Source organism: Motacilla alba, chromosome 1A (genome assembly GCF_015832195.1).
Source record: "Motacilla alba alba isolate MOTALB_02 chromosome 1A, Motacilla_alba_V1.0_pri, whole genome shotgun sequence".
Classification (NCBI taxonomy): Eukaryota; Metazoa; Chordata; class Aves; order Passeriformes; family Motacillidae; genus Motacilla; species Motacilla alba.
In genome coordinates this window covers 58,949,376-59,470,605 of record NC_052031.1, presented here as the reverse complement: position 1 = coordinate 59,470,605, position 521,230 = coordinate 58,949,376, and the positions used below count along the sequence as shown (strand labels likewise).

Sequence of the window (521,230 nt, the reverse complement as noted above, 5' to 3'; positions counted from 1 at the left end):
ACAAAGAAAAAAAAATATTTTGAAAGCAAATCTTAAAATATTTATGGTTAAAGTCTTCTCATAACCTTTACCTTTCATCTCTGTGGAAACATTCAAAAGTACAGGGAGCTGTCCCTTAAAATAAAATTATAAAATTCTCACTAGAAAAAGAGTGAAACTGGGCAAAATAATCTATTTCCTGTGCTGAAATCATCACTAGTACTGGTGAAATTCAGCATTTGTGTTCTCTTTTAGCCAGCCACAACCCTATTAAGCAATGAGGTGGTCTGATAGTAATTAGCCTTCATCAGCTATTTATCTGCCTTTATAATGGCAATTTATTACTCTTTATTAACCATAACTACTGAACATCCCTATAAACAAGAATCTACACCTTTTTTTCTGTCATCTCTCTAGAACTAAGACTGCTACTTAACAAATCCTCAAAGCAAAAAAGGGACATGTTAACCCAGGGCTTGCATGCCCTTCAGTGTGGGGAAATGCACCAGAGTGTGAGTTCAGATTCTTTCCTCAAATTCCTAACAAACATTTGAGCTCAGATGATAAGACATAGATTCTTTTACTGGTGGGATAAATAAAATATATATTTGAGCCAAACAGAGCTATTTGTAAAATTTTTCTCAAAAATTATACATGGGGGGAAAAAAAGTAAAAAATTTATCTGAATAATTGAAATGAATAATTGAAATATTTGAAATATTTGAAATATTTGAAATATTTTGAAGAAAATGTAAAAAGAAAGCAATGTCTTTGAAAAATTGCCTACATTATAGTTTAGTAAGTGGAAAAATAAAGGAACGAAATAGCAAAACAAGCCTTCTTTCATTTCAGTAGATTTTAACAGAATATCTAGTGAGAAAACATTTTGTTTGACCTAGTATTTTTTATTATCATTAATTTTAGATTAACTTACGAGGCAGAGAATAATTGCAAAACCTTAACTTTGATAGGCATCTACTCTGACCTTCTGCAGAAGAGATACCATGAGTTACCAGAGATTCCTACTGCAAGTTCAGAAATTCCACTTGAATTGAAACTGGTTTTATAGAAAAACTTTCTGCTGAATCTTGAGACATTTAAAAAATAATCCTGGTTTAGAGACAGGTTTGCTGGCACGTATAATCACTTTCTCTTAAAGATGCTTCAGTGACTGAGTGTTCTTAGCTTAAGCATTTGCCATTGATTTCTGTTCTGAATTTGAGTAGCTTCAACTCCCAGCCATGAGAGCCATTTGCAGATTTTTTTATACTTTCAGAAGCTTAAAATGTTGTCTCCTAGTAAATCTGCTCCTCTCATAGGCACTTATCTACAGTGAACAGGCACCATTTACCTTTAAAGATAAACGAAAAAGACATTTTACAGTAAAAGAGATTTTCCAGGACTCCAGTATTCCTTGTAGGTCTTTTCCAGACTTCCCAGTTTGTCAATATGCTTTTAAAAATATGAAACACAGCTGACTGGGAACACTGTTTTATTTGAAACACCTTTCTCAATGTAAAACAAAGCTTTCCATGGAAACAAGTGGATTTACAGGAGATTGGCGAACAGCCTCAGAATTAGACCAACAATGCAAATATTTTCTAGGAATGTGGCTGATACATGTACAAATCATCCAAGTTCAAAGCAGGGATCTCAAATCTTTAATTCTGGTAATCCAAGGGATTGACCTAATAGCAGCAATGCTCTACATTGTCTCCAGTTGGAGTCATTGCACTTTTTGTAACTCACTGAAGCTCAGTGGACCCAAACTGAGAACATTGTGGTTTATTGTGCATTGCACAAGAGCTCTCCTGGCACCATTCCTGGCATGAAAGTCCTGGGCTCAAATTCCTGATCTGAATCCAGGAAAGCAGACACCCTCAAACCTTGACCCATGGCCAGGTGGGAAGACCCAAATCTCGGGTTTCCTGAGGGACTGTCCCTAGGGACACACATGTCCAGGCCCTGCTGCAGCACTCCCACAGGATGGGACCTCTGCCGTGGCTGGGGAAAGAGGTGGCTGCGGCGGGGGACCATCATGGAGGCTCAGATGAACTAGGTGCCAAGGTGTACCCGGGCTCCAAGGCACCTCTGGAGTTTGGGACACTCAATCCAGCCACTGAATTTAAGGCCATGATGTACCAGAGGAGTGAAACCACTACTTAGCTCAGGCTGCTTTGAATGCCTTTGAGCTCTTTAGCTTTCACACAATTAATATCAGACAACTTTGGTTTGCAGGGCTAAAAAAAATGACTGTACCTTGAAGCATCCTGCAAAACACAATTCCTGCTTTTCAGATCTGGTTTACTTGTAAAAGCTGTGTACAGTCTTGGTACATGTGGTGGTAACAGTGGCTCTGCTTGTGGTTGATCTTCATTTACACAATCAAGGACTGCACAGGCTCTTGTCTTGCTAATACACCATCCTTAGAGCTCATGTTGCAAAGATTACTCACCCTGATCCTTCAGCCCTTTATCTCAATCGTGACTTCTAAACACAGCCTTCATCTTACATAATTAAGACCTGAATTTTTCATTCCTAGATGAACAACCTTGCATTTAGCTGTATTAAAAAAAAATCTGTTAGCTGTTCAGCTGAGCCCCCTGGGCCATCACCAATGGGCAGCTTTGGAAAGTTCCCACACACCTCATCCTTCCAGCTGGAGACAAGGTTTCCACAGCTGCTGTGGCTGAGGGAACTGTGCCAAGAGAAAGGGATCAGGACAAAGACCATGTCAACAGGATACCCAGGGAGACCCAGGGAGATTTGCCCTTACTTGCGTATCGAAAGGCAACTCCAAAAATTGCCATGAAGATTTCTAGTTCTTAATCACCTACCACCTATCTTTTCCACTCAGAAAAACCAGGCCTCTGAGAAATGTGGAGCATCCCACATCATCTAAAGTCCTCTTTTGCTTTGGAACTTGGCACTAACACCATTCATTCCTCCTGCTGCTTCAGTTCCTCACACAGGCAGGCAGTTTTGAAAGCAGTCACAGCCTTCTCGCCCTCTCCATGACAAGAAACAAAGAGCAGTCCAGACAGGAAATTTTTACGTCTGAAAGGAGGGTCTGCCTATGTTTACCCAAAATACAGATATAATTACTGTGCCTCAGGCAAAGAGAAAGAGAAAGAATATGTGCCTACAGGCACATAGCACACTAAGTCCTGAACAATTCTTTTAGGTGAAGGCATTTTTCAGTTGATGCATGCCCCAAATCACATGAGAGCCAGGTTCTTATTTGTCTCAAGCACAGATTAGCATTTAAAGTTTGGTATGGATTTTTTTATGACTATCCAACTTGTGCTGTTTATTGCAGTACTTGTTCCAGCCTCCTAATACAGAGCAACTTTCCCAGAAGAATGTTAGGGAGCAGTGAAGTGACTCTACCCCAGGTAACATGGGTGTAAAAGGAACCTCTTCTGTTTGGCATGTACTTTATGAAATTCTAGACACAATTTCCTCTCTATACAGTGCAGCTTTTCAAGGATGTACACAAGTAGTCTTGTAGGATTACACCTTGTGCATGCAAGTCTCTTTTCAGTGTAGAATACCCTTGGCTCATTTTGTCAAAGCATGCTGCTAACACCAAGGTTGCGGGATTGATCCCTAGGTGGGCCATTCCCTGCAGAGCTGGGCTTGATGAACCTTGTGAGTCCCTTTCAACACAGAATACTCTGTGATTCTGTGACACAGTAGAACACTTGTAATTTGTCAGCTTGAAGGACTCTCATCAGTGTCCCTTTTTCCTATTTATCTCTGAATTCACAGAAGGCTTATTCACACCACATTTTTTCCCAAGAAGCAAGCTCCATCCTTCAAGAGAGCAATCCCTGAACCATTTACTATGCTGCTGACTTCTGAATTATCCCTCCATTTCAGAAGACAATAACTTTCAGTGTTGGGATTTTTTTTTGCTTGTAGACACCCAAAAAGTTTTTCTTGGAAATGCAGCCTTCTCCAAAGTTCATTTTTGCCAGCTATTAACAAGCTGTGTTTTCTTCTCTGCCTTTTGTTCATTTCCCCTAAGCCAATAGAATTTCAGGGCCAAGAGAGCCCAGCCAGAAGGAGCAGGGTTTATCTCTTCATGGAAAAGCATACTGTGAGTAAACAAGACAGTGTTTCCAATATATACAAGGGTTGTGATTACAGGTTAATCCAGGGTATCTCAATATCTACTGCTTAAACTGTTACACTTTTCACTTGAATATGTTTCTGGTTAGTTTTAGAGATCAAATTTTAAAGTGATGATATTTGGGAGGTTTTTTTTTTTTTTTTTTAAATCCCACAGTTGAAATATTTCTATTCAGCCCCCTCAACACTCCTACCCTTTAACTGTAGTGAAAGCTCTGTCTCTTGGTTTTACATGTTTCTTAATACATGCAAATAAAATTCCCAGGGGAAACAAACAGCTTTTATGAAAGCAATATTTAAGGGAGAGAGCCAACATACCCATAAAATTATATTTCAACAGGAAGATGTTCTCTAAATATAATTGTTTCTTTTAAAGGGGGTGATATGTTCTTGGTCTCACAAGCCACTGCACATGCAAAGAGAACACACAGAGAGCTGTACCTTCCCTGAGGTGGTGGTCAAAGGGAAGAACTTTGATGAAGTACCTGTAACAGACACCTAGACACCTTGTGCCAAACAGGGGTGGCCCTCTCTCCTCCCTTTCACAACCCCAGCCCTGCACCCCCAGGCCCAGCAGTGAGGAGCACAGGCTGAGGCTGCTGCCACACAGGCACAACATCATTTCTGCAAAACAATCAGCATCACAGCAGATTAGCATAAACCCCTTCTCTTTCACAGAATGGGAAATTTCTTGATTACCATAAGCTGTAACCTCATTAAACTATCACAAGGAAAATAATATTTCTGACATTCACAGTGGTTTTGGTTTTTTTAATTCACTCATCCTCAGCAGGAGCAGTTATGGAGAGCGTGGGAGGACAACTCCTCTTAACCAGAAGCAGCCTTCAAGGGCAAACAGCTCTGATCCAGGCTCCTGAGGAAGGGGGAAGAGACAATCCCCAAAGGAAGTAAATCTTCAAAGGCTAGCATCAAGACTATTCTGGGAAAAAGCAAAGTGTGTTAAACTCAAGTTTAACATCCCTTTTTTTTTCCTCAATGTTCAGCTCCTAAAACAGATAAAAATGTAAAATGAGATATTTTTTTCCTTTTTTTTTACTGAGTTACTCCTTTTGGACTCCTTTACAAACAACCCCCAAAACTGGTGTTGACAATGCTGCAGAAAATGAACAGTGTATGAGTCAGGCTGAATACAAAAGGTGGGTCAAGTACTGGCAACGTTGTGAAAGGTAAGGTGGCAGCAGAGCAGTGGAAACACTCACATGCAGCGACTGGCTTAGCAGTTTGCAGTGGTTATGGTGTCTGTGGAGAGCAGCACTCCAGCTGAGCTGAACCAATGAACCCCTGTTTACTTCAGACAGCTTGTTCCAAGCTTTCACAGAAAACAGGTGATGGCTTGGGGAGAAATGTGATGAATTTTAAGTAGGAATACAAGTGCAGGTCTCCTTCCATTTAAAGTAATGTCTGGCTGCTCTTTCTAAGCACTACATAAATTATTGGGCAGACTGAGCTAAGGAGGGGGTGGAATCCAGCCTTGAGGTAGTTCATTTCCTCCAGCAATGCTCTTCTGATCAGTGGAATATGTGGGACTAGATTAATATCAAACAGGAATTCCATTTTTAGAAAATACCTTGTTTTCATTCTTGTTTGCATTGGATGAAAGGCCAGAACTCTGTGAGATGCTCGGTAAAATCAGACAGATTGTGCTCAAAGATGTTCAGGTCCCTGCTGCTCTGGAATTTGCTTCATCCCAGGCACAAGCACCCCACAGCAAGCGATAATGTCAGTCTCCACGGGGTGATCCATTTGGCAGCGCTGCACATTCCTTGCACACGCAGCAATTAACTTTTGAGCTAAAAAGAACATGAACCAGACAGGTTCTGTTTCTCCCACATGTTGACATTAGCTGAGAACCAAGAGAGTTCAAGTAACCCACCCCAAGCAACTGTAAGAGATAAAAAGAATTTTTGTTTGAAACTGCAATGCAATGACTAAATAAGTAAATAGTACCTCATACATATCCTGTCTCACAGAGATATAAAGGGTTTGCAGCCAACAATTACACTGAAAAGTGCATGTGATATGAAAGATTATACAATGTAAATGTAAAGATTCTTTCTAAAGAATTTAATTTACTAGGGCAGAAACCTTACCCAAGCAACCTAAATTCTTGAGCTAGGGTCACAGAGGTATTTTTACGGTATTAAAAGATGAGAATCTGTTCCTCTGCTGAATGAGCATGGGATTAATAGAAGGACAGCATTGTCTCCAAGGTGGTCTTTCTCTTATTTTTATTATTTGCATAAACTTATATCAGTAAATATCTTATTTAAGGTGGCAAAATATCAGAGTACTCTTCTATCTTAATTGAGGCAAGTTATAAAATTTTGATCAGCTGCTTCTTGAACAGACTAAACATCTTGTAACCTGTGTCCATAAAGTGTCCCAGTTATCTAACTTCCTAATATAATAAGTTATTCTGGCATAAGTGGTCACTATTGTTTCCCATTTATGCACAATTACTATCACCATTTTTATCTTCCATCCATAATGATTGCCACATATTATTTCCTACACTGTCCTTCAGAAAGTCTTACACTTTAGAAGGACCTACCAAAAGGCTTAGCATTAATTGATGGCTTTACTAATGAACACATTCTCTTTGACCAGAAGTCTGCTCAGTCTGATTTGCCATCTTGGCAAATCTTCAGTATCTTGCAAGAAAAAATTCCAACACATAAACAAAAATTACTCTGTTCTAGAAGATAAATCTCAAATAACATTTATTCCTATGTATTTACAAATCATTAAAATAATGATCTATATTCTGCTTTAGTGAGGCTTTGAATTTTTAAGCAAAAGAAAAAAGACAGAAATAGTACAAACTTTTTAAAACAACTTGTTAACTTAGTGAATGCTTCTAATCAGCAGCTATGACATTTCATTTGGAATTAGCACAAAGTATCCAAGCCCTGTCCCCTCTAGGATCCCTTGGGGCTTTTATTGTCCTAAGTTTACACAATCAAAGAACAAAACTGTCTGCCCCCAAGTCATCTAAAAATTATTTTGGGGACAACACATGATTTTGCTCTTCGTGCAGAGTGCATTGCAGGAATTCAATTGTGAATGAAAAATTAGTCATATTCAAATTCCAAACAGCCCACAGGCCTTGGCTAGCTTTTCTTTGGTCTCCTTCATTAAGCAATCATGAAAATTTTAGAAGCTCAGTTTTGGGTAAGAAGTCAGCTCTTTGTCAATTAATGAACTGACAGTGAATCACCAAGGTACATGCATTTACATTGTCATTGCTGAGACCCCCAGTTATAATTCAGTGTAAGGGCAGAGAATGCTTCAACTTTCAGTTTCCTCCAGCACACTGAACAAGGACTCATACCCTGGAAAAACAGGAGTTGCTTACCTCTGTTTTAGACAGAACATGCACCTAAGTCGATATTAGGCAGATATAATTACTGTCACATATTAAAAGGGACTTTTTGTGTCCTTTTTGAACTGCTGTAAACAAATTCTGCTTCAAGACAAGAAATGCTATGCCCAAAAAGACACATTTTACTGGCAGGGGTACATGGACTGGGGGTCATGCCCTACTCTGGGCGCACACCACAAAGCACTCCTGCCTGCTAACCCTTGTGGAGAGCTGCTGCCTCACACCCCAAGTGGGATAGGGAAAAAATGTGAGGAGTAAAAGGAGAAACCTTGTTGGCTGAGATAAAGAAAGTTCACTTGGTAAAACAAAAGTTGCACACCTAAGCAAAGCAAATTAGGGGCTTCATCCACTGCTTCCCATCTGCAGGCAGGTGTTTAGCCATGGCCAGGAAAGCAGGGCTCCTTCACACCTAAGCAGTTAGGGATGATAAACACCATCACCCTGAACACCCCATCCTTATTTCTTCCCCCAGCTTTAATTTCTGAACACAACATCACATAGCATGGAATATTCTCCCACGGTCAGCTGTGATCCTTCCCACCTTCTTCTACCTCCTGACTGACAGGCAGTGTGAGAAGCAGAAAAGGTCTTTGATCCTGTCCCTGTGTTCTCAGCTCTGTTCTGATCACGAAACCCAAACAGCAATGTAGAAGCCACTGTAAAGAATTTTTTTTCTATATTTTTTCAAGTTATTGGCTGAAACGGAATGTAGAGGCATACAAACTTTGATTCAATGGTTTAATTTTATGCTGGGGATCCCAGGCATGGTTCCTGATTCTGCCTCGCCTTGCATTTTCTCTCCACACCTGAGAGAGGGAAACTGATAAACTGAGATTATAAACCTGAGCTATTTTCCATTGGAAACACAGGCATGTCATAGGAAAGCACTGTGAGCAGATGGCTTTCTGAAGCCAAACACCACGTAGGTGTGAGCTGCTCAGGCTGCCCTGCACAATTCCTCCATCTCAGACCTGTCCATTTTCTGCCCCAGTACAAGACAGAGACTGGGCTGCTTATGCTACAACCCATCTACTGTGCCAACACTGAGGCTGATGGAGGCAATAATTCCTTTCCAGGTTTTAATTAGAAAGATTGAAACCACCACTACCTTCTTCCCCAGCTTTCTTTTTTTCCTTTACCGGTGATGTGAGGGAGAAATCAAATACTGTTCTTCGCATGCAGTCAGTCACTGATTAAATGCAGTCACCTCCCTCTATGTATGTCCACAGTCTTTTAATACATTTACAAAGTATCCCATAAAATAAATATTAGCCCTAGGCAATAGAGGAAAGGAAAATAAAGTTTAGCAAAATAAATATTCTTATACTCTTGGGTCCCAAAAACTTCTAGCTTATTACAAGATCCAACAAAATCTAATGAAACTTCAAGAGGATTTTAGAAAACAATCATCATGCTGTTACTCTGTGGATAGTCTCAAAAGTATGAAGCTAACAGAAGAAGGCACTTGAAAAGAAAATAAAACATCTCTTTTAAATTGAGTGTGCTAAATGTCACAAAGTCAATAGGAGTATCTTATTTCCACTAAATGCAGGAAGAATGGGAAACACATCTTTCCTGATAAACAACCCTGGTGCTAAAGCAAGTGAGATAATTACAGGTACACTTGTCTTGGGGATGGCACATGCCACAGGGGAAATGAAAGACATTCAGATGTCCCAGGCTATTCACACCTTTCTTCTATATTCCTGGAGATCATAAACTACAGGAGCCTACTGGGAAAGGGCTCTCTAAGCTTCTCTAAGCTCTTCCTTACTTTTCCTCTCTCCTTAGGATATTGCCAAATCCATACAATGCTATAACCCCTTTCAAATCCTCTCTAAATGCTAACAAGTTTCCTCTAATAACACTGACATGATAAAGTCTAGCACTTGCCTAATTGCTCCTCCCTGTGTGGATATTAAATTCTGAGGGTGAGTAAGTAATAAGATTTTATACATTTATGGTTACTGTGAAACAGGAAAACCTTTATTTGTTCTTACATAGTGTGGGAGCATGTGTATGTGTGCCTATATATGTATTGTGTATGAGTGCCTATATATATATATTGTGTGTGTGCCCATATGTATTGTGTGTGTGTGTGTGTGCCTATATATATTGCATATGTGTGCCTGCATATTGTATATGTGGGCCTACATATATATTGTGTGTGTGTCTATATGTATTGTGTGTGTGTGCCTATATGTATTGTGTGTGTGTGTGCCTATATATTGTGTGTGCCTGCATATTGTGTATGTGGGCCTATATATATTGTATGTGTGGGCCTATATATTGTGTATGTGTGCCTGCATATTGTGTGTGTGTGCGTATATATATTGCATATGTGGGACTATATGTATTGTGTATGTGCGCCTCTATATTGTGTGTGTGTGCCTATATGTGGACACAGGCTGATCCCTGGGTTTGAGTGTGGGTCTCTTTTTGTGGCTTACATTTCCAGCAGGTTGTCTGGTGGCATCTGATAATTCATGAATGTTCATTTATTGTGCACTAAAATTTTCCTTCAAAGATTCCCACGGCCCTGTTGTGGCTGCTGCCCACAGGAACGCTGCAAGGGAAAAGCAGAGCTTGTTTCCAGTGTCAATTTATCTGCAATAAAACTGCTTTCACTGTCATACCAGAGAAATAAATCTGAAACTTGTGGCTACTGTACAGGTTATTATAAAATAAGTCAGTGACACTTTGACAAATGAACTGTATTCATTCTTGCCTTTCACTTGAGCTGCAGAGAACTTCAACTTCCTTGAAATGTACAGGAAATAACAAGGTGGAATTATTTAAATATTATCAGGTAAAAACATACAGTGTGGCTGACTGAAATCCATCTTCACCTTCAGGGTCTCCTTGCATGACACCTAAATTAAGTAAATTCCCCATCATTTGAGACAAGATTTATTTTTTCAATGCAGAATCTAAGGATCAGTGGGTACCACTCCAGGATACGAGGATGATGTTTCAGAAGCATCTTTGACCTGTTACAGCCTTTCCTCACCAGTGTAATTGTTTAAGGAGTGGATTTCCAAGGACAGAGGGACAGACAGCATTTGGCATGTTGTGACACGCCCCTCTAACTCTGTCACATGCACTCTTAGTGTAATGACATGCCCTGACACCTTGTAAGAGATCACAATCAGGAAGTACAGTAATTGTGCCAAGACTAATTAAGAGAATTTATGAAATCAGAAATTTGAAGTCATTGCAGAGATTAATTCAAATTAGAAGAGTTCTAATAAAAGCTAGACTGATACAGATGATGGATAGCTAGATTTTTTTTTCCCTCACAGTTTCTTGTTTTATTTCTTCAGTCTCTTAGTTAAAGTCTAGTGCAAATCATTGAAAGAGATATTTGTTCAACAGACTCTTAAAAATATTATTTGGAATTTCTTGCTAATTCAAATTATTCACCTTCGGGGGGAGAAAGAATTGTAGGTGAGTGAGAAAAAAAAGCATGTTTATATGTAGCCACTAATTTATCCATGCAACACTTCAAAGATGGAAACACTGACCATGAATTTTTGCTTTTATTCACAACATTGAAAATTTGAAAAACAAACAAAATAGAAATCCTGCAATCATTTCTTGAAAAAGCAAATTTTCTGTTTCCCTAAGAAGGGCCATCTGGGGAGGCAAAAATAAGGTAATGTGAATATCTCATGGGGTTTCTTTCCACTAAAGGAGACATTATATAAACCAGCATCATCATTAGTTTAGTTATAGCATTTTTCACCTTGAGATTTCAGAACACTGCCATTATTTATTTTTCCATTGGGTTCATCCTCAAGCTCTTTCTGAATATGCACAAATAAATCCCTGCCATATATATTCACCTTAAACAGCAGCAGTTTAATTGCTCTGGTCGCAAAAGACTATAAAGCAACATTAACAAAGAAGTTATGCCTTCATTGCAAGCATTTCTCAAACAAAAATACTATAAGCATTCATGAGTAGTAGCCCAGGCAAAATTTTGAGGTATAGGAAAAAACAAAGGAATTGTATAGATATATTTCATCTCCAACATGAAAAGTAAAATTTTAGACTATCCTGGATGCACTTTGCAGTAATTTAAAAGCCAGAAACTACCCTACAGTCTACATAAACATTTATAAATCACAAAAAGTGTGGAGTTGGGGTTGCCCAGTGCAGAGCCAAGAGTGGGACTCAATGATCTATGTGGGTGTCTACCAACTTAGACTGTTTTTAAGAAAAGAGCTTTGTGCCTCTTTGCTCACAGGGCAGAGAAAAGCTGGATAATGCCCCTTCTCCTCAAACTGTAGCACGTGAGAGAGCAGGACCAACACCAAGGATTTTGCACTATTTTAATTTGTTGCTGGTGTCAGGAACAGAATTTGAAGCTGCCAAACACTGCACTTCCTTTCCTAGTCCTTCTTCTGCTTGCAGCCTCTCTCTCACTTCCTTCAGCAGTTGCTTTATCCAGAGAAACAAATGCTTACCCAAAGCTGAAAGAGCAGCAAAAAGCATTCTCTCATTCTTAAAACATGTGTGCTGCTGTTGTTAGTGACTGTGACTGCCAGATGGAGTTGCCAAGGCTTCCAGCACTGTGAGCAGCATGAGGCATTGAGGACACAGTATCTCACCTAACAGACTGGGAGAGACCTTCCCTCGGCTTTCCACCTCTCTCATCCACCCCTCTAGCTTGCATCTAAACATCTGCATGAGGAAATTAGGATAGACTTTCCTACGTTTTTCCACCTCTCTCATCCACCCCTCTAGTTTGCATCTAAACATCTGCATGAGGAAAGTAGGACAGACTTTCCTACATTTTTCCACCTCATGTTGGTAATTAGAATTTGGTTTTGGGGCGCACGAAGACAAAAAAGTTAAAATAATGCCCAGTCATCAATAAAAATTCTTCAACAAAAATGAGCAGTGGATTCTTCTGTGAGCACTTCCTCACAGATACATCCATAAATAATTCCAGTGGGCCACTGTGGCAGTTTAGTCTGGCCAAAAGCACAACACAGATCACATGATTTTTGGGACTGAATTATCTCTTTTTGGACAAGCATGTTCTCTGTGGAAGAATAATAACTTTTAATGCCACATTTTTCAAGAACGAAGAATCCATCACATTTCAGTAGAAATTCATTCATGGTTTAAAATATACTTCACATTTGTCTTTCACATTTCACATACTTCACAATTGTCTTTCAGAAATATCATTTGAAATGTTCAGGTTACTATATGGCTTCAAGTTCAGAAAAAAATCAAATATTCTTTTTGCAAAACAGAACACTTTACTTTCCTATAATACTTTTATTTATTATTTTGGGTTTTTCAGTACTCAATAATACAAGTCTCAAACTGGCAGATCTGTCTGACCTTCAGTGTGTTTGAGGTGTATTATAGAGGCCCATAGCAGTTTTGCTTTTCCTTTAGTCTTTGCACCACTTAGAACTGAGAACAACATACGTATGCTGGCTAGCACTCCCCTGAAGGAACCTGGAGTGATTCACTGGACAGTAGTAAAAGCCACTTCTTCTTCTTCCAATAAGGCATCTCCCCTTGTTTGACCCTGCGGTTGATGTCGAGATAACATCTTGCTAAGGACAACACAAGCTCAGTGTAATTTTTCTTCACTAGAAGCTCAGATGCAGTCAAAGAAGGAGATGGCTTCAGAGAAGGCAAGATTCAATTTAATTGAAAATATCTATAAGATTAGTGTGAAATAAATTGGTTTATGACCTATGATTAAAAAAGAGCTAAGGTTTCAATTTCTAGAGTGGCCCTTGATCCTGCTGTCTGGCACAGACACACATTTGTGGGCTCCTTATTTATAATGACTCCTTAAGTCAATGAAACAGCACAGCAGCAGCCCTGTCCATCCATTTCATAAGTATATTTGTGTATTTTACACCATATACTTTGTACATATATACTAAATGCAGTCAATATCAGTAATTTTGTAGACTGAAAAATGGCAGTCAAGAACTACTGCATGCACTTATCTATTTCAGGTTTTTAAAAAGACAATTTTTTGTCATGTTTTATTTCCCATACTAAGGGAAAAATCCCACATCTTTTCCATTGCAAGTTATTTTTCTTCCAGTTTAATGCTTGCCTTTTAAAGCCCCTTTAAAGGGAAGATTTAGAATGTTAAAAAAATGGGAAAAATGAAGTTTTTGCAAAAATTTTAAATAAAATATAGCTCCTCTGTGGCAACACTAAATAGCTTTGGCAAAACAATTACACTAAACAGACTTACCTTTCCCAATGCCTTCCAATATTAAAAATTTGAGCCATGAAAGTGATTACAACCCAAGGGTATTGACAGCACACTGTTTCAAACAGATAAGAGAACTGACTGCTGGTTGCTGAGCTTTGGTTCAGCAAAGGATCTTGTGAGAAAGTATCTCCATCTCCAGCTCAAGAGAAACTGAGTGTTGAGATTTTTGCCTGGGGAGCCCAGGAGGCCAATGCCACGTAGAATCCAGAGCAATTCCATTAATTTAAGCAAAATGAGAACCAAGGCTTCTCTAAAACTTTGTCAGAGCACGGATGCAGACAAGACGCAGTCACTGTGTTCTTCTTCACAGAAGAGAAAATATTGCTACCTCTAATGCAAAGAACTAATAATTGTTTGAAAACCTTTCAGATAGGAACATTTGCAAGAAGAGTTCAGTGTAAATCAGACTGATGGTTTTCCTCTGCCACCTCCCACTGTCACTGACAGTTGTTAGTGACAATGAAATCATCCAGCAGATGCTGTATTGCTTTAAACCCTCAGAGCTACAATGCTACACCATGTACTTACAACATTTTAACATCACTGGCATAATTTCCATAGCTCTTCATGGCACAGTGCACACCCACATGCCCACAAGTCAGACAGAAATCTCACAGGTTTATTTACCCTTGTCTTGTAAAGTGAGTGAAAATGTCAGCAAATGGAAGATTGGTGGCTACAGGTGACTACAAACAGCCCCAGTTAATTCCAAAACTTGTGAACTAGAGGGATTCACCAAAGATCATGTTCAAGGCATGTTTCTAACAGAAAATACTATATATTCTTCATAATATTTCCAAATAGACCTAAGTAACGTCTCAAGATGCTATCTGTCTTGAAATCCAGCACTGCTCAAATCATGTCTTGTTTTCTGAACCATCCTCTCAAACATTCCCATAGTCCTTGGGTATATTGTCAAAGCTCCTTGTACAGGTAGATATCACCAGAAGATTACCCTCAGAGAAAGAAGTCCTCCAAAGAATAAAATAGTCTCAATAGAACTCAAGACTCAAGTTTTATTTCACCTCCTAACACTGTTTCTTTTATTGTTTTCTTTTCTATTTTTTTCCCTACATGAGTTCTTTTCTTTTCATCATATCTCTTGTTACTATGAAACTTCCTTCCTTCCTTCCTTCCTTCCTTCCTTCCTTCCTTCCTTCCTTCCTTCCTTCCGCCACTTCCTTCCTTCTGCCACTTCCGCCACTTCCGCCACTTCCGCCACTTCCTTCCGCCACTTCCTTCCTTTCTTCTGCCACTTCCTTCTGCCACTTCCTTCCTTCCTTCCGCCACTTCCTTCTGCCACTTCCTTCTGCCACTTCCTTCCTTCCCTCCCTCCCTCCCTCCTTCCTCCCTCTCATAGCCCCATGTGGTACTGATTCAGTCTGGAGGATGTTATGGTCACGTAGAACAGGACCTGACTTTGAAGGTATCACTGTGCAGGTTTATCACTCTGCTCTGCGAGCCACAAGGTACTAAAAGGCACGAATGCCTGAGGCTGGGGCAGCTTACATGGCACAATTCATAATAAATGATAGCCTGTTTCTAAGGATGAACTCATTTAGCTTAGCTGGCTGTGAGTTCAAAAATAATTATAAATAAAAAATAAACTGACATACTGTACAGCCAAAACAGAAATTGGGTAGGGAACAAAAGAGCCACATCGCCTGCAATTCCAACACTTTCTGAATTGACTTGAGATTGCTTTTTTCAAACAAACACAATTTTTTTTTTCCTTTTGGAAGTGAAATCAGTTCTCTCTGGCTGAAGTTTCTTGTCTTTACTCATTGCTTTTTGCTACTATTGCAACAGGATGGAAATGCCTTGCTACTAGCTAGGCATCCCAAAACTGGGCTGAAGAGCCTGTGCCAAGAGGCTGATGAGGTATTTCCCTGTCCTGGGAGTGCTGTACTGGAGTCAGGTATGCAGACAGGAGGAACCAGAACTGCTGACTGATCAGGTAGAGGTGGGATACAGGCAGAACTGCTGACAGCAAGGGAACGTGGCTAGAAGGTCTCTGACTGGCAAAAAAACCAAGTGGACCAGCCTATGGGCCTGTACAAGCTCTTGATCCAGTTCTGGTTTTTCCTGTCTCATTCACTTTTTCATTGCAAAGGATTTATCTTCCTTACTGAATAGACTAAATCAAACCTGAAAGAGAGGAATGATCCTAAAGTGAACCCTCCTCTATTCCCTGAAGGTGAGATTTAGTAAAACCAAAAAAAGTTATGAAAGCAAATCAAGCCACTACTAAAAATGTGTACAGTTGCATGAATAAATATTATTTATATTGATTTGGCCAAAGCCTATATTAGTGATTCTGAATTGTCAAAAGCCACTTCATAAATTCTCTGTTGACCTTTGCTCTTGCCCTCAGAAGAAGGGCTCCCTCATTAATACCAAGTTCACAGTATTCCTGCTGCATCACTTCCTCCTTTTCTTTCTGTAACTATCCTGTAAAAGCTAACAGCAACAAGGTAAAACTGGCAAAGAGGATCCACATCTATAAATTTAATTTAGGAGTGGTTAGTCTCCCAGATGTGATCATTCCCTAGGAGTTCTTACATTTTACCTAAGTTTCAATTAACTGGACTTTCTTCTTCTGGTGCACATGGAAAATGGATTCTGACATACTTATTGTACAAGTAACTTCATCATGAGGCTGGCTCCTCTCAGACCACACCTTTTAGTGTTAGTAGGAGTAACACAGATGTAATTTATTGCTGGTACAAATGATTAAACCCACAGATTTACTCCCTGGAGGAGTATTTGTTTCCCTGCTGCTGCCTTTGGAGATGGCAAAGGTTGGTATAGGACAGTTCCTTATACCTTCCAATCTGACCCTGCAAAGTCATATTTGAAGTGGGGATTACTTTCCAGCTGGGTAAGACACCACAGTTGTTAGACCAGCAGTTCAGACATTTCAGGTCACCATGAAGAAGATACAACAAACCTCATTAAAGTCTTAGTGCCTCCTTCTGAAATGCTGATACCTCAGTGATCAAAGACACTGCCAGGATATGGTCTCATGGTTTCAAAGCAGCAGGATTTCCACATTGCAAAGCCCCTATTTGTCCACAATCAATTTCTGTGTGCATTTAGTTGTCCCTGCAGTGTTGCTAGCCTCTCTGTACTGGCCAGACTCTAATGTCAACTCTGTCTTCCATTAGCTGTGGAAAGGTGGCTATCACTAATCCAAATAATAAGAGCAACTTGCCAGGCCTCACTTGCTTAATGGACTTGCAAAATGCACACAGCTACTGTTTTATTTCATTTACTGTCAAAACTAAGGTCAGAAAAAACCTCAGGAGACCCCAAAATTGACCTTTTCAAAATTTTATGCTTGTCAAATTTTACTGCAGAGGATGAATTATCAATGCAGGCAGAGGGAGAGCAATAGCTCGGTGTGTTCAATGCCTCACACTGATTCAGATAAAGGGATGTTTGCATGTCAGCACAAATCAGAATCAGAAAAGAGGGTGATCTGTCAGTGGTGCTCACAACAGACATGCCAGCTCCTGTCCAAAATGGACCTATTACCATTAGCATTCCCCTGAATTCATTCTTCATTTTCCATGTGCAAGAGCAATGAGGCACAGGAAAGTAATGCCATATGTATTGCCTCCTACTCCTCTACAATAAGCTTTGCTTTTAAAAGACTGTTACAGGCTCTATTCATTGTGGGAAAGAATTGAGAATTGTGCAGGAAACCTATTTTCCCTCAGGGAAGGAGTGGGGCATAATTTCATTCCTTAGCATTGTAAATTATGATTTTTTTCCTTTTTTCTTTTTTTTTATTTGAAAGGTTAGAAAATACTGTGGAGATTAATAACATCACTGATATTAATTATAACCCTCCAAAATACATATTTCTACAATAAGGAGGGTGGTCAATCTCTCAGTGGGAGATTATTCTGGAGAAGAGAAATTACTTAGGAAATAGCCATGCCTGGGTCAATGACAGAAAGCAATTAGAGCTTTTTCCCAGCATGTAGGAAACAGGCAATAGTATAATTGACTCATTGTACTTTTTGAAATAAACCAGTAAGATAATGCACAGAAAACAAAACTGTGAGAACTTGTGTCAAATGAGTCAAATCCTGGGAAACAAAATGACAGCAAAGAAATACATCAATACTGAGGTAGATACGAAGACCCTGACATCAATAGCAGATTAGACCGCTAGACTGACAGACCACTTATAAATAATGATGCAAATGTACTTACCACATATAGCATGTGAAAATGTTTCACCTTTTGATCCCACCCTCAGGTGTTACATATTCTGTTTACTCTGGGCATGTACATGCATGAGGGAAGTGACACAGATATTTTATAAACACTCTAAACACTTGGTCCATGTGATACAAACACCCTTGCAGTAGAAATAGAATATAATTTCCAAAAGAAGTTACATTCTGGACCTAAAAAAAAGCACATAGATACCCATAGGGAGAGGTTGTACAGTGCTGAGAATCTTTTTAGCGTTCAAGACAGACTGGAATCCATAATCCATCTTTTCAGTGTATATTCATGGACCTAGCAAAACAGTGAATGTAAATTCAGGCATTATTCCATCAGTTTTTGTTGGCAGGCCGGTGGCACCTGCCCTGGAAAGTCAGAAGGTGAGTACATGATTTAATCTGGAAAAGGTGTCAGCCAAACCAGAATTCCTTTCCTTACCACAACCATTTTATGCCCATGCTCAACCAGAAAGAAAAAATGAGGGAAAAAAGTAGAGGAAGCAAACACAATATGACTCAGTTTGCAGCCACTGCAGTCTCATCTCAGTGTATCCTTCGTGGTTAGTGGCATTTAATTACGTTTCTAAGGCTTTGATGGTCATTTTTAAAATAATAGTACAATTAAATTAAAGTATAGAGTTAAACTGACTGATCTATGCTTCTTCTGTACTTTATATTTCCTGCAAAGTTTTTAGACCACAATAAAAATGCATTTTTTGTCACTAGTGGAAATAAGTGACGTTAAATATCATCTGGAAAAGGAGACCAGTGATTTTCAATTAACATTAAATAGGAAACTGTTTAATATCAATTGTTCTTAAATGGGTAAATTAGTATTAAATTAAAGCTAATAGTGTGGGCAAAGTTTTCCATTAAGCAAGCCAATATTAAGTGTATTCAATCTTTTATGGTACCCACTATTGTTTCCCAGCTGAAAGATGTTTCTTGATAAATAGGCATTTATCCAGTTTATGCCTCTTCAGCTACCAACTTCATCTGATCTCTATTATAAAAATTCAGTGGATAAAGCATTCTTGCAAATTTTAATGGGCATTAATTCTATGACTACTGCCAACTAATTGTCCTCATTTTGAACTTCCTCTTTGAGCTTCATCTCACACGTACCATTAACTATTTTTTGCTGTTCCACAATGAGGAACAATGAAATCATCATGTTTGATGATTCTCCAGTTTAGATGAAGGCCAACTGCTGGTGTTAATGAAACAGTACTGCATAGGGAAGAAACAAATGCAGAAAAATGCTTGATATTGGAAAACTTCTCAGAACATAATCCTCATTATAGGAGCTGGTAGCTCCTAAGATTCAGGAATCTTTTTTTTTTTTTTTAAATGAGCAGTGCATGAATCAAAAAATGATCATGTCAGGACATTTATTTACTTTCTACCAGCTGAATAATAAATAGATGTTGAGTTCCATGGTGGGAGTGTACATGCCATGAGTTTTACTCAAACAGAAAACCTAGGAAGAATATTTGTGTTGGACCATATCTGAAACCTACATGTTTGGAAAGAGATGAGAGAGTACCAGACAAGCCTGTACCTCTGAGATTCTGAAGCTCTTCTGAAAACTTGTTTGTTGGGTATGTTAGGATACAGCTTGAATTATTCATAACCAAAAAGCTGTAGATATTTTTTAGCCACTAGATGGGCCTTAAGTCATAGAGTAAACAAGACCTCTTGGAACTCTGACTCTCATCTCCTGTTGTCATGGAGTTCATGTTCTTAAACTCCTTTAAAAACTTTATCAAACTAACTTGAAAACAGCATGGTAGTCTCACAAAAGAAGCAGCTGTGTCTGGCTTCTTGAGTTAGGTAGTCAAATATCTTCCCAGAAGGGGACTAGAGACATAGGTGGTGTATTAATGAAATCAAAGAATAAATACACTTACATTTTAAAAGAAAGTTTTCATTTTTCTCACCCAAAGATGGGGTGTTCCATAACCTAAAATGTTTTTTTCAGTGAGTTTCTGAAAGCAATCTGAAATGTTCTCACATAGGTGAGCTGGTTTACCTGCAATAAGAAGCAATTCTTGCTATCTAAATGTATAAACATTTAGTCTTGCTGAATTGTCTCCAGAGAAAAAAAACCAGAACTGCATTATAGAGGAATTTTGTGCAAAACAACTTGTCCTGTGTTTGTGAAGTGGCAGCATGTTAGAAAATTGGTGCGACAGTTTGATGGGTTTCCATGGAAACTGCTAGACTTGAATGCATGGGTGCACAAGCAAGCTTGCCAGGTGCTCAGGATTGGTTGAGAGGAAGAAAAAATTACATTTCCATGACAGCCATAGATTAGCTGAGCAAGTCTCTTTCCAAAGTGATGTACTTGCAAAAACAGATAAGCGCCAACCAGACTAAAATTTGTTTGTGCGTTATACAGCAAACTGTGTAATTTGATCCCCCCTTGAAAATGGCCAGATTGCAGTTTCTGCCCATTGAGTGTTCCACCCAAGAGGCTATGGTTTTCTGCTGCAAGGTAATTTTATGGGAAAAAAAATTAATAACCCAGCAAGTAGAATGAAGAAACCAAAATTGAAATAGAAGAGTTATTCCCTGAAAGACAGCCACACAAGCATTTCTGACACCAGTGAGATATGTGATAGAATAAACCAAAAATAGGGCTTATTTGATAATCCTTTACATTCATTGCACTTGTCTGCTGGGCTATTTCTAAAAATCTGAACATAACTAGGCCATCAGCTACTGCAAATCACTATTGCTTTGATGAAATGAGTGTAATACTGAAAGCTTCTTTAAACTGGAGATATAACAGAGTATTCTTCAATGGGCTGATACAGTTTAGGACCAGGGAAAAGGCTGAATTGTACCTGGTGCCTCCTCTGTGCTTTCTAATGGTGAGTCTGCTGGCTTTTTCATCTACTCTCTGAGCACAACTTTTGACTAAGCAAGGCAAATACCAGAATGTCACTGTCGCACCAAGAGAGAAAGGTGATGAACAGTTCAGGAGATAATGGCAAGGAGGCTTGGACACCTGAAAAATGATTTAGGAATATACTTTGGGATCCAAAAGGTAAGAAGCCTTTCAGATGCCTCCTTAAAAGATTAGTGTATCTGAACAAAATCTCACAGAAATCAATGCACCAGTTTCAGCTGATAAGGAATTTAGTTTTATATATAGGGCAATACTCAGGGAGGAGAAAAACGTGTAAAAGGAGAAAGATGTGTAAGAGGAATTATAGAGATCTTGAAGCATCTGGACTAAGTCCAAAGAACACACTGCAAGGGTAAAAACGCAGATATTTTGGTGTTTTGCCTAGATCCATGAGTTTCTTGCACAGTTGGAAGTCAAAACGTTGCCAGTACAAAAGATTCTTCTAGCACTCAGAGTTTCTGAGAATACCAACTTTTCAGCAGACTGCCTTCAGGTGTTGTGCTCTGGGAAAGAGCTCTTGTGTGTCCACACACCTGGAGGATGGAATTACATCCTTGGAGCTTGCTTCTCTGAAGGGAGTCTGTACCCAGGGCAGTTACAAAGGGCAACAAAGACAACTCTGTAACTTACTGAGACCAAAGAAACCTTACAACTACTTAGGCTTATTCCTACAGGAGCCAGAACAGCTTAGTAAGTCACCAAGGTGTCCATCAAGGTATCCCTGAACAAAAACTAAGGTATTTATGAATGCACCCTCTGAGCTCTGTCATTGCCTAGAAGGGCTACTCTTACACAGATGTTAGATTATGAGACCATATTTTGGATCACTATAACTATCAATTAAAGCCTCACCTATAACAAGTCAAACAATTTGGAACAATTTTTTTGATGGATCATTAGGCATATATATAAATGGCTTTGTACCCTCCTCAGCTACAGTGAAGACTATTTTTCAGTCACTTAGATTATTCATTACACTCAAATTCAAATGTCTGAAGTACTACCTGTATGGATTTACCTGTGGTTCAAATGTCTGAACTCCCAACACAGTCACTGGAGGGCTTCTCCATTTGTCCACACACTGCTGCTTCAGTTATTCTGTGGTATCTTTCCCAACTTTCATTTATATGCTGAATAACACAGGGCTCCTTTGTGTCATGTGTCATACCTGCCAGTGCAATTCAGGTACCTTAAAAGAATTTCGGCTGGTTAGATATTTATAAAAAAGCTAAACAAAACACTGATTCTCCTCTGATTAGGATGGATACTCATGCACCCAGCCCACACAAGATCTCTCTTTCATATTCCTAGTGCAGGTGTCTACAATCTGGAGCTGAATATCATCCTCACTTCCAGCCTCTCTTTCTAAACCATGCATAATCCTTACCCTTGGCCACACACCAAGCGATATCTCCAGCATCAAGTATTCATGTCAATAATAAGTAATTGTTTAAAGAAAAAATGTATTCCACACAGTAGTCTCCTAATTTTACATGCATACGGCTTTATACTAATTCAATGATACCTGTGTAAAAAGACCAGGGGCAGAAAGATTAACAGCAATACTCAATTGCTGGGAATTGGAAAGCCTCCACCCAAAACATTTTTTTTTAAATCCTTACTTGCTGTTTAAAGCACAGTTGTTTTTCAGAACCCATGGATCTTCCATAAAGGAATGGGTTACCATAAAGAGGTGGGTAACTGCAGCTGCTTTGAATGTTGATCTCAGCCTTTCTGAAGGCCCAGCTAGGAGTCCTTCAGAGGGGTGGCTGCTGAGACGCACCACTCCTGCTGCCAATGGGCCACCAGTGTTTTGGGAGCAGAGGAGGCATGAATGACTGTTACCACACAGAGGACAGCTGGCAGAGCTACAAAGCACCTGTGAGCCCCATACATTGCCCAGTGGGCCAAAAACAGGGCTTCAAAAAGGCACAAGTAAGTGTTCGGTACACAAATCCATTATAGCACATTGTACTTTTCCATTCTTTGGTTTGACTAATTCACAGCTTCAGGATAAAATGATGTGACAAAAAGAACCTTGTACAAATTTATTTAGTATAATGGGTGAATGAGCTGACTCTAGGAGAATCTTGCATGTTCAAGCAATGTTTTCTTACTGGCTTTTCTTGACACTAATTCTGTCTCTTGCTTCCTATACACATAAATATGGAAATTAAAGCATGAGTGAAGATCAAACAAAAACTCACAGTACTTGAGCACTGTTATTCTTACTTTCCTGGATGAAGTAATTTGTATTAAATTATGCCAACTAAGTTACCCTAAACAAATGTCAATATTGAAAACTAAGGACACAATATTGGACAACAAGATGCTGGCTAAAGGATTTGCAGGACTTTTTTCAGTTAATAAGCCATATAAATATTTCCATATTTAAAAGACCAAGTTCAAATTGAGAAGCCTCAAAGTACAATATTTTTGAAAAGGAGCAAATATACAAGCTTTCAGTGGCACCCTATAACTTCCCTTTTGTTTACATGCATGTAATTTTCACTATAGTTCTTATCTCTCTACCTTTGCCAAGTAGAAGACTCACTAACTTACCTTAGCTGCAAATGACATCCTGCAACCCTTTCAAACTTATCAGAAAATATTTGAATATAATAAGGGCTTGTTCTACACTGGGTACAAGAGTTCTCTTCGTGGAATAAAAGTATTATAAAAGTACATGAACATAAAAATTATGAAAACAAGAAGAGAAACATGAAACAATTCTGGAAAAGTACATTGAACTGGGCAGTGGGCATCTGAGTTTCAAGATGTTTAAACTCACACAGCACACATTCTTACAAATTATTATCCAAATACTGAAGTCAAATGAGAATGTCTCAATATATATTGCTATTCCTTCAAGTTTTGTACAGGGTTACTCAAAAAAGATCCTTAGAAAAGGCTTCCACAGGCCTGAAACATGCTTTGAATTTAGGTTCTACACTTTTCACTCATACTGAAACAAGATACTGTGAAAAAATAACTTCAGCCATGTGACAGGAAACTAATGAGTCCTATGAATAATGCATCAACCAGAGTGATAACATTCTTGGCTTTAGTGGAACAAGACAGGAATCTGGTGAAGAGCTAAAGCATGTCATGAACTACTTTTAAGCCCTCTTTACTTTCTAAAATGCTCCTCAGCCGTTTTGGGTGCATTTCACAAGGAGCAGCAAACACACCCAGCTGAAATAGTTATCACTTCTGCAGATGTTGGGGGATTTTCCTTCTGGGAAGAACTGGACTCATAAGGTAGGAGCAGCTTGTATTTTCACGGAAGTTTCACTTGGAATGCAGATATGCTATGTTGTGAACTGGTAACCCGAATAAGGGACACAGATGTGCTCAGTGTAAAATGTACATTCAGTTTGTCTGACCTAATTCTTCAGTGTCAGCCACAGCTAAAGTACCTCAGGAACAGAACAACCACCACACCAGGAGCCAGCTAAGGACTTGTAAATCCTCTTCATTATTCATTATAGAATTATGCACATACTTTTGGAGTTTAACCAAGCAACAAATAGATGCAATAGTTTAAAACAAAATCTGTACTTACATGTTGGCATGTCCTAGAAGTCTTCCAGAACTGGGCCAAAAGCCAGTAAGAAAAGTTGCCTTCACCAGGAACTCACATGCTGTGGTGGAGCTTTTATAAACACGTGCAGCATGAGTTGGAAAAATAGATTTCCCATTGTACACGAAGACATGGCTCACTTCTCAGTAACACCTCATAACTGTAGGCTGTTCAATTAAAGCTTGACTGCAACAGGATTCTTTTAGATTGGCTCACTGCATCCTTCAAATTCACACAAGCATTGGAGTGCTGGCTGGAAGAGATCTCGGGATGCCTCTGGTCCTGTCCCACATAGGAGGCAGGGCTGTTGCCAGCACTAGATCAGATCAGCTGTTGCTTTGCCTGGCTGAGTCCCAGGAACTTCCAAGGCCAGAGAGTCCCTGACCACTCTGGGTAACCTGTTCCGGTGCAGCACCAGCCTCACAGTGAAGAAGGTTTTTCCTAATGTTCAACCTGAACCTGCCAAGCTGCAACATGTGACTTTTGTCCCTTTTTATACCACTTGCCACCTTTGAGAAGAGTTTGTCTCAGGCAAGTTTCTTTGGATTGGAGCTTTGCTGTTCAGCATGTTAAGCATTCCCCCAGTTTAGCATCATCTGCAAATTTGCTAAGGGTATGTTCTGTCCCCAAAGTTGAGAAATTAATGTTAATACAAGCTACAGGAATTAGTACTGATTACAGTTTATTCTGTGGTGCTCCCATAGCTCATATGAGAAAAATGAAATGTCCCAGTCAGGATTTCTAGTTCTCAAGAAACATCCAAGTATGGAATGCCAGAGTCCCCAAAGCAGAAACATCTGCTGAAGAGCTCTTGCTTGTTGCAGCACATGTACTCAGGATGAGTGCAAAATGAAGACAGAAAAAGACATGCTGAAAAAGAATTAGTGACAGCAGAACACTAAACTGGCTAAGGAAATATGGATGAGAACCAGCAGAGTAGACAGCATTTGCCATTTCATTTGTTTACATCAATTTTATTTATCCTCCCCAATGCACAACACATCTTTTGGTACCTCAGAAATAGAAACTGAAAAAAAAAAAAGTTTGCAGCATCTGCTACTTTAGCCATAGGTTTCTAGACACATGTAAGGAATCAGTTTTTCACTGCCAGGAGAATGCAGGTGAGTGATGGCTGATGATATCCTGTTGGAGAAAGTGTAGATTTCTAGGGACCAGGCTCAGTCTGCACTCAGATCAAAAAGAAAGCAAACCACGTCTTGTGCTGCGCACAGCCTAATGCTTTTTAAGAGCAGTTTTCCTGATTCATTCTTCTTTTCTCCTCTAGAAAAGGTATCCAACAGGCTAATTTCACTTAGCACAGGGGATTGCATTTCATTAGATTAGAAGATATCTCCATTTTGCTTAACCCTACCTTTCACATCTTTTTCCTGAGGACAAGAGAACTTCAGAGTACAGTATCACATCACATCTTTGTTGCAGTTTGGTCATGGCAAGGGAAAGGAATAATTGAGATCCACAAGAGGGCAGTTCCTATTGATAGAACTGAAAACTGACACGTCTCCAGAAACAAACTCATACTTTTTTTCTTCTGAAAGAGTGTATTAAAACTTAAAAAACAGGTCCCTCAAGCCTGAATGAGAACTTGGTGAGTGACCAGGATTTATTGTTAGGAAACATGTTGATCTTAACAGAGCAAGCTATTCTGTGCCAAAGTCCATCAGAAGATACACTTTACATAGCTTTAAAACCAAGAGGCAACCATGCATTCTTTAACAACCCCTATGACTTGAAAATCAGTTTTCCTCACATTATATGTTAGCCTTTGACTCTGCAGGACCACTGAGGAAGGTCTCTTCCTCTGGTGACACAATATCAGATGTTACCCTGGGTCCATCACTGTCCGCTCTGCACTTGCATGCTCAGAGCAGTGGCATAATCAGCCCTCCTTGCACTGACAAACACTTAATCCACCGAAGTGGAATAGCTACAGCCCTTGAGATTGTTTCTCTATTGAAATAATCTGATGCATGCAGAAAAACAGTTCATTCTCTGCTGTTAATCAAGCTTATTTAGGCTCAAACATGATAGTGTTATAAATCACCTGACAAAAATTTGCAGGGGAAAAAATATTTTATTTTATAATATTTTATTTTATAATATTTTATTTTATTATTTTATTTTCTTAGAACTGGTTTAGTTGCTTACTAAACCTGAAATACCTTTTGTGAAACATGTCCACTCAAAGCTATGTTAAACGGCTCAGTGAGGACCTGGAGGGAGAAGAAGCATGAAATGATCACTGTAATTTAGACTCTTATGTTAAAATTTGGCCTTCAAATAAATTTGGCCTTTGACTACCCTACACATCTTCCATCAGAAATACTACTACAAAAGCATTTTTCCACAAACAGCAAACCCAGCAAGAAGTATCTCTCCTCAGGATGATGTTTTTCCTTGCAATTCTGAGTCAAGGAGAACCTGAGAAGTTCTCCTTTGGCACCATGAATGCACAGATATTTACTTTCCCTACATATGGTGTCTTCACTCATTTTTCCTCCTCTCATCCCACAGTGTGGTGCTAAGCTGTGCAATCCTTCCTGGCAGTGAAGAGCATTTATTCAGGTGGGAATTGCACATGCAAGCAAGAACTCACTACCAAAAGCAGCTATGCCAAAGGGTTGGTTTACATTTGTTTTCACTCCAGGCTCAGCTGGAAGAGCAGGGCACCTTGTGGATTCCAGCTGAAGGGCAGGAGGAAGTCACCTACCTCCTCTAGGCCTGTGCCTCACCAGCTGCTGTCAGAGCAGGCTTTGTGTGTTTGATTTGGCCTTTGCCATCAATTTGTACAAATTATTCCCAAGCTGAGTCTCTATAATGCACAAACTCACAGGTCCATTTCCTTGCAGGTGTGTGCTCAGCAGAGATTGGTCTATAAAATAGCTGCCATCAGCTATTGTCAAATCAGAAACCAGAAATGTTATTAGTGAGAATTGTGGTTCTTTTTTCAACTAGCTATGAATCAATGCTCTATTGCTTGTTTATTGAGTTAGAGGATATTGGCAAAATGATACCACTATGCCCAAGGAATGTTCTTTTCTTCTTTTTTTTTTTCCTATAATGGCTCTGCATGGACGGTTTTTTGGTTTTTTGTTTTTTTTTTTTTTTTTTTTGAAACCTCACTTCCTCTGGATTAAGACAACCTGCACTGCAGGGCATCTCACAATTTAAGAACTAAAGTGATGAGAGTGTCTCAATACAATGCCCAGGCAGAAGGGAGAAATGCCCCTTGCTCTGAAAAGCTGCTGGAAGAACTGTTTCTTGTACAATTTCTGCCCTGCCACCAACAGCTCCAGGAACTCTGAGCTCCTGGCAAAAGAAAGCCAGGAGCTGGGGACACACTTAGAGAATGTAGAAGAAATGGAAGGTAGTGCTCATCTGGACACTAATTGAGGAGAAGAAACTGTAGCTGATGAGGAGCCATAACAAATTCTCCTTGTGGCTCCCAGTGACATGAAGGCTGGGCAAATGTTTGCCAGAAAACTGCAAAAAAATCTCTGGAGCAGGATGGCTCCTGAGTGGTTTCCTGCTCCTGAGTGAATCTGCTATAACTTAGGAGAAAGAGGAGCTCCTACAGCAGCTGTTTAAGAAACAGAACTTGACATCTACTGAAAATAAGCTTGGCTCCTATCTGCCATCTAGAAAGGTACCAGCTGAGAAAAAAGATAAAAGAAGAGACATTTTTCCAGCTGTAAACTCAATTGCTGATCCAGATAGTGGCAGAAGAAAGACCCAGTTTAATCACAGTGCATTTGTATCCCTGGGTATTCTGATGATTAAATGCTACTTATTACTTGCTACCTTTGGCAAAATAAAAGGTGTCACAACCAAAGAGGCAAATAAGCTGAAATTTTGCTGTTAAAAAAGCAGATTGCTTTCTGCAGATCTCTCTTTTCATCATGTCTGTGCTCCCCACCTTAGTTGCATTACCCATTAAACACTATCTTTCATCCTAAATATGCCAACAGTTGTAATCGCACCTGACAGGGAGCTGGAGAACTGCGCAAGAAAGTAACAAATCCAGAATGCCTCTCCAAATCTCTTCAGTTAAGAATTGCCTAAGTTATACGAAAAGGTAAAAGTCAGAAGGCACTGTCCTGATCTAGTGCTGTCCTGATGCAGTGACTGTCTCAATGACATCACTGGTGTAGAGAGGTCAGCTTCTGTTGCTGAGCACCGACCAACAAAACTTTCCAGCTACCAGGGCTTTGCATCTTGCATGGCAAAGGAGAGAAACTCCCTTTCCTTCACTCACCCTGCAATGGGAGCTTTTAGACTTGTTAAAATATTTTTATCTTAGAACAGAGCAGTCTCTTGTAGCTCCTGTTTACCAGGCAGCTCAGGCAGACGATGCAGAGGAGCAGGCCAACTGGAGCCATGGTATTAATAGTGGTGTAGAAAAGAACATTATCATGTCTAATACAGTTATGGACAGATGGCCTGTTTGTAGCACAGTAATCCTCCAATCCAGATTCAGTCGGTAAAGTAAGTCCTCTGCCTCAAAATAAAACACTCCAAAGAATGACTCAAGGACCTCCTGCTTCCTTTCCAGGGGCAAGTCTCATTACAAAAATAAGTTTTCACTTTTTTGGCTGTTTAAATCAGCAGCCTTTCTTACATTGAAGTATGCAACTTACCATCATATTTTTCTATGACTACACTGCCTTCCTGTTGAATGTGACTCCCTCTGCTCCATTTTAGCTGCCTGCCCTGCCTCAGTGGCAAGGTGTCTGTGAGAGCCCCTGCAGAATGCAGCGGCTTGAAGCAAAACCCTTACAGGAACATTTCCCCTGCTCCCTCCCACCATCATTCCCCCAGTGTCTGTGAAATCTCAGCAGTTAGGACTTGTCAGGCTGCACTAGAACTTTGCATAGCTCAGTTTGAAGGAAGCCAGATGAGGTTAAAACAAGGGAAAATTTTACCAGGTACTCTCTTTTTTTGACAAGTTGATGGTTTTATATGGGAAATGATAAGAACACAATGACTTTTTTTAAAAAATAAAAGGTAGCAATAATTAGAGAGAATGTATGAAGGGAGGTAATGACATGGCAGCTGAGAGGCAGTGAATCACTGCTGGCATGTGTCATGACAGCATCTTTGGACTGTGCTAAAATGCCTTAAATTTAAAAGCTCTGTGTACCCCCGAGTTGCTTGGTGATAGACTGGGCACACTGGACATTCTGAGACAAGGCTGATGGCAGCTTGAATGTTTTTGGACTGCTTTTAAATCTCATTGGCTTCCTAGCAAGTGCATTTACATTGTACAGTTTTAAGTATGACCTTGGAAGGGCAAAATGTAAGGAGCACTGTGGCAGGGTGCCCTCCCAAACTGGTACAGCTCCAAGTTCCTCCATGCATTCAAATCTGACAAACCAGACCCTGAATTCCCTGCTTTCCCTGCTCCACCTCTACAATGATTAATAAGAGCAGAAGCTTCTGTGCTGTCTTCTCTTTTATCTCTCACACAGACTGTATTTAGATTGTTGCTAATGGCTGTGGCTGCTGTTTCCTCAGCATCTTAGAAATCTTTGCAGCATCCAAAACTCACATTTTCCTTTCTATGCCTACTGACAAGTCCTTTTATTACTGCTTTTTTTGGCTGATACTGCACTGTGATTCAGTGACCCACTGTTTAAGGCATGCTCACACCTGCATGGACTATAACATCTCTCAAGTAACCTCTAAGTCATGTAGTTCAGGTACCAGCAGCAGCCTTGCTATTATAAACAGAGTAAAATAATCAATACAATAATGTAGCCGAAGAACTGCATGATTCTTTGGTCAGTCTTTGAGATACTATGACTAAAATTATCTCAGATATCCGTATGATATTTTCAAAGTACAAAACAAATATAATCTAATTTACCAGGTAGCACCACGCACATGTATTCTGTCCTTCCCATGTACTTTGTTTAGAAAAAAACCCAAAAATTCAGTAAGTTAGCTGAAAAGCTAAAAACACTAAATCAGAAACAGAAGATACTCATCCCTTTTGCAAGCTGTGTCCACCTGTAAAGAAAAAGAAAGGTTTCATGAGCTGAAAAGTGCATGAGACTGAATTCTGCACTAAGGTGGTTCATTTTCCTCTTTGCACCATCTCCTGATGCATTCTGGATTTATGGCTGGTGAGAGAATTATAATTTCAATCTCTTCATTTTATGATTACCACTTCTTTAAATCCTCATCTGTGAGGCTGCACTCAACTTCACCTCAGCAAGCTCCTCTGCTTAAAAGCACAGCCCTTGCCTGCTGCCACCCACAGCAGCAGAGTGAGGCAGTGGGGATGAAAAGCAGTGGCCGCATCATGGGGACCAGCCCAGCCCTGTCCAGCTACCATGCTCAGCCAGGTTGCTGCTTACAGGGCTCTGAAAGGTCTGGCTGGAGCTGGGACTACAAGGCAGAACTGTTGTCTGAGAAAGCAAGTGATGTGCTGCATGTCCTTGTAATCTGTGATGCTGGATTCCCCATCTTTCATGACTCAATCAGTTTTTTGTTGCAGAGAATAGGGGGTGGAGAACAGGAGGAAAGAGCCTGGATAAAAAGCTCCTTCATCCTTCCCTTCTTTGGACAGTCTGGTTTGGTTTATTTTATCTTGACTGGAGGAAAGGACAAAATAGCCTGCTTTGGGACTTGTGTAAACATTATTAGCAAATAGGTTTTGTTTGCTCTTCCATTCACGATTGAAAGCTACAAGCCATTAAAATCAGCTGTCAATTTTAGAAATGCTCTTGACTGTGCATTTTAGATACAGCTGTACCTAACAGCTGTCACTGTTCAAAAAGCCAGGCACCAGCAATAGCCTAGGCAAAGAAGTGTTCAAGACAAACACTAAGCAACAAATAAAATACTGCTGATGTAGCCCACACCACCCTTTTTCTTCCCTCTTCTCTTCTTTGTTGCACCTGGAGCTGGGCTCATTCCTGTTCCCTCCCTGGTAGCTCTGAGTATCCCCTCCTCCCTAGAGATGCCCAGTTCCTCTCCCTGTTGAGATCTCTGAGCCTCACTTTTAGCTGTCTCTGTGGTCCCTTTCCCAGGAAGTGGGACAATGACCTGCTTCATGCACAGCTCCTTTGCTTGACTATGGATGCTGCAGCCTCTGTTTCTGCCCCCATGTAAAAATTACAAGAACAGGGCATTAGATACAGCATTAGAATTACTCCAGAATAATTCCACTGACAGAATATTTTTGGAGCATCACTTAGATTCCAGAGCATTTGCTATTTAACTAAAGCAAGTTTTCGTGGAGTCAGTTTGTGCAGATGTAAACCTTTCCTCTATCCTTGAACAGTTATTGCACAAATGCTTTTTCTCAGTAACTGTTCTTTCAGTCACCCCACACCATCATGAAACAGAAAAAAATAAAAAAGAATTAAATTGACCACATGAGGGAACTGTGGTCAGACTATTCCTAGGGGAAGCTGGATTAATGAAAAGGCCCTGCTCCAGCTTCTTTTTTCTTTGCTGCTCTTCGGAGAAAACTTCCAAATCAGAAAGTGTTTTATGGATGGCTTTCACTGCCTTGCTGCCAGGCTGTTAACTGATTCTACCACCTCATTAGCTAATCCATGCCCAAATTTAATATGGACTGGATTCAACAGGCACATATACAGGAAGGGGTAAAGTAGATGAGTGTAATGGAAGTGTAATTGGTTTTAATGTGATGTAATGTCAGTAAATGCTCTGCATTAATTAGTGTCCCAGGGCAATCTGTCTGGTCTCCAACCTAACTGCTCATAGACGGTGGAGCTTAGGGAGAAATATATACCGAGAAAGCTTTTATGTTATTCCCCTGCTATAAATGACAAATCAAATGACATTGGGGTGGAAAAAGGACACTGAATAAAGCAAAATGCCTAGGATGATAGTGTGGGGCTTTTCTACATAGTCCATAGGGTAGATTTGCTCTCACTTGCCTAAGGTTTTATCAGCTCAATACAATCACTTGCAGCCCTGTTTTTCCCCCAACACACTCTCAAACTTCACTTGATTTTTCAGTAAGGATGGCAAGGGCTATTACTGTGACATATGCAAAAATGGGATGTAAGTCACCACATGACCTGATGGCAAGTACAGCAGGAAATTCCTGATGGTGGCCAAGCAGAAGAGTTCAGCCACAGGTGCTGCCAGATTGGGGAAGACCAGAAAGAATAAAAAGTTACCATGAAGTTGGCCCAGCAAAAAGTTGCCCTGAGCAGTGACCCTGCAAACACTGCACCATGTGGCAGGGACCCTTTGGAAAATCAAAATAAAGGTCTGGTGCCTGCACAACAGGCACAGTCTGTCTGGCACCAAAACATCATCTCCAGTCCACCTAGTAAATGACCTTTTTTAGCCTTTTTCTTCTGTGAAGGAGAAGATGGCTGTGCTGAGAGCCAGTCAGCCCTTGGGATTCCTGCTGGATGCCTGGGAAATCACAGCAGACTGTCTTGGTGTCACTGTGTTTGCAAAAGGAGGCCATCTCCAACAGCAGAGACAGCTAAAAGCTGAAAATGTGTTTTCACAGGTACAGCAGTAAGAGGGGATAAATTCATGGAGTTCACTCTGTCATGAAAATTGCATGACAATGTAAAGAAAGGGAGTAATGAAAAAAATCAGTAATGATGCATTCAACATGGAAATAAGTGAAGATCAAATAATTTCATTATAAGCTAATGATGTGTCTTTTGGTCAAGTTTTCTTGCATCATTGGCCAACTGTATGTGTTCTAGCCATAACTGAAGAGAAAAGCTTCAAGTTATTAAAAGTACCCTGGATTGCCTGGATTTTTTCATTTTCCTGGAAAGCTTTTGTCCTCCTCAGCAATGTATGGACACAGTAGTACAATTTTATTGTCTGCTCATGGGGTCACAGCCCACACCAACCCATCAGCAATGGCTGGTTTGCATTCACAGTACACACCAGCATCTTACAAACAGGTTCAAATTGCAACTACACTACAAGAAAATAAAAATAGATAAGCACATTCCCTTGGCAGAAAGACAACCTTACCATTTATGTTTCAGAGTATGAAAAATAATTATGCAGGGGCGTTCACCTGTTACTGAAATTTCCCAGCTTCAAATAAAGAATTTTGTAACTGTTGAAAATGAGGGCATGATGGTTCAATTCCTCTGATTGTCAGGCTTCCATGTAGCTCAGTGGAAATTTAGCCAAAAGCAAAAAGACATGGAGTCTCAGATAAAACAAAAAAAACCTCTCATTAAATCAAGTGTAAAATGTCTTCCACTAATAGTAATTCAGATTATAAGTGAGTTCCATCTGAATGCACAGATGCACTTTTTCTGTTAGCTCTCTGGAAAGAATCCAGCAGTGTGGTTTGCTGACAAAAAAATGTCAAAATAAATAGCTCATCTATGTCAATTTTTGATTCTGAAAATGTTATAATTTCTGCCAGCAAGGAAATTCTAATAGTTTCACAGATTCACTTAGGGACAGAGGGCTTAATTCATTCCATACTGCAAGTGCATAGCTGAAAAGCCACCAAGAAGTCAAACAACAAATCCCTGCAGGAAAACTCTTGCAATTAATTTCCAATAATGAAAGCACACATGTAGAACAACATGTAGGAACTGTTCAGGAACAACAGACTTATAGAAGAGTGGGACCAAGAGAAAAAAAAAAGTGTGAGAATTATTTGCTAATTTAAAAAATATTAGTGATTATAGGATAAATATGACAGCTTAAAAGCACTAATATAGGAGTGGTACATGACAGTTCAGGACTTGTTCAATTCTCTGACAGGGTTCCAGAGTAGAGGAGGGCAGAAGACATGAAAGGATGGCAGCAGCTCTCACCTTCATGGTGTTCAGCAGCAGGACACACTGCCAGGCTCCCTGGGAGTGCCTCTGAGTGCTGAGTCCCTCGGGGCTCTCTGCTCTCTCTGCTCTCCTTGAGCTCTGTTCCACTTTGCTCACTGATACCAGATTGCTGTGGCAGGGAAACAGAAGGAAATGTTGCTTAATAAAAGTTGCAGTATGAAACTGCAGTATGAGTATTATTACAGCTAAACATTGGGAACATTACAAAAAACAAGAGGACAAACAACCAGGTGCGTGGTGCAGTCCAGCAAGCTCTGTGTGCTGCCTCTACATGGCCAGAAAGTTTTGGGGTCTCATCCCTTTCTCTTTTTCTGGTTATTGTTCCACAACATTTTATCTGCTTTTTTTTTTTGCCTTGTTTGCCTGCTGGGACTGGTACTGTGAGGCAGTTTTAGAGGTCAACCATCATCCCAGCCTCACGTGTTCTCAATACAGACAGGGACCAGTGGCATCAGGGGAAGGAACAAATTTACGGCAAGGAAGGCAACCTCTTAACTTCTAATTTATTTGTACTGCCAACTTAACAGCTACCTCTTAGAGGTTTCTAAAATTACAGACAACAGCTCTGTATTTATCAGTCCAGAAAGTTTTGGGGTATTTTTCCTATTAATTTGTCCAATCATTATTTGAACCTGTTTAGATTTTTAATTATGATGGCAACCTGAATAGAAACAGTCCTACAACTTAAGCATACACTGAGTTTTCAACAGAGAACCCACAGAATTCCCATGTAAGCCATGTAAAAATATAGTTAGATATAGGTTACATGTTGAAATCCATGTATGTATATTAAAAAAAAGTATGACTGGCATAAACATAGGTAAAACAGTCATCTCCAATGCATTCTCTACCTGGGACAGATAGAAAATGGACTCTGCAGAGCATCATTAACAAAGGAGTGGATAAAGAAATAAACAGGCCCGAGAACATCAACTGTGTTTCTCTTCACCATCCCACCTCATTTCTTTACAGCCCACTCTTGGGGTGAGATGGAGGTAAAAGCTGTTCCAAATGCTGCTTCTAAACATGATGCCTCTTGCAGAGCATCCTGCCCCTGGGATGCTGCAGTTGAGTAAAGAATATTCAGGATCATGTCAAACCCAGGCATTTCTCAGAGGGCCAAGAGGGAAGATATCTATCTGAAGCATGGGTCAGGGCTCTTCCAGACCAGCTTTTTTAAAAATCAGCTAGTGAGTGCTAACTCTTCCTTCACTAGGTTTCCTTTCAGTTGCATAGAAAAGAAGATGAGATTTCTTTCTAAATATAAGCATTCAAGCAATTAAAAAGGAGTATGGAAGGTTCTAATTAAAAGAATTCACACATAGAAAGCTAATGCATGGAGAAAAGCCTTTAGCTCCATCCCATGACTGTTAAATATGTGTTTTGAGCCAGCCCTTCTAATGAGGTGAAGATTAGAAAGCAAGTAGCTTGAAAAGGCATAATGTGGTTTGACAGGGAGCAGAGAGCCTAAGCAGAGGTCTCGCACCACAGAGGTGAGCTAAAGTCCCTAAGCTTTTGGCAAGATATGAGCATGGCATGTTGACATCTTGCTGGGTGTTTGCAGTGATGAATGATGCTAAGCAAGAGAGTTTATTTCAGTCCCTCATTCCAAGCCAAAAAGTACCTGCAATCCATTCTCCTGCCCTTTGAAACCTCTCAACGCAGAGCTGTTGGCTGGTTTGAGCAGTAGTCTGCCTGATTTTGTGAGTGCTGTTTCGCAAGCCTACCTGGCAGACTAGGAAAAAAAACCTTCTCTTTCCCTGGCAAGAGGCCAGAGTGTGCACTGCATGCACTAGATACACATAGGAAGAAAACTTATCCTGTCATCTCTCCAACTTGCCAGGCAAAGCCTCCTCCAAACTGTAAACAAAGCTTAAAAGTTCAGTTTACTTGTGGCTCATATTCTTTGCACACTTCACTGTGAACCTGCTACCTTTCTTATCCTGTATTTATTAATAATTTCTCATTTTGTCCTTTCCTCACATAGTTCAATCTGACTTGCTGGTGTAGATGGTGGCTATCCTTTTTTGTCACTGAGGTGGAATGACTGAAAATGATCAATCACATCCATGAATTGTCCAACTCTGTTCCCACAGCATGGCTGTGGTTCAATGCCAAAGACTTCCTTGTGAATAAAAAGTTGTGACTTGTAGGCATGTCAGTTTAGTAGTTCCTAAATTACATGCTGGTTGGCAATACAAAAAATCAGATTCTTACACACACAGTTTTTCCATGGATATGTACAGAGTGTCTCTGCATGTCTAAAGGCAGCTTCTTTTAGTTTAGAATCATTCCCACTTGACCTATCACTATCTGCCTGCATCTTTTTTATAAACCTACTCTAAGTATTAAAAGCACGAGGCAAATTCAGCACCCCAAGCCTTCTGCTCTAACTCATGGATGTGGCATTTCCAGATTAAATGGTTGGATTTGATGATATAAAAGGTCTTTTCTAGCCTCAATGATTCTCTGGTTCTCTGTGCTTAATTCTGTTTTTCCAAGGCTCTGTGACACTGGCTGACCCTCTGGATCAGTAGCACGGCCAGCCAGCTGCAGCCCCAGGCCTGCTCTCTTTGGCGTTCACACCTCCCAGCTGGCACTGGCACAGAGAGCTAAATATGTGATTTTGTCCTGGCAGAGGCTCCCACACGCCAGGACTTTGGCTGAGGGCTCCTGTCAGTGCAGCTGCTGATATGGGAGCAGGGGGAAGAGCATTGGGCTGGCGACAGCTCACCCGCCTCAAACAGAGAGCAAGCAACTGGGGGTGAGCAGAAGCCTGTGGGTGCCAGGATAATTGTGTTTAAGTTTATGTAGGCCTTTGCAACTGAAGAATTTAAAAGGTGTCCAGACGAGCTTTTGACAGAGAAAAGTAGTTAAGGTACTGGTTTGAGGTCTCCCAGGGGATGCTGATCGCCTTGTGGGATGAAGCCCTAAATCTGTCAGTGGGAAAAGCGAGATAAGGAGTGGTCCTGCAGAGCTATTCCCAAACCATCCCCATTCTCACTCCATGGCCCCTTCCTGTGCTCGCTTGTTTCCAGGAATTCCTGGCTTGCTGTTAAGAAATGCGCCTTCGGCCTGGTTCCCAGCGGGGCCATGAAAGGAGCGGGGTATCCACGTCCAGCAGCGCATTCCCCCGGGGACAGGAGCTTCACTCGCACCTGCTGCGTGCCACAAAGCGCCCGCAGCTCACCAGGGGCACTGCTCGGCCTCCCTCAGCTAGGACAAAGGGAACAAAAGCAGGGAATTTGTCTCCCCTCTCCTCCCTACTACCACCAGAGCCAAGGAGGAGGCAGTGAGCTCTCCACTGTCACCTCTCTCCCGCTCTCTGGTCCCTCTCAGCTGTCCTTCCATCTGGCAGGGCAGTTTTGCACTGGGACTTCAGATAAAGTCACTCACTGCCACAATTCATGGCTGTAGTCCACTTGCCTTTATACATTTGGGTCCCTGTATTCAGAGCTGTTAAGACACTTTAGTTTTTAAATTCCTGAACACTTTTGAAGTGCTGCCTTCCAGTTTAGCAGCTTGCAACCTTATTGGAAGGGCAAACTACCAAGCAAAACTCCAGTCAGCCTCATACACTTCATTTCCCTAAGCTCTCTCAGCATCTAGCAAGGAAAGACGCCCTTTGTGACATCTTTCAGATTTGCTAAACTAACTCTCTAGTCTGAATCACCTTCTGAATGGACTTGTCATGCTCCATTGACTACAGAGGGAGCTTAAGGACAGCCTCTGAGATTAACCTCTGACCCCACACACGGGGGTGGTGGTGCTGAGCACTGCCAAACTGCATGAAAACCTCTGAATCAAAGGTGTTAACTGAGAGTGTATCACTAAACTGCAGCATAAATCACAATAGTGGCTGTTACATCGTTGCAATTACTGCTAATAACAACAGCAAGTAAAGTATATTTCTGGATTTAAGATTAGACTCTTTTTCATCTCCCTTGATGAAGTCTCTAGAGACCTGTAGCATAAAAGCTACAAAGTTGGAAGGTGGCTGCCTTTTCCAGTGCCTCTTTCTTACTCTGTTGTACCAGTTTATTGTGACCCTTATGTGAAAGGTTGCAGGGCACCCTGCACTGAAAGAAAATTGACTGGTCTTTTTCCTTTGCATGTGAACAGATAGAGCAGTAGCTTATTTAGAGAGCTTTCCTGATAAGACAGCAAGAATAAATTGTGATAACTCAGGCCCAGTTCAAATTCAGCTACTTACAAAACAGTGTTTATCAGAGGGAGTGCATGTTTTGTCTCTGAGACACTCAGTTATACAAGGGGTGTGATGGACCCCGTTAGCAAAGGAGGACAGCAGCAAACAGAACAAATATGGCACTTCATTCCCAGCTAAAGATAAATGGAGACTTGCTCTTGCCACCCCTTCTGACACTGGGAAGTGTCCGGTTGAGTCAGTAGGACTACGTGCACAGCACTCACGAAATTGTTACAGGACTGAGATATTACATATTTTAGGATCTTTGCATATTATATCATGAGTGTCAACACCTTTTTCCATGCTGAAAATGGGCCAGTTCACATTTGGAATATATCCAAAATCAGGTCCTGTATTCAACATAAACCCTTTTTAGTATATCTTGTCAGATATACTAAATATATCTCTGTATATATATATATATATATATATATATATATATATATATATATATATATACATACATATGACCTATATATTTTTATATGTCAGATATACTTGGCTTACCTTGCAGCCAGCTCCAACAACCACCCAGGCAAACCTATACTTAACAGGTTACTTCAGTGCCCCAGTCTTTGTCCTTTCTTGTGTCTTTTTCTAATATGGTACCCAGTTTTTTGTTGTGCTGATCTTTATATCAGGGATTCTATTCCTATTTTTCAAAACCACTTCTCCCCAGAATTTCTTCCCATATCTTCTAGCCCCACAGAAGTTTTAAGACTATTTACAACAGTGACTCCATGTAATTGCAGACATCATGGACATGTTTTTTCTCAGGTAATCACTTCAACCCTGAATTCCAGGTCAGCAGCATGAGTCCTATGCCCAAGGAAAAAGTGAAGGGAAGGAAGAAAGCAAACAAGCAAGAAAGAAACAAAAAGAAAGGAAGGGGGAAAACAACAATAGGGATAAGATTGCCTTGTGTTACATCTCTTTGGCTACTACCTCCACCACAAATGCTTTGAGGAGGAACTGGAAGCTGGTCCATCCTTCCAGCTGGAGATTCCTACTGCATCAAGCACATCCCCAGACAGTCATTTCATTCTACTTAGCCCCACTGTGCACCCTGAAGCAGCACCCACTGCACTTGACCAAAGCTGAACATCTAGATCCCATGAGCATCTCTAGTGAATTGTAATGAGTCATAAAAATTTTAAAAATCAATGTAATAAAAAAGCTTTAAGCCAGAAAGCCCCCACATAATTATACAGGTGAAGAACACTTTTATAAGAAACAGTAGGGTTTTAGAATTGTATATCGGGGGAAAAAATTTGTATCTCAAAATGCAAGGGTATGCAAGTTAATTATCATTATGGAAAAATCTTTGCTTTTCCTCCATTCTCAACATAAGACACTTTTCTCTTATTCTGCCTCCAGAAATTCCAGTAATAAACACCAGTAATAAAAACTCTTAAATAGCTGTTGATTAATTGAAAGCAATCTTTTAAGACAGATTTTTTTTGGTGTATTTTGGTCCTGCAAGGCTTTATGTACTGAGAAGAACAACAAAAAAATGATACTGACCTTTTCAGATCCAAGATTTCATCTATTGCTCCTGTGGTAGAAATGGTATAAAGCAGCAAATGAAAAGTGTTAACTAAGAAAGCAGAGACTAAATAAACACAATCAAAAACCATTCTTTGCCAATGGAGACAATAATTTCAATGATGATTGTGTAGCAACAAAGCCTTCTGTAACTCAGGGTAGCCAGTAAGGATGGAGATATTCTTCTGTAAAAGATAGTCACTGTGTGTATGCATATTTATATTCAATGTCACATCTCATTTGACCACAAATGTAATAGTCATTCTTCAGACATGCTCCCAGTGAAGATTTTAGAACAGAATTGTGTTTTACTACAAGATTACAGGATTTTTTTCTTCCATATGGTTTTCACTGGAGACAATTTGTACCAGCTAACTAAGAAAAACAGAGAGAATTTCATGTAGGCAAATTCCCATATCACCATAAAAGATAATAATGGACAAAAACCTGGATTACTACTTTGTGAGGTTTCATCCTGAACATGAGTTCATTTTGCAAATTCTCTTTCCTCAGTGAAAATCAGGCACTACTGCATCATCTACAAGGCAAGGGATGAAGTGAGGCTGTCTCTGTGTCTGTGTGAGGGTGACTATCACACATTTGAGTTTTAATTACAAGTCTATCCTGTGCAGGGGCAGAGGGATGATGAAGTACAAAAAGGCTTTGAACTTCAGCTGTAGTAGGGTACCAGATTAGCTCTGGGGTCTTAAAGGTCTCAAAGAGGCTTTGTGCTGCTAGTAGGTACTTGCCTGCAGACATCTCACCCCACTCACCTCTGGCACTCCTCCTTCCATCCAGACCCACCTAATGAAGCATCGTTCCAAAAGCTTGGAGCGCAAAGTGGTAGCAGAACTTGGGTCTCTTCTGCATGAAGTCCTCTCCATTCATCTACTCCATACATAACAAATCAAAAAAGTCCTAAGACCCCGCTCCAGGAAAGCAACCAATCAAAAAGAATGGGTATAAAAGCTCTGTTCCATGTTTATAGCTCAGTCAGTTTCTGAGGACAGAGGTGGGAAGGACATGAGAAATCCAGAACTGTGTCTCTAGCATGATGGAGCTTAGGGAAGATAACCATGACTTGACACACTCCTCAAGCAACTCACATTTCCTGACAGGATCAGATACCACACATGGAAGTAGAAGAGCATCTTAAAACTCTCGCACTACCCTGTAAAGTAAAAATGTAACTAAACTGCCAAGCAGCATATTAAAAAGGAATTATTATTTTTCTTTTGTAATTAAACAATAGTGAGTACTTGGTCTCCTTTCCAAGGATAGGATTTAGGTTTCTGAGTCCATTAGGGCTTTGAAGAATGTACTGTCAGTTTTTATACCTTACAAGACTTAATTTTCTTCCAAACAATTTTAGAAGCCTATATCAATCTCCTTGTCTTGTAAAAAATGTGAAGCATCTCCCTCTTTTGGCAGTGACTGATGGAATGGTTTTCATGGAGGAATTAATTATTTATTAATTCATTATTAATTAATTATTCTAAGATTTTAACTAATAGTTGGACACAGAAAAAAACATCCAGAGAAATTGGAATGTAGCTTCTTTGTTCTACTCTTGAGTCTTCATCACATCTCACATCACACACATACACATAAAGTCACTGTTAAAGTAAAACAGCTGAGCATGACAAGGCTGGGAATGAGGGTTTACCACTGCTTGCCTGATAGTGTAATTTTTTAAAAAATCAAATTCAGCTGTAATCCATCGTTGTGTCAATATCAACACAGGTTGAAACAACTGTATAGTGAAACAAGCTGCTTAAAAGAACTGAAAAGTGCCAGGAAATTGGGACAGACAGGCTTTAGAGGGCACAAACCAAAGAAATGTTTCCTGCTAGATTCACTTTCTGGCAGACCTCTTTCTACAGACTAAAACTTTTTCTGAATTTACAGATCTGTTTGTGTGACAAACCACACCCACAACCAACAAAAACTAGTATAATAAAGAGATACCATTATATACTTAGAATTAATTTAAGAAACTCCAGAAACCGTTTCCACAACCAAATGAGAACACCGTGTGTCTGTGTATTAGTTTATTTAATTCTTTATCGCCACTAAGAGCAAGTAAATTACGCTGATACAACTGGTAAACATATACATTCGCTAGAGCCCCCCAAAATCCCACAGAGCTAAGGAAAACATCAAGGGATGTTACAGGATTAATGCTTTCGATCTACAATATGGATATATGGCTTTCATACAAGTTTTAAAAAATTGAAAAGGTAACACACTGCTAGCTTACAAAATCAATATACAAACTGGAAAAAAAAGGAAAAGGAACAGGAAAAGAAAGTAACCCATAAGAAGATATCATATAGCACTGGTTTAATAGATATATACAGAATTAGAAATCCATTGAACATGATATTCAGGCTTTGTTATTTTGACTTTCATTTCTCCTTTCAGTTTACCACTCAAACTACAAGAATTAATATGATTTCTCTCTTACTTTTACTTTTCCATCTTATTTTACCCATTTTCCTCATATTTTATTGGCAGAGAAAAAGATTTTTCCTATGTGTGTTTGTATGTTCACACTTAACTGAAGGAGTTTGTCCACTTCAAAGCTTTGAACAAAGCCCTTGCATGTACTTGGTGTGACAGAAGAGAACATCACAGTGACATTAAGTCCTTTTGGCCATTACACTGGCATGTCTTTTGCATTTCCCTTGGACACAGCTATTCTTAAACTGAAGTGCTGCAAGTGGGAAGAAATCTAGCTCTTCATCCTACTTGTGTATCCTCACTTAAACAACAGCACAGGACAAAAAGCTCTTTCATTTCAACCACAGCCTGAAAACATGGCAGCACCAGTTGTGATTCACATTTAGAGTTACGCATGCACCTTTCTAGAGTTTCCCCCCATGTATGAATGTATATATATATAGCATATATATATATATATATAGCATATATATATATATATATATGCAGTATGCATGTGTGTGTATTTAGAGAGCTGCTGTGTCTGATGCTGACATCTGCATTAGGTGGATTCTAACTCCAAGCTGCAGCCTGCCTCTGCTTCAGGCCACCTCAGCAATCACAACACACTCTGGACTATCACAGCCATTTCCTCCAGCTGTAAAGTCTAGATGAACTACATGATTGTAAAATAGGGAGCGAAATGAATGATCTAATAAGAAAAGCTAAATAATATCTTGTTGCCAGATAGAACAGAGTGAGGGAGTTCAAACAGCAAAATTAATTGAATTAAACTGGCTGTGAGTAAAACAGCCGAGCAGAGGCTACCCATTTTTCTAGCTTTCCATCACTGAATTCAGGGTTAAAGGTTTTGTACAGTCTTTAAGTTTCAATGATCTTCTGCAATGGGAATACTTGTACACCTCTGTTTTTAGCTCATCAACAAATCCACTCTTTGGACATGTTTTCAGTTTTGTTGCGGGTTTTTTGTTGGTTTTTCTGTTTGTTTGTTGTTATCATGGCTTTTTTAAGAAAGGAGTCAAATCTGTAGGTACAGCTTTTACATATACAACTCACTCAAAGCCAAGTAATTTAAAGGCTAGGAGATACTTACAGAGTTCTTTAGCCATCTGGGACTCTAAGGCATCCAAATTTAAATGGCAAACTGCAGAGAGGGTTAAAGGATTGTACAACCCCACCAATGAGATAATAGTTGAATATAGCTGAATTCTCATGCTTTCCCAGATTCTTGCTCAGTTCAGAGTGGTGAGGCATCATAACAAATGGCCTTTTGTGAAGAGTGGCAGAAAGAGGCCATTAGGAAAATTATTTGATTTCAGCATTGTTTAGTTTTGGTCCAAAAGCAAATTTTGATGCTGCTATGAATGAGACTACCTACATCTTCTCCAAATGCAAACACCCATGGGTGGAAGAGGCTCTCTCCATGCTCTACACCTGCTCAGGCAAGTCTTTCACTATCCCTGAAACTCCATGCACCACAATAATTTGATGATAAAAGAGGACAGTGGTAAAGGATACAGCTGCTTGCCACCATTTATCTAGTTAAGGTGGTTTTCTGTTTTCTGTGGTTTTTTGTTTGAAGACAGACACTCCTGCATCAATGTCTCTAATTTTTGAGATGATATTTTGATCATTTCTGTCCCCTGGGAAGCCATGACAAGGTCAAGTTATAAGGAAAGTTTTACCAGCAATCCATCCTCCCTGCAAATCCAGGGATTCTCTTTGCTCATTGTCATACTGTGATTAAAAAAGTTGCTACTGTGTCTTTTAATTTCAGAAGGACACAGTTGGAGGAAATTTGTGGTATGGGCTTCCTGAGGCTATTTTGCAACAATACAGGAAGAAATGGAGAATATAGTCTCAAGGATGAGGAAAGATCATCAACATCCACAGAAGAACTGAGAAGTAGAGCACATTACCAGAATTGAAAGAATAAATGCTATCAAAATTATGAATAAGTGTGGGAGGGCAGGCAACAGGTATAATCTGTCTCTGCAAAGGAGAGAACTCAGTCTCAACTTCAGAGAAGTGCTGTCCTAGAGAATAAAAATGCACTGAATACAAGACACCTACCCCTACTGACATATTGTTTCCCCTTAGAAGGATTTGGGAGACATTTTTCATGTGGAGACATGAAATCCCACTGCTATGGGATATCAAAATGATGTCCACCTCACCAATATATTGCTTTAGAAAAGTGGTGAGTTTACATTGTTAATGTTGCTGCAGTTCCTAGAGGAAAAATTGAGGGAAAATTAGGTTGTTGTCCCACCCTCAACATTGACATTAGCCTGTATACCATTGTCTCCTTTTGACTTAGTCTCCACTTGAACACTTTCTTTTGAGGCTGAAGTGGGACTTCACTTCTCTGTAACATTTTACATTTGATTTGTTTTCATTAAGGCACAAATCAGGGAAAGCATAAAAACAAATGTGCCAACCAGTAGTTCTGCCTTTTGCATGTAAGGAACAGGCAACAGAAGTTTGTATAAAATGCTCCTGATTTCCTATCTGTCTCTTCTTAACCAACTCTCCAAAGCTGCCTGTTTATATATTTTGTAATTGTTATTCGTTAATTTCTTCTAACTTTTTCTCCTTTGAAAAGCAGTTCAGCCCAGAATGTCATTATAGAATTAGAAGATGAGAATCAGTAAATTACAATTTAGTATCTACCTGCATGTACAACAAACATTTTCCCTTCCTGGAGTCTTGCCCAGAAATTTTGCTGCACTTAACAGACTGTTAAATAGGCCAGGCTGACCTGGGCATTTCTTTCAGATGACATGTCTAAGTCAGAAAATGTCCCAGTCCTCAAATACTGTTTTAAATCAAGACATAGACAGGCCTAACTGAAAGCAGCATTGCCTCAGCTTAGTTAGAGAAAGAGAGGGGAGATATACCCAAATATATTCAGGTTTAAACTCACTGGAATCCAGAATCTGGATGCAGATTCATCCATAGCTGATGCTCTGCAACTCACCCATCTCTTTTATAACAGATTTGAGCGCTCAGAAAAAGGCTGTCATTTGGGGGTTTTTTATCACCTCCCCATACTCCATTACAGCTGTAGCAAATGAAGATGTAAACCACTCCTCGAGAGGGACATCCATGAAACAAATTTCTGTCCATTAAACTAGGTAAGCAACACATCTATGCTAAGTCATTTTTCATTGTAATAGGATAGCACCAAGAGGGTAAACACGTTTTTCATCTGAAGTAGCTGCTCCCACAGCACTGTCAGACCAACTTGCCCTCCCAATCAGGGAGGGTAGAAGATTAGAAAGCAAATGTGGAGAAGTTTCAGAATGACTGAAGTAGAAACTGATCCAGATGAGTGGGAAGAGGTTTTGTTCAGAATCTTGCCTTTTGCTTTCTTGATAATGTCACTAGTGAAACAAGGGCTCCTTTTAGGTACTGGGAGCCTCCTTCTAGAGCTGACCTGACTGACCTATTCAATCTTCCTCTGTGTTCTGCCATAAATTACTTTATCACCTCCTGCATAGCCAGACTTTCCACTGAATTTTTTCTTCTGGCTTATTGGAAACTTTCTTCATTTTAAGTTTATAAACTATTACTCTAATTGCTGTCAACAATAATATGCCAATATAGATGCGAACATATGTGGATGAGTCGTACATAAGAAATGTTCTCCTATTTCACACCCTTTGCTGAATTTTCTTCTGGTCCTAACAAGGTATTTTTTGTTTTGTTTCCTAGTTTTTTGTAAACTCTCTCCATGAAGGCCCTATGCCACCACAGGAACCTGACTGGCTTCCTTCAAAATCTATTAGGAATGCTCCTTTAACAAGCAAGAGGGGCAGTTAAACAAAAGGACCATGAGGTGTCAGAGGAAACACAGGGGAATTTATTTTCTTTGTACTCACGGAGGTGGAAATAAGAAGTCACATCTAGGGTTTGCTAAATTACAATCAAAGTGTTGGTCTCAACATCATTCCCAATTCCTGCCAGCTCCCTATGAAATATGGACTAGGTTAACCAGTGTGAGACAATGGTGCAACAGTGTTGGCACTCAAAGTTGAGCCACTTCAAGTGAACTGATGCAGCATGTAGACAGACAAACCTTTGGTGAGTGAAAATAAGTTTCCTTCTCCCTTTGCTTTCAACCAGACCTACCAAACCATTAGTTTAAGTCTGAGGCACAAGCACAGGTAGACCTGATTAGACCATTAACAAACCAAATAGCACCCAGAACCACCTAAATATGAGCCTTTATGATTTTAGATTTGGTCTTTGCACCTCCACCATGTGTGGGGGACATTTTTAACTATACCACAGACTCAGGTATGTCTAACTGCATGGTCGAAATAACAAGGACATCAACACAGACTGCAAAACACACCCAAGGAGTCTGGGAAATAATTGTGAGGCTAGTCTACCTTAAGCTATGTGCAGCCTTGGCTAGGAGGCTTCAGAATGTTTGGGAACAGAAGGAGTTGCCTCACCGTGAGTCCAGATCAGCCGTACCCTCCGTGTGAGAAAAAAGAGGGCATGCTCTACAATTGTTACAATTCTTTCTCATAGAAAAGGGGAGTGATGTTAGTATGACAAGAAAAAGATTCTCTGCTTGTCTACAAGCTAATCCCAAGAGAGAAATGTGATTTACTAGATGAACACAGCCTGCTGCAGCTTCACTGAAGTCAGTGGGTACCATGCAGGAGTACAGGGGAGACTGTTCCTCTTGACCAGCAGGCAAACCTGCAGCCCACACAAATGGCAAAGCTTATTTATTGCTGCTGAATTTTAAGATTTAGAATTCCAAAGCAATGATTTTGAACTTTATCTGGGCACTGAAATCCCTTATGTTTCCTCTAAAAATTTTGGTCTGCTTGATGTCAGCTTGTTAAACAACCCTTTACTTTGAGACAGACCAGCCATTTGTCAGATCTTTTTTCTACTTTGTGACTTCCCTCAGGATTCAGAATCATTTAGATTAGGTAAAACTGAACAAACTGAAAAACAGCTGGTTGTAATTTTTCTCTTTTTTCCCCCTGCAAACTATATATTAAAAAAATCACAACTAATTTTATGTTGACTGAGCTTTCCCCAAGGTTTTTTGCTTATATAAAAAAATGTAAGAAAGCAAAAGATACTGGTTTTGTATTTCCCTTCTGTTTTACTGAAAGATAAACCCAAAATTATTTCATTCCTATTGGTTTCAGGTCCCACAAATTGTCCCTTTTTTGGTCAAATATATGAACTACTTCTGGTGGTTTTCAAACAGATTTCTCCTTTTATTTCCCACCAGACATACTATTTTTTAACCAGCTATAATTAAGATTAACAGAAATATTGCCACTGATACAAAAGAGAGCTGGGTTAGGCAGAATCACAACAATTTCAACTAGATCTTTTATGAAAATTATTTTTCCCCTTCTGTCAAAATGAAGAAATAAAATACATCATTTTTCAGCTTTGATAGGTGAAATGGAGGACACTACCATTCACCAACACTGATATGCTGAAAAGTGGAAAGTTTTGTCATCATTCCATTTTGAAAAATCATTGCTAGAAAATCATGAAAAATTAGGATTCTTTTACGTCCAGTTGTTGAAAGATTTTAGATTTACTGCCAACATTCAAAATATGGTCAAGGAAAGGAGTGTTACTGGTTTTCACTTGTAGATGGAGACATTTTGAAATGAGCATTAAGCACACATCCAAGAAAATCCCATACTTGTAAATACTCAACAGAATGCCCCCATCCTTTCCTTAAACAAACAGTTCCATACAGTTATGCAGATGTAATCAGATATTAAGAAATAGGCCTCAATTTTTCAGATGTAAGGTCCCGATCTTAAATATAAATGCATCCAGCCAGAGTGCTATGTTCACACAGGATAACACTGGCTTCAGCAGAGCCCCTCACAGGCTCAGGTTCTGCTTGCATGCACTAATTACCAGACTGAGACCTATGACAAGACTTGAGAAAAAAAAAATTAAAAACCTCTACATTTTCAATATACAATAGACATAATTTTCTAAATGAGTTCGGAGTCCTTTATTACAGGCCTCTAAAAATTGTTGTTAGGGTTATACATTAAAAATACTAAGGTAATATAAAAAAAAGGAATTTTTCTGTGTTTGCTTTTTTCCTTCTATGGTACCATTAAGCTATAAATAATTTTAGGATAAGATGCCTAGGTATAAATGAAACTGTTAACTGATCATGTTTGCTGATGTCCCTTTCTCACACTGCCCAAGTTGACTCCATTAGTCCAGCATCTTCTCTTGTTTCTTGCCTTCCTTTTTCTTCTTCTTGGATTCTGTCAAGATATAACAAAAACAATAAAAAATTAGTGTCTAGCTGTCACTGCAATAAATTTTATTTAGCATCAGTGGAAGTTCCCCCTTTTATTTTTTGTCTCCATGCACATAAGAATCGTCTCCTGATTTTGAACAAAGAAAGGGAAAAGAGAAGGAAAAAAAAAACAAACAAGAAAGGTCAAGCCAGTAGAGAAGATGGAGAGGGAGTTGCACGTTCAGTTCAGAACCCTCCCTATCTGGGGGCTGACCCTGTTTGGCATGCAAAGCATTGTCTCAGGAACTTGCTTGGAAAATAAGAAAACAGCAGGCATCTCCTGGAGAAACCGGGTCACGGCTCAGTGGAGAGCAGGAAGAAAGCATTGCACACACTACCCACACATATACCCTTCCCCTGCTTCCTTTCTGTCTCATTGTGAGCCTTTGGCTTTCTCTGAATGTGTGAGCAGCTCCAGAGCATGAGGAGAAAGCTCTCTTGTTTCTCCAGCTCCTCCACTGCCAACCCTTCCCCGTTCCCCTGGGACAGACACCTATGTGCACTCGGGAGGAAACGGGAGCTTGGCCCAGGGTCCTGGGATGGGAGCACAGCCTGTCCAGCCAGCTGAGACTGATGGGACGAGCAAAGGAATAAGGAGCACCTGCTTCCCTAATTATTTTGGGGTATACGAGAGAAGGATGAGAAGGCAAAAGTGAAAATTTGTGTGTTGTACTACCACCTGCAGTAACTTTCACTTACTCTAGGGTAGCATGGTTTCAACAGGTAAAAGAAATTCACAGAGAGACCTTGGAAATTAAAACAAATTAAGAGGATTAGGTACTCTTGTGTCACATGTCACCTTGTAATGGGGAAAATAGCAGCTCTCACTGGGAACATGAGTAAATCCCTATTGATACCAGCACACCAGGTACCACAGAGAGATGGAAACAAAGCTTCTGTGAAGCATCTTTCCTGGAACTAGAACAGCAAGCAAGCAGATCCAGGTTTGTCTAAATCCGGATATCATTAACCAAACCAAGAAAACTGTCATAGAATATTCTGAGTTAGAAGGGATCCAGAAGGATCGCTGAGTCAAACTCCTGGCCCTGCACAGGACCACCCAAAAAAATCCCACCATGTTGCCTGAGAGGGCTGTCCAAGGACTTCTTGAACTCTGCCAATCTTGTCGCCATGAACACCACCTCTGGTTAAATAACAACTATCACCTTGAATGAGAAGAAAAGCACTTAGCCCTTAAGGTGGAATTCTTATTTTTAAATACGATTCTTTTCCCTCTGTCTCATTTACATAACATAGTCTAGGAGTCACCAGATGTGGTAAAAACAGTTTGTTTTCATTAAAACCAAGGCAACTACACCAACTTCTTTCAGGTATAGATAGGGCCAGGTACCTCCAGCAAAAGGCAAATTTTGGCTACCACATTTCTCTGATGGTTGTTTTTCTTTTTTCTTAGTGTTTCAAACCAACATTTTTTTCTTCTTGTTACAACAAAACAAAAATTACTTCCAGTAATCCTTCAGTCAAAGCAAATCAAATACTTGTTTAGTCATATAACCTGCTCTAAAATCTCTTTCCCTTAAAAACTTTGCTTAAATTTCATAGGGATAATAATAATTTAATTTCAGAGATTATTTAAAAGAATAAGTTTTGTTGTTTTTTTTTTATTTTTTCCCCCTGCTTTTGCATGTGTGTGTGTGCTTGCATGTGCATCTGAATGTCTGTAGTCTGGAGCTATTCACAGAATCCGACACTATTTCATAACCTGTCATTAAAAAAAGTAACTTTCATTGACTTAGTATCTAATTTGCTTTCAGCTACAGCTTTGCCTCCACCCTGCAAATTTTCTGTATCCCCCCTCAATCTCTCTTACCCACATCCTCCACTTCCTCTACTTTTGCCTCTCTATAAGACTGACCCTCCTGGATTCTGTATTGATTGCACTCTCCCTCATACTTTTTATTCCCCACACAACACCACTTTCTCTGAAAGAAACAGTGGCATTTTATCAATCAGAGTGGAACAGGAATCTGCAATATTTATTTAGAGCCAGCACAAGCAGCAGGGCACTATGCAGACTTGAACCACATTTACTAAGAGCAAAGGAGGCATAAAAATGCAGGCAGACTGCCAGCAGGACTCTGCAGAAGAGTCCAGGAGAAGACTGTGGTCTGGAGCCATGTGAATGCACCAAGTCCCCATCCTCACTTGACCTGAGGTACCAGACAACCCACTGTTTATCCATTTGCACTTAATGCCTCTGGGTCCACATGTCTTCCTTTCTCAATTCTTTCCCTTTGTCTGCCTTGTGGTAATTTGCTCATCATCCAAATTGCCAAACCCATCTACCTCCACAGACAAGTGACTCTGCTTTGGGCCTCAGCAGAGTAAAACTGTCATGAGCCAGATGGGATTCATCCCTCATTAAAAGTACTCACACCATCACAGCTTCATCTTTCAGACAGGTAATCTGGATTGATGAACAGGGTATTTGCTCCATTAAATGACATGCATACACACAATTGTAGGAATATTAAAAAAAAAAAAAAAAAAGGAAAGAAGGAAACTGCCCAGATATTTCCCAGCCCCGAGGCTCTTTTATAATCCCACCACAGACACCAATACCCATGTGCTGACCCATGAAAATGCTGATGTTCATATGTTCATGCACAAGTCTATTCACAGCTACACTCAGCCTGTTTTGATTATGATCAGGCTATGGTATGTCCCTGGCAAACAATGTATAAAGTCACTTTAAGATGCACTTTGCTCGTGTTTTTTTCATTTCTCTTCATACTCTTTGCATTTGTGTCTTTCAGGCTTTTATTGTTCTCACCTCTGTTTACCCTACGCCACGATTTCCACTTTTATGACAAGCTGTTGGGTCACAGCTATACTGGGAACCACATCACCCTGATCACCCTGCCAGTGCTACCCTCCTCAGAGTAACCAGGAATGACCGAAATCACCATGCTCAAAAGGCTGACAAGTTCAAACAATGAGAGTTATCTGCCAGCTCATCAGTCCCAAACTCCAGCATCAGCTGTAGCCATTCACCAGTTAGGGGAAGATCCCCTACGTACACTGTCCAACAGTCCCCCTTCAAGTTTCCTGTTCCATGCATGAAAATGATCAAAATTCAATTCAGGTTAGCACAGATTGGATGTTAAGACCTTCAGTTCAGCCATTTCCTACCAGGCATCTTAACATGGTCCCATCAGAAATTGCAGTGACTAAGCAGAGCCCACTGAGACAGCCTGTCTGATAGAGAAGCCACAAAGCTGATTTCACATCTCACTGGCACTGCAAAGCAGTGTGATCCCAGCAACACTCACCACTGAGCCAGAGGGGAGCAGGAAAAGCTGCCCAGTAAGCAGGGACTATTCTGAGCAGAACACTGCCATTTTCAGGAGCTTTGGGCCTACAGCAGCCTCCTTCTCCTCACCCACCCCATTGAATGCAGTATTTCCACAGGCAGAGCCACAGAGCTCTGCACCAGCTGTCCTTTGCCTTCGGGGAATGTGTTTGCTGCAGACAAGCACTACCAAAAATATAGAGAGACACTATGGTAAAAACACTTAACCAGATGAAACTCAGGTTCACACCAGCCTACACAGAACTAGAATCTAAATCTACTCACTGCCCTATTTGCTTTCAAGCTAGGTGGCCCACTTGTGCCAGACACCAGTTGGCGGTATCTTTATGAGCTATCTATGATAGAATTCAAGGTCCAGAGAGGCAGAAGCAAAGCAAAAAGAAGATGAAAATCTTGGATTTCAGAAGAGCAGATTTTGGTCAGTTCAAGGACCTGGTCATCCAAGCTAAATATCCTGGAGCAGGGTGCATGCAGAGAGCAAATTCCAAATGCCTGGTAGTCCCTGCAGTGTGCAACATCCAAGCAGTGCACAGCCACTCTGCTCCCCACTGGAACCAGGGCACTTCCAGCAAGATCAAAACCAAACAGCCCTGCAGGAGCAAACTGTTTCACTGCACAGGCACTGGATTATCTAATCCTTCATCACCAGAATAATCCTACTGATAGTCACAAGACTTGGAAATATTCACAGGATTAAAAACTGGTCATGGATTAGCACTGGACCCACTTTCTGTGGGCCCAAGATGACCAATAACAAAAATTCCAGTCATGTTCTTAGCGAGTAAACAAGTTAATTTGATTAGCAGAACTTTCTCTATGCAATTTGGAATTGCAGCAGTCCTCTTTAAACAGTCATCTTTATTCCAGAATCTCATTCTTACTATGCAAGCAGCAAATGAAAGTAATTCAGTTGAGCAGGAGCCACACACCATTTGAAGCCGCTCTTAATGTATAAGGCACAAAAGGGAGGTAATTACATTTTAATGGAAGTCAAGCTTTGTAAGCCAAGATTTTCAGGTCTTTATTTTCATTTGTTGAAAAGAAGGTAACAATTCACTCATGGCACTGCTGAACTTCTGTGCATGAAAGTCAAGCAGTGTCCCTAAAAGCAGTATAAATCATACAAAATAGCAAAAGCTGTGCTGATCGAAGGTTAGAGAAAAAAAGTTCCACATCAGATTTTCAGGATACAATTTTCCCAGGGCCTAGCACTCACTCAGTCTTACCAAGCACAGAGGAAGGCGTGTTTTAGAAAGGTCTCTCTACCTCTCAATTGGAGCAAATTTTCCAAACACCAGGTTTCTATGGTGGCAAAGGGCAATGGTGCCATGGGGTGCAGGGAGCTTATGAATTTTGGGGATGAAATGCCTGTCCCTGTGGAATGGAGAAGTCTTAGCTTTGGTATAATCCAGGATTTTACACCTTGGAAAAAAAAAATCTCACAGAGATTCACACTCCAGTCTAGGAACAAAAACTGTAATATTTAGTGATTTCCAGGACTGTAAAAGTATCTGGATATCTGAAAACCCTTTAAACATATTATTTCCTTTTCTTGTAGAGGAAAAGAACTATTCATGGCTATCTAAATACTTTTCTTCCTTTTTTTCCTGTCCTATATACAGCATTTATATATTCCAAATGGTTTAAGAAAGAAAAACTTTACTCCCTAATGAATTCTTCTGAAAAGCCTCTTTGAGAAACACAGTTCTACTGGATGAGGGAAAAAAACAATAATCCACCAGCTGAACAGCAGCAGAAGGCACCGCTCCAATCAATGACTCTGATGTAACTTTTACTTCATTAATAGATTAAAGTTGATTGCATTCCTTATATTTTAGCCTGTGCTCCTTACCAGCTTTCTCTAGTTATCTGTGCTAATTTCTTCACACTTGTGCTCACTCCCCTCCATCAGGTTTTGTTCTGCTTCTCACTTTGCTAAAGCTTTGTTTAGGATAGACTTTCATTTGTTCCCAGTTGAACACAAGAATTACTTGATTTGCACCTAAAGGCTGCAGCTGCCCCATTTAAGTCATGCTGCAAAGTGTGTTAGGAATGGGGAATAGCCAGGTTTATGCTTAGAACAAAAACTAACATATCTGACAAAGGAATGGAACCAAGCCACTGCTCATAGAAAATGTGTCAATAATTTTCTTTCTCATTAGAGTTGCAAGAAGAAATAAATGTAGAGGAAAAATAATCTAATTTGTTCTAAAATGAGCCACAAAACTCTGAAATGATCTTAGACAGCCAGAAGCCATTTCTTGAATCTGACATACTGATGTAAGACCTTTAAACCCTTTCCTTTAACACCCCAACTTAAACTAGTCAGGAATTACAGGGAGCTTTTATTTAAGAGATAATTTGCTGAAACCAAGGATTTTCATCACAAAGGCTTCCCTTTGATGATTTTCTTCCTTCAAATATTTGGGAGAAAAAGTTTCAAAACTGCCTATGCAGAGGCACTCAAAAGACCACAAAGACACATGCAACTTCTGCCTTTGTTCAATGGCCTAATAGCCTGAAGGCAAAGGACATAAAAGCTTCATCTCATTTTCTTTACATCTATGTTAGCCCTTAAGATGTTAGATCTTAAGAGTAAGTATTCAGAAGATTGCAATGGATAAACTTTTCAAACCAAGGCTGCTTTGCAACTGGAGTCTGCTACAGGGGTCTAGCTAACACTTTCACAAGTAGCTCACTTTGCTCTTCCAGTTGGCTTCTCATCCACCTTGGGCACATTTGCACTGCTGCTTCTGTAGGGCAGGGACTTTCTCAGCGCTCTTCATCATGTTCTGAGCTCAGCACGAGAGGGACACAGTCCCAGCTGGCTCTTCAGCCCCCTCCCTGTCTATGCTGTACACAAGATCCCTCTTAATGCCAGCAAGACAGGTGTAGGCACAGGCTGACACATTAAGGGTTTACTTGCTGCATTCACATGTCTGCAGGAGACTGCTGGAGACAGAAAGCTTTAGTAATCCATTGGGACTTTAGTATATACCTATACAGACAGTTATTAGTGATATAATGTCAATAGGGAACCTATTTTATTCAGTCAGCTCTTGAAAACCAGGCACATGCCCTTCTCAGCTGTGCTTTCTGCATCTGCCCCAGATGAGCTCTACTCTTGGGGCACAGGACACGGGGTTGGCTTTGATCAGTGCTCCCCACTCTGCCGACTCACCTGCAAAAGTTTTGCAGTAAGCACAGATAGAAGGAAAGATAGAGAGATGGCAATGTGGAAAATGAGATGGAGGGATAAAAGAAGGGGTGGCAGGGGGAAGAGAACTTGAAATGAAAGGAAGTGAAGAAATAGAAAAGGAAAAGAAGAGAATGGAAGGAACAGGACTTTGTGTCAGTGCTGGGAACAGTAATGAGGGTGAGCATTTGCTGATGGCATACCTTTTATCACAGCAAATCACATATCTTAAGGCATTTCTGTGGCTCAAGGGCACTAGCTAATGCCAAGGAGGTTGGGCTGCTCTTATGAGCCAAGAAAGTGAGGCAATGAGCACATAACAGAATTGATACACACAAGGATATTTAAACTTTCACCCACAAAGGTCTGCGTTAAAACCTAAAAAAAAACTCCTGCAGGCACAACAATTTTCAATTTAGTTCTTCATCTTTTGGGGCAGCATAGAAAATGAAAAAAAAGCTGAAATACAAACCAGGGGGTCAGAAAAACATGAAGATTAAGGTTTCCATGAAATATCCCAGTGTTTTTCTTTTCAAAAACACCTATGAAAGCTGCAGAACAACTAAAACTTGCAAAATATTTAGTTAAAAAAATATTTCTTCTCTCCCTCTCCTACATGCATTTCCTTCTCCCTGGAATTAGGGTTGTGTCAATCAGATTGATATCATGCTATGATCTGACAAGGCATTCAAATTATTTATCCAAACAGTAAAATTTTTCACAGGTACAAAAGCAATCTCAAGGGAAACTACAGCACAAAGTTTCCAAGACACATAAGGAAATAGAAGCAGAAAAGGAACCATTAAAAGACATCCAAACTTTATTGGTTATGGGCTGCACTGGCAGCTTATAAGCAGCTTGAGGCTGGTCCACACTGTAGGCACCATTGTGTTTTGTTTTTCTCATATAGCTTATTCTCATTCCCACTGAAATTGAGAAACACCATATTTCCTCCTGTCACAGCAGCAAGGAGCCAAATGACAGAGTCATGTCTCGGAGCCTAAAGTTTCCAGTGAGTTTTACTTCACCTTGAAACATGAGCCTTGTCCTCAGACTAGCACTGAGAAACACAACCAAGCATTTAGTGCCCAATCTCACCTCTCTGGACCACTGTTTCTTCTCTTGGTTTTCACATTTCCCAGCAGCATAAGGCATAAATTATTCATGGTAAAACTGCTTCTCACAATGTTTATGCAGTGCTCAGTACAATGGCACCCTTTTTCGGCTGGGGCCTCTGGGCACTCATGCAATACAAATAATCATTATGATAGCAACAATAATAACAGCCAGCCATGTTTTTCCCACTGGGCATACACTTCCAGTGTCCTGTCCCACAGAGCTCAGATCACTGTATTCCACTACAGGCTCCTGATCAGTGCCAGGGGCCATTCTTCAGTAAACCTGTCTCACCCTTTAGAACAAGAGAAAAACCTCCTAATTTTACTTTTCAGGTTTTTCTTTAGCTATCACAGCTGTTTCCTAATATGAGAAAATCCCTCATTTTTATAACTAATTAGTTTGAGCAGATTCTATTATTCTGCCTCCTGTAATACTAATTATTACACTAGCTGCATGCCTGCATGACTAATGAGTTACATTAAAGCTGGGGAATTCTAAAACCTACAGAGGGAGATACAGCGTGACTGTGAAGCCAAAACAGGAGACACCAGCATCTTTCAAACAATACGAAATCACAGCCCTAACAAGTCATTTCCTCCCAACAAGTCTGTGTCTCCTCCTGATGCTTTGTGCTGTTGCACCAAGGCAAAGTTGAGGGAGGGCACCCCAGAAAATGAGACTTGTCCAACATGCGAAATGAAGTGGCCCAGTTTCATCATTGCAGCACCCAGTTTGTCTGAGGAACAAATAGCTCAGGAGAGCAAGTCACTCATACACCACTGTCAGCTCCTTGCAACAACCAGCAGTCAAGCCATCCTGCCAAAGTCCTGGTCAGTCCGTTCTGGCAGCACACTGCAAGTAAGATGTTCCCTCAACAGGTAGGAATCTGCCACTGGAGTGTTCAAAAACCACAGGCTGTTTTCTGTTCCTGCCAGCAAAGTAAAGACAGGGATACACCTGCTCATTAACGCAAGTCCATCTCTATGGTTTGACAAGAAGCTTCCTAAAAAGACCCAAGGTAAAATGGTGTTTAACACAGATGGGAGTCCATTGAGATGACTGACATAAAACTAAGGACCCTGATTAAACACTGCAGTTCAGACACTCACCTTGAAGTCAATTGTCACATTCTGATAATTTTATTTACATTATAAAAGTGATCAGCAGCTCCTGATAATTTTATCTGCATGATAAAAGGGAGCAGCAGCTACTAGCTACATGCCTGGACCGGCCACTGATACTTAGTCAATCTGGAAAATCATTTAGCCTTTCTGACTTTCAATTACTACTTTTCTTCTAATTAGTTTTCCTAAGCTCCAAGGAGTCATAGCAGGATTAGCTAATTGCTGCCTGTAAAGATATACAGATAAAAGAAACAAGGCAGGACAGATTATTTATACTTCACTCAACTCAAAAGTAAAACTCTTCAAATTATATGAAATTATTAAAAATACAGAGTGCAGTTACTTATTCCATGCAGTAGCATGCACACACTGGCAAACACAAGGAACTGTACTGACATCTTGCTATGCTCTCAAATGATCTGAATTATACAGAAGAGATTACAGCCATTAACAACTCAGTTAGGTCTTGCCTTTATGTGGAAAATCTTTCCAAACATCGCATGTTGGAGGATGTGGTATTTGTTTGGCACCCCAATTACTAAAGACAACAGTGGTGTGAGAAGTGTTACTATGTGCCAACCTTAGCACATAATTTTTCCTATGTGGCAAGGACTGAGCTGAGCCATGACAAAGTAACTCATAGATGTGATATACTGTAAATTGATAAAGAGTTGGGAAGGGAGAGTCTTTAAGAAGAGCTAAATACAGCCAGTTGAAAAAGTTATCAGAAAGGAGCACAATTCAAAAAAATGAAGGGTACATTGCAGAAAGGGCAGGCAAACCGCTTATTCTATTTAATTTTATCTTAATCAGAAGAATAAATATCTGAAAGTACAACAGTTATGGGGAGAGAGAGAGAAAGAATGAGAGTGACAGAAAGAGTGTAGAAAGAAATAAAGCCCATCAGGCAGCCCAGCTCAATGAAAAGAAATTCCTCCTCTCTTAGCAGTTAAAGCAAAACATTTTCTGAATCCTGACAATCCTCCATTCTTCTGCTTTCTGGCTGGCTGGAACCTAAACAAGCACCCATCAGGTTTTGGTGGGTGTGAGGCTGGCCAGATGGAGGATGTCGGAAGCATTTCGTGCTCCTCAGCGTAAGTTGGCCATTAGAGCAGCCTCTCGACAGAAGTGCCTGAGTCTGTCACATCTGTCAGGACAGTTTAGAGAGACCTTCAACATCACCAGCCTTGCAGACACTGATTAGAATATGCAATTGTGTGTGCTAGAGAAGAGGTGCCTGTCTCCACTGGGATTTTTTGGTAAAAATCACCCTTTCATCCTTTCTAGACTTCATGACAGGCTTTCTCATGACCTCATTTGGCGACTAAATACACAACAAACCGTGGTGCCTGGGACATCACTATCACATGGCTGACAATCTGTCTGCCTAAAGGCACAGCATTCAAGAAGGAAAGATGTTTTTCATCCTGTGCTACCTACACTTTAATCCAGCAGCCCAGGACCAAGCCACTGTCTTCCAGTCTGAGAACACGTGAGCAAAGCTATGGAGAAAAGAGCTTGTCAGGAAGCCAGGTAAGATTAAAATTCCTGGTTCATCATCTGCTCTCATCCCTAAATAAAGTTGTAATCCATAAGACAGCTGCTAAGAAGTAGAAAGTACTGACATAGACCAGCTGCTAAGAAGAAAATATTTATTTTTTTAGTTTCTAAAATAATGGAGAGCACTTAAAAAGGTTTAAAGCCTTTCTATGGATGCTTACTAAAGATAAAAGAAATTCATAAAAACACTTAGGTTACCAGTTTATGAAGAAGGAATTGATTCCCAAAGTTTATGAGCATCTCCTGCTTTAATTTAGCACAAGTTTTGTCAGAGATCATAGAAGTCCTGGAAAACCAAACTATATTTTATCAAAAAATCTGTAAAATTATAAACCCTGAGATTTTTTTGCAGGTATGATTTTCCTTTCTGTTAAGAATAGATCCAACTCCTATGAACAGCAGTTGTTTTTGAAATCATTAAGTGAGAGGAGGGAGACTCATCCTATCAGCACAGCTGCCATACGCTGATGGGCTGGAAAGGTGGATAAGCAACAGTAGGGCAGCATCTACACTTAATATCCATCAAATGGCATTTTCCTCAAAGAGCAGAGAAGGTGAGGAGGAACTTCAGACACCACATCTCATGAAGGAAATGTGTCAGGTGAAGTTTGATGCGCAATGCTTCATTGGTCAGGCCTAGACAAGATAACCTATCTTACTCACACAATTCCTGGAGTTCTTAAATAAGCACACTAATTAATTTCTTTTTTAAATTAGAGATAATTTTGAAGGTCTCAGATACTCCCCATGCAAGCAATGATCAAAATTAAAGTTACATTTAGCTGATTTAGTGGGTGTAATGAACATTAAGAACAATGAAGAATAAGTGGGTGAACAATATGAACAATAAAGTGAGTGTCTTTAGTAGAGGACATGCTTGGAATACTGTTTACATTACAGTCTCTCCATAACAAAAACTCTTTTGCAATTATAGAAGGAATTTAGGTAAGTACAGTAGTGAGTATTCTTATAGTGGATAAATTCTTACACCAAGAAATATTTAAGTCAGAAGCTTTAAAAGATGGCAAGTGACAAAAAAATTAAAAGAAGATATATAAAAGTACCATTGATTGGAGAAGCTAAATAGGGGCTTTTACTGACCTCATTTACAGTATGAAATCAAAAGGAAAATGGATATAATGGAGAGGTTACAAATACAACCTAATAGAATAAAAATTTCACCTCACTGGAAAGGGGGTTAGTCAGGAAAATCAAGAAAACAACACTTTATTTCTGAATATACCAGTATTTTTCAGTGCAATATTTTCTGTCAGTTCACATCTGCGTTTGGTGCTCTCAGCCTGTTGCTGTCAGAGAGGCAGTCATTGGTGCACGTCCTGAAGCAAAGACCAGTCAGAGAGGAGACCATCCACTGTAAAACAGATTCCTGAACTGCTGAGCCCCTGGCTGACTGCTCTGCTGCCAGAGCACCCAAAGGCCAGCAAGCCCCTGCCCTGCTCGGCCAGGCAATCCCTGGATTGGAATGGACAGCCCTTGATCAGCATCCACAGATCTAGCTGAATATCAGTACAGACCTTCAGAAAGTGACCTGCTGCTTCCAAATAATGCATTATGGGCTTTCTTTGTTACACTCTTGAGGCACTGATGCAAAGTTGGGGTGGAAAAGGAGCCTAACATGTCATTTGAAGTGCTCAGGCCATAATCCAGTTCTTCCCATTTCCAAGTAAGGAAATTCGTTAAGATTCTAGCTACAGACTGAATGCAGTTTAAATATTTTCCTTTATCTTAGTTGTGAGTTTGGACTTACCTCCAACCTGTCATTTCCTTCACCTCAGGAAGAAAACAAATACTCTCATTCCAGCCAATGTGCCAGCACTCTGATTTTTAACTCAGAAATAAAGTTCAGTGGGGCAAAACTTTTTACACAGTACTAATCTGCTTGACCTAATTTCTTCCTCTAGTTCCTCCTCCTGGTGCCAACACACTGCCCAGTGTAGCTCCCGTGTAGTTATACCCACAGATCTGCAATATGGACTTAGCTCTGAGCTCAGGCAGGCTGCGTGTGTGTGACTCCCATGCCTGCTGCTCCTACTAATGCCAACAGCAGATGAGTGAGCAGGTGGCATGCAGGAAGATTTCTAATGCAGATCAGGAGAGCAGAACTGCCCAAAGTTATTATGATTAAAAACCCACATTTGTACCTATTTCTCTTTTTGCATTCCTTCAAATCAAATAAAGCCAGGTTTCGTAATTAAGTCAAACCCCATAACTGGTTGCTGCAGTCAGTCCCAATCCAATTTTCAGTCTCAGCTATAACTCACTCCCAGAGTCTAGAATCAGCTAAAGTTGACTCCAATCCAGCAATTTCTCAAGCTCTGCCTTTAAAACTCTAACTTGAAAATGAGCCTGTACCACCCAAGAGCACTGCTCTCACAAAACAATGCTGCATCAATGCTCTGCTTTGTCCCCCTCTCCCCCTGTTCTGACAGCCACTGACAGGATATAGATATATGACTCAGTGGCAGCAGGACAAGGCAGAGGCTCCAGGGGCAGAGGCCTTCGGCAGCACAATAGGAAGCTTCATTCAGTAAACTCCCAAAGGCTACTTAGGCATGGAAACTTAGTGAAAAAAAGAAAACAGCAAAAACATGAAAAAAAGTCCTGCCCCCCAAACTGCTAAATAATAAAAATCACACATTCAAAGCCCTTCCGGCGCTCCCATCCAATCACTTCAATCCCTAAATGATGTTAATTGTCACCAGCTCAACCAACTCAGGTGGTCTCTGAAAATCTAGTTGTAACTTTGCTGCTCCACAGCCTGTCACTGTCTGCACAGGTTCTGGTACTCATCTGATAACTCCATGGATGGTGTGCAAGGAAAACCAGTCACGTGGATGGATGGATGCACACATACACACACACAAAGTGGCTGCAACTTCTCTGGTTGCTCAAGCAGAGCAGGCCACCTGAAGACAACTCGTCTGATCAATGATGCCCCACAGCCCACAGTTTGAAAATTGCTTGTCCCAGGTGCACCTGTCACACCTAATCACATTTATTTGTATTGTTATCCAAGTATTCAGAGCCTGGAATGTGCCAAACCCTGCTGGTTTTAAGTAAACAAATGTCAGGGTAGCACAGCTTTTATAATCTACTTAAAACACATTACTTTTGTATCTCAAACAAGATCTCACAGTTTTAGATCCCACTATAAATCATCCTATACACATAACACCTGCTATTCCAACAAAAGAGTACATTAAAAGGCTTTAATGATTAGAAAGAAAATAAGTTTTTCTAAGGGCCACCTGGAAACACAAATGCAGGGCATATGTCTTTCTGTATACCAGGAATTATACTGTCAGTCACACTTAAATAAGACATACACATTCTGTACTGCTCTTCCTGTTATGTTTGAATAAAGAATAAACAGCCCCAAGGGTGCACAATATTTTCATATTTCAGTGTGCAGTGAAAAGAATATCCTTTCAATGTTACTTGTCCAAAAGGAAAGCAGTCCTGTTTCCAACTAGTCATTATACCAAACAAAACCTATATAAAAGATGTCTTTTTCAAGGGGTATTTTTTCATATTATTATTCCATTCCCATCAACAAGTGAGTTACAAAAAGAATCTTTACTCTGGAAGTCTAGTTATGTAAGCAAACTTGTAACAGTACAGGTGGTCTAAAGTTAAAATTGGAGCTCTAATCCTCAGCTTACTTTTCAAGTGTGAGACAGCCTTGACTATGCAGACCAGGAATATTCTCTGCCTGAGCACTGACAGACAGGAGCAGTGCAGAGCTGAGGAAAGGCCATGAAAGTGCAATATCCTGTACAACTGAGCTCCCACTGAAGCATGCAGGACATCATAAACCCAGTGATTTAGGTAAACTATCATGCAGCTTTCAGCAAATGGAATTTACCTTGAGGTTTGGGTTTGGTAAGCTTCCCACAGGGCTTTGAGATTGTGACAGTCTTCTGGCAGTCAGCGTTATGAAGGGCTCTCTTTAGATTCCCGGTCCGAGTCTTCAAGGCCGTGTTCAAGTCACATTCTCCCCAGGCCTGGAACTGGTATTTGCACTCCGCTGGAGCAAGGAAAAAAAAGGCAAAATTTAAAACACAATGACTGAGCATGAAAACAAAATTATTGTGAGTCTAATAGGATATCACAGGCAACTGGTCCTTCCAGACAAAAAGATGTGCAACTGAAGAAAAGAATCCCAAGAAAACTTTAAAGATTATTTGTGGTGGTAATTGCAGTCTCCCCACCTCCCCAGTGCTTTAAAATTTAATCCTCTTGCTTTTGCATGGATATTGCAATTTTTGGCATATAAAGAGAAATCCCTTCAGCTAGGAATATGAGCAGCAACAACAACAAAAGAAAGAAACAGCATTTTGAAATGTCGTTTACATTCCATATGGTTGTTTCTCCATTTGTGTGATGCCAGAGGTTACCAAACGAAGCTTGAACAGTTTCTAGAATGTATGTGCACCCATAAACTTCTCAAATCTAAAACTGCAGCACTGACTGTGTTGGTAAGGTCACAATAATTTCAAAATCATTAAGCTGTTTACTAGAAAAAAAAAGCCAAGTTTGCAAGAGTAATCAAATTTGAGTTTTGGAGAGACATCTTGTCCAGGACAGATCTGACATATCTTCCTGAACAGGTACATACAAACCTTCTGAACTGAATGGTAAAAATGAAATACACTGGGGTCTGGAATGATAAAAATACACTGGTCTTCACTCCCTGCTTTCACTGCACACATGGGTAGCCAGGCCCTCACACTCCACATCACGCATTGTAAAGCCTGTGGCAGCCATCAGTTCACAGCTGTGAACTTGCACTACTGCCCTAAACAGGGCTGAACACCACAGAGAGCAGATTCCAGCGTGCAGGAAGGCAGAGTTTGTAATAAGTAAGTTACAGAGACTCTCTGCAGAGGAACTCTGAGGAAGCTGCCTTCTGATGCCCTGCATGCTCTAGCTCTAATAAGCCTGAAATGCAGGACTAACACCTTCACCAAGATATCTGCAGAACTAAGCAAAAAAACAGGCTTCCTGCTCCATACTCAAAACAAAAACGGAAGTAAATCCCTTAAGAGAGGGATACTGACCTCCAAATTGCTTCTTCCAGTTGCAGGGAATCTTACACTTCTGAGTCTTGGTGGTTTGTTTGCACTCAGCTCCAGTGCGGGTGCCCTCACGTGTCCCCAGGCCGCAGTCACCACTGGTGGGCACACAGACACTCCACTGCCATTCCCCACAGTCAGACTTCTTCGCCTTTTTCTCTGGATGAAGACAAGAAACCAAGCAAGAGAAGTTCTCAGTACCCAAAGCCTACGGAGAAGTTGCCTAAACTTAACCAAAGCCACAGCACCTGGAAGGGTGAGTAAGGAAGACATTCGTAACACAATGGCCTTAAAAGCAAAATGTCTGACATCCTCTTCACAATTCTGCAGAGACAGGTCAGCCCCTTTGAGTCCAAAGCAGGATGATCATTCAAACCCAGTCCCACTGCCATATTTACTAGTCACTAGTCCATTCAGACTTTCTCAAGTGGATTCTCAACTTCAGAAATGTAAAAACCTACAGGGATCACTGACCAAAACATGCAGAACGGATTTCACTCAGAAAGCTCTGAGTCCAGTAGCTGGTGGCATGCAAATATCCCCAGTTCTAACTGAAGCACTATACACTAAACAATGAGAAATGCATGTGTTGAAATTGTGTATCAGAGGATTTGAGCACCTCCAGGAAATAGCTGTGGGATGCAAACTCTTGAGTTGCTATACCACGTCACATTTTATAACAGTATACTTCAAAGGCAAAGGAGCTACATGGAGAAGTGTACTCAAAGTGCTGTTAATTCAGGTGAGTTTGTTGCTCAGGGAAAAAAGTAAGGATCGTGATTTTATTTAGATCCTTTAACAAAAGTCTTATGAGAAAAGATAGCAATGTTATCAAACCCAAGGATTCACAAAAATAATTACTAAGGTCCCTAAATCATCACAAGTAACTGTAAATACAACTGTATCACTGTAACTGTTTTACTGGGAACACTAATTCTGATGGACTCACAGTTCATATTATCTGGTATATGTTTCCTGAAAATAATAAGACCTTTACAAAAACACCAAAAAATACGTTCTTTAAAAAATGTCAAAACTGAGTTTGACAGATATGAATTTTCCACCCTGGGCCAGTTTCTCTTATAATGAGGTCTGAGTTCATCACTGACAGAAAGCAACTACTGCTGGATGTCTGGCTGTCTGTGCAACAGCGAGTTAGTACAATTCTTTGTCTACAAAGAGGATTTCCACATGACATAGCATCAGTGTAGCACTGTCATATATAACACTGAGCAAGTGCCATAACTGCTCTTTCATCACTCCTGTTTGGTTCCCCCTAAGTCAAGCATGAAACTATTCACAGAGCACATTTTAAGCTGCTTTGCAATATCCACTGTGTGATAAACCAAGGACTCCAGTCTCTGGGGCTGTCAAGCTTCCACTTGACAAGAAAACCCCTTTCTGCTTCCCTATTTAACACAGAACAACATGTCACAGCCAAAAATCCTACCCTGATGTCAAAAGATTAACAAATGACCTGATTTCATAACGAAACCAAAAGCAACATTCTCACATGCATGCAATCTATCTTGGGGATTAACTCTGAATTAGACTGGACCTTACCTGGTTTCTCTTTTTTGCCAGCCTCAGTGGTACTCACAGCTGCCAGAAGGAAAACGAGTGCCAGGAGGGCAGCTGTGAACATCCGACGTTGCTGCTGTTGCTGTTGCATTCTGCAGATCAATGACAGAGAGGAAAAAAAAATGGTTAGTGAGACTGTAAAAAAGTGGGACTCCAACTAAAGCATTTTTGGGAAGCTCTGCTTCAGGATCACAAGATACAAGCAGGTCAAACATAATTAGCTATTGCCAGAATGGGCAATTATCTTCACTCCAGAGAGAATATGGAGATTTTTAACTGTTTTTCCAGCCTGTGTACCAAATCCCTGATCTACATCACTGATGTTATTGGAGGAGTTTTGCCATGGGAAGTTCTGTAACTACTGCTTGTCTTCTGGAAACTGTTAGAGAAACAAGGATCCTGACAGGTCTGGAACTCCACTCCTCTTTTCTGACCTCTGACTCTGAAAAAATAAGCAAAACATACACTTCATTTTTCACTTTACCAACTCATATAAAGTAGGGAATACTTTACTGTCCACCTTGCAAGGGCTGAAGTTCCTATTAGGCTTAGGTGACATCTGAAAAGAGCTTCTTTCACAAAAACTTATATAGGTGATATGTGATATATTATCTTAATTGTCATTGTCATGTTGCTACGTACTTCTTCCTTCCCCTCCAATTAGTGATTCTTCCTAATATAAATTAAGCTAATTTTTTGAAATGCAAAGTAGGCACAGAGATAGGACTTGCACACACTGCTAGAGGCTATCCACAGCATGTTAATAAACCCAAAATCTGGATTTGGGAAGCAAATATTCAAATACAAACAAGTATTAAATACATTTGCTTGGGATTGAAACATCAGTCACTAACCAGTCACCAAAAGTCATTCTCAGCTTTCCCTTTCCCGTTTCTATATTTTGCATTGTCTCATTTTGGCACTGTTTATCAGAACGCAGGGCCTTCAATACAGATGTTAAAAATAAGCAACCTCCCCCTTTCCTAGAGGCATCTCTCCAGTGGGCAGCCAAATTTTTGTTTTATTTTTCTTCAAACCAGGAGCCATGACGTTCATGTTGCACCAGCCTTCAGAGAAGGGGTAACAGTGCTACTGAGACAGTCTTTAAAACCCAGCTAGACTGATATTTACAGAGTTTAACGGCAGCCTGATCTCATTCTGCTGAGCACAGCAACCGTGGAGGAGAAATATTTCTCAACATGAACAAAGAACAAAATGTATTTGAAATTTAATTTGGCACTCCTCAGTATTCTCTGCTGGCAGCCTCTTGCTCAAATGCAACATAATTATAACTGACATGGAAAACAGGAGAGGAATCCCAAACATGGAGACTTTTAAGTATCTGGCTTTAATACCATTCTAGAAGTCAGAGGAGACAACTTAATAGCTGTGTTGAAATAAAGTTCATTTGAAGACTGCAAGAAGCCTGGCATTGAAATGTCTGAAAGAGCTGTCATTAGCACCAGTTTAATTTACTTCAAAAGAAAGTATCATTTCCCATGAAGAAGAAGAAGAAAGGACCACCATTGTTTCCAGCAAACACAGAGCCCAGAGTAGAGCACGTGAGTTGCCAGAGAGCTTGGGTTTGTTTTTCCTTTTCTTCTGCTGCATGTTTCCACTCAGAGCCTCCCATGTTTTGCAGAAAATTAATAAAACAAATGAAATAGATAAATAAATAAATACATTAAATAAGCAATTAAAAACTAAATATGCAACCTGCCTTTTAGCTCAGCTTACTTCAAATTGCTTCTCCATAATCAAATGAGCACCTCTTTCATGAGGAAAGGCTGAGAGAATTGTGTTTGTGCAGTCTGAAAAAGAGAAGGCTTGGGGTGACCTAATTGCAGCCTTCCAGGACCTGAAGGGAGCTCCTGAGAAAGATGAAGAGAGACTTTTTACAACAGCATGTAGTGACAGAACAAAGAGGAATGAATTCAAATTGAGAGTAGGGTTAGATTAGATATTAGAAGAAATTCTTTACTGTGACTGTGGTGAGGAAGCACTGGAACAGGTTACCCAAGGAAGCTGTGGAAGCCTCATCCCTGGAAGTGTTCAAGGCTAAGCTGGATGGAGTGCTGAGCAAGTGGTCTAGTAAAAAAATGTCCCTGCCCATGGCAGGGGTTGGAATTAAATGATCCTCAAGGTCCCTTCCAATCCAAACCATTCTCTGATTCAAACACAGTTGCCACACCATTTAAAAATGAAACTCCACACTCAGTTCCTTGTCCCTTTCCTTTGGGGGAGCTTCCCCACCAGTAACATTGCACATCCCCTAACACCCCGTTTTCACTATAATTTGTCTTCTCACTTCATCTCTTCCAATCAGCTTTCCAGAATCCTTTGTTGAAGGAGAGAGTTAATTTCATGGAAGCACATATAGCAAGAAATACAAACACTCTCTCAAGTCACTGTCTGCCGGGTGTCAGAAGCTGAAGCAAAGGCAGCACTAGTGGTTTTATTCTGCAGGATGCCACCAAATACAAGAGATGGTCACAGTTTTGGGGCTGCCTCCTACATCCTTGCTGCTCACCCCAGGGACCTGGGATGTGGTCACACATACCCCAGAGGCTTCCCAGTCACTGGGAGCCACGGATAACTGTTACTAGGGAAGCTGCCTCATATTAAGTTGAAAGGGACTCAAATTTAAATCAGACTGACATTCTTTTCAGAAAAACAGATGGGGAAAATAGTTAGGTTTTGGAGTCTGAAACATTCCAGAAGCCCTACAAACAAAACCCCACGGAGCCTTAATATAGCATGTTTTCCTAAGACTCAAGACTCCCCTACAGCCAAAACACTTGCCAAATGTCTAATGCAAACACTAAACCTGCAGAGATATAGATATTTTTTCTCTCTGCAGAGACCCAGGCTGCTTCCTGAAGTGCCTTTCCTCTACCCACAAGTGAAAAGCCATGTTGTACAAATGGAGACTTTGCCTCACAACACACCAACACCTCGAATACGATGTAAGCAGTACAACCACAGAAAACCATTTAACTGTTTTGCACAGTTTGCATGGTAAACAGCAAAGGTGGGTGCTCTCACAAAATTCCAAGCAGCCCATATGTAGTAGAAACAAAATAGTAGGTAATTTTTTTTCAAAAGGCCAGAAAATGCCATCTACCAGCAAGTATGTGAGTCCAGCGTTCAGTTTTTCTTGCAAATATTTTAGTTGGCAGTTAAAAGATAGATTAAGATAAAAATTCACCAGACCAGACTTGTTTCTGCAAACAATATATTCTACTGAAAATAACTGTGTCTTTTTTGGTTTACTTTTTCAAAATTCAAATGTGACAGTTCTTCCTTTTTATTAGATTCTTTGATAACATTTTTCTGTTCAATCATTGATTTAAAGAACTGCCAGAATTGGTAACAGCAGTGACATAAAAAGTGTTACACTATATACAAAATGGACTCCTCCTGGATATTTTGATTTTTGTAATGAGCCCTCTGGCTACACCAACGGTAACAAGTAAATAATGTGCCACGAAAGGAAAACATCTCTAAAATCCTGCATGAGAGCCCCTAAACAGAGCAAGGTGGCAGCATTTAAACAAATGGCAGGGGTATTTACAACCACAGAAAGACAAGGATAAAAGTGAAAGAAAGAAAAGAGATTTTTGAGATGTGGGCTGCTACAGGACATTTCAGAAGAGAGAAGGGGTAAAGAGAGAGAAAGAGAGTTTAGAACAATTTAAATGGGAAGGTGGAACAACATGAAGAAAAGAGAGTGAGCAATCACATAAAGAGCATCAAAACAGGAAAGAGAGAAGAGAGAAATGGTTAATGATAGTTAAACACTAAACCAGAGAGTGTTAAAAAAGCATGAAGTGTAAAGTGAAGGGAGAATTGAAGACTACTTGAGATACACCATAGCAGCTTCTTGCAGCAACAATAAGGCATAGGAATTACTTCAGTCTTACAGTTGATTTCACAGTTAATCTCTGCTTGGGAGTAAAAAATGAAAGGAAAATTTTAAAATGGCAGGCAATCAGAGAATTAATGGCTTAATCAACCATCCATCCATGGTTTCAATTACATGTTTAGCCTCAGAAAAAGAATCAGGCAGAAATCACTCCATGGCTGCAGTTAAAGGGACTTTTTGAGCAGAACTTGACTCTCCCACTCTAAATCCCACACTAGCCCCAGCCTGATTTTACAATCCCACTCAAGTGGGCAGCTCAGGGCAGCACAGAAATTTCCATGTTGTCTTCTTAGACCTCTGGATCTCTGCTAGAGCAAGTCAGACTTGCCAGAGTGACTCAATCTGCGCTTAGACAATTAACTCACATCCAGGTACTCCTGAATTTGAACAAGTCCTTGCTGAACACAAGCATTCAGAACAAAGCAGACAACTTGGGACGAAGCTCTATTGGTGAGCAAGAGTTTATTTTCCCTAGCCTGACTGAAGCTGGCATATGCAACACATCCCAGGATCACATATGCCTTTTACAGGTGGCTTTTTTTTGCTGTTAATAACTTTTATGCACAATCCCTTCCCTTCATCTGTTTTTTCCAAAGCGACTGGCAAGGTCCCAGATTATAGAAGCAAGTATTTCATTATTAGTCCATATGAGTGCAATCTACCACTCTGAACAATCAGGTCTTCTCACATTATTATAACAACCTGTCCATATCCCCCAGCTCTTCCAGTATTACGTGCCAAACACCAGCTGTGTTGATGATACTGTTAAGCAGCATCTATAGCAACACTGAAGGTATTGCCATTGCTAATGGTGGGCCATGGGCTTTGGGGAGAGTTTGTCGGGGCTCTGGACCAAGGCTTGTCCAGGTTTGCCCTTTCTGAGCAATCTTTGGCCTGCCCACAGCTTTGTCATATTTACTTTAGCTGCAACAGCATTTCTTCTAATTGACCAACCAGCTGTGGCTGATTTGATTTACTTTTCTTTGTCATTGTATGCAGCCACACAGATTTTGTGACTCTGTTATGATAATATCTTATGAAGAAATGCAGGGCTGGTCTGTTAGCAAAGGCCTTGAGAAGTGGAGACACAGGATACAATGCAGAGAAATACAGACATGGAAGATATGAGATGGGGCACCAGTTTATCAACAGAGACACAAACACTTGCTATAAACAACTGTCCCAAGGTCAGATAAAGAAATTCAGACATGGACCTGGGAAAAATTGGATATAGGGGTAAAAAAATAGTTTCAAATATACCCAAAAGGTGTAATCTCTAGGAAGTTTAGATATAACAAGACTGCAGACCAATGAAGAGAGAGAAAGGTATCAAAGTGTGCTAGCAAACATAAAAAAAAACCTCAACCCCAGGTTGATCCTAGAACAAGGAAAAAGAAACCAGCAACATGAACATCCTCCTGGACAAGGACCAGAGGATGACAGGCCACCATAATCATCTTTACCACCCTCACAATGAAATCACCAACCTGAGGGCTAAGAAGAGCTGGGGAAGGATCAGCATAACATCAAGAAAAGCAGTTGAATTTAAGTATATTTATAACACTTTAACTTATGTTGGTGGTGGCGGCATTGTTGTTAACATTATTATAACATTTGCATAGATATAATCTTTTTCTACAATAATTACATCCACACTAATAACAATCCTTGGATTAAACCATTAAGATTTAAGTTATACTAACAATAAATCTTTGGCCTAATATAACTATCTAAAAAGGTATGGTTCCTCTTTTGCAGTAAACAATATTTTGAGCTATGACTCCCAACTTCACACACTATTATTTTCATCCCATAACCACGAATAAAAATGCATCCCAGGTGCAGACTTAAGAAGTTCCTGCAACCCATTTTTTTTCTTCAAAAATCTGCTCAATTTGAGTCCTCTTTAAACTCCCTGTCCACTTTAGATCTAACTTTTGCATTAATCCTTCTTTTTTTCTGCTTGAATGAATAATTTCTCATCAAGTCCAACAACAAATACTTTAGTAAATTACAGTTTGATTAGTGCCAGATTAGTCACATCTACAAAATCAGTTTTTAAATGAGATAGTTTGGGACATCAGTCTCCTTTCAGTAAACACATGCTGTGTTTAATGAAACTTAATATTTAATTCCAGTTCTTAAATTATTCTGCTATTCAAAACGTGCTCTACTTTGCAGTCCATTGAGGGCAGATGTCTGCAGCTACCTGAATCTGCTTCTTTCCCTCTTCTTAAATGTAAATATTTTATTTGCTAAACTGCAGTTGCACAACCGCAGGAAATAAAATTTGATCCATGGTTTAATGGTCTTAATGAATCTGAAATGTCACATGCCATTTTTTACAGTAGTCAGAGATGGAAACACAAGCTTTCTCTGTAAAAGAGAAATTAAGAGCAGCTGGCTCTTGGGAGTTTTACCTCCGAAACACTTGAAGAATCTTTTGCTTCTCCAGGTCTTTATCTCATTCACCACCCACTGCATGCCCCTATGTCCTACCTGATCTCCCATATGGAGAACTAAGGCAAAAGCTGACATGCTTCTGGAGCCAGACCTTTTTCTGGAGCCAGACCTTTATGAGCCGTAATCTTCCAGCTGAAGCATGTTCCCTCTTCCTTCACACACATACACATTTCCTTTGTTATCTTTATTTGCACTAGTAGGGAAATAAAATTAAAAAGCTAGATTTGCTCTTCGTTGCCCTTGCAAGATTTAAGCCAGTTTTTGGTGAGTCTCAGCAATCTTCCATGTCTGGACTTTCAAGACATTACTTTATAGGATGATCACTGCCATTTTTTTAAATTTCTGCAAGCTCACAATGACACTTCAGTGGGCTGATCCCCAGTTAGATATGGAATTCTGCTCTACAGCTTTTTCCCCCCACTCTTTTTCTTGAGGAAACAAATTTCAATTTTATTTCTAGCTTGACACAAATAAATTTTAATCAGTCCTTTATTTAAAAATTTGCATCAGTCCAACACACATCACCAGTTTACCTAATTTCACACAAGCCAACTTTTAAAATTTAAAACTTTAATCAGATCTATATTCATGCCCCTATGCAACATACAGCAAATCAGCTTGCTAACACTTGACACAAATGGTTATTTTTAGGGATAAACTTTAAGATGAGATATAAGATCACACTAAATCAAATTCTAAAATAGCTCAACTTTTTAGAGTTCTATATTAGGTAGTAAAGAAATCACATCAACACAGTTTAGCAGCTATTACTATTAGCACTTTTTACCTTCTAATTTAAGTTGTGAAAGATAAATCTTTCTCTTATGAAAGATCTCCTTCTATTTTACCTGTGCATAGTTACACAAGAGCTTCTAACTAAACTTATCCACATCCAACTTTGGGATGACACAAAGCTAGAAGATGTTTTTCCATACTCCTCCAAGGTAAGATTCACATGACTCAAAACTGCCTTATGTATCACAGAATCACAGAGTATGCAGAGTTGGGAAATACTCATCAGGACCATCGAGTCCACCTCCTGGTCCTGCACAGGACACCCCAAGAATGACACCGTGTGCCCGAGAACATCGTCCAAACACTTCCTGAGTCTGTCAGGCTCGGTGCTGACACCGCTTCCCTGGGGAAACTGTTCAGTGCCCAATCACTCTCTGAGGAAAAAAACTTCTTCCTGATTATCTAACCTAAACCTCTTCCAACCAACTTCATCAGGAGAGTGAAGAGAAGCAGTACCTTCCCCTCCACTTGCCCTCATTGAAGACCACAGTGAGGTCTCCCCTCAGTTTCTTCTCCATGCTGAACAAAACAAGTATACCAATAGCTTGCTTTTATTTATTTATTTAATTAGTGTACATCATTAATTTCCAGCTATATTTCCTTTGCTGTTTCTCTATTTTTGGAACCTTTTCTGGACCTTCAAGTTCTGCTAACCAGTCATGACTACCACTACAGAGTGTGTGGGGGCTAACACAATAATTTTCATTTGCAAGTATTACACCTCTTTCCAGCTTCTCCAGCTAATTTCCCAGGCCACCCACACCTGATATTTCTCTCTGTTCTCACCCAAATGTGTTTCTGCTTCCAACTTCTCCTTAACTGCTTTCCATCCTGGCTACTGTGGTTTATAATCTAATTTAGTTCTTTGCCTTGTTTACCCTGCCATTGTAGTCCTATACCTTTATCCAATGCAAGATCTTTATTTACCTTATTTTTCCTTTCCTGAGTATGAAAAGCAGACATAGGCATCACATACATTTCTCTGTATACTTTTTTAAGGGTAAAGCTCACCAAACTCTCCTCAGAGCTCAAAATCTTGAGTCTCCATTATTTTATCACACCTTCATGGACCAAAGAAATGCTGTGTTCATTTAAAACTATTACTATAGCCTTAGCGATCTAAGTCCAAGACTGAGACAAGATTTAAAGAAAGAAAGAACCTTTAATTATGATAACTGACTGTTCAGCCAAATGGTCTCTCTCTCTGGCTGAAAAAACATGTCTTAATGTCATTTATAACAGTAGTGATCTTTCAGAATGATTTTGTTAAAATAAACCTACTTTCGAAATGATGAAACACTTCATCACTTCTTTTGACAAAGTAATTAATGAAATTATATGTAACACTTGGGTGGGTAGGGGTGAGTGGGTTGGTCAGTGTATCAAACAGTCCCCCATATTAATTCAGAGACCTGCAGCCACTGCATTTCTGCCCAAAGCAAAACCTGTGTGCTTATTTTTCATACTTTTGTGACTTTTCTGAGAGGGCTTGGTTTCCTCTTGGCCCATAATAATGAAATTTTGGCAGCTCCATCACTAACTCCAAACACTGGATGCCAGTACTCTGAACCTGTGTGCTAACAAGACAGTTCAAAGCCATGTAGGAAACTGAAAATAAGCTCACTGCACTTCAGCCCTGGAGCAGAGCCAGCATCCCAACAACAGCCTTCAGGTCCCCATTTCAAAACACACAACCCAGTGCAGCTGACTGGTCGTCCTGTCTGGGAAAATGATAAGAGAATCAGGGAGTTTCAACTAGCAGCCACTTTTCAGCTTTTCTTCTTTTCTTCCTTTACCTTGCTTCCAGCTGGGGGTAGAGAGAGGGACCATCACGCATGGAAGCAGCTCCAGCAATGCTCTCCCTCCACACAGGAGGGGAAAAGCGGGCAAGCAGCAGCTGGCAGGGAAGAGGCAATTGCTTCAAGGTGAGCCTGCGCTGGAAAGAGTTGGGTAAGCTGCAATTTATTCTGCAGTACACTGGCAAATTTGAAAAACATAAAACTGAGTGTAACTATCTGTTTGTGGCTACAGATCAGCCAGGGAGATGTGAGAAAGCTCTGGAAGGCTGAAATTATATTTGGCAAATTTTCTGTATTTTTTAAACTAGCATTTATGCTCAGCTACAGCACAGAGCACCATAAGAACAAGCAAGAATTAAACAGTTATCTAAAAAGGAAAAAAAAATCATAGCATGACCCTTTTGATAAGCCTAAGTCCAACACGTCATTTCAAAAATTGCAGTGTGCAGCTCGCAGACAACATTTTTCAACATGTAACCAATTCTATATTCTCTTTTCAACATGGACATTATCAAGGGCCAGAAAAACAAAAATATGAGCAATGAGGCCAGCGAACTATGCCAATGCCATAAAAAGAAGTAGAGAACAAAGAGTTACATGCCTGAAGAAAATTACTAACATGCAAACAAAAAAAAAAAACAAACCAAAAAACAAGGACCTATTAACACATCCCATCTAGTTTTGTTCAAGTAAATAAACTAAAGTAATTAGTTCATTTGTGGATAACAGTTCCCTTAGTCTTTGATATTTGCTTAGCTGACTGAATATTTGTCTCTCACATCAGGCTAAGGCAAATACACATGCTGTGGATATTTTATATTTCTAGTTCCTCAGACACAAATGAATAGTTCAAGTTGATAAGAGACATCCCTAGGTACATGAGTTCTGCCTTTAAATGCTGAGCATAATTTAGACTGGTGCAAGACTCAAGAAAATGGACAGTACAAACAAATACAGATGGAACTTTTTTTAAATTTTTCTAAAATGTTCCATGGAAGAGCATCAGTTTCCACAGGATAGTAAGTCTTTCAAAGCACTGTTTGGAATTGAAACAAATTTATGTGTGTTTTTATAAGCTGACTACTATACAACTGTATTCCCTTCCATTAAAAAAAATAAATTAATAATTAATGTGAAAATAATTTTACACAAGCAATACAGAGGACCCCGTTGCTTCTTTTATCTTGTCAAAGAATAATGAATCACTTATAAAAGGTGTCATTTTCAGGTGTCAAAATTTAGCATTCATGCAGTATGGTTGTGAACAAGACATAATGGTAGCAAATAGTTTCTTCCTCAAAGGAAAAGTGCAGTAAGTGGAAACACAGTGCTAAACAAACACAACAGGCAGCACCTTGATCAAAAGGCCAAAGAATTAAAAATCTGGAGTGGAAATGGTCAAAACTTTCAAGGCGATTAAAAATGTTATGCTTCTCTCTTTCCAGACCTACAACATGAGATTTTTAAAAAGTGATTTTATTTTTCAGAAAGTCTAGGGAACACATCTAATATTTCCAAACAGTAATAACAGAGAAAATACCAAACTAAAAACCCAGCAACAGCAACAAAAAAAAACCCCATTCAGTATCATAAATTGATGTAAAGAAACCAGCCATGTCTATAATGGGATGAAAAATCATGCTGTGCTTTCAAAAAGAGCATTACATTTCTTTAATGCAAAAGGGATAGTTGCTATTTTTTTCTGTTGGTCCCCAGTGAGTGTACAGAGATCGTTTTCTTAGCCATGGACTTCAAAAATTGTCTTCGAAATGAGATTTTTGAAATGAACTTTGCTGTTGAAATCAGTTTCCTCTGATTCCCTGAGCTCTTATTTTGTTCTCATCCACAACACACACATTTTCTTCCTCTCTTTTGCTCTTTGTGGGTCTGAGCAAGTCTGAATTGATAACTAATACAGTTCTGCAACTTCCTCTTCTATTGACCTTCCACTCCTACTACTCCAGCTGTGAGGCTGGAGAAACAAAACAAAAACCCAAACCGACTCATATTTCAGCTCATTCTACTATACTTCCAAATCTTAACCAAAAAAGACATTTTAAGCCACTTGTTACTGCCTTTTTTCCCCTCCTAGCTCTTCCCACAACAATCACAGCTGCCGTCTCAGTATCAACAAAATCACAGTGGGTTTCTTAGACTTTCATTTCTTCAGGATTAAAGATTAGACACTCCTGGACCTGCTCACCAGGAAGACCACAAGACCTCCATTCCCTCCAAAGGTTTTTGTTTCAGTGACAGTGAGGCCAAGTTTCTGACTGAACTCTGCTGTGCATCCTCTGCATCACTGTTTCTCTCCTAATGCAGTGGTCAGGAGCACCACAGCAACTGGTAAATCCTCTCTCTCTATTCCCTTTCCACTCTGCTCTCCCAAGGTGCAAAAGATGTACTAACTTGATGATAGCAGAGGGAAAACAGGCTCTTAGTAGTTATTCTTTCTGCCTCTTTTCACACCTCAGACTACCAGTGGTTTTGCTCTTCGTTATGATCTTCTGGTTGGCTGAGACTGTAAAAATGCAAAGAATTTTTTCATGGTTTTTCAAACTCTGATAAGTGACAAGGTCCCAACTACTCCACTACCATGACACTAAAAGACCAGAAAAGGGCAAATAAATACAGAGAGCCTTCTGATATAAAGAATATTGCTGATACCTCCTTGACTACCTAATGGTTCTCATCTACCAGAGATTAATTTGGGTACCTTCTGAAAAATGTTAGAATAAGAGGGGGCATATTCCCATTAACTTGCTGAACAGAATGTAGAGAAGAGTCTCTCACTCTCCCTGTCTATCCAAGAGAACATTTTCTTTACTCATATAAATTCATTTATTGAGACAGCAAGCTTATGAAGCCCCATTTTCCTGTCCATTGCAGTTGTAACAACACCCTGTGGGTATCACAGTCAGGAAGGAAAAAAAAAAAAAGGAACAATCAAGGAGCAATTTTTGTAACTGGGTCCAGAGCCAAAGATTATTACTGATACTGCGAGGACACAAACCATGTGCAGATATACTTTGATGTCACCACAGTCCCAGTGGCCACACCACCATTGTGAATAAATCATGGTTTGAGAGCTGTTTAAGCTGTGACATGATTTGCATAATGAACAGCTGTACTGTACAAGCCAAACAGATGCCTCCACTGTATTTTTATTTTCATTTTCTCCCTCTACCCCAATGAAGATATTTTCAGCTCAATGGCAGTAGGCAAATCACAGCATCTGTCACTATCCTCACTTCTGCATCTATGGAACAGGGATAATAGCACTTGCCTCCCTTAAAAGAACACTGAGAAACCCATAATAAAAATGATTATGTGAAGAGGGGATAATTTTATTAGCCAGCATCAGCTGCAGCTTGCTCTACTTTCCTGCATATCATGCCTCCATGGTTCCAGGTTTTGAGCAGGGTAGTCAGACTCCCTCAAGCAGAGGAGAGCAACAGGAACACTGTGAAACTCCCAGTGGCTCAGCATGCTGCTAAAGGAAAGCTGCCAGACTCAGCAGAACCCCCTTATCTTTGATAACTACCTTTCCTCAAAAGTAAACAAATTTTGGCCAATATTTGAGTTTGGAGAATTTCTACTAGTTTGTTTGTTTTATTGTATTTTTTTTAACTTCAAATCAGGCTCTGGGAAATAGGCCATACTCATAAAGAAAATAACCCATTTTATTTCTTTTATTCAATATGACTCTGTCTTCTTTGCTGTTTGTCCTGTCAGATCACATTCCAAAATATGCAGAACAACCAGAAAACTATCTAACCTGAAAGCACAGAGCATCTCACCAATGCTCTCTATTAATCTTTCCAAGGGACTCTATACTTTTTTTCCCGAGAAATTTTCTCTTTGCTTCAAGTGACAAACATCAGGGCATTGGGACAGCTATGCTAAAATGAATTAGGAAAAAATTAAATTAACTGAAACAAAGGCTATGTGAAATGAAATCTGTGTCTCAGCCTTGTTGTGACACAGGGCTAGAATGTGTATTTAAATCCTTCTCTTCCAAAAACAGTGAGCAGAGGGCAGCAGTTGTGTGGCATGTTATCTCATCTCTGCCAGTCAGCAAACAGCATCTCCAAGGCACAAATGCCCTCCAGTGTGACACCAGTCAGCAAATAAAGCCAAAAGCCCAGACCTCATGTTCTGCAACTGATTCATAGAAACATTGAATATTTTAGGTTGGAAATACCTTTAAGATCATCAAGTTCAACCATCTTGACATAGAATGCCAAGACCACCACTAATCCACCTCTCTCAGTGCCACATCTTCACATCACAGGGATGATGACTCAACCACTTCCCTTGGCAGCTCCTTCAGTGAAGAAATATTTTGTAATATTTAATCTCAACCTCCCCTGGTGCAACTTGAGGCTATTTCTGTTCATCCTATCACCTGTTACTTGGGAAAAGAGACTGACCCTGAGCTTGCCACAACCTCCTGTCAGGTACCTCACAGCCCTTCCCACTTAGCTAGAACTTCAGGAACTGCCTCACTTATCCCAGTGCAATTTTTGCAACGAAGTTGGACCCTCCCTCAAATTCATGAAAGAGCATTCATCATATAATTGAATAGTAGCAAAAATGAGTTGGGATGCACTGCCATTTCGTTTTCAGTTACTGGAGACAGGCCAGTGCTCACCGTGACCTTATCAGGGCTAGAAAGGAACAACCTTTTCACAGCTGCAGTGAAGCAGCTTTAGGATGTTCACTGATGGTGTCAGCACCACAAGGTAGTGCCTCCACCCATGGGAGATTTCTTGTGTCCTAGAAACAAGCAAGCCAGTGGAAGGAAGGAAAGTACAATCAACATCACCTGAAGTTTACAGACAACAAATCAACTTGCTTGTAATTATCCACAAGATGTGTGTTACAGACAGAACTTTTTTCAGAGAAAAATAGTCTTTCACCTTAATGAGGGAAACATTCTAGACAAAAAATCCCACTTTCAAATATGCCCAGGAAGACAGAGTTGTCCATGTCCAGTCTCTTACCTTATCAGAATAAGTTTCAGTTAACTATCCAAGGTAAAAAATGTCCAATGATACTGTAGCTATATCATTTCAGACGATAGAGGATGAGGTTGTACAGCATGCAACTTACCTGAGGTGAGACTTCAGTGCAGCCTTTTTGGCTTTTGGACAGTTGAGATATTTTGTTACTTTCTATGAAAACCTTTCTATTTTGGAAGTCAATACAGAGCTGCATACTTGCAGCAAAATTTTGGTAGCTGCAGAGCAAGGCTGCAGTACTACTGAAAGGACACTGTGCCTCAGCTACATTCCAGCAATGCAACAGGTCAAAATACATTTAATTCTTTAAAAGTCTATTTTCATCTACCCAAGCAGGGTGAGAACATGTATTCATGGCTGATTTGTCTTCTCTGTTATCATCCTTATCTGGTAGAAAGTTGTGGAAAAATTAAGAAACTCCATTCAAATGAAAAATTCCCGTCTAATCATCCCTGCTCTAAACTGAGGGACATCATTTCACTCTGTCCTTTCAATTACCCTTCCAAGTCTAATCTTCTCCCATCACAGAAAGGGAGCATTTTCTCTTTATTCCTTCACCTTTGTATGCACATTTTTAAAGAGAATGTCCTTACCAGCTCTTCTGCACCTTATGGCTGCTTAAGGTTGCAAAGTTCTCTCAAGACTACTAAACCAACCCTTTTTAAACAAATAAAATAAAATAAAAAGTCCTCTCTCTAAACTGGAAGGTAACATTTACCAAACTACTGGAAAGCGAGAGCTTCTAAGGGAAGTTACATTCTTCCAAAACCAGACACACATTCTATTCCATCTATGTCTCTGATACTAAGAATCATTTCTAGCATTGGGAAAACATAAAACAACACCACAAGGGGAAAAAAACTGGAGGAGTTATTTATGCTACTATGTATTTAACGAATTCTTTGATGGGAAGATCATACAACAATAATCAGAAAACTGAAATTTCTTGCTAATGCAAAATTTGCAAAGCAAAGGTGCAACTCTTCTTAAAATGTGGGCAGGCAAATACACATTTCACACTGTTCCCATTGTCTTCATTTTGCATCTGCCACAGATCTCAGTATTCAATGTGCAAGCAGGAGACAAAATCTCAGGGAGACAACTGGAGACTTTGGCAGCTAACCGAGGGCAAGCCAGACCCACTGTTAACCTCAGAGTCCAAACAGGAGAACTAGATACTCAAAAAAGAAAGAAAAAAGTATCAAACATTTAGGACATTAAGACATTTAAGACCACTATCTTTGGTGGAGAGAGTTAATAGCAAGCTGAGAATAACAAAATTACCCGAGAAGTACTTTTCAGTTTACTCAAGATTCACATAAAGATGCAACAGGTCACACGTGATAAGCTTTCTACAGAGTTTTCTTTCCAAACCACAATGGCTAAAGAGATATTTTAGTTCATTTTTGTTTCCTTTTTTTTTTTTTTTTTTTTTTTGAATGATGTCCAGATTCTGCACAGACTTGTGTGATACAAGTCATACTAATGATATAGTGTATCACCACAGTATTACAGAATCAGCCAGGAGATGCCAGAAAGATAAGGTTGCATTTAGGAAGGAAGAAGTTGGCATTTTTAACCTCCAAAGGGAGGCTGCAGCCTGAAGGATGCTGAAATATTGCCGAAAGGCAGGTTTCATTCAAACTGAATTCTTATTAACATATAAATAATGTAATTTTTTAAATTTGCATCTATGCTACAAATCCAAATGCAGTAATAACTAAAAGTAAAAAAAAGAGACAAAAATACAGAGAGAAAAGCTCAGATTTCTTGAAGATCTACTGATTTATTGATTTTTTTTTTTCCCAGACAATGTCATTTTCCACATCTTTCCAAACCAGACTGGTTTTCAGCAACCAGGCTCTTGATGAAGCTCTTTGAGAACCACCCCTTTGGCACTTTGAACAATCAGTTAGTCACACAGTCTTTGTGCTAATTTGCTAGCAGATAGTAAAAGAAAGAGAAAAATAATTTATGGCTATGCTTAATTAAAAAAAAATTAAAGCTTGGAGTATCTGTCTTCTGTAATTGATAGCTGTAGTCTTGATTACTGTTTCCTACTCTTCAAAATAGCCCTAGCTACAGCTCAATGGTTTTTCAGGCAGGCACCTCAATCACCCATATAGAGAACTTGTTTTATACTACAGATATTTCTGATGGCCTCCAAGGCATTTTCCTGGAAGGTGAGATTATTATGCCCTAGGGAATATTGAAGTATTTTATATCACATGTTTAGCTTGCACAGGAGATATGGGAAACTACCACTATAAAGTGCCTCACAGGACAATATTTATGGCATTCATATATCCCAGTTTTGGGCTGAAAAGAAAAATATTTCCCAGCGCAACAGAGAGGTAATGTGACTCAGGACTCCCTCACTATATATCATATTCAAAAGACTGCTAGAAAAGGGCAAGGCAGTATGATATAGAGCAGCCTCTCTTCTTCCTTGTATGAATAGCAGATATTCCATAAACTTTTAAACTTAACCTGCAGTCATGCATAGCTACACTGTGTAACTGCATTTCTCAGTGAATAAAATATTTGCCAAGTGTTATTCAACAGAATTTTCTTCAGAATGCATCTCCCAGCAGAGTTGCAAAACAGTCCTCTTTGTCATGAGTGAAAGAAACTGCTTGTAAGCACTTCAACAGTCATAGAGGCAGGATTTTTAGGAAAAAGTTCCAAATTTTTCTGCTCTCTGCATGATGCATGCAGGGATACCTAAGAGATTCAAGTAGTAAAACTCTATAGCCAAACCCATGTTTTTCAGACCATGTTCCTAAAGCTGAAACCCAGGCGGTCTCTTTAGAGCCTGCTGCTGAGTGGAGCTCTAGGGATCACAGTGTTTACACCATTTGGGATGTACAATTTTTTTTCCCTTCCTCATGCAAACTGCCACTTCTCCTCCCAATCTTCTGCACTGCTAATACGTGCAGAAATTCAGTACTGTATTTCCCCATATGAAGAACTTGGCAAGGAAAGACCCTGTGCTCTTGGCAGAAGTTTATCCTGGGATTATGCCAACAAACAATCATTTTCTGGTTGCCACAAGCATCCCATTATTTTGGTTCAGCCATTCAGTCCACTCCAGTTCAGCTCAGTTAGTGCTTCCTTAATAAACCCTTATTATCAGGGGCTTAGGCCTCAGTCATTTGAATTCATGCTTAGCCGGGACTTGGTATTCAGAGACCCAGTCAGAATGTCCTTAAAAAAAAAAATCATTAAAACCCTTACTTAGCCATGGAGCAGAGACAATGAAATTTCGTTGGCTGCAAGTTATATTTGCACTCCTAAAGACTTGAGAAAAGCTGGATATTGAGACTTGTTTTATAAACAACACTTGGAGGCTTTAGTTCTCGCTGAGGAGAAATGTCATGGCAGTGTTTTTACCTTCATCCTCCTTTGTATCTATAGCCTTTGTATCTGTGTTGTTTACTACACAAATAAATATCTTTTTCTCATCAATTTCCACCACCTGCTCTTGGGGCTAGATTTGGTGGGGACAGACAGGACCCAAAACCCAAAAGCACCTTGACACTCTCACTGGTGTAGGTACAGACTGGGGACAGCACCTGAGACAGCTCCTCCTCCTGGGACACAGCTTGGCTGCTCCAGGGGTTTGGTGCCTACTGAGGAGGTAGCTCAAGACACTCATCTGTACAGCATGGGATTTACAGCTCTGATCCACAAACCCCAGTTTTCCTAGAAAGCAGCAGGCAGTCTGTCTCACTCAGGGCACCACACACACACTGAATTTGTGAGGGGAGACTGGCTCCAGACTTTGAATTTTAGGTCATCTTCATTTCTGCACAGATCATTTAACAAAAACAGTTTGCCTGGAGATTTGTTATAACTCCCAGACTGTAAGGTATGTCACTGAAAAACTCATCATTACCTCCCTCATGTAATCCACTGTCCTAAACCCCTTAAAATTTAATTTCTTCTTGATTTTCTATTCCTTACAATAATGGTGCATAAACCATCTATCACAGTATTTTGCTGGTCCCAGGCTGGATGTCCTGGTGTAGTCCCTGTCCAGGACAGGAGTAGCAGCATGAACCCCTCAGACAAAACAAGGGGGGCATCTGCTCCTCTCCAGCAAGTTCTCTTTGTGCAAGTTGGATCCTCCAAGAGACAATATTTAAATGCCAAAAGGTGTATCGCCCATGGTTCAAATTAGTAAGGCTTTACTGTGTTCCTTCCCTTCCAATATATCCTCCCTCAATATCATACCATCCTTACCACCCTAGAAGTAAGCACCAGTGAAACAAAACCTCATCCCCTCCACCCTCTCCTGTCCTTTGCTCTCTGCAATTATAATCAAATATGCAAACCACAGGAAATGGATTCTCTGCTCTGCATCCTAATAAGGGTGGCTAGTGCCCTAAAACAAACTGGCTTGCAAGAGGTGGAATTCACTGATGACTTGTTTTGGAGTTAGGAACAGGGAAAAAAATACAAAGTGTGACAAAAACACATATACATTCTGGACATCTAAAAAGTGAAATTCTTTCTCCATTTGGTGCTTCAAGCCTCTCTGCAGATTACCCCAGAGAATTGTCTGACCTGAGAGGATAGGGAAAGTACACAAGATTTCTCAAAGAGATGCTTTACTTGAGACAGAATCCCTTGTGAACAGTTTTTGTTTCTGTTCCCATAAACTTGACTGAAACTCTTTACTGCTACTGCTGACTGAGGAATTTGGAGACTAGCATGGCAAAAGCAGCTTTCTAGGGACTGTGCTACTACTGTGAGCCACTAGAGTGGTAATAAAGACGAGTTAGTGTGTGACTGAAAGACCAATTTCATGGGCTCCTCTCTGGGCCCAGGGATCCTTGTCAGAGCAAAGAGCTCCCAAAGGCTGTGGATTCTTCAGTTAGAGCAGAATTACACACACAAGAATCCTGAAACAACAGCAGTGCCATCCACCTCAAATGAAATCAGTGTCATATAAACCTCTTAAACTGAAGCTGTCTAGAAATGCACCAGACCTTGTAAGCAGGTATAAAGAACACTGCTCTTTATACTCTTCATGAGGGATTAGAGAGCTGAATATATTTGTAACTCTAAATGGTACTTCCCATTGATCCTTTGTTTCTAATTTCTTCCCAGAGGTTTAATAAGCAGAAAAGTGTCGGGGTATGCATGGTTTTTACAATTTCTGTAAAAAAGGAATTCCATTTCAATGAGTCTCCCAAGAACACAGTCTATTTTAACTACTGAGTTTTGTCATTTTTCATTTTTGCGAATTTGCAGGAAATACTGATGGAGGCAAAAGGCCTTAATAAAACTGCAATAGCTGAAGTTAATGGGCAGGTACTGAGGAGGGGTGGGGGAAGGAAAGAAAAAAAGGTGAGGGATGTTAACTCTCAGTTGTTTTAGTGAAAAGTTATGACAAGTCTTTACCAGATTATTTCTGCACAGCTCAAACTTGCAATGTAATCAGTCCATTTTTATACTGGCAACACACCTACCTCCAATGGGAGTGATTTTCCGAGAAAAGCCTCAGGACTTGATTGCAAAATCCCAACCACAAGGTTGGTATAATCTGCCACGAATTAAATGCATGATTTCTCATTAGGGAAGATAACACAGGGTCCTTGAGGTAGATTCATTTGCAGTAGCTGTATAGGTGCAATACAGCATTGCCCTCTGCTGGATTTCAAGCTGTCTACTCATGCAAAAGGCGCCTCTGGCTGAGCTAGAGAGGATGATTTTTAAACAAACACTGTACTAATTACCATAGGGGAATATCCTGCCACCAAATAAGGAATTAAATAGTGAATTAATGCTTCTTCCTAAGCATTTTTCCCCACTGGGCTAGCAGTGCTTCAGACAAGGGGCAGTGTTGACTTCTTCAGCCCTTCCCCAGAGCAGCAACAGTCACAGACTATTATGCATCCCCCAGAGCCCAAGTGCTGCAGACTGACTTGCACACAGATACACAACATCTAAACAAACTGAATTGTAGGTGAACTCTGGCTGAATTCTGGTACCGACAAGAGTGGTCAGTCACACATGACTGTCACATTCAACTGGGTGTTACCCAACACAGAGCATTTCCTGCTATATGAGTATTTATATTATATGATAGATGTATGTTCATATATATTTATATGAACATTTCCTGCCGTATAACTTCTACCAACTTTTCTGGGCATCTCCTGATGAAAACTCAAGGGCTATTTCCAGTCTCTTCATAGCTATGAATACAGAGTCTCTGAACTGATGTAGCATGAGTGTGACAAGAATGAGGAAGGATCTCCTCCTTTCAATTAGGATAACTTTCTTCCTAGTAGCTGGTACAGTGCTGCCCTTTGGGTTTAGTACACAAGTGATGTTGATAACACACTGATGCTTACTTGTTGCTAAGTAGTGTTTATCCTAAGTCAAGGACTTCTCAGCTCCTCATTCCCTGCCAGCCAGCAGGCTGGAGGTGCACAAGAAGTTGTGTGGGGACACAAACAGGACAGCTGACCCCAGCTGACTGAAGAGCTATCCCATACCACAGAATATCATGCTCAGTATATACCATTTGGAGAAATTGGCCAGGAGGAGCCTATCCCTGCTCAGGGATTGTCTGGGCATCAGTCAGTGGGTGGTGAACTGTTGCTTTGTGCATGACTTGGGGTTTTATTTCCTTGTTTTATTTCTCTCTTTTGTGCTTTCTCCCTTTTCATTAAAATTATTATTATTGCTATAAGTATATTCTGTTTCAGTTCTTAAACTGTTTTTATCTCAACCCATGGGTCTTACCTTCTTCCCAGTTATCCTCCCCTTCCAACTTGGGGAAAAGGTGAGCTACTGGCTGCATGGTACTAATTGCCAGCTGAGGTTAAACCATGACAAAGAGCAAACTAGATGCAGTACAATGATATAAAGCAATTTTTTTTGTCAATTCTTGCTTTTCATCATCTATCATTTTCTGACTATTCCCTGTCTAATTGACTTTTTGGTATAACCAACCAAATGCACACACATATACAAGTGTATCACACATATACAAGTATATAGGCATACCTGTATATGTAAATACTTATTTGAACACAGCTGCCTGCAACAGGTCAATTATACTCATATGACCTCGATAAAGACAACAAATCCCATTTCTGTATTTCCTCAGCTATTATTCTTGCTGATCATCTAAAAGACACAGCAGGGCCTTTTGCATCCTGTAGCTTGATGCTGGACAGAATGGGACCCCATCCAGAGAATCAGGACATCTGCTAATTCAGACAAATATACAGGAAGCTGAGAGTTAGCAAAATACTGTTTCAGATAAAAAGGAAGTGAAAAAAGAAAGCTGTTTTCCATTTAAACTAATTTCCAGAGTCTACTCTTGCACTTCTTAAGAGGTCCTTTATTTGGTGTCTTCTAACTTTTGCTTTTCCCACCATTCTTTTCCCTTTTCACTCTACCTTATTCTCTCATTTCAATCTCAATTTACCATTTGACTTATTTTCCCTCTTTTACCAAAAATACAGGCAGTATATTCTCTTTGGAATACCTAGTCTGCAAAAGCAGCTGCTTACATCCCCAGTTTTCTTAGGATTCCAACTCTGTTATGTCATTAGTGGCTGTGGGAGAAACCCACTTTTCTTCATGGGTGGTATTGTTAATAGTGATAACAACAACAACAATAAAAACTTCAGTTTCTAAAGATACTTTCTCTCTTTGTTGCTTAATGAGAATATCTGCACTCTAAACCCCCCTTCAGCCTGTTGCTCCCTGCAAGGTATTCACAGTTCTCTGTGGGAGGCTTCTTCCTAAAAATAAATGTCATGATTTGTTTTCTCTTATCTTACAGTTAATTAAATCTTGCCACCATAACATTTCACCTTTTCATTGTGCTGCATTTCCAAAGTATCAAACTGCACTTTGGCCTTTTCCTGCTTCTTTTTTTCTTCCTGTACTGCCAAGCCAAGAGCAATGGCTGGGTTTTTAATTTAAAAATTTTCAATCCCAGCCACTTGAAATGAAAAAACAAAAAAAAACAAAAAAAACCAAAGCCTATATTGTTTGATCTCTAGAAATAAGTTAGCAGCACAGGTCAAGGTTTGATAATCTAGTGATTTCAGCTTACAAACTGTGCAAAGTAGAAAATTTAACACTGATTAAAGGTCTGCATTATTCCTCACCAAAGCATTAAGATGTGAAGTTGCTAAGAATGTACTGAAAGGGTGACAGATGGAAGAAAAGAATTATATACATAGAAAAAAAGAAAGGTGATAAGGTTTACATTATCTAGAAATCAATTCCTAAATACAAAGTCTACCTAGATGCCAAAATAGATTTTTATGGACCAGGAAGTCCTTAAAGAACACAATTCACAGCATTAGCCCAATTTTTCACTGCTTTGTGTGTTTTTTAAAAATTATTTTCCTCATTCAAATGAGTAGGAAAATGATCCAATAATGCTTTATACTCACCTTGAACCAATGGCTGGGCAACATGCCAAACCATAAAACCATTCTTGCAATGATGAAAGACACCTAAACATGCAACAGTTCCAAAACAGTACCAGTTATTATCGATTGTTTTGGAACTATCAGTGGTCACTATGGCCAGTGATGCAGATGATTGCTTCAGTTTAAGGCTGAGGGAATAAATCACAATGCAAATATTTTAGCAAAGTGATACAAGGTGAAAGGCAATGTATACAAAATTCTCACTGTGTCACACTCAGGTTCATTCCCTACTTTACATTCTAAAGCACAACCATTCAAATGAAAAAACTAAAAAACAAACCCAAAGACATTGCTGCTTAAAACATAAGTTACAAAGACAAACTTTACTTAAGACTGTTCTTGATCTTTGGGCACACTATACTTCATGACTGATTGTATTTTTGATTAACTGATTAAACTGAACTTTTTTTCCACAACTGTGTGCATTCATGTTTTATATCAGAAAATGCTTGGTGCTGATGATATATCAGAATGTGAAAAATCTCCATGTGACCATACCCTATCCTGAACAACCTTGGGGGAAAAAAAAGATTTTGCAATGCTTTAGATGGCCAAAAATATAATAGTGACAGAACATCCCTGATACTTTTCATAGCAATGTCAGAAAATCAGTGCAGAAAAACTGTCAAATGGCTGATCTTCCTTTCTCTCCCAGGGTGTGTGGGTGTCCCAAAAGGTCTTGGCACATTCCAAAGCAATATGCAGAGTCCCTGCAGGACACAACTGGAGTGGGAGGACTCTGGCAACATGCAGCCTCCTTTTGAGTTAAATGTTGCCAAAGAGGGGGGAAAAAATAGTTTGTTCTCTTTAGAATTATACCAAATAATTGTAATTGGAAATTATTGCCAACAAGAAGGTAGAAAAAGTCCAGTGTAGTTTTCAAAATATCTTGCCTGAAAGAAACAGTACATTTAGGCTTTTCTGAGACTGAGTCCCCATCAGAGAAAATACCTATGAGGATTGAGTTCAAGTTACAACTGCAAAAAGGCATGAGTAAGGTAGCACAGTCCAACTCACATTCAACTCAGACCTCGTGGCACCATAAATCCTGATAAAATTTGGAAAATGAAAGAGTAATGCTGACAGAAGGGCAAGGAACAACCTTTCACTGTCAAAACTTTCTGAAAATTATGCTATTTGTTATTGTTTATCACATGCCAAGAGAAAGCAGAGACAAAAATTGTTTCATTTACAGACAAAGCCTAAAGTACTGGAAAATTTCATGCATTCATCGTCCCTTCCCACCTCAGTTTTTACAAAAATAAAAATAACGATAACCTTTTAAAAAAAATCAAGCCAAAACAAAACAAAGCCCAAAACATTCAATGGACTCAGCACTGGATCTTTTCTCATATTTAAAACTTCAAGATCACGTGTTCATGTCTGTAAGCCTGCATGCTTTAGAAAGTAAAAACCCACATTAAGTGAACTTGCTGCCTTTAATGAATGTGTGGATCTCACAAAATCCATTATTTTTTTCTGGCAACTTATTCTGCTGATAGGGTTAATCAGGCAAGTGCTTGCATATTCCATCCTAAGGGACTGGTGTGTGAGACACCTAGAGTCACAAAATGTGTATCTTTTATACCTCTGCTCAGTGCTCAGCCAGTGCTGATAACTCCTCAGATGGCAGTGAAGTTTAAATAAGCTAAACATCACTGCAGCTCAGCTCCATCCTGAGTAGCTAGACTATTGGAAATCTCTGGCTTCATAGGGCTCATTAGAAGCTAACTTACCTCATTAACTTTTTGCATTACTGTAGCCACACAATCTTCAGCAGCCAAGCTACCACTCAGCCAGCAGGCCTTTAAGGATCTCAGCCATACACTCTTCATTCTCCCTGTACATCATCAATCTTAACGATTCTCAATCCCACTCCTGGGCAATTAGCTCACTAAGGCTGAAGGCACCTTCAGTGATGCGTGCTAGCACAGGAGGCAAGGGCTCAAACACCAAAATCCAGCCTTGCCATGTTAGGTTTTCCCTTCTGGGTAGTTTGTGGTACTGAGACCTGCTGGCTCTTTTCTACTTTTACATTTTGCTACAAAAAGAGAACCTGTATCTGTTTGCATAACGGATGTGTGCATGAGATTGCTTCTGAGAACATTCCAGTCATTCCTTGTTCTAGCAATAGGAGAAACAAAATGACACAGAACACAGAAAGAGGACAAGTTGAGGAAAGAGGATGAAGCATTCCCCTGTTTTAAATTCATTAATATTTATATCTTCATCTATGACAGAAAGGAGGAAGAACAGCTTATACTGCCAAGGATCATAACACCAGCTTTCTCTGTATGGATTCAGGGAGGCAAGAGGGAGCGTTCCTGCAGGTAATTAGCCTTGACTGCTAATCACATCAGCCAAAAGTGATGAGAAAATTAGTCTGATGCTCTTCCTAGATTCCCAGAGCAGCACTGCTGGTTACTGTGATGCTCTGATGCACAGCAACCTGCAATACATCCTCACTACCACACGGACAGGACTGGCAGTAACTGCAGCCTGCCTTTGGAAAGGATGGAATAAAGCCAGTGCCTCTTCTACCACTGCCCAGCTCTACCCCTAGGACCATGTTTCCTTCTGGGTCAGGGCAGATAGCCAGCTTCTGATTCACCCCATTGATCTGTCCTCCTACAATAGCACAAACCAAAGAAGAGCAGTAATGATTTGCTTCATATTTTCAGAATCAACATTTGCCCATTTTGCAGTTTTCCAGAAAAAGAGAAAAGTCATGATTCAGTCACAACAAATCCAGTGAGAAGTGGACAAGGACTTGGATTTACATTTGTCTGTATCCCTTGTCTACTAATTCTTATAAATACATATTTAAAAAGCAAATATACTACATCACTGCATTTTCACATAACCTAAGGTCTTATTAATTCCTGAAGGTACAGAGTCAAGTCCTAGCACACAGATATTGCATATTCACCTTATGAGAAACAGTTCCCAAAAGCTGACAGGGATGGCACAAAAGCTGTATGTGAGATACACTGAGCACAGGAATCAGTCCCAACTCTGTCACTCAAGGAAAAGACTCTGAACCCTTTCAGGGTAGAGGACTGTGTCACAGATGGCAAAGGCCTAAAAACAGATGGTACAAGAAAGGACTTGGAAGAAAATGACAGTCAGGAATGGAATGGGCCAGGAGACACAGGGACAAGCAAGCTGTGAATTGAGGAGAAAGGCTGATACAGAAAGTCTCTAAATACGAAGCACAGCCCAGCCAGCTAGGATGAGGACACTGTAACTGAGGTAATAGCTCACCTGAGAGCACATGAGAGCAGGCAATTAGTTTGTGTGCCTTGAAATTCAACAAAGAAAATGGAGGAAAAAAAAATCCTTCCAAAGATTGTCTTCTCAAGCCAAGATGATGACAGCTTAATTATACCGGAACTTACTAAGTTTTAGACTTTAAAAAAAGCACCCTGTAAGATTTCAAAGGATGGAAACACAGAATTTAATAACTGCTACTACTAAACCTTACAGAATTTAAGTGAAAAGCAATTACCCGTAGATGTCAGACTTTCAATCGCTGGAAGATTGGAGTAATTTGATTTCCCCTCATATAAACATTTACATAAGCCAGAGGCTGTCAAGGGATTTAACGACGGGAGTTCTACGTCAGAAGAGTGGGATTTCCAGCATCTATTTCCAGATCTGTGATCCAGGCCGCCCTATTTCCTCTCACTCTTCCTCTTTCCCTGCCACAGCATAGGCTTGTTGTAAGCAGCTTTCTGCCAGAAGAAGGTTGGATGATTAAGGTAACTACCTCACAAGGCTCAAGGATTATATCTTCATCTTCACTGACCCAGAAATAACCTTAGAAATAAAAGGCAGGACTCTTAGTGAAAAAGCCTGGAGACTGGGGGCAGGAAGGAACAAAACCATCCCAGGAGTTCAAGCCACTTCCAAGGCCAGTTGACAGCAGACCATTCCAAGGCACTCCTACCAGTTTTCCTAGCAGCAATTCATGCTCACAGGTATCAGGGAAGCTCTATTTAAACATTTCATGTGATCAGGACTTCTTCACACCACCCAGACTGCACAAATCATCAAATCATTCCTCTGCATTTACTGGAGGTTTGGACTTGCCTCCAAAGCAAAGACAATTCTGATTTAGGTGATTTACTACCAAATTTAGCCCCTATTAGGCTACTTTGGCTTCCTGGCTCCATGACCAAAGAAGACACACAGGATGCCTAGAAATCTTTGCAGTCTAAAGTGTTACTCTGGTATAAACCACCAGCAGAGGACCAACTCCCCTGCTGCTCTGGCTGTCTTCCACAGCAATTAGGTCTCTTCGAAGGAGCGAAAACATTGTTCCTTCAGACACAGAATTCTATCAGGATGTCAGTGGCTGCACATGACTCAGACAGCAGCTGAAGTGGCAATGTTGCTACTCTTCCTTCCTTCAAACAAAAAGCTAGTTTAGTACCACTTGTCCCCTTCTCTTTTAAGATAACACACAGTACACGCCCTTCTCCTCACCTCATCCGTGCTAACAAGTTTTACAGTCAACATCCAGCCAGGTAGGGAGGCCAAAGTCCTGTGATTTAATGTTCTGCCATGTCTGCTCTTCAGCAAGACATACATCTAAATGGAAGGCACGATTACTACAGCTTGCAAAATGCTGTATTCCTGCATTTTGATTCTCAAAATGGCTTGACGGGAAAGAAAACTGCTTGTGCTTTACCCAATTGGTCCTACTACAGCTTCTGCAAGGCAGTGCACTCTCACTCCTCAGATAGCAAACAATTAAGTCAGCTTCCTCTTAGCACTAGCTTTTCAAGGCAGAGCCAACATTAACAAGTGGGTTTGCTACAGAGAGGGGAAGAATGTATTCCAAGCAGCTATGAAAATACAAAGAAATTTAATAAGACTGAGCAAGGCAACACCCTTGAGGGTGAAACGTTGAGACTGCCACACGTATACACGGAGAATGTACCTGAAAAAGGAGGATCAAAGATAGCACAATAGATAAACCCAATCTCTGCAGCAAATCAAATTTCTATGCTTTCTGTCGATTGTCTTAGTTTTTTGTTGGTTTCAGGTGTGTGGAATAGAGGAAGAACAGAACCTACAATCCTGCTGGAGCAGATTTGTTCCAAACAAACATCTCACCAAGAAAAGCAGATTAAAATAGGAGACAAATCTCTTAAGAGGAAAAAGAGAATAGCCCTGGTTCAGTACACTTGGTACAAGTGCTGCACCTGAGGCAGCTCACAGCACCCTTTCTCTGAGGTGATGCTGCATCAAACCATCCTGCAGGTGCAGGGAGACCTCCCATCAAATGCCACAATTACAAGCATGATAGTGGCTCCCCTCCTATTCATGTGCTGCCAAACAGAGTCTGAGCGTGCTAAAGTAGGCCAATATCTTCCTTATTAACAAAGAAACTCTACACTCTCACTCCCTGCACTGCCTCCTTCTACCTCTCATGTAAAAAGACCTCCTATGCCTTTATTCTCCATTCACTTTGTCTCTGGCCTATTTCTGGGGTCCCCTCGGCCTGAGTTTGCATACCTCTGAACCAGTGGTTGCTGCTGCAGCTTTGAGCCTTTCTTTCCCTGCCTGGCTTAGCTACCTTTATTAGCTGCAGCATTTCTCCAAAGTTAGAGCTCTTTCTCTCAGCAATCTTTCCTTTAGCAGGGAATAATGAACATTACAGCTGATTCTCTTCCTCATTAGAGGAGTTTTAACATCTCTAGAGTTACCTTTGACTGATAGGACTCTCAGCAATGTAAGCCTCGATTCTGCCTTTGCTTGTCAATTTAGAGAATTTCTGGCAAATCAAGCTATTCCTTCCCTATATTCCCTAGCTCCCAAAACAAAGAAATAAAAAATGCACATGAATGTCACACTTTTCTAATAACTTTACTAGCACCTTATTTTTACCTCCTGTAGTTACTATATACAGCCTCAATTCATGCTTTTACTCCATTGCAAAGATGCAGGGTTTGTGCAAATTAGTCTGAAAAACACAGTTCCTTTTGCTTCAAGTCCTTCATTATTGATTTTTAAACAAGTGAAGAAATGCCTAAGATTAAAAAATAATATGCTACATTAATAGACCAATTACTGGCTACTACTGTCTTATGTGCCACATGTCAGTAGAAAAACTCCACAAAAATACAGGTTTGGAAAATAAAAAAATTATTAAGATTATTATTTTACAATATTCCAGAATTCATTTTTGTATACGAAGGAATGCATAATAATAAAAAAACACAACAGCAAGAGTCTGTCACAGTCGACTTTTAGCCAAGAACTCTAACAGCCTCCAGCAAAATAAATCCACCTTTCTAGCAAAATAAAAACTTCAGAATACTCCTCTACTTTTAACAGGTTAAGCTGTTCATTACAGGCCCACAGGGAAGCTTATGGATGCTAGTGAGCAGCAAAATAAGCAGAGAAATCATAATTACAAGGAAAACCTTTCCACAAAGTGTCAAGTACCCTGAATGAGAAGGAACTGAGTCTTTGCAGACATCCCAACTTGGTCTGGATGCTGAAGGCTGCCTATCATGTATAATTCAGAGTACAGAGAGACTTTTATAAACTTTTGTTGCTGATCACTCAGCACAGTTTTGGACAGCAGCATACTCAAGACTGGTAAGAACAGCATTGCTCAGTCTGAGATCTAGATTTAGCAAGCTGAGGAACATAATGCTGGGGCAAGGCTCCCAAGCAGGTTCCTCAAAGAGTTTAGTACCAAACATCTGCATTTTCATTTATTACAGAAAACTCAAGAAATCAAGCAGGTCAATTTTTTTCCTCTCTACAATTAGCAGGCTTTCCTGATAGTTGATATTAGGCTCAGGTCATCATAAAAGAAGAAATGGAAAGCTTGGAGATGGAAGGATAACAAGTTCTGAAACTCAATAGTATCAGAAGCAAGATCCCACAACACTTGGCAACTAACAGAAAATTCTGCTTGGAACCACTGCCTCATCAGACAGAAGTGTAAAAAGGGGAATCTTCGCACAGACTTGATTACCACCATGAAGAGACCAATCAAAGAGGGGATTCAGAATGTAACACACACGGCATGAGGTGCTGGTGCCTTCTCCCAGTTCCTCCCCTGTATAACCAACCTTCAGAGAAAAAAACATCTGCAAATGTCGAAATTCAGCAGGTTTTATTTTGGTTTTGGGCTTTTGTTGTTTTACGTTGGCTTTTTGTTTAATATAGGAATTTACGAGTTTCTTAAATTAATGTGTTTAAAACACCTAAATTCTGGATGTTTGGAAACAGCTTGATACACTTTGCTATCTCACATGCTGTCTTCTGGGACACAGATTTTCACTCAAGGACTGTTTGTATGATGCCAAGAAAATATCCCTCATCTTTGTGGGCCAAGTCCTCCTGGAACCTCTTTGAAAGAAATGAAAAAATAACCTAGTGAAATGCCAAACTAGCTGGGATTCTTATCTCCACTCAATTTCTCCCTCCCATTTCTCAGAGGAGAAGGGCTGTTTACTTAATCAGCAGATTACATTTGTTGATCAAAGGATGAGGGGAATCCTCCCTAGCTCACACACCCCATCCACATGCAGATTTTGGAGCACGGCCTCACTGAAGCACAGTGTATGGCAACACAAATGAACTACCCCTATATTAAGTCACCAGATGTAATCCTGACAGCAGCTCCAAGCTCTTGGTTTCCTCCTCCTCCTCTGATCTCTCTCTTTCTGCTGCCTCCCTCTCTCTTTGCTTTGATGACTTTGACAGCCAAGTTCTTGGAGAGTTACTCCAGGTTACAACGTGTCACCTTTAATGGAATTCAAAGCTTTAATTCAGAAAGTGGCCACTCTTGACCTCTGGCCCCACTGCCACCCACTCTGCCGCCCCCCTCCTTTCTCCATTGCCATGGAAATGAATAGCTGAGCGAAAAAATGGGAGCAGGCAAAGTCTAAAGCTTTTCACAGAGCCCCCAAAAGAAAGATGAATGAAACTCATTCATCACTGAGCAAGGGACCCAGAGAGCAAGCCAGAGGCAGAGCAAGCAAGGGAGAGAGACAGCCTGAGATAGAAAAGGTTACCTCATGCAGGAAGTTATGTGATTTGAAAAAGAAAAGCACAGGAGGTGTGAGGGAACATGGTTCACTTGCACAAACTACAGATTCCACCAAGAAAGATGCTGGTTTGGGGAGCAGGAGTGGTTTCCTCAGCCCCTTCCCAAGACAGAATTTCTTAACACAGGAAAACATAGAAATTTGAGGGGAGAAGGGAGAAATTCCTGAAAAGAAATCTCTGTGAAAGTCTGAAGGATGGACCACTCATGGAAAGGAAAAATATCATTACAAAGCTGTGCTTTTAGTGTTTAAATTCCATCCAGCAAATCTACTTTAGAGAGAAGTATTTTTCTCCTGATGCATACACCTGCCTTTTCTCACCATCACCTCCATATGACATAGCTTGATTTGTCTTTATATTTGATATCAATCAAATTCCAAAGCCATTTTTAGCACTAGGGAGTAAAGCACTCTAGAGGCAATAGCTTCATTCACTCACACACAGCACCGGTTTTCTGGTGCGTTCCTCCAATTTCTCCATTTCTTACAACCTCACTAAACTGCAAAGAGCTCCTTCTTTTCAGAGCATCTGAATCAGATGCACAGTGAAACAATAATAATTAAAAACACAGCCAAAGGACACCACATATCCCAACATCAGATGAAGGAAAATGTGCTACTACATGCTGTCTTACAGAGCTGAGGGAGCTTGCTGATGCCAGTGACAGAAAGAAAGGGAGAAAGACAGAAAGGAAAGTCTGAAATGCAACAGCTCCAAAGAGCTTAATTTGCCTGCACCACTTGAAAAAGAGATAAGCAGGATAGAAGGAAGGCAACAAGCTGTGACAAGTGATTCCCTAAAACCAGAATCTTTTGCAAAGGTATTAGATAAGAGTGTCATGGATTATACTAGGATATTTATATAATTGATGACTTCCCAGAATAACCAATCAAAATTCATCTCAAGCATACCAAAAATTAGGCAGAAGCCAGCAGGGCCCTTGCAGATGCTTATGGGAGAAAAGCTGTAAAGGGCAGATCTCAGTAAGAGGCAAATTCTTACCTAAGACTGCCTTCCAGCCTTATCCCAACAGAGAAATAATAATGCAGTTCTCCTTTTCAGTGAAGGCCAGTCCAAAGCTTACCCATTAGGCACAACTCAGGAGAGAGCCTACCTAGAGATTAAGTGATAACTCCAGGAGATAGCTGCCCCTTGCAGAGTGATTACCATTCTAAACCATGAGATTCTTTTTCCTCCTTCCTAAAGCTAATCAGGCATGATTCTCTTTCACTCCTCCAATCCTTTTGCCACAATTTAATTCCTTTTTTTTAGCATTTGAGTGAAAAGGTATCACCCGAGAGGCAGGAATCATTAAACTTTATTCAGTGTTAATTCAGGGAACTGGATGCCAAGCCAGGCTTCCTGGGAATGACGTTAGCACCTCTGCTGGCCACAGAGCTCATACTCAAGCTTCAGGTTTTGCTTAATCTGTATTACCCTCCATGGTGGCTCATACTCTGCTCCAGCCTGAGCTACCCTGAGGATTTCTCAGACAGGGAAATTCAGGCACACAAGCAGAAACACTCACTTCAGTGAATATACAACACACAGCCTGGGAATCACAGTGAGAGGGAGCCAGTATATTCACAAAGCTTTTTGAATAAAGAAAAACAGAACTGGCAGCTTGTATACAAATTAACTGAAACTAAAGCTGGCATTCTCCATTGCTTCCAAATCTCTCTTCCATAGCTATCAAAACACATCTATCAAACACAGAAGTAGGCACAGGTACCACTCCTTTCCACCTGCAGAATGCCTACTGTTGAGGTGGTGTTTTTACTTTCATGCTCTGTCATTGGGGATTCAATCCCTCCAAACACACAAAGGTTTGCTAAGACCACAGGTATTGCCTATTAATGCTGGTGAGACACATCTCACTACAGAGGGATGCCAGCCCTGAAGGCACAATGCAGAATTGCTGCTACCCCTCTGTGCCTTGTCCTTCATAAGAAGCAGCTCTGCTAAGGTGGAAAACCTACAAGTAATGCTACAGACTCATAGGTTGAGGACAGAAAGGGGAGAGCCCTGCAACACAGCTGAGGGGGAAAGGAAAGAGACCAAGAAACTCAACAGTGATGTTCCTCATATCCTCACACCTTGCTTCATCTTCCCCAGGCTTCTGACCCACAGACTTCTTCTTCTCTCCCCACCTCCACGTAGCTTTGCCTATTCAAAGCTGGCTTGCAAACTTGAAAGAGATCACTTAGGAAAGGTTTTGCTAGCTCTTAAAAAAAAAAAATCACTGTTTATTCAGGACACGGCAAAAGTGTATGAGGGATGATGGTATTCCACACAGAGCAAACACACAGCTCTGGCATAACAAACTTGTGTTACTGTTAAGAACAGATACCAGTAATATTTTAGAGTTACCCTCTAAATGGTTCTTTTCTCTGGTGGCCTCAGGCTAAGGCTTTGAATTGTCCTGAATGAAGATGTCTCTGGTTGATTCCTGCTGTAGGGCAGCTCAGGTCAGCTATGTGCTGCACATCTGTTTAACATAAACAGACAGATTTTGGAAGCAGCAAATTGTGCCACAAATGGCTCCACAGAGGTGGGAAGCCTCATTTGGTCTTCAAAGAAACTTCCTACAGTAAATTTAAAAACTTCAGTGCACCAAACATGAAGGACACCTGCATGTCATTAAGTACTTACTGCTGAGCAGACAGCTTTCTGGGTCACCATCTGTTCATCAAGAGCACCAGCTCCTGGCTGCCTTTCCCCAATTCAGTATGCTCCAGGCTTTGAACTCTCAGCCTTGGCAGCTCACAATTACTCAAAAGGTAGCATGGATGGTTCTTCTGTGTCAGCAACACAAATACAGTGTCCCACGAGAGAACAATTCAACCAGGCACAGTTCAGTAAAGTCTGTTTAAGGATTTTAGGAGCTAATCTGAATAGCTCATAGTCTATTATGCCTCTGTTTGTGGTATCTACTGCTACCCTTCTAATCTCATCAAGCTGCCTGATTATCTGTAGTTATCTGGCTCCAGTAACACTTATTGTGTGTGTTGTTTAAACAAATGTCCTCTCCTGTGCTAGGAAGTTTGCTACCTAGGCAACTGCTCACAGAAGAAAGTTCAAAACTAAGATCCCTTGGCCTAAACAACACAACTTGTTGAAAACACTTTTTGTAGCAACAGGAGGAGCTACCTGTGTATAGCTTGAGAATAAATATCTCATCAGCACTAGAAATCCAAATTACTTTCCTGCTGCTCCAGAGAACCCAGATTGGCCCAATCCTGGCACTTCTATCCAAAGTTTTCAGCCTAAAGTTTCAGCCTTTTGAAGTTGAATCACCAGATAGTTCCACTAGATCAACACAATCATCAAAACAGGCAAAATTAATCTCACAGACAAAACAAAAGTGTCCTAATGGGTCCTAATGCTCACTGGGGGAATGATCCTTGTGTAAAACAAAGCAGGACAATGAGAACAGAGACTGCTCCAAGGTCTGTGGAACTGATGTATAACCACCTTCCACATCATAGGCTTACAAATTCTGCTCTCCTGCCCCCTGTCCTCCCCACACAACTTGTATTACACAATTTAAGGACTGGCACAGTTCCATATTCTCAGAGAGAGGAACAAACAAATTTTCCCATTTGGGAAAATCCTGCTTAATATTTGATGTTCCAGAATCTTCTTAAATAAAGCCAGCAATTTATTATAGCTATAGCCAGTGCTCACATTGAACTAGAGTTCAAAGCTGCTAAGCTTCTTCATTCTTCTCAATGAGAGGAAAATCATCATTTCCCTTGATTCTGGAAACAGAACTGGCTTATCCACATGACCAGAAAAGCATGTGGGGCTCCCATGAGCAAAGGAAGCCAATAAAGCTGACACCTCCTCCACCCCACCAAAACACAATCCACCTATCTCAAAAATGCATGTTTTTCCTCATTCAAATTCACCTTTCTAAGAGGCTTCATGTAGGTGAGATTTGAAGAGAGGAAGATAATGCTTGGATGGAGACCTGCTGTGCCTAAGGACCTGGGTTTCAGGAATAAGAGCTGTGGCCTGCCTGTCTACTGTCAAGAAAATATCTCTTGATTGGAAAGGAAAGCATGCACTTAGCTAGCACTCCAAAAAGACAAGGTAAGCAGGAGAAAAAACAGAAAGAAAACAGAAAAAACTACCAACAACCAAAATATGTCTAGAAAGGAAAGAGTAAGCAACTCTCTACTTTGCTGACCTCCCAACACGGTCCTTTTAGTTTCTACGATGCATGTTTCTCTGTTCCCTCTGCTTTCCACATGATGTTTGACTCTATTTCTCTAGGTTTACAGGAGCCAAGTTACAAATTGATATGATAAAGGGCAACACAAGAGGTGTGACTTGCAACATGTCACAGCCTTTGTAGGAAGCAAATTGGCATCTAAATTACAGTATTTGCATATTACAGTTAAAAAGGGAACTCAATTACTTGCTAAAACAGGACACATTTGCTGTCTTTCAAAACACAACTTCTGCTTCCCTGACCTGCCCACATTTCACCCCTGAGAAGCTGAGAAAAACTCTTCTGTCAAGACAAAATGGATGTCCTTATGCAAAAGCCCCAAGTTAGTTCCTTGTACCAATCTTCTGGTATCCACAACTCCACATTTGCCATTTACACTTTGTAAGATGAGAGAGCCACTGCCTTCTAAGGAAAGCTTTTGTGAAATTATCATCTTGCCTCCCACCATCAACACTGTAATATAGTAAATTAGTTTGTAATTGAATTTTTCTTATCATAGCTTTCCCCAGCAAGTTAAGAGAGGCCTTCAGTACTTGTAATTTTTCTTCCCTAGGAGATATTTATAATGTGGTTATCTGTTCTTCTTGAGTTTGTCAGGCAGACTAAGCTCTTTAAGCCGCAGAGCAAACTTTCTCCAGGCACTAGTTTGCTGAAGAGTTTTTCCTTTCCTTTCCTTTTTTTCTTTTGCCTCTTTTGAAAATGTTGACACCAACACAGGATGCCTTGTCTTGGTGTCCCCATCATCACCAGGGTCTGACCCTCTCAGGCATATGCCTAAGATCTGGTTTTTAGACTTTTCTCCACAGCACTACATTCAGAGCTCATCTGCCAATTCCTGCTTCCCGTGACACCCTAAATCCTTTTTAATCACTGCTTCCCAGAAATTTCCACTACATAGGTTTCATTCATACAGACAGAGATAGAAAGGACTAAAACATGCTGAGCTAAGCCACTTGCATCATTATTTTCAGCATTGAAACACGACAGGGAAAATGTCACCCAACCCTATGACACAGACGTAGACACAAAAAAGAACAGGTGGAAAGAGGCTCCCTGCCTTTTCCTGACATCTTTCCCTGTTTCCAGAAAGGTAGAAAGAGGTCCTCAGCAGCCTCAGACTGTTAATAATTACTCCAGTGCTCAGTTAGTAATGACTTTTGCAATATTTAACATTTTCCTTATAGACTAAAGCCTAATTCTTCATAAATTTTTTAAAAGAAAAAAATTAAAACATGTTTTCAGTCTTCAGCTTTAAAGAAAATATTTGAAAGTATGACCATCAGGTTACATTAAAATAATAAAAAACTCTGCAGAAGGCCAGAACAAAGAATCCCATAGTTGTTTTGGATTTTCTTCATCTAGAGATTTTTAGGCAAATATCCTGACAGGAAAGGGGGAGGAGTGGGGCTGTCAGTACTGTATTCAGTGAGTATAATTACACTGAATTAGTGCTAAGGGGTTTAGAGAGAGGAAAAAATACTATTCCACAGAGTTAATATAAAGTGGGCTTTCATGTAGATACAAACCCACAAGGAGCAAGCTGCTGCCTGCTGAGACCCATTTGAGAGCCAAGGGATTGATCGGACTCGGCCAGCCCTTGCTCGAGAGAAAAGCTGCAGCAGTGAATTACTGTAAAGCAGCATTCACATGATTGATGGGTTTACCCCCACCACCACATTTGTTTCAAAGATCCATTTTGTCTTCTGTGGCGACGGTGTGAATTACCCACACTCACAATGGCTGGCTGGATTTCGCCAGACCGATCCAAGATCCTGAAGTTCGACGGAGCTTTTATCTTATGCAGCCGTGTGACTGGGAAATGGGGAAGGGATGCTATTTAACACCCAGGCTGCTGAGGAGCACCATAACATCAACCTCCTCAAAGAGTCTGCTAACTTTCTGCTATCAGACCAGCCAGCTCATGCCTGGGGAAGTCTCTGAAGGAGCTCTGCCTCTGATTTCCCTTGCAGTCTGATACTACACCCACTTCTCCTTCCATTCCAGGGGCCAAAAGGTATAATTATTTAATCTCTTGTCTTCTTAACCCTATATGTTTCCAGCAATAATTTTTTTTTCTCCTTTTTCCAAATGAAGAGCAAGAGAAAGCCTGAACTCTGTATCCAGTAAAAGATCCAGAGACGCCACACAATTTGTGATGGGATTTCTCCTCAAGGCTCAGGTGCTGCAAATTAAAAGTAATTAGGATAGCAAAGAGAATGGGAGAGAACAATCATGCATGGGCCCAGACCATGGTCAGTTTTTAAAAATGTCCTGAAATGTTTTGAATGGACAGTGTAACACAAGAAGCTGGAATTTTTTTCAAGCCCAATCACACGCCTGCCTGGGGACTATCCCACGGCATCCCAGGAACTGATTTTTCAGCCGGGGATAAATAAATCTGTGTCAACTGCAAACTGCACTGGACTCCTCCCAATTCCCTGGAAGGTACTACATATATGAATAACATTTTGTTTTCCTTTATGTGGTAAATGCATTGCTTAAAAGAGAGGAAAAGAGAACCTCAAAAACACAAATAATAGCATTAAATACCATTAACTACACCAACTTTGCTGCACACAAGCAAAATGTAATCTTCCTGCATACAACTCTGCCAAAGTATTTCACACAGAATCATTTCATTTCTCTTGCCCTGGTCTTCCATCAAAACATGTCTTATCCTACAGCACTTCCTCTGTATTCACAGTCCTGCTCTAGCCACAATGATTAAAAAAAAAATAAATTATGCATTGCTACTGCAGTCCTTGGTGTCCCTGCACTCACACCATTTCTGAATCACTACCTGCAGCATCCACTGCTCCCCACAGTGTGAGAGCCCTTTTTCCCAGCTCCACCATCCCAACAGCTGTCCCAAGACTGGCCCTGGTAAAAGGCTAAGAGCAGGACAACGCAGCTTGTTTTCCAATCAATGTTAAGCCTGGGAGCTTCCCAGGATGTCCTGTCTATGTTTGTCATAGCACATCAAAGTCCTATCCTCAGGTTTAGAGCACCCTGCAATCAATCCTCTTTGGTCTTTTCTCAGACACCATCTATGTTAGATGTTCCAGGAATCACAAAGTTAAATGTTTTGAGAGGTCTCTGCCTCTTCAGGAGCCTCCCCAGCTCCAAACCAACCCAGCCTCTAAAGAGGCTGATGCTGAAGTTGCACCAAATGGGGTCAAGCCCATTTTAGCCACTACACCCAACTCCCACTTGGAAATTCTCACACCAAAACGTGTCATAACTGAAAGCACACAGTAACTAGGTTAGTCCCTGTGCACCAAGCAACTCATACAAACCACAGTTAGAGCTCAGCTGTCCTGGAGGGACTGGGTTAAAAGATGAACACTCGACATTCTTGGCAGCAAATAGGAACTGCTCTCGGACAGTCTCCTGCTACCATATACTTCCAAATTTTGTATGTGCACATTTTATTAACCCCAAAGGACAGTGTGTTCCATTTTACAGGGAAAAACTCTCTCAATTGCAGAGAAGCTGATTTGTCCAGACCCTTTTGACTTCTCCTGACCTCGGCTGCTGTGATTTGTCTGTTATACACACATGCTGTGCGCTTCACCACACAGGGAGAGAGGAGAATGGGATCAATGGTAGGTTTCTCTGGGACCTCACAGAGCTGCTAGAAACCTGCAAAGCACACACATAGGAAAACACACCATAGGACAACGTCATGGATGCTGCATGAGCTGTGGTGAACACCAGAGCAGCAGAGAACACACTACTGCTGTGCTAACAGGGACACCAAATTCCACAGACCAATCCCACCAGACCAAGCTGAAGGCTCACTCCAGTCCCAGGACTCCAGTCCTTGTTTCTACCTGTCATATGACAACAACATTTCCACTGAACTCTGATCAGCACACTTAAATTCTTCCCTCCCACACAAATCAGTTGTTCAGCACAGTGGCATTAGCAGCTGGATGTCAAACACCAGTGTGCTATTAAGAAAGGCCAAGTTATTTCATTTCCAAAGCCCTTTGCACAGTGCAGCACCATTCAAACCAGGGCACGTTTTTCCTCAGGTTCCACCTAAACAACGATTGACTTTAAATAAAAGCTATTTATTGTCCCTCTTTCATTTGCCACACTCAGAGGGGCAGGGTGAGCAAATGTTATAAAAGCTCCACCTTTAGAAGCAGGAGGTTATCTGCAACCTCAGTTGGCTTCTGTCACTCCTGGTGCTGCGTGTGTCACAGCAAAACCTGTAAGGCATTTAATGACTCACATGATGGCAAGGAACACTAAGCCCTTGTGCCCATGCACAGCACCCTCCATAAAAGCCACTTGAGCTCATCAAGATTAGGAATGAGCTCTTCCTTAAGTCCAGCCCAATCCAGTTAACAGGCTTATATGGAAATGCTGAGAGACAGGGCTGACAAGAGGCAGTGCACCTAACTTGCAAACACCAGTTTGCTAAAAAGGAAGAACACGTTGGTACTGCCCAGCTCAGGCTCACAATTGCCTCTTTCCTCTTCATATACTCCTTTACACATGTTTTTCTCTAGAGATATGAATTTAAAATTGCTTGGGTGACCTTTGTGATTACTAATCACTGTTATAAATCTTGTTCCAGTAGCACAAAGAAAGAAAACCAACTGCTAAAAACAAGCCCATTTCATACTTCCTGATCAAATAGCCTTTTCTTCCTGCTCTTGGCATATGCTTGCATAAGTTGATTTTCTTCTGCTAAAAAGATGCTGGCATGCATCAAAGTAGAAAAAAAAAAATGCACAGAGATGTTTTGTGACTGTTTGTTGTGACATCAGCTAGCGATAAGACACTACTGTCCCATCTCTCTGATTCCATCTGTGCACAGGAATGCAACCTGGGGAAAGGGTTGCACACAACCTTCTGCTGAGGAGCAGGCACAGTGGCAGATGTCCAAGCCCTGCCCTCCCCACCACTGCTGAGCATGCAGGATAGCTCCAAAATGAAGGCTGAAACAAAAGCTTCCTCTCTTTCAAAAAAGAGTTGCTTTGGGATTCCACACTTAAAAGGTAATAACATTAAAGTGACCACAACCTCAACTTGCTAAGACTTGATTTTCCATAACAGTAATCAGAAATGGGGAAAAGAGAAGAGAATAAATATCAATTTTGTAAATAATATAAATAATTCTAGGAGTTAAATAAAATACATTTTAAAAGTACAAGTGTCACTATGAGAAGTTAATATTAAAAAAATTTTCTGTGTGATGCATGGAGACTAAGTCAGCATCAGATAAACTGAACACAGTCAGACTTAAAGGAAAATGGGTAGTTTGCACAGGACATTTCACTTCTAACAATAGTTATATATTTACTACAGCTGTAAAGCATCAGGGCAAGAAATTAGATGTATATGGATGTAATTAGCTCACATTTCTAATACCACAAACAGCTTCCTGGAGCACAGGTTGCCTAGCTGTTAATTTAAAAAACAAAAAACACGCCCCCGCGCCCCCAACAAGGCAGGAGCACAAAAATTGTTAAATTATACAGCCAATCTAAATCACAATGAGCATATATAAATATATACATTTACTTTTACATATATATTTATTTACTTTGGTGGACCTTCAAATACTTCGGATTAGGCTTTTAGTTAAAATGCTTAGAGGGAATTCTTCTGAAAAGGCAAATACATACAATATTGCACACATACCAGCTAAGGAGGAAGAAGTCAGAAGGACAAATAGGACTTTCCAGGCTTTCCTTGCAGGGAGGTACAGGAGGGGAGAGTTTCCAACTAGAAATGTTGAGCTGCAGTTTTGAGGATGATCATACACAAGCCTCCAATTGAGACAGGGCTGATCAATGTGAAATAGTTGGTGATCAAATGATGGCGTTACCGTTTTCCGTAAGGGTGAAAGTGTGATAATTTTATAAATGATTTCTTGTCAGTGTAACCAACTCACATGGTGGCAGTTAGTTTGAAGATTGCAGAAGGAAAATCTACAGTGAGTAAGCCCCAAACAATGGAAAAGAATTGATTAAGGAATTAGGGCTGTTTCTAGACTTCTTTCTAAAGTGAGGACTGCAACAGTTCAGATACATTTCCACAGACTGTAAACAGAATTCTCCCACAGTCATTTGAAATCTTCACACCACAGTTACTGCCTGATTCTGGTGTATGAGTTGGGAGGTCATTATCAATGCTAAGAGAACCAGGTTTTAAAAATCACAGGACCTGGGAGTAGCTTCTTTCTGTTCCCTGAGAGCCATCCTTTCAAAAAGCATGCCAAGAATGAGCACAGATATTCTGAAATGATACCAAAGTGCAAACACTGATGATATTTCTGGTCAGTCAGAAAAAAAAATTACTTTGCAAATATAGTTTAAGAATTTATTCACTCACAGAATATCTTTAAAAGAAAGAAAATGGAAATGCAGCCCGAGTGAAAGTAATAGGAAAGAACAACTTTGGCAGGTGAGATGTAAAATGGAGATTAAGAGGACCAAGAGCAAGGCTGAAGAACAAGGAAGCAAATGCATAGTGACAAGTAATAAGGCATTCCTTAAGCACACAGGAGACTGGAACTCCAGAAGAGCCAGTGGGTCCTGCAGACTCTCCTGATGCAAAGTCAGTGAGGGCAGAAAGAGAGATTGCACAGAAGTTAAATGGCTCCCCTGCTTCGGTTTTCACTTCAGAGAAGGGAAGGGAGATGCATGCCCCAGGGTTATACAAGTGCAGAACTTGAGGCAGAACTGCCAGACAGAGTAAGGGGAAATAAAATAAAGCAAATGAAAAAAAAGAAACTACTTGAGAAACTTGATTGCACTAAACTGCATTTCCAGAGCTGAGAAAAGTCAGTTAAAGGCAAGTGTAAAGCAGCTAGCCTGAAACAGGAGCCCCACAAACTACAGAAGTCTAAAAAAGCACATTTTTCACAATGATAAATCATAACCTACAAATGACAACTCACTAACCTACAAAAAGGTTTCAAAAAGATGTCCTGGCTATTTTTACCAGATGTAAATTGTTCAGATTTTCAAAGACTTTGAAACTGTGAGGAGAGCTTTGTCATCTAGGGACAAGAGGTAACTGTCACTCTTTCAATATTAGCCAAGGAACAGAGACTCCCAGGATAACAATAATAGTTTTTTCATACAAAAGGGATATGTTCTAGCACCCAAAGTCCTGCCTAGGATCAGTGTTGCAGAAGGCATTTGTGAAGTATCTGATAGAAAGAATGGAAAACAAGGGCAAAAAACACACTGCCCATATAATGTGGTGTTAACCAACAGTATGGGGGTCCTTGTTCTCACGATCCAGGCAACGAGACACCACAAACACCAGACAAAATTCACCACAGACATATTGAAGTCTCATGGGGAAAAAAAAACAAAACAAAAAGCACAAACAAACTTTATTTATTTATTTATTTCTCTGCTTCCACTATACATCAGTCACTACTGAACTAACTTCTAGACATCAAAAAGTTCTGAAGACAGATGATGTAACATCCCTGTGCTTAGCAAAAGAGTCATTTCAGAGCAGAAAAAACTTTGGAATAGCACTTCTAAAATTGTAAGCCCTAATATGAAAAAAGTGTTTGACTGTGGAAATTAAAATTATAGAATGCTGGGTTAAATTTCAACTAAGTGTGATTGCTAAAGTAAGGGCATGAATTGTGAGCTTAGAAATAAAGAAACTGAAATATCCTGTTGATTTAGAACTAGGCATGGGGCTGTAAAAGGCTACTGAAAATGAGAAACATGAGAGAATGTGTAATATTTATGAAAGGTGACCTACTGCACTATTTAAATAGAAGAGAGATTAAAGAAGAGACAAGCTGAGGTTATGAAAATAAGGACATTATAGACACACAAATTCAAAATTAAGATTCAGGAAATGTCAGCTATTCAGAGTAATGAAAATACATCTCAAAACCTAGACAGATTGCTTGTGGCTTATCTGCCTAGGGGAAAACCCCTTCCAGATCTGTCCACATTTAAAGCCAAGGAAGATGAACACTATTTGCAAAGAGTTTTAAGAAATCCACACAAGCCTGGTTTTACAGAACTCAACCCCTGCTCTTCCATCCACTTTCACATCTTTTATAGTTGGACTGAGGAGAGTGGTCCATGCCTAGGGAAAAGCCAGGCCTGATTCACAGACTGACCCAGCTGCTGCTACAGAAGCACTTTCTGCCTTCAATGGTTTAGCTCTGCAAGGCAGCAAAGCTGGGAGCATGCAGGAGTTCACTCGGGATCAGCAGCTGCAGCTTGGAAGTTCTGCTACTCCAAAAAGTATTTATATCTAGAATATAACTTTTAAACCTGAAGGAATAGAAGACAGATATAAAGGAGATTAAAAAAATATCCCTTTCATTTCATACCAATCACACTTTGCATCAGGCAGTGAAACCCAAGCTTATTGTCTGCTAAGGGCATTGATCAAAGGCTAAAATGTTTTTGCAACAGAAGTTATGACTATAAAGGGAGAATAAAAAGAAAGAAAAAGAAAAAAAAAAAACCAAAAAAAAACCACCCTGTCCTGTGAAGCATGACTTTAAAAGGACATGCACAAGTTTTGGGGGGAAAAAATTAAATAGAACTTCTATTTTTGTTTAATTCTACAATAATAGTAGGAATAACTGTAAATAACAACTACAAATTATTTCAACTGTTTACAATTCTTTTATAAATAGAAAATTTTATAATAATTTATAATTATTGCGACTGTTTAAAATGTTTACAAATACTACACTTACATTCTAATTCTCAAAGGTAAGCTTTGAAGAAAATTTTAAATGGATCAGGAAAGGATAAACTTGAGAAAATGCTCCTTGTTGCCCACTGCTGTACTCTACAGCACTTATTTCTGAGACATCACGATCATAAAAATGCCCTAATGATGAGCATGAGCTGGACATCACAGGGCATCATGAAGAGCTTACTGTAGCCAATGTGTCTATCTCATATGTAGGCTAAGTTCTTGTTTCCATTCTCTCAATGCCCATTAAGTGCTGGAAGTGTTCAGATACAAACTAGAATTCCACTGACCTGAAATCACAGATTCAGTAACACAAAAATTTCCATTTCGATAAGCCTTAGATGAAATAGTTCAACCTCAATTTTTCTTGACTTAAGACAGATAATTTACACTTCACAGACTTCTCCTGCTTTGAGTTTTTTGTTTGTTGCAGTTTAAATAAGACAAGAAATTCCCACTCACAATTACTTGAGAAATCTCAGTTGGTAAAATCCCAACTGGAATCAGAGCCTTATTGCACATGCTGAAAGTGTCAATGCATAAAGATGTGAACTTGTCATTTACAGTACATGTTGCACAATTGGTAAGTCTAAAGTTATCTAACACATTTTTTGCTATGCATCCCTACATTTTTTAAAGTTTCTCCCAGTAGAGACTTGTTTTTGGGGTATGTGTAAAGCATGTCAGGGCAAAGTCTCTACACATCTCTCTCTGTTCCTCTATAAAAACACTCGCCTGCCATACCCACTCATCCTACGGTTGTGGTTAGCACAGGAAAGAGGGGCTCTTATTTAAAGGACTTGCAGACAGAGTCATAAATAATTCAAACTAAAATATAGTACATAGTAACTAAATGAACAAAGTAGATGCTGTAAGATGCCACCTTTATTTTTCAAGCTCTTTTCTTGTGCCGCAGTTTTCAACCTAGCACTGCTCTCTAAAGCTCTCACGCTGTGGAAAAACCAGTGCGGAGGTGCTGTATTTGGGCACAGAGAAGCAGCCAAAGAGAGGCCAGGAACATGTAGGACACTACATGTTCCACCACAAAAGAAGAGGTGCTTGTAATGTTTTGTAAATGCAAAATACTGGAAGTACCTAGAAATGTTTTTGAAAGCAGCTTCAAAATAACTTTTCTGGATCAATGTCATGAGTAAGAACAGGAAGTTCACTTTCCTATCCCTTTTTGAACTTTGGATTTTTTTTTCCATCATGAAAATATGGCAAATTTTCCAGGTAGTTACAAACAGAGAGAGAAAATGTTCCCCTCTCTCCTGCATTTCTGATTTCAGCCAACTTTACAAAACATTTCAGATGCTAAGCACAGAAGATTTCTCCCTTCAGAGACAAAACCAAGGGTTGATCCCAATGGGAAGATGGAAGCCTCCACCTCTCATCAGGATAAGCTCAGAAGCTTCACAGCACTAGCTTGTCATTCAGGGACAGGTTTGGCCGGGGGTTATACACCCATAAGGCCCAGATTATGCCTTGGAAAGGTATGGTTATTAACACAGACTGATAGAAGCAGTTTATATTGGAAAGTGCAGGAGAAACCCAGCTCAATATTAGCTTCATTCTACCAAAAAAAAAAAAAAAATATAGAAGAGCAGCTCATGCCTAAACAGGTCTCCAGAAATATACCATATGAAGCTGTCAAAGGCCCCATGGTAAATGTATTGCTAGAAAACTTTTCACAAGAGCTTTCATCCCACCCACTCACAAAGGGCATGGACCTGAACATATACTGTGTCATCAGAGAGCTTTATTTCCACTAATTATGTTAAACTTATAAATGAAGTTTGCACAATCAAGCAAAGATTTCACATGCACTTTTACATTTACTTTGTCTAAGTAAATCCCACTGTTCTCAGTGAGGTAACTCACTGAGAGCCCATGAAGATGCTCCAGCAATGCACGAGACACACACAGACTACAGCTCAAATTAGAAGCGATGGAAAGAAGAGAACAGCACCTCTTTAGATACATACACCTATAATCCCAATGACCACTCAATATTAATGAGTCCAAAATACAAACTAAAACTCATGTCCCATTTAATGACAGATGCTTGAGCTAACAAATATAAAGGAAGAGGAGCTTGCCTTTTCTTCTTTACCACCCCATATATATAGCTTCTCATGGTGTTTGCAAGCACAGCAAAGACCAAATTCAATGCAGATACCCCTACCTAGGCAGCCCATAATCCCTGCCAGCTCTTTACAAATCCTGTACTGGTGGATGGTCTGTTTGGGATTAGTACTAGAAGGAAAATGAGAGCAACCTTCAGGCTCCTCTGAACTCTGCAGATCTCTGGTCAAACTGGCCAGTGGATCATTGCACCGTTACCAACTCCCACATGGGTTTCTGATTTGGTTTGTGGGGTTTTTTTTTGTCTTTCTGCTGCATAAATAAGCCTAGAAGAGGAGGAGGCCCAGAGCACGGAACAAGTATGCTAATGCCATATCATACCAACTGCCACGCCAACAGCAATCACACACACACGCCTGCTCACACGCTCCTGCCAAATAATCACTTAAGCAAACATCAACTACAGAGATTAGCAAAAGCGTCTGACAACGCGCAAATCGGACAAGAAACATGGGCTGAAGGGACAGCTTAGCAAAGTGAGGATTTACTAAGTGAAATGACATGAAGTTCCTGAATCAAAGCTTGCAGCATTTTTGGAAGACGCCTGAAAATCCTATCTGTTGGCTAGTAGATTTTTTCCATCCAGCCGTCCCTACTGCATATCAGCTGCAGCCAGACTGGCTTCTAATAAAAGCAAGTGACTCTTGCACAAAGGAAAATATCTTTCTGGCCTCTGGGAACGCAGCAATCCAAGCAAACAACCAGGCACTCAGGTGGCACAAGCTATTGGGAAGCAACCACGGCACCTCAGGGGCTTTTCAGCACCAAAAAGCAAGCTAAATCCCTACAGTAAAAGGTTGGTTTTCCAGGTGAAACCATCCTAGGCAGAAAAAGAACTTCAAATTATTTCTGTTCAATGTGATGGGGGGGTGGAGGGAGGTTACTTTTAAACATGCAATTTTTATTGTGAAAACTAAAGGAACTAAGTGTTTTTCTAACAGATTTAAGGCAAAATACCAGAATAATCTATTATCTCTAATTTACTAAAAGATACTTCACTCCAAAGGCACTTTCAATGAAAGCAATGAAATTTTGCTGCAAGAAGCACAAGAGTCACAACCATTTAACAGCATAATAGTGCATTTGTGTCTTATTTTGAAGAATTTGTTGCCAAAACAAAGGAGGAGGCACTCTTTCTCAATCTTAGACTGAATTATATATTCCTTATTCAAATGAAGCTCTTGCTGAAGCATCATCTTTGCCGGAACAATGTTTGGAGGATGTGTGCCTGGTTAAATATTAATCTCTTCCAGACAGGAAGAATATGATTTCTAGTGAGCTGAAAAAGAACTAAATACTGAAATGGAAGAAGCTTGGTTGTCTGAAAGCAAGCTGGGACTTTGTAGCACCATTGCACAGACACCACCGTATCAGAACTGCCATTTTTCTACCAAGGCTATTTCTAAATCAGTTCCTATCTTACTTTCAAAGACAACAAACCTTCCTTACGAGATCCATCCCTTACCATCTGACAAAGTGCCTAAATGAGCAATACAGAAATGTTAAAATGGGCATTTTGAGACAATGTGACTCTTCCCACTGCTGCTCACATGCCGTAAACCTGCCAAAAAAAAAAAAGAAAAAAAAAGACAGAACACCTAAAACAGTTATCTTCAAAAAGAAAGTTTTTTATACAACAAATACCTTTACACAATGTATTAAGCACATTTTGGATGCTCCTATCACAGAAGAAAAGATGCTACAGACTGTGAGCCTTCTGTTGTTGGCTACAGATGGGTGCATACATTTGCACTGCACTACTAAGGCTCCTTTGCACTTCGAGATACATGATGTGTGAGGAGTAGAGCTAAAAAAATAAATACATACATAAATGAATCTGTTGTTCTAGTGATCCAGTAGAAACAAGGAAGCCTTAAATGCAAGAGCCATATCATCTTCAATTGGTTATGAAACTAACGCCACTGTTTGCATGGCTCTGAGGAAAAAAAAAACCACACAAAAAAAAGAGAACAAAACAAGTCCTGTGCCTGATATCCACTGGAACGGAATCTGAGAAGTTAATTCAGTCATTTCTATGCAGGAACACTCTGGCTTCCATAGATACATATATATTTACTGGTTGTGTCAACGCACAAGGAGTTCAATTCCAACGTACCCATGGAGTCAAATTATCTAGTTTTTGCCTTTTTAATCCTTAGGGAGAGAAAAGGCAACAGGTAGGTGCAATTAGCAAAGCCAGAGGATGAAGACAACAGCAGAGTTGTCCCTGTGCCTTAATGAGCTCAGAAGATGAAGACCAACTCTGCACTCCAGCCTAAGAAACAGTCTAGCTCCACCTCATAGTCGTGTGCCCATCTCCACTCAGCTGGACCGGCCTCCCTAAAATATCTGAGCATCAGCCCAGGTGTGCAGATGAGGCTTTTGGAAGGAAAGCCCACCCAGTTTTGCTTCCCTCCCAATTGTTCTGTCTGGTTTTACTCTTGAGAGGAGAGTTTTTGTACAGATAGGGAATTCCTCCAAAAATATTGCTTGAAGATGGCAAAAATTGTGTTTCATTTATGTAGTTAGCGACCTGTAGACCAGTGTCAAAATATGGATTTAGACTGGGGTATTAGAGAATTCCTCCTCTTTCTCTTCCCTCCCCACAGCCATTTGATGGTGGTTTCATCCACAACTAAATAGGGAATGTTTACAAGGTCCAAGCCATGTTGAAACTGTGTAGAAACTAATGAGGAAGGAAGATTTTTATAATGCTCTTGTGAAACATTTAATGAGCTCTGAAATAGTGCTGGCAGGCCTCAAAGGAGAAAGGCCCAGTTTAAAACTTTGCAGCTTACTAAATGGCAGTGTGCAAGAGACCCAAGCACTATTTATTTTCAAAGACTATTTTTATCTGAAAATACCCAACTCCTGCAACCGTCTTCTGTTCTAAAAGTCTTCATCCCTCTGTTGCAGCTGCCATGCAGTCAGTGGCACTTGCCAAGCAATGTGCTCCTAAGGCCCAAAATAACACATTAATACATTTTTCTTAATGTAATGGAACTGGATTTTGCCTCAGATATAGTTAGCTCATCTCCTCACCTCCACAGCTCATCCCCATTGAAACCAGAATGTGCCATTCTGGGAAGGCTAGGAAGGGCTCTTTGGAGTGGAGGGATGGTGAGGGTGAAAATCCCCTGGCTTTATCAGTAATACAGCTCTCTTTTATTACATTCCCATTCCCCCTTCTCATCTCCCATCAAACTGCCTACAGCTGTGTTCTCTCAATCTTCAGCCTGAAAGACATGAAAAAGCAGTCTGCAAGACGACTACAGTTTTTCAAAAGTCACTCCCACACATATAGACAAGGAAGCAAATAAAAAAGTTAAAAAAATAAGAAAATCATCACAGTGCCACTGCAGAAGGTAGAGCCAGATATTTTGAAATGGCACAGTGGTTCTGTTCCTTGGAATAAAAGAAGGTGAGACATATTTGCCAAGAGAGTGTCTAGTAAGGTGAAGTCCTGCTGACACTTTCTACCATGGTAAGGTGAACCATTGCTGAAAACAAACTGAACTACTTTAATACCAACACCTGCAACAGGTCCTTTTAAATCTTCGAAGTCCTTATTTTTCACTTGGGGAAAAAACTGTAGGAGCCTGAAGAGAGTCTGAAAAGTGTTGATGATATCAGCATCACAAGATCACCTTTTCTGGCAACTCAGAACAAGAAAAATATTAACAAGCAAATTCCATACTGACTGCCAGCTCTTATTCCATGGGTTGGATCAAGCTCATTTTAAATGTAGTGGGATTAAAGAGATCTTCAGCTGCTGACCACTTCTGTTCAATCTAAAATTAACAGTTTGCAAAGCATATTTGAATTTTTAAAAAATTGATACGGTCTTTATTTAGTGCCTAATACTGCTGACACAAGTAACAAGTAGTCAGTGCCTGAAATTTAGTGATATACAGAAGATGTGCCTTTTCTCATCTGGTTTCCCTGCTGCTCTGTCAGTCCACAGAAACGCCACCATACTATTTCTTATGCAACAACTCTGCTCTGTGGGTTATTGTAGTAAAACAAAAACATCCACATTACAGAAGACATTGCTGGCTCCTCTAATTCCATTTTTCCACAGTACTTCTGCTGAAGAAATTGATGTCAGACAACTAACTCAAATTTTCCCGAACTCCCCTCAAACACACATTGAGACTCGACAATGCCCACTTTTCTGTTTTCCTCTCCACGGCTCCATTGGAGAGGACCCTCTGTGCATTCAGAGCAGCACAATGAAGAATGATTTCCAAAGCATTAATTTGGAGCCATTGAGACTTGGATGTTTTCAAAATGACTCTATTGTGCTCAAAGGATTCTAGACTACCCCAGCTACTCTAGAAGAGAGTCTTTTTCCCCTTTCTCAAAACATCCATCCCTTGAGCCATCCCTGGAGTGCATTGTTGGGGCCGATTCCTTAGTGCAGCAAGTTCCATCAGTCAAAGCTCAACAGATACAAATAATATCAGGATATGGATATAAATTAGTGTGACAGACCTTAAATAGTTTTGACAGGTTTAGTAAGTATATATAGCGACACAAAATGCTATTCCTGCTGTCAGACATCAATATGTAGACAGAAGATTGGGGGCACCATGGAAACTCAGTGACATAAGAGTGGTATTGATTGGACAGAAAATGAGGCTGCAGTTTAAGCTTAAGGCTGCCAGAGATGCCAAGAATGGAGAATGACCTCCAGCAGTGAATTTTCAGCATAAGCTCCCTGTGAACAAGCCAGTCCAAGAAGGATAAATCAGGGACAAGCTCACCAGGGATATGGCTCAAGCGAGTGTCGCTACCCTAAGCAGATGAGAATCACTCTATGTGTGCACGCGTTACAGTGACCTACTTCGTTCAAAGACAGCATTTTGTGTGGTTTATTATGGAGCCCCGGAACAAAGAGATTTCCTCAATTAAAGTCCTGAAATGCATCCTCTAAATGAAAATGCTTTTGATACACTGACCAGCAAGAGGTTGTAAATATCGAAGCAAAGCATACATTGTTAAAGACCAATTCCCACAGAAAACGCCACAGTTGGGAATGTAGGTAATGAGGGGGCCTTAACAGAGCAGAAGCAATGAGCCATGCCAGCTCCATCCCTAATGCCCTAGTCTTACACTAAAACACTTGTTATACCATAACACTAGATAAATTGTATTTTCCATGACAAAAAAACCCAACACACACAAACACACACACAGAAAAAAAAACAGTATGAGTTAAATGAGTGCATTTTCAGAGCTCCTGTAAAGAATTATTTTTAATTGTTATCTAAGGAGTCAGGAACAACTATTCCCAGAATGATCAAGAAGAAATAGAGGACATGTCAAGGAAGTACCTTGCCGAAGCCACGACTGCTGGAAGTTCACTAAGTAATAATATTCACATTTGTGGCAGAAAGATTAATCTACACAAAACATCCACCAGTACAGCTGTGTCAGGAATAAAATAAGCTTCCAAAGTGTCTCCAGTGTCAGGCATATGGTACTGGGATAGCAGCACTATGTTTTGTAATCCTATAGTGAGACAAACCTTCTGCTGGCAAGGATGCATCAGACTGCATCTCAAATAACTGGGGATAGACATCTGGATAACTGCAAAAATCCTGTTTTTCTTAGGCCATTTCTACACTATAAATGAATATTTACCATTTGCAAAAGAAAGGTTTGTTGCTGGCTTCTCTTTTTCCCCACCCAAGAGCTGACTCAGGATTAAAGTCAGTGAGTTTCTGTCCTTCAGTTTCACCCAAAGCTTTATACATAAAAAAATCACTTAAGAGTTTAGCTCAGCCTGGAGAAAGAGTTTATTAAATCTCCACTTTCCTTCTCTTTAGCAAAAGTTGCTAAATTATGCAGCAGGAATTGGTTTTGCTGCTTTTTGGGGTCAGGTATGGGGGTTTGGGTTTGTTTTTTTTTTTTTTTTTAGTTTGATGAAGTACCCTCTCCATGCACTTCCAAATTTTCTTTCCTACAGCAAATTAACAAATTTTGTCACAAATACACTGGTTCCTTTTCCCCTTCAAACTATTTCTTATGGTCAAAAGTTCAGACTTCTTTTTAAATTCTTATTCTTTTTCAGAGAGAAAACTAAAACAAACAAAGGAAAACAAACACACAGAAACATTAAATTTGTTTTGTAATCAGCTCAAGAACACTGCTCAGAACACATAAAAACCCAGGTATTTCTTTGTAACAACTTTTACTTTCCTTCTCTCTCTCCATCCCTTCCCTCCTTCTCCCTAATATAGTCAGTTACACACATCGTTTATTTCTTGTTCAAAAAGTTGAGCTTTGCTAAAAGCTCAAAAAATCAGTGCCTGAAGGGGAAACAAGGAGAGGACATCAACTCAAGAGCTGATGAGCCACAGGTAAAATGCTCCTCTACCGTAATACAAGTCATTGCAAACAGGATCTAGTTAAAACACCACCATCCATAGCTGCAGGGTGATGTGGCAGAGAAAGATTTAACTCCTGTCACAAACGTTCCCCCAGTGCTCCCAAGAACCAGCCAGTCTCTCAGGTGTACATCCTAGGCGCCAGCTCCCGAGGGTATCACTAAGCGCAGTAGCCATTCACCGCCAAGGCAAAGCCACTGGCAGCGTGGAAGAGAGGTGCGACAGCCAAGTGGGAGAGGTAAAAGGAGCAGATAAACTCCTGCAGGATGAAGACTACCTCTCCCCTATGAAAAGCTGGACTTTTAAAAAGGAGAGAAGAAAGGAGGGTAAGGAGTTAGAAGCACCGGGGCTGAAGACCATGAAACATTTGCAGAAGTAGATACACGTTCAACAAAGAGGAAACTGTGTTTTCACTATTGTTAACTCAGATTTTCCCCCAGCCTATCCCTTCCGAGGAAGGAGAAGACACAAACTAACGACGGCAGTTTTAGACAGATCTATCAGCACTTGCTAGATTTAGTTGTTTCACCAGAAGTAAATCAGGGATAAGAAGGCAAAATCCCAAGAAAAATATCAGCCGAAGCGCTCCGTCTGAAGGCACAACTAAAACTCCCGAGTTCCAGCCGGGACCTGGCACAGGGCAACTGGGACCCGCAGGGGGTTTGCCGCTCCGCTCCGCTTTTGTCCTCTCGAAACGGACCTTCCCCGCTGGGTCCCGTCACCCACTGCCACCGCTGTCCCTGTCACCCTGCACCGGCATTTAAACGCTCCCAGGGACCGAAGCCCCGCGGCAGCGCTCCCCACCCGGCAAAGCGCGGTCCCGTTCCTGCTCCTGGGCACTCCCAGACCTCACGCCCACCGCGGCCAGGTGTCTCCGGGGGCTCAGGTGTCCCCCTCAGGTGCACTCCCGCTCCCACCCAGCCCCACGGCCCCTCTGGCCGGCCACCCTCTGCGGAGTCCTGCTGGGACAAGTGTCCCGGAGCCGCGGCAGGGACGCGGGGAAGCGCTTCCTACCCTGCCCCGGGGGAGCAAGCGCTGGAGGCACCATCCCTCGGGCAGACCCCGGGAGTGTCCGCCGCCGCCTCGGACTTACTTCGGGCGGCAAAAAGCTCTTCTCCCGCAGCTAAAAGGGGCGAGCCGCGACCGTCCCCGGCGAGCAGCGGCTGCTTCTGCCGCCGCGCGTCCCTGCGCTCCTCACGGACGGGCTCGCCGGCCGCCGCCTGACGCCCGGCTCCGCTCTCTCTCCCGCCGGAGCTTTCTCGCCGAGATTTTTATACTGGAGGCAGGGAACCTGATCCGCGCTTTGACTCGGCGGAGCCCGGGCTGCGGCGAGGCGGCGAGAGGAGGGAAGGCAGGCGGGCGCCGGGGCAGAGCGAGCAGCCGCGCAGCCCCCTCGTGTGATGCGGAGGGGGCGCGCCCGGCGGGCGGGTCACCCGCGGGGCAGCCTCGCCCCCGCCGGGGGCTGCGCTGGGCTGGGCCGGGCCGGGCCGGGCTGGGCTGCGCTAGGCTGGGCTGGGCGGGCGCGGGGGCGGGACGGGACCGAACCGCTCCACTCCTCTCCTCCGCAGCTGCCCCGGGAGGAACGCCCCGGGGAGAACCTGGTGGGGAGCTGCTGCAGCGGGGTCCGCCCGAGGGTCCCTTGTTAGCCCAGGCAACTTGCCCTCCTCCAACTTGTTAGCCCAGGCAACTTGCCCAGGCAACTTGCCCTCCTCTTCATCACCCAGAGAGAGGGAGAGGCACCTCGCCTTACAGCCCGGCCGGTGCGGGGCTTCAGCTGCTTTTGGAGGTACAAACGCCCCCCGCAGCTTTTGCCCCGGTCGCCTTTGGCTGTCAGAGTTTGGGGCGCTCTAACTTCGGCCCCGCTGACTTCCAGCTTACCATTTTGACTAGGGGAGTGATAGGCTGAAAATACTGCTCGGGGGTGGGAAACAAGAAAATAAATAAATAAATAAATAAAACCCCACAGCTGACCCCTTCTGCCCCCCAGCCCCCCCCCCCCCCCCCCCCCCCCAGCTTTTAATTTCAACTTGGCCTAAAAGCGCTATGAGAACAACTTTTGCCATGCAATTTCAACACTTTTGGTTGTAGCGGTTGCTGGAGTTGTATCAGGGCTTTCATTTAGGAGCAGGCTTTTCCAACTTTTAGGTTCATTACATCCACTGAATAAGAGTGTTCCCCAATCCACAGCTTAATTTAAAACTACATGGACTTGTTCCAAACTCCAGGCAATTTCTGTGTAATTCCCTCTCCCCAGAGCAAATCTCTGCCTTTACTTGAAAGACTGGGCCCATTCACTGCTTAGGTCTCAGCTGGGTTTGCAGCTTGCAGCTCCTGCTCCAGGTTTGCACAGAAATCCAGTTCAGATTCCCCTCCTGTTTCCAGAGGAATGAGCTAAAAAAGTAATTTGTCTGGCACCGTACACATTGCATCATCTAACACCTACCATCTGTGACAATGAAAAGCACTGTACAGCCAGTCCCAGAGCGGGCAATTGCACTCACCTGGAGTCCTTCTTAGTAAAGTAAACTAACCCTTTCCATCCACACCTTGACATCTTCTTTTCATCACACAGTTATGTGCTCAGTCCTGGCATGGCTGTTCGGGATTTGCTCCACCAGCAGGTTTAATGACAGTGATGTAATTTAAAACAACAATTTTGATTTGCAGTGTAAAGTGATGGCTTGAGGTGGAGAGAATATCCTTCCTAGCAGCTGGATGCGTGGAAAGGAGCACTCAATGGCATTTGTGTTTCAGAGCATGCAAGGCTGAATGAATGCTTGCTAGCCGGCTTGCACCTTCCTGAGGTCTTCTCAGTGAAATCCTGGCAGCACGGTGCTAAGCACGACAAGCACCTAGAGAAAGAAACTTTCCATCAAAAAACACCTGGTAGTGGTTGACACTTAGCAGACCCAAGAAATTCTCCATACAACCACTGCAGCACATTTCAGATGATCAGTCCTTTCTGAGTAACAAAGCAGGAAAGAGAACAATGTCTCTAAGTTCACCTTGATCAAAACCCAAACAGATTGCTTCAGAATAGGCCAAGAGATTTCACAGAAATCTGAGTGTTAGCCAAAACACGGCAAGCTTAGCTTCTTCATAAAACAGTGGAAACTTTGCAGAAAGGAGCTGGTTTTCACAAAGATGTGCATGATGTTAGAAGCCTCATTTGGCCTCTAAAGTCAGGCAATGTCAAGAGTCAGGCAATGTCAAGAGTTAATCTTCAACCAAATTTGCTCCCAGATTTTCTCCATACCTAGTTTTTCATGGCTCCAATGTTATTTTCCTGGAACTGAGTTTACCTGCACAGAAACTAGTTTTGTGTGTTATTTGACTCAGAATCTCCAAAATAAAACTGCTAGCAAGGTTAGCAGAGTTTCTCAGGAGACAAATCATTGTTTGAAGCACCCACGACTGAAAAAGGGAGTATCTCGGTTTTTGATTGCCAAAACAGTAAATGTTTTTTAGTGTTCATATTATTTGTTTCAATGGCACCTTGAGGCTTAACTGAGGTTTCCATTGCAACAAGCACTGTACAAATACAGGAAAAATATTCTTTGCCCCAAATTGCTCACTGTGTTGGATACATTTGATATTAATGGAGCAGAACACTTGAATTTCTTGACTGAACTTTTGCTATTGAGACAAAACCTGTTAAGACAGAGAAGATGATGAAACAGTGAATACAGCAGTCTTGAGAGGACAAATGTAACTTCTTTTGCCAAGAAAAAGGTCACCAGCTATGTTATTCACAGCCTCAAAGGTGCCTGTGGCACTGGTTCCCAGTGGAAAACAGCAGTACAATATGGAGAAAAAGGATGGATGGAAGATAAGCTATGACCATTTACTTTCACAGAGATGTTTTCTTTAATAAAAGGATATTAAGGTTGGAGAAGCTTATCTCCAGATCTTCTCTGCTGTTTTGTCTCTCCTGAGTTCTTTTCTTATACAATGATATAATTGCTGCATGATCTCTGGAACTGCAGACTAGTCAAACATTTATTGTGACATATAGGAAAATCCCTACTGAAAAAAATACTTTTCAACTATTACTTTTCTACTCTGAACACAAAGGCAACCGAGAAAAGAGACTTTGCTCACAAATATTGTCAGGGATACTTATCTTTAAAATCCTTAACATTAGTTTACAGCTGCTGGTTCCACTCAAAAAAAACAGTGGTGAGGAATGGACTGGCAGCTGTAGAAGTCCAGTTTCTGTTTTCACGTATCTTCTTTGCTACCTGAAGCAAAATGTACAATCTAATGAGTGAGACAGAGCTGAAATATCTCTTAAAAAGGAAAACTGAAGGTTAGGGCAAAAACAAGCTGTAAAAGGACCTTTGAAGGATGCCATAGGCAAATGGTCCCATAAACAATCCAAAAATATTAGATCCTAATTAGAATCTCAAGTCAATCAGTAAAAATTTATGACAATTTTGGGGAAAAAAGCTCCCAACTTTAGATACAGTTTTTGCCAAAATACAGAAAGCACCCCATGATAAGTACCCTTTAATCAGGTGTACTTTTCCCTTTGAAAAAAGCATAAACACCAAATTTTCTCTTTGGAGCTGGGTTTTTTTCTTACTCTTAGGTAATCATTTCACAAGCCACCTGAAGGAGATAGTTGGAACTTGCAACAGCAGTTTGCGTGTTTTTCCAAAGATGGCCTTAAAAATTCTGACTCTAAAGTTCAGAGAGCAAGTCAGAGGACAAGGCTTTATGCAATTTTCTCTCAAGAAGAGCTTCCCTGGTTTTGGTCCCACTGCTGAGCAGGCTAGAAGGTCAGCTGGAGCTGAGCCTTGTTTGTTTCAGCTCCACTGTAAATATCAATTTCTTTCCCTGCTCTCTCCAGCCATCAGCAACAGCAGCACCAGGAAAATGTAACATGATTCCAGGAAAGCAGAGAGGAGAACTCCACAACAGTTTAAAGGTTTTTTCACCTTTTGCTCCATTGTTGTTCCCGAGCTATTGAGCTGCCAAGCCCTGGCAACTGAGTGCCCTGCATCCCGACTGCCGCGCTCAGATCAGATTTCCATTAGTGATACTGAATTATTTAGTGAATGCATTGAGGATTGAAATCAACTACTTCTGAGCTGTGTACCCTCTCACTCTATCTTTCATTTCAAGCCCGCACACTATCATCACAGAGACTATCAGTCTTATAATTGGAGTAGAAAAATCCATGGAGTTCAGAAGTAATAATTCATACCATACTCTCTAATATTAAAGTAATCCAGAGTATAAAAAATCAGATTTCCCAAAGGCATGTGGAAGACGACGGCAAGAGCATGAACCCAAAACAGTTATTCTTTCATACACATATGCTAAAAACTTAAGATATTTGAAAACAAAGTCAGTGGCCCAGAACTTGATCTTAAGCTTCAGTCACCAAACCATGAATACATGTCGTAACTTTACACATTTGACTGACTCTATTTTCTACAAGGGGATTAAAGCTCTTCTGCTCCAAATTATTCATGTGCATACATCTGCATGCTGCAGTTTGAAATCCACAAATATAATACAGCACAGCAGGCCTTTCCAGATCCCCAGCATTTAAAAGGCTGCTCTTCATATGTTGGTTTCTCTCACTACTTTCTTCTTTTGTTTTTGCTGGTAATCCTGGGAATGGAAGTCCTACATATCCAGGATTTGAAGTCTACTGCATTAAAAATAAGATAGCTTAGCTATGATGAAAAAAAAATACTTTGAGTACATGATCACTTTTTTTTTTCCATAAACAAACATGTTCATTTCACTCTAGTTTTACAGTTTAGGGAGAAGTTCAAACCAAAAGAAAATGGCATTTTATTATGAAGGGCTGAGCAACAGCTACCACTTCTGTTCTGTGTTCTGGGGATTTGTCACTATGCATTGTAAAATCAAAGCAAAATGCAGAAACAACATGTTTTTCCTTTGAAAATGAACCAATAAAATTGACATTTTTAATTGATTTCAAACTTATGGCAGAAAATTACTCTACAATTAGAATGCAAATTTCCCTTTCAGTTTCTCCCAGGAAGAACCTGATGTGCTAATACCTATCTTTTCACAAGGCACTAAAGCCACATGCCTAAATATTCTATGAAAGGACTGGCTTTAGAAGTAGAGAAGATAGCATTTATAATCCCACCACATCAGTCCTTGATGCTTCATTAAGGCAATCAGCTAGTATCAGACACAGTACTAAATAGCTTTGCCCTGGGCACTGGACTGAAATGGTCAATTTTACTGTCTGCCAAGCTAGCAATAACAGATTAGAGGCTCTAACTCTATAGCAGGAAAGTTATTAGAAAATTAGAAGTATTCTGATCCTTTCCCTATGAGCTAAATCATGCCACACAACATATTCCAGTTAAAACTCTAGTAACCACGTTTTGAAATGCATAGTCACTAGCTCTCAATCCAATTGTGTCTATATACAGTAAAAAAATATTTCTTACTATATTCCCTATAGGTTTAATTGGTAGTATTTTGGGAACAACCATTACAACACCCTTTGCATCCACAATATGATGCAACCAGCACAACTCTGAGCCTGAATGTATGAACAAAGAAGAAATTCCACTTACCAGAATGTTCTCTTGCCTTCTGATTTGTTTGTCAGTTTGCAAAGAGTTCACCTGTGTAATTATAACGATGCTCAACTTCACCTTTAAGGACAAATATAAGTGGTTTTAACAAGTTTTTCTTATGCACAATCAAAGGATAAGAGTTCTCCTTCAGAGCAACTGCAGAACAGGCAGCTAAATCCTTGATTACAAATCTGAGTGAAATCACAGCAATAGAAGGGGAACACTGAGAAAATAATATTGACAAATAATTATCAAACATGTTCAGAAATACCATTACTGAGAGTTCTTTATAGCTGTTTTTCCCAAGACTCTGGTGGCTGCGTTCACAGTTGAGCTCATCAGCTTTCAGTGGTTACAGTACAAGCTTGCACACACTAACAGAGGGGTTTTTCTTCACTTTAGTTTAGTTAGTGGCAGTCACTGTAGTGAAGGCAGGCATGCACTGAGACTGACGGTTGTGGAAGTGACAGCAACTCATCCATTAAGTTGCATATAATAAAATTCAGGCCCTAAAAATGGTTGCTTTAGTGTATGATAGGGTTGCAAAGCACTTTAAGAGCTAGCTAAATAGATAGATATTTTCACAAGAGACTAAAATAAAAAGGAAAATAATATTAAGGTTATGTAGTACTGTTTCCCTGCTATAATTTTTTTAGAAACAGCTGTGGCAAATGGGAAATTTGGGTGATATCACATCCAGAGTTAACAAGAAACCTACATAAACGTCTGTTGCTAAAAACATAAGAACTGGAGGACAAACAGCTATGACCTGTACACGTGCAATACCTCATTAGTTAATGTAATGGCCAGGATTTTTTTGCCCATAAGAACAAAATTAGGTACATCTGTTCTTAACTTACTGGCAATTTCTTGCTGGAGATTTGAGCCAGTTGCATGGCCCTCATAAAGCACAATACATCTTTGATGGAAACTCCTGTGGGATGCTGTTGGCTTCAATGTCAGCTTGATCCAGGCTTTCATGCTCAGGAGTTTAACAAAACATGGCATCATCACTCACAGGCCCAGACCTGGACTGGCTGTTATTTTAAAAATGAGCACATTAAAACCTTTTAAAAACATTAAAAATTTCATTCTGATATCAAATTATGGGGATTACTGTGGGCAATGCTAACACTTCTTGCTAAATGATGTCAGTTTTTTCCCCAAAGACCTAGTTCCCAGTGTTATGTGATTGCTTTAGACATGCAGTTTTCAATAGTAAAAAGTGCAAACATAGGGGAGAAAGTCCTGATTCTTCCACTTATGCTTCAAAGGCAAATCTCAGAATATAAATGTTAAAACATTGCTAAAAAAATCCAGAGTCAATAAAAATTCTCAGAATATGTGTCAAACTGTATATCATAAACTTCTATATTATAAATTATAATTCATATAAATGTTTAACACTTGGAGCCTTTCTCACAAGAGTTGGTGGGAGTTTTTCACATTTTTAATTCTTGGAACCATCAACATAGTGAGAAAGACTCAATAAAATAGCCACACATGTTGTTCTTTTGGTTATTTTCTCTGGTACATCCTTCACTTCAGTAGTTTACTTTGCATATTAGGAATTTGAAGGGGGTAGAGCACAGGGGAAGGTATCTTCCCATGCAGAATAATTTCTGACTTCACTTAAAAAATCATAATTTTAGGCTCATTTCAACAAAATCACTACAGCTATTGCTTGTAATAGTTTTGCTTTTACCGTGCATTTCTACAATTAAATTATGGAGGTTTTAAAAGGAGTTAGGTCTGAGCAAAGATACTTGGTTCTACTTTGAGGAGAGGGAACAATCAGGGTAACCCTGTACCATCCACAGTGCTTCTGGTCATTATTTCTACCGAGAAGTGGATAGGAACAGGGTCTCATCCTGTCTTCTAAGATCCCTCAGGTACTTCAGGCCTTTTGAAGATAGCATTTTTTTAGTAGTATTTATGCAATGTTTAAAACAGAGGAACACAATTTTAGCTAAGGTTCCCTTTGTCCTAATTTTAGTCTTAATGCTAATTAATTAGTAGATGACATTATTGATGAAATTATATTCAGAACCTAAGAGGATATATGTGCTTGTACTTCAGTAGCAATATTTTTGCTTTTTCAATTTCCTTTTCAATGCTACATGAGATTGTTCAGAATATTTTTACCTCCCCAGACTACTCTTTTTCTAATTATTCTGCCTAAATGTTAAGATATTGCAAAGTAGACTTTCCAAACAGTTGAGTTCTGTCTCTTCAGCATTCATCCCTCTCTCTTTAAATAACCTGCATCATTCTCTTCGTCTAAATGATACTAATATAAGACCTGATTAGGACAGCATAAATAATGCACATCTAGAAATTGCAAGGAGCTGAAAGCAGCAACACCACCAGATTTGTCATAGGAACCACAGTTAACTGCCTAAAGGCAATATTGTATTTATTGGAATGCTTCCAATATTTAACAAAATTCCCATGCTTCTGCTACAATTAGCCTATCTCCATTTCCTTCATCAAATCTTCTCAGGAGGTAGAAAACATGAGTTGTTAACATGGAGTTCATATGAGTGTGTGACCCTGTATCACTGTTGCCTGAATTCTTTATCACTGTTGCCTGAATTCTTTCTATGGTGACATGTTTTAGATTTTGATTAATTTTTTTTGTGTGTGTGTGTGTGTGTGTGTGTGACATCTGTTTTGTTTCAGCTGTCTGGGATAGGAAATGAGGAGCACTTTCCTAGCTGTGTTGCCTGTCTTTACTCCAGCATCTATGGGCACCATTCATTTTCCAGATGAAATATTGTTTTGGAATGTTGTAAAATGATACTCCCTTTATGTTTCAAATTATTCCTACAGTGTTGGTCAAAAAAATGAAAAACACCTAATTTTGAAGCATAGGCATAGGACCAGGTCACAAATGTAATTCAATGCTTTTTATGTAGTGTTTTCCCCCTGGTTGTTCTGATGATGAAAGAAGTGCTGGGAATCCATGGACTTGTTTAGCAAATGTGTCTTTGGTGGGTTTGTTTACTCATGAAATTGAAAAGTGAAGATGGGTGAAATCCATGCAAACTGATACACTACCTGATCTGGACAGGAAAACGCCATCCTCCATGGAATCCTGGTTTATTAACAGGGATAACCTTTTATTAAATCCTAGATGAACCCCCACACCTGGATTCTCCTGCTGCCCCAGCCTGGCTAGGAGGTAGATTTATCCTGTAAGGAATGCCCAGATCCCAGTGCAGGCACACTGCATCTGGGCTCTCCTCACTGTGGAGCCGATTCTCACCTTTGGTTTTTCCCCACTAACACAAAATCCAGCTGTGTGACTGAGTCTGAAATATTACCTGGTACTTTGCTACAAGAATTGTTCTAGGAAGGGGATTCAAGGCAAATAGTGCTGGGCTTACTGTTATTAAAGGAAGGGGGAAAAAAGCCCAAAACAGAGCAGGTAAATTCACTGGATTTTACACATTCTCAGACTGCAATAATAATATGTTTATAAAACTTCAGGATCACAATTCCCAGAACATCAAGGTATCACCCAAGATGTCTCAAAACCATGACTGATTCAAACTTTCCTCTGATTACAACCATTCAAAATTCAAATCCCACCCACTAAGATTATTGAACAGAATTTGAGAGAGGCCAACAATATTGTTTTAACATTCAGGTGCTTTTTTATGCAGGATGGTTGAGAAGAGAAAGAGTGTTGGATTTGGAACCTCTTCAGAATTCAGACCATTTTTACGCTCAGGCTGTCTAAAAAATGAAGATAAATTAAAGAAAATGGAAAGTGATTTCCTGTTACCCTTGTGCAGAATTACTTGACCAACTTGACTGTTAAAATTCTGGCATCCATAGCTGTTAAAGTCATTAACTAAATGTCCTCCAGCTTGAAGAGGTCTTGTTTCATACATCTCATCAATACTTGAGACACAGGGCAGGACTGAACTGCTGGTTTTGACCCTTATTCTTGTGCCAAATTTTTCACTATGAACTCTTAAAAGCCTTTGTGTAATTAACATATGAAAGGGATAAAATTAGTCACTTTTGCTCAAGGTTTGGGGTTTTTTTGGTGTAGTTTTTTTGTGTTGCTTGGTTTTTTCCTTAATTAGTATTTCAGAGCAAGAGCCAAGAATGGGCATAATTGTTTTAAAAGGTAAGTTTTAAAGATCCAAGCAAATGAAAAAAGAGGGCTTGGAACAGTAGTTCTACCATAAGGATTAGTTTTCTTCATTTTTTATTAAAAACTTTAGCACATTTCATCTGAGAATTGAAAGCTTCATCACTGTTACTGCATGCTCTATACTTGTGCTTATCCCAATAGTTAAAATAAGTTAAAGCAAGTATTTTTTTTTTTTTTTTTATTAGTAAGGAAAATAAATGCTAAGTTCAAGCCTCTGGATGCTGGCTGGCCTCTGTGTATGTCTGTATGAGACAGGAACTGGCCCCTCTGCCCCTCCTAGCTGGAGCTTCAGCCCCTGCATTTTACCCTCTCCCATTCCAGGACAAACCATGCTGGCACTGGTTGCTCTTTGCCTTGTGGCTGCACCAGATCTCATCAGATTCCCTTTCTTTGTGGCTATTGAAGAAAATTATGACAAGAGGAGGACTGGAAGACAGTGGTCACTGAGGCCTGAATCAGTTGGCTGAGCTGCATCTACATAATGACTCCTCCATGGAAACCTCCACCTCACACCCTTGTGGCAGAAAGATGAGGAATTTCCTACCTGCTCACCTGGAAATTGTATGTGCTTCCTCCAGTCAAGCACACTGCTCCTCCACGGCCGTGTTTGGGTAAGCATGAACACAGCTGTACCCTGAACAGATCATTCTTTAACTGCTAGGTTCAGCTCACACTGAGATAAAACCATGTTATTGTTGTTGTTGTTGGCCAGTGCAGAGGTATTTGAACCTGTGGAGTAAGCAGCTCTCTCTTTTTCCAGTGACTAACAGAGAACACAAGTCTTAGACCAGGCACTGTAGTGCTTTTTACTGCTATGCTCACGTTGAGATGAACAGAAGAAAAACTAAACAAAGAGAAAACATTTCCATATCTATTGTTTTAGGGGATCAGAATCAGACTTTTTCCTGGTGTCCATGTGTATCAATGGAAAGAATGTGACAGGGCTGCAGGCTGTCCCCTCCTTCTCCTCCCAGTTTCCATTTAAAGACCCAACACATTTGAGGAGAACAAATCTGTTTCCTATTTTCTGCACAATAGGGATGCAACTTTTAGCTTCAGGGAACAAAAAAAAACCAACCCACAACAAACCCCAACAACTGAAAGAAAAGTGCATAAGTTCATGAAAATACCTTTGGCACAAGAGACTGCAGAAATGAGAAAATTCAATGGGAGACACACAGTGCAACAGAATTTGCCAGATGTGAGGTTAACACAGTGGGAGTCAGAGGACTTGCAGGTCTATTCTTTACACCCACCAGTGATTTCCTGGGTGATTTTGGGTAAAGGATCCTCTCTTTAGCTGTCTGTGATGTGTTCAGCACCTGATTCTGAAAATCATACACATTTTTGTTTCCATTTGTCAATTCTTATTCCCTGTTCCTCATAACAAGTACTTTTTTTTTTCCTTCTGCATTTATAAAAATCCAAGGAAAGCCTTGGTATGACCTAAATAAGGGTCCCAAATGCAAGGATCCAACCCTGATAATCCTGCCCTAACCTTAAAGTTGACCCTGGTTTGAGTGCAAGACTGGGTCAGATATCCCCACCAACATAAATTAGTCTACATTTGTACTATACAATTTATATATATGTATAATTTGTATAATATACACAAATTGTTTCTATAATCTAGTGAGGAAACACAACAAGGAGCTTCCAAAAAATCTCATATTGGTTAGGAAAAAAGAGCAGCAGCAACAGGAAGGTTCAATATGCCTGGGTAGGACCCAAGTTCAGATCTGAGAAACTAGAGCTGGACATTGCAGTCTGGAAACAGAATGGTAATTTGTCACACCAGAAAGTTTTGTTTCCTCAAGACACAGGTAGTAAGAAAGAATCTAAAGCAGAGAACTAACTTTGGCCAATGACAATGAAGTTCCTGAACTGTCCACCATTCCCAAGTCCTTGGATCCAAGACCTTCATAGGGAACCACAGAACCATTTTGATTGGAAAAGACCTTTAAGATCAGTTCAACCATCATTCAAACACTGTCAAGTCCACCACTAAACCACATCACTAAAAGCCACATCTACATAGTTTTTAAAGGCCTCCAGTGGCTCCAACACAACCACTTCCCAGGACAGCCTGTTCCAGTGCTTGTCAACCCTTTTGATGAAGAGATGTTTCCTAATATTCAATCTAAATCTCACCAGGTACAACTCAAGGCCATTCCCTCTTGTACCATCACTTGCTTTCAGGTAGTGGTAGAGAACAGTAAGGTCTCCCATGAGCCTTCTTTTCTCCAGGCTGAACAACCTCAGCTCCCACAGCTGCTCCTCTTGAGACCCTTGCTCCAGACCCTTCACCTTACACATACATATGGCCATTTTTACAGGTATCTTCTTTATTGGATGACTGAGTTGAGACATTGGAAAAGGCTGCCATCTAGAAGGAACTGTAAATCAATACTTTGGAAAGATTAATCTCAGTGTTTGTTATTAATAATAACAAAAAGAGAAGTAATCAGGTCCTCTATTGCTGGATTTTCAAAATTAGAATACAGAAAATTACAGAAACTTTAAAAAAATTCTCATTAAGAAGTCTTAAATGAGAAGGTCAGAAAGTACTGGCATTCTAAATCAAACAGTGCCTCATAATCCTAATTAGCCCTTATTCTCTTTCCCCTACATAAGCACAAAGGTGCTCCATTTCTGGCTACAGACTGGACCTCCTTCATTATTAAAAGGTGACAAAAAGCCATAGATGATCTCCAGAGCACTGCAATACTGACCTAGCTCTCCCATTAGGAGGTCACTTCTTAGGAACAGGCACTGCAAGTAAAAATCAGCTTGACTGCAAATCCAGTATAAGAATTTCAGGGTGACTTATGGAGTCAGACATACCGCTCACTTGGTTTTGTATTAGTGAAAACTTCAAGCCACAAAAAAAAAAACCTTTAAAGGACTGGAAAGACTAACAAGAACTTTAAATAGCAGTGTTACATGGAGAAACTGCTGGTTATCCAGGGACCCCTTACTGTACAACCATCTCATTCAACTGGACACCACTGTTCACATCTGCCCTTTCATTGTACGCTTCATAGAAGGCAGAAGGGAGGAACAAGGAAAAAGAGAGAGCAGCCAGAATAATAACCCCTTATATTTATGTGGAGCCTTGCATCCCATTAGGATGTACCTCGGGGATGATAGTGAGACCATTAGCAAAACACAGATACTCCTGGAGCTAAGTATGTATTCATAAATGGACTGAGAAAGACCAGAGCTTGTTAGAACATCATCAGCTCTGTCAGTGAAGAAATTTATGAGGTACATACATGCATTAACAAAAAGAGAAGGTAATCATACCCTGTTTAAAGCAAACACAGTCCTCAGCCTGTTGGCTGATTATATCAAGAAGAAAACCCCCAAAATCTAGACACCAAACACTAGTCTGAATCACCTAACAGCATTTTTGACTCAAGGTCACTCAGGTTTTATGAGTTCCAGGATCCAAAATATTCAGAACTACATTTTTAATCTTATTCATTCCTTTTTAAATTGCTTCCTCATTCCCTTAGCACCCTTAAAAAAGCCAACCAACCAACAACAACAACAAAACAGATTCCAACTACTCTGTGCCCTCCATGTTTTGTGGAAAGTAACAGAATTTCCTCCTGAGCAGGTCTACACCCATCTTTTGGTGAGAAGCCTCCTCCTCCCTCTAATTTTACAGAAGGTTTCATCCAAAAGCTGAAACCTCTGTGGCTTACTGTCAAGGTGTTTCATGCTTTGGAGGCAAATGGAGAACAATGGAGGCTGCAGTCAGAAGTTCTTCTGACAGTCAGTCCTACTGATTTCTGCTAGTTCCCTGATAGCAAACTGTTTATAGGTGTTAACCAGGCAGTGCTTCATTCTCCTGGCTTCCTGTCATCTGCAGATCATCCATCTGAATTAACACCCAGCAGCCAACTCCTGTTTCTTATCCACAGGAAACAAACCCTTTCTTTTCTGGGTCTTAGAAACTCAGCTCACCTTTAATACCACAGAACTGCTTGCCTCACTGAATGAGAGCAGCAGAATCCATGCACTTGACCCACTAATACTTTTAACTCCACACGCACATACAACAGCTCCTGACAAACACACACTCACATCCCTGGTGCCAGTGAAGGTTGTGGATAGCTGGGACAGAAACAGAGGGTGCACCTCTGAAGGTTTTCTTGTGCTGCTGTGAACCAATACAGCTGCAAATACAATACTCATGTAGCAATATCAAGCCTTGAATGTGAAAACATGAGATCAAACACCTTGAAATTATGGGACTGCTTCCAATATTTACCTATTTTTAGACTTAACAACCTTGGCAACATGTCTTACAAGCATCACAACCTAGTTTAAAAGGTCCCTTGTTAGGGAGAACCACATTTTAACTGCAGGGAAATACTGAAATCACTTGGCTGCAGTGAAGCTGCAGGGGTTTTGGGGGAAAAAGGTTTCAAAGCAAATGATTCATGTCAGGATTGGGTTTTTTCCTCCCAAGAAAAGGGTTTTATTGTTTTCATTGTAGTTACATTCCTACTATGAAAGCCTTAGCTCTTTAAAGAAACATTATTACATTTCAAATTTAAAGAAAGGTTGCATGGAAAAGGGAATTCCTCACTTAAGTCTATTAGCCTATGAGATATATATATATATGTGGGTGTGTGGGTGTGCATATATAGGTATGAATTTCACCAGCTCTATTAAAGAATTTTGTAGGGAATGTTTGCAAGAAACAGTCCTGTGTTAGAAACAGTTAACAGAGCTGAAATTACAGGGCAAATTACAGTGGATGAGAAAAGAGCAGTTGGACTCTCTTCACAACATGTGTCAGGCCACACACATTCAAGAATTTGGGGTGCAAACCCAGTAAGATGCAAAGCTGTTTCCTCATTTTTGTAGCTGCACCACTGAGCAGCTCTGCCTGCAGGTGGTGGAGCACCTCCAGAGGCTGCTGTGGGGGCAGCCCCGAGCACATCAAAAAGTACCTCTTCTCCACACACATTTCCAGAGAGCAGCTGGCAGCCATTTGGTGCAGCTGGTGGCTGTGAAGGACCCCAGAGGAGTCGGGGCTTTGTACCACAGAGCTCCTGGATGTCAAAGCAGCGCTTGGTAGTTGTTCCTTGCTGTGCAGGGAACTCAGGACTAGGCTACATCCTCATCCAGCCCCAGCCAGTCCTGCACAGGCAGAGCAGTCAGTGCTTTTAGCACTACTCTTAATAATAATAATAATATTCCTAAGCTGTCTGAGACAGCAGGGAAAGGGGGCTTAAGACATCCTTTAAAAGACAAGCACACAGCTGGCTGCTGGCAACAGCAGTGAGCATCAAAGGGCTTGGAGTGGAGGAGGGAGACAGAACCGTGTGTGAGGGAGGTGTTTTGGGGGCAAGCACTGTCCCAGAGAGACAGGACAAACGAAACATCACAGAATGATTCAGAAATACAATTTCAGGGTGGGACACCAGAAGCAGGGGAGCTGTTAGGAAATATTGACTCACACAGAAGAGAGGTTACAAAACTTTTGTGTCAGAAATGGCACAGAAGCTCCTGAGTGAGGCAGGGAGGGGAGGAAAGTTTCATTATATGCTTATAGGTTAGTCCTGAGATAACACAGAGGTGAACCAGAGAATGCACTGGAGAAACTCTCCTGAGATGCACAGCTAAGATCCTGAGGTGACCTACACACCTACATCACAGAGTTCTGCTAATCTCTGCTGGATCTCTCCCGCATGCATTGAGTGCTGTGCTGGCAAGCTGAGTTTACTAAGGGACTGAGAAGATGTTCCTGGAAATATTAAAAGGTATCATTAACCTTTTTCTTTACCATGAGCTTGAAGTTTATTTATTCAGAGGCTTAACACTCACTTCTCTACACCAGCATATATACATATGCAGAATTTTGACCCCAGGGTCCCTTTCCTCCACTGCCCCTTACTCTTCACAATTTCCAAGTCACACCAGTCCTTCCACTCTGTCAGAAGCAGCAACCCAGCTCTGCTGGCAAATAACACAAAGAAACTCAGCCCAGCCAAGGCATGCACTTCTTCACTTTTTATTCTGTACATTTCCACACAAGTCACAATACAGAAAAAGTTTCCAAAAGGATCAGTAACCAGCTCTTTCACTGTATACATATTTCTTCCTTCCCCCAGTTTAAAATCTCCTTAGTTAGCAACACAGTGATCAAGATACTTTGTATAAATAGGAAATGCAAGAAAATCGTGGAAGAAAATACTTTCTTACTTTGTTACAAAAAGCCCCTCCTCCTCCTTGTATTCCCCCTCGCTGATGATTGCCTGTGCCTTGATTCTCTGTTAAACATACATCCTCCATTCATGGGTACTGCTGCGTGCCTTGGGTTCCTTTTGCCAGCTGGCAGCCTCAAGATGTTCCAGCGCATTATGCACAGGGTCAGGTAGCATAAAAGAGCCCTTTGAGATGTTATTACAACTCCTGGAACAGATGTGGGTTCAGATAATAGGATATATACAAATACTGGAACTCTGGATGCCCACAAAATGTAGGTTAAAAATGCTCTTTTGCTATTTGAATTTACTGCTCGGTTCAGGGGGCCAAACACACTATGGAATGGTCCAGGTTCTGACCTCAGTCACATTTTGGTTCACCAGGAGTGAAGCTAGTGCAGAGGAGATCAAAATCTGTCCATTGTCCTTTCTCCACCATCTCCAGGAAGCACCACTATATATATATATATATATATATATATATATATATATATATATATATATATATATATATATATATATATATATATATATATATATATATATATATATATACAGTCTGATGAAACTCAGCCTTTCCATCAAGAGTCTGTTCATCACCATCCCACTCCTTTCTGGCCTTGATGACTCCTTGCTAGACTTCTTCCTTTTTGCATAAGGCCCTTCAAGTCCCCTAAATCTTTGCTAACCCTTGTCCTTTTACTTTACCAGTTTTCCTCTCCCATTTGCCAGGTGGCCAGAGGAGATGTTAATATGAAGGCCAGAGAATCTGTTCCCTCAAATATTTCTCTCCATTCTCAAGAAACCTTTCGCATAAACAAACCCAAGTAGTGATTTCTGGACTCTTAGGCAATATTCTGTCTTACCAGCATAATAGCAGAGAGGTGACAAAAAGAGTTATTTCTGAGATGGGCACTCCCAAAGGAAACATTCTGTGCTCAATGAACTCAGTATGATGGAACAAAGCTGCTCTAAAAATCAGCAAAATACTCTTCTCTGAAGAGAGATAAACCACCTGAATGCTTTCATTGACTTGAAATATTACCTGAGTCACATTTTAATACAAGATAGCTCAAACATGGAAATCAAGCGTGAAAAGTGCAAAATAGCTAATTGGAAAATTCTCATTCTCCATCCCTCTTTACCGTCTCAACTTAAACCAGTTAAACTAAAAGGCATGGGACAGGGCTACTCTCACTGTCTGGGGCAAAAAATGGCCCTAGAAGAAGCAGGATGCTATAGAGTAACATTACAAGGCACAATGAAAAAATTTTTAAAAACCCAAAAGCACACAAAACAAACAAACAAACAAAAAACCCCCACCCTCAAACCACCAAACCAAAAAAAAAAAAACCCAAAACAAAACCCATACAATTCAAACATGGTTAATATACAGCATATTTTAGGCTTGTAACACAAAACACCTTACCTGTTTGTATGTGGGGAGATGATATTATCCCCATTTTACAGATAAGAGAACTGAGGCACAGTAAGGCTAAATGATTTACCCAAAAGGACTTAATGGAAGTGGCAGGAATGCAGCCTCAAACCCTTTATTTGCTACCTTTAGCCCTATCTCTTTGAACCTAGTAGCTCCAGAGAGAATTCTGATAAATTTGGAAAGGAAATACTTTCCCTATTCTGTGACATGACCGTGCGGCACACAGTTAAACTTGTTAACTATCATAAGAGAGAAGCATACCATTAAACCAAGTGATTATTTTTTGCGTGATCTTCTCAGTTTTGCAGCAAAACAAGAAGTCAGGTCTTGCTGGAAATAAATCCTCACCGAACTGCTTGTGACAGTCTCACAAACCAAGCTCAGTCTTTACATACGTTGCATTTTCATTAGCACAAAACTGCAGCTTGAGGAGTGTTTGTGTCCATAGGAAAAGCATGTTTTCCCCCATACCAGTGTGGTTTTTCCCAGTGCAAAGCTGCAAAACCGTAGCTTTTCTAAAAGCTATGCAGAAGCAAAATAGCAATAGCAGTGGCACAAAGGCAGGACTGTAGCTTGTAGCAAAATATTCTGCTGACTGACTCAGAGAGGACACTGAAACCTCCATGGACTGCCAGAAGGTTTGTGTGGGAGCTGCAGAACACAAGTCCTCAGCTTCATCATTGGCTAGACTTTCAAAAATCTTTCAAAAGCCTCCTGCTTCCAAAAAGCTGTCTGCATCCAAAATGACTGGCACAGGGTTTGCAACACAAAATAATGTGGGCAGGAGAAAAATAGCCTTCATTTCCCACTGTGAAAGCACATTTCACCTTGAGGAGATTTCTACAGAGAAATGTTGGCAGTCATATTCCAATCCATATTCCCCTTCCCAGTGCACTGCACCCTGGTGGGTCAGTGGCCAAGCTCCTAAGTCCATTTTGAAAGGGATTTTAACTCTTGATTATTTCATTTTCCAATGGAGTTACAGGACACAGAGCACACGTAACACATGGTGTGAGGGCAGCTAGATGGCACCCATTACAAAGGGCATCCTCAGGATGATTGCCCTGGGAAGACACAGGCAGGAATTCCTGTCCTGAGGCACCAGGAAGAGAATCAAAAAGAGCTTGGAAGAACCCTTAAGAAAGGAAGTCAGCTATTACAGGCTTGCTGATGTCCATATGTATTTTTCACCCTACCTGGCACTGGTGGGGTGTCAGAATAGGTACCTTCAAAGAGTTGTTACTTTTGCCAGTAAGGTGAGAGATTGAACTTCCTGCACATAAAGCATCCCCTGCTTTCCCTTTCCCAGCTCTGTGAGGTGCAGCAGCAAGCTAGGGAGAGACAAAGCTCCCAAGAGCTGCTCAGTGCTTAGTGCTCAGCCACTTCTTTTCTTTCCTCCCAAAGCTGTTGCATGATCAAAGGAGGCAGATGGAAGAGAATCACTCTGCAGTGACATATAAACGGAGCAAAAAATCCTGATAAGCCCCTGCCATCTCCCTGTGATTTCTCTGAGCTACATGCTGAGCAGAAAACTGTACAGTAGCAAAGCCAGCCATTTTGCATGAGAGACCAGCACACTCGCTTGCCAGTTGGAAGCAGCTGCCTCTTCTTGCAAGCATAAGCACAAAGCACTACAATTACATTTACCCAGGCAAAGATTATTTAACAGGAAAATCACAAAGGGAAGAAACATGAGAGTAGACCAAAAAAGAAAAAAAATAGATGTAAAAATGTTTCTTTTGATATTAAAATTAAGTCTGGAAAGGCTGAAATTGAGCCCTCAGGCATGAAAAATCCAAGTCCATCATAGTTCCCATCTGTTTAATCCTGCGATTACAACTTGGGCATTACAACTGCCCTCAGAGGAGCCTTTAGTACTGCACACCCAGCTCATTCCTAGTACAGAGAATTTCAACTTTCCCTGTCTGTGCCTGTACACGGTCAGAGGAGATCCAACCATCTGTGAGTGGTCAAGCAGAAGTGTCCCAGGGGTAAGCACATGAGCAGGAGTTTGACCTTTCCAGTCAAAAACAAAGGTAGAATGAACTAAGGAAAGAAGAGGTGATGAGAGATTAAAGACCTCAGTACAGAAATTCTAAAAAGGAAGGGGAAATGAAGGAAAAGCAAAGAGAACTGAAGAATATTTAAAATTAAATTTAAATAATATTATGTTCTATTTCCTTCCTGTCATTAGCTGCCAGCAAGATCACTTTTTTCCTTAGCTTTGACATGAATGTACTTCTCCCCTATGCCATCCAGATAAGGTATTACAACAGTAGCAAGACCACAGACAGCAACCACAACTGCACCCAACTTCTGTTAATACAGGCACATCAACAGACTTCCCATTCTGATGAAGAAAAAAAAATGTCCCTGGAAAAGGGCTGAAGCAGGGGACACGAGAAGAAAGACAGCTATTCACTTTGTGACCTACTGCAAACATTTATTTTGATGTGGCATTGCCTCCATCCATTTGGAAGGAAAGTCTCCAGCATGGCTAAGGAGCAGGGAGGGGTGTCCTTGCTCACCTTAGGGCTCATGTCTCACTTCACAAAGCCTCAATCTTTGCAAATAGAAGGCTGTTCCCCCTCCAGACTGTCTGGCAATCTCTACAGGGGCAGGAATACCTCTGCATCTGGGTGACATAAATATTGAACACAGTCAGCACCCACCTCACCATTACAATTAGCTATATCTAATTATGATACATAATTAGTCATTACAGTGTTATTCAAGAAGTAGCATTGCAACTTTCTATCTAGAAAAGAGCAATGCATGTGGAAGCCATTCCTTAGAATTCCCCATTCCCAGGGGCCAACTTAACTTTGCTTTTCTAATTTTGTCATCTTTCATTTTTTCATGTGAATGTCACACAGGAAAAGCAGCCCTAGAAAAGTGGGACTGCTTATTAAAGCCTAATTAGCCAAGTAGAAATCACTCATGTCTGCTGCATCAGACTCAAGAGCTTCTTGAGCTTCTTCTCCACACCTACCAAGCTAAGTGATTTATAGAGTTCCTAGATAGGATTTGGATTCTGTAGGAACAGAGATTATCTTCTACCTCTCCATGACCACAGGTTGAGGAAAAGAGTGGAAATTGGAGGTCACTAAGGTAGCTGGAATCAGAAGGCCATTTTTCTCATTAAAATGAAGTGCAACACTAAGAAATGAATTTCACGTGCTTCATGTGCTAGTAGTTAGGTAATTGCAGCAGCACTTCGGCATTGGATTGCCACAGTGCACACTTCACTGAGTGCTGGGCTACATGTCAAGCAGCCTCCCAGACAGGGACTAATTGAAGAGCCAGGTGTGGCACTTCACCAGCAAAAGGAGGCTGGCAAGAGATGAGGCAATTACATATGTAGCATTATATTGCTCAAAGAAATAGTGCTTTTTTTCTTGCACTTCAAAATGCTGCAGCTTCTATATACTTTGCAAATGAATGCTGAGGCTGTTAAAATATTGCTGAACTCTGAAATAGTATTCCCAAATCAGGGTTCTGATTCTAGTAGATGAGGGTGGCAAAATAGAAACAGATTTTTGAAGAAAGCAGTTTTTTTCTTTTTTGGGCATTCACCTATCTTTATATGCCTGTCAAGAGGATTACTTAGATTCCCCAAATCTCTGACACGTAGGAGATCTAAGAGCATAAGCTGACTGTTTTAACAGGGCTTAGCATCAAATTATTTCCTGAAATATAGATGTGTTAATATTGAAACAAATGCTTTTCTTGCAAGGCTTCCCCCTGCTCAGACTTTAGAAGTCATGATGGGCTACATGAGAATGAGAAGATTTTAAAATGACCTGCCTGCCTTCCCCACTCTCTAGGTAACTAGATACATGTGTACGGCACAGGATGGATTGGGTTTTTGTCTCTTGGTTTGGTTTTTTTTGTTGTTGTTTTTTTTTTTTTTTTTAAATCAGTCAGGAAAACAAAAAACTGCAGCTGAGATTGGAATGTGGCACCTTATAAATAAGGCAGGAGGCAAGATGCACTCTGATGGCTGAATACAGTAAGGTTATTCAGCTCTAAGCCTGCCTAATCACTGAAGTCAAATGTAATGAATTTACTGGTGTGATCAAGGCCCAAGGGAGGGAATTTTCACCTTTTGCACAAATGGCACCATACGTGGGCCAGGAAATTCCTTGGCCAAGGTAGGGGGTGTTGCTCCAGTGCACATGTACAGGGGATGAGAGAACACCACTCTCTGTGGGCACCACCACAGGCAGCGGTGCTGGAAACAGCCAGGGAGGGGAAACCCCTGAGCTCTGGTACCTGCAGGGGGTCTCAGGCAGGCACTCCAGAGAAGGGCAGTGCTGTGGTAGAACCTGGGCTAAAAGCAGCCATAGTCACTTGCTATGGCCACCTGGAGTAGCTTGCAGAACATCACTGAGTTGCTGTTGCAATCAACAGATTTTAGCAGGTAGATCGTGGAATTTAAGGCTGCCAAAAAAAATAGTTGTTAAGAAAGGAAAATGAGATTATGAGTACCACAATGAGCACTCTAATACTGTTTCCTATAGCTTCATATGCATCCAGAAAGGCACAGGAATATAAGCTGTTTCCAGGACTGCTGAAATGTCCAAAGATACTCACACTCAATGCATTAGACTAATTAGGAAGTTAATAATCCAGTGTCATTTTGTCTCAGGTTCACTGAGGAAAATAAAAAGAGGAAACATTATCTTATGAATGGAGAAGAATAGGTAAAATGGAGGTCAAAATGTTCCTTTTAGCAAGCTTAAAAACAAGTATTATAAAATACTTCTCTACAGATGTTAGTTTGGTGCAAAAGAAGAAAAAAGTGGTAGAAGGAAAATGACACACCTCAAATGGATCAGCACAAGGAACTTCTTTTTTCTTGTAGTACACAGAGTACAAGGACAGAATTTCCTTGGAGTTTTTTCAAAGCATTCAAATTTCCAGCATGCCCGTACATTTCTTGAGTACTATTAAACTCCCAGAAAACTTGAGGCTACCAATGTATCTTGCCCATTTCATACCCCAGAGACAGATCATGTCAACATACTTTTGTCATCCTGGCAGGTCAACACATAACATAAGCATGTCCCACAGAAGGCATCTGGGATGGCTGAAAGGGAAACAGCCACCTTCTAGATGAATTTCTGTTAGAAACTTTCACTACCATACGTTTCACCCTCACAGCAAAGACAAAGACAAAAATGAGCCAAAGAGCCATGAAATATTACTGAAACAAACCTCCCACAGCCACACCACCAGAAAAACTATGTGCCCCATCTATTCTTACACAACAGTACCAGCTCAGCAAATACACCTGGGAAGATCAGTGGCAGCAAAACATCCATTTTGTACTATTTTCTTTGGTTCTTCTGTATGACAGTCCTCATGCAGCAGGGGACATCTCATGTAGATGGAATCCAGGCTACAGCACCATGAGTTGGGACTGAGCAATTCTACTGGTGCTGGGGAAAAGCAAGAGTGAAAACACCTTGTTTTTTAGTACAAACACCTACAAACACCTTAAAGGGCTAAAACATAGACAAGCAAGACACCACAAGAAATGGTGGAAGAGCCACTGGAATGTGACACCAGTTTTGTAACAGGCAAAATTTGCCTTGATGCCTTGTTTTACATAAGCAAAAACTCAGCCTCACACCTCACAGTATTGAGGGATGCCCAAAGAAGTTGTGGATGACCCACCCCTGGAAGTGTTCAAGGTCAGCTTAGATAGAGCTCTTAGCAGCCTGGTCTAGTGCACAGTGCCCCTGTCCACTGCCATTCTGTGCTATAATTAGTAAAAAAATGTATGACATCATCATGCCTTGAATAACACAAAAAAGATACCTCTTGCATTGAAACATGAAATAATAAGAGTAATTGAATGCTATTAAATTACAAAATTAAGTTTATTTTATCAACATTATAAATACTTTCTTTCCCTCCATTTAACTCCAAAATGAGACAGTAAAACCAGTACAACGGGACAATTCAGAAGCTCCTCAGTACTACTGAAAAAGGTTCCCTTTAATAACAAATTAAAATGAAAAATGACAATTTGTCAGTCCATCAATATCAGTAGCTAAGCATCCCTAGGGGCTTTGTCATTCAAATGGCACAATTTCAAGTGTGTTTGCATGTGTATGTGTGCACCTATATACATGCATACTGATGTTTATGAATATACATATAAATAGTAATATACACACATTAACAGACACAGCCACTGAACGGATGCTTTAGTAAATTGAAATGCTTTACATGTAATTTAAGTGGACTCCCAGCTGCACACTGGAATTTGGGCCCTGCCCAGTGCAGGCACAGTTGTACTGTACTAACCAAGACCCCAAGTGCTCCAGAGATTTAAAACATATGTGTTACCTTTAACTGCTGCAAAGTCTGCTGCTTCTGGTAATCCCACCACACCTGAAAAGGGCCAGGAATAGTCCTGGTCCCAAACTGCCCTCAGTGAACCAACTTCTGATATTCCTTGCAAAGCATGAGCCATTGTGCAAAACAGCAGAGGTGCTCTGTTTCCTGCAGATACCAAACATCACCAGTATCATGGGTGCAGCACTTCAGGACACCTTGAACGTCAAAGGCACCACATCCAGCCCATTCCTGCCCTACCTCCAGGGCTGGGGGCTATTTTTGTCACACAGTAGCTCTCTCCTGCTGAGCACACAGCACAGGCAGCTTTCCAGAGACACAACAGGCTCACTCTGATCATACCATCATACTCCAGTTTTCGGTGAAAAAGGCAAGCCACGCTCTCTCATGTGCTCTGAGTTCCTCTGAGCAGTCCAAATGGCACAAAATTGCTCAGGAAATCTGCCCATTCTGACAAGCTGCTCCAGAGCCAGCCACAGCTGCAGGCACCTCCTGGGTACCAGGGATGAGCTGACAAGGGGAGGACAACTGAGGACAGAGGGGCCAGAAGCAGCTCCCTTATCATAATCCACATCTGGCCTCTGGAGGCTACCTGTGGTGGAAGCAAGCTGCTTGATGGGACTAAAGGATCAGGGAGCTCTCACAAGCTCAGTGACCATACTCAACTTGGCCTCAGCACAGGACAGAGCCAAGCTCCTGTGCTATTGAAATTTCCTTCAATTCTCAGATCAGTAAAGCAAAAGATTAAAGTGATGATAAAATAATACTTGTTTTCATCAAATGTATAGAAATATTACAGTAATGTCTGTTGTCACAGCTGGGAAATGATACAAGGCCTACCATGAAACCACAGTGTGAGGATCTTTCCTTGTGGAAATATCACATACACCAAAACTATATTCTGAGTTTTTATTTTAACAGTTGCCAAATTCTGTTCTAATATATACACATACTTATTTTCTCCACAAGCCCCTGGATAATTATCAAGGGAAGTAATTTGGCTTTCATATTTTATTTTTTAAATGAGAAAGGTAAAGACAGAAAATAAGACAAAATACATTTCATGTCGCCATTGATCTATAGATTACAAATATATATAGTTTCCTTCCAGAGGAAGAAATACTAAAGAAATATTTTGCCCATATCAAATGAACTTTTGAAAAGAGGAAAAAAATTAAAATATATTGTTCAGCTCCCCCTCCCTACCACAACAATCACTCGTGCTTAAAAAAAAAAAAAATTGCATTCATTTGATTTTCTCCACTTCTATCAAAGAAGAAAAATGTATCTGGATAATGACCTGAGTTATTTTCATGGTTTCCAAATGTATGTAACCCCAATGATCACCATCTATCAGAGAGCTACCCCTAGCAAGGGATGTGAAAACAAACACTGGTAGATCTTTCGAATCAAACAACAAAGCAAAATTCAAAAACGTATTGCAAGAGTTAGGCCAAAAGTCCGCCATGAGCATCTTCATGGGTACTGGTCTGACAAAGTAGAAGTGGAAGCTCTGCTATTTTATCAACTGAGATATCTGTAGCAATTGGAAACCCAAAGATGAAACATTTTATTTATGCCTGTGTATTTGTTTGCTTTCTCTTCTTTTATGGTTATAAGACAGAGAACAGATGAGTACAGAAGACACAGCTGGCCTTTACAGCAGCTAAGCTTTATATTTCAAACCTATTGTGGGTAACAAGGCAAAGAGCTGCTGCTTGTCGTTCTCCAGGGACAGACTCCCCAAAACTTGGTTCCCTTGAAAAATCAGATAATTTACAGGTTCAGCCAAAGAAGGTTTTCCCATTCCCGATGTGACCAGGCCAGTGCCCATTTGTTTGTTGGCAGCAGTGAGCCCAGGCTGGCTGCTGATGTTCCAGGTCTCCTTCCTCCCTCAGGCTGTGCTGCAAAGGGGACTAGGTCTGTCATTGAGTCCATCAGAGTTCCCTCAGTCTTGCACAAATCTCTCCTCAGTGCAAAGCCCATCTTTTCAGAAGTAAAGAACTAAAGAAGCTACCAACTTCTAGGCAGGCCTGAAACCTGAGAAGAACTGGGTCAGCCATTACACGCATGAAAGTGATATGAGAAACCTTCCTGATGACTTTCTGCTCTGCCATTCAGCATGGTATATCCATAGAGCTCCTTTCCATACAAATGCCTGTCTTGTGAGCATACCATAACTGCATGCCCAGCCACTATGAGGTTGGGTTTTGTCACTGCTGTAAACATCACTGTGCCCCAAACCCTGGGAAACAAGGCAATAAGCACCATCCCCTCCAAAAGCAAGGAAACTCCGTGGGGGCTCAGTACTGACAACACAGCTTCCAAGAGGATGGCAGGGGAGGGAATGTAGCTGGTAAAAACACTGGATATTTCTTAAGGGCATCCAGAGCTCCTCAAACATTTTGCTACTGCCTGACCATTTGTGAAGACAACACAGAGATAACAGGTAATATTTTACTGATGAGAAGTGAGGGGAACAGGAGAATAAAAGCAATGCAAGAAACTGTAAGGATGGAGGACAGCCTGGTTGGGTGGCTTAATGTACCAGTTTGTTTTGATTTTGTTCCCCCACACTCTCTTTACTCTTTCCTTTTCTTTTTTTTTTTTTAATAAATTATACAGATGAACATGGGAGAAGTTCATGCTACTTGCTGGAAGCAATAAAGGTAAATTTTTGTGGCCTATGGATTCCACAGACCTTTGAGTGTCCCACCTCATCCATCATGGGCTAATTTATGGAACATAACCGTTCCGCGGCAAGACTAGTAGCCCTTAGAAACTGGTGGCATGTCCTCAGGTATTTTCCTCAAGAGTGAGAGACACGTGGATTCCATCAGTTTCTTCCCCACACAATGCCCGAGTGCCTCAGGTGCAGTCTCGAGATTTCCAGGGATCCTCCCGGACATTTTCAGACATCAGACTGCTGTCTCCAGGTCCTCGTGGGAAACCATCTGATAGTTTTGTCGACTCTCTAGGTAGGAGGCCAGATCTGGATCACCAGCTTGCTGAGCCCTGTCACGAGGGGTCTTACCCTGTAATAAGAAACATGAAGAGAAAGTCTTTTGCTAACACGTTTAGAACAACAGATGATTTCTAGGCAGAAGACAATTAACAAGTCAGAAGCCACTTGTCAGGATTTTATCTGTTTCAGAAGGCTTTTTGCAACATACAATTCTGCCATCTGAACAAGACATGACAGAATCACAGATGACCTCTCTTCCCATTACAGGCTACCTCATAGAGCCCAAGAAGGCAGAAATTGGTTTTGATTGCCTGGCTGCAGCAAAGGTACTTCTGACTCTGGAGTCCAGAGAACCAACTCACTCTCGGCTGCTGACCACAGGGTGCTTGTGCTCAGAAACTCCAGAGAGGCAGCTTCTGGACCGTGTTCCTAAGCAATCAGATGGCTGTAATGACAGAATATTCCTTGGATTTCATTTTCCCCAGATTTCTTTCTCAGTCAAGCTTCCACCAAAAGAGTGCTGTGGTTAGTCTCACATCAGTGAGCATAGGGGCAAGCCAAGGCAAAAGAAAATAGTTAGCCTTCCTCACAAAGCAAGCCAGTCACAATAGCCAAGACTCATAGATGCTGTGCAATCAGAAACCAAGGGTCCTGCAGGTGGTCCTTGCCCACAGGCCTCTCTTTTGACCACACAGGAGGAGGATACTGCTGTGCCATGGAGATGTCCCATTCACACCCAATGCCCTGAATAGTTTGAGGCCAGGCTCTTGGTATGGTGACAATGACCCATGTTGGGGACTGAACTGAAGTCTCTTGTGGTTGTTTAAATCAATACATTTTTCTCCATAAAAATAGCTTTCTTCAAAGGAGCTGCCCTCGGCACACACAAGGAAGCCCCGGTCATGCAAGCAGCAGGGACGGATGCTGCCGGGTCGCGCTCGGCGCAGGGGTTGGTGAGGGCTGATGGAGCTGCGTTACCTTGGAGTCTGTCTTTCTCAGAGAGGCTCCCGCATCCACCAGGAGCTGGCAGACGGCGCGGTGGCGCTGGCAGGCTGCCTTATGTAATGCTGTCTCACCCCTAGACCAAAGTACAGAAACCAGCCGTGAGACACAGCACAGCAATGAACATTTATGAAGCATGAGGAGCAGAGGATAGACACAGAAGGATGCTGCATTTCTGCGAGGTTCCCTCTTGCTGGCAGAGGAAGACTTGTGCACTCTCTCCCTTAGCATCTACATCCTTTGACTCAGTAGGAAAGCCTGCAATGCACAAATAGCAGATGAAGAACTTCTGAGGGATGGGAAAGAAACATTGACAGATTTTATGTATTCAGAGGACTGAATGTCACATTCCCATCCAACCACCAGCTCTGTTAACTGCTGCAAAGGCAAGCTAGCCACCTTCTTATTTCACAGCAGGCAAAACAGCAACGGGATTTGTTTCTTCCTGCAATTTCTTCCCTCAACCTCATTCTTGGAGCCATCCTAGAAAAGTCCTACACATCAAAGTTATGACTGGTGCACTTGCTGCCTGGTTCTGATACCCTGCTCTCTTGGATGTATGAGAACAAAAACTCTCATGTTCTTCCATCACTGGTCTGCTGAGCTAGCGGGGAAGATTAAATACATGCTTCTCAGAAGAGAAGACTGTGTGGTGGGAGCACATTTGTTGCAAAGCTTCTCACTCAGACTGGAGCTAAGTCTGACAGGATTCTAAAACTGACTGAAACTGATTTAATCTTTACTGAGATTAAAGAAATCTATCTAGATTTTCCTAGGAAGAAAGGAAAGTATGCTTTGAGTGGGTTGAAAAGGAGTCCTTAATGCCAATATTGAACATGTAGGGCCATTACATAACCTGTGAAATAACAAATTACAAGAAATACATGTAGCAGGACAAATCTTGCACCTACCTACACAGAGTGCATAAAGGAATCTCAGCCCCCATCCATGACACGGGATGTTGAAATATTAAGAGGCAACCTTGTAATCAATATGCACTTGCTGCATCAGAGCTAGTATCAGAATAGGATACCATCCTATTTCCCCCTGAGGATCAAAATAAAAATTCATACTGCCAGTTACACCTTGAACCTTCCCTTTCCAAGGATTAGAGGTAGAGGAACCTCTATAAAAGGAAGCCCTCATAGCTGTGCTCACTGACACTTGATGTGGTTGTGCTATACCCCTGGATGAAAAGAATCAGGCAGTCCATCCAGTCCCTATCACCTCTGGACTTCACTCATGCACCTTGTGCAAAAGGTGTTCTCTGTTAGCAGAGAGCACGGTGGGATGCGAAATGGTAGGCTTGATCCCTATGAAAAAGACAGTTTTTATTTCATATGTATTACACATATTTTCCAGGATTATTCATGCTTCCCTTGCATACTTTTGTGAAACTTTGATTATACAAGGTGTAAAAAAATTGGGAATTGAAAAGGAAAGTAATTTTTTGGGTTGGGTTTTGTTGTTTTTTTTTTAAATAAGAACGGAGGTGATTGATGTTTTAACTACTTGATGGAAACCTTCAACTGCACAAATCCTGGCCATTTAGGAGAACTAAGGCAGAGCACCCTGGATGAATCAAGAAGGGTCTGAAAAAAAAAGGTATAGAGAAAGAAAAGTAATTTCCTGACTTTTGGAATTTACTCATCAGGTTGGTCCCTTAGTAGCTGGAGGCCAGAAACATCAAAACACAAGGCAGGGCTTCTATTCCTCTGGAAAGATTAAGGAAGCATGGGAAGCAATAGGGAGAAAGTTCCCTGCAAATCCAATGAATGCTTGTTTTAGGCAAGAAAGGCACATATGAGGTGGTTGATGTGTGTTTTTTAGGGGGCCTTATTTGTTTGGTTGGTTTTGAAGAGTTGTGCCATTTTACGAGCTTTTTCCTTTTTAACAGTTTGCACTTGAAAACCAAGAGTCTGCTAGTTTAATACACATAACGTGAAGGACAGAGCAGGCTGTACTTACGTTTCACTGTCTGTCATGTCCAGTAATTCAGATGGACCTGCAAAAGATAGTCAGGTATGTCATAAAGCATTTGGCTGCATGACTAAAAAAATATGTCTACCAGGAGAAGATTTCTAGTAAAAATATATAAAAGAAGCCAAGTGAAAGCTCAACTTGCACAAATATATCAAACTTCAATGTAATATTTGCTTGTGTAAGCCCTTGCACTAATAAAATTCTGAATGCGCAGTCGCTTCTGTCAGCAACAGGGAGTAGCAGCCTCTGAATTATACTGAGAATGAATATTCATGGAGTTTATTTTCTCACTCTTCACCTTGCTCAATTAAGTGGTTCACATAAGTACAGTACATTGAAAATGCTGATATACTGGAAACGCTGATATATTGCAAGTTAAAATCCATTGTTGGTATTAGAGGGAAAATGTCATTAGGAAGTTGAAATTAGCCAAATTCCATCCTGAATGACATCCCTGTGCTACTCCATTTAATAGTGTTATACAAAATGTAGATCAGGGTGGAATATTCCCAGCGGTCTTTATATTGATATGCAAATCCTGTACGCTACTGGTTAGCAATGATCAGGAAAGTAAGATTAAGAAAAACAAGAAAGATTTTTGTAAGTGAGAAAAAAATAATACATTTAGGTTAATGTCCTTTTGTCCTTGATATTCACTACAGGCAGATATTTATAGAGGCAAATTCCATCGCCAAATTACAGGGATATGTGAAGCCTAGGATATGGATGTCATTTGAAAAAAAAAAGAAACTTTTCCTTTGCAGTCTGTCATAGTATTCTTCTCTCCACTGCTCTGGAGTGTAGTGTTGGATGGTGTAGGGCAGTTAACAAGGGGAACAGGGAAACTTTACAAGACTTCTCCTTCCTGCGCATGAGTATTTCTCTCCAGCACACTGTGACTTTGAAATTCAGGAGTCCTCAAGAGCTTACAGCAAATCTCACCTGAAACTGAGGAATTTCACACTACTTGCTTACAAAGGCCTACACACAACCTCTCTACACTCCTTTTACTTTGAGTGTGTGTCAAAATGGATCAGAGCAGCCTTCTTTACCTCACTGCTTTTACAGTCTACACATGGAGTATCACTGGGGCTCTTGAGCTGCAGGCAGCTCCTTCATTTCATCTTCTGCCACCATAAGAAAGGGTGGTGCTTAGTCCTCAGTGCACAGGGCATTGTGTACCATTCCATACTTGCCATGATAGTTCTCCAAACTCAATAGCCAGTGTCAATTATTTAATGCAGCCTAACTCTACTATCACACATCCTCATCTCTACACTTGGCAGTTGTGTGTTCACTCCTGCCTATCAAAAAGGAGAATCAGGCACTAACCCTGAGCTCCCAGGACCACGAAGAAGGATAAAGAGGGATAAGCAGAACCTCTTGTTGAGAGGAAAAACAGATAATGCCTGAGAAACTAAAAAGACAGTTAAAGAAATATATATGAAGAAAGAAGTCCTTTACATTTCCTACGAGAAAATTATGTTTTTTTCAAAAATAAAGGTAATTTCGCATTGCAGCTTCCTGCATTGCCACATCTCAGTGATAGGTAAGCAGCAATGGCTTGCAATGTGTTAGAGAAGACACTACCACCTACTATTTCTGCTCATGGTTGGAGCAAGGAAGTTTGTGTTGCCAAGGTGGAACAGGGTGACAGGTCTGGCTTTATGGGACATAGAGGCACTTGCCCAGGTAAGCAGAAGAAGCTGTTAAAAGGTAAGTAACGGTAGTAAAATAGAGAGTATTCAGAAGGATATGACCTGAGAGGGAGAAGAAAGCTGGGGCAGAGTGGGTCTGGAGAAAAGCCAAGGGTAAAGGAAAATTGGTGTGAAGCAGGAAGCAATAGCAGGGCTAGGACAGAGGAGATCAGTGTGAGGACCGTCTGTGAGTACAGACCTGAGGAGAAGACAAGTACACCTCCCTTAAGTGCAAAGGGTGCTCTCCTGGATACTGTCCCAAATTCAGCATTTCATGGGAGAGCCCTGACTCTACCCGAGTCGTACGTAAGGGCCAGATACTGGGGTTAATAATTAGCCGCACTACATGGTACCAGGATTCTTTAGTTTCATTCTCTCTAGCCTGTCTCTGAAGCTGGAATGTCCCAACTCACAGCCTGAGCGGTGCCCTTTACTTATTTAGTTTATTTTCACTTGTGCTTCTCTTAAACCATCTCACGCCCTCCTCCTAATTCCCTTTCCCTTCTTTTTTGGATCTCATTTTTATATCAGTCTCCCTGGCGCTGCCAACCGACCATTCCAAATCCCCCTCTGCCCGGGACAAAAGCTGCACAGATGTGGGAAGGGCTGGCACTGGGAAAGCTAACGGCACTGTCATCCTGACCCAGCGGGGAGGCGGCTGTTTCACTCTGGGACAAGAGGCAGAGAAAGAAAAGGGGACCAAGGCACGGAGAGAAAGAGGACAAAATAACCCAATAGAAATCCGGAAGGGAAATGCATGAGTGAGATTTCTATCAAGGAAAACAGCAGGGGGGGAAATAAAAACAAAAGATAGAAATGTGTGGAGAGGTGGAGGAGGAAAAAAAAAAGAGAGAGAAAGGGAAAAAGAGACTGGGGGGGGCTGAAGAATGGCAGGATGGGGACGGGGGATGGGGTGGGGGGAGATATTCACTTGAAAAGAGCTGAAAAGCATGACGCACTGAGGGGAAGCCCAGCTGAGATCACTCTCTTTCCTCAACATCGCCCATAGACTGTCTGTGTAGAATTATTAACTTTTTTCCTTCTCTCTTTTTGCCCTCTTTAGCTCCACCAAAGCCCTTCTCCAGTTTCTCAGAAGGCAAAGCAGCCTGGGCTGGGTATGGGAGGAGGGAAGGAGAGGAGACTCAAAAGCAGCTGCTCCTTCACTGAGATCACTACAATAAAATAAACCCCAACACTTTAAGTGACCATATTTCAGAGGCATTTCCAAAATATACAGCTCCACACATTCTTGAGAGGCCTCTGAGCCCACAGCTTAGCCCTCTCCAATGGATGTGGTTACAGCTACCCACAGGAGACCCACAGATATTAACCCCTGCCAGTCCTGTATTCTGTCAGTCCTTCATAGAACTGGGGAAGAAGGGTATTTACTCTAAGCAGTAATGTCAGACATCATCAACATTTCTGGATGTTTATCTGTCAAAACCCTCTTTGTTTAATAACCTGATTGAGGTTATTATCTGGGGGACAAAACTGGATGTGGAGCCTTACCTTCAAGGTAGGAGTGTTTTTAAAATAACAGTAAACTGGAAACTCAGAACTATTTCTAATCTTTCCCCAACACCACATGCTTTTTTTTTTTTTTTTTTTTTTTTTTGGTTTTTTTTTTGTTCACCTGATGGGAGAATTAACAGTGATCTTTTCTGCTAGTGCCTTTTAGCTCAGAATTTCCACTGTAATATAGAGGCTAGACATGTTATGTGAGCATTCCTTCCTACATGTCCATCAGCCCGTTACCCTAAAATTTGGTACACTTGAAATTAAAATAGTCTATGTTATACCTTGTGCCTTCCAGAAAAACTAAACTGTTTTCTGCTCAGGCCCCTCACAAATGACCACTACCCTGAAACATTCTGCAAATCCAGACATACTAACAAGTGTCATGCAAACTCACTCTCATTCAGTGTCCTTTCTGATGACTATTCAAACTTTGTCCCTGACACACTTCTTTGTCACAGCAAAATTTGCTTTCCCAAAGCCTTTCAAGGAACTTCTGAATCTGATCAGGATGCAAATCCAGATTCACTGATGGCTCTTAGCTCTGGACGTAGCAGTACTAAGATTAATAAAAGCATCATCTTGTTTTAATCAGGAGATGCTTTCTAGTGAAGCAAGGACACTGAGGTTTGAGGACACAGAAATGTTAAGGGATGCTGTACATACTGTCTATTGCAGCAGAAGTTCCCACCACAACCTCCTAAGGCAACTGTACATATTTTTCCTCTCTTCTGTTTAAAATCAAAATACCATAAATGAACTTTACAATTCTTGCTTGTCTTTTGAATGTCAAGAGAAGACAAAGATAAGGCAAATGGAATAATTTGTATAATGTTTATAAATTACAAATTTTTCACAGCTGCCAGATAATGACTCCAATCCATGTTTGATACCAAATACAGATGATTTAGGAGGCCCCTTTTCTAACAGAGGTTCTTAAGCCTTCCTTAATTCTGCTTATGTTAAGCAAATAGACAGTTAACTCTAACGTACATGCATTAGGATGCAATGCAGTTGCTGACTGCAGCATTAAAATGCAGTGGTTGTGATACCTACTGAATTTGGCCCTCAGTTTCTAGCTAAGCATTTTTTACCTCAGCTACAGACAAGTTTTTAAAGCTGACCCTTCTACTAAAAGTGAAAGACTCCTGATTTAGGTGGGCAATCTTGAATGAGTGATAGGTCTGTGTCTCTGATTCTGCCCTTCCTGCACAGGGGATGGAGACAAACTGTTTTACTGGACCAGCAGCCAGCACAACTCTTCCTGCAGCAGCAAGCAGCTGTTGTCCTGACACCTACTACATTGGTGCTTCAGCTGCTATTCCAGGCTTGTGCTGGGCCACTGCAAATTATCTGGCAGCACCGCACAGCAATCCCCCTGTGTGACTCATCCCTGCTATTTCTAATTTAAGATAGGTTATTTTCCTCCCCTTAACATCTGAAATCATTCTGATCATGATCACAGAATAACCTTTCATATAAATGTGCCCTGCATGTTTGCAGAATGGGCCATCTCCACAAAGGACAGCTTTAGCACCACTGCACTGCTTTCCTTCCTTTGTAATTCTAGTTCTATGCATGCCACTCCTGTATTGCATTGGATTCATCCCACTATTTTTCAAACTAGAAAGTTAAAGTTCCTGGAGCAGTGGGTTTTGTCTTCTTTTTTTGCTGTTGTTTTCTTAGAGATATTCAGATGATTTTTCCCTGTGTGGTTAATAATAGATTTTCTTTGCTGTGTGCTTGAGGGTATTTTACAATGGAACTCCTATTATCATTCACTATTCTCAGCCGTGTATTGGGAAGCAGACAAACTCCAGAGGAAGTGTGACTGGGCAGAGGTAATTGCCAGAACAGAAGTAAGATTCATTTTTATGAAATTTTTATGGGTGGATATTGGCAGAAACAAGAAGCTCCACACAGGGAAACCCTTAGATATTAGTAGCATTGGATCAGGTCATGTACAGTAATTAATGCTGAGAAGATGCCAAATGCCAGAGAATGCAAAGAAAAACAAGGGCATTATGATGATGATGATTCAGCAAGAGAGCTCATTTGTGGATGAGAAGTGCCCAGAGTAGAAATGAGTTTCATTAATTGCTTGGTGGGAGAAGAGAGGAGGCCTCTATTAGATTGTGCATTGTCCCATGCACTCCCTGATCCCCAGAGAATGTTAAACAAACAATGCATTTGGAGAAGCCCAGAGGACATATGTCTGGAAAGCTGCAAAAGCTTCCTGCCATCCTTAGGGATAAAGAAGGGAGAGAGGAACTGAGCTGACATTTGCTCAACCTTCTGATTTGTCTTTGTCTAACAGTCCGTAATCCCTCACATTTCTCTATTTACTTCAAAAATTCCCATGGATTCCCTGCTAACATTCCTATCAGTTTAAATTATCTCACTTTAAATGTTCACCAAAAGAACAGTAACTAGGTCAGATTGTCACGAAGTTAAAGTATACATGTCTAATAAAAATCCTAGAGAGGCTTCGATGAATTGGCGCAGGTCATGTGCAGCGTGAGAAGAGACCAGGAGCAGTAAGAAAATCAAGCAAAATTATGCCTGTCTACAGAATTCAGTGTCACATGTGTGCACTGTGACTAATGCAACAATCCAGAGCAGGTAAATAGAAGGTAGAGCTATCATTGGTAAGGTTTGCTAGAACTGGTGAGAAAATCAGTCATTATTTGGATATCAGGCCAACTGCACTGCCCTATCCATGTGTAGGTATCTATACATGAAGGAGTACAAGAACAATTCAGCCCCTCTCAGTCAGATTTCTGGGGCATGGTTCAGTTGTCCACACACAGATATTTTGTGCTGTTTGATGTACCTATGGGCAAGCCTTGGGATGCACTTGGAATGACTGAGATGCTTGCTTGGGCTTTGGCTGTCAGTGCAGGTCAGGCCTTCTCTGGGCCTTGTGTGTTATCCTGTAGACCCAAGCAAATGTCCTGGATATCCAAGGGCAAATGACATTAGACATTTATGTTTATCTAAATTAATAAAGTGCACAGGTAACTGTTGCCTGAATCACTTTCTGGGCTCCAATGACTACCTTGATTAAGATGTCCTTTGAGTTAGTCATGCTAGAAGCTGCTACTGCTGCTGCTATTATGGATTCCCTCCTCACTTCCATCTTCCTCCAAAAGTACCTCTGTCACACCAGAGCAAATGAACTAAGTCACAGATTGCTGCTGACCGTACAGGAACTTGGACCTATAGAATACCTGACACCTATATGTTAATACCTAACTTAGGGGTCAAGATTAAAGAGATGCATTGCTGCTTATTCCTTTCTTAGGAGTTGTGTTTTTTTCCTTCTCTCTGTACAATTTGTGCAATACCTTGGAGCAATAGCTAACACTTATTCTAATTACCCGGGGCAATCTCTGTGTTCACACTAACACTACTGCTGAAATAATGTAGCTGATTTTGACATTCAGAAGCCAAAATAGCCATTGATATTTTGAAGTGGGGTCAGAGAAGATTACGACTAGAAAACTTTTCCTACAATGAAGGAGGCTGATAACTGTGACTTCAGCTCTATGTGCAGAGCAGTGACTATTTTACTGTACCACTCTCCAGCAGTGAGGGAACAATGTTACAGTGGTTCAACAGGCAGAAGCCCCTAAATGTGACTGCCTCAGACACAAAAAGAATTGCTGCATAGCCTGTAATCTACTGACAAAGACAAGAAGAGTGAAAAGGAAAAAAGGGCAATAGTATGATCGCAGTCCATAAATACAAAATGGAGATCATAAGTTTTTACTGTTGGGTGGTCTTGAATCTAACAGACATAATATTCTAAGGCTAGAATGGAAGCTAGATGAATTTGTCTAGAAGTAAGGAGGCAGATTCCTGACCAGTGTGTTACTAAATGCTGAAATAATAGCAATGATTGTATGGGCTCTTTGTCACTGTAAATGTTTTAATAGAGATTAGATGCTTTCTAGAACATATGCTCTAATTGAAAAACAGTTCAGAGGATCCCTGTGCCAGAGGTTTTAACTAAAGCTTCACACTGCCTCTTCGCACCCCCCCCAGCTGATGCAAACGTGAAAACACCACCCTCCTCAAAAGCCATTCTAATTCCTCTTTTCATACTTTACCTGGAGCCATCACTCTCATTGCTACCCTATTCCAGCCTCCTGCTCACACATGCTGCAGGTGGACATTTCACTGAGGCACACCACAGATGAGTGAGGCTGCCTCCAGCAGCCTGATGTGGTTTTGCCTGAGTGCCACTTGGCTGAGGTACAGCTCCCTGTGGATCTGTATGCCCCCTGGGACTCACCATGCTCCAGGATGTATTTCACAATCTCGCTGTTCCCAGTCTTGGCAGCATGGTGCAATAAGGAGCAGTGATCAGGTCCTTGGATTAACAAATTGGCTCCTTTTTTACAACATTCTATGAACTAGAAGAAAAAAAAAAAAAAAAAAGGAGAAAAACCATACAGAAGGATAAGATGGGAGGAGCAGAAAAACAAGTATGTCAGTAAATTCTTTACTGGTTCTCATTGTAAGTCAGTTCCAAATAGAACAGAATAAAGTAAAACATTAATTTAAAGCCAGCTTTTAGGCCCTGATATAAAACATCTGAAACCAGAAGTATTGACAATTATATGGGTTAAGGAGAACAGTCTGTATTTCCTAAACAATGAGCCATTGCTACTCTACTGGTGATGATTTATTGCTTGCTAGGAATGCTTGCAAACCACATCTGGCAACACTGTTGGGATATATTAAAATATATGTACTTGATAAAAAATTCTGGCTTCTTTGCTGAAGACTCAAATTTTTCCTCAGCACAGGAGTCAAAGATTTTCTGACTAAATCAGAAAACTCTGACTCAAAATTCCACAAGGAGATGAGGTGACTGTCATGGACCTCCCTTGTCACAGTGCCCCCTGTTCAGGGCTGGCCGAGGAGGAAGCAATACAGGGGGTAAGAATAAGAGGGAAACAGCAACCAGGCAGGTCTCATAAGTGCTGCAAAATTTTGGGGGAGGGGGGTGGGATTTGCAGGGTAGATCACTGCAGAAAATGGAGAGAATTGCTACAGTGAGCACTCATTTATGATGCAGTACATCTGAAGAAGGACAAGGAGTTTCCCCATCAAAGCCAGCTCAGGCAAAATGTTTTCAAGAAGTGTAAAGAAGACAATATTTTTATGACTGCTTGAAGGACTGCTCCCTAGATGCTGCAGCCCCAAGAGCTGAGGCAGTGGTATAGAAGGGAGGCAAAATACCTGCAGGCAAAAAGTTGGCCTAACAGCACTGTCATTTTTACAAATGGCTCCAAGCTGGCTTCTCGCAGATAAAATTGCAATCATTAATCACAGTTCTCATCCAAATTCGAGAACATGTTTTCAGATCTTGGCTTGGCTACTGAGATAGGCAGCCTGAATAGCTGTCTGATGTGGGACTGTAGTCATTGGCACAAAAAATTTTGCATGAGTAGTTTTGCCTCCCAAACTTACTATACCAAGGAACTACATGTTTTGAGATATCCATCAGGTGATAAAACAACCAGCTGAAGTTGGTTCTACCTGGTCTGGTGGTTGCCTAGGTAGACTTTGAGTGAGCTAGCACTTGGGGTCTTGGCCACCAACCTCACTGGTGGAAAATATGCTTTCCTGTGTAAGGCTGTGTCAGAACTACCCTGCTGTTCAACACTGCCAATACAGTAATTTCCCTGTTAGTGACTGGCATATTGCTCTGTGCAGTGGGCTCTGAATCCTGGGCACAAAGGCTCTGGCTAACACCGGATCCTATTCACGCAAATTTCAGACCTCACCTGAAGGATGTGTTCCCCTTCAGGAACATCCTTCAGTGTTCAGGGTTTCCTGGAAAGGCTGTGAAACGGCACTTGCCAGAAGTCCCCACAGCAGCCTATTTATGATTTGAGCAGAGGTGTAATAAAATGTACAGTATATCTGAGCAGCAAAAAACTGTGAGTAAGTGGACATTCAGTGCTCTGTACCTACCTTCAGTAGATCACCAGATATGACTGCCTGTAAAAGTGCTGCAAAAGACAAAGGGAAAACTGATGTCAGGCATAAAGCATTATGCATACAGCTTCACAGCTGAAGACATAGCTCACAACATGTGCAAGTTAAGCCTGACATCCCTCAGTCCACTTGCATTCTCATGTACTACCAAAACCACTGCAAACCCTGTACTGACACATACTGAGAAGGCAGAAGACACCCATGGTTATGAAAGCTGTATGGACGTCAAGCCATCATTTCTAATGCTCTCCTGGAACTGCAGGCTTCTGTCTGAATTTTTCACTTGAGCCAGTTCTGAGACCTTTCAACAGTGTCCACAAGGTAGACAAGATCAAGTCTCCAGCACCTGAACCATCACTGAAAATACCAGTGTTATCTGCACAGAGAACCTGAAACTGTCGACAGACCTGTCAGATTTTGTCATACTGATGGGGGAGTGGTCAGTCAGTCCCCAGTACACTGGAATCCCAAATTGTAGATGACGGAGTGACAAGACAGAAATTTCTTAACAATTACTTGTATTGCATATATATTTTCAGATGCCAGAGAGGACCAAGTTCCCTGGGTTTGGCAGGCAAGGTCAAAGACAGAGCCAGTCCTCACCTCCTTTGTATTTTAAACAGACATGGAAGCAAAAAGAGAAAAAATGGACAAGGGCTCACAACAAGGCAGGACAGAGTTGCAAACAGCTGGGAGCTTCTCACTACCCACTAGTGTCTGTCCTGAGCCTGTTAAAAAACAGAAGGAAGGCAAAAGCCTGGGACTCTCTATTGCCCAGAGAAGCTGTTACAAACCTATCACTATGTGGCTGTGTCCTTTTCTCCTCCTTCTCCCTATCATGATATATATTGTAAAAAACAACAATGAATAATTTTTTCTGAGAAAGCACTTATGTGGTTTGCATCTTCGAAAGTACTAAACATCTGCCTCAACTCACACTTTTTCAAGAGTGTCTAAGCCCATTTCTACCTTTGTGTCTAGGCAGTGCAATCAAATTAAGTGTTTGCCCAAGTGCCATCCTTGATAAAGATGCCAAAAATTCATACAGGAGTAAGCAGAAGCAAGTGGGGAAAGAGAACCACAGTACAGCCCTGCCTCTGAAAAATAACACACAGGAAACTGCACAGTGGGAATTCCATGATGAGCTTACTACGCCTTCAGAAATGACAAGGCATCCAAACTAAACACTACAGAAGAGGAAGGATGTTCAAAGGCAACTCTACAAACGTCCTTTTCTTTGAAAACACCTGGGGCTACTATGTGGTTTTCTGGTCTCAGTAATGCCTCATGCCCCGGCCACGCAGCAGTGGGAAAAGCAAAAATCCAGTCCAGCTAAGTTCTCTCTTGAGGAGGCAGTAGTAGGAATTCTTGCAACTTTAGATTTAGGGCAGTTTTTCAGTGACCATGAGTTAAACCAAATCCTAAAAATTCCCCCAACATCTATGAGAGCGAGCACACACGGATTTTAGGAATGGAAGAAGGCAAACACCAGCGGGTAAGAGCTAGAAAATTCTTCACTTTTTATTTTCAGTGGTTGACATCCTTCTTTTTTTTCCCAATAGTTCTAACAATTGCTCAGCCCAAATTAATAGCAGAGCAGAATTTAACTAATTTGCTTTATCTATTTCCCTCTCTTTTTGGTCAGTGTGGTCTCACTGACACCTTTATTCTTTAGCCTACGGCAGTCTGAACTTGCAGTAGCCTAAAGAATAAATATTTTGCACTCCTCGCATGTGAAAATCAAATGAACTGGTGACATGAGTTTTCCATTGCCTTCAACATCCAATTTTTTAAGACATGACTTCCCTAAGTCACTTTCCTAAGAGGCAGTAATGCATTTTCTTATGCAAGCTGCGCTGAAGATTACAGTTCAAAAAAACCATAGAGAGCTATGATTCCATGAAAAGCCTGATAAGATGTGAAAAATCTTCTACGCTGAAAATCCATAATCAGAAGTGGTCTGGTGATAAGGCTATTAGGATAAAGCAGCTCTAAAACAAATTCAACATAATTAGACCAATCTTTTCATCTCTTTCCTAAGCCTCAAATCCAGCAAAGCATTTAGGCAAGTGCTTAGCTTTGAGCTAATTACATTCTTTTCATGCCAAGTCTACCTGCACTCTTAAAATTAAGTGCTTTGCTACAGTAGAACTTATTGGATAAATGAATGCATTACAGATCAACAAAACCAGCTGGCATAACAAGAGATTACGCACCAGTAAAATAATTCAGAGCTGTATGCCCCGACAGAGGAAGATTTAGAAGCTATTGAGCTAGAAATGGAGAAAGGTTTTTTAGAATCAGGAACATGTTTACATAAATATATGAATATTGCTTAGCACACTAACCCCATAAACCTCAATGGGACTGCTGGGCATACTGAGGAGGAGGGTGAAGATGGCAAAAATCACCTGGTTGTTAAAGAGGGGGTGAAGCAAGCAAGCAGATGGCATTTACAAGAGAGAGCAGACTGAGAAGTTGGAGAAAAATGCTGTTAACATGCAAAGCCAGGCTCGCTTAAAATTAGAAGCTTTAAAGTGAGAATTGTTTTATTTCTTCTAAGGAACACTGTACCACTGGTGTAATACATAAAATGAACTACGCCACTGTTTTATCATATAAATTATACCTTCAGGTCTTAAAGATGTCTCAAAAATCACTTGCTTTAATGAATATTTTAATCAAGTCATTGTTTTCTCAATTTCTCCCAAGAAAAGCATTTTTCAATACTAATAAAAGTGTTTTATTACCTTTCATATTCATTTAGCAAGTGGCTTTATTGCTGAGCGACAGCTTGGCAAAGCTGGCAAGTGGGGCGCTCTGTTCATGTATTGAGGAAGCACTTGGTCCCCAGGCTGCCTCCTCAGCAAAGCTCTAACTACCCAACTTAGAAAAGAATCTTCATTTAAAAAAAAACCCAACCAAAACAAAACCAAAACAAACAAACAAACAAACAAAAACTAAAACCCCCCAAAAATAAAAAAAAAAAACCAAACAAAAAACCAAAACCCAACCAAACAAAAAACCCACCATACCCAGGCCTGCTAGCAAACACAAAAAAAATGACAAGCAAAACAAACAGCAGAAAACGACCCTCTCCAAAACAAATGCCCTCACAACACGCACCTCTCCACCTCTCTTATAAATTATGATTGGGCAGATATAGGTGCATAATGCACCAACAGAAAAAAAAGCCACGTTGAAAAGGCTGCTAATTGAATTGTGGCAATGTTGCAAGCTAATAGAGATTGAGACACAAGATAAACAAGTACTAGTACTCTCTTATGCTGAAAACAATACTTTTCCTAGGGCATATATCACTCATCTAATTTATACGTTAGTGTCCGTTGCTTCCATTGGAAGCAGCTATTTTTATTTCATATCCTAAAAGCTATGTTAATGTCACTGAGTTACAACAGGCATTTTTTGTTTCCCAGACAAAATTAACTTCTGAAATAACAATTGCTCTCTGGCTCTGCATGTGAAGCCAGCACCATTAAAACAGTGCTGCAAAGTCAGTCCATTAAACATCGGACATCAGAGAAAGAAGTAGTGAAGTATTCATACTCCATAACTTCAGAGGCTGCAAGATGCCTGAGAGGTCTCGCAGGGTTGCTTGGATGGTCATATGAGAAAATAACTTTCCACAAAAATAACCTAGTTTGCCCTGCAACAGTTCATGTTGTGCTCCACAGACTAAAGAAACTCTAGAGAAAATTACCTCCAACCTGTAGCACCTAAATTAAGAGTTAAACTAAGATAGAGAGGGGATCCTTCAGAATGACATGACTCCAGGGGACATGTCTGACCACCTCCAGGAATGACAACCAAACAAGGGAAAAATGAGAGGTCTTCTTTTAAGGTTTTCCAAGGTGTGATCCTCCTAGAACCAGGCAATACTCATGGTCTTGAAAATTTCACCCTCAGATGCAGAATGAGAATGTCTTATAAATGTAAGGCCTAAGGCCACAACTGCAGCACATCAGAAGAATACAGCAGGAGAGGGGCAGAAGTTATCACCATCACATTGCTCACTTCAAAAGCCATCAAAATTCTTAGAAGCATCACAAGCAAGGAAAAACCTAAAACAGCTACCCCTTCCTGTGTGCCCTGCAGAAAAATTTCCTCCTAATTCCAAAGCTGCTGATCAGCTTAACACCAAGGACAGACGCAGGGTTGCTATCACACCGAAAGCTTTGCTGCTGAAAACCCTTCAGAAGGAACATGAAGACAAAAGTTCTTAAAAAACCCTATAAGTAACATCTCAGGATCACAAGGTTCTTGGCTTAAAGAAGATATTAAACAAGTTAGTTGAATAATCATTAGTGAGACAGTAAAAGAAGATGGTCTGCATTGAAAAGTATCTCAAAGAACAGGGTGGTTCTACAGCCTGCCACTGTCAGTAGTACAGGGGTAACATGTCTTTTCACTTGAGTAAAAGTTATTCATAAACCAGAAATATCCTCCAGATTTTATTAGTCAGATTGCACACCTGATCTGATTCTTTCAATGCCATACTTGAAACCACTGCTTCTGTACCAACTAAGCCACAAGGAATGCTGATAAAAATGTACAACAACTTTGCAGATTTCAACACTTACAAGCAATTCTTTAGTGAAGATCTAAAAACTTTGAATGAAGGGAGCAGAATTATTTAAAACTACGTTATAAAGTGTAAATACCACACCAAGGAGTTGTCATACTCATTATTAAAATGCAGGCAATTATAGACCTATGAATGAAATGCAGTGTGACAGCAGAATATTATTTGCAATAATGCATCCTACCATGAGTTAAAAAATACCAGGGTATCAATGCATCTAATCAGAGTATGACAATATTTAAGCAAATGGGAAATTATGGCAGAATTCAGCTACAATAACTCAAGACCTGGTTGTAGGAGGGTGCTTTGACCAAAGTGGTTTGGTGGGTGGCATCCCTGCCCATGACAGGGGAGTTGGAACTAGGTGTTCTTAAAGGTTTCTTCCAATCCAAAGTAGTCTATGATTCTCTGATCTCAAGCAGAATTAGGGCCATAAAACCTTTAACTCTTTCAAAAGACACAGTAAGACAGTTGATAATCTGAAGTGATTAGCTCCTTGCAGAAACCTCATTTAACAGACAATGCCTGCATCTGTCCAGCCCTTTCTAAGACACATCTGATGCACTGACTCAGCGCTTGGAATTGATAAGCCATCAGCATTTCAGTGCTGAATGCTTCTTACTGGTTGGAGGCAGCTAATAAAAAATATAAGACCTTTGGTGTGGAGTGCCCAGAATTTGAGTGTCAGTGTTCACCACCATCTCCTGCTAGAATGCCCAGGGGAACTCTTAAGGAATACCTCATAAAATACTGCCTCATTCAAACCTTGTAGAGCTGATAATGGAGAAGAAACTGTAGGAGAAGGTGACATCATCAGATTTTTGAGAGTTATTAAACTTAACTTGGACTATCATTAGCTTCCAGAACCATTAGTTTCCAACCCTTTATTGCTGTTTTAGTCTTTGTGTAATTCAGAGTCAGAAATTTAAAGTAATTACTGCTTTACATCTTGAGAAGTTAAAAGCTGACCCTGATTAGAAGAGTACTTTTACACAGTTAGAGTCCTCTGAGCTGTTAAAGATCACCATTACAGAAAAGATAAGAAAAGAAGTCCTCGGGGTTTATTTTTCACCAGTTTTACAGAAATCAATAACTTCTATTTCAATCACTCCAAAAGCCATGCTCTCAACAGACTGGATTCCATTCAGAAATACACTATTTTCTCTGTAAACAACAATTTGTTCATAAAAGGTTTATGACAAACTGACAGTAATATAACTTACCCAGAAATGTACAGAACTGATTTTTTTCTACTCTAGCCATGATCTTCAGCCTTGACCTGCAGATGAAAGGGGTGGGGAGTACCACAGAGAATTGCTTTGTGAATTTACTTCCATTCTGACAGGACTGTGAGAAACAGGCACCTAAGATACAGAGCAGTGAATTTACTTGGTATTTCTGAAGGGCCTGATAGTCCCATAGAGCAATTTTAGGGATCCATGAAGAGAAGTTGCCAATCTCTGCACTTGAGCTTTTACAAAAACTTTACATCTTTCCAACATTTTATCTGCTTTTAAAGTTACAGAAAGAAACACAAACCATCTATAAAATACACATGCCAAATTGTCTACATAACTGAGAAATTAAATTACAAAACTAATAACGCTTTGTTGGAATGACTGTGAGCTCACAGGTCTTTGATCTACAGACAATCTCAAGTCTCACCAAAGCTGCTGATGATTAAATATTTCCTTTGAAGATAAGCTGAGTGAAAGGAGCAATTAAATTTTTCTTCATGTATTTTATGCACCTGCAAGTAGTGGAAGTGACAACTGAAAACCATGAAATAATGAAACAGAAGTTAAACCTTGCAGGTTAAGGGGTCTTCTAGATGCTGGCAAAAAAAAAATCCAGAAATAAATGATAAAACCACTTCTTCTATATTCACTGAAAAGATATTCACTATATTCCATTCAAAGGGAATGGAAAAAGGTTCCTAAACTTGCTGGAGGAACCCAAAGACGGCAGAAGAAGAGTGATGGAAATATGACAGCAAAAAACAGATGCAGTTTAGTGGTTTCCTACCTAACTCATGATATCCCCTGTGCTGAATAAAGCAAAGGCTCATTGAACTTTAATTTTTTTCCAAAATATATCTGTTTGCTACCACTGCCCTAAAGAAACAGGTGTTAAATTAGGGTTCTCCACAGGTTCTCAGATTCAGAAAAGTCTTTGGCTTCTTATGGAACCTGAAGGCAATGCCACCAGTCTAGGTAAGTCACAAGAGCTCTGCAGTGAGGCACTATTTCCATGAAAGACAATAAAATAAAGAGCCTAAGAGCTCAAAATACTCCCAAGAGACCAAGAAAACTGACAATGGAGCAACCTGCTACAATCAAGAGCTCAGCAGCATATCAGCTGAGCAGCTGCCAGGCACACACACCTGCTCAGCAAGAAGAATATTAGGAAGGTGTTCACACAATATCTTCAGCTATTTCATCTGGACAGGAAAACCTGCACAAGCAAACGTCCTCTTGGGGTTTGAGAGAGACACTTTTGAAGTCTACTGACCCTCTGAATAAGTCATGCCTCAATGACATCTATTTCTAGGATGAGACAAAGAGATAGAAAAACCTTCTAAATATTTGAGGGCTGTCCTTTAGTTACAAAAGCTCTGCATCCCATGCAGATTTAGAGAATTGACAGTTTTGATTACATCTGTTTGCCTAACTTGTGAATAAGAAAAAAAATTAACATGTAAAATATCAATCATTACTCAGGTGGCTATAAATATGCATTATGAACATTTACCTTTTAAGAATTTAAAAATTCAAACAACTGTACTGGTAAGAGAGAAGGAGGAGAGGGGAAGGCAAAAATAGCCACACATGCTTGCTGAAGGGAAAGAAAGGCTAAATTCTCACTTACACAGAAGTGCCTTCATAAAACTCTGGAAGGATAAAGAGGCTTTCAAGCAGATGTAAATTACACTCAATCTGCCTTTAAAGCCCCATTTTCACTCAGACTAGTTTAAAGCTACTTTGATGCCAATTAGAGTCCAACCTGAATTGTTTATGTGGCACTAGTGCAGAGCTGAGAGTGCAGTTGATAGTTAGGAGTGAAAGTATTCATCCCCTAATGTTGAACTTTTGCTGCAAGACCATTTAACACAGATTTACAAAAGGAAAAGAGTAGGAAAAAAAAAGTACTTCCTTTGTAAATAGTTCATAATCCCAAAGAACAGTCACAGATAAACTAAGCACCATCTGGCTCACATCATCACTTTCTTACCTTCCTTTTCTCTTCCACCATTTTTATTTTTAATCCAAGACAACAATTTATGTCATTCTCAGGAGTGATGCAGTGGAAGAAAATGTCTGTGATGAAGTGAGAACACAAGGCAAGGAAGACTTTGGCTGACTAATGCAGTAATTTTATCAATCGAGTGGCACTTCTTTGGCAGAAAGAGAATTCTAGGTAAAATAATTAAGAATGGTTTATTTTTAATTTAAAAATAAATAGGACAGCAAAAAAAAAGCATTGTTGGCCACACTGTTCTTCTCCTTTGGCCTTGTGGACTATTCCCATCACAGGCACTCTTAGGTTTTTGCCACTGCAACACTGGCTGCAGAGACCTTGCCTGACAACATCTAAGCAACACTTCCTCAAAAAGCTAGGTCTTCACAGGAGGACTCCATCATCCAAAATTCAGTTCAAGAATATTTTTTCTAGCCAAGTTCTTCTGTGGGTGAAGTGATTGCCACTCTTATCTGACCAAGAGCAACGTCCATCAGACAAAAAGCCAGAAGCAAAGTAGTTTGCAAGGTTACCCAGAGCTTCTGTTTGAAAACAAGCACTCCAATTCACACAACATATTCCTCACTCACACTTCCTCCAGAGGGGAAAAGGATAATGGCAGTGGACATTGTGAAATAAATATTTTTCTGTTTCCATCTATTGCTTATGCAGACGCCCACATCTGCCACACATCTCCCTCTCAGATGCCTGCTGACCCCTCAAACTGCTTGGATATGATGAGAGGGTGGGTGTAGGCACCTTTTTTAAGTTTTTATCCAGAAAGGACCTCCCTCAGCCCTGTGAAACTGTGCTTTCACAGAATGCTTTCTCTTGCCAGGGGGACCCTGGGTCTGCATCAATACCATCCTCTGCTGAACTAAGAAGCAAATGAACCAACCCAGAGCAGATCCCCAAGGCATCATTGGCTCAGCCACAGATGCTTTCAAAACACTGTCCAGGAGGGCTTTCTTCTCAAAGTGGCTAATTAATCAAAATAAATACCTGCAGTCAGGAGCCTCCCTCCAACCCCTCCCATACTCTGTTTAATTTGCACAGAGAAAGCATACCAAGACATCTCAATTTGTTGCTGGGTATACAGCTGCAGCATCACCATGAAGAATACAGCATCTCCTCTCTCTTTCTTTTGAAGGCCTCTGGTGTGCAAAATAACCATTCATTTTTTAATCTTTATTTTTTTAATTCTAACAGTACTGACGTGTTTGGATTCCTCTGCAGCACCCTGCTCATTCTTTTAATCAGTATGGCTGACTACTTCAAAATTCTAGAGAACATCCCTTTTCAGACAGTGACTCTCAAGATTAGTAGAGAGTGGCTCCAGAAAAAAAGAAAGGAGGCCAAGAGAGTGAAGTCTGCATTCCCACAGGCCACCATGGGCAACAGGAAATCCCATCTATTGGAGGTTCCAGGAAGTGTTATTCCTTCTTGTGCTATTTTCTGGGATTCCTGCAACCATCTTCCTCCTTGCATGTGTTTAGATTTCCTCCCTTTAATGGAGCTGGAGCAAATGCCAGAGTGGACAGGGCATTCTGCCTCCAAGGCAGGAGCAGATACTCCATAGCAAAGCATTTTCCTGTGTGGGATGGAGCCACCACTGCCTTCCATGCACACACTTGATCAGTCCCTTCCTTATAACTCAGATAGCAGCTCTCTCTACTCAGAGGGATATCCAGAGACAGAATTACACCTCCCACCTAAAACTTCCCGTCCAAACCCATGTCAAGCAATCCCTGTGGAAATTATTTTCTTGTAGAGACTGATTTAGAAGTCACCATTATAAACTTACTTCTAATGCACTCCTGGCTCTACACAAATCCCTCCTAGGTGTAGGATATCCAGGCTGGATGACTACAAGTCATGGAGTGACTCCATGACATGGAACCAGCATCTGGGAGAATCTGAAAGACCTTTGAGGGTTGCTATTTGTCTTTTCAAGCAGAAAACCCATCCTTTATCTTAAGCTCTTGTATAATACTATTACTTAGTAATAACTAACTGTCTTCAAAATTTCTCCACTGAATGTATGTCCCTCTTGTCCTAATTTCTCAGTTGTCCTCTATTCCCTCATGAATTTTGATTCTATTACACACAAAATGCCAAAAACCACAAACCCTAAACCACAGAAATTATTTGCTGATGCAGCAAACCACATATCTGCTGGAAGCAAACTAGGCAGAAAGCCCAATCTCATTGGTTTATAGAGAAATGAGAAGCAGAGCAGTGACATAAATATTTGAAACCTCTTGTCTCCCGATCAGAATGCAACTCAGGAGGGGAAGGATTAAGCTCTGGTTGACTGCTACTTGAGGTGAATTAGTATAGCTACTTAAAACTGAGTAATTCCATCAAAGGCAAGGTTCCTCTGTTTGAAGTCAGACATGCAAATGTTGAGCAGCATCAGCTCCAAGTTGCCATGACATGAACAACACACCAACGTCCCTACACCATTAATAGCAATAATCAGTAGTTTGCTGGGGTTTTTTTCAGAATACTTGAAATGGAAATAGAACTCATTGTATTCTTTTTAAAGTAATTTCCTTCAATTGCTTGTGTGATGATGAAGAGTCAACTCAAACATACAAGGTAAACAAAGAACAGTAGAGGGAACCTAACTTTGGCCAGAAGAAGCTACAGATATGAATATTTAATGCAGATTTCTGCAGGGTGGCTGTAAATAGGAATGAGCAAGGCATGATACAGCGTGCACACAAAATACAGTGCAGCTCTGAAAGGTGGTGGGTGAACGAAGGGTTTGGCAAACCTCAACCATTTACCTAACCATAACCAGACAACAAGTGTGCATTGAATAACCAGACAATGACTGTCTAAGGGCCACAGGATGTATTAGAAGCCTGCATTCCCATCACACTATCATACCTGTTCTGGAAACAATGGATGCAATAACCTCCAACAGTGCCAGACTTCCTGGGCATATCACCAGGACATTTTATACAGCAGAAGTGTAGCAGCTGATACCCTTCACTAAAAGATGACTTGCCTGGCCCTCCATCATGACATCCACCAGGTCTTCAGTGGGCCTGGCACGTGCCCATTGTTAAGTCTCATCTAACCCCAAAACCCAAAGAAAATCACTGACTTCCAAGGCTGCAGGGCATGGAGCTGCACCAGGGTGTACCTGACTGAACAGGTCCTTCTTCCGAGTAATCAATCCCCTCTCTAAACTGGTATGCTTTAAGATTTGCTTGGCTTGTATAGTTTTGTCAGTCAGAGTGTTGGAGGGTTAAGGGTTTTGTCTACTCCTTTTGTTTATTAAAAAAAAGAAAAAAAAAAAAAAAAAAAGCTGACGGATCTCACTCTTTAGTTATCTATTTCCTAGCTACCCGTACCAAGAACAAAGACACAAACCTTAAGAGCCTTTGGGTATTTTTTCTTTTGAAATTTGGGATCTTCTAGCAGTGCTCTTTCCCTTTCTGTGCCAATTAAAATGGCTCTGTTTTGTAACTGATAAAGGTGCCTCTAACACGTGTCCACAACAAGGAGCATTGTGTGCAGTTACAATTGTTCAATAGATGCCCAGTCCCAGACAGATGGTGCTTTATCTTCACCCTCTTGTCAAGACAGCATAATGCATTGTCCTGTCAGGGATTAATGGAAGTGCCACTCACATTAGAGGCTAATTCTGGTACAAGTCTGTTAGAACACTACAGATGCCAGAGCTACTGTTTCCCACTGTGCTTGTAGCAGTCTTTCCACACTGGAGCAGAAGCAGGACATTCAGAAAACAAGGTGAGGACCACAATGCAAAAATCTATGCAGAATGCATAGATTGGTCAATGGGAAAGAGTCATTTAAAAAGCAAGAAGAGGATGGTAATAAAAACTCCACAGAGAAACAGTAGAAGAAAAAGTGACAACTGAATATTAAAGCAGACAAAACAAAGATCAGGAACGAAGAGGGAGGTTAAAACAAAAGGTTCAACACAACAGAGAAAGAGCCTTTTCTCAGTAATGATCAACATATCACATCATCAGAAAATCAGCACTAGAATGGTGTCCATTATAGGGAAGAGCAGCTGTATTACAGGGCAGAATGTAGGTACAGTGAAGGTGCATTATTCCACTGTTGAATCTTCCCTCACTATGTAGCCCAAAGCATTGCCTTATAAAAAAAAAGTAAATGTTTAACATATTAAATAGGTACACAATTGAATACTGATTATTAATGAATATGTAAGTCTCAAAACTGATTTCAAGATACATACTCCAAGAACAATATGCCAGGAGACATCTGCATAAACACTAAAAAAGACAGGCAATTCAGAGATAAGTTTTCAGCTCTCTCATGGACTCTCTTTTTTGTTTAGATAAGAGATTTGAGATCTAAGGCTAATTTGAGATGCTTCCACCCAGGCTGTCTCAGTTCTCAGTGGACTGAGAACCTTCTAAACTCTAAAGAGCCTATGCTGCAGCACTTTTATCACATTTTCCTTTTTGTACAGTGCCCATTTACCATGTTCTGTGGCTGGCATAGTGGGATAGAGGAAATCCAAGTATTGGACTCTTCTTTCTGAAAAGTCACTGGAGAATGGGAAATCTTTTGTTCTTGAGAGAAGCTCCTACATATTTATAGGGATGACAAACCTAGTTAGAAACTCCATGGTCACAAAACTTCTAATAACTGGCAGTGTCACATCACTAATTGGTCAAGGCCTTTCACTCTGCATTTCAGAAGAGGTTGCTTGTGAGAGAAAGGGAAGAAAGGCAAGGAAGAAGAGGCTATTCAGAGATGTTGATCAAACCTGAAAAGCCAAACCATGGCAGCAGATGGTAGATGGCAAACAGGAAGGTTTTGTCAAAAACTCAAATAGTATAAAAATAGTGGAAAGAAGAAAAGCATTCTGACAGCATGAAATACTAACCTTTAAAGATACACAAGGAAATGCATATACACCGTCTGCTGCTCCACTAATAGATTAAAATGAAGCAATAGAGTAAATGCAAGGGAAATGAAATAGCAAGAGCAGCCCATCACTAACAAGTTTATGCACTGAGATGCAGCTTGAATCCAGGTCCTGAAATAGTATATTAGACCATAATGATTTCAAATCTCTTCTGAGAGTTAGAGATATGAGGTATACTGTTAACTTCTGACAGTCCTGTACCGACTATTAGAAGCTGTGGTCATAGTAAAAAGCAGATGAACTATTAAACAGGAAAACTCCATCTGGTTCACAAAATCAATGAGCTGTAAATCATAAAATCTAATAGGGCACACCAGGAAATTAAACCTGTATACTTCTGCCAGTCTCATACTTTCATTTGTCACAGGATCTGCTGCTACCAGACACTATGAATGGGCTAGATATATCTTTGGTCTTGCATGTGTGTTCATTTTTATGGCTTTCTTTACAACTTTTGTTACTGAGAAAGGACTCACCAAGGAGATGGAAGAGAGTTTATTAATGACAGTATGTTTGACATCCATTATAGTGGACTGAAAACCTTGGCTGGAGCCAAGGACAATGTAGGTTGATACCTAACTAGTCACTCCACACTCCAAGTGAACATAGTTCAGTGACACACTTCCAGGCTCAGACCTCCTTACACCTCCATTTGCAACAGTCCTTACTATTCCCATCTGGATCTTTCTTGAGTAATGCTTATGGTATTGGCCAGAAAATGTTCTGATTGTGTGACTGCATAAAAATTGGATGCCAGAAGAAAATAGATTTTTTTTTTTTTTTGGACCAAAAGAGTACTCCCAGTTCACAGCCACACGATGAACTTTCTCCTCTCAGTCAGTCTCCCTTTTTTTGTTCCTCATTCCTTATGCAACTCTGGCAATGTAATTACCGCCTCTTCACAGTATGTCTCTGGATTTCAGTACCAATGTAGCCATATATTGATATACTGTAGATGGACTTAAGTTTGCCACATTGTTAAGCAGCTGGTCATCACAAACTCCCTCTTTAGGCCATAGGGAAAGATCAGATCCTTCAAGTCTCCCTCACAGCAAGCATATTGCCATAACCTGCAACTCCTGCTACTCAAGCCGTGAGATTTTTCTATCTTGTAGAAGAGCCTAGCTGCCCTAAATTCCATACTGTCCTACTGAACTGACTTTACTGGTAACCCAAGATGATGTGTGTTTAAGCCTTTAAAACACGACGCATTCTCCTCTCAGTGACAAAGATACTGTCCTATGAGTCATAAAAGATGTGCTTATCTTGACAAAAACATGTATCGTCCTTTAAGCCACATATTTTCCATAGGTGAAGCTCTATACAGTTGGATGAAAAAACTGTAAACCCTAGCAATAGTTCCATTTGATTAAGCAAGATTCATTTTACAAATAACTCAACAACTTCTGTCAGTCCCAATTAAACTAACCAAATGATCAAGCACTTAATATCTAGGGGTGAACAAAGTTTCATCAACATCAAAGTTTCATTTTTATAAAAAACTATCTTTCTCCACCACAACTGTGTTAAAACAGAGCTTACTCACTAGCCTTTGGTCTCATTTTTAATATGCTGTTAGTATCTATAAAACAGATCTTACCTTGATCTTCTGAAGAAACCGGTGACCTGGAATTAAACAACAAAATCCAGTCAATCTTGGGTAAAAGAAAGGTTACAAACAAAGTTCAGTCTCAGTTTGGGGAATGGAATATGGAATATTTTGAAATTTTTATTCTTTATGCCTTAGAAGAGAGGACTTAAAGGCATCTGACAAAGCAAAAAAAAAAAAAAAAAAAAAAAGGAAAGAAAGGCATAGAGTTGAACAGTTCATTTAGCAGCAGATTCTGCAGGCCAGAGTGACCATATGGAGCCATCTCTGTGAGGGCTGCTGCAAAGACTGTCTGTAGATACTTGGCAGAAACTCATCTGCTACTGCCACTGCCAGGAAAAAACCTCACAACTAGGAGTAGTCAAGGAAATGACATCTTGGTAGGAACTCACAGTCATTACAGTGGCCATTTTTTTGCCATAAATCAGTGTAGTGGTTATCATAAAACAGTAGTCATAATTAATAACAATTCATGCCATCTTCACAAAAATAATACAACAGATCAAAAAAATAATGTCTGGACAGATGTAAGTACAGAAAAAAGCAACATACAAGCTGCAACACAAGAGTTATGGGATCCTCTAACCAGTGGATTAGGACTATGATAATACCCCAAGAGAGGTAAGGGTTATGAAACACAAGTGACCTCTCAGTGTCCTTGCTGACAAAGAGAAGAACCCCGGTGAATTCCAGAGATTTGTGTCACAGTTCCCATCACTAAGGATCACACACCTGATGGTTTTGGTCACCATTCAGAACAAAAGGACATGGAAGTACTGGCCCTCCATTTTTCCCTTTGCTGCAGTAACGTGACCTAGCAAAACTGAGGCTAACCATGGAGCTGAATCTGGGATGTACCTTCATTGCTCAGACCAGGCTGACAGCGCTGAGTCCAGAGGACTGGACCATTCCTCAGCGCTTCCCAGCACAGATTTCAGTTGCACACACAGCCTTCCCACCCAATGAGTTTGTTCCTGCAGCGAGTGGGGCAACCCATGTTTCCTTTCCAAGACGTTTAATTTCACAGCAATGTACAAAAATAACAAATTAGAAAAGATTTTAAAATGTTAGTGTTGCCAGCAAACAGATCAAAGCCAACATAAGAAAAGCGGCCACAGAGGGGTGAAGGGAAAAGAAGGAACAAAGGGGAAAAGAGCACATGTATATTTAACTGAGTCAGCAGGGGCTGAGGGCTGGAGGGGGGAAAAGAAGTGAAGAAACCCCGGGTTAGAGGAATAAAGGAGCTGAGGAAGAAGCCATGATCTCATTTCATAAAAAGGGTTTGAAAATGAAGGTTGAGGGATTATAGAACATCAGAAGCAGATATGCAAATATGTAGATGTAAACAGGAAAAATTGAAAGAAGGAAGCTTTCCTGCCAAAGTATGGTTTGTTTTTTGGTGGGTTTTTTTTGTTGTTTTGTTTTTTTGGGTTTTTTTTGGTTTTTTTTTTTGCTGTAAAATAGAGAGAGATTTGCAAATAAAAAGAGGAAAGAGTTCGAGCACAGCTGGAGAAATGGTCACTGTGAAAGGAAAAAAATTTGATTGCCTAATTAGGATTCTGGCTGCACAAGAAGCCAATGTGTCTGTATGGATCAGAATTAATTAATCTTCTACTCCTATTAAAGGCTCTGATTGCTGCTGAACATCCTAAGCATGCATCCTACTCTGCTGCCAGCCAGGCCAGCTCTGCCCTCACCCTTCAGCCATGTGTGTGGAAATACAGCAGGGATGCAGGAGGTAACCCAAAGGATTTGCAGGCACCACTAGAACTGTCCTGTTTTGACCAGTCAGTTACAGACTTTTTTTTTTTTAACTCCTAACAGAACCCCTTCTGAAGATCAAAACCCTTTGCATTTTCTACAAGGTTAAACAAAATGGGTCGTATTAAGAGGAGAAAGTGGATACTTGAAGATATTTTTGCATGCAAGAGTCATGCAAGGTTCCTTGACTCACATATTTTGACTGTCCACCCATTGCTAATGCAGTATTCCGCTGCATAAGCAAAATTTATTCCTTTGTTTTGTTTCTTAATTGCCCAATTTCATCACCTTTCAGCTCTTTATTTGAAACGATAAAATAAACAATACAGATTATCCTATAATTTGGTTCTTCTTTATGCTTGGTTAAACAGATGTCATTAGTTCCTTAAAGCAGCAACAACAGAAGAGATGTTATTACAATATCAATGCCTTCTCAATTAAAGCATCGATTGAAGAGGGGGGATGAAAAATATATTTATTCATATTTTGTGTGCCTAAAATTATTATATATTTTTCAAAATATTACTGCCTTTTTGCTTTGTTGCATGCCTTGAATACAGTATTTCTAAGAAATTTAGTATTACCACTGATGTAACTAGCAATGCTTTTATTTGAAAGGATCCATCAAGTAACTGTGCAGCCTGGCATCCTGAGAAAATAAGGTTTACATACCCTTATTTATATCAGTTTCATCAGGTTTATATCAGTATCTTGGTGCGTACATATGCACCTCTCTGTTTCACTCTGATAAACTCTGGGCTTGTTGGCTCATTTCATCCCTTGTTAATTGACAGAGAGTCAATTCCTGCTTTCTCGCACCAGGAAACAAAATAGCATGAGCTCAACTTTTCTGATGTGGCAGCAAAGCCACAAAGGAAGGTTTTGAATATCCCAGCCACAGGAAAAGCCTCAGCGAGAGCTTCCACGACTGGAGATACCAAAGGCTCAACCACAATAAACTGGGCTTCCTTTGTTTCGCTACTGACATGAAGAATTTTGGCAAAGAGCAGAGGACTTTCAGCATCCTCCTACAATTCCAGGCCATCCAATTTAGCAAAGGGGAGGGAGGCTTCCCTAACTGCTCAAGTCCTCTCCTAACTACACCAAGGGGAGCCTTGTTTGTAGCTGTTATGGAAGGAAGTGAGGCTGCAGAAACCTCCACACTAAAGAGAATTGGGCATTTTGTGCACTGACTCCTCCACCCCATGCTTATGGCAGGCTCTAAGGGAGGAAAGAGAGACAGCCTAATGACCTGCTCTAAACCACATCCACTCACTCCACAGCCACAGGGGCTTTCCTGAGAGGACAAAAAAATCCAGTAGATGCTCATATTTCCGGTCACACATCTTTTTCTCAGGTCTGTAAGAAGTGTGAGAGATAGACTGTGGCAGCACTGGTCACCAGACAGGTGTTCCAAGAAGGGAGGATTCTCATCTGCTAATATCCACACAGGAACCATCTGTTTAGGACATGTCAGCTACCCTCCCAGTATGATCCTGGCTATGTTTTTCACTGTCATAAAGAAGCAAGTTATCTTCACAGCCTCCATGCCTTAAAAAACCAAAAAAATTAGAGACAAGTCAGAGATACTTCAGGAAAACTAATATACTGTCAAGATCTGTAGTCTCACCTGGGTCAAAACAGTTTGCCAAGTGACATCTTGAAGAGATTTTCATTTGGTTAAACAAAACAGAAAAAAAACTTCAGGAAAAGGTTCAGGCACTGCAATATCCTGTTCTTGGCCATTTCAGAATGGAATAACTTTTTTCTTTATATGTGTATATATATACACATTAACTGGGTTTGTTTTCTGGTTTTATCTTGGTGTAAAACTAACTTGTAGAAAGAAAGGGTCACCATCTCCCCAGGAGACTAAAGGCAGGCCAGATTATCTGTGACTGACTACATTTCCAGAGTCATGAGATTCAGTTATCTCTTCTACCAACAGTGATATTTATTTTCCCATGCATAAATGAAACTGGGGAGCCTGATTTCACATATTTTCACCAAAGGCTTTAATCTGACTTTGTCCGTGCTCTGGTTTTACAAACAGCTATTGTTGTAGCAGATAGTTTGAGTAAAGACAAATATCTGTGATAGGAGAGAGGATCAGAAGGGAGGAGGAGGAAAAGCACGTTGTCAAGAAAGGTCTTATCACCTCTGTTTGCTTTCCATGCTGTTCATTTGCCTCCTTTCTTACAGATCCTGCAGCAGTCTTCTCCTGTTGCAGAGTGGCAAACTCAACCCAGAGGGTTAACAGAACTTGCAAGCCTCAGTCTGCAAGGGGAAGCTGTGCAAGGTCTGTTCCACAACCCCTTATGCAAGCAAAGCAATATCCTTTGGGCTTAACACAAAATCAGCAAGCATCTTCCAGAAATCAAGATACACATCTTTAGAAATGTATTAAAAAAGCCATAAAAATGGTGTAAAAAAAGCCTGATCATCCATACACTCAATACATCCAGCAAACTGGAATACTTACAATATTGAAGGCATGAGACCTCCCCACCTGAAACCACAACAGGCCTCCAAGTTCACTGTCTGATCCAAAGCTCACTGGAATTTTCCCATTCACTCTTGCATAGTTTGGATGAATTGCTGCAGAAATCTAATTCTCAGCATAGGCAAGGCAACCCTCAGTATCATACAAACCTCTCTCAAAGAGCCAAACAGTCAGAGCTGTTTCCAAGATCACAATCCAATGTGCAAGCACGAGGTTTGTTCAGACTAGATGACTGGAAGAAGGAATATTCATTTCTAAGGAGGGAAGTGCAGGGAATGTCCCAATTTTGAGCCTAGTCAACTGACACTTAGGAACCTAGAGATATACAGCCAGACTCCAGGAGATGAATTCTAACAAAATTTCAGCAAAAGAGTACATTATTCATGAAGACAAAAGCCTCTGGAGAAACAAAGCTGGAGCTGATGTAAAGCAGCTATTTTAATCAATAAACCTGTAGCAGAAACCATCTGCACCAGACCTATTTAAAACCAGCCATTTAATATTTAAAGGCCAAATAACAATCTCTATGCAGCAATTCTACTGGGGTTTATGACCATTCCACTTTTTTCCTGCTGAAGGAATGTATTTCTGCAAACTTTTTAATTCAGTCTGACAACAGCTGCCTGTGATGAGGGGAGAGCAAGAGCTGTCAAATTAAACCTATTCCTTCTCATTTTGCAAGTGCATCTCCTCAGAATCAAAAGTGGCATCCCTGTTGGGATTTATTCACATATCCTCTGATTGCAAATGAAGAAGATTTTTAGCACATCAATTATTTTTAAAATATAGGTGAGGAAACACTCTCATTCAGCAATTTGTATCAGTTACCCCTGTAACTATGAGTCCCCTGCAGTCCCAGCTGCAAACAGTACATAATTTTATTGGTAGAAAGGCAGAACTGCTTGCTTTCCTGGAGCAGATAATGCTCAGTCTGGGCATGGCACTTGATGAAAAAATAAAAGCCTAAGAATTTCTGAGAGCTTCCCCGCACTTTCACTTTGGCCCTATACATTCCCAGCTCAGAGTGACCATCAGAGGCTGGAGAAGTACAGCAAGTTAGCAAGTTCAGCAAAAGCAAATGCAAAGTCCTGCGCTTCAAGAGGAGTAAATCCATGCAACAAAACAGGCTGGGGGTCTAACACCTGAGAAGAAACTTTTCAGAAAGGTTGCCGATGTTAGCAGAGTACAAGTTGAACATCTGTCAGCAGAGTTCCCTGCGATGGAAAGAGCCAAAGATACACTGAGCTGTATTTGCTAAAGCAGAGCCATAAGGTAGATGGAAGTGATTTTTGACCCTCTACTCTGTGCTTGTGAGACTTGAGAACAAGACAGACAGTGACAAATTGGATTGAGTTCCAGAAAGGGCTGCCGAGATGCTGTGGGCATAGGAGGACAGGCTATGGAATCTGCGTTTGTTCAGTAAGAAGAGAAGGTTTGTGCAAAATCTAATTGCTGCCTTCAACTACTTAACAGGAAAGGATAGAGAAGACAGAGTCTGCATGAAGAAAGAAGCAACAGTCACAAGCTGGCACATGGGAAATTCAGATGGGAAGTTAAGGAAAAAAATTTCTACCATGTGGATGATCAAAGAGAAGAACAGGCTGTGTAAAGAGGTTGTTGAATCTCCAGTTTTGCAGATATTCAAAACTCATCTGGAAAAGGCTCTGAACTTCATCTAGCTGGATCTATCCTGAAGATTTGTATTAGATGACCTACAGAGTTCTTCCCAACCCAAGTTTTTCTGCAATTCTTTAAGTCTCTCTACAAAGCTTTCTGGTTTTACTACCCCATTTTTCCTGTCCAAATATTTCTCATAGACAATGACCATACTGCCTCACACATATGGGAAAATGCTGACCAGCAAAGCCCCCTGCAACTAAGAAATTCCTTTCAAGTTATTTATCAGTTTGCAGAAATCTGTTTGGACATGTTCTGTAGCCTGAAACAACCATCTAGAGACCAACACTAGAGATCTAATTCTTTCTTAATCCTGCTAAAGGACAAGATCAGTATTCCTTCCAGCATCTCTGTAACTTCTGATGCCTTACATTGTAGCTTTTATATTTTTCAGATTCTGTACTGCTATAGAGTGTACTTCTGAGCTTCATATTAAGGGTTGGTAAGCTCTCTTCACAGAGTAGGTAGACAAAATAATTCCTTTCCTAGCCTGGGACCAAGGACAAACGATCAAAATCTCAGGCCCAAGATCATAAACAATGTGGATTGAAGAGGGAAAAACAAGAAGGATGGGACTTCATCAGCTAAAGGTGTAATTGGAAAATTAACTCCAATATGCTAAGAGACCAGAACTTATAAAAATATGAGACCCCGTGACCAGTCGTCCATTTTGTGACCATTTTGGATTCATCTTGGGTGTAGCCCTGGCTGGGCTCTTGTGCTGCCCAAGATGTACCTATTGAGGCCTCCTAATAAATACCGACTTTATTTTTTAGCTCCATCTAGACTCTGTTGTAGGTCAGCCTTCACAAGGCATCACATGCTGACTTCCTTCAGCAGTCTCTGTCTCCACCTGCACAGCAATCACTGCCTCAGGCTGTTCACATGCAGTCCAACGTACAGGAAAGTAATCAGTGCTTCTTGGGGAAACCAGGGCAGCTCAGATGTGTTCCACGCTGGGTTCCAGGCATGTCAGTGTCCCCTATATTGTCACATGCCTTCTTGCACTACTGTTTGACTTTTTATCTCTTACCTTTCCTCTGGTCACTGTGGAATGTTTTAATGAAGGCTTGTTAGACCACAATGCAGCTATACCTGAAGCTGTACTGACACCCAGAGGACTTGTCTAGGAATTGCTGCTTAAAAAGGGAATAGAAGATTTTATTGCAAAATCAGTAATAAACCCAAACGTGCCTATATTTATTTTTTTAAAAGGAGAAGAAGGATTCTATGAAAATGTTCTATGAAATTCATCTTGGATAAGATAGTTCCACCTCAAAACATGACCTTAGCAAGCTGGCTTGGTATTTACTTGAAAAAGAAGGTATTTCCAAATGAGCAGCAAGATCTTTGTAGGATAATCACAGTTTGTTTGGATTCTGTTTTTTGTTTTGTCTTTTTATAAATACTTGGCCTTTCTTTCTCTTGTCATCACATGGCACTAAAATATCTCAGTGGAATGCCAGAGAATTATTTTTAAGAGGCTCTTATCCCAGCTTCTTTGAAATGCCCTTCTTCCATTTCCAGACTTTAATTAAATCTTCAAAATTCTCACTGACCTATAGAAAGCGAGATCTAAGGACATTATGTAATGCTCTAGTGAAACAACAACCTGGATGTCAAGGGATTGGATGTTGTTTGATACAGGTCACTGTTAAGAAGACCTGGAACATTTATGCACTTCCTCAGCATTCTACATGATAATAAAGGCATATCTATTAGGCAACAAAACATCTGGTTTTTCCTCAACAACAAATAAGTGCACTTTTACTTCTTCCAGGAAAAAATTAAAGCAGAGGTCACTTTTTTAGGACTTCAGCTTTATTTAACCCAGAGAAAGAAATCGTTTTACTAAGGACAATGCCATGTGCTCCCATTTTGAGCACCTCAGGTGTAACCTGGTTCATATGACACAGCTTCACTGGGCCCTCAGGCCAAATGGAGATGAAGCACATCAGCTGCTTTGTGTCTTGAGATATTACCCAAATAATTTTAGGCCACTTGGGGTTTCTAAACAATCCAGAAGCTACCCTAAATGGTGTGTTTGTTACAACAATGCAAACCAGTCACTTTTGAGAAACAGCATTTTGTTCCTGAAACACACAAATCCCTCAGAAACAGATTCTTGCAATTATGTTAAAAAATAAGTTGCCTGATTTTCACAAGTGTTAAGCACTAAGAAACCCTCACTTTCCTGCTATCTTTTAAAAAAAATCTAAAAATTAAAAAATCACCTTAGTTAATATGCATAACACAGACATCCTAGGCAGAGCAGAACTGCTGAGCCATTTACACTCCTGCTATAGACTAATTGATGGAGAAAGAACTTCTGTTGGGGGTTTCAGATATGGCTTTTGTGCTGCACTTTTAGATGTCTGGCACAGAAACCGGAATCTAGGAGTCAGGGTTACACTGGCTCCAAGCCACCTCTGGCTCTCTGATTTCAGCTCTTGGCATAATTTAGCCAGGTCCATCTGTCCCTGCTTGCCCATGGGCATCAGCACTGCCAGAACCTCAGCAAGGCTCTCTGTTACGGCCCTGCTCCCCATGTACTTCCCTCCTTTGCACACACCTCCGTGCCAGCGCTGCTAACTCTCTGTCTCAGCTACCAAGACAAAGCTGTGGCTTTTAGTGGGCCTTTCCTAGTGCAGAGGAGCAGCAGGCAAGCAGGGACAAACGGAATGTTTTTAAGCTTCCAGAAGTTTCTCTGCTCTCCCAAGTCCTTCAGCAGGCGCGTTAAAGAGGCACTGTACCTCCCACACCCTGACATATAAGCCCAGAGCCAGGGGACTCGGGCACTCGCACTAGACATGGAAGGGAAAGGGCAGCTCCCCACAGAGCAGCCATGCCAAGACACACAGCCTGGGAAACAGTGAACTTTCCAAGCAGCCCCAGTGAAAAATCTCACTTTTTGTTCTATGAGTCAAGTGAGGGCTCGTGTCAGAATATCATTCCCAGCCTCACCAAGCTCTAATTTCTGCAGGTCTAGAATACTCCATTGCAAACCTCAAAAGAAGACCTATTTTCACACAACTCTCCTTTGTCTTTACTTTTTTGTCACATGGTATTTTTGACATTTCCCAGTTTTCAGCCACATCAGAAATACAAACATGAAGATACCTGAAGAATTATTCAAAGGTTTGGCTTTTTTAAATTTAACACAGTCAACTCAGGTGAAGTAGTACTTCTGTGTCATATTTTAGAGCAGCTATTTTACCAAACTACATTTCTATTCTCTTTGAAAGCCTGTTAAACCAGAACTTAGGGATATGAACAGGAATAGAAATACAGTCTGAATGCATCTAATGAGATGTCCAGGTGTGAAAGCTTGAACACAGTATGTAGCCCAATGTGTGTGTAACACATGTACAGGGCTGTTTCCTACCCGGGCTCTGGAGCTCACTGGTTTTGGCTTTGATAAGACAGCTTGGTACTGAGTGAGAACACATTAAGAACCAGTCTCCTCTCCAAGCAGATGGCAGCTCCTTATGGCAGGCACAGAGCACATGGACACAGGCTTGCTATTCCTGTGCAATGCTGAGAAAACTAGGACTGGGAGGTTTGGAGTTTGGTTTTCTTTGTTTGGTTATTTTTTTCTTACTTGAACTCTTACAAATGAGTAAGAAGTGCACATAAATACAGACATACATGTCTAAAACTACAAGGTACACAACTTTTCCAGCCTTGATTGGCTTTGAAGTCGGCCATGCTGGAGAATATTTGACCTATATTTGTAACAGTGCATAAAGTATACCCAGCAGAATATATCTTTCTGTCAATCATCCTTTATCACCCCAGTAAACCCATCCATCCCCTCTTCCAGCACCTTTATAGTCACTGAGGACTGTAGGTCTGTTGTTTCCAGTCCAGAGAGAGGGACAGTCACATTCTACAGTGGCACTGTCAGATCTACTATTGCTACCCTGCTCCTGCCAGGTACAGTAACCACAGGTCCAATGCTTGCAGGGAAAGCAGTAGGCCCCAAAAATTAAATTATCACATGTCATTTTCTTTTACCCAGACAAAAAGAAAACAAAATTATGAGAAGTCTTTCTCTTGATATATTGCTGCCTTCTTTGCTGTAAAGCTTTTTTACTTCTCAGAGAAGATTCTGCTTTGCAAATCAAGGACTAAAGTAGGCAAGCAAGAATGCAAGCAAAGGGGGAAAAGAACACAGTTGTTAAAAAAAAGAGAAAATAGACTTTATTGCTTCAGTCTTGGCTACCAGCCAGAGAGTGGAAAGAAGATTAATAACTGTTATGGTAAACCACTTCAAGGAAACCAAGGTACCCAGCTATCTCTACTTTGCCAACATGATTTTTTTATCCTTTAAATGCACTCCAAAATAAAAACTTACCTTCCACGTGGAAAACCTGGCTTTGCCCCTTTATCTACTGGAAATATTCAGAAGGCATTTTCAAGCTAGGTGGTAGTTGACTTTTTAACATTCAGGTAAGATGGTTCCTTTGTCAAGTACGTGTGCATTCTGTTGCTTGAAGTTGCCCCAAGGAGAGGAGGAGAGCTGGACTGCTTGCATTTCCCTTTTGGAAAGTGGGATGCCGAAGCAAGAAGTCAAGAAGCAAGATCTCTCTAAAGAAGCCAATTTGCAGTCTCATCTTGTGTAGGAGTGTTTTGCATGTCACTGTCTGTCAAAATAATTTGCCAGCAGGGTGAATTTCCTAAGCTGTGCATCAGGTGTTGAGATGCCACAAAAGTCATTAAGAGGGAGCAGCTTGGTGAGAAAAGAGGAAGCTAAAATCCCACCCAATCTACCCTGGGGAGCTAAATGCTGAATGATAAGATGTATTGAGGAAAAAAAGAACACTGTACAGGACACAGTACAGGATGTACTATTTCTGCCATCTATCAAAGGGGCGGATGCACAAACCCACCTCGCATGTGCCCACTGTTACTAAAACCCCTCTGCCTCAACAGCAGAGGCTGGAGACTTCATTCTTGAAGAAAAAACACACTCTCTGCATTGCGTTCACATGTACAAATAAGGTTATAGACATGCAAATCTAAACCAATTTCTGATTTCTTCTTTTCCCCATTATTGTTAACAAGAGCAGAAGCAAAAGTAGTGTCTTAAAGCTCAGTATTACTGGGCTGGGGTTGTCAAGATGACATGTAAGTACCAATTACTAGTGACTGTTGCGGAAAATTTTAAGTAAAACCCATGAATTTTCCACAGCCCTGTTCTCTATAGATAAGGCCAGATTTGACAGTAGTGACATAAAAATTCTACTAATCAAAACAGAGGAATAAATGATTAAATAAGGTTTTGCCTGTATGTCATCACTTAAAGGTAACACCAGAAGTTGCTGAAAGTTTGTGTTGAATAGCTTCCAAAACCATCTGCTTCTCACTGTTTGCAAAGATCCCTCAGGTCCATCACCATAAAGCCGTGGCTCATCCCCCGACCTAGCAGGGCTTGTATATGTTGCACCACTTTCCTTTGTCCTGCTTTTGTGCCCTCTAGACATCAGAACTAAATGCCAGTATCCTTCCATGCCCAGATCCATCCCTGAGATGGTACCACTCCAGCTGAAGTAGCATAAAGCCTCTTGAATCCTGAGTTGAGAGCATCTGTTCCCATGTTCTACCCACTCAGAATAAACCAAGAGCATATGTCCTGCAGGCCAGTCTTTGCAAAGGTATTTCAGTATGAACATTCCCCTCCATTCTCTCTTTTTAGCATTGTTTTCCTCTCCCAGCTCTGCCTTTCTTCTACAGCTGAGTCAAGGTGTGTCTACTAATTAGACATGGCCAGGAGTCCCTGAATAATTTCTTGCATTTTTCCCCACTGAAAATCTCCCAAAACAATGAATATGGCTAAGTACTGAATGTATATAGAGTAATTGTATTCACAACAGAAGCTTAAAATATATGACATTGTTTACCATACCTGTGCACTAGACTAAAAAAAAATTAACAGGTGCCATCCTTGTCAAAGAATTCTTCATCAGTGAGGGTAAGGGAAGATTTATAGAGGAACTGAAGAAAGGTTTGCCTAATGGTGGATAAATTGTAGCTTTTATCTGGGATGTGTATAAAATTTAAGTATTGTGACTGCAACATGCTGACAAATAGCAAAAGCTTTAAAAATACAGGACCAGACCCCACACCAAAATGCATCACTTTTTTCACACTCAGTCTCTTGTAAGGAACTTGCTTTCCCTCCAACCAATTTCTTATTCATTTGCTGTATTCTTATAATTTATTTTTCTTTGCTTTCTTCGAAGTTCTTTCCCTATTTAACCCATGTTTACCTTCTTCTGAATAATTCTAAGTCTTCTTTACAGCACTTTCCATCTTCTTTAGGTCTACATCTTCCTTTCCAGTGCCATCCCCACCTTTTTTACATCACTTTCCTAGTGAGAGGCAGAGTTGCTTTAGGCAAATCTCTCATGCTCCACTTTTAGGTAGTAGATAGAGATGCTATTTGTAAAAGTATCCAAGACAACAGAAAAGAAAAGGGAGAGCTGAGCAAAAAACAGACACTGCACTCTGGTATATTCGAGTTCCATTACAAAGACTACACAGGAGTGTACAGTAAAGGTAATGGTGGTTTACACCTTCATTAAAATAAGATTGGTTTGAAAGCAATCAGTACTCATGGAGCCTCATCTGCAAAAAGAAAGCAATTCTTACAGGTATACAAATACCTGATTAAGACATACCCACTTCAATCTTGCAGTGTAATTTTATAAAGGCAGCTTGAACTAAATCTGAACCTGAAAATTAATTCAGATTTTGTTATCAAAAACACCAGAGTAGACAACTCTGCCTATTTAGGAGCTGATGCTGAGTTTTCCAATACAATATTTTTCGGGCAAACCCTTGGATTTTTCAAGACCTCACCAACCTTTGAAATTTTAAAGATTCACTGTAACCAGGCAGTCCCTGCCTAGCATGTTCTGAATCATCTCTTTATATTTTCTAAACTTCCCATAAATTAGCATTCTTTCTCCTTTAACATGCAAATTTGTATCCCTGATGCTCTTCTCATCTTGTAATACATGAAGATTTCTCTTTAAAAAATACCCTAAACCACCTTGCAACATCTGTGTTGTGACACTGATTTCCTGGGCGATCAGATTATTGAGGCTGAGTGAAACACTTGGCATTTAGCCTTCTTCTTCTTCCCTCTGAGAAACTAGGTTATTACAGCTTCATAAAGCAATGCCTGGATGGTATTACTAGCTAATTAATGTCTATTTAGTAGAAAGGGCTGCAGCCATCTTCCAGCACCTACAGGCAATTTTTTATTCCTCTCCCTAACAAGACCAGATGGCATCCTGGCCAACCTTCGCCCACCCTTCACAAGCCATGCACTTGATCCAGAAAATGCAGCCAGCAGCTTGGGAAACACATTACCATCACAGCTGGACAGATGCTAGAAAAGAGCTGGTTACTGCCCCGAATGGTGGGAAAATTAATGACTTCGATTAAAAGATGTAGATTAAACCTCTACCAAGATATAGTCACCTTTTCATCTCTTTATGCTGTTGGGGGTTTTATTTTATCAAATTTTCCAGCTCTCATCATATAACAGGGTGACAAACAACTAAGAAGAGAAATATATGGCCAAGAACAAACACACAGCAGGCTGTAAGGTCTTCTGCATCTCACTGCACCCATTTAATCATAGGATGAAACCACTCATGTACAAAGGAAGGGTCCAATTTCCTGTATCAGTGCAGTCAGACCAGAATATTTATCTTTTTTCAAGATCAAGCACCTCTAGTCCTAGTAAATTGTCTTGCCAATGTGGTTTTTTTTTAATACAGTGTTCACACTAATTGATGTTCCTAATAAACTACAATCTGCCTCAGCTCATGGTTACTGCATCAATACACTGTTTCATGTCCTGTCCAATCTATCACAGATCAAAGAGCCATCAAATAAGGAACAAAACATAAAATACTATTAACCAACCACTATCTGAAAATGACATTAATTCAGTTAATTGAAAACAAAAGCATCATTTTTCTCTCAAAGACCCCTGCCTCAAAACCATTATATTCACACTATGCTTTAACCAAACAAGCTTGTGATCAAAAGCAACACCTAACATTAGAATTAGTTTTAGAACATGTATTCTGTTCTCTGCTTTCACTTATTGAAATAATATAAGGGATCATTCAACTTTGAATTTTTAGCTACATTCCTCACTTGTCAGAAATAATTACTTCATCTTAAAGTTTTATATGTACATATATACATATACATATATACACATATGCATATACACACATCTACGTGTTGTATATTGTGATGACAGATACACTCTAAGCATCCTGAAGGTATATTATGACCAGTTGTAGTCATACCCTGTTTAGGAGAAAAAATGACCACTGAGAAAGCACTCCCAGTGAGTCAGCTATGACCCTTTCTCTCACACCAAGTCCCCTGTCATTTGCCCTAGGCTATAGGATAATGCATTTGGAGCTGTACAATATTTCTGACTAGATAAAAATGTTGGGTGCCGATGACTCTTAGAAGATCCATGAGAGCTCTAGGTACAGGAGGAATTGACTTCTCTGTTCTCTGCCACATTCCTGTTTAGGAATTTTGCTGAAATCCTTTCCTGAAGTTTTAACTGAAAAATAATTTCTGAAGGGACAAATCTCTGCAAAGAACCTGTGAGCAACTTCAGTTGCCAAAATATAATAATGCTTTCTAAAGTACTAATTTTTTTTCTTTAAAGTGCCATGTTAAAGAGATTTTTTTTTTTTTTAGATTGCTAAGCCAAACATCCAGAAGCTTGGAAATTAGGGATCATACTGTAACCCTGTTTCACTCAAACGTTATGAAAACTTTTAGTCACATTGCCACTTCCTATTTTCTTCTCCTGGACTCTTGCCTCAATGTTTCAGTCGAAACCTGGTTGATATCCTCCTGTATATGCACTGCACAGCCTCAAGATTTATTTCTTCCACAGTGTCAAAGCTGTGCACAGAATGCAAAATGATTCATGCCCTGCTGAGCATCTCTGACAGAGTCTCCCCATACTATCCAGGTTTCTCAAGATCATGAAATTTGCCCTCACTGTGCTCCTTTAAGGTGAAGTTGCAATATTATCTGTATCCTGCAGCTGAGAAAGCAGGCACTAACTTTCCATTCACTTTAGTCATACAACCTAAAGCAACAGAAATCCTATTTCTCAGTTTCCAGCCCTCCACACTCTTTCAAAACCTGCTTGTAGTGGCCTTCCTGTAACCAAATCTACTTCACAGTGGACACGCACAGAATTGGGAGCCCATGGTTAACCAGCCACTTGTGAAAAGTTTGCTGTAAATCCTCACCATTCAGAAATTTTGTCACGGATGCTGAAAAGAGAAGCCAGTCCCACAGAGCATCATTCAACTGTCTAAAAATTTAATAATACCTTGTTGTCCCCTGACTCATTTATCATATACCTTCCACCTTGCTAGCAAGTGAAGCAGTGTCTAAACATATTTCAGAGCTTGCCCACCTGTGTAATGACCTAATTAAAGTCAGAATTCTGTATTCTGGAGAGAAACAGCCACAGACCCTTGCCCCATGTCCCTAGCCAGTCTCACTTATCTCTTACCTATCTGTACCCCATGCCCTCCTCCTTTTCACTATTTCCATTCTGACTCCCCAGACACCTGGTTATCCTCTGTACTCTGAACAGCTCCCACCCTTTAACCCTGTTCCCCAGGTCCCTGCACATGCTTCTTTTGTGCTTCTACTCCTTTGGCTCTTGCAACCTCTTTCCCTTTTTCCTTCATACACCTTCTCTTGACCATCTCCATCTGACCATGACTACTGCATCCCTTTTCTCCCTGCTGCTGGAGATCAGCTAATGAGCAGCACAGTCCCACTTCCCTCAGCCCTGCAGGCAGGTCTGCAACCTGAATTAAGCCCAGAGGAGCATAACTCCTCTGTGAGCATGTACTGACAGAAACTTTTGAAAGCAAAGCTCTTGAATCTGAGGTGTCGCCAAAGAGCAATGAACAACCTCATCAGCAGGGCAAATTCAGGGGTAATTTTCAAGACAGCAAAAGGCATCTCCCTGGTATTATGACATTTTACTAAATGTCAAGCTTCCAAAATTTCGTTCCAATGAGGTTCATTCCACTACCAGCATTAACACATCTCAGGAAAGAAACACTGGATTTATTTGTTTGAAGGAATGTAGTTTAAAGAGCACATTTCCCACAGATCTTGTCTTCATAAAGAACTGGCTTTTTGTTAAAGTCTTTGCTAAAAGAAAAAGAACCAGTCATAGACTGAGTCTTAGCATGAAAAAATCCAGCGAAAACAGTTAAAGTTTAGAGAAATTGTAAAGTAAACAATTCCTCATAGTAGGCAGTGACAGGGACACTTTACTCTGAGCAATGCTACTAGCTTACTTTGTATTTAATAAATCCACAAAATGTAATTGTTACAGCTAAGCAAACATTTCCAGTCATGCTGATGAAAACAAAATCATTCTTCTTATCAATAAGTAATTAGTCCACATGTTCTCACCATCTCTCCACACTGCCTTCAACTGTCTAAGCATCATTTTTCTCACAGCTTTGCCAGCTTCAGAATTTGGGCCCTGCCATTCCAGTCTATAGAAAAATGAACCTGAATTCACCATTCTTCACTTTGCAAAGAATATCAAGAACTGCTCCAGAATTCCTCAGGAAGAAAACCAGATGATTTTCTCCTGGCAGTGCTACCTTGATCACCCTTTCTTGCTATGACATCTCCTCCTGACAGCAGTTTCCAGTTAGCTGGAAAGTTTCCAATTGGTAGCCTTATGGCTAGTCAGCCTGGCATCCACACTGCACCTTTCCCACATCTGTAGGTTCTGCCTGCCCTGTACTTTGCAGCCCTTTCCCACACACATCCCGACAGGAAAAAAAAATCTTAAAAAAGGCAACATTGTCACTTCTATACTAGCTCTTAAAACCTGCCCATAGAGTTGCTGATACAGTAGAACTACAAACACAATTATACATAATATATAATTATTGGGGGATGGGGGGAATACAACACCAAAACACAAATAACTTTCAAAGCCAGGAACAGAGTTCTGAGAGACATTTCCCATCTAATCTTTGGTAGTGATCCACTGATGGTTTTGAAAATCTAAAGTGAAATAATCAAAAAGGTGAGAACAATTTCTAACATAGGTAAGCAAAATAAGAGGTATTTTTAAATCAATCTGAACACAGTAGTTAGTACTAAGGTAAAAATTTCTTTTATGGGGAAATTATCAAAAAGAAAACCACTGTACAGCCATCCTACATGGTTCAAGATTATATGAAAACTTTTGCCTACATCTTTGACAGCAAGCAGCTGCTCTAGAGGTTTCTGCTTTATCACATTGCATCAGAACTACCTTGAGGGTGAATGCCTTGACCTTTCACCAAAGCAGCTGCCAAGAAGATTTTCTTAGCTGGAACTTCAGACATCAAAAATAAGGTATTTTCTTTCAAAAACTTGGATTTAGGTTTATTAAAAGGGGAGGGTGCCACAGAGAATGAAACAAAGAACATAACATAATTGACAAAGAGGAAGAACAGGAGGTAGAAGCAAAAGAGAAATAGCAAAAAGTATCTGTAATTTCAGCATGTTGGCACAATCCATTAAGCTTAAAGGAAACATTAGGGGCTGTCTGTGGTGACAGGGACAGTGCATGATCAAGCAGAGAAATGCAGAGGGCTCTTACTGCAGCATATGTGTCTGGCTGGCGTCCTTTTGTTTGTCAGGTACCTCGTAGTGGGGAGAAATCTTTCCAAGGCCGCTGTCGCTCAGCATCCTCTTCCGAACCGCAGGGTTCCACCGCTCCAATATTCTGAGAGAAGGAGGAAGAGAAAAGCATTCACACCCCACTTCAAAGCTGTCTTTCCTTGCTCATTGGTTCCCAGCATTTTTCAGCCCATAGCAAGTTAAGTAGATTAATTCACTATGAGTGCTGTTCCTAAAGATGAATTGAAGCATTTCTGGTCTGTCAAGAGGAAGATAAAAAACAGAGATACTTCATGACCATTCTTAGACACGAAGGGCTTCAGGGCTTTACACAGTGGGATCAGAACTCTGACCATGCAGCGAAGTTTGTAACTCAATCATTAGAGATTTATGGCAGGATTTAGGGTCAGGTGGTGGGAGGTAGTTAAAAGGTGCTTAAGTCCAATCGTCCTACTGTGTGTTCCAGGAAGCCTAATGGAGTAGATGTTACACTACGGTTCTCCTGTCATTATCCCAGCTGGATTTGTTCCTACCAAATACCCACCCTCCCACATTTCCTAATCCTTCAGAAAAAGGGGCCAGAAGGAGATGCCCGTCTCTAATACACCTGCTGAAAACCAGATTTCAGCAGCACTCACCCAGTTGCCTGCTCCACTACCAGATCAGGCATTCCTGGTGGTGTCCCCACCTGCTGAGACATTACCATCTCTGGGTCCAGAATAAAAATCTCGTCCTGCGAAATTTCCGTCACAAAGTGCAAATGTTCCTGTCGGAGTGACACAAGCAACGAATAATGAACCTGCAGTATCACTGGTCCCTCAGAGTACCCAGCTGCCCTAGAATGAGTTGAGTGCATGTCAGGTTCCCTGAAGAATATTCAAGGGACTCGGTATTTAAGTGTGTACTCATGCACACACACACATGAACATCAATGCTACAGAAGTCACCAATTTATATGTCATTGATTTCAAGCCAAACAAGATTCCCCATGAGCAAGCTGCATACTCACAGCAAAATTTTAAAGGCTGTTCCTTGATGACTATGCCATTCTGATGAAACCTGTAGGTCTACCCATAAAGCTGAGGTTTGCATTTTGAAATAAGGACCAACACCTGCAGTCTCTTCTTTGATGATGGCTGACAAAACTTTTCATTTTTTGGGGGTACTCTTTCAGATCTCCACCAGTTGTACATTCTGTTTTCACATCTCCATTACCAAAGCTCTCTTTCTCAAACCTTTATTTTTGTTATTGACACTGAAGGCTTATTGTCTTTCAAAAAAAAACCTTTCAAAAAACTCACTGAGTGTGAGTATGCCGGTCTACATAGGGAAATGGGCAGGAAATTTGCCACTGTTTGTGTGCTGGGACCAACACACAGTATTTAATTTTTTCCCCACAGCATCACAGGATGAAGGAGTAGGCATTAAAAGTGACCATCAGTGCAGTATCAAGGATTGGAGAAATGCAGAATAAGTCAAACAGAGTCAAATTGCCCAGTTTAATCTTTAGCAGCATCTTCTTCATCCCTGCCTTCCCAATGTTAGATTACAATATCAAACCATTTATTTGACTGTGTGCAAAGAAGTCCCACAGTGTCTACATGCAGACAGTGAACAGGGGAACTCTGAACTAGTCACAGCTCCTTCTGCTTGAGCTAAAGCACCAGCTGCTTTTGCTAAGAAACAGTAACATGTTCATGTGATTCAGAAAAAACTTACACAGCTCTCAGGGGGACCAGATACAAACAACCACAGTGTGAAATCAACAATTTGCACTTAATGCTGAGCAACTAATTGGCCTGTTCTGGCTACAAATCAGAAACACCAAAAGCCCTGCAAAATTTCAGTGTCTTTTGAAAAATACATTCAGATTGTCAGATCTATGCCATAGGTTTGAATCCAGCAGAGATACATATTGCTTTGGGGTTCCTTGTAAATATTTTTTGCATCTCTGTTCATAATTCTCAAATTGTAACAACATCTTAATTTCCAAAGCTATTTCATGGTGCGCACACACACACATATACAGGATCAAGACTTCTGGTGCCTAAAAGCAACATTGAAAAGATAAATACAAATATATTGGTGCTACACAGATGCCCCAAGTCAGACTTGATAAGGAAAACAATTGCAGAAAATTCTGATTTGTATCAGATTGATAGTAAACAGAATGGCAGATGGTCAACAGATACAAGACTTCAGTGAAACAACATGAATTAGATCAACTAAAAAACAGCCCAGAATTTTTTCTCTACTTCTCATGAGACATCATGAGTAATATTTTGCAATAGACAGGAAGAATGGCAAATAATTCATTTTAAGCTGCATTTGATGTAGCTTAAAAAAAAAAGAAAGCTGTAGAAACAAAAAACAAATAAAGATTTACCTGAGATCTGTCAATGCGGTAAAAACGATCAGCAGAAGTTGCTGCAAGACAGAGAAACAACAGCAGAAAGTAGTCTGAGCAGGACTGCATGGACAAGATTGGCTGCACTAACATCACTGGCTCCTAAAACACCCCCTGTGTCAGGGAAGTCACAGTGGCTCCACAAGAACATAAGTTAGTTCCTATATGAGTGGCGTGTCTCGGGTCAGTACTGTGACCAGCATCTTTGTCAGTGGCACAGAGAGTGGAATCGAGCGTGCCCTCAGCAAGTTCCCCCCTCACACCAGCCTTGGTGGAGCAGTGAACACAGTGGACGGAAGGGACACCAGCCAGGGGGACCTTGGCACACTTGAGAGGTGGGCCAGTGCAAACCTCATGGAGTTCAATGAAGTGCAAGGTCTTACACAGGAGCCATGGCAATCCCAGCACACCTACAGGCTGGATGGAGAAGTGACTGAGAGCAGCCCTACAGAGAAGGACTTGGGTGTGATGACTGGTGAAAAACACAGCATGAGACAGCTGGGTGAGCTTTTAGCCCAGGAAGCCAGCCATGCCTTGGGTGTCAGTAAAAAGGAAAGTGGCCAGCAGGTCAAGAAAAGCTATTCTCCACCTCTGCTCTGCTCTTGTGAGACCCCGCCTGGAGCACTGTGCACAGTTCTGCCCCCAGCACAAGAAGCACCTGGAACTGTCACAGCAAGTCCAGAGGAGGGCTGTGAAGTTGATATGGGGACTGGGGCATCTCCCTTACAAAGACAGACTGTGAAATTTGCAGCTGTTCACCCTGGAGAACAGAAGTTGCATGGAGACTTCAAAGCAGCCTTCCAACATCTGAAGAGGTCTACAGGGAGGCTGAAGACAGACTCTTCATCATGAACTCTGGTGACGGGACAAGGAGTAAGGGGTACAAACTAAAAAAGGGGAAAATTCAGGCTGGAGATAGTTGAACAGGTTGCCCAGGGAACTTGTGAATGCCTCAACCCTGGCAGTATTCAAGGTCAGGCTGGGTAAGGCCTCAAGCAGCCTGGTCTAGTGAGAAGCGTCCCTGCCCACGGCAGGGGGGTTGGTCCTAGATGATCTTTAAGATCCATTCCAACCCTTAACATTCTATGATTCTGCCATATTCATAATCCCGTTAAATGCTGAATTTAAACATAAGGCTTAATGAAACAGTAGACACTGAAAATATTAACTTAAAAATTTTAAAAATGTATAAAATGGATTTCAGTCTTATAAGAAGAATTGATTACAGAAAAATAAGTGACAGAAAAAGCTGCTTTGTTCCAATGAGAGTATAGCAAGCATATACTGAATTTGATGGGTCTAATGGGATTAATTCAAATTCTCAATCTAAAGAACAATAATATGCTTAGAAGCTCTTTATAAATCAAATGCTCAGCCACAGATATCGACTCTGAATTAGCAATATGTTCAAGGAAAATTTATGCTACTCATGAAAAACACATGAAAATAGGGGGATTCACTAAATAAAGCATGTATTATGAATCTTGTCATTGCCAAATAATTTATATTACTAACCCCAAAAGTATTTATCATCTACAATGTGCTTCACCAGATGTGATTTTTTTTTTTGTATCTGCTTTGAATTTATTTGCATGAGTGAAATCGGGTTCATTCACTCTGCAGTTCTGACACAAGAGCACAGTGATGTAGCATTGTAGGTTTTGGCACTTCACAGGAATATCAAATACTAAAGACAAAAACTTAACACATCTACCCAGCCAGCTTTCTCCAAAAACCAAACAGATTCTCACTGTGGCTTTTATTAATGTCCCTCATGACAGAAAAGGAATGATGATTAGAAATTGCCAAGGAGAATTTGGTTTTGTTTTGAGCATTAAAAATTTAAGCCTCCCCATGCTGAAGCTTTTGTAAAAGCAGATGCCATCCATTTCAGCTGCTAATTCCTGTGCTCTGGAGCCTGATGGAAGGCCCTGATAAGTCACCTGCTTTGACAAAGTCTGGGTCAAATACAAGTGCAGCTCTCCAGTACAGAGTTACAAGGAAAGGGAGGTACATTTCTGTCACCCAAACACTGTAGTGCCTAAAGACTACAGCACCTGCAAAAAAAACAGGGTGAAGAACTCAGTCTTACACCAAGAAGTGAATTGCCACAACTGGCTGCACTCTGAGCTCAGGCAGTGCATGCAATAAAGTCTGCTCATCACAGCAGAGGCACTGATAAACCAAGCTTCTAACCTGCCTCAGGGGAACGCCTCTCTGTGGGATGAAAAAGCTACAGCAGATATTTTGATTGTTACATGAAGGGCCAGTTTCATTTTTTAGGGGGGCGAGGGGGCACTCAACTCCTTTTTTTACCTGCTCAGTGTAACAAGAAGGAATAGTTACCCTTCTCTAGTATTGCACTCAGAACTATCCTCCATAAGCACACCAGAAGCAGGCAGCACACTGGGCACAGCAGAAGGGAGATGCACTTACCATCTAGGAAGCACCACCTAGGAGAGAGCCTCTGAACAGAAAGTACTCTGGGGAAAGAGCTTTCCTGGTCCTGGATAGGGCATGAAAATTCTGTTATTAAAGAAAATCCAGCAAACTCTTTCTTCTCTGAAAAGGACTATTTTCTAGACTTTGACCTTTCCATTTTGCTTTACTGACATTGCACAATGTGCAAAATCTATATAAGCCAGGAACCAAATGAAATTACCAGGGAGGAAGTAAGGTCTTCATCCTGATCTGTACTTATCAAAGACTCAAACAGGCTACCCCATGTGTTTTTAGTTCTTACTGGAGAGGCAAAATGGATGAAAAGGGATCTAAGAGAGCAGAGGATGATCATGGCTCTGCTCCATGCTGCCAGTGAATAGTCAGCCAACTTCCTAAATCTGCTGCATATAACATTTAAACACAAACATATTTGCACAGGGCAAAACAAGACTGGCATGGATCTTTGGCACACACAATTTGTATAGTCACAGATTCTATCCTTATTCACATCTTGAGCAGTACAATCAGCACATCTGTAAATGTTGTAAATTCAGGTACATGTTGGCTCAAGATTAAACTTTACTCCTCTTTCATACAACAGACCACAGAGCAATATATCAAGTCACATGGCAGGAAAAGAAAAAGTGAGAGCAACAGGAAGGATTTCACTTGATCCCATAAACCTTATTCTCATGTACAGCTTATGTGCATCACAGAGATGGAGATAATGACAGCAAAACATCCCATTAAGTGAACTCTAACTGTACACGAGGAGCAAATAACACATCTCAGGGATTTAATAGAATCAGATTTAAAATACAACTTTGTCTAATACGGGCAAACAGACTTGTGGGATTTTAGGTTTGATTGTACTGCCACTGAAGTGTTTGTCAGAAAATCAAGGATCTCTGAAATCCACTAGGCTTGCTTGCATTGTTGTATCTACACACACAAAGCTTTTTATATCTTAATATTTAGTCCACTCTGTGTCGAATGGAGGGGACTGCAACACAAAGGAGAAAAGGAAGAAAACATCCAATGGTGTGTACTAAAATGCATTTTATAAAAAGAGGAGAAATGAGTAAAATTCATAGAGTACAAAATGCTGAGAAAATGAAGATAGGAATACTGCTGGTAAATGTCAACTTGAGTCACAAATTGCACATTGTGACATACTCCCTCCAGGACTTCATTACAGTTCAACTACAGAACTAGCTTGCAAAGTTTCAGGCCCATGAGAATGATATTTTGTGAGCATTAAATTCATTTGAGAAACAAAACAGAACGAGAAAACACTCCTGCATATTTTTTCTCATTTGCACCTTTGTTTGCTAATATTTCTGCTGACTACCTATGTTTTGAACTGCAGAGGAACCACACAATAAAATTGCATTTATGAGATCTAAAAGTACCCATGACACTTTATTAGTGAGGTATGAAGACAGTTAAATCAGCTCAGGCACCCTGTTCAGGCCCTTTATCCCCCTCTTTTTCCCATTTCTGTAATATGTAGAGGGATACCAACAAATATGGAACAAACCTCAAATTAACCTAATGAGACAATTTGCAGAAATGAACCATTGAGGAAAAAAAATACTAGACAAACAAATACCAAAGACAAAACACAGAGAGGGTGCATTTAAAATGTAGCCTCATAAAAAATGAATGTTATGTTAGGGATTTCACACTACTGTGCACTAGAGAAGATGGGTAGGCATCTAATTTATATACTGCTGTAACTGCAGAGGTAAGAGCCAAGTATGGAGCTGATTTCTGACATTTCATACTCTCTCGTACATCTCCCCATATGCACAGATTTTGTTCTTCATTTTACCTCAGGCACTTTCCTACACATGGAGCAGTCAGCAGCCACTTAGGTTAATTCATAATGAGTGGAGCAGAATCATACATGCTGGTTTATTAGTCAATTTGCTAGACACTAACACTGTTCTAAAACCCAGTTCCAGGGCAATGATTGATGGAAATGTCAAGAATATGAAGTTAGCATTGGATAGGGAAACAAAGAAACAAACCATCAACTGATATAAAGAAGACAAGACCAAGAAAACATGCCAAATTGCATTTTCTTATAGGATCTGCAGTCAGAGCACCTACAGGCATTCTTGTGAAACTGGAATTTTTTTCTCCATCCCCCAAGTAATCATTAACCCCAAAGAAATTATCTGCAATTTCACCACAATTGCTTCCTGTGGGCTCTCTGTACGCTTCTCAGTAAACTCATTCCTGCTGATCCAACAAGACTTGCATTGTTAGTTCTAGGAAGATGCTATCAGCACCATGCAAACTTGTCCTGTGATCCTAAGCAACACGTCAACTGACCATGGTCTGTGCCAAATCTCTACGCTAATATCAGATCATTTCAGGAGTCAGTAGAGTTAGTCCCACTCAGTTTACTTCCAATTTAATCACTCTACAATGAATTATTTTACTGAGAGAAATATGTGTTCTTGAATGATACTCCTAACTGAAAAAACAAGTTCTGTATTGCATAAATTGTAGAATAAAGTTGTAAAACACAAAGAGACCAATTTTAGGAACTATCCACCTAAACTAAAATCTATTTATCTCATGCAGAAAACACACATGTGCTTAGGATGGACTAAAAAATCACCCTGAAGATTATGTAAAGGTTGTCCTGTACAGAATTATTAAGACACTGGGCATGCTAAAACACCTTTTTTTTCTCTCAGTGATAGACTTTATTACAACAGCTACGCAATACAACAGGTCATTGTTCAGTTTCTCAGATAGACAAACAATTTTACTTTTGTCATTTGTCCTACAGGACACATTTTCTCATTCACTTCAATATGAAAAATACTGCTATTGCAATATCACAAGCATCATCAAGCTTTGCTAATTTTAATGGTGATGCTATAAAACTTGTCCAAAAGAAAGCAGAACTTGCTTCCAATATTTAATAGTAAATCAGATAATCAGATAATTAGAAATTCATCTAACATATGGGTTCAAATGCAAAGAGGGTCATTTACATTTTTAATCCTCTTTCTGTTCTGATACTAAAAGGAAAGCTTATCTTACCTGGTAATGAACTCTTTGTGTAGTAGAGGTTACTGACTGTAGGTCCTAGCAGGAGAATGAAAGACATGGCAGTGACGAAAAAGATCACAGCAACAACAAGAGCTGTTTGTGGCTGGGCAAACACAAATAATTTTGCAAGTATTTTTCACTGGTTTTAAGCATATGAAACAAACTCCACAGAAAAGTCAAGGAAAGCTCACTCAAAGTTTAGATTTATATGTATTTGGCCCAAAAAATTAGTTTCAAAAAAAGAGGAGATTACACTAATGCATCTTATCATGTTAAAAATCTATTTGTCCCAAGAGAACTATCTGAATTTACACTATCAGCAACAAAATTAATGAAAATATGTTAAAAATCTATAAGACACTTTCGCAAATATTTCTGAGTGATTAATGTACTTAAGATAATCACTGACAGTTCTCTCTATTTTAAGACAACCTCACTCCAAGAAGGTTGTATCAGAATGATCCTGACATTTAACAGGGTTCAGGCATCTAATTTATTTTAATAGAGATTTTGTCAAATAGTTATAGCACATGACATAGTCTACTAAAGATCCTGGCCTGCAGACTGTTGCCCTCCAGCAGCATGGAAATTGGCAGAGCTCAGCAAACTTTGGCATCTCTACTCCCACCAAATGGGACAGAGCCAAATCAAGCACACATGCAGAAATTAGTACAAACCCTGCAAAAGGTTGGAGAAACACAGTTCCTCCACAACCACTATGGGTAATTCAACCAAAATATCTAGCTGTGATTCCTTCAAGAGTTGTACCTAAAACCGCCTGAACTCAGTGTGAGATCACATTTCTAATCTGATGAGATCATCATTATTATTATTTCACTGTAATTTTCTGTACTGGACACTTCAAATATGCACCACATTACAATATGAATCTATGTCTGGTAATAATAGTCACACTCCAGGCCTGAATGTAAAGAAATACATTTGATAAAGGGAATCCTGGCTGAAATGCAAAATGAAAGCCTGAAGTGAGATACTAAGTTTCATATTCAGACTGCAAGTGTGGAGTTCCAAAATCTATAAGAAGTCAACAGCTTCCAAAGAGTTTAATGGAAGGGATGAGCTTCATAGTTCCTACATAAACTGGACCAACAATTTATAAATTCTTATAAATGTTCATATATAAATTGCTTATAAGTGTAATGTCATCAGACTTGTAAATGTTTTTGAAAGAGATCGCTTAGAGATCACTAAGAGATTGAAAAAAATCAGAGACACTTAAAATGATTCGGGTAATGAGGCATTTGGAGTCTGCATTTCCAAGGGTGCATTGTAGAATTAACTCTCATGAGGCAAGGTGTTCAAGAATAAGAGAAAAACTATTGTTAGCTGCATGAACACCTACTTCTGTGTCTTTGAAAATATCTAGTTGATATTTGCTGTGTTTAGTGGTGTCTCATATTACTCCATTATTAGAGAATGACATTTGCATAATTAGACCCACTCAAATGCCACAGTGTTTATCATTGCATAACACACTTTCTAATCCATAATTTATGTAATTTCAACAAGGTATATGGAAAGTCCTAGTATTCCATTATAAATCAAGGAGAAGTAAACAAGGAGAAGTAAAACACCCATCCACTTCAATTTTATCAACATTTAAAAGGAATTAGTATGATTTTTGATTTCCTGTTTAGGGAATATTTTTTCAGTACTTTCGTTATCATATCCTAATTCTAGAATTTTGGTTTCAATGGTAGGCAAATTGCAATACTCTTGATACAAGGTTGTTGCAATTATTAGACCCCTGAATTCAGAACAGAAAGCATAAAATAGGTTTGTGAATGATACCTGAATTCACAAAAGCCTCACCTCTTGCAGACGGTCAATGTACATACGACAAGTCTCCAAGTCACAATCTCCTCGTACAACTATGATCCCTAGGGGAATGGCTGAAAAAATCAAAAACAAAGAAAAACCTCTTTAACTGAAGTCTCTTGAACTGTAACAGACTTGCAACAGTTTCCAACGTTGTTTATTTTCATATCCTCATGAAAGTTTTGTGCTATCTAAACCTTAACAGTTATGTAAAAGCAAGAGCATATTAATCATCATCAGTTTCACCCACTTATAATTGTGAAATACTTGATTTTCAACCACCTTTCATGGTTTCATGAAAGAAGCGAAAACATATTCAGTTAAATTGAGTACTACATTTTCAGATCTGAACATCAAAAAATGTTTGTAAAACAAAGGAACATACTCCAGAACAAAAGTTATGGGGGGCACCCTTGTATCTTGAAATAGGAATGAGATTTCATTCTCAGAACTCAAAGTCTACATGTGTAAAGCAGTGGAAATCACAGCCTGATGTCAGGGAAAACTATCCAATGTCAGGTTGTTTCTATCTAAGGCTGCTTTTAAACCAAAACAGGTATTATTCCATCTACACACAGAATCAACACATTTCCATATTTAGTCAGACAGAAAAAAAAAAAAAAAAAATAATTTGTGAAAATACAGGAAAACCTTTCAGGTTAGGACAAAAATTTTTAATACCAGGAGATTAAAGTTTTCACATTCTTTCTGTTCTTGCCACCAAAGAGTCCAAAGCAAAACCACAAAAAGAAAAATAAATAATAAAGAATACAATAAAAGAGAAAAATGTGAATCCACAAGAAACATACCAAGAGAGCTACCCACTAAGATCTCATTAAATAAAAAGAAAACAAGTTAAAACTCTTGAGTACCTGATTTTGTGAAAGTGAATCACTGAAAAAAGTTCTTTTTTTCTCCCTGAAGGGTCTTTAATCAAATAATGGCCAAAATATTTATGGGAGCAGCAGGAAAGATGTTTAAATCCTCACAAGAAATACTCCAGAAGCAGAACAGAATATCAACTCATAAACAATTTTGATAACTGGAAAACAAGCAGCAACATAAAATCACCAAGGTTTCTGAGATAAACAGAAAACACAACTGTGCTGCAACCCTTCCTGCTGTTGAAAAGAAGTTGATTAAGTGGGAGAGATGTATTTAAATACCTGCAAGTTCTTCATTCTGATAAGAGAACTAGAGAGTGCTAGAAGATATTGGGGAAGAGAGCTCCTATTTTTCTGGTCCACCAAAGATTGCAGAACAAAGAGGAGCTCAGTGGTTTCCAGGGAGAAGAGCTGGGGAGCACCTGCTGCAGTCAAGGTCACTGTGGACCTCAGAGGCCAGCACAGGGCTCAGCAATGCTGCCAGAATTGTGTTTGGAAAGCAAATTGAACAGCAGAAGAGCTACAGATCCAGGAAAACAGGAGGCAGGGGAAAAAATGCTGGAGTGAGAACAAAAACATAAAGAAGGAATAGGCGGGAAGGAAGAGGTCACACATCTCCTGAAACACTGACATCCAACAGTGATGACAGTCCCCCTGCACATTTTCGGAGGGGCCAGATGGAAACAGTGCTCATGGAGACCTCTGAGATTCTTTCACTGCAGAACAGAGACTGAGACACAAGCAAGTGGAAGGAGGGTCAGAAACAGGGCTTGCTTCAAACACTCCAGTGCTCTGGGTTACAGACTGATTCTCTTTGCTTAGTGTTTATTATTGCTTAACCTGTTTTGGCAGGAGCCCCTTAAGCTCTTTGCAGAGACTTCTTAATGGCTATCTAGATTCAATTGAACAGACCCCTTTGCAGCCCTTACTGAGAGAAGTGTTTGTTAAATTCATTTATAGCACTAAAAACTGAATTGTGGCAGACATGGCTACACCTCCAACAGCTACGGAGCACGAGGGACTTACAGCACCGGCTCACAGACTGTCACCACAGATTTTTTTCTCTCTTCTCTATAATTAATGGGGACTAAAGCTTTGACCTGACAAAACCATACAGATAACAGAACTGGAATCCTTAACTATCACCATTCCTGACAGACCAAAAGAGGAGGACCTTAAAACATCTGTAATTCTAAAGAAATCCACCAAAATATCTAAAAATGCAATAGATAGCTTAGTGGTGATACTTTGTGAGTCTCATCTAATGATTGAAGAAGTAGTGATTCACAGCTTTAATTAAATTATGTGATACTGGTTCTTAGTGGACAAAGAACAGTTCTGAAACTCTAGGCTATGTGACTTGGCCCTTAAAAAGAAAAGTGCTGCCTTAACTGCTTGGAAATCGTGAATTAGCATTTGGGGTCAATAGCTAGCTAAGGTGTAATGTCTGAGGTCGGTCTCAAGTGGTTCCATTCCATATGGTTCATGGCCTTTGAAAAGCCTTTAAAGTCATTACTGAATAACACTAACACTAAAGTATATGCTAAAATGTTGCTTCCCAATTTTTGTTGTTGTTGTTGTTCATTTGTTGCTTGGTTGGCTCCTTTTGCAAGATCCATTTGGCTTTTAGCAAGGAAAACGTTCACAGCCCTGATTTTTATCATAAACCACAATGAGCAATCAAAATGCACCACACAGTCAAGACTTAAAAGTGCTTCACAATAGTTGCTGTTCTAAAACAAAAGCAAATGCTTAGTGATTGATAATGGGATAGAAACTCTGGGGTTGCTGCTCATTCTACAAATACTGCGATAGCATGCAATAGAGGCAAAATGAGACAATTTATGATAAATCAATTAAAGGCCAAGTCAACGTGCATAGCAGACAGGAACATTGTGGGCACTTTCATCCAGGACTAAAGGAGCCTCTGCATTTGCTGGGTGGATGAGGATGTGGACAGCACAAATCCCTGTGGGGCACAGGGATTACTGATATGCCAGGAGAGAGGTGGGAGCGCAAACACACATTAAGAGCACAGGCACTACAAAACAACTTTCCACGTACACACACACTGTCCACTCCTGTGAATATATGGATAAACCCACACATGTGACTATGCCAAAAATAAGGAATAGTCTCAGATCATGAGCCAAGCCACAGCATTCAAGTGCCAGATATTTTTGTCCGGAGGCACCTGCTCTTCTGGCCACTTGCATCCATCTCCCAGTTCCTTTGTGCTCCCTGAATGATGAAAAAGGATTTTTTCCAGGCAGCTGTGATGAGCAGCAGTGCAAGAACCCCAGGAAATGAGACAGGCAGACAGTTGCTTCATAATCTGAACCAGTACCACAGAAAGGTTTTTGTTCCTAGCAACACTAACCAAAACCAAGGATCAGGAGGAGGTGGGTTGGGCAGATGCAGCAGTATGGCCAGCTTGGTGTTCTAATTAACTGCAAGATTAGGAGTGATTTCCTAAGTCCTCATGAAATTAGCTATGGAATTTATAAGCAACAAACAAATCTTCCACCTATTAAGTCCCCATTATGCTGAATACCTAGAGCTAGTGAACTCTTTAATAGTATTGCGGACACAAATGAAGGAAGCCCAAACATACTTATATATATTATAAAATTCAATTAACCTACCTGTTTATTGTTATGAAAGGATTCAATTTGTGATCTTAATACCATGATTAACCCACTCAAATCCCACACAAAACAGCCTTGAGACAGAACATTACAGTAGATGTGAATGCCAGGAAAGCTCATTTTGATTCTGACATACCTCAGGGGGCTGGGGAGATTAGACTTGGACTGTAAATGTTTAATGTAACAAATAAAGGATCCTCACTACAGAATAGGTCATAAGAAAGCCATTTTCCTGAAGGGCTTCCTGATATTAAGATATTAAGAATATTATATTAAAAATATGAAGGACCAAGCAAATACATGAAAGGGAATTATAAAATATTCAGACATTTATATTAAGAGGTTTGGCTTTCACCAGTGTGGTTTTAATAAAGCTGAGTTTGTACAAAGGAATTTTCTTACCACACAAATCTAAGCCATGTGTCTCTTCAGATGCCTTCTGCTTATTATACTGAGAAAACCCAATTCTCCCTAGGTTCATTGGCTACTAGGTTTTTTTAACCCACTTGTTAAATCCTCACATATAAGGAGGTAAAACACAGTGGAGGTTATCGGATTAAAACAGACCATGTTTGAAAAGGCAGTCATCCACTCCAGTCTCTCAGTGATTTTTCCAATATCCTGCCAAAAGGGAAGAAGCTGCCCAAGTCAAAGGAGGAGAGAACCTGTGCCAAACACCATGCAAAAAGGAACAGATTATAGAAAAAAAATTTGAAGAGCTGGGAATTGAAGCTGGCTGGGAATGGATATTGGGAGTAAGAGCTGACAGCAGAGATCTGGATAAACAACAAATAAGTATTTAGGGTAAAGAAAAAGAGCAGAAACTTGTGCTGTGAGGTCTGCAGAGACAGGCTAAGACAGGCAGGAAAGATGTGTGTGGGATGAGTTATCCAAACGGGACATCCAGGACTGAAAAAGTAAGAGGAAATCAAATCAGAAAAGCACTAAGGAAACATGCAAGTAGAATATGAACAGAGGAACCTCACAGAAAAGCCTACAAGAGAAAGACAAACTACAGTGTGATTTCCTGGAAACTTAATGTTCTTGCTTCTCTCCGCTTCTCTAAGGTAAATATAAATATTTTTTTAATTTATAAATTTTATATAAATACAAATTTTATAAATATAAATGCTCATCTCTTCTAGTTTAAAGAAGATGACAAACTTAACACATGACAACTTTCCACTAGCTCAAAAGGTAGAGGACTGTACTGAATATGCCCTGTGATGTGTCAAGACAGGTAGATTTAGATTAGCTATTAGGAAGAAATTCTCTACAATAAGAGTGGCAAGACACTGGAATGGGTAGCCCAGATAAGTGGAAGATGTCCCCAACCCTGGAAGAGTTCAAGGTCAGGGATTTTGAGCAGCCTGCTCTAGTGGAAGAGGTCCCTGCCCATGACAGAGGGTTGGAACTAGATGATTTTTAAAAATCCCTTCCCATTCAAATCATTCTATGGTTCTATAACCCCATGACATGAAATTTCAATGGCTTGGGTTTACTACTTCCCCCAACCTCAGACAAAACCAATTTCCAATATTTAACTCACTTCTGACTTCTAATCCTCTTGCTTTCACTGTGCCAGGAGGCTTTAAGCAATCCAATCAACCCCTCTCAGGTTCAGATCTTATAAGATCACCATGATGAAGAAAGACCTAAATTAGCTAATGTGTGCACAACACATATTGACAAAACAAAGTTGCTAGAGCAAGGCACTGACTTCTAAGCAGAGTGAAAGTAATGTTGTCTTTTATGGAGCTTCTGTCATGTGCCCGAAGAGATCTCCTTGCAAATAAGTGCACATTGGTGCATCCTTTGCAGGATGAAAGAGAAGGTTTGTAGCTGCACAACCTGCCTTGTCTAAATCCATCCAGCTCAAAATTGCCTCCCAATAAAAGCACATTTCCTTTGTGGCTCATCAGGAAGTCTTCTGCTACCGGCTGACTTTTATATTACATATTCAGGATATAAATACCAAGTCCTAAGTGTTGGCCCTTTCATACTTAGCTAGCTGTTCAAAATCACATGAGCTAGTCTCCAAATTAGCTTCACCTGTGATATCCCTAAGTTTTAAAGAGTCAGAATGCCTTTGATAAATCCAGGATTCTAAGTGCATTTCTGGTATGAGGAAGCTACCGTTTACTGTACATGTACACATCACAGTGACTCACAAGCTTGTCCCTCTGTGTACCCCCATGTATCTGATAAGAACTCCTAGGATGAGCCCAAAACTTTCAGGTAACCCACAGATAATAGAGGCACACACATTATAGACATTTAGCTACAGATAATCAAAGAGACAAGAATTCAAAGTTAAGCTCCCATCATGTTACAGCATCATGCACATACACAGAGCAAGGAGGCTGCACAGAAAAGGATTGTTAAGTTACAGACAGTTCAATCATTAAACACATGGAACTATATTTTCTTTACATTTCTTTTGAGTCTAGTGTGCCATTTTGTTCTAGAGGACATAAGGAGCAGCTGGGTCTGTGTAAAAGTATGGGAAACCCAGAGCTGCCACAGGGCTGAGAGTTATTTCTGCTACTGTCATCACTGCAATTGGGTACGATTCCTCCTTAATCTTAGTGGTACTGAGGAAGCTAAGATTATTCTCCATGGCTAGGGCACACACAACAAGTTAAGGGCTGACATACCCTATTAGAAAACCGCACAACGGTTCAATTACTGCTTATGGTGAGTTATTTCACTGATATATTTTTATGGTGCAAATCTGAAATGGTGTTGCTACGAAGAGCTAAGCACTGAAGATCAGTAGGTCACTGTCTAGCTTATGTTTGGTTTGTTTGTTGTTTTTTTTTAAAAAACCAATTTAGTTTCCACATATGCCTCCATTGTCAGGAAATTTTTAGTTATATTAGAAAGGAGAAAACAGGATGTCACACAGAAAGATTTTGCTGTCTTAAAAATAACTCAGTTGTTCACCCACAGTGCTGCTTTGGATCACACTTTACTGCTATAACAGGAAGCAAGAGAGAGTGCACACAAGACAAGCAGGCAGCAGAGGCAAAAATAAATTTTGTCCACCTAGAAACATCAGTCCACCTCACTTCTTGAGTAAGATAATCTTAGTTGTGGTGATTGTAATGTACCACTCTCATATTGGCCAGAGATGGTGAAACTTGTGACTAAGGTAGCAAGTGCTTAGGACATGAATAAGGAGGATGTTAGAAAAGACAACTACATTTGCAGTGAAGAGTATTACAACATAACTAAAATGCCAACATATATCCCTTTCTTAAAATGCTGCATCAAAGCATTCATCCCTCCTCACTGAAGGATCAATAAGCACCCTCTGTACTATCATTAATCATCCCCCACACAATACTGAGATGCTGACAGGAGAAAAGAAGGAGCAAAGGGAGGGAAGAAAGGGACAATTCAGAAACAGCATCTGAGTTAAATGCCAGCTGCATTGACAAGAAAAGTAGAAAACAACAGAAGGAGAATGAGCTAAGGGCAGTCATGCCCTTCAAAGGACAAAATGACATTCTTTAATTATTCTGGAGGCTTTCAAAATGAAGTGCCTACCTCCAGCAGAGTGAAGATTAATCTTCATGGAACATTTTGTATCATGAGCTCTTCTATGTCAGGAAGACAATCTTAGGTGAAATAGTTGATAGATTCAAGTCAGTATTACGAGTAAGCAAGGGGGATTAATGCATTCACTGTGAGTTAAAATGATCCAGATTATTACAGTGAGGTCGGAGCTTTCAAAAGTGTATTATGGAGACATGTAACAGACAAAAACCATAATAGGTTCTTGCTATTTTTCCTTCAGGGGTAACTCCTTATTAACTGGCTTCCTTTTCCTGTTCAGATTGCTGTGAGATTCTGCTTTGTTCTCAAATTATTTAGGGAGGTCGAACTGGTTTTAATCCTTGTGGATGGAGAATGGATACTAAGTACAGCATTTTGGATTCAGTTGTAGGTATTCTGCCAAAGCCTGAAAAAGTACATAAACTTGGTCTCCTGCAAGCATCTAATGAGACATCCACACTGCAAAGGGTAAGGTGAAGTATCTTTTATTCTGGTCTCTTTTAGGATAATGGGGCTATTGGCTTTCTCATATTCTTACAGTAAGTAACAACATTAACACACAAGCATTACTGGGACAGTTAAAAGAGGACTGGTAGGAAAAACAACTTAATGAAAAATAGCTGGGGAGAATAGTCCAATCCAACTATGTTATATTATTATATCATGGTGGATATGCATTAACTTCAAAGATTCAAAAGCGTTTTATTACAAATGACGCGATGTCCAAAAGCGATCAGTTTAACTCTTGATGAACAAACATCTGCTTTTCGAATGATAACCTCTTAAGCACACTCCTACTAAGTGATCAAACCCATATGAAATCTAAAAGCAGGATGTTAGATCAGTTGCTGGCATTTTCTTATAATTTTATCATTATGAATTTTGGCAGGTAACAAATAACAAATACACAATTACCACTGCAGTGACAATAGTGTAAGAAAGAAGTTGTATGTTTTGGGTCAGAACATGTAATGGCTTCTAAGGACAAAAAACATGCTAACTAGAGACACAGAAAATTTGCATCCATACTACAGATGGATGAGAATAGCTCTCCTCAGATGGGAAACCCTCAAAGAAACCAAGTTTTTTCTGACAGTGTTGGGAAGTTTTGTGTTCAGAGTGGCCTGAAATCTACTCAATGTCAAACTCTCAGTTTAAACTTGACACAAGTCCTGCTCCAGGGAGGAATAATCCTGATCCTGTTAAAATTCTTCTCAGTCCAGTGGAGAAGGCTTTGATTGCTTTAATATGACCAAAATCCACTAACTTCAGTTAAGGCTGTCAAGACCTATATTAAAATTGAATCTATTTCAATTCTTTTGGTGTAAGGAGAGACGGTAAATTGAGGAGAGGTGGGACTGGAAGAGTGAAATGGAAACAGTTTAACTATCTTCCAACAATGAGATAAGCAAACCAATTAAAAGGATTGTCATCCCGTAATTACCAGAGCACTCTGTATTGCAGAGGGAACTGAAGCTCTGTTGCACAACAAACACTCATGCTTGTAATTTAATATGAATAATGAGCCAGATGCATAACAAGACTATTAAATTGTTATCACAAGCAGCCCTGTCCCTCATTGATTAATGACTCTGTGTGTCACCAAGGAAAGGAATTCCATTTTTAAGTTCAGATTATCATCATCAATGTTGCCAAAGCAACCACTGTCTGCTTTTGACTTACTCCTAAACACAGCAATTAAACCATTACATGAGAAACAAAACAGCAATTATTCTCTGAAATGGAAAACTGAAGGCTGGTAAAGGATAAGGGTGTGGGGAACCCAGATTTGTTCCCCAAGATAAAGGTACCTGTGCAAGCACTATGTTCCAGGTCAGTGCACATTCTCAATATCAAATATATCATTGTCTCCCACTCAGCTTGAAATCTGAAGCTAATCATAAAATCTGGTGCAGTTTCATATGCTAGAAACCCAGCAGAAACAACAGAAAGACATGAATAAAAAATGCTCTGTGTGCAAAACACTTATTTTGCAGTAAATATAATCACAGGGCAGAAACATAGTTAAATAAGAAAGCAGGTGGAATCTCTACACGTGATCTCTATAGAGGCTATTTATATAGAGAGAACACATTTGTACATATGCACATATAGATGAGCATACTTTTGATATTACCAATCCAAAAGCGTGTGCTCGACTCTGTGTTTGGGGTTGCTTGTTGTTATTTTTGGAGTAGAGGTTGTTTTGGTCAAAGTAAGATTTGTACAGAATGTTCTACCAAAAGCAGCCACAGGCTGGCTTCTTCCAACTTACAAGCTTCCCGGAGTTTTTCCTTGTCGTAATGTAGCCCCTCGTATTCTTGTAAATTAATCCTGTTCACTCTGATCCGCAGGCGATCTGGGATGGAATGAGGACTGCAAGAAAACAAGAAAGCTTCTTAGAAAAAGTGTTCCCTGGAAGAGCAAAGGAAAACAGGATATGAAGAGATTTCAATCTTCTCTGAAGGAAGAAAATGCAAAAGCCTCTTCAAAAGTGAGCCATGTCCCCACAGGCCTATTCCTGCATTTAAAATTATGACTTTCTATTGCACAACAGCATAGACATTAAACCTTAAATAATAAGCAAGATCAAGAATCCCATTTGCTGTTTGTGTGACCGGAAACTGCAAAGGTTTTTTTCTGAATTCTTACATCTCTATGTAGCTACCCTACCCTTCTCCAGTTTGACTTTGTGTAGATTCTTAGAGCCCTACCACAGCCAGTGGATAGATCTGCCAAGTTGAATTTCAAGACACAGAAAGATGCTTCTTGGGAAGTATCTCAGGACAACCTCTGGCCATGAAAGCGTCTACACCACATTACTTAAGGATCCTGATCCAGCATCTCAGGTCTGAGAAACAGTCAACAAAACTGTGGCTAAGAACCAGATTTTGAAAGTTGTGAGTCTAATACTAAGAACCCAGGAGGACTTTTAAAAGCAAGTAGCAGTATGGCAACCTCACTTTTACAGAATTTAGTCTGATTTAGATACCTCAACTATTGATAATTTTGAAAGACTCAAGAGGTCAGTATCTAGAAATTAAGTGTTCATATACTTGATATGAAATATCCATATAAATATGGATAGAAATTTGTCCAGAAAAGCTTTCTTATTCATTTCACACTAGTTCCTACCTTAATGTAACCTAATATTTGATTTTTTAAGTTTAGCTAGATGCTATGCAAATTAATTTTGCCACACTTGCATCTTCCACTTTAAAAGAGAGACAATCTGTGTATTATAATACACACAGCAAATGTCTGTCCTATAGGAACTCAGCCCCAGGTCAGTTAAAAGTAGATTACTCATTTTGTGCTTTTACCAAAAGACTGTCTATATTTTCTGGTTTTATCTTGTTAGTACCAGGACTCTGCCTACAGTAATATTGACTAATACACACTGCCTTTTCAAAGTCATAGTGCTGTGTACTCTCACAAATATATAGTTTTGTTTCTTTCTTTATCTCAGTTTTAAACTATCTGATTTATAGCATTTGTACTGCTAGTGAGGGACAAGGCACATCTCAGAAATGTTACCTGTGTTAGCTCATTTCTAAATATTGCTTCAAATGTGAATTTTCTTCACTAATGTCATCAATTAATCCATGGTAGACTTATGTTCTATCACAATGGGCCTCATTTCAAACTCATTATCACAATGAATAATCTGGGTATCTCATGAAAGCAGGAGAGGAAAATAGGATGACCTCATGCCAACATCTGCCACACCTTGGCTAATTGCCTCCCTTCCAACCTACCTGTTGGTGTTCAAACACCATTCCACACAGGATGGTGTTTGGACACCAAGGGGAGAGAAAGATAACACTGACTTCTGTAGATATGCTGACTCGCTACCTAATGCCATGTAAGGAAGAAAAACAAATGTTATTTCTTAGCTTGAAGCCGATGGCAACCTATTGCATGCGCAGTATCACCTTCTGAGTCAAATTAGTCCTTTCACCTAAAAAGAATTGAACAAGATCTTTTTCGTTTCTTGGAGCTGGAGGAAGAAAAATATCTAAAATTAAGAACAAATCTAGAACATATTTTTTTCTTTGAAGATACACACACACACTCTCCAAAATTCTCTTTTAATTAGAAAACATTTAAGAGGACACTTGCCATGCTTTTGCAAAAAGTGTAATTTTTGATATATAGGCACACTGTACATCTCTGACTTTGCTTCTGCAGGAGCAACAAGCACACCATCTAAAGTGTGAAGTATTTTCTGAGGAGAAATAGGAGCAGGTCCAGTGTAGGAGGGCAATCAACTGGCAAGTACCAGAGCTTGGTATTCTGTTCTGCCCTCCTCTCACTCAATTTTTATAAAGACAGGCTAAAACCACGACATGAACAGGTTGTGTGCTAAAACATACAGCTGGAGAGAAAACGAACTTGGCCTCTTGTCCATTTCAAAAGTTTAGTTATCTTAGTAAAAAAAAATGTAACCTTGGAAACAGTAGCTTTCTATACAAAATAAATTATTACCAGAAATAACAATGCCAGGAGTTCCTTCCTACAGGGTAGAGATTTATACACTTAGCCAGGTCCAGTCACAAGCAGCATATTTATAGCACAAGTAAACATATATTCACATTCCTAAAAACATGTGTGTATTGACACATACACAAAAGAGACATTTATTCAGTAGCTGAAGCTTGATGGTTTTGTTCATCAGTTCTTTACAAACACCCTTTGTTCTCTTACAATAGTCATTGGCTGACACATTGTGTCACTAAATTTTATTACCTATTTAAAATAAATTTGATTCTAAAACTCACTGTTTGAATACTCATTTCTTGTGCTATCAGACCAGTAATTGACACCAGGGTATATTGTCCTCATCAGTCAAACTAATTAACTCATTCATTCACAGAACTCTATTTAATGGAGCTGAGCAAAATACTTCCACTATCAACACACTGCAGTCTTCATGGACACTGCATCATAATCCATATTATTATACAAATAGATCTATTTGTCTTTGTTCAGACATACTCAGTATATCCAGAAACCAGAAAGATTAAATACATAAGCATGTCCATGTAAAAGCAAATAAGAGGGTGATGAATGCCACTGAAGAGAAACATTAGTACAGTATTAATAGAAATAGATGTCTCTAAATACTGTGTAAAACAACTTGCTTAACTGCAAGGAGAGGAAGAAAAGCTTTCCATATAAAGCAGCAATTTATAAATAAATCTGGGGAGATGCACTTTAATTCAACCTAAATTACTTAAATTACTTACCTCTTGACAACTATTTTTTAAATGGTGTATTACACAGTCAACAAAAAGTATTTGAAAGTACAGATGAATGAAGTCCATTAACTCCTAAAGAATCTAATTAAGAACTCATTCCACAAACACATCAATCCACAGAATTAAATCCTTAATGTCATTTGCCTCATGAGGATGTAAATTAAGATTGAGGTCAAATAATACATTCTGTTTGTTCATGTTTATTATTTATAATTATTTCATTTAAACACAAACCTAAATATGAATCTTCTCCAAGATCTTTCATCTAGAAAACACACTCGGCTTTTGATGAAGCCGTGGGTTCCTGCTCTCACTCCTATTAATCATCCAGCAACAAGTGAGAGGATGCCAGACAGCTCACTCGGAGCACAGCTGGTTTTCCTAGGACACGTGCTTCTGCCTCCGGTCACCCAGGGAAGAGCACAGGCAGAGCAACCTTGGGTCCTGCCCAAGCCTGACACTCCTGCACAGCAAACAGTTACACTTCTGCCATGCCACCAGCTTGATTCAGCTGGGGAGACAGACTTGTAAATTATAAATACCCCAATCCCTATTTCAATTATTTATGAACCCAGTGAACCATTTCTTATACTTCATGTCTCCACAGAGAAAGGAATAATAAAAATAAACAGTCCAACAAATCTACAGAATCCAGGGAAAAAATTCTGATAGATCTTCAAGAACACAGCCTACATCATCCTACACACAGATTTTAACATGATTCAGTAAACAGAACAGGAAATCTACTTCCCCATTAAAAAAATGCTTGAGAAAAAAAAAAATCAGTCTTTTAGGGGATGTTTGCAGTGACAATGAATGATTAATGAATTACCTGTCTCCTAGAGAAGAAATAAACATGAAAAATTAATTAAGTATTCTGGCGTTTAGAACAATTGGAAAGAGGAAAGCTGTAGCCAAAAGAGAAAAGAATTCACCTTACTTTCAAGATCTCATAGACAGAGCTTGGAAATGATACATTAAAAATAAGTTTCTGACAGCATCCATCTACTTGAAACATAAGAACTGCCACAACAGAGCAGACTCATTCATTTTTTTCTATGGACGAATTTCAATGCTTCACAAAAGTTCCCTACTATTTTAAGGTGAAGCTCTTGCTAAACTCTTTACTTAAAAAAAAAAAAAAAAAAACCTTAAAAATTATAAGGTCTACCACATATTTTTTCTTTTATTTGGGAATCTGAGCAGCCATGTCATAGTGTACTGGGCCAAAGGACAGTCCCCTTGGTTAGAAGAAGCATTGGAAAGAAAAGATAAACCTCATAGATGGGATAAGAATTTCATGACAGAAAATAGTATAATAAATATGGTAGTAACAATAATAATAATGATTAAAAGTGGGAGTAGAGAGAGTTACAAACACGAGAGAAAAAAGGGATTCATGATACAACTGCTCACCACACAGTGGAGAGCCCCAAACAGCAGTCAGACCCCTCCCAGGTAACTCCTCCAGTTTACATACTGGGCATGACCACCTCTGGTGTGAAACATCCCCTTGGCCAGTTTGTGTCAGCTTACTCTCACTCTCTCCCAGCATGGAGTACAGCTCCTCAGCAGCAGAGTGTGAGACACTGAAAATAGTGTTTACGTGGGATAAACATTACTTAGCAATACCCAAAACATTATTCTTGCCACAAATCCAAAAACAGTTCTGTACAGCTACTAGTGAGAAAATCAGTCATGCCACAGCCAAAACCAGGACATAAGTGTTATCCCAGATAAACCAGGTTAAGCTGGCTAACCCTAGTGAATTCTTTGGCACTTTCTTATCTCACAATTACTTCAGCAAACACACTTGGCTTTGTAGAGCTTTACCCACAGAGACACTTAAAGTACAGACACATTCTGAAGTTCCCAGTAGAATCCTGGAACTTGCTTTTCTTCTCCTGCATGCTAACTGTGGTTCTCTCACACTTTACCCTTCCAAGCACAGCAGGTTCTCCATAAGTAATAATCCCTCTAAACAGAATTATAGAAATTTTTAGGTTGGAAGGGACTTTAAAGATGACCTAGTTGCAACTCCCCTGCCATGGGCAGGGACACCTTTCACAAGACCAGGTTGTTCAAAGCCCCATCCAACCTGGCCTTGAATACCTCCAGGGATGGGGCACCCACAATCTCTCTGTGGTTCCAGCACCTCATCGTCAAGTACTTCTTCCTCATATCTAATCCAAACCTACTCTCTTTCAGGTTGAAATGATTCCACTTGTCATTACATGCTCTTCTAAATGGTCACCCTCCATGTTTCTTGTAGGCTCCCTTCAGGTACTGGAAGGCCACAATTAGGTTACCCTAAAGCTTCTGTTCTCCAGGTTGAACAATCCCAATTCTTTCAGCTTTTCCTCATAGGAGAGGTGCTCAATCCTTCTAATTGCCTTGGGGGGCCCTCTGCTGAACTCACCCCAGCAGGTCAACATCCTTCCCATGATGGGGGCCCTGAAGCTGGATGCAGCACTACAGGTGAGGTCTCACAAGAGCAGAACAGAGGGGCAGAATCGCTTCCCTGGACCTTCTGGCCACACTGCTTTGGCTTCAGCCCAATTTATGGTTGGCTTTCTGGGCTGCCAGGGAACACAGAACAGCTTCACATTCAGAAACCCACATGTTAAACAGAAAAAACTGATAAGAAATTATGAGACTCGATTCCTTATAAATTATGTTTCAGAAAAAAAGGAGAGGATATCTCTAAGCATTTTCATCCTTAACTCTGCATTTGGAGAACAGTTCACTTTCTACCACTTTCTCCCTTACCCCTTGCCTCCTACTGTTCTTTATTAGATTCTCCTCTAATAGACAGTAACCATATGCAGCCTGAGAAAATTGATTTTGTTTGGCATTTGAACCTCTGAAAGCAAAAATACTATTTTCTATTACTCTTTTGTTATTCACACAGGTTTTATACATATACTCTGCTGCAATCATTACCACAAACTCCATAAAGGAGTAGTATTTACCAATACAATGATATTTGTATTTTCATTTATGCAGATTTTGTAATTGAAAAAATAATTACAGCCTATCCACAGTGATTATTCCATTTATAGAAGAGCTGTATGATCTACACAAGTAAGTATCTTATTTTTCAATGATAATTTTCAGCATCAACCACACAAGACAAATGTACTCTCACATATGCAAGTTTTCACCTTCTTTTTAAAAGAACCTCAAAAATACAACGCTTGTATTTACGTACACAGCTTGTATAAGCATTTGCAATGGATCACACTACAGTTCTACTGTTTCTGCAAAAAAAAGACCACATGAGCCTAATAATTTGTCTGCCCTAAACTCCCATGCATGTCCTGCTGCAGAAATCCTGACATTCATCTAAGGCAGGCTATAATCCATCACCAGGTCTCAGTAGGATCTGCCCTGCTGTTCAGTACTAACTGGAACTCAGTGTTCTTCTATGTTGTTCAACAAAAAAACACAAAGCAATATTTGAATCTCAAAGCCATCATAATCAAAATCATATTTCTGTGTTACCTCATGGGTTCTTATTTTAATTTGCCAGACACATTAATTGGCAGCCTCAGTGCAGCAGCATGTTTAATCTATTTTTACAGATTTTAAGATACAGAACAACTTTGACTTTCAAATTAGTTTGGGGCTTGCAAGTCTTCCTTTCCCTGCTTTATTCTGACAGCTGATATCAAATGGGACATTAAAATGAACTGCATCAAAACATGGGGGTCATTTTCCAAGGGATATCCCTGAGTTTGGGAATAGCCCTCATTCTTTTACAGCTCAATGTTCTGTGTAAGAAATAAGGGTTACCTCAACCTTTTTCTAGAGGCTGATTCAGATGCTGAATTGGTGAGGCAAGTTGGTTTCATTACTTTATGCTTGTCAGCAGAATACAGCAAACTGGACCCATGGAAAAGGCACACCAAACTGAAAATCTTTCCTTTTTCCAAAATAACAATGAAGCACTTGGAGCTTTCTGAAATTTCACAGAATCACAGAATGGTTGAAGCTGAAAGAGACTTCTAGAGGTCATCTGGTGCAAACCCCGACTCAAGCAGGAGCACCTAGAGCAGGCCATCCAGGATCATATCCAGGCAGGGTTTAATTATGACTAAAGATGAAGATTCCACAACCTCTCTTGGCAATCTGTGCCAGTGCTCCATCAACCTTATGATAAAAAACATTTTTTCCTTATGTTCAGAGGAAATCTCCTGTGTTGGATTGAAAAGATCTTATCTCAATTCTTTCCAAGAATGATGGCTGGCATTAAACCTCAGATGTGCCTGTTGCCATGGATGTTTGGAGAGCTCATGGCTGAACCTGGTCACCATTACCAGGCATGTCCTGCTCACCTTACGTGGCTACTGTGGAACTGTGCCCATCAGTCATGCTGTCATCCGAGCTCCCTCTTCCCATTTGTCACTGGATTTTACTGCCCCATCTCTCAGCTGAATGACACAGGGTAATAACAAAAGGCTGTGGAACTTTTAAAATAGAAAAAAGCCAGATACTCACACAGTGAAGGAATCAGGGGGAGCCGAGACTCTCCTCAGGTCAGCAGACTGCACTTTATGGATACTATGAGGCAGCAGGAAATGAGTGGCCAGGAGAAAAACAGCACACGGTGAGGACAGACAAGAAAAAAAGGTGAGAGAGAGAGAGAGAGAGAGAGAGAGAGAGAGAAGGAGTGGAAGAGAAGCAAGAAAGAGAAAGACACACAACATTTAAACAGAAACAAAAGGAATGTGTCACATAAAAGTTGAATGAAGGGACATGCAGAGCTCTGAGCTCACACTAGGAAGCCAAGAGCAACTGAACACATGCAAATGGAGAAAATCACTGCCATGTGGCACACAGGAGCTTCTAAAGACACAAGTGAGGAGCAGAGAAAAGCTCGGCACGTAAGTATACAAGACAAGGGATCCCAGAATTTCTTCCACAGGCGCTGAAAAATTTTAAAGCAACAGACTTTGGAAGCAGGTCCAGAATGCAAACAAACATCAAAGCTGAGATCCAGATGGATGTAATTGTCTCCAAGGGTTGACTAACTAATTATTGTTTAAGGAAAAAATACCCTTGCTGGAGATTTTGTATCTACAATGACAAGTTGCTGTTTCCATTCCTCTTGCTCATACCTTAGAGAAACTTGCATTTTATTCATATTCACCTTTAGTGTTTATATTCACCTTTAGTGTTTATATTCAAATGATCCCTTTCTTTTTCTTGAATGTATCAAACATGTTTTATCTAAAAGCTCTTCCCTCTTCTTTCTCTTCCATTATACAGGATGCTCTCCCTCAAGCCAAACCAAAAGTCAGTGAGAGCAAAATATATTTTGCAAATCAGGAAGTGTTCATTAATTGAAACTTACTGGGGAATATATTATGCAGGAATTTCTAATCAGAAAATTATTCCTGGAAAAGCTGAACCACAGTGTCTCTTCTTATTCCCCATAATTTTTGGTATAGCTCACAACAGCCACATTCTTGGCTCAGTCACAGAAAACCAAGCTGTGTTGTCTCTTTCATATGCTACTGTGATCAATAGTGGAGAACAGGAATGAGAACTTAGCCAACAAGTGTTTCAAGGAGGAAAAAAAATGCAGAAAATAAAGATGATCAGGACAAAAAATACAGAAACAGTGTAAAACTTCTACAAGTTAAGTCTTTTTCTACTCACTCCTACTTTTTATCTGGCAATAATATCAAAGCTGACAATAATAACAACTCTACATTTCTGTGACCAAGATCATTTTCTAATTGCTTTCCTGGCAAAGAGCTCAAGAAGAGCTGTCTAGTAATTAAGGTTAGCTCCAGACCTGCTGACTTATCTCACACAACTAACATTCAAATGATAGTCATTAAAAAACCCTTCATCTATCATGTATAATCCAATACAAGGCTTTCTGGGAGATTCCAACAGAACAAGGAGTTATATCCTAGAGATCAAGTTAAGAAAAATAGATAAACATATTTAATTACAAATTTCTTCACTTGTGCAATATTACCAATCAGCATCATATTGAATGAACTTCTTGCAATACTAGTATGCTTCCTAGATTTTAACCTTTAAAAAGTCATTTACTTTTTATCACAGTAGAAGAAGATTCAAGTCCTCTCTCCTTCCTTTTTAACACCTCAGAGCAAAGCACATACACAGATATATATATAGAAATATATGTAAATATCTACACACACTGTTTCTGATATGTGAAGCTGAGACTACAGTTCCTGACAGATCATTTGCATTTTCCCAAGACACAGATCTGCAGAAAAATATGTCAGCCAAATCAAAGGACTCTGACAGCAATTTAGTATACCATGGCACATTTAAATCAAGCTAAACCATGAATAATATCCCCTTGACAATTGGCATATACTACAAATCTGTATTTCTTTACCGCAGTTTAAATTCAGATCTAAAAATCCAAACCTAACCCATGCTAATTATCAGTTTGAAACACCATGAATTCTCTTTTTACATTTGCATTAGTCTCCTACAGTGCAGAAAAGACGTCCCAGGGCTGCCCTTTGCTTTCACTGAAGATTGAGGAGTTGTGGTTGGGTGAAATCAGGCACTGCTGTCCATAGTCAAGAGTCTGCTATTCTCTGCTCAAGATGAGCATACCTTATATATTTTCCAGGCAAATAGAAATTGCACATTAGAGAAATGGGTTTCTGCTGCAACTTAAAGCATTAGTCTCAGTAAGAGAACAGAGTGCTAAATTGAACAGGAACATGTTGAAAGTAACCAGGGTGGCTTTGATTACATTAATAGATTGACAGCCAGAAGACGACAAAAAACTCTTAAGGGCTGGAGTCAAAGTTTGAAGTAAAGCAGGATCTTTCTCTAGATATTCAGCTGTAAGGGAGACAACTTTTAAGATAGCTGAAGAGAAAAGGTGTGCCTAAGACCTTGTCCTTTTTTTTCCAGTTATATGAGTTAGCCTTTTGAAAGGTATTACATCTCTTCACAGAACTTGCCTCACCCTTACAATTGCAACAGCAAAATTCCCCCACCCATTTCCCCAGAAATATTAAAGCCTTGGTGCATGATTGTTTGAATTAACTGTGGATCTTTAATAACTTTAGGGCATTAGTTCAGTATCTTTGGATAAGGGACAGACTGTTTTGCTTCACATTTGGAATATTTGATGAAAAACCACAAAGTCCCTCGCAACACTCATTTTAGCAGCAATAAAAACCTCTACAAGGATTACAATAATCAACAAATTAATCTAGATTATTTTATTGGACAGCCACTTTCATAGGTCAAAATTTAACTATTTAGGTTTCTTCTGATTAAATTATATCTGCAGTGCTTGTAGAGAAAGTTTAATAATGAAAAGGAATGTTAGTCCTGTGTGTTCTTCTTCACAAGCTACTAGTTTCCAATCTTAGCTTTTCTCTAGTCATATTTACAATACTCATTTCTCATTTGGGTTTCTATACTGGAGAAGGATTTCCTACAAAGTACAAACAGTTCTTTCAGGACATTCAAATCTTTCTCCTTAGACTCTGCCAGGCAGCATGTGCTCACAGCAGAGACTGAAATATGTCCTGATTAGTTTTTGATTGTGGCAATTTCTTATGGGGTCTTCAATGCAGCATAAAAAGCAGATCAATAAAGCTGAGAAACTAAATAAAAAAAACTTCAAGGGCAAATGGCATACATATGCAGAACCATCAGAAGCCAAGGGGCACGCTGCCAAGCCTGCAGAAACCTCTCTAAATAAATAAATACATAACAGAAAGATAGAACACCAGTGTAAAAGCAAGACAGAGGTAACTCAGAAGATAAAGAGTAAAAGAAAGTCAGGTAAGTATTTACAATAGAGTGAAAAGGGACTTCAGGAGATGTGATTTTTTTAAATTTATTTTTCAAATGTGCTGCAAGTCCAGTACATGCAAAATCCATGACAGAATATGCTGCCCCACATGGGCCTCCTGCAGCTAGGACATGCACATATGCAACTCACTCATTCAGCAAAGGCATGGACGTTCTCCTCTTGCTTTTCTGCACCATGTTGGCTTGGTTCCTTAGGGAGATGCGGATGAGGGAGGGAGCCAGCCGGCAGGGTTCGCCGTCCACTTGCATGGGGATAGACTTGTACGTCAAAAGCGTCACCTCCCGGCACTGGTGCAACCGCTCTCCGTGACCACCCACCTGGAGAGCAGCCTGCAAAAAACAAACAAAGTACACAAACAAACAAAACACCAAGCAGGGAAAAGATAGCTCAGAAGAGAAGCAGCTGAGGCAGTTAACAAATCCAAAATGCCACTTTGCTGGCAGCATCCATTACACAGTACTCCATTCCTAAGCTATTCTGAAAGAGCACAGTGAAAGCGTTTTCACCCCAAAACTGCAAAGCAACAAGCAGATATCTAACCACGTGCATTATAGGACTCATCATCTATATATACACACATATGCACACACAAATTAATAACTGTGCTCATTCTTAAAGCTTTCAATTTGTTTTGGTTGGTTTGTTTTTACAATAACAGTCGTGCTAATAATTATTTGCTCTTTAAAACAACATCCCTAATTAGATACATCTGCGAGACAGAAAAATTATTTCCCCTTCCTGAACAGAATGGTCCTTAATGTGAATTAGTAAATTTAAATTTTTTATCATGAAAGCTTACACATCAAGTCAACCTCGACATTAAACAGGCTGAAAAGAGCAAGCAGAAGGACCTTGTTAAAACAGTTAAATATCATGTTAAAGAATTCACTTCAAAGAAATTAACCAAGGAAGACAATGAGCAGATCCTTCAAGTTCTAGGCAGACATGCTTGAGCAGAAATGTATTTTTTTAATGAATATGACTATTATGTGACAATTCACGCTCATCTCTCAGATGCAGAAAAAAATCTCATATTAATGAAATGCTAACAGAGAACCATGTAAACACAAGTCAAGGCCTGTGTGCTTAATATTATGGATCAATTGACAATATGATCAATAATATAATAATACTTTTTACAAAGTGGTTCTTTTCCTTGGTTTCACAGACCCACTTAGGTACAACAAGCACATCTGAGATTAGTTAGGCAAGTTAGGATTATATCAACACAGTCTAGGGTTATAATCATTCTTCAGCATCACTACCAAAGCACATCTGTAGACACACAGTTCTCAACTAGGCTTCTTTTAAAGAGAAACAGAAGCTCAAAGGGCCTTACTCCTTAAATTCAGCCCTAACTAAAATTATTGGTAGCTTTTGAGATCTGACTAGCCAGTTCCATTGACTAGAACTGTGTTAGTGGCAAAAACAAAAATACTCTTCTGACTGAAACCTATTAGTTTGTACATGCTAAGTTTTGACAGCATTTTCAAAAACATGTCCTAAACTCATCTTCCCTTTTATTCCACAAGATCTACCAGGCTAATAAACAAAATTTTTCTTGTGGGTTGTTTCCCTAATTCACTAGGATCATTTAAAAAAAAAAAAAAAGTCCAGGAAGGTATCCTTAAGCCAGACAAACTTTTAAAGGAGAGATTGACCACGACTGCCTTTTGCTTACTTTGAAGATTCAATTTGCCTTTCTCTTTGAGAAAACAAACCCCACTATCGTGGCTATTTACTGAAAGTGATATGGACTAAGGGCAGGTCACACAACAAGGGAGTTCAGCTAAAAAAGGCCTATCCATCTTTGTTTTAAAATAGCTTAACAAGACAGCAGCAGCAAAGTCCTACAGGTATAGAGCTAAGTGGGAGCTACAAAAACTTGCCAGTCCAGTTGTGGGCCTTCTGCTGGGTGCACGAAGCCCAAGCTGCAGTGCCTTAGATAGGCTGGTGCTAGCATGGGGAAAATTGCCAACTCTGGCTGCATTTAACCACCCCCAGAAGACATTGTCACAGTGTTTGGCCACTGCTATAGCAGGACACCAGGGTATTTAGAGAAAGATTGCTTTTATGGTATCTCAGTTTTAGTACACTTTAAAGACGGCATTGGAAAAAAGTGCACTGACAAATTAAAATTGTTGGCCAAATTTCCTTTTTCTAGCAGAATAAAAAGGAGAGATAAAATTCACGCAAGGAATACTAATAAAGCCTTCCACAGCTATTACTTAAGTTTCAAAAGACTTTTTCTAAGCATATAGAAACTGTATGTCCATATAATTTTATATAATATTTCATATTTATATACCAACAATACTTAAGATATACTTTAATACCATAGAATTAAATATACATAAGCTAAAGAGGAAAGGAATGTTTATTTGGTCACAGAACATTGCCACAGTAAAATCATGACTTCATGCTCCTATACTGTTCTTACTGTAATAATCTTGCCATTTAACTTCGGAGCACTGCATATGCAAATCAGCCATATTTTGCAAGTAATACTTTTTATTATTAAATAACACTTCTCTTATTAGAAAATAGCTATTTGACTCTGCCATTTAACAGCAGAGCATGCTTTGGCCTTATCTGACTATGGGGAAACACATCAGTTTTTCAGTAACAAGGAGTATTTTGCACTCTTCAGTGTTGCCCATGGAGCTCTCCCAGCCTGGCTGCAGCCCCCTGTACTCACCAGCGAGGCCATCGTGAACCCAATGACTTCAATGTAGCCATCGTCGTGACGCTGGGGCTCAAAGTCTCTGTGGTCACCAGGGTTCCCCCAGGGCATTGTGCCAGCACAATACCTACAGAGAGAGGTTTGGAGAGCCAGTTGGAGAAAGCAGCTTGCCCTGAGGGGTCCTGACTGCTAGGCTTTTAGCCTAACCTTTTCATTTCCAAGCCGATACGACACCCTCAGATGGATCCACCATAAACTTTATCAGGTTCCTCTCTGAGAGGAAAATGGGGAAACACCAGGAAATAGGTCATAGAGCAGCAGCACTCCCTATTTGCTTGAATTCCTGCTGGTTAGCTGTTGAGCCATAAAAGCTCTTTTGCCCCTCTTTCCCCTCTCCCTGCTAGCTCAGCACAAGGAATGCAAAATGTTGCATAGTTTGAGGATGCAAGGAGACATAAGAAGCAGGAACAGATGCAGCTGTGGCATCTCTCTTTTCTACCATCAAAGAATAAATGTAAAAGTGATCTGAAAGGGACAGAAGGGGGAACTTTGAAGAGGTGAAACCAAGTAGAAGCTTGTTGTACAGGAGTCAAAAGATTGAGTTCTTGGGACTGCCTGTGGAGCAAAGTAGGAGGTTGTCTAAAGCAATGGTCTCCAAAGTGGGGTGCATGCAAGAAAAAAACACAACTTGCAAGACAATTAGATTGTATGAAGAAAACTATTACTTTTACTTTCAATAAGAAAGCAAACACTAAAAACATATATATTGCTTGTAATACTAGAATAGAGGCACATGTATATAATTTATAAATATACATATATTGAGGTGGTGCTTAAAAGTTTTTTACTGACAGAAATGCACAATCAAATTAAGTTTGGAGACTACTGTTCTAGAGAACAGGAGACCATCAAACTTTGATAATTCAGCTTTATTTTCATTAAGGACACCTTGAAACATGTTTAAAACTGTGACTTCTTTCAGCAGCTTGATATTCCTTAACTGCTAAAATATTTATCCTTCCCCTCTCTCCATTTTGGTTCCCTCCTTCCCCTTTCCTTTTTTTCACACTTGGACTCTAATTAAACAAAAGACTAGGTATTTGTCCCTTTAATAACTTGTTTGCGGGTTAGATGCACAGCTTTTCAAAGTGTGTTTGTTAAGCATTTCTACTGTATCAGGATATTCAACCTTTTAAGGAAAGGTTTTGCTGCCCCCTGAACTCTGATGCCATTCTGCATAGTTCATTAACAGCATTATAAGGAGCCAGCTCTCAATGAGGTGAGAAAAAATGCTTCATGCACATTCACCCAGCCTAGGAAAACTGTTAGGTGTCTTTTGAAACCTATTGTTATTTTTCTTGCATAACTTCAAGAATCTGTCTTGAGCTTACCTGGGTATGTTTAAAAACACTATACACTGGAACTTCAGCTCCTGGATCTTTGGAGTCAGGTCTGTACCATCACACTACAAAGCCAAAGTGACAGAGCACAGAGAAATTGCTGAATGGAGCCACAGACAAGAGAAGTGTTGCTGCTTTGTAACAACTTTCCCAAGACTTTCCTTGGAATGTGTTGCAAATGTCATGCTCAAAACTGAAAAGTAACAGAGCCATTAAACTCTCACCTCACTCTCTCTCCAAACCTCCACCTCCACCCCCTTCCCACAATACTATGACACAATTTCTTATACTCACCACAACTTTAACATGCTTGGATAGATCTCTTGAGCTTCTTTGCAGAAAGTCTGTAAAGGCTGCCTGCAACAGAAATCAGTGCAGGAATTGTCAACACTTCATTCTTTTTTTCCTCAGTTCTTATCCCTCCACAGAACAAATTACCAAAATGCTATCCTTTGGTCAAATGTACTCACTCAGAAGACATGATTTGATTTTATGGTTTTAAATTGTTATACTTCCACTTTTGAGAGGTTAACTGAAAAAAAGTCCTTGAACACCCAAGTTCAATGGTATCCTGAACCATTAAGCACAAATTCTTGCTCACATACTTGTTTCCATATTTAAGGCACATGGGTGTCATCATCCAGAAATACATTATATGCCATTCATTATCAAACTAGTGTGTACTCTTAATGGCTTTGGAATAAAGTGTTGTCTATTTGCCTCCTGAATGCACAAGTGAGTAATTATATGTGGATTTTCACCCATCATTAATCACTCCAAATATCTGATTTGTGGCCAGCACTCCCCACCACCCTACATCCAAGACTGCTCCTCAAACCTACAAAGATAAAGGCCATAGCTTTGGGAATTCTTTTAGCTAAGTCAGTATCAATGCAGTTCCCAAGCCCTGAAAGAAGCAGAGTAGCGCTTTGAGAAGCTTATGAGCCCGAAGCAGAGGGATCAAGATATGACCAGGACTGTGCCCAAAGGAGTGGCATTTTTCTCACCTGCCTGGCTCTGTATAATAACAGTACCACAGGCTCTTTTCTACAGACACCTGTGTGTGGCACTGCCAGAAACAGCATGAGTGCACTTGAAACTGTAACCGGCAGAATAAACTGGCATGAGCTCCTGACGTGAGAAAGTGAGGGGGAAGGTAATTAAGAAGACATTCAAGCAACTAAGTTAACATCATTCTGTAAGACAAATCTGTACTTACCCCGGCATAAAACATTTTATTTCTAAATCGGCTGTTGAATTTCTCTGGATTTGCTTCTGTAAAAGGATGAAAAATAAAAGGATGAACACCCTAATAAAACAAGTAGACTTCATTATACCTTCACATTCACTGCCAGCACTACAGTGCTTTCAGCGTATCACTCATAGAAAATATTACCATAAATATGTTTTCCATGTGTGAGTCCCCCATCTGTGCCTTTCTCTGCTATCAAACACTGATATTGAATCCTTTCTTTTTCTTGTAGAGAGTGGAAATAGAGCAAAGAGGTAACAAGAATTCAATCAATTAATTTAACACCTCCCAGCCTATTCATCTTATGATAGAATAGAATTTTAAGACTTCCGTTTCTAACAATGGAGAAGAAATCTGTAAGAACTATTAGAAATTTATGAAACAATAACTCATGGTTTGAACCAGGAGTAAAGCATTAGTAAATTACAAGATGAAACAGCCCCTAAATTCTAATGTTTTAAAGAGTTACTAAGGAATAGACATTTCTATCCAAAGATTTCTGCAGAAAAATTAAAAAATGGAAAAAGAGAATTGGTTACTCAAAAACCAATTAGAAACCCGTTTTATTTTGATTAGACTGCAAGAGATGGAGAATTTTAAGTCTAGTAGTTATGTACCTCTAAGAGTTAATTATTCTCACTGTTAATGTAAATGAGGCGGTTTCCAATTTTGAGTCTTCAACTGCCAACTGCTAAATCTTGTTATACTTCCCTGTCAGATTAAAGAGCCTTCAACTATCAGATATCTTCTCCTCAAGAAAATACTTATAGACAGTGTTTAAATAGTCTCTTAACCTTCTTTCCAATAAGCTAAATGGAGTTCCCTTAATCTCCCGATATAAGGCACATTTCCCAGAATACAGTTCATTCCTGAGCCTCCTTGGAAACCAACTTTCCTTTTGTGGCATCTAGAGATTCCAGAAGCAGCCCTTCTGACCTTGTATTCAGTGTTAGTGCCAGCTACTCACCCTGGCTCATTGATTCTCTAGTGAGAAAATCAAACTACCAAGGCAGTCCTGGCTAAAGCATCACATTAGTGTGGACACATCCAAATTACTTCTCAAATGACCACTTAAAACACTACATCTCACAAAATACAGCTCCATTTTGTAAGAATGAGCTGCTTGAGGTTTCTGATTTGCTTGTTGGCTCAGTTACTGTATCTGTTGCTGTATCATGGGTGACTCAAACTCAGTCAGGGCCACTTCTACTTCAAACAATGAATTTAATTGCATAAGTCAATCTCATCTCACTTACTGAGCTCACAGCATCTTTGCAGAGAGTCTCAACACCCCGTGCTAAGCAGCAGAAGGTTTCTGAAGGCTTAGTGCCTGTGCTGCACATTCTCTCATATGAGTATCCCTAGTGGCTCCAGACAACAGACACCACAGCACTGGACCTTGCATGGATCTTATGACAAATACTCCCCCTAACTAAAGCCCCAGTTTAGAACAGGAAAAGGAGCCTTTCTGAAATCAGGTACTCAGCAGTCCCTCAACCTACTGGTCCCTACTTCTGCCAACACAGACAAGCATGGGTAGGGAGGAAGGACTCTGTGATGTAAAATAGAGCTTTAAGTTGATTAGAAGAAGTAAATTATTAAGTGCATATCCAAGGCTCACTCCATCCTCACCATTCCTAAACCATCAACAAAGTAGAAAAATGGAATGTGTTAGACTCTGTCTGTGTGCAGTGGGGAAGTTTCCTGCAAATGAGCTGTCCTACACAGCTGAGGGATCAAACAGCATGTCAACAGGGATAAAGTAAATTGCATCTTCCATGCTCTACCAAAGCATAAGGATACCAATGGGGGAAGTTGGAAAGAGCCAGTACTCAGAACACTTCCCAAAAAAGCAAAGATAAATACATCAGACTTGGATCCAACCCTCAAGTCTCAATGTGATTAGTCACAAGAAAAGTGTAGAGGTTGCCATTGAAAAGGCCACATTAATATATAGGTTCCTCTGAGACACTGCAATCACTGCTTACTCTGAATATAACAGCCGACCAATATCTACTGCTTAAAGTGTCCTCTTGACACGATGAGCTGAGAGCTCATATCAATTGATCTTATTTGGTTTTCAGGCATGATATTCATTTGTTTTAATACTATATGTGATTACAACAGTTCCACATAAGCAAATGCATGCAGCCAATTACCTTAAGAGCACAAATGCTACAGCTGTGAAAGTACTTTACATTTTGCTACCATTGCTAAGAATTTCTCTGGATTATCATCAGTGGTAAATAAGATCATAATCTGCTTTGTATTGCTTAATTCACCAAGTCACAGATTCCTTGGGCTGGAAGGGGCCTTTAAAGTCCATCTAGTCCCACCCCCTGCAATGGGCAGGGACATCTTCACCTAGATCAGGTTGCTCAGAGCCTCATTCAATCCAACTTTTAATGTTTTCAGGGATGGGGCACCCATCATCTCTCTGGGCAACCTGTGCCAGTGTTTTACCACCCTCACTGTTAAAAACTTCTTCCTGCTATCTAGTCCAAATTTACACTACTTTTGCTTAGAGCCACTATCCCTTGCCCTATTGAAACAGGACCCATTTTTCTTATCAATCCCCTTCAAGTACTGAAAGGCTATAGTAAGTGCTTCCAGCAACCTTTTCTTCTCCAGGCAGAACAACCCCAACTCCGCATGAAAAACAATACAACCCACACACCAGCAACACCTTCAGGGCTTTCCTATAAGCTTACCTCTTCTAAAATACATAGAATTCACTTCATATATTTTAGCAGTTGAGAAGACAAGGATGACACCAGCAGTGAGGACTTGGACTACAGAAACTCTCCTGGCCATACATACTCAGACACACAGCTTGCTGTGCCAAGTGCTTTTTCACCCGTGTAAATTTTTAAAACCCTGGCATGTCTGGAAAAACATTCATCCTTTATAGGGCTCCATAACTTCATTATTAAATAATGCCTCCATTAAATGAGAAAGTAGCCATGCATTTAATCTATACAGTACATTCACAGTCACATTAGCAATGCAGAGTGACATGCGCTCATAAAAAAAAATGCATACAGCTGTCATAATTTCATTCCTGTGCCCTTTTGTGGCCCCTCATTATTATTCCTAAAGCTTGAAGCAGTCTTAAACATCATAAAATATGCATTAGCTCATTCCATCATGTATCCTGCTCTTTATTTAGCCTGGCACTAGAGTGCTATCTTTTCATCTTGAAATGACACTCTGATAGTATGACAGTGACTATGAGGAAGGCTGTGTTTTAGAAAAAATATCTGCATATGAAGCTGGAATAACCAAAAGCTGAAGGCAGACACCTGAGCAAGGTTAGTTTCTACAAGCACACCTGCTTAAACAATATAAATAGAGCTGTTCATACCAGGGCAAAGCTGTTCATATCAGTCCTTAAGCCACATGTCAGTCTGTACAGGGTGGCATAGCTGCCACTGGCAAGGGGACAGACAAGGTGCTACAGAGGCTCAAATTCCTGACACATCTGTGGACATGAAAACTCTTTAACTTGCACAGAGACACTCTGAGTCTGTACCAAGTCCAGGGACGTTGTGGTATACTGATCCATAGGTAACAGCTGTTCAGTTTGAGAACACAATTTTATTCCTGCCACTTCCAGTCTTGTGGCTTTTCTCTTCACTTCCACACTCACACCTAACTTATATATTATCTCCTTTACAAGATCTAACACTTTATAAAGCTTTCCTTTCAGGTCTTTTCCTCCAGTACATTACAGTCTTCTATGTACTTTTTTTCATTTCTTAATCATGAAGTCCCTTGGAAACTCATAACACAATCACTTTTTCTTCTTATATGCATCTTAAGGTTTTATGTTCCAGCTTTATTTCTGAATTATAAGAACAGGATTTTAAGTCCAACTCTATTTCTAATTAATAAAATAACTGCCCATCCACAAGGCTAAGGAAATAAAAAGTTCTTATTACCTCTGGATTCATGGAACTCCAGCGTAACATGTGCATCAAATCCAAGACTGAAGTAATTATTGAAGACATTGAGGGGAAGCTGTAATTAGATAATAAAGAGACATTAAAACAGCATGAATGGAACATTTCTTGACACACCAGGGTTTAACTATTTAAACTTGGCTCATAATGGAAACCTACTAAGAACAAAGTGGAACATATCAGGGAAATGTAAGCAGAAGGTTGCTCTGAAGGTTAGTAAGGGCTTGTGGAAAATAATCTGATACAAGAGCCCAAAGAACACAAATGGACCTACAGTGCTTTATGATCATATGTGTGTCTTTGTTAACACATCAGAGTGTTCCTTATGCTGTCATTTAGATTTCCCATGAGGCTGCACCACTTAACATATCACTAACACAAAGGTTTTGCTGGCTCTTCAAGCTCAGCATGGCAAATGAAGCTCCAGCTGTGTTCTTCTTGCTCCATACATAACCAGGAGCAAGCCAACTCCCAGAGAAGAAGCCCTAATCCTATTGAGGATGCATCAGGAAGGCAGGCACACATCTGGCCTCCTCATTGTTTCACACACCCAGTGGGGCTGTAGAGAGGCAACTGTAGCATCCAATAGATAAGCCAGAAATTATAACTGAGAAGAAAATGGTTCACAGAACTGGGAGGTGTTTTTAGTTTTGTAGTATTTTCAACATCTCCAGACCAAATGATAAATTACTATGTGATTTCCTTGCCAAAATTTCCCTATTCTTCAACTACCAAGATATACTGGTGGAGATTACATGGAGAGCCACATAGAAAGAAGTTAAATGCAAAAATACACTACACCTTGCTGTAAAGTAGCAAACAGCTGGTATCCATTAGCAAAATCCTAAGGAATTAAATTTTTCACCCTATTTTTAGTTTTGTCTTATTGGGGAATGGATGGTGATTTTCCTGCAACTAGAAAGGAACAAAAATTACCTTTCTGATAAAATGCGAGTGATTTTTTTTCCAGGATTTTATCTTTGACATAAATGTTCAATGCCAGAGTGTTTCAAACAACAAATAAATGCCTTTCACACAACTCTGGAATCACTGACACATGAAAAGCATCAAAGGGAGAGATGCAAATAGAAAATCTAAAAGTTGCAGAACTCCCTATCCATGCTGCTTAAAGTGTAACCCAAAGAGATTCATAAGCACTCTGTAGTTCCCATGGGAAAAAGCAAGCTCTAACCTTACGTGCCCCATCCTCCAGCTCATCCTGGGGCAAATCAGGGTTGCGCTCAACCTGGAGATTCCAACGGTCCAGCTGGACAATGGTTCCATCTTCTACATGGCACAGGATCTTAGACACAGGCTCATCTGTGTAACCCTGACAGCAGAGTGACCAGAGTATCAGCCACAGATGATGAAAACAAATCAAGTTACCAATTACCTATAGACTTCCCTCCTCTCACACATGCCTAAAAACCTCGATAAATTTTTGATCAAGCATTTTAATAAGCTACTATTGAGGTACACAAGTCTAGGGCAGGCAAAGTAAGGCCATACAGAGAGGAATTCAAAGAATATCTGCCTTTCCTGGAATAAGCCCAGTGCTGTAGTAAAGGATAAACAAAGAGAAAGTTTAAATTATGCTTAAATTAGAAGCCTGTTTACTGTTCTTGTTACTTGGCCTGAAATACCAGATACATCTACGTACACTTTTATTGCAACAACATAATTAGTAATTCAAAATCCCAGACTGCAAATTGAAGCAAACTGTTCTGCCAGAGTGAAACAGACCTTGGACACAGCCCTGCCTGCTGTTTCAGCCAAAAGGAAATTCTATCCCACACAACTAAATCTGAGCAGCAAGTTGAGAACCCCACATAAAGGTACTCCTGCCAATCCTTACCCCACCCCAGTTGAGGGTGCGTGCAAGGTCGTTCCCAGTGCCAAGTGGAAGGACAGCCACAGGAGGTGGGGGGCTGAGTTGCAGCTCATCGAGGATGGACAGGATCCAGCCCACCTATAAAAAGGAAAATTAGGAGAACCTTCAGGAATATTATAGGGAAAAAGACATATTTTGATCATATCATATTCTTTTTTTACAGAGAAGATGTAAAAGAAATCTAAAAATGAATGAAGAGTAATATGGACAATTCAAGGTATTTTTTTAAATTACCATTATGTCAAAAGAAACTCAACCTTTAACAAACAGCTATGAAAGAAAATGAGACACATTAGAACAGCATGGTGTCTCAGAACTCATCCTGCCAAGCATGAACTTGCTCACAAATTTCCCTCTCCCACAGAAGAGACCTTAGTGCTGAATTATTTCACTCAGTACAAGGCATTATATCTATATATATACAATATACAGAAACACACACACACACACACACATAGCTAATAAAAGAATAAAAGACTAGACTAAAAGGCAGACTACAGCTCAGGGTTGGAGGCTTTGGATTGGAACAGTGAATCTGTCTCTTTTGTATCCTAAGCTATTTGTTATTTCAGAGAGCTATTTCTTCTATCTTTCTTCTGGACTACACAAAGCTTTCAAATAGAAATCTAGCCAGAAGGAACAAATTACTGTAAATTATTTTGTTTTCATTAAATGGTAATTTTCAAAAGGGAGAAATAATTGTTGCTAAAGATGTTATCAAACTTTTGGTGACTGAAATTTTTGCTGCAAAAACAAAGGACTATACCTTAAACTACTTGTCACTTTAAAAAAAAATGAAGACCCTGTGCTGCATTTTTAAATAAAGAATTAATAAAAATTAACAGAAAATTTTTTTTCCTGTTGCTGGTTTTCAAAGATACAGCTTCTACTGCAAATGTGAGCTTTTAAATAGGACAGAAAACCTAAATCCTGACTGCAGCTGGATTGAATTTTTCTTGCCCCAACTAATATTACTGTGATTTCAAAGATATTCACAATCCAAACCAGGGTAGCTTCACAAAAGGCACCCAGCATAACATGGCCATCAGGAAAAACAGCTGGAGTTTAAAGGACTGCAGAGGAGGTGGCCTGATAAATGCAGAAACCACCATGCTATTTAATATTCTAGGGTATTTCATTCTCCAAATGTCTTAAAAATAAATTTAATATTGCACAAATGGCATTTATCAGACAGCTATTTATCATAACCAATTGCCCAATTATTAAAGCATTCATCTGGGATGTGATCCCCTACTTGAGTTCATTGTCTGACAATAGCCATCTCAAGTACTTACAGCTCTCATGACCTTGGTTGTCACCAAAAATACTGAGGTCTTTAAAGAGATTTTGAGAGGTAAGTAATCCTCTCTCTTTCAAAATATCTATACTTTTGCACTGATAACAGGAGACAGAATAAAAAGTCAAGATAGCATCAGTAGGGCCAGGACTTCTTAAAGAAGTTGGTCATTGTCATTGCCACTGACTCAATCCACACATCTGTGCTTCAGCCTCCCACTGCTACGCGTAACATCAAAATACCCACCACTTTTGTAAATGCTTTTAACTGATGAACAAATTTCAATTTATAAGCTCAATGGTGTTATTTGACCTGAGGTCACTTCTAAACCTTGCATATTAGTTGCACAATCCAGGATGACACATACTATCATTTCCCTGTAAACAGAAAGCTCCTGACTGCTTTAGAAGCAAAGCTTTCCACTTCTGCCCTGAAGTGACAATGGAAAAAGTTACTATAAAGTTCTGATTCACCTCAATAATGAGAGGTAACATCTGGTCTCATTGCATATTCATTAAGTCCATTTGAGCCAGATTCTTCAATTCTAGATGTAATGGCTTTGGGAATAACTAGATATTAATTTGTTTCAAAATGAGCAGCAGCAGAGGTAACAGTGGAGTGCTGCTCATACTAATGAGAAGGTGCTGCCACCTCTCGCACAGCTCAGCAAAGGGAAATAGGATGGTCTGACTCAATGTAGCTGTATTCTTTTTTTCTTTTAATATCTTAATGATTTTTTTCCACCTTCCTCCGATGGGAAAGAAAACAGATGGAAATACTTTTTCTCAGCTAATGCCTCTGGCTAAAGGACTGCCTTTCTTGTTTAAAGGAAAAGTTCATCATTCAGTAACAGTCATGTCTTGCTTTCCCACATACCAGCAAGGCAGTGGTCTTATCACTGATTTTTTTCTTCATTCTTGTAGGGGACACATTGATATTAATATCTCTACCCCTGGGGTTTTAAAAGAACACACAAAAGCTGGAAAAATTCCCCCAGAAGTTCAAGCCAGGGTGAATTAAGAGAGGGGATTCAGCTCTCTACAAAATAAATGTCTCCATGCCCTGGACATCTACATAGATATGATCTGTCCAATCACTGCATCTTGTGAGTAGTAATGCATTTTCTTTACCATATTTACTGCTAAAATTGCCATCAAATGCATGTTGAGAAACTGAGCCCCTAGAGATTAAAGGTCAGTTTTTCAACTGTGTTAGCACTCAGTGGTACAGACTAAGATTTAAAATATTTTTGAAGAACTGGAAAGAGAATGCAGTTGAAATAACTCCATTACCACTCACGACCTTCAGACCACAAGCTGCAGAGTTTTTCTCCAAATAAAGGTGCACAATTCCTTTAAAGACCTGACCCCATTCACTTATCCAGGAACACAGAAATTGTGTTGTAAAGAAAAGTACTGAACCTGGATCTACCAGGGTCTAGCAAGAAGGAGCAGAAATTAAGATATAATGGCTCCTAGACACTAAGTTAACCCTCAGATATAATGTATATAGTGAGAGGAGACCAGCAAAGTTAATTCTTATTCCTTTTAAGCTGTACAAAATCTTTATGCATAAAGGAAAGTGGGCTTTGGACATGAGAACCTGGCTTCATATCTTCACAGGCCAGACCACACAGAAAATTGAAAAACAAATCTTAGATTTCACAAGTGTAAGATATGTTGTCTCTCTGTGCCTCTGCAGGCAGGGTGAGGTGGGAAACCCACCACTGTGAGGAGTTTAATCACTTGGCCAAAGACAATGGCACATGCCACCATGGCTCCCTGCCACCTACCGTCCCATCCCCACCACACGCCAGGATTCTCAGGTTCGGCACTTTTCTGTACAGCTCCAGCCTGCCCAGGGAGGAAAAGGGGGGAAAAAAGGAGAAAAATGTAAGAACAGTAATGCAGACATTTTTAATGCATTTTACTGAGTGACAGTGTAACCACCACTTACTGCATTTTCAAATATTCATTACTAAGAATATGAGTAGAGGTGAAAATGCGAAACCACTAGGATGTGAAATGAGGCCTTCCTCCATGTCAGGCAGCACCTCCTGACAAGTGTTTGATCAGTTTATCATCTTCCCAGATATTCATATTCCCTCTAGGGAGGTCAAAATCTTTCATTTTTTTCTTACCCTAAAGTAAACAAATTTAAACACTGAGGTTGTAAAACAATATTTAATGTTCTTCATCATAACTTGTTGAGCTGCCGTTTCTGAGTCTTGTATAATGTGACAGCTTCTTCAACTAGTGACTGTATTTTAACACCACAGAAGGCAAGAATATGTAATAGAGTACTTTCTCTGGATATGTGATCTAAATATCAACAGGAGAGACCAAAAAAAGCACCCATTGAAGTCCTACTCCTTCAGCTGCACCCTTCAGAAAGCCATAGTGAAATATTTGCTAACAAAGGTGGGGAAATACACATGTAGAGAGCTGAGTGACCAGAGGAACTAACCCTCCTTTTCTGCATTTTACAGCTCTGAAAAATGTATGTCTAACTTAAAAGTTCCCAAACATCATGAGAGAACAGCAGTGCAGGTGCTTCTGCAGGAAAATAAAAAGATTGGGTGCCTTGAATAGGAAACACTAGGACTGCTCTTCCACAGGCAAATATTTGATTTTACATTATTAGTGTAAAATATTTATAGTAATAATATTTACAAAAACATACAAAACATATTTATGTGAAAGTAGTTCTGAACAGATGGTTAAGAAAAGCCAGCATCCCCATGTCAAGTACCACAGAAGGATGGTTTCTCAGCCCTTGGCAGCAAAAATCAGCCCTTTAAAGAGAGGTACTCTCTCCCTTGGAAGAGGTTTGCACTTCGGTTATTGTCTGGCTAAGCTAAGTTAGTTACTCAGTGAGCAGGGACAGTTGCACAGTGCTGTCTTGTGGTGGCCTGGAGGCAGCCTCCCCCCACTGGGATGCTCATTCATTAGGGAATGGTCAGGAACTGGGATTCTCATCTGGACTTGCCTCTGTCATGGGGCAAGGGGGGGCAGCTCCTGACCTCTTCTCACAAAAGCCCCCACTGCAGCCCTTCCCCTTGCTACCAAAACCTGGATATGTAAACCTCACACAGTCACTAATCCAGCCAAGCTGGATCTTTTCCTGTTTTTCTGACCAGACCAGAAATAGGGTGTACAGCAATGAAGGCTCCAGTACTTACGCATCTCTTGGCCCTTCCTGAGAGAGATCAAAGACCTGGCGTGGATTCAAATACCACATAAACATTTGGAGAACCTTGGTGCCCTGGCAAGAGAAAAAAATGAAAGGAAAGGAAGTTATGAGCCGTTTAATGATTATTGGAAATAATAGTGTGCATTATTCGCTGTATTTCAACTGCTTTTCTTTTTTTCTGTGCTTTATAAAGCCAACATAAAACAAGAAGACAAACTAGAAGATGGTATAGCAAATGACTGCTGTGTAGAATAGCAATCCAGGACGAGGTGCACATGCAGGCATATAGACCAATTTCAACAACACAGATCCTAATGGTCCATTAGAACAGGCAGTTGGGATCAGACCAAAGGTTCATCTCCCACAGCAACCTGTTCTCCTGATTCTCGCCACCTGCAACAAGAAGAAATCCCCATTACCCCACCTCACCCTCAGCTACCCATGACAGCAAGAAGTTGAACAAGATTGTAGCCAAAGTCTCCATCAAATTGAACAGTGTGCTGCCCAATGTCCAAGCAATGACAATGCTCTGGCCTCCACCATCACCACGATGATCATTCATCATTGAAACATCTACCATCTAATGAAGCAGGAGTCAAGGACTTGGTGGGGTACACTGCCCCAATGGTCCCTCACTCTATGCAGTGTGGCCAGCCTACCACCTGAAGGTATATTTTCTGTTTTCTCAAACTCTGAGGTTCGTATTTCCACTCAAATCCCTTCACGTTCTGCCCAGACACAAAGTGACAGGATCTCTTACTAGTAGCAGAGACCTAAGAACTGTATGGGCTGAGCTTGTACTCTAATTCAAGAATGCCTTTCAGAACTGGCCTGAGGGTACACATCAGGAATTTTCCATAGCTCTCCCTTCCTAAGGATGGCTCTTCTGCCTGAAACCTTCCCTGAAGTGAAGAACCAAGAATAGCAGTCATAGTACCTAGGAAAAGGTATAAAAGAGAAAATAAGTTGGATGTTTGCCATAGGTATTCTTCCAGTCTCAGCTGTGTGCATTTCATAGAACTCTTGAACCAGAGGGAGGTACAGGACTTCACGTTTTTTCACTTCCAAATATCTCCTCCAGCCTGTGTAAATGTTTAGCATTCACAACATCCTACTGCAAGGAGTTTTTCACTGAACTACAGACTGTGAAAAGACCAGCTTTTTCCTTTTGTTTTGAATCAGTCTAAACAGTTTCATTTGATATCCTCTCTAATTCTAACAGAGGAGAGAATGAGCAGTGCCTATACTACTCTCCATGCTCTATAGGCCTCTGTTGTATCTTACACCAATCTTCTCTATTACAAGGCCCTGTTCATTGAAAGGCACTCAGTTTCTTTGACATTCAAAAAGTGGCAGAACCAGGGAAATATTTACTTCGGTAAGTACTCATTCCAAGAATCCTAAGGAAGAAGTCTGCTGCATTTTACTCACTGCAACTTGGTCTCTGTGGTACAGTACAAGACCACTTCTGAAAAATTCCAAACTATAACTTTAGATTCCTTTTAAGAATCTGAAGATAGGAGTACAACCACTCAAATACTCAAATATCCATGCCAGTCATCCAACTCTACTGAAGTAGAAGGGCCATTCCACAGCAAGGACCTCCTCTGAGGAAGGTCTTCAGGCTTCTTCAGGCAGAGAGTCCTTTCTATCTGACTGGCCAAGAAATAGTTATTTCCAGAAACCCTGCTGCTAAACTTAAACTTCACAATCCAGACCCAGCTGATATTCTTACCTGATTCCCTCCACTTTTTGGATTGACAAAAACCAGCAGTGGCTTCATGAGCGGAGAGGAGATAGGTTTTATCACAAAAGGCCGGCCTTTGTTATCCTGAGAAACAGAAGCAAGAAACAGCTTCAGTACAAGGGATGTAAGATTCTTTGGCATAGCACACACAGAAGACCCAACCTAGCTCTGACAAAACTACCTCAAGGTACTGGAAATAGTAGAGCCATGTCAATGGGGTGCCCAGTTGAGAGCAATTTATCCAGCTGAGACAACAGAATAAAATAAGAGGGGAAAAATATCATGTCAGGGTACAAGTATTTCAAAATTCTTTTGAGATTATTTCTGACCCTATTCCCCACAATTATTCACACACACTAATAACATGTCAGAGACAGTGTTATTTCTAATACAAAGAGTTTTTCCAAAGGAAAATAGAATAAGTTGCTTATTCCATGAATTCCATCTAACAAAATGGTTGCATAAGCACTTATTTGCAGATAATCTGCTCTCAAATTCTTGGCCTTACTGCCTTCCCACCTTTGAAAAAATGCCACAGATCCAACATGACACATCCTTGGGAAGACTATTTGCCTCCCTACTCCCTAACCCCTCTAGGACACCCCAGAGTCCAGTAACAAGGTCACTGCCCTGGGCTTTCACAGACACAGATTCCAGTTTCTGATCTGCAGTTCTCCCACCATGCAAGAAAGGACTCAAACCAGAGAGCCCTGACTATGCAGGGGTGAGTGTCCCTCCACCTCCCCCATAAGTCTGCTTGTCTGTGTAATTAATCCACTAAGAAGGATATGGAAGCAAGGTCTTCTACAGACACACAGTAAATAAACCATTAGATCAATGAACTGCTCTCTCTCTCTGTGGTCCAATTTAATACAAGATCCCCTGAAGAAGACATCCAAAAACAGATCACACCTGGACACAGCCTAGCATCAGTGCATTCACCATGGGTTTCACAACCCCAGTTTCACACCCCTGTTCTGCTTAGTGGAAAAAAAGAGTGTGAGCTGAGTCTCTTACATCCCAAGGGAACACTCTTTCTTTAGGGTGCTGGTCCTCCTGGAGTATGGTACATTGTTTCTTGAAAAAAAATCAACTCAGAAAACTTTTCATACGAGTTTTGTCTCTTCTAACAACAAATTCAATATCATGGAATTTCCCAGGGGAAAACTACATTAAACATTCCAGTGAAAAAAAAGGAAAAAAAAAAGCCCAAAAACTTTGAAGTCTGAGTTTAGACATTTAAACAAAAGGAGCATGAGTCCCAAAGCACTGGAATACCTACTTCATTTCCTCGTTTGCTGGCTTTTCTTTTAAAGGATGTTCTCTTCTTTCGCCTTGTTGAAGTCTTTAAGGAGTTCTACATCAAAAGAAAAAAGAATACATGAAAAGCAAAACAAAATTTAGAAGACAGGCCCAGACAGAGCCCCTTTACGAAGCTCTTCCATGCATGTCCACTTGGAGAATGATAAGAGTATCTGGCACATGCTCGAGATTTAAATTACATGCGCTGCATGCTTTACACTTCCACACCACCGTTTATGGAGAAAGCCACACACGGAGACCAGACTGGTGCTTTGGAACTGGAAACTTTCCCACGCTGTGAGGGGGGAAAAAAGATCAGATGCTCCCAAAGACTCACATAACACCACATGTTGTACCTGCCAACCCTCCCAAAAGGGGTAGGAGACGCCCGTTTCCCCTTCGGGGCTCCAGTCTCCTGCCCAATCAGGCTCGTCTCCTGGTATGGAGACCACCTGCATAAAGACGTAATAAAAAAACATGATAAATAAGATATTTTTCATGTTTTTTTGTTTGCTTTTTTTTTTTTTTTTTTTTTTTTAAGAAAGAAAACAACAAGTTTTAGCTCTGGCAACCATTATGACTCAACATAACGTAGGCCACCATGGCATATGATGCTGGCACTGTAGAGTCAGTTCCAGCCTATCAAGAAACTTGTGCAATCATCTGCTAAGGAACAAACTGAATTGCTGATTTTTAAGGATTTAAGTAGAGAAAGTGTTTGTCGGCTGATTTTTTTGTTGAGTTTTTAAATAATAATACTACTTAACTACATAGGAAAAAAACGTACAAGTGCCTGTATTTCTGCAGAACCTATTAAAATAGAACTTATGTTAAGGCTATTCTCCAGGCAAATGACAGTCTGCTCAGTGACACGGAGCAAAAAGGTGTTCTGATGCGATAAGAACAGTAGAAAGGGGAATTTTATTATTTTTTTAATTTATTTTAATTCACTAATTGAAGTTATACCTGCAGGAAATCCTAACCATTTCCATAATTGAAATTTTGTCTGATGGGAAATACTCCAAATATTTTTTCAGTATTTCAACTTCTAGTCTAACCATCACCAGGAAACAAAGCAGCATGAGGAATTAGAAGAAAATTCATTGATTTTTTTTTTCCTGGATATAAGAAGGAAAGCAAGATTCACTCTGCTCATCTAAAAGTTCTTTTCTGTCCTGACCTTGATCAGATGTGTACCATTAAACAAGCAGAGATCATCAAATCTGTAAAAAGTGATGTTTATTCTTAATCCTGCTTGCTATTATCCAACATCAGCAGGAATAGCTATTAAGGTTTGTTTAATACACATCAATCACTTTCAGAATTTCAAGACTTGAGTGTGACACACCAGATGCACAAGTTAATGCTTCCACATCCCAGAGAAGAAAACCTAACAGCTGTCTAACTGAAATACCTAAAGGCATTGCCTTCTATCACACAGACCAAGAAAAGCCTGCCATAGAGCACAAGGTCCCAAGGTCTCAGCATTTCTGAAGAAGGAAATAGTCATGCCTTATTGCTTACTGAAAATACTGAAGACAAGACAGCTCTGTAGAGCAATTTCAGGAATTTGCCCTTTTAGACCATATTTTGAGAAACCACCTAAGAAGTGTTCATAAGGTCATGATCTTCCCTACGCTGATACAAAGTGATCTTGAAAGCATGATAAACCATAAAGACTGCACTGACTACCCAGTGCATCAGCAATCCCATCTGTATGGTCTTGTGCTTCCCTACCTCAGCAGTCACACTGACTGCAGGCAAAAGTCTTGATGTCAACAGAAAGTTATGGGGACATTACATTCAAAGCTGCCTCCCATGGGGGCTTTAGCCCAGTTTCTCAGGCATTCTCTGAAGGATTCTCCCTGGATTTGGGCAAAACACTGGTCAGAGAGGAGATCTAGTCTATCCACACCCTTGTTAGCAGTGTGCTGAAAGCTCACACACATGCCAAGGGTAAAGACGGCTCCGTAAAGCCCTGACTAATTATAAAAGAATACTTTAAAGAATGCTTAAATGTAGTTGTCATTAAATCCCACTATAATGCACCTAACAGTGGGGTGGAAAAAGACATACAGCTATATTAAAGAAACAGCCTCCATTCATGGTTATAACCATTTTAATTTCCATACTCAAAAAGGCACTAAATGCTGCATCTCTACAATGTTATTTCACCTTTTTTTTTTGTTTTAATTTTTTCAAACATGTCTACACCTATAGTGTTAACAGAACCTAAAGCTTTGCTGCAGTAATTGCAACCTCGTGTCCGTAGCAGATGAACCGCAAAAAGCTGCTTAGACATACGCAGGGGTTTTTTGCAAACATGCAGCAGAGTAACAGCCAAAGAGTATCAGCAGTCTTTGCACACTGAAGTGGAGAAATGGATATATAATATCTTGTTCGCAGAACAAGGTAATGAGTGTTTTTTAAACAAACAGTGTTATTTAGCAAGGTACCTGATAGCAAAGCATACCTTTAAATGGGCACAATAAGTAAATCCTAACTTCCCTCTAGAGAGGGAACCTCTCCTTTGTGGATGTCAGTTTGTCCATCTTCAAAAAGAGATTTTTCATATTATTGAATGGTCAGTGTAACTCTCAGAAAGGTTAGGTAGATGGACAGAGTAATTGGAGTCCTTCTTGTACACTGTTGGATGGTGTGAAGGCCATGAACTACCTCAGACAAATCCAATGAAACCTTCCAGCCTTTTCCTTTACAACATTTCATCCTCAGTTTTCAAAGGCTTTTAGCACACAGATTTTCAAATTACTTTAACAACGAACAGCATCAGGAAAGGACAATCTTGACCATCTTCTGGTTGTTCACAAACCACTATCAGACAAGCCAGTTGCACTCAGCAATTGAGGAAATATAGAAATAAGCCCAGAAATCTAAGTATTCACTAGAACTAGTTCACAGTCCTCAAAGGAGGAGAAGAAAACACCGATTTACTCACCTTGAACAGAAAAACCTTGGAATTTTACAGTTACTGCCTTTGTCTTCCCAAACAGAAGACAGACTAAATCAGTAAATCCATCAGTCAGATCCTGCTTATCACCTATTTTTCTTCCACAACACAAGCATATAGCAAGTCCAGTGCCAGAGCTAACACCACTTTGGCTACCAAACCTCACCTATAACAAAATACCACCAGTCAACAAGGGTGACCTGCTTCACAAACTAGGAGATGGAATTGTTTTGAACCCCAGGAAAACAGAGCTGGTATGAAAGCACTGCTAACAATATAGAAATACTGGAAAGCAGTAGAAAAGTTACAGAAGTGGCTCACATTACAGATAACATGGAAGAGGTATTGGAGTTTTCCATTAATGTAAGGGGGTCACAACACACAGGGCTACCACCAATTCCAAAATTGTTTGAACCATTCTGGATATTCTTCATCTTTAAATCAGTTGTTTATAAGAAGCAAAAGCTCCTCATTTAGACCATATATGTCAGCATAAATTTGTTCTTAACCAATTACACCATGATGCTTCACTAGCCCAACGTTGCTGGTAACAAGACACAGAGTGTGGTCTTTGTGCAAGCCTAGTATTTGAAAGGTGGTGACCCACATTGTACAAAATAAGCATGGAAAACCATTTTTGTGGCAGTCAAAAATTAAAAAACTGTAAAACAGGGCAAGGTTTTGCTACAAAATGCCATCTTATTTACTTCAAGGAAACCACAAACAAACAGGATGCAGGCACCACTAAAATCAATTTTATATGAGAGGGGAATTCAGTTCAGGAGTTGTCTGTGACCAATGTAAGTATTTAATTAGAGCTGAGGAAATATGTTATACCCAAAAAGCTTCTAGCCATATTTATTCTGACTGTGAAATATCTGAAAAACACATTGTTGGTTACACATTCATTTTTTAATGTGAAATTACAACAATTTGTAAATATTGTGTTTGTACTTTCTGGATCAAGTAACGTGAATATTTCATCGTGTTTACCAAACATTTCTATAGGGTGAAAAGAGTCATAATACATAGAAGTAGAGCTGGCCAGGAACAGCAGGAGAGGAAAAATATTTCCTAAGAAAACAATAAACAAGAAAACAAGACTTCTGCCAAAAAAAACTGAAAACACATCCAAAAGATGCATCACTATTTTCTAAAGTAATAATGATGCCTTTCCCATAACTCCAATGGGTGCTATTAGGCAGCCTCACCAAAATGCACCCATTGTCTGCATTAAATACAATTTTGATCTATTTAATGCTCCAGCTACACAAGATAAGGTTTTGCATGCTACTGACCATGAATTTCAAGGACTAGAGATGTGATTGCAAGTTAATAGTCAAGTACTTTGTCTGTGCTCATGACTCAGGCACACAAAGATAACAGCTACTTTCTTTTGACTTAACATTTTAAGCTTTATTTAAAAGATTTTTTTTCATATATTATAATTACCTAGATTAGATTTGGTTTTTAATTTAAAGTTAAAAATTGGACAAGAAAGCAAATTCTCTATAAATATTATAAGGAACATATACCCTGCTTTGGGCAAAAGCCAAATCAAAAGAAAATTACACATCAGAGTTTATTGGGTTGGGGTTTTTTTGTTTGGTTGGTTGGTTGGGTTTTTTTGGGGTTTTTTTTTCCTTTTTTACTAAAAAAACTAAGTAAAATAAAATTTAAAAGAATTAAAGAAAATCTTCTTTTAGTAAGGTCAAACATGGATACATCTATCAAATGCCACACAGCTCCTGAAAATTAGCCAAGGATATTAAGTCCCTGCCAAGGACTCAAACATTCCTCAACAAAAGAGAAAATAGTATTTCTCTAGAGGAGACTGAAAAAGAACAGTGTGGGGAAAATCTAAAAATGGCAAAAAAGCCTTTTTTTCTCAGAGTGGAGGTGGCTAGGAATATTGCAATGCTCTCTCTTGACCTAAAGGAGAAACAGAGGCCTCTTTGGTTGATTTTTTGGTAACTCTATCCATGTATTTCCTCTGCCCCTTGTCTTTAACAACCAGCTTCCTACTCATGTCCAAATCTGTCACATCCCTAAACTGGAATGAAAGGCAGTGTCCAGTTTAGGACACTAATTTAGGCCTCAGGCCTTTTTCTGGTTTCATGGACTACTTTTGTCTTAGTGCCTTGGCTACAGCCTGAACTTCTTAGAGTCTTCTTGACAGCCAGGAGGCAGAGTAAAAAAGCCCACGTCACTTCCCAAGGATGGACTGAAATAAAGACTATTATTCTGAAATAAAAAATTTGACCAGCATTTCTGATTCCCTGATATGTTCAGCGTTTGTTTCTTTCAGCTCAACTTGGAGTAAAAACAGACTTTCAAAGAAAAAAAATCATTCTTGCATGATGTGAACCCCTTTTAATTTCTGGCCAGCTCTCCTTTGGATATCTTTTTCCCCTGTTGTGTTCAGCAGCGAATTACCCTCTCCAAGACCTACCACATCCATCACAACAGCTTTGAAGTCCAATGCCTGTTATGTGCAACAATGAGCGTGTGGGTTTTTTACTGCTGAATGTGCAAGCCCTGGTGCAATTAAGACCTGATTATTTACATGTCCATTAAAGGCAAATTCAGAGGGATGCCAGTCCAGACATAGCCAATTCTTACTGCAGTTCAAGTGAATGTTTGTGAAGTTTCCCTGTATTTGCTCAGCTCTATTTAATGAAACATGCTTGACTGCCTACCACACAGGGGATGTCTTGCAGTATGCTTGCTGAACTCACGGTTACAGGAACAACTCTGAGTTGAAATAGCTCAGAACAAGTCATGTTTGTTGCTAATCATCCCAAACAGGGAATTTTACTGAAGGACTTGATGGAGGGGAAGGAGGATACAGGTTCATAACCACCATGGATGTACGCTGGGTTTCAGGGAGAGAGGCAGGGTTGAACAAGCATGCCTTGGTGAAGGAGGACCAAGCAGAGAAGCCAGGCTGGCCCTGCACAGCCAGACAGGCCCTGCACAGCCAGACAGCTTCAGAAACAGACATCAGCATGCAGTTACCTGAGGTCTCTTCACCTTAATGATCCAGGTGGGAGGCACAATGACAGCAGCATGAGCCCCCAGGGAACATGGCTCCTCAATGTGATGTAGCATGAAACAGGTGACTTTGTTATGAAACTGGAAGAGAGGAAAAGAGTAGAGTCAAGAAAGACAAAGGGGAAGCCTGGAGAAGAAGAAGAGGATGATGGTACAAAAACCAGAGCAATATTCCCAACTCCATCATCTTCAAGTCCTTCAAAGTATGGAGATTTCGGACATGAAATTAAAGATTATCTTCCTAAGCCATGTCTTCTTAGGAAAAAAAAAAAAAAAAAAAAAAGGCACAAGCAAAAACAAACCCAGACAAGCAAAAGCACCAAAGCAACAAACAAAAAAACCCCCACAATCACTCCTAGTTAAACCCAGTCTCCTGAAGTATTTTCCACTTACCGCCAGCTTGCACCAGGAACAACTGATGGCCACAATCTCTTTACTATGGAAGGAGAATTTCTGCTGAAAGCCCTAGAATAACCAGGGGGGAAAAAAACCCATTAAATTCATCTTGACTAGAAGAAAATATATATCTCTAACTCTAGCCAGGTGAGTGTGCTAGGAAAACAGATTTTGGGGGGATAAAACAATAGCAGGAGGTAAAAGAGAAGGTTCTTCCACTGGGGTGTATTCACAAAATTCTTTTAAAAGGATTTCTGCAAAATTTTTTCACTTTTCTTTAATTTTTTGTAGCTAAAAACAATGGAAGAAATAGGGAAATGTCTATTTTAATTTTTCATGTATTTCTACAGACTTGAAAGTTTCAGATTTTCTGTTGAACAAAGCGTTCTGTCATTGCAGCCTTGTTTGTTCTAAACATAAACAAGAATTTGAAATTTCTTTTTTTTTACTAAAGAGTAGAATTACCTCTTTTTTTTTTTTTTTAAGACAGAACAAAATTAAATACAATGTCTCTCTGGGAATGTCCCTTTCTCTGACAGGGAAATGAAGTAATCAAATTTATAATTTTATTGAACTGACTCAGATTAAAATCCTTCCAGTAAGTTCCAAGAAAAAACCAGTATGGCTTGATTCAGATCTCACAATTGAAATAAATTATTTCTTTGCATTTTTAAAGCAAGAAAAGCCCACCCCAACCAGAAAATGCAGTTTTATTCTCCTAGAGAGAAGCTTCTTTCTACAGAATGCAATATGACTTTGCTGTAAATTCTAAGGCTGGAAAAGACAATTGGGTCATATATATCCTTCTGCATGCAACACAGGCAACAAACAATAAGATACAGTCTGTAATTTTGAGCTGAGTTAAAGGTTATTTTAGTCAGAGAAAAAAATCGATTTGGGTTGATGGCTGGAGAGATGGAAAGTCCACAATTTCAGTGAACAGTTTGTCAGTGGTCTTTACTGCTTAGATTTCAGATTCACTGTTGGTTGGATCCTTTATTCATGGCCTTCCCTCAATCCTCTCTCTACCTCTGTAAGTAGCCCATCACCACCCAGAATTTTCTAATTCAATCTCTCTACCAAGTGATGAATCTGTGAGCCAATTTTCCTTTCAACAAGCTGAGTAATACCTAAATCTCCTACATGCTGGAAAATGCCCAAGATCCAATGCAAAAAAAAAAAGTTATAAACTGATTTAGTAACGTCTAACAGGTCATTGCTTCACTGCTTCTGTTATTAAAGTCCTTCTTCCCCTGCAGGAGAAATGAGCCTATTAGTGCTCAGTGAAATGAAAAGGTCAAGCACACCAAGAAGAAGAATTAAATAAAAAAAACAACAAAAAAAAAAAAAAAAAAAAAAATGCAGAGATGCCTTGGTCTTCTGAAGTGAGGGGTTGAGCTACAATCTGTCTATACAGGGTGGCTGAGAACAATTCTATTGATACTCAGAACAGGAGGAGGCTCCACCTGCCTGCCCGGAATGCAGAAGTACATCTTGCAGCTTCACCAACAGGTGTCCCTAGCATGCACTCAAACCAGTTTGCCATATGGACCTCATCACCAAGACCAACTCCTGAAAAGGCTTGTGTCACCTCTGGCTAGATTTTTGCAGTTTTGTTTCAATCCTTCCCCTAATGCTTCAGGGTTTACATTCAGAGAAATTCAAAGAGTAGATTTTTCATAGTGATTGTGATTTGGCATATTCAGGTTTAGCAATGGAGTGTAGTAAAGTGGCTTAACAAAGACAAGCTGGCCAGATACTTCTGGCTGGTCACATCTTGTCTGCCATTCAGTGTGAGCATAGGAGCAGCAACTGTGATACAAGTGCTGGAACAGAGGTCTGACACTGGACAAAACACTCTTTCCTCATTTACTTACTCTAGTGCTTCATAATGTTTCTAACAAATCTCACTCCTCCTTGTTCCAAAGCACATTAAAATAAAAAATAATTATTTCAGTCCCTCATGGGCACAAAGTGTTTTGGTTTTTTTTCTGCTTTGTAACATCAATGGGAAAATCCTTCTCTCCCAAAATCTCCAATAATAAAAGTCTAAATTCAGTACATTAATTCCACAGCCCATCAGCTGTGCATTTTAAACATATGGACTGAGCAGCTTGTCTGGTTCTGGATGGATCATTTTTCATTTATTTAGTAAGTTATTTGGCTTTGAGGGAGTCATTAGAGAAAATTATATAGCAATAAAAACATATTAATGATAAGTAGCAATAAACTACCACTTTCCTTCCTCAAGTTGCTTTATAAACATGAGCTAACTCTTTCTGAGGATAAAGGTTTCAGGTAAGATGGCATTTATTTGAAAGCTAGCTTCACAAATAAAGTAATTGATAAAATAGATAAAATAAACCATGCACTGTAAGTCACAGGGGGATTTGGCAGGGACTATTGGACTGAAACATAGGAACCCTCCGTATTTCACTAGAAATCATATTTTCTGCCTTCTCTGAATGAGAAGACAGCACTGAACTTCAGCTGTCTTCAATCATGCAAGGAGGTTTTCTGCACCAAATTAGAAATTTTGAGATAGAAAATGAATTTCACCTTTCTGAGAACATCAGGCTAACAGTGTATGATTAGCACTGATTCTCCAGCAGCTAATCCCTCCACAACACATGAAACCCCACATTGTAAGCTGCTCCTGTAGAAATAAATAGTTGCGCACACCAGAAAAAATGTACTTGTAGGAAAAAGAGTGCCTAAATGGCCACAAAACCAGCTTGTGGTGGTAATCCAACCTGTCTGAATAGTCAGGATTAAAGTGCAAATTAACACAGACACCTGTGAACCAAAGACAGCACATAGGGATTGCTAGTTTGGATATGTTTTATTTATATTCACAGAAGTACTCATTACTAAAGACTATTTTCACACCAGTGTTAGGGCTACTAATGATTTTTTTCAAGTACTTTCCTACAAAAGATTTTCTCTTTTTAGTGCTCTTAGAGATATGCTAATGCAGCATAACTGTAGGAGAGACATGTATTATTACAACTTGAATACTGACTGCAACACAAGCACTTGGATGGTGATCTCTGCTAAAATAACAAAGAACTAGAATAGCCTTTCAAGAACTAGAAATTTTAGTCTTGACTTTACATTTAGCCCTGCATCAATCCACAGATTGATGAACTGGTGTTCTTTAAAAGAACACCAGTGACAGAGACACTGTAGACACAGATTGCATCCGTGTGGAAGACACCCCACTCTGGACACCACAGAAGGTTGAAAAAATAGTGTTTGTTTAGCATTATGGTCCAAAATGTGTTCTCAGTCTCAGAAAACCTCTCAGCCACTGATAACTGGAAGCATATTAGAAAAAAAATTCCTTCTCATTCATCCTTAAGCTTCTATTACTGCACATAGTTATGAGATGGATGCTGGACCACATGGTCTGAGCATTTTTATGTCATGTTATGGAAAGAAAAAAATTATCCTGTTTTTTCTAATGATCTCAGCTAACAAATAGCTAACAGCTACGAAACTGTCTTTTTTTTTTCCTATTTCTTCAAGAGAAAGAAAACATTCTTAAATATCATGAATGGTGTGGATACCATGGGTTGGGAACTCTTAATTACCACCCCTTCAAACACAACAGCTATGAAGCATTAGGAAAAAGACCTAATGTGTGACAGGTTTGAAAGGAGCAAATGTAGTTCTTCTCATAGCATGTAGTTAAGTTCAGGAATTTCTTGCTAAAGGATGTTGTAAATGCTACAACTTTACATGAACTCAAGGTTCAACAAGACAAGCCCACAGGAAAAATTATTGTAGATCGTTAACTATAAAGGCACAATTTCTGGAAATTCACAAGACAGAAATAGTTTTCTTGGTTACACTGCACATTCCAGGCCCCCTTCCCTGGTACCTATTTCTCTATATAGTACTTCAGCAATAAATCAGCGAAATCAGCCTTGGGAAGAGTAAAAACCTAAAGCCTAGATGAGTTTCTATAAGCTGTATTTGCACTAGCAAGTAACATCTAACAGGGTAGCAAGGGCTCTGTTAGTACTCAATAGATTACACACAAACATTTTCAGATAATTTTACTTTGAATTAGCTGTAGTCTGATCCTGTGGACTGAATTCCCACCAGTAACTGCAAAGTGAACTTCCAGTTAAGTTTAATCTAAAAGGAATTCAGTTAATTTGTTACAAGACTGTCCCCCATGTGAGCCATTGCAAGTGATGATAACATGGAAAATCTCTTTCAAACTGCACTTCTGATCAGTTGAACACTGACAGACTCCTGTGTACTCAATTTTTCACGAAATGTCAGCCATGGTGCATAATGGCACACAGAATATAAAGCCACAAGGCTATGCTAAGGATATGGAGGGCATTAATTCCTTTCCACTTGCTTATGGTTTGAAGCATGAGATGGGTATATCCTGAAAGCTTTCTTTATTTGAACCATTATTAATGATCACTAAAATACTTAACCATCCCATTCCACGCATGAGATAAGGATTCTGATAGATCTCATTGTTGTATGACAGTCCTAAGTATTCCACAAATAATACTTTTTTATTGCTTTACATTTACTGTCATTCTGTTTCAATTAGAGTTTCCCTTTTCTTGGAAGACAAGAAAATAATAAAGGTGGCTCTTACTTGGAGGTTTTTGAAATGTAATAGTAGTGTGCATGGATTTTGCTGTAATAGGAGACTGCTTGGCCAATAAATATAACTGATTATTTTCATTATAATTTTCTCTAATTTTTTGTTTCCTGGCAAAGAACAACCTTACTACAACATACTTATGTTATTCTTAACTGAATATTTCTTATTTAAGGGGAAAACAGAGATTTTCTCTGAAGTTTTCTATATTGTCTGTTTGATGGTAGAATTAGAAGACCAATATCAAGCGAGGCTGCCCATGGGTACATACCCAGCACAAGTTTTGATATGATACCTGGTGAGTACTCTCATTGCAAAATCAACTCCAAATGCCTGTAGGGGAGATCCAGTCCAAGAAGGCAGAGAACGTGGCAAAGTCATACCCTAAGAATGCTGTGTGCGAACTGCCTTGCTGCACCCTTCCCGTGGTTCTTGCTATAAAAGGTCATCACATTTTTATTGCATGTCCTACTGGTAGCTGAAAATCTGCATGAGTATCCAGATACAAATCTCATTTTCCTCTGACTGAAGCATTGTGCCATGGAGATGAGACCTGGACTTTCTTACTATTTGTAAAGAGGGAGACAGAAGTATAATATAGTGCTAAAGAAAGAAAACTAAATCCTTGTTAATTTAATTTTTAAATATCTCCCAATGTGTTTCAGGGGTTCATAATATTTCAGAAGAAAGACCTTCAGCAGTTAAAGTATTTCTTCCCCCTTTTTACAGTTTTTCAGAAATAAACTTTTACAATCTATGAAGCAGAGGAAACACAAAGCAGTCTTATAGATCTTAGAGGCTGCTGGGGCAGAAAGAAAGCAACAGCCTTTCTTTTCCAGGAGCCTAAAAAATAGGCCATCCCAATTTCAGCACAGAGGACAGCACTGCAAGAACATCATATTAGTACAGGGTTAGCTTAGCAATTAAAAAGACTCAAGGAGTCACAGCTTTCCTCCTCCTCACTTTCAGCAGCCAGTACACCACAACCTCCGAGGACAAATGATGCGCTCATTCCTGCAGATGCAGCTGCCTTTCTCTTCCCACATGGGAATCAGAACTGTAAATGCTGAACATCTCAGGCTTGTCATTAGCTATTCAAAGAGGGCAAGTGTTTGTGATAGAAAAGAAATGCAGTGACTAGAAGGACCTACTGGCTACCCTGACCTCCTAGGTGCCCTGTGCTGTGCTTGTGCTGTGCAGGAAATCTCACCTTTCCACACTGCTTACATTTGCCCTCCTGCCTCCGCCGGTGCACCCAGTGATGCCGCACAAAGTTCTGCAAACAAGGACAAAAAAGATGTGTTATGGGAAGCACGAGTACCTTGCACTCAGTGGTACCATCTATGTGAAATTTGTTAACAGACACCAAGGAAAAAGTCACTTCAGCCAACAGAGTAATTCCTGGGGCAAAATGTGCAGCAAGCACTGCAGAAAACCTCAAAAACCACCAAAAGTGTAGGAGGAATAAGGACAAGGTGGTGGGTTTTTTTTTATCTCATTGAAATACTGAGGAATACTTCCTCAGTATTTAGGTTTTTTAATCTTTGATTTTAGGTTTGAGATACTTCCAGAGGAAAAAAAAATACTAAGAAGAAGAATGAAAAGAGAGGAAAATAGTTTTTTGAAAAATAAAAAAATACAAGCTCAAAGGCCAGGAAGAAAAAAAGAAGGTTAAAAAAAAAAAAGAAGGAAAAAGAATACCTGAATGAATGGGAAAAAGACAACAGAAAGGTGAAATGGTTTCTGTCAGTGTAAGTAATAGAGTGCTTCAGCTAGAATTAATTTTACATTTATTCTAGAGAGGGGAACATGTTCCACTGGGAACCAATTCTCTAAGACTCCACTCAATCTCAAAGCAATTCTGCAGCTGCACACCAGGGGGACCAGCACACATGTCAAATGAAAAGAAATTTGTCCATTACTTACTTCTCTTGGAGATCTGGAGCCTCCTTCTCGGAAAGTTGGTTTGCAGCGAAAATTAATCTGCCATTGAAATGAAACTGTTAGAACTTCAAGTGAGCTGAAAGAAAATTTATTGCAATATCTTGATCTAGGCTAGATTTCCAAAGTATTTATTACCTACTAAAATATTAGCTTCACTGGGTGAAAAAAGATACTTACCTGGATGTCAGAAAAATCTCTTTTCATATGCCATATTAATTCTCCTTGCTGGTCTTCTACACAGCCCCCATCTTCACTAATGCTAGTGCTGCCTACTCAGTTCCAGTATTTCAACTGCCTCCTCCTTTTAGAAGGAAACCACTTTGTCTTATTTTTCTGGAAATCATTTGCAAACAAGTGCAGACTTCAGCTTAGGTCTCAAAAGTCAGTAGGTGCTGGAAATTTCACTCTGAAAGACCTTTTTGAACATCCTGTACTTATGTTTTCATAAGCAAAATCTGTAGAAAAGTTGCCACTCACGTAAAGAGCCATGCAAATTCTCAGATTTCTACCTTTTCCTTAGAGAAGGATGTTTGCATCCACTTCCCCAACCACAAATCATTCAGGAAGCATTGTATTGCCTCATGCAGTGGGGTTGCCACTCCAAAGAGGACAATAGGAGTTCTCATGAATGGAAAACATTTTGAGGAAGGTGAGGAGAAAAAAGTATTGAATAAACAAGAAGCTAGTCCCATGAGAAAAAAGTTTTGAGAAAAGAAAAACAAAAGAAAATAGAATAGAGGGATGTAGACACTAAAAAAGGAAAGGCACTGAAGAAAAGAGAGGCCTACACAAAGTCTAAAGGATATGTGAAGTAAGGATGCACTAAATTAAACAAATTCAAGTTTGAGTTGACCATTCTTCAAAGAATAAAAGACTTGAAGACAATGCACAGCTATGCTTTTGTTACAAACATGAAATGACCAAGTTTCTCCAAATTTAAATACAACCCAATTTTGAAGGCAACTATTAAATGAGGGAAGAACTTATTTACATGGGTATGAATAAGTTCTTCCCTCATTTAATAGATGCCTTCTAAATCGTAGTTTTAGGCAGAAAAATAAAAATAATATTTATTTAAAAGGCACACACAAAAAAAAGTAAGCAAAATACCTAGTACATATAAAGAAATGAAAGGCATTATAATATTGGTCTTCCATTGCTCTTCACCTGGAATTGCAATTTGTTTTTTCACTGCTTAGTCATGGCAGGCTGGAAAGACCCAGCTTATATTTCTTTTCCTTAAAACTAGCTCCTTGGCAGGGAGGGTCAAGCAGAAGACTTGTGTACTAGTTTTAAACTTTCTAGACTTTGTAACAGCCCTCTGCCAAGAGGGGGAATTTCATGGTCTCCAAAACAGCGCAGAGAAGCTGGGTTTTACCTAAGTGCTAATTTTCTCTGGCAGGCACCAACTCCCTGGGCTATGGAAAGTCAGCACTGCTGGTGACGAAGGCAGTCATGAAAAATTCACTGGTAACATTTTGTGCTGAAAGCATGTGCTAATGTTAATTTCACTGTGGATAAAAGCATCGGGGGTGGAAATGGTACCTCTCCAACTTGGTATTATGGCAACCACTGTGGGATTTGTTAACATGAGTCCAAATACTTGGAAAGGAAAAAGCCCTTTCCTTATAGGGTTGCTGCTATAAATTTGTTATGCATCAGCTTCTTTTATGAAGAACAACATTGCTAAACATTTAAGAGTGAAAATGAAGCTCTAATGAAAGCAATGGGGAAAATCCCATACATATTTCTTCACACATATCCCATCAGGAATGAAAAGAGTGGAGAGGAGATTTCGCTAGCATATTTCCAGTTAGGCATAATGAAGACAAATCTCTGAGGGGAAGACTGAAGTCAGTGATAGATATTCTGTAGGTGCTTTGGTGTGATCAAGGATCCTTGAAGGAAATGAGAAGCAGAACAGATGCTCACAGAAATAATGGTAGTATAAAGAAAAGGTCTGATGTTTTCCATTTTACAGACAAAAACTTGAATTCTGAAGTTTTGGAGAGAAAACAGTATAGTCTAATAAATACAGAGCGAAGTTCACACTAGCATCTTATGCTGCACTGCTTATAATAAGTATAGCTGTCATACAATGAATTATGCTAGCTTTAGTTGGGGAATTGTAAGAGGCCAATTTTGTACATGACAGAATACTCCATTTTCAAGCTTCAATTTTTAATTTAGAAGCAGAGGCAATTTAGTTTTTAAACATGAAAATTGTGAAAGCATTCACTAGTTTTTTCTTTGTTTTGTTTTGGAGCTTTTTATGGTTCATGGGGTTCAAAGAAATATACGTTAAAAAAACAAAAAAGGTGGAATTTTAAGCCAAGTTTCATTCACAAGTACATTATTAAAACAGCTGTGAAAACTTTGGCACAGAGTGTTTTCCAGGCTGAAACCTCACTAAAAGAATTAAAAGCATGTTGGCTACATCAGGCTCCAGAAGATGGCAATGTCTCACCTTCTCTAACTGCTCCATGCAGGCGTTGTGGACCACGATCTTGCAGGCAGCACACTTCCTCCGCAGGGCAGACTTCTGCAACAGGAAAGGGACAGTGTGCGTGTGCAGCTGAGCTATGCCCGGGGGAAACAAAGTCAGCTGAAAAACAGGAGATGTTTCACTCCCTACGCAACACACTTCCCCCCCCCCCCCCCCCCCACCTTTGGTGCTCTCAGTTGTGTAAAAAATAAATAAATAAATGAAAAAACCTGAACTTTTGTGGAAAAAAAAAAAAAAACAAACAGCCACAGCACTGCAGCTTGTGAATTAGAAGTGAATGAGCATCTTATAAAGATGATGAGCAAAGAGGAGAAAAATTGCACATGCAAAACAGAGAACTCACATCAGTTTGCAAGAGGTCATTTCATGCTTATCATAAAATATTTAATTTGATAGGCCTGACCATTGCCTTGCAGAAAAATACTTGGGTACTTTGGTTATTTTAGCAGAGAATGATGAAATTCTCATAGAATGCTGTTAAATGCTTATGAAATGTTACAGCAGAAACAAAATTCTCAATTATGCTGGTTAGTTTTATTAATTTCAATAGGGCTTTTGAAATAATTTCCATTGAATCCCCTGGGTCAAGGAACATCAAAGGCAAGAGAACACATCCAGAAGAGAGAATGTATTTACTTACTTTACTTCCATAAACTCAAATTAATTAACCAGATGGAATTAATTTTCACAGAAATTTAACTTACAGACTTGTGCTTGAGGCACAGAACATTTATAAATACACAGTAAGTTTAGATTTCTTTGTTTCAGATTTTTTACATTCAATTTATTCATGTCCATTTAAATCTCTAATAAATTAAATCTTTATAATTTTCAGTATATTTTAAATAAGCTCCCTAAAAAAAAAAACAAAACAAAACAAAACAAAAAAACAGGGAACCTAGCTTCAGCTCACATTATGGAATAATTATAATAATTTTATTAATTGTCATAATTATCTAGTTACACCGTAACTGTACATGTTCACATGTATATGGTGTTCTAATGTTTCACCTGAAGAATCATGGCATTGAATAGCAAACTGGGCTTTCACATGTTTCATGACTTGGTAAGTTCATGGGGTTTTTTCTCTGTGTTTGCCAAGTTTGTTTTTTACCTCTGTAAAAACCATATACAATAAATTATTAAATTTCCATGTTACTTTCAATGTGCTAAATCATGAGGAAGAATTTGCTCAGTTTTAGGAAGGCAAAACTCTACTGAGAACACAAGAACCATCACACTGGGTCAGACCAAAGGTCCACCAAGCCAAAGAAATCCTATGTCCAGCTTTTGCCAGAACTCAGTGTCTCAGGACCAATCTAAGTGCACAGCAAACACAGAGTGACACTTCCCTTCAGTATTACCACACAATCAGCAGTTGTTAGGACTTTGCTTCAGTACTCTGAGGGAAGCACAGGCTTCTCAGGCTTGGCCCTAATGCTATATACTATAATGCACCAAATTTGCTTGAGAAGTTTTAGGAGATTGATATTAAATTTGTGCTATGGAAAGCACAAAAGTGTGCTGTGGAAAGTATTTTGGATCACTGGGGGTGATCCAAAATACCACTGCTTTGATTTGAATTAAATGCTCTGAAGGTGGGGGGGCACTGGGGAGGGTGGTAGCAAAATTAGAAAGGCAGTATCCTGAAGAGTCACAGATGGTAACCACAAACATCTCCGAGAAGAGGAATTCCCTTTAACTTTTTCAGTCCAAGGGCTAGGATACTCCCTTAGAGCATGGTTTCAGAGCAAGGATACGAGCAGAGGATCCCCACTCTCTTCCCAAGCTTCCTAAATACCAAAATGAGAGGGATTTGGGTATGTTCTTCTCTTTGATGAAGCAATTTAGCTGAAACACTAGGCAGAAAGAGCTCCTGAAATAGCCTGAAAGTGCAACAGTCAAAGAGCAGATACTCATGGATCTGAGATCACACCAATGAAATGCTTCCATAGACAGCAGAAAAGCTTCATTAGGAGAAAGCTAACCTTGAATATTCCCAAACAGGAGAAGATAAACACTCAAATATGAGTGCACTCATTGCTGGTGAGTGCATTCAAGAGTTTGGAAAATTCGGTTCAAACCCTTGCAGTGATTAAAATTGCAGAAATTTGTTCAGACCCTCCTCTCAAAGGCTGCAACAAGTGATATATTTGCATATATTTTCATGTAAAATAGACTATTGTCTTTTAATATTCCTGAAGCATGTCAGTATTCTAGCCTTTTTTCCCTTACCATGTTAGTAAAGCTGTTAATTACATACATTCTCGCTGTGTAAATAATCTGGGTCAATCAAAACTGGTTTGGGCCTTTTTCCTGAAGCAATAAAGTCTTTACCAGAAGCCTTTTGCCCTTTTTGCTCTCCTTTTGGAGCACAGGCAAACAATTCAAGCTCTCAAGTGACTGAGCACTGCATCAGTCTGAAGCCAGGCTTGTTACCTCAGAAAAATAAAAATAAATCCAAAAATAACTCACTGAGAATTTGACTTGGCAGCTCTCCTCCCCCAGGTAGCAGAGGTCCCCAGAAACATTCGTCTCCAGCCACAGATGCTCTCCATTCACAGCATTTTCCTGGAAAAAAGAAATAGTTAATAATCTGTTTTGTGAAATTCAGACATATGAGCATATAAGGAAAAAAATCTGATATTCAACAAATTTAGGAAACTAAAATAAACTTTAAAAAAGCCAAACAAAAAACAACTACCACACCACCAGGTATTGCTTTGGTTTTCTACAACACAAAGCCATAGCATATAACAGCATTACCCTGGCTGACCATCCCAGCTTAAAAGATGCTTACAATACAATGATGTGTCACCAATCTAAACACACTTCAATTAAACTTTGCTGATGTTTTTCCCAGATGCTGCATAGTTTAACTGTGAATTCAGATTTCATAAGCATGTGATGTACACAGAATTTTAAAGAAACAGAGAATCCAGAGAGATGAAACAAAAACACAACTACTGAACTTTCAATGGGAGAAACCAAAAAATTTGAGAATTGGACACAGGAGTAAAAACCAGCATGCTGACTATACCTTCAGGATGACAGGACAAACTAGACTAGGGAAAATGCTTTCCTTGAAATAGCTGGGTCATCACTCTCTGATTACTTCAATAAAGCATTACATTACCAACAGAGACTAGACTCGAACTTTATACATGAAAGGACAACACATTAATCCAAGAATGCTCTCAAAAAAAAAAAAAAAATCTACCTAGCACACTGGCAATTAGGAGTGATCAACATCTAACATCATAGGCTAACATCTAACTTTATCATGACAGCCTTATTTGACCAAATTTGTACCCTGATTCTTTGCAAATTCTTGTTCTAGAGGAACTTGATTGTAGATAGACTGTGGGTTTCACTGGCCTGTAATCCTGATGTGACTAAAAGCCTGAAAGTCTACTGTACACTACTTGAGCAAAGTGAATAAATAGGAATTCTGTTCAGCCAGAATTAGAGCATGATAGAAAATGCTTTGACAGTCTGACATTTGCTTCCCACACTGCAGAAGTCAAAAATGATGATGCTCACCAAACAGATGGCGTCCGACAGCAGGATGCTCCGAAATAGCCATCTTGGAGAAAATAATTTATTTAAAATACCACTGTCAGTTTCAAAGTGATAAAATGAGATAGCTTCTCTTGCTATGCTGATTTCTTAGGTAACGCAGAAAAGCAGAAGTAGCAAAATCCTTTTCCTTCTGGAGTGCATCCACAACAGCCAGGACCTAGGCAAGAGTGCACATAGTGCCTTACCACAACCATGGTGTTCACTTCCAGTAAAACCAGAGGACAAGACCAGCACTGGCTGTTTTTTGGTGAGAGGTCTACCTGTCTGCAGGTCTTTAACTTCATCAGAAGTGTTCTAATTCCCAGAGCACAATAGTTTGGGTGAGGATTTTCAAGGCTTTTATAATGCAAAACAATTTCTAAGAACTTGCACTAGCTTAAGAAATTTTTCAAGCCTTTCTTAGGGAGTACATTATTCAGATTGTAAACTCTGTCCCTCATGTGTGTCCTTATATTGCAGCTATTTTGTCCTCAGTAGCAGGATAAAAGCTCACCAAAGAGTGCTTCACCTGAGCAGATTCTCTGCAGACAAAACAGTGTCAACTCAACATTATAACCCAGAGGTAAATCTCATAGGATATAAAAGATTCTTATGAAAGACCAACTCTGAAAGCTAAATAAGAAAGCACACAGCTTCTGGGACAGAATTTTTAACACGGAATAAAAAGTATATTGAGAAATGGGTTAACCATCCCTTCATTTGGACCCGGTCCAAATAACTTGCCATCAGGATTTCTAAAGATAAAGTGGCCTATTTCCATAACCTGGTTTGGACTGCTTGTTCTCTATTGTTCCAGAATCCATCAGAGATTTACTTGTCTAACTTTACTTCACCATGTAAATAAAATTAGTTGGTAGTCTGCAAGGATGACCTTCGCAGTTCATGTTATTATACAGTTCTAACGCAACTAGGCAATAAAAATGTAAATAACCTGATCTGGTATGAGTGGCACACCTCCAGACACCTGCAGCCACAGAAAATTTCATAGCACTGCATGTGAAAACTCACAATTTCAATTCCAGCAAATGGACTTTTGGAAAACCTTTCATCCTGACTCAGAGCAAAGAGCTGAGGCTGCCCAAGATGAAATGCAAAAAATCTTTCCTTCTCAGTTAATTTTTCTCAATAAGATCAAAGGGAATTATTTGAACTTCACTGTTTTAAATTTTACAAGGCTCTGTAATTTGAGATGTAAATTGAGGTGAGACATTCTCTTGCCACTTATGAAAATCATGATATAGTCAAAAGAAGTGCTGCGACCAATTTTTTATTCACTTCTGACAGAAAATTTTGACAAAAATCAATACATTTCTATGAAGAATTTTGACTTCAACAAAACAGTATTTTCTACTCCAAAATTCACAGGCAATATTCTACAACATGCTGGACAAAAGGGCACTCATCCCTACCTACCAACACAGAAGCTGACACAAGTCCCTGGAATAATCTCCTATCACCTCTAGGATGATATCCTGATTAACACAAAGCTAAACGACAGTAAAGGTTCTGTCATCACTTGTATATTTTGACACAGCCTTTTTTTTTTCCATAAAAAACTTTGCCAGTTTGGTTTATTTTGTACTTGATGTATTTACACTGGCTTGAGGATTTAATGGCTTTTAAAGAAGCAGCTGCTCTCTTTCTGTCCCTGAAGACACAGACACCAGTCTCATGCTCTTGCCATTTTCCTCATGTTGACTCCGTGGCTGTAAAGCTACACATAAAATCAGTTCTGCTAATGGAAAAAACTAGATATCTTATCCACCAAATCAGCTAGACAAAATGACTCACCCTGTGACCACATAACTTTGGATCTGACACAAAAAGTGGTGGGTTAAAGATGGCTTCAGTGAGACTGATGCTTTTGGTGCCACCTCAGCTGACCCGTCAAATCACACTTTTGGGCTGACGTGTTTTGCTCTGACTTGCTATGTGGAAAATGGATACTGTCCATCATTGTGGATAAAACAGCAATGACTGTGGCCTAATAAACTGCGAACTCTCCCTCCTCTCCAGCTTCCCAGCCTTCACAAGTGTGTGAACTCAGTGTCCTGGGAAGAAAAAAAGCCCCTGCTCAGTGAAGCAGAGGCAGCAGCGCTTTCCTGGCAGCCTGGCTCACAGGGGACACACCATCTCAATATCTCTCCATCTTCCAGATGGACCCTCCCATTTGATTGTTCCTGATCCATTACCACCTTAACAGCAAACAAAAATAATTTCAGTATAGCAAACATTCCTTGCATACAAAACAAATACCACACACAATCCCCCCAGAAGTGGAAGAGAAATAAGAATTCAAGGACCAGGAGTTTGGGAACCGTGTAATTGCATGCATGTGTTCATGACTTGCTGTGCGCATTTCACTGATTGAACTAGATTTCTTCAAGCTCTCCAGCATAGTAAATGACAGAGCAAGAGTTACCATTTTACCAACACCCACCACTATCTCCATACCTCACTGCTCTTCAGACTGCAAGTCAGCATGGTTTCAAAGCAATGAAGATAAACCTGGCTGTTTTAAATTGTCATGTCAAGCAGCTGTACTTATTCAGCCAAACAAATAAACCCAAGTCAGACCAATCTTCTAGCTCAAATGAGCGGTAACTCCAATTGTAACAGGAGGAATGGAACTCTCCTCCACTCCTGCTATGACTGACATTCCGCAAAAAATTATTTAAGAAAAATCTCTAAAAAAAATCAGTAAGAAAGTTTTCCCTTTGTTAACACTCCAGCAAGAGAGAAGAATCTTCTTGTGAGTATGCATTTGGGTGATACTTGTTATCAGTGTAAAATCAGTGGTCATCAATCTAAACTTAATTAAATATATTTTAAGCAAAAATTATTAATTTTGGCCCTTTTCTTTATGAAATTACTATTGAGCAGAAACAAATTTGTTTGGATGTCTCTTTCCTAAATATCTTTCTGTCATGTTTGGATTATGTTTCACCCTTAACTCTGAAATTTCAGAGTTTGTAATATTTGTGTTGCAAACAGGAGTAGTGCCCCAAATATTTTTCTGTTGATATATATTCTCAATTTTAACTCCATCTTAGCACATTTCAATTTGGGAATATTTTTCATGTAGAGGTCACTTATTCTTTAATTATTGCAAGTGTAATATGTGGATGTAGAACACAATAAAACAGCATAGGCATATGTTTCTCCTTTGCCCCCAACCATGCTTTCCAACATCTCTGCATCAATTGCCTTTTTAGATCCCCCTAAGCCTCAGCTGAGAAATCACCTGTGTACATAAGCAGAATAACAACATTTGTGTTTATGGAGCAGCAATGTTCAGATGCTATCAACAGAGGTGGTGATTCCCTATGTCCTTATGAACTACTGCTTTGGCAGGTAACAGCAGCAACGAGAAAATACATGTTTTATAGATGGGCACCTTCTGCAAATCACTGCGTCCTCTACCCCACTGGAAAAATACAAAGATATGGCCACCATTCTGAAATATGACAGATCTCTTTTCTCTTTAGAGCTCTCTGGAAAGAATATCAGATCTCAAACCTTCATGAAAAAGAAGCAGCAAAGTAGAACTACTGATCCAGAACACAGCACTTCAAGTGTCAACTGCCAACAAAAATTCAGCAATTTTTAAATATGCATGGGGCTTCCACCCATCACTACGTAATTTGAACTAGAATTTCTAGCACCTCTTCATACTTTTAAGTGACTAATGGAATACCCTGAGATTCTCCTTTTGTCATGAGAGCATATAAATATAAACATCTCTTTTCAACTGAATGCTTAACTCCCAATTACAAAACTTAGCCTTGAAGACCCTCTAATGGAAGAGAAGCCCATCCTTCAGTGTAAGAGTCAGTATAGCTTTCAGGAAGTTGTGATGCAGAAGCCAAACCATTAATGGAGAAAAGGAACAGATTTATCTAGAATGAGGGAAATGTTTCATCATAAGTAAAACATGTGCTACTGTATTAACACATACACTAACTATCCAAGCTTTAGTATATCATTAGGCAATACCAAACACTTACTGCCCATGAAAGTAAGCAGACAGAACTACTGACTAGTGCCAAAAAGGCACGGAATATAATCCAACTCCTTTAAAAGTCACATTCACTAATTTTAAATACCTCACTGATATAGGTCACTTCATGTCTATCAGTCTAGCCCATACCCCAGTCAGTATATCCACAAGCATGTTATGGAAGATGGTGTCCAAAACCTTGCAAAAGTCAACACAATGGTTTCCCCTCATGTACCAAGCCAGTCATTTAATCTGTTAGGCTGGTCAGGCACGATCTCCCCTCCATAAATCAATACTGGATACTCTCAGTCACTTCTTAATATTTTTGGAAATTACTTCCAGAATTATTTGCTCCATAACCTTCACAGAAATCAGGGTAAGACTGATTAGCCTGGTATTCCCTGGATACTCCTAATCCTTCTTGGAAGCAGAATGGACATTTGTTTCATTGCAGTCCTCAGGAACATCCTCTGACCATTGTGACCATTCAAAGACACCAGACTGTCCTAGCAGTGATATCAGCCAGCTCCCTCAGCACCTTTATGTGCAACCCATCAGGTCCCACAGACTTCTGTATGTTCAGTCTAAGTATTCCCTAACCCAATCAGCCTCCACAAAAGTAGGTTTTCCTTCTTTCAGACCCTGCTATCAGGGACCTGGGACTGCTGAAGGCAGCTCTTACCAACAAAAATGGAGGTTAAAAAAAAAAGGGACTGTGCAATTCAGGTTTTCTATATCCGTTGTCACCATGTTCTCTGCCCTATTCAGTGGCAGCCCAACATTTTTCCTGCTCTTCCTATCACTCTTGATTTGCCTACAGAAACCATTTCTGTTACCTTTCCTATTCCTGTAAGATTCTACACTAGATGAGATCTGGCTTTCCTTACTCCATCCATGTGGAATCAGATAGTGCCTTGTATTGACCTGACCAAAGCCTGCTTCCACATATTGCCAAATGCCATTTTTCAACTTCTACTACAGCACACAGTTTTCTGTTCTTGTTGAGACCTAAAAGATTTCTGGCTTTGTCTTTTATACACATAATTTATGGTATAAATCATAATATTTCTCCTCTAAAAACATTCAACTTGTGCCCAGAGGACTCCAATTGTACATTCACAGAGTTTTTTCATTGACCTCCAACAATGGAAACTGACTACCTTCAAATGCCTCTTAAGAAGGGGGGGAAAAATTCTGAATCTTGTCATCATGGGAGAAGGAAAGAAATGAGCATTAACAGAAAAAATGCACTATGAAAAAAAGAAAGAGATTTGGGGATGTTCAACACTCTACTATTCTAGTGGCTGTCAATAGGTTTGTAGGCACCATAGAAAGCAAGAGCTAGAGGCAGTAGCTAAAAGAAAATTATAGGATGACTTTGTGTACAAGCTTATGGTTATATTCCTTGGTAGAAAATGGCAACAGAAAAATACAAAAAGACCTGGATCCTCAAAGGTACACAGGCAGTGTTTTGGGTGGCTCAGTGTGTACTCACTTGAGAATCTGGGCTAGAATTACCTACTTTATTATTTAACACTTGGGAGTGATGTCTGAAATGAAAGTGTGTAGGAGAAAGGGATAGGCATCAACATATCACAGGGGCAGCCATTTAGATCAATTCCTTTTTGGTAAGGCATCCCCAGCACTCCCCTCTGGTTATTATAACACTGACTCCCCACACTGTGTTCTGTATGGCCCTGGTGTGAAAAGAGAACATTAAATTATACAGCAAAGCTACAAGTTAACTTGAATTAAGTGTAACAAATGTGATGAAACTGGACATTTGTAAGTATTTTAGGGAAAAGAAACCTCAGGGAAGAGAGACAGTAGCAACAACAATAGTAAAGAATACTGGGGAGTTTTGTGCAAAAAGTCTTAGGGGACATGAGAATCATCACCTCTGCTTTACAGCTAGAGAGGCTAATGTACTGAGAGGAAAAACAACTCCTCTGAGCTCACTCACAAGGTAAGTGACAGAGCAGAGAATGGAATCCCACTCTTTGACTCAGTGCCCTGTTCACAGGTCCATCTGACAATGGCAAATCACCATTAACTCCAAAAGGAGTTCTCAAAAATGGAGACAATGGCCAAAGAATTCTTTCCAGTTATTACTGTGAAGACTGTGGTAGAAAATATTTCCTCCCTTTTAAGTCAAGAGACAGTTTATGCTCATGTCACAGACTTTGGAAAGATCTCCCATCATGTGTCCTTGGAGAATCATCCTCAGAAATACTGAAGAGGAGGATGATGTATATGAGGATGCAACACACACTGATCAATGCTGCCTTCCAGCGATTAAATACAAAAATTTCTTGTCTGGCTCTGACACATCAATTGAAATATCTTTTCACTCTACCAAATATACCTCTGGACTTAATTTAAAACTTAGTGGTTTTTTCTTTGTTGAAATTCACGACATATTGAAAACCTTTGGTCAACCTTACTTCAACCTCCCCACATGTTGAAACCTTACTTCCATCATACCTCAGATTTGAGAAATACCTTTCTCCCTTTTACCAGTTACTACAACTGGTCAGTTCAGTCTCCTCCCAACCACAGATGTCTTCCACTCACTATCATGTCCCTCTCCCCACATGACACAGAGTTGCCTCCCTTCTCCAATCAAAGTATGAAGTAAAGCAGCAATACCAGTCTGAGAGGCTGCAAACAGCTAAGAAATTGAACTGACCAAAAATCTAAACCATAACCATGGAAATAAGCTACAAAAAAACCACACACAATTAAAACCCAAAATACTTAATCAGTATTTACCAACTTATAGCAGCTCCTGCTGTATTTATGTATAGGGATCACATGAGTTAAAAGGAGTAATCATTATGGGATCATGGTAAAGGAGTAGCAGACAATTGGCTGAGGAAGGGCAAGCTGTGGTTGTTAGACTTGGGGTTCAGGGGTTTTTCTTTTGGCAGGGATTGTTGCTGTTGTTTTTTCTAAATACAGTTTTCAAAGGTGTTTAATTTAGCTGATGTGCTTAACCCTTCACTTATGTGACTGATCCTTCAGATTTCTACTGAACAGCAGTGATGATTCAAAACAGGCATTTTTACTGCCTTGCTGAATCAGCACCTGGGCTTGCTGGAATGAAGGAACAAGGTATTCTCCAAAGCACTTCCAAGAGAGTTCTATGCAAGCTTTCAAACTGCAGACCCTCATAGTGAATCTAAACCAGCTTCCTGCAACACAGCCTGCAAAATTTTATCCCCTTAAACTCTCAGTGCAACACCTGGAGAGTTCAAGAAGAGCAGGTAATTTAAAAATCAATTCTGTTTTGATATAGAGAACAAAGATAAACATAAGCCATATTCATCAAAAGAGAAGTTACGTTCAACTAAAAGTTGTTTGCGTGGCTGGTGCCTTGACAATTTAATGTATCAACCTCTTTACCAATAGCCATGTGTAATATCTTCTGTATGCTTTGCTTTAATTGAGACATTTGTGTGACCTGCTGGCCTATGCCCATCATTTTAGCTCTTGCCAGTGCATAACCACATGGAAGGTGTGTGGGGATGGTTCAGGAGAGGTACAGACTTGCACTAGTAAACACAGAGAGGGTGGCCTGGAACAGTCTTCCTAGCGAGATGGTTGATGCCCCATGCCTGCCAGTGGTTAAAAGAGATGTGGACAATGCCTTTTACAATCTGCTTTAACTTTTGGCTAGCCCTAGAGTGCTTCAGCTGAGAAACATAAAGGAGCAAGACGAGGGGTGGAAACATGGTCTCCATGTCTACACACTAGCTTGAGCCCAGAAGAAATCTAATCATACCTACAAAGAGCTGTGACCAAAGATTTCGATTACCTACTCTGCACATGCAGACAACTTGACATGTGTCTTCAGCCTTAGATTTTGGCCCAACAGATGGGCCAAACAAAACAGAGGCACAAAATCCTGCTGTGCTAAAATTAGATCAACCTTTGTCAAGAAGGAGGTGGGAAAATGTAACCAGCTTCCAAGCTGGAAAATCTGTCCTTTTTTGCTCAAGTTTTCACGTTTGCTCACAAGTTTTCATGTCTCTGCCTTATGCTTCGGCTCATAATAGAAGCACATTCTTAATGACTAGCACTAATTTTGATAGCAACAGGATGCTGATTTAAGGATGGAGAGAGCAACAACTAGAGATACTGCTCAAAGTAACTGCCAAAAAACCAAACACCTACAGTCCACTCTAAGGCCGCTCTTGGTTCCTTCACAGGTCCATTGGTGACTGGAATGTTGAGGGAATGCACAGGAGCCAAGTGCTGGAGGCCTGACCTGGAGATTGCTTTCCTGCAAATTGAAAAGAAAAACACAAATAAATTGAGTGTATATATGAAGTGTATATGTAACAAATATATCTCTCTAACATAACTACCCAACATCCTCCCCAGCTTTCTCCAGAAATCAGAAGAGGCAGTAATGCATTTCATTTCAGCTTCAGTGAAATGGTGCTTGAATGCTATCTCCTGCTAAAGCAGTTCAGGAAAAGAATAAAGCAACCTGATCACTGGAAATTACTGTTTAATGGAGATCACTTACTCAGCTGGCACTAAGCTGAAATATCAAATCCAGTGAACTATCGGTGGTTATGTTTGCCAGTGTTAGTGGAGTCCTCATGCATTTCACCTATTCCTTACACACCAACTAGATCTGTCGAATAATTTATGCATAGTTCCAAATACCATTCATAGGAGAGACAAAATATTAGTTTATACAAAGAATCAAACCCTTGTTGCTTTTACTCAGCTTATAGGCTGGAAAAAGTCATCCATTCAGCATCCAACTACATAAAACAAGACATGGGGATACCACCAGAAAGGGAAGTCATAAACTGCTACCTTCTTTGATCATATCACAATGTCTCAAGGAATTACAGCTTCTTTCCACTTATATTTCTATTTCAGTTCTATCTTTCTGGTCCAAAGTAATTTTTACAGCTCTTGAGGCAAAGATGTGACCTTCCTCAGAAGTCATAGGTGGTGGTCAGAAACGCTCATGAAGCTGGCTCCACAGTGCTGAGGGGACATCCCTCCTGCCTGTCTCCCTTCAGACACTCAGCCCTGACAGAGCTGCCTCACCAGTGAGCCCTCAGGTGGAAGCACAGTATGCTGCCAATACAAAGCTCAGCTGCACCTGAACAGTCTATTTCCTACGGCTTCCCAACACTATTGCATTGTATGTATTAGAACCTGATGGTAGTGGCCAAAATAATCTCACAGCTTCAGCCGCAGAGATTCAGAAGAGGACAAAAATCATCTCAGAGATATATCTCTCTTTGTAAGCCAAACACACACATCCCCCACAAAGTAAAATGACAGGCTGTTTGTGTAAAGTGCATTTTTGTGATACCGCTCCCACAGCGCTGCAGCTATTTATAGCATCTCCTAATCTTACCACTGTCCCAAGGCAATAAAGGTCAATTGAGCCAGTGGAGACAATCCAGGTCAGCCATATGCTAAATAAATCTTTTCATTGTCCTGAAAATATACAGTGCAGTATATATCTGCAGTAAAGGAGCTTGGAAGCCTCACTGCTCACAATGCATGTCTGGAAAAATCAAGGGAACTGAAGCAGAATGTCTTAAACCCCCTCTCTTGTGGGCAGCATGAACAACTCAGAACATTAACATCAGTCTCTGATCATCCAATACCCTCTTTCGACTTAATGTGGGCAAGACTTTGACATTAAGAATTTTTTTCCCAAAATATTTTGCATTTGATAAAAAAGGAGAAGAAGCCCAAGAAAAATACTTTTACCATCTGGCAATGTATCAGGAGGGAACAATTTAGCAAGAAAGATTTTATGCCAAATATATAAGCGCAACATAAGCTACCCATCTCAATAACTGGATTAAAGCCTTAGAGAAATAAGTTACAAGAAACTAAAGAAATGTTTTTCAATATATTTTTCAAAAAAACTTCCCAATATTTGGCAGTTTCTTTCCATGCTGTTTTCAGTATCAATGTAGTTATTCAGGCTTCCTAAACACAGGAGTACATTTTTGTGTCTATTTGTGGTTCATAACATGTTCGTTTATTTGGGTGAAAACAGGGCAGTATCACTTTTTCCACTCTGCATCACTGACAGGAGAAAAGCAAACCTACTTAGACCTGTCCTCACAACAGAGGAAGGTAAATATGTGTAATGAGTGCTTGCAGATATCTCAGCACCCAGCCTCAGATACTATTTCAAGTCAGAATTAGAGATGTGCAAGCCTCCCACAGGAGAACCTGAGACTTGGCCCACATTTCTTTAAGAGGAAGCCGAGGCTGATGAGCCCTTTTGGGGGAGACCTGGCACAGTTTTGTGCCAACAGCCTGCCCTTCCTCTGCATGCCAAGATGGATTTATGGTTTGTCTGGAAAGTACACATATACAAAACACAAGCATGACAATAACCAATAACGCCTTTTTTTTTTTTCTGGTTTGTTTTAACATAAAAGCCTTAAAATTATTTCAGGGATTGCAAATTTGCATGAGCCAGCTAGAAGTGACCCTTGGGCCCAGGAACAAGCTAAAAAATATCTACATTTGCAGAGTTTCTTATCAGAATTTTCTCTCTGAGTGAAGAGAGACAAAGTGTCAAAACACACCGTATGCACTGCAGAAGCCTTTCCCATTGAGAAAGGAGGCCAAGCTAAAGAGCAAACACATGGCCTTCTAATAAATGTAGACAGGCAAGAGACAGGAAAAAGGGGGGAAAGGGAAGCTAGCACGAATCTGATAGCAGAGCAGATGCTGAGTATCCAGGTGATCATATCTCATATTACTCTGACAAATTACACCACCTGGCACTTTTCCAACAGCAAGGTAACATGATTGGCTTTTAGTTATCTTTCCCAGAAATTTCATCTCCACTCTGCTGAGTATATGAATAAAAACACAGGCTTGACAGTCAGCCTTTCCCACAGAAGTAATCACTGTTCCCTGATAAGAGACAGACAGAAAAAGTGAATTGGTGGTGTCATCATATATTCAATTCTTCAGACTATGAAGAGCACAACTTTGCTAAAATTGGCACAACCAGCCCCGTTTCTGATGTAGTAACCAACAGCTAGGAAATATTTAATCATAAATAATGAGTTGTATTTTGATAACTACTTTTTCACATCCAGTAATCACTTATTTGTAGTAGATCTTATTATTGACTTAGCTAACACACTACCATTGAGAACAGGCATGGGTACACATAAATGCCTTTGTCACTAAATACACAACTAACAAAAATATCCGATACTAATTCCATAGTTGATACCACTAAGGAAATTCTTTAAAAGAGCAGTCAGCTGTCTTGAAAACCAAAAGAAATCAGACACTCAAGTACACTGACTTTCTTTATTTTTTAAAAGCATTACATTTGCATTTTGCTGGAAAGTCAGGTGAGACTCAACCTACTTATTAGATCAAAGGATACATATTTGATAGGGGAGTTTTGAGCTTATATCCCAGCCTTTGGCTTCATTGAGCATTTTCCTCCACTGAAGGCATATCCTCCAATGAGTTCTGTAGACCAAACAATTTTACCTGAACCTTCAAAGAGCACAACAATTAGTCAATATTGTGCAACTTACTTAAGCACTAGGAAAAAAATCTATTTGGAATAGAAAGAGTAAGATCCTGTTGCATGTGGTTAACAGCTTTGACTGTCAATTTAGTTGTCACTGGTGTTGGAGTTGCTGCCTTTCCAAGGCTGGGGTTATCATTCTCCTTTGTAAATGAGCATTACCATTGGGGTAGTGTCTCAGCTGCAAAGTTGATAGAATATAAAAATGCAGACAGACTGTTTCCCACAGATCCTATGGCTAGAACATCTACCAGGAAAAGACGTTTTTAGGAGCCTTTTCTCAAAGTTAACCTACATACTTACAGAGAAAGGGACTATCGATTATAGAATGATGTTTAGGTTATAATAGCTCTGAATTTCTTTGAATATTCAATGTGGGTAAACTGTACACCTGCCAGCCTTCCGCTCTGCCAACTATAGCTCTAAAAGCCCTGTACAAGGCCAGACAGCACCTGTATGCTGTATGAACAAATTATATGTGCCTGAGTTTATTTGGAGGTGGCTTTCACTCCTGCAATTTGGTCCTGAGGAATGTTATAAAGAAAATGTGCTGGCTAATGTCCTGCATTATTTAAGTTTTCCCCATGCATCTCTGCTGACTGCACTAGAACCCTGAAACCCATTGTTCCCAGCTTGTCTTCTGGGCATGTATTATTCTCATTTTTAGCTGACCACTGGGCAGTGATTATTTCACTGCAAAATCAATTCCCAGATTTTTTGCATTTGCTGTGAAAGGAGCCAGCTTCAGCCAAATTAAATAATCTGTCTGGTGCACCAACCCATTCCTGACGGTAGCCAGTAGCAGGTGTTTAGAGAAGCACTGGCACAAATTGGGTGATCCTTCCTCTGATATACTCCAGTCACAGTTTCCAGTAATCAGTAGTTTAAGGACTTCCTGAGCTGGAGGCTGCTTCCAGACCTTTGCACTTAATAGCCTGTAATGGCTTTTTACTCTAGGAATGTGTCGGTCCTTCCCTGAATCCATTTATAGTCTTGGTCTCCACAGCAGGCTATGTAATAAGCTCCACAATTTAATTATGGGCAATGTAAAGTACTTCCTTCTGTCTGTTTTTAAAATCCTCCCTGATAATTCAATTGCTGTATCATATTGTAAGTAACAGCGAGTAATCACTTGCCTCTCTACACCTTCTGTGATTTTATGAATCTGTTGATGTACCCCTTAAATCACCACAACCCCAAGTGGAAGCACCCTAGACTACTTAGACTTCTGCTAATCCTGAATCTGTTCTATCTTCATCAATGTTCTTTAGCTCAATTATGGGGTTTTGATATACAATTGCCAGAACTAGAAAAAAAATTCAACATCTGGCTGCATCCAAGTGGTGGTATCATCACACATTCTGCATTGTTCTCTTGAATTATCCAAAGGTCTCTTTCCTGAGTGTTAATTGATAATATGAAGTCCAAACTTGATAGCTTTTCAATCTTGCATGTGCATTATTTTGCCTTCACCAGTCTCACATTTCAACTGCAATCTGCTTCAGAGTCATTTAGCATCATGAGATCCTTCTGAAAATTTCTGCAATCAGACCATGCCCACTCTAATTGTGCAAAACAAATTTTACTCCCTTTCATTTTGCTTCCAATGCAACTGCTCCCATCACAGGTCTGCAGTGGTCCTCACCAGTAAACACCTAGGTGAAGCCTGAACACCACCCTATTGCTGGATACACTTAAACACTTGTTTAGCCCTGAGGACACCATGCCTTTCAGCCCCGGTTTTTGTACCAGAAGCTGTTTCTCTTACTCCATCAAAGCTTTCTGGAAGCCCAGATTGGCTCCCCTTGGCCAGACCACCCCAGTCCACAGGCCTCATGCCTCTGTCACAGCAACCTCTGCAGGATTCACCAGTCCTGGTATGGAGAAAGCTGTGCTGGCTCTCCTCCAGGACATCACATTCAGCAGTGCATTTACTAATTCTGCATCTTAGCAGCAGCTTTACCAGTTTCTCTGATTAAAACTTGCTGCTGGGTTGCCCCATCAGCACTCTGTGAACCCATGTGACCACCCCACTCCTTCAGGAGTGGAGCTCACTTAACAGAGGATTTATAAAGCCCTCTCAGCAGTTTCTTATTTGAATTCCACCAGAATACATAGCAAAATCAAACCTTAGTGATTAGTTACTGCCCCTTTTGTGGTCCTAAGCCTCCTACATTAACCTTCCTATTTTCCTCAGCTTCATTGCACAAGTAGTAGCTCAGCCTAGGACACTCTCCAGCAACTTCAGCAGTGAATATTGAAACAAAAAATTTAATTAGCACTAAAAGAAATAGATCTTTCAAAACTCCTCATGAAATGCTTCCCTAAGCATCCATCACTCCCTGCTGCCCAGGGAACCAGTGTATGGAAAAGCCAAGATTTGGGTAATTTCACAGCCAGTCAACATCCACATCTACATCACCAATACCCCAAACAAACCTTTCCTGCCTCTCTCTCCAACCCCTCACCACACAGAACTGTCTGAAAAAAGGTGCATGGAAACTGGCACATATCCACAAAACACTGCAGCTCCACGCAGCTCTGGGAAGCTTTACTTTCAGCCTCAAGCCCAGCCTTCCTGTACCTGGAGCAGCTCATGTCCACTAGAGACTGACCTAAAGAGAGTGAAACAAATTCCCACAAGGACAATCTTCCCAAGTGCCTCCAACAGCAACCACAGAGCTGTAACATAGTGCATCAACTCCCTGGTAAGTTTTGCTAGGAACTTTTGGATCTACCACATCAATAAACATTTTATTCAGCTTGTATTGAGCAGGTGCAAGACCAAACAGAGCCAACAAGCCTTCCAACAAAAGGAATTACAAGGCAAAGCAAAGGGAGCAGAAAAGAACTGCACAAAGTTGGATCAGGTTAACAGAGGAAATGCCTCTATGACACAATAATGTCTTTTCTGCATCAACACTGCAGTTCACAGGCATTTCCATATTATGCACATTCTTTAAAAGAAGCCTTTTGGTATTCTTGCCCCTCGTATTCTGGGTACAAGAATGGCAGGTTACTTTTCCTATCCCAAAAGAATAAAATGGATTCATGAAACAGGTTGTGTGTTACAAGAGGCATTCACAAGTTGTGGCATGAATATGCTTGCAGTTTTTTCCGTGTAGACATGCAAATCCTCGCTGCCCTGTTATACTTGGAGCTTGATTTAGTGTCAAAACAATGCAAGTCCAAATGCCAAAGATCTCTGCTATGTTTTTTATTTTCTTTTCTCTGCTTTACTTGACCAGTAGGTGTACATTAAGCACCAAATTTTACCTTTTGGAAAGCAATTTATGGTTTCAGTTTAATCCTGAACTGTGCTAAATTATTCAAGCCCTTAAATCTTATCTTCCTTCAAGAGTTCATCTTCTCAGAAGCCAGAGAAAGCACACAGTTTTGTGTCAGCTCCTATCAAGGTGACCAATATATCTTGTCCCAGATCTATAAGTCACTTCAGAGTCTCTATTGCACTAAAATGAGGGTGACTTTGTTCCTGCATGCCTTCATTGGCCAGGCCCTGGATTCAGCTCATTCCCCTGGAAACTGTAACAATCTTCATCTGCAATGTGAAAACTGAATATGGCTCAGATTCAAGACGTGGATAATTAATAAGATATAATTATAAGATAAAGTCAAAGTCATGTGGAATTCTCTCTGAGCTCCTATCAGGGCTCAGATTTCTGTATATCAATGGTTAACACCCATTTCTTCTTCCTTCTCACTTTAGGGGTTTTTTTGCCTTTCTCCTAATTCATTCCCTAGATTTCTTAGCAAATAGGATAAAACATGAAGGAGACTTTAGTACAAGGCAACGAAATTTTAGGACCAACAGGATTTCTCCCAATATTTTTTTTTTAAATTTCTGAAAAGGTAAGTACAAATAAGGTGCTTTCCCTTGCCAGAAAAGGTGACAGGCCTTGGAGGATTCCTTGTAGTAACAGAAATGCCAGCATTAAGTTTCATGAGGAGGAAAGGGTAAAAAGTGATACAGTTGGTGATGCAATAAAGATGAAGAATATTCTCTATCCCTCTAATTCACTGAGAAAGAGCCTAAAAAAGGAGCCTAGGAAAGCTGGGGATAAAAAAGACACAGAAGCTTTCTTGAACTGATTTATTTTGCTTTATTTTTGCTTCAGTCAAAATCAATTTGTTTCAGAAAAGGGTTTAATTTTTTTCTAGCCTTTAGCTTCTAAAGCTATGAATATATCAGATCTGGAAAAGACCTTTTAGGTCATGATATCCAGTCAACTTTATTTCAGACAAACTTATCATATGTGGGAATTCACTAAGTTAAAGACCCATTTCAAATCTAGCCTGGTTGTAGCTTCTCTCTTATTCCTACTGAGAAGCTATGCTAGATCTCCACTCTCTTCATCATCAAAATCCTTTTTTTTTCCTTTTTAATTTCCATCCAATATGCATGCCCCTGCACAGTCTTCCTTAAATTCATATTATTAGGATTTCCACATTTCATCCAAAGAGTTAAAGTTGAATTGACAACCAATGCTTTTATATGATCCTTCTACAGAATAAAAGTCAGCTGAAAGTTTTGATCCAGAAATCTTTAAACCTTCAGATCAAAATCCTTTGAGTGAGTTTATGTAGGGCAGAGATGTGCAGAGGGAGTTAGAAGCTCACATTTCAAAGATTCTGGAATCAATCGAGTAACCAAGATGATAAAATTTAATCACTGTCTTTCCAAGCAAACAACAAGAAACACTCTAGGGAACTCTGAGCATAAATGATTTCCAGCTGCATCACAGACTGGACATCAGCATTAGAGAAGATTGATGCTTTTTTTACTATTTCAGAAAGCAAAAGAGATCTGAATGGGAATCATTTTCATACATTTCATCCAGACAAAAATCATGGGATATACAGGACCTGCAATCTGTAGTTCAAGTATAGACAAACAGTGGTGACAGCAAATTAGAAGGACATGACTATGGTATAATTGTGACTTTTTTTAAAAAATAGTATTAACAAAAAAAAAAAAAAAGTGCAGATATTCTATTTTATCACTCTGCCAACCAGATTTAAAAAAAAAAATTAAGCTCTTTTTTCAGGGTACTTCTTGGTGGCATCAATCAATATTTATTTGATCGGGAAGATAAGGAGAAGGCAAACAAAACAAGACAGGGAGGAAGGGAGGAATTTAGAGCAGCATTTAAACATTAGTCTTGGAAATGTTTTCTTGCCACTCAGATGCTAGCACATGCTTTCTAAAATAACTTAATTTAAGGTAATTTCAATATCAGACCAGGATCCTTCGTTGGCATAAGCTATTTACACAAGCTGTAATGTCATTGTGATTCAAGGACTACATAGCCTCACATAAACTATATAATAAACTACTATGTTTTTCTTCTTTTCTACAAATCCAATATGTGTCTTGCAGTTTTGCACTGTAAGCTTCAGACAGTTGTTTCAAATATGGATTTTTTGGAACCTTTCCATGCCAATGAATCATTAAGTGTTCTTTTCTTTCTTTGCATACTATCTTTTCCTTGAAAATGAAAACACCAAAAATTGTGATTGTCCATTTCCATATTTTCCCCAGTATATGTTTCATTTAGCACACAGGGGTCTCAGAGAGGTTAAAAATAAAAATCTTTCATTACTGAGTAGGCAAAAAAAATGGAAAAGTTAATGGAGATTTATACTTACTAGACAAAAGAAAAATAATTTCACAGCTTATAGACAGTGGATTGAAGAAAATAAAGGAATATTACAGGGGATGCCAGAACAAATTTATTACCAAGTAGAGATATAAGAATCAAATTTTCTTCCTTCCAGATATATAAGTACCCAGGACTCAAGGAAAAACCCAGAATAAAAGCAAGCTTTAAAACAAAATAAAGCAACTATTTTTTTTCTAACAAAATATTGTGCAAGCACATAGGACAGAGAAATACCCTCTCTTCTGAAAAGCGAGTTAGATTTTCACACTCCAAACACAGAGCCTAGAGAGCAGAGCAGGGAAGAGAGTTCAGGCTTTGCCTGCATAGTTCATGGGAAAAGAAAAGAGAAAAAAAAGAGAAGGGAAAGAAAAAAACCTACATTTACTTTTCATTAGTGTGACACTGGAGAAAGACAGATAAAAATTTAAAACTACCATTCACTAAACAAATAAATTTTCATTTTGTCCCTAAGGAAGGAAGTCCAGCAACTGAGATAAGACAGAGGTTTTGTCCCCTACTTTCTCTCCCCAGGATCCCATGAGATACAAAAATTGATGCAAAAAATATTCAACAACGGTCTTTTTCTTTTCATTCCTCACCACAAACCCTACATAGTTTGATGGCATCTACTGCTGTGCTTAAAAAATACTGTTTTGACCACCGGGGACAAGAGGCCTTTAATGCCTCAGGGTTTGGTAGCTGCCAGGTGAGACGAGTACCACCATGCTCCAAGCACCTGCACCTTCATCCTCTCCATACCATTCCCAGCTTTCTTCCTTTCCCTCTGGCATGGTTTTTATGCACCCATCCCGAGAAAGCAGATGTGTGTCCACCACTTTTAATTCCCTCCATTTGAGGCAAACTGAAAGAGCTCAGCAGAAGGTGGAGAAAGAGAATTTACTGCATTAAGTAGACAGATGAAAACAGAAAGCATCCGTTCCCCACAGCAAGTCTGTATAGAAACCCATCCCTGCAGGACCCCATCCAAAGCTCAGACTCTAATCAAAAGGTTTTGATTACTTTTAACACGTTTTAGGATCAAAGAACAGAGACTTAGGGATAAAATTTCATCCAAAAAAACCCTTAAACCAGGAATAAAGGATGTGTGTAGAAAATACAATAAATTACCAGCTTCCCCTGTCCTCATCACCAACAACTGTATGGCATTACAGAAATGAGGAAAAAGTCTTGTCTCCTGACAAGATTCTGCCTCTCCCTTCAGTCCACAGAAAGCAGAAAACTTAAGAAACAGCTTAAAAATAACTTCCGAAACTGGAAGAGAATCTGACTCAAGCCCTGCTCTGAGGTGTTAAACTCAGAATACCCAGTGTGTTTATAAAAAATGAATTCCCACTCACAGAATCACAGAATGTGCTGAGTTGGAAGGGACCCATCAGGACAAAGTCCAGCTCCTGGCTCTGCACAGGACATCCTGAGAATCACCCCATGTGCCTGAGAGCATTGTCCAAATGCTTCTTGGATTCTGTCAGGTACTGGGACCACTTCCCCTGAGGAGCCTCTTCCAATGCCCAACCACCCTCTGGGTGAAGAACTTTTTACTAATATTCAACCTACATCTCCCCTGATGCAACTTCAGGCCGTTGCCTTGTGTCCTGTCACTGTGACAGAGCAGAGACCAGTGCCTGTCCCTCCTGAGGAAGCTGTCCCTGCAGTGAGGTCTCCCCTCAGTCTCCTCCATGCTGAACAGACCAAGCGCCCTCAGCCGCTCCTCGTACGGCTGCCCCTCAAGGCCCCTCACCAGCTTTGTTGCCCTCCTTTGGACTCTCTCAAATAATTTCGTGTCTTTTTTACACTGTGGCACCCAAAACTGCCCCCAGCACTCGAGGTGAGGCCGCCGCAGCCCAGAGCAGAGCAGGACAATCCCCTGCCGTGCCTGGCTGGCCATGCTGGGCCTGTGCCCCAGGCCAGGGCTGGCCCTCCCGGCTGCCGGGGCACTGCTGGCTCAGGTTCAACTCGCCATCGACCAGGACCCCCGGGTCCCTTTGTGTGGCACTGCTTTGCAGCCTCCCATCCCCCAGTCTGTCCATACATCCAGGGTTACCCTGTCCCAAGCGCAGAATCCCACACTTTCCTTTGTTGAACTTTACATGATCATCCCCTAATTTGTCAAGGTCTCTCTGCAGGGCCTTCCAGCCTTCAAAGGAGTCAACAGCTCCTCTCAGTTTGTATCATCTGCAAAGCTGCTCAGTATCCCTTCCAGTTCTGTATCCAAGTCATTTGTGAAGATGCTGAAGAGCACAGGGCCTAAGACAGAGCCTTGTGGAACCCCACTGGTGACAGGTCTCAACCTGATGTCACCCCTTCACAGTAACCCTTTGTGCCCAGCCCACAAGCCAGTGCTCACCCATTGCATGGTGTGTTTATCCAGCTGTTTAGCTCTGAATAGAGCATGAATTATCTACCAAAAATACTTATGATTGAAGCTTATTCTTGGTAATCAACTTTGCAGTTACACATAACTTTTTTTTTTTTTTTTTTTTTTTTTTTTTAAATCAGACTTTCTGTAGCAAGCCTTAACATTTCTGCCCGGAGGAGAAATCACACCAGGTTTCACATCAGATTAAGACAACAACATCACCTGTGTCACGCATTGTTACAAATCTCACCAGAATCACAGTGAGGGCCTTCTCCCTTCACCATGCAGCAGACACTGAATTGTGCTGCAGGGAGAGGCACTCTCAGTCAGGAGAGAGATTATTGCATTCCCTTCCAACCCCAAGGGACAGCTGTCACAGGGGTCAGCCTAGGTCTCACTCTTGGAATAGGGAAACTTTCAGGGAGACATTGAGGCAGAAAAGTGCAGGCAATACATCAACTAGGGCAGTGATCTCCATGGCTGAGATGAAAGTGAAGGTTTTTAGCTCTGTTGATCTAGTTAAACAAATGGTATAACAGGAGTTTGGATTGTGTTTCTTTTCTTTTGGAACCAATTTTAAAAATGTTCATTTTTCTCATAATATGCCCTTTCCTTTTTTTCATCTAAATTCTGTTAAATTATACATATGTGGTTCTGCTTCCTCCCTGTTGACTCATCAGTTGTATACAAGCAGGCTAAAATAACCTCCACAATACAAAGCACTGTCAAATGCATATAAGAAGCAAACAGCAGGGAGGAAGGAGATGTATTTTTCTTCTAATTTCTTTTTTGCTACAGTAATACTGGGTGCTGCTTCTGTTGTGCCTAAAGAGCTTCAGAAAAGGACAGAGTAAATTGCTGGTCCTCTTTCAGAAAGAATGTCCCACAGACATTCTCGAGACCCAGGTCAAATCTGAGACCCTGGCATGCAGCCAGAAACCCCTGTGGTTTTGAATCTGACCCATGGAACAGTTTACAACTTTGCAGGAAGAACAAGAAGTCACAAAAGTTTAGATATTGTAGTAGAAGTAGTCTAAATAGGATTTCTGAGTGCTGTACAGACAGTAAGTGACATGGGGGTCAGGGGTGATGGAACTTGCTGTCCTCCTTCTTTCTCCTTCCCACCTTGTCTTTGGTGATGTTGGCACTCATAGATTGGTTTAGAGTGAAAGTCACCATTCAATATAGATAGTAGGTATTGGAGAAAAAGCATAAACATGTAGTACGTAATATATGATATAAAAGATAGCACCAGCCCCCTCAGAGTGACTGCTGAACAGGACATGGGAGAAGAATCTTGTAGATAACCAACAATAAACAACCTTGAGAACAGACAACAGAAGACTACTGAGTCTTTCTTCGAAGGCACGGGTTGGAGGAGGGACTTTTCCATTTTTCGGGGTCATCCCAATCCGGGGTTGAAACCCCACAAGGGTTGGCTAAATCTTCAGAGAGTATGACCTGAAAGCTGACCTTGACCTGGATGAGATCTGAACATTAAGCTCATGACAGGACATGCCATATTACTTGGACTTTTTTTTTTTTTTTAATTTGAAAGAGATTTTGAGTGTAAAACAGAGATTTGTAATGCCACACTCTTAACTATTTTCTTGGTGTTTTGTTTAGTTGCCGGGGTCAAAATACTGATCTGAAGTCACTGATAAGACCACAATAGAAAGAAAATATTACCTGCTTATGTACTGGTTTTATTATGAAAGAATAAGACCAGTATCTGAGGCTTTTTTTTTTTTCATTGAGCATTAAGATGTGAAGATAACTGATAGCACAGGAGATTAAAATCCTTTACAAAATTACTAGAGCAAAAGGTATCAACTGTACAACCATCCCATCCACTTTTACCCTGGAGTAACACTTGCAGCACTGAGAAGGCAGGTCAATCACCAGATTCAATCCAACTTCCAACCTCATATTTTCTTGGGATTTTTCAAGAAGGGAGCCATGAATCCAAGCGACCTAATCCTCTTGCACAGGACTAACTACATGTCCCCTAAGATGTGACTTGTGTGGGAATGCTGAGTCATTTTACATTGGCACACAACTAAATAGTCATTAAATCATGCTGGTTTCAGGAGAATTAAATCTGGATTAAAAATCACCTAGAGGAAACTGCTCATCATGCCTTGAACTGACACTGTCTCCAGATACAGCACTATTAAAAGAAAGAAAATCCAACTCTGGTGAATTAAAACCAAGTAGCACTTTCCTTGTTTCATTACATCAACCCCACCAAGCACAGCAAGGTACAGAAATTCAGTAATATATTTTTGTCCCCACATGCTGTATCACCTATTCAAAAAGACACACACAGAGAAACCATTTCTTTAGATAGCAACCATCTGTTGGATGGAATCACACCTTGACCACAAAATGACCATTGTTCTATCAAACAGGAGCAAAAATATCCCAGCTGCCTTTTGCTCCTGGCAGATACAGAAGCAGGCAGTCCAGGACACCCTTTGGAAGCTCACATATGAAATGAAACTTGACCTTTCCTTAGCATGGAAATCCAAACTGCCTTAGATCATCTGATCTGATGGGATCACAATATAGATGTAAAAAACACCCAAGTGCAGGACCAGGTTACTTATAGTTATTCACTATGCCACTTTCCCAGCACTCAGAAAAGGACTGAATCACTGGGTGTTATTCTGATTGTGCTACTACATCCACTTTAGAGGGGGGAATAAATTGTTCCCTTAAACTCCATCCTGTATATCCCTTTAATAAAGCCTTCAACAAAATACTAATGGGGAGTGAAGAAAAGTGAGAGAATAAATACTTTGAGTAGAGTGCTACTGAAATAATATAATTTCCTTTTTTCTAGTGACATTCCTTAGCAGGGAGGGACAGCACAGCTTGGCCAAAGCAGCCAGCTTGCTTGGGGACCTGGCCCACAGCATATGAGTCACTGAGGAGGAGGACATCTCACCCCTGCATGCTACTGCATCAACCTGCTCTGGCTTCATTCTTCCAGCTGCCTTTACCAGAGCAGAAGGACAGAATGAACATAGTTAAGAAGAGAGAACATGAATAACAGGCACATAGCAAAAGACAGAGAAATCCTGAAATTTTAAGGGGAGCATGACCAATTTCTGCTCAACCTAGGATTTAAATTTTCTTTTTAGGACTGATTTTTGCTGCTCTAAAGTGAACATGATCATCCCATGCTGATGGTAGGACAGATTTCACATCCTGGCACACCTACATGAGCAACAGGGAAGAGAGGGGCAATGCTCTGCTCCCAAGTCTTGCAAAAAGTACCTAACTGGTGAAGTTAATATGACCACAGAACCCATCCTTGCTGGCTGCCCTCACAGCAGATTACCTTGACAACTCCATAGGTGATGCTTCCTCCCTACAGCCACATTCAGGCTTTCAAGCCATGAATTGATACTGAAAGGTTATGAAAACTTCCTACTGAGAAAAATCAACCAGGGAGGCAATTGTAACTACTCAGTAAGATCCTTCCAGATACAGGCAGGTAACTTCTCTTAAAACAAATATTGCACTAAAGCTCTTGCACAGATAAAGTTCTGGGCAACAAAAAAGGAGAGAAAAATAAATCTCTTCTGTGGAAAAGCAAAAGAGACAGATATTTAAAAAAATAAAAAATAGGTGAAGTACTCTTGCTATTCTTTTGCCCCAGATTTTCTTCTTTATATTGTCTGTTCCCGAAGCTGAGTAGGGCTGGCCACTTCTGAACATGTAGTGACCAGTAGCTGCCTTGCTGGGATCAAGAGTCCTCATCCCCAACTGGCAAATATGGTGTAACTCCAACTCCAGTGAAGTAATACTAGTTTGGATCACTTGAGACATCATCCACAAATTAGTTCTTAACAGACTAACAGTATTCTATTAAATTAATTATTTATAAGTACCACTAAGCAAGAACTGAGTAAAAAAAAATAAATTAGGCATTGTCAGGAAAAATTTAAAAGAGCCAGAAAAACACTCCAATTCCCATTGCTGTTGGGAGGCACAGAAGCAGATAACTTCTGTGTGTGGTGGGGACTAATATAATATTATAACCCACACCAAACGCTTCAGCTTAAATTCTTAGACTACTTAATTCTTACTAGTCCAAATAAGAGTGTGAAAATTACTTTCAATTAATAACATCTTAATGCAATTGGGGCCAAGTGTGTGTCCCTCAGACTACAACAACCTGAAGAAACTAAGGGAGTACTACAGGACACACAGTGTTCTGAAGCCTCTCCTTCACACTCATATGTAAATGAAGTGCAAATTTCCCAATTAGCAGCACTCTAGGAAAAAAAACTAACAGTAAATAGCGTACAATAATAAAAATTGAAAAATCTACAGTGCAGTGAATACCAGCTCAGATTCTTACAGGTCCTCCAGAATGTCCCCTTCTTTCGTTATTGCTACTGCTTTGTTTTTTAAGACATCTGATTGCAAAAGGCAATACTGAAACTACAGCCCATCCATAATGCAGAAAAGCCTGTCTGAATTTGCAGAGAAGCTGATGCAGTAATTTTGGTTATAAAAAGGTCATGATTCAAATGCCAATGGCATTACTTCAACACTGTTGAAAACTCACAGCTAATTAAAGTGTACAAGAGATGAGGATGAATACCTACACAGTCGATTTGAGTGACTGCTCATTTTGGGTAGGCTTTTAAAACAACATTGCTGGTAGCAGCAATACTGCAAGCCTAATTTTCTTGACAAGTCAGGATTCAGCTTTCTAAACTTGAGAAATGCTGCATTAACTGATGAAGACTGTAATTCCATCTAGGGGAACACAATAAATTTGAGCTTTGTTCTTGTGGTCTAGCATGTCACCAGAAACCTTTGCTGGAGTTACAGAACTACTACATGCAGACAAGAGTGCATTACCTCATCAATAAAATGTTTCAGGAGCTGTTACAGAAGCGGCAGCAGAAAAACAAAGAGAAATTTGAACTCGAGGGAAGCTATTTGTTCTATCTTATGAGTTAATTTGTAATGCCAAAATATACCATTAACTAAAATAACAGTTTATTTATAACTTCACTTTAAGCTCATGAGAAAAAAAAATTCTTTGCAGCACTATAAATTTTGACATTCCATTTCTATAGAGTGGTTCATATTGCAGACTTTGAAATGCATTATAAAACAGGGAGAAAGCCAGCATTTTGTAGATATAAACCAAAAGATACGTCTTCCTCAGATAGAATTTTTTCCCACAGAGCTCTGGATCTCAGCTTTGATCAGAGCAGCTAATATTTTTAACAGATGCTGAGGATTGGATTTTCTTCTTTTAAAACAAATAAAAGGCATTTGCCATCATATCTCATCTGAATGACTTCATCCTAAATTTAGAGCAGTATTTGAATCTTCTAATCTGTACAAGACCTTGTTCTGAGATCATGTTCACTTTAGTCAAGCCACTGTCACTGGCTTGAAATTCAGATAAGAAGGGAAAGCACTAACAATTGTTTACTGAGAAACATTGCTTTGGAGAAGGGAGGAGACTTATTCAACACTCATGCACATCATCTGTCTCACTAACATTCCAGTCTTCAAAAAGCTCCTGAAAATTAACTTACTGTTGAATTTATCATACCTAATTGTACAGCTCACCAACCTCATCCTTCTCCTTAGTTTCATCTGACAGGGAGACACTCTAAAGAACATGAGCCCAGAGCCTATACAGAAGGAATCTGACCAACTAGAAACTTGCACAAAAAGTAGGTTGCCCAAAAGTAAGAATTCAATTTCAGGTGCCCTGAGCCTTCCCCTGCAATGCCCACTTTTAGGAATTTCCTCTGTTGCACTGAATACCAAGTGACAAGTCTGGTGCTACTCCCCCAGATGGAATATTTCCCCAGACACCTACACATCTCCATATCTTCTCATAATTTTTAAGAGATGCCTGACACTGAAGTAAATGCAAATACAATTGACACCTCTGGTTCAGCTCCATATGTGATGTCCTACATTCAGGGAGCCCAAAGTGAAATTATGTTGCCTCCCTTCACCAGCAAGGTTCAGAAATGCAAAACATAACTCTTGCAGGGTTGCAATAAAAGAGGAGGAATCAGATGGCAACAAAAAATAAGGCCATTCCTGAATCCTCTGTGTTCTCATTTTACTACTTATAGGTAAATATATCATCCAGGTATCTTGTCACATTTTAAGTTTGATTATCTTGCACTGCTCCTTTGGCACTCTGTCAAAAGACACACATATGTAGTTGTCATTATTCCAAGCAGGTTTTAACATTTGCAATTGCAGAGTTTTCTGAAGGTTATCAGAAAAGAACAAAGTTCAGATGCAGAATAAACTGGAAAATTTTCTATTCAGGAAAACTTTTTCAAAATCAGAACAGGGATTTGATTCATATGTGGAAAAAATTTGGTGATTTGCAAGGTGAAGCAATGGGATGTGTAATGTTAAAAATCTTTGGTTGAAGCGGGTTTCATCTAATACAATAACCCTAACATCAACATTGACTGGACTGGTATTTTATCCCTGAGCTTCAGTAACTGTGTTAAAGACTGTAATTTTCCACGCCACTGGTTAAGCCTTTTTAAACATATTTTTTTGCTTTGCCTTTTGTGCATTCCGTCTTTCCATGGACTGTTCATGGCACCAAGTACCTTCTAAAGTATTTTATTATATTATATTATTATAAGTTATGCAAATAACTTATAATAAAACAAAGATCAATGTGGAGAATTCACAGGATTTGAACTCTATTTACACAGTCATTGCAATATCATGCATCTCGTACTGAATAGGAAACAATATGTACCCACATTAAAACACAAAATATCTACACAGTTACTGGTTTCCTTTGACACTAAGCAATGCAAAAAAATTAAGTCATTTAGACATAAATAAACCTTGCATCAGGAAATCCATGAATATAATAACAAATCCTAATGAAAGTTTAGATTCCTTTGTTCATCTAGAGCTGAGGAAGAACTAAAACTCTCCATACCTGTTAAGTAGTTTATATTTTCTAGATATGGCTTTCAGGTGATGAAAGTCCCATAGCTTCCCTTAGGAATCTAATCCACAGGTTACCAGACCTCTGGGACAAAGTCCTGGCTGTGGTAAATTAGGCTAGCTCCATTGGCTTTGGGCTAACTAGGTTGATTTTTCACCAGCTGATGTATTTTTACAGCAGTAGAGAGCAGAGCAAAATTAAATGTCATTTTTATAATTGCCCCCCTCATTTAACTCAAGCTCTCTTAGAAGACTCCAGCACTGCAGAGTTCTTCGTTTTAAATGCTTAAACAGGAGGTGAAAATGCTACCCGAGAAATAAAGGTCCTTTAAAACTCCAAAGGCATTTCCCCATGTTTCCATGGAAATGGGTCTTCACTCTTTCACCAAGATGACATTAATGATCATATGCCTGAAGTCACACAAAAGATAGAAAGAGGACTGAAATTGCCAGCTACTCCAGAGTGTGTCGATCTGGAGCACAACCTCCCCAGTTAGGGGTAGGATTTGATATCCTTTCTGCAATGCAAATCTTCTGCAGAAGCAGCTCTCTTCTCTGGAACAGAGAAAGCTTGCTGCTTTATTTTTAATTTGGCTCAGTAACCATGTTTGCTAACTATAGAAGTAAAACAAATAAATCAATGCCATCATCATCTGAGGGAGGAAGAGGAGGAGTAGGAGAAAGAAAGGGCAGCTTTAATAAAAGTAACACTGCAAATGTGTTGCTGTGCTCCTGCCCCCTTGCAATGTGTCTGTAGCTGTTTTATCTAGCCCTGCCACCCATGGCTGTATGCTGAAGACTGGAAAGGATCTCTCTGGATTGCTGTGTTGGAGGCTATCACCATTACAGCACGAGCTGACAGCAAACACCAAAGCTCTACTGAGCTAGGAATGTGTGCCATGAACCACAGACCCTGCTGGTGTGAGCTGTTGGTCTAATAGTGAGTGGAAAGGAAGCAGAGGTGTGAAACGACTCGTCCAGGTTCCATCTTTTCCACGGCCAAGACAAGAGTAGTCGGGTTTCCTCAAGATATTCATTGCATCCCTCACCAGTGGATAGCACTGACTCTGTGCTGTGCTGAGACGTTCAGCCTGGCAGATCTGAACCACAGATGACTTAAGCCATATCTGTTTCTTCATTCTTTTCTGCCCAAGTGTCCTGGCTCTCCCTTGGTCCTAATTGCAATACCATCATTTTTTCACTGAGGAGAGCTGGAGCCTTGAAAAGGATTCAGTGAAAAATGTGCCAGACCAGTTTGCATAGTGCCCACCCAAAGAGACATCACACAGTACACAGGTGCTGAAGTGTCAAGGGAAATCTCCATGGTCTGACCAGAGAAACTCCAGTCCACCTTGAGATCCATACATAGAGCAAATAAAGGACAGATCATATACAGACAAGTACATTTGGCAGAGGAAATATCAGCTAAATTATTATTTTTTGAGACATCAAAAAAAGGATACCAAATATTTTCTGACTACTTCTATGTAACTGTTTCTCCTTTGGATTCTGCTGTTCAGTGCTACTCAGAACATGAGTCTCCTGAAGTGTTACTAGGACCAACCCATTGGGAACTGCTGCTGAACTTTGATTTTTAACACAGAATTAATAATAATAAAGAAAAATTAACTTTTGATCTTTAAGAAGGCTTGCCAAACAGAAGTCACATTGTGGAAATGAAAATCAGGCCTGATTTATTAATATGCTTTTCTAGGCGTGCAAGGCCTTAGAGAGACTGCATACAGGAAAAAATATATTCTCTTCTTTATTCCAAATTTAGATTCATGAAAGAAAGTGGCTCTTAGTTAGTCTAGAAAGCAGAGCAGCCTGTGATCCTTTGCCCAATGACAACCACAACACCAAATGCTGAAGGTTTGGGGCAACAGATCTGTGTGGAACATTTTTTCCCCACATATTTTGTACAAGGTGTATGCCCTACCTCACACTAGCTCAGAGCACCCAGAAGGTAGAAGGAATGACAAAAGTGATCCTTTTGTGCAGATTAAAATAAAAGATTAGCAAACATTAAAGAGTTTTTAGGTTTGTTCAAGCCTAATCTCTTGGATCAAAACCAGACAAAATATATGAAAAAGACTCTGCAAAAAAGACCAGATTTTCCCGAATGCTACACATTATTCTGGAAACCATTGTCATTTTTCAAAACCACATATCTACAGTATATAAATCTCTTGTATAAAGAGATGGAATTCAAAGAACAAGAATAACTTTTAGAGTAATACACATTATATATGCATACAGTACTACCTGAAACAGAGGTTCTAGTGAAAAAGTGAAATTTGGGTGACACATTTTATAGCTTTGGTGTTTCCCTTCTTTTTATTTCAATTATGGTCAAGTCAAAAACCTCCACAGAGGTCTAGTCACCCCTCCGATTGTGGCTTGACCACCATGCAAGTAGGTCAGCCTGAAGTTCAGTGATAATGACAGTTAATTATGTGGCATTGAATTAAGACTCTCAAGGAACTCTGATGAGCTGGAGTGCCTAATGCAGATGAAAAGAACAGTCAGTTGCTTTGTTTTGGTTTAGGTTTTACTAATCAAATACAGCAGTGCTTTGCCAGCTCGGACTCCAAAACTCAGCTTTACGTAAAGACCAGGACTAGAAATAACTCTGTGTTTTGGGTAAACTCAGTGAACGTATAAAATGTAAACACTAAACACAATCTGTGATATTGACTACAGCAAATGTATGAATCATTGTGATGCAGCTACATGTCAATATATTTTATACTGGGATTGCCTTTGAAGCTAATATACTGGTAAATCAATTCAAATGTAACCAGCTGAGTATGAAAACAATCAACTAATTTGGCTTTTTCTACGAGTATTCCTGCATCCTCTGACATTCATTGATTTTTCTAATGGTACCACCAAGGTAGAGAAACAATAGTTTGGCTATTAGAAATTCAAAAGGAAACAAGATTACATTGGTGGCTTGTTCAGCTTCTTACAAAAATTCAAGAGCACTGAAGGAAATCTGAGCTGGGCTTTCAGACTTACCTGAAGCCAGCAGCCCCACACATTCTTTTCTACATCTATTACTGTTTATTGGCAACAGAATGCTGTGCTAACCTACCAACTAAAAGAAAGCTGATGGGAGCTATTTGCATCTTCCCAAAGCACTACTTAAAGGGGAAAATTAGAGAAATTTCACTGAAACAGACAAGACCAAGAATAATATGAAAAGAGAGGGAGTGTGGGTGTAAAAACAACTTTACCTTCCCTATTCTTAAGTTTTTCTCTCCCCTGTGGTTCTCTAAGCATTATATTTACAGGAGGCTTGGTGCTTTACTCTGGTACAGAATATCTCCAAAAAGAATTGTAAAATCAAGTATAGGTAACAAAAAAAAAAAAAATTACCTTATCAACTTATTTTTAAAGCCAGGTAAGAGGAGAAAAAACTTGGACTGGGATTTGAAATGGGACACTGGGAATGAGAAGAATAAACTTGGACTGGGATTTGAAATGGGACACTGGGAATGAGAAGAATAATGGAAATGATGCAATCAGAAACGCTTGGTCAAGAGCACATCCTCAATGTTCTTGCATTCCCGTGGTTTGTGAAAGGGGTCAGGGCAGCACCCAAGATCAGACAGAACTACTGCCAAGAGTGTTCATGAAACACTTATGCTGTCATGAAGATGATCAAAAATCAAAACAAAACCATGAGGCCATCTGTAATTCCTCCCTCGTTGTGCAGCCTGAATAATGTCATGAGGAGCAACAAGAAGAAAATAAAATATTGAATTTCTTCTCTTGAAACAACAGCGGGCATCCCAAGCACAGAGGGATGGAGGAATTCTGTGGGAAAAGTAGCGTGCAACTGTGTCATTAAAGACAGAGTCACAAGGCAAGCATGCAAGAGAGTGGGAAAATCCACATCCTAGAATTTCCTAACTTCTGCATGTTTGATTTTGCAGTCACATGAGCACTCCTTTTCCATATGTCATGAACATGTGTCCAGTGTGTAAACAAATGCTCCAGGCTGTATTTCAGCATTGTTGTCCCCAAACTGAAGGACTGCACTGTACTTAACCACTTCCTTGAAGCCACAGCCACCACCTGATGCCCCCACATCACAGCAAGGATGGGACTCAACTTGCAGTTCTGCAGCTGGGGAGGGTACCCAAACCCAAACCAGTGTTATCCTCATTCTATACAAATATCCTGAAATGGAATTCAGGTCCATTTCTACAAGCAAAGAATCTACAAGACAGATCAAAAACTCATCAGAACTGTAGGTGGACCAAAAATAGCCTTTGAAAGAAAAATGCAGCAAACACTAAGACTAGCACTTATGAGCAACTTGTGACAGCTCAGAAGAAGGGAATCCAGCCGAGAAGTCCACCACTAAGGGAATATATTTCAACAGCAAGCTGCCAAGCATTGTTGCAGCATCAGTTCAGGGGTGGAGGAAGAATAAAGGAAAAATTTACACAGGACCTCTTTTAAAAGGACTTAAACTAGCTGCATCAACTAACTCTGTTAACAAGACACAATCCCTCCATTGCAAGAAAGTTCCCCACCTTCTCCTCTTAACTCCTGCCTGCCAATGAAACATGTAACAATGAATAATTTGGCTCCAATAATCTGGTTTTTGCCATTTGAAGCATTACACAAGTAGTTCAGAAGCTGCTGATATGTGTTGTTTCCTTCTCTTTCAGAGATAAGCTTTTGGGTTAAATTATTCCACCTCAAAGCCAACAACTCAAAATTCCAGCTGCTGACTCTGTTGTATTCACTTCCAGAAGAAGGAAAGGAAAAATGTCATATTTTACATTTGGATTACCTATATAAAAAATTCCAATTCTTCCAGTAATTAAATATTAAGCATTATTTAATAGCAAGTGAACAGTTATCTTACTATATAACAAGTTTCGTTGTTTTCACCTCCTCTGTCTATGAACTAAATTCAGACAAGAGAAGTGGGGGGCATAGAAAAGAAATATCAATGAATGAAACACCATCCTCAGGAATAGTTGTATTTCTGTTCCTACTCCCAGCTTCTCATCTCTTTGACCAGTCTTCCTCAGGTAGCATGTCTGACCCCCTCTCTTCTTGCAAAAGCTAATGAAGCCTCCACAAAACAGTAAATACAATGAGCAACAGATTAAGAAAAGGCAAAACACTTTCAGCAAGAAAGTCTCCATGCTGAAAGACAATTTTGTCTGAGATCACCTTAAGGAATATAAAGCTCCTTTGCCACAGGAGCTACCAATTCACATTGGGACTTCAGTTCCAATGCTGCAGTTTGGCTGGGTCTCCCTAGGAACACGCCTCTGTTGCTGGTCCATGTAGATTGCTTCAGAGCAAACAGAAATGAGCAGTGATAGTGGATCTGATTATCTAGGACAGCTCTGTTACAGCTGGAAAAATCCCAGCACAACTAGAAAATTCCCATCCAAGTTGCATTCACTAGCTAATGTATGTCGTCATTGCTGAGATTTCCATTCCCTCAGCATTTATTCAACCTGCTGTATTTAAGTGCTTTTGGGCAGTGTCCTCAATTGTATTTATTTATCCAGCCACTGCCTGGCACTAACAGTTCATGCTAAGAGTCAGACTCAACATATAAGTGACCCTGGCAGTCACTGCTACAAAATCCCTTCCAGCAATACTGAATCTATTATCAGTTGGTTTTGGTGAGGAAAGTCTGGTTCTACCAAAGCAGAGCACTTGTGAACTATTTGGTAAATTTTAAAATAAAAGGCACAATTTGAAAAGAGGTGTACAGTACTACAGTTTTTAAAAATGCCTAATGACTTTAAAATATATAAGATCTGTTTGGGTCCTAAATGGTTCCCTTGGTCCATTTCAGACAAAAAAAGTTAATTCCAGGCACGTTTGGTCAGAGAAGGATATTTTCATTGGGTCTGGGGTGAAAAGAAAGTCTTGATTTTCCACTTGGGGGCTCTAATGATTTTTTAAACACACAAAACCGATAAATTTAAAAGGTACAAAGAGTCTTTTCCTCCCCCAGAAATAATTTTCTCCTTTTTAACAGAGACACATATGGAAAAAACAGTCTTTCAAGTACCTTCAAATTAAAATGAAATGTTTTATTGACAATAGAGTCTTTTTAGCATGAGATGCATTCTTCCATGTCAAGAAGGCATTATGAAGCATGATTTAGTTTCCTCATAGTCCTCTTGACCATTACTCACTCCAAATCTATGAGCAACTTGATTATTATTCTTACTTTTATTACCTTAGTTTCTGTGTTACCCACCACAGATTAGATTCTTAAGTTTACTTCCTGCACCAATTTAAACCATTATCTTCTTCCCTTTCAAATTCCCTCCAAAGGCCTACTTCTTCTCCATTGCTTATGAAAAAAAAGAGGTAGGTAAGCATAACTTTTGTTCTCTTTCCCTAATTTGCAAGAGTCAAAACAGGGGAAAGAGGGAGCTGAAGTAGCGTTTGAAGAAGCAGAGCTGAGCACTTGAACAAAAATAAATCAAACAATACAATTGCTGGCAGTCATTGCTAACAAACCACAGTGATTGTAACACCTATCATTCTCCTCCAGACCTTTCAAATTCGAAACAGTGATTGCACTTTCCACTTTTGCTGGCATAGACTTGGCAATAAAGTGCTTTTGTGGGAAAATACTTTTTAAAAAACTAACCAAAAAGATTGGAAGCTAGAAGGAATGTTGCTTTTTTAAGTGCAGAACTCTCTGTCAAAGCATCTATTTTCTCTCAGTTTGACGCATTACCTTATGATACATAATGTGCTTGGAGGCAGCTCTATGCATTGGGTACACCTCAGAAGTGTTCTCAAAATGAGCAGGGAGAAGGGCAGGTCCTTGTGTGAACTTAGACTTCAAACAAAGAAAACAGGGCACTCCATGTAATCAATCTGTCATGTGATTTCCCCAGGTTGTTCATTTCAGGCAAATCAGAAAATCCTTGTTACTTGTGCTAATGACTAACAAATCCCACTCATCTGGCACTCCCACTGTGAAGAAAAGCAGTAAAGTCCCCCAAACTTTATTTTTCTATATCTTAGAAGAGAGTGACATGTAACAAGACCTACAGCTTTTTCTTTTTCTAGGCTAAGGTAGCTGGCAGGAAAACATCTCTCCAGACAGGGAAAACAACAAGACCTTCATTCTCCAAGCCCTCGGTGCTGGAGCAGAAAGGTGAGAGGTGCCAAACAGATGGACAAGATACAGGAGAGAAGACAAAGGACACTGGATTCTCCTTTGGCTGATATTTTTCACCCACAAATGTGTCAAACATATTCTCCTGAGTGGGTGCCACCCACACCATTCCTCAGCTGCTCACAGAAGAGGATGGAGACAGCTCATGTAGCACCTGCCTCCACTGACCCAATGCTCCTACCTTCATACTGCATGTTACTCACACCCCTTGAGGTCTGTGTGAGGCAGGAGACACCAAGTGAAGGGGGATGCTCCAAGCCAAACAATCCTGGTCTGTACAGATGGTGGGAAACCACTTGTTCCAGGGTAGAAAGGTCAGCCTCGGACCTCACAGATAGTGGAGACAGCAGTTTTCCCCCAACATACCAGTGCCAGAAAATTATGCTTTCCATGGCCAAAGATAATTCTCAAAAGATCAGCCCAAGGGTGCAGAAGACCTTATTGAAATCAGCAAAAAATCAGAGACAATGCAATCTGATCCCATGCACCCTAATTTTGGGGCTTTGTACACAGCTAAGAAATAATTCCATTCTTCAACATCTTGTTTTCTTGTTTCTTCTTGTAAGGTCTGTTTTCCCCACATTTTTGGATTTGAGGATTGTTTTTTGGGGGGGTTTGTGGTTTTTGTTTTGATTGGTAGTTTTTTACATGAGTAAAACAAAGCATTTTTCTTGTCTAATTTTCAAGACAGTGAGGTCTTTGAGATCAAAGGTAGACTAAGCTAACTGAAAAAAAAAAAAGAGCATTTGACTCAAAATTTTTATTTTCTTCACGGAAGCTGTATACATCTTGTGCTAGGACTGAGGGCACCAGCTTGACTTCTACTTTAACCCCAGCTACAGCCAGTCAGAGAAGATGCTCAAACAGAAAAAGAATTTTTAAAGGAAGGAAAAAACAAAATACTTTTGAACTGGAAACTGTAGCAAAGAGGTAAGGTTTTAAAATAAATCTTTTTTTTTTTTTCTTTAAACCACATTACTCTTCCTTAATGTCAAAGGCAAACTTCAGAGGACTCATGGAGGGCATTGTGTACACACAAGAACTAGAAAGAATTTTTAATTGTTTTTCCTGGAAACTATGCGCCAGCTTCTGTACAGACTCATTTTTTGGCATGGATCTCTAGGATGCCACATGCTGAAGGGCAAGTGGATATATACTGAGCTTGCTAAAATCAATGATACTGCCTTGCAAAAAATTTCACTACAGTTTTGGCCAAAATAAAAAGCAAGTGCTGAACATCTCATAAATCAGCTTTCAGCTCGTATAAAACTGCAATGGCACAACAGAGCCACATCAGTGTGCAGAGGACAGCACCATTCTGTGCAGCTCTGCAACTGGGACTAAAGCAACAGGAAAGTGGAAAAAAAAAGACAACAAACCAAGCTTCCATTCCTATTCTTTTGCCCTTGCATATACATCAGAGATCTGACAAATGCAACAATTTCCCTGTCTGGCAGCTCAGCAAAATTGCTTGTTCCAGACTGAGTTATATGATGTTTGAAGGATTTTCTAAGCCTTCAACAGCAAAACTAGAAACATGTGGGTAACATGGATTATTTCAAGCTTAGTGAACTTTCTCAGCAGTCCCTAACTGGTTTTAGACCATTAAAACATGCAAGAGGACAGCTACATTTTCAGCTTTCAGCACAAATAAAAAAAAATGAAACATAACAGGAACCATCTGTAATAAAATAGGCTCCAGAACAACAGCTCGAGGCAGAAGCAGATTCATGTATTTTAATGTGGAGTCTTGTAGATACATTTTTGGATAACTGGCCCCACAAAGAAAGGCTCCCTATATAATATTTTATTGAGCAGAAAGGAATTAGGTTCTTCCAAGTAATATAGCTACTAAGTTGGCTAGTAGGGAGGTGCTAGGAGAGTGCAGCAAGAGTGGTCTCTGTATCTGCTTAAAATTCACATGCAGTCCTGACACCTCAGTGACAGCAAGTGCCTCTTTGTCTGTACCACCTCACATGAATGGATCTCACATGGAGCCACTTGAAGGCAGCAGGATCCAGCAATCCTGCTAGCAGGGGGTTTTGGATCAGTCTCAGTATCATGTCAACAAGATGAGCTGTTCTTCAGACTCAGGCTCCCAGCCTGTACAATGCAAAGGGCAATATAATCTCACCTCTGTCTACTGCAGACAGGCTCTAAAACTTAGAGAACAATCTGACTGAGACAGACCAAAGCCAGCAGCTCTTGCTCACAGCAAATGAGTGATGGGCATTAATAAAGAAAGCATGAGAATGTGGCAAGTCCAGAGTTATGGTGCCTTCCACATACCCATCTTGCCTTTAGCAAAGCATAGTTTTGGTCTACTTCCCCTTAAAAGCACCCAACCCTCCCATTCCCTGTTCACCAGTGGACTCTTGGTGTTCATTTATCTGGATTTTTAACACAGGTACATTTGTCTCCATGACACTGTGTGGCAATGAAAACCACCACATAATATTGAATTGTAAGCAAACATTATTCCTCTTATTTTAAAGCTGTTTGACAAATTTATTTGGCTCTCACACTAACTTAGCCTTCCCTACCTGCCTTCTGTTTGCTCTCCAAGCCATTCAAGCTGGTAAAACTTTTTCTATTCAGTCTTTTCCCAGCCATAAACTGTTCCATTTCACTGATCAAATTACTATTGCTCTATTTGAGCAGTAAGCAGAAATATTCAGAGACTTATCTAGAGTGACTACTAAATCTCTCTCCAAATGGGTAATAACTAATGCACAGTCCATCCTTGCCTGAGTTAACTGCAATGTAGTGCAGATGGAGAAAAGTAGCCTTATCAACACAGAATTGCAACACCCATTTTATAGTCCATTCAGTCACTACAATTGTTCTTCCCTCCATTCCACAGTTAATTCTCATTTTAAATAGCTTAGAGACAAGTTTCAGCACCCCATAGTTTATTTCCTCTTTCCAAACCATTTCCAAGAGTGCATTTAGCACCAACTGTTCTAGCTCCACATAAATCTCAGATAACACCCTTCCAGACCAAAAACCACTCCTATCTAGTCTTTTTTAATCAGTTTTTAGACCAAGAATTTTCACCCCATAGAATGCAATTTTGTTTCTTCTAGACCAAGAAGAATGTTGTTCAGAAAAAATAAAACAGTAGCAAAAAATAAATACAGATACATTATGTCAATTACATCATCAAGCAAACAAACAGCTTTGGCAGAGGGAGCAGAAGTAGTGTGACTAAATACTGCCACTTCAGCCCATCTCCAGCCTTGAGCAATCCAAACTCAATGCAAGCAAATCCCAGTCAGGCTTAGGGATTTGTCTGCATATCAATAGTAAATCCAAATCCCTGGAGGATTCGCAGTTATCTCAAAAGCTCACATGCATGGGAAATAAAGCAGTAGCCACTCATCCCTAAAGCTGTAACATACCACAGCTCTTGCTCATGGGGTAGTTATTGATGGTGCTAAGAAAGAACTGTAAAAATGCAGTAGTTTGACTATTCCTGGAGCATTTCTGGAGGTCGAGGTGGGTGGGAATGACATGCCTTCTCCATATAAAAAATAAATATCTTCCTTTCTTACCAGAACTCAAATACTGTATAAAATATGGAGGTAGGAGGCATTGCCCAATTCTTTTGCTGTGTATTTTTAGATTAAATAGATTGAAGTATTTTTAGATTAAATGCAATCAAAATGTGCCTCAATAGCTGCTTCCACCAGGCTGCTAAAACACTTTCACTGTCTTTCAGCTGCCAGATAACTCTGCACAATAACTACTCCACACCACTTCCCCAGTAAGGCCAACATGTCCCAGGTGTCTGCAGCAAACTGTGAATGGCATCACAAATGAGAAGTGAAAGTGCTCAGAGCCTCTACAGCATAAGTCTGGGTTGCTAAGGAGGATAGATACACTGTAGAGATGTAAATTATTTTAGCCTATTAGTGATCTTCCATGAGAAGCACTCACAATGGAGAAAAAAATCTGGGAATTCAGCTGCATGTATTTTTTTATGCCCGAAATTCCCTTCAGTTCACTGGGCTGTGCAGACAATCATTTTCAATACAGTCCAATAGCTCCATTTGTTTTGTCAGACTTCTTCCAATTTCAAGCCCTGTAGACCTCAGCTCTGCATTCTTTTAAGAGAAGCACCACAAATCTCTTCAAATTCACATGCATCTCTAAATTAAAGTGCACTTCTGAAGCCTTCCTTACCCTTTCCCCTTAAAAGCCTCAACAGCCCTGACCTAAGAGGAAGAGTACAATTATGGTTGTTTGTCAGTAATTTTGTTCATAGAAAGGACAATGCAGACTGAAATTTGTTTTTCATAGAAAAATACTTGAACAGCAATGCCAAAAAGCTAGGAAACAAAGAAAGAGGTGCTTCTCCTGTGGATGAAAGGCAAAAATCTTTGCTAGCACATCTTTTTCTAGCACAAGCAGCACAGACATGAAACAAGTAAAATTCAGAAAGAGGTCCAAGCACATGCCAAATAAATTATAAGAGAACTAAGCCTCATATTGACCAGGACCAAGAAGTGCTGAGCTGTCACTGAAGCCCAGGCCATTTGAATTTGTTTTGTGTTTAGGAACACCAACGCTGACATCAGCAGAAACATTTTCAGAAAACCATTTCCTTCCCACGTAAGGAATGGCAGAAGAGGATGCAACCCAGAAAAATGCCAGTATAGATCAGTTCAAAGGTTTATTGACCTTATAATGACAGTAATTTTGTCTTTTCCCATAGGATGTAATCCTAAACTGCTCAAAAGTTCCACTGTTTGTGAAATGCTCTTCCTATGCTGTACAGGGTAAAGACCTGTTTTTACAGGTTCTCTAAAATAGGAACTGACCCCTAACATCAACGGCCACTTAAACAGGAACTGGAAAAGGATAAATTTGTTTCCAACCAATATTAGACATCTTTCATGGAAGTCACATCCCAGCACAAATTCCATTGGGTACAGGGTAATATAAATGAGGACCTGAGGAGAAAAATAAAGGAAGTCTTGAATAATGCCACTATGCTAAACATTTTACATGGCAATTTTCTCACCTAGAACATCCTGCAGAGATGTCCTTATTAGCTAAATCAGTTATGAAGAAAGGTCATCTCCTTATTTGCTTTGAAGAAACAAGATTCACCTGAAAGAATAGGCAGGAGTGTACAGTAAAGTGAACTGTCAGGCAGCCTTTAAATACTGGACTGAGTCAGCCTCCTTGTCTGTCAAGTGAGAGAAATCTCAGGGGGGCTGCAGTTACATGCATGGATCCAACAGCCTTCCTGAGACAGGGCAGTGAATTGCCAATATTGTTATCGAGACACCAAACCCATCCTTTTGAATAACAAGAGCTTCCACAGCTTCTCACCTCACTCACCTCCCTGCCTTAACTCATTCCAGCTCAGCCCATGGGAGTTGATTCCCAGCCTCACTTTGGAGAAGGTGAGAGAGATACTACAGTTCCATAACCATTTCCCCTTTGGGCAGAGATTTTTGCCATCAGGAACTGCTGAGTGCTTTTAGTGCTAATTGGTAGTAGCCACACTCATTCAGCACCACTTGGTGAATACAATGATGTGAGATGCAAAATCTGTTGAAAGCAAAATCTCAGACCTTGACGGAGAGTAACAGCTCTACGCCTGCATCACATTCTTTCAAAAATATTCAGGCGACTGGCTATTTCCTTCCCCATGGAACCTAAAACTCCTTAAAGGGTTAAATGCACCAATCTCTACACTCTTTCCAAGTCCCCACACCTCCGATGCTTTTTCTAAGGGCGCAATCTTCAGTTTCAAAATAATCTTTTCAAACCTGATGTAAAATAGCAGTTTCCTACTTGAACACAGAGCTATGTGAGTTGCTCTCTGTTCCTCACAATTGCCTACATATTCACCAGGAAAGAGAGAAGTAACAATATACAGCAATTCAAATGCTTTCTTTAAAACAACATTAAAAAATAGACCTTTGGCAGTAGAGCACTTTGCTCCTGGTGGGTGCTCCCCTCCAGCCAAAGGACTCCAGTGATTCCTTCACAATTCACAATGATTAGAGCAATATTTTCTATCTTGAAGCTGAGGGAAAACCTTGAGTTAAGGGAATTTCAGTAAATATGGAAACACCTGGTGATTTTCATTCAAGATCTATGCAGGCAAAGAAGGAGTAGGAGTTAGGCAAAGATTTCTCACCTCAGTGCTGCTTTTGATTAATTACAGTGAAATTGTAGTCTTTTATCCACTACTGTAAGCATACTAAGATTATTACAGGCAAGACTGATCCTTGAGAAAATACAGAATACATGGATGAACCCAGTTACCCACTTCAAATTTCTACTTAGCTTCCACTGTGTTCCTCAGAAGACCCCTCTTCTGTCTTTTTCCCCCTTTTCTTTTCCAGCTACAGTAATGTTCTGCTTAGATATCCTCACTGAAATATCCACAGTGACTTTTATTCCTCAGAGAACTCCACAGCTCCAGAGCACATCTCTCTGTGTGAATTTAGGCCGTTTTTGCCAGCACGCATTACTTGACATTTAAAGTGTCACCATGATACAAAGCTCCTGGCACACCAAAATCTACTTGGAGATTTTTGTCCTCCTTTGTAGTCTCTACCAAACATTTTCTCCTGTCCTTGTTTTCCAAACAAGAATTCTCTGCAAATGAAAAAGTACCCTGTTGACAGGCCTGTGAAATACTTTCTCTCCGAAGAGCATACAGGTTCAGAAACAGACAGAAATGTAGACATTCTGCTTTATCTCTGTGTATCGATACCATCACCTAAAGGGTAGTGGATGTTGAGGGTCTAAAGTCTACAGGGCTGTTCATCTCCCTTGTTTCAGATGCCCCTTGGATTGCCATTTAACATCAGTGCTGAGAGCAGGAGGTTGCAGCTGTGAACTGCACAAATGCTTCCAGACACACACACACGTACGCTTACAAGTGTTTACAGCACTCGGAATGGGCACAAATACTCATCTGCAGTTTTAAGAGAACATGTCCTAGCTGTGTTTGTCTTAGAGGATTTGGTTGCATTGGGGGTTTTTTGAGGCTATTCAAGTATTAGGAATATTTGATGAAGCAGCCTACTGCATACAGATTTCCCAGAAAGAACAAAGATACACTGATGAGCTGTGCTTATCCACCTCCAGGGTGAGATATAAAATGCATGAACTGCTTCAGACCAAAACAAACAGGAATATAAGAACCTACTGACTAAAATGATAGGACAGAGATGAGAGCTGGCAGAAGTTATACTCACTTCTTAATTATTATTGTCAGCATTTCATGATACATATTCCAAATTCTGATAGATAAATGACTTAATGAAAAAGTCTCCTGAAAAATCAAGTAACTCAGGTCAGCTATGCTGGACTGCCCTTATTCTGTGTTCATAAGTAGTCCCACCCTGTGCCACTTCATAGCTGCAAAGTCTAACAGATGTAAGATTCCACCTTTTGATTGAAATGGCAATTTGACTCCAGACATACATGCTGCCCTTTGCTATCCCAAGACTCCCACTCAGCTCCCCTGCAGTGACCAGGCAGTTTTCCTGTTCCCTGATTTCCAGCACCTTGCTGCTCCAGTTTGGAGGTAAATCCCACACTGGTGCTTTGTCAATTGTCACAAACAGCTGTTGGCTTTGCAGGATATATCACATGTCCTCATCAGTACCAGTGTTATTTCACACTTTATTCCCTGCAGTAATCCAAGACGAGTATCATCCGGTCTAGGTGATCTAACCTCACATTCCTTTGTTGCTTTATATAAAACAGGCACTTGCAGATCAGAAATCCAGAGTACTGGGAGTAAGCAGTATGGAGTAATGTTTTGTTCCTGATGTAAAAATCTCAAATTTGCTTGCAACAAATATTTCTATATGAGGTTAACTTGATTTTCAATTTAATCTCATTGCCAAACAGATGTTTGCCTCGAGATCCCCACAAATACACAAATGGGAGCTTGCCACTTTGAATCTGACCACAACCTAGTGCTGTGTGAAAACTCTGAAACACACTTAAACTAATTTTCATAGATTAAAGAGTCACATCAGCCTTCAAGCCTCTTCATTGGTATTTTTGATCATTACAAACAGTGGCACAAATCTACATTTTAGCTGACCAAATACTGACTCAGGAGTCTCCAGTGTAGAGGAATTGCTGCTCTTACATTCAAGGAGCTGGGGCACATTAGACATCCAATTATGGACCAGATGGGGAAAAATGCCTTTGAATTGCCTATACAGTTGCAGTTAATGATTTGACCTGTGATTTTACCTTTCATCAGAGGAAACTAAACTTGTTAAAACTGTTCAGCCTAAAAACAGTTTATGAAATATTGGCCAGATTTAACATATATATTCATATTACAGATGAGGAAACAAGCAAGTGTATGTTTTATCTGCAATATCCAAAATAAGGGGAATGAACATATGACTCCCTATTACTGACATTTTCAAAGTTAATTTGATGTAAACAGTTGAACAAATAAACAAATTTCAAAGGGACATTTTCATAAATGGCCATATATCCACGCTTAGCAGATTAGATTATTGGTCTCAGCATGGGCATCCAACATGATCCCTTTTTTCTTAACTAAAAAATAAAGGGAATACACCATGTTTTAAACTATATATACATTCAGAAATTACATTATTTTTCCAATAATAAAGTTAATAAATGCAGAAAAGCCTTACTTTCCCTAAAGAATAACACACCCAGCTACAGTCTTCCAAATATGTGATACAGATAACCCCGACAAAAGTATTGCAAACTGCCAGATTCAGGAGCGTGTTCAGCATCCCCCTTTGTCCCTTTTATTCAATACTTACTCCCAATGTTGTAAGAGGAGACAGAATCTTGGCTCTTTTTTTTATTTGTTTGGGCTTTTTTTCCTTAGAGTTTCAATTTATCAATAGTGCTGGATAAGCTTGACTGCAATGAGCTGACTAAAGAGTCTTCTGAAAACCATTGCTCCTCTTACAGGCATTAATTTTTCTGGAAACTGAACTCCAAAATGCCTGGATTTAGTTCAGACATGTTTTCCCAGGGATTTATTTGCAATTTCCTGAGCTTTCAACTGCAAGTTCAGTCTGCATCTCCCATGAGGAGCAGCTGGGCTCCTTGCAGCTTGGCTGGAGGCACAAGGGGACTACCTATGCCTAAGGGAATTCCCCAGCCTGTCAAAACCTCAGGGGAAGGCTGGAAAAGGTCTATGCTTATGAGACACAGTTCCCATACTGAGACAGAATGCTAGAGGCACAGAAGCAGAGAGACAGAGCTGAAAAACAACAAATCACTAAACTTTCTAGTGCAGAAGGGAACGAGTTTTCTAATTCTTTAGAGATGTCCCAGCAGGGAAAGGAGCTTTTGTTTTTATCTTAGAGGGCCAATACACATCAGGATTAATTAGTAGTCATTAGATGATATTTTTCAATGAAAAATAAACCAACTAGGAAAAAGAGGACCTTCTGAATACTTTGAATTTAAAATGAAGCACAATTCTCACACGTGCAGCTCTCATTACAATGTTTTCCATTGCCTTGGAGATATTTCCCTGAAAAATTACAATTTTCTAACAAAAGAGTGCGACTTCAGAAGCCAGGCTCCTCCACAGGCACACTGCTATTTTCACTACACAGACAAGTGCAAAATGTGAAGGACAACATCCTCTAAATGAAACCAGTGCATCACACCCCTCTGCCAGTTCCACTATTACTTTGTTCTGGAAAGCCCACTTTCAAAATTAATCTGAAGCTTGCAACTGTCTTGTGAACAGGAAATTATCCCAAACAATATCTGAAACTTGGGTTAGAAGATAAGTTCTTTAATCAATTGTTTGAAATATTCTGTCTTAGTCAGATCAATATTAAATTGCTAGTTGGAGGCAGAGAATTATTCCATTACCTCTTTTAGGAGTGCAGAAAATTGCTTTAATTTGTCAATGGGAAAGGGAGAGAAGTTTTCAGCCTTCATCAATAGACATCAATACAGTCTCATGATAAACCTCTCTTCAAGCACCTCCATAAGTAATCTTACAGAAACAAAAAAGTACTTTTTTCTGTTACAAGAAAAATAAAATGCACTTAGCAAAGATTGCTGATAAACTAGGTTTTTGTCCAGAAATCTACTTCCAATTAATTGAATAAAGTTCTTTTGCTTTCTTAATTAGCGAGCATTATTCAGTATAAAACTGGCTTTTTCTTTTTTTTTTTTTTTTTTATTTGCTTTAGGTGTGTTTGATGAAATGAAGGACAACTGAATGGCAGAATTCCTCTGTTCCAAGCTCAGTGTGATGCTCACATGGCAAATAACATCCTGCCGTTAGTATGCGCCTGGACAATGAGGGAGAGGGTCTACAAAGGCAAATGGAGGGGCAAAAATAAAACAACACAAAGTAAAGCAGATCTTCACAGGAATCAGTGAGAGCTTGGAGCCTGATCTAAAGTTCCCTGCAGATGATGGGAATCAAACCCTCAGCATTACATGGCAGAGCTCTGCTCAGCTTTGCAGGAAAGTTGAATTCCTGGTCCCTTGCTTGGCAGAGGTAGAGACCTCTTTCCCAAGACTGTGTTAACTTTTGAAGGAAGCATTGTTCCTTCCCCCTCAGCCAGGAAAAAGACCAATTTTTGTACAATGGAGACTCTTTCAAAGGGGGAAGAAAGGGTTATGCATGAGCACTCAGGAGGAAGAAGTTGCAACACTCAGGTGCAATAACCACCCAACTGTAGAGATAGATACAGTTTGCCAGACATTCATCACCCTAGCCCATAAAAATGGCACAATAGATCATTGCAAGTAAAACAACTGGCTTTTCTAAATGCACACTTCTCCCTCCCTCACTATCATTCCCAAAGCCCCTCTTGCCTTTCCATCTCAATGCTCAAGCCATTTGCCACAGCAGCGAATGTGCTCAGTACTGAGCACCAGGAGCAAACACGATCCGGTACATTCAGTGAGCTGTGCTGGATACTGTTCATCTAAAAACACCAGCACATACACCACAGCACCACGTGTGATGAGAGCTGCCTTTCCTCATGGATTAGAGAAAGGAGTCCAGAAATCTTGTGGACAAGATTGGCCATTATGTCACTAAGCATTATGTCATGAAGCTTTTCAAGCCTAAAATTCAACAGTTCCTGCAAGAACCCACTTACCAGCTATCCAAGGAGCCTGACACAGACATTTTACACCTGTTCTGTTTCCTGCTGCTTTTGCAAAAGAAATCCATGTATCTCACACTGATAACTTCCAGGAAAATTTAAAAAAATTCTCCAAGTCCAACACTTCACACAGCCAGGCTAGATAGAAAACAGAGATGTGCCTCCCATCAGTGTGCCAAACTCAAACAGGGAAATCTAAAGCAGGAGGAAGAAAAGAGGTAATACAATCAAAGGCTAATTCCTGGAAGAGAAACGTTGCTGGTGAGCTGATCAGTGTGAGTCTGCTGAAATGATGTATGGCGAGGTGGGGAGGGCATGTGTGCACACACATGCACACAAACGTCAGCCCCTTCCTTGGACGTGGATTAGGTGGCAGATGGTGTCAGAACCTGAGCTGCTGTCAAGAGCAGAGTTCACACTGTCCTGCTCTCCTGCGCTTAGAGACGAAAGCAGCAAAGACGAGCCATTAAAAAAGGACTGATAAATAGCTGACAATCAGCTTTGTCACTGGCAGCGAGTGGAATGACATCCCTTCACTTCCTCCCTTCTCCCTCCAGAGTCCTTACAGGCAAAATCCTCTCTGAAATGGAGACAAAAGAGGAAACAAACGTGTGTGTGCAATCTCCCAGCGTGAGAAATACCAGAGGCTCAGTTTTTCACAGAGAAACTAGAACCTGCTATTACCAACCCAAATATCAGAACCTAGGACACAGTGGGGGAAGCAGAACACTCAGCTTAAGGTCTATTAAAAGCAAAGTGAGTAAGGGAGAAAGAAAAAGAAAAAAAAAAGAACAAAAAAAAAAAAAAAAAAAGGAAGAAGAAACCTACTGCCCTTGATTGCCAACACAATGAAAATAAATGAGGGAAATCATGCTTGGGAGGGGCATACCAGCTGAAAGCAGTCACAATGACTTTGTGCAGGCACCCCTGTTATTACTAATTATTACAGATAATAAGGGTTTTCAGGCTGAGCAAAGGGATTTTTTTCATTTCCTAAAACCTCATTCTCCGTGTCCTGTCACCTACCTCCCCCTCTCTCTCTCTCTGGCCTCTGAGCACCTGCTTTCCATAGCTTTCATTGTATTATCATTAGCCTCGTGGATAATTGATAGCTGTGCTCGTCCAGCTGATGCTAAGAAAAGAACGACAAGGTGGTTCGACAGCCACTTGCTATAAATAGACTCACAACATGGCCAGCATTTGCCAACATCTGATGATGCCTTCCCTCCTGGGTACTAAAGTTAGCTGGTTTCTCAAAGTCAGGGAAGAAAAAGAAAGCAAGGTAAAATGCCTTCAATTAATTTTGCAGAGATTGAAGGGATAAAAATAAGAGTGGGCTTTTATATTTTTATGACACGCTAAAAATACCCACTTTATTAAACCTTCAGTGCAGTTTGCAAAGCAGAGTTTAAAAGCCTTTTTTTTCTTTTTTTTTTTTTTTCAGCAACTGTGAAGCTCCAAATATTTATCTGGTGATGGGGTCTTGGTCAATAGGGCTAAAAAGGGTCATGAGCAGATCTCTGCTGAGTACAGCATGTGGGAGCAAGACAGGATGACACAAACTGAGCCCCAGGTAGCTCTGCTCACTGCACTGAGCCCCAGGTAGCTCTGCAAAGCCCAAGCCCTCATGCTCCCAGCACCAGGGTGAAGGCTGTCAGTCCTGAGTGCAGGGGAATCACAGCTGCCTCTGCATGGCTGGCAGGAGGCTCAGGCTGCCTCAGGCACTGACTCAGCAGCAAAGCCTGGAGCCTCATCTCTGGTTGGTTCTGGACACTTCTGGGGCAACCTGCTGATCTATCCTTCACCAGACATGCCAGAGGTAGGCTTCCAGCTGGAAAAGCCTGAGTCTAGCTTGGCCCATCACCAAAGGAGCTATGATACTCCATGCAGTTCCCCTTTGGTGAACACCTGCTCGCTGTTGATGCTCCCTAGAGCTCCCTTCCAATGCTGCAGTACAGAAATTACCTTTGCAGGATTCACTCAGACTCTTGGCAGGTTCACCCCCCTGCCCAGCTTACCCCACTTCCCAACCCTGCTTCTCATTGCATTTTCTCCTCCTTTGTCAAAAAGTTACTCCAACATGGCATAGGCTCCAAAATCACCTGCTCCCAAATTGGAACAGATGTTTATCTCTTTTTGCCTTATTCATTGTATCCAAGTGGACTTTGTAGAACAAGTTGATTTTTTTTCTCCCTAACATAAAACTGTTATTTTGGGAAATTCTTAGTGCCTTCCATCTACAAACACTAATATGGGCTCAGTTCTCACTCACTAAGCTTCACGACTACAAATAAGACAAGGAGCAATTTAAAACTTCTCCTGCTGAGAAAAGCAGCTGCAGGAAAGTATTTACTCCAGCACATGCCAAGGTATTGGCACTGCTTTTGTCCTTGCAGTGGCCACCTCCCATTTCAGAGCTGATGAACTCACAGATGCCCTCAGAACTTTCTCATTTTCTTTCTGAAAGCCATTTTAGACTGCAGGAGTACAGCAGCATGAAAATAAACAACTATTTGTCCTAATCCTCAATCAAATACCAAAATAGAGAAAATGTGGTACCATGTGTTCTTGCACACAGACAGTGTCCAGTCACGACACGACAGCAGTATCTCAGACCTCAGGGAAGGGAAAAAAGGGGAGAACCTAAGCCAAGCTGCCATGCAGCTCTGTGACTGGCAGCCTGCACACAGCAAGAACAGTGGTACAAAGCCACACAACTTTGAGGAGTGGGAGGAGGACATTTTCTTAAAAAAGCTCCAGAAATCTGCATAAGGTGGAGGCTTCATCTTAAACTTGTAGCTTGAAGCTACAAAGAAAAGCTGCATCAGGAGCAAAAGAAGAACCCTCCCTTTTATAAAATTGCTTACCTAGTCAGTGCAGGAGGGCAAACACTCTGTGGATGAAACAAAGAATAAAAGCATTCAAACAGTTTGTCCTCTCACCAGCCAAAAAAGTACCCACTAAAATGGAAGCTTTAAATACTTAATGTCCTAAACAAATAAGCAAATTTACCCACAACAAGACTGCTGGTTCAACACAAACCAGCAAAACTCACAATAAAGTTGACAGAAGTTTTACATTAGCTGCACTAATACCAATTGGGGACAGATAAAACCCACTCACAGAAGAAAAGATGCTGGTTCCCTTTACAGTAGCAGAAAGACAGGGATCAGACGGAGAACAACTGACCTTTCCCACCTTTGCTACACTTGCACAAAGCAGTTAACATCACCAAAAACGTGGGAGACAATTTAGCAGGGATGAGTGCTTGGAGTCTCAATAGATTATGCTACTATTTTGGGATTGTGTAAGAGAACAAATTAACCTTCTTTATAAGTCTTAGCTTACTTTAATAGATGTAGTGGATATCGGACTAGAAATAACATCTTGCATTCCTTTAATTTCTCTACTGATTGACCTCCTTACAACAAATATCCACCATTTGAGCACTGTCACTATTAACCACATGGTCAAGCCCTCAGCTATTTTACTGGTGTCCTGCTCACACACTTGTGACTAAAGCAATCACCACCCTGAGACCAGCAACGCCTTTCCCACAAACTCAGGTTAACAGAAACCTTGGAGATTTTCCCACCTTCCCTTACAACAGATGGCCCTGTGTGTTTCCCCAAGATCACTTGGGTATTTTCACTACCAAATTCCCACTCCAGCAGGAACCCAGGAAGCTGGCAATGTCTGACATCTCACTTGATGGTTCCTTGCAGCACAGGAGAGTTTTTCAAACACTGTGCTAGAGGGCTTGATTTTATTACAGGGATATGAGAGTTCCTTAAAAATTTAGCTACAAGAAAATTTAGCATTTTCCCCCTATATATCCAGATTTTTCAATTATGCTTACCTGCAATTACAGAATCAATACTCAATGATCAGCATAGTCCCATCCAATTCTTTATTGCTCCCCACTTATTTTTGGTTTTACATGTCTAATGTTTTTCCCCCAGTGCTTTCAAAAATTACAGAAGAGTTGGGATTTTTTGGCAGGCACACAAGCCTGCACCCTTCCACCGCTCACACAGGCAGAAAAGCATTTTCCTGTACATTAGCCAAAGATGTGATTGATTTCCACCTATGTTCAGCCTACCACTGAAATTCTGCATTTCAGATGCAACTTTAATATAGCAACCTATTTTACTTCCAAGTGGGCTGGACACTCACAAGTTACTACTAATGGAGAAGTCTAGTGTGGAGCATACAGAGGAAACAGGAGTGGAAAGTTTCCAGATGAAAGGAAAAAGTCAATTCCCAATAAAAACATAAGTCAAAGGAGTGATGTTCATGATGGTGACAATTGCAGAAGGAAATCTAATTGGAGATCAAGAGAGGCCAGGTGAGCTATCAGGTGGGCTGAAACTAATCCTAGAAAAGTGAAGCCTTGCTTAGAAACATCATCATGCTATTATTTCACTCCACACAGAGAGCTCAGCCTGACAGATTCTGTCTTACTGAGGATTCTTGAGGCCTCACCCCATCCACCACTTACTCTGTTGACTCAATCTTTGACTGTAAATGAAAAATTTCAAAAAAGGCCTGGTAGGGAGAGTGGTTGAATGGCTGCAACCCCCTCTAGAACAATTCCTTCATGGTGCTTACAAATCAGAGCATGTGTTTGGCACTTCCCTCTCTCTGACAGAGTTCAGCCACAAATGAGTGCCTGGGGTAGGCATCCCAGCTTCCCTTAAAAAGCTGTTTTGCAGGCAGACCAGAGCAAGGGAGAAATAATGCGCCTCAGGCTATGCTCATCAATTCATTCAGAGCACAAGATACTTGGAAGTCTGGCTTAGAAGTAGTAGCATTTCTAGGCACATCTCTTGCTGCAAGAACAAATCTTGCCGATTTGCAGGAGAAGCCCATGCATCCTCCTGGTTTTTTTGCCATTCCTGGCTCGGGGCACCCCGAGCTAACAGGAATTTCCCTAAAACTCTGCCTGTCACAGCTTGTCATGGCCATTCCAGGGCAGAGCAGATATGCAGGAGAATGACAGCAAGCTCTCTTTAAAGATAGTTCAGCATTGATCACAGCACAGTTTTAAGCATTATTTGCACTGTACACTTTCATCTGCCAGCCGCTCAGGATACACAGACCACATCTGCTTCTTGAGGACAGCATTTGCTCCTACCACTAAAATAAACTCTTTATTACACAAGTTACTCAAAAATATGCACACTACTCAGTACTGCATACACTGAGGGTATTGTCTAAACAGCAGGAAGGTATTAGAAACTGAAATCAAACTGTGTCCTCACCCTAAATTTATGTAGCAAACATATAGGCAGAGGCAGCATGGAGGGCATTTTTTTAGGTCATCTAGACAGTCATACCCTGTAGCTGTAGAGATTTCATTTCCTTTGGCAAAGGCTACCCACTTCCAACAGGGACATCAGGGGAAACACAAAGATAAGCTTACATGGGAGCTCACAGGAACATGTGTATCCGAGTTTCTGAAGGTGCTGTGTCTGCAAAGTAACACACTGCCACCCTTGGGGGTTCTTTCTTTTTCACCCTTCTCCTTTTATTTTCTCACCTTTTTGTTGTTGTTGTTGTTTGTTTTATAGCTCTATTTCTTTTTTCTGAGGTTTTTGTTGTCGACTGCTCTCTCCATCCCCTGCACTCCTCCCCTTTAAAATTAATGCTCTCTCTCTCTCAAACCCTTTGCTTTCCCTAGGTAATAGAACATTTTCTCCTCCTTTCCCTGTTCTCACCTTTTAGATCCATCCCCCACACCTCTCTAATTCAATATCCCTGTTACACTTATGTTCTCTGCTTGCCTTCCTTCTTCCACCTTCTCCATTTAATCTCCTCCCTCCCATTGCCTTACAAATCTCTGCCTTCCTTGCCCCGATCATTTTCTCCACTAACCGTTCCTCCCTTCCCCTTTTATCTGGCTCAGTTCCTACTCCTCCACTTCATTCCTACCCACACAGCATCCATTGTGCCTTTCTCCTCCTGCCCCAGTTTCAAATCTCCTCATCATGTTTCATTTTCCTGAATTCTATTCAGGTTCTCATATCAGTCCTATCTCCCTTCATCATGTTACTGCATATTTCCCATCTCTTAAATTTTTCCTTCCCCATCCACCCTCTCCATTTATAACAGTAGTAGGATTGTTGTTCTAATTAACAGCTATGACATATTAAAATTTTGGACATACCTTTTTCTGATCACAACTAAAGCCCCTCCATCCTCCTGTGCTATTTGTCTGTAAGCCCCACATGTCTCAGTCCTGCTACATGCAGTCTTCTGTCACAAACAGTGCAAATGCTATCCTAATATGGAATGATTTTATCCTAGGATAGCCCACGTTCATGGAACTGTGTCACACAACTCACATAGCAGCTTTCTGGTGGGACAAGCTCACAACTTGCTATTTCCTCCATGAACACTGAAATTAGCCTGATTTCAGATTTCACCTGCAGATTGACTGACAAACTCTCTCCCTCTGTCACTCTTGCCAGCACAAGCTGGTCCATGTCTGTGTGTGCCCAGCCCAGGATGAGCAGGGAACACTTCCCTGTGTCCACTGCTCAGCAGTAACACAAGCTCTTACAAAAGCCATGCCAAAGGACAAATATCATTCTTTCTCAATGTGAGGTGTAGGAGAATTTTTAGTAGACAGAGGGGTATGATTATAATAAGTTATTAAAAAGAAAAAAAACCAAAACAAGCGAGATCAACAGAAAAAACCCAATTAAGTAAATCATTCAATCAACCTCCCAGGATTTGGTTTGCTCAGGGGACAGTTCAGTAGGACCTTCAATACAAACAATTGAGGTTGTATAAAGATGGTTTTTCTCTGTACTGTGCTGATGTAAACAGAAGCTATCCTTAACCTCCTTCATCCTCCCCTTACTCCCAGATTCAAATGACTACATGATTTGGCATTTCAAATCCAAATGAAAAAAACACAATACCTGGTGAGAGATGATGTTCCCAGCAAGAGGTCTGGCATCAAGCAGAGAACAAATACAAGCACCCAGGCTCTTGGAGCTACTACAGCACTGGAGAAAATAATAATTTTTTTAAAAGCCAAACAAAACTGACATTTTAAAGATTTCTGCTGCTTGTACATACATTTATCCACTCTGAATTTGTTGAAATGGTATTGTCTGAAGACCAGAGAAGAAAGTTGCTCTGCAATCTTATTCACATCTAGGAGAAGGGATGTGGCTCCTGTGGCCTTGCAGAATAAGGGACAGAGTAAGATATCATATCCACAAACCTTGTGTCTCTCATGCACTTGTCACTCAGCTTCTAATGTCCCTCCATCATCTGCCATCTACCACTCCTCTCCTTCAGACTCTTCAGAGAGGGAACATGACAGGACTGTCAATAAAACTATTCCTGTTGACTTTAGGGCCTTACTCAACTAACATGGAGAACATGTCTTCTGGTGCTGAGGACATTTTCATACATAAATGTTGCTCTTCAGCAAATAAACTGAGGATGCTGCTGCAGCTGGGTAAAGGTCTTTTTAATCCAAAATGCCAGTACCTTGTGCTTAACCATTCCATCATTCCCCCCCACTCCTCCCCAAATCCTTGAGGTTCTTCTGCTGGTAGCTAGTTGCCATAGGAACCCTAATCTTTATGTGTTTTGCTTGTTAAATAAACTAGCATCAAAACTCTCCTTTATGGTTGCTCTGTCCTTCTCCTCCCCTTACCCCTCCCTCCTTCCCTGAAAAAGAGATCAAAAAGATAATATATTTGATAATCATCCTTTCCTCCTCTCTTCCTTTTTCCACAGGTCCTATGAGCTTTCCAAGTCCAATATCCAGAATTTGGCAGAAATAGCCACTGTGATGCAGAGGGATGCATTAAACTGCTCTCTGGATTTGTCTAGAGAGAAATCAGAAGCAAAGCAGAGAGCACCAGGTAGGATAAAGCAGCTTGAGAACCATGCTATGAAAACAGAGACACCTAATCCCAGCTATTTTAGATGAGACTTTCCAACATTTCCCATGACAACTCCCTTCTCCCAAAGTCCACATTATCAGCCTTATCCTACCTCACTATACATCAGCAATGCAATTTTAATGCCATTAGTGAGGGGACAGCCCTGAAAAGATGTTTCAGAGATGAAAGCTGAAAACAGAAAGCAAAAGAGGCTAAACATATGAGAACAACCAAAAAGAAAATATGTTTGCAGTGGCCTAGAGTTTTTTAAATGAAGTAATATTTTTTCCATTCTATGGACCAGAGATCTAGGCCAGAATTATGTAGGTCACAAGCAAACCTTGTTTCCTCTGGTCTTAAGCCAATACTTAGAAGGTGATAACTCCCACTCAGAGACACCATATTTGTCCTCACGTATTTTCTTCTAACATAGACAAAAAACTAGGGGCAAGAGATGCTGGGTGAAGGAATAAAGCCACATAGCTTTGTGTGCATGTCTAATTGTCTAACCATGCTTTGTATCTCAGGAGGAATACATAGATATATATATATATACATATATACATATATATATATATGTGTGTGTGTGTGTGTGCGCAGAGATTCCTAAGTTGTTCTTCCCCTCCTAACTTTTAGTACAACAAATATCATTCAGAGAAAGAGCAATGCTGTCTCACTCATTTGCATGGAAGTAAATACCGAGAAAATTAGTGGTTTCAAGATGGAAAAGAACAGGCAGAAGATTTCAAGAGCCTGAATTCCCATCTCACGCAATACCAAAGCAGGTTAGCAAATGAGGACTCTATTTACCTGAAATTAACAACTAGTTAATCCTTCATCCACACCACAACAAAATAACCTCACACCGTAACAGAAGCATCAGTTTCAGGATCATTTGGGCATACCCAGGGATCTGCAGCAGCTGTTCGCTGGCATATGAATCATTGTCCCCACGGAAGACTTTGCATTGCTCAGCCTGCCTCCAGAGGATAAAAGCACAATTCTGAAAGCAGTTGGACTACTGACTTCTAGCCAATTCAAGGCTTGGGCTGGTCTGAGTTGTGCTGAAAGACCCAGCAGCTATGGCAAATAATTGCCAGAAAAGCACTTGGTGTTACAGTGTGGTTAACAATTAGTTGTCCTTTTGCTGCACTTTGCACAGGTCCCCTGCTTGCCCAGCACACATGAATGCTCTTATACCCCTATTTATCAGGAATGCAGATAGGCTTCCCCCCAGACTCTTTCAGAAATAAACCTTCTTAAATTTGCAGCCCTAAATTTTAGATTCAAAGTTCAGGCATAATTCAGATGAAGCTTCGTATATGCAACTTGGCTAACTTTACCCCCACTAGTCTGTATTCTGCCAAACTATAATCTCTCATGATCTGGATCCTTCTGACATGCCCACTACTACTTACTCCTTACAAGAATGTTGGAAACAGCACTCAAGCAGCCATCTCTGGGAATATTTATGTATATGTGCCCAGGCCCACAAGTAGAAAGAAGAGACAAGTGAATAAAACAACACTAAGTTGAGCCTAAGGTTCATTCTTTCTGGATGAAGGTGTTGCTAATTCCTACTTTAAATGAATCTGCCCCTTGTCAGAAGTCTCTTTTCTTTGATAAACGTGGTCCTTATTCTTCAGGAAAGCCATTTTTAAATTCAACCTAAGTTTCCTCTCTCCCTCTACTTTGCTTTTTTCATTTCTCTGTGGGGGCTGCTTTTTTTGAAGAGGTGTACATGGGAATCCCAAGTGGCTTTGCTACCCCCCTTATGTAAAGTATATTCTGAGCTGTCAGAGTGCACAGATCAGCAGTAAAGCATTGTGGGGGCTATTTCTTCTTCTTCTTCTTCTTCAATCCCCATGAGTCTCCTACCTCCAGTTTTGCTCAGAGATTCATAGCTGAACAACCTGAGAAACAAATTCAGCTGAAACTATTTCAGCTGAAACGTCCTTTGGATTTGTACCTGAACTAGGAAGAGGCGGTCTAGGGGTGAAGGGGAAAATTGTCCAAGATTTATTCATTAAGTTAACCATTTGCCATTTACTTGAGATTATGCTACCAGTCCCTCAGAAGGTTTGCATGCTCTATTTTCACAAACTCCACAAGGTAAACACTGCAAAGAATTAGGTGGGCTCTGCAAAAAGCTCAAAGGCTTTTTTACAAGAGCTTGGCAGAGCAGTTTTCATTCCTTTCCCCTCAACAGATCAGCCCATGCAAAATTTCCAGTGTCCTCCTCAGTTTATGAATCCCTGCCTCACTAAGACTTCTCTGCCACCACCCCCACTCACACAGTGACTCAGACTTATTAAGATAACTTCTCTTTTTCTAGTTCCTCACCTCCAACACACTCAATGCATTAAGGCACATACTCCTGCACATATTTGAAATCCTCACCCAACCACCCTCTCTCATCCAACTTTCCTCCTACAGTTCTTGCACTCCCCCATCCTGGGATGACAGAGACAGTCAAAACCCACCCAGATTAGTTCAACTTTTACTTACACTTCTGGCTTCTCTCAAGATTATTTTAAGCTGGTACTTGAAGACACCAAGACAAGAAGGTCTAAGATAGCTTTCCTCTTCCACCAGTACAGCTTTTGGCAAAGGTGAGCTTTGTCATGCACAGAAGATCATTCATGATCAGACACGTGGTGGGGAGAGGCCTTAGTGCTGCGGTGCAGCTCAGTGCAGCTGCACAGGGGTCTGGCTCTGACCCACATGCTGCGTGCAGACCACAGCCATGGTGTGACATGGACTGGTTTAGGAACCTACTGGTTCCTTTGCATAGTGACATTTTGTCCCACGCAGGAAGAGGAATTTGTATATCACTATTTACTCCTGCTTTAAGATGTTTAGGGCAACAAAATCTTCTCATCAGGTATTAGGACCAGCAGGTACCCTAATTTTCCACAAGGCTATGGATGCTCTGTAGGCAGTGGTGCTTGAGTGGTCACTGGGCATAAAGCAGGAGGCTGAGGCAAGACACAAAAAGATCCCTTCCAGCCCCTGGGTCCCAGGGCATATGTCAGCACAGGAAGGACCATGAGCTGCAAAGCAGCACTGGCACTGCAGAGGAAAGAAGGCTTTTGCTAAAGCTGGGGATTTGCTCAGATTGACACCTCTGCTGCTGTACAGAGCTCTGCACATTCGCTCATGCTCGCTTTTGTTCCTTTTCCATAACCAGCAACAGGTGGGGAGGAGTGGGATGTACATGCAGAAGGAGGATGTAGTGGGAGCAGAGAACGTGTTCCTGACATTCAGGGATATGTGTAGGGAAAGCTGGCTGCCTGGAACAGAGAGGGACTGGGAAAGGCAAGGGGCCTGTTGAGCCGTGGGTCGCTTAGGTAGGAACAGGGACAGACTTCTAATTCTGGCAGCATCAGGTGGAAGTTGGGAAAATGGCTGAGGAGAACGCTGAAGCAGAAGGAATGCACAGATCAGAATAAATGAGGGAATCTGCATCCTTTGTACCAAATGTAGACACTCTTAAAATAGTCTTCTTTCACACTTGTGTACTGATTAAGAAACAGTGTCCATTTCTGAAGCATAAATCTGTGTGTCTTTATTTCATATCCACTGGCAAAATGCTGGAAACACCTGGAGCTAGGCAAATGGCTCTGCTGTCTGTGCAACAGTCTTTTGCTTTCTCCCTGATCCATGCAACTGTACTTCATATGCATCACTTCTACTCCAACATTACAGTCTTCCCTGACCAAAGACTTCCAAGTCTAACCTATTTGGGATGTGCATAACCAAGTGACCCTGCTGGAGACCTACAAGGAAAATTAAACTGTGGCTCATCTCAGGTAAAAGACTCTTCTCTAATTTCACTGCAACCCTTCCAGCCACCTTCTCCCACAGAACAGGTTTCTGATTTGCCCTGCACTGCTCTGCTTTCTGGATAACAGGAGTTGGATTTTGTTCCTGACTCAGAGGCCAGGCACACAGCATTTATCATCTCAGTGTCCAAATTTGCAGCATAAGTCTCACACATGAAAGACCAAAAGGAAACAGAGCTAGGGAGAAGAGACATAAGAGAAAAGTTGCCCTCTTCACTTTTCCAGGATTTTTATTTTTATTGGATTGAATTTTAAACACTCTGAAGAGTTGCTGGACTACTTTACCCAAAAAGATGTTTAATCATTCCTATTCGGAGTCTGGATAATTGGACAAAAGAACCACACATTTGCTGTTCAGAGAATAACTGAGATATCAGCAGTAACAGAGAGAAAAGCGTAATCCGAGACACCTCATCTTTGAGTGAGAGAAGGAGATATAATATCTGGACACATACTAACCTAGGTCTCTGTGATGAGCTGCCAATAAGTGCTTCAGCTCCTGTTAATTATGGTGGTGTTTCTACAATGATGAGATGACTTCTCTGTGGAGAAGAGCTCTCATCAGGAAATTGGTTCTATTGCAATTAACATCTTTGAATATCCAAATTTAACATCCTCCTTGAGCCTTCTCCCTTATTTCAGGAAGTTTGTGATCCATCAAGTCCTGAAATAGAGATGGAGATCTGGGATTCAGGGAAGGGGGAGGAGTTCTGTGTTTGGGGGCAGGAGGGTTAAGTACACCACAGTTCCAAAATCAGCTGATTGATGTCTCCAGCAGCATTTCAACCTCTCATCCCCATGTACATAATTTCCAAGAAAGCTGTTATCATCATCACCACTATTTAGAGTCAGAATAGGTGACACATCCATTTCTTGGCCTCAGCTCTGTCTTCAGGGTCAGCTGTAGAGCAGAGTCTGAGACACAGCAAGCCTAAAGAAACAAACATCCTCTCCTAAAACAATTAATACAGTGTGTCATAGAACACACCTTTCCTCTTCCCCTCCTTCAAAACAAAAATCATCAGTTTTCACTTCCTGGGACTCTGTCATTCCATCAGTCCCCAGCTACTGCAGCTCCTCAGAGAGCTGAGGTAACATGAAAAGATGCCAAAGGAGAAAACAAAACAAAACCTCTTGCTTATCTTGCTCTGGACCACAGAGCAAGAAACACCCAGAACTTTCAGCAGCAGCCCTGCCACAACACAACTCACAGGAAGAAGGCAAATTAATATTTGTGATGTACAACCTTTCAGGGGTGAAGGAAAACAGATTTTCTATTCCCAGCTCACTTAAAGAAAAGCATATAGACCTAGCCACCAAAATCTGAACAGGAGATGCACTCACTTTATGGCACTGTAAACTGGGGAAAAGCAGCCATACACAGGAAGGAGTCACCAAAAATTTCACTGTTAGCTAGCTATTAAATTTTAAAAATATTCACAGCCAATACCATCGGAAGGCCAAAGTTTAGGGCTCAAAAGTCATAACAATGAAATAAAACTTTTTTAATATAAAAAAACAAATTTCTTTTGCTGTACTACTAAGTATATTCGGTTATATAAAATCTGATTTCCTGCCAGATAGCATTAGACCCTCCCCAACTTGCAAAATATAAACACCGAGTGCTTACATACTTATCTGGGCAAATCATTATGACTAAGAAAATTGTATTACATTCAACGAAATTGAAACAAAATGTAGCAACACTTTATGTTCTACAATGCCATCTCTTGTCAAAAATGACAAGAAGACCAAAAAAAATCAATGAAACTTGAGAAATAAGTAGACTAGACACAAAATTAAAGAGCAGAGTCTTGGACCACAGCTATAGCATCTCACACAGTCATCTACACCTGTTTAATAATCAATAAAATATGCCTCAAAATCACATTTGGACAGTGAAGCCCAGGGTAGCCAAAGAAGAAATCACAGGGAGTCACGCTGTCTGTTCCAACAGATACCAAATGAGACATGAGATGAGCAGAAAACTGAAAAAAATCAATCCTACAGCTTTTCATACTATGTCCATCTTTGTTTTCAATGAGGGATGCTGTTGAGACAGAGACAGGAAAAATACTTGGATAAAGGCCTGTTGAATGAAGGCTAAGATTTAGAATAAGAGAAATAGAAACTAGAGAGCTGATGAGTTAGAAAACCTCTGCACAGCATGAGGGCTCATAGCTGAGAAAACAGTGCAGAGGGGTTTGCAATGTTCAGTGTCTTCTGCAGGGCTGCCTCTTTCTAAGGAGCAAGTGAAGTTATAAACCAAGTAAGATTTATGAAGACCTACACACAATGTTATGATTCATTAGGGAAAGCTAGGAACTAATAATTGGGGTTCCCTTGTCCCAAATTATTCTGTATTTAAAGCAGTCTGTACAGAAGCTGTTGCAAACATATAATCCTGTCTTCTGAATCACTGTGATTTGTGTGCATTCACACTGAGAAACATCTCGACCATGAAGAGTTACAAATACAATTGAGGGGTTCTGAAACTACTAATTTTACAGCCCTCAAAGCCAGGGTAGTTTCAACAAAAGAAGGAGGAAAATAGGAAAAGCAACTCTTAGGGATCCCATAAGAATTCCACTCACTGGAAACCAAGGTGGGGGATAACCAGTAGGGATGGGTGCTCAGTCCATCCACTCAGGCAACCAAAGGGGTAGGCACTGAGGAAAGGTTTCCTGAGTGGCCTGGCATCCTGAAGGTGGCCCAGCTTTCTGTGCCTGCTGCCAGCGGGTCGGCAGCAGAGCCAACATCATCCAGAACATCACACCCTGACTGCAGGAGGAATGAAAACTGCACAGATCAGGAGCACCAAGCAAACTTTGTTCTGAGGGCAGGTCAAATTCCAGTCCTCTTACCCTTCACATAAACCCCTCTAAAATTCTGGCACTTCAAGGCATGAATTCACAAGAAGTTATGAAAAGCAAAACATCATTTAGAGTCTGCAAAGTCCTCTGTCACACCCCAGTACTTCAAGTGTTCCGCACCATACATTTAAAGCCACTTGGTGACATTTAAGGAGAAAATTCCTCATTAGCTTTCCACTCAAATTGCCATGACAGAAACCAACAGGGTGAGCCCTTTAAAGAGCCCCTTTGTTTCTTTACTACATGAGCTCGCTGTTGTACACAAACAAACATGCTGACACACACTCTGCAGCTAACGTGGATCACACAGATGGCCCACAGAGATATAAATACACACATGACAACCTGGAGCACACAGATATATGTGCACCAGCACACATGAACGCTTCCAACCTTCGTGTATTCCAATGATGCTTGTCTTTCCACCGATCCCACATTCCTGAGAAGTTCTGCTGGCTCTTGCCCCCAGCACCCAGTGTCTGACTTTTGAGTCAACTTCAGGAGGTGCCCAGCATGAAGACAAGAAAGCAGTAGATCCAGGGAAGCATGAGGAGTACCCTGTGACTGCCCCAGGGTAGCCAAGGGAAAAAAAGATGAGGAGGAGAAGGAGGGAAGAGGTGGTTCCTGAGAGGTCACTGGAACAACTGTCATATGAGTAGGTTTCAGTTCCCTTCCCATTTTTTATATTTAGGTGAAAACTTGAGTAGCTACTTAAAAATGGGGGGGGGGGGGGGGGGGGGGAAGCCCCACTTCCTTGGCTTATATTTTTCCATGGAGGACCTGACAATGTTTGAACATCAGGACAGCAAATAAAAGCAGAGTAAGCAAAACCCATGCAATTTCCAGATCCTGCTGAAATTTTACTTTAAACCCAAGGATGAGCATTGAGAGTTAAAGCAGTAAATACAGAATCCCTTGCTTTTGCTTCAAGCAGATAACCACAGTGGGTTTCTAAAAGCTCTGAATGCTGTAGCCTTTCATAACAAGTAAAAAAGCCAAGCAGAGCACATAATAACCCTTACCCTGTGATGAAGTATAATAATAGTACATTACCACCATTTGCTGGTTCATCTTTATCCACAAGTAAGAAGAAGCTACTGTGTTCTTCAGGTAAACATTTTGTCTGGCTACAAGCAAAGCTCTTAAAGCCAGAGTGGATTCAGGAATAAATTTACTTCATTTACAGTGCACAGCAATAGTCCATTCCATGCTAATGGCAACTCATGCTTTTTGTCAATATGTTCTTTTTACAGGGAATTTGGATAGCTTTTTAGCTGGTTCATTTGCTATTTTGTGTCACACATCACCTGCTCTTCTCTGCTGGTGTTTTCCAGCTTTACAGCTGAAGATTATCCCTTTGGGCTGATCATCTTTTTTTCAAAAAGGTAATGCTGTGAAATACAGGAAGCAGGTATAACAAATTCAGAGAGGAAAAACCTCTCATAGATGTCTGCCAACTCTTCAATCTTTCCATTCTCTAAATGCTCCCTTCCCCTTCACACCTGCTACCCTCTTACCAAAATGGCTGAGCCTCAGTGCACGCACAAAGAATCCTCCTCCCCAAAAAGTGGTCACAGCATCCCACCTTCTGCAGCTCCCCTGGCTCCACCAGCCAAGGGCAGTAACAGCCTCCACTGCCTCTAGTCCAGCTCCAAAGGCCTCTAAGCCAGCTCAGGCAGAGTATTCAGTCTCTCTCTTTCCCTGGAGCCCCATTACCCACTGGTACCTGTGCCTGGTAAATCAAGGGACTCACTGACCTGGGTTTGCACCCTGATCTTCACTTGGGATAACACTTCCTCTGCCATAAATGGGGACACTGGGCACGATACTCCCAAAAAAGACCCTTCAATTAGTATGAGCTCATCACTTGTGCTACTTTTAACACTTTGTGATCTTTTCTGCATAGAGATAAGTAAACCTCCCATCTTCTCACTCAGGCACAGAGAGACTCTTCTGAAATATTTCCATTCAGCATTTTTTCCAATCATCTTTTAAATGTTTTTCTTAAAACCAAAGCTGACTCATCCGCTAAAACAAGATAGTCTGACTCATATTTAACACTTTTGTCTCCATGGCTCATTTTGGTCACCAACTGGCTCAGACTTTTCTTTGTACTACATGTAAGGGGAAAGAATAGAGAAAAATGTACTTTAACTTCCATTCAGTTCCAAACTGTTGACAAATGCTCAGGATAAATCTGCAGAGGAAGGAAAATTGTTACAGCACCTAGAGACCTATTACAAATTAGAACAGAAATGAAATTTTTCAGCAAGAGACAGATTTGTACTTTTATGTTCCCAGATTCAGATGAAAAGGGGGCTCTGTTCAAGAGATATTTGGCTAGAGGGTTTTCTTTTCTTCATTTACCATCATCAAAATCCTCATAAGACTGAACAGCACTTCAGAAATAAAATAACAAGCCAGAAATAATTTCCCATTTGCACATATCTTGCAGTGAAATTTATTACTTAATATTTCTAAAATACCTAAAAAGGGGAGCCCTAAAAAGTGAGGCCCAGATTAGGCGAGGTATAAACTGTTACTGCTTCACCCATGGGACGTCCCCATTTCAAACAAGGACAGCACCAACATCCTCTTTAGAGCCACAAAACCCTGATCCACAGAAGGCTCCTCTGAGGTGGATCCAATTAAAGCACCTGCAGCAATTGTCCAGAGGAATTGAAAAAGCCAGAGAGCAGATCTGATGAAAATTATTGGGATCTGGGGTGTTGCTTGCCTCTAGCTTTCTTTCTAAGACTTCCAGGTTAGCCTCAGAGCCTGGTCTTCTCTCTGGTATGGAGATCACTAATAAAACCAAAACAGTGTCTTCACCCATTTATGAGCAAACTAATATCAAAGGCTTTTCAGTAACTTACAAATGCTAGAGGACTTCAGTCCCAGCTGAAGTGAAATACGCTCACAGTCTAGAATTTAAGAAGCTGTTTACGAGGTTTGGGTAAGGACTTTCAATAATCTTCTGGTTAATTAGGACAAAGACAAAATACTGGGAGAGAAGAGGGGAGAGATTTTGACATAGCAAATGGAAACAGGTTTTAAATGTCAGGAGGTGAAAAAGGCTTAGTTATGGCTGTGTTTTGGAAAGCAGCAGGGAGCTCAAGACATCTATATAAACACATAATTGAAGTATTCTGGCTCACAATTCTTGCCTAAAAATCAACAAGACAGAGAATTTCCCCTTGCTTCACACACTTCCTCTGTGCTCTGGCAGATGTTAGCATCCAGACCCACTGCTCCCACACGCTTTTCAGTTTAACCTGTGTTTAATGCCTCCTGAGATCACAAGAAATGCACTTGCAGGGAACACTTTTGCAGCCCAGGCAGGCAGGACCAGTCTCTAGAAAACCTTCAGCCTGGGGGCAGAAAGTGCTGCTGGTGTCCATCCCTGCAGTGTCTGAACTCTGCAAGGGCAAGGTGACTTTGAGAACAGTTGTGCTAGTCTAGAGATGTACTTCACACCCTGTTTGAAAGGAGGGACAGCCCTATCCTGTTCCTCACCCACAGAGAGGCAGATCAGAAGCTCTCCTGTCACAAGGGGCACCTCCATCACCAGCCCCAGCAGCACAGCAGGCACTCAGGCTGTTTGTTCTCCAGTGTGAGGTACCAAAGGTCCAATTCCTCATATGCCTCCACCATTTGTCAGCTGCATGTGATCACTCATGAATAATGCTCTCCTGCCCAGCTCAGAGGCACACAGTTGTGCCCTCTCACTGACCATGTGTCATACACAGTCCAAGACACAACTGAGATAAGCTTATTGCAGTGCCTTAGAGCGCAGGAGTTAGAACAGAACACTTTTCCTTCCAGCTGTACACCTTGCCTTTGCTGTAACCAAGAAGGAAGGAGCCTGGTGCTACCTGTTGAAAACAAACAGAATGCCTCTGATTTTACAAAGGAGCACTTAGGATTTAAGGGGGGAAACCACATCTGAGAGGAAGCCAGGGCAGTTCTTTCTCCCAGATTCACCCCTCTGATCTACCAACAGGTCCCCATCTCTGTACTGGTGGCACCAGGTCCCTTCACAAACCTTGAGGAAGCCTGGCACTGAGCTGAGGTGCTCCCAGGGCAGTCAGAGCCCCACATCTCTGTGAGGGAAGGGAGGAGCTTGCAGACTGCTGGATAAGTGTAGATGGAAAAAATAACCAAGTAGTTCCTTGGGCATTACATTCTCAAATTGCCTGAATCTCCACAGCTGGTGGTGGGCACACTTTCCCAGTCTGGAGTAGGTGATAAAATTGTTTGTGCCCCTTCAGCCATTCCTCAAGGAATTACTGTTGTGATCTAGTAAGAGACTCAACTAGAGTTGAGTCTACTAGATAATCTACTTCAGAAGAGAGCCACCAAGGTCCAGAGAGCAGAGGGTTTTAGCTCCCCAAAAGCCCAAATTATAGAAGTCTGTGTTGGCACAAGCCATCTGCCCTGCTCTGGGCTCATCATGCCACTCTGTCCTGCGCTTCTTGCTCCAGGACTTGGGAGCACAGAACTCCCCAGTCTGCCTGCACAGCTCAGAGCAGTCATGCTCCTACTCTATAATATTCCTACTCACACAACACAGAGAATAACAATTTCTAGTTGCCTTGAAGATGTGAAAAAGACCTTAAAGACTAACTAGCAAATTAGATAAAAGAATGTAAAAGTAGGCACACAGGATGAAGAACATAGCTAGAAACAGCGGATAAACAGATAATGGGAAACATAGGGGCTTTTGTGGCAAAGTTATGTAACAAGGAATAACAGCACATGACCTAAGAGAAGTTCAAGTCAAAGTCATCACAATATTGGGGGCTCTCAGTGAATATGACCCCTTTAGATGACCCTTCAGAACCATAAGAGGACTTCCAGTAAGAGGCAGAGGCATCTAAATTAATTCTAGGAAAATTGATGTTCATGTATTAGCTAGGAAATATGTTATAATGAATATGATTAATCATGGTGGAGGAATAAACACCCTGTTGTAAAATTTCACAACGCACATCCAGTCAGGGGAAAAATCCCCCAGATGTGTCCAGCACTGTAATAAAAAATGCCTGCTTTCTAATACTTCCAATTGTGTTAAAATTTTGTTTTCAAACTGATTTCAGTATCAGCTTGAGAACAAAATTTTTCATTCCTACCTTAGAGGGCAGGACTAGCCAGAGTACAGCTCATGGCAGTTACAAACTGCTCTCCCAAAGTATTGCAAAACAGCAGGGTTGGATCTTTGGCCAGAAAATCCTTTGCCTGAGGGCACAAGGGCAGATTGAGGTGAAATGCTGTACACTGGGCTGCTACAGGAGGAATGAAGGTCAAAGGCTTTGGGAGAGAAGAGATAAATGAAAGGAGAAGGCAGCAGTCAGAGAAAGAGCATCCAAACCTACTGGCACTATACCCACAGAAATCCCTTATAATTGTGGTAAAAACTTCAGCCTGGCTAAAAATCAGAGAAAGCCTCTTAGGTGCCCCAGGCTCATGTGTCCCTGAGCACGTACTCTGAAAGGACTGTTTCACCTCTAGTAATGTCTGAAAAATTCACAGTTTAACCTTTACTCTTGAATTTCATCTCCTGTGGTAAGAGAACAGCCTGTCCTCTGCCACCCCAGTGATGTTGCAGAGATTCATGTACACCTGAACAGGATTTTGAAGACCACTTTACAAGTCCCCAGAGTTTGTCATTATTCCCCAAAAATGCTTTAGAGAGAGGCTTGTGCTGAGCATGCAGCAGCCAAGAGTAGGGCCAGGGCCACAGACACCCAACCTCATCTGCCAGCAGCACCCCAAGGCAGAGGGCAATCCCAGCAGGAATACATCACAGGAGCACCTGGCATACAAGTCCCTGTCTGCAAGCCAGTGCATTCTGGTCAGGATTCCCACGCTCTTCAACAATGGATGCAAGAGCAGCTCTGCTCCAATGCTCAGCAACAGCAACCAGAGTCGGTCACAACAAAGACCAACATCATGGCAATAAGCAAGAGAGCTGGATCCCCAGAAAAGCTCAGGTGCCCTATGTTCCCCCTTCCATGCAGGAAGAAAGAGTTGTTCCTCTCCAGCATGTAACAGAGGCACCAGGAGGAGAGAGACAGAAAGAGTTAAGCAAATGTAACTAGAACAAGAGAGAAAACAAAGCACTGACACCCACACACAAGTCCTCAGGTAGTTTCTTTCGCTGAGTCCATCCCCAAGTGCTATTCACACGACTTTTCCATCCCCTGTCATATGTTAATAATTCTTGTCCATGGCCCTTCTGCTAATACCTGGCTGCCAGAGCAGGTCAGGGCAGGCGAAGGCAGCAAGAGCTGTGGAGCCACACGGAGCCTGCCCGGCTCTGAGGGAGCCTGCAGGACAAAGCAGCCAGCACAGACATTCATGCTGCAGAAACTATTCAGATTTCTTCAAAACTTAGCTTTACAACTCGAATACAATCAGCAGCATGGAAAACGTGTGTGAACTGACCATTTAATGCAGTAGTTTAGATCCTGTCAGCTTGGGCACAAGAATCCTGTCTGCTTGATTTGCTCTCTGTTGAGTAGCCCTCCCAGCTTTTATAGCACAGGCAAAAGCTAAGATGGTCTACACTGAAGCATGCTGGCTCCAGGAATCCTGGTTTTCTTGACAAAACCTATTCCAAACAGACAAACCACTAAAATTTGAAGCACCCTCACAAGTGAATATATTAAGTTGCATCAATACTCATTTATCTTTTACATATCACTTCCCTCGTACTTATTTTCTAAACTAAGTACAGTGGAACATTAACCCCAAGTACGCACAGTTTTTCGTGTTTAAATACACAAAAGAAAGATGCACAGAAATAAAAAGCTGTGGAGCTTCACACCTGGAAAAGACCACAGGAGACAGGAGATCTGCTGCTCTTTCTAGAATTTCTCTAAATGGATGAGATTTCCTTTACAGTGCAGCATCCTGATAGACCTCAGAAACTTAGAGCAATATCCTTTTGGATGCATAATAGTTCCTCCAGTGCATATTTGCTTTCATGCAGCCCATCATTCTTTATTTGGAGCTATATTTTTATGCACAAAACAGTAGCTTTCAGAGGAGGCAGGAGTTATTAAAAAGTTCATCTGTTCCAGCTGCTTAATCCTCACTTAAACTCATCATTAATCCTTTTTTTATGACACCATAATTGTCCCTATGGCAACCAATTATGATGTCACAAACAAGATTAGAATTTTAGATAGGGGAACAGAATTAGCTTCTCTGCTATTTGTTTAGGTCCTTAGCGGCTGTCACGCCTGATCAAATCACTGCCCAATGAGTTCAAGAACTCTGCTCAATATCCCATCAACACAGGGCAAGGCAGACAGAAACACAGGTAGGGGCATGTGCCCAGTGAAGGATGGGAAGTTGCAGTGCATGGACACTCCCTTTCCAGCCCCTCCAGGTAAGGTTATCAGCTCCTGAAGCAAGAAATCATTGGCAGCTCCAGTGACATTGTGGGTACTCAGCAGTCAGACTTGTTACAAATGCAATTCATTTTCCTATAAAAGCCTAATCCTCCTTTGGATTCCACTGAATATTCCCCTTCAATGATTTGCTGCAGCAGTGAAGTCCCTATTAAATACACACAAAACAATCATGTATGGCAAGTAAAGAAAAAGCCCCTGAGCTCACTTTTTTCATCATATTTTCTTCTGCTTATAAACCAAATAACCACAGTCTGTCATCTTTCTTCCTGCAGAATAATCACAAACACACTTGAATGCCTGAAGTGTGAAGATTTACCCTTCTTTAGTCCTTTTTCATTTCATCTATAGCTTTTCAGTCTCCCAACAAATCAAAGGAAGAAAAGAGTAAAACTAATAAAGAGGTCAAATGTCAGCCACCCAGGTACCATTCAGCACATCATCAACAGCTGGAGGTGCCACATATTCACAATAAAGATGATTTGCCCCCATTCCTTCCCCACTGAGGGTTTTGTTTGTGCCATTCTGGCGAGGTAAATGAATTAGAGTAACAGCAAATGTTAAGCTAAGAGCAAAGCTCACCAAAAAAAGGGACTGTCCCACAGAATAACATCAGGACTTGCACAGAGGCACCCGCCTCTAACACATGCTCCTTTCTGCAGCCAGGGCTGGCTTTGAACCATTAAAGAGCAATCCTGAGAGACCAGCAGTCATGGGCAATCCGTGCATTTTCCTTTCTAGGCAATCTATTGTAGCTCATGGAAAACATAGCAAATATGGCCCCCAGATATACAAGCCCTAGAGAGGCAAGAGATTTGCTCTCACGTCCTGCACCAGGACCGAGTCACAGAACAAGTGGCTCCCAGCTGCCCTTGCAGCTGGCAAAGCAGTTCATTTTCAAGATGCAGTTCACAGCAGGCAAAATGGCAACATCTCTATTTGGCTGTAGTGATATTGCAGCACTTTATAAAACTGACATACTTGCCAGCATCCACTAAAAGAAATCACCACTTCCACTTCAAAGCAGATTTATATCTTGCCAAAAAAAAACCAAAACAGCAGCAACAACAAAACTAAGAAGAAAAAAAAACAAACACCTTTTTGCAAGAAAAATTCTGGTTTGCCTTTTTCGTTTGTTTGTTTTGTTTATTTGGAAGCACTTGTCAAACTCTAACAAGAACATACATATATTCATCTTGTTTGCAGGAAGGGTCCACATAAAAACTAATTTTAAGGCTGCTTTCCATAGACTGCCTGCAGTCAATAGAGATGGACTCTTCCAGAGGACAGTTTGGAGCCAGAATTACGTTAGCAAAATGGTCCTCCGGAGAAGACTCTCTCACATGCTAACAACCATTGAGTAGGGGTAGTCTCCCCAGCCTGAAATTATCCTTCAGAAATAATTCCTCCTCTCTTCATACTGACTTTTTCACACATACCAGCACTCACAATTTTTCCAGAGCTAGCAGGGCGTGACACCAACCACTAAGATGTGCATGTGGGGACTGATTCATCACAGCAGAGCCATTAGAAGGAAATGCATTAGTCTTAATGGCAAGAACTGCACATTCACATGGTGTCTTCCCAAGAAAGTTCTTCGATCCTGTGGGAGACATATGTCTGGAACAGCAAAACCAGTACAAGCAGACACTGTTCTGTGACTGACAATTCAGCAATCCTTTGTCCAGACATAATTTACTATAACAAACATTGCCTTGCTAGTTCACCTCTCTCATATTTGTTTCCAGGCTGCAGTTACCAACACCCTTCAGTCTTACCCTCCTTCCTTTTCTGCTGCCCAGACCAGTTAGATGGGAGCTGCTCAGTACAGAGAGCCAAATCTCACAGAAATTTGAGTAGTACAAAATTCTCTCCCTGTCGAGCCGAGCACACTGTGGTGCTCAGCAAGCAGAGCATGGTGGGACAGATCATCATCCTGCCAAGATCCACCACCCTGGTGCCCCCTTGCTGAGAGAGGGTAATTGCTGATCCAACTGCTCCAGGCTCAGAAGGGAGCAGCAGAAATGGCTAAAGAGCAGATCAACACCTCTTCAGGGCAGCAGCCTTTCCAGCTCTAACATCAGACATCAGTTTCATCCTCTCTGTAAGACAAGAGTTGTTGCCAGTAAGTGACTACTCAGCTTTCTACTAACCAGTTACTTCCACCAGTAGCTGCAGAGGAAGAGTCCCAGATACAGACCATTCTCAGAAAGAGAAGGGAAAAAAACAACCGTTAACCGTACACCTGATGTCCATTCAGCTTTCAGACATCCCTGGAGAGTGACCTCCCTCTTTAGCTGGAAAAATTTGGATGGCCACCCAATATTACTCTGATAACATGTTTTAATCATGACATCAAGAAGCTCCTTCTTCTTGAAGCAGTCAGAGGACAATGCATCTTCCATGTTCCTTCAGTCTCTGATAGCTCAGAAGAGGCTGAGTGTCATAGGGCTGACCAGCACTAGATGTAGTTATTACAACACATTCCTCTCATAAAAAATGAATCACGGCCAAGACAGTTTCACAAATGCTACCAAATAACAACTTTGGCTTGCACTCCCATTCATTTCAAAATTCTCATATTTCAAATCGAATCAAAATCACTTTTCTCTTCTGAATCAGAGTTAAAAGAACAACTCAGGATGAAGAAAGGGAATTATAATATCAACCATTCTATATTTTACTTATAAGATGAATATATAAATACATTGGTCATGTTGTGAGGTTTTTTAAACAAACCAGCATCTTCCCCAGAAGATTTCAGTTGGAAAATATTATGTCAAAAATGTTTTTACGATGGAAATATTCCACTGGGAACTTTTAAGCTACCCTTCTCCACTACAGAAGACTAGAATTACAAGCAAACGCATATATTGTGGTACCTTCACAAATATTACCTGATGCCCAACTTCCTGAGAAAGAGCTAAAGGTCACCATTTTAAAAAACAAATGTTTTTTCCCACTGCCTCTCTGTTTGAGCAGACTCTTCACAGAATGGCTTTGAAATCTTCCTTGTGTCTCAGCACACACCCCCAGCTCAGGCACATCAGGCACGAGCCGTCCAGGCTCACCTGGCTGTCCCCAGCACCTTCATCACCCCAGTCAGCTGCTGACGCACACTGTTGTGCCTGCAGCCACCCGTCATGAAGATATTTTCACTGGTTTTCATTTATCCTCCTATTATTTGTGGTTCCACACATAATAGAAGCTGCTTTGTCTGCCTGTGTAGTAAATTTGTCTCATTGTCTTACAACCTCGCTGTGAGAAGCTGTTAGGATTGATTCACAATAGGGCCAACATTTCCATCAAGCAAATATCGTGCTCAGCACCTGACAAATTGTGACACTGTTTGCAAAGTGACTGAATCAGAAACAAAAACTCCCACTGCGTATTTAGGTAGGGGTGGCTGGGAAAGGGGCTACCATGCAGGAAACAGGGGCTGCTGCTCAGGCACAGCTGGGACACAGCAAAACCCAGGAGAGCCCCTTGATTTCTGGGCATGATCCTCATGATGCAGGCAGGAGTGGGCAGGAGAACTAACCTGCCAGGGAACTGCCTCTTGAGACAGCAAGCTATGTCTCCTACAGGAGAGGAATCCACATCTTTCTCTTTTTCACCCTTGGATCAAATCGGGTGGAGTTGATTTTGCTACCCCATCTTATTTCCTCCCTCTTTTCTTTCTGTATTTCACATCCTTATTGGCTTCTTTCAAGCTTGGAAAAATTTTTATTATAAAGTATTACCCAGTGTGCTTTAAACACAACTTTCCACCCTTCCCTCCTCTCCTTCTCTCATTTTATAATTGTTGGTGACCCACTGGCAAAGCCTTTTCTTGGTCAGCTGGAGGATCCAAAACTCTGACTGGGTCAAAATAATCAAATCCCTTTTTTATCACCTGCAGCTCCCAGCACAAACAGATGGGAGAAGCAGACACATGGAGCAGGCCCATATCCATATCCTTCAGGAGAAAGTCAGGCTCAGCTTTATAACTGATAAGATGCACAGCCACAAAGGATAGTAAAATAACATCACTGGGGGCAGAAAGGAAAGGCCATTTGGTATCTCGGCACTTCACATGTAAAATGGGATGATCTCCAATTTTCATGAAGCAAAAGACTTGAGTAATCTTAGGACAAAGGCCAAAGAGTGAAAAGAAAGTGAATTACCTTATTTTTCTGCTAAGTCAGAAGAGGGGTATAATCAGTGTGTGATGGAAGCTCACCCTTCCTCTGTCTGCACTGCACCTCTCCCTAAACAGAAGACAGTCCCTGCCAATTAGGAAATGACAAGGAATGAACCCAGCACTTTCAAAGCCATAGGTCAGCTCTCTTTTTTCTTCCATCTCTCTCCCCAAATTAGTCATCTTATCTGCTCTTCTCACAGAAGAATAGCATGAGCTGCGAAAAGAGAGGAGCCCCCACACTCAGGCTCAGCAGCTGTGGCTTACTGGACCAGGTACTAACATAAACACCAAACTCAAAGCCTTTCTTCAGAAAGAAGGGAAATTGGAATTGTAAGAAGCTATTGTATGGGCAGGAAAATGACAGCTTCAGCCTATCATCTGCTGATGGCAGAATTACATTTCAAGGCTTTCCTTTCTGCACTGAGAGGGGGGGAGGGGGGGTGTAAGGGGAGAAAGAGTGAACTGAGCAATCCAGGGATTAGGGAAAAAGTGCCATATTGCCCAACCAAGGGATCAGATTAGGCTTTCCTTTTCAACTCCCTGCTATTTGATCTCTCACATTTTCACCAGACACGAGGTGAAAATTGGAAAGAGTGCATTCCTTCCTCTTGAACAGGTGACTCTAGAAGATGACATATGAGGAAATAAAATCACTTGTGTATCATATTAATCGTCTCACCCAGCTGCAGCCACAGATAGCTCAGCTTTTTAAAAAAAAACTAGGAAAAATTAGCAGAAGTTACTCCACTCAATCTGTCTTTTTTTTTTTTTTTTTAATCACGTGTGAGATTTTTCTAAACACATTTTTTAAGAGGGGAGCTCACACAACACTTTCTCTGGATTTGTCCTGTCCCAGACAGCATTTCTTAGAGTGCTTCTGGCTTGAGACTGTCCAGAGGCCTGGATAAACATGCATAATGCTTGGCTTATGTTGTTGATGTCCATCACATGCCTGGGAGTCTGGGATCTGAACTGGCTTGCTCTGCACTGGGAAAGCCCAGGCTATTCCCAGAGGGAAAGACAAGCAGTATCTCCTCTGGAAAGCAGAAGAGCTGTGCTTCTGCCAGCCCTCCCTTTGGGGGTACCAGAGTCTGCCAGGCCAGACTGCCTACAGCCATCCCTGCTGAAGGTTATGGTTTTTCTCCCTCTCAAATAGAATAAGGTTTGATTGGTGAGGGGGATTTTTGAGGAAAGAGCTGCCACTCCTAGGCCACTAAACGGAAGGCCATCAGGGTAGCAGTTTCTAAACACTCTATGTAAAATCTGTGAGAGGGCATCTTAACTGCTTCATTGGTCTCAATCCAACTCCTAGCTGCCCCAGCATCACAGCCAGCATTACTCACCCTTCTCTCTGCTGAAAAAAGAGAAACAAAATGCTGCCAAGACAGAGGCCAAATAACCTGACACTCAGTAATTTTGCTGTTCACTCTGGAACATGGCACATTTATCAAACCACGGTATGGTCCATATCACACTCAAGGAAATGAAAAACACTGTTTTGCTGTTTGCTGTCCAGGATGAATCAAGAGTCACAAAGCCAAAAGAGAGTCCAGGCAAGCATCACAGCCCTACCCTGTACCCAACCCATTGGGAGCCTACTCCAGCACTGTTTGTTATGCATCACTGGGGCTTGTCAGACACCGCTCAGCATTCCTTCAATACCTGAAAAAGCTGGAAAAAATAAAAGCTGAAAAGCTGGAGAGGGTAACTAGTGCCTCTTCCTTTTTGCCATAGGTTCATGTTGTACTGACAGAAGTAAAAAACCAGTTTCTATTCCAATTGCACTTTAAAAGAGCATGCAACTCCTCTGCAACACACCCTATCACTGCAGGGCTTGGAAACTCCCGATATTGCAACTCTAAAGGGGAGAAGGAGGCAGCCTATGAGCAACTTGATGGTAAAGAATCAGACATAAAGCACTGTACTATAAAGCTCACACTAACCTTGGAGGCAGGAAAAAAACTGTTTGAGCAACCTCAATAACTTAAATCTAACCGTGTAGAATGTGAAACCCAGTGTTCATGTAGTTCTGTGTTCTTTGTTCATTGTACCATGCACTGCACAGCCCCAGGAATATAAATAACACAGAGCGCAGGGGTCTGGGTGAAGGCAGGGCAACAAAGGAAAATTATAGAATTAAAAGGACAGAGAGCAACTAAAAAATATAGAAAGACATAAATTCTCTCGTGGTAGACACTGGCCAGGGACAAAAGTACCTGCTGCAAAGCCAAATGCAGTGCCCTGCAAGAGAAGTGACAGTTGCAACTGTTGGCTGCCTGCAGAGACAAAAATTAAGGACAAGGAATAGCTTTTTTTCACTAACAGGAGGCCACCCACAACCAGACATGTCAGCTGCATCAGTACTGTTGCTAATTCCTTCTTCAATGTCATTTTAAATCAAGCTGAAAGCTGGAGGTGACTACAGTGCCAGAAGCAAAGGTTCCTACAAGCACAAGCAGCTGGCAAGGCGCTGGTACTGGATATCCCTTGAGGCAGTAGCATCAAAGGCACTTATCTTTTGTTTCCTATCTACACGAGGCTTTTTAAAATGCGAATCCTCTCAGTGTCTCAACTTACAAGTAACCTCAAAACTCATAATGAAACTTTATTCACATCTTTGGCATTTCACTTACTTTCACAGGAGAGTCCATTGCCCTCTAGGGCTCCATCTCAAAACCATAGATCAGGCTAACATCAGCAATTAGTAATGAAGGACCTGGCCTAGCATGCACCTCCACATGGCATTTCACTGCCTTCAGAGCACCTGCAGGATGCAATGCTCCAGAGGAATGAACCTCGATATGTTTTCACAACAAAAGGATATACTCCTGGGATCACTCACTAATTGGATAAAAGCATCAGAACTACCCCATTGCCATCCCTAGAGGAAACTCATTAGCAACCTAATGAAATAAAGTGATGACAGGAAGGTATTTTCTCATCATCTTCTAATGCTAACGGGTTTTAAAGCTATTTTGCTTCCTCATCCCCTCCTATGGTGCCCAGAAACCCCACGGCACCTCTCAGAGCATCACAGGCGGTCCCCTCTCCTGAATATTACACAACATCAGGGAGCAGTTTCAGAGCACAGAGGGATTCTAGGGTGTTCGACTCACCATCTTTGATGAATCTGTGCAATTGAAGCTTAATCCCTGCTCCACTTGGAAAATGTTCCCCAGTGGGTCAAGCTTCCTGATGAGTCATACAATTTAGAAGAAATATAGCCTGACTATTAAGGACTTTGCTGTTTGGTTTTATGACAGGCAAAACTCATGAACATTTGAAAGAAATGAGAAATATTGAAACAAATTTTACAAATTTAAAATGCTTTGAATTTGGTGAAGTTACAAATATTGAAGCGAGTTCTACATAAGCATAGTGCTTCTAATAATTATGTTGCTATTAAACATGATAATATTTTACTCCTTCTCCAAAAAGCATCAGCTCATACCCCCAAACACTTCTGTATCATATAGCCTTAATATGCACATATTTTAGATGTACATATTAAACACAATTTCCTTAGTAACAGTGAGGGAGGAATGGATAATTTCGAATAAATCTGAAAAGGATATTAGAAAGCAAGACAAAGTATTTGCCCACCACATTTCCACTACCCACATCTCTGGCCACTAAACACCTTCCTCCAAGTCCCTGGACATTGAAGAAGAGCCCACACCTCTCCTCCAAGAGCTCTTGCATGGAGTCAGACCACCAAAAGCATCAAAATCATTTCTCTCTGCAATGCATCTGTAGCCTAGCTGAGGTTACAGGACTGCCAGCAGCACCACTGCCCACTGCCAATAAGTGACCTGGTTGCTGATGCTACACACCTTATTGGCAGCCCGAGGGAAGGGCATCCTGCATCTTTTCTTCTCTCTTGTTTAGCCACAGGGGGAGCAATGAAGTGTTCAATTATACCTCAATCTCAAGTACAATTAGACGCCTCCCTTCTCTCTGACTGCATGGCTATTTGTCTACAGCAACGATTAGTGTTAGGTGGTCATAGGGCGGGTGAGCTGGAAATCTTCATAGGTAGACTTTAATGTTATAACTCCGCCCCACCACACACACATAAAAAAAGAAAAAAATTGCATGAACCAAATAATGAAATAGAACTTTCCCATTAGGAACTGTAAGTTTTGAATATAGCTAGGCTTTCAAACTGCTGTTAAATGGAAAGGGATGCTGGCAGTGCCATTCAGAGCTGCATTGGAATGGAAATCCAGAACTGAAAGGTTTAGGGCCTCATTACCAGGGTTTTCCTAGCACAAGTGTTTCAAACTACCAAACTTCCTCAAAAATGCAGTATAGATAGGTATTGGGAAATATCAGGCTCAATCCCAGAGCACAGATAAGGTCAGCCCTGCACCAGCTTTCTTTGTCATGAACACAGTAGTTAGTGATCATTCATTCCTCAGAAACACCTAACAAATCCTTCCCTTTTCCCTAAGCCTCTCCCCCAACTTTATACTGAACCATTTCACTAAATTAACTGAAGGTGTTGAGACATTCAGAAGAACCACTTAGTGCCCCGTGGCAGCCTCAGGCTACAGAAGATCTTTTAAAATGAACCCTCCCACTTGCTCAGTGAAGTAAGTCAGAAGCAAAACTCCATAGAATCAAAGAATGCATTGGTTTGAAAAGGATCTTACAAATCATCTTGATCCAACACCCCATCCATAGGCCGAGACAAATTCCACTATCCCAGGTTGCTCAGAGCTCCTTCCAACCTGGCCTTGGACGCTTCCAGAGATGGGGCATGGACAGCTTCTCTGGGCCACCTGTGCCAGTGCCTCACCACTCTCACAGGAAAGAATTTCTTCCTAATATCTAATCTAAACCCATCCTTTTTCAGCTTAGAACCATTATCCCTTGTCCTGTCACTACATGCCTTTGTAAAAGGTTCCTCTCCAGCTTTCCTGTAGGCCCCTTTTAGGTATATTTGGGTACATTATACTCCAAGCAAGATCAAATTATAATATTCATGTACAGCTGTCCTCTGCCTCACCCCCAGCTTTCAGGTTTTCTCTGAAAGTAGCAGTTTCAATCCTTTTTTCTTCCAGTCTCTTTCTGGCCTGGATGAGAGGTCTTGCTCTAAGTGCTAGAGTTGAAGATCTGTTCCCACTTTGTCCCACAGACTCCCTCTGCACTCTAAAATAAGTCTCTTTATGTTCCTTTCCCTCTGTTTCTCAAAGTGCATCTGCAAAAATTCAGGCCCTACACTGCCTGTGTTATGGACTGTCACAGATCACAGCCCAACAGGTGGAAAAAGCTGAGACAACATCCAATGGACAAGAATTACACTTTTAATTTGAGGCAAGGCTCTGACCAGCACACTAGATTTTTTTTTGGAGTTAAAAACCAAACAGCCTCTTCCTTGACACTACATAGTCTCCTACTTTGTTTGTGGATTTCTTCTGCAGACTGAAATGGGGGACTGTGGTCTTTTGTAAGAGAAAAAATTCTGTTGAAATTTAAGGTAAAAAAACCCCTTTTTTTTCCTAACCACAGTCATCCCAAGCCCAGTGTTTTCCTCAGAGACCGACTCATGCTCTGACTGGACTAGTCTGTGCTAGTATGTGGCACACATTAGACAAGGTGGTGCTGATGTGAGGATTGCACACATCTTAATCTTCATGGACAAAATCCTCCCTGAATTCTTTTATAGGCAAAACACAAAAGACAACTTTCCAGGCAGAAAAAAAAAAAAGCCCTTAGGAGCTGGCTGAGAGGCAACCAACTTCCCTGCTGGCAGCACGAAGTGGGCTGCATGTGCATCAGCAAGAGCCTCACCAGGAGCTCAGCATCCCCAGAGAAAGGGCAACAGGAGAATCCAGGAGCTGGCACAACATGGCACCAGGGAAGCAGCTGCACCCAGCACATCCACACCAAGAGACACAGGGAAACAGAAAGGAAAAGCACAGGGTAGACAGAAATGAGAAGTGAAACCAGAGAGATGTGGGGGCTTTTAAAGAGAGAGAAATGTGCCTGAAAACCTGGGACTCAGCTCTTGGCACTGCCCTTTCCATCAGACCTATGGCCTTCACCATGAGCAAGCATATTAATGTTTTGCATGCATAAATATGCATTACCTTAGAAAAAAGGACAGAAAAAGGCTGAAAACTCACACACCACACATTGGAATTAGCAATAATGACATCCCTTCGTCTTTGTCCCTGGGTATTTATACACAGCATGCACCATGACCCACAAGCACACAGCACCCTGTGGTATGTATTTCTCTGCCCACAGAGGGCCCAGCAGTTTTTTGGTGAAAGCACAGATGGCTTTCCCACATGATTGCAACTTTTAAAACACACAGCAAAGTCCTTCGTGCCCATGTCCCACCATAAACCTTCTTCACCCTGAAGGGACATCACTTTAGCCACACACAGCCACCAAATACCCAGCACTAACCCACACAGAGGCCCCTATAGTCTCGCTCCACACACATGAGCTTCTCTAGATGTACTCTCAACACTTTCTTTTCAGACGCACTCCATCCCACGCCACTTTTCTTTGCTAAGGGCAACAAATCATAGAATCATTCAAAATCTAAAAGAAGCAGGAGAAAAAAATGTCCCCAGGCAAACACTGGACACGTGGGTGAACATGTACCCATATACTTGAGTTCATGCATTATTTCCACTTACAAAGAGCTTTTAAAGAACCAAAACAACAACTTTGTAAAGTGAGGCTAAAGAAGAATTCTAAATCTCTACATACAATTTATTCCAAGGCAAAGTTTCTCACTGACAGCTCTGTAACTAGAAGTGGATACAAAGATGTGAGGCTGCCACTCCTGACTATTTTTTATTATTATTCTTTCCCTCATTCCTCTTTTCTTTAACATCTGTGAAATCTTTTGTCTGACTGTCACGTGTGTATCTCATGCCCAGGCTCTGCTGCATTGCATGTACCATAAAGCAACAGGAAGAGCACAGAAGATTGTTGCCTATACATATCTCCTTCCCAAAACCTCAGCCAAATTGCCAGATAAAAAAAAATTAAAATTTAAAAAAACAAACACCCAAACAATCAAAAAAATAACCAACCAAACAAATCTATCAAAAGTCTGGTGAGACTTTAGAATATAATTTTATCAGCCCCATGGCTGACCCAGGAGAGAAGAACTAACTACCTGCTCGTTTATTCCAAAGGACTAGAGAGAACAAAATCAGTTTTCCACTTCATCAAAGTTATGTGGCACCTGATTCAGCACTTTTTACACGATAAAATTTTCCACCTGCAGGGCAATCTGAGTGTACAGGTCCGTGCCTGTGCTACACAACAGCTTCATTATGTGCTCACAGAGGCTCACCCTTTCAGATCACTGATGCACTTATCTCATTTTGACTATGCACATAATTCCATTGCAGCTCATGTGTCATTTTAGTCAGAGTTACCACTCTCAACACCTCTTTTGTGAGGTGCTGCTAAGCCCAGATACAGAAGGAAGAAGGTCAGACATGCTTTAAATTCAAAGACAGTCCCTTTACTTTGTGCTGCGTAGAGACATTGATGGCCAGACTGGCAGCCACATCTCAATGTCAGGAGAGAGCCTTAAATGTCAGCTTGATTTTCCCATGATAGGATTCTTCTTTCTGACTATCCTAGCTTTTTTCTGCATTTTGCTGCAGCACAGAATTTCCACCTCAAAGCTTTATAAATCAAATAGCTTCGTGAAGGCCCCCTCATGTACCAAAAACATCCAGTCATCTGCTTTGGGAGGAAAAGACAAAATGGTGATGAAAGTCTTGGGTGACAAAGTAAATCGAGTTACTGTTACACAAGTGGGTGGTAAGAAGACTGCACAGTACCTACCCACAACTCCTAACAAAGACAGTTGCATGCAGATCCTCCAAGATTAGGCCAGAGAGTGAGAATTATTTCCTTGACATTTGGTAGAAAATAAAAACCCATCCATCATTTTCATGCAGAGCAGCTGCACTCATTTATAGCATTAGAATGTGTTAAGATTCAAAGAAACTTAGGTAAAATAAAACAACACAATCAAAAGATCAAAGGCTTGTGTTGAGTGTTTTCATTTTTACAAATGTCATTCAGCTTAAGTTATTTATAATACTTCACAGTACACTAGTGAATGCTGTCACATTTCATAAAACAATTAAGCCTTAGTAATAGGAGACACCTCTATTATCCTGTCTACATTTAACAGTCATAAGAAACACATCACTTCTCAGTAAATATTATCATGTCTGAAAACAAAAGAACAAAAAAAATGAGGATGTTTCCAAGTTTACATTTCTACTTTGGTCCCCATCTGTAGTCTCAGATACTTAAATGCTCATCAACAGTGATGGGGTTTGTGTAATAAGGATTGCCCAAAATTGCCTTGCCATAACTTTTTCCCCTTCAAACACAGTGACAAAACCACCTCTAATTATAACTGCTGTTGCTGCCAGGGCAGGCAAGCAGTTCCTGCTGATGGTGCAGGGGGAGAGGCTAGCTCGATTCTTGGCTTCTGCCTGCAGAGGAAGGGTCGGGAAAGCACACAGGGCACATCCCAAACAGATCCATTTGGCAAGAGGGGGAGAATCTTCAGCCAAGGAAACTCAAACCACCTACTTGAGGTGGTGACCGTTCACAGTGACTCATTCCTCCAGGAGTGGAGCTGGGTGGCCAGGGGACTCAGGGAGCTAAGGAAAGAGTGCCTCCAACCTCTTCATTACCAAAAGGGCAATGCATGATTCCCTGCTGGAATTCCCTGTCTGGCCAAAGACAAGGCAGGAGCCCTGAGCTGCCAAGATGCTGCCAATTAGTGGCACAGGACTCTGAGATGGTTCATTACCACCCCACATTTGGAAATTCCAGGCTCAAGTAGGAGCAAAACTTCTACAGCCTGCCACCCACTGCCTCAGTCAGGATTTCTCAACCTGGTCAAAATGAAATTGCATTTCTCTAGGAAAATTATTCTCTGGTGACAAGTATTTGCCAAACATCATTTGAGCTCTCACAAGAGGGACATTAAAAATTACAATTTTATTTTTATTTACAATGCCACTAATCAAGATTCCCTGAAATTCTAAATAACAATTAATTAAGAAATTAAAAAACATTTATTCTATTGATTGTTTCAGTTAGCTTGCTCTTTAGGTTGTGTTGTTTTGATTTTTAGGGTTGATCTTTTGTTTGGTTGGGGTTTTTATTCATTTATTTATTACTTTTACTATTTCTCTAAGTTTTAATTAAATGACAAGAATGCATTACAGATTAGATTTTGGAGGTGCAAATACTTGCAGAAAACAACCAGATAAAGCTTTATTTTCCAGGTTTCCTCTTACCTTAGCTTTTTATTGTATATTATTACTAAGCATCCATCTTTGGTGTAATCTGAATTTCTCTTTATATCACTAATTACTTCAGAAAAGAAACTTTAACTTCTACATAATCTAAAAGATACCACAAGGTTCCTCACAAGCTTTGCAATGACAAAATAATAAAAGTTAAAGGGAAAAAAAATTACCTCACAGCTTTCTGTTCCAATATCTTGTAAATATTCTGCTGGATCTAGAAATGTATAGGGTAAATACTATTCCGAGAACCAAACTGTAAAAAGCATTTCTCTCTGGCAGATGTACATATTTAATTCACTTTTCAGTTTTCATTTGCCAATCTTTTCACAGCAGGGTGGGAAACTGAACTTTTGGCTTTATCAGTTTATAAAAAAAAAAAAAGAAAAAAAAAAAGAAGTTTTTCATTTTGTGAGCCAATGCTTCAGATTTTCGGTAGAAGAGCCAAACCATCATTAAGATACTTAACTCCGTATCTGCAGGTTAAAACATAAATTAGGGCTAAGAATTGCTGCTTAGCTGTTGGCATCCTGATGCCAGCATCCAACCATTGGGTGGCTCGGCCTCGTTTAAGAGCTGGAAAGGGAAATTGCTCCCTGAAAGGGAGGTTTCTCTGGCCGTCACTCGCTCTGCACAGCGGCAGGCGCTGCAAGAGACCCCTCAGCCAGGGACCGAAGGCTCTGTTTGCAGCCCCCCGTCCCGCCCCGTCCTCTCCCTCTGCCCCGGCGGCTCCTCGGGCTGATCCCGGCCCCGGCGCTCCGGGGCGAAGGGAAATCCGCTCAAGGGATCTTCCAGCCACGCTCCAAAGCCATCAGCTCCCGCACAAGCTGGGTGGCACATCCCCACCGTGCGCGAGTCCCCGGCCAGAGCACGGCGGGCACGGAGCTGCTCCGAACCGAGCTCCCAGGACAGCGAGCTCCGCGGACCGCCCGGCGGGCTGGATAGGGCTGGGAACGCGGCAAGGTCATGGGAGCTTTCAGGCTCCCCACCAAGCATACCTGTGCTGTCTAAAGAAAGTTTTTCCTCCTGCTGGTTTGACTGGGGGACAAACACGCCTACATTGCTACACAAAATGATGACGATTTTAATACAGCAGTTTCTGCATGTCAAGCTACAGGCCACATCGGTAAAAAACGTTGATTTCTGAACATGTTACTCATAGTTTTGGTACAATTTGAGAGAGACTAACAAGTTCTTTGCATGCAACAACAACGTCAGCTAATTAGAGATGTACTACATTGAGGATATTTGCTGTCTAACAACAAATTTAAAAAGAAGATAATACTTTAAGCCCAGACTCAGGCAAACTATAGCTTAATAACATTGGTAAAGCAGAAGTTTTTCTTCTTTTTTTTTCCCCTGTAACAATACCCTGACCTCTCATTTCACTCCTTCAACTGCCACCAATAGATTTATTCTTTTACAGGCATTTTCATGTGCCTTTATTATTTTAAGCAGGTTCCAACAGTTGGGGTTTTTTCCCTGAATGTATAAAAACAGCTCTACAGGTGTGTATGGCAATGTAATGCACCTGCATGGAGAGCCCTAAACGAGCTGTTTGAAAGGCTTTATGAAGCCTTGAATAATTTCTATTGTGCCAGTGAGCGAGTCCAAGTGCCAATGTAAATAGGTTTTCCTGGACCTACTATAGCCATTTACATTCACAAATGTATCTCAGCACCATAATTTACTGAGGGAAATGGTAGCAATTTAAAGAGACTGGGGTTATAGGGTGTGGAGAGCTCAGTGGAGGTCCTCTGTGGAAGTTTTGAACTCTTCTATCTATCCAGATTGTTCTCATTATGGATAAATGATAAAGTGAATATTATATGTAGGAAACCAGCCATACACGAGGAAAAGGTGTGGAAATCCACGGATGTTAAGGAAATGTACTTTCTCGCACGTATCTTAGGTAGAATGCGTGATATGCATCAAGAGATGCTTAAGAAAAGGCTTTGATACCTGAAAGTTCAGGACTTGTTATATGCTTGCATAGATGAAGGAGAGGAGGAGGAGGATAAAACCCCCTACATTTACTCCTGAAAGCACCTAATATGAAACTCTTACAAATAAATGTGGAAAACTTCAAGAATACCCACAACTTTAACACACTTCTCGACAATCTAGACAACAGAACATTAGAAACAGATTTTACTATCTCCTCTTCCCTACCCCCATGCCACCCCAAAAAAAAAAGACTTATTGCAAACTCCTTGCTTTCTGTCCCAAGAGCAAACACAGGAGCAAACCTGTCTTGTTAGCAGACACTTTATTTCAGCAGCTCACCACAGACTTTGCTTTTACCTGCAAGGGATTTGCCCCTAAATGGCACAAGCTAAGAGAACTGTCAGGGTAGAGATGCAAAAGTACCCAGAGCTGACTGATGCAGTGTTTGCCTCAGAGGTATCCAGTAAGTTTTCATTTTCACATTGCTCACCTTACTGAGTCTAGGATGAATCATCCCAAACTTCACACTCACTGCTGGGACCATCAGCCCTGATGGGGAAACTCTCTCTGCACACACCAAGTATTATATAAAACTTCAGCTATGAAGAGTGTTTAATTACATCATCTTTAAGCCCTGCCCCATGCAGAGCTTAGACCAGCTCCTAAGTTGTCCCAGCTGCAAATCGACAGCACATTAAGCATCCCCATGGCTGGGGAGAGTCTTCAGCTAATTTACCTGGGGCTAGAGACACCCTTTTCTTGCAGAGACAAGTCACAGCTCTGTGTTTTCTGTCCTCCCAGCTGAGAGGGCTCGTCCCTAAGCACACTAGAACATTAGTTACTGGTGGTGTGCTGCCTCCACAGGGGCTCTGCAACTAGAATTAGGTAAGACTCAAAAACTTTTTGGCATGGACCTTCTCAGACAGCAATCCGTTTGGGCAGATGCCGGCAATTACCAGCTCCTAGCTGGTAACAGAAGAGCAGACAAGCCCCACCGACGGCCCCTTCACGCAGGTGTATTTACAGGAGGAACAAAAACATTTATTTGGCATCAGACACGTGAGGCAAATGCACAGCCATAAAAACGGAAGACCCTGATTACAAAAGTAACGTCCTGCTCAGGCCATAGCAGGGCATGTGGCACCCAGGGGCTGCCCGCTGGTGGCTCCCAGCCACGCGTGGGGTGCCGGGCACAGCAGCCCCCCTGTCTTATCAGCCGCTGGGCTTACGCAACGGCAGCCGGCGCGGGTGGGACCAGGCAGGGAGGGGACACTGCACTCCGGGAGAATTCCCACAGACAAACCCCTCCGGGAGCAGCGGTGCCGCCAGAAGGGTTTTCCCATCCCCTTAACGAGCGTTTGGAGGCGCCGGGATCACGGGTGGCTGTGTTTTCACTGAAAGGGCTCCCCAGCCAGCCGGGCAAGAGCCCCGACTGCGACTCGGAGTAACTCTGAAGTTCACCCACATTCCCGGTCACGCTCCCCATCTCCCCTGGCGCTGCCGCGCCGGAGGAACCCCCTAAAGCTGACGGCAGCAGCAGGGCTGAGAGCAGCTCGCTCTCTGGCTTAAGGGAATGAAGATCTAGGAGCGCTCTTTCAGACTTCGGGATGAAGAAGAAGCCCTTTAGGTGTCAGGCGGGTCCGGCGGTGCTGCCCTCACGCCGCTGCCTGGCCGCAGCACCGCCGGACCCGCCTGCCGCCTCCCCGCCCTGCGAGAGGCGCCCGCCCGGCCGGCACCCACCTGTAGGACACCTGCTTCCTGAAGGTGAGGCTCCGCAGCTTCTCCTCCAGAGACTCGTCCGCCGCTGACAGCCCCTGCTCCTCCGGGATCCCGGCGGCGCCCGCCGCCTCCCCGCCGCCCTCGGCCCCCCGGCAGCCGCCGCCGCCCGCCGCCCCCGTCTCCTCCCCGCCGGCCGCGGCGGGGGGGTTCATTGCGGCGGGGCAGCGGGGCCGACAAGGAGGAGGAGGCGGGGGCAGGGGAGGGCCGGCCGGCGGCTGCAGGCGCTGGGGGGCGGCGGCGGCCGGGGGACCGCAGCTGCCGGGGCCGCGGGGCGCGCTGCGAGCCGCGGCGGCTGCAAATGGCAGCGCGACCGCACAGCATCCATCGGCGGCCGCACTGCAGCGGGGCATTGTGGGAAACTCCTGCCCGGCCACGCCCCCCGCCACGCCCCGCCGGCCGCCGGCCAATGGCAGCGCCGCGCCCCCGCCGCGCCCCCGCGGCCGCGCCCGACCGCGCCCCGCCCGGGGCCGCGCCCCGCGGCGCGCTGCGAACGCCTTCCCGAGCGGGCAGCGCCCCGGGACACCCAGCGCTGCCCTCGGCCGCCAGTCGCCCGCAATTTGTTCCCCTCGGTGAGCTCATTTTGATGCACTCGGAATCAACGCACCCAGCGGCAGAGACATCTTCTGGCGAGCATCACGGTGCCCTTCCATAAAGTTAATTATAGTCCCGCCTTGTTCCTTGCTTCTCCCTTCTCTTCATTAGGAGACACTAAGGAAAACTTCAGAGGAAAGTGTCAGCATGTTTCAGCACAAGAGCTGACAGTGACAATAAGATTAAAAGGTACAGAAAAGGTTGAGGTCTGCGGCTGTACAGAAATTATTGCAGGAATTATGCACAGATAGTGCTTTGGTTTCTGTATGCAAAAGTTCCCTGAGGTAATGCAATCCAAAATAGAAAGGCATAAAAAAAAAAAAAAAAAAAGCATGAACAATTATGCTCTACAGAAAAGGCAAACCCTACAGGAAGAGATTTCAGAAACTCCTGTGCTGCACAGATGACTTCCCTAAGCAGCCTTGCCCCTTCTGTGTGAACTCTGTGCCAATCAGGTTCATGACAGTCAACAGATTCCTTACACCTGATCCCCGCTCCTTTCCAACACCATTCCCAGATTACTTTTAATTACTAGTGAAGCACGTAAAGCGTAATTATGCAATGTAAAACCCTTGCTTATTAGAAGCAAAACTAAGGTTCTTAAGCAGAACTGTAAAAGGAAGGTCTGGATCCTCCTTTGAGCTGTGTGCAGAGAGATCTACCAACGAGCATGGAGCTCCACTAGAACCATTGGTCCTTTTCCATCAAGAGCTGGGACCTCTGCTGGAAAGTCTCCGGTTTCTTCCAGTGAAATCAGCAGTGAATGTTTCTTGTGAAAGCATTCAATTTAAGACCGTATGACAAATATTTTTTTGCAGAACCAAACTAAACCATCTTGAGTTGGACCTGTCAAAGAGCAGTTCAGAGCCAGCCCAAAAGTCAGCTTTAACGATGGGGAGTGGCACTGTAAATCCCTCTTATCAGTGCCATTTTGAGGTTTATTCATTGGTGAAAATTTAGTGGTCTGTTGCTATGAGAAGATGCCAATGATGTGTGCTAAAAAACCTGTAACTGCAAATTAATTTTGCACCCGGAGAGCAGAACACTGTGCATCATCTCACAGCTTTATTCTCTCAGCCTTTGGTCCACATGAGAACAGCTCTGTTGCCTGTGCCCCAGCTAATGGCTTCACCTCCCCAAGAGCATCTGCAGCAAAGACTAACAACTAATCAGGATTTCCTACCCCCTCTCCAGTGAACATCCATGCCACTGAGCCACCTCCTCCTTCAGCACAAGCTCTCCTGTAGCTCCTGCTTGTCAATAACCCTTTTATCCACATGACCAAATTTACACTCTGCTCCGGGATCACCTGTTTTTCCTCTGACTGCTGCAATTTGCATGACTCATTTCCAACATAAAGAGCTAAATTGACTTCCTTTGCCTTTTTCCTGAATATGAGCAATTATGAGAGAGTCTGAGGCTCGTGAAGGAAAGCCCTGCTTACGCTATTACACCCGAGGTGTAGCTGTCAATCCCTGTGGGTACAGGAAGGCAGCAACAGCGGAAACTTTGTAGGAGTATCACGTTTGCTCCAAGGTGTGGCTGCAGACATACCACTGGGCCAGGAGGGAAAGGATGAGCACAAAAATAGATTTTTAGCAGGTTTTGCCAGTGTCTGGGATTATCATGCTAACAAAAAATCTGAACTCCCGGGTCTGGGTTCTCATCTCTTAAGCGCTGTCAGGTTAAATGGAGCTCCTCACACCACTCCGCGGTGCCTGCCCTGATTGTCTGGGAGAGCTGACAAGGTTCAGCAGGTGGGGAGCTCTTTTTCCTGGGTGGGAACTTCTCACCATACTGCATGCCATGAATAGCAGGGTGGATGGTGGGAATGACGGAGGAACTGCAGCGAAAGGAGGGATTTCTGCCTTTTGGAGTAAAGCCAAGGGAAGGTTTATTCCATTACTCACATGCATGTAAAATCCCATTTTGAACACTCCAGTGTGCACAGACTGTGTGCACTGTGGTAAGTTTTATTCCAAGTGGAAGGGACTGAAAATTCTTTTTCTAATAGAAAAGAGATGGATATATGAAAAGGGGGACTGGGGAGGAAAAGGATGAGACAGCCTTACTTGTTCAGTGTGCCAGACTAGCCAGTGAGAAGTCAGTCTACTTTAAATGCTCCATATTCCTTAAGTTCACACAAAATTCATCCCCAGGTTAGACCCCAACATTCAACTTTGAGGAAAAAAAAAATACAAAACATATAAAAATAAATTTATACACTTAGACATGCGTATGCATGTATTTGCATCTCCTCCAATTGTAAATATTTTTTTCAAATGTGACATAAATGGCCAGCTTCCCTTTCCAGATCCAATGTTGATAGATTGGATCCACCCACAACATCATTCCCCTTTGGTCAGCATTTGAAGGTCTAGTAGAGCACTGCTCATGCTTTGGGAAACTGAGGGATGTTGAGGCTCAGCGAGGAGGGACCCATTGCAGCTGAGCAGATCAAGCACAGATTTTTATCGAAGAGGTTTAAAGAAGAGGGCTAACCAGATCCCAAGCATTTATTTAGCCAGAGAAAATGAGACAATCCAAAAGTCATGAACTTATTCTAATCTTTCCTCAGCTGTACCACAGCAAAGACAGGGGCCAGAACTTTTAATTTCCTTCTTACCAGAGAGACACAAAATAGTAATTTTATACCAATGTATAGAACTCGTGCAAATACAGTGTAAGACTGATTCAATAATGAAAGTGCAACCATTTGAAGCCCACAGGGAGAAAACACCAAGAAAATGAGAAATCAAATCACTATGACTTTTTGAGGCACAAACTGGAGTGTGACAAGACACACAAGCATTATTATTCATTAGAAAGGAAATATGCTTTTGTTTCCGATTGCTATCTCCTTTGAATCACCTTGCTTTGCTTAATCTCAGTGTGCTTGATAGAAAGGAGGAAACTACCACTGGCTTTGCAGACCAGGAATCTGAAGCATGGAATAAATAGGGCAAGCCAAATTCACCGGCATGCCACAAGCATGAGCCCCATGTTTCTAAAAAAATCCTAAAGCAAATAAATCAGGAAAGGGAGCATCAGGAATGAATCTCCCATTAAATAACTTCAAGGGGGGTGAAGTCTGTGCTGTTGTAACATAGGTACAAACAATAGCTAACAGCACAAAGAGAACGCTTTCTACCCAAACGTGCCATGAGAGGCATCATGAGCTGCATTAGGATATCCTTCCTCCTGTCCTGCAACAGGAATCAGCCTGAAAAAGGAGTATCAAAATCCAGCCTTGGATTCAAACAGTAAGCTGCTTTTCCAAGAACAGCATGTCCTGGAGGCTGATAGGTAGGGAGGCTGACAGCTCATCACACAGCATTTCCCCATTGTGTGGGGGTTTCTTTTTCAGTCACTGACTCCCTGCAGCATCACCTGCTGTGTGATCCTTTAAGCGTCACATGGAGATCCGAGGAGATTCTTAAGTGATGGCTAATTACAGGCCTGTGGTTTGTTTGCTTGGAGGAACTGAGTTCAGATAAAGCTAAGCTGAGGGTAACTTTCCCAATCAGCCACAGTCTAATGATTTTCCTCTAAAAATGCTATAAATGGCTTGACGCTGCAAACAAGTGCCCTGGATCAATAGTACTGGCAAGTGAAACTGCCTCTTTGGAAAGCAAGAGGCACACAGGGTAGAAGAGCTTCTTTTTCTTCTTCCCTCACTGCCAATTTCTTTTGCTACTTTAACCTCTTTAGCCCCAAATCAAGGCATTTCTGAAAATCCACATCAGCCAGAAATTTAGTGCAGGCCACAGTGTTCCGATTTCCATGGTATGCTGCCTTCCCCAAACTCTAGAGCAGCCTTCTTTAGGAGGCCTTGGAAAGGATGCACCGAAGCCATCTGTCTCGCTCCCATTTTGAGTTAAGCTGGAACTATTCCTTCCACGGCTAGTATTTCTTGTGGAAGATAAATTCTTGGTTGCTGTACTAGGGATGCATGGTACTCATACATGAGGTCTCCCTCCCAGCAGAAAACTGGCATAAAACAAATTACTGTACCATTTGTGATGCCAGCTCTGCACAGGGTAATTTTCACATCAGCACTGGGTCATCCATCCAGTTCCCTGGATGACCAGCAAAGCCAGAGAGTCCCCAGACTGAAAGAATCAGGCATTTTCTTTTCCATGTCTATCAAAGCAGCAGAGGTCAGCTCTGTGCCCTGGCTGGATGCTGGGTTTGGGCTCTACGGTGTCATGCTGGGTGCTCACTCAGGCAGAGCAACTTCTGAATTGCTGGAGAAAGCTCCTGAACTATCTCAGGGGCAAGGCAGGCTAAGGAAAGGAGCTGAGGCCAGCAGAAGAACCAATCCCAAAATGCCAAAGCAGAAAGTGCTCTTTTTAAGAGTTCATTCCAGTTTGAACAAGCCCAGTGCAAAGCCAGAGCAGGGAAAGGCCTTCCCTTCCAGAGGGCTGTTTGGCCCACACAGATCAGCCCCAGCAAGCCCTGTGACCCCAGGTGACACAGCACCTCAGTGCCACTGGGCTGAAGCAATGCCCCCTGGAGCATCACCCTTCCTGGATCCCACCTGTACAGAGACTTTACTGTTAAGGGGGCTGCAGCACAGTGTTGCACTGAGTGTCATTATCACTGTTAAATGCTGTTGGCCTTCACCTGATTTCCACCCATTACTGAGACAGAATTCTCTGCTAACCTCAAAAAGGGAAGGGGCAGCCAGCTTCAGTAAAACCCCACATCCTTCCTTTTCTATCACTAAATTACCAGGGTTCTGCCATGTTTAAGATGGACACATTGCACACGCTGGCACGCCTGGGAAAGTTGAGGGCCCAGATTTTTTCCAGTCATCAGGAAATCAAACAAGTAGCAATTGCTTTTTTTCTACAGAAAATATTTATTTGCAAGAAATGAAAAGCATAACATACTTCACTACATACATATTTAGGCTAAAAAAGCAGGTAGTCTGTTCTTTCACAGAATCGGGCAGATGATTTAAAAAGGAAAACCAGCAATTTCTTTCCACCCCATGGACATGTTTGCAGTGTGAACAATCAGGTAGGACCGTATCCAGCTGACAACACTTGTACAAAAATAGAAAGGTCACTGAACACAGACACAGAGTTAAATAGACATGGCAAGAGAATAGAAATATCTGCAGTCAGAAGAGGCCCCAAATGAAGTTTACCAAGGAGTTTTGAGGGGGGAGTGGTGTGCTTCTGCACTAGTATCACTGTCCCTGCCATCTCAGACAGTTTTAAATGTTTGCACAAACCTATACTGCATTCAGATGAACAGAGGGAAAGGCAAACACCAGCTTAAGTGCCCTAGGGGTGTCACAGCAGAGTGACTGTTCCGCACGGCCCAAGGCAAAGGAATGGATACTTCTCTTCAAGAGAGCACCACCAGGTAATTTACCTTTGGAAGGCTTAGTGAATCTCAGGGAAACTGGGATGGTACTTGCAGCACCCTCTGAGAGGAAACTGCTTCCCCTGGACTGCATCTCACCGTGCCCGAGGGGTGGTTAGGGCATCAGTGCTCCCAGGGGCCACCTTTTAAGGCAATTTACACCAATTAAAAAAAATAAAAAAAGCATTCAAAGCCATAATTCTGCAGACCTAAAATGATACCAGAATAAAAAAGATTTTTTTTGTTTTGTACCAAGCCAGAACTGGTCTCTAGAAATGCCAGTCAGTCTATGCACACACACACATAATTACACAGTGCAACAACATTCAGTCGACAATTAATCACAGGACAGTCTTCAGAACAATTCACACAACAGTTTCACAAGTGCTCAGTGATGTGGAATGTGAACAGGTTTCAGAGAGAAATGCCTGGGCTTTCTGCTGCACCAAGCCCAAAGTGCCCTGTGTGTTCAGGCAGATGCCTTTATTTAGCAACACTTACTACATGAAGAAAACTCTGTGTTTTTTTGATACCTTTTGATCATTCCCCATGCACATGTGCACAGATGCACACACACACACACTCGTTCTCTCCAACTGTACAAATGAAGAGAGCAAGATGCCTTTATATCAGCACCACTGAATTAAAGTCTGTTACGGTAAAGTCAGATATGAGCAGAGTTCTGTTTAACAAAATTCAGTACCTGCCTCTGCTTCTCCCTCTCTCTCTTCCACTCCCTTCACTATGGACTATAGGGCTCAGAAAGATTTTTACCTGCTGTTCAGAGGGTAAAGTGGGATATACCATAAAGGCCAGGTATGCATAAACAGGACTGCATAGCATTAAAGAGCAAGGGGAATAGGAGTGAACCGAAACCTAGCAGGTAACTAATGAAAGAAACTATCACTGCTGATCTATGGAATGAAGAACTAGAAGGCTTCCCTGTGATGCAAGGAGTCCTTTCACCTGCCTTTTCTTTCACCCTTTCTGTAAGACAGGTCTACAAATCCAGCTTTCCCATGTTCTGTTCTCACCTCTTTAGTTGCAGCTCTTGGAGGAAGAATCTGGAGAGCAGTTGTAGGGCAGACAAGAGACTACTGCTAATAAAGAATATCCAAGCTCCATTCCTCCATTCAGCATCAGATCCAAGCAGCATCACAAATGAGTTTCCTGCATGATACACTTTTTTCTACACAGGAATTTGATTTATATATATATATATATATATATATATACCTTGGTAAAGCAGAAAAAGACCTGACAAATAAAGTAAAGTAAAGATGACAAAACCAAATTGCAATTTCCCTCTCAATCCTGGAGTCTCCAATGGATGCTGATCACCTAAGCAATGCAGTATTAATCAGGATCAACCTTCAACAAATTCTCTGAATGCCCAATGCCACTTTATTGGCCATGAGAAAGCTACAAGATGGATTGAATTCTTATATTTTCTTTGTAAAGACCTTACTCAAAACATACATCAGTTCATTCCCCTTTGCAACCTCCAAAGTTGTTAAACCTTAATGCTAGATAGTGCAAAGCAGCCACACATCATAGCACTACACTGTTATATAGGCTGGGACAACTTCAGTAGCTACAAAGTACTGACCTATCATTTCACCTTCAGAATACAAAATGTTCTCTTTTTAATTAGTGACTCGAGAAAGAAATATTTTAGTCACCAGGAGTATAAAAATACTTCGTATTCCTCTGTTCTTAGCTGCGTGGGCTTTGAACAATGGCCTCTTGGCATTAGCTAGAATCTAGAGCCCAAATACTCAGTGGAAATCCCTCCCAACGTAGCAATTAGCATCATTCACTTGCTTGACCTACATTCTAAAAGCGTCTAGACAGAATTCACCACTGATAGTTTGGAGGGATGGGAGTGGAGAGGTGGGTTGGTTTCTTTACCAGGGGAAAAAAAATATTTTAGATTAATTTTTGGTCTAGGTTAGAAGAATCAAGAACACATCAAGATACACTGTTACACAGAGAGATGTGGAGGAAGAGGTCCCCTGTCAGTATAAATCAGACCTGCAGACTCCAAGAGCAGTGTGTGAGAACCATGCTGGCTGTATCAGCCGGGATCTGGCCTAAGAACATCAGCCTAATCCATTAGTTTGTGGTGCTGAAAAATATTGAGTGGTACAGATGAAATGAAAGAAGTGCAGCAAAGAACTATAAATAGCCTGGGGGGAAAAAACTGAACACTATCTACACCCTAGTAACAAGGTTAGAAATGTCACATGCCCTGTGATTCAGACTTTTAAAATATACATATATATCAAATAATGCCCTATATTCCTTCATAGCTTATCTCCCTAGAAGCAAAGACCCAACAGATCTAAACATGCTCTAAAGCTACAGGCCAAAAGGTAAGTTTACTAGTGTGTATAAAATTGTGCTGGTGAGCAACATAACCTTAGAGCTCAGGACCCTTTATCATTTAAGTCCTCTACTGGAAATTATGTAGCATACAAGGCCTTTGCTTACAGTGTCCATACACACACATATGACTCCACAGCACCAAGTCACTGATCACCAGAAAAAGCACACTGGCAGAAGGCTAAGGCCTCAAGTAATAGAGCTGAACTAACTACAAGCACTTACAGGCATCCTCCCTGAATATGCCTGACTACTCCTGCCCTGTGCCCTTAACTCAGAGCACAGAAGCTGCCTCTCCACATGGTCTGCAGCGCATCAACATTCCCACGGGGGTCACCCCTGCATGCTGAGGCTGGCAGTGCAATGGCACCTTGTCCTGCCTCTCCTGTCCCCTGCTAGGTAGAGAACACAGGCACAAACCCCCTCTGGAGATTGTGGGTCCTTGTCACACAACAGCCTGTGAGTAGGTGATGAAGGGGATTCCTTGGCCCCTGGCAGTGAAACTTGTTCTGTTAAGGACCCTGAAGAAAAATGATCGCAAACATAGCAAAGTGAAGCAAAGCTTTTCCTTATTATAAAATAACATGTAATACAATAAATCCCCAAGCAGTGTGTGTGCTAGGTCAAGAGAGTCCCTAAAAAAGAGTACCTAAAAATAACTTAAAGGAGTACGCAAATTAGGATTATAGTAACAGATTATCAAATACTTACAAGAAATCACTATGGCCATACTGTCTTAGATGGATTAGTAGAGTGGCCTGACCCAGATCATGGCCAGTTTAAAATGCTCAGGATGAAAACATGATTGATTATCTTCCAACCAGATTTGAACCAGTATGCCCAAATTAAACCAAAAAAAAAGGGCAAAGTTTTATAATGGTGGCCAGTGCAGTAGGCTTCAGAGAGGAGGAGCTATTTTGGTTGTGCAAAATCATCTATACTTTAAGAGCTGTGAAATAATTCCACTTTGGTTTTCACACAGTGAAGTCAGCCAGCTGTATCTGAAATGGGAGGTGATCCATTTAGCTGGCAATGGGCAGGAGCTCAGGCTGCACAGTGCAAACTGCAAGACTGGTAAGTGGTGTTGTGCTTCACACCCTGGGGCCTCTTCTGCAAAACATTTCACCACTTGGTTGCCCTCAAAGGCAGCAAACCAAGGGTGCTCTGGAAAAAAAAGACCATTTAAGGAATTTTCTAAACTATGACCGTGGCCACTTATGCTGACCAGTTTGGGGTCAATCCCAGCTTTCTCCTGTAACTTTGCTGACCTCAAGTGGCTGAGCAATGTAGCCACCCCTTGTGGCACTCACAAGTGATCACTATTCATGTGAAGCCTTAAACCATTAAAAAAAAAAGCAAATACAAAATTGTTAAAAGATTCTGGAATGAGGCAGAGAACCCAGCAGGATCACTGTGAAGGGAAACACACTTTATGGGGGAGGCTGACCCATGCCAAGATGGGAACAGTTGCAAAGCAGGCTACAACAGCATTTCTCCTCATTGTCACCTGTCACCTCAGGTAAAATAATAAGGCACTTGGGTAGAAGAATAGGGCATTACCTAGGAGAGCATATCTGCACACCAGAACGAGCTCATGGAGTCAGGCACTTGTTTCACTGTCACTGATGTGAAACACCCTCTTAAAATGGCACAAGGAGGACTGATCCACAGTCCCCTCCAATTCACCAAATCCCTTCAATTCATTTCACTGGATTTTGAGTCAGGCCTGAGGGTGGCAAATAGCATGCTGAAGGAAGAAAGTCTAAGGAGAATGAAGAACAAGAAAGGAGCTGGTGTGACAGCTGCTATAATAAAATATAAATTCAATATTTTACAAAATAGAATAGTTGCAAGAAATATCTACTGTACATAGTAAAAAATTATTTGTAAGGCTAGGTTAGTTTTTCCCTTATTTATCATTAGGAAAAAAAAAGAAGAGCTTCAAATTACTTTTTTTTTTCAGTTGACTTCTTCTGATAAACTGTTAAGTAGCTATGCTAGCCTGCTGAATTAGGATTTTCACATTAGATCCATGGAGCAATGAGTGCCCTTCCCTGTAGGAACCAGACAAAACCCTGCTCAAATTCTGGACTGAGTTCAACTATGCCCCTGCAAGGACAAACTGCAAGAAGCACAGCTCAGGCAAAGGCATGACCAGGATACTGAGAGAGACAGAGAGAGAGAGAGAGAGAGAGAGAGAGAGAGAGGACACTTGAAGACAACACCACGGGACAAGAAGGAAACAAAGCACGGAGAAGAGAACCAGGATCAGACCTGAATGCTGCTCTTGGCTCTCTCAGTGAGCCTGGGCCAGCAATTTCACCCCTCCACGTGCTCATCTCATTCCTCTTTTGACAGGTCTCCTGCCTATGTAATCAGCTCCTCAGATCAGAGGCTGCCTTGGCATGCAGTTAAAGCAGGATTCAGCACCTCTAGGCATGAGCTGGGCCTATCTGTGCCCAAAGCAGCTGGTCTCAGATCACATCTCCGGAAATGGAGGTAAGAGGAAAATAAAACACGTGGCTATATTTTAGGACAATTCAAGCTTAAGGGGAGGAATTGGGCATTCAGTGATGTTTGTCTGTCCAATTTCAGGGTCTGCCCAGACCACTTGCAGGGTCAGGAAAGCTCAGTTCTCTTCATTGCAACTACCTGAACAGAATTTTTCAAAGCTAATAAATACTATTTACAACAGTAACAGGAAGATGGCAAGGAAAGGAAAACACAAGATAGTCTGAGACCGGGTCTACACAAGAATTTTCATCAACCAGCTAGAAGCCAATAAATTAAATCCATACAGTCCTCTCAGGAGGTTCTTCTGGTTTAAGCCTTACATTGATTTAGTTTGTTGGGAAGGAACTGACTTAAGCTAAATAGATTAGCCTTAAGCAGACTAAAGGGCATCCATCTAAAATATTGCATAAATGTAACAAAACCTGCTTTCTAAACAGATTTAGTTAAACTAGTGTAATTTTCCCACACAGTGTGTGGTAAGACAGTGACTGATCTTTGCTTATTTCTCAAGGGTGGAAGCAGGGAAGCCCACCAGGACTACTTTCAATGCACAGAGAAACCTACCCTGCTAAGTGATGAAGAGACTGGAGTGAAGAAGAGAAAGAGCATGTGGAGGACAATTCAGCAGCATCATGGACCAGCCCTCTCACAGCTGTGTCAGGGCCCTTTCTTGTCCTGTCAGCAGCAGGCTGCCCATGTGCTTCTCTATCCCCCCAAAAGGCTCAAGGGCTGTAGACCAGTAGGCACAGAGCTGTGCTGAGACTCTAAGCACCATCATGCTGCATCTCCTCTCTCTCTCCATTACCTTCTCCCAAGAAAACTATCACCCACATGCTCCCATTGATTTTGCACAATTCACCCTTCTCCAGAATGTCTTTGTGCTCAGATCAGGCCGTGTGCATGTACAGGCACACACACCCACCAGTCACTGGCACACTGCTGGCATCATCTGCCATCATAACTCAGTCCTGCCCTTGCAGTGTTAGACAGGAAAGGGATAAAAGCAGAGACAGGGACTGTGTGCGACGTGAGGAAGGGAGTTACAAAGACAAGAGATCCCATCTGTAGTCACAGCCTCATCAGTCAATGCAGAAGTTGAACTCCCTCTCTTTTGTACTTTGGTTCATTGAGGATGACAAGTCAGGGGAACTTTGGTTGAAAATATGTGGGAAGGAGGGAAGTCAAGAAAAAAGGCCTTTTTATTTTTAAGAGGTGGCATTAACTCTTCTATCTATTTCAATTATCTTCAGTGTTTCATTTCCTTCTAGTTCGGAGTTGACTCTGTAGGGAACAAAAAACCAAAGGTTAATGCTAATGTTAATTTTTTTAAGTACATATCCTGCTTGATTTGGCTAATGCTTAAGAGCCATTCAGTATTTACCAGCAAGGTATTTGTCAGCTGAGTCTGGTAACATACTAAATTATACTGAAGTAGTCATCTCTTTGGTTCTAGGCAAGCAAAGGTGCAGCAGAAAGAAGCACACATGTTTAAACCAGTGACTCTCTCTCTTTTCAGAGGCCTGAAAAGCTTACATTTATGCTAAAAAAAAAAAGGGGGAAAAAAAATCCCTTACATTTATGCTAAAAGTGAGGGAACTCAGTGTAGGAACTTAAGTAGTCAGATAATTTTACATGTCTGTCTCTTGAGACCGAGTCCTGCAAACTTTCTGCAGTAATGTTTTAGTGAAATCACTGCTGTGAGAAACTCCAGCTCTTCATGCCCCAACCTCATTGAAATTCCGGTGAATCACAACCTCACACTTCCACACAACTGTCAAAAGCTTATTCCTTTGGGAAGCACACAAATAAGTGCTTTAAAGAAGTGGGTAGGCCCAACTAACAGGCTTACAGGGGTTAGGTTTCTGGCAGAAGTACCGAGTTTGGTAGCTGTATTCCTAACAATTCTGTTGCAACCACTTCTCCAGAGGAACAGTGACTTTGCCTATAGGCTCTCCAGATAAAAGCCAAACTCTTACTTCATACTTCATGGTGCCCAGAACAGCTGAGCTGCTAGCCTAACCTCTGGCCTTCAGGCATGAACAAGAGTGACAAAGAACACCCGTGGGACAAGCAGCCTACCCTGCACTCACCTGTGCTGCTGCAGGCCCAGCAGCACTGACTTCTCTAGCCTTGTCTCATTGGCTATTGTGAACTGCATGATATCATCCTGCTGTGTCCCTGCCACAGCTTCCAGGGACAGTGCTGTGAACTTGGAGGTGTCTGTTTGCCTGTCCCCGCGATCTGCGAAGGAGATCGGGCTGGATGGCTCCTCCAGCTGTTGAGGCTCTTCATAAATTAGAAGGCTCCTTGACCTCACTGCATACAAAGACAGAAGGCAAAATGAGATGAGCAACAGACAGCTCAGAGAACAACCCTGGTCATTTTAGGAAATGGAAACTGTTAGGGCAGAGCCAAAGCTGCAAAGGCCTTTTCTTTTCATAGTGATTAACTGGCAATTTGAGAGCTCAAGAAAGCAACCACAGAAATGGTCTAGGTAGGGATCCAAAAGCCCTAAATTTTTCAAAAAACAAGAACAAAATTAAATAATCACTTTCCTAATATATTGGTTCATTATGGCTATGTAATACTAACAGTTTCCCATTCAGTCCTTGGACTCTTTGGTGATGCTGGCAAAGAAAACAGCCACTGAAATAATATGTGCATTTTAACAGTATTAACATCTGCTACTGAGTAGAAACCCTGCTACCTTTCACAGACCACTAACTTTAGTTCTGCAAACAGAGGCAAAAAATTCTTTAAACAGAAGTACCAAGCAGGCTAGTGAGGAAAATGTTTTGCTCATTTTTATGAAGTCTGCTGCCATCAGCATAATTTTCCAAGCTATTCTTCCTAGAAAAACACAGGTTTATATTAAAAAATGGCCATTTAAAGAACAGAAATGCAAGAGGTGCTTGAGAAGGGGGCTAGGAATGGGTGTGGAAAACAAGTGCTTAAATACAACCAAGCAAAGAGCAAGACTGGAATAGCTGTCACTTACCAATGGAATCTGTGTAGGACTCTGGTGAGGAATGCTGCCTGGGCAACACCATCTTCGTAGCAGAAGGATATGGCCCATAGCTCTGAGAGAAGCTGCCAAAAACTACTGCAAAGCACAGCACCACCATCTGGTAAAGGGAGGATGCAGGAGAGGTGAGTGCACTTGACCCACATGCGCACATGAAAACTGATACTTCATCAAAACAAACCATTTGAGGCCATTCTCACCGCTGCACACCTACAGGCAAAGGCACCTATACAATAACAACTCAGTGCTTCAAAGGGCACATGTCAGTGCTGGAGTTCGTTTTCAATGTCTGCACCATTCTGACCAGCTGCCTTTTTTACTCACAAAGCTGAAATGCAGATAAAGCTGCCATGTGTGTTTTACAGGCACTGCTGAGGATTTCCAAAGTTATTTCTGCTGCTGGCCCCAGTCTTGCTTCCAAGTGACAGTGAGGCTAGACTGGGAGAACAGCTTACGCCTTGTAAATGATTTCCATCAATTTACAGCACTTTAGGTATAAAGGGAACTTGATAGCTGAGTGTAAGGAGGGAAAAGCAGATGTTTCATTCTACTCATTTTCTTACCTTGACTACTACTACTGAAATAGGAAAGAGGTAGATTTACAGCCTCAGTCATATTTTGATTTGGTTGAGCAAGTCTATTTTTATTAGTACCAAAAATACCAAGCCACAAAGGTCACCCTCATTTTAATTTTACAACCCTAGACACCATTTCCACCATATAATACTGCAGGAAATAATAAAGCGGGTCCCTTGGAAGAACATTGCTCCTTCTTTCATCACTGCAGCACCCACCCAAAAGCACAGGCCCAGTCTCCTCCAGAACTCAGTACCTTCCCACAATCACTAATCTTCACCAATCACAAGTCTCACCTCCCTCAAAATTGTTAAATCATGAAAAGGAGTTCCCTAAGTTGCAAATTTGCCATTGAGAGGCTTTGTAGAACAAGAGATGTGCCTTGCAGGAGATTCTCATTCCCTTAGAATTCCCAGCCTTAGGGACACTCACCATAAGACAGGTCCCTGTTTGTGTGCTAGCTGCCTTACACGAGCGGGACACTTTGCCAGCAACCATGGCTTGGAGTCTCTGCAACTGCTGCAGAAGTGTTCTGGAAAGCAAAGACAACAGACAAGCATCACACACACTGCCAGTTTGTGGGTTAAATAGATTTTTGTTTCAAATTCCCCACATGGCAATAATACAGCATTTAGGATAAGGTAAAGATAAAGTCTTCCCCTTTAAAGTACTAGCAAGGAATGTTTTTAATTTTACAAAGTTTTTATATGTATTAGCACTGAAACGTTCAAGATTTTTTGCTTTTCCCTCAGCTTATGTCCCTGAACAATTACTTCTTTAGCACTTTCAGTAAGTTTTTATTAATAAAAATTGTATTTTCAGTGTTTCTATGCAAAATGGCACATTAACAACTGAAACTGCTCTGCATGCAAGTGACCAGTTGCATGCAGTACCTGACTCTATGTCATGAATTCAGCAGGAGTTTTGCCATTATTTTAAAGATGCAAAATCAAGTTTATAACTGCTCAGTTAGTTATCAAAACCTTCAACTGCTCTGGCTGGTAATCTACTTGGTTATCAAAACCTCCTTTCCCCAAAATCTTGCTATTTAGTTGTATAGAACACATGCTGGCTGACTTTTAAAGAGAAGAACTTAAAACCAGACATAGGCACAGATTTCACTTCTCACATTCATTTATTAAATAAAACACTTTAATGCTATTTGTTAAATCCTTCAGAACTGACAATTGCAGATGCTTCAAGTGGCTACTCTGATTGTGTCTTTCAGAGGTCCCAACCACAATGACAATTCTCTTGTGGCTGCATTCAACAGTCCCAGACCAGAACAGCCTTTCTGACTGGGTTTTTTTTTTTTTTTGGTTTTTTTTACTTTTTGTGCTGTAGCTTCAATTACTACAGTCAGAACACAAGTAATTTAAATGGGAAATGATCTCAAAGTATGATTGATACAGGATTTTCACAGAAGTCTTTTTAACATTTTATCAGTAACCCAAATGCCTGTCCTCAACACAAATATAGTATAATTTTCTATCAAGATGCTAAATTTGCTGTATGTTCCCAAGTTTACTTTTCACTTCTCCTGTAAGTTTGACAATCTAGTGTGGAGGATACCCCACAGAAACTCCAGATGACAGTTTTGGAGGCTGCTACGTCAAAAGCTAAAGCAAGAGGCAAGGTCAGGATGTCAGAGAAAATAGAAGGAGTATTTTAAGACCAAACTGGCTAAAAGCTAATTGTAGGACAGACCCAGAGGTGCCTTCACAGCTCAATATACACTGGTCTGCCTATTTTCATAGATTTTTTTAATCATCAATGCTCATTGCTAATTAGGGTTTAATGAATTCAAGGACTTCAGGAATACATTCTGAAATGAGTACAAGGCATTCTCACAGAACAGATTTATCTGGGCCAGCAGATCCTTCTCAACTTGTTAAGAAAGGATATCTTGAATGCTCTTGAGAGCATGGCTTACTCTGCAACTCAGTATTTAAAAAAGAGAGCAATATGCCCAATGCAATCTTTTCTTCAGTAATAGAGACCACAGGCAAATTAGGAGATACAAACAGTGTCCACCACCTAAATGAGACCATCCTAATTCCCTGCTCCCTTTGGCATCTCTCCCCAGTTCATCCTGACATCCACTGCATGGCACAGGGCTCACCAGACCTGTGCCCATCATTCCCTGGCACAGAACACCTTGCCTGCAGTATTCCCACCACGTGCCACCAGCTGGGTTAGACAGCAACGCCCTTTCAACCCAGAACTTTCTGCGCTATTTTGGAAGACTAAATCTCTCCCCCATTTCAGGCCTGACTCACTGGGCTCAATGCAGAACAGCACTGCAGAGTGAGGAGGAGGAAGGAGCTCTCCTCCTCCTCCTCAGCTCGGGGGCTGGCAGCAGCAGCAGCCTTGAAATGCTGATCGTTCTTGCCACTTTTTGTGGAGGCGTCAGTGAGAAAACAGCTAATGGCTGGTGAGGAAATCAACAGAGAAGAGGCAATTCTCCTCAGTTTGTTCATCTCTGCCTTTTCATGCTCAATTTAAAAAGCCTGTTGGGCAGAGTGGGCCCAGAGAGCTGATTACAAAACAGTCTCTTTGGAAAACGTAATTAGGCAGGTATTCTGAGGTCTTCTACAGACAGAGGAAGAGTCATCCTCCACCTTATTTACCAAATACCTTCACATAAAATGTCTTTCTTCCCCCAATCATTTATCTGTTTGAGCAGAGCTACTGTTTCCTTCTCAACAGACAAGGACTCAGTGTTTGGAGCTGACAGGATACAGGTGCATTTGCAAACTGTGAGCAAGAACCGAGGCAAGAACAAGAAACAAGTCTGATCAGAGATGACATTAGTTTATCCTGCCACTGCCAAAATGGGACACACCTTGGTGCATTTATTCTCTGTTTGAATCTGGAATGGTGGAAGACTGGATTCTGAGGTCAAAAGATTCCCATGCAAAAGCTTGTGACTGGACAGCTACAAGGGTGATCTGGACCAGGAGAGGCAAAAGGAGCAGATCTCTCTGATGCTCCCTCTAAATACCAGTAGAAAGGCCACAAATGCTTTTAGAGACATACACTGCCTATGGCTAAGTCCTAACAGGAGAAAATGCAATCCCCAGACAGCATGCTAAGGGGGTTTGCACCCACAGGGATTATTTTCACTGTGTCTGACACATTTCCCAGGGATATTCAATTAGAGGGTCAATTCTGTAGGAGGTGTGAGTGTGCTTTCACGCTTTTCCTTGCCAATGGAAGCACCTCATAGGAAAGCTGTAAAGTGCCTGAAGACTCCTGCACTTCCTTCCACATGCTGCCAGCAAACTCGGTCTGTCAGTGATGTCTTGGTTTTGGTGCATATTCACAAATATTCATCTTCAGAAGAGGCCTTTTCACTACCAAATTATGGAACAAGTCAAGCCTTCCCTTCTGCTTCCAGTGATACTTCAATTAAGGAGAGAAAACTTGCCACTACAGAACCACCTGGGAGACTTCCTCGAGTCAGTATTTCTGTTTAAAATCCAATATTGATGCAAACAAAAAAAAACAACCAAACAAGACATTTTCTAGGGGACACCAAACACTTTATCCTAATCAAAAGTTTTTAGAGGATTATTCCTATTGTGTGAGGAACAAATCCCAATTCTGATAAGGAGAGAGAAAAAAATATTCTGTCTTTTAATTCTACACAGAGATTCCTTCTCTGCCTGTCCTATTTATAGGAAAGGAGACAAATCCCTAAGTGAAGTTTTAACTAAAAGACCACTTAAATCCACAATCTTCCCTCGTTTGAATTACAAAGAAAATCTCCAGCATTCCATAAAAGATGCTTCAGCATGAAAACCAATGTCCACTTGGTCTGAAAGTAAGGAGTTACTCCAAAGCTGCCAAGCTTTGTCAACTATTGTAAGGGTGACCTGAAATTAGGTGCAAGATAGCTCATTGCAACTTAAACCTAGATCCTTTACTCCTTGAAAACAATTTGCTAAAATGACTTTATCAGTCTCAAATGAAAGAAAAACCAATCAAATCAGTAAAGTCTGAGAGCTTTGGTGCTGATAAACCCTTGGTGGGTCAGACTGATGTGCAACTTGATCTTTAGGTAACTGGGAGCTGAAAAAATGGAATATCCTATTTTTATTTAAAAGACATTGCCTTTAAGGCACTTGTTAGTGCAGGTCTACACAGCTGGCTACTGTTACTCCATAGGAGCAACTCTGGCAGCCACTTGCATTCATTGTCCATGTGTGACACTCTCAACCACACATCTCAACCACCACTGGATCCTACGTCTATCATTTCTCCAGGAAAAGAGATCATCAAGATACTTACAAATACGGACTAAACAAAAGTGAGAAGCAAAAGCACTTCTCACACATGATACCCAGAACCAGATATTTAAAATTGTCTTTAAGCCCAAACAGGCTCCCAGATGGACAACACTGGTGTCAGAGAATGTTTGCAACCCTCTGGATCACTGGCAGTTTCTGCCTTTGGTCCCAAATGTGAGTGGGTCGAGCCTTCTTGGTGACTGGGACAACTTAGTTCAATACCCAGCACCAGCTTCTTCACACACCCTTTGCTTTCTGAGAGAGCAGTGTCCCACATGCTTAGATGCTACTGAAACCAATGGCTCACTTGTGGCTGTAAGACAAAACAGATAAGCATGTAATAATGTGCTTCCTCAGCTTTGAGAAAACTGCCTAGGAAGGAACTTGGATGGGTTTCTTTTAAGGGATTGAGTCACATAAATTAAGAGAGGTAACATATGCTAGTGTTCTAATACTAAAGCTGACAAAAATGCTGCACTCACCCACTCAGAGTAATGAGAATTAAAAACTCTGGCATCTTAATCCCCAGCCTCCTGCCTTGTCTTTTTAAGATGTGTGAACGCCAAGGGAGATGCTCCTGGATGCAGTTTTTTTGACCACACCTGCACCTTGGACATTACATCTTTTCAAACCCAGATTTTCAGGCTAAGGCTGGCTTTCAAGGAAGAATCTTCTACATTTTTTCATGTTACTGAGAGTAACAAAGGAAAACTTTTATCAGAAAAAAATTATAGCATTTCCATGGTTTGGAGCCAGGTTTTGAAAAGCAAGCAGGGTTTCCCTGAAGTCTTAGGTATGCATCTATGCAAATGTTTTCTATATATAGATTAACATACTCTTAAAATCTGACTGCACATACTGAAAGGAAACTACTGTTCAAGAGTTGTATGCTTTGGAAATTGCTCTTCAGTTCCTCTCAATCCAGCTAGACTACACAAATATGATAGTGACTGACAGTACTACGTGTCCATTAACTTTCAGGTAAGCTACTAAAGCCTAACTTTTCAACAAGGTAAAAATCCAACTTTGTCTACATTTACAGTTGAAAGCATCATTTTAACATGTAATCTTATTCTCTTGTTATTTTTCTTCCACTCTTACAGTCTTTCACAATGGGAGAACAGCTTTGATGTTTGTAGATCTAATTTTAGGTACTATGTTCAATAATGTCTTCATTTTTTACTGAAATGAATACTCAAAGTTACAGCGAAAGTCAACTAGGGCTCTGCTTTGGGCATATCAAATAAGATACATGTGTGCATAACTGTATAAAATCGTGTATCTGACACACCAAACTGACACTAAATAATTTTGACCACTACTGCTCCAAACTTAGATTCCTGACTGTATGTAGGAGATGAAAGTTCCAGCTGTAGGATGCTGTGAAGACAAGTTCTGAAACATGTGAACAGTTTCTGGATGTAATGCCAAGGCTCTGTGCAAATACCAATGAGGAAATGAGACATTTTGAATGCACTGTAGGATGTGGATAATGTACATTAAACCAGGGCCTGCAACCATTCTCTGAATGAGACAGTTGCACAGTTACACAGTAAAGAGGAAAAGTGGCTTTTTGGAGTTAAGGTGAAAAACTCAATAATATGATATGTTACAAAACTGAGGTTTGATGAAAGTAGGCACTTTAACAAATTTCTCAGTACTTCACACATAAGCCTTAGCATATTTTAGACACAGTTGATATCTAAATAGCCAAAACAGCATTGCCATGAGTTACAAAAATTTTTGTGCAGAAGGACGAACATCTGCTTCTCTGCATGAGATTACAGATCAATATCAATGCTACTGCAGAGGGAAGGAAACAATGCAACTCATCCCACATGGCCAAAGTATGAAGGATTTGGAGATAATAACACATACCTAAAACTTTTTAGGGCATTTAGCATGAAAGAATTAAGATAATCAAATAATAGGTAAGAGGCCAAAGGTCCTTTCTGAAAGGATGGACAACAAAGCTTGAGTGCATCCTCAACAGCTCAGAGATGAAAACAGCTGGACAAATTTACTTTAACTGGGGAGAACAACACTAGGGTTGATAACATGTTGTCCCCAAGAGGATAATCTACAGCTGCACCTTTTCTTAAGAGAAGTTGGCTTCAGTACCTTCTGGGACAGATTCTGGGTGACACATCTCTACTCCACACCTACAGAATAGTTCCCATTTTCTTGATGTCAAACCCTGGAGGATGATATAAGAGGCACAGAAATGGCTTGGCTCTCTTTGAGCAAGCAGCAGATGTCTTTATGCATGAGCAGTGTGTGGGAGACACTCTGCAGCAAGCCACAGTGCTACAGGGTCTGGCTTCATGAAATTAGAGATTGGATCCAGAGATTAGAAACAACACATGCCACTCAATTAGCAATGCACTGGCTGCCAGATCAGCTCTAGGGCCATTTTCCATGATCCTGAGTCTTATCTTCAAAACCCAGCTTCCCCCCACACTTCAGTGTCACCGTTGTGTTCCTTGGTAATATTCAGTCATCACTGCAAATGCCTCTAACTGGGAAGTGTTAAGGGTGGGCTCCTCTAGTACCTACTCACTGGAATTTGCCACACTGAGCATAAGCCAGGATTGACACTGCACTCTCTCAGCTAACACTGAATTAAAAGCTTAGCTATTCAACATCTTCTGCCATGGGTCCTTTGAAAAAGCCACCGCTGAGTCACCCATTTTTTTCAAAAATGAAGAAGCAAGAAGATGATTTTCCCTTCCAAATGAAGGAAATTCTAGGGTGTGAGATAGTTAGAAGGGTGCACAATAATTGCAATGACATCTAGTAGTGCATAAGGAAGTAACAGTGACTCTTGAATTTCAGCACTGTTAATTCTGGAAGTGTCATGCCTCAGCTCAAGGCTTCCTGGCAAAATTTCACTAAATAAAGATAATTGGGAGAGCTGGACTGTAGGGGGTTTTTTTGTTTGTTTTTTATTGCTAATTACATTCCCTTGGGCAGTGGAGGAACTCAGAGAAGAGTGCTAAAACGTTTCTCAAGCACACTACAGGCAGGGGAGGCAGTTTAAGACATGACATCAAAACCTCTATGCTTTACATCCCACGCAGTCACAATAACTGGCCTTCCACATCTTTCTCTGACACGAACCCCATCAGACACAGCTATTGTTCACATTTCAGTTGATCTCTTATCCTCCAGATTTTCATTTTTCATGGTAATATCCCACTACCAAGTTTTGTTTGATGATATCCATACCTTACCTGTTAGTGTTCTCCAGGACTTCAACCTTCTTACGCAGCTCGCTGTTTTCATTTGAGCAGGTCTCAACTCTGGAGACAGCACAATGAAAGAGAAATACAAAAACATTCCTTATTTATTCAAGTGATTGTAAAACAAGCCCAACTTGCTTTCACTGAGAGTTCTATGATCTTGCCTGCATTTAAAGAAACAATTACACCAATGAACCTTAGTCGTAATGTTTAATCACACTTCATAGTGTGAAACACAAAGCAGAAGTTGCATTAGCTGTCTGGCAAATGCCATGCTTCTGAAATCAGAGCCTCAAATTTCAAGTTTATGAGAGCTAATAAGCCACAAGATTAGGACAGTGCTCAAGACTGTCCCAAGATATTACCCATTTCCAAACCATCCCTGGAAATCCCCAAACTAAAGGACATTGTCATGTAACATGTAAGAGGTCCAAGTAAAATATGTGACTCCTAAGAAAACAAACAGAACCATCCTGAATAGCTTCAAGAAGAAAAAAGGGAAAAGAAAATATCCTTGATATCTGGTATGCATGAGGTGGAATTTCAAAAGAGTAACTCTGAGGAAGCAAGATAGAGCTATAAAGAGACAAAAAAAAAAAAAAAAGAAATTACATCAAGGATATCACCAAAGATGGTACAAGGGTTTTAACAGAACCATCTGGTGAATTGCATAAGAGTAATACTAGAATATTCATCTCCTGGAAGAAAGATTAATTTGGGATATAAATCACTAACTGGAGGTTTGGCTCCCACTTGCTAAGGGAAGTCCATGGGTCACATGCTATTTTCCTGAGTCCTGCTTATTTTCCCAGGCAGTCCTGACTCACTCACTTCCTATTTCTGTTTTCATCTGCACTAGAACACAGAGTTTACTCACTCTGGATCCATCTTTCCCTGAACACTGCCTGTCCACTAGGCCAACACAGCTGCCTGAGGTGAAGGCCAATGCAGCCGGGTCTTGCCTAATTTAAGGTGTGAAGTGTTTGCTGGCACATCAGCGACCCACTGCAGGCAGGCACAGCCCTGACCCCGACAAGCAGCTGCCAGGAGCAGGGCGTTTTCTCAGTCACTGCCACGAGATGGCAGCTGGCACTCTGTGCATGGAACTGTCCCAGCAGCCACAGCTGGATCCCTTCCCAGTCTCACAATTAGTGCTATTGGCCTGATTGAAACAGGAAGGAGGCTGGCTTACTTTTTTTCCAGACTGTCCATGTATTCTTTCTTTTTTCTTCTACTTTCCTGGGCAGAGATCTAAGGAAAAAGAATGAAAAACACCAAATATTTGCATAGAAAACAAAAGCATCAGAGACGAATTAATAAACTGGTAAAAAGCCCCAGTGTTATTGGATTCAAGCATCTCTCTTGTTCTCATTTATATTCCTGGCAAGCAAAGCACCGACTTGATCTATTTCCACATTCTGAAGCAAGGCTCCTCCTTTCAATCTCACAAAAAAAGATCATCCCCTGCTAACCTTAAAAAATAAACCAGATTCATCTGGAGAGAATATCCCAAGACAAATACCAAAAGATGATCCCAGGATGACGTCCTGCATCTGGGAGAGAAAAAGCCCATGAATGTATTAGAAAGCAGCTTTGCAGACAAGGACATGGGGTCCTGATGAACAAGTCAAACAACTGTCAGCAGTGTGCCCCTGTTGGAAAAGCAGCCAACCAAACATGAGTCTGCACCAAGGAGATTTTAGTTAGCAGGTCCACAGGAGTGGTTCTTCCCCCTCTGCTCAGTGGCTGCAAAACCCCAGCTGAGTCCAGCAGTGCAGTCCATGGCTCAGAAACAAATCCTCTGGATGGACAGCAGCAGGCCCAGAGGCGGGGCTTTGCTATAAGAAGCATGCCAGAGCACATGACATTTCAGGAAAGGAAGAAAAAGATGGGCTTGTTCAGATTGAAGAAGAGAAGGCCAAGGAGGGAATCTGATTTATTGCTGTCTTCAACTATCTCGTGCAGCAAAGATGATGTCAGAGCTCTCAGAGGCACACAGCAAAATGGCAAGAGGCATCAAATACAAGCTGCAGCAAAGGAAATTCCAATCACACATTAGGGATTCTATTTATTTGTTTTTACCACAAGAGTGTCCTAATATGGGAACATGGTGCCCAGAGACACAGGAGACTCATCATCCTTTGCAGCAGTAAAATGTGACTGGGCAAGACCCTGAGCAACCTACTCTAAGCTGACACTGCTTTCCAAGCCAGGGCTTTGACCAAAGGACCTCCAGATATTTCTCCCCAGTATAAATGACTCTGATTCTTTGTAAGTGGAACATGAAATGCAGAAGATCACTTCAGAAACTTTTGAAAAAGTTTCAGTACAAGAATAAATTCCAATTTAGTGTGTCTGAATTTACACCTCTATCTTCAAAACCAGTAGCAGAATATAGTAACCACAAAATATGTGCTAAAATCCTTTAGAACAAGTGAGCTGGCCAGGTCTGGAAAAAATTGCATTCTTCCCTATCACTAGGATCTTCCCCATGTCAGAAGGAAAAAAAAACGCCAAACTTGCAGGGCATTTGGCATCCTTGGTATCAACTTTACAAGTCTGAATTTACAACACTGAATTCAGTGATCAAAAGACTAGTGCACTGAAATACAGAGTCATATTTTAAAACAGGAAACAGAAAAGAACACCTTCCTCACCATGCAAAGAATACAGAGCTCTTTGCCTGCCATAAGGGTAGGATTGTTCTGATTTTTAAATGGAGCCAAGCCACAGCAACTTGATACCCTGCCTGCTAAATACTCTATTGTTAATGGGGTCAGGTAAATACCTACACTGAGCACACTCACACTGACAGACAATTTGATGGATGTGTTTAGGAACAAAGAAAAGCACTTTGTTAAAGGACAACTTCCAGCATTCAACTGTACCACGGACCGTTACTGCAGAATTCTGCAGCATTTTCTAAAATGAAGGACAAGTAGGAATCACCCAGCAAAGCCAACTAACATTTACCTTGTTTTTTATTTTCCTGCGGATTTTCTTTAGAACTTTCTCCTCTGCTTTTGTCAGGGGCAGTTTGGTAGGGATTGGGTAGCCCTCTGCTATCAGCGTCCTCTTCTCTTCCTCTGTCAGGATGAGGGGGCCAGTCCCCTGTAATTTCTTCAAGGGTCATAGAAATGAAATAAAATAAAATAAAACAGTAAGTGTACACAGTCCTAGAAGAAAAGGTTGTCAGGGAGGAGAGGCAGCAGGTCTTCCACTCCAGACAGGACTGAGCCTCCTAAAACAGCCTCCTGCAACTGGGAATGTGTGGAAGACCTTTCAGGTAACTTCCATTCTGAGTTCAACCTTTGGGACAGGATTCCCTCAAAACAGCTGTTCTTGGCCCAGCTCTGTCTACACTGAGGCCAACAGTATAACTGCCTTTGGCTCAAAGAGGGATAGAGACACATGAGAAACACTACTGAAAATCCCTCCCTAAAGATCACCACCTGCTAATGACATGACGAGAGGACAGATGCAGATCTACCAGAGACAGGTCAACCCAGCAGGGCTGGGCCCTAAGGCAAAACACAGTCCATGACGGGATAATCCTAATAACACTGGTGAACCTTGTCTCAACTTGGAGGAAAGGCACATGCTGTTCCCTGTGGCAACAGAACAGACCAGTGAGCAAGAATTACCGGATCTGCAGTTCTGACCAGAGATGAATTCATTGAAACAACAACAGAAAGTTAGCAAATCTCTGTCAAAACCAGTAATTTAAAAAGTAATTAAAAAAAAAAAAGAAAAAAAAAAAGACACACAGATAAATGGTGGAAATGGTGGAGAAAGCCAGCTCAACTCACATGTGGTGCAGTCAGGAGAGGGGAATTGGAGAGCATCGAAGCTGTGCGCGACGCAACCTTGGCCGTGGCCTGGAGCTGGATTGGGCTGGAAGGAGGGAGCGAGCGAGCTGGGCTCTGCCCTCCTTCAGAGTCACTGCCATGGCTGCTCGGAGGGGTGGGAGGCAAATGCAGGGGATCCACTGCTAAATGGAAACAGAGACAGAAATTTAAGGCGTCCATTCAAACTGCCACTACAGCCACCATCACACAGTTTCCAGGACTAGAAGTGTCTGCTAAAAAATGGATCAAGCAGAAGTGGCAACTTGGAAGAGGTTTGGAGCATGCAGGTCTCCAAAGAAGGAATGAAATGCAGCAGCTATCTTTAGGTTTGACAGACAAAACAGGGCTCTGTGCATATGCTCCAGGCACTTCTACCTACACTTCAGCTCCTTCTTCAAATGATTGGAGGTTTATGTATAATGTAAAGTACAAGTTCCCTGTTCCTGGGAAACCACATTACCAGAGGGGCTCTGAGCCAGCATACTTTCTCTCCAAAAACAATAGTATTTTCTAACTTTGCCGTGGATTAAACAATCTGCCAGTATTTGCAAGGGAAGGGATCACATCCAAAGAGCTACATGATCAGGAAGGAGAGAAAGGCCTCCTAAGGACATGATTTGGCACAGCTGGGAAGTGACTGACAACCTAGCGACAGCAAAGGCTTCAATGCACTGATGGAGCAGGAGCAGCACAGGCAGCCACCACAGAAACCTCTCTCACACTGTCTATCCAGGGGCCATAAGATAACCTCAGCTACAGCCAAAAGAACCTGCTCTAGAATTGTCAGCCAAAGTGCTGCTTATGATCAAAAGGGTCTGGACCAAAAGAAACAGGGCATGTCTCATCCACTCTTACTAAATGGACAATTTAGCAGATGATCAAAACAGCCATAACTAAGTCACTTTTTCCTCTGAGATAAATTTGCAGCAATTGAATTTTGAAGTAGGAAGATACAGGGCTGATTTTCCACTTCTGTTATGCTCTGCAAATTTGAGTTGAAAAGATCAAATGGGTGGCAAGGGAGAATGGAAGAAAAATAGTAAAAAAAAAAATCTATAATACTCTTTTTATCTCACATGGTAGCTCTTGCAGTTGCCAGAAGAAGAAACATATTTGAAAAACAGAAAGGCCTTTAATCCCATAAAGTGAGCAAACAAATCTACACCTGGGTTGAGATACAACCTCCCTTTATCCACCTGGTACATCATTTGCTTCTCTCCCTAGAGCAGCAGTGCTACTTACCCACAGAAATTAATTCACTAACAGAATATCAAGTGTTTCTAACTGAAATGCAGTTATCTGCTCAGATCTCACACCAAATATTAGGCTCTTCCAAAGTTTTCATGGTTTTAATTGTGTTTAGCTTTCAGGGTAGGCATCTTTGCTCCTCCTTTCACATTAGAGTGCAAGTACAAAGAGATAATGATTGTTCTTAAAACTAATATGCTACAAACAGATTCACCTAACTTTTATTTTTTATGTAAACTCACACCCAGCTTTTGCATCAGAACTTAACAGCAGAGTTTGTTATATCTTAACTAAGTCTCCTCAAATTGATTTCTTTTCTATCCTAAATAATCCTGTACTTGAATAATTCAAGCTCCCTTCAGTACAATCATTAAAATCCTACAGAGAAAAAGGGATAATTTTCTTTGTGATGAAAAAGAGGGAAAAAAAAAAAACAGAAAGAAAAAAAAAATCACATAAAGTCTCAGAGAGACTCTGGCTCTTCAATAGCCTGAGTTGAATCCCTATAAAATGACAGCTTCAGCCTAGAATCTGACATGGTGAACAAGAAATCCAAATATTTAGTCAGGGTGAAGTACATTTATTGTACTTGCTGGATATCTACCCCTACATTTTCATTTGTTATTTAACAGACCTTCCTTAGAAGAGAGGTTCAGGAACTGATCCACTTCATGGGGCTCCAATTTAATCTCTGGAAGAACTTTCTGGGTCAGTGGTTTCATCTAGAAAAGAGAAATTAACAGCATGAAAACCTTGAGTACCCATCTTAAAAATCTTAGTAGAAGGACACAAGGATTACTTCTCCATAAATGGAGAGGTTTCCTCTCCTTCTGCTCTGCCACAGGCAAAGCTTTAACTGCTTCACACAGTTTGCTAAACCAGGCTACGGAGAATATTGCCCTGACTACTCCCACTATGGCTTTTCTTACTACTATATTTAGCTAAAATAAAAGATTACGCCTCAGAGATGACATTTCAGACTGAAAGCTAACATGTAACCCACTCAAATTACTTCTCTTAGCAACAGAGCTGCTGCTAGGATTTGCTGGACTGCACGGTCTGTTTGAGCAAGGACAGGAACAGCCCTGGGAGTCAGGGAGAGCCTCTTAAAGGCCATTGTCATCTGGGAGCAAGAGCAAGGTGCCAGTCACTGAGCACCAGGTTTTGGGACCCAAGTTCCTTTCACAGGGCTGAGGAGCAGGAACAGAGACAGTCACTGCTGACTGAAGTTGGGAAGACACCTGGCTTGCCCCACTGACAACCAGGCTGCCAAGCTCTGCCCAGAGCCTGTCTGTGTGCTGCAGTGCCAGGCCTGAGGAAGCCAGACTGGCACACCAGCAGACTAACTGCAGCCAAAATCTGTCTCAGTAACCTATGTAACTAATCCATGCAACAGCAATGAGCCACCAGCAGGTCCCAATACTCTTCAAATCATGGCATCCCAAGCTACAGCACGACTATGTCCTGGGAACAGCACATTCAAGCTAGCAGAAAATTATGGGAAACTTGTGCTTAGCTTTTTTCAGTTTCTCGTAAAATAATCTCTGTTGCACCTATTTCTGATCCACATCCAAATGAAAAAAATTATTTTCAGCATATATCAACTCCCTCCAGCCTGGACTGACATTGCCTCCTGGGGGCTGACAACAGCCATGCTTCTTCCTCTACTGGCTGGGGACCCTGGTGAGCCACCAGCTGCTGCAGTTCATTCTCCTTAACCCAACCACAGCCAAACTAAGCTCTTTAGAATGTCCTCTGGCTGTTCCAGCTGTGGTCAGAAAAGCATCACAAAGCTCCTTGTGAGACTGGTTGGTCCGGAAGTAACAGCAGCTTGAAATGTCAAAGCTTCACATATCTGGCAAAAGTAACTTTGCAGGCAAACAGGGAAACTCTCCAATCAATCCAAACAAGGAGTCTTGTTCTGCTTAGGGGAAGGCACAGCAGCATTAAAGCAAGGTCTTATGAAAGACGCTTAGCTTGTCACAGGCTTCATAGAGCAAATGGATTAGTTAGTTCAGGTGCAACTGGTTCATTAGAAACTATTCAAATATTTCTAGAAAGCCAAGAGCCCCAGGCTTTGGGGCTAGCATAGAAGACAAAGTTGTATATCCAACCATTAAGAGCTAAAGATGCAGACAACAAGTTCTTACTGCAATAGTGGGACACCAGCAAACATTAAAAACCATTGAAACAGACTGCAGTGTGCACCCTGGACTGGCAAGCTCTGGCACCAAGGAGGCTACACTGGTAAGCAGCCTTAGGAGAACCTGCAGCTAAGTGTGCAGAGAGAACAGAGTCTGCAGTACCAGGGCATCTGTCTGTAGCTCAGGCTGCTCCCCCTCCAGCGACGTGGCCGTGACGGTGAGACTGATTGAGGGAGCAAGGCCTGATGTCTCACAAAGCCCTGGCTCAGTCTTTATTGCAGCTGGAGTAAACTCTGTAGCCAGACACCATTCCTCATTTTCCAGGTCACCTGCCAGGGAAGGAAATTGGACACCACATGTTTAGATCAGAAACAGAAAGACTACAAATGAAAATAATGTCATTCGTCCTCCAGAGAAGGGAAACAAACACAGAAGACATTTTAGTCTATCAACAAAACTCTGCCCTTACTATTGAGCGCTCAGTCAATGCAGACAACCATGCCATTTCAGGGCTGTAACCTAATCCTAGCCCCAGGATACACAGAGGAGCAGCGAGGAAAGACACAGAGCACTAATCACTGTACATTGCTGAAAGCTGCTAATGCGTAGCAGAACAAGACTAAACAAGCCACTGGGTATAGCAACCGGAGAGCTCTGTCCTAAACAGCCCAATGCCTGCTGACTCAGTTTTATTCCTCCTTCTAGAGATAGCCTTTAGCCAGACTTCTGCTTCTACTGCTTGGAGGCAGCAAATAGCTCAAATGGTGGGATTATACTTTTAAGAACAAAGTATTTGTCAGATCCTTAATTTCATTTTTTCCCCCAAGGATTCATTTAGTATGTGCAAAAGAGGATAGAGGCTGATGATTTCACAGGAGCACCAGAACCATGGTGATCATGCTGATTTCCTCCACAGAGCCTCTGGGAAGTCACAGCACAGGATGCATATTTTATCTGGCAGCAATGAAACGTGCATCACGTGTCAGCAGAATTATCCCCTAACTCCACTTATTGAAAGCTCCCTAGTCAAGGGAAAGCTATGCAACTTTTTTCTATACAAAGCTGAAGGGTTTGCCCAGCATTGTCAAGAACTAGAAGAAGGTTGGCATGGTAAGTTTAGTTCCCCATTTCCATTCCATTCCATTCCCATTCACTGTTTTACTTGCTGAAAAAGGACTTATTTTCCCAGGTCTGAAGTATAATACAGTACCAAGAACTTAGAAAGACTCAACCTTTGAAACAATTCCACAAGGCTATTAACAACCCCCTTTAAAAATACAAAATAATCAAATGCATTTTCGTCAATTGCAATTCTGCCTTAGAAAACTTCCTATTCCAACTGAAAGACTTTAGTCTTTCATCTTGCAGGAGAATATCCTGTACCAGGGCACTGCATCCCAGCTGTGGCACAGTCCTCTGCCATGACTGAGCAGGGGTTGTGAGAGGCATATCCATTAAATAGAGCAGCTGGAATCTGAAAGCAAATATACATAAAAGGAAGAAGAGTGCTGATCTTTCTTTCAAAGCTTTCTACTGCCTTCAAACAGATTCTTTACTGCATATACAAAATTAAAAATAGAGAGAGCAAAAACATACACTGTAGGGCTGGTAAAAGCAACAGAGCTCTGAATTAACTGCTTGCTGCACCAACATCCTGGGGGGCAGCCATGGGGCTGTGGCTGTGCCACCAGCATTCTGCAAGGCTGCACAAGACCCTTCATTCACAGCTCAGTGTATCAAGCTGGTGAGATGTCAACAGAGTTCAGCTGCAAACAGGTAACACAAATAAGAGTGGGCTTACAGCCTGTGCTGCTGTGTGTCCTTGCTATTAAGACCACACACACACAGAGCACACAGGCACTGGGCAGAAGCTGGGTGCCTGAAGGAAGGGAGAAGAATGTGCATCTCCAGTGCTAGTAATTACTTTGTGGTGGGACCTAACCTCCACCACTGGCAAGGAAGGAGGTAATTTGAGTAAAGACACACCAAGGAATTAAAAATGAAAAATATGTATCCTGCAATCAGAAGCTCAAGAACAGCAAGGCCAGCACTCTGCCAGGTTAACTGCAGAGCAAAGGCTAAACACCACATTTACACTTCTGGAGAGCTTACTTCCAAAGCTTCCTGGCAAATGCAAAAATATAAGCATTTATGGGAAAAGATAGGTAAGCTTGCCTAAATATTAACTTAGGAGAGAGGACATTGCTCTTTTTTAACCCTTCCTGAGCCTCTCTAGTCACAACACAAAAGCAGCAGCTGCCTCCCAGCTTGCTGTGTATGCATTGTTCAGGTAAAACCTTTAAAGTGGTACCTGCCTGGAAATATAGAATCCCTTGCAAATGCAACTTTCTGTTTGGATAACTTGAGTCAAAACTGGCCCCACATCACCTTGTGCAGAGCCTCCCTTTGCTGCCTCTTGCACCTCTGGGTTGAGCTAGCCCTGGGGCAGCAGCATTGTGAAGGCTATGGATAAATTAGAGCTATTAGTAAAGCCAGTAATTAGCCCTTAAATTTCTTAGATTTGTATCATCATGAAAGTAGAAGGGAAATCCAGCCATGGGTGACCAGAACAACAGGGCATGTCCTCTAAGGCTGCATATTATGATGCTTATCACCTCTAATCCCCAGACGTATCACAAATATTCAGCCACTCTAAGACAGCAAGATATGCTGGCCTTTGGCTGGTCACTTCACTCCTCTGGAATCCGTCATTTTACTCTTCTGGAAGCCAACTTTGCTGATTAACCTGACATCCCTGCCATCACCACTTAGATCTGCATAAACTGCTCAGAGTTATTCTAGGCTTTAAGCCAGTCTAACCAGTCTGCAGGTTTACAGACGGTTTCCAGCGACAGCAACACGCTGCGCTTAGCACTGAGGTAATTCTGAACAACTGCATCTGGCACTTTTCTGACACTGCCTCTTACAATGCATGGTGACAGCTGTCATTCCAGATGAACAATCCTGTGAAAGGAAGGGATGGAGGACTGGTCAAATCTCACCTTGATACTCTCCTCCCCCCCACCCCCTCCCCTTCCCCTGCCACCTTTTTCCAAGCGGCAGTTACACATTCCCTACCAGGATCAGGGAGTGTTGTGCCACAAGTTACTTCCTTTTGACACATTCTAGGTTCTGAAGTCACCAACAATTCCTCTCTGCTCCAAGGGATTTCCCACTCTCCTTTCTCCTCTTCCTGAACACAACAGGTTGAAATTACCTGAAAATCAATCTTAGTTTACTCTTATAATAGTTCCTTAGCATCTTAGTTTACTCTGCCAAGCACTGAACTAGCAGAGCAAACTGGCAACCCTTCTCCCAAAGCCCTTGAGAATGTAACACAAAATGAGAAAAACTCAGGCAAAGAGGAAGAATGGAGCAGGCTAATAGATCAGTGGTCATACAGAAAGGCATGGCACACCCTCCAAGACAAGAGTGTTTCTGATAGAGGGTTACAGAGAACCACGAGAGAGGTTTCACAGAATAATGAGAACAAGCAAGAAGGTGCATGTGAAATACTGAAATGAAAAGGACAACAGGAGCTGGCTCAAGAGACCCACTGGAGGACAAGGGAGGTAAGTGTCTTCTCCAAACCAAACCAAGCAAGACATGGTAAGAGCAAATGACTGCTGTCAAGAAGTTAGAGGTGCTTATATCTATATTTGACATGATCCAGGAGGTACATGTGAACTTTTGAGCCACTGTCCAAACAAGAAGCTGACAGTATGATCTTCATGATGGTACGAATTCTAGACAAATATGAATGGGGCAACACTGCATCCTCAAAGGTGAAACAAAATATGCTGCAAGTCATTCAGATATAGAGACAAGAACGCCTAAACAAGAGATTTGGCTCTCCAAATGGCTAAGAAAATACACATCCTGTCACTTTGGCTCTCTTGAAAATCTCTTCTCAGGCTTCAAAACAGCTCACTGTTGAATAAGTGATCTTGGCTGTCAGTTCCCTCCCCAGCTGCAAGCCTAAGAACTCCATCATGCAATGACTGCTTAGATAAGCAGCATTCCCCTTTACGTACACTTTCACAAGTCCATGAATGCTAGGCATTTTGGCACATGGAACATGTAATTTAGGGAGTCTACAGAGTACTTAGCAAAGTCCCAGCTAACACTCCTACCTGCAATGCACTAGTGCTGGTAAATTGCACATGTGAACTCAACATTCAGGTTGCAAAGCACCCAAGTATTATGAAATACCTATGAATGTTTAACTCAGTGTCCTTTTGCACATCCAATACACCTAAAAATAAGAATGCTTAAATAACATGACCAAACAACTTCTCTACAGAACTCATGTTTTATCCAACAAGTAGAATGCATGGTGCTTCACTAATTGAGAAGATATTCCATGTTTTGTTCTTTGCACTGTCTCATGCACAGCCTCACCTCTCCTATACCAAATACAATCCAAAATTTTTCCCCACAGGGCTATTTAATTCCCTCCTAGGGAAACACTCCACAATCTGAATTCATTTTCACAGTGGAGCTGAAAATTCAAGTGAGACATGGGGAGACTAAGGCCAAAAAGTAACTAGTAATTTTAAATGGCCAACTGGAGACAACTGGAGACACATGGAATTGGATTTTTCAGATGATTTAACCCTGTTACTACACTTGATCAAAATCCAGCACGCTTTCAGGTTGGGCTGTGAGCACCTACCACTGCTGCAAGTTAAACATCAGAGTTTCAACTTGGCCATCCAAAAATCCCATTCATCACAGCCACCCAGGGTTTGTGACACATGCACCTAAGATCTCCTGTGTCCAAGACTAAAATTAAATTTCTTCAGAAAGCTTTTGTGTGCTTATTCTGTCATCAAGCTTGTGCCTCTTCTCCTGCAGATTTGTTTAGCACACATCTTCCACTGCACACTTCTCACACGGTGATGATGATTGTCAACAGAAATGGGCTCCTCCAAGGACCCCAGCTGTAGCTGTAATCAGCGTGTGTGATTTAGGCACAAATGAAAAACACACAACCAACAACAGCTGTGTTTTTATATGTCATAATTAATAGATACAATTTTTGTGTTTATAAAAAACATTTTTTATATCTCTGTATTTACGCATATATTTTTAAAATTCTACATGGTCTCTTAATAAGACCATGTGTAGCTTTCTAGGATATTAATAACTCTCAGAAGAACTGCAACATTTTGTTTCTCTTCTTGTTCCATGGACATGGTGTGCAAAGGCAGGGTAGGCAAAGTGGAAAACAAGGTGAAAAATGCTTACCTCAACTGTACAGTTTTTCTAATATCAGAGTTCCCAGAAAGTTTTGCTTTTCTTTTTTTATTTCTATCCAACTAATTCTTCAATCTTGTCCAACATACCACCTCCTTACCTATGAAAAAATAGATCTCCAACACTGACCAAATTTCACCCTTTCTGATAGATGTACAGGAAAACTTACAAAAATAACTAAAGTGGTGTCCCTTGCTCCCCACATTCTTTTCAGCACTCATCTTTAGAGATAACAGAGACACTTATTGCTGGATAATTAAGCTGCATGCGCATTTATTGTGCAATTTTCAATAAACGAGAGATGCACTCTGCATCTCGCCCCCACTCCTCTCAAGTACAGAGAATGCAAGTACCCAAAAAAACAACATGGGTTTCACCTTTTTTTCCCCTGCAGTAAAAAGTAAGATAGCACCACTATGTAAACAACCCACATGAAGGGTGTACCACTGAACCCAATCTTTGAGGGGAATAAAAGCCCATACCACCATTACAGATCTCCATCACAGAGAACAGATACATGCACTGAATGTCACTTCAAACCAGTGTGCAAATAACACCTCTAGAATCATCAAGGGATATTTCCTTATCTGTATCACCAGAAAGAAGAGGCAGCTTTTGCCTCCTTGGTGAAGTTCCCTGTTCAAGCGATGGATAAAGAAACTTAGAGAAAAACAAAACTGAAAATTTAAGGTGACCACAGACATCAGTCAAAGTGCTCGGCACAGGTATCAGAAAAGCCATCTCTGAACAGGGTAATGCAGGAAGTTCCCTAATGAGTCAAAGTGTTCTCCAGCCAAATGTACTTAAATAACCTCCCTCTTCAGCTGTGTTACAGATTTGAACAATAGGGCTTCATCTAATTCCTTTTGGCAGACCTTACACTGTCACCATACACCATGGGGCTGCATGCACAGCCCACCAGGCTTCTGCACAGCCAGGACAACCATCTGCAGTCTCAGGCTCAACTCACCACATGTTAATGACACACCTTGATACAGAGGGTGCTTAAGTGCACCAAGGGTCCCTGTGTGCAAAGCTGGCCTTTGGACAAGTGTCCAGTCCTCTCCTGAATCCTCCCTCTGAAGGGAATGCCTCTATACACGGAGCAGTGGGACCTAGGGGTGCTCACCACCACAGAACAGCTGCTAACTGGGAGCCACCTCTTGGAAGAAGCTTGGAAGAAGTTGTTTTAAAGGAAAATGTCTGCTGCTTGATCTGTCAGAGAAGCACCTCTGCACCATGAGCCCAAAAGGGCTTCTGATGCATACATTTTGGGCATGCTGCTGGACATGCTACTTGCAGAAAAGGAAGTTCAGTGTCCCCAGCTTTGCAGTCTGAGTCTTTCCAGCCTCCCAAAGGCAAGTTAGACCTTTCTGAAGAAATAACTGCTTCCTTCTCCTGGGTTTGGATGGTTCTCAGCGCCCAGCTCTGGGCTCACATAACACTCCCTGTCAGACACAGGCGCTGTTTATTTTGCCTGAAATGCTGAACTCCAACGCCTCTACCTCTCCCCCTCTCTCCTTTGGGAGGAGAGAGCCCACAGTCATGGACAAACAGTTCCTCTTACAGATTTTCCAGATGGCATTTCCCCCTCCCGGCACGCACACGCTCCCACCGCAAATAATGAAACCAAAGCCCTCAGAACTGCTGTGACAAAAGAGATACTGTTTGACTACCAAACATTGGGGTCCTTTTTAAAGTACCAGGAAGGGAAAATTAAATAAAGGTGCAAAGATAGGCGGCAGTAATACACATTAATCACAATGCATAGCAGAAATAGCTTTTTCCATAACAAATGATCATCATTCATACCAGCATCCCCTCTTTGACCAGCATGGAGTCCATGTAAAACCCACAGATAATTTGCATCACTGTCGAAGTTACTAAGATAGAAACAAAAATGTATCACCTTTATATATATGGGATTCAGGCATAGAGGTGGTAGCTGGATTTACAGCCTTAAAGTTGGATAACATTAAATGTCCTATATAAGATTATGATTTTTTTTCTTTTTCTTTTCAGGTATGAGCAACTTGTCCACAGAAGCACTGTGATCAAATAAAACAGTTCTCTCTCTCTCAGGTCCCAATTTTTCTCCTCATACCCCAAACAGATGCTGTGAAGGCAGATCTGTATTATGGCTTCACATGTAATGGACTCGATGTTCACAGCACATAACTAAGTGAGCACAAGCTGTCAGTGCAACACTACAGAAAAAATGAGATCACTGGTTTGACAAACAGCAGGACTGGAAGTGGGAGGAGTATTCCCGTAACATGCATCATCAGGGAAACTGTTCCTGGGAAATCAGTTCCTGTAGTCACTTGACAAAGAGTTTGAAAAAGAAAGTGCAAAGGTCCCTGTATTGAGAAAGGCACAGCAATAGCTGAAGGTCCAGAAGATTCCACCTAGGGGGAAACACCAAGGAAGTGCAGTTCATTTAGACTGTATCCAAGCAGCAGTCAAGAGGGAACTTAATCACAGCCTACAAACACCTAGGGAAAGAGATTTCAGAGAGCAGATGGTTCTTTAAAAGAAACAAAGGCTATAATGAGATCTCATCTATGTGTAACTGGAAGCTAAAGGAGGCCAGTAAACAAAGCTGACAATTAACAGTAACCATAAGCAAAAGCCTAACTCTAAATCAAAACTAGCATTTTTCAGACATGCAGCTGCTCAAGTAGGATTTCCAGGGTTGATGCTATTGAGACTGTGGACCTTGGATATACAGAAGTTCAAAAACCTTCTCATCCTCTGGTACGAATTTAGTTGTTCTCACACAGAGCAATGCTTTCAGGCACATGGTGTGATTCTTGGGGTGAGCTGTGCAGGGCCAGGAACTGGACTTGATGATCTTGATGGGTCCCTTCCAACTCAAGAGTATTCTATGACTTTAACACTGCAGATGGTGACAAGGATTGACTGCTACCTTTCCACATAAAAATCAATACAAATACAGGCCACTCCACTAAATGGCTTTCTCCTCATTTCCTAAATAAACATACAAAAGAAAAAAAATTACACAGGAAACAAGTCTCAGGAATACCCTCTAAAAATTACCAGTATGGCTTTGACAGCAACTTTTGAAAGCACAAGTGAATTTCTTCTTTCAATTCTGTTGTCTTTGAAGTCTGGGCAGCAGAGATTCCCATCTTCATTGTTTCATTGATTCAGTATTTGGACAAAAACAGACAGTAGCAGGACATTGTACCTCTCTATATATAGAAAACAAATTAGGATATGTAATTCACCTAATATAAATAATAAAACTCTTATGACTCACATATACACACGTACATTAAATGTGTGCATATACATGGATACAAAAAAACCATATGAAGACCAACCTGAGCCTCAAGCCCAGAGGTGCCTTTATGCAGAGACAGCATGTAACACTACTGCTTGTGAACTCCATACCTAAGCAAGGGTTTTTCATAGCCCTGCCTGAGATGAGGGATGGATTTATTGTTGAAGGGAGAAAAGTGGTTGGTTTTGTTTGGTTTGTTCGGGTTTCTTATCTGTTTGTGGGGTTTTTTTCAAACCATGTAGGGAGATGGACTTGAAGTTAAAAAGTTGAAAAAGAAAATTCAAGTTTGAAAAGCACATTACAGAAAATCATAGCCTCAGCAGTACGAAACCTGGTAACAATACAGGTTACAGTCTGGGGCCAGCCCCAGCTTTGGCATAGCTAGCCGTAAAAGAGAAACACATCATTTCACCAATCAGCCTGTCAAACCTTCAGCCAAGACAAGCCTCTTCAAATCCAAAAGTAACTTCAAAGCATTCCTGAGCAGGAGAGCACCAACAGGAGGGGCAGGTGGGGACCCAGACTGGCCTCAAAAAGCAGAGCCCTCCGGGGACTGGGAAAGGAATGCACCCAGCAACCTGGGCACAATCTGAGGAGACACAGCATCCAAATGACTGGCCAGCTGGCCATTGGCTCTGCCCTGCCAGGCTCACAAAGTGAAAAACACCAGGAAAATCAAACACACACCCACCACAACACCCCCCCAGCACCTGAACTGATCTCAGAGGATGAAGAGCCCCACACAGATGCTGCAAGCTCTGCCTTCACATTCCTGCTACACACCAGCCCCTCAGTATGACCTGTACTCCGCTGTCACCCATGCATCTCACATGTCCAATACAAGGGACAGCCACAATCCCAAAGTTTGTGCCCACAGCTAAGATCAAGCATGGAAGGGCAGGGAAAGAGCCTACACTCTAGAGCCAAGAATAACCATAGTGCCTGCTGAAACTTGGGTCTTGCCTTGCTCCTGGCTGTCTGGCCCACAACCATCCCTTTCTAAAGGCTGCAGAGACTGGAAAACTGAAGACAAACCTGCCCCAACCACAACAGAAAATCAGGCTTCTTTCCCTATTTCTTTACAGCTGTTAGGAATGAATCTGTGCCTAAAAAGGCTGCGATGAGATCTCCCTTACCCATCAGCCCTATTCCCAGTCAGCCCTCCCAGCTTCTTCATGTCCTTTCAAGAGCATTTTCCACTCCACAGCTACCCACTGTCCTCCCCACAGCCAGTCTACAGTAAAGTTTCGAAAACCCCAGGGCTCAAAACTAGAAAGCAGAAACCTGGTGGGAGAGAGGTGGCAGTGCAGCTGATGTGGATAGTTTGTACACAGGACACAGCCTCCTTTCACATGTTGCAGCCTGAAGCCCTCCCCAGGCCATATGCCTTAATCAGCACTTCAGGTAAACAAAAGTGATCAGCCAGCTGCAAGCAGGCAGGTCAAGCCTGTAAATCTCTCTCCCTCTAGTATCTTTAAAGTGTATGCAAAACTGAATCTAAGAATAGATTCTCATCATGGGAAGAAACCAAATAATGCATTAAATGTCAGATGTCATACACACGTGTGTTTTAAAACTGACACCTTCAGAGATCCCACACCAGCAATAGGCTGCAAGTATCCAAAAAAGTTGTTCTGTACAAAGCTGGGGAAATGGCCTCAATACAGTGAAGTCAGAAGAGTAAGTAGGAAAAGCCAGTGTTTGGACCTTGACTGTATGGACACTTAAATGTTTTCTCACCTTGAACTTTACAGGACTTCTCGGAAAAGTTCAACCCAGACTTATGAGTTTCCTAAGTTTTACAGTTCTAGCTCTTTTTAGAAAAACTTTATATAAAATTTACAATTACAGGAATAGGTCAATTCAGCAGCTGCAGAAATTACAGTAATGCCCAAGCAGTGGCCAGCAAGAAACAGCTGACAGCAGAAATTACTTATTCCCCTGCAGGAGGGGGCAGGAAAACAAAACCAGAGCAACCAATCACTCCACCATAATGGCTGAGAGGAAACATTAAATATTTTCAACAGTATCAATAAGTTGGTGGAAGACTTGGGGTGGGGGGAAACAAAAGACAGAAACAGACACCAAAAGGCTTGAACCTGTCTTGAGGATCATGTGCTGAACAAAGCTGGCCTTTTTCTCAGCCTCCCTGTATGCTGAAAGCTCATAAACCATCCCTCCCTCACCAGGGAAAAATCATGAAAACACTACAAGAGATCACCAATTTGCCTCCTGGGATGGGTTTTTGGAGAATGCAAATTTTTTGGACATTCTATGTATGTCTCAGCTCCTGCCACTCCACAAACCCCCTCCAGCTCCCCAGCAGCTGGATCATGCTGGAGCATATGGACCTCCCCCTCCACACTCTGTACTTTCTGGTCCCTAAAAGGACACTGGTGCTCCCAGTGTCTGTGCCCTTACCCCACCAAGGCGACTGGCCTTCACTGGAGTTGCCTGGAGCACTGTGTACCTTCACTGTCTAATAACAGAGATGCTTTCAATCCCCAGTGTCAAGCCCTGCAGTACTGCCATCCACAAAATCCTCTTTTCCTACTCTCACAGACTCAAAGAATGAAAAATCATCAGGGTGATGCCTTTGAATATCTATCAGACAGCCAGGTTCACTCTAATATTGCAATTTCCTTAAGTACTTCTCTGAGCTTCACTGTTTTGAAGTCAATAGGTGCAGAAAGGTCATGAGCATGATTCTGGGGTTAGGATTAAATAAAATCCCAAACACCAAGAACAACTCCTCCTCCTCCTCCTCTCTTAGGAAACATTCTGCAGAGTGAACCTAAGATGAAATGTTTTCCATTCATTTTCTATTTTTAAACCCACTTGTTAATGTTTCTTGGCTTTTTAAAACATCATTTGACTACAGCTCTATTACAGTGGTCTCAGCAGTATGAATTTTTTCAGGAATTTTCCCCAAAGGAAGCTCTCCTCACTTTTAGCCTAGTTTGAAGCTTCCCTCTATAAACTTCCCAAAACCCTTGGTTTCTAATGTTCCTTGTGCTTGTTTTCCCTTCCACAATTAATATCTCCTCTGTGTGTTAATTTAAAAATATTCCTATAAAACAGCTAGGAAATAGAAAAATGGAAAACTTTCTGTAGATTATGTTTCCCAATAATTTCCAAAAATCCTGTCCCACATTGAAAAATCCTTCTCACAGGTTTTATTAGTTGTCCTCTTGTCAAAACTCTAAAACATTTCATCTTGTTCCAACTGAGCACTTTGGACTACAAAACAGTCAGCCTTTGAAGACCTGTCTGGTGGATCTTCACAAATAGTTTAGCTGGTCAATGCTTAGCCAAAAGCATTAATCTCTCTCCTTTTTATTCTAATGCAGCTTAACACTCCACTGCTTTGTAAAGCTAATGGTAAAGATAAACCAATTTTTGGGAGTCAAAGTCTGGCATTGCAATTATTCCTTATAGTCACCAGATATTCATCGTCTTGCTCCTCCACTAACCACTTCACACCAGAAGAAGGAGGTTGGATCTCCTCCTCCCACCATTCTTGCCTTTCCCCTTTTTCCCTTCCAGATGTTTATAACTGCTGAAGTACAGATAGCAGTTAAAAATGCTATGGATTTTCATCAATTTCTATGCATCACCATTTTCCACAGCCACAGTTCCACCAGGAGCATTTCATTACTGCATCATCCCAACAAATGAACCTGGGCTGTTGTACCTTCATTAAAGTTGTCATCAGTCGAGATGTGGGTCAAGGGAGACTGGGGTCGGGAGTCGCCACAGAGGGAATAGCTGTGCTCCGCCTGGATGAGGGGCGCTGGGGATGCTGGAGACAGTTCCACCTCCATGATTTCATTCTTCTCAGACAAGAAGGGATCATTCAACAGCTGGCCTAGGACATCAGGTGAAAATTCATCCAGGAACTCTGTGAAGTGCTGTGGAGAGAAAAAGGTAGGGGAAAGTTTATCTCCTTGCCTGTCTGTCATGCCAACCCCAGGAGGGAACAGATGAGAACAATTCTATATGTGCACTGGTCATCCGTGCCAGTCAGCAGCAGGATCTACCACCCTGTCTAACAACCTCCTCCTCCAATCACTACTTCAGGCTGAAGAGCTACAGCTGGAACAAAAGTCCTCTCAGAGGCATACATTACAACAGAAGAGCCTGTCATTAGACTGCAGCAAAAATGGAAAATGGAAGCATGGTACTCACATCCTGAAGCAGTCTCCTGCCGCCACAGCAAAGGTACTCACTACGGCGCACCGCAGTGGGAAAATGGGAAAGCACATTTCCCCCAGACAGAGTGAAAGATCCTGCAGGATCTATCATCAGAACATATTGTGTATGGAATAGAATGTAGGGGGTTAATGTTCACTGAAGCACAGAAGAAAAATGAAACACATTCCAGCACAGACTGACACCACATACAACTGTTTTAGCTGTGCAGAACATTCCATGCGCTCCAGGAAAATGGGTCCATGCACATCCACAGCCAAGCAATTAACACATTTGCTATAAAATGGGTTTCCTGGTTGATTTATGTATCTGTTTTAGAAGTAGCATTCCACCTAGAGCCCATATCCAGCTTCTAGGCCCCAGAGCTAAAGCTCCTGACAACTAGTACTAATTACCACTTTGTCTATTGCACTGAATTTATTACACCAGCAGCACATGTTAGATCTGTATGTAGCCAGTAATTTTATGTTTATTATTCAAAGTGAGCACAAACTAAATCTTGCAATCTATTTCCTCCAAACTCCAATGCAGTTCCCATCAATAGCCAAAAACCTTGTCTCTTCATCTTCTTTCCAATGTCAGAAAACTACATCTTTGACAGATGAAGAATCTGCACTGCAACAAATCATTCCTGTTCATCTCATTCACACAAAGAACTCTATTTTTGTATAAAAATACTTGCACAGTGAATTGTAATGAGATTTTTCTGAACAATGAACCATTATCTACCATCTTATATAGGAATCTTTGTCGGCTCAGGAACGATGCTATAAAAGTCTGAGTTTGTTTGATCTGTTTAGTTTTTGCAAGCAGTATTGATCTTGGCTCTTCATCGTGCTCTCTCCTGCAGAAACAAACACTGAAATTCAAGATTCAGCTTCCTGTAGGCTAAATTAAGAATTAAACAAGTCAATATTGTACAAACCCACAAGGGAAGCAGTGTGCTCACACCCTCACACGCTCACATTTCACATCTCCAGCAGCACCTGTGGCCTTGAAGCCTCATGCTGAAAACCCTGAGCACAGCTGGCTCTCACAGAGTGCCTGGGTGTTCAAGCACCTCCTCCAAATGCTAACTGTGCCTTTTTTCAAAATCAGTAAGTCCTGAGTCAATTCTGACCGACAATGAGGAAAAGAAAATATTGACTGAATACAAGGCAATAAACAGAGGACCACAGCTGCTATGCTGGAATAACAAACTAGCTCAAGAAAAGCCTTTACAAATGGCAAAACAGATTTGTAGCCTCATATTTACTTACTGTAAATCATAACACTAATAAACTCTTAGAGGACTCTGCAAGAGGGTCATGACCACCTTAGAAAGCCTCGTTTATTTTCATTTTGATACCAAGGACTCACTAGCACTTCACAACCAGGTGCTTCCCAACAAGGTTAAACAACACCCCATTATGTAAAGAAAAAAGAAAAAGGATGCACAAGAGTAGTTGAACATCCTGGAACATCAATAAAGACACTGAATAAAACAGGGTAGGCAGCCATTAATGTGTAAACAAGGCACAGAAATACTTCCCATCCAGGAAAGAAGTCAAGGATGAACATATAAAAAAGCAGTGCCTGTCTTAGGGACAATGCTTTTCCCCCCACTCTACACATTTCTTTTCATTTGGAGCAATGGCAAGAGTCAGTTATATTTGTTTACATATTTTCCTAAAGCTGGAGCATTTCCTTCTTTCTAATTCTTGCATGCATTACTCTGACTGATGAGTAGCAGATGCTGGAATATGGCTGCTACAGTATTTGTACCATGGGTTCCACGTGCAGCTGCTTCACCACCAGCATCATCCAATTTCAGGATGTCATCCTTGAAAACATCATACCTATGTGTTGACTTAATCTGACTATTTAGATGTTATAACTTAACAGACTCAGCATGAAGAAGCGTGGTCACAGGCTACTCAGCTATTTTTGGCAAATTCACAAATAAAGATTTTTATTAGCCTTCTGCCTATCACTGTTCTGATATGGGATAAAAGCTTCTCAAATGTTATTTTACTTTTCCATTTGACTGAAGTTAGGCCAATCAGATTTTTTTTTCCTTTCTGAATGGGGAATTTTACTAAAACCACTTCAGGAAAAGCAAAGGAGGAAACAAACATTCAACTTCAGAAAACCAGAGAGAAAGAGAACCTCAGGGTGGGGAAGGATATTAAACACATTTGTCAATATTTGTGCTTTCTCCTTTTCACATGCAGCTGCAAAGCAGCAAGCTGTGAGCAAGAAAAGAATATGCATTTATAACAAGAATTATCCGAGAGCAAACAAATGGTTGGTTTCTAAAATAATTTTCTAGTTTCATTATAAGTATCAAGTTTATTTTTAACGGCCTGTGATGTAACATTGCACACTGGCCAATAGAGACTGCCACAGGTCAGACTGTGCAGCTACTGAACTCAGCAAACAGACAATCTTAGGGATCTGGACTTCTCTGATTTAAAAAATCACGGGCTCCTTGATTTACAGGAATCTTTCAGATGTTATACACTTCTCTACTACAGTGCATGCTTAAAGCTAGATCACTTTTTATCCCAAATAAAGCAATTGTCTCATTGAACATGGCTCAGTTTGCCTAGGGAACTAAAGAAAAGGCACCTGAGCAGCAGCTAAAGCAGAAACCTCCTGGGGGCAGCCAGACCTCCAGCTCCCCAAAACTTCCACCTACACCTAAGCTGCTCCTTCTGTCTTTTCAAAGCACATTCTCCCACTGCCAACCCCTCTCCTCCTCCTCCCCTCTCTGCTTCCACATGCACCTCAGCAGTCAACAGCCACTTCCATAGCTGGAAAGCCCCAGAATAACCCTCAATTTTGACACAGTAGCAACCACCCCTGTGCTCAGGAACAGGAAAGGGCAATTTGGGAAGGAAACTGAGACTTTGACCCTTAGAACCTGTATAAAAATTTGCTTGCAAAAGAAAGAAATTCTTTGTCTACAGCTTTCAGCTGAGCATCTTTCACCTAGAGAGCTCACCTTTACAAAAATTTAAAAAGCAGAGGAAAGAGCACTTGCACTGAGAATCTGCCTTTATTTTTTTCTTTTCCCTTTTTGTTGTTAATACCTCTGTAGACAGCTCAGCTGCCAGATTCCTGCTATCCTCACACCCCACTGGCAGCCCCAGCACTAATTGCAGACATGTGTTAGTACAAGGAGTCTGTTTGAATTATTAAACTGTCCTCACCACGTAGCAAAGAGATGTGTTTAGCCTCTGTAAAAAGTCAGGGATTTAGGACAGATGTAACCTTATCTTCCACCTCTCCTTCCCCCAGAACCCTGAAAAGAAAAACAAAGCAGCAACACTCCTGTTTACACACAGAAAGCAAATGGCAGCCCTGAGGAGCTTCATAACTCATCTGGCTGGACACTGGCTCATGCCTACATCCTGGGTGTTTTTGGGGAGCACAAACACCTCCAGCCATCCCGCTGCAGTAAGCAAACAGAGGAAAGCTCTCACATCCGGGTGCACAGGGGATTTTTGGACAGCTCTTCGAAAGTAGCGTTTGGCTGCGCACCAGCTGTGCCGCGGGCTGCAGCTCTGCACAGCATCTGCCTGTTCCTGCCACACAAAGGCCCTTTTCTCCAGCTGCCTCAGGGACCAGGGGTTTCTTTATTTCTTGTCTGATCAAATGAAGGTCTGTGAAGCGAAACACTCAGGTTTTGCTAGGTGCATGGCAGCGCTGGCTTCTCCATCAGCTGACCCGAAGCCAGATGAGAGCAGCACTAGCCCGGTTGGTCATTTGAAGATGACATTAAAAAATTACAGTCATCTTCAGAAAATTTACCTTCTAAGAACTCATTAAAAAAGGAATGCACAGAAGTCAAGAGCCCAAAATGACACTTCCCAATTATATTTAAATTTTTAAACAAGTAGCAGGCTTTGCTGAGCCTAGAAAATGCACTGCATCAGCTGCAAGTGCCACACACCAATTACAGCAGCACAATCCCACCTTTTCCAGCAGAACCATGCCAGAGGGGAGCTACAGTGACAGCACCTTTTGCACACTGCAAAACAAGCCCAGCTCTCCCAGCAGACCAAGGCAAGGCAGCCATGTAACATGCCAGAGTTAAAATCACCCACAAATTCAAGATTTCAGCCTCCTGGGAGTTAGTGGCTCCCTCCTGGCTGACGCCAAAATCTCCCTATCCTGAAGGGATCTGTCACCCCTCCATAGAAGGAACTGTCAGGTACACAACAGGCACTCATAAAAAAAAACCTCCCACCATCCAGCTGTAGGTACAAACAGCCTGGGTTTTATGTCATTATTACACTGTAAAATCATTTAATGTCTACTCAGTAACTATACTGAAATTCTCTCATTTGTGGGAGAATATGAAGAGTGACACAAAACTGGTATTTGAAACCAGCAATGAGATCCACTGTAAGAGCAGACACAATTGTTTGGACTCTCACACCAGCATTTATTCACTTAAAGCACTAAAAAAAATGTGGACAGATTTTTAAAAAATCCACTAAGTGAATAACATACAGGTTGTGTCATCAGCAAAACAAATGCCAGGAAATTCAGAGCTAATAGATTTACATGGTAATTAAATCTGCACATCTTCCCAACTTGCTCAGGTTACACAGCTGGAAATGCTGAAGTTCATGCTGAGCAAATCTTATAATCCACCCCATTATGTACACATGTATGCACACATTTCTATTGCAAGCACTCAAATATTTCCACCCCACAACCAGCAAAGCAGACATGCATTTTTTTAACTAATCAGAGGAATTTTCCAAGAACCATGCTTTCTCCTTTGCCTGTCTTCCAAAATATTCTTTCACTTTTTTCTTTAACAACCTCCACCAAAAAATATTTTGTATTTAAAAAGATAACAAAAAACCTAAATGAAACTCTTAAATAGAGAGGACTAAATATGGGTTAAAAGAAAGAAAAACAAAAATCAAAGAAAGAAAGAAGCTCTTGTGCAGAAGAGGCAAGGGTGAGAAACAACCCTCAAGTTCAGTCCTTTAAGTCCACTGTCTGCAAGAAGAGAAAAGGATGCTATTGCTCCTTCTTAGCCCAAGCCTCTTGGGAGTCATGCAAAATAGGAAAATCCTTCTCACACTCCCCTGCCCTTTTCCCAGTGCATAGCTCTTGGATCTAGTCTAACTTTTCAACAGGCTGGGTGTATGTTTTGCTGTTTCTCACCCCCTTGCAAAAAGCCAAAGCCAGAGGGGTGAGTCACTGGGGCAAGAGCAGTGAGTCAGTGAGCTGGAAGCCCTTCAGAAAGGCTCCCCCAATGTGAGTCCCTGACTGAGACCTCAAAATACATTATTAATTCTGTGTTGCAAGTAAGCATTTGGATTAAGCTCTCAGGTCAGATGTAGCTGTTCTTTTCTCTCAGCTCTTTCCCCCCACCACTCCCCTATGCCTTATTTTTTTGCCAGCTTGAGCAGCAGAAGCACAGAACACTGAATCTGTCCATTACTTGTCCCCAGGCCCTTCCCCTCACCCAGTAAGCAGCAGGGTCACAATTCCTCACCCCCAGTGATTGCAGAGGCTGCAGGACAGGCCGGACTGACCCATCTGCATCTCACAAGCCTCCAAGCCACCAAGAGTAGGGGCAAGCCTCTCCTTGCCACCTCCAGCTAGCATGGCTCACACCACACAGGGAGGGGAGCTCAGCTTCCAAAACTTACTCACTGGGGTCTCCAATGATTTTTGGCACCCACACAAGATACCTAAAGAGACCAGTTATGTATTAAAAGATGTGTAGTGAAAAAAGTATGTTTGGTTGGTTTGTTTGGTTTGGTTTTTTTTGTTTGTTTCCCCATGTGCCAGTCAAGCAGTGCCAGTCATAAATATTTGCTGTGAGATAATATTAATTTGCTTGGTTACACCCCAGCTACACCTCCAGGCTCTGTGGAAGGAATTTGCATTTACTGCAAGTTTTACATCAAACTAGTGTCTTCTGTGGAACTCACAGGGTTAAGCCAAAAAATAAATGGTGAAGAAAGTTTTCAGATTGTATACAAAATTTACAATTCAGTGGTGGGCATTTATGGCCCTCTTTGGTGCCCAAGAACTCGGCAGCAGGGACAACACATTTTGTTCTTGCACAGCTGGTTCAACTTACAGCCATTTTTAAAAGGACATGGTTGCTCCAGTTCCTTCTTGACAGCAGACAGATTTTAACAATATAGGAGAGTTTTACACCACTTAGGCACACTGCACTTGGCTTCATTTAACATCTTCCCTCAACATGGAAATGGGAGGGGATGAAAGTAAAGAAAATACATCTCAGGCCTCCTGCAACAGCATCCATTGTTGATGGGTACAGATGAGCCCTTTGTAAAGGGCACAGCCAGCACAGTTCCTATATTTTAAACAAAATGCACTAGTCCTGCATGCATCTTAGAGATCACAGAATATCTCAAGTTGGAAAGAACCCATAGAGATCATCAAGTCCAACTCTCAGCTGACTTTAGAATTATAACAGGAAGGAGGAAAAGATAACCACTAATACTGCTAGGAAACCTCAGAAAAATCATAATTTCACGTCTAGGTTCCCATTAGTGCAGGGGACCTCCTGCAGAACACAGATGCTTTCCAGTTCCGCTGTTTCACGTCTAAAGCGTTCTCAATAGCCTCCTCCCTGAGGACCAAATTAGCATCTTTCAAAGGAGGATCTTTCACTAGTCTGACTGGTGTAGGTAGGAAACAACTGCTGCTCTATTAGCTGTGCTTACTAGTTCTGACTGACAAGATACTTGACATTTAAAATAAAAATCCTTATTATTTCCTTCAAAAGTGTTTCTTCTTTAATGGTGGCAAAGTTTAAATGGCAGGGTTCCAGTTTGCAGGAGCCATCGTTCTTTCTTTTTCCTAACACTGGCTGCAAACCTACACACCACCCATCAAAATCCTGCTCTTTAATTAAAGCTGTCTGCTATTATAAAATAAGTAAGGCTTTATCATCAGTATTGGCAGCTTAAGGAGAGATTGGACATGTTATTCACAAAAGAGTTAGTAGTCTTTGTTTTACAGATTTATAGTACTGGTTGAGGAGTGCTCTGTTGCATTGTTTGTTTGTTTGTTTGTGTTCAAGAATAGAAGCTGAGGCTTGAAAAGACACAAATTTAAGCTCCTCGATGTTTATTTAGGCACTCTTCAGCTTTGAAGAGTCAGACTATCAAGTACCTAAATGCAGACACCCTGAGTTGATTATGGAAAATATGAATTAGCTTTTTTAAAAACTACCAAAAATTCATACACATAATGCTTGAGATTGCAGATGTGTGTATAGTCAAAAAAAAAAAAAACACACCATGCACATTTAACCCTTTCTTGAACTCAAGAAACAGGTGCTTGAGCACAATGGAAGGAGAATAAAAAATGGAGTACTTCTGTGAAATAAATGTAAAGAAATCAACAGGTCATATTGCCCTACCCAGGGGGATGAATTGCCCAACCCCTGCAGAGCTCAAGGATCAGCAGCCTTTGGCTAGCAATGACCTGAGCTGCCACAGGGTTTAGACCCTGCCCAGCAGGACCTGTGTCTCTCACACAGATATCTGCTATCAGGGCAGAAGGAGAAACACACTGGCAGGACTTTGTGTTCAGTGCTGCTGTCACTGAGGGTTACACATTAAGTACCATGCACTAAAAAAGTTGGTTGTGTGTCTAATACTCTTCCAGTGTGTGATCTCACCAGACAGTCAAACAACCACAGTGAACACCTTTCCAAACAAGTCCTCTACCTTGCTTTCAGTAGAAACATCCTGGGGTTTGATGTGACGTATCTCTCACCCTTCCCCTGAGCTTGCACTGAGCCCAGACACCATGGATGCACACAGAGCTAGGACTTCATCAACAGCAGGTATCATCACAGACTTCCCATCCCTGACTGACAAAACATTTCCAGTTTGCTACTTTGCAGCAAGTTCAATGTCAAACCTGCTACTGTCCCAGCAAGCTAATGAAGAGCAGGGTGACAGTACTTGATGATGACAACACCGAGAACATCCCTACCCTGTACCTGAAAGAGAACATGGTTTTTGAAGCCATGACACTGGAGCTGCTTCAGATGAGCCAGCCCCACCAAATACATCCCACAGCAAATAGCCTTGCATTTTAAAGCCACCCCCAGTGGTCTTCTGTACCATGAGATGGATACTTCAGGACACCCACATTGCACTTGTACAGCCCTACCTCTGCAGAAATTCACACAGAAACCCACAGAAATGGTTTTGGCAACTCATTTTGTATAGACCAGTACTTCCATCAGCACTGGTACTTTGGGACCCTTCCTCAAAGGGAAGACACATTTCATTTTATGTCAAAAGAAGAGTGTGGGTGGGTCACTTGGTTTTTACTTGCGCCAAAGGCAGACCAAGTTTGTTTTGAAGCCCTGCTGAAATCTGCAGAAAGGAAAAAAAAGGAGACAGGATATGAAAAAGATCAAATAAATATACGCTTACAAGCATGTGTCTGGAAAAATCATTTTAAGATACCCCACACTTGAGAGCTGGTATTCCAATTTCCTATGACAAGTCTTTTGTCCCAGCACCAGTAAACGTAATTTCACTCAGTTTTATAAAAAATAAATAAATAAACCATGAGTGGTACAGGACTAGGGTTCAGGACCCAAGATGGCAGGAGCTGCAAACATCTGTATCCTGAGACCAGGTCTTAAAAACAAACCTCTCTGCTTGTTTTTCCTCCCTGCTTCCTTCCAGAGATGCAGAGACTTGTGGAACAGGTTATCTAGCAAGAGGTATGGTGGCTCTCTCTCTTCATGAGTCCTGGAGTAAAGGGGAGACTTTCAAACCAGTGTTGCCATCATTTGTCTGTGACCTGACACTTCAGCTTCTTTTTTTTAGCCCTCTCCCACTCAGAGCACCCCTCTCCTTCATCTCTAGCTCCTCTCTGTACCTTCCATTTCCAGGCCTTTGCTCCCAAGCAGGTGAAAGAGAGGCCAAGCTACTCATCCATCCTCTTGCAGGACACGAAGAAGAGCAGCAGAACTGGAAATGAAGCTGCAAACTGCAGGCAAAGACTCTGGAGGAGCAGAGCCAGAAAAGCAAGGGAGCAGAAGGAAAACAACAAGCAAAGTCAAAGTCACAGCACCTGGAAAGGGATAAAATAAACCAATGACAGATAAGCAGCATATTAAGATTGTGCCAGAACTTCCTCCATCCCCAGCTGTGTATTTTTGCCAAGAGTCTTTGACTTTTGTGCACTGCCCTTAAAATCTCGGTGTATTACAGTGCTTACTCTTGTGACTGCTCTCGACTTTCTCTCATTTGTTCCTCCCCACGTGAAAGGCACAACCACTGCCATCTCACCATGGCAGGTGAAGAGAAAACCACACAGGGAAAACAAACCTGCTTACCATGGGAACATAAACATTATATATTTGAGCTACTGAGAGAAAGGAAAAAATACCGAGAATTAACATAAATCAGAATCTAGAAAACAAGAAAGAGTTAATAGAAAATGCAATTCAGAGGGAGAAAGATTGCTTCTGAGTTTGTCAGGATCCAGAAGAATGTTAATTATAGATCAGGCCACTGCTTGGCTGCAGTTATTGAGGGGAGAAAAAAGAAGATCAAAATGTTTAATTGAATATTCCTGGGAGGGGGCGGTTCTGAATTACTGCTTTTTATATAAGACCAGATGATACAGCCATCCCACAGGATGGTAATGAAACGACTTTTATTCCAACAATAATGGAAGAGAATATAAAAACAGCTACTCGAAGTTGGCCATTTTAATTAGTAGACCTAGAAAACTTCCATCTGAAAAGTCTAAATAGAGCCTCTAAGGAGCTCTTGAAACTATTTTCAGTAGGAGAAAATATTAATGGACTGTAAGAAATAATACAAAAATATTTAAATGTAAACAAGGCAGCCAAAGTAAGAGCAAGTTAACCTACCTACTGTTCATTTCTGATGAAGGGAAGAGATGGAAAAGGGAAGACAGTAGTGAAGAGCCCAAAAACATCCAAAAGGAAGAGGAATCTAATTTATGCTTATAATTCCACAATAACTGATAATCAAGCTTCTTAAATTTTCTCTCATTCTGAAATAATATTACAAGCTTAATACTCCTTGTAGCGTAAGGCAATTGACTTGGTGCTATACAAACAAAGCCCCAGTGAAATGAAGTCAACAGGGCCCCTTCAGTGTGACAAGGAAATGAGAAATCTCCAGATGTGAAACACAAATGAGCTGATTGTGCCACACGTTTCCAGTGAGTTCCCACAGGGATCAGTTCTTGGCCCCAGACTCTAATACTGTGACCTGAGAGGAAAAGCCACCACCACTGAAGATTGCAGATAATGCAGAATCAGCAGGGGCAGCAAGTAACAAAAAGGTCAGGTCACAAAACCAAAACACAGAGAACTTGTAAGCAGTCACAAACAAGAGACATGTCTTATGTAAAGCTGAAGGTAAATTAAAAAACAAAAACAAACAAAAAACCCCACTATCTTAAGGTGCAAACAAAAGGCTCCAAGTCACACTTGGGCGACTGACAATCAGAAGCCAAGACCCCAGGACGCAGGGACATGGCTGAGGAACATCTGTGGGACAGGTACCACAAGCACTGGGCCCTGGGGAGGAATCAAGTGGGCTCATGCTCCAAATGCAGGAGACCCCTGCTGTATTTCAGGTTCAGCCCCTCAGCCGGTGCTGGTGTTTCACTCAGTTCCAGGTGCAGCCAAGCACTGGGGACTCTTGCATGGCCATCCCATGCTGTGAGTTCAGAACCCAAAGAAGAGCAGGGAGGTATTGCAGAAATTTTTTTCCATTTTAATTATTTAGGACTTCTTTTGCTTGTACTTGTTTCTTAAATGAGAAACTTCTTTCATATTTAAAAGACGTGTGCCTGTAAAGCTCAACCCCCAGCTACAGCTCTGTACTGCAGCCTCACACCAATCACACAACCTGCTGCACAAGTCTGTGTTCCCTGCAAAACCAGAGTTGGAGGACTTCACAAGACAGAGGTGTGAAGCACAAATTTCTCTGTGCTCATGGTGGATGCAGCTGCTACTGGCCACAGCCAGGCTCCACTTCTATGCCACCAAATTTCAGAAAAAAAGGAAGTTGAACAACTGGAGAAAGCTCAGAGAATCACAAGAATCACTATAGAAAGGGAAATCTTGCCTCAAAATAAAAGCGAACAAGAAAAGAAGAAATCAACATATTCAGCTTATCAAAGAGGAAACAAATGCAGAACATGAATGTTCCTAAGTTATGAAACAGGGAATAAGACTTCAGAGGATGGCTCTACCAGCTTGCAGCTAAGTTTACCATCTGGAGCCAGATCCATGCATTGTGGTTCACAATATTAAAAAAAGGGAGAACAATCAATCATGAAGGAACAGTGTGAATTCTTCATCCCAAGCCATTCTTGACTGAAGACTAGAGGTTGCCCTAAAAAGATATGCAGGAATTCAAACAATCTGGAGAAGTTTTATAGCACTTGATTTACGTAAGGTTAAAATAATTCATCATAATTGCTTCCTTTGGCCCTCTGGCAGCCAAACAAGGCTGTTTACTAGAATGACAGCATCCTCTGGAGAAACTGATGCAAAGCCAGAGCTGGGAAACCTGCTGATGCAGCTTTGCATTCCTGTATTCCAGATAACCTGATATGCTTATCAGGAAGGCAGCTGGAGAACACAGTTCAAGAAGGCAGGTTTGAGACCAAAGGTTGTTCATGTCAGACGCAACACCCCGCTCACAAGCCTGCACCAAACACAGCGCTCGGCAAACTCCAAGTGGCCGGCACATCCCACAGCGTTAGCCCACTGAAAGCCTTTCCCCTTATTTATTTTTAAGGCTGGGTTCTCCAGCTCACTTGCTGCACAAGTGAGTCAGCTTTCCTCCCCACGCCAGAGGGCTGGTGAGGGCTGCACACATGTCCCAGCCAGCTGGGAGAGGGAGCCCCTACCGCTTGCCATCACTGCAAGAGCCTCAGCTCAACAGCGAGCTGGGAGAGGGGTCTCAGAGGAGGAAAGATTTGGCAAGCTCTTTGCATTGGACTTCAGGGTTTCTTTATCAAAAAGACTGAAAATGCAAACACATGCAAACTATTCCCCATCCTTCTGAAACTAATTTGTTCCTCAGGATCGGAGAGGCAGCTGCAGCCACACCACACCACACCACAAGCAAGTGGTTGCGACAAACTGCAAGGACTCACAAGCACAGAGCGCCGTTATAATTTTCAGAGTCCACATTTGATTTCCACATCCAATAGATGGCCAGTTTCGGTGCTGATGGGAGATTCCCCATGAGCCCAAGCGAGAGCAATGCTGAAGTGCCTGGGGAAATGAAAAGGGAGCATCCACGTGAAGGGATTTACTTCAAAAGAAGTAATTTAGCAGCTGCTCACTTCAAAATCTTTTTTAAGTCTTCTAGTTAGTAAAGCTGCATATGTCTGGGCATCTCCTTCTGGGCCTATCATCCTTTCCAAGTGCCAAGTTTGCAGCAGCAGAAGCCTGCCCATAGCAAAGAAATCAAAGGCAAGTAACTTTATCCTTACTTTAAATCTGACAAAGAGAACAAGCACAAGTGTGTAATATGCAACCCTGTCCAAACACAGCTAGAACAAGGTTACTTGTGCTCTTGTTTTACATTAGACATAAGCTGTTTTTTATAAATAAGTTTTTAAAGCTTTTTTAGTTTGATAAAGAAAAGCTTTAAAAGCAACCAGCTGACAGAATGAAAGGAGAAGGAGCATTTAAGGAAAGGAGGAGTTGGATCCAGTTTTAAATATGAATTACAAGATTAATGCCAGCAGAAGATGCTCCAGCCAACATCTCCAGCCAGCACACACACACACACAGAGCCCTGTGCAGCATCTTCCCCATCCACATCTCCCGAACACAAACAAAGCCACTTTCACTTGGGGCACTGAAATTTAATTAATTGGATATATTGAGCAAATGAGTGAGCTTTGCAGTGTGGAAGATGCCTCTCCTGAGGCTGCAGAAAGAGCCTGCCAGCGTCCTGGGGACAGAGACAGCGCAGGGAAGTATCAGACATTGCATAAGCACAGGCACACGTCATCGCTCATTCCCCCTGTCCCGGCCAGCGCTAGCTCAGACCCCTGCCAGCCACGGCCAGGATCTATTCCAGCTATTCAGAGGCGGCTGGGCGCCCAAATAGGGGAGCGGGGAGGGGAGGCCCAGCCTGGGGGTGTTCCTGGGGACAGACATGGGGCCTGTCCCAGCACCCAGGCAGTGCCTCCAGGGGCCCCCCAGCCCCTGCTTGTGCAACCATTACCCCACAGTTTAGAAGCAGGGGGAGTAGGGCGGAAAATGTGGTTTTTCCAGACTTTACCAACATATTTTCCTTCTTCTAAGGAAAGAAGTATGGCCTGGTGGTCAGAGGGCTGGGCAGGAGCTGCCATCACACACCACCTGGGCCAGCCTGGGCCTCTCGTCCCCTGAGGCAAAGGCGCCCTTTGCCTCTTCATTCCATGCACGCACGGGCGGTAAGGAAGCGATACTCTCCAGTCACAAGGGAGGAATGGAAGGGTAGTGGCATGGAAGATTGCATCACATTCAATAACAAAATTATCAGGATCATAAGAAAATCAAAGCCAGCTGGGAAATAGAGAAAACCTCTTGTTGCAGGGCCCAGCACTGGACACTGCACGAAGGCCGGGAGTGAGAGACGCACACAAGCACTTGCAATAGCTTAGGTTAGTAAATACCTTTGAGATCATCAAGTCCAACCCAGCACTGACAAGTCCAACACTGAACCTGGTCTTTAAGTGCCACATCTTCACATCTTTTAAAAATCCCCAGGGATGGTGACTCAATCCCTTCGTTAGACAGCCTGTTCCAGTGCTGGACAACCCTGTTGGTAAAGAAAATTTTCCTACTATCCAATTTAAAATCTCCACTGGGGCAACTTGATGCCATTTCCGCTTGTCCTTGCGAGAAGAGACCCAACCCACATTGCTATGACTTCCTTTCAGATAGCTGTACAGAAAGCAAGAAGGTCACCCCTGCGCCTCCTTTTCTCTAGACCAAACAACTCCAGCTTCCTCAGCTGCTCCTCATAAGATTTGTGCTCCAGATCCTTCACTACCTCTGTCGCCCTCCTCTTGACTTGCTCCAGCACCTCAGTGTCTTTCCTGTCATGAGGGCAAACATCGGATTCAAGATGTCACCTCACCAATGCCACATAGAGTACTTTAGGCCCTGAGGGCTACCCAGAGGTAAACCGCAAGCTCAGGAGCTCAGAAATCAAAATCTGCATTCAGGAATTTCAGGCGTTGAGATTTTTTCCGTGCCTGTAAGGCACCTGTGGCGCATGGCCACACAAGACCCCGCTGCCAGGGACCAACCCAGGGACCAGCCCCTCTCAGCTCAAGCAGGGAGACCCATAGGGAGGAAAACCCTCCTGGAGCTAAATGAGTCTGTTTGGCTCTAGGGAAACACAGGTACAGAGCCAGAAAAATAATCAGGGGAACCTTGTACTGCTTATCAGTAATGCATAACTCCAGAGCCAGTTAGGACTACATATACATAGATTTATATACATGTGTAGGTGTGTGTGTGCTTGTGTGTCTGTGTGTATTAAATATAGATAATTTTTTTAACACAGCACCGTTGGCTGCGTAACATTTCGGATGAGCATCTGCTACAGACCATCTGGGCTAGGAGGGAGGGAGACCAAAACGCCATGGGACTCTTGAGGAATTTGAAACTTGCAGCGGATTTTACACAGAAAGCTGTTGCATAAGGGACACTGACAAATGTGTGGTATCAGGAAGGTTCTTTAACTAAAAGAAGGAAAAAAGAAGAAACAGAAGTGATCCTAAAACTGCTGCTTCCTGTGGGGGTTGGAGCTGGCTACAGATGACAGGACTGACTTCACACCACTTTTATTCAGCATCGTGAAATGAAACCAAACCAAATTGCCAGGACATCAGGCAATTCAGGCATCAGTGTGCCAGAAGATCAAGCACTGAACTGATGATGCCCCAATGAACTGAAAGTGGTACCTGGCGTTCAGCAGGTTAGCACAGAGTGTATTTTGCTTCCGTCAAAAAAAAAAGCACACCAAAGCCACACAAGTTTTAATTCATTAAACTAACATACAAGAACAAATGGTTCCTGGGTAAAGCATTCCAATATCCTTCTAACCAAGACAGCTTCACATTCATAATGTTTATGTGCAGATAGAATCTCAACCACTTCCCTGGGCAGACTGTTGCAATACTTGACAGCCCCTTCCACAAAATTTTTTATCATATTATTCAATCTAAACCTATCCTGGTACACCTTCAGGCCATTTCCTATTGCTTGTTACCTGGAAGAACAGACTGACCCAACCTCCTTTCAGGTAGTTGTAGAGATCACTATGGTCTCCCCAGAGTCTCCTTTTCTTTAGGCTAAACAACCCAGCAACCTCAGCCACTCCTCCCAAGATCTGTGCCCCAGACCTTCAGCAGCTTCTGTTCTCCAAAGACTAAAGTTTTACAAACTAGAAGATTTTATAAATCAAGGCTCACAACAATCACATCTTATGCAATATCAATACAAAGACTCAGACATGCCAATACTAAAAACATCAGATTTTCAGAATTGCTAAGCATCCTCCTCTCTGTACCTCTATTTTTATTTTTTTTTCTAGTTGCAAGAGCTGCAAAGTCTAACAAAGGAAACTAAAGAACATGAAATATGTTTGAGTTTGCAGAGTCCGCAACCTTCCCCAGAAAAGCGCTGGGTGTGCAAAAACAGCTAGGGATTTAAAAGCACTGCTCTGTTCTACCAACAAGTTGTGGCTTCAGATGGCTTTGGAGGATCTGGCCTTCAGCGAGTCAAAATGAGCATGGCTGGCACTAATGCCAAAGGAGAAGAACTCAGTATTTCTGGGATTTCTGTAAGCTGAATTGCTCCTGTGTTGTAACAGTTGCAAGCATGCACACCCTGGGAACTCAAGCATAGGACAGTAGAGAGAAATAGCTCTTCTTTTGGAAAGAGCAGCTGTCCCTCTTTTCCCCACTAACTTATTTTTATTTTTCTAATAATGCAATAAAAATATTTAGTGACATTTCAAAAGGTCCAGTAGGGTACCATTTTGTGAAAGGAACACAGTAGACCGTTTTACAGAAAGACCTAATAGTTTTGTTCCATGAAAGGGTTCCGTTACACAAGCCTCCAGTTTGAGCTTTATGGGGACAGCCAGCCACACCCAGAAATGCCTGCAAACAGATGGAGATAATAGAAATTTAAATGGACCATCCAGCTTTTAACATAATTCCCATATGTGCTATTCTACAAGTCACCAGGTGGGTGGGATGGGGGGAAGAAGTAGAAGACATCATCAATCTTCCCATCCCGCCTACAGTGCTTCAATCTCCAGTGTATGTAGCTGCAGTTAGACCTACTCCCCTACTCACAGGATTTGTTAAACCAGCCAGAAAAGGTCAGGACAGAACATGGAAATAGATTTAAACCACATTCCCAGGGTAATAGCAATTCAAATTGCATATTCCCTAACTAAAATGAAAATATTAAATAAAAGCAGTGACAATCTGATATGCTTCTAAAGGTTTAGTGCTCTAGCCACTCTTATTTAAGCAGATGATTTGTCTGATCCTGAAGTAAATTCATTCTTAAAAGTTCAAGCAGTAAACAAGGATATATGTTGATTATCAGCCTTTCTTGATGTGTAGAAATTTGTATTCCTGGATTTTTTGTTGATAAGATAGAGGCTCTACACACAGTGCTGTACCCACAGGAATAAAAGCTGGACAGGACTTTTCACACCACATCACAGTATTGTCAGGCAATGCATTGTATTATCAGATAACACCATGACTCTGCACCTCCAAGAGGGGCAACGGGGCCAATAAGCAAATGGGCTACAGACCCAGCCAAGGGCTGTGAAATCTCTCACTGCTAAGGGATGTCCATGCACATGTTCAGCTGTTCTCCTGGAACACTCTAAAGTTGGTGTTTTGTTTAGGGAAAAAGTCCAGCATCTAAGGAGGACTACAGAGAGGATCCCTACCAGGACTTACAAGAACCACAACACAGACCTTCTGAAGTCTTCAGTGATAAGACAAAAATACACAAGACCCAAAGACACAACTGGAGAGCAGAAGAGGAATGTGCACAGCTCCCCATCTTGTCCTTCAACACTCCAATTCCCATGGCAATGAGTCTTTTCTTCCCAAAAACAAGAGCACACTTGTGAAACTGGTGCAGGAGCACCAGCAGCATGCCACCTCTACTGACACACATAAGCTTCATCCTTGGCAAGATAACCTCTCGCAGCAAAAAGGTCCTGTGGTCATTCAGCCTCTGCCAGTGGTGGCACAAGAGCACACCTGCGAGCCTGTGATGAGGAAGAGCCCTGGGGATGTTGAAGAAAGGGACAATATTTCACCGACAGCCACCCGGAACACCCCAGGTGCTTTTTGTATCAGATACCTATCTAGCCCCAGGACACCTGAACCCTTTAGTCACTGCCCAAAAACTCAGATAAACAAGTTCTAGAAAAATATCCAGAAAAATAGCCCTGGTTTAAGATAACATCGTGCCAGACACCTGCAGGACTATCACTCTCCTAAAGGCAGCAGCAGGCCTTCACCCCTGCCACTCCTGTTCTCAGGAAGGGACAAGGTGCCTAACTCGCCTTCCTGGGCAGGGTTAAGCTAAAATACCGGTGCATAAAAGCCCAGGCACCTCTTCCCATGAGAGTCCCCAGCAGAGACACGAAAGGCACAACTGGAGGCAGCAGTATGGACAAGCAACCCTGTGCAAAGACAGACCAAGTGTGTGCCCAGAGCGGCTTCAGGCCTGCCGCAGCCAAAGCACAAACACAGAGTTGTTGTCCTTGGAAAGAGGCGAGAGCATCCCCGCAATTCACCCCACCAAGGTCCCAGCCATGCTCTCACACTTTATATTTAACTACCAGTAACCGATGTGCTAACCCCTCCCTGGATTTACATCATCCCTTCGGCAGAACAAAACCACATGGATTCAACGGGCTTCGGTTAAAAGTTAAGCACACACGCACGGCTCAGGGTCCCAGGGTCTCTAAAGCCGGACTTTCGGCGCTGAGCGCTGCCCCTTCCCCTCGCGATGCAAAGGGAACACAGAGCCGTTTGTTGGGAGCGCGCTCGCCGCGGGCGCGCAGAGCGGGGGCTGTGCGGGCACGGGGGAAAGCAGAGGTGGGCTCCCGCTGCAGGGGAGCTGTGCTCCATCTGCCTTTCACACGGATTTCTGAGGCTCTTTCTTCCTTCGGCGCGGCTCGTCCAAAGCACATAAACACGGAAAGTGAGACATTTCTGAGCAGAGGCAGAGCGGCCTCATGGCCCTGCGGAGAAAGAGCAATAACCCCCGCCTGTCCCCCCTCCGCCGCGCACTCCCCGGCTGAGTCCCAGCCCAGGCAGCGGCTGGCAGGGATCCAGCCCACCCGGACACCGCGCCAGGAGCCTGCAGCTGCAGGAATGTCTAGGACCGGGTGCACGCAGCTTTTTTTAATTGCATGCCTCTGCTTCCACCGTCTCAGACTGCCCTGGCTGGGTATATTTTGGGGTCGGCTTCTTTTTGGTCTTTCTTATTTCTTTCCCAAGTTCTACTTTTAAGTGGATGGGGAAGGGGAGGGGCAAGGGGAGCAATTATAAGGCAGCCTATTGTGATGGAATGTTCCTCTGCCTGTTCCTAGACTTTGAAGGGATGCTCTCCGGCCTAAATGACCACAATCTTATCATATTCTCATTTTTGGGTAACACTTGGGTTTTTTCAAACTCTGAGAAACCATTTTTCTCTGTTGATAGCGGTGAAGAAAGCAGGGATCTCAGACAACACAAACCAGTGTGAACAAAGCTGAAAGAACACATGTCAGAAAACCTCGATGTGCCTGAAAACCCACATGCAGGAAGGAGTGTTATAACAATATCAAGCTATGAAACATACTTTGGCAACCTATCTTTAACAGCTCAAGAGTCTAAATGCTGCTCATATCCATTGGATGAGAGCACATCTTGAAAACTGAGCAAGTTCTGGCAAAGTCACATGCAAACTACTCGGCTACGCCAGCTCTGTCATTAAAACTCAGGCTGAGCACAACAAAGAAGCAACATTTCAACTGCAAGACTCAATTTGAAGCCATCACACCCGACTGCAAGTGCAGAAGGAGTTCATAAATATGCAATTTCTTATAGCCTGACTTTCCATCCTGTCTGTTTCACCAAAAGGTGTGGTTCAGCATCTTGTCAGCATCCCACAGCATCAGTAGACCACGCAAAAGGCCACCACCAAGAAAATCCTAGTATTGCTGTGTCACTGGAATACCGAGATAAAAATGGTTAACAGCCATAAACTGCAGAGACACGTGCCCTTCTGCCAGAAACTTTTTGGTTTATTCCTCATATTCAACAGAAAGCACCATCCTTCCCAGAGGTCACTGTTCTCTCAGCTTCACTCCACATCTGCTGCTCCAACCAGTTCCACCAAGATGGATTCGTGGGTTATTCAAGCCAACAGAGACCACCTTGGCAGAGCAGTAGGAGGGAGCTACTCCAGGTTCAGTTATGCCAGCAGCTCTGAAGTGGACAGCCAGAACACCTAACCAATGGTTCATTTCTTGCTCTGCCTCCCACGGGTGATTTCTGCTTTATTTCTACCTGCTTGGTCAATCAGAACTGACCTCATTTAAGAGATCAGTGGGATTCCACAACTTTGGAGCAGCAGCAGCCCAAGCACTCAGCCCTGTACAACTCAAGCAAAATTTGGATTTCTTTTTTCTCTCCACCTCTCAGAACTGCATTGTTTACAGCAGCAGCTCACCTCACAGCCTATTTCTCCTTGGAAACATAAGAGAATGTAAAAATATGTAAGTAATTCAGTGTTTTCATGCAGAATCTTACAGTGACATGATAAAAAAATCATACATTCTTCCTGCCTCATCTGGTGTGTGTAAGTCTTTATAAAATGAGACATTATGATGTAGGCTGTTTAGGCTGCTTCATCTAAATCATACTGCCTTGCACAGAGCACTGCTCCCTTTACAGGTATTACAAATGACAGAATTTGGTGATTTAATTGCAACAATTAGACCATTCTGGCTGAGGTCAGGTGCACAGAACTTCACTGAAGTGAGAAATGCACTCCATTAAAAAAAAAAAAATTCTTGCAGCAGATCTTTGCCAACAATATGGGCAACTGTTCATTTTCTGTAATTATTCCATAAAACACAGTGAGGTATGTTAGCATCTATTTTCCAGATAAGGTAGTGCAAGAAGTGACTTCCTCAAACTACAGCAGCATTTGGCATTGAAAATGCAACGAAAACTTGAGTATTCCTGTAAGGGATCTGCAAATCTACCTATTCCCATATGTATAAGTCTGGAAAAGAGATTCTCTGTCTTCAGCCTCAAGAAAAACCAAAACTGTAGAGACAACAGACATCTTTAAGAGTTCTTCTTAAATCCATGGAATGAGCAATTTTTGCTCTATCAAAGACTTCACAATTTTTTTTTTGTGTGAAGATGCACTTTGAAGTCCAATTTCACTAAATTGTCATGCCATGGTCATAGGACAGGAAAAAAAGCTGATTGATCTGGACATCTTGTCCAAGTTTGCACTGTGTAGCTGTACTATCTCCAGGGTGAACAGCTCTTTCCTAGAGAAGAATGTGTGGTTTGTGTGGTTCCCTATCTTTATGATCTCATGGATTAGCCTGAAATGCCTTGGGCTACAGTGCATCCTGACCAGGACATACTGTCTCTTATAATGTTGCAACAACAAAATTTAAGTGCCGAGTAGGTTTCGCAGGCTACTCTCCCCCACCCTGAGTCACCAAACGGCTGGAGGTGTCAGAGTTGCCATAAATCAGCAAAATCCTGCAGGCTGTACTGACAGGACTGCCACTGCAAGCTCTGGGAGGGCACTAGCAACTCTGTTTCCTCCAAAACCTGTGCACACTTTTGTTACAGCACACACACAGGACTATTCAACCCTTCCTACTGAAGGGAACATCTGCTTCTGGCATGTAATGTTCCCAAATCCCACCAAAAAAGATTACTCTAGCCACGTACTTCATGATGGCAACAGATCAGCCTCAAACTGAGCAATCCACTCATCTCTGGCCATCTGCCACCCACCAGACACAAAATACCTGACTTTGTTTCTTACTACAGAAACAATCCAGCCATGCTTTAGCAATTGGAAAATAAAATTCAGCTGAAGTTCTTTTGGCCTGACCACTACAGTGGGTTTGGGTTTTTTTTCCCCTATCTTCCATATATATAGTTGTGGCAGCAGCAGTAAAACATTCTTTGAGCCGCCCTCCCGCGGCTGAATCTGTACCCACCCACACCACAGATGTACTCAGAGGTACAAACCTCTCCCTCCCTATTTACACAGCCTGACAAGCCTGGGATACCAATTTGGTGCAGAGCTGTTGGTGCTCCAGCCCTCCCACAAGATCCCAAATTTGTGTCTCAGGTGCAAGGCAGCACCTGTGCAAAGTCTGAGGACCAGGAGGAGCCATGTACATCCCAGATTCCAGAGCAGCACACTTCCTGTGTTGCCCAAGATCATTGGGGGATCAGAGCAGGCAGGTAACTATCAAAAACTCATAACAGGAATTATTTCATTCTTATCGAGTTATTAAGTCACATTTTAGGTGCTGCACATACAAGAGTAGATTTCAAAACGTTTCACACTTCCATGTTTTCTTCTTCACATATGCTTCCATCTAGCAAAATCCCACCACATTAATGAGCAAGATCTTTACCTTCTTGGTGGTTATGCATAATCCTAACTAAGCAAAACATGCACCCTCCACTTAAATTTCTTCAAGTTACTTAAGCAACATTAGTTAAACATTATTTCGCTAATGTGCCAGTGCCACATTCTGATGTATTCTGCTTTGGATGGTGCACTCCCACTCTTTTCCCAAAATACAGAAACTGTCTCCAAAATACTGCACACCTCCAAGAAAAACAACACACCAGAGGACAGATGACAGTTTCTTGTTAAGGCTGAGTACACTCCTTCCCCTGTTGAAGAGGGAATCAAATTTGGATCTCCTGAGGTTTGCATCACTTCCTGGTAAGGGCACATTTTTGTCTTCTTTTTTTCCCCATCTTTACACCTCCTTCAAACCTCTCCAAGCCCAGCCAGAATCCAAACCAAAGTGGCTGAGCCAGTTTGTCTTCACTTTATCAGTCAGCCTTTGACCAAAGCAAGCAACCCAGACTTCGCAGAAGTGCCTCTGACCAGCAGGCCCAGCTTCTCACAGTGGCATCGATACACACAATCATGTCTGCCAGGGAAAGACAGAAAAGCACAGCCTGCAGATAAAGATTCTGCTGCTAAGTCACAGGTTCAACATGCATATACTAGAAATATGGAGCAAGAGGAACCCAGCCTCCTCTTGTTTTAAGTGAAATTACAGACAGTTTCTGTTTTCTTAAATCTCTTCCTGGTCCAACTAGTCTTTATTAAATTTTTACTCTCAAATTCTGTCAAACTGACTGTTGGTTCAGTCCATGCCCTGTCCCTTAGTCTGAGCAACCCTGAAGAGCTCTCCAAAGCTTAATCTGGAAAGGGAAGAGGTTCTCCTATTAAAACATATTCAGCAGGAGCTGGCTGGTCTATGTTAGATACACAAAAACCTTACAATGGGAGTTTCAAAAGACCACCAGCATCTACCAGCAAGGTAAGGAGCAGAAGTGACGCTCTCCCACACTGTATGGTTTCTAGGGCAGGAGTTGGCTGAAAAAGCACACATTTCTCGGTTCTTCTTAATCTCTTTTCCCCTTCCCTGGATCCCCTTAACAGATCCTCTGGCTATACCCTTTTCCAGTAAGATAATGGAAACCCTTTTTACTCCCGATCGTGGTTACACTTGTGCCCTTTCATATGAGCCTGCCCACCAGTGTGAGAAACTGTGCACTAGGCTATAGTGAAAAAACCAAAATGAGGCAGAGATGTTCCTCACATAGAACTATTTTTAAAATTGACATTTTATAACTTTTTTTTTTCCTCCCGGCCAGAGAGGGATTGAAAAACCCTCTCCTTCCTCCCAACCTTATTTTCCTGTTTGGTTTTCAAAGGAACACCACCAGGACACAAAGACTATTTGCTAAAAAGGAGACTCTGAGAAGTTACCAGTGACCTCGAGCATTTGAATATACTGTCTGCAGTTACACTGACCATAAGGTCCTAAGGCTCCCTGCTCACTCCCTGAGTGGGGAACATCCCTGTTTGGCTTGGCTCAGCTCTCTGAAACGCTGCGTCACTAACTGGAAACAGGCAGGTTTGCAGGGAGATTCCAAGAAAAAGCCCAAAGGAGCAGTGCAACCACAGGCACCACTCCTCAAACCAAATCAGGGGAAAATACAGGATGCTAAAGGAACCAGGTCTTTGCTTGGTCCCTGGCTAAGCTAACAAAAGAAGGTTTAAATTTCTCTGTGTTGCAAATAACCACAGTGAGGAACCTGAAAGTGCTGGTTACATTAATTGTGCCCTTGTACTTCAGAGAAATCCTTGACAATCTGTTTAGAGACAAAAAAACCCAACCTCCTCCCTGCTGCTATGAGACAGCACCAGGCCATGTGTAACCTCAGGGCTGCTTCTACACCAGGCTCCTCTTCCCTCCAAAGTCTGGAAGATCAGCTCCTATGTGAGTACAGCTCCAGTCCGAGATGTGTCAAAAATCTCTGCTCAATGCAAGAGCTCTGAAGCAAAGCATCACCCAGACACATTTGAGATTGTCACAGCACTGCCTCAAAGCTCACACACAGTGCAGCATCTGCCAGTGACTGAGCTGGTCAAAGAGCTGTTTCCCAGCACCAGCACAGCCATCTCTCTTTGGCACATGGTGCAGACCTCTGATGTGTGAGCCTGGGCTGCACACAACTCATCACATTTCCTAACCCCATCTGCCTCACGCTGCTTCACACCCCTACTTGGTCCAGGTTTTCTCAGGCATTTGCTCACTCACTTCATATCATCTCCACAGAATTCTGACTCCCATTTTTCCCTGCTGCTTGACTGAACTGATGGGATGCAGCCTGCCTGCCTCAAACACCACACCTCTTGTTGGAGATCTCAGCAGAAGTGGGAACTGAGATTTTTGGGACACCTGCTGGAAAGTGCCTTAAGAGGGCTCAATTAAGAGAGGACATGTAAGTCAAGAGACCCCTCAAAGGCCTTCTGGCAGTACTCTGAAAAGCCAGGCATGTCCTGTCCTGTGGTTCTACTGCCACAGGTTACCTTTGCACAGCAGAATGACGAAGGCAGTCACAGGAGAACTTGCCTCACAAATTAAGTGGTGCTGAACAATCAGCATTGCTCTTTTTTTCCATCCCCAGACAGGCTCTGGAGGTGACTCCCAGCAGCACGTAGCTTCAGCCTCTCCTGGTGGAGCCTGACCAGCCTGACAGGATCATCAGGCTGAGGAGCTTCATTCCTTGCCAGACATTCTCCAGGAGGCACTCCATGCTGAGCAGGCCAGGAAGGGGCCACTCCACGAGTGCAGCAGCATTCCCCCACACACCACCACCACACCACAGGCACACTGGGACCTCATGCCACAAGAAGAAGCAACACTGCTTTAGAAAAGATGGGCACTCTCCTGGTCATTGCTGTGTTTCCAATACAGCTTCTGGACACTTTCAAGCCACATCTGTTGTCCACACTATACTAGAATAAAATACTTTTGCTTCTAGCATATTCCAGAGAAAAACCAAAACATCATTACCACTACAAAAGGTTATGCCATGTCGTGGAAGCAGTTTAAGGCAGTATCTTCTGTCTACCAGCTGCCTAAATACAGAGATGCCAAGGGAGAAAAATTATTTGCCCTTCCCAAATGTCCCAGGCCCTCTCTTCCTCATGTTTCAATTTGCATGTCAAAATTAAAGACTCTTTCCCTATAAACGATGAGGAGACTGACCCTGGATCACAGAGAGACCTCCAGGCTTGTTAAAATGCTGCAGAAGCTCTGGACAGGCACTAATGAGGTAAGGCCTGCCACAGCCAAAGGATTTTAAGCTTCCTCCAGATGATGGTGTAGAAAAGTACAGGCGTGAAGTTGATGCACAGAGGCAAAGGCACAAGAACAGTCTTCCACTGTTAAACACTGGGGTAAAAGTTGTCATATCAACCACCACCTTCCATTACTTACACCTTTAAAATGAAAGCTACAAACTTTGATTTTTTATCTGTATATTTATCCTATCTTCTCACACACTCCCTTCTTCCTCATACCTCACCCTAACTGCCTTGTTTTCTGCTTTTCCTCTGCCCTTGCCCTGTCAGGGTTGAAGACCCTTGGCACACTGGCACCCATCACGTGTGTTTTACCCACTCTTTACAAGGCCACCTTTGGTACTCAACTTCAAGAGGGAATATACATAAAGGTGGCTCTGTATTTTGGGACTAACATCTTTTTCCTAGCAGAAATCTTATCCTTCTCCATCTGCCTTGCATATTTTCCTCCTTTATAAGTGCCAAGAGGTGTCATGATAAACACAAGCAGTTCAAAAACAGTTTGAAGCAATTAAAGCACTTATTTAAACTCCACTGAAATCAACAGTTCAGGAAAATGACCAAATGCTGTGATGCATGTGATGTATGTTATGCCTTGAAATATCCAGAATCAATAGACCCAGCAATAAAGTTTTATAGCATTTCAAGCTGGAAAGGACTATGAAACCTTCCTAATCTCCCCTGTCCTAATCCACTGTTTCCATGAGGTACTCTTATATAGGACCTGATAATTTGTTGAAATATAACTGCCAGAAGAGAACATGGGTGTGCCTCAAAGATTGAGGAATGAGCATTTTTCTTAAGTCAAGCATATTTTAGCACTTTTTTGTTATGCATTCCAAGTCTTGATTTCCAATATGTATTCACCTGTCCCATAGGTAGGCACATCTTTCTTTTCCTAGTCACATAGTTTTGTTTCCAGATCGTGGATGAAAACCTTGAGAAGCCTCCTGTCTGGCACCTGTTTGCAGAACCAAATAAATCTATCCTCTGACACCAATTCTCCGTTAGCAATACTTTGAGTCAGTCCTTTAATTCCATACACTTTGTGGTACAATCTTTCAGCCAATACAATGAAATAAACAGCCAGTCGCTTGCAAAATTTCTCCATTTACTATCTTTTTTTTTTCATGTCAAAGAATGCAACCAGGTTTGTCTGACCATATCTGCTTTCTATTAAATTCTACCTACTAGGGTTAAATCCTATCAGTATTATTGCACTCTGTAACAGTGGAATACTAAAAGTTTCCAAGTATTTTTACGTATTTTTGGTACCAGGATCTCCAGTGCATAGTTTTAATTTCCTCCCCTTTACTCTACTAATTGAATATTTTCAGGTATGATGTCATGACCCAACAAAAATCAATGTCAACAAGCCAAACTTCCCCTCTGGGACCTTCCAGCCTATCTGGATTTCCAGTTATCTAGATTTATTAGTTCCAAGGCATTTTGTAACCTGATTACTGACAGTGGCTAATTTTCACATGACACCATTTAGAGAAGTCTCCTTTCTACCCTTACACTTGCCAACATTTTGTTTTCCCCTTGGATATTCCTTGCTGATCTTCATCAGTTTCTCTTTACTTCACATTGATTCTTTTTTACCCTTCTCTAGCCTGTAAGCATTAGATTGGACAAAAAGAGAAAAGGTACCACCAGAGGACATTAGCAGTTTAAAAATGGCACAGCATAATGATAGCTTAATATTCATAATCCCCTTTATGATAATTTTAATCCAAGCACAAAGCTCTGAAGGGATCCTCCTGCAAGTACAGAAATATTCATTATCTGTGTGTTATGAGAACCACAGCTGAAATCAAAGTTTTCAGACACTCTATTCTGGTTCTATTACTGAAAATGACATTACATACATCCCATGAAACTGAGAAAGATGCCTCAAGAATAGTAATGTTAGCTTAATATAAACTGTTCTGATCACACCACTTCCTCAAACTCCTCCAAACACCTGTCCACCCTTAAACCAATACATATTTAATGTTTGTAATAATTTCTCACAAACCTGCTACTTCAGCCACTTGCTTCTGCGGCTGTTCTTGGAATTCTCCCAAATTAGCCTCTTTCAGATATCCAGGTGTCAAGAACTGAAAAGTCCTCAGCCAAACTGTGACATACTGACACCTGCAAGAGCCAGGTTTTTAAGAATCTCCCCAAACCATACTTTTCAACACTTTCATCACCACAATAGCAGCAGCACCGTTAATTGCCCATCCCCAGCCACAACTCAGTCTCCTTTACACCCAGACTTCACAGCTTTCTGCACTCAATAGCTGCTTCAGAAGCCTCTTCAGTAATGCAAGTTTCTGCAGACTCTTGTTTCTTGCTTACAATTCCAAGCTCCCTTTCCCCCTTCAAATGCCTGTGAATTTGAAACAATTTCCTCAGCTCCAGTGGCTCCACCCCAGCCACCACACCATGTAACGTTCCTCTTGAGCACTAAAGCCACATCTTAAAACCAAGTAGGGCTTTTTCCCATCCTCAACTAATCTTGCCAGCAAGCTGTCCCAAGCAAGGTTCTTTTTCATTAAAGCTAAAAAAAAAGATGTTCTGGACACAAAACGCCTTTTCAAGATTTTAAATGCACTTTATTTGAAAGTTAGTGACACTTTTTGTGTTCATTTTGATCTTGCAGATCTTGGCAGTGTTTGTAGTTGAGAAAAAAACAGCAACATAAATTAAGTTCATCTTTTCCTTGTGGTTTTTCTGACATATTTTGAACAACCCAACAAACAAGCAATGGCAATAGGGAAACATTCCCAAGTCACAGAGCAAACTCCCCTAAAGCACTTTTCTGATGGAACTTTAGCTGAAATTTTGCTCTGAATTAGTACAGCCAAGTGAGAACTCACAAGTCACCCTGGGCAATTACAAAATGCTACTTTTTCCTCTTTTAATCCTTCTGGCAAGCCACAGCATCCACTGAAAGCCATGAGAAGCAAACGAGCTGAATTGAAAAAGAACTGCAAAAGCACTAAGGCTCAAGGAGGAGACAAATTTTGCATCCAGAAAGCTCATGCCTTAAAAGCAGTGCCAGAGCTCATTCCTGCCATGCCTGTTCCTGCAGGCAGTCATGCCTGAGCGGTGCCTTCCAGCGGCCGGCGGAGAGAGCCGGCTGTAGATCCTGAGGGAGCGGCACCCACGCACATCTGGAGCAGCACCCATGCACATCTGGAGCCCTCCTGCAGCTGCCAGCTCCTGCCCTCTCCCAGTGAGCCTCCCTGCAGGAGTGCCAGGAGAGAAGGGGTCAGCCAGGCAAGTAGGCACTGAATCATGTGGATGGCATTCCCTCCATCTGGAGAGGCAAGGGGGAAATGTTTCCCAGTGAGAGGAAGGGCAGATGGCTCACAGCCAGCCATAATGGACATCCCCAGAGAGCCCTCAGTCCCTGTGGCATTTCACCAGGGAGCACGCAAGGCATTAGAGCCATATGTAGGCAGTGCCAGTTTGCTTTTCTTTTCTTTTTCTAAAAAGAACCCTTCTGCTTTATGCCCTTTTTCTAAAAAATACATCTTACCAGCCTGCCTGAAAGCCCACACCACTCCCAGGCCTGAGTCACACACCCAGCCGTGCAGGGGGGAGGCACAGAGGAGGAGGGGAAGGGAGCTCCAGCACCAGGGAGCTCAAACAAGACATACCATCAGTGAGGATGACGAGGCCAGTTACACCCATGATGAGAAAAACAGATGTTTTGCAGAAAGTCAGCCGCTGCTTCATATTAGCAGTTATGAAAGTGGAGAGTTCAGACATCATATTTTCCTTCAGTCTTCATCCTTTGCTAGCCAGGACAGATCCCAGAAAGCCGAGTGTCTGGCTGCAAGAAATACTGCAGCCTTAGTTGTAAGTTCTTAGTCGTGGCCCCTCCTGAAGGCATCACCGTGTCTGTAATATCCCAGGCTTTCTAAGGCAGCCGCGCCATCACTGCTCCAGCAGTGGTGAGAAAACCCAGGACAGAAGATCAGTTCTTTGCTGCTCCTGAGTTTTGGTTCTACACGTACACAAATCTCTCCTGTGAGTACCAGAGGCTCCATAAACAAGAACACACATGTCTTCAGATAACCCCCACAAAACCAAAACATTGCAGGCAGATTACAGAAATCAACAAAAGAACCTGGTTTTTTCCTAAGACTGGGGAAAAAAAGCAGCCTTGGAATAAGCATTCTCTTGTGCACAGAATTTGCTGCAGGGATGAAGGAACAGAGATCTGATTGGTATTCAAGGACTGGAGTTTGGGGGTTTTTTTTGGTTGGGTGTTTTTCAGGTTTTAGGTCTACAAAACCTCCATGCTACTCACATGAGCTAATCCACAAGGTGGTCTCTTCCCACACCCACAGTTTCAGGGTTATCCACAAAAAGGAAATAACACAGGTATGAGGTAGCATAGACAAACAGCCTTGAAACAAACCAGTCTGCTGCCCAGCAGTGCCCTATCTCAATCTGAACAGGTCAGTGCCTCAAGTCCAGACTGCTGTAAAAGGAGCTACAGCACAGGTCCAGCTGGAATGGGGCTCAGGTCATCTCTAGCCCAGCCTTCTGCCCAAACAGGGACAACACTAAGCTAAGACCAGTTTACTCAGGGCTTTAGCCAGTCAGGTCTTAAAAACTTCCAAAGAAGGAGGTGGAGCAGTCTCCCTGGGCAACTCTCTCTCCAGTGCTCAGTTATCCTCACTGTGAAGCCCTTTTTCCTTACCAGTCTGAACCTCTCTCACTTCTGCTGATGTCCATTTCCTCTCACCCTCCTGCCATGCTGTGGTGTAAAGAGCCTGACTCTTTTTCCACTCTTTTCTACAGACCTTCACATCACAGCATCCAAACTCTGGAGAAGAGAAATGAAACTGGGTACTCCGAAGCACAGCAACTAAAAGATACTTCTCTTGCTTCACAAGTCACCATGTGCTTCAAGAATTTTGCCACAGCTGAGGACTCTGCTCATGTCCAAAATCAGGGGCAGCACTTAACATCCTTAGTGCAGAACAAGGGGAAATGACTTTCCTCCTGTCTACTGGAGATCAGCCCATCTCACCCAAACAAGCACACTTCTTACCTCTGCAGGTAACTTCAGCTGCAGCAAGAGTGATGCAGGGTCACCAAACAGCCTGGGCTCATCCCAGCAGAGCTGCAGGAGTGCAGTGAGCCCAGCTCCAGATGAGCCACTAAAGCCCATCAGGAATATTGTTCTTTTGCCCTACACTACAGGAGAGGAGCCTCCACCAACTTGTGCCCAGCATCGCTGCTCAGGACACATCCAGTCTGGCAAAGAAGGAGGCCTGAAGCTCCCTAAGACACCCAGAGCTCCCTAAGAGGTTATTAGAGCAGCCTGGTCTCTATTTCTCACCCCATATGACTGACAGATTGCATGAAAGGACAAAACCAACCCCAGCACAGCTGCAGAGGAATGTTTTTCTTTGGCAGAGAGGAGAGATGAAATGGGTGTCACGTTTTTCCATTAAATTTTTGCCTGTCACCACAGCAGAGCCAGATCACATACAGAAGATTGAAAGACAGTTAGCAGCAGATAGCAAAAAATATAGAAGGTAGTAGTTTCCAGGACACAGAGAAGGCACAGAGAGGTCACTGGCAGTATTCAGCTCCACATTTGGATGGACGGCACCTATGGGGACAGCTCTAGCAATTAAGGTCTATCCCATTTAACCACACTTTATTTTCCCACATTGCCGTCTCTGCTTCCCTACTCACCCTCACGAGAGGGAATGCTCATTATTTGGTAGAGTATGTGTATCCTTCCTACACACATTTAGCACTTCACTCAATCCAGTGACTTTCTTTTCTGCAGTTGTGATCTGTGTCTGACAGCTCGCAGACAGAGAATGAGGAAGAAGTCCCTGCTCTGAAAAGCTCAGCATCTCAGACTGAATGTGCACCTCAGCTATGCCTTGTTAAACCCCACCATTTTTCACCTGTCTTCCCTACTGCCTATTACTCACTTCGGAGAGGTGAAAGGGCAACATATTTGCCAACAAAATTGTGGCTCTAAGCCAAGCTTATTCTTTGTATGCCATTCCTTTTGCTTTTATGAAAGAAAAATAATTTAGCATCCAAGGCAGCCTCCACTTTTCACCAGCACTTGACATCATGGAAGGGTGTGGGACCATGGACCAATCCAACATCAGTGCTTCCTTGAAAATCAGGTCTGTCTGTTTTTCTGCTACATGCCCAGATCCTTCTCAAACAAGCTTTTTTCCTACTGACCCTTGAACAAATACCTCTTCCAGGCAAACCCTGTTCTTTCCAGTGACATCCAAATCAGAGTCTACTGGTATCAAATAAATACACACGTGCACATCAGGTTTGCATCTATGCACAACTCATAAATCTACTCTGACTATTCCCACTGCACATTCCTTTAGCTCAAAATGCAGTTCCACTACCCCTTCCCCAGCCCAGTATTCCTACCTGCCCTTTCACATCAGCATCAGTACCTGGGCTGCTACAGGGCAAGCTGTGTCAGGGAACTGATAAACCTGAAAGGTAATTTCTGGCAAAAAAAGTAATTTCAAAACTGGATGAGCTCACAGGCAGCTGCCACAACAGCCTGTGGTTACATCCAGGTGCAGAACTGCACTGTCAGGTCTTGTCACCCACAAAAAAAACACAGCCAGAAGGCATCTCCATGATTCAGAGAGAGATGAATAGGGAGCAACAGCACAAAATAATGTGCCCTCCTGAAAACACAGACTTACAGCTCTACTGTGAGAGCACCCCTCAGGGACCCACCAGGAACCTATTTCTCTTGGAAAAAGGCAAGATGCTCTAGGGAATCACAGGAGTTAAAGGGGAGACCTTGTAAGCTCAGGGTCGGCACCCAAGACAGCCTGTGACAAATGCCACCAAGCCAGGTCAGACACTCTGTGTCTGACAGCAGTTTTACATATCAGTAATTGTTAATCTCACCCACAAAATGATCCTTCTCCAGAAGTGAGAGAAGCAGCCTAAGACAGAGGATACAGAGATGATGGATGTTTAAACCAAGTATTACGAAGTGACTGGAAAACAGCTTTTGGGAATGCAGGGAGGAAGGTGTAGAGACAGCAGTAGGGACAGCAAGGTCTGATAACCAACACTTGGATTCAAAAAAGCAGCACCTATCTGCAAGTGCAAAGCCAGCAGTAAATCCTGCCCGGTCAGAGACAGGGGGCTGCTTTCAAAGTGTTTTCAAAGCAACAATCAAGTGTCTCAGAGGGTCCTTGTGAGCTGAGGAACCAAGAGAAAACGAGCCCACAGTGACACAGAGCTCCCAGCTCTTTGGAGGGAGGAGTAGCCAGCAAGGCACAGCACACATTGGCCTCCTCTACAGACACAGATAATCCTAAAAAAGTGAGACTGCTTCAATAAAAAGCTAGTCCCCATCCCATGAGAGGGGAAATTCACTTAGCCCTAGCTAAGAAAGGACTCTTCACATTGCAAACAAAGACCTGCAAAGAGCACAAGTTCCCACCAGCCCTGTAGATAAGTTGAACAACTCCAGACACAGGAAAGCCCTGTCTGGTAACACCATAAGTGAAATTCCTTTAGCCCTGCTATCGTGCACAACCTGCTCCATGCATAAGGACTGGCTTTCCAAAGGAAACATTTACAGAGCACAGTGCACAGCAGTCACGTCCATTAGGAAAAAGAATAAATAGTGGGTTTGTACATTATGTTGGCTCATTCCTATCTACCACGCTTCAAAGTTGGTCCCAGGACAGACTTACATTTTTTCCAGCTCCTGTCTTCACTGCAGATCAAGCACTTCACTATACAGTTACAGCCAGCAACTCAATACCCCCATTTTTCTAATTTTAACTGTCAGAAAACAGCAGGGTAAAGTTTCAAGGTCTCCTACTTGTGTTTATCTCAGCTTTTAGAGGAACTGTAGATCAGTTAGACCCATTACAAGTAAGTGACATGTGTCTTGGCAAACTGGAATAGTTTTCTTATTTAAATTTGGGGGAAAAAACGAGGAGGAGAAATGGTTTTCAGTGCAAGGCACCATGTACAACTAATTTTGCTTTTCAGCAGTTGTGATGTTGACTTTTTTATTGATACGGAAAGTCACTGACAAAATTTAACACTACTGCTCTGTATACATCTATTTTAAAATCTCACTTTCTCATTTCCCCTCCTCACTGCAATTTTGGAAAAATCTTTACAAGTACTGACTGTACAAATATTTTAAATAAATCCAGCTGCAGGTGTATAGAGAAGAATGAGGGATTTCAGCTTTATGGTTCGTGGGCAACAGACCAAACTCCATGTGCAAATAAATGAAGTAGTTCTCCCCCTACCAAAATGAAACAAAAATTGGATCCAACTATACTGACACCAGAGAGCTACATCCAGCCACCACACAATAAGATACAGCCAGCTCCCCATCCACACCCGCTGCAGCAACCGCAGCTTTCAATTAAATGCACACAGACTGTAAAAATCAAGCCCTGTCATCCATTAAAATAACGACTGCCGTACTCCAAAAGCTCGAGGCACTCCCTGGCAGCTCATCCAGAAGCAGCTTTCCTGCAGAAGTCATTAGAAACACGAAGTAGCAGCAACCATCGTTTCTGTGGCAGAGGAAATGAGTCACCAGGCGAGCACTGCTGAGGTTCAGAGGTTTGTGATGGGGAGGAAAGAAGGCCAGCTCAGAGCTTCCCGAGCTCATCTTAGCTCGGGAATCACAACCCTGACCATTAACCTTCACATTTGGTTTTGCTTTCACCGGGAGACAGAAGCTTGGTAGCTGCAGCCTGGAACGCCCCCTCCTCTCATTCCAACCTACACTACAGCCCTGACCCAGGGCTGAGCTGCCCAAAGCATCTCCAGCAACATGGAAACAGGATCAGGATCACAGGCCTCAGACACCACTCAGGCAACAGCAGAGACATTTCACTAATTTCAATGCTTTCATGAGTTCTGAGTTCAACGGGCAGGCTCTTTAACAAAAAACCCATTTGGGCTACTTGGCATTTGAAGTTACCTTCCAGTTACCCACTCATCCAAACACCCAGGACATGACATCTAGGAATTTAATCCCAAATATCTGAGCCAGCTGCTGTCCCCCCATACCTGTAGGGCAGCTGCAGTTCTACACGTGCCATGCCAAGATCACATCCATGCCTGCAAGCCACTGCATTTGTTACCATGTGGAAGCAGCAGCCCATGTGTTAAAATAGCCATGAAAATGGGGGGGGCGGGAAATAAAACTGCCTCCTCAGTACACCATAAGGAGGTTTTAAATGTCCAAGAACCACCTGCCTTTCAGCCCCCATCCAGCAATGGGACAGGTAGCTGGAATTTCATGGCATGTTTGTCAGACTTATCCATCTACATCGGATGTGGCACTTGTCACAGAAGACAGGGTCCCAGCTGGGCCATGTCCAATCAATTCCAGTGGAGCCCCAGGGACTCCAGCAGAGTTCTCTTACTTCAGGCCCACCTGTGTGTTATGGAAAGTAACAGCAGCAGCAAGAAGCCACCTGGCCACACTCCTGCTCCCCTTGGGCAGTGGCAGGTGATGTGTTTCCCTTCTGTTCGACCACCAGAAAAAAGCACAAAGTAACAATAATAACACTAACACTAATAATAATAATAACACTGCCTTGCACAGTGCCAGCACATGGTACTACCAACACAGTCACAACAAGCTACAGCACAGCTGAAGATTATATAATGCAGACACGTGACACATACCATGAACATGCCTCTGGGAAACCTTTCAGCCTTTGCTTCCATGGGAAACCACTCTGGAAAAATAACTGCCATAAAGCTATCTGGCATCCAGGTGAGCACTGGGAGGACTTTAACGAGACTTTAACCTCCAGGACTGCTGGCTGCCAATAGCAGAGCTGAGCTCCTCAAGGCCCCACTTTCTCCAGGTACAGCTGATGATACCACTGACAGCACCAGTGGGATGAGGGAAGGGCTCCTCACACAGCTCCAGGCACTGGTGAAATCATCAGCTGTTAAAGAGAAATGTAAATCCCCAGGAGGTTGGATTTCAGCCCTGGTAATTAAGGCAGGCTGGAACAGTTTAAAATAGAGGTCAAGATTTAAGTGTATGCATACTTTCACACTTGTCTGCTAGCGTCAAATCAACAAGAGCCAGGAGCAGCCTTTTTGGTCATAGAAAGGTTAAATTTCAACTCAAAATACCCAAAAGGCAGTTGGCACGGAATTCTCACCCTCACCAGTCTGTACACACAGGTCTAACTGTGGAATGACACTGACCCTTCTTCCTGCTTGTGAGATCTCCCCTCAGCCATCATCATCTTCTCCCTCCTCCCCCTGCCAGTCCAGCTTGCGCCCCCAGGGCTGCATGACTGTCCCAGAGACTTTTCCCAAGCCCACAGTTTCCTTGGATGCAGACCTGCACATCCAGCTAAGGGGCACCTCAGGAGTGTGTGAAGAGCAGAAGATGCAGTAGGACACGTGCTCCTTGGCCGTGAGGGTGACAGACAGCAGAGGGCGTGGGCACTCCTGCAGAGGGGGCACGGGAAGGGTCTCCTCATCATCCCAATCTTTCCAGAAAAACCCTGCAGTAAGTTTGCAAACAGCAGAATAACGGGGTCAAATCAGTCCTCCCAGACGGAAAGCACAGCCCGGGAGAAGAACAGATGTTTCATCCAGAGAGCTTGTTTGTTTGTTTTGGGTTTTTCAAATGATTCTATGAAGTTTTGGCCAGAGGTAAATAGAGACCTTGTGTTTCATGGTGTCAAGCGTGGTATTCGCCTCCACATGGCAAGGCACATTCACAAAAGAAAAAGTTCAACAGGCACAAGTGTATGTGGGGGGGGGGGGGTTTCACTCTAAAGAATGTCAATTTCATAAACATTCTTTTCTTCTTTAAGGATTGCAATACCTCACTACACCTACTTTATAGCATTTAGTTGGGCTTTTTGGGCTTTTTTTTCTGAAACTTCTTTCAGAAGAATTCCAAGAACAACCAAGAGGAGAAATTGATTTAATGCTTTTTATTTGGTTTCAAGAGGGTCTCTGAAGAAATCCTAAACTTCTAAAAAGACCCAATCAGTAAGACAGCAAAGACAAACAAACTAATGTCAGTGTTACTCCCAACAAAGGTCATCACAGCCCAATATTTTACAGATCCAGCTACACACTGGCCCTTACAAAATGCTCATCATCATAGCATTCGAAGCTGAAAATCCCCAATAAAACTTGAAAACAGAAACAGGAAAACCCATTTCTATCCACCAAACAGGATGTTTTCTTTACCAAGACACACTTAATTCTCAAGCTCCTTGAAATAGGGCAGAAAAGACATATCCATGTCACTGCAGCCACAATTTCTAGCCCAAGTGTAAGATATCCTTCAAAGCACTAATTAAAGAAGACATGAGAACACTGAGCAATAAAACAAAAGAGTGGCAACTCCATTCTCATCACAAGGATCCAAACCAAGGATCCATCACAAGGATCCAAAGAGCAAAAGGAAGTATGCCAGCACAACTATAAAATGTGAAGGGGAACACTCTCCAAAGAGCCTCTCATTTCATTCACAACATTCTTGTTGATAAAGAAAAAAAGCCACAAGAAAACAGCTGTTTGAAGGACGAGCTTTCCATTGTTAAGTGCTCCTGCTGGCTCTTTTAAAAGCCCAAGCCACCATAGCACGATTGCCTTTCCCGGATGTACCAGAAGATACACATTGCGCAAGCAAGCCCAAGACTTTCAAAGACAAAGAAGCCAAACACTGTTTAAAGACTGTCAGGCGTGCAACAGGCTCGCTTCCTGCTGGAACGAGGCATGGAGCTTGTGACGGACACGATCCCGGATCAGTAAGACTACCACACACAAGAAGTAAGATTTTCCTTGTTTGCCTTACAAGACTAACGCCAAGATCAGCACAGAGGCAGGGGCTGCGGGATCACCGCTGCTCCCATGGAGAGCCGGGTGCCTCGCTCAGGGGCTGCCTATGCACATCACCCTCTTGGGTGGGAGGAAGAAACGCGGAGCCTGTGGCAGCCCCTGTCAAGCGCCATCCCTGGGGCACTGCCACATCTCAGTCACCATCCCTGGGGCACTGCCACACGCCAGTCGCCACCACCACGTTCCTCTGGGTCTCCATCCAAGCACGTGCTCGACAAGCACACCGAGCGTGGCTGCCCCGTGCCTCGCACAGCAGCGGACTGGAGGAGCCTTCCATGCCGCTGTCCCGAGGTGCTCCGGCACACTTCCACTCGGGATTTACACCGACAGGGCTTTACGGAGGTGTGTCGCTGTGCTTGCCAGAAGCCTCCTGAGTAACAGTGAACCAACAGACACATTTCTTCGGAACTGTCCTAAGTATGCGTTTTACGCAAGCCAAAATATGGGGATTCCAGCCAAAAAACAAACAACAAAAACATCGAAACTTGTGTCACTTCCTTCCTGCGCTTGGTGAGCGGGACGGAGCCGGGACACTCCGGTCCTGAAGAAGACACGGCCGGCGACTCCTGAGCGGTCGCCCGGGAGAAGCGGCAACGCCGAGGGCGCAGAGGAAGCCCCGGCCGGGCGGGGGGAAGCGGCGACGGACGGAGCGGGGGCTGCGGGACCCCGGTTACCGGGAGCCGCCGCCAGGCTCGGGGAGGAGGGAGCTGAGACCCCCCCCCCGGCGCACAAGGCACCCCAAGGCCTGCCCGAGGACACCCCGGCCCCCGGGGTGCAGCCCGCGAGGGGCGGCAGTCACGGCGAGGGGCGCGGGGAGCACCTGTTGGCCAAACCCGCCCGGTGCCGACCCCGCCGCCCGCCGGGGCACGCACGGGGAGCCCGAGCAATCCCGCCACGGCCCCCGAAACGCGGCCGCCCACGGCGGCGTCTCAACCATCCCACCCCCGGCCTCCCGGCGCCGCCAGGAGCCGCCGCCCGCCCCCGCCGCCTCTCACCGTGCGGCTCAGCAGCGTGTCGGGGTCTGCGGGCTCGCACAGCTCGCTCAGCTTGCGGTCCCAGTGCAGCAGCGGCGGCTGCTCCCCGCCGCTCTCGCACACCTCCATGGCGGCCGCAGGCACCCGCGCCGGCCCGTCGGTCCGTGTGTCTGTCGGTCGGTCGGTCCTTCCGCCGCCCCGCTGCGGACCCCGCCCCCGCCGCTGCCCCGGGCCGCGGAGCCGCGCGCTCGCCCCCGCCCCGGCGCGTTCCCTCCGCCGGCGGCAGCGCGCGGGCGTGGCCGGGCGGGTCACCCCCGCCCCGCCCCCGCCACCCCTCCCGCCAATCGGAGGCGAGCGGCGCCGGGCGCCGGCCAATGGGCGCGCGGGCTCCCAGCGGCCGCGGCCGCGAAGGTGGGAGTGGCGCGCGCGGCCAATGGCGCGGCGGAGCGGCGCGCGCGCCGGCCAATGGGGCAGCGACAAGACTGCGGCAGGCGCGCGCCGCCCCGGCCCGGCCCGGCCGCCCTCAGGGAGGGACCCGCGGCGGCCCCGGGACCGCGGCGCCCGGAGAGACGGGACGGGACAGCGCGGCCCGGGGCACCCGTTCGGAGAAGACGGGTCAGAACGCACCTTGTGCTTACCAGAACTTCACAGCTCTGGGCAGCCGCACCGAGGACGCCGGTGCCTGCCTCAGATCGGTCCCAGAGCGCTCATTAACCGGCAGCAAAAATAATCCCAGGCAACGGGAAATGCTGGTATTTTAAGACTTGTGTTCCTGCCAGGCCGGGCAACACTGACAGTCCATTGTTCTTAAAAAGTGACAAGTTGCCAAATACTTAGGATTCAAAAAGCTGGGCATTCCTCGGTGCCTGTCTGCAGCTCCGGAGCTCAGGCGCGGCCGGCTGCTGCGGGGTCAGCGCAACACCAAGGGACATTCCCAGGCTGCCTGGTGCAGGAACAGAACTGGACTTCCTGGCGGGTTCTCTCTCTCCTAGACCTCCCTTGAGACATCACCTCTCGTGGCAGCCACTTCCATCCACTCACAGAGCCAGCACCTGTGCAGCACGAAGCGTCCAGCCCTCACTCTGGAGAGCCCAGACTAATCCTCTGAGGAAAACAAAGCCAGAAGGATTTCCCAGCACTTATTAGGCACAACAGCAACAAAAATAGGAAAAATGATGGTGATTGCACCAGGTTTGTTGCTTTAAAGTTTACTGCTGGAGGTTGATTAGGAAAAAAAAAAGTGTAACAGAAGTTACACTATCAAAGATCTCCTGCAAAAATTAGTTATTTTAAGTTTATTATTGCGAAAGAAGTCAGTCTGATATTTGCATTCAGCAGCAAAGAAAAGCCAAATTACCAGTACCTGAATTGCTACCTTCCACTTTGGCAAGCCCAACCACAGGTACAAACTTCTTGTTTGTACTGCCAGGCGCTGTTATCAAAGCAATTCCATTGTGCCAGTCCAGAGATGCAGATTGTGAAATTTGTAAAGGTCAGTTCCTGATCCAGGAGCCTCCGTGTTTTTATTGGATGTGTTCTTCCTTTCAAAGCTCTTAAGGCCTTGTGATAATCCCTTTAACAAAAGGCTCTCCATCAGTGCTGGCTGAGATTAGCACGTTCTAAAATCACTGCTGTGACTAGATAATTTATTGGAGCTGGGGGACTAAATGAATGTTTTGCCCATATGAGAAGTCTAAAGGGAGACCCATGTTTGCCTTGTAAACCAAGAAAATTAAGGCCACCTTAGAAGAAGGTGGTCCTGACTGGGTGAGTGCAGCTTCCTTTGCTGAGCATGATGAGAACAAGGGGCTCCCAAGGACTGGTGTTTGAGTACTGGGAGGAATTTTCTCACCCTAACACATTTCTCAGGCAGAAATATTTATTTAAGGAAGAATTTGCACAGGCACACACTTCGGTCCTTCCCCCTTGGGTAAATCACTCATACAAACTGAGGCACCCTGGGTAAACAGCACGCTGCTTTCCCCCGTGGTTTCCACTCTTCCTGCACCATATAAAGCTGTGTCCTTCTCCCCTCTGCTCTTCCCCAGGAGCTCTCTATCATTGGTACTGAGGCACAGCTGCTGCCGTGAGACACAGAGCTGCTGAGAATTCATAAGTATGATGGAAGACTTCTTTGGCCATTGAAATATTTTGACACACCAAACTATCCTTTTCTGGGGCTATAATATAAAATATAAAGGACAATATTGGTAACTGGGCATCCTGCCCAGTTACTGACACATTATTAAAATTAGTCTTCGAGGCTACATGTAAGTTTTGAGCTTCAGCATCTCTGAAACAATGACCCAAGACTTTGTAAGGAAATGTGACCAATTTGCTTTGCATGGTAGCAGCCAACAGCACAGAGACCACACTGATGTGTTTGTGCTGCAGCACCAGTTCTTCTTGGGAAAGGAAATCTGAAATAGCAAGGTTCTCCTAGAGGTTGGCAGCACATACAGGGCACCAAGAAGGAAGAGACAAAAGTGGAGGAAACTAATCCTTTCCAGAGAATATTAATTATTCAGTGTGCTGATACAACACATGGGACAGCAGTCTAATGTGTCACATGTTGCTGCCCACAGACTGACACTACACCAGAAATCAGACACTGGGGAAAGCACCTTAAAACCTACAAGAACACGATACAGACACAGCTATCCTTTTTCCCATACTCCCTGGAGGATTTGAATGGTGGACTTCAATAGTTACCAGCCAAGGCTGTTTCTCCATGCTTCATTACTTTTCTCTTAGAATAGCTCTAATAGTATTATTAAGTTTCAACTCATGTAATTCTGAGAGCATTTTTGATTTCTTTTGTGTAACACCCTTTCCTCACCCCACTCTTCTGAAATGGGTTTAAACTCACCCCGCAGCACAGAGGGAGAGTGCAAAAATTGACCAAAAATCTACAAGAACATAAAAGGGTGGGGAGTTATTATCTGCACATAGAGGGAAGAGCTTAGCTTTTGTTTACTGAGAATTCTGCTCCCTTTCTACAAGGAGCAGAAAGCCCACACAGAAAATACACATAGAAAACCAAACCAGCTAAGAAAGAGTAGGCTGCTAAGGCAGAGTTCCAAATAAACACCGCTTACTAAAAACATCAAAGAACAAAGCAAGGAACAATACAAAGCCTGGCAAAGGAAAGGTGCTCTCTTTCTCCTTGCAGATCCGGGTTACAGGAGCCACAACTCCAGCAACCACATCATTACTCAGTTCTTGATCAGGTCAGCTGCACAAAGGTTCATTAAATATTTACAGGTGACATTTTTCTGACTTGTGACAACCAGGATCAAGATAACCATCCATTTTCTACAGCCGCTCTGTTCAAATCAGTTTGAGAAACCAACCAGCAAGAAAAGAACAAACAGCAGCAGAGCCCACAGGATCAGAACTGCCAGGTTTCTGACCAGCTACCAATAAAAATCTTACCCCCTGAAGGCAACAGAAAACAGCCAGAGCTAGATTTCAACAAATTCAGCACCTCTTAAAGGGTGCAGGACACAAATTTCAAGTCTAGGAATATAGAGAATAAACCAGCAGTCAATTTCTAATCACAGCAGTTACTGGAGATTTTTGTGAAATGGCCAGGTATGGTAATGAGCTGAATTTTTAACGTGGGACAAAGCAACAAGCAGAAGAAAAATCTCACACACACTGACACACGTTCCCCACATGAGGATGTCTCAGGAGAAACGCTATGAAAGTTATTTCTTTGTGTGTTGTGCAAAGACTCCACTTGCACTAACAAAGCCAATTTCTTGTGAAAATGGGATTTAAATCACACTGCTGTGCTGAGAAGCTCACCACTGCCAAGATAAACAGACACCAAGTCTTAGTTTGTACATTCAGACATGCTCAACTACTTGGCAAAAAGGCTTCCACCACAGAAATTTCAGAGTTAAAAATAGAAGGTGAGCTTGAGAATAGTAAAGTTTTCTTCCCACAATCCTGGCATTTCATTCCTTTTCTGACACATGAAAAAAGTGGGATAGCCAGCCCTGCAGACAGCCTGTTACTAAACCCACATAATTGGTACACTGACAGAAATATAGGCTCCCTTTACCAGAATCTTCCTTGCTGTTGTACCCAGAGGCTTCTCTAAGCTCCAATTTAGCTTTCCTGCCTTTGCAATTCCTGCCCCTCTGCAAGGGCTTTCACCAGGCCCCACAGGCACTGCTGGTCTTGAACTGAAGTATGATGTGTGTTTGGGAACACAGACACAGTGCCCCCAGCCCCACAGAACATAGAGGAAGAGAACAAGAAGGCTGTTTTAGTGAACCAGGACTTGATTTCTTTGGCTGAACCATCTTCTCCTACTTCTTCATGCCTTCTAATTTCTGTGGACAGAGCAATTCCTGCAGAGTAATGAGAAATAAAGTTGAAAGGGTTTCTTTACTGTGTGACACAGGCACAATGCCGTGGTGTCTTCCTCAAACCAGCCACAAAAACAAGCAAGGAAGAGAATGTTTCCTGCACCTTACAGCAGGCTGACAGAAATAACTGAGTGCCATGGAGTTGCCTAGCAGACCAGAATAGCTCTGCCTCAGAGCTGTTCAGAAACGCTCCAAATACTTGGTGAACATGCTGACATTTTAAAAAGAAGTCACCCATATTTATCTTTTGTAATTATCTCCATAAATACATAAAATAAATTCCTGCTTAAGGTCAAAAGCTTCTAAATATCCTGGTTGATGCAAGCAGCCAGGGTTTGCCTCATCAGGTTTACACAAGATGCTAACACAGACAAGAAAAAGCAGAATGCCATTTTCCAGGGGACACTGTGGGAAAACACTCATTGCCTAGTTACAAACAAGGAATCACTGTATTTCACTCAGGTGAGACCATTCCCATTCCATTTCCTCACAGAACAAATACCTATCCATAAAAAAAACCACGAAACCAAACAGATGCTATAGGCATGCTGATTTCACACAGGATTTTCTCACAAGTGAAATGACTTAGTTACAGATTAACTTTGCCCCAGAGTAGCAGAGCAGACATAAGATGAACAGCAAGCCTTTGCCACTGGTTATTTTTGCTGTAACTAGGGCAGTGCAGAATCATTTGGGAAAGCCTACCCTACTGCCAAGCTGTGCTGAACATTCCGCACACTGCTTCCAGTGTGTGCTCAAAGTCAGTGTGTGTTGTCTTTGTAGCAGGTCAATCTTTAAAAGTGTACTAGCTACTTTAAATAGAACTGGAAGGGCAAGAAAACCCAAAGTTCTTGAGTAAATATTTTTCCTTGCTGGCACCTAATCCTAATACCTTGTGCTAGCTCTGCTGTCTCCAACTTGAGCCACGGGCAGAGATTAGCAGGAGCCATTCAGCAGCTGCAGAGATCTGCCAGTTCTGGCCACTCCATTGTGGCGGTGAAGGGAATCCTTGCTGCCACTTCTGCTCCGAGTCTGGAGGAGAAAGGCAGCTCCCAGACTCCAAAACAGACACTGCCATCAGCTCCACCATCACAGCAGAGTGCAAACGAGGTGACCACTGAATGAACAGAAGCTCAGCACATCTGCTCAAGGCCTCCTAGCAGAAAGCTCAAGACAAACCCCAGCTTTTAGCAAACAGGAAAAATTTGTGTGGACCAAGCACAAACTACTTGGATCACTACTGTGCAAGAGCACCATCACAATTCTCACAGCAGTACAACAGGCTCAGATTAAACGAGTAGTTAAAGGAATTAAAGTCAGGATTTTCTCTTTAGAAAGACATTCTTCTGTGGATAACAACCCACTGAAGTAGCTAAGCCTTTGCAATACATCTGATACCCCAGTATGCCAGTGACAGGGGCTTGGATACTTGTTAGAGCTTTAACATCAACCAGAAATAGATGCTGAATTGAAAGAATTGAAGTTTTTGTTAGTACAGACAATGTGCACAAGGCATTAAAAAATCCCCAATGTTTTGTAGGGGAAAGAGCTGCAGACTATTAATGTGTTCTGCACTGAGATCAGAGAGAGATGAGATACAAAATCCCACCAGCTCTGAAGGCAGGAAATTGTCACTTCTAATATTTTTCTTTCCCGGTTCCATCATGTTGTGTTACAATGGGAACGTCCCCTTCTCTTTTTTTTGTGTAATAGAATTAAACACCTCTTAGTTGAGCAACTTCTTATCAATAATACAATAATTCTCACTGTGACAACAAAACGCAGTGAAACAAGGGCCACTCCCACACTACGAATCCCAGACCCGGAGTGTTTTCATGTTTTCCAGGCGACTCCCCGAAGGCACAGCCAAGGCAGTCGCTCCTCCAGCTCCTCCTGATGGCAAACCATGGGCACAGCACCCTAACGAGGGACGGGATGGGAATGCTGATGTCATCCTACACCAAACACCGCAACTAACAAGACCTTAGCAGGGTTTAGTGAAAGACAATACCCTAGGATCAGCCAAGGGGCAGATGCAAAGGCACAGGAGGCATTCTCCGGGTCTGTGACAGAAATCTTCAGCTGAGCACTAGTCAAGGCCAATGGTTCTACTTTAAACTCACTGTCCAGCTGGCTTAGAGAAGGAAAAACATGGAATGACACCATAGAACAGAGGAGGGATGTCAAAAGTGAGAGGGGATCAAGTTGGCAGGCCCCGCAAGACAGGAGAGAGATTAATGCAGACAAGGACAGAAGGTTTAGAAATTGGCTGAAGATGCAAAGAATGACTCCCCATTTATATATTCATCAGCTCAAGAATTGATACAGCTGCCTGGGATACCTCTCCTTTTAAGAAGAAAAAAGAAAGTAATCCAAAAGATCCTAACAGAGAGAAAGCACATGGGAGAACAAAACACACAGAAGTACCCTCTAGGTAACAAACCTTTTATTTATTTCTTAAAGAAACTACAGCAATATATGTGACTACAGAATTATGAAGCACTGAAAAACCAAAGGAATGAAATGGCCTGGATCCAAGCACTAAGGACATCACACCTTTTCTCTCACCGAGCCATCACTCAGAAAAATCACATTATCTGAAAAGAAATTTAAAAAATTAATCTTGAGCATTATTTTGCCTTGTGGCAAGCCTTCACACCATGAAGCCCAGATATTTATGTTAAAATAAATTGTTAAGATGTGGATTTTGGAACAGAATACTAGTTGATAAAACAAAACAGTGTCCAATACAAGGTTGCTCCTCTATCTCCCCTGAAAGCAGACAATTCAAGGTGGCCATACGTACTATGAAACAAGTGTGCTAAAGCTGATGAAAAGCTGCTGAACAGTGAAAGACACTAAAAACATTTAAAATAATGGTTTAATTTTTTGACTACAATTTCCATCAGTTACAGCTTATTTCCCTTTTCTTTTGTCAAGTTCACTCTGCACTATATACTGTACTATATACCATGTCAACAGCCTGTAGGACTATGGGAAGCTCCTACTTCATCAAACCTAAGGAATTTCTGAAGTGTCTTGAGACTGGGCCTCTTGAACAAGAAACCATTAGGAGAATACTAATTAAAAAAGAGAATCGCCTTTCCCTTCCAATAATTTATAGCACTGCTAGCTTTTAAAGAGGCTGCAGAGACATCCAGGAATATGACTGTTACATGATTGTTCTTTTTCCTTTTTTTTTCCCTCTCTTTTTCCTCTGTTCTAGTTTTTTTTAGACATACTCGTGTAACAGAAATATTTGCTCTACTACCCAATTAATTTATCCCTCATTCAAAAGGAACACAGGAGCAGCTCTATCCACAATAAAGATGCTGCAGGATGCTCAGGCTATTTAAAGGCTTAAGGAAAAAGCTGAGTTTAGTAGTTTTCTTTGTTGTATCAACCCAAGGCACAAGTCTACTCCTTATCCATTCTGTGGGGTAAGCAACACCAACAGTTTGCAACTGGATGCTCTCACTTTCTGTGTGTTCACAAGCAGTGCCAGAGGAAATCTGCTACACACTATCCATTCTCTCAAAATCCCTGAGTGTAGATACTGAGGATGAAGACAAACCAAGCTTCATTTCAGAAGTCCTCCACCCCCTCTTTTCATTTTAAAAGGGCAAGGAGCACCTTGGTGCTTTGCTTCTTACCTGCTATAATTGTTGTGGCCTGTCGCCTCACATTGTTTTTATCTGTATATTCACCATAATCTATCTTCCCTTCAACAAAGATTCGAGAACTGAAAAAAAAAGAATTTGATTTTGGTCAGAGAACTGTGCTGCTGTTTTCCACTCTGTAATCATAGAATGGTTTGTGTTAAAAGGGGATCCTAAAGACCACATGTTCCAAACCCCTGGTCATAGCAGGAATACCATCCACTAGATCAGGCTGCTCAAAGCGCCATCCAACCTGACTTTGAACACTTCCAGGGATGGGGCATCCACAGCTTCTCTGAGCAACCTGTGCCAGGGCCTCACTACCTTGACAGTAAGGTTTACATCCATATAGCCAACCTAAATTTCCCCTCTTTCACTTGGAGCCCATGACTTTGTCTTATTACTACATTTTCTGATGAGAAGGCTGAAGTAAGAATCTGCTTCAAAGTACACAGGCTTTTGTATCAGTTGTTTGTAGCTGCTCTGCTAATTTGTTTTATGGCACCTGTATCTTACTACAGTTCCTGGTCACCATAATTATTACAATAATCCATTATTAAGGCATTAAGTCCTCACCCCCATTTGTTATTCACTTACCCCTTCCTCACATACTGATAGGTGACATCTCTGAGGCCTGGTCTGAAGACAGAGATCCTGTGCCATGTCGTCTTCTGACTGACATCACCTAAGGTACACAAAAGTAACAGAGCTGGATGCCAAATCCTCTTTGTGATACAGGACTCAGTTTCAACACACTGGTATTCTCAAATTATGAGAAGTGATTTGAAAACAAAAGTATACTAGCACTCCATCTCCCACTTCACTCCAGAACTAAATGTTCCACTTGTCCATGTCCAAACAAATTCTTGTGCAGAAGCACAGCTCAAGCCAAGACATTGCTTTTTCTGTGAGACAGTGCTCATGCTATTAATTTTTTCCCCCTCGCACACTCCACACTGAATAGAATCTAGAGAATTAAGCATCTGCAGATGCAAACTGATGACAGAATCAATGAGAAAATTATCTTTTCTTTATTTTTCTCATCCTGAAATACAAGTAAGAGTACAGAACCTGCTATGCCTCCAACACACCCCCACCAGTGACAAACTGCCCACTCAACACACTCTCCCCACTTGCTGAAGAAGGCCAACAGCAGATCTCTCTTCAGTATATTCTGCTGGGGATCAGTAAGACACACACAAATGCACCAGCATCTCTGCTGAGCTCAAAGGAACCTTCCTGCACCCCAGAGATTTGCAAGTGTGCTGCTGCTGGCCATGCAGAAGTGACCTGGGACACGTTGCTCGTGCAGACTCACCTCCCTGGCCCACTTCGCTATCTCCTGTCCGCCACATCTCATTGGTTGCAAGGGAAAATATGGTAACAGGATTTTTTCCTTCCACTTGCCTCATGATAGGGTCCTGTCCAACCCGACCAAGCAGCTGAACACGATTCATGGCTGAAACAAGAGATACCAAACACGCAGGTGAATTATGATGCTTCTAAACATGGCAAGCCATCAGTCAGCAGCTTTTCTCAAGGGCCAGGATTACAACTTTCTGCACCTCATGAGCACTTTTTAAGTTCTTGTGACATTTGGCTTTTTCAGGCTCCAGCAGATGGTTGACTGTGTCTGCACTGTCATCATCACTGTGAACTAACTGATTTAAAAAGCCAAATGTTCTTTATTCTTTCTGTTCCATTTCTTTCACAGATACATCCATGTATCACTTAAGATTAAACTGCATTTATTTGACTTTTATTTGTTTCATAATGATAAAACACAATGCACAGCAGTACCTTTGAAACAAAGTTGCATTACTGTACTCCATCCTCTGAATGGGAGAGTTAGTTTTTACACCATTACCAGGCTGAAGCAGACAGTCTATCCCTTCTCCATGTTCAAGGACAACTGGAAGAGGTCAGGGAAGTATCCCTCACGCATAATGAGCATGTAAAGTGAATAGTGAAGGCTGAAGTACCCTTGCAGCAAATCCTGCTGGGGCAGCAGCACACATACAAGTGCCCCATTTACCCAGGAGTCTGAGAAACAACCACACAAGACACCTAAAGGCAGGTGTTAGAAACCATGCCAACAGCAGACCCAAATCACTGCCACAGATAAAGCACAACTATCTGCCCTACAGAGTGGCAGTCTTTGTCAGGGCTTTCTTCTTTTCCCCATAAAGTGCTGCTTCACCTGACAGAGACCAGACAGGAAGCCACTCAAGACTCTGTGTGCTTGAAACAACACCTTCTTAGGTGCTACACTGAAGAGCTACCATTCCTACCTGCTTCTCTACTGCCCTATTTCAGATGTCCTAAAACTGAGATAAACACAACGAGTAACAACTAAATTGCATCTCAGGAGGTACTTACATCTTTCAAGTACCAATGAGTTAACCGTATCAGAGTCATGTCTTACAAACTGGCGTAGCACCTGAAGGAACAGAGAAATGTGAGTTTCCAAGACACAGACTTTGAACAGCATTCACAAGCCTTCACACCTCATTTTCTGAGCACCTGCAGAGGCTCTGCAAGTATGTTCTTTGCTAGGTAACTAATGGGGGACCTGAGGAAAGAAATATGTTCAGCCAAATGAAGCTAGTAAGATTACTTTAAGAACATCTGGTTAAATCAAAGTTAAAGAGTTGCCTAGAAAGAAGTGTGGCCCAAAGGTGTAGCTCCAGCAGTTATTTTGAGGACATACAGTAACTACTGTTTTTCTGTAATATGTAAATAAGAGGGGAGGAGGTTTGTAGGAGAGTGGGGGTTTAGTTGTTTGAGCCTTAGTCTTTGGAAATAAACAGGTCTGATGGTTATGCTTTGTTTCAGAGATTAACCAGGTGTGCCCAAAAAGTACATCCATCCACTGGAATGAGCGGTGGATGCACTGATACCCTTATTCCCAAGACAAATCCAGGGCACAAAGTTCTTAGTACTGCAAGTGGGAAAGCTGTAAGGAAACTGCCATCATTCTAGCAAATGTTCCATCCTAGAAGAAAGGAAGGTGGGGGGAAAGCCCAGAAACACTTCTGCTAGAGGTCCACGTGCAGGAAATGGAAAAAAGGCTCATTTCCTAGAACAGGTTGTTCCAGAGCTCACACTCTTTCTCCCCAAGAGCAGACCCAGCGCTGGCACCAAGGCCCCGGCCAGCGAGCACGGCCAGGCGAGGGCTCCGGGGCGCTCGGCTCTGTCCGCCCCTCCCCTTCCCGGGGCAGCGCCGAGCGCGGTTCCGCGTCCGGAGGCCGCTCCAGCCTCCCGGCGGGGCGGAGGAGCTGGAGCTGCTGCTTCCCCCGCCCCGAGGGCACCCGGGCCCGCAGCCCGAGCGCGCCCCGGCCCGCACGGCCCTACCTGCCACGCCGGTCGCCGCCACATGCTGCCGCCGAGCCTGCGGAGGGAAAAGCAGGGCTGAGCAGCGCCCCAGGGAGCCCCGGCCCGGCCCCCGACCCCGCGCCCTCCGCACCTCTCCCGGCGCCGCGCTCGCCCGCCGGAACAGGAAAAGGCCGGGCGGGGCTCCGGGCGGAAACGCGGCCGAGCAGCGCCTGCACCGCGCCCCGAGCCCATGGGGGACCCCGAGCAGCGCCTGCACCGCCCCGAGCCCACGGGGGACCCCGAGCAGCGCCTGCACCGCGCCCCGAGCCCACGGGGGACCCCGAGCAGCGCCTGCACCGCCCCGAGCCCACGGGGGACCCCGAGCAGCGCCTGCACCGCCCCGAGCCCACGGGGGACCCCGAGCAGCGCCTGCACCGCGCCCCGAGCCCACGGGGGACCCCGAGCTCGCGGAGGGAAAAAAAACAGCCAACAAAATTCCATCACTCCATCATCGGTTAAAAAATGATAAAACCTTTATTCGCACGAAACGATAGGATCGAACAGTTAAAAGCCAGCATGAGCAACATCATAAAACAAACCAGTAAAACCTGGATATAAGAGAGTTACCCAGCGCTCCCTCATAACAGTGCAGCGCTCTGTCCAACCAACACAAACAAGCGACAAGGACCCCCAAAGTTACACTTAGCGGGGAGACGGGGAGGGGTGTATGAGATCTCAAATACAAAATACATACAGCCATTAACACGAGCAACTCAAAAAAAGCTGAAAAAGCCCTTTCTAATTGCCCTCATCTTTGCTGAAAGGCTGCAGTTCACAGGCAGGCAGCTGCACCATGTGTGAGTTACGGGAGGGGAACTGGGTACAGACAGACCCAGCTACCAACACACTGCAGCTGCCTCCCCCATGTGAACGAGGAGTCCTCCCCGATTGACAGAAAACGAGTCGGGCATCAGGGACTAACTAGTCTGTTAGAGCACACCCAGTCACAAAAATTTTGTTGCTGAAATTTGAAAGAATGTTTTTCTTCAACTCCCACTCCTTAACTCAAAGTATTTCCTATGACTGTGTCCCCCCTCAATGAAACACCACTCGAGCTGCATCCTGAGCCCCCCAGGACAGCTGTGTGTAACCAGCCTGGCTCCTGATGTGTGGCTAAAACTGGCTGCCGTAGTCTCTGCCTGCTTGCTCCTAGAAGGGACCAGCTGTAGATGCTGTCTCCCTGTACAGTCATTATCACTCCTCTAAAGACATAGTCAGCCCAAGTGTTAAAACTACAAAATCACCAAAAAACAGGGCCCAACTCAAGAAAGAGGGAAGTGAGTAAAGAAGATGTCATTCTTTTGTCACTGCAGAGTTATACTGAGTCCAAAGCAAGGCCAATTACACAAGAAATTAAACAGGTGAAGGACTGAGGACAACCTTAAATCCCATTATTCAACACTTGTAAGTCAGTCATTCTTTTCTCAGCCAATATCTCATCATAACTAACAGGGGAACAAAAAAAAAGGGGGGGAGAGAATATGGGGCATTGGTCTGTGCAGACCCTCTGCTTTCACAGGGCCCGTCAGCAGTCTTTGGACAACACAGAAATTCAGAAACCCAGAGTAAAGCTAAACGAGCGACAGCTCTTCCCTCCCACCAGACGCTTGCTCTTCTGCTTAGAAGAGGTTTCAGACTCTTGTAACTTGGCACTTCCTAAGGCTTGGTCCTTCATGAGGGTCTGGGCAAGGCGAGCTGCTTTAAGTTCCCTGCAGGGGGGAGATGAAGGAAGAGGAAAGGAAGAAAACGATGTCATGCATGAATCCCCAGCAGCTACAGATGCAAACTATGAACAATCTTGCACAAGCGGGTTACTGTAACACACCAGCACTGCTGGAAGCGGGCAGAGGGTACCCTCTCAGCCCAGAGGGTAATGAAGATTACTGTAGCTGTCAACAGCGTTTCTGTATGAAAAGGTAGGAGCTCTGAAGATTTACAAAAAGAAAACTATGTATCGGGTCAGCAACACACTGGCACCGGTATGAGGAACATCTGGCTCGGTTTTTCTCCCATTGTTTCAAATAGTTGTGAGTGCTGAAACTTAGATCAATGATGCTTCTTTTCCATTGCCTTTCTTCCCTTTCTGGTACTTGCTGTTCTTCCACAGCATTCACTCTTCTGTCTACACAGAAAAACTCCTCCCCAGCTGACAACTGCACTTGGAGGGGTTATGGGGCATTTCTCAGATCCCAGCACCCCAAAACACTGCTGCCAACAGCAGTGAGAGGGAACAAGGGACATCTGCCACCACCTGGTATTTCTCTTCTTTCTATGCTTAGCCCAGTATCTCAGTGCATTATCAATTCCTGATCTGCCCACTGGCTGCAGGTTGTATCAGCATTTTGCATCACCAGTGATTGCAGGAAGTGCACAAGTTCACTGTTATAACTCAGCCAACTCCTCCAAGCCAGAGCTGAAGTGCAGCTGCTGCCTGGGCACTGCAAGTCCCTGTTTTACATCCCCATCATCCCCCCAGCTCCAGGCACAGGAACTGGCTGGGGATTTCTGCACATGCATTCTCCCAGCACTACCACCCTCCATTCAAAGCTGGTGACCAGCATGGTTGTGCCCACACCTTCTCCCCTTCAAGCCCAAGCCAGCCCTACCTTTCCAGCATGGCAGTCTTGCATTTCTCCTTATTTAGCTGTTCCTGGAGCTGCACAGCTTTTCCACACGAAGGACGGAGAACAGGGTGTTTGGTGAGAGCCGTGGCAGAAGGTCTTTGTGCTGGGTCAGGATGGATCATGAGCTAGGAGGCAAAAGAGTTCAGAGTTTAACGCTCCAAGCACATGCCAGCTGCAAAAGCCATCATCCTGTCAAGACTACTTCCTCACCTTAAGGAGCTCAAGAAAACTGTGGGGAAGCTTCTGGGGGATGTGTGGGACGTTGCCTTTGCGGATGTGGTGCCACAGGGCCCCGTTGTGAGGCAGCGGTGCTGTCCCAGCTGCCAGAGCTACCGTGAGTGCCAGGGCAAAGATGTCTGCCTTGGGCAAGTAGCAGTATTGCTGCAGAGAGAAGGGAAAGGTGTTAGAAAGGAACATCTTGCTACACTAAGCAAGGCCGAGTTGGGGTATGAGCTCAATAAGAAACAGCCAAGCAAGTGTGTGTATACAGCACTGCCTTCACCATCTCAGGGAGCTGTTTCCTGCTTTTCAGGATGAAAAGATTGGCAGCAGGCAGTAGGACTAACCAACAGCACATTGGCTCTCAGCCAGCCATAAGGACCTCGCAGGCCACGTTGGGATCACTGCAGTAACTCCAGAGGATGGCCTAACTCGTGTGTACCTCCAGCCTCCACCACAAGGCAGTAAGCTACCCATGCCCAACTCGAACTGAAGGCTGCACCTGATAGATTGGGCCAACGGTTCTTAAATCCATTTGCAGCACAGATACTGTCCCTTAAATACCTGAACTGACTAACACATCCAAGCTGGTTGTTCTGATTCCCTTTTTATTTGTTGGCCAGAATGTCAAAACTGCAGTCAGTTTAAGAGGTGTTGTGTCTCCCACCTCTCACCACTACTTTTTCAGTGTTTGTTTTACAAGGCATCTGTCTGGGAAAATATATTCCTCAATAATCACATCCAGTAGTTTCATCTCAGCTGGATATGCCAATCAAATGTCTTCAAACTGATAAAGGTTTTGTCTAACTGATCACTCAAGGGGAATAGCTGCAGTAATCCAGTGATAGCTACTTATGAAGTATTTACATATTAAATAAATATTTACATGATAAGACCCACACCACTATTGTTCATGATCAAGTGCTAATTTCACAGATTTCACAGCCAGACCAGACAGAAGAAAGAGGAGATAAGGTGAGGAACAAGTTAGACTAATGACTGCTCTACAGTTGATCTCTCCCCACTGCCCTGCTCTAGCAGTTTCACCTCTTGCAGAATTTCATTGGCCAAAAACCGTCTGTCTCCTTCCTCCACCTGAGGGTTTGTTATTGATGTCACATGTCCAAGGTCACCTGAGACAAAGAACAAACAGCTGTAATTAAGCAAACTGAAGTCATTCTCCAATAAAAGCCTGCACTTTATAGGCACCAACAGAGAAGTACTGAGCAAGAGAGCAAGACTGCTCCTAACTCAGGAATCCGCACTTGGAAACAAGCACGTGAATTTTCTGTGACTTGTCTTCTTAGAGGAATTAATTCTGGTGAGTAATTGGGGCATTCATGACTATCCTATCAGTTCTGTGTGCAAGTCTCTTCAGCCATAGGACACAACAGTCTCAGGCAGTAATGAGCAGCCCTAATCTTAGGCCAGCTGTAAAGTAAGCTAAAACCCACCAATCTTATACACCACACCAGGAGAAAATTCATCTTCACTGTCACTCTCCTCCTGCCCAGCAGGGCCTGAAACTGCCAGCTTGTGACAGATGAAGATATTACCTGCAAGACAGAGAAGTTTAGCAACAAGGTGATACCGGTAGTCAGGCTGCAGCAGCCTGACAACTTTGTCAAAATCCCACTTGTCAAAGTAGTTTAGCTTTGCAGCACATGTACACATGCTTCCCACCCAGTAGTCAGCTTTCTGCCCAGCTCACATTTAGCCACAGAGCTGGCATAAGACAGTTGTATCTTGTGCATAAAATATCCAAGTGAAATTAGCTTTCCCCTCCCTCTGCCCTCTGTGGGAGAAGCAAAATTTCAGCAGGAAAAAGGAGTTCACCCTCTAAGAATATTAACTATGTGACAGAGGGGAAGCATTGCCCCAGAGGTGACCATCCTGAGCTGCAGAGAGGAAACCTTGTTACTATTTTTGCAGGAACTTAATCACCCCAAGGTAGGTAAACACACAAAAAGCAAGTCTTGTGCAACAAGACAGCAGTAAATAAGGAAGTCCCCATCTCCCCTGGCAGCCCTACCTGCTCCATCAGTATGAAGGTGATTCCCATGAGCTAGGATTACAAAGGTCATGAGACAGGAGTAAAATGCTGCCAACTATCAGAGAAGACTCAATTTTAGAGCAGCAGTAGTGGCATAAATCAAAATAAAAATAAAAAACCAAAGCACCACACAAAAGACAATGGCAAGGTCCTCTTTTCTTTGAAGCACTACAATCAGTCCACTCAGAAGGATTTATTACAGGTCCTACCCCTGAGGGTTCACTAGGAAAACACTCCACAAAGGAGGAGGGCACTATGCTTACTAGGTTTGATATCCAGGTGCACAAGGCCAGAGTTGTGGATGTATTTTAGTCCCATGGAGACTTGCAGCAATATTTCCTTCAGCTCTCCTTCTGGGAAATACTGCCCAAGCTTTGCATTTTCCAGAAGCACATCTTGGAGACTCCCACCTAGGGGAAAACAGTCAGTCTGAGACCTGACAGAGGTTTTATAGAACAGCACGTTTGAAACAGCTTAGCTGCCCAGAACACTTGGAGGCTTGCTAGTGACAAACCCCAACCACAGCAGCTCTGTGTGCTCTAGTGAGCAAATTTGGACATCACCACTTGGCTTCAGCCTTCCCACTGCCCTGGAATGCCCAGCCTGCTGCTCAGCAAGGATGATCAAGTGCGGTTCTACCTCCAGCCTCCAGCTCTACATCCTCCAGGAGGGCTGACCTGTTAATGATGCTGGTGCTGCTGCAGGTGAACAACAGAAAAATTAATTGCTTCTGCTGGGCTTAGATGCAGAAAGCAGGTGTAGGAATTATGGAACAAGGAAATTAAGTTCCCACTAGCAGATTTTTGACTGAAAAGCATTAACATTCTACACAGTTTAGTGGGTCTCCATTGAGACAGTATGGATATTTCGGAGATAGAAGATATCATAGCCTCTGTCTCCATCAGCTTACTTTTCACCACCTCTCCTTTAGCCTCAGATGTTCAGCCACCAGAACACAAGCAATACACTGATGCTGCAGCAAATGAGCACATTTCATGGTTGCCTCTACCAGATTTTAGAGCAATACTCCAAACAGCTGTCACCACTGTTCATTAAGCCCCAAGACTACAGGTGCAGTCAAAAGATGAACATTACATATTTGCCTTCAGCAACTCTGGTAGCTAAAGGCATATTTTCCGATTTTCCAATTTCTCTCAAGCAGTGGTATTGCCAAGGGCAAACTCCAGTAGGAGTTTGCCACCCTGCCTGCAGCACCCCATTTATACTTTGCCTCATCATTTACTCCATTCCTCTGCAGCTGTAAACCCCTTTCTTCTAGTCAGGATGCAAGGTGCCTTCGTCCAACCAGTCACTACCCACCTCCATTAAGAGGAGGCTCTTGCCAAGATACATGGCCCTTAAATCAGCAGCTCTTGAGTCACTCCTATCAGGTGTTACCTGGACAGTCCCAGCACAACCCTGAGCATCAAAATGGGAAATGCTTTTCCAGGTCAGCCAAAACAGAGAAACAGTTTTCAAATCCCAGAAATACAAAATTGCACTGCTTCTAAAACACCAGCACCACTCAGAGCTTCACCTAAATATTATGTGCCCTAACTGGATTCTCCACAGAAATGCAGCCCCAGTGCAGTTTGCTTTGTTGTAAGCCAAAACACCCACATTTAAGTACAAAAGAAGGCAACTGTGCCCATGCTGAGATCTCAGCCTTGAGTCCAGCTCTTACCATTGCAGTGTTCATTCTGGATAATCATGTGATCGTCCTCTGCCCAGGCCGAGTAGTAGCGCACGACGTGGGGGTGGTGCCCCAGGACAGCGTGGGCATAAACCTCACGCAGTGCCAGCTGCCTGGGGGGGGGGCACACATGGAAGAAGCTGAAGTGACAGGCTGCCAGAGGCTACCTGGCACCAGGAGAAGAGCCCTGCTTTGCAGCCTGAAAGTCCTGAACCCCTCTGTTCCCCCTTTCTCTCAGGTTTTGACAGACAGACTGGTTCTCCCACCTGCTGAGGCAAAACCTGCCCTTGCTCAAATGCTCTGAGCAGCTTCAAAGACTGCTTTAGCTACAGGACACCACAAGCTGGTCAATACAGATAAGAGTAGCGCTGGCCACACAGCAAGGCAGGGACAGCAGTATGTCTGTCAAACTTCTTGACAGTTATTGTAAAGAAACTGTCTGGATGGACCCAAGGCGTTCAGGTATTCCATCCTCTCACTTTGCAGTGCATGTGGCATCTTCCTTCCCTAGACATTTACATCCAATAGTTGCATAGTGGTATCTTCCCCCACTCTCCCAGCTGTTACTTGGAAGTGCACCAGTAGCCAATTTTTGCTCATGGCACCCATCAGATACTTTTAGTTCAACACTCCCTCCTTCCCATCACACCTCTCAAGAACATGCCCATCATTTCAACTGGCATTTTCCAGCAAGCACACTCACTCATCTGAGGATCCTGCCAGAGGCCTTTTGGAGCGTTTGATGGCATAAACACATCCATCAAGGCGTTTGATGCACTTGTAGACAGAGCCAAATTCCCCCACACCAATTTTTTCTAGTTCCAGGAACTCCTTCTTATAGCGGGAAACCATATTGCTCGCCTTCAGAGTATATCTCTGCAAAGTGACAACAAAGCAAAGACAAATGGGAGTTGAAAGACTCAATAGCTGTCATTGTTTTAGAGGTGAGTAACACTTGCTGTCACTAAACACCCACATTGCTCCCTCTCCCATTCGGGGTGTTCATCCAGGCATATGTGCAGGTGTTTGGCCAGTTCTTGAAACAGCCCTTTCAGTTCTTAAAATTTTCTTTCACTTATGTTTTTTCTGACCACTTTAAGGCCACCTTCCCTGAGTTGGCCAAGTTGCAAGGCTGTTTGGTTGGTTTTATATAATCAAGACTTGTTAGCCATAGAGGTAGAAATTGTAGTTAAGGAGAAATTTAGTCTAGTTTGCTGTATATGCCTAAGCCTCCTTGGCTTACTGCCATCAAATCCCTTCTCCTGACAACCCATACCAGTTCCCAGACCCACAGCTGATGGAGTCAGTCAGGGATTAACAGCAGGCAACAAAAAGGTATTGGCCTAAAGACAGGACTTGAGAAGACCTTAGATCCTATTGCTTGTTTTGAGCTCAGGAGAGGAGCTTGGTGTGTTGGCTTTGTGTGACCCCAGCTGTGCAAGAGCAGCTCTGCCCTGGCAGCTGAGGTTGCCTGCTGCCAAGGCCATTCTGTATCAGCTCAGGCTCTGCAGGTTTGAAGCACCAGCTGTTGGCTAATGGCAGATTAGCTGGTCTCAGTGTATTTGTTTGTACTCCCACTGATATCTCACCCAGAGACACTTTTCCACAAAGAGTTGAAAGCTGGCAGAACTGTTGGAACATAATTATTGCTACAATAATGGCCACTAGGGATCTAGGAACTTCTGGTACTGCTGGGAGAGTGATGCCTTCTGGCAAGGAAAATAAGTAAAGATAAGCACTGGAGCATGAAGTGAACAAGAGTGGTCTAAGTGATTTTTCTCCATCCCTTACAGGGACAGCAGCTCATGTTGTTCAGTGACTTCCACAGAAACTGCTGTGATTGCTGTAGTTTATGGTACAGAGAAGGAGGTAATAGTTGGTCCTCACAGCCAGTAAAATGTGGCTCACACGAAACAGCAGCCCTTCCCAACAGGTTGCATTTCACAAGGCAGCTATATTTTACACTATCTTTAGAAGTGTGGCAGTAAAAATACTGCCTAGTACACAATTTTATACCTATATTACATACTCGATCTCATTAGCAATCAAGCAGAATAGTAGACCAGTAATAGCCTCAAGTAACTTGAGGCTTTCTTCCAGGTAAAACAATAATTGCGGCAGCCCTGGATGTTGCCTGGTGGCAGATTTGCTCTGCAGGTGTAGTTTTTCCAGGGAGACCATTTGCCTGCAATCCCAGTCTCCTCGGCTAGAGGGTACCGTTATCCTTCCATAAGCCTGGCTATTGCAGTTACAAAGAACAAGTCCACCTTTTCCAAGTTTGTAATCTCAAACCCATGTTAACAAAACATTCAGCCTAGATCTTTTCTGTCATAGGTATTCATCCTCTGGAGCGGTGCCATGGTTTATACTCCAATAACAGAATAAATTCCATCTAACACCAAGCTTTTACAAACACTCTGTGGGAGGAAAATGTACAGACACTCACCTTTGTGGGTAGCTCCTTTTTAATCTGGCTTCCTGGATGAGGATCATTCCTATAACAGAAGATTAGGAAAGTCTGGTGTCTCATTTCAGTGCAGCAATACAACTGGATTTGAAATTAAAACATCTTTCAAATGAACCTCCAAACCTTGCTTCACAGCCTAATCATGTATTTTATAGAGTTGATAAACAAGTTTTCAATTGAGGTCTTAAAGACTGCAGTCCCAGGTTAGGAATTCTTTGCTTCTATTTAGGAGGCCTCCACAAAGTGATTTCAGTACTGCTCACAGGACAGAGTGGCATTGTCCAGAGGCATCATTCTCCTGGCCTCCTTATTACTGCTGAAGCTGCAGCCATAGCACTAAAGAGCTGTTGATCCCCCACTTACCTTTCTGAACAGAGGCAATGATTGATTTTTATTATACTTCTGTTACCTTTATACATCTGCTAACATTTACTCTACACCAATGGATACTACAGAAGGAGATGATTCATTGTTAGCAAATAAGTCCAGATACTGAACATCTCCATTGCTTATCTCCTTCCAACAGTCTGATTTCAGTCTGCTGCCTAGGAGTAGCTCACTTACAGCTCTCCTCCGGCCTTCCGCTTGCCGGTAGGATGAAAGAGGGTTTGTCGGTAGGACTCTGGTGTGAAGGGATTGATGTTGACAAGAGAAGCTTGGGAAGAGTCCTCAGAGTCAGCACGAGGAGTGAGCCTCAGATGTCGGAAGCCTTTGGTTGGGACCTTTGTTGCAGATGAAGGAAAAGCTGTCTTCGATAACAGGCTCTGTGTTAAGAAAAAAATAAGTGGCAAATAAACCAGGACATTTCTTGTTGCTATTTCAGAATAAAATTCTTGTTCTCCTATAACTCAAGGAGAACTCAGCTCCCTTCCTTGGCATAGCTGAATCATTAAATCCCTGCGTCCCCACAGTTTTCATTTTCCACAAAGCATTCCTTTGTTAAACCCTTTCATATTCTATTCCCTGCTCACTTGGGCGAGGCCTGCAGAGCCATTTTGGCAATCACAGTCCTCAAGAGGAGCCAGCTGCTCTCCTTTCCCTCCTACAGAGAGGCAGAAATTGCATCACATGTTGCATTAACATGGAAGACCTAGTTCTGCCAGGCATGGACCATTGCATCAGTTGAGTCAGGACAGGTTTGTCAGGAGATGAGCTAGAACACCAGCCAGATTTCCCAGCACTAAATAGCATTAGGATAGGGGAAGTTGCTAGAAATATTTTTTTTACATGGCTACTAGCAAAGCAAAAAGAACCCATTTCTCATCATGAGAGTTTCAGAAATTTAAGTTCAGAAAGAACCTCTGGATCACTGACCTTGCCACAGAACACAGGCCATTGTGTTTCACTCACTAGTCCAGAACATTGGGCCATGGAAAGCACAGACACCGGTCTTGAGCTGAAGACCAAGATCTACTCACTGTTTTGACTCCTTCAGTAACCGTGAGCTTTTAAAAATACATTTGGTTTTGACTTGTTTCAGCTCCAAGAGAGTGGTATACAGTCTAAAGGATTATTTAACATCATGTTTTCTTCTGGTTAAAAGCCCGTTAAGAACACAGAAGTCTCCCTGTTGAAGATCAAGGTACTCCTATCTCTTTTCAATCCCACAGTGGTCTCACTGTTATGATCCTGGAGCCACATCTGGTGGCTCTGTCTGCAGTTTTACACAGGGCTCTGCTCTCTCATCCTTTCTATCACTTCCAAATGTTCTAAAGAGAACACTCCCAGATTTGTCTACATGCAGATTTAGGCCCTTTGGAGCCCATCTTTTGCAGCATGCTTGGAAAACAAGACCTTCATCCCAGGAGAGAAAGGAAAATAAATGGCTGATTTCATGTGATTGCTGCTTCTGGGCTACAACATGACAAACTACAAGCAGCATGTTTTGAATCACCCAGCCAACATGTTATCTACACAATGCACACCCTGAAAGCAGCCTTCACTACCTGCAGCCCATCTGGTCTGGAAAAGATTTTTATACACCTCTATTGTGGTTTAACCCCAGCCAGCAACTAAGCCCTCTGCTTTTGAACCCTTTGCTCACAACTGCAATGCCTTCCTCAGTGGGATGGGGAGCAGAAATAGGGGAAAACAGGTACAGGCTGTAGGTTGAGAAAAGAACAATTTAATGATTAAAATAAAATATTATAATTATTATTGCTACAAAAAGAGAGATAAAACCCAAGACAGACAAGTGATTCACAATTGCTCACCACCTGCTGACTGATGTCCAGCCCATCCCTGGGCCCTAATCAGCCCCTCCTGGCTAATTTCCTTATGTTTATACATTGAGCATGACATTCTATGGTACAAATGTTCCTCTGGCTTGTTCCTGGCAGCTGTCCTGGCTGTGGAGCCACGCAGCTGCTAGTGCTTCTGCTCACTGGCAGAACATGGGAAACTGAAAAGTCCTTGACTTTGGGTAACCATGTTTAGCAACACTGTCCTTAAGCCCAAAATCACAATGCAGTACCAGTTACTAGGACAAAATTAACTCCATCCAAAGCAAGAACAACTTCTCACCTATGTTAAGGTGAGATTTAGGGAGATTTCTTATAAAGGGTCACTGCAGGAAATTTTTGGAGTGATGCCCTTTAGACTGCTTTTCCCTAGAGAGTGGCGGGCTATTCCTCAGTAAATATTGCCATACAGTCAATCATATAAGGCCAGAGGATCATCCTTCTCTCCACTTAATTAGGTTTTTGGAGGAGGACAGAAGTCAAATCCTAGCTCAGAAGCATTAAAGTACTGATCTTCTGTGTATCACTTAAGCAAAGGAGCAAACAATCTATCAGTAGAGCGGGAACATTGAGAGAAGACCAACAGCTACGCTTCACTGCAGGTCTGGACTGCTTGGAGCCATGCACACACCAGAAATCACCTAGGAACAGAGAAGCTGGTGCCAAGTCTCCACCTGTGCTTACCCAAGGCTGGGATCATTCTCCCAAGAAACTGGCTCAGTAGCTAAGTTGTATTTTAGGACGGTGACACAGGTGAGGAGAGGCTAACTTCCCTCCACGAGCTCACCTTGGCTTGCTACCCCTTCCATAGGAGATTTGCTGCCCTGAGAGCAAAGCCCTGCTTTCTTCAGATTGGCTGAGCAACTGTTTCACACAAAAAGAAATACTGTGGCACCAGACAACAGGCTGGCTGGAGCTCGCCAGTCTTGCCAGGCAAAGCACCCATCCCAGCCACAACTCCATTTCCAGTTTTCAAGACAAAACCCATTAGCATCCAGAAACGTGCTGAACAGAGCAGCAAGTGCAGCTGCCTTCCTCCAAGCTCCCCCAACAATAAGCTTCTTGAAGGGAGATGCTTTTGTCTCCTACAGAGGCACTGCAGACCTGCCATTACCTTAGGAGTGTGTGGGGTGTCACAGAGCTGCAGCTTTTTCCAGGTGATGTGCAGTGGTGTCTCATGTTTACTCCAGCTCTTGCTCACAGATGGGGAAGACTTCAGGGTGGGACTCATCCAGGCTTTTGTCCTGCTCAGGAAAATCTCACTAAGCTTTCTCTGAGGGGTTGCTGGCAGAGGACTGCTCTCTTGCCATTTCTGGAACTCTGAGCTTCTGGGGGGGCTCAAGCTCAGGGAATCCTCCTCATTTACACTTCTTTCTTCACTCTCTTCACCACAACTGGAAAAGTCCAGTCGCTGAATGAATTCATTGTTGTTGTCCCAGTCATCCATGTTAGCACATGAAACAGAGCAGGTAGAGCTGATACTGGCCTGTTTTGTTAGGGAGACAGAAAAACAGCATTATTTACAGACAAACTATCTTCTTCCTTGCTTCATCAAGGGTATCAGTTCTGCTGACCACACTCTGCAATCCCACTTACACAGAAACCTTGGTCATTCATCAGTGTAACTAGACAGCATTGTTTAATGAAGAGCACCCCAGAAGTACTAGGTACAAAGCCATTCCACTATGTAAAAACAGATTTTTGATTTTTTGCCTTATTGGCATAAGTCAGATACAACTCAGAAGCCATTGCCTTTGCTAGTATGCTTCCAAGAGAACTCCTCCATCCCCTATTCCCATCCCACAAGGAAACACATACTAAAGAATAACACACAGCCTCCACTTGCTCTCTTCTACATTAAATTTCTCAAACAGATGGGAGAGAAAAAAAATTCCATGCTACATACAGCTGTAAAAGCAGAGGGTACCCCAAGGAGTCACCAGATACCCCACAGACAGCCTCTCTCCTGACCTGGACCATTTATAACCACCCCACACCTGAGCCAATGCTAATGGGAAACATCTGGAGCTTGGCAGCACCTGTCCACAGTTGCCTGGTGGATGAGGAGTTCTCTCTGGATGTGGATTTGCAGGGAGCCTGACTCCTTCTCAGTCTGAGTCATCTCCCTGCTCTTGCACGCTCATCCCTTCTCCAGCTTCCTGGGGCCTGTAAAGGGGGTGATGTTTGCTGACAGCCTGTCTGCTCCATAATCCCATCAGAGATCCAGGCTTTGTGGCCTTTTACCTGTATACTCCTGTGACCATGGGGCCCTGTGTTTCCTCCTTTAAGTCGGAATTTCACTTCCTGCATTTAGGTAGGTGTTAGTTTGGGCAGGCGTTGCAGCCTGCATGGAGAGGTCATTAGCCTAATTTATAATGTACAGATTTATGAGTGTATCATTTATAAGACTTCAGGAGTGAGTCAGGAGCCATACACAGGTTTCAGTACAGCTTCCCATTTAAGGTTTCAAAGGAGAGGAGGGAGGAGCTGTGCTGGGGAAGGCAGCCCCAGAGGTGGGGTTGCTCTGTTGCTCCCTGGGAGCAGGTTGATGTCTCCCCTCACTGCACCTCTTTGTGAAAAACAGGAATCTTCTGAGTCTTTGGCAACCTGTGTTTCAAAGTGGGACTAGAGCAAGTTTTAATTGGGAACAAGGTTACAGCAGCCTTTTCTCCTTAGCCTTGAGGAGAGCTGCCAGAGGACGTGCAGAGATTGGAAGTGGCTGCATCCCATAGGAGATGGGTGCTTGGCACAAGCAGCACCTGCTTTCCTTTGCAGACATCAAGGGCAATTCCCAGTGGAACACACAGGACCACATTGGTCTGAGGTCTCTTGTCGGAGCCCAGGACAGTCCTCTGACTGCCCTGGATGGCTCGAGCCCCAGCAGGGGGCTCAGTGACCTTGGCACTGAGTCAAAGACACCTGTGCCTTCGATTTTAACCCATGGAAAAAAATTAGCAGCTTTGTGTGAAGATTTACAAGCCACAAGAGTTTAAATGGAATGATAGTTAATTTGTCACAGGGTGAAAAAGTAGAATTTTGGGGTTTTTAGAATGGGGGTTCAAGAGGCAAGATGGAGGAATCTGGGCATGTCCTGTCCTCCTTGTCCTTCTTCTTGTCCTCCATCTTCTGCTGTGATGGTGACACTTTTGGATTGGTTTAGAGACAGACCGTCTAACATAGGTGATAGGTATTGGAAAATTATTGTAAATAAAGTATATGTAGTTCTTAGTATAAAAAACTAACACTGCCCCAAGGGCGGTCAGTGTGCCACGAACCGACTGCCAGACAGACCTCAGCAGGTCAGAGAAAGAATGTTATAGATAAGAGAAAATAAACAACCTTGAAAAGAAGAACCGATGTATCTCGGCTCCTTCTTCGGTCTCGGGGCTGGGAAAAAGAGACTTTCTAACACCTCGGGGTCATCTTGACCTCAGAGACCCCAACAGTCTCTGTGCTCTCCTAACCCGTTCCTCAAATGAAAAGTATGGCCTTATGGGTCTCTGAAATTGCTTGTTAAGACTGTGATGAGCAATTCATTTGAGACAGAAATTATTTGTATCCAATTCACTGAAACAGCCTCAGGAAGACACGGCAGGAGCCCAGTACTGGTTGCACCTGGCCCAGAGGTTGCAGTATTTCTTGCAGGCACAGGGCTGTTGCTGCCATGCAGCCTCTCTTAGCCTGAAATGCAGCTGCTGCATCTCCCTGTGCCTTACCCTGAGCAAGGTCCAAAAGCCTGGCAGTGCCAGCACAGGCTGCTTTCTGCTGTGACAAGCTGTGTCTGCAGCATCTGGCCAGCTGAGATCCAGGGCCACTTTAGTACTGCTGTGATCTGACTGCATTCATCAGATGTTCAGTACCTGAAGCATTAGATTTAAATATATTAATTCTGAAGAAATAACGCTTTTAGACACCATGACTACATGTTTTTAATACCCAGAAAGGAAATTCCTTCTGATCAGTTTTCAGTCCCACCTTAAATAATTTTTAAACTTTTTTCCCTCACTCAGGATTTAGATGAACTATCCATTTTTCTGTGGAGGGATGTGATATGTAAAGGAAAAAACTTGGACCTGCTGTGTAAAGAGACCCCAGCTTGTTCATCTTGCATTTTAAAAATAATAGCTACCACACTTCAATTTACATTTTTCCTGACTGTTCAAAGACCTGATGACAATTTCCTGAGCCCTCAGCTGGAGGGAAAAGGTGTTCATTTTCTTTTGAAGTAGAGTTTTTATTTCTAAAAAGGTAATATTATCTTCCAGCCTAAATCATTTCAATTTTGGTGAAATAATAAAACAGTAGAAAATGTGGTCTTTGTTTTTTGCATGTGTCCAACAAAGAGTGTGCCCTCAGCAGGCCCAGATTGCTGGCCAAAGCCATATCAATTGCTCTGGTACCACCACGTCCCTTGTCCCATGGGATTTTTCAGCAAAGCCGGAAGCTCAGAGCGTGATGATGTTTCACACATCTCAGAGCCAGCACTGGCAGCCCCTGCTCTCTGTCACTGCTTGCTCTTCCTACTGCATCCCCTCCCTCATGCCGGGGCAATACTGGTGTGACTGCACTGCTGAGGGGACCAGGAACAGCTCTGCACCACAAATAGCTTGTGTGGGTCATGAAGGAATTTTTATTTGGGATTTGTTTCCTGCCTGGATTGCTGGGGGACAGACACTTGACATTTGTAGCAGCACTACTGTGGAGATGAAGATAGAAACGAGCTGTCACTTCAGCGTCACCAACATGCAAAAATATATTCATCCAAATGAAGATTGGCACTGTCTATACAGTTAAGGCAAAGCATGTGGCCAAGTATTTGCAGAATCTGGCTTTTCTTTACACAGTAACAAAATATTGTGCAGGGTTTGTTTCTTTTTTTCTTTACCAGTCACCTTCTATGAAAAACTCCATCTGCTAAAAACCACCTACTCTGGTCTATAGCTCTGCAAGTAAACTTGTGCATGGGCTTTGCGAAACAAAATGCCCACTCGGTGTTGGAGCTCTCTGAAATGAAGCTCACAGCAAATGGATGCTAATGTTACCAAAAAAAAAGAGAAAAAACCCAAACCCCACTGCTGAGGAAACTGGATGATGGGTTTCTTAATGGGGTACTGAACACTCAGAACTGCTCAACAGGAAAAAAGTTAGACAATTAAGGCTTTTATGGCAGTATCTTCCTTTTAATTGTGTCCTGCTTAATTGGGCAATTCAATTAATCAGAAAGACCTCGGGAACCAAGTTAATCCTAGTGACACTTAATGACATTGGTGGTGGCATAAGGAGGACGGTAATTACAGTAAGTTGGCTGACTGTAGAGGCCTTGGTCATGTTTCTGTCCCCATCTTTCAATCTGCTTGTTCCTCCCAAAACTGTTTCACATTCTTCTATAGCACATATGTACATATATATACATATATATATATATATATACACACATACCAGTATACACTGGATCAGTATGCCTTCAGATTTGTGGCTCGAAGCTTCCACCACAGCCATTTGAGGGGGTGCGAGCCTGCCCCCGTTGCTCTGCCCAATTCCCGTGGCTTTCCCAGCAGGACGGCTTTAACGGGGCTGGGGGAGGCAGCTGCTCGGCGTCGCTGTCACAGCCTGGGGGGGACAGAGGGCGGCCAGCTGGCTGTGCCCTGCGCGAGGAGGTGAGGCACGGGCAGCGGACCTGTCCCCAGCCCGCCGTGCCCCTCCAGGAGCCGGAACCGGAGAGCCCCGGGCCGGGTCCTCCGCCGGCTACCCCGGGCGGCTCCGGCCGCTCCCCAGCGCGGCGGCCCCGCGGCCCCAGCCCCGCCCCGCCGGTGACACCCCCGTGCTCCCGCCCCTCGCTTCCCGCCCCCCGCCGGTGCGGCGCGGGGGGTGCGGCTCCGCTCGGCTCCGCTCGGTTCAGCTCGGCTCGGCTCGGCTCGGCTCATCTCATCTCAGCCTCGCTCGGCTCGGTTCATCTCGGCTCTGCCCGGCCCGGCTCATCTTTGCCCCGCTCGGCTCGGTTCATCTCTGCTCGGCTCGGTTCATCTCTGCTCGGCCCGACTCGGCTCATCTCTGCTCGGCTCGGCTCCGCTCGGCCCGGCCCGGCCATGGTGGAGCGCTCGGACGAGGCGCCGCTGCTGTTCTGGGCCGAGGGCCCCGCCGTGTCGGCGCCGCCGCCCGCGGCCGAGCCGGGCAGCAGCGGCAGCGGCGGGCGGCGGCTCGGCGGCGGCTGGAGCGCGGCTCCGTGGGACGGCGAGGGGCCGGCCGAGGCGGCGGGGCCGCAGCGGGCCGAGGCGGAGGAGGACCAGATCGTGGCCGTCTTCGTGGTCACCTTCGACCCCCGCACGGGTGAGCGGCGCCGGGAGCGGGCGGGCCGGGGCGCGGGGGCCGGGCCTGGGGCTCCCGGTGCCGCTGGAATAAGATGGATGCGGCCGGGACTGGGCTTCCCTTGGGGAGCGCTCCCTCCGCATCCCGCCTCCCAGGGACCGCTCCTCCCGCCGCGCTGGGGCTGCGTGGCCGGACCGAGTGCCGAGCGGGAGCCGGGCTGCCCTCTGCCCCCGCGGGGGACCGCGGCTTCACCGCACGGCTGCCGGTGTCGGGACCGGGGGTCGTGGGCATTTGCCGAAAACCGAGCACGAGGGGGATTGCTTTTGGTCTCCATCCCGCCGAGAAGTTCTGGCGGGAGGAAGGCGCCGCGTCTGGTGCCGCTCGGAGGAGAGGGATGGGTGTATCTCCACGGCACAGGGAGTTTGTGGACGGCGCTGGGGCATCCCCTGTGCCCCGCACAGATTTAGGCCGAGCCTATGCCCAGCGCTGCCTGGAGGGCACCAACCTGTTAGCAGCATCTTGAGAGCATCCTTCTGTCTCCGTGGAGTGGCGCAGACCTGCCCGCAGCTATCGGTGATGGATGGCGTTTGTGGCAGGCGTAAATCCGGCAGGCTCGCAGGGCATGATCACCAGCAGCAGCAGCAGCTCAGCTGCGTATTTCTTGGTGTCCAGTGTGTTTAGAGGCTGGCCTCTGGTGGGATCTCTAGGACTTAGTGCTTTGAAGGAGTGCTGCGATCCAGGAGGGCAGAGGAGAGGGGCAAGGGAATATATTTTCTACTTCTCACTGCCATATCCATCTCTCTCAGTCTTGTTGGACTGTGCTGTTGTATCACTACTGACAGAGGTTATTAATTTCAAACCTGTAAGTCAGCATTTCAGAAAATGTCTTAACTTAGTTTTCCTAGTCCCTCTGCTCCCACAGTAACCACCAAACAGGATGTTAGGATGCAGATAGGAAGTGAGCACCTGCCTTGCACCTGTGAACACAGGTAGTACTGTGCGGAGTCTGGGTCTGATGTCCTGAGACACATTGTTGGGTCTTTTGGCTGCCAGGCACCAACCTGGGCTTCAAAGGCAAGAGAGAGATTCAGGAGCCCATTTACATCCAGATGTGGGACTGAACTCCTCTTTCTTCTCTAGACAGGCACTGCCGTACAAATCCACAGCAAAAGTACTCGAGACAAGAGTCTGTAAAGTGCAGTGAGGTTAGTTCTTCAGTGGGAGGCCTGACATCCTGCTCACAGAGGGCCTTGGCAGTGAAGACTGAATGCCAGTCTTGAACTGAAAATCCTAAGGAAGTAGAGAACAGGACGTAGCTGCTGGTGTGATGTGGTGTCAGCAATGCCTACTGTCAGACAGCATGGATGCTGTGTCCCAAAACACCCAAGGATTTTGAGAAGTTACCCTTTCATACTGCACCAGAGGGAAGTGTCTTCAGTCTAGAGGTCATTCACTCATGAAAATCTGAAATAAGACTGGATGTCATCTTTCCACCAGGAGAAGGAAAATGGAGGTGTTTCTCCTAAGTATCCAAAACATGAAAGAGTCTGGGTGACTGCAGCAACAGCAGGTTGCCTTTCAATCCGACAGCATATGCCTTCTATGAAATTGTGAGATTTTCCTGAGAGTTGGCAGAAAGCTGAGCTTTCTCAGGAGTTTTTCTGAACCAGCTGTTGCTTTGAATGAAGTCCAGGGAAAGTTGGGCAACAGCTCTTCTCACATCTGATGTGCAGTTAATGCTGGGTGTCATCAGCCTTGGAGCAGTCTGTCAAGTCCAGGAAGATTCAGCCTCCTGCTGCTACCCAGCATGGATGATAGGACTGTGAGCAATATCCCAGCAAATGTCAGCTTTACAGCTGGGGAGCAAAGTGCCCTGCGGAGGGTGTGGACTTGGAAAAACATCATGAAATTGCAGTGGTGTGAACTTGCTGAGGTCAAAAAGAGAACACAGGAATTACTGGTAAACCACATCAGATAGTGATGTGAAGAACTTCTGTAATGTTTGTAAGGGTATCTGGTCCCTGTGTATGACTTAAAGGAAATCATCTAGTTAGTGTCTGAGCTGGAAAACTGCTTGATCCTGCCCCGGAAAGGCACGGCAGACCTCCTTTGTCAGCTTGCTGAGGCACAGCAACAGCTGAATTGCTGGTGGGAGCTGTGCAGGTGGTTATGCCAGGTAGTGTCTGCCCAAACCCAGGCAAGTAGGTGAGCAAGAGAGGTTCTACTGTAGAAGCGGTGGTGACCATGCTAATAAAGAAAGTAACAACTTCCCTCCAAAATTTAGAAAGGCTTGAAGCAGAAGAGCTTAGTGTACAGCAGTTGCATGTGATGAGTTTCCAAAGGTAGGTTATGGGGTTGCCAGGTCACTGTTACAGTTCCAGTGTCCCTGTGACTGTCAGTGCTCATGTGAGTGACTGACATAAGAGCCAGAGGCAGCTTCTGAATCGGTGCTGTCCTCACCTGCAGCATGGTGAACCTTGTGGCACTTGAGAAGGAGCTCTCTTCACTGCTGTTGTGGGACAGCTGATAACAGTCACCTTTGTGGAGGTCCCACACAGTCTGTTAGCTTAAAGGGTGTGTGAGTAATGGAGAGAGACCAGGGGGGAAGAGAGGAAAGTAATGTGTTTTGTGCCAGTGAACATGCAAATATTCTGTTTTTCTGTCCCACATTTCTTCCGTGCAGGAAATGGAGCGAGTGTGATGTTTAGGTTACACTTTCTGTTTCTCCTGTCCTGGCACAACATGGAAGCACTGCACAGCAGGAGACCCTAAAGCCCTAGGGAAACAGCTAATAGTGAGGAGTGACAGGTGATGACCCCAAATGCTGGTGCCTATATCTTTTTTGTAAGGATACGAAAACCCAGTAGAAAGAAAATACAAGGGAGAGAGGAAGAACATTCTTAACTTTGCACACTAGAAAATGAGTGCTGGCTTAGACCTGACCTGAAGGTGGGAGATAGCTTCCAGGAGATCAGATCTGCAGATCTGACTCTCAGCAGAATCACTAGTCTGCTCTCTAATGCTGGGTGACTCTCACTTGGAAAGTTTCCTGTGTGCACGAGAGCTGCTTTCTCCATGGGGAAGGGCAGTGCTTCCTGTTTTTCTACAACATTGCTCCCTCCTCCCTCCTCTGGTTTCTCGGGCAGACTGGCAGTCCTATTGCATCTGGGTGAAGTCTCTCCTTTGTTTGTTCTCCTGTTTTGTCAGACTGACTTTTAATCTCGGCGTTTGTTCTCCGACTGCCACGTCGCTCTTGTGTTCATAGGGCAAGGTGGCGTGAGGAACAGCCAGGAGCACAGCTGCAGGTTGCTCCTGACTGATCCCAGAAAAAAAAAAACAAACTACATGATAGGTGAGCTGGTTTTGAGGTCACATGCCAGGTAAAGATCTGTTTCAAGGCTTCCTTTCCTTATTGCTGCTACAGAACAGGCATTGTTTGAGCAATGTCCACTTTAACACCTCTGCAGCGGATGTGACGCCTGACAGTGTTTGTGACTAAACTGAGCAAAGCCCATCTTCCTTTGCTCTTGCTGGCACTCTGGCTTATTGATCTGTGAATCTACAGGTCATGACCAAAAAGGGATGCTCTGTGGGGCAAGGCTTTAAAGCACATCTGGCCTTAACCACAAATTCACGGTAATGAGGCAACAGTCTCAAGAGTTGACTTCCTCACGCTTTCAAGGAAGGTTCTTGCGCCTTTAAACAGCGAACCAAGCGGGCTCACACAAGCCCCACACAACAAAAGCCACCATCTATATATAATCTGCAAGCCCTCCAGGGGAGCGCGCGGGCTGCTATGATGTCAGTGGCTCTCTCTGCCAGCCTTTCACACGCCTCAGAGGCCGAGGCGCCGCACAGCAGAGCTCTGTGCTTTCGCCTGTGACTGCACAGGGCTGCGCTCGGGGTCACGAGGCTGCTGCTGCTCCCCGGCTCTGCGGGAGAGCTCTGCTTGTGCACTGCAAGTGGGCACTTGGATGCACGGCTTCTCCTGTTGCCATGCCTAACGCTGTTGGGTTTTTTGAAGTCCTTGCCAGGCAGGGCTGGGGGAGGTCTACTGAATACAGCATCAATGTGAGAAGAAAAATAGCCTATTTAAATGTCAGTAGCTAAGCCCTATTCCTGTGCAGGCATATACTTGTGCAGTATGAGTAATGAGACAAAAGACAGGCTTCAGAAATGAGGTCTCAGATTTAAATACCTCCAAGAGTCTTGGCTGAGTGCAAGGCCCCTCCAAATGTACGCTGTCTGTGCAAGCACTGCTGGAATGCTCACCCCAAAGGGCAGGGAAAGGAGTGAACCAGTAGGAAGCACCTTTGTGCTGCAGCTGCCATTGCGTTATCCTGAAGACTTTTGGTTTGTTTGCCTTGCTTTTAAAACTAAACCACGTGACTTCAAATGCTGTGGGCAGACTGACAGAGAACAGAAACTCAGTGGGTAAATTTGGAGCACGTGTCAGTGCAGTGGGAATGTCCAGGTGAGCAGGTTGGGCTCTGAAGTGCTGTCATGGGCAAGTGTGAGAAGTCACCCCTTTTTTGGTCTGTGGTGAAATTGTTGGACTTCATTTGCTTTAGGAACATTTTGTGACTTCTCTGATATCATCTGTTCCAGGATCAGGCTCCTCAGGTGGCCTTTTCCCCTGAACAACTGCATGCTTTCTGGCTGGGTTGGCAGGTGACAGATGTTTGCTGATCTTGATCTAGCTTGTAATTTATGTACTTTTTTGTTGGTTATTCTAGCATACACAAACACATTGCAGTACTTGGATCACCTCAGTCTCCATATAGAGCTTCAGGTAACTCCTGCTATCCTAAAGAAAATAGGAGAAATTTCAGGGAAGAAGTGATGACTTGGATGATGGCTTAGGGGTTTCTGTTTGACCAGGCCTGCCAAGCACAAGAAAAGAACAATATTGGTGGTGGTGTGAGCTATCCCAGAAACACATGCTAAAGAGCAACAGTCTGTCCTTTGGTTCTTTCTAATAGATGGATGCTTGTGTAGACCAAAGCTTATCCACCATCAGGTAAAATCGTAGCTGCTCTGTAATTAAATTTATCATGGATAAATCCACAAAATAGCACTAGCTTCAGAAGTGGCCCCAAATGTCCTGCAGTGTCTGTGTGTTGTGCTACAGCAAGTAACATTTGCAAGAGATGTGTAGAGTATTGTATGTCATGTACTGTCTGTGACAATTTAGGAGTTCAGGAGTTGTATTAGGGCACTGTTACAGGTGTCCCAGGGTTAGAAAAGCAACAACTTGCTGTTGATGATGTATTTTAGAAACGGGTACTGTGTTCAAGCTTACCCAAATCAATTTGCTTCTCTGCAGGCAACATGGTGGAATGGTGTTTACCCCAAGATATAGATTTGGAAGGTGTGGAATTCAAATCCATGGCAAGCGGGTCCCACAAAATCCAGTCAGATTTCATGTGAGTACATCTGAGCTAAATTACTTCTTCCTTTCTTAGATGTGCATCTACACCACCAGCTCTTAATTCAGAACATGCAAGAAAAACACCTTCTAGGAAGCTAGGGTCCTGCAGAAACCAGCTTGCTAAGCTGTTTCTACCTGTGCCAAAGACTTTTCAGACACTTTCAGTATCATGTTGAGTACCAGCTAGCTGCAGGCATCTGCTGTATGACTGCTTTGCCTGTGGAGACCAACTGGGGCAGGCCAGCTTCTTGCTGGTGTGCAAATTTTAATGTGTACTAGGCAAATGATCTGCACTGCCACTATTGAGACTGTCAGCAGAGGCCTAGGGTGAAGGGCAAGGAATGGCAGAACTCAAATGGGAAGAATTTTGCAGGAACAGGACTTAGAAAAATGTTCTTAACTCTGACAGGGCTTTTGGTTCCTTTAAATGTTGTTATAAACAGGTCTCGCTCGCTTTCGTCTCTGCTAGTTCCTTCAGTGGAAACACATAAGAGAGGAATTTTCTGCATTCTGCTAACCCAATGTTGCAATGCAGCAATGTTTTGCAATGAACTGCAGTGTCACAATTCCTTTTGGTCAGGAATAACAGTTACTTTGTTAAAGGCATGTGAACTGAACTCTTGCAGTCTGATAATCAGAGTGTGCTTCAATGTGCTGGCACCCAAAATATGACCAGGTAGCTGTACTGTACTCAGAATACATTCACTGCAGGCTTCTTCCTTGGAGGAAGGGCTCTGCACTGACTGAATCATGCATTCTGTTGGTCTTCCTTCCAAGTTACTTATTTATTTTATATTTACCAGTCTGTGACGTGGCTGGTAGGGGCTTTAGTGGGAACTCCTGGGAGCTCTTGCCTTAAATACTTTGTCTTGCTGCTCAGAAGACTGGAGCACCCAAGGCCTGTCCAAGCCCTTCAGTTAGCAGGGTGGGATTTCAGGGAACTCCTTACAGAAGAAAATACATTCCCAAATCAGCAATTTTAGCCCCCAGTTACTTTTCTTCTTCCCTCTTTTTAACACTAACCCTTCTGTCAAACGTTTGTCTGCAGTTATTTCCGGAAAGGGCTCTGTTTTGGCCTGGCCTGCTTTGCCAACATGCCTGTGGAGAGTGAGTTAGAGCGTGGGGCCCGCATGAAGTCTGTGGGCATCCTCTCCCCTTCCTACACGCTGCTGTATAGGTACATGCATTTCCTGGAGAACCAGGTCAGGTAAGTTCCCTTGGGAATGAGCCTGGCCATTCCCCACCTGGGAGAGGTAATGTTCCTTCTATGGTGAGCAGTTTAGGCAAGTGAGAATTCAGTGACAATGATCTGCTGTGATTTCCTTGACTGGCCATTTCTCCAGAAAGTATTACATGTCCACAGTGTGAAGGAGACAAGGAACTGATTAGCAGCAGTTTGTTCCTTCCTTAACAGGCTAGTCAAATGATACCCAAACCCTGGTTATTGTAGGCAGACATAAGTGTCACAGAGAGAGATGAGAGAACAAGAAGTTCCCCTTTTCTCCTTCTGAAAACCATTTTACTAGGGGTTTACAAAAAAGTTGTGTTGAGTGGATCTAGCAGCAAAAATGGTGATGGTAGAGAACTGTTCCTACCTGGGTGTATTTAAAACAGAACCAGTGCTGTGCATACCCCAGCTCACTGCCTATGTCAGCGTGTGCGTGTTCTCTGGCTGTACTGAGAGCTGGTAGTCCTGATGTTTCTTCAGTCCTCCTGGATGAATCTGTGCAACTGAGGCACCCAGGATCCCTTTTAGCTGGGAGAGCAGATGTTTGCTGGGGGAAAGGCTCTAAACAAATAGTCTGGACATACTACAGATCTTTCCTTTTTTCCTTTCTTTTCCAGACACCAGCTAGAAATGCCAGGGCACTACTCCCATCTAGAGGCATTCTATGATGACAAGAAAGGAGTTCTCCCTGATAGCAAGGGCACCTGCAGCTCTCAGCAACCTGTCCACTGGCTGCCTTCCATCCACAGATACATGTACCCAGAGATGAAGGTGAGGCAGGTGCCTGAGGCCTGCGGGAATGGGCAGAGGGCTGCTGCTCCTTGCTGGTGCCTCATACTCCTTTATATAAGCAGTCACTCCCGCGCTTCGTAGGCTGCTTAGATAAGATTTTGTTACTTGGACCGTTGCAAGCTGTGTGCTGGTCTTGCTCCCACATTTAGACTTAGCATCTGTGCATGTGTCCCTGTTTCACCTCTAAGCTGTTTTCTTCCCTTTCGCTCCACCTGCAGATCACACACCCTGCTGGCTGTATGTCTCAGTTCATCAAATTCTTCGGTGAGCAGATCCTCGTCCTCTGGAAGTTTGCCCTGCTGCGCAAGCGCATACTGATATTTTCACCACCCCCAGTTGGAGTTGTCTGCTATAGAGGTATGTTTCCAGGGACACTGCAGAACTCTGATCTAGTAGGCTGAAGCATTGCAGAAATTGCCTGTGAGTACTGAGGGGACAGACGTCATGCAGGTCTTCTAAACCATTGTGACCATGCCTCATGAAGACACCGCTCAGTCTGCATGTACACGTTTCCTACCAAATGTTTCTCTTCAGGCCTCATGAGTAAGGACACATCTGGCACTGTCAAACTCAGTTCCTGTCAGCACAGGACAGTAAGAGCACTGACTGAATTTGTGGATTCTAGAATGTGGGATTCCTATGGGAGACCTGATTACTTCCTATGCAAAACAAGATGTCATCACTTGAGAAGTTCTGGTGTTCAAGGGCATTTCAGAGCTCTGACCACTGTTTTCATAGAGGCCTGTGGGAGAACTGGGCAACTGGGGTTCGGAGTGCCCTTGAGGGAAACCAAAAGCATCTCAGCATGTACTTCTCTTGTCCGCAGTGTATTGCTGCTGTTGCCTTGCAAATGTTTCTCTGCCTGGTCTTGGAGGAACTGTCCCAGAGTCCAAACCATTCTTCTATGTGAATGTGGCAGATATAGAAATGCTGGAGACAGAAGTATCATACGTGGCCTGTAAGTATGATGGATTAGGCGTGATGTTTTTAGCTTCAGGCTGTAAAATGTCTTGAGACACCAGACTGTGGAATAGAACTGATGAGAAATAGGTTGTGCATAGAATGACTAACTATGCAAGCAGGAGAGAACAGTTGGTCTGCTGGGAAAGCAACATGCTGCTCTGAAAATCTTCTCTGGTTTTGGCAGGTACAACAGAAAAGATCTTTGAGCAGAAACGGGATCTCTATGATGTCTATGTGGACAACCAGAATGTGAAGACACATCACGAACATCTGCAACCACTCCTGAAAATTAACAATGCTGACAAGGAGAAGTATCGACGGCTCAATGACCAAAGGTAATCACAGACGTCTGGGTGCTCCTGACAGGAGATGTGGAATAAAGAGGACACTGCTCCTTTGTACTTTCCTCCTTGTAGTATTTTTAAAATATCCCACTGGTTCAGCTCATCTCTTGAAGATTCTGGTCGTCTCATAAAGCTTTGAGGTTCACAGTAGGTATGTGCAATTAACTTGTCTCTCTTCTCTTAGGCAGATGTTAATGTATTCTCAAGAAGTGGGTGAGGATTGCAGCTCCTGTGAAGAGGACCTTTTTATCTTGTGAGTGGCTACCTCTAATACTTGGACACTGCTACTTTTAGGGAGCCTCTTGCACTAATTTTGTGTTGCACTGTTTGGAATATTATGAAACAGCATGTTTGACATAATTCTATAGTTAGCTTTCTTCCTCTAGGGTTCCGAAAACAGACTGGCTCTTCTTCTTCAGGTCATCTTCCTTTTATTTTGAGAAGCCAAAATGTAGTATCCGCTGGGGTCGCTTATGTGCCAGAAAGGAGAAGTGAATTTTAAAAACACAATCAGAGATGTAAGAATGCCCTTGCAAACATAAGCACTATTGCCAGAACATTTGGCTCTGAAAAGAACAATGTTCATGGAAAGCAGGCACTGCACCATACTGGAGGTTGGTACAGTATGGAGATCAGACCTGTATGTGAAGGATTGGCCCACTGATGTGGCTGACTTCATACCTGGCAAACAGAGGAACCAGAACTGGGTGTAGAGTGGGAGGTATAGAACTAGATCAAAAAACACATGCCTACCACCTCTGAAGCCCTTCTCTGCCTGTTGCTATTCACACTCTGCAGCAGGTGAGAAGTAATGGGATGAAACTGTGTGAAGGGCTGTGGGGGCGGAGCTCTGATTGTCGAGCGTCACATGTGTAACCAGAGCTCTTTCTGAATAGCTTTGTGTGTTTCTAGGAAGGCAACAGGTAAGAAGTAGCTCTCACTGGTGTGTTCTGCACCAGTAATGGAGAATTTATTTACCCACTGGCTTATCAGATGGGTGACAACACTGTTTCCTCCGTTACAATACGGGAGATGTAGGTGTGATGTACCTGCTTGGTGACCACAGAACACACTTTAGCTGATAACGTGGCCTCTTCTGAGGGAAATGCCACCCACAGACGGGAGCACCACTGTCAGTTAACAGTTACTGCTTTACCTTTGTTTATTCTGGGTCACCATAGAGTGAATGGAAAAGTACAGAGCCACCTAACAAGGTGGGATCTCTGGCTAAAGGGGGTTCAATGCAGGTCTGGGGCTTGCTGCCTGTTTGGTAAATACACTGTCTTTTTGGAGAGTGTGTGTAATCCCTTTCGCTGGCTTTACCCTATAGGTTTTTCATGGAGCAGAACAACCGCATATTCCAGACGCTGATGGAGGTGTCAGCCAGCCAGGACAAGACACTGACAGCTGACCACGCACGAGGCATGGGTCTGGATCCCCAAGGGGATCGAAGTTTCCTTATGGACCTCCTGGAAGTGTATGGCATTGATGTTATGCTAGTCATTGACAACCCCTGCTGCACTTAAACCAAGGGCAAGAGAGATGGGGAGCAAAGATCACTTTTTAAAGACTACCAGATATTGCTTAGGAGGATCACTGGAACTCACCACAGCCACAGTTATTTAATAACTTTATATGGAGAGTATTTATAATTTTAAAACAAAATGTGATTTTATTTTCTCACACTCAACTTCCCAGTGAGTACCTGCTCTAAGGTTCCTTTTTTGTTTTGTCTCCCTTTCCCTTTCATTTGTGTATTTTTGTTTTGTCTAGCTAGGACCAGTGGCACCTTTGCACCAAACCTCACTGTTGCCAGTGATAGCTAGGTTTTGGCCTAGCCTGGATACCTGAGGGCTGAAGACTTCAGGAAAGCACTTTGTTTGATGACAACCAATGTGAAATGCTATAGCTGAACTTTCAGACTTGGCTGGAAAATCCTCCTATCAACTCCCCCTTCCACTTGGGGACTGAAGAGGGCTTTAGCACAAGCTGTTAATGTCCAATCTCATAAATAGCTCCTACCAAGTTTATTGGTGGGGACAGTTAAACCAATGATAGGAACCAGGACTCCTTTAAACACTCCTCATCCAACTTTCGGGTGAATTGGAGTCAAGCCACCCTTCCTTGTAAGTGGCAGAAGCAAGTTTTGGATTGGGGATGCTACAGGACCTTATGACTTTGCTTACTGGAGCAGCACGGTTTCACTTCCAGCGTCTGAGGTGGTCTAAACTGGCAGAGTCTGCACCTACCTGTCTCATAGATGGAGAAGAGCACCCTCTCTCTTCAATCCCTCCCACCACCACCTTTGGCTTTTAGTTGCATCCCACCTGCTGCTTCGGTTTAAAATCTTCAAACCAGCAAGATGTCTCCCATTTAACAGGGACCAACACCACTGAGCCACTTTGCAGTCACTTTGTTGTACAGCCTCAGCTTGGATGGTGCTGGGCTGGAGGGGGTAGAATAAGTATGCTTTAACTAACGTCACTAGCCCTTCCTTTGTAGCTGATAGGACTTGTCGCTCCTTTGCTTTAACACTGTTTGCTAATCCTCCATTTGTTGAGCCTTCAGCACTGCCTGCTGCTATCCCTGGCTTTATGTGTGAGACAGAGAACAGACCTTTCAGCTGGAAGAACTGAAGTTTGCAAGAGGTTCCCTTGGAGTTTGGTATTCTTACCTGGCATAGCTGCTAGGATCAATGTTTAAAAGCAAGTCTGTCTTTTTTTCTGGGCAGAACCAAATGAAACAAATGTTTTCTTATGCTGTCGAAAGGACTAGTCGTTACCTCCAAGAAGGCTATCCCAGTAAAGAGTAATCCCTTTGCCATACAAAATCCAAGAATGCTACTATAGGTTCCACGTGTGACATAGAGCTTTGCTCCAAATCCTTCAGCCAGTAGCAATATCAGCTTTAAGCTGACTGTTCTTCCTGAACTGTGGCTATAGCTGATTAATTGCTGCTTCTATCATTACAGATTTCAGCACCCTTGGAGGCTTTTTGTGCACTGTTGGAATGCAAACTGTAGCTGATGTATCCATTTGTCCTAGCATTTTATACGATGAGACAGAGCCTGAACCACGGAGATCTCACCCACTCTAAAGCAGGCAAGCACTTTTTTGAAAAGGTGAAGAAAATGTTCTCCAAGCATACCTTCTGTGGATTGTCTCTCTCTGGAAAGGAGGAGACAATTGTTCCTGTAATTTGCCTCTGAGCAGTCACTCCCCTAGCTGCTTTTTCAAGGCTTTGGGATGTTTTTGTACAGAAGAAAATATGCTGTTGTTCATATTGTCAATTGCTCACAACTGTAACATCATCCTTAGAGGGCTGGGGAAAAATGTAGAAAGAGGTAAACAGCTGAGTATCATTTAATGGAAAGACCAGTCTCTTTTCCTTAAGAAATGGCTTTGTTTTTAAATTGACACCTGAAGTATAAAAGTGGCCCACAACCTCCACACTTTTTCTCTAACTTCCACCTCAGATTTAACACGCTGCCTGCAGTGATGATCCCTGAGGAAGTACAGCTGAGCTGCCCTTGTATTGCTGTCACTTCTTCAGACATCAAAAGAAAAAAAAAGCCAGAACTGAAACTAGTCACAAGCAATTTCTCCTCTCACTTTCCTGAAGGTTTGCTACATAGTTTAGCTATGGTCAGTTGTTAATGACTTTCTATTTTCTTTGTCAGTAGTTCTTTTGCTAAACTAAACAGAAACAAACCTTTGATTTAATGTTGAAATTTTACAGTCACTGCAGTCAGAGGCTTTCCAACACCCTGCATTAGAGCACCATTGTTTACAAACTGTTGGAAGATGACGTCTAGTGGACTGCACTGGCATAGCCCACTGAGCAGAAGCTTCTGAAGTTCCTATTTGACATTCATTAAAACTCTGCTTTCCAGAAATCAGGTCCTCAGTTGTTAGCAGTGATATGGGTGCAGAAGCATCAAAGCAAGCAGATTGCTGCAGCAGCATCCATGTGCTACATCCAGTTGGATGGTTGCAGCCTATCTTGTTCTTCCTTGTAATTTTGCTTCTCTGTCAAGGCTCTCTTGGCAGGCAACTGCTACAAAAGTCAGGAAGTTGTCCAGCAGAAGACAGAACAAGAAGACTTCTCTCTCCTAACCCTTCCTTATTTGATTAGCTGCAAAAGTGCTTTCACCTGCACTCCTTTTCTAAAAGATAGCACTTTTATTTTTGTCACAATTGGAAAGTTCTCAAGAAATGGGTAATGGAATAATAGAAACAAATTGTTATAGCTTGAGACATGAAGGACTGTTCTGTGGAACCAGTTTAACCAAGTCTTATCTTTCCAGAAGATACCATAATTCAAGGTTCAACAGTTATGTACAGGTACTCAAAATCCCCTCTTGGGCACTCAGTGCTTTGTTGCATAGTAGCAGCTGGGAGACATCTACTGGGTATGTTTTGAATCAAAAGAGGGACGGAAATGTGGCATAAGATAGGATATTGCTGATTTGCCTTCTCCCTTTGCCTTTACAGTGGTGCCTTCAGTTTCTTGGGTGTAATGCCTCTGGTCAGTTGCTGTGATCAGAGCCCAGGTTTGAATGGTGGTTACAGTAACCAGGTCTATGCTGTGCCCCTGTGTATTCTCCAAAACTCAAACCTACCCGGTGCAGGTTCTCCACTTGTACTTGCTTGACTTGAACCAGGAGAACAAGAGCTTCCTAACTGCATCTTAACTCAAGCAGCACTAGAAATGTATAATCAAGCAATGAATTATTACTACTTGTACTAGCTGCATTGAAGGTAAAGCTTATGAGAGACATAAAAGCTCGGTTTTCAATCTGAACGAGCAACACCATGCCAGGCATTTAAATCATCCAAAAGTCTTCTCACGGCAAGGTTAGGCCAAGCTGCATAGAGCCAATAAAGAACTATAATAGATACTAGAAGAAAGGCACTTGATGGAATCAGAATTCAGATATGTCTTACAGACATGCCACTACCTTCTTTTCTTGCATACATGAGGTACTTACTGCAGTGATCTTACAGCCAATGGTCATACTGTCACAGGAGCTGAGCTTGCCTATTCACCATCCTTTTGGGCAGAAGAAAATTCCATCACCTTTTCAGGAGGAAGTAGCTCCCTGTACAGGTTATTCAGTAAAGCAGGGTTATGGTGATAGCCCATTTAAACAGGTCAAAGTTAATGAGCAAAAGGCTGGGAGTAGCTGTGGCTCTTCTGGCCACATACTGTGCAAGGGACAGGCATGCTTTGCTCAGGGAGGTGAAAAGACAGTGGCTCCTGGAATAGCAGGGCAAGAGCACTCTATCCTAAAGCAGAATTCTAGGTAAAAAGCATGCACACTAACCCAAACTCTCATCTTAGCCATTACTTCTAAGTTAGTTGTGGTCTTCTTCCCACCTTCCCAAAAACAGTGATGTAGTGATTATGAGAAAGGACAACATATGTGTCTTTTACAAGGGACTGGAATGTATTGACTTAACAGTGTGAGCTGTCTAAAACTGAGGGTACTAAATGCCTATGAACCAGGATTTTAGATCTTGGTTAAGGTAACATGTCATTCAAATGGGAATGTTTAAATGTGGTCAAAATAAACAGGTGCCTTGAGCTGGTCCATCATTAGATTGTTATCCCTTTTTATTTATGTTACAGTATTTTAAGCCCTTCTAGAATGGATTCTGAGTGGGACCCAGGATTCTAGTCCTCCTTCCTGTCTTGGAGTTTGTACAAAGGAAGATTTTTGTGTTGCTCTCAGACAGAAACATGAGAACTGAGTCCTTTCCTCAACACTTTAGATAGTGGGTTCAACCCCTGCCCATTTTATGAGCGTCCATCTCACACCTCCCTTCTGAACATTGCAATTCAGGTCTAGAATTACCTTATACTGGAAGAACTCTGAAAACTGCAGAGGAAGGAAAAAAACTACTTGAATGGTATTTGTTCAAGCTACGCAACTTATGCTGATATGAATATTTAAATACCAGCCTGTGTCTCAGATGATCCTTGGTACTTCAACATCAGAACAGCATCAGCAATACCAGTTCTGAAGGGATCTCTTGGTTACCCTCAAGCAAGGAATCACATTGCAGTGGGAGCTATGGAAGAGAAGTAGTGATTTTCCCTGTAAAATGGTACAGATGAACAAGGAGCCAGTTCTCACCATCTCACCCCTTGCAGCAGGCTGGGTGTAATTCTAACAGCTCTGATGTTGTTTGCATCTTGCAGATGTGTGGTTGCTCCCACAGGCCTGTGGCTCTGTAGAGAAACTGCTTACTAAAAACATGGGTATTTTTTAATACAATTAAAGCTTACCTTTTTGAAATGGCTGTTGCCTTGTCTTTCCTGCCACTGGAGAAAAAACACATTGCTGATTTTATTACAGAAATGTCAACTTGAGGGAAAACTCCACTGGTGAGAACTGCCCTTGACTCCGAATGAGCCAGGGGCTGCAGAGCAATGTCCCAGGTGTCTCTGTGGCAAGCAAAAAGAGCAAAGCACAACCACCATGTTCCTTGGAGAGTGACCCAGGGCTCCATTGAGCACTCTTCATTACTACAAACCAAAAGACAGCACAAACCAGGTCCTATCACCATCATAACCATGAAAAGGAACTAGCAGGCTTCTATTCCCTTCAGTCTCAGTCAAGAGTTACAGAACAGCTAGGGCTGGAAGGGACTTTAAAGATCATCCAGTTTAGCTAATTTGTGTCTCTACAGTGTAGTCCAGGGAAGAACATTCAGCTTGGTTTCAGCATGATGCAGAAACCCAACCTTGCTTCCTCTGTCAAGGCATTTTTCCTTTAAGATGTCTCCAGCAGAGGATGCTGTTGGAGCACAGGCTGCCAGGATTCAGTCCTTGACAGAGCTGCTGGAAGCCAACTCACTTAGGTCTGTATCTGTATTTTGATACCAGCAGAGAGTCAACGACTCAACTTAAACTAGACCACAGCATAACACTGACTACAGACTATCACGTTAGAAAAATAAGGATAATTTTCTTTCTTCCAGTAAGAAGGCAGAATCATGTGAATTTCTAAGTTAGAATGAGGTCAACAGATAAGCTTGCCTAAGTCAATAATATTTCCTTTCAGCAATTAACACAAAGCTGTAAACAAAAGCTCATAAAAGCAACAAAACTAATTATGGTACTGAGGCTCAAGTGGATGGAGGTTTCATATGGAGTGGTGAGCACTGTTTACATTAGAGAAGAGCAATCAGACACAATAAATAATCAGCTTTATTTGGATATCCTTACTGGCATTATACTACTGCAGGAATAACAGGGATACGTACAAAAAAAAAAAAAGACTCCCTCAGCTTGTTAAAGCGTCTTTCCAAATGTACTTCATACAGCTTTGGGTCAATGATGTTTTCCAATTTGCTTCTGTGCAATATACCTAAATTGATCAAAGGAATACATTTCTACTATATAATTACTGGAACTCTGTACTGTTGAATCTGGCAAGATGAAAAAATTAACAAAATAACATAAATATATTATCAAGATACATATCGGGAATTTTTAAACTTGCTCCAAAGCTTTGTATCACCAACCTCCAGTTTATCTTGTGACAGAGTAGATAACCAACCATCTGTTTAAATGTGGCAATTCCAATGTTTCGTAGAATTCCTTAGCATTACTCCCCCCAGATATTTTTTTCCAGGATCGCAGGTTTTGCAAGATTTTTACATGGGTAAAGTAAACCTAAACTCCTAGAACACAAGGACAAGTATACTTAAATTTTACTTTAATATACAATTGCATTACAGCAGTAGCATCTGGCACACAGCACTCAGCCTGTAGTGCTGTAAATGATGACTTCTTAGGGGAGGGGGAAAAAAGATGCCATCAAGTTAACATGCATTTTACAGAATTTTCATTTGCATTTTTAACCCCTTTGAAACCAGTCAAATCATACACTTCCAATGGAAGTACCTCGCACATAAAAAGAGCCAAAAGGCTTATTAGTCTAGTGGGGTTAATCAAGTTAGTTAGGTCTCATGTGCCTTGAAGAGACCCCGGTAAGACTGGTGAACACTGGCCCCTCTGGTATGACTCTCATTGTACCGCTGCCTGCAGCAGCTGCTCTCTCATTCTGGGATCACAGAAGAACTGGAGTTTGCGGGGTAAGAGCTTCACCTCCACAGGCATCGCTTCGTACTCCTCATTATCAATGCCAAAGGATCCCTCAGTGCCCTGTGTGCAGTGACAGTTAAACATCAAACGTTATTTCAGCGAGGCTGTAATGCTGATTTTACTAATAAAACACAGCTGCATACTTAGCTCAGTCTCAACCAAGATGACCCCCTGCCTCTGCCTTCCAGCTCATTTTCTCTCCACAACACAGGGAGACCCATCCTTCACCACACAGAATGTATTAAGAGTCTGGTGCATGAGATGTTACCTCACTTACGTAACTAATTAGTGATAATTAAATGCTAGGAACCTCTAATGATCCACATTGTTTATACTGAAGGATTCTCTTCTATTGGAACTACAATTATGTGCACTTAGATCTTGGGTCTGCCAGTGGTGACATAAACTAATCTGCAGAAATGCCTGTTAAGTAACTTCTATAAAATCCATGTTACAAACCCCTTTCAGCATTGTTTTACTATATTGATCTGAAACATGAGATGCAAAGTAATTTACTGGCCAGGAATTACTCAGCAGTAAAATTTTCTCAAGTGTTTAATGCTGATAAAGTCACCATGTGATTAAAACCATTAATCAAAATGGCAGGCTGACTTTACCTAAAAACAACTTCAGTGACTGCTTTGTGTGCCCTTGACTCACAGGAGGGCTGTGCTACATGGGTACTCAATCAACTCCAAGGGAACTGGGACACCAGAGCAGCACAAACTAGGGAAACCAGTACAAGTTCTGGCAGTCACAAGTACAGCAAAGCAGTCCACCTCCATCAACATAAACTGGTGAGACTCATCTGGGCTGCTTCCAGTTCCTTCACTGGAGCTGGGCCATGGAGTTGAACAGCACTGCTCTGCACCATGCACCCATGTTCTGAAGATCTTAGCAGCAGCTGCAGTATGAACAGATCATTTTACACCACAACCCTTACTTATGGCCCAGCTGTACTCAGCCCAGCACTGCAGAATATTCTTTCAGAATCACAAATTTGCCATGATCTGAATTCAGTGGAAGCATTAGGATGCTGGCTAATCATGACATCATAATTCATGATTTTTATTTGGTAGCAATAGACTTTTCTGCCTTTCAACACATTCTTTATCCCTTAGTTTGGAATTATTTTGCCAAATGATAGATTGCTTGAAAACAGAAATTATCTAGGAGATTGATTTAATGTCCTTGTAAAAACAAGAAACTGTCCTCCCAGGGCCGCAATAACAGCTCAGAGGCAGGAAAAGACAAATCTAAATTACACAGGCAGGCACAGTTTTGTCTTCTTTCTCAGCTTCATAATTTCAAAGTTTTGAAGCACTTCCTTATACTGATCTCAGCTCCCCTGCCCTGTCTTACACCTTTGTCTCTAATATTTATCTTCTTCTCTACAGCACAATGCCTTCTAGGGCAAAATGAACACATCTTCAGTGCTAAGGAGAAGAAGATCCGCATATCACAGCATTACAAAATGTTTGAATTAACAGTGAATCATCTGGTCCAACCTCCCTGGTCAAGAAGGGTCATCCCAGAGCACATTGCACAGGATTGTGTCCAGGTGATTCTTAAGTATCTCCAGTGAGGGAGACTCCACAACCTCTTTGTGCAGTCTGTTCCAGTGCCTGGTTCCTGGTTATCTGCACAGTAAAGAAGTTCTTCCTAATGTTCAGGTGGAACTTCCCATTCATATGCAATACACTCAAGTAAGAGACCCTTTAAACCACCATGACTGTCTTCATAAAAGATCTGCCACTATTTCCTGGCAGAACAAAGCTCCCCATCAGGTTTACAGACTACTTGAGGACCTTTGGTATGTCTGTCCTGGCAAGGAACTCACTGGCTGCACTGTGGAACTGAGTGTCTCACTTGCAGTGTAATCAATCTCCCAGACTCAGCAGCATCAACAGGTACAAGAAACAAAGTGAAAGAGTTTTTCAGCTCTCTCAGCTTCTCACCTCTGGAAGTTGCAAGATGCATCTGCTGGCTTGGATGCACTGACTCCCTTCAGGGCACATGTGTGGATCACGCATCTTTTGACTTCTGCCCAAACCAAAAATGAGGTAAGGTAAGGACATCCTTCTCTCAGAAACAACCTTCTTCAGGGATGGCATTTTGTTGTGGTAAATCACTATGCATTTGGTAAACTTAGAGGTTATATACACAAATATTTGTGGGTTTAACTGTGAAAAAGTAGAAAGAGTCCTTCCCTCTTCTGCTGAAGTCAATGCATATCATAATGCACCCACAGCCTCCAACCAGCTTCTGCTGAGGCTCACTAATTATATTTGAACACTGAGCACAGTTTTGTGCTCTTCACTTCCATGCTGAACTATGCACTTCCTGCAGTGACTATCATCTCCTCATATTTCATGGAACTAAACTTACCAGCAACCTAAAAAACCTGAGCCAAAAAAAGATAGAATTATAGTTACACTGAACCATTAAATTACTATCTAAAAACTAACAAAACATTTTTCATATCAAAACCAATCAGCATGACATTTCTTATCAGCTGCTTCTGTTATCACTCATGAAGAAACCCCCATCATTTTATCCATTCCAAACAACATATCCAGTTTTGACAGTTCCTCTCTTCTGGTACCTGTGAGATTCTTATTTATGTACTGTACTTAGAGAAGTGTTGTTTCCTTTCCCACATCTGCTGATGTCAAAAGGGACCACATGGAATGCAATTTCCTGTCTTGGAAAGCTGGTGTTGCAAGTGCCACGCGGTCATTTTGAAGGCTTAGGCTGCTGTCCTGTCACTGTCTGAGCTGTTAGAGACAGTGAGTTGTGATTCCTTTTCCCCACAAGTGCTGCTGCAGAGGGAACACAAGCTCTGGGCTGTGCTGACCTTCCTCTGGCCTCCTGACTGACCACACAGTAACCTTTTGACTGACCACTGGCAAAGGGTACACTGCACCCCAGGCAGCAACCTCTCAGTCCAAGCCCCTCTCCAGACAGACAGCAACACACAAAGAGCAAAGAGAACAGCACAGAATTACAGTGTTAATACACCACAACTCTCAAGCATGGTGGAATTATCACAGATATTTCTCTGACAGGAAATGCCTGCTGTCCCCAGATTTCCATCTCTAGACTGATTTGAAAGAAGGGTGTATTTTAATATTGCCTAGGAAAAGAACTCACAAAAGCATGTCAAAATCTCCCTTTACACCAAGTCTTCTATGCCCCGAGAAAGGCAGTGCCTCTAAAGTCACAGAAAATCCCAGAGAAGGAACATGAGAAGAGAGGGTTGAAACAGAAGATGAAAATCAAAGACAAAGGAAGAAAAGCTAAGGAAAGGGCAGGGAAGGACGGAAGCAATATTAACTGTGGAAAGTTTGGTTTTAATCAAATATGTATACACTAAAAGATTGATGAGTGACTGTGAGGGAATTAAACATCCTCCAGCAATATAAATTATAAATCATTGATGGCATGCAATACTGTCAGTTTATACAGTGCTGTACAAACAAGCAGCAAGAGTCCTCACTTCAAGTTTAACCTGCTTGGAGTTTATCATACAAGGTCCTAGATACAAGATACATACAAGGCATACTCTGGTGAGTGAGCAGATTTTTTTTTGGCCAACGAAAGCACATGAAGCTCTATAGAGCTGTAATTGTGGGGTCAAGGTAAATTCAAAAGAGCCAAGAGATGGAATTAAAGATCAGTCAAAGGAGAACACTGGTAGAAGCAAATAAGACAACTCCACCTGCAATGACTGCCCCTCTAGTGGTCCAGCAGAAAAAAAAATCATAATTGATTTCCCTTATACTCTTTTCCTCACTCAAGACCAGACAGCAATGTGAAATAGGAACAAGATCAGAAGTCTAACAGCAAGTTTCCATTGATTGTTGCATCCTACTCTATGCTGAACCACAAAAACACAGGCAGAGAGAGAACCACAACACCTACTGCACATAACACACAACTGGAACATCATTTTCATATGCAGAAGCTGCCAATGTTAAATGATTCAGAGTAAGACCTCTAACAAAAAACCCCAGTTTTGTGCACTGTGGATGATAACCGCAATTGTGCCCTGGAGTGACAGCTCTCCACACTTTCATATATAGGATCTAAACTGGCTACCTGGATGTGGATTACTGATGCCACACTTTCCATGCCTGCTCTCCTTCCCTGCAGCACTTCTTAGTAGGCACTCCATTGTAAACAACTCTTCTTCCTCCACCTTATCTAAACATCAGGTCTATGGCTGCTGTGGATGCTCTTGTTCACACTGATCTGATCCACAGCCAGAGGGCACTTTTATACACCTGGGATGACCTCCTCCTTTCTTGGAAATCCAACAGCAGCTGCCCTCCAGCACACTGAGGCATCCCTACACCTCCCCAGACACACACACCGCCTGAGCCTCCATGGTAGTTTCCTGCTGGATGTGTGGTTTTCTTTGTGTGACCCATCAGCTCTCATCAGCTCATGTCAGTGCCCTCTCCAATATAAAAACCTCTTGTTATCTGCACTGATAAGGTATTTCCCCTTAAAACCTTTTTCAGCCCCCAAAATTCTGGTATTTAAACTATGCACTAAAAAGAAGAATAAAGAAAGAGCTGTTTCACATATTTCCAAAGACAAACCCTGTTGGTGCTAGGCAATGGGGGACCTCTGATAATGGGCTTAACTCAAATCCAGCTGGCAAATGCACAGTGGGACCTCTGAACACCCTGATTCTTCCTTGAAAAAACAGGGCATCTTTTCTCTGCTCTGACTCCTCTCTGTACAACTAACCATCCCCTCCCACTGCTCCCCCACCTCCCACCTCTCTCTTTGTCTTTCTTTGTTACCTACAGGCTTTTTGGCACTATTTAATCAAAAGAGCTTGTTTCTCTGAACTTTGCTTGAACAGCTCAAAGCTTTCAATACTGCCTCTAATTAGCTCTCAACAGCAGGGCTATGGTAATGCTCCTGAGAGGCTTTTTCTGCACGACACTGTAACTACAGTTAGAAAATGAGCCACACTCCTGCAGGAAGCATGTCCAGTCAACCCAGGAGGTATTATTTACACTGGGAATACACTTGAACATGCCTCTCTCAAGTCACACAAGCTTATCTACATTCTTCTGCCAGCAAAGTGGCAGAAGAATAACACCTCCTTTATCTATCTCCTTTATGAGACCAGATTCCTCTTGCTTCTAATAGGAAAACTGCCTCCTCCTTTACCTTTGTAGCCTTCAAAGCAAACAAATCAGTCCCAAGCAACCAAGGTCCACATGCTCATGCAATTTGAAAGCAGCTGCAGGTGGTAACCTGACTTACAGTGTATGCATAGGTCAGAAGATTTTATTCCTACCGAGGCTCCTGGGAGGCTCAAATAAGGGGCCTGAGTTGCCATTAGTATCATAAACAAGTATCTTGCAGGAATTATTAGGGTGATGACAAGCAGGTAAAACTGCAGTGAAATCCTCCCATTGATTTCACTAGAGGGTGCTCGAAGACTGAGAAAACAGCAAATTCAAAGGTAATATGGAGAGGAGCTCCCCGGGATTTAGCAGGAAAATCTGTTGCTGGTAAAACCTGCACTGAAGATGCAATGTACTTGTGAGTGGGACTGTAAGAAGGAGCTGGAAAAGGCAGCTTTAATTTGCTTCTTGTAAGAGCAGGAGGAACAAGCACACTATAAGACAACATCACAAGCACAAAGGAAGCAGTAACCTTCACTTTCTTCACACGCTGCTTCTTCATACCTGCAGCCTATTCCACATACAAGCAGGATCAATACATTTGCTTAAAGTCCCTGTTTAAATTCACATCTTCCAAAGTTCTTCCAGCCCAGACCTAATTTCTCACAAGGGCTATTGAGGCTAGGAAGCTCTTTTCTTAGAGGAGGGCCTGTCTAATCACAGTTCAAGAAAACCCAGGTACCACTAGTACAAACAAAGCTCTGTGACCCACCTCTCAATCCACTGAGCAGCTAGGGCTAAGAGATTCTGGGCTAAGTCTGCTCAGCTGCCAATAAAACTCAGTAAGGACAGTAATATGCAAGCAGTACTGCCTCATGGAACAAGGGAAAAGATGAAAGGTATAGGAAACTCAGAAGCTAGGAAGAACTCCAGGTTCTGAATACTCCAGGTTCTGGAGTTCTGCCTTGTTTACAGAAACAGAAGATGAGTAAGAATTTTAAAGAACAAAGTACTAGTCCCCGAGAACAGTACTGACTGGTGTGCTTTGCAGTGCTCTGCTTCTGAATCTTGCAGCACAGTATGAGAGAAAACCAGCACACTTTTCAGAGATCCTGCCCCCTTTTTGCAGCCTTCCCATACTCACCCTCTGTGAACAAACTCCCCTTTGCTGACACTCTCTGCTTCGATGCAAATGTCCATGAAGTCCTCAGTGCGCTGTGCAAAAAAGGATTCAGAAATCAAGCAGTTAACATTTGAAAATGCCACACCCATGATACTGCAATATGTTCACACAATGGCCAGTTCTTTGTCCCACAAAAGGAGGCAGAAGATGCATTTCTACATTTCATGCTTTATTCAAATCTCATTTGAGATTTGAATTAGAAATTACAGACAGTATTTTCCCATTAATGAATATTCAATAAATACCACAAGAAGCAAAATAATGAGTCACACGTTTGGCTTCTTGTTACATTTAAAGACAATAGCAGATCTCTTAGGCTTACTTATTTAATTTCTATTCAATGGGTCTTTCATGAATTTAAGCAATAGTACAATGATACAACATTTGGCCACCAAACACCACAGTAATAGGATTTTAAACAATACAAACTGGAAATCAAAGTGTCCTTGGTAACAATTCTTTAAACTCCTTAATTAGCTTCTTTCCTATTTACAGCCTGCCCTTAAACTGAGTACACAGTACAGCTTTTTTCAGGACAGCATTTTTTATTCAGATGCAACTTATTTTTTAATGTATTTTAATATTTTCATCCTGGCAGAAGTCATAGTGTGCAGATGTAATCAAAATGACAAAAGTAATAATAAATGCATTTATTAGTCTAACTTGGTTTATTCCTGTGCTGTTCTGCAGAGGCACTGCCTGAGCTGCACCTGTATGGCTTTATCGGCTTCCCTTCAATGGGGCAGCCTCTGCATGAATCTGAGGTGAGACACAGAGACAGGAGTGGCTGGCAGCAGCCAGCAGATATGGCCTGGTATTGATTCCAGAGAGCTGCTGGGCAGATTTGAGGACTACAGGGACAATGGTTTCAAGAGAGGGACTTTAACGCTGTAATAAGGGATCCACACTTGTAGAAAAAGAGATGCAGTATCAAGATATTTCTAACTCTAGAAACAGGAAAGTACAACTGGTCTAACATGAACTTGTCCATTTCTCTAGGTTATGCAAAAGACTTGAGAACCCTACATCACTTTCTTCTTTTCAAAACCAATATTAAGGTCTTGCACCTTGAAGGTCTAAGGGAGACAAAACAGACAAAACCACGGAAAGAACATAAGGGAGTTTGTGGTAATCAGATACTTTTTCTGTTCTTGGTAGGTCTACTTTTACTTTGCATCACCGGCTCCAATACAGTTCAACAACCAAAACTCTTCTGTTCAAGTGCCACCTAGAAAACACTAATAAAAATACCCAAATACTAGTCTCTGTCTAGCTTCTACCATTACTAGGACACTGACAGTCCAAATAATAAACCATGACGAAGAAGAAACTAAAGTTCATGGCGGTATATTCTAAGGATAAACCAGGAGAACATTGAAAAAACTGTATTTGCCTGTTTGGGTTCTTTGGTCTGATCCTACAAGATAACATATCAATATAACTCACATTTTCATGTTCTTAAAGACCATGACTTCTAAGGAAGAAATATGTTGCAGAAAGTTCACCACCTCCTGTTAACCTGGGTATAGTGGCAAGGGCTTCCTGAAACCTTGAGATGGAAATGCAGGGGAGCTCACGAGTATAGAATCCCTGTGTAAGCATTTTCCTGTAAATTAAAGACTGACATCTATCCAAATAGCTTTCTTAGCAGTAAAATTGCACTAAAACACAGGCATAAGCCAAAGAGAAGTTCTAAAACAGTGAATGAACAGCATGAACATGCTGAGAAGGTTATGAGAGGAGCAGTTCCTTTGATGCCTTGCTTCTATTCTTTCAACCAACTGCACTTCCTTTCCTTCAAATCAGTGTAGCCCCTTTCCCTACTACTAATTATTTTTAACTCCACTCTTCAAGTCTAAAAAAAGAGAGAAAAATAAAAAATTCCAGCCAGACGCTCAGGCTCAGCTTCCTTCTAGCAGCAGTTGATAAAACTTCACATAAGTGAAGAGGGAAAGGAATGCTTCTTGGTGCTTTGTTTACTCATGGGAAATCCTAAAACTTCTGTTTGGCTACTGAAAACTTGTAAAAATTCTTTCTGATCCCACTGCATCCCAGTTTTACATTGGTCTCTTGTGCTTTCACATTGGATGTGAAACTTGCCCATTCCTGGATTCATTCAATGGTCCTCTTCTTCCATGAAGTAATAAATGTTATTTATATACACCCAAGAATGGGAGTTTAGCAAGACAGGAATACTCTGTGGGCAGGCAGCATTTGGAATCCCATTATGTTATGGTCTTACTGTTAGATCAAGCTTCCTGTTCCGAGTTGCAATGGAAAGCTCAATGGTGGACAGCTTCAGCTCTTCCCAGTCCTCTGGAGCTACCTCCTGGGGGAACTCTATGTATCAGGAAGAGAAGGTATCAGTCATTAAGTGGAATTTAATTACACAGATCACTATGAAGTAGATGCCAGAGACAAAAATCAGTCTGAGCCATTCTGGCCACTAGTTTTCTTTCTCTAAAATGTCAAAATCTTAAAAAACTGAAAGGGAGCTTAGGAGTACTGAAAAAAAGAAAAAATACCATCAGCATTTACACAGTATCAGAAAAGACTGTCAAGCACAGTACATCACAGCCCTGTGAATCCTTATGTCCAGAGATTAACAGATCTCCTAGGCTGGTGACAGGAACATTTAGAAAACCCATGAAATGCTAGTACCAAAAAACCAGGAATCCAATGTTCAGGAGGCTGTGCTAACACATTTTCTACAGGAGGCAGCTGCACAGTTCAGTTCTCATATCCAGGTCACTTGGTTCCTGCTCCTGCATGAATCACCTCTGCTAGCCAAGGAGGAATGAGGTCTTAGCAGCAGACTGTGCAGAATACCCACTCTCCTTCCTCCTGTGGCCGGCTACGTGCACTGTCCAGACTGCCCAACCCAAGAGAGGCTCAGAGAACGCAAAGTTTATGGTACAGAAAGAATTTAACATACTAAGAAAAATTTAGGCCTGGCCCAAATTTTACTGTTCTACTTAAAATAACATTTGTTGCTCTGTGTCAGCAACTCTCCCCACTGTGGAAAAACAAGGGCTGCTCTGCTCTGCCCAGCTCACTAAGAAGAAGCCACTCTGCTGGAAGAAGCCTTCAAGAAGCTCACCCAGAAGTGCCAAGTATCCTCAATGGATGCCTCCACTGCACAGGCAACTGTGAGTCCAGGGAATGTCCTGGGTTCTCTACAAGTGAGTATTTGCTTATGAGACCACAAACACTGGCAGGATTACTCTGTTCCATTTCTGACAGATAGCACTATAACTGTCTTGACAAAAATCACATTTATTTAAATAATTAAATAAAGGAAACAAACAAATAAATAACAGTAACAAAAAAAGACAGCAGTAAAGTAGACATGCCCTCCACATAAGACACCCCTGGATCTGTTAGAGGAGTAGAGCCTGCATGCGAGTTTATGCCAGAACACACCCAGCCCACCTTTTGGAGATGACCAGTACGAGCGAAGTCGTCTGTAAAGCCTCACATACAAAGGAGGTCTGGATGATTTCTCCTCTGGCTCTTCTGGAGGTCTCTCAGTTGGACCCAAGTACATGAGAGCAGCTTGGTGTTTCTGAGGCCACTCCTTGGATTCACATGAAAAGAAAAGACAGAAGATAAAAGGGCATTTTGTTTAGGGCATTTCCTGTTTATACTGTTTAGTCCTGTAGCCTATTTATTGTGTACTCACACGTGGCCCTGCAGAGCGACTGAAACCCCCCCCCACTGCCTCAGCCAACTTGATGGCTCTCCAGTCTCCAGGTTCATTGGTGAGATGACATTTCTGCAGTTTCAAAAAGATTACCCACAGTTCCCAAATCCCCTAAGCTAATCCCTCCTTGCACAGAAGTGAGGGCATTTTCCCCTCTATGAACAGAGGGTGAAAGGACGTTTCCTTTGCTGATGATGTGTAGCAGGGTGACACAGCTGCTTCTGGCTGGAGGGAACAGCCCAAACCAGCCAGGTACACAGTAATGTCTGAAAGCACAATTGTTTTCTGCATGGCAAAAAGGCAACCTCAAAGAGCTACTGCTCAGCAGGAGCCAGTGCAAACAGACAAAGCCTACAGTGCTGTGTGCAGCCAAGGGGCACTAAAACCTGACAGCCCTTTCTTCTCCAGCAACTCAAACAATCCAGACCTGACCTGATAGTCAGGTGCTTCTAAACAGCAACAGAACAGCTCTTAAGGCAAGTCACATGAGCTTTATAAAGCATCTTAAAAAAAAAAAAAGGAAAGTGCTAACACATTATTCTTGGTTATATTTCAGATTCCACACCAGGGCTACAGAAGAACCTTAGCTTTCTCCAGATGCTGACAAAGTTTATTTCCTGTCATTGTTTTGAAAATAATTTCCGAAATGCTGCAAACATAGGACTTAGGGAGGGAATTCTTTAATTGGTTTTTAAATTTATATACTAAAACAACACAGGCAAGAGCCCACATGAACTCATTACAATTATTTGTCTATGTACAAAACTTCAGAAGTAGTTCTGGATCATATAGCACAGGTTGTTAAACTAATTCACCTCACAACTCTGAGAGCGAGGAAAGACTCCACTCTCACATAATAAGCAGGACAAACAGAGGTTGTATCAGTAGGGCAGTACACAAACAATAAATATTAATGATTAAATGGAAAAGCAGCAATGCTGTGATAATTTAAGCCGTGTATTTTAGAAGAGATGATAACACTCAAAACAATGCCGCTACCAATATCAGAGGTGGTATTTCCAATTACACTTTTTTTCAGCTACAGGTCATCCTGTTTCAAGAGACACCCCCAGTAAAACCAGAAAATATGAAGTGTGGAGCAGCAAACACAAGCCAGGAAGAGATTAAACTCAACAGGCTGGAGACACTTCTTGTAGAAATTAACAAAATGATAACATAAGAGGCACATAAAGCAATGTGAATATCACAATTAGGTGAGGTCAGGTAGAAAGTTTTCTATCTAAATGGCTGAAGAAGTGGGCACTTCTCTTTAACCTTCAGCAGGTTAAACAGATCTTTTTAACATACAATTAAGAGCTCATCAGAGAAATCCACTATCACCACCCTCAGCTGAGCCTAAGGACTCAAAGAAAGTGAGAAAGAAGGTGGACAGAAGAGTACATTTCTACTTAGAATGCCAGAACACAGAAGCATAACCTCAAATTTGCTGTGGATGAGAGGCGGGGGAAAACCCATCCCAACTTTTCTGGATACATTACTATTAAGTCCCCCTTTAGAGGAGCTGCCTATAAAAGAAGCATTGGCATTGTCACAGACAGCATGGCTAGACTGCACTATTTGATCTACTGTACCAGCTCCTGGGCATTTTCACTGCCTTTCAGGAGGTTCCTTATATGTTGAGAGAAAAGGAAAACCACGTGAATGAAAATGCCTTACCTTTAATGCAGGTCAAGTTTTAATCTTTCCAGGATCAATTTTAAGCAACAGGAAAGTTTAAGGCAAGATAAAAGCTTTTCATCTTCATGTTCATTTTACTACACAAGGAAGCCTGATTATCAATGTGCATGAGCAGTCTAATTATAGACCCTTCTGCCAGATGAATAAATCAGAGTGAAATGTTATTACAAAGACTGTTGAGAAAATGTGGCTGAGCACTTCAGCACTTCAGCACTGCTGCTCACCAGTTTCACAGGGGGTTACTGGCTTCCCCTGGTGATCTTGCAGCAAAAATTTAAAAATAATTTTTATAAGTATTTCTCTTCCCCTTCCTCTCTTCAGAAGTAAATCTATCAACTGGTAGGCTTTTTAACAAGTTGAGTTTTAGTCCCATTTTATATTGTTACCAGAATCCTTCAAGAAAGCTTGCAGACAGATTATACAAAGCAAAGCTAGCCTGTTCATTTCCTAAGCAAAACCACTTTCCTCACAATTAATGTTTACCTTAAATGTACTGAAAAAATGAGCTGCTTTGGTTTTCAGAGGCCCAAGGTACCAGTACCTGGAAAAAGAACAGAAACAGAACTTCTAAGATATCCATGGGTTAATACTGAAAAGGGAGAAACTCTGCATGAAGTCAGAGCACATAGACTTGTTTGCCACTGAGTTAGTGCTCCCTGACAACCTTTAGCTTCTTGATACTGTAAGATAGTTTCTACACATCACCAGCAGCCTAGCAATGACATCCCTATCCTGAGTTACACATCTCCAAAATGCAGTGTATAATCTTCACTACAGGCAGCAGGACATCTCACTATCAGAATTTTACTTTGTTATGTGAGACAACTGGGGATGATTCAAAGGTCTGTGGTCTAACAGCTGGTGGTGTGCATCTCCACAATATGCAATACAGTGTATTTCCAAAGGCTGGAGGAAACAAACAAAAACCCAAAAGCTTCAGTGACAAAAGAATCATAAAACATTCATCAGTCCCAAAGGAATCTCACATAGAAATCAGGGTTTTACAAAATAAAAATCTGCCAGCCACACAGCACTGTACAGAATCTAAAGATGTGACTGTATTTAGGCAGGCTTGACACACATTTTGATCAGTGTCATTCACCAAAAAGGGTCAACAAAGCACATTGCACACCACCAGGTCAAGAGTACTGCAGATCTAAGGATCTCATTAACCATTAAGGCATGCAAATGTGCCACCACTCCCCTCAAGCCATGAAATTCTCTGTAAAATAGTAACATAAGATAGCACCAGGTCTCCAGCAGCACAGTCCTTAGCAGAGGGATAGTCAGACACACTTCTGGAACTGTGTCTTATGGCTTAACTCCCAGTGAGTTCTTTTCAGTTTAAGATCAACTGCACTGGAACACATCAAATGTTTTTAGTCCAATAACCCATCTCTCACAGGGAGCAAAAGTGGACGAAGTGGGAAAGTATAAAAACAGGACAAGCACACAAGGATTTTGTTCCAAGCAGACTCTGAGCACCTGTTCATTTGCTGCTGAAGTGCTTTCCAAGCTGGACATGTTTCTTTTCATTCAAAAACATTTATGGAAGGAAGCAAGGCTTGAGGATGTTCGTGTGCCTCACGTACCAAAGGTGCTGTCATGCCTCCAGCACTGAGCCCAAAGGACTCTTACAAAAGGGAAGTGCTTCAGGGAAAGATGTGAAGGCTGACACCAGGAGAAAACCAGGGCATGGGCAGGAAGCCCAGTAGGAGTGCAGAGCAGAGAGAAGTGCACTTCCTTGAGCTGGGGGCTGCAATTAGCAGGAGAGCCTGCAGCACAGCCAAGTCAGCACCTACACAGCCCACTAAGAATGTCCCTGGTCTCGCATTTACTGCATCTCCCCCATCTCCTCTTAAACCTACTCAAACATTTGCCAGACAAACTCCAGAGGTCTGCTCCCTCTTCCCTCCTGACGAAGACAGCTCATTCACAAAGCACACGGTATTTCCTTATAGCTGCATTTCCTCCCTAAGAGTTTGGGGAGTGAGCTGCTTTGGCTCTGCTGCTTCTTCAGCAGATAATGCCTGTCATTTGATACACAGACACTGACATGTTAAGTGTCCATTTGGAGAAAGCCCAATAATTATGAGTTTAGCATTCAGAGAACAGTCATCAGATAGTACAGTCCATGCCATTTCTGGCAGGAACCTGAAGGCATTTCTACTGCATCTGATGTCCCTTGTTGGAATTGAGTTTCAGAGCACACACACAGCTTTTCATTGGCAGATGATGAAAAACAATGGCCAATTACTTTACGTAGACTTTACTCAAGGGAGAGATTTTCCCCCTGTTACAATCCAAATAAAGTTCCAGAAGCAGAGACCACAAGGCAAGAAGAAAGTAAATACTTGAAAGAACAGGTCAGCACCAAATATTTATTTCAAATTACAAGAATTCTGATACATCTTACACTCCTATATGTGTGTAATGGAAGATCTAGCAAGAGTGGGTGCTTCTGCCTGTCAGATGCCTTCATTCAGAAAAAGACTTACTTGAGAGAGGGGTGTGTGTCTTTTTAGGCAACAGATACTAAAAAGAGTACAGTTTCAAAAAATAGTATTTTCTTACTTGCTAACTTTAACTCCTGCATCTCTGTAAGATCCCCATCTTAAACCAGAGACTGCAAACACAGGCTGCTCCTTTTCTCCCTGTCAAGAAAAATAAACATTGCAAAATTGCTTTCTCTTACCTTTTTCCCAACTTTATTTTCTGAAGTTGGAAAAATAGCATTACTACATAAAAACTTCTGTTAAATTTCTACACAGAAATTTAACAGAGGCAGTATGACAAAGAGCTAACAGCAATAAAGCTTAGCAGAATTTAAGCACTGTACATTCCATCTGCTCCAGGGAGGAATTTAAGAGGTGAAGTTTTGAACAGGTAGCCTGAGTTTGACTGCACACCCAGCAATGGCCATTTCATTTCGTGGATTTGACTGTTAGCCAAAAGCAAGGAGTTCTGCACAGCAACACAACGCTCTTGCTGCAGAAATGTCCATTCTACAACTGAACAGAAAAATAATATTCAGAAACCAGGCACAGTCAAAGGTTTTCCTATTTTGTATTTTTCCATTTGTCAAAGCAAGCTATTAACTTCACAATCCACATGAATGCATCAAATCAGCAGACAGCTACTGCTATCTCTCACCATGGCTACAGAAATACCACTGTAGTAAGTTTTGTATTCATCAATACTCTCTGAGTCTCAAAGAAAGGCAATGTTGAGGCATTCTAGTGTTTTCTTCAGTTGAGACTGTCTGATACCATAGCACATGGTGGAGAAATGACTGCCAGCAGAACTGCTGAGTATAAACTAAAATTTGTAACAGCAAGACACAGAGGAAAACCAGTCCATGTAAACATAAAAACATCAGAATAGGAAAGTTTTAGAAATGTTGGTTTCCAAATATGTAGATGCTTTCACCTTTATCTGCAAGACGTCAAGTGGAACTGTCTCTCCTTTCAAAATGGCCAATGTAGCATTAGTAATATGCCTGTAAAACAAACAGGAAAAAAGCAAAAGAAAACAAACAGGAAGAAAGGAAATGAGTATGCTTTAAAATTACATTTTTTTCCCAGCAAATTTGACTATGAGTCCAGGTGGGGCTTTTTTTCAGCAAAAGTAAAAAACCCAGGGAAACGTGCTGCACTTAACTGAAATCAGAAAGCAAAATGGGTGGTTGCAACACATGACAAAACCTAACAAACAGCAAAATACAGAAAACAGTAAAAGGAAATTATCAGCCTAAGCTTTTGAGATATTCCTCCTTTTTGAGCTAACCTGGCAGGTCAGAGGCAAATTGTGTTAACTCCTGTTTCAGATACTTAATCCACTAAGGACCCAAATCATGGTTTTATTTTAGTGGCAGCAAGTACTACAGCCTGGGAGAGAATGGGACAGCATGACTGGTCTCAACTCACATGTCTGAGATTGAACTGCATTAGTATGTGCTAATTTATTTTGAAGTTTTTAATCAATGTAAATCTATCTATCAGCAATGCCTATATTGTTTAAATCTCCATTAAGTTGTGGACAGTAGCCAGGGCACTTTGTCATTTCAAGCTGTAAAGATCTTGTAACCAAAGTGTCTAAGTTCACTAAATAGTCTATGTTCAAACCTTGAAGCATATACTTGATCAAAACCCCTTCTTTGTTTTCAAAGATGGGTAATATTTCATTTCCATATGTTTCCAATGTCTCAGCTGGACCAGGAAAAAATGCAGTTTTCAGATCCAGCCCAATATTCATGTGAATCAGTGGGAGAAACTGCCCTTGGTTTCATCAGGATTACAATACTGAGACAGATAGGAAGCTGTTCTTCCCACAGCCCATCTTCTCTCCCAGCTCTTATCTTTCTCTAAGATCTTTACAGTTCCTACACTCCTAAGAGAGTGCTGAAAGAACCAAAGCCCAAATATTTCTTCGAAAAATATCACTTCTGCACTTCTTAACTCAGTTTCTGTCACTGGTGCGGGTTGTTAAGCAGCCTATTGACCAAATTACCTTCAACTTCTCCAGTGTGCTGCAGTCCCATCTGCACAGTTCATTACCTTGGCACAAGAAGATCATCCATTTCAAACAGCTTCTTTAGAACCCAAACATAAATTATTATTTTAATCTTAGCTGCTGATTACAGCCTTGTCCACCTTTCTGAGCTTCACAGCACTCTGGTAGTTTTAAGGAAGGATGTTATGCCAGTTGACTCGTGGGTTTTACGTATGATGGATACCAGCAAGGGTTCCACAAAGAACAACGCTAATGAGTTACTGGGAGAGTGTGAGTGAAAAGATTTCAGGATCAAGAAGAAATATATTTATTATTATGAGAGGAGAGGAAGGGAAAAATAGAAAAGAAATTAAGTGTGGGGGAAAAGAAAGATTAACTCCCTTTTCTCTTCATAAGTGGACAAAACAATCCTGCAGCAAACTGAACTGCAGGCAACAGATACCACCAGACTGGATCATATCAAGGATGCTGAAGAATTGCATCAGTACCAGCACAGGGAAAAGTCAGTCCTGCCCTGCAAAAGTCAGTAATGGGATCCAACCTTTCCCATATTGTTGTATGCCTTACTTTGCAGGTCCTAACCACGCTATATGGGGACCGGTTTCTAGAATTCTTAGACTGGAGAAGGGTCAGAAAGGTGACTTATTTTTGGCTTATTTTGTCACATCCTTGCTATATACCCTTGTTGTACCCTTTCAGCTATTCCTAAGAGGCTGATCCTTTTAATCCCCTTTTTTTTTTTTAAACTCTGAGCATCACACGATCACAGAGAAATTAGCCACAGTAAATGATTTCTAATAATACATACATTTCCTTCTTTTAATTTTTAGTCAGTTTTTGGAAGTCATTAACTCAGGTAAGTCCACAGAATCATCAGGCTCTGCCCAGAGACTGCCAACTTCTATGTAACACAGAAGAAAAAGAAAAGCATCAAGCTACCAAGAAGCACTGCTTCTTGAAAACAACCAACCATGTTTCAGGAACATGTCATACTTACTGGACTTGATTCGTGCTCTCAGGGTACAGTGTGTGGCTCAAAGTGCAAGTTTTTCCAAGGGGTATGAATCCTATAGGAATCTTACTGAAGGCAGCCTGGAAGCATAAGGAGAGTAAATTAACATTTGCATGAAGCTTCCTATGTGGGGACCACAGCTGTGTCTGGCATCACCCCTTTGGCACTGAACACCAGGCACGTCCTCACACAATGACTCAGAACATGGCACCCAAATCCGTGAAGCCACCACTGCCAACTGGGTACAAAGGAGCTCTCTGTGATCATTAAGAGCATTGTTACATGCATTTTGGCAGCCACATCCCAACTAATGCATGGATTCTGTCAGCAATCTGCAATCTTTCTTAATACTGATGGTGGCATCACAGGCTCTGAATCCCATTTACCACTGCAGAAATCCCCCTCTGACAGAGTAACCTTGCACAGCAAAGAGATTTTGTCACTTAAGGAAAGGAAATTAATTGATTCCTCTGCCATCCAAATCAAGACACAGGAAAACGTCTAATTTTTGGAAGTCACTGACCATATTATTTTTCTGTACAGCTGTTCAGCAAAAGGGCTTGTTGAAGGAGCAAGTTATTACCCTTTACCTAATCTCAATCCTTGCTTTTGAAGCGTGTCAGCAAACCAGTGTAAACTACCCCGTATCCCAGTGCACCATGCCTCTCCTGGGGGATGCTGTCAGCAGCACCAGGACACAGCCAATCTGCAGCCACCTGGGAATTTCCCTCTCACTGCACACCCAAGCCCTCTCCCCTGCTGTGTCCGTGTCACCTGCGGGTGCTAACACTCTCAAACACCCTGCTCTCATTTCCTTCAGCACTGCTTTGCAGTGTGCAGATGAGAGGCTGTTTGCAGCTCCCACAGTCTAGTTCTGCTCCCCTGGCTGCTAGGAATAGGGCTTCTGGAATACCTTGCACAGGCTCTTATGCAGGCAACAGTGGTGTGACACCCCCGAGGGAAAAGGGAAGCAGGCCAGAGAGAGAGGGAGCTCGAGTGCAGATCTCTACTCTTGGGACAGAGTGACACGAAGGACAAGAATTCCTTGGCCAAAGACATGAAGTGACACAGTGGCAATACTACAATGTAGCATTCCACCCGTAATTGTGCTGGATGCAGAATTCCCTACACTACTGCACAACGATCCAAGCTACATCAAGATAAGAAGCCAAAAAATAATGAGAAACTAGCCAGTAAAGCCCCTAAACTTTGCTTCCACTATCGTCAGATTATAAAAGTCTCAGGATCCAACTATAATAATATTAGCTTTAAAACAATGATGTATCAGAACTGATATAACTAGCCTTCCTTTAAAAATACTGCCTTGGTTGCAGAGTCCCCCTTGTCACATTCAGACAAAGCAAATGCCTAAACATAAAATTCTAGCTGCCAAGGGTATCATCATAATCTTGTCTGGATCGTTTAATTGAGTTTTTGCCAGCTCCTGCCAGAAGGTTTTGGGAACAATGATTCCCTCCTTTCTTCAATAACACTGTCCTACCACTTTCATATGAAAAATCTCTCTCATTTCCATTCAGAGTGATCCACCTTGAGAGGTTAAAATTTGCTTAGTACAGCCATCTGCATAGGTAGGTATGCACGGCTTGAAGAAACAGCAAAGCAATCCCAAAGCAGCAGGAGTGTGACCATAACTGAATTCGGTTTCAAGCCTGTACAAATACAAGAAAAACATTTACTTTTGCCCAATGCTTCTGCCAAACAAAGTGGCATGCACAGCTGGTCCATGGGTCTTTGAAAATTGAGCATTTGGCTTCTCCACAATCCCTGCTCTGACGCCGGAGACTTCCCAAAGCCATGGCTTGGGAGTCACTGCACACCCTCAGAAAGGGAACAAAGAACAGCAGGCAGCATTGCAGGACAGTAGCCCAGCTGGATTGTTGCACAGAAAGCTGGCTCCAGAGTAGTAAGCAAAGTATTTGCTGGAGGCAGCTGAGGCCAAGAGATCACAGTGGATGCATAAGACGCTCCAAGAAATAAACACAATTTTGAAAATGACATCTCACCTCATCTGCTCTACGGAGAAGTCCAGTTATGACCTGAAAAACATGGGAAATGCTCTAAGAATTTTATTTTTCAGTTACAGTAAGAACCTATAAAATTTTTAACCATGTTTAATCTTTGAGAAGATTTAAGGAGCAGCTACTCTTTTATGGAAGGTGCTACAGTTGTTTATTACATGGGAAAGGAGGAATGTTCAGCCTGCAAACATGTTGGAAACAGCAGGTTTATGAGTGTGCCTGAGTACATGCTGCTACCACAACCAATGCCAGTGTAAATGTTTTAACACTGAATGATGCTCTGCATAATGCAAAACCAGCACTGGTCAGTGCAATTAACAAAAGCCAGAATGATCTACAGATGTATTCTGATCTTGTTCTCTTGAGGTCATTGCATTCATTTAGCCATTGTCTTATGAAATCAGTAGTTAGAAGTCAGGAGCTGCTTGAATAAAATATAGTCTTGAAAAAGAGAGTATCCCACAGTTCTGCTCCTGTCATTAATCATTTTGACAACAGGCATTTAATAAATACATTCCAGGTTTTGTTATCATTCCCACGTAATTTTTAAATTATCTGATTCCCACTTAGCAAAATATGCATTCCTCTGGGGGAGTTTATAGAAAGGAAGGAACTTTGAAAATCAAACCACTACAACTACATCACATAGAAAGAAAAAGCTAGAATCATGTCCCTCCAAAGAGTTTGCTCATTCTAGAATTAAGTTCTGGAAGACAGCTATGTCACACACTTTTTTTGTCCCCCCTCCCATCATCTCTTAAGACTAATACCAACAAGCAGAGTGTTCTGTCCTCAGAATATTAGAACATTTACTAAAAACACAGATTCTAAACTGGACAGATCTCTAGGATGTTATGATGCTGCTACATCACACAGACTCAATCTTCTTGCCCTCAGCCCAACTATGATTCTCAACAAACCAGACTCCTGCAGTACCTCTTGGACTGTGCCATCTCCTCCTGCAATAATGATCAGATCCGTGTTTTCCATTAATTCCAGAAGCTTTTTTGCTTGTCCCTCATAATCAGTCTGAAGAAACAGAGATCCAAACATGAGCACTCAAATGACTATTTTTAGTATATCTCTTTCATAGAAAAAAGAATCATCCATCCATCTGGTTAATAGTTATTTTTATATAGGCACAGAGTACTGTAAATTACTTACATTCAGAGGTTTTTTTAAACTTATAAAACCATTTTGATGCGTAATATAATATGTGCAAGTAAACACACACAGAGATTAAATGAAATATCAGAGCAAATCTTACTCAATAGATCTAGAACACCACAGCAACCACCTTATTCCCAGGTAAAATTACATTGAAAAAAAATCCAGAAGCCAATAACTTGCAGAAAAACTCCCACTACCTTTAACAGCCAAAGTGCTTAAGTGCATCTCCTGAAACACAGCATCAACTACACAAAAGGCCACTGCCTGACAGCCACTGACAATGGATTTAGCAGTAAAGAGTACTGACTTTTTAAACCATTAAAACTGTTTTCTACAAAATTCATGTCTTTTACAGAGTCATCTCAGCCCCACTTCCTGGCCCAGCCCTGTTTTGCCAACTTGTCGAGTCTAACACTACCAAGCATCTGTTTTAACTCTTGCAAAATGATTTCTTCTCTTAGGCTGGGACTAGGTATATTTAATGATCAGAGAAAGGAATTCATAAAAACACCATTTTAATATTAAACCTTGTGGAAAAGATTCCAAGACAGAAAGATGCATATCAGAGTACTCTGCTGTTAGGACACACTTGTTCTTCTCTTTCCACAGGAAACCTGTTTGTTAATTCATACCATTTAGAGCGCAGTGTTCTGCTTTTGTGGTGAGAATCTTGAATCTTTTGGAGAGACACAGAAATAATTTCAGTGCAAAGATAAAAGGTTATTTTTAATCAATCTGAACAGTTCAACTGCATGTCAAATTTCCTCACTTTTCAATTCTTCAAGTTCAGGCAGAAATGACAAATTCAACAGCAATGGGCACACACCACTACCCAGCACTCAAATATTTAGAGAGTTTTTTCTCAAACATGAATTATAGAAGGGTTGCTTTAGACAGACAAACAAGCATATGTACTGCTTCAGCTGAAAATTAAAATCTCACTACACTGTTTGAAAACCAACTGTGAATTAAAAAGATTAGGTATCGGCCTAATATCTCAGTATTCATTTCTTCCTATAAGATGTCTACAGAACAACTGAGAATTTCAAATGCATACAGATTTGAATTTCAATACTTCAAGAGGAGAAAGAAGAGAGTCAGTATTTCTACAGTAGCAGGACCTATCAGTTCTTACCTTGACCACAGTTACATCCAAGCCAGATAAGTGCAAGATTGGTGCAGCATTCTTTTCAAAAAGGTTCCCAGCTTTGCTAGAAATAAGAGTAAAAACTGTTTAATGATGCCTGTGGCTGAAAAAAAAAATAAAATGCAAACACAAACAAATGAATAGCAAGAAGAAATCTACTTAAAACCAAGCATTCAATCTCCACAATTAGTCACTTAACCTGACAGTCAGCAAAGATGAGATTTCATGTGATTCAAATGCATTGCATTTCTAGTCTCATATCTCAGATGTCAGGGTTTTATTGCAGTTTTAATAAGTGCACAAGATGCTATCTAACTTTTGCCAAAAATAATTTAAAAACCATTAAAAACCAGAAAGAAATTTATTAGAAAATGAATGACTTACAAAGCACTAGCCTTTAGGACCACAAAAAAAGCCCATGTAGGCTTTAAGAAGTATTTTAAAAATCCTAATTATTTATTACTCCATATTAATAAATAAAGTTAGAAGCAAAATTCTGACTTTTTTTTTGTAGGACTGATAATTTTATGCCTGTCATTGCATAATAAAATAATTATATCACTAACTATAAATTGTTTACAAGTAGAAACATGAGACTTGGCTAATATTATGCATTTTCCAGACTCACAAAAGCATGTGAGTCCAAGCACCTTCATGTCAGCTATAATACTCCCCTCATATTGGTAGTAACAACTCTCTGCCCCTCCACAAAATGCAACTATTCCAAAGCTTATTTGATCAGCAGAAACAAACACATATCACATCCAAGATTATGGTTTTTTCTGCTAATGAGCATGTAAAAATAGCAGCCAACCTCTTCCAGGAGTCTTGCTCCAAGCCCATATTTAGCCTCTCAGTTTGTGGGTACATCCCTTTCAAGGGCAGGTTCCCACAGAAGTAAGATCACTTCTTGCCAGCTTCGAGTCTTGAATCAAGGTCATCCCTTATTTCTATAATTTTTGAGGATGGAAATATATCAACTGCAAAAGTTTGGAAGGAATACAAAGGAATTCTACATGAGGGAATGACAAAGGCCGAAACACAGGTTTAAAGAAAAAAAAATTTATATATATATATATATATATATATGTATGTATGTATGTTTAGAAATAGTTCTTCCACCTCTGGCAACTGATTCTATTACTCATCCCAATATTTCTGGTGAAATAAAAAGTTTGGCATAGTTACATAGCACCAGCTTGGCATCAGAGGGAGGCAAAAATGAGCTCAAAAATCTGGCTGGCTTTTATAGTGGATAGCAGAGCAAAAATACAGAAAGAGTGCCTCAAATGAGAGTGCTAGGAAGGGGGACTTTTACCCTTTGCAAGCTGCTGGGTTGAGGAAGACTGTTGCTTTCTTCAATGGCATAGTGGCAGGCATCAGCTGGTTGCCAAAAGCCTAAGTAAGAGAAAAAGAGCAGGGCTCAGTTTATCTTTTAAGCACACTGCTACAACAGTTCAAAATAATGCAATAATGCATCTCTACAAATGTCAATGGGCTTTCAAGCCTCATGACATTCAAATGACTTCCATCTTCAGCCATTGTACAGGTCTCTTATTCAAAGACCTGCACCCTTAGCAGCAGCTCACATCACTGTCATAAGTACTCTTTAGCTCATTTTTACAATTCCACCACCATTTCGTTTTTGTCAACCTCTTGTTTTCTGCAATGGGCAGAAATCCAGGGAGCTCTCCTTGACTCCAAGGTTACTGAATTTTCTTTCCTTATGTAATTCTCATGCACCTGTCTGCCACCTTCTTTCTGCATTCTTTCCAACTTCTGAACTTTAATTCCTCTATCTCTTCTGCTCATTTCAGTATTTTCTATGCTTCAGTTTTTGAAGACAGGAAAGATAATTATAAGAGACTCTGCCTTGACCTATAAGCAAGTCCACTGTTTCTTACACTTTTTAAAAACTAATCTCTCTCTATAAAAATCATTAAATTCCTCTTCAACTTTTAATCCAATTCTGAAGAGGTGTCTCAATTTTAAATTCTTGGAGAATTTCTCCACAAAGCCTCTTGCACTTTGGACCTATTTCCAAAGCTGTTCAGCATAAGCAAGGAAATGCAAAACTTTCACAGACGTTACATCCTGCTCTATAAGCTTCTAGAAGGTCGTTTAAAAGCATCTTCACTAACACACCAAATCAAACTGGATTTGAACACAAGGAATGCAAGGTATTCAGCAACACCATCCAGAAGCTCCACAAAGAGCAGGAACCAAAGACTACTGTGCTGAACATGACCCAGCCAACTGTTCCTGGCTTTTCTTCCCCTTTCCCTTGGAAATTAACCGCCAGCAGTAATTTTTATTTTGAAGGAGGTGATACTGTACACAAAACCCAGTACATTTTAGTAGCTGTTAGCTATTTAAACTTAATATTAATTCCACTTGCAAACTTTGCTCAGGAAACCTCAATTTAAAGAAGGGTACAGCCGGCTGTGCTGCTTAAAACATCCAAATTTCTTCTTCAGGAAAGAAAAAGCATGAGCTAAGCTGCTGAGAGTAAAGAAATCTTCAAAGAAAGTGAAACAAATCAATAGCTATTAAGCTTTACTCAAAGATCAGCTGGAAAACAGACCAACTTATTACATTGCAATTGTTGGGTGGGAATTGGGGAACAGGGTCCCTCTAGCATGTTACAGCTGTTAAAAACAACTAATTATTTGCTTAGGGGGCACAATATGATGTATTTGCATGCTCCAAACAATCTAGCAAGGCCCTAAACAACCCAACAAGGCTCATAAAGATTTTATTAGTAATGACATAATTACTTCATTATGTAATATACTTAGACATTTATGTTGCATACAGGGGTATTTCTAAAGCAAATACTGATTTGTAAGACAGGAAGCAAAAAAACAATAATGCAATATTCTAGAAGTTTTTCAGAGCACAACATAAGTAAAGACAACTTATAGTCCTACTATAAAAATGGCTATTAAATATATATATATATACATATATATATATATATATGAAGGTATAATTTAGGTAAGTCAATGCCTTTTTCACTTTCTGGTCACATGCACACTTACAGGTATTATATTTCTGGACATCTAAAATGACAACCACTGTTCTACAATTTTGAAAATTCCTTTATACAAAGCTTTTATAGTGCTTTATGAATACCAGCAAAGAAACTACATTCTTTTACAGAAAACTATCCTTGAGTGAATTGTTTGCCAGCTAAACAGCACCTCTTTACATGTGCCCAGAGTTCAGCAACAATAAGGTCAATCAGCAAGACTGATCTGCCAAGGAAGACCGAGTCAGCTGACACTGACTTATCCCAGAGACAGAGGTGTAAAATGTCAAAAATATGATAAATGGGTTCTTTATTATAGAATCTTTCATAATCATTTGCCACACCAAGGCTGTCATCATAAAGTGGTATTTAAATTCAGACACGCATGGCAGAACCTTTGCATGAAGTACTGCTGTCATGGAGTCTCCCTCAGGAAGGCAGCTCCCTCATCAATTTGATAATGTAACAGGCTTAAAAACCTGAAAGTCCAATGTAAAAATGGTAAGAACTTCACACACATTTCATTCAAATGAAACTTCTTCTTTGGTGACTTTGTCTCTATTTTTTTCCCGATACTTATTGTCCTGCATTGTCAACACTTATATACAGCACTATAAAAGCAAGTAGCATTTTCCAAACAATTTCAGATTGCTGTTATTCTGAAAAACATACCAGACACTTAATGCCTTAATGCAGTACTGCTGTGTGTTTTCAAGCACTATTTGGCAATGACAGTGAGAATGGAAATTACAGCAAGAATTGATTACTAGGCTTTCTGGTTCATTCCTTTTTAATGCAGGAGTCTTCTGCAGGGTATTTTCTCAGGCTTTAACCACTAAAATTGCAGGAAGCTCTACTGACAGTGCTTTTGTATTTTCATTTGTAAGAATAAGCCATGGAATAGAACCTGTCACTTAATAACTGGATTTAAGAAATGAGAAATTCAGGATTTCCACAACTGAACTATCTGCTAGTACTGGTCTTTTCCTTAGCACTTACACCTTTTTGACAATACACACAAACCACTTCATCAGCTCCTTTTAAAAAAATTGGTTTAATTTGGTCAGCATGCTTCAAATACTGAGGTATTAATGGCTATTTTTTGTGATATAAAAAAACTTTTATCACTTTGTTATTATGTAGTAAAAATGAATAGTGAAAACATAAAGACTCTGAAATTACAAGCGTGGTTTATGAAAGCAGTATTTTCAGGGAAAGATTTTCCTTGTTTTTTCATGAGCAGTGAGTAGTTCCCTTACATCTACTCTGGCATGAAGATCCATTGCACAAGACAAGTTGCTGTGAAAATCTTTCAACAGCAGACAGGCTAAAATTGGGATAATTCCAGTGCACAACACTTCTTTACTGAGAAAAATAATTTTCACCATTCTACTCAGGCCCCAGTACGTAGCAATGATGGGAGCAGTGTTACACCCTGCAAAATGTCAAAAATCTGTCATGAAGAAGCATGTTTAGAATAAGCTTTATTTGTGGGAGGTAAAAACTCTTAAAATCCTACAGAAGTGATGTCATCCATGGGCAGCAGCAACTTACACCTCCAAAAGATTGCTTATTAAGGACAAGATTTCTTTGCGGGAATATTGCAGTATGGGAGTTTGTTGACTGCTGTTTGCCCATGCAGGCCACAAACTAAGAAATGCAGCAGTCAGTATCCTGAGAGAGTAACCCTCCCCCCTGAACAGTGGCCTTCTTGTCACTGATCAGCAAGCAGGCTGTCCCCATTAAGTTCCCTGGAGATGGGTCCCAAAAGAGCTGGGTCAGTCAGTCATCACAGCTGGCATTCCTGATAAAGTCGCTCAGGGTCAAACAGACAAGGACAGGGTCTCTGCAGCTGAGCACTGACACAAAGCGGTTTGTGCTGCTTCTGCCCAGCATACACCCCTCCTGGTGGGGCTGGGATTTCACTCTTATCAACAAATCATCTCCCTACCAGAAGTTTACAGGCCCAGAGCAATTGCACGAGCAGCAGTGGAGGTGTGGGTAGCTCCAGCAGCGATTTAGATCACCCCCAAGGATAACGCTGCCCTCCCCTGCAGCAGCAGCCAGGACGTGCAAGGGGCAGCACCCCATCCACCCCTGGGCATCAAGGGAAAGAACACAGATGATGGCATCATTAGAAGGCTTGTCACGTAGGAAAGGCCCACTGGGAAAATCTCAGGAGCCCTGCACAACCAAGATAAGAGGCAGATTTTAATCTAATTTTATTACTTTAAACAGTATTACCTGGGCTTCTTGGCATGCAGCTCTTCGTAGCAGGTTATCACTATCAGGTAAGACAGAAAAGAGAAGGGACATTACGTTGTGCAAGTTTAAAACAATTTGCTCATTTTTAAAATGTAGGTACATACCCTTTTTACACACAGTTTGACAACACTGGAAGAGTAAAAAAAAACCCCAATCATTTTAAGGACAAAACACCCCCACTGATGCATACATGCTTTTTTTTTTTTTTCCCCTGCATCTGCACAAGCACTCTTTCTACAGAAAAGAAAAGCAGAAAACAAAGACCAGGATGCCAAGTGTGCTGAGATTATGTAAGCTCTGGCACACTGTGTAACTGTGATTTATTTGTTAAATTGCTACATAACTGTACTCCAGAGCTCAGGTATGGGTTTTTCTAATGTTCTTACTGCCCGATGTTTACACTAAAGGTACTTACCATTCTGGCAGTGTACAAGGGTTCTAGAGAGTTCTTAAGTCTGTGCATTACAACTGTGAACTCCCCTTTCCATCAGTTTACAAGCCAAACACACATTAATGCAGCACCTCCCACTCACCTAGGTCTGAGCACGGCCCAAAGCAGTAACTCAGAGAGGTGAAAAACATTCATCTCATTAAGTGAAGAATAAAAACAAAACAGAGATGCTCAGTGTTAGATATGTCACAGACGGTCTGTTCAGAAATACGTTCCTGACTTGTCACTGGCAAGGGTATATAAACAGCAAGCACTGGAGACACAGCTATTGAGTGAGGAATGAAAGTCTATTCCTTTCCCAGCCCCCAAAATGCTCTATTTCCCCTTGCAGACAAAATGGCAAATACTGTTCTGCTGTGCCCAGAGTCTTGCCTGTCCTCTAGATACCAACACTCTCCATCCTCCAGCTTGTCCTTGCCTAATACCTGGCGAGACCATATATTTTTGTCTCAAAATATCACATACAAAAAACACCACTTACAGTCAGCATACCAAAACAAACACTGTACCAACCAAAAGGATTAAAGGCCAACCAGACAAAAACAGGCGGCTGGGAGAACAGCACACTTCTGCCCTAAAGTGTGGCTCATCAGGCCAAACCCTGCCATGGAAATGGCAGAAGAGAAGGCAAGGAAAGGCCAAACCCAAGTGCCATCTACTTGATTCCGGTCATTTACAGTATTTGTCACTGGAACTATATAAGCTGCTCTTTTTGGCATTACCAAGAGATGCTGCAGTACCATGAAACGAGAAGTAGGGTGACTTCAGGTGAGATATAAAATTGGGTTCTGTGAAAATAACTACACTATAAAAGCCACAGATTTATTCCTGGTAATAATGAAAAGACAAGGGAAGAGTTCAAGCATGGAAAAAGAAAATATGTGAATAATACCTCATCAGGATAACAAGTAACTGGAATGTCTGCAAAAGAATTCCTCAGAGGCATGCTGTCATATTTGCTCCTTAAAACCAAAGAAGTAGATAATTTGTATTAAGCACCTGCAATATCACTTAGAGGAGCAACAGCCTTGGGTTTGATTGCAGTAATATGATGGAAATGCACCAGTTAAAATAACTCTGCAAAGGCTGGTGTTCCAGGCTGAGCAACAGCAGTGTCACAGCTGATTCCAGCTCAATCAAGACAGCGTGACAGGCTGAGTCCACACCGTGCCACTGAGGGCATGAGCCCTCACACAGGGACATTTGCATCTCCCTCTGTGACTACGTGTGGCCAAAGCAAATATATAGTAATTGCCATTTCGATACATAAAACTGAAATATTATGGGATATCAAGGAGCCCCCACTATCAAATGATGGCTGTAGAGTTGATGTCTTTGAGAATTGCTGTCCCAACCTTCTGAACAAATCCCAGCCAAACCCACGTTATCTCTTTACTTCACGTTGATGCTATTTTCTTCAGAAGTCAAGCTCTGTCACACTGCCAGCCAGGAGGTTTTCCTGGTGCCCCCAGCTTTATGCTGCAGTGTTAACTGTCTTTAAAATGAAGTCCAGCAACACTTCCCAAATACAAGCAGAACATACTGTGCTCTCTTTCTCAACCTCAAAGATCCTCAAAACAACTGTCAAGGATTCACCTCAGTGAGTTTTATCCATAAAAATTAAGCTTGACAGTTTAGATGTCAACATTTATGCTGATTTTCTCCTGCATTGAAGCACTTAAAGAGACAGAAGAAGGCTACTTCGACATTTACCATTTTGGTGTCAAAGGAAAAGTTTAGATTCTGAGACTAGAAGAATCATTTGCCATCCATCAATTTCCAGGTGATTTATCTCACTTCTCCAGCACAGCACCCAGAATCCCATACCATCCCAGACATACTCATAGGACTTCCACTTAATTCAACTGGGACATTTCAAAGTCACCTGAGTTTGTCAAGGACGTCCCAGGTTTGGTTTAAAGATGCCAGGTAATAGGAATTTTTTCATTTCCTTAAAATATTATATCAACACTTAACTAGATTCAAACCTCTGAAAAAACAGTACAGGTGCACTCACAGGGATGCATTTGTAAGAACAGCAGTCCTCCTCCTGCATCACAGCTGCTGCATTTACTCACCTCACATGGCTCACCTAAAGGACCCCCAGTGGCCCTGCAAGTCCTCTGCAGGTCATAACAATCACTAAATAGAGCTAGAAAAAAACATGAAAACCCGCTAAAAGGAAACTTCTTAAAGCCTTCTGCCTCAGTATGTATTCATTCTCAAAATATGACTGCTCACCAGCTCCCAGAAAAGATGAGACTTTAATAACAAACATAAGATTTTGTTGATTTTTTTGTACTTTGTTGTCTACTATTAGGTAGTAACAAAGCTTTTTCAACAATCCTCAAACATGAGCAGGTGGAGTTGGAGGGAATTGCTCCACTGCCTTTAAGAATACAAAGAGATTTCTTCTGACTTGCACCATACCCACAGCAAACTAAAAATCAATTTTTACTTCACGTTTCCCCTAAGGCCTTATCTACACCATTTGGCCTTAAAGCCAAACAGACGAGCAGCGTTGCATCTGCTGGCAAACTCAGGGCTGTCTTCCTGCTGTGAGAATTAAGCATCACACAGCTTACAGCTGGGCCAACTTGCTTAAGCAGTAAAAAATTGGGAAACGGAGAGGAACAAACAGTGGCAGCAGGGTATGGAAGAAAGACGCTGTCCTAGGCTGAACCCACAGACAGAACATTCCCAGCACAGCCTCAAGGCCAGCAGCCACAGCAGCACAGACTCTGTGGAGACCAGAGCAGGCTCACACCAAAGTATGGAACCAATACAGAAAGGACTCAAAGGTAACTGCAGAGCTCTCCACTCCCCAGCCATGCCAGGCTGCCAGCACACAACACTGAGAACACAACACCCATATGACCTGCCTGGACAGGGCTGCTCTGATTTCTCAGCAACACTCCTAGAGCAGGACAGCTGGCCACTGCGCCTCTCCTGAATGTTTTCAGCTAGAATAGGGCATTAACACTCTTACACATAAGCACAAGATCCACACAATTTAGTATGGATGCTCCTCAAGATGAGACTAAGCTCTGTGCCCAAGAGCCAGCAGAAGCCAGGGTGGAAGGACAGCTCCCATGATGAAAGTCACTCATGGCAGCAATGAATGCAACAAGGAGAAGACAACAAAGTTGAACTGAAGCTGTTTGAGGCTCTCAGCTGCAGCAAGGGTCTGTCTTAGATCCAACCAAGGCAACTCCCCTAAAAGTGATCACATTACAAATGTAAAAAGCAGCTCAGGATCTCATTCCAAAATGGGTTATCAGCATTAAATCTAAGACTATTAAACATACTCAAATATGAAGAAGTCTAAAAACTTTAAAGTTTAGCGTCTGCACCAAACAGTTTTGTGAGGAGAAACATGACCAAAGCTGTGCACACAGGATCAGTCCTCAGGAGCTATATCAGAACTCCTGAAAAAGATTTTATCTTAGGAAGGAGCTTTTTTAGCTGCTTCTTATACAGCAAGAGCGCAGAATCCTCTTTACTGGGTATTAGAATTTACTTCCATCTTGGCCTTGGAAGGGTATGAAAGACAAATCTTAGGTTTCATCAGCTTTACCCAAGACTCAGAATTTATACTCTGTTTTTTTGACAAAGTTTGGATGAAATAAAGTCAGCTACTGAGGAAGTATATGCAGGAAGGTGACAAAGTGAGTTATCAGCTGGCAAACACATAGAGACTAACATTCTAATTGTAGATAACAGCACCACTCAGGATTACTGGCAGGCAGTCAAAGGCTCAGGTGCTTTGCCAGCACTTTCTACTGAGAATGTCAATACTTTAACATCTACAGAGTAAAACTAAGTATGTGATAAGTCCACTGCCTCAGCAGAATATCCAGGGTCTCCATCCTGACACGGTGATGATCACTTATGCAGTGACATCACTGTAACACTCTGGTCAAATCTGACAATCAGTTCAGCTCATGTCTGTCATGCTGGAGATTTCATTCTGCCGATTTCACAGAGCTGGTAACTCACTGCACCCCCTGGGGATAAAAAGAACAGCTGCAGCTCAGTTCAGGAAAGGTGACACAGGACATAAAGTTGAGAAGGGATTCCAAACTTGGTGAAACTTTTAGAACAATCTTTATTTGTAATCACCCTCACCTGTGTATGTTAAGCAGAAGTATGTTACTGTGTATGAGCAGACATCAGACCATCTGCACACCCTGCAAGCTTTGATCTAGGATATTAAATTAAGTGTCCCTTGTACCTGCAACATGATATGCTACAGATTAAAATGAGCCTAATACATAAATTCATGCAATCCAGACAACCTCACATGTAGTAACACTGAGTTCTCCTCCTACTTCTCAGATAGCACAAGAGTATTTGTATCCTAAATGCAAGGCAATGGATCTTTAAAGCATATTCTTTTACGAGCGCAAAAGGAATTATAAGATGCATTATGGTTTTGCAAGAATGGCAGTGGGGTTCTAGTTAACAGTAGTTCAACCAGACATAACTCCTATCATTTGACACATGAAAAACCTTTGCCACCTCCTGACTGACAGCTCTGTGAAGAGGTACCTTCTGCACTATCATATGCTCAGAAGGGCTGAATAACTCATGGCAGAGGGGGAAAAAGCACAAGGTTTCCTCCTTTAATTCCTCCTGCTCATCTAAAACTCCTTATTTTTAAATCAGCCAGTGTTTGACCCACCACCCCCCAAAGTGGAAGGCTAATACACTGATCCAGAAACTAAACACCGCAGGAAGAAAGTACCAGGACTAAGCAGCTCCTCAACCTTTACAGTTATTGCCATCCACAACCTTTAGACCAACTCAATGATGATCCATCACACACCAGTGCCCCTCTTCCCTTTACACCCTAGGGAGCACAAGGGCATCCACACCAGGCTCCACAGCACACTCTTCAGGGCGTGCAAGGGGGACTCCCACATCCATTTCCAGGCAAGGAAGAGGCACTGGGAACAAGCCTGGAAAAGGTAACACTCTTCTTGTCCATACAGCATCCTCCAAAGTCTTAAGGAAGTACTTCAGAGCTCTTCTGTCCCTGTGAGCTTGGAGAGACTGACTACAGAAGAGCTGCCATTTATCTGCAGGACAGATTGTTATTTACAATAGCTCCACTTCATGCAGGCATCATGGCTGCTGCATCCAAAAGAAGAAGGAACCTTGAGAAGTCAAAAAAGCAAATCACCTTCTGCTTGCAAGAGAAATATTTTAGAAAACCCATAAGAACGGAAAGACGGATGTAGGAGGGCAAACAAAAATTTTCTTTGGCTGCAAATAAATGACCAACATCTCAGCTATTTCCCGGAAGTCAGAGGCCAATCCGACCCAATGCTGTGCTAAAGCAAGGCCCCTCATCAGGAACTTGCGATGCCAGAAACCAAAGCACAAGACCTCACTACACTTCATGTGTGTTCTCGAAGGGCAAGTATCAGTCTAGTCAGGTATGGCTCATGCATAGCAGTTGAACCTCTGATGTGGATAACAACAAGCCTCAGGGCCAACCCAGCCCCTACAGATGCTCCATTAACCTCTCCCAGCGCTGTCTGTGGCCATCTGTGCATGGGGCAAAAGGCACCTCCCTGCTCCCCAGCACAACTGGGATACAGACACAGAAACTGGGAACAGGGAGTGTACAAAAACACACCAAAAGCCATGCCCACAAGCTGCAGAGAGGCATCCTGGCCTACTCCCTGCTGTCCACCTGCCACAAGGTAAGGTCCTCACCTCACAGAGTATCACAAAGGGCTGTTGAGACCACCTTCGAACTCTTCTTTACATTCTTGCCATCAGGCTCTTGTCGTTCCTTGTTTTTCTCCAACCTGGATACAACTCTGCAGGGAATGGCCCAGAAACTGCTAAACAGTTGTCAGTGTTTCCAAACAGTGTTTAAAACTCTGAAAGCAGTAGCTATGGCCTGCATAAAAGTCTCACTGAGCTGTCTGTCATCACAGGATTTCCTACTTTGCATTTCCAGTGCCTCCTAAGGAAATGCTGTATTTTCCTTTACAGACAATAGGGAGATTGGAGAATGGGATATGTAAAATTTTTTTGCCCCCAGAACATCATCTGGGTTAAAGCACCATGCCTACACTTGGGGCAAACAGCCCTACACACCGAAATTTAGATACCAAAGATTCCCTTTTTGGGTTGTTTGCCTTTCATATTTTCCTCCTTATTCCCCACCACATCACCTGTGGCACGCTCCACATTTTCTGTGATCCAAACACACTTTTACCGCTACCATCCAAGAAATCAGTGTACATTGGGAAACCACAGCACATGGGCACAAGAACACCCAGACACAACAGATACAAAGGGGAGACTGAGCCTCAGTGCTTCAGGTAAGAAGCAAGCAACTAAAGCAGATGTACCATGCAAAACAAAGGCTGATTTAATGCCAAAGTCCCTAGGTAAAAGGATGTGAAGAGAGTATAAAAACAACATAACCAGATTTATTTTCCTAACTTTTCCACCGAGGCTTTGGCAGCATTGCAATGTAAGCAGAAAAGAGCATTGTTAAAAGCCTGAGTAAACTATTAAAAATCATTAAGACAGTGACAATAAGCAGCAGAACCAACAGTAACAGCTTTTAAAAATAAAAGTCAAATTTCAGTCCAATACATTACCCATAATCCTGAAGGACAAGGATTAAAAGATAAACTCAGCTTTTTAAAAAACACAAATTAGGATTTTACTTGCTGTAAGGGACATTTACTCCCCAGGAAAGCAGTGGCAATGACACCACCAGGGGAGGAGCAGCTGCCAGGCTTCTTCCAAGCTGGGTGGGCAACAACAGCAAAGACCACCCCCACTGGGTGGGGGGGTGGGGGGACGACAGCACAAGGCTGCCGGTGCCAGGCCCCAAAAAGAGACAGGGACTCCCGCCACAGCAAACAGGAGGAGGGAAAGCCCACGGGCACAGGACCACCACCCTGGGATGGGCCACGCTCAGCACACCCTGCAGGCCTGGTGCCAGTCATCCTTATAATACAGGCTCAAAGCAAGCAAGCCGAAGGCACGCGTGTGGCTCACGACATGCTTTTTAGGTTAGAAGACAGAAAACCTTCTCCTCTCCAAGAGGCCCCAACACTGCTAATGCCACCTACACACCCCCTCCGTTTAAACCTCCCGCCTGAACCCGACGCGGCCGACGTGGGAAGGCAGGGAAGGGACGGAGCCTCCCACGCCCCCAGCTGCTGAAGCAGGACGGGGATACATCCCCTCCGCCTGCCGGGGCCCTCCGAGAGGCGACCCCCATTGTAGTCGCTCCCCCTTCCTCCATCTCTCCCTCCCGTCTCCCCGCCCGGCCCGGCCCGGCCCCAGCCGGCATTACCAGTGCTTCCCATAGAGCCAGTGTCCGCCCCAGCCCAGCAGGCAGGCTCCGAACGTGGATTTCTTCCAGTGGTGCCTGAGGGCCGCCAGCACTTTCGCCATGGTGCCCCGCCGCGCCGGGGGCCGCTGCCGCGCCCGGCCCGGCTCGGCTGGAAACGGCTCCCGCGGCCCCGGCGTTCCGCGCTCGCAGCACGCCGCGGAAACAAACAGACCAACCAACAAACGAACGAACAAAAACCCGCGAATCCCAGGGAAAAGAGTTTTCGCTCTTCCCGGAGTCCCGGCGCTCGCTGCCTTGCTCCAGCCCCCGAGAGGACCTGTTGCCATAGGCTCTTGCTGCCGGCGCTGACGCTGCCGGGAGCGCGGGCAGATGGAGATGGAGCGTAGCGGAATACAGAAGTGAACAGAGCTTTTCTCCACATCATTAAAAATATCCATGTTGTTGCCCCCGCCCACACAAAAAACCCAAAAAACAACCCCATAAAAAACCCCAAGAAAACACCAAACCTGCCAAAAACACCAAACCTGCCAAAAACACCAAACCCAAACCAACCAAACAAAACACAACAACAAATCCCAAGAAAATCAAAACAAAACTCAAAAGTAAAACAGAATCAGAAATAAACAAACAACAAACTGAAAATATTCCAGAATATGCAGTTAGAAGAAATGTTGTCCAGGAGGTAAGCAGGGGGTTTGCTGTTTTAGCCTAACCATCAGGATGGCCATAAGAACTGGATAAATGTCTCCAGTCACGCATGAAAACACCAATATCACAAGGATGCCATGCAACCATGAACAGCCTGAACATCCTGCCAGGGGAAGGTGGAAACATAAACAAGGGGCAAGATCTAACCTCATAATGGAAAAAAGCTTTGGGACAAACTAGTGGTGGTAGCCTCTCCTAGCATGAGGTTGTAACAAGCATTCTCTATAACTATTTTTTGTAAGGTAACCCACCCAGTTGATCAAGGGAAGCCAGTAGAAGTAATCTTTTTTTGATTTCAGTGAAATATTTGTCAGGAAAAGCCACAAATGCCAGAAATTTATGTCCAAAACAAGACAGAGGAGTCCTGCAGCTTTATTGGAATAAAGGGAGAGAGTCCACCGGGACACACCCACGGGGTTTTTCTCTCTCTCGGTTTTGGAGGGCGCAGCCTCCTTTTACCCTGAGCTCCCGGCTGCATGTTGCCCTCTTCCTTTCCCCACTGGCTGAGGTACTACAGCCTTCCCAAACCACCTGCAACATATCCCCCCTTGAACCTGTCATTTTACCCCAAAGGTCTTAAGCTCAATCTTGTGCAGACACTTCTCTGTTTCAGGAGCCAAGCTGTCTGGGCTCTGCAACAAACCTGCTGCAAAACGTCAGGAAGGACATCAAGACCCATTTTGAAGACATTAAGACATACACCTTCACCCATGGAATTGATGGTAAACACATGAGCTTTCCTCTCAATCCCTCCTCTTCTTATTTCTCAATTTGTCTTTACAAGCCCTAGTTATTATTAACTTGACCCATTTTAACGTCTGGAACATTTGAAGCACTCCTCCTGACGTTTCCACCTCTGGTCCCTGCACCAGGTGTGGCAAGTAAATACAGAGAATAAAGTAGACAATGACAGTTCACATTTGCCCATTAATCACTAGAGGTCCTGGTCTGTGGCTACTGATAGCCAAGGTCTCCCATCCTTTTCCTCCAGTTGAGGAGTGCACATTTCTGGGGCTTTGGAGACCTTGACCTGTGTGTGATGGGTCCACCCGTGTCCAGCTGTCCTGGATGGTATTCCTGCAGTCCTGGTTGGATGTTCTGAACAGCCAAGTCCAAAGGCAGTGTCTGTGCTAACTGTGCTTCCTGTTTGAGTAACCCCAAATGGCCTCAAGGGACCCCCACCAGGCACTCCAATGACCTCAGGTCAGCCCAAGTGACCTCAGGTGGGCACTACCAGGCACTCCAATGACCTCAAACAACCCCAAATGGCCTCAAGTAACCCCACCAGGGATTCCAGTGACCTCAAATAACCCCTACCTGGCACTCCAATGACCCCAAGTCAGCCCAAATGACCTCAAGTAACCCCAAAAGACCTCAAGCAACCCCTGAGGTTCTGCAGCCTCAGCTCTCAGGGAGGAGCAGCCTGCAGCACCCCACAGCAGCCCATCATTACCAGGCTGGCAGGGGCAGGGATGTGAAGCAGACTCTCCCACAGCTTCTCTCCCAGCCTGGTCCCTCCATTCATCATGTTCTCCAGGAGCTGGCTCCTCAGCAGCAGGACCTCAGCAAGCCAGAGAACTCACCTGGTTCATGGTAACCATTCTATTTTGCTGTACCCAGTCTGTACAGAGTCTTAAACTGGGTTAAACAAACCCAAAACCAATGAATATTATTACAAAGAGAAAATACATAAAACTCCTCAGTGGACACAAGCCAACTTCCTGCTCATGTCTCATTCTTCCTGGCCTTTCTCAACCCTGTAGAGGGTGTACATGGTGAACCCATGGTCACCAGTCATGGTTCAATAAAATGCACCTGCTCATCTTTCCCACTTACCAAAAGAACATTTGAACAATTGTTCCCCCTTTGGCATAAAATGCAAATTAGAGAAGTTCCTGTGTCTACGAGGAAACACACTTTGTGGTTCAGCAAGAGCTGCAGTGTGGTGTGCCCCTGATGCAATCAGGGTGGTGGTGTGACCCTTAACAATCCATTTCTAATGTTATTTTTACAAATGGCACACTGATTCATTCCCAATCACTTTCCTGGTGTCTGCCTGCTTCCCACTTGTCCTAGAGCTCCCTGCACTTTTTCCAGAAGTTTCTCATAACACGTGAGAGAGGGTGAGCAGCCACAGAGATTTCATGAAAGTACTGAGTTATTCAGAGAGACCCCATCCTGTAAGAGAGGAAGAGGGATGTTGGCCATTCCTAATAATGTCTTGGCTAAATAAGTGATATGAGGGAGCAATGCTGCTTTTGTAGACCACTCTCAACAGAGATCTCAGTCTGCAGACTCAGGAGAACAAGGATGCACTCTGGCAGGGACGAGCGGGTTGGGGTAATCAATGTAACACTGGACAGATTTTTTTTTCTAAATGTTTTTGCCTTTAGCAATTAAAAACATCAATGTCAATAAACTGCTTTTTTTGTTTGTTTGGTTGGTTGGTTTGCTTTTCTTGTTTTTGGGGGTTTTTTTTGGGTTTTTGTGGTTGTTTTTTTGTTGGTTTGTTTTTGTTTTTGTTTTTTGCAAAAAGCTTCTCCAAATCCTTCTGCCTAAGAATGTCAGGATGGGATATGAATTGTAACATAAGGTGGCTGCTTGAGGCCAAATTTGGGATGCTGGGTGTGCAAAAGTCTGTTCTGCAAAAATCAAGTTGATGCAGAAGATGGTCCAGATGACATTCTGCTGTAAGTGATAAGAAAAGCTGATTAAACCCTAGGGATTAGTATCCCTACTATGTTTTGGGTTTTCTTTTCCCTTTATTTTGCAGAGCAGAAGATCTGGGATTTTTTTTTCTTTAAGTAAGAAAACATTAAATTATCTTCTCCCAATGAATATTTCAAGCATAACCTCATGTAGTAGCCATTGCTTCCCACTTGAATATTCCAGGTTCATCTGTCCACTACATCTCAGTGTGCTGAGTAGGTGCACTTGATGCAGTGCTGAATGTTCCAGGTGGTGTGGAGTGATTAAATGTCCTACTTTTCTTTCGGTGTTTGTCCTACTTTTTTAGAGGATTCAGGTGGTATGGCCAACTGCTAACAGCAATGATAGCCTCAGATATTAGTACTCTCATCCTTTTCTTCACTTATGAAAAGATTGTGTGCTGATAAATGCTTTTCAAATTCATAATTCTCATGTGGTGCCACAAATAATTTACAAACATCTATAACTTCCTATTTTGCAACCAAGTCTACCGAGTACAGTTATGTTCATTAACGATGTTTCCAAAACAAGCTTGAATTTTTAAAATAAACCCTCTTTAGTATTCAAATACATGTTCAGAGCAGTCAGAAAAAAATGCTTAAATGTATGAAAGACCTGAGTATCTCTAAGATGGCTGAATGGCAATTTTCCTGTGTTCATAACCATGAAAACACATCAGAGTTAGTATAAATGAGGAATTTTACCTCAGTAGCTAGTTGTTTTCAGCATCCCTAGAAGAGGGACTTGACCCTGCTTTGGGCAGGGTGGTTGGACAGGGTGAGGTCCAGCGGTCCCATCCCATCTCCCCTACTGGGACTGTGTGACACTATCAGAGATTTTGGGTTGCTGATTTTTGATGTGGGGCTTTTTGAAGAGAGCTGCCCTTTGAAGAAAGAGACAGTGCAGACAGCAATGACAGATTCTGCACTTCTCTTTTACTTGGCATTACTTAGAATGCAGTGTCCATTCCGAAATTCCTCCTGGCGAACACGTATGTCCTAGTTTTTGGCTGTGGCTGTCTGATCACCCTCAAGGTAGATCACACCTGCCATGCTGCTGCATGTACTAGGTAATTCTCTTTTAGCTGCCCTAGTTTTCTGCATGTCAGATCAATAGGAGCAGGTATTAGAGTGTGTGCAATGGAAAATGAGAGGATAAAGGACTGATCTTGAGCATCCTCTAGATTATGTGCTGTAGTTGTTTTTTAGGCCATGTAAAATTCCTGCTCTCTTTTTCATAACACTGTTCAGAGGAAGCTGGAATGTGTGATTTTGTTTTCTTATGATTGCTATGTGGTTTTTTGTAAAAAACAGACTAATTCAAAAAGCTGCTCTGTAACTCTTAAAACTTGACTGGGGAAGTGTCACCTAAAATTATCTCACAAGCTGCGTATGAAGACAGGTGAACACCTCATCCTAGTTACTCATGTCTGACCCTTGCAGGATGAGTAATTTTTTATCATTCTGTCTCTACCATCAGTTCCAAGCCTGTTAGCAGGAGAAGCTTCAGATACATGATCATGCTTCAGGCACATACTTACTTGTTACTTTGGAAAAGTCACATCCTCAGTCTCAGTGCTCAGCCACACAATGTAAAAGAGACAGTAGAGAGGTTTTTGTCTACTGCCTGGCAATGCCCTACAATTGATAAGGACAGAAAATCATTTAGTCTCCTTTTCTGTTCAGCACAATCTGTGCATATGTTTGCATAAAAAAGGGAGCTCCCCAGTCCACTGTAGTCCTTCTGTCATCCTTACAGCAATGGAGAATTGGGACCCCCTCAGCCTGCTGGTTATTCTGGCATTTGAGACTCGTTTATCTATCCTCTGAGGATATGAAACAGCAGTGCTGTCAGCACATCCCGTGCCATCGTGGTAATTCTGTCTCTTCAGGTGCTTTCTTACAAGTAAAATGCAAATAGCCCTTGTGTTGCAAAGAGACCAAATGTAGCGCTCTGCAGGAGCTGTGTTTACCGCAGCGGTGCAGGTCCGTGTTCCTGCCAGACCGAGGCAGCGTTGTCCGTGGGAGTCTGCCCACGTCCCCTGCTTTTCACATGATTAATATCCGTGTGGTCAGAGTGACAGGGAAGAGAATCCTCACACAACCTTCAGGCAGCTGATGAGGAGAGAAACGGAATCTAAATATTTCCATGTCTCTGACCCAGCAAGAGAGATTAAATCTAATTTGCTTAGTTTTAATCCTACAACACCTGAACACCAAGCATGGTTTAAACTGAGGGAGAGCCCTTTTCCTTGGTGGATGTGAGCAGCACTAACTGGATACCCCTCCAGATCAGGCCGTGGGATGGGAGCTCCTGCCATTCGAGCACATCCACTCTGACTTTTCTTAACCACAAGCCACAGGCATAGGCTTGGCTGCAGACAGAGCTCTTTCCCTTCCTGTCCAGGAGGGTCCCTGGGCTAGCTGAAATCTCTGGTGGGCTTCCCTGTCTGGGTCTCTCTGCTTCTGTTCTTCTGGTTTTGTGTCCAGGGCCTGAAACTCCTCCTCCTCAGTGCGTCCCAGGTCCCACTCCATTCCACCCTGGCCGATGATTTATGTAACAGAGAGGAGCACTGCAGCCACTGAAGCTAATCAGAGAAAGTTCTTGCCGGTGAGAGCAGAGAAAGTTCATGATGGATTCTCTTGCCCTTATTTCCAGCTCTGCCTGGAGGTGTGATTCCCTGGGGCAGTCATGTCTGCAGTCAGTGCCTGCTCCACTGGTTTGGAGAAAGAACTGAATCACATTGGCAGGGTTTTTGGTTGGGTAACTCAGAGAAACTCTGCACAGGAATAATCCCTCCCTTCTTCCCCCTCCTTGCTCTTCCTTGGCTCTTCTGCAAGCAGAACATGACCTGAGCTTCACCCTCCCTGGCAGGAAATTCAGGAGCGTGCCTAGCGTATTTATAGGGCAAAACCCACGACCTTTACACCCTGCCCCCTCTTCCCACATCCAAGCTATTACACAGAAATACTCCCTAATTCTCTGAGTTTATTAACCTTTTTTCCAAGGGAATGAATAGAGATATTCACAGCTTTTGAACAGCAGCAGAAACCCATTAAGTTGCTCTGTGGCAATCTTGTCAGGAATTTGTTCCTTTAGTGGAGACACGTTTCAGAAGGCTCTACACTCACTCCCAAACCATTTGGATTCAGTAAATGCAGGTGCCACTGAGGCATCAGCGTGAGCAGGCCTGGATTCTAAGCTTTGAGTGTAGTTAGATCTCCTCTAGGTCTGCTCCAAATGGAGGAACAAGGCCAGTGCCCTGGGACTGGGATCTCTCCATTTCCCTAGCAGCACAAGCACCTGCACAGAAACGTCTAGCAGCTCCTGTGCTAATTCTACACTCTGCTTCTCAGTGAAGGTCTCAGTGAGAGCTACATCAAAGACATTCATTTTGTTGCTGGTACAGGTTCCTACCCCCAAGAAAGTCCTGCTGACTGAGGCTAAGGTCACTCCTCTCTGGGCTCATGCTGTCACTGTGGTACTGGTACATATTAGAGGACTCAACACAGAAAATAGTAGGATAGTAGGAGGGAGGGAGAAGGAGAGAACCTGACCTGCCTGCAGGATGTGCATTCCCAACTAAACAGCACCTACTTGGAAGGGACGTAGCTTCCACCCAGCAGGCTGGCAGCACCAAACCAGCCCTGCCTTACATCTGCAGGCAGGTATTGTCACTTCTGCACTGAGTCTGAGCGAGGGATGTAACCCTGAGACTCCTCGCTCAGTCATTTTGCTTTTGGCAGAGATTAATGCTCATTGTTTAACAAAAGAAATAAGTCGCATTCCCTTCTTTTATCCCCATTGTACAGCTGGAGGAGAGAGAGTAGGAGATTAGGCCTTTTACACTGTTCCACTGTTCCTAAAATATTACATACACTTTCCTATATTCACACTGAGATACTGCCTACCCAAAAATCCAGATGCTGCTATATACCATCCTGGTTATATCCCATGGCCAGATGATCTCGTATTCAGAAGAGCATCTGAAAACCACTAATATATCTGCAGCAATGGTTCATTTTTCACTGAGGCAGTGACATCCTAATCTATGGACCAGATGGAGTGGGGCCTTGGGCAATTGTAATCAAAGAGCAACAGCCATAGTTTGAAGAAAAGAGATTCCCTGTTGGTTTTCTATTAAATGCTTCTATTTTCATTTTCTTTTGACTCAATTGTGTGCATCACCATGGCCCACTGAACGCATCTGGCTGACATCTTGGATCACATACCCAGCACATTACTGTGTTTGCTCAAAGTTTCACTCCTTCCAAAGTCAGAGGCACAGTGGCTCTGTGACAGTGGCTTGTTTTATCCCTGTCCTTAGGTGGAGTTTGGGGATCAACAGAAGCAGCTGCAGGCAAAGGCAGGCTGAGAAAATCCATCACTGTAATGATGAACCACTCCCATTCCTTTTCACCAACCAAATACCTTTGCTGCTGTAGAAGGTAGAAGATTAACTTGTCTTGGATGCTGGAGTGCAAAATGGGACCACTTAGAAAAAGTATAATCCCACTGAGTTACTATAAATTGGTCTAGTTCAGTCCCTGCCAAAAGATACATTCTGCATCTTATACTGACAAGGACCTGTGCTCACAAATTGTAACAGGGCACTTCATCAGTGAAGCAGAGGTCTTAATGTCTTCAAGTGTTGATGAACACATAATTGTATTTTGTCTTCTTCTTTTCTCTCAGTAAATCAGTAAAATCGGAATAAAATCTGTTTTTCTACTTTCTCATAGCTTTCAACTATTTAAAGGTAATCACTTTTCCTGTGAGAAAAAAGTTGTAGGAGTTACAGATCCTGTCATATATACTGGTTCCTTAGCATTACAGAAGACATTAGAGAGTTCTTCCAAACATTTTCTTTACAAACTCTGTAGCATTTTCAGCAAATGTACTTCAACAATCTCTGGCTAGCTTGGTTTTGAGCAGTTTCACATTGCATTTGTCTTCAGAAAGTTACTAAGTGATATGGTTTATGAATTGGTTTTGTTGTTTTCGTGTTGTTAATTGACATGCTAATTATGACTGACACAGGCACTGCTTTTAAATTCCATGTTGTTTCTTTCCCTGCATACAGTGCATATTCTTTGAATTCCTATCACATTGTGATCTGGTATCAGTTCAAAGACTGGCTTTGCTTCTCAAGCTGTTTAGACATTCTTTTCACTTAATACACTGCTTTAAGGATCTCTGATAAGATATTGCTGAGGGCAGTGTGAGACTCTGGGACTTGACTAGGCTCGATTAGAACAGCCATGTATTTTACATTAAATGAAAGTGGTCTGAACGAGCCAATACTTGTTATCCATGCTCTCCAAATGCACAGGCATTATTGACTCCATTTATATGACATCTTTGCTTGCTTTGTTTTCTTGCTTTCCCCCGCTAAGAACAGATGGGAAGAGTAATTTAAATACCGAATACCATAAGGTACCTGGAGTAAAGGAAATTAAGGAAATACCATAAGTGAGAGAATGAAGTGTTAAACCTCCAACAGGAGATTTACAATTAAGAATTAACAGAGATGATAAGCTTTGCCAAGAAACAGCAATCACTTCACAGAGTGAATCTTGCAGAGGATGGGCAGGGCTCTGCCATTACAAATACATGGAGGAACCCAGGTCATAAGAAAGAGGAGACTCAAGATGTCAAACATGTAAGACAGTGTATGGATTTATGCACACTGTAGCATAAATTGGGATAATGTCCATTCCATGATGAAAGAGGCAAGGAATACCAGACTTGACTTTGCTTCACAAAAACATGTGTATACCAACAGAAGGAATATATAGGATAGGTAATGAAAGCAAGGAGAGCACCACATGTTTAGATGAAAATTATACAACATAGCAGCCAAAGATGAAATTATCTAACTGGAAATAAATAAGACATTTTTTTAACTGTTATACAGAAGCATATGTGTTGCCAGAAATACTTTTGGAAGATACTTATAGGAGAGTCACACATAGCAGAAAGTAAATATGGAAACAGAATGGACAGTGATAAGCTTATTAAGCTCAAAGAAGTAAGTGAAAAAAACTGTTAAATAAATGGGCAATGTACTGGAAAAGGCATAATTTGTAATATTGACCCAGAAAAGATCTCAACTCCCTTAGCATTGTGTTACAAGCTCCCTGCAGTTCCTATCTTTAGGAAAGGTACTCTTAAATCAGAGGCAAAGAGGGGATGTTGGTAGGATCACTGAATGGACGATGTTAGAACCCTCACATTAATTTTTGTAGGAACAAAGCACAGTTTCTTCTAGTACTGGGACAAAGCTAAGCAAACAAACCAGAAAATTCTAGATAATGCAAATTATGCTGGAATAAATAACATAAAACCTGCAATGAGTATTTCATGGGTGAGATGACGAGGGAGAGTCTGTCCACATAGATGAGGAAAATATGTAAAGATTCATTAGGAAGGCTGCTAACATTTGCCCCTAATCTGGCTGCTTGCAGCTACCACCTGGAGCACTGCTGCTCACTGATGTTTAATGGATGTGCAGTGTCAATATTAATACAGACTCTGAGAAACTGAAGTTTATTAGGGCACTCTCTTCCAATGGTTCACAGCACAAGAGTTAAGCTATGCATTCATTTGTCCAAGGACACTATTAGTGGTCCTGCAAAGCTTTGCTCAAAGCTGCAAAACAATGACTTCTGTGCCACAGATGCCAACGAAATGTGATATTGGTGTGTTCTAGTAAATAAAGAGATTTTGGGTTTTTTCACAGAAAACTGCATCTGCTGAAATTGGCCATGTCACACTGCTGAGATTGCCAAGCCAGTTCATCCTAGGAATTTCTGCTTTCAGTTAAATACACAGCTGGAAGGCATTTTGGAGGCCTAGAGCTACTCCCTGCTACCTGTGTGAAAATGCAGTAGGTACAGCTTAGAATTATGTTGTGTGTAACGATCTGGCTTTGAAAAACAACAAACCTACTATCCAAAGCTTTGCCCAACCTTGCAGAGAAGACAGACTGAGATTGCCAGAGATATGACAGAGAGAGACTATAGAGAAAAGAAATGTTATTAGCAGAATTGCTATTAAAATTCTGTAGAAACTCTCATTGTTAGGACCAAAACAGACCTGTGATAGTCCTTATGAGACTGAAAAATTTAAGTGAAGGGCCAGGAAAATATTACACAAACCATTAAAGGCACTAAGGAATCTGGCAAAATTCACTAAATATTCCAAAACAAGCAAGAGATTTAGATGGTTCATTTAGATGGTTCATCTCGATGGTGGAGGACAAGGTGCAGAGCTGTGCATCTGCTTGTGCGTGTGCACTGTTGTTCCCATCACTTCACTAACAGTGGGACACAAGCAGCTGTGTCCTCAGTGGAGTTTGCCACCTGGAGCACACAGTAAGTTGTGTGAACACACCTAGATGCAAGAAGGGAGGGAGGGAGGAAGGGGATGGTGAGCCTGTTGTTACAGCCAGGACAGCTGGGAGGCTTCAGGATCTGCAGGTTCATGGATATGTGAATGCTTTGTCCCCAGTCAGCCTTGCAGATCCAAGAAGCAGCAGATTCCTTGCAGTAATACTGATCCTGAAATGTCACTAAGCATCCATTTAGAAAGGAATGCGTGACTTTAAGGTTACAACTTTGATGGCCAAGCATCCCTGTCACCTCTGTGCTCTCAGGCTTTTGTGGCCATCACACAGGAGTAATGGGAGCAAGGCAGGATGTAAGGCCCAGCTCTCGAAAGCCAGGCACAGCTTGATCACTTGGGCCTCACCGTTCCCAGCCCAACGTGTTCATGGGAGGTCTGCTGGGCCCCACCTCAGCCACCACATCCTGGGCTGTGGGGAACCATGGCTGCTTGTCCATTCACACCCGGGCAAGGCTTTGTCCTACAGCCTCACGAGTGGATGGGAGAGCCTGGACCAAGCATCAGTCTCAGGTAATCTCACTGTAACGAAGTGTGTATCCTGGTAATTTGGGAATGATTGTATCTTAGGTTAATAGCCATTGGTATCTTCCCTCACCAAGTTTATTTACTCCATGACATAGTTACTGTGTCTTAAACAGAAATCACCCTCAAGGTATCATCTAATTATCTTCTCATCATTCTGCAAATCTGTTTCATATTACCAATAATCTTATTAACTACAACTGCAACATTCATTAAGCAAATGGAGAACAATAAAAATACATACAGTAATAGCAATCAAATTAGGTTTGAATCTCACAGTGAGTGATGGATAATTCTGGATCAGATTGTTCTCATAGATTTTCCCCCATTATTTCCTAAAAAGGTTTAAATAGCTCAAAAAATTTCGATTACAAGGTTCTCTTCTAGAGTCTGGCCATTTTATGTGATCTGGTGGTACAAAATGGCACAGTCAGGACCAGAATTGGTTGCAAAAGCCTCCCCTTGTGAGCAGGGAGACCTCTCAATGTTGTCTACATTGCTGGGCTCCTGTGGCAAACAGCAGTCCCTGCACAAGCCAGGTGAACTCTGTGACAGTGATCCAACACCTCTTGGGTGTCAGATGCTTCCAGGTGACAGCCTGAATGGGCTTGCATAGGACTGGGAAGCCATCACTTTCTTCTCAAAATGTAGAGGCTCCTGATGTTGCAGTGAGCAAAGGAAAACCACAGATTTGTTCTGAGCCATCCGTATTTAAAAGATTTGGGGCTTGATCCTCAACTCAGGGCAGTCAATGGAAATGCATTCATGAAGTGCACATGGGTAGATTTTCAAGCTGTTCTTGCCTATCAGCTGTGCCAGTTTAAATTTAGGTCTGTTACACCTGCATGGAGCCACTTGAACATGTATCAAAACAATTCCTGTCCCTAGCTGTGATCTGTACTCTCTAGTCCAACAACAGATCATCATTTGTCTCACTGGTAAAATAACTGCTGAGGAATGCAAGTGATTTTTTCCATCTGCAAATGCACGAAAATATAGTTGGAACATTTTATGGGTACATTGCACACCTGATGGAAACATGACTTCTTCTCTGGGTACATCAAAAATATCCTCAGCCAACCTCACTGTTTTTATCAACTCTACTGTTTTGTTTTATGTTCATTCTGGCCTGGATTTTTTTTTTTTCCCTGAGCATCACAGATGAGTTTTTGGCCACTTTGGTATGCTCTGCCAAATGGTAGTAGAAGAAATCCAGCCTCTGAAGTACATTATGTGCCATTAAATCAATGAGGGGATGGTGTGATACATGCTTATGTGCATGTGCAAATTGCTGCGTGGGACAGGGCCAAGGCAGAGAGAGGTGCCTGGATTTGATTTGAACTCAGGAGAGGCTACTGGTCATTGCCTTTTTGTGCTGGCCCAGTGCTTTCCTAGTTTGTATTCCTCCAAATAATTAAAATCCTTTTTGTTTTAATATGCAAGTTTGCATTTACCTCAATAATTCAGTACCACTACTACAAATATAATAGAAATACAGCTACACCCAAGTACATTTTTTAGCAAAATAGGCAAAGAGATAATAAATAGGAGTTTTTAAAAGCATAAAACTTTCCTGGATCCATAAAGAAAGAATAAGATTGGAAGTTGGAGCACAATATCCCACCCCTGATGGTATGACAGCCTGTAAATATCTTGTCCTTTTCCCATTCATGTTGTGTGACCCTCCTGTCTGGGCTATACTTGCCTATGACTGTGCTCCTGTAGAGAAATGCATCCCAGATGATGTATGCAGCCAGTTTTAGGAGGAATGAGGCAGGTCCCAGGGGCTCCCACTGCGCTGTTCAAAGAGACACAAGTTTTGTCGTGTGTAAAGAGGAACAAGAGGTCAAAGGGAATAAGCTCTCTGGCCAGCTGCCCTGTAACTCACATCCTGCATCACACACTGCCAGCGTTTATTCTGCTGCAATCCTATCTGGGCTCAGTCAGAAAATGCAAAAATGCAGTCAACTTTAAGGAAAAAAGCGACATGTGCCCCTGGTTTAGTGTTTGCTACGTGTGGGGAGCCATCTGAAAGCCCAGTGCTCTGCCGGGCCAGAGGTTCCACTCAGTACCCTGTTTCACCCTGTTTCATCCTCCCCATCTCCTCTGTCTGGAGCTGCTGAAGGAGGGGTTTCTGATCTCCAACACCCTCACACAGTTTGATGTGGGCTCCCCAGGATGCAGAATTTGTAGGAGATCCCTTTCCAGCCAGCCCTCCTGGGGCTGCAGGAGGGAGCCAGGACAGAACAATACTTTGTCAGCTCTCATTGTGGTTTGCAAATTTGGAAATGACTCATGAGGAAGTGGAAATCAGAAACATGGCTCCTCCTGGACATTCTCTTGCTGGATGGAAGCTGAACTGCAGACCTTGGGAATTGAGTTTGCCCTCAACCTCCTTGGATCTCTGCAAGCAGAGGGCGTGTTTTCCGAGCTGGCAGGAGCAAATGTGACAGCAAAGGACAAATGAGAGAGGAAGGAGAATGAAGGGCTCTACACAGAGGTGACACCTTGAGGGCAGAGCTGGCAAGCTGAGACCTTGGTCTATTTGCACCAGCGTTGCTGTTTGTGGCTGGATGCAGACAACAGTGAAGCAGTAAAAGGCCTTTTATTTAAGGTGCTGACACCTCAAGAGAAAATGAGAAAAAGAGAAGTGCTAAAAGAAAAATACATTGTTTTTCATTCTTCTGTCCTTTCACTTCGTCCTTAAATTTTATGGGATGAACTCGCTCAATTTAAGTACTTGTCAGCAAAGGTGTGACAGGACAATCAAGAGCCATCCACTGTGCCAGCTGGGAACACTTCCAGGGGCCAGGTGCTGGCAGGTACCTCGGCACTGCCTGAAGGGAGAGCACAGCTTCCCTCCTCCTTCTCCCCTGTCCCCTCCCCACCAGGCAGTGAACCTGGTGCACAACCTCCTGCACTCCATTAGCAAGTCCTGCAAGCCCCTGGGCTGCAGGAGCACATTCTGTGTTCAGGAGGAGATGAACATGCTCCCAATAAATGTGCAGCTTCTGCAGAGAAGTTGTGGGGCTGGTGAAAATTAATTTGTTGCTGGCAAAACAGCAAAAAGGGACTGTTTTATACAGACTGGGACTATGCCACCTGGCAACATCTGAGCAGCACTACCTCAGTAGATTTCACACTAAGCTCTTGCAGATGTTAACCTCCATCCCTGCTTACTCGTGGGCAAAGCAAGGCTGGCAGGTGGGTTGCAAGGTTTTCTGCAAGGCTGTTCTGGATGGTACTGCGGCTGGAGGAGGGAGGAAAGCCTGGCTGACTGCCTGTCCTGAGATACAGCTTCCCTCAGGGCATCTTCCCATGTCTGCAGATGTGTTTCAACTTGCCAGGTGTACCTTGGGAGCATTCAGATCCTGATTCAGACAAGGTGGATCTCCGTTCCAACCGTGAGCGTTCCCCTGTCATCCTCCCTGGTGGGCTCCTCTTCGGGACTCAGTCCCAGAGCAGAGATCTCAACAACGACAGAGCCTCCCAGATGAAAGGAAGCACTGATGTGATCCCCCTTTGGCAGTAACAGCGATGACAGCTGCGACGGGCAAAGGTGTCACCCAGGACACAGAGCTGCTGCCGCCACCTGCGTCCCCTGACTTGGCTGAGCCTCCCGGGAAGCTGCGCATCTTTACGGAAAAAGCTGAGCTCTGAACGTAATATTTTTAGACTAGTTTCCTAAGGAAATGAAGGTTCTGTCACTTCATGTCTGCCCATCTGTCCCCATCAAACTCTGGATCCACTGGTTATTTGCAAACTAGTTTGATGGAGCATTAGAAGTTCCAAAAATATTTAGATTTCTATTTGTGAAAATTGGTAGCTGGGAAGAGACAAGAAGTGCAAGGTAATGCATGAATCTCTATCTGACAGAGGGGAAGAAGGGAGGAGTCAGCAGTCACCTGCTCTGTCTGAAAGCTCTTTACAAACCTCAGCACATGGCATTTCCTGCTGCAAATACGGTGGGTAGAGAATTCCCAAAGGGAATGAGCTAGGTTAAATGAAGCAGAAACTGCAGCTTGTCAGAAACACCCTAAATGTGAAACTGAGAACTTGAAGCTTTGTTCAATGCACAGGGCAACACGTTTTGCTCAGCCTCCTTTGCTGTGACAGGTTTGAAGGAAGCTTGTAAGAAAACATAACAGAAAAGAAGGAAACCTGCATTACTGTGAAGGTGGTTATTTGGGGTTGTTTCATGTTTCGTATTTTACCTGTTGACCTTGTGTACCTGCGTGTGTGTGCTCACTTTATTTAGTCATTAGAAGGCATTGAAGTACCAAGTGGCTTTCTGTGCCTAATGGTTTCAACTCCAAGTGCCAACTGCTGCTATGAAGACTTTGCCTTTGTGTTTTATTCCCTTCTCTCCCCCTCTGCCTGCCTCTGCTTTTCCAAATCACATGCTCCTTATGGCAGGGTTTATTATTTCTCCCTTTATGTTTCTGGCATGCATTTTGAGTATTGCTGTGAACAGTGAGCAAAAGCCAAAGCAGGATACCTAATGCCTTCAGTTCTCCTGTTAAATACCTCCTGAAATACCCACCACCACCTCTGACTGAAAGGGGTGTCTCTGGGGAGCTGAGCAGGGCAGAGATGATGGCCCAAAGCTTGGACTCTGTGACCCCTCTCCAGCCGTATCTGCTGGCAGTAGAGCTCTCCTGCTGCTGGGCGTGCCCTTGGGCCACCAGCTCATTTCCTGGTACAGAGCTGAGCTCTGTGAGAGGGCTCTGCTATCACAGGCAATGCCAGCTTCACTCTGAGCAGCCCGCTCCCAGTGAGGTCTGCTTTGAATTTCAGAGCCGAGAAGGCCAAGGGTTTATCTCAGGATGGGAAGAAATAGCAGGGAATTAAACAGTCAAAGGAAAAGTTCAGCTTCTGAAAAAGAAGCGGTCAGCGGTCAGTCTTTGCAAGTCAAGAGCAGATGCAGGGTAGCAGGGACACTGTGTTTGAGGCATGCTGGGGACGCTGGGGCAAGTCAGGGCCCTGCATGGCGAGCTCTGGGATGGTAGCAGCCTCTGTCACTCCTGGCTGGCCACAGGCTCGCTGCTTTGTTTGATGTGGGTTAGCAGGCTGATAAAATCAGAGCTGAGCTGGTGTAGTTCTTCCACTTCTGTCTCATGCAAATGAGCAAGACCGTGCTCCCTCTGAGCAGGGAGGGAGCAAAACTTCTAGTAAATGTAGCTTGCTAGGTGGTCTGGTTTTGGTCTCTGCAGGAAAGGAGCTCAGCCGTGACTCTTTAGAGGGCCCCTGGGGAAGAGCCCGATAATGTAACAGAATAATGAGTGTCGAGCTATGAAAGCATTTCATTACCAGCATCCTCACCCCATGCAGCCCCAGTCTGCTGCAGTTATCATGTGTGTCTGACAGGAAAGGTCACCGTGAGATTATCCTGCCTCTGGAACACAGCGCTTGCATTCCGGTGAGGGGGTCCTCACTCCTGGGTGGGCACAAAACATTAGCGGATACTCAGAGCAAAGGGAAAGCTGAACTTCGGGGTGCTCCTCAGGGACACAGCGGGTGATTACTCGGCTATGAAGAACTGGAGTTGTTGCTGCCTGTCCCTCTGTTCAATCTGCTGAGGCCCCACTGTGTTGCAGATGAAGCTGAAAAGTAGATTTCTTTCTCCTAAACCTAATTCTCAACGTTTGCATTATTTTCCTTCCTAATTCAGTATTTTTTCCCCTTCACGACCGGCTGGAATCTTGAATAGATGGAGCTAATTCAAAACAGGAGTTGGACCACGAAAGATGAGCACTCCTGCTACACTTCCCAAACTGAGCTGCCGCGTCCAGCCCAGAATTGTGGGGGGACAGTGGCTGTGTACGACAGCTTCAGTCCCTGCCTTCCTGACTGAGACAAGGGCACAGCAAACCCCTGCTCTTCCATGGGTGGCTTGTGTGATACTGGCTTATTGAAATCCCTCTGTTCATTTCCTCTGTGGTGAACTACAGTTAATGAATTTTCCCTTCTCTTGCTGTCTGCTTTATCTAGCTGCATTGCAGGCTTCTGTCTGACCCTGTGGCTCTCATGTATCCTCTCATGCTCCAGAGCCCAGGCCATGAGCAGCAGCTTGGAAAGCAGCACAGAGCTGGCAGCAGCAGGGCTGGGCAGCTTGGGCACTGCATGGAGCACCAATGCAAGGTGGGCTTAAAATTCAGCCCTCACGTGCCTAATGCAAACCTGGACTTCTATGCAGAAATCCTTCTTGAAGTCAGGCCACTTTTTTTTTCCGAAATGCAAGCCCTTCCATGACAGCATCTCTAGCTCAACCTTCAAGGACCAGCTGGCTTTTTAAGTTCATGTTCTTCTTCCCCCTTCCCTGCATGAACGCTGAGCAGCTGAGCCCTCTGCCCCTGCGGCCACACTCCTGAGGCTTTCCATGCCGTCCCTGCCACAGGAGAGGGCACCTGCTTTCTCCCTCGCCACAAAGCAGGCTCCGCAGACTTCTTTTTTTGGCGCTGATGAATCACGTTCCCCCGCTGATGGCAGAGAGCAGAGGCGAGCAGCCCCGACCACCGGCACCGCTGCCAAACGTGAGCGCTGTCCCTGAGCGGAGGAGGATGGCTGGGCGGGCGGCCGTGCTTGGGGCCGCGGGCAGGAGTGCACAGGGAGAGGAGACGCTTCGTCCAAAAGGTTTTGACACCTCGTGGTGCTGGATACGCCACTGTAACACCTCTGTTCCCTTCATTTGTTTTGGGGGGCTTGCCAGCTTCTGCACCCCCAGCCAGCTCTTCAGCTCCTGCTGTCTGCCTCACCCCACGGATTTGATTGCAGCAGCAGGCAGGGCATAAGCACTGGTGACACAAGTGGGTTCTCTTGAAACGTGACAAAAATAGGCACATTCTTGGAGTTCTGTGTTTAGTTTATCACCAAGATTTCTCTCTTCCTCAGCCATTAGTGCCAGGGAAGAGGTCAAGGAATTTACACCAGTACTGATGAGGGTTTTGGCAGAGAATTGTCTTTTACGCCTCTCCATTCTGATTCTTCATTTTTGTTCCTTACTACCACTGGTGTTTTAGACACGACCTCTTTGGGGGCAGGAGGGACTGCATCCTGAAAACTGCAGGAGACTCTTTGTTTTGCTGCAACCAAAGCCTCATGACAAGTCTGTCATGAGAAAAACAGTCAGCTTGGGAAGAACCGTCAGGTACCTTCTTATTTTTGACTGTCAGGTCTTTATAAGTTCAATGCCCCAATCAGGTAAAAAGTGTCAACACAGAAAATGTTGATATTTAACACCATAACCAACAAAATAATCATGTTTAAAAGTACCTTGCCGTTATTTTTAAAATTATTTTAGTACTACATTAGTTAATTTAAAACTCGGTCATTAAAAAAAATACTATTTGTGCTTTTCTGTTTGATCCACTCTTTTGCTCTTCTTCTGCTAGGACAGTTGCAAGCACTTTTGTATATTTCTTTTAATTTCTTTTTTATACATCTGAGGTAGTTTTGATACTTTTTATGAATACCCTGGACATTGGGTGTTCAGCCTGGGACACCTGCAGCCTGACTGTGGCTGCACACTCCAAGCCCTACAGAAAATGTG

The 521,230-nt window shown here is 41.9% G+C and overlaps 7 protein-coding genes and 1 long non-coding RNA gene across 16 annotated transcripts; 2 read left to right on the top strand and 6 right to left on the bottom strand.

Annotated features, from left to right (window-relative positions):
- Positions 1-42,140: 42,140 nt before the first annotated feature.
- Positions 42,141-119,391, bottom strand: PTN (pleiotrophin). The gene is made up of 5 exons (XM_038153693.1): positions 119,029-119,391; positions 65,879-65,988; positions 64,301-64,474; positions 63,106-63,267; positions 42,141-48,851 (listed from the first exon to the last, which is right to left on the bottom strand). The coding sequence occupies exons 2-5, from the start codon at positions 65,985-65,987 to the stop codon at positions 48,799-48,801; spliced, it is 498 nt and encodes a 165-aa protein (XP_038009621.1). The 5' UTR covers position 65,988; positions 119,029-119,391; the 3' UTR covers positions 42,141-48,798.
- A 24,216-nt stretch (positions 119,392-143,607) lies between these two features.
- DGKI (diacylglycerol kinase iota) lies at positions 143,608-342,230 on the bottom strand. 7 transcript variants are annotated; one of them, XM_038153160.1, is made up of 35 exons: positions 341,827-342,228; positions 265,864-265,972; positions 256,581-256,676; positions 254,067-254,141; positions 251,582-251,638; positions 250,866-250,931; positions 245,020-245,091; positions 244,591-244,707; positions 238,961-239,056; positions 238,585-238,659; positions 237,291-237,386; positions 235,545-235,627; positions 234,156-234,216; positions 231,031-231,144; positions 230,368-230,505; positions 229,155-229,233; positions 225,181-225,236; positions 224,256-224,318; positions 223,953-224,026; positions 222,577-222,688; positions 220,008-220,207; positions 216,545-216,607; positions 209,059-209,159; positions 199,685-199,764; positions 197,843-197,887; positions 194,774-194,843; positions 192,317-192,357; positions 190,569-190,696; positions 189,911-190,036; positions 172,266-172,291; positions 157,863-157,900; positions 156,172-156,292; positions 148,648-148,684; positions 146,656-146,755; positions 143,608-145,747 (listed from the first exon to the last, which is right to left on the bottom strand). In XM_038153160.1, the coding sequence occupies exons 1-35, from the start codon at positions 342,213-342,215 to the stop codon at positions 145,631-145,633; spliced, it is 3,321 nt and encodes a 1,106-aa protein (XP_038009088.1). In that variant the 5' UTR covers positions 342,216-342,228; the 3' UTR covers positions 143,608-145,630. The 7 variants fall into 7 exon arrangements, 6 of the variants coding, with proteins under 6 accessions (XP_038009088.1, XP_038009089.1, XP_038009091.1 ...); XM_038153161.1 differs by having other exon boundaries at positions 244,606-244,707; XM_038153163.1 differs by lacking the exon at positions 238,961-239,056.
- Positions 204,069-209,237, top strand: LOC119707771. Its single transcript, XR_005258861.1, has 3 exons — positions 204,069-204,289; positions 207,169-207,251; positions 209,138-209,237. It is a non-coding gene; the product is annotated as an uncharacterized LOC119707771 (long non-coding RNA).
- A 10,177-nt stretch (positions 342,231-352,407) lies between the features above and the next one.
- CREB3L2 (cAMP responsive element binding protein 3 like 2) lies at positions 352,408-422,053 on the bottom strand. Of its 2 annotated transcripts, none has more exons than XM_038153484.1 (12): positions 421,775-422,053; positions 383,367-383,583; positions 371,269-371,435; positions 369,597-369,684; positions 367,676-367,857; positions 366,840-366,986; positions 365,059-365,117; positions 363,858-363,926; positions 356,765-356,864; positions 355,730-355,856; positions 354,822-355,047; positions 352,408-354,012 (listed from the first exon to the last, which is right to left on the bottom strand). In XM_038153484.1, the coding sequence occupies exons 1-12, from the start codon at positions 421,880-421,882 to the stop codon at positions 353,937-353,939; spliced, it is 1,566 nt and encodes a 521-aa protein (XP_038009412.1). In that variant the 5' UTR covers positions 421,883-422,053; the 3' UTR covers positions 352,408-353,936. The 2 variants fall into 2 exon arrangements, with proteins under 2 accessions (XP_038009412.1, XP_038009413.1); XM_038153485.1 differs by having other exon boundaries at positions 367,676-367,854.
- A 6,510-nt stretch (positions 422,054-428,563) lies between these two features.
- SSBP1 (single stranded DNA binding protein 1) lies at positions 428,564-433,277 on the bottom strand. The gene is made up of 7 exons (XM_038155418.1): positions 433,258-433,277; positions 433,146-433,182; positions 432,171-432,231; positions 431,110-431,250; positions 430,389-430,476; positions 429,786-429,874; positions 428,564-428,729 (listed from the first exon to the last, which is right to left on the bottom strand). Exons 2-7 carry the CDS (start codon positions 433,167-433,169, stop codon positions 428,683-428,685), a joined length of 450 nt encoding a protein of 149 aa, XP_038011346.1. The 5' UTR covers positions 433,170-433,182; positions 433,258-433,277; the 3' UTR covers positions 428,564-428,682.
- A 1,380-nt stretch (positions 433,278-434,657) lies between these two features.
- WEE2 (WEE2 oocyte meiosis inhibiting kinase) lies at positions 434,658-450,311 on the bottom strand. The gene is made up of 12 exons (XM_038153996.1): positions 449,902-450,311; positions 445,577-445,948; positions 442,787-442,986; positions 442,202-442,250; positions 440,459-440,631; positions 439,747-439,868; positions 438,326-438,472; positions 437,464-437,565; positions 437,057-437,142; positions 436,001-436,171; positions 435,773-435,915; positions 434,658-434,875 (listed from the first exon to the last, which is right to left on the bottom strand). Exons 1-12 carry the CDS (start codon positions 449,959-449,961, stop codon positions 434,719-434,721), a joined length of 1,782 nt encoding a protein of 593 aa, XP_038009924.1. The 5' UTR covers positions 449,962-450,311; the 3' UTR covers positions 434,658-434,718.
- A 66-nt stretch (positions 450,312-450,377) lies between these two features.
- On the top strand, positions 450,378-466,810 carry DENND11 (DENN domain containing 11). Its single transcript, XM_038154000.1, has 9 exons — positions 450,378-450,789; positions 456,095-456,194; positions 457,248-457,406; positions 458,045-458,198; positions 458,438-458,576; positions 459,046-459,177; positions 459,367-459,517; positions 459,711-459,779; positions 460,857-466,810. The coding sequence occupies exons 1-9, from the start codon at positions 450,549-450,551 to the stop codon at positions 461,050-461,052; spliced, it is 1,341 nt and encodes a 446-aa protein (XP_038009928.1). The 5' UTR covers positions 450,378-450,548; the 3' UTR covers positions 461,053-466,810.
- A 425-nt stretch (positions 466,811-467,235) lies between these two features.
- Positions 467,236-502,644, bottom strand: AGK (acylglycerol kinase). Of its 2 annotated transcripts, none has more exons than XM_038153998.1 (15): positions 502,336-502,644; positions 494,531-494,570; positions 490,574-490,653; positions 489,244-489,319; positions 487,875-487,967; positions 486,924-486,956; positions 484,885-484,979; positions 482,805-482,874; positions 481,950-482,029; positions 479,859-479,916; positions 477,407-477,551; positions 476,217-476,314; positions 473,936-474,006; positions 469,600-469,684; positions 467,236-467,701 (listed from the first exon to the last, which is right to left on the bottom strand). In XM_038153998.1, the coding sequence occupies exons 1-15, from the start codon at positions 502,434-502,436 to the stop codon at positions 467,564-467,566; spliced, it is 1,263 nt and encodes a 420-aa protein (XP_038009926.1). In that variant the 5' UTR covers positions 502,437-502,644; the 3' UTR covers positions 467,236-467,563. The 2 variants fall into 2 exon arrangements, with proteins under 2 accessions (XP_038009926.1, XP_038009927.1); XM_038153999.1 differs by lacking the exon at positions 502,336-502,644 and adding an exon at positions 500,727-501,610.
- Positions 502,645-521,230: the final 18,586 nt, after the last annotated feature.

What these genes read in the sequence shown, in the direction of transcription:
- PTN (XM_038153693.1), bottom strand. Translation starts at nt 65,987, where the DNA reads ATGCAACAGCAACAGCAGCAACGTCGGATGTTCACAGCTGCCCTCCTG. An exon ending in CTGGAAGAAGCAATTTGGAG is followed by an intron (nt 63,268 to 64,300) that starts GTCAGTATCCCT and finishes TCCTTGCTCCAG; the next exon opens with CGGAGTGCAAATACCAGTTC. An exon ending in TACCAAACCCAAACCTCAAG is followed by an intron (nt 48,852 to 63,105) that starts GTAAATTCCATT and finishes ATATCTTGACAG; the next exon opens with AATCCAAGAAGAAGAAAAAG.
- AGK (XM_038153998.1), bottom strand. Translation starts at nt 502,436, where the DNA reads ATGGCGAAAGTGCTGGCGGCCCTCAGGCACCACTGGAAGAAATCCACG. An exon ending in TGGATGTAACTGTGGTCAAG is followed by an intron (nt 487,968 to 489,243) that starts GTAAGAACTGAT and finishes CTGTTTCTTCAG; the next exon opens with ACTGATTATGAGGGACAAGC. An exon ending in GAGATGGCACAGTCCAAGAG is followed by an intron (nt 486,957 to 487,874) that starts GTACTGCAGGAG and finishes CATGTTTTTCAG; the next exon opens with GTCATAACTGGACTTCTCCG.
- DENND11 (XM_038154000.1), top strand. Translation starts at nt 450,549, where the DNA reads ATGGTGGAGCGCTCGGACGAGGCGCCGCTGCTGTTCTGGGCCGAGGGC. An exon ending in AAAATCCAGTCAGATTTCAT is followed by an intron (nt 456,195 to 457,247) that starts GTGAGTACATCT and finishes GTTTGTCTGCAG; the next exon opens with TTATTTCCGGAAAGGGCTCT. An exon ending in CGACGGCTCAATGACCAAAG is followed by an intron (nt 459,518 to 459,710) that starts GTAATCACAGAC and finishes CTCTTCTCTTAG; the next exon opens with GCAGATGTTAATGTATTCTC.
- SSBP1 (XM_038155418.1), bottom strand. Translation starts at nt 433,169, where the DNA reads ATGTGGCGGCGACCGGCGTGGCAG. An exon ending in GGCGGCGACCGGCGTGGCAG is followed by an intron (nt 432,232 to 433,145) that starts GTAGGGCCGTGC and finishes CTGTTCCTTCAG; the next exon opens with GTGCTACGCCAGTTTGTAAG. An exon ending in GGCCACAACAATTATAGCAG is followed by an intron (nt 428,730 to 429,785) that starts GTAAGAAGCAAA and finishes ATTTCTTTTCAG; the next exon opens with ATAATGTGATTTTTCTGAGT.
- CREB3L2 (XM_038153484.1), bottom strand. Translation starts at nt 421,882, where the DNA reads ATGGAGGTGTGCGAGAGCGGCGGGGAGCAGCCGCCGCTGCTGCACTGG. An exon ending in TGATGACAACTTTAATGAAG is followed by an intron (nt 371,436 to 383,366) that starts GTACAACAGCCC and finishes CTTCCCTGGCAG; the next exon opens with GTGACCTGGAAAATGAGGAA. An exon ending in AGCTACAGACAGATGCCCTG is followed by an intron (nt 369,685 to 371,268) that starts GTACTGCAGACT and finishes TCTCTTTTCTAG; the next exon opens with ATGAAACCACTGACCCAGAA.
- DGKI (XM_038153160.1), bottom strand. Translation starts at nt 342,215, where the DNA reads ATGCCCCGCTGCAGTGCGGCCGCCGATGGATGCTGTGCGGTCGCGCTG. An exon ending in CCAGCAAACGAGGAAATGAA is followed by an intron (nt 237,387 to 238,584) that starts GTAGGTATTCCA and finishes TCTGTTTCTCAG; the next exon opens with GATAACAAAGGCCGGCCTTT. An exon ending in ACATTGACCGTCTGCAAGAG is followed by an intron (nt 197,888 to 199,684) that starts GTGAGGCTTTTG and finishes TTCTCCTGCTAG; the next exon opens with GACCTACAGTCAGTAACCTC.
- WEE2 (XM_038153996.1), bottom strand. Translation starts at nt 449,961, where the DNA reads ATGGCTGTGGTGGAAGCTTCGAGCCACAAATCTGAAGGCATACTGATC. An exon ending in TACTGATCCAGTGTATACTG is followed by an intron (nt 445,949 to 449,901) that starts GTATGTGTGTAT and finishes CTAACAAAACAG; the next exon opens with GCCAGTATCAGCTCTACCTG. An exon ending in GTTTTCTTGAGCTCCTTAAG is followed by an intron (nt 435,916 to 436,000) that starts GTGAGGAAGTAG and finishes TTTGCCTCCTAG; the next exon opens with CTCATGATCCATCCTGACCC.